The 546,978-nt window shown below is 32.6% G+C and overlaps 39 protein-coding genes, 2 long non-coding RNA genes and 4 other non-coding genes across 70 annotated transcripts; 27 read left to right on the top strand and 18 right to left on the bottom strand.

Annotated features, from left to right (window-relative positions):
* The first annotated feature begins 6,117 nt into the window (after positions 1-6,117).
* On the top strand, positions 6,118-6,190 carry TRNAR-ACG (transfer RNA arginine (anticodon ACG)). The gene has a single exon. It is a non-coding gene; the product is annotated as a tRNA-Arg (tRNA).
* Positions 6,191-6,587: 397 nt separating this feature from the next.
* Positions 6,588-6,660, top strand: TRNAR-ACG (transfer RNA arginine (anticodon ACG)). The gene has a single exon. It is a non-coding gene; the product is annotated as a tRNA-Arg (tRNA).
* Positions 6,661-9,865: 3,205 nt separating this feature from the next.
* Positions 9,866-43,420, top strand: LOC149487190 (homeobox protein unc-42). The gene is made up of 6 exons (XM_089697487.1): positions 9,866-10,382; positions 30,712-30,878; positions 31,781-31,888; positions 35,646-35,813; positions 38,304-38,445; positions 43,311-43,420. The coding sequence occupies exons 1-6, from the start codon at positions 9,866-9,868 to the stop codon at positions 43,418-43,420; spliced, it is 1,212 nt and encodes a 403-aa protein (XP_089553613.1).
* Positions 13,545-13,617, top strand: TRNAR-ACG (transfer RNA arginine (anticodon ACG)). Its single transcript has one exon. It is a non-coding gene; the product is annotated as a tRNA-Arg (tRNA).
* On the bottom strand, positions 18,558-20,422 carry LOC149487191 (uncharacterized). The gene is made up of 2 exons (XM_089697488.1): positions 20,319-20,422; positions 18,558-19,952 (listed from the first exon to the last, which is right to left on the bottom strand). The coding sequence occupies exons 1-2, from the start codon at positions 20,359-20,361 to the stop codon at positions 18,892-18,894; spliced, it is 1,104 nt and encodes a 367-aa protein (XP_089553614.1). The 5' UTR covers positions 20,362-20,422; the 3' UTR covers positions 18,558-18,891.
* A 2,311-nt stretch (positions 43,421-45,731) lies between the features above and the next one.
* LOC149487188 (cilia- and flagella-associated protein 61-like) lies at positions 45,732-60,660 on the bottom strand. The gene is made up of 27 exons (XM_089697310.1): positions 60,585-60,660; positions 59,644-59,788; positions 58,959-59,094; positions 58,589-58,740; positions 58,311-58,386; positions 57,917-58,122; positions 57,685-57,767; positions 57,462-57,573; positions 56,915-57,026; positions 56,581-56,657; positions 55,958-56,134; positions 55,406-55,484; positions 54,604-54,716; positions 54,111-54,242; positions 53,541-53,735; positions 53,143-53,268; positions 52,688-52,848; positions 52,150-52,334; positions 51,795-51,990; positions 51,322-51,491; positions 50,431-50,537; positions 50,057-50,119; positions 49,505-49,640; positions 46,954-47,127; positions 46,521-46,634; positions 46,157-46,249; positions 45,732-45,887 (listed from the first exon to the last, which is right to left on the bottom strand). Exons 1-27 carry the CDS (start codon positions 60,658-60,660, stop codon positions 45,732-45,734), a joined length of 3,552 nt encoding a protein of 1,183 aa, XP_089553436.1.
* Positions 50,808-50,880, top strand: TRNAR-ACG (transfer RNA arginine (anticodon ACG)). Its single transcript has one exon. It is a non-coding gene; the product is annotated as a tRNA-Arg (tRNA).
* Positions 60,661-73,658: 12,998 nt separating the features above from the next.
* On the bottom strand, positions 73,659-80,805 carry CoRest (REST corepressor). Of its 3 annotated transcripts, XM_089697486.1 has the most exons (11): positions 80,416-80,805; positions 80,013-80,165; positions 79,717-79,931; positions 79,458-79,646; positions 78,955-79,041; positions 77,599-77,711; positions 76,962-77,193; positions 76,504-76,657; positions 75,864-76,010; positions 74,690-74,787; positions 73,659-73,944 (listed from the first exon to the last, which is right to left on the bottom strand). In XM_089697486.1, the coding sequence occupies exons 1-11, from the start codon at positions 80,519-80,521 to the stop codon at positions 73,852-73,854; spliced, it is 1,587 nt and encodes a 528-aa protein (XP_089553612.1). In that variant the 5' UTR covers positions 80,522-80,805; the 3' UTR covers positions 73,659-73,851. The 3 variants fall into 3 exon arrangements, with proteins under 3 accessions (XP_089553612.1, XP_089553611.1, XP_089553610.1); XM_089697485.1 differs by lacking the exon at positions 78,955-79,041 and having other exon boundaries at positions 73,660-73,944; positions 80,013-80,150; positions 80,416-80,804; XM_089697484.1 differs by lacking the exon at positions 78,955-79,041 and having other exon boundaries at positions 73,662-73,944; positions 80,416-80,803.
* A 5,992-nt stretch (positions 80,806-86,797) lies between these two features.
* Positions 86,798-98,888, top strand: LOC149487186 (uncharacterized). The gene is made up of 14 exons (XM_089697465.1): positions 86,798-87,158; positions 87,400-87,584; positions 89,824-89,897; positions 90,111-90,216; positions 90,572-90,741; positions 90,883-91,379; positions 92,319-92,503; positions 93,241-93,375; positions 93,852-94,013; positions 94,410-94,575; positions 95,290-95,391; positions 96,621-96,802; positions 97,185-97,351; positions 98,744-98,888. The coding sequence occupies exons 1-13, from the start codon at positions 87,044-87,046 to the stop codon at positions 97,347-97,349; spliced, it is 2,244 nt and encodes a 747-aa protein (XP_089553591.1). The 5' UTR covers positions 86,798-87,043; the 3' UTR covers positions 97,350-97,351; positions 98,744-98,888.
* A 2,273-nt stretch (positions 98,889-101,161) lies between these two features.
* On the bottom strand, positions 101,162-121,609 carry e(y)3 (PHD finger protein enhancer of yellow 3). 6 transcript variants are annotated; one of them, XM_089697460.1, is made up of 15 exons: positions 121,247-121,609; positions 116,318-121,162; positions 115,614-116,103; positions 115,317-115,420; positions 115,098-115,199; positions 114,906-114,981; positions 114,421-114,571; positions 113,497-113,723; positions 112,321-112,589; positions 109,547-109,676; positions 108,466-108,628; positions 107,436-107,624; positions 106,762-106,972; positions 104,271-104,380; positions 101,162-103,203 (listed from the first exon to the last, which is right to left on the bottom strand). In XM_089697460.1, the coding sequence occupies exons 2-15, from the start codon at positions 121,132-121,134 to the stop codon at positions 102,881-102,883; spliced, it is 7,362 nt and encodes a 2,453-aa protein (XP_089553586.1). In that variant the 5' UTR covers positions 121,135-121,162; positions 121,247-121,609; the 3' UTR covers positions 101,162-102,880. The 6 variants fall into 6 exon arrangements, with proteins under 6 accessions (XP_089553586.1, XP_089553587.1, XP_089553585.1 ...); XM_089697461.1 differs by having other exon boundaries at positions 121,314-121,609; XM_089697459.1 differs by having other exon boundaries at positions 116,318-121,609.
* Positions 121,610-124,276: 2,667 nt separating this feature from the next.
* Naa20A (N-alpha-acetyltransferase 20 A) lies at positions 124,277-128,872 on the top strand. The gene is made up of 5 exons (XM_089697493.1): positions 124,277-124,504; positions 127,950-128,065; positions 128,197-128,326; positions 128,540-128,676; positions 128,765-128,872. The coding sequence occupies exons 1-5, from the start codon at positions 124,452-124,454 to the stop codon at positions 128,848-128,850; spliced, it is 522 nt and encodes a 173-aa protein (XP_089553619.1). The 5' UTR covers positions 124,277-124,451; the 3' UTR covers positions 128,851-128,872.
* Positions 128,873-129,284: 412 nt separating this feature from the next.
* Positions 129,285-132,224, bottom strand: crn (pre-mRNA splicing factor crn). Its single transcript, XM_089697477.1, has 5 exons — positions 132,042-132,224; positions 131,767-131,952; positions 131,540-131,655; positions 131,120-131,276; positions 129,285-130,954 (listed from the first exon to the last, which is right to left on the bottom strand). The coding sequence occupies exons 1-5, from the start codon at positions 132,078-132,080 to the stop codon at positions 129,308-129,310; spliced, it is 2,145 nt and encodes a 714-aa protein (XP_089553603.1). The 5' UTR covers positions 132,081-132,224; the 3' UTR covers positions 129,285-129,307.
* A 1,419-nt stretch (positions 132,225-133,643) lies between these two features.
* mldr (mitochondrial ribonuclease P catalytic subunit) lies at positions 133,644-137,835 on the top strand. Its single transcript, XM_089697458.1, has 5 exons — positions 133,644-133,943; positions 134,016-134,790; positions 134,973-135,356; positions 136,865-137,054; positions 137,665-137,835. Exons 1-5 carry the CDS (start codon positions 133,907-133,909, stop codon positions 137,815-137,817), a joined length of 1,539 nt encoding a protein of 512 aa, XP_089553584.1. The 5' UTR covers positions 133,644-133,906; the 3' UTR covers positions 137,818-137,835.
* Positions 137,836-138,718: 883 nt separating this feature from the next.
* LOC149487181 (uncharacterized) lies at positions 138,719-148,455 on the top strand. The gene is made up of 7 exons (XM_089697457.1): positions 138,719-138,969; positions 139,502-139,673; positions 140,433-140,577; positions 141,609-141,720; positions 144,501-144,691; positions 147,635-147,718; positions 148,401-148,455. Exons 1-5 carry the CDS (start codon positions 138,852-138,854, stop codon positions 144,677-144,679), a joined length of 726 nt encoding a protein of 241 aa, XP_089553583.1. The 5' UTR covers positions 138,719-138,851; the 3' UTR covers positions 144,680-144,691; positions 147,635-147,718; positions 148,401-148,455.
* An 8,384-nt stretch (positions 148,456-156,839) lies between these two features.
* LOC149487180 (uncharacterized) lies at positions 156,840-159,353 on the top strand. The gene is made up of 2 exons (XM_089697456.1): positions 156,840-157,007; positions 157,502-159,353. Exons 1-2 carry the CDS (start codon positions 156,996-156,998, stop codon positions 158,909-158,911), a joined length of 1,422 nt encoding a protein of 473 aa, XP_089553582.1. The 5' UTR covers positions 156,840-156,995; the 3' UTR covers positions 158,912-159,353.
* Positions 159,354-165,347: 5,994 nt separating this feature from the next.
* LOC149487179 (uncharacterized) lies at positions 165,348-166,723 on the top strand. Its single transcript, XM_089697455.1, has 2 exons — positions 165,348-165,506; positions 165,670-166,723. The coding sequence occupies exons 1-2, from the start codon at positions 165,486-165,488 to the stop codon at positions 166,564-166,566; spliced, it is 918 nt and encodes a 305-aa protein (XP_089553581.1). The 5' UTR covers positions 165,348-165,485; the 3' UTR covers positions 166,567-166,723.
* Positions 166,724-172,979: 6,256 nt separating this feature from the next.
* Positions 172,980-180,351, top strand: LOC149487178 (uncharacterized). Its single transcript, XM_089697453.1, has 3 exons — positions 172,980-173,120; positions 173,358-173,532; positions 178,810-180,351. The coding sequence occupies exons 2-3, from the start codon at positions 173,518-173,520 to the stop codon at positions 180,085-180,087; spliced, it is 1,293 nt and encodes a 430-aa protein (XP_089553579.1). The 5' UTR covers positions 172,980-173,120; positions 173,358-173,517; the 3' UTR covers positions 180,088-180,351.
* Positions 180,352-192,162: 11,811 nt separating this feature from the next.
* On the top strand, positions 192,163-200,731 carry LOC149487177 (uncharacterized). The gene is made up of 3 exons (XM_089697452.1): positions 192,163-192,269; positions 192,415-192,465; positions 198,080-200,731. Exons 2-3 carry the CDS (start codon positions 192,448-192,450, stop codon positions 200,261-200,263), a joined length of 2,202 nt encoding a protein of 733 aa, XP_089553578.1. The 5' UTR covers positions 192,163-192,269; positions 192,415-192,447; the 3' UTR covers positions 200,264-200,731.
* A 4,476-nt stretch (positions 200,732-205,207) lies between these two features.
* On the top strand, positions 205,208-217,447 carry LOC149487176 (uncharacterized). The gene is made up of 2 exons (XM_089697451.1): positions 205,208-205,383; positions 213,633-217,447. Exons 1-2 carry the CDS (start codon positions 205,363-205,365, stop codon positions 216,969-216,971), a joined length of 3,360 nt encoding a protein of 1,119 aa, XP_089553577.1. The 5' UTR covers positions 205,208-205,362; the 3' UTR covers positions 216,972-217,447.
* Positions 217,448-218,859: 1,412 nt separating this feature from the next.
* On the top strand, positions 218,860-220,397 carry LOC149487175 (uncharacterized). Its single transcript, XM_089697450.1, has 2 exons — positions 218,860-218,990; positions 219,085-220,397. The coding sequence occupies exons 1-2, from the start codon at positions 218,979-218,981 to the stop codon at positions 220,177-220,179; spliced, it is 1,107 nt and encodes a 368-aa protein (XP_089553576.1). The 5' UTR covers positions 218,860-218,978; the 3' UTR covers positions 220,180-220,397.
* Positions 220,398-224,674: 4,277 nt separating this feature from the next.
* LOC149487174 (uncharacterized) lies at positions 224,675-226,346 on the top strand. The gene is made up of 2 exons (XM_089697449.1): positions 224,675-224,757; positions 225,050-226,346. Exons 1-2 carry the CDS (start codon positions 224,746-224,748, stop codon positions 226,235-226,237), a joined length of 1,200 nt encoding a protein of 399 aa, XP_089553575.1. The 5' UTR covers positions 224,675-224,745; the 3' UTR covers positions 226,238-226,346.
* A 3,456-nt stretch (positions 226,347-229,802) lies between these two features.
* LOC149487173 (uncharacterized) lies at positions 229,803-231,257 on the top strand. The gene is made up of 2 exons (XM_089697124.1): positions 229,803-229,868; positions 229,947-231,257. The coding sequence occupies exons 1-2, from the start codon at positions 229,857-229,859 to the stop codon at positions 231,153-231,155; spliced, it is 1,221 nt and encodes a 406-aa protein (XP_089553250.1). The 5' UTR covers positions 229,803-229,856; the 3' UTR covers positions 231,156-231,257.
* Positions 231,258-233,932: 2,675 nt separating this feature from the next.
* LOC149487172 (uncharacterized) lies at positions 233,933-235,229 on the bottom strand. Its single transcript, XM_089697123.1, has 2 exons — positions 235,175-235,229; positions 233,933-235,078 (listed from the first exon to the last, which is right to left on the bottom strand). Exons 1-2 carry the CDS (start codon positions 235,184-235,186, stop codon positions 234,032-234,034), a joined length of 1,059 nt encoding a protein of 352 aa, XP_089553249.1. The 5' UTR covers positions 235,187-235,229; the 3' UTR covers positions 233,933-234,031.
* A 3,359-nt stretch (positions 235,230-238,588) lies between these two features.
* On the bottom strand, positions 238,589-240,124 carry LOC149487171 (uncharacterized). Its single transcript, XM_089697448.1, has 2 exons — positions 240,047-240,124; positions 238,589-239,969 (listed from the first exon to the last, which is right to left on the bottom strand). The coding sequence occupies exons 1-2, from the start codon at positions 240,056-240,058 to the stop codon at positions 238,686-238,688; spliced, it is 1,296 nt and encodes a 431-aa protein (XP_089553574.1). The 5' UTR covers positions 240,059-240,124; the 3' UTR covers positions 238,589-238,685.
* Positions 240,125-245,295: 5,171 nt separating this feature from the next.
* Positions 245,296-246,923, bottom strand: LOC149487170 (uncharacterized). Its single transcript, XM_089697446.1, has 2 exons — positions 246,774-246,923; positions 245,296-246,345 (listed from the first exon to the last, which is right to left on the bottom strand). The coding sequence occupies exons 1-2, from the start codon at positions 246,846-246,848 to the stop codon at positions 245,692-245,694; spliced, it is 729 nt and encodes a 242-aa protein (XP_089553572.1). The 5' UTR covers positions 246,849-246,923; the 3' UTR covers positions 245,296-245,691.
* An 8,276-nt stretch (positions 246,924-255,199) lies between these two features.
* LOC149487169 (protein regulator of cytokinesis 1-like) lies at positions 255,200-270,136 on the top strand. 2 transcript variants are annotated; one of them, XM_089697444.1, is made up of 15 exons: positions 255,200-255,252; positions 255,932-256,044; positions 256,440-256,639; positions 256,734-256,854; positions 258,450-258,679; positions 259,109-259,257; positions 259,591-259,758; positions 260,069-260,241; positions 260,554-260,701; positions 262,901-263,029; positions 264,315-264,451; positions 265,278-265,385; positions 266,856-266,994; positions 268,020-268,136; positions 268,612-270,136. In XM_089697444.1, the coding sequence occupies exons 2-15, from the start codon at positions 256,010-256,012 to the stop codon at positions 269,002-269,004; spliced, it is 2,247 nt and encodes a 748-aa protein (XP_089553570.1). In that variant the 5' UTR covers positions 255,200-255,252; positions 255,932-256,009; the 3' UTR covers positions 269,005-270,136. The 2 variants fall into 2 exon arrangements, with proteins under 2 accessions (XP_089553570.1, XP_089553571.1); XM_089697445.1 differs by lacking the exon at positions 255,200-255,252 and adding an exon at positions 255,312-255,330.
* Positions 270,137-272,765: 2,629 nt separating this feature from the next.
* Positions 272,766-281,370, top strand: LOC149487168 (cilia- and flagella-associated protein 61-like). Of its 4 annotated transcripts, XM_089697437.1 has the most exons (19): positions 272,766-272,830; positions 272,904-273,021; positions 273,321-273,391; positions 273,633-273,809; positions 274,082-274,307; positions 274,787-274,905; positions 275,118-275,246; positions 275,852-276,046; positions 276,286-276,414; positions 276,610-276,770; positions 276,988-277,142; positions 277,468-277,666; positions 278,086-278,255; positions 278,530-278,654; positions 279,618-279,768; positions 280,267-280,437; positions 280,549-280,659; positions 280,847-280,912; positions 281,007-281,358. In XM_089697437.1, the coding sequence occupies exons 4-19, from the start codon at positions 273,715-273,717 to the stop codon at positions 281,232-281,234; spliced, it is 2,430 nt and encodes an 809-aa protein (XP_089553563.1). In that variant the 5' UTR covers positions 272,766-272,830; positions 272,904-273,021; positions 273,321-273,391; positions 273,633-273,714; the 3' UTR covers positions 281,235-281,358. The 4 variants fall into 4 exon arrangements, with proteins under 4 accessions (XP_089553563.1, XP_089553566.1, XP_089553565.1 ...); XM_089697440.1 differs by lacking the exons at positions 272,766-272,830; positions 272,904-273,021 and having other exon boundaries at positions 273,252-273,391; XM_089697439.1 differs by lacking the exons at positions 272,766-272,830; positions 272,904-273,021; positions 273,321-273,391 and adding an exon at positions 273,445-273,512.
* A 58-nt stretch (positions 281,371-281,428) lies between these two features.
* LOC149487167 (uncharacterized) lies at positions 281,429-283,868 on the top strand. Its single transcript, XM_089697443.1, has 6 exons — positions 281,429-281,736; positions 282,101-282,280; positions 282,353-282,484; positions 282,653-282,835; positions 283,063-283,205; positions 283,380-283,868. Exons 1-6 carry the CDS (start codon positions 281,560-281,562, stop codon positions 283,648-283,650), a joined length of 1,086 nt encoding a protein of 361 aa, XP_089553569.1. The 5' UTR covers positions 281,429-281,559; the 3' UTR covers positions 283,651-283,868.
* A 1,838-nt stretch (positions 283,869-285,706) lies between these two features.
* LOC149487166 (uncharacterized) lies at positions 285,707-293,898 on the bottom strand. The gene is made up of 14 exons (XM_089697362.1): positions 293,704-293,898; positions 293,409-293,519; positions 293,031-293,167; positions 292,416-292,680; positions 287,688-287,717; positions 287,555-287,614; positions 287,229-287,264; positions 287,087-287,146; positions 286,893-286,931; positions 286,775-286,813; positions 286,304-286,501; positions 286,162-286,218; positions 285,889-286,004; positions 285,707-285,814 (listed from the first exon to the last, which is right to left on the bottom strand). The coding sequence occupies exons 1-13, from the start codon at positions 293,869-293,871 to the stop codon at positions 285,948-285,950; spliced, it is 1,257 nt and encodes a 418-aa protein (XP_089553488.1). The 5' UTR covers positions 293,872-293,898; the 3' UTR covers positions 285,707-285,814; positions 285,889-285,947.
* A 1,895-nt stretch (positions 293,899-295,793) lies between these two features.
* Positions 295,794-300,266, top strand: LOC149487165 (CLIP domain-containing serine protease B4-like). Its single transcript, XM_089697442.1, has 9 exons — positions 295,794-296,079; positions 297,202-297,254; positions 297,339-297,430; positions 297,632-297,819; positions 298,122-298,251; positions 298,467-298,648; positions 298,964-299,064; positions 299,469-299,651; positions 299,880-300,266. Exons 1-9 carry the CDS (start codon positions 295,995-295,997, stop codon positions 299,988-299,990), a joined length of 1,125 nt encoding a protein of 374 aa, XP_089553568.1. The 5' UTR covers positions 295,794-295,994; the 3' UTR covers positions 299,991-300,266.
* A 280-nt stretch (positions 300,267-300,546) lies between these two features.
* Positions 300,547-304,672, bottom strand: LOC149487164 (GILT-like protein 1). Its single transcript, XM_089697436.1, has 5 exons — positions 304,457-304,672; positions 302,684-302,815; positions 301,384-301,557; positions 301,061-301,201; positions 300,547-300,701 (listed from the first exon to the last, which is right to left on the bottom strand). Exons 1-5 carry the CDS (start codon positions 304,529-304,531, stop codon positions 300,564-300,566), a joined length of 660 nt encoding a protein of 219 aa, XP_089553562.1. The 5' UTR covers positions 304,532-304,672; the 3' UTR covers positions 300,547-300,563.
* Positions 304,673-307,932: 3,260 nt separating this feature from the next.
* Positions 307,933-310,919, bottom strand: LOC149487163 (uncharacterized). 2 transcript variants are annotated; one of them, XM_089697122.1, is made up of 6 exons: positions 310,698-310,919; positions 310,226-310,396; positions 309,778-309,915; positions 309,388-309,576; positions 308,425-308,558; positions 307,933-308,194 (listed from the first exon to the last, which is right to left on the bottom strand). In XM_089697122.1, the coding sequence occupies exons 1-6, from the start codon at positions 310,854-310,856 to the stop codon at positions 307,933-307,935; spliced, it is 1,053 nt and encodes a 350-aa protein (XP_089553248.1). In that variant the 5' UTR covers positions 310,857-310,919. The 2 variants fall into 2 exon arrangements, with proteins under 2 accessions (XP_089553248.1, XP_089553247.1); XM_089697121.1 differs by lacking the exon at positions 310,698-310,919 and having other exon boundaries at positions 309,388-309,566; positions 310,226-310,386.
* A 771-nt stretch (positions 310,920-311,690) lies between these two features.
* spri (Src homology 2 domain-containing protein sprint) lies at positions 311,691-507,780 on the bottom strand. Of its 11 annotated transcripts, XM_089697433.1 has the most exons (25): positions 507,493-507,780; positions 492,540-492,616; positions 479,162-479,232; positions 345,683-346,013; positions 334,003-334,203; positions 333,500-333,684; positions 332,987-333,216; positions 332,561-332,787; positions 332,011-332,379; positions 331,313-331,858; positions 330,869-331,064; positions 330,386-330,780; positions 330,126-330,261; positions 324,367-324,522; positions 323,778-323,904; positions 323,181-323,295; positions 322,851-322,943; positions 322,455-322,551; positions 317,409-317,578; positions 317,105-317,209; positions 316,669-316,854; positions 316,209-316,340; positions 315,466-315,693; positions 313,622-313,832; positions 311,691-313,238 (listed from the first exon to the last, which is right to left on the bottom strand). In XM_089697433.1, exons 2-25 carry the CDS (start codon positions 492,606-492,608, stop codon positions 313,105-313,107), a joined length of 4,710 nt encoding a protein of 1,569 aa, XP_089553559.1. In that variant the 5' UTR covers positions 492,609-492,616; positions 507,493-507,780; the 3' UTR covers positions 311,691-313,104. The 11 variants fall into 11 exon arrangements, with proteins under 11 accessions (XP_089553559.1, XP_089553552.1, XP_089553555.1 ...); XM_089697426.1 differs by lacking the exons at positions 479,162-479,232; positions 492,540-492,616; positions 507,493-507,780 and adding exons at positions 444,918-445,392; positions 451,969-452,075; XM_089697429.1 differs by lacking the exons at positions 479,162-479,232; positions 492,540-492,616; positions 507,493-507,780 and adding exons at positions 444,918-445,257; positions 451,969-452,050.
* Positions 473,673-475,395, top strand: LOC149487162 (uncharacterized). The gene is made up of 3 exons (XR_016315884.1): positions 473,673-474,230; positions 474,357-474,418; positions 474,493-475,395. It is a non-coding gene; the product is annotated as an uncharacterized LOC149487162 (long non-coding RNA).
* On the top strand, positions 481,003-482,468 carry LOC149487161 (uncharacterized). The gene is made up of 3 exons (XR_016315844.1): positions 481,003-481,542; positions 481,669-481,730; positions 481,805-482,468. It is a non-coding gene; the product is annotated as an uncharacterized LOC149487161 (long non-coding RNA).
* On the top strand, positions 501,075-507,494 carry LOC149487160 (uncharacterized). Its single transcript, XM_089697435.1, has 5 exons — positions 501,075-501,403; positions 501,476-501,562; positions 503,425-503,488; positions 503,877-504,034; positions 506,995-507,494. The coding sequence occupies exons 1-5, from the start codon at positions 501,245-501,247 to the stop codon at positions 507,352-507,354; spliced, it is 828 nt and encodes a 275-aa protein (XP_089553561.1). The 5' UTR covers positions 501,075-501,244; the 3' UTR covers positions 507,355-507,494.
* Positions 507,781-510,112: 2,332 nt separating the features above from the next.
* LOC149487158 (uncharacterized) lies at positions 510,113-515,308 on the bottom strand. Its single transcript, XM_089697360.1, has 9 exons — positions 515,138-515,308; positions 514,738-514,911; positions 513,656-513,773; positions 513,450-513,536; positions 512,409-512,548; positions 511,293-511,460; positions 510,646-510,763; positions 510,480-510,565; positions 510,113-510,211 (listed from the first exon to the last, which is right to left on the bottom strand). The coding sequence occupies exons 1-9, from the start codon at positions 515,186-515,188 to the stop codon at positions 510,194-510,196; spliced, it is 960 nt and encodes a 319-aa protein (XP_089553486.1). The 5' UTR covers positions 515,189-515,308; the 3' UTR covers positions 510,113-510,193.
* Positions 515,309-516,121: 813 nt separating this feature from the next.
* LOC149487157 (general odorant-binding protein 19d-like) lies at positions 516,122-519,376 on the top strand. Its single transcript, XM_089697407.1, has 5 exons — positions 516,122-516,348; positions 516,451-516,627; positions 516,950-517,064; positions 517,307-517,392; positions 519,253-519,376. The coding sequence occupies exons 1-5, from the start codon at positions 516,283-516,285 to the stop codon at positions 519,268-519,270; spliced, it is 462 nt and encodes a 153-aa protein (XP_089553533.1). The 5' UTR covers positions 516,122-516,282; the 3' UTR covers positions 519,271-519,376.
* A 448-nt stretch (positions 519,377-519,824) lies between these two features.
* On the bottom strand, positions 519,825-522,974 carry LOC149487156 (B1 protein-like). The gene is made up of 5 exons (XM_089697408.1): positions 522,825-522,974; positions 521,372-521,545; positions 520,940-521,054; positions 520,266-520,348; positions 519,825-519,953 (listed from the first exon to the last, which is right to left on the bottom strand). The coding sequence occupies exons 1-5, from the start codon at positions 522,888-522,890 to the stop codon at positions 519,936-519,938; spliced, it is 456 nt and encodes a 151-aa protein (XP_089553534.1). The 5' UTR covers positions 522,891-522,974; the 3' UTR covers positions 519,825-519,935.
* Positions 522,975-527,277: 4,303 nt separating this feature from the next.
* LOC149487155 (general odorant-binding protein 72-like) lies at positions 527,278-529,396 on the bottom strand. Its single transcript, XM_089697412.1, has 5 exons — positions 529,294-529,396; positions 528,507-528,582; positions 528,075-528,163; positions 527,743-527,854; positions 527,278-527,366 (listed from the first exon to the last, which is right to left on the bottom strand). Exons 1-5 carry the CDS (start codon positions 529,351-529,353, stop codon positions 527,278-527,280), a joined length of 426 nt encoding a protein of 141 aa, XP_089553538.1. The 5' UTR covers positions 529,354-529,396.
* Positions 529,397-530,633: 1,237 nt separating this feature from the next.
* Positions 530,634-533,595, bottom strand: LOC149487154 (general odorant-binding protein 72-like). Its single transcript, XM_089697414.1, has 5 exons — positions 533,518-533,595; positions 533,374-533,449; positions 532,881-532,969; positions 531,241-531,352; positions 530,634-530,722 (listed from the first exon to the last, which is right to left on the bottom strand). Exons 1-5 carry the CDS (start codon positions 533,593-533,595, stop codon positions 530,634-530,636), a joined length of 444 nt encoding a protein of 147 aa, XP_089553540.1.
* A 359-nt stretch (positions 533,596-533,954) lies between these two features.
* On the bottom strand, positions 533,955-535,943 carry LOC149487153 (general odorant-binding protein 72-like). Its single transcript, XM_089697413.1, has 5 exons — positions 535,878-535,943; positions 535,679-535,754; positions 535,510-535,598; positions 534,633-534,744; positions 533,955-534,296 (listed from the first exon to the last, which is right to left on the bottom strand). The coding sequence occupies exons 1-5, from the start codon at positions 535,935-535,937 to the stop codon at positions 534,208-534,210; spliced, it is 426 nt and encodes a 141-aa protein (XP_089553539.1). The 5' UTR covers positions 535,938-535,943; the 3' UTR covers positions 533,955-534,207.
* Positions 535,944-536,418: 475 nt separating this feature from the next.
* Positions 536,419-541,799, bottom strand: LOC149487151 (general odorant-binding protein 72-like). Of its 3 annotated transcripts, none has more exons than XM_089697416.1 (5): positions 541,779-541,799; positions 537,601-537,676; positions 537,176-537,264; positions 536,767-536,878; positions 536,419-536,507 (listed from the first exon to the last, which is right to left on the bottom strand). In XM_089697416.1, exons 2-5 carry the CDS (start codon positions 537,674-537,676, stop codon positions 536,419-536,421), a joined length of 366 nt encoding a protein of 121 aa, XP_089553542.1. In that variant the 5' UTR covers positions 541,779-541,799. The 3 variants fall into 3 exon arrangements, with proteins under 3 accessions (XP_089553542.1, XP_089553544.1, XP_089553543.1); XM_089697418.1 differs by lacking the exon at positions 541,779-541,799 and adding an exon at positions 539,378-539,395; XM_089697417.1 differs by lacking the exon at positions 541,779-541,799 and adding an exon at positions 537,899-537,919.
* LOC149487152 (general odorant-binding protein 72-like) lies at positions 539,014-541,326 on the top strand. The gene is made up of 5 exons (XM_089697415.1): positions 539,014-539,088; positions 539,487-539,562; positions 539,893-539,981; positions 540,165-540,276; positions 541,219-541,326. The coding sequence occupies exons 1-5, from the start codon at positions 539,026-539,028 to the stop codon at positions 541,305-541,307; spliced, it is 429 nt and encodes a 142-aa protein (XP_089553541.1). The 5' UTR covers positions 539,014-539,025; the 3' UTR covers positions 541,308-541,326.
* A 776-nt stretch (positions 541,800-542,575) lies between the features above and the next one.
* Positions 542,576-545,908, top strand: LOC149487150 (general odorant-binding protein 19d-like). 2 transcript variants are annotated; one of them, XM_089697410.1, is made up of 6 exons: positions 542,576-542,648; positions 543,373-543,540; positions 544,048-544,072; positions 545,323-545,415; positions 545,604-545,689; positions 545,793-545,908. In XM_089697410.1, the coding sequence occupies exons 2-6, from the start codon at positions 543,418-543,420 to the stop codon at positions 545,811-545,813; spliced, it is 348 nt and encodes a 115-aa protein (XP_089553536.1). In that variant the 5' UTR covers positions 542,576-542,648; positions 543,373-543,417; the 3' UTR covers positions 545,814-545,908. The 2 variants fall into 2 exon arrangements, with proteins under 2 accessions (XP_089553536.1, XP_089553535.1); XM_089697409.1 differs by lacking the exon at positions 542,576-542,648 and adding an exon at positions 543,215-543,287.
* The last annotated feature ends 1,070 nt before the right edge of the window (positions 545,909-546,978 follow it).

Raw genomic sequence — 546,978 nt, 5'->3', positions numbered from 1 at the left:
ATTTACTGACATAACAACGCAATCCCCACAGCAAAACAGCTTATAACAAAGTTTCTCCAGACGATAATAATTCTTAATTCTAAGTGTTAAGTTGTTCTTTCGTTTGCATTGTTGTTGAGAAGAAGCGTTTTATAGTTAAATTGTTTATGTTTGTAGCGATCTGTTAAAAAGAGACGGGCGTATGTAAGCGTGTGAGTATCGTATGATCAATACATCGGGGGATGCGTTATACGGAGGCTTCCCTAATGGTCGTTTTCTTACATTTGCATGCTAATTGATTTCACCACTCAGAACATTCCTTTTGTCTTATGTGTGACGCAAATTGCAACGAATTAAGTCCCATCGCATTGTGTTGAAGTTTAGTAGAGTAGTTTAATGCTTTATATGTATACTAGCTTTCCACCCGCAGCTTCGCCCGCGCAGTCAAAGAAAAACCCGCATAGTTCCCGTTCCCGTGGGATTTCCGGGATAAAACCTATCCTATTTTCCGGGATAAAAAGTAGCCTATATCCTTTCTCGGGTATCAAAATATCTCTATACCAAATTTCATGCAAATTGGTTCAGTAGTTAAGGCGTGATTGAGTAACAGACAGACAGACAGAGTTAGTTTCGCATTTATAATATTAGTATGGATGTATAGTTTATTGTATATGTTATAGTCAAAGTCCGATACACAGTCTCTTCGCGGAAGGACTGGTTTATCCTAGGTTTGGCCAAAGCCATCAGGCAATCCCCGAAATACATTTCAATTTCGCCCTTTGCCTGAAGTATTTTTGACTCGTCAAACCCCGATTAAATAAAATTGTGTTTTGACGTTTGCCTGACCAAATTAGTCTCTCCCAGGTTTGACGAAAATTGTTTAGTCAAAGGCCGAAAATTTACATTTGTTTGGGCTTTGACTAAGTCATTCAGTCTGACCTGAGGATTGACCAGTCCAACCTAGGAGCGCCGGAGCTTCGGAGTTTGCCTATAACATATAGATAGCTATTTACGTTTTTTGCTTTTAAAATTATTTACATAGGTACTGTGTAACATGATGTCTTGTAAATATAAACATAAGAAAACAAAATTATTAATACTACAGGAAATACCAAGAACTCACCTTGCCTTGCCTTAGCCTCATAAGTGGATATTTTTCTTTTAATGTGACACTTTCAACGGAAATGTTTTTACTAAAGCTTATTCTATGATTTTTGGCACGTTCATTAATTAAATAACATCTAATATTCATTTTTATTTGAATGGATTATTTATTTATTTTATACATCTTCGATAGTAGTTGTGATTTCTACCAAGTATCATTTGTTTCGACGAATCATGTCATAATCATGTAGATATTAAATTGCATATATGTAATGAATTGATTATTATGATTGGTACGAGTAGGTAATGAACCTAATGTTATTATTATGTTTACATACACAGTTGTAATTTATATGTAGGTATGTTTCTATATATAATATCATTGGGTATAGATACGTTAAAATACATGTGCTTAGGTACATAAGGAATTAAATATATGAAATATATTTATAACAGGTTTCTAGAAAAGCATAGCCTGATTAACTATTTACTTGAGATAATATCATTTTACTCATTCACAAAGCAAGCAACGATGAAAGATATCGTCTGGTAAAATTACGTAGAAGTTGATAGAAACTACTTACTCTAATAATAAAATAAAATAATGCATAATTGAACTAAAAATAAAGAGGTAGAGTAGATTGTGCCTACTCTATTAACTTTTTATTGCTTCGTAAAGATAATTCCAAAAGTTATTTTGTAGAAACTTAATATGTTTGAAAATGGAGCAAAACTCAATATTGAGATCTTTTTATTAAAAAAAAAACATGAAAATCAAGAGAAGGCACTTGGACTTGGATGCCTTAGCCCAATTGAAAAAACACAATCATAATGTAAAATAGCTATCCGCCTTACAATATATGTCATCGTATAGGTAGTTTTTAAAGCTGTTTTTCAAATTTATAAACACACATTAATGTACAGTCCCAAATCCGAGATTTGTGGCTAGGGAGGCGCGGGCGTTGCTAGGCAACGCCGGGAGGTGGGCATCCCGGATCACTTTTAAACTTTCATGTCGGAAAGTTTTTAAGGTTTGCTTGTGGCACTCAGAGTCTCTTCCTTTTTGTTTTATACTGCTTTAAACGTGATACTGATGTACCTGTACATTGTTTTTATTTCGTTATTATACTTTTTTGAGTTTTTTGTTACTTAGATTGATGTCACTTTTAATGTTTGTTCAAAGTGACCGTGTACATTTCCTACACTGGTATATAAATTTAAACCAATACAAATATATTTGCTGTAAACTTGCTAGATTTTTTGGTAGGTATGTGTTTATTGGTAAAATTTATAAACTTAGGAAGAGGAATGCAAAATAAACCTAATTAGAGGAAACTATAGAAATATAGGATTTGCGTGTATGATCGGTTCAACCTAGCGAATTCAGATTATAGTGCTTCCAAATTTTAATTAAAAATTCGACTAGTACAGAGAAACTTTTCTTTCTCCTTTTTGGTTAAAATAATACCACAATTGTATTCAACCATCTACAGAGACTCTCACAGAAGTCCAAATAGAAACTGTCTCTTATACAGATATTGAAATAAATAAATCTAACTTAATTAAAAACAAAGACTTAAAGCATCAAAGATTAATTCTTATCAACCTTGAAACATGGAGCAGATCCCCTCAATAATTCAAGAAGTCGCATGAAAAGTTTCCAAGCGTTGAGAGTGTTCCGTACAAAATTGATGAGCTAAGGAAACCGCGTTCTGCGAAGCCAGAGAACCCGATGTTGCTTTTAGCCCCATAATTGGTAAGCTTTTAAGACCGCGCATTCGTTTGACGTCTACCGTTACCTACTTGGAAAGATATAATGTACCTTCTTTATTATGTTCGGATTTTAAAAATGTGTTTTTTTTATGTGTAATTTAAATACCCAAATAACGGATAACTGGGATAGAAAATAAAATTAAAATAATAATGAGTTTTTATCATGTTTTTATCAACATTATTGCACATTTCGGACAATAGAGCACTACCTACCTAAGTGCTCTATTGTCACCAAATCAAAAAATCACGATCCACAGCTTATCTTTAACAATTTCCAAAAACTTTTTATACTAAAAAATACCTAAACCAATAGCAAGAGGTATAACATTATTTATTTCGATTATTATCATTAAAATAAAGTTAATTGAGAAAAATTTTGCGTGGATATCATAACTTATAAACTTATAAACTGGTCTTTATAAATGTAAACAAGATATCTTAAGAAAAACTCAACTTATAACTTTGATTTTCATTTTCATCAATTTCAAAATTCAGAAACTGTATATAAAAAACTTTACAACCATTAATCTCAACGGACTTTTATAGCCATAATATTTACAGGGTTCTCCATTTTCATTAAAGTTAGTAACTTTTCGCATCGACACTAAACTAATTTTTGTTTGGCTGCTGACACGTGGCCGTAATAAAAAAGTTAAACGTTCTAATTTCAAATTATAGAGGGCGACAACTAGCACGCGAACATAATTGGGCGGCAATTTTGACAGCAGGATAGGCGCGAATTTTTCTGTCAAAATATTTTTGCAAACAATTGGCATTCTATTCAGCGCTTACAATTTCCACGCCCACATTTTTGTAACAAAACAAAACCACAATTAGCGTAATAGTAACATGTAAATTACATTGTAAATTCAACAATGGCATTTTAAATCTAAGTGCTCCCCCATTTTTATTAAGTCACGTTAAGCAATGATATTTCGTAATAGTCATGCAAATTATTAATTGCCTCTCTCAATTAACCTGTTTAGCAAATCAGAAATGTCATGTAAATATTTGATAGCTGAAAATGACTCGAAAGGGAAGAATTATAAAATTATCTCTCAAACGTTTCGTTTCGAGGCTCTGAAAAGGGTACGCTTTTAGAGCTGTAAAAGGCGTATTTTGTCCCTGTCACACGGATCAACTATTAGGCCAGGTGCTGACCTCTTTTGAGGGTCATTTCTATTTGGTGAAAATTTTTCCCTTTTCGTAATAGCGAATGATGAAATGGATTTCTCAAGCTTTAGGCTATTACCAGTTGCTCTGATATTTTCTATAATAATTTTACTCTACATAATTTCGAAACCACATCAGTACCTACCTATACTTAGATTACATTAAACTGCATTTTATTTCGTGTCGCATGTCCTAAGAAAAAGAAACAGTTTTTATTCCCAATACTAAAAATGTTCTATCACTTCAATTCATCCATAACAGACTACGAACCAAATCTTATACATAAATATGTACTCGAGCTCCACAGAATCAAATGAAATAATAATTTAAAGGGTATTTCAGAGAAGCTGTCCGATATTCGGGATGGATAGCGAGACGCCCGTAGCTATTAAAAACTTATTAAACCTCATCTCGGCCAATTACACCCTAGTTACAAGCCCTTCCTCACGGGAAAGTTAAATGTAATGATACAAAATTCTCATCAACGAAATGAGAATCCTTTGTTGTGTTTTGTATACAATATACCTATAGTGTATAGGTAAAGTATAGGTATGATGTATATAATTATATTGTGTAAAATATTATATAAGAATATTTATACTCGTCAGTCGTATATCGTAATCAAAATCCAAGGTAAGTAGATATTTTGAGACAAGCCATGTTTGTGAGCTAATTGAAGCTTTCTGTTTTTGAAAGCTATTTTTTTATCAGCCCAGCAGGATTTCACTTTATTCGTCACTTACAATTTTTTCTTTTATGGAACATAACCTCGTACTGATAGAGCAAAGCGTATCTCAGTCACTCAGACTCCTTGCCTGCCTACGTGCGTAAAACAAAACAAATCATTCATTTATTTCGTTCATGAACTTCGAAAATATACCATGAAGGATATATAAAACCTCTTTAAAGACGAGATATGCAGGTTCGGTTAGCGGGCGGATGAGGTCCGGATGCAGCCGTCCACAGGAAGCAGCCACGACGTTTCTACGTCTGCAATAAATTATCTGACTCTTTAGCTTATTGATTTAAAAATTTTAAGAATAAAAATAATTTTAAAGTATGAAAAATCTCAGGCTGGTTTGTACTGCAAGTTTATTTAATAACTACGAACTAGCTTTCAACTCGCAGCTTCGGCCGCGTGGTTTATTTCATTCATTTCATTATTTAAAAAAAATAATTAATACAAATATGTTAATGAACATGTTATTCCCAATCTGTTCAAATTATTTTCAATATGTACGTTATCCTCATACTTTCAAACTTTAAATCGAAGCTATTTCTATTTACATAGAAACAATATTTTCTCGAAATAGCTTTTAGCACAAATTTTTTTCTAAACCATCACTTGTCGTATAGACTTATGAATCACAAATAACAGTAATAAGCTTGCGAAATATAGTTTAAATCGAGAATCAACAAATAATCCAGCACGTGCGAGCAATAACAGATGAAAGACGTATAATTTGCAGTGCTAAAGCATGGGCGGGCGGCGGGCGGGGCGCGCACATGGTCTCACAAATGTCGCAAATTGGTTATTCTGTAACAATCGATGTTTATATTGATATCACGAGAGTTTAGGCATAGTCGTATGTTGTAAATATGTATAACATAGGTACATTCCAATTTTTTTTTTATTTACGATATTTAAATCTAAAAATACACTCACCGAAAGGGATTTAAAATTTTTTTCGTGACACACAGCTGTAATAAGACATCTTATTGCCGCTGTTTCACATAGTTAAAAAAATCAACTTAATTTAGAATTTGATGTTTTTTTTTAATAAAATGGTATGGTCTAAAATATAATAAAAAAAAATTGGACTTTTTTCTTCAACTGTTAGAATAACTTTTTAAACTAGTAACAATAATTGACATTAATTCATAAATGTTACTTTACTAAACAATAACTAGTTACTATGCAGAATATTTGTTTTCTGAACTATTATGTAAGGTCATAATCATGTTACAATAATTAATTAATTAAATTATTTAAGAGATTAATTAATAAGTATGTTCCTATTCTGAGGAAGGTACTGATATAAAGAAATTCGTGTGAAATATTTTTTGTTTTAGAAAAGTCGAACAAGTGGCCCTGTGGCGCAATGGATAACGCGTCTGACTACGGATCAGAAGATTCCAGGTTCGAATCCTGGCAGGGTCGACAGAAGTATTTTTTTTAACTTCTTTACAAATGTAATTTAATTCCTTTTTGATATTTATTTATTGAAAAAATCACACAATAAATGTTTTGTATTTCCCTTTCAAAAACTGATTCTAAATAAGGCATTAGCAAAAAAATAAAATATATATCATTCTTGATTCTACGAAAAAAGATTACTTACAATATTATTTGAACGACTTTTGTAAATAATAATTTCATGGTTACGAATATTTTTAATTAGGTAAGCCACCTCGTTTTGTTCTAGAATGTCAATTATAGAGCTTTAATTAACTTATTAGTTGTGTAGAAATCCAAAATATAATTGTTATTCTTAGGTAGGTACTTCTATATAAAGTATGTCTCAATTTGCTCTACTTTTTTGAGAATTCACACAACTGGCCCTGTGGCGCAATGGATAACGCGTCTGACTACGGATCAGAAGATTCCAGGTTCGAATCCTGGCAGGGTCGACGATTATTTTATGTTTTTAAGAATAATGTATTGTTTTTAAACATTCTTTATAAGTTGCAAAAAAACTTTGTTGTTTTTATATAAACTTAATTCAATAAATACAGCGTCAAAGAGTGCATCTCAAATCGTGAATAATTTTAATTTAATTTTTCTTTCAATAAAATTGATAATGTGACATGTAACTTAAATTCTAGTTTGTATATTTAATTACCTACTTATTGTGAGAAGCTATAAATGATTTATTTAATTTTTTTGAAGATCGATTGATTTTATCAAGAACTTTCATGTGCTTTTAAGAGCTTTTTTTAAATAGAAATAAAATAGCTTTAATGTTATAATTTCTATATTTATTGTGTATCAAGTGAACTCTAATCTCTATTCGATGCCTATCATTGAAGATTCGATAGGTTACTTTCTTACACGACCAAATTTTTTACTACATTTTTTTACTTTTCCTGCCTTAATCCATATAAGATAAATCATACCTCTATTGTCACTATAAGTAAGCTATCTCATGGTTTCCAACATAAAAGGTAGTAAGTACTACTGAACCAATTTTCATGAAATTTGGTATGGAGATATTTTGATACCCGAGAAAGGACATAGGCTACTTTTTATCCCGGGAAAATGACGCAATCCCGGAAATCCCACGAGAACGAGAACATGCGGGTTTTTCTTTGACTGCGCGGGCGAAGCCGCGGGCGGAAACCTAGTACTGATATAAATTTTATAATAAGATGACGACTTACTCAAAAGTTCAAAACCGTGCTTTATTTTTGGACAAGAGTTATTATTATTATTTTTTTGATAGGACGTTTAAAAACTAAACTCTCTAAAAATAACTTAATAAAAATTTACTGACACTCAATATCAGAACATTTGCGTTTGCAACTCGATACATCTAATGATATTCATAAACTATTAAAGGGTTGATCATATCATTAAAATGTTTGTTCAAAGAGCTCTTATCATTACATCAGCACTGCTCTACAGTATACTACAGTGTATATTTGAATAACCACAAGAATTTTTGTTGAGATAAAAAAATTTATTTATATTTAGCACCTATTGGCTACTGCATTTTAAAAAATAGTAGCTAACTACCAATTCATTGTAAAATTGATTAATTATTTAAAAAAATTATGTGGGTAATTATTTTTATCTCATATATTTTAAATTTTTAATAAGGTGACCTTATAAACACCGATTAAAGTGAACTAATCGATACGGACTTGAAACATAATATGTCAATCGGACTTGAAACATAATGGTTAGGGAGCCAGGTGCAAATTTGGTTAACTATTTCCTCTCAAGAGATAATTCGTCAGACGCATGAGAGTATAGTATTATAAAGCCTCGTGAACGTCAGCTGGCGCTCGGTTGGGGGGGTGAGCGGTTGTAGCCTCCCACGCACATAGGAAAAAAAATACATTCATTCATTCATTTCCTCTCAGCTAAAAATTTGTCAAATTGTAGCTAACCCAATATCTCAACGAAAAAAAATAGTCAGCTGGTTACAACATGGTGTATTATACGTCAGCTGGTGTCTCGAACATGAAAGTTAAATTTAAAGAAAAATTTATTTTCCGTTATTTCCTCTCAAACAAAAATTTACCTGATGATAGCTTATATGTAAATGTGGATAAATATATATGTCAGCTGGCTGTATCTTGGTGGAAAAACCGTCAGCTGATACGGGAGGCTACAACCGCTCTTCCCCCCAACCGAGCTCCAGCTGACGTTCACGAGGCTTCATAATACTATACTTTGATGCATTTTACTAATTACCGCTTGAGAGGAACTTGGTCATAAAATCTGCTGCTGGCTCCCGGACCATAAGTCAATTTTAAAATTCATTAGGCAAATCTCTGTCCAAGTAATATGTTTTCAAGGAGCAAAATAGAACAAGTTTCTACATAGGTAATTAAAAAAATGCGTTTATTCTGGTGTAGGTACTTTATAGATAATTAATCAAAAGAACAATAAATAAAATTTATTATGATAGGTATTTATTCATACTTATTAGTTTATTACCCGTGACCCTCACCTTATCATTGCATTCTATTCTAGATATCAGATTTCGATTTTTAGAGTAACATCTCTAGTATTTAAAAAGAAAAAAGGTTAACTGACAAAACATTGTAGCGACGTCAGGTCTTTAAATCAATCCATCCATATTGTTTTGAATTCAATGACGGTAGTTTAAAATTAGAATGTAGAGTATCAAACGTCCGTCAACCTCATTCTTCAATGTTCATTTGTCAGCGTCGTTCAGCACACTGCAGTTCGATATTCCAATCCCTTTAAATTATTCATTTTATCAACGTCTACCAGCCAGGGAAGACCTGACTCACGTAAACAGATACCTTGTATAAACGAGGTTATAGGTTATAGACTTCGTAATATGCAATAGTTTATACAAAGTCTATTAATAACCTAACTATTAATAATTTATGGAATTGAAAAAATAGATAGTAGAGATAATTAATAAAAATTTCAGTCATTATTTTCTCCTTATTTTCTAATTGATAAATAAAACTGAAATAAAAATACATATATAGGTAATAGGTATATAATAAACAAATTGAATATTTATGAATTTAAGTAGGTACCTGTAGCTAGAGTCTAAACAATAAACATAGCTAGCACTATTATATTACACCGCGATTGTATAACAAAATCATTTTTAATTATTTGGACAACGTTATCAAAATATTTTTAAATATTTAATGTACAATTTTAAATTTTAAATATTCAAAGAAAAATTTAGATACCGTCACACTTTTCTTTCAACAGATTTACCTCAAGAAGTTCATACGTGGTTTAGTGTTTTGTAGAACAAAACATGGTACAATGCATAAACTTTAAACGCTAGAACGACGAGAAACCATGGGGACAATAAAACAAAGAGAAGCGCTCCTAGCCTGAAGCGGTGTGACGCACCCCTAGCCGAGCCGGCAGTGGCCAATCGGCAGCCAGCCCGGAGCGCCCGGGCCCGCCCACCGCCGCCCCCGTCGCTCCACTGCGACTCAGCGCCGGGGATGAATGAGACGCAGCATCCCTATAAAGATTTTACATCGATTACGGGGATACCGAAGTGAGCCGTTTCGCTCTCGCTCGAGGGCGGCGACGTGATATCATCTCGCGCAGTCGCGAACAATTAGTGCGCGGGGCGGCGTGTCGGCCGTGTACCACGTCACTATAATGTGGTTAGTCAGTGAACGTCGGGGCCGAGCCGACGGCGACGGCACGGAGCACGACGCCAGGAACGCGGGCGAGCCGCGCTACACGATCAGCCAGCGCACCGGCCCCAGCACGGTGGAGTTCAAGAGTGCGGCGTGCGCGGGGGCCGGCGAGCCGCCCGCGCCGCCCTTGACCGCGCTCCCGGACCCGCAGCAGTTCAACATCTTCCCGGCCTTCTTCAGCCGCCAGCTCAACTTCAGCGGCAGCGGCGGCGGCGGCCAGGGCGCCAAGATCATGGAGGAGCTGCGGCCGAACCTGGTCGGCGGGTTGCTCGGCGTGCCGGGCCTTCTAGACGAGCACCAACATGATGCCAAGTTCCTACCCTCAGGAGGGGAGAGTAAATACACGCCCGACAAGGGCAGAAAATGCAGCAATGCGTCAAGTTCCTCAGCTGAAGAGTTCGGTGGTCTATATGGCGGCGAACACGCAGCTACGCCTCCAGCGCCTCCTATTAGCCGGTCGTTACAGGACCACACAGGTACTTGTGCTTACTATTATCAATATTAGTCTTTTAACGTAATCAGGTGTTCTTATGGGTATCTTATTCATATACGAGTACTCAAACTTCATAAATACCTACTCAGATCTATGAATTTTGAAACAAAATGCACCTAATTTACATCGAATTTAATACAATGTAAACAGGCTTAGAGCATAATAATGTAGTCGGTTCCAAAGAATAAATGTTTACCGAATGCTTATCTTTCAGCAACTAGATAAATAGCTTAGCTATAATATAAATTACTAGCTTTCCGCCCGTAGCCCCTAAGAAACTACCCAATTTTGATCATATAATTTCTACCAATTCTAACTATATCAAATAATTTGTGCTTTTAAGTTTCAACATTAATAAATAATAATTTATAAAAAATATATTTATTTTTAATGATCTAAGATTTTTAAGACTAATCAACGGCGCCTCATATATTGTGATAATAAAAAGCTCTTCAATTTACACACTATGCTCCTGGTTTCAGTCTCTGAAAATTGCACGTCGGCTCTCTCAACTTTTTGCATTACCAACACGCTCTAACATAGTTTTCTTCATTAAGTAATTTATACTCTTTATTTTTCTACGAGCTTTTATTGATATAACGTTGGCATACCTCTATCTCTCTATTAGTTTCAATTGTTTTTTTCTCAAATTAAGCTATTGAACTTTAAAATCTCTCTTGGACATCTGAGGAAAAAGATAGTACGTACCTATATAGCTTGAGCTAATCCAGACTTCGTCTATTTTTAGCCGACTTCAAAAAAAGGAGGAGGTTATCAATTCGGCCGGTATATTTTTAGCCGAATTCAAAAAAAGGAGGCACCGACATCAAACCTATTTAGTAAATAGCACAACTAAATTGTATTATTAATAATATCAAATATTTTTTATCTTTTACTTTTCCGTTTTGAAGTCGTTTTTTTAACGTAGTTATTTTTATTTAAACTTAACTTTCACAATAACAAATTAGATTTCAAAATAAATAAAAGGTGTCGCTTTGACTATGTATGGTAGGTAATATCATTGTTAGAATCTATTGAGCAGATTGAACATCTATGATATTTAGACAGGTTTAATCACAGACAATATAATACTAGGTTAAATATTACATGAGCAGATATAGATATAATATAGAGTATAACCTAGCTTCGCTCGTGGTACATTAACATATATAGCCTACTAGCTTTCCACCCGCGGCATTGCCCGCGCAGACAAAGAAAAACCCGCATAGTTCCCGTTCCCGTGGGATTTCCGGAATAAAACCTATCCTATGTCCCGGGGTAAAAAGTAGCCTATGTCCTTTCTCGGGTATGAAAATATCTCTATACCAAATTTCATGCAAATTGGTTCAGTAGTTAAGACGTGATTGAGTAACAGACAGACAGACAGAGTTACTTTCGCATTTATAATATTAGTATGGATAATAATGACAACTTTCTACATGTTCTTTTCATGAATTTAAATCACATACCTATAGCTTCTACATATCAGTGTTTTAAAAATTCTACTACTGTTTCAATTTTTCAACGCAATACACACCTAATTTACAAACAAATAATAATCTTCTCATAATTTATTTTCATCATATCAGTTTATCTTTTTTTAAAGTATTTTTTTCTAATACTGCTGTAATTAATATTAATAGTTTAAAAAAAACTGTAGGTATATAAACATTATCAGTATTCTATTAGATAACTAGCGGTCCGCCCCGGCTTCGCCCGTGGTACATATTTACGTTTCCTCTACATAAGAACCATCCTCGTACTTCAAGGAATATAATAAGAAAAGAATTAACGAAATCGGTTCAGCCGTTCTCAAGTTATGCGCTTACCAACACATTTTGGGATTCATTTTTATATTATAAGATATTATTATAGATATAATTGAACCGAGCCGACTCACTGAAAGATTTTTTTTTAATTTTCCACAATTTAGAATCTTTTAAATCACCAATATTATAAAAATATTTACATGTGTGAAATGCATATGTATCATTTTTATAATAGACCGTCAACTGTACAATCGTAAAGAAGGACTTTAGCACCTTTATGTGTTTTATTAAATTACTAGCGGTCCGCCCCGGCTTTGCCCGTGGTACATATGAAAAATAGATGTTGGCCGATTCTCAGACTTACCCGATATGCACAGAAAATTTCATGAGAATCGGTCCACCCGTTTCGGAGGAGTATGCAGACTAACATTGTGACACGAGAATTTTATATATAAGATAAGATTACTTTAACATTTCTTTGACATTCGTTACACAATCTTTTTTTTTGTTCAATTCATAAGATCTAATTCAAATATTCAGTATAGTTGAATTCGGTAAAAAATCTGATAAAGGTAAATAAAAAACATGTCTGTTGTCATTAGGCATCGACATAATTTTATAACAATACCCTCAAGCGAAGAGTGCACCTGTACCTACTACATATTATCATTAACCACATCTCAGCTTTCCATCAGCCGAGATTATGGTCAAGCGCTTCCCTATCTACAATCAAAAAATAATCTTTAGGTCAAAGTCAACCTTATGTAGGTACCATTATTTTACCACTTTCATTATTCTAGCCTATGGTAAAATTAATTATTAAATAATTCGAGCGTAAGATCTTTAAAAAATATACAAATAGTAACAAAAAGCTCTTTCAAAAAGCCTCTTCCTTCCTTCTATTTTTATTTGAGTTCATCAAAAATACGTAAAAATGATCACGAGACTAGATTATTTTTATTCACATGAATTTAATTAATTTGTTTACATTTTGCTAGTCTGATATTTAAAAATAAATTTTAAACTAATTCAATACTTACCTATTGAGTGATAATATTTAGTTGTAAAACAGTAATAATGTAAAAAAGCAGATTCTCAATGCATTTAAATATTCGTTACGTTCAAACTAGTCAAGAGTAGACATTAATTATATTATTCATACCGACGATATAAAAAACAGGCTGCTCACTAGGTAGACTTTTTTCTGTAAATCTTCCAAAAAATTTATGAAAATTAGCGGTTCTTGATTTCTTCAGTTATCAAAAATGTTTATCAATGTTCTAATTAGCATTTTTTTATTAGAGATGTTGATAATTAAACTTAACAAATAAAATATACAATAGCATTATGCCACAAATTTTGTTCTGATATAACAAGGCCCTGTGGCGCAATGGATAACGCGTCTGACTACGGATCAGAAGATTCCAGGTTCGAATCCTGGCAGGGTCGAGGTTTCTTTTTTGTATTAGTGAAATAATATTTTTTAATCTGGATGTATTTTATTATCTTTTAATTTGCAAGGGCATAATTTATTCAAGTAGGTATGTCATATTATATGAAAATCTATGATCTATATTATCTGTCTTAATTAGCAGTCATCTATTATCTACTTTTAAACGACCAATTCTTATATTATAGGTAATCTGAATCTCGGAAAGGGCTCTAACTAATTTCATGAAATTATGTATGTGTCGCCATATCGTAGATTTGCTCATTTCATGAAATGGCTAACATAGTTTGATCAGATCGTTAAATAAAATGTTTCACGATTCGGTTATCCACATTTGGCCAGATCGTATAAAATATAGAGAGTCCATAAAATATTAAAAAAAATTGGTTGTCTATAAAGTCGGTTTACTGACGATAGTTGAACGTGACAACGTCTTAAGGCCGATTGTGCTTCTTTGTCGCTCGTTCCGCGCTCTCGCTTGCACTTCAAGCCTTACATGGAACGCCTCAGAGCGAGGTAACGCCGCATGTTTTTTCGAGCGTGCAGCCGGCTCAATCGAATTATAAGACGTTGTCACGTCAAATATTCAGAATATTTTAAGAACTTGTTTATGGAGCCGAGAGAGCAAACCGAGCGTGCCGCGGCAGCGGCTGGTGAGTGCCAGAAGCGAATCGATTTTTTAAAAAGAAACAATTATTATAATAATTATATAGTAGTATATATAAATATAGTTATAGGATTTTAGACGCATTTTTTCTTCAATATAAGATATCCGCAGTTTCCATAGCAGGTACTCGAACCTCTTCGTCGTAAATTCTTTGCTATGACTTTCTTCATATTGTAATTAAACTAATTATAAAGTTTGCAAATAATTAAATTTTCGCCAGCGTCCGCCATCTTATCACATAAACACAATACCTGCAGCGCCTCCATCTTAATGTAACTATTTTACGATATGATCAAATACTTTGATCATTTCATGATAAAACCGCGCGATTAGTTGGCGATATCGAGAAACGATTTCTTATCATTGATCTGCTCAAACCACATCATGATGTGGCCACGATGTGGCTTGACATTCAACCATTTCATGAAATGCGACCATTTCGTGAAATGATCAATCATTTCATGAAATGAGCAAATCTACGATATGGCCACGACATATACATTGGTTTAGGAGTCAATAAATCAATGTAACTAAGACAAATAATTCGTGAATTTCAAAAAATCATCGAACATCCAGGAAAGAACCTACTCTTAATGTTTTTTAAATCAATAATGTGTGTCTGTGAGGAAAAATACAATACAAATAACAATTTTGAAAAATAAAAAATACATGTAGGGTAACGGCACCAGTGGTCAGCCAGGCACCAGTGATCAGCCTATTGCGTTGTTTATTGGCCATAAATATCGCTGTAATCAAAATAACCAAATCACGCGCACCTTAATAGAAGCTCTGTTTCGTTATTGGTTCATGCATCACGCGATAGGAGCAACAGGGGGTCAGGGGAGAGAAGTAAACACGTTCGTACAGGTGCTGTCCGCCGACAAGAGCAGAAGTGTCATGTCTGCAATATTTTTTGTTTCATGTGGTGCTCTTTTAAAAGGTGAGAAATAACATATTTTAGTATGAAATGTGATTGTGTTTTATAGATAATAACTTTATAGATTACTTAGAGCATTTAATTTTGTGAAATTTGATAAAAAATATTGTTTATTTACTTAAAAATTTGAGGGGCTGACCATAGGATACTGATTTTTTATGAAGAATCCAATGGACAGCCCCTGGGGCTGATTACTGGGATTATTCCTAATTGTTAGAAAACCCAGTGGTCAGCCGCATTTCAAAATATTTTTTTCAAGCGGCTGACCACTGGGTCTCAATCTGTGGTCTCAATGATCCAGTATTCAGCCACGATGTTATTGAAATAATATTTGAAGTATAAATTCGAATGTTTGTGTTTAAATCTATAAGTAATACTTCATGTTAGTTAAGTTTTACCTGAAATAATTGTATTATGTGTATTCATATCCAAAAGTTATTATTGTTCCCTTTTTTTCTAGCTAAAAATGCCGCCAAGACAACAGTATCCTCCAGAGAAATCCTCCGAAAGAGATCCTCCTGTGGTTGATTATAATTATATATATTGTGGATTATAGATACATCATATTATAAACTAATATCGCTGATTTCTTTAAAAAGAATTATTGCTGTTTTTATGATAAATAATAAGAAGTACCTAGAAAATAAGAAGACACAAAGAGATTGTAATAGTATGTTTAAAATAATATTTGTATTATGTGCGATATACATTTTTTTTGTGCTAAGTGAATCGTTGCTATAAAAATGTGATTAATATAGTTGATTTTGATATGACATTGTTTATTTTGATCTCATAATTAGTTATACTTACTAAAGGCTGAACACTGGGTTCAACAAGGCTGTTTATTGGTTTTTAGAGGCTGTTCACTGGGACACTGGGCCATTTATTGTTTAAAATTAATTATATATTTTACTAAGAGAATTATTGTTTTTGATAAACGCTGATTCGAAACTACAATAAACAATAAATCCATACATGTTGTACGTGTTTTTATTCGACGATTGTTGTAGAAATGGCAATTGTCAAAACTTCAAAAAGCTGTTATGAGGCTGACCACTGGTGCCGTTACCCTATATATACGTAAACTCTGAAATTTATATAATACCTGATTACCTACGTTATTATCAACGTTTTCATTTCAATGTTTAGGTTATCATTGAAAATAATGTACTACATGACACTCACTCTATATTTTAAAGTCTCATTTTTTAAAAAACACATGTTTAGAAATGAGTCAAAAAAACTGCTTTTAATGATAAATATTTTTGTTTATTCTTATCTTATTTCAATAACAACAATTTTTAGCTTACCTATAGATAGATACACTAATTTAGATCAGAATTTTAATTCTTTAATCACATTACCTATATGCATTTTTTATTATTTCTTTGATACGTTCTCGTTCTACGAATCTTTGATATATTTTTAAAATATAATAAACATTTCATGCATGCAATATCGCCAAGTTTGATATAAAAGCGAAAACATTTCTCGAACTCGAAATAAACGCAAATAATAATTAGTATCCTTTTAATTTACTAAATGACCGAATTTAATTTTTGGAATTATAAAGCTTAATTTAACGCAAACGCTAATAGAGCATAATTATTAAACATGAATTTATTGAAATGATATATTGATAAATGTATTTTCAATTTTTTGATTCCTAATAACATTTTTATACGTATATAACTACTAAGTATATAACTTATTTTATTTTTAAAACTATCGACCGCACAAAAAATTACGACATAATTTAAAGGGAAAGAAAATGCCTAGAAATAACGGTAATGTTATTTGTGCAGGTTTCAGACTTGTGAACAAAAATCTAAAATAATAATCCTTCGAATATTTTTTGTATATAGATTGCTTGGTCTACATTTAAATAAATGACACACGTATTGACTCTATAAAATATCTACACATTTCACTATTGTGACTCTTTCTCACACATCTTCTTCTTATATATAAAAATGAATCGCAAAATGTGTTGGTAAGCGCATAACTCGAGAACGGCTGAACCGATTTCGATAATTCTTTTTTTATTATATTCCTTGAAGTACGAGGATGGTTCTTATGAAGAGAAAACGTAAATATGTACCACGGGCGAAGCCAGGGCGGACCGCTAGTCTTATATATAAAAATGAATCGCAAAATGTGTTGGTAAGCGCATAACTCGAGAACGGCTGAACCGATTTCGATAATTCTTTTTTTATTATATTCCTTGAAATACGAGAATGGTTCTTATGTAGAGAAAACGTAAATATGTACCACGGGCGAAGCCGGGGCGGACCGCTAGTTTTACATAAAATTTTTAAAATGAGAGTCACATTATTTTTTAATGTCACATAGCTACCTACCAACTTCATTTTTTTATCCAGTCAACCCGGTCGAAGCCGTATAAAATAATATAGTTGTTCACATGCTAATTTATTTTTAAATTCAATAAAGAATAGGTAATTCTTAATGAAAGCTCTCTTAAGGTAGGTACGATTTAAAACATATTTATTGTCTAACAAAGATCCAGAATTATTATAGACAATGCACATTGATTTCCAACATAATGAGAAATACAATTCACAACACACATGTATATAAATTAAAACGACCTTTGTTGAAATATACAATTAGAACTCCTCATTTAGCCTTCACCCAATTTAAAACTAATCACAGTACCAAATAGGACATCGCAACTAATAATTTCGGACACGTATCTATCCAGAATATGTACGTATTACAATTCCAATTAGAGTAATATTGCAAACAATCGGCCCGGGGCTGACGTCATGAATACGAAATGTCGCTAACGACCGCCCCCGGCCGTGCGAAGCCTGAATTTTCAAGCAGAGCTGTGTGGAATATATTTCAGTGTGCGTTCTGCGTAATATGCGTGGTTATGTGCAACGAATTGTTCTGGAATCACGTTCGGTTTGGACTTAGGTAGAGGTTAGGCCGAATAGGATGTAACAATTATGAAAAGCGCATTCAACAAAAACCATCACATAGTTATAGAACATATCAACGTTGTAATACACTGTTTTAGATCAATGTTATATAATTATGTAATTAATGAAAAGATATGTACCTAATTGATGAAGATAATAAATCAAACCATTTAAAGTTAAATATACTAATTATTTAATTCGATAATACATATTGATCAATGTTCCTTAATATTTAATTAGTATGGGCATTATTCTTTTTTCACGTCGTTTAATATCAGTGTAAGTTTATTTCTTTAACTTTCCATTGTTTATAACGGTATAAAATAAATTGGGTTAATGATGATGATGATGATGCAATAAAAACATCTGGAATGATCTATGCTATTTTAATTCACAAATGTTCCTGTATTACAGTTGCTATACCTACAGTTGTTCGCTCGTATACAGCATAGCGACCTAGTCACGTCTACGAAGGCTCTAACAATGAAGAGAAACGTGCAGGCTATAATAAATGAAGTCTTTGTGTTCACGCGCCACACAGAATAGCGATCAACACGCCAACCAACCTTACATAATTAACGTTTTATAATAGATATTATTAAATGCAAGTAAACTTTTACTAAAGAACATACAGTAGATAAACAAGATCAGAACTAAATAAGGTTCACATAACGGGGAAATAAAATGGAAACATTAATTTCGATTGATACTTTTTAATCGTCATTTAATTCACATAGTAGATAGTTTCGCTGTGACTAACTGTCTTATAATCCGGTACCACAGGTTTAACTTGGAAGAAAAACTTCGTTTTCGTTATCGGCTTAAGTAAATATTTATCATCTTGTTCGGGCTTCTCGTTTCTTGTATTTGAACTGCTTGAATTTGGAAATTTAACAGCTGTGTTTCTGCGTCCATTACTTGGCGGATGACTTATAATTGGTTTTGTGCGATGTATGTTGCCATTATAATTATTAAGACCATTCCCACTCGGTGATACATTTGTCATTGGTGTATCAGTAGGTGGATTTGTAATAACCGGATTACTTGTTGCAGTGTTATAATCATTGTTGTTCGGTATTTTTAATGGTGGGGCATTATAATGAGGTTTATTAGAAATATATGGAGAAGAAACTTGACTATTTCCGCCATTCTGGTATCCATTACTATTCACATTAGTTAATACACCAGGACCTTTGTTTATGTGAACTCCATTATAAGTATTAGCAAAACCTCCAGGTTCTGTTGGAGAATCGTTGTTATATTCGTTACTATTCTGATAATTTCCATCATTCTGTTTACGCCGATTATTTGCTGCATTCTGTTTTTTAATCGCATCCATGATATGGTTAATTTTATTTATGTCGTTCATTATTTTAGGAAGATTTGCATTATTTTGAAAAGAATTTGAAATAGGCGTATTTCCATTTGTATCTAGATCTATATTTGTAGGTTTACTATTTAAATCTCCATCTCCATTTGTTAGAAATGCATTAGGTAATCTGTTATTAAAATTATTGCCATTTGTGAATGGTACTCCTTGATTATTTAGTAATGGATTATCTGAAAAATTGTTATTATCGTCGTTAGTTCTACCATTATACGAATTGCCATTATTAATGCGATCTCTATCTTTTAATAAAGCTTCTGGTAATCTCCAGTTATAATTATTTCCGGGATAATTTTGAATAACAGGTGCCATTGGGTTATTATTTTCGTTAAACATGTGATGTCGTCTTGACAATAATAAATCCATGAGTCCACCATCGCAAAATGAATGAAATTGTGCTGAAAATAATATTTTACATTAAAATAATATTTACACCATCACACATTCTAGGTATTAAATTGTTAAAAGTCTTAAAAATATACGTAGAGCGCTACAGAAAAAAAAATTACTAACGTAGTAGGTATTTCACAATATTTCTAAATATATTGACTTTATCGAAATCGGCCCATATGGTCGATTTTTCAATGCTTGGATAAAATTTATTCGTCGAATAATGTATAAAACTACCATTTTAAAAACGTATTCTAATTGCGCGTATTTGACTGCAGTTTACGTGACATTTTAATATTATCGTGTAATACTTTATTGGACGGATAAGTTTTATCCAAGCATTGAAAAATCGGCCCTAAAAATAAATAACTCACCAAATAATATGTAAATGCTAAATATGTAATAATATTTTTTCATATTCACTAATACTTCAACATAGTTTTATTCGTTAAATATTTAAAACTACAAATACACCCGATTCGCACCATTCTGAATTAAGAACTAACTTAAAACTATTAAATGGTCATTAAATTGTCGTTAAATAAGTAATTGAACCATGTTTTACCACTTAATACCACCACTAAACTGGTGACGTATTTAATGAATTAGTAATTAGGAAAAATGACAATATATTCTCATACTGTCTTCAATAGCTGGGTGCCTTGTTTCATGGATTATATGATCATATCAATGAACAAAATTTTATATTTGATAGATAAAAACTACTATTTACCTTCATTATTCTGTCACGGGTAATTAATGATTTATTTAAACACTATAATTATATTAGTCGCCAGCATAATGTTCTTCAAAGCACGCAAAAACTTCAAGATGAACCACTCTTATGAGTGGTACATCTATCGTCTGCTCAACACAACTTTTGGACATGTAGGTAATTTTTAAATGAATAAATAATACATGTTTTGTATTATTTCAGCTTTTTCTAATTATACTTAAGCGTGACGACTTTCAAAATCTTGTTCACGTTCAGAAATCAAATTTTCATCTCTCTTCCTCTCGGACCACGCTCGCGTTCAGTCGTGTCTTTAACCGTAGTGCTTATTAGTTTATTGAATAATAGTAATTATTCACATTAAAATCCATCACGGAAAATAGGAGCGCATACTCGCAAGAAGCTGAGTGTACAAGAACGTGCGATAAACCTCCTTACTGTTATTGTGATCCTAGTACAATCAGCTACGTTATTTAACAATAACTACATCACCTTTTGCTGTCCTGCTCACTCCAACTGAGACAACCAAGTGACAACTTACGCTGCTCGTTGCGCCCCGTCTTTCATTCAGAATAAACTACTATTATAAAGGTACGAAAGAATTTACTATACGAAAACTAATTCATAATAAGAACTATACGAGGAATCATAAACCTCCTTAGACTTATGAGACCCTGGTGGATGTGCCAATATTAGATGAATGCAATAATTATTCAAATTTCTTCTGAGACATTGTGATGTATTAAATAAAAAACATCCTAATTGTTTGTGTCACCGTAGTATATCACTCGAATATAAAAGATTAAATTCCTTAAAGATTTCATTGATTAAATAATCAATTAATTTTAATTGAAGATACAAGAAGAACGTATTTGTGAACATAAGAAATAATTATTTGGAAGCCTCCTATCAACTTTTGTGACCCTGGTACTGTGACTTGCTACTTTGAACAGTTGAGACGGAAATATATTCGCAACTCTTTAGCATATACATAATTGATTGATTACCTCTATTTGTTCATAATTCCCAAGTACTCAAACCGGAATAAACATAATTTGTTATTGATAAAATTAACTGCGAATTATTATTTTATTAATTGAAAAATGCCACTTAAACGTAGTCCACCGACTAAGAAGACTGGTTTATCCCCAGGCATGAGTTCAGATAAATCTTCTTCAGACTCCCGTTTAAATGAGTTGTCTGACACTTCCCAATCATCAACTTATATTACCCAACGACTTAAACGTGGAAGGGAAGATGATCTAAGTTTTGAATTCAATAAGTTTAAAGAGGAGTTTAAAGCCATGTTTTCTACTTTTACAAATAATCAACAGTCAGAACTACAGACTATTGCAGCAAAAATTAAAGAAATACAGGAATCCAATCACAATATAGACAATTCCATCGCCATGCTAACAAGTCAAAATGAAGAATACAGAAGAAAAATACAAGATATGGAAATTCAGGCAAAGAAGGATAGAGAATATATTGTCATGCTAGAAGAGAAAGTCGAAGATACACAAAGGGATATTCGTAAAACAAACATTGAGATAAAAAATGTTCCAATACAAAGTGGAGAATCTAGGGAAGATTTAATAAATATGTTTTTACACCTGTCCAGAAATATTGATTGTAAATTGGATAAATCTCAAATTCGGGATATTTTTCGAGTGCGTCCCAAGTCCCGCAATGGGGATACTGTAAAGAACTCAACTATTGTAATCGAGATGGGTTCTGCATTATTAAAACGCGATATACTGAGTATGGCGAAATCCTTCAATATTAAAAACAAAACGAAACTACAAGCGAAACACTTGGGACTCATGACAAATGGTGACACCCCTATTTTTATCTCAGAACAATTAACTCAAAAGGCCGCTCGTCTATTCTTTCTCGCAAGAGATCTCACAAGATCGGGTAACTTTAAGTTCTGCTGGACGTCTTTTGGTCGTGTATACGTAAGAAAGGATGAAAAGTCTTCAATTATCACTATAAAAACCGAGTCACAAGTCCATCAGTTAATGCAGCAACAGCAAACTACGACACAAGCATGACTCGCGGTACTACTATCTGTTTTTTATTGTCTCTCATTAACTGCTCTAGTGTTAGTTTTATATATTATTTTTTACTTTACTTTTAATTTTTGCATTGTATCTAAGCATATACAGGAGTTTGAAATGTTTGATGCCTCAACTAGTATGAATTCTCGATGTATCTCAGTACACTATTCTACTCACCTAACTACTCATATTTCAACTCACACCACACTTAATTTAACTATTATCATAAATTACACTACACACACATACACAAAATCCGCACACATATTGCTATCATTCAAACAGTCTTACGAGTTCATAAAACATGACCTTTTATTGGGGGAATCTATACTAACTACCGTATACTTTAGCATCTCATACATAGCCTGTTTTGATTATGACATTATTATCCATTGTCAATTTCTCTCTGAACCAATAAAATATTTCTGCTTTTTAATAAAAGCCTCACTGATACATCATGTGTACACTTACTTAAAAAATGGCAGCAGTTAATCAACTTTATGCAATAAGAGACTTAGACCAAACAAGGCCATTTCCACAAATAAGTTGTGATATACAGGACCTTACTAAATCCATAAATATTTCAAATGCAGATCTTACTATAATGTGCCAAAATATAAGAAGTATCTACCGTAACCTAAATGACTTCCTAACAACTGTATCGGTACTAAAATCTGATGTGGACGTACTAATTTTTACAGAATGTAGATTAAATAAATTTAAACCTATCCCACAAATACCAGATTATACTGCACTAGAATCGGTATTTAATCAAAATCAAAACGATGGAGTTATTATCTATGCTAAATCCTATCTCAGACCTAACCTAAAAGAAATTAAATTGGTACATGCATCTTGTGTGCAGCTGGAAATCCTTGACCTTACCATTTTGGGCATCTACCGATCACCCTCTAAACAAAATGCGTCCGAATATATAGAATCTCTTAATAACCACCTTGTAAATATAAAATCACATCGTAACATAATTATAACAGGAGATATAAATATTGACATTCTAAATAGTATGAACGAACAATCTTACGAACGTAATAATAGAGTTACTTATTTAAATATGCTGGCTGATCATGGTTTTCTTGCTGCACACACGCTGCCAACGAGAGACTCTAGTTGCTTAGACCACTTTATGGTGAAGCTAAACAATTCAAAATTTTCGGCAAATTCTGCTGTATTAAATACCAGTATCACTGATCATCTAACAATTTTCTTAAGTATATCAAAACTTAAAATTCATACCGTAAATACAAAAATTATTGAATATGTGAATTATGATGAAGCCTATGATAGGCTTCTTCAAAAGAATTTAGAGTCTCTGTTATTGTGCGATGATCCTAATTTAGTCACTGAGTGCCTACAGTTATATTTATCTGAGGCATTAGATGAGAGTAAAACAATAAGAAGAACGACCAAAAAACACCGAACTATTAAACCGTGGATAACAGCAGGTATTCTCAGGTGTATCCGAAATAGAAATCAAATGCAACTTAAAGTTAAAGCGGACCCTCTAAACGATATTTTAAAACTTACATATAGACGTTACAGAAACCATTGTAATAACTTGATTAAAAAATTAAAACGAAATTATGACAGAGAAATGTTAAGTAAAGCAGCTAAAAACTCAAAAGAATTATGGAAATCGATAAGACAAATTACCAACTTTAAACCAGCTAAATTACACAGGAAAGATCTTCTCAAGTCGGATTCTTCTCCTTGCAATTCGGTAAATTTGGTTAATGATTTTTTCGCTGATGTCGGTAAAGAGTTGGCAAATCAACTTTTGACTAAAAATTCTAATTTGGTAAGGAACCCTGCTCCAAACACGACTAACCTAAACAGCTCTTCTTTCGTTCTTCTAAAAACCGATGTCAGTGAAGTTAAAACAATAATCACGACGTTAAAATCTGATAGTGCCCCAGGGTGGGACAAAATACCTACAAAATTTCTTAAAATTTGCTCTTCTATTGTAGCTCCTGCTATTTGTCACTTAGCGAACTTATGTTTTAGTACAGGTATATTCCCTGCTCAGCTGAAAAAGTCAGTAGTTGTTCCGGTGTATAAGGGTGGGGATGGATCCGATGTCAATAATTATCGCCCCATCTCAGTTCTGCCAGCAATCTCTAAAGTTATCGAAAAGCTCATTAATAGTAGACTCCTTAATTACTTTGAAAAATATAACATCTTCTCTGACTCACAGTTTGGGTTCAGGCGCGGTCTTTCAACCGAAGATGCTGTGTTGAAATTAACATCTCTTATATCTGACAGACTGGATGAAGGCAAAAAATGTTTGGCTGTTTTTCTAGACTTGAAAAAGGCCTTTGACACTGTTTCCATCCCTATTCTTATCCGTAAGCTGGAGCATGCAGGCATTCGTGGTACACCCCTTAATCTAATGGAAAGTTATTTAACAGAGCGGACTCAATGTGTAAAAATAGAAAATTATATTAGCTGCGATAGAGGCGTTATCTGTGGTGTGCCACAGGGAAGCGTTCTCGGACCAACGCTCTTTTTAGTCTATATCAATGATCTCACTAATTTAAGTATATTAAATGGAAAAATCTTCTCTTACGCAGATGATACGGCGATAGTGTTTAGTGGGAATTCATGGCTTTCTGTATTTAACGCGGCACAGATAGGTATTTCTAAAATTTCTGATTGGTTAATAAGTAATCTCCTCACTTTAAACATTAAAAAAACTAATTACATATGCTTCTCCATTAATAATAAAACACAACCTAATCCTAATCTTAACATTAAGCTCCACGAATGTGATGGAACTAATAATTTAAATTGTACTTGCGACACTATTGAAAAAGTTTTTACTACAAAATATCTTGGGATCATACTTGATCACCGCTTATCTTGGCATTCACACATTGATTATATGAACGAAAGAGCACGGAAACTAATCTGGATTTTTAAATCTTTGAGACATGTAACTTCACATAAGCTTAGGAATCAAATATACAAGTCCTTAGTTCAATCAATCTTAGCATATTGTATTCCTATCTGGGGGGGAGCTAACAAATCTAAATTCATAGAAATGGAGCGTGTGCATAGGTGTCTTCTGAAAGTCATGTATCGAAAACCTCGCCGGTTTCCAACGACAGATCTGTATAAACTATGTGATATTCTATCAGTCAGACAACTATACATCTTACTTATTACAATAAAAACACACAAAAAAACACCATTTATTTATACCACAGTGGAGGGAAGAAGAAGGAAGGAGGTAATTAAAACTCGTTGTACCAAAACTGTTTTTGCCAGACGCCAGTACTCGGCTAACTCAGCTTATATATATAATCATCTAAATAAATTATTTAACATTAATAGACTAACTTGTTGTGATTTAAAAAATAAAATAATGAATTGGCTAAAAACACTAAATTATGATGACACAGAAAACCTTCTTGCTACGTCATGCACTGTGTAATTATTACTTTTATATTATTTATTTAACTATAACCACGTGTAATCATTGGCTGGTAAATATTAATTGCTATTTAAATTCGTTCACTCACAAACTCGTGCTCATACATAAACCGACAAATCCAAACACACACACACACACACACACACACACACACAACACACAATACACAAACACATCACACACACACAATCATACACTCCACACTTAACTATTAATATGTATTTAGTTATTAACAGTTTATTTTTTTCATGTAGATAACCTATTTTAAGTTAAGGAAGAGCGGGTCCTCCTGACACAGGTTTTATCTTAAACTTACTAGGAGGGCCCTACTACTCCAAATTGTGTAAAATTTAGAAAGGAAATAAACTATTTTTATTTTTTTTTTTTTTATTTTTTTTTATCTACTTATTATTATTTCGCAAAATACCATCACAATACCGCTACAAAATTGTCAAAAGGCAAACAGCTAACAGGACATACGTCGGTCATGTATATTTCTATTGATTTATTGTTCCCTAATACGTGACGCGTGCCTGCCGCCTGCCATGGCCGTCACAAACACCCACTACACCCAACAAGCCTTTACAATATAATAATAGATGTAAAATCACACTTTGTCAAAGATACACTATTGTATGATTAGAAATCATCTGGATTTGTGGAATATTTGGACTTAGAATCGTGTTTTGAAATGCTGCGATTTTTTGTTGTAGGTAGGTACCTACTAAAATACATTTTTTTTTTTTTTGTAAAAAGTTGTAGATGTATAAAACATTTTATTATGGATAATAGTAATTTATGAAATATTTTATGAGTATCAAGTTAAATGAAGTGCCTATAATTATTTTCATGCGGTCGAGTGCGTGTTTGAGCGCGCACACTGAAAAGTGTCTACCTCGCTGTTATTTATACGCATATTTCATATTCACAAAACAAAAAATTAATAAAAATGTATAATTATAACAAAATCAATTAAATTTAAATTAGCATAATAAAAATTCGAATAATTCTCCTCAAAGCTCTGTAATAGCTACTATTACTTACATACTGTTTTCCTATTTTACAAAATGTGAAATAAATCAATCAATTTAAAACATACCTATTCCGGTACTTTCACCAATAACATTCTCGTCAATTCAAATCCACCTTACCAGTACCAGCTTGCAAATAAAATGCATAAATAGTTCGTAATAAAGTGCGTACTCAACATAATGGAGAGCCTCGCGCCCCCGTAGTCACTCCGATCCCTTAAACCTATTGTCAACTGGGGATCAGCTGCCACTCGATGTAACAAATGTCCAACGGGTTAAAAATAATTCCTGTACAGTATTTAACATTATTTTTGACGTTTTTGGAAAATATTAAACAAGGGATAGTTTTATAGATTTAGTTGATCACAGTCTTGTGAAATTATTTTGATTTTTTAAAAAGCACATGTCACTTGCTACACAAGCAAAAAATATCTGATTTAATTCTTATTTGATGATTGATGAGGAGGTAATGAATAATGATAACAAATTGTTGTTACTAGTACTTAGTACCTATCTAGGTATGTAGTGATTTAAACATTATGGCATGTATAAACAATTGAAAGTATAAATTTACCTTAAAATATGGCTGAGAAAAGATTATTTTGGCATAATAAAAGCAAAATTCACATATATATTTGAGCAGCTGATTTTAACGGCAGAAAAATTATGCAATACTGCCATAAAACAGTCAATTAAAAAGATATCAATTATAGATAAAATTGAGAGGGATTTGCTGGTTCCTCGGCGATTATAAATCTATTAGCGGCATGTGATAACATATGGAGGCCGCTCGAGGGGCGAAGCACCCCGCCGGCCGGAGCGCCCGCGGGGTGCCAACACATAATAGATTTCAAGATCTATTATAAATTGCGATTTCGAGAGTATGTTCAATTGAAAATTGTTTTTACATCCAATAGTTTTTATTGGTACTGTTTACTTAACTTGTTGTAGTAATGATGGTAGAGCATTTCTATTTTAAAATATTTCAATTTATTTAAGCTAAAAGGTGAAATAGTTTAGGTTCATTGATGATTCAGTAAGTATGTTTTACATAATCCTTTGGCTCAGAAACTTTTAATCAACTATAAGTAAAAGTAAATCTATGTAGTTACGTAACCTAATAAATAATCTAAGTATTTTAAAATTTTATCAGATTGTAACAATTTATCATTTTAGTTGCATTCATTAGTAGATTCTAAATTTATTTAATTTATTTAAAACTAAGTTCTAAATAAATCTAGAATCTAACTTAAAGGAAATAAACCTGTATCTTATCAAATAATTTTCAAAAAGCTCTCTCTATCTCGCTACAAAAATATATACAAAAAACAAAAACGTCAAACAAATCGTCACCTAAGTACAGTCACCCGACACCTCTCGACCGCTACAGATGGCGCTTTTATGTCAATCGTCATAATTAGGGGATTACGGCCCCCTAATGACATGTTACATTGAATATTGTTACCCGCGCAAATGTGCCCCATTCGGCAAATATTGTGCATTGACTTGTTGTAAGTCAGTTGTGATTATCACGGATTGTACTTGAATGTGGGTGTAAAAACGAAATCTGTACAAAAAATTGTAATTAAACATTGAACATTTTTAATGAAATGATTCTTCTTAATACCTATTTGAAATTCTATTAATTAAGTATTTTACAAAAGTAAATTAGTCTTTTTTTTTAACAATACCTCCATATTACAGAGAACTTTAATGTCGAAAAATTAATCTAAATATCGAAGATGATTTATGATGATAATAAATAATAGCCACGATCGCGATAGCTAGTTTATAGTATTTTTATTTTACTTGCCAACTAACTCACGTCATTTAAAATTCAAAATACGAGGATGTTGGAAGGGTTGTAATTTGACTACGTTATATGAAGACATAAAAGTACATGAAATAAAAATATAAGTACGAACCTCTCAAATTGTGTACTACAGTATCTGACTGAAAAGGACAACGTTAAAATCCATTAAGAAAAAACCGCAGCGACACAGCATAACACGTTAATAGCATCAAAAAATATGTCAGCTAAAAAACGAAACCGATAGCCATCAAAGCTTCTAAAACGTTCTGAAAAAAACAGCTTTTAAACGTTAAAAGGCTACGTTTACCGCGGACGCAAACACTTAGCTCCATGTTAATTAATAAGTAGCTGGAGCCTCGTCAAAGGGAATGCATGAATACTTGCAAACCGACCTCCGACGGTGCTTTTAAAATTCTCCCCTCTTAATCCTGTAGCTCAGAGAAACCAACGCTAAACTGATTACAACCAATTTTGGACTTTTTGAACTTCTATATTTATATGTCAAGTATATGTACCTATTACATTCTATCGAGGTATTCTGGTACTTATAACGTTCAATTATGAAATAGATATGAACTTCAAATGAACGTAATTCCAAATAATGTGTTAATGCAAAAAGTATAACTACTTTACAAGGCCACCACTGATCTGTGTTTGTGATATACTAACCTTGTTGGCAATATATAGAGATATTTTCTTGACATAGACTTGTGAAGTAATTTTTATTAAACATTTTATATCGTATCAAGAATGTTGAATGGAAATTAAAAAAAAGTTCCTTCAAAACGAGTTTAATATTTTCTTCAAAAAAGTAGTGTAGCACCTGCGCGTAGCATGGCGTAGCCCATTGATTCAGTCCGCCCGATGAAACATAATCTAGATTATTCTAGATGATTATAACTTATGTCATTTTAATAACTTATATTCAATGTTTATATTGCAAACAAGGTAGTCATTATTAAAAAAAAACTTTTTAATAATATCTACCTACTTATCCAATTTATTTTAATTATTCGAAAATAAAATAGTATTAAGGCCAAAAGAGTATTAAATATTATCACAGATTATATCTCCGCGCTTTTTTAACTTTGACTTTTTTAGTAAACGTGTATTTAATAAACATCAGCCAGCCAGTTTGTCGCACATTCCGAGACTAAATCAAAGTTCAGTGAGCCTACGAGACGAATCATTAGGTGTAACAGTGTTAAAGCAACGCAATTACAATTACGGACGGTTGCGAACTTGACCTACGGTAAGGATCGATGCGACCCACTATGCAAATAAGAAACGGTTTCTTTGAGAATACGTTTTCAGTTTTGCTACGTTGCTTACATTGTTTTTCAAGAGCGGTTATAGGTTCAACAGAAGCTTCGTTCGTGTCAGGATATTTTATAGAATTTGAGATATAGAGAAAATATATTAAAGTTTTACGTTATTTTTTTGTTCCTATCTATTAATATATATTTGACGTAAAAATGTATTGAACATACAAAAGAACCATAATATTTTAAAATCGTTTTCTTCAACAAAAATAAAATAAATTCTTTATACGGAAGCAGGAAAATTTTGTTTTTAATTTTAACAATTTTCGTTTTCAATATTTTGCTCTTATCACAACACAAACCAGAAATAGAATATAAATGTTTGCCTACATTTCCAAACCGAACTTATCTGTCCAGCGGAAGGCGCGTTCAAGAAACTGAAGCCAGAGCCCGGCGGGAACGGCGCAGGGTCTGGCTCCTCCGCCCTGTCCCCCGCGCTGGGCCCACAGCACGCGGGCCACACGCCTACCACCGCGTCCTGTCCCACGCCTGCGAGACGGAGACATAGGACTACTTTTACACAAGTATGTTTGTAATGTTATCACATATAATATGATACTATACTGTGATACTATAGTAAGGTTACTATTAACTGTGCTATTAAAGTGAGTTTGATAAGAGCGCTCAAGACGTTACTAAACGTAAGTTTGTAAGTGAGTGGTTGTGTGGTGGTGGCGTGAAAGAATGGTAATCCATGTAGCTTGTAGTTCTTGTTACTAACATCCATGAACTGTCACATTTATAATGTATAGGATTTCATTTACACTCACACATTTAGGTATTTTCCTGATGTAGAGCTTTGGCTCTACTACTTAAGTAAATTATGACTCGTTCTATTTGGTAAAGACCACCTCCTTGGTACAGTGGTTGGCGTTTGAGCGTAGAACCGAGGGGTCCAGGGTTCGATTCCCGGTGGAGACGAAGAAAAAAAAAATGTCTCGGTCTGGCAGGACACAGAAGGCTGATCACCTACTTGTCCCTAAAGAAAATCGATCAGTGAAACAGATGTATGAATAATGCATCTGCCCCTTACCCCACTACGGGGACACGGGACTTCACTTTTCTATTTAGTAAAACTGAAGCTGCAAATTGAAGTGCTGAACTGGTAGGAACATACGTAGTAAAGCCTTCTCATAAAACAAAATAAGTAGATCTTTTAAATAAATTTAAAGATTATAAAAGTATTTTATCGAAGAAAAGTTCTTTTGAGACAAAAACTATTATGATCAAACTGGAGCCTTATAAATTAAGTTCAGTCAAGAAATCTTTGACCTTTTTTTTCTATTGACAGTTAAAAGGGCGTTGTACAATCGTCAAAGTCGCCATCTATCTTTTGTAAAATAGGCAAAGAAAGATCATGTAGAGACTATCGATTCTGACGTTAAATTGTAGGTCATCGTTTAATATCATGTCTTTGTTTACACAGGAACAATTAGCAGAATTAGAAGCAGCTTTTGCGAAATCTCACTACCCAGATATTTACTGCAGAGAAGAATTAGCAAGAACGACCAAACTAAATGAAGCCAGGATACAGGTAGGATACAAAGATTTACTTTACTCTTCTTTAAAATGTAATGACAGAATATAAAAACATATTATTTATTCAATAAGAATATGAATTTTTAAATTGTTCATAGATATACGTAAATATAAAACTTGAGTAAACCCTTCGAGTATATAGACCCACTACTCAAACAGTAAACCAGAGAGGACCTTGTTTTCTTTTGAGTGCGATATTTCAAATAAACATAGAACATCATCACATGACAATTTTTTATTTTAAGTAATAAAACCCAAATATCAAAATTAATGTATCGTAATAAATCAAAAACATGGAAACATGATATTGTTATTATAAAGTTTAAATCAACCATGATGCGATAACAACCACAGCGAAATAATGTAATCAATTCGATTTGGCAAAAACAAAAAGCGCAATAATCTATACTAATATTATAAAGAGGAAAAGTTTGTAAGTATGTATGTATGTATGTATGGTTTTCACGCAAAAACTACTGGACCGATTTCAAAAATTCTTTCACCATTAGAAAGCTGCATCTTTACTGAGCAACATAGGCTATATTGCATTTTCAAAAAAATTAGAGATCCTTACCAAAAATGCAATAATGTAACCCAAGGTGTAAAAAAATCCTCAATAAAACTTCTGTCATCGCGTGCGCTGCGGAATCTATTGAAGATAGAACAAAAAAATGTTCTACGGTATTATAGAATGGATCAATATCTACAAGAAAGTCCGCGATACCATATGTCCATCTTCAGTAGTTATGTTACTACAACAACTTTTTTACGTTTTCAAAGTAAATAGAAGTGCCGACAGTAATCAAACCATGTTATCCATACACATATATTAATCCTTATCCCATTAAATGATGTTTTATTATAGACTGTTTCAATACCAGCAAAATACTTTTTAAATGAAAAGAATTGGATATTCCATTCAAAAGATATAACGAATTTTTAAAAGTGTCAATCTACAGAAAATAGTAGGTATACTGTTCGAGCAGGCCGTAGTGCGGGGGTCACGGAGGAATTCTACCAATATGCGTCTTGATGGAACACAGTGGGGTTTTGGTCTGTAGGAATCCGACATAACCCACGGCCCCTCCCCCGGAGGCCGTGGGTATCTATGAAAGATTTCCCCACTAAAACAAAAAAACAAAAAAGGCCGTAGTGCGGGACGGGGTAAAGGTGATTTTCATGTGATTAAAAATTAAACCTATAGTCCGACCTATAGTAGACTTTTCACTATAACGATATCGCTATATATGCGGGTGAAACCGCAGGGCATTGCTAGTCTACAATAAAAGGAAACACATAATAACCGGCAAACAAGTGAGTTCCTTGTTCTTACGTGGATTGTCGAAAATATCAATGATGCGCGAATATTCGAATAATACAATTTGAACCGTAGGCCGGAGGCAGATTGAATTAAAGTGCCATCTGTCGTCTTCGTCCGTATGAATACGAAATGCTTACAGTTAGTCGCGATCCTTATCTCAGTTTTAAAATTGCTCAATCCCTCGGGGCACTATTGATTTGTCCCCAGAGCACCTAATTCGTCGCTTTAGATATTTTATTCAGAACACGACTTTTAACATTCTCTTGAAGTAACGATCGTCCTTAATTTCTTGGCTCACATTTACGGAATATAAAACGCACTCACTATTTTAATATGAATAAACTGATTATTCTTTATTACATAATGTTTAGTTTCCTTTCATGAACTTTTAATAAAGATAAGGTTTCGTAACAAAATAAAAATAGTTTACTAATTAATAGATAGCTAAAGTGTTTTTATTTTTCCTCTACACTGAATATTTACATGGTAATTTTAAGAGAGGTATGCAACCTCTCTTAAAATTACCATGTAAATACTTTCAATATCAAATTAGTCATCTTAATACATACACGCGTGCTTCTTCGTAGTAAGTGACAATGTATAAAAGCCTAGCTAAATGTTATTAACAGAAATTCTTTTACATATCGCCGTTAAAAGCTCGCGAGCACACGCACACAACTGCGAACACGCACACATGCCCACACATTTAACATTAGTACACGCTTCGTATCTACACGTATCTATTAACGTTCGCGACGCTACATAAGAATGTAAACGTTAAAGACGACGTTCCCTCCTTCTAGAGGAAATTTCGATATAAAAACGAAACGCTAGCGGGCGAACGAGGGAGGAAGCAAGGAGGGAGTGGGGTGGCCCCTGAGGCATTGCAATCCCATCAAATGGATCCGTAACGAAGTTAGCCGTTCATCCTCCCCGCGCGCCTCTCGACATTGTCTCTGCCCTCAAATGAATTCTACAATTGGAAATAAGAAAATGTTTTGTTGGATCTCAGTGCTTTTTCAGTTTAAAGGCGACCGTTTTCTCCAGATAACACGGCGCTCTGCAAATGTGAACGGTTTTTTGTATTCGGACAGGGTTTCAGGGATCTTTACTAAATTAGATTTTATCGACGTTTAAACCGTAGCTAAGTGAAACTGACTTTCTTTTTTGTTTAGATTACAGCTGTAACATTACTTTATGTCTTTTTTCTAATATTACTACATTGTTGAACATTATTTACTATGATATAATAATACTAGGTATTTATGTGATTATTTACTTAACTTAAAATAAAGTAAGAAAACTATCTACTCTCACAAATTTATATAATGTAGAGTGAATTTATACCAATTATTATTTTAGATATAAAAGCAGTTTTAAATTCAGTTAATTAATGCATTATTATTATTAATAACGAAATTAACCGTTATTCATTGTTTTACTAAACTACTTTCATAAACCCTACATAAGGATATGTTTCCAAAAAGTATATTTTATGAAATAACTTCGGGAAATGTACATCAATTTTGCAATGTAGAGTACATTGCAATTATTTTTTGTTTAGTTTTCGTACCAAAATTCTACTTAAAATAAAAAAAAGTTAAAGCTATCTTATTAAAAATTAAGAAAAAGTATAATATTAAACAAACCTACATTTCAAAATTTATTGTAATTACTGAATTAATATAAATATTACGCAGTTTCAAAATATGTATTATATTGATGAAGAGACTTATTATCAACTAGTATATAAATCTTTAAAATTCCATACATCCTGTGGAATCGCGATCACCGAACCATTGAATCTCGTAGGTATCGTAGTAAGAAATCGTACATAGCAACGGGAAATTGCTTCGTTTTTCATCACAACGCGCGTGGCGAGGGACGGATGTTGAATTGCTTTGCGAAAAACTAATATCCCATTTATGTTTCTTCACCCTATTTTCTGTATACCTACACGTTTGCGGTATTGGACTATGAACCTTGTGTTCAGTGGAACAGAGTGGGTTTTAAACTGGGTATAGCGTTGGGTATTTATGTTTATGTAGAGAGTGCGTTCGGAGGGCGGCTCCCCGGCTCTCTCCCTCTAATCAGCTGTAATCACCATATCAAACGACGCACGCCTCATTCCCGACGACAACACACAGATTATAGTTCATGTGTTTTCATTGTGAGGACTTAGTTGAACATTATGTAGTATATAGTTGTATTGGGCCAGTTGGTATGATCAAACAGTAGGTACTTCATTTTCAATCGCTATAACCTTTTGTGAGAAAATTATTCGTTTTTGTTTTTATTCGTCTGCAAAATGAAATATATCATAATTGTTTCAATTAACGCAATTGTTTATATAATAAACAAATTTGTTTATTTAAGTAATATATTTTTTTTAATCCATGCAAAAAGTGCTCTAACAAAAACATTTTAACAGGTATGGTTTCAAAACCGTCGAGCGAAATACCGCAAGCAAGAGAAGCAGCTTCAGAAGGCCCTGGCACCAGCCGTGCTGCCTGGCTGCAACGGGATGATGAGGAACATCCAGGGGTACCGCGGATACCAGCCCTACCCACACCCTAATACTATCAATCGATATCCACAGGTAATTTGTGAACTATGTTGAGTAATGTATAATATCTCTTTCAGTTTTATTCGAGATCAGAGCTCAGAACGGCTTATATAGGTACCGTACCTGATGAAAAGATTCTACTGACAGCGATTAGTGTAAATAATAGATATGTACATTGAAAATATTCAATTATATCTATTTTCGAGAAGTTATAAAATTTATGTCATAATGGAAAGTTCATTTCAATAAAAGCTTATCATATAATCATGAGCTTTATCATTTCTCGTTTGTTTTCATAAATTATAAAATAGATAAACCTATTATATTCAATGCAATACACTAGACATAGACACCTACCTATTAGATATATGGAATGTGTTATACTATACGTACTATGTACCTCTCATGACAACATGACTATTACCAAAGTGCATGGATATATCGCGGTTGACAGTTGATGAGACAACAACCTAGCTCCAATGTCCAATCTACAAATGCGCACAAATACAATGGCTACTTCCTATTAATTCTCTATATATTAATAGGTAGATCTATGTTGTTGATGGATAGATGGGTGAGTTAAGTGTCGCAGTCAATCTGTATGTATCTACCTACATCAAATTTGCCATATCTGGTTTGGATTTCCATAAGTAATAAACTGTTGTGTGAAAAATAATATACCATTCAATTTTGTACACAAGGATACAATATGAGTTAACAATTATATTACATAGACGTAGACCAATTACTTTATAGCATTTCATATCTACAAACGCATATTTTCATGTACGAAATCATTGTATTGAAAGTGCAGACTCCTGAAGCTCATTACAATGCAGCGCTAATCAGTCGCTCTGATTACACGGTAATACATTATTACCGTGGTAATACGATTGCGCGACCGCCGAAAATAATGCAAATGGCGCACGACATGCAACAATGGCACTCATTATTTTATATTTACTTAGCGAATTCATTGTAAGTTATTGTTCATGGGAGTTAAGCGGCTCTTGTAGTATATCTTACTTATATTAATGTTCTGCTATAGTGTAATCGTAAACAATGGACTATTGTTAATTACTTAAAATAATAATTTAAAAAATATATTCATGAGTTTTCAATCTATAGTGGTTTAAAGTTAACTCAAAAATGGACCATTTTCGTATATTTTCTAAAAAATCTTAGAGAAAGTGTAAGAAATGTTATAGTATGCTATATATTCGTGATCTACTCAATAAGCTCTTTCATTTGATACCCCACGCGGCATGTTTTGGAAATGTTTATTTTTTTCTTTGTATGCCATATTTAATTACCGGGGTGCGGGGAAGGGGACCACAAAACTGGTTGGCAACATCTGTCTATAGGATGTCTGGGATCTATACTATATATATCAGAAGTCAGATTTAGGTCCGCTATTTATGCAAACGAACATCTCCTTGGACCCCTCTCTATATAGTGTAAAGCCTATAAGAATCACATACTACGTAGCTTTACGTTACTGAAATATTTTTAAGGACCGCACCGATGAGATAGTTTTCAATATTACTCTTGCAAATATAACTACTTAGTAATTTGTAATATTATGATGTCCACATATAAATCACTTTTATTATTCAAACAATTTAAATTTACGTTGGTAATGTTTACACATCAATCCATTAACAGTATTTTACTAAACTGCACAACTAGGTAATTCGTAGGAACTATGTAGTAAATATCGTTATATTATTATTGCCATATTGCGTACCTACGTAAAATTGTAATGGAACTAACTAAAGAGCCAAGAGGTGCAGTCTATTTACATTTGACCGATATTATAAACAATAACAGCCACAATCTAGTGTTAAAAATATCATTGTTTAAAACACCAAAGCTGTGGTTACATATACCACCGTACAATCGTTAAAATCGCATTATCCATTAACGAAAGTGATAATTCAACCAACGCATAAACGGTCGATTCTTACAACATAAAGCCAACGCGTGAAAAACTATTAAATCGCAAATAATTTCGTTAATGTGCGTTTACGAGGTTTCAGTGGAGCTTTAATTGTATTTCATTATTAAAATGATAATGTTATATTTGTCCGGCGAACAGTAATTGATAATGTGATAGCTATAGTTTACAGTGAGGTAACTTCTCTGTGTAATTCATTGGTTTAAGGTTTATTTCCTCCCTAACACACAAAGAATAAACTTTTATATGAAGCTCTGTTTTCTTAAGCTATTTATTATGTTGATGATTATGATGATATTTATTCTATTCTAATTAATATGTAAGATTGATAGTTTTCTATTATATTCCACAATTTTGTTCTTCATCTTTCCTTGCTGAAAGCGGAGTATTTAGTATATATTATGATAACACTATCGCGCAGTTCCCGAGATTAAGCTTGCTTATCCAAATACGTACGTTTTACAAAAGCTCTTCCAATTTGTTGACCTCTTTGCTTGCACCATAGCTCTATTTCCCGAAATCATTTCACATTAAACTATAACATAAAATAATTATTGTCTAAATAGCACCACGGCAGCTATGAAGAGCTGCAGAAGGACATCTTTTCGCTATCGCAAATGGGCGGCGGCTCGTACCCCATGCCGCAAGGGTTCTCCATGGGACACAGTGCCAATATGAGCGCGGTCGGCATGCGTCAGGATACTATGGGTAAGTTATAATGTTTTAGAGGTGATTAGTTTGTAATTCACAGGTGTGTAGGTACTGATATTGATGATTGGAAACTACATATTTTTACAAACTTTACATCAGTCATCGAATATTATATTCTTTGTATATTGGTACCTAAAGTAAATAAATTGTCGCACTCTTCCTTACTGCACGTAATGATGAACAAATTTGTTTATTAATAACATTTAATACAATCCTAATACGTTTTCATACCATTTTATCGAATCGGATCGAATTTTGGAAGCTAGACAAAACAAATTAAGTTATTACCTTAACCACAAGGTTTTTATTGCCTATATAATTATATTATCTTGTCAAATAAACTTAAATAAGTTAAAAACTATCCGACTTATAAATGAAACAACAAACCTGATTCTAATTCAGATACAAATATTAAACTAAAGGACGCTGTCACAAATCTGCGTTACTCAAATTTAGGTATCTAACGACGTAACTTTGTTCGCGGCAATATCACGCTCACGTAAACATAGCGCATTCCATTTTATAGACCATCTTCATACTTGATATTATTTTTAATTTTTGATATTATGTATTTTTATTGAAATTGATTCCAGAAGATTACTAGGAACTTTAAAAATTCATTTTGTTACTTTTATTAGTAGGTACGATCCTAATAAGTATGTTAGTATATTCAAACAACTTAAAAAAGTGTGACTATTTTACATCATTATTTCATTGAATAATAATCTATGAATTGTATACAATATCAAAGCTTTTTAAGAAATGTAGAATTATTATCATACATATGATGTTACCGGCACTGTATTAAATCCGGCATTGTATACAATTCTTAGTAAATGTATGTTATTCCGAAAAATAGTCGGAATGAAATAAATTATAGGTATTCGTCACATAACACATTACCTAGTATACTCTTAAATCTGAACTTTTCCTACGTAGCAAACACATTTGCAAGTGTGGGTAGTTTTTGGGGTAGCTATTAACCAACATGAGGTCAAAACTAAAATCCAAGATGGCGCCGACGAAAATTTTACATCTTTTCGTCATGGGTGTCATTTTCAAGGTTTTGGAGTAGCTCTTAACAAATATGAGGTCAAAACTAAAATCCAAGATGGCGCCGACGAAAATTTGACTTTTTTCGTGATGGGTGTCATTTTCATGGTTTTTGGGGTAGCTATTAACGAATATGAGGTTAAAACCAAAATCCAAGATGGCGCCGACGAAAATTTGACTTTTTTCGTGATGGGTGTCATTTTCATGGTTTTTGGGGTAGCTATTAACGAATATGAGGTTAAAACCAAAATCCAAGATGGCGCCGACGAAAATTTGACATCTTGTCGTCATAGGTGTAATTTTCTTAATAATAAAGAAGTAAACTAAAATAAAATAACAGATTTTCGTCGGCGCCATCTTGGATTTTATTTTTGACCTCATATTGGTTAATAGCTACCCCAAAAACCATGAAAATGACACCCATGACGAAAAGATGTAAAATTTTCGTCGGCGCCATCTTGGATTTTATTTTTGACCTCATATTGGTTAATAGCTACTCCAAAAACCATGAAAATGACACCCATGACGAAAAGATGTCAAATTTTCACCGGCGCCATCTTGGATTTTAGTTCTGACCTCATATTGCGTAATATCCACCCCAAAAACCATGAAAATGACACCCATCACGGAAAGATGTAAAATTTTCGTCGGCGCCATCTTGGATTTTATTTTTGACCTCATATTGGCTAATAGCTACCCCAAAAACCATGAAAATGACACCCATGACGAAAAGATGTAAAATTTTCGTCGGCGCCATCTTGGATTTTATTTTTGACCTCATATTAGTTAATAGCTACCCCAAAAACCATGAAAATGACACCCATGATGAAAAGATGTAAAATTTTCGTCGGCGCCATCTTGGATTTTATTTTTGACCCCATATTGGTTAATAGCTACCCCAAAAACCATGAAAATGACACCCATGACGAAAAGATGTAAAATTTTCGTCGGCGCCATCTTGGATTTTATTTTTGACCTCATATTGGCTAATAGCTACCCCAAAAACCATGAAAATGACACCCATCACGGAAAGATGTAAAATTTTCGTCGGCGCCATCTTGGATTTTAGTTTTGACCTCATATTAGTTAATAGCTACCCCAAAAACCATGAAAATGACACCCATGATGAAAAGATGTAAAATTTTCGTCGGCGCCATCTTGGATTTTATTTTTGACCTCATATTGGTTAATAGCTACCCTAAAAACCATGAAAATGACACCCATGACGAAAAGATGGCAAATTTTCGTCGGCGCCATTTTGGATTTAAGTTTTGTCAAATTGCTTTACCCCACCAATCCGTTCAACAACCCATAAAAAAAGAGGATCTCAGTCAACATAATTTTTAAAACATAATTTTAAATTACAAATAACTGGAATATGAAACTTATACAGTTTACTCTTATAAAGTATCAAATATTTCAAATCACGAAAACGACAGTATACGCACAATAATCTTTTTCTAATTCGTTTTTATTTTTGGGACGAGGAGCGATACACCCGTCCTTCCAAGAGCGCTTCTGAGCGCGGTCTGACGACCCGCGAGAGCAAAATGTATGAAGAAATCGACAAGTATTTTTAATTTAGCTTATAATTGAAATAAAATTTTGATTTAGATACAAAAAAATTATCACAATCTATAAAGGACTATATATCCCTCAATAATTTATAGGTAAGAAGATAGATTAGGCTTTTAATTTTCTTAAAAGTGTACCGGTTTAGACCCCATTTTTTTGCATTTTATGCGATCATTGTGCTGGGAAAATCGTATTTCAGTGACAATTTTGTATGACGTCGTACAATTTTTATAAGATGATCGTAGAACTGAATATATTATCTTTAAATTAAGATATTACTTTGTTCTCACGTGTAAGTGCTTTGAGTTAAAATTGTACCGTAAAATAGCGGTTTTTGTTAAAAAACTGTTATAGCACTTCCTTTAGAGTAGACAATTGATAAAATAACAATGTAATTGTTTTCAATATTTTTTAATAAACCCTAATTTCATATTCATCATGAAAAAACGTTTCCTTCAAAGACAATTAAAAGACTGAAATATACAAACTTATAATACGCTATAATAAAATTAAAAAGCTAGCTGTTACAAGTACAATTGTATAAAATTGTTCGTACTGCAGTAGCAGAAACTAAAATATAAGTTTGAAGTGTAAAACAAGACCGTAGACGACGCGGCAGCTTTCATCAACTTTCTATTAGCTACGTCAAGGCAATTATAAAGTTGTGGAGCGGTGGATGATCGAGCCTCGTTTTTATACAAATATCCCTTATAATAATGAGAAAACTTGCTCTTTGTTGGTCAGGGATAAGTTCCGACAGATGATCGCAAAGATGAAGCGGTAATTTGTTAGACGCAAGCAATTTGCAGTTTTACTTTGCCCTTTTATATTTTAGCGGCGTATTAAAAGTTCAATTACTACTGTATGCAAACAAGGATACGTTAAATAATAATATGCGTTTTATCAAACGAAGTAGGTACCGTTACTAGCGTAGTGTATTTAACTAGAGTTCTTTTTTTAAATTCCCAATATCGTTAAAAATAATATTGTAGTACCTAGTTATCAAGTAAAAATAAAATTTATACAATTAAATTATTGTAAGACGAAATAAATGCTAATAATTTTCTTAAACAGTTTCGTAGTTCTTGAGCCTTAATACAAATGAATGTTAAACTATTCATTCACTAAAATTGGGCACAATATTGAGGATTATTAACATAATTTTGTTGAATGTAGGTTTGAAGTTTCTATTCATATCAACGATACTAACATTGCGAATTTATACGTCTTGTATATTTAACCAATTACCTACTTTATTTGTTTCAAGTGTAGTTTAGTAATGCTTAATGTGTCACGACTCACGATCGTTTCATACATGAGCTATTCCTATATCATATAGATATTAGTAGGATCAACTGAAGACGGTAGAAGCAACGTTTCACTAATTTAATATTCCTTGAGTTTGCGGCCGGAGATTATAAATTTGTGCCCCTCAAGGCAATATGTATATATTTACATATATACTCGTGTACTTCGCGTACACTTATCGCTCGAAAGTTTAGTTGTATAATTCAAACTAATTGATGTTTGCACATTGTACGATGTATCGCTTATTCAGAATCAAAATATAATTCAAGTAGTTACATGGCTGTTGAAATGTTTTGGATTAAACAATTGTTAAAAGAGAACAACATTTAAACAAAAACTGTTGCTATTTCATGCAATGTATAATTCATGTTATTTGCAAATTCATAACTCGATAATGTTCACGAAAAAAATATCTCATCAAAAATACGCGTCAAAGCATGTAATGTGGGAGTGCCTCGAGCAAATTCCTGCGTAAAAAAACAAGTAATGGAACCGAGGCATCGTACCGTAGATATTCTAATAAGAAAATTTCCACTACATTTACTTTGGCGGGCGTCCTCGCGGCGTCTTCGCAAATATCTTATTTCCTACGGCGAGATTGCATCTTGAGAAAACGCGAGGGTCGAGTTGTTGCTCTATTCGCCCCTCCTAGCACCTCGTTATACCTACCTTTTAGCTGAGCTTCAGCATTCAACTGTACCTACGAGAGTTGAGAATAAACCACAATGTTTTGATTTATTTGTATCAATGTTGAGCTGCGGGTTTTATAAACGTAAAAGTATTTTATTTGACTCAAGGATAGTATAATTTTTTCCTATTCTGGATATTAGTATTTCAAGTATAACAACATTTTGTTTAAAATATTATCTCTTAAAATGTCGAAACTTTTTTTTAAATTGTTATTTACTTATTGATATCCTGTGCAGGTATGAGCGCGGAAGACGAGTGGTACAACAAATCGCTATCAGCGCTGAGAATGAACAGCGGGCACCACGCGAACCTGGCTGCAGCGCCCATGCTGCAGTACCAGACCTAATCGTTGCTCCACGGCGCTGACTATTCGCCAGCGCCGGCGCACGACTACGCGCCATAACGCTGAAATCGTGCTGTTTCAGTGTCAATTTGCTGTTAAGCTTGGCTGTACTCGTCGCGGATAGAGGTACAATTAAAAGGCGGGTCCACACAGAGCGAGCATTGCTACACGAAACAACTCTGTCTGTGTGGACGTGGCTTAGCCAAGGAAAATAGCAGCACAAAGATTTTCCTTTGCCGAACCACGTCTTTGTGGACCCCGCTACAATACTGAATGTTACAATTAAGACGTATACATAGAGTAGTTATTCCGTAATCAGTTGTGATGTAAATAGTAAATACAGAAGTGAACGAGGGATTTTAAAGCATTAGTGTGGCTAGTGGTCAGTCAGCAAAATTTCTTCGCTAGTCACATTTTGGATTAGTGCCAAATATCATTTACAATTAAACACATTCTGTACGACTCTATGAATAGAGCAAGTTTATAGACAGTATTTGAATTGTGATTGATCACTTTGACTGTCTGTTCATTTAAGATAGTATCCAGAAAAACAAATCTTACAACCACCCACTAAAACTGAGAAATGATTAGCATCATGCATACCTGCTGTAACGTATCGCAACATGACAGACATTATCACCTTTAGTATTGTTATATGTATTCAAATTTCTGTTTTATTCTTCGTAATTTTATTAATCACTTCAAGGTTATTTCGTCTTTTTATAAGATAGATATCCTAAAACATATTTTTTTAAGAAAAACAGAAGTATTATCAAAATAAACGAATGCGCACATGAAATAACAATGCTTGTTTTAATGATAAATTAAAATAGGTAATTAATTGTTTTTAAACACAAATATTTCTATGTTTATTAGAGAATGGATAAAAAAATTCAACGAAATTCTTGTGTACTTCATTTAAGATGGAGATTATTAATAATGTAAATATTAATGTATCATCAGCATGTTTAACGAATATCAAATAATTTATTTCTAAACAAAACGTATGAAAGATCTTGCAACGATCAATCTTCAATAGCTCAAAATCAAATATGAATTTAAACATAAAGTTAAATGACACTAATTTAATTATTAATAAAATAAAATAAATATTTTTAAGGACTGTAATTCGTTACATTAAGGTATTAAAGATGTACAGCATTCTATTGAAAGGAAAAAACTTAGTATAGATATACATAGGGTTTTTAATAAGAAAATCGATTTCGATAATCAATATTGTACTCTAGTCATATTGTGTACTATACAGCTCTTTTAAACCTTTATGCATTAAGTAGAATCTTTTCGATTGTTGTTTAACGTAAGTCAAGATTTTATAAAACGGATTTTCATATAATAATGACTCCTTCTTTTAGTCGTTCTAATTTCTAGTCAATAACTTTTTTATGCGACTTTTTATTCAGAAGATATGAATATAAAAACTGCCGTACTTTCAAATTATCTAAGCTGTGAGCATAATTTAACTTTGTATAAACTTACAAAATATTTGGTGAAATTTAGTTAGTGCTTTCCCCTCCGAAAGCTTATTTAGCAAATATTGTTTATTCTATATTTGATCCTGGAAAAGACGCATATAATATCTTGACTTACATACCAATGTAAATAAGCCGTTTGCGTGATCATTTTAAGGTGTTACCAACGACAAATTATAAGTATTATATTATGTAAAATGCGAAAGTATTAAGTCTACGTTTACTACATAAGTGTTGTGTATACCACTGTCCTTTTTAGTTTTTATTTTGTTATTTAAACGCTATAATATATGTGTTTTTTCAATGCTAGTCGATATTGAAATTATCTCGAAAACTAGTCACTTTTATGTTACCAATACTTTTTTGTTATTTTATTTTCTATCGCCGTAAATGTGCATTTCGTGTAAATATTATCGTAAGCGGAATATTATGATAACATGTGTAAAATTAAATAAATTGTCTAAAATGTGCTTGTTTTTTCTTTCTCTATCCTTACTCTGAATATTGATGACCCACAACTCTATCTTTTTTTTAATCAATAACCTCCACATATTACAGAGTTGTAATTTGTTAGTTTAATACCCTTGAGTATATTCTATGTTCAAGAATGAAATATGAATTTTACTGTTGAATTTTATCATCTCATTTATAAAACTGGAATTGAAAATCCTGTATTACCCTGCCTATTTTTATATCAATACTAAAATTGGAGGTGACTGCAAATTTTCGAATCCTTCCAGTTCTCATACACGACGTTAAACAATAAGTAAAATAAAAAATAACAACATATAAACAAACAACATTTTTTAGAAAAAACAACAAAATCAAGTGAACTCCGGTTCTGGCACGGCATAGTAAGGATTAATAACGCTATTCCGTTTGAGATAGTGCGCGAGGTGCGATGTGACGATGTGCTCGCCGCCGATCGATCGCCAGAACGCCGCCGCTTCCTGACGCAGCTCTGCGTTTTGACCGCACTCCTTATCGGATATAATGAATTATTAAAAACCGATTTATGATTTTCAAAAATGGTACAAATATGATATTCGCAGACACACGCAAGAAGACCATGTGTGCTAGTGGTCTATGAATTTACTTTAACGTGCCGGAAAGGAAGAATCAAAAGAAATCTAACGCTAGATTTATAAAGTAGGATAACATTAGATAATAATTCAATTGTAAAAATTATGTTTTACAATAATTCAAATCTAATAAAAAAATCAAAGATAAAATACAATTATAAACAAACCATTAACTTGTTTGAAATGCACGTTTTATCACAGGTAGAAGACTCGACGCTCTCAACAAACTCGTGGTATTTGGTCTTAACCACATCATACACCTTTAGAAGTAAAATGAAAGTTATAAGTTATAAGTTAAGTTAGTTTTTGTTAAATTATTTCTAAATAAAAGAAACATACTCAAACTCTAATAGCAAATACAGTGCTCAAGTGTTATATGATATTTGTAACTTAAACACTTTTTTTATTTACTTCAGATGTTTTCCTTAATACAAATCGTCCTATGTTAATTGTTATAAGCAAGTTTTTGTTCTTTCCACAGCTTTAGATTTTATTTTACTTACTCACGATTTAATAACTACAATAACATACCGTTTTCACTTCATGCTCATGAAGGTCGCTTAATAAATCAATGAATGATTCTTGATACAGCGCCGACATCCATGGCTTGGAGAAGAAGTCGTAGAAGTCGTCGATCAGGTGTAACTATTAAAAACAAAGTTTTTTTTTTTAATTTAAAAAAATGTAAATGATATGGGAAGAAATGTTTTAGATACAATTGACTCGAGAGACAAGATAAAAGAGAAAAGAATGCCGTAAAATAGAAGGAGTATATTATTAGCTTTAAAAGTGTAAAGTGAATAAATTAATTATTATATAAACTAATTTAAACTGTTCAGAGTAAAAGAAACAAGAATAAAGATAGGTTCTGAACTAGACAAATAAATAAGATATAATTATATTTGTAAAGCTTTTATCCGATTTTAGCTTTTTTTTATTTTATTACTTTTTTATAATGACTTACCTCATATCTAGCAAGCAAATTATTAAAATACGCTTCATGTTTGCCATACAACAGAGTAAAACTTTCGCTCGAAAATCTCTTCTTGGACAAACAAGTGATAGCTTCGATGCAGTGTAATGCGTTCACTTGGAGTCGAAAATAGTTCTCATGTTTATCTGTTATCAGAATGTGACCCTGGAAATGTGGTTTGCTGAATTGGTGACCACAGATAATGTAATACCATACTTAAGTACTAGTATACGTAAAATATTTGTTCTTTTATAGAAATATTCAAATTATGAAATTAAATGTCTTTTCGTGTTTACGAAGGTTGATACAAAAATGAAGAATCTACATAAAAACAAATATTACCAAATACCAAGTTACCAAACCGAATAATTAATGACCTTTTTTGTTATGTTCCAAAACATACCTATAGCACAGACTAATAATAATATACTACGTATACAACAGACGGTGCACTCCATACAAAAAAAGTTGCACTATGAATTTACGCAATTAAAGCGCCAGTGGGGAAATAACGTACTACGTGTTCGATTATATCTCTTAGTCTTTTGCTTTTAACACACTAGATGGCACGTAATAATTAAATAATTTAGATTACCTGGAAAGACAAGGAAAATAAACTTTAAACAAGTGTTCGACCGATTATTACCAAGTAGGTAAATAAATTAATGACAAGACAAGGTAATTAATGCTAATAATTTCCTAAAGAAAACATTTTTTTCAAAATTTTCACATAATAGGTACTAGTACCTAACTAGACTCAAAAGTTTATGATAAGTCAATGAATGATAAATAGAATATGTTTAAGTAAAATGAAGTAGTTTATTTTACAATAAATTAATCTTATAAATTACCAACTTTCATTCTACGGCTTCAACCGTGTGCCTTATTCAATCCCTGTTCCTACACCTTGAATCCTATTTATGCAACAAAATTGAGATGTCCTTTTTCAACGTAGGTATGTACCGTGTATGTATATCGAAATTTCCGTCAAAATCGGTTCAGACGCGTGCGGGAATACCTATTTTCTTGTGGTCCCACTATTTTCTATTTTGTCCTACTATGACGGAGTAACTTTCGTATTTATCTACAAAACAGAAATGATTTGATTGTTTGTTTGTTTGTATTGGATAGGATCCGAAACTACTGGATTGATTTGAAAAATTATTTCACCATTCGAAGCAAAAATTATACCTACCTGATGAACATAGGCTACTTTTTATAACGGGAAAATACTTCATTCTTATGGGAATCGATGTCGAAATATTTCATTTTAGGCGCATAAGATCATTCAAATATCAAAACCTTTTCTACGGTTTAAATCTCAAAACTTTTTGGTTCATACTTCATATAAATTATAAAGGTAATCTGATAGGATTATTTAGAAAATAAAACAAGATGACGTAGGTAGGTATTTAACTTTAGTTTCGATTTATTATCATTATGATGTTTTCATTATGAATTCTTGATATTCTTAACGACGCGGTTGGCGCAGAGGTAAAGTAACTGCCTACTGAGCTGACGGTCCCGGGTTCGATCCCCGGTCAGGGCAAATATTTGTGTGATGAACTTGATTATTTGTTTTTGGGTCTGGGTGTTATCTATATATGTATTTATAAAATATTAAATTATATTTATCGTCGTCTAGTACCCACAACATAAGCCTTAATTGAGATTACTGTGGGACTAGGTCGATTTGTGTAATATTGTCCTTTAATATTTATTTATAATTTATATACTTATAATTAAATGTGACTAGAAATAATATATACTTACTACGGTTTAAGTATAGGTTGTATTATGTATATTATTTTGTAATGAGATCTTGCAATCAAATATTCACACAATCTCGCAAGTTTTCCGACAATTCATTTTTCGTATGAAAACGATCAATACACTAGGTACCTACCAAATATAAGCCGCTACAGGAACGCAGTTAGTAATAATTAATAACGGCTTTAACCCATTTACAATATTTTTTATAGGTACTGCAAAGGCAATGAGGTTATGTATTAAAAACGTAGTATATTATTATTAGTCTGTGGTCTGTGATATTATTATTAGTCTGTGTTAAAAACGTGAAAAGCTCAGGTGAAAAGTAACGTAAAAACGTCTGTAGTGCCATCTAGTATTCGTTTAGCATCGCCAAATCGGAGGAGAATAACTTGTTTATAGTAGTTTCATGAGATGGCGTTGTTTTGAATATAAACTTTTCTGTAAAATTAGTTAAAATCGAGTGAAAATTAAATTAAATAGGTAGGTTCCATTTACAAAAGTATGTAAAAAATTATAAAAAGCAATGAAATTGCAATTAAATCTAATTTTATTTTTTGCTGGTTAAAATGATACACTTAGCGGCATCTATTGGTAGACGGATGGCATTAATCGTCTTTTGTATGTAGTGCACCAGACATGCTATAGTAAGGATCCTATTAAATGAATAGTACCTATCATAACAACCAATCCCACATTAGTAATTGTATCAAGCAGTAAAACTAACTGCCAATTGGATTGTCCGAAATTATTGAACTCAATACAAATTAACCTGATGAGGTAACGACGGTTTCACTGCCATAGGTATAACCGGACCGGGTGTTCGGAGCTGCATGTAATACAATGGTCCGGGTAATATTCCGGATTGAACCAGAGGAGCTTTGAACTTGGCCACTGGTTGCCAGCGTCTGAACAAATAAGTACAAGTCTTTTATCTGATAATATTAAGAAAGAAAGAAAGAAAGAAAATACGTTTAATCACAAATACTTTTACAAATTTTTGACTTATAACTAAACACTTACATGGAAAAAAAAATAAATAAATCTTAAAATACAATAAATACATTCAAATATCTTAATATCGTATTCGTGATTAGGTGGACTACTCAGCATTAGTTATTACCATACCCGTAGTCGTTGTACCTACCTACATCTTCTAAAAGTGTAGGAAATTAGCAAAGTAGGTCTGTATCTCTATGTGAAGTAAGTATAGTATAGAAATTACCATCAGATGTTCGTGTGTGATATTTTACATAATATTAAAATTTTATTATAAATAACAATTCACAAAATATTTGTAACAATTAAACGTGGCTGAACTTACCCTCTAATAGCACTGGCTGAAAGGCGAATAGCGCTCCCAACGCTAGCATGCGAATCTTTGAATCTGAAAGTTTGATATTAATTTTACCCACTCTCTTTTAAAATAAACCTAACATTAATAAATACAATAACTAAGTACATACATGCATATAAAAAACAGACAAATACTTATGCGTTAAGGATAATTGCAAAATATACACTGTAGGAAGAAGTTTTTAATCCAATCTCCTGCAATTTATTACTAATTTTTATGGCAACAAAATCACTTCCATCTCTTACAATTCATTTCTAGCTCTAACTTTCAAGTATCTTGACCAAGAAAAAAAAAGAACCGATTCGTAAATAACTAAAAAAAATACCCATAATGTAACTCACGCCGATAAGTTAGAACTGAAGCGTGGCATGACATCGGATGTCGGCGACTCGACCTCGTTCACGCCGGTCATGAAGGGATCCAGTTTGTGGAGGAAAATCCTGGCCAACTGAGTGAAATGGTTCAGTTTATTTGAATTTTGAACGAAACAGGTCACGATTATTTGATGTTTGAACGAAATGGATCACTAGATTAAAAATTTGAACAAAAGAAGCTACAAATTTTGACTGAAAAAGATTACTCAATTTGAAAAACGAACAAAATGAATCTTATAATTATTGATTGAAATCTGATCGATATAATTCCCTATATATTATGTTTGAAATAGGTCACTAGATTTGAACCAAACAGATCGCTACATTTGGGAGAAAAGTCATCCGGCCCTGTGGCGCAATGGATAACGCGTCTGACTACGGATCAGAAGATTCCAGGTTCGAATCCTGGCAGGGTCGATATGTTTTTGTTTTGAATTTTTTACAAGAGATACTTTTTATGTTTTTGTGATGCATAATGGTTTTCTTATAATTATTATATTAAATGAATACCAAGTGTTTTCTATTATTAACATTTTATTATATTTTTTTTTTTATTTAAAAACTTGAAAATATTATAATGGATCGAATGTAAGGAATATTATCGCGTGAATACGAACTGGACATATTTTTAGACAGGTTATCGTAATTTATAAACTAAAATATACACTTGCCAATCTAATACTTGTGCTGGCTACAGACTGTTGGACTTGCAGACCTTGCGACTCGACTAACATACCCCCGTCGTATACCAGACAACTGTAGTATATCAGACCACTGTCGTATTCCAGACCACCGTCGTATATCAGACCACTCTCGTTGGTACACATATAATCTACACAGAATCTTCTAGAACCGTACCGCTTCACCAACATCCTCCGAGCAATAGTTCTTGTGCTGGCGAATATCCGCGTATAGTTTGCGCGAGTATCGCACGCACGGGCCAGCCGCGAACACGTGCGGATCGTTCGTATCGAAGCTCGGCCCCACCACCAGACCGCCGTCGTATACCAGACCGCTTTCATTGATTGCTAGTATATATTAAGTTTTTTTAGGTCTGGCGTTATAATTAAAGCTTACAAAACTTATAAATCGTTGAGGTGTCGAGGTTGCAGTTAAATTGGTAATTTCAATTGACCTTAACATGAAAATAAAACCGTTATATCTCAATTCTGAATTTCTGAAACATTTTTATGGCACATAATTTTTTTTATTTTAAATATAAACAATGTAAATTTCATCATTATTAGGAACTTAGTTAGGAGAACGTTTTATTCCCTTTCGAAGCAAAAAAAAAATTATGAGATAATAAAGTTTAATTATTTGTGTAATACCTTTAAAAGCATAAACATCAATAGCCTTTATCCCATAGTAAAAGAAAGCAAAACATGGTAAATGAAAAGCATGCAAGGGCGACATGAGACGAATAGTTTCAACTCGGTTGCCTTTCTGCCACCAACCATACAAGTGACTTTTCCTATAGACTTGGATTTTCAGCTTTTTTAGCATCATTTGAACCCGTTCATCAACCTAAAATGATGGCAAACTTACAAGAATGAAGAATGAAACCTACAGCGGAGGAAATATAAGGTCTGATTTTTTAAACTTATTGTTAAATCATGGGCATCCATCTGTAGGATTAAGCCAAAGACTGATACATATTATCTAATAGGTACAATATGTATTTACCGTTTCATCATTAAAACAATTGACCCTCATTTTAGTACCATCTTCTGGCGGGAACGGTTCAACAAACGCTAACAACTTTGCAGATATCCCGATTTCTAACAACGCGGCTATACAGCTGTAGGCTTCTATGTAATCGCCGTATACTATAATCCTGTTGTCTTCGCTCAAACATTTATCCGATTCCTCTAAAATAAACGTATAGTTTTAAACAAATAGCTATTGTATAATCCCAAATCGAGCGTCAAGCTCTAGATTTTCAACACGACCGATAATCAAATTAAAAGCATTTCGTATTGCCGCTTGTTAATGTTGTTCGTACTGTACCTACAATGAATTACATAATAAACTTTTAGCTTTCTTTAAATGCAGAACTATGTTTAAAAGTAGGTGGTACTTGTAAGTGTATATCAACCAATGCTCAAAAAATGTATTTTAACAACCTTTCATTTTTAACTGTGCAATTTCAGTTTAGGACGTTTTCAGATATATCATTTCTAATATTATCTGAATAATAATTTGAGTTCTTCTAAATACTAACTCGCTGCCTTAATCATCGCTTGCAGTTTCCTCAAACAATTATTGGCTTGTTCCAACGAGTTGATAAGCATCACATTATCTGGTAGTTCCGGTGGAGGAGGTACTCTGTCTGGTTGGTACTTCGTGTCATCCATTAGGAGACGATCACATGGCTTATTGGGACTTGAAATTATAATGCAATACAAATAATAAAAAAGATAAAAAAATAAATCTTTATTTCACCTTTTGGATATACAATATTGATTATGAAGCTCGTGTGAAGTCGTGAAATTGGTCTATAGTCGTGAAACTAACGAGTTCTTATGTCCAATTAGGTACATATTATGCATTTATCGCCAGATCGTTTCTATAGTTCTGAGGTACCATAGAATTGGTCTGATCATAATCATTTTTAGTGAAAGGAATTCATGTTCAACTAATGTCCTATATTACAGAATATGACTAATTTGGACTTACTCAACGTCTCTAACTGGTTCAGGATCTTTCAAGTAATCTGGATGTTGGAATTGCTGACCACATGTTAAAACTAACTCATCATAGAACTTCATTCCACCATCTTTCAAATGTATACATTTCTTTTTTCTGCAAAATTTTATTTATATATTTTTTCGGACATTTAAGGAGCGCCTTCAATATCCAAAGAGAAAAAAGCTTGAATGTTCTTATATATTAGTTATAAAAAAATACGTAAACATTTTGTTTTAAAATACATGTTACAACTTCTGATTTCTTATTTCGATGCAAATTTCTCTAAACATAATGCGCTAACCGCGTCATTAATGAGAAAAAAGCACACAGACAGAAAATAGTCAGTCAAAGGAAAGGAATATAAAAGTATCTAATACCAAACAAACCTGTCTATTTGTGTCATAACAGCAGAAATGACATCTACATAATAATAAAACGGGACACTCTTTATATATCTGTCTGTATAGCGGCCATTCTTCGGCACGCAAGTTTCTGCTGCCTTTAAACAATCTGGCACTGTGGGCAATCCATGTTCGGAGACTAAGGTAATGTTCGTAAATGTTAAGTATTGAGAGGTTGGTCTGTAAATGTAAAAAACGAAATAATATTTGGTAAAAGACATGATAAGTATGATTCCAATCCATGACGTATTTTCATACATACGTCAGATGTATGAAAAGAGGAGTTAGGGAGTTTATCCATCTTGCTTAGACTGGATTCAGATTTAAAGTGGTAAAAATTGCTTGTTTAGTATATAAAAATGTTACAGCATAAGCTCTCCGATAAAATTTATCAATTGTTAAAAACAATATTTACTTTGAGCTAGTTTTTAAAAGAATATTGCGTTTGAACTGCAAATTTTTCTAGTTATTGCATTTTATGATGCAAACATCATAAAAGACGACGAGAAATACTCATGAAACATTGATCCTATGTGTGTTAAAATAATGATTTACCCCATAAAAAGGTGTTCGATGAACGCAAGCCCAGTCCGACTGGCTCCCACCACCACAATATTGTTATTAACGTAGACTCTTGGCAAACTTGTTAGAGCTCTTTCTATGGTCCAAAGAGCAAATGGAGCAGATCTATTGAAAAAACAATGTGTCAAATTTTTCTTTGTAAATGCCAATACAGTAATATATCAAATTGATTATTCATATTCTATTTCAGACACAGATATGTAAGGCGCTGTTGAAATTGTAGAAAACAGTTAATTTATGTCCAGGCATGATTTGAATGTTATGGGTCGGTTTCACAACTTCTGGATATGTTCTACTTAGCTTATCTGTCAGTTAATATTACACTTATTTATGTAGGTTAATAAAACAGGTAAAATTTGATTGGGTAATTAATTAATGCAATCATACTTTTCATGGTATCTTTCAAACGTTATTGAATCTATCATAATTAAGAAAATATTTACAATTATTTCCTTACAAAACTTACATGGGTTGAAATATAAGTTCTAAATCCTTATTGCCCTTAACGTTGGGGAAGAATTGCCGAGGCACTACTGCCTTCATGAAGTGGGCCAGTGACATTAAATGTCTTGCTGGACTCTACATATAACATAACAAGATTTCTTTAAAAACTTTATTAAACACATCTATTATAAACTGGGAAGTAATCGTTTTCATAGCAATGATATAAATAAAACTATCGATGTATTGAAAATTTCAAGTATCTAGAACTAGAGATACGCACGTCAAAAATAGTAATGATTTGAAAAAAAAATTTTTTAATGTCTTATTTCATGGCAATAAAATTAGAAAAGTGGAAGAATTTAGATAAAAAAAAAACTTTCCTATTCAGCTATGAATTGGTAAAAAAGTTTGAAGTAACAAAATGAAAACCAATATATTTTTTACCGCGTCTCCTTTCGCAAAAAGCCGACATGCCCAGAACAAGGTAACATATTTAGTATGTCTAATTAGATCACGCAAGTACCATCGCGCGTGAGGCTCCATTATTGGAGACATTACACCAGCCAATATCTATGCAAAAATAAACTTCTTTTTTTAGCCTGAACTTAAATATAAAAGTGGAAAATAAAAATTGAATTGAATTTGAAAAGTTAACACAATACGAAAGTGAAACTTTAAAGATTACCACAAACAGAGAAAGACGCAGAATTAAAAGAAGATATACCTAATTTTTTAAACTACTGCTCTTAATAATGTTATTATTAAAAGTCTAATACCTATGGGCTACAATGTGTATGTGGTACGAGTATTTCAAAGTAACTTACCGCAGCATCAGTCCCATACTTGTGAGGTTCAGGCGGCAAATCATATTGGGCTCTCACTATGGTATTTTCATCTAGAGGTCTAAAAAAATAGTAATAAAGTAATAATTATTAACCATCATCAAAATAACTGCATTGTGTGATTGGTTATTTTGAAATACCTATTATGACAAAGATTATTAAGATATTGAGTGGGGATTTGGGCTTTTCAAATAAATTTTTATAAGTATATTTGCGCAGTTGTCTGTGATATTTTGGTATGTATAATCGTCTATTTTTTGCCAAAAAGAAACCAGCCTTAGTTTTTCGTTCAAGTAATTTTTTTTAAGCTATTGCATAGCTTCTATCGCCGGCCTTGAGCGCGGGGACCGAATTCAGAAATTCCGTAACGAAAAAACCTCACGCTCCCCACTCTTGTGGCTTGAAGGCATAGCATGCAATATTTAGACACGGGTACACACTTTTTTTAAATAACTACCATCAATAAGACATACCTTGGCAAGAGCGTTTACAAAATTAGTTTACATAACAAAAAATAAAACAAAATAATCGTACCCAAGTATGATAAGACCGATCGGCTGGTTCTGGCTAAGGAGGACAAAAGACGAGAGAATCCGTAGAACAAAGCTATCGTGCAACAGATCCAATATTTCATGTTTTCTTGGAGAATGTTCTAGAACTTCCGTAACACTGGGTATATCGTACGGTTCAGCTGCACGTACACGTACATCTCTGGATAATAATATATTATCATAATTATTTCTTATATTTGGACCTAACTTATTGTTGTGGTATAATATCCTACTAATTTTATAAATGCAATGGATGTAAGTACTGGACAGATTTGGATGAAACTTTACAGGTATCTTATACGTAGGCTCTAGAAAAACTTGATTTTATACGCGGGTGATCCCGCACTGCACAGCTAATTAATTAATTATCCATAAATAATTGGCCGAAATGCACCACAAACCATGTGCAGGTTTAAAGATGATTTGATTCTACGAGATGTACAACTCGTACATTTACTTCATGTCGAAAAATATTGAGCAAAATAGAGTCACCAGAAACAACCTAGTTATAAAAAATATCTGCCACAACAAATTACAATTTAAAAACCATTAATTTTAAACACATTTTGGCGAAAATATCGCGTGATAAAATTAATAATATCTTACCCTCTGACGGAGTTGATGTGGGCCACATAAAGCGTTTCGTTGATAAATCTCATGCGGTAGCTCTGCGGCGTCACTAACTGAAAATATTTTCAATATTAATGTGGTTATTGCTGTATACTGAGAAAAATTAAGGTGCAAAAGCTATGTATTATTTTGGGTTTTTTTTAATAAATAAAAGGTAGAATGTTTACAAAATATTTCAAGTTTATTTAGCAAATCGGTAAAAAGCTTTTGTTTGTGGGCAGACCTAAAATCAAGTTATAAGTTATATTATCACAAATAAGTACTAGTATAGTACATATTATATTACAGTGAAAATGTAAATTATATGTACCGTAAAATGGTCCAACAGTGGAAAGCTCGTATGGCATGTTGGTAAGCAAATGATGCAGTAATCTCTATTCGGAAATAGTTCATAGGCCGCTTGTAGCATGTCGAAACCATACCTTTAATTTTCAGTAGTCAATTGAAATAAATTTATTTAGGTATGATTAATTCTACAACGAATTACCTATTATTAAAACTAGATTTCCGCCCGCGGCTTCGCCCGTTCCCGTTCCCGTGGGATTTCCGGGATAAAACCTATCCTATATATGTTAATCCAAGTTACCCTCTTTAAGTGTGCTAAATTTCATTGTAATCGGTTCAGTAGTTTTTACGTGAAAGAGTAACAAACATCCATACATCCATACTTACAAACTTTCGCCTTTATAATAGTATTAAGATAAGATAAGATTAAGATTGAATTATATACCTACCAGAAAAAACTCTATGAAGGTGTTTAAGATTGAATAGACAAATTAAAAATTATAAACTAAGTAAACATTTAGTAGGATTACCAATTTAATAATTATTTTAAGGTAAAGATATAGATAGAATACCTTTCATCATAATCTTGATGCATAGCGAACAACTCAAGTAAAAAGGCATTAGGGGCTCCGATATAGCGCGTAGGTTGAGGGGGCTTAGCTGGAGGGCTTATAAGAAATTCCGCTTAAAAATTACATAACATAATATTTATGTTAGAGAAAGAAACATTATTTCGTAAAAATAGAGATACCGAAAAAGTAAAGCCTCCTATAGAAACATTGATCGAATACTTACATGTCCTCTTGCCTTTATCTTGGTCTAAGTATTTATTATCGTAGAAAGATTCCCTTCTATGAGATTTAAAGCCTTCATCGGTGCTGAAATACAAATACCCTATTAGGTATGAACGCCTTTTAATACACAACTCTTAAAGTTTAAACACACTTATACCAAAATTAAATATATCTCAAAACTGCTGCACTGCTATTTTTATATTGTTTAGTAGACAATCCCCAAATGCTAATACCTTATGCCCAGCTTCTCATAAAAAAACTTGGGTACTTTTAACAAATCGTGGTCAATATTAACAATATCGTATTCCACTTCTTCCGGCTCGTCTTGGAAGAAATTGAGAACATCTATTTGTGAATACGGACCCGGTTGGGTAACAGGATGAGCCTCTTTGTCCTTGTCAAACTTTTTAAATTCGTCTTCTTCGAATATCCAAGTCACCTACATATTAATTATTAATAAGTAACAAAAAAATATGTAACAGTTGCAAGCTAATGATATAAAGTACAAAATTTTTAAGGATCTTCTGAAATACTGAAAATGTTGCAGTCTTCGGCGCTAAATAAATATCTGTATAAATAAGTTAATAATTCCAAAATGTAATCACAGGATCTTGTTTTATAACTCACCCTTGATTTAACGTCCTTAGAAGTTGTGCTTGTAAAAGAAGTCTCTTTTATTGGTTCTTTGTTTTCTTCTAGAAGGCTAGAAAATATTTAATCGATATTTCCACACACAGTTTTACATTAAAAATAAGTGTAACCTAATACTACTTTTACATTTGAATATCCATAAGTTAAAAATGATACCTACTTTGCAAATAAATAAAAAAGCTTAAAAAGTCTCCCATTTCATATCTTCTCCATTGATAAAACCAATATGACCACGGAAGGATATTTAAACTAACCTAATATTTGACTCTACTGTCTCTTTCTCCGGTTTAACAATACGTTCCAAACGCTTCAAACCAGCGAAAGGTGAAAGCTCAAAGCTTTCCTCCAACTCCTCGTAATTTATTTGTGTGTTCAAACACATTACACCAACGGCTACTTCTTTGTGCTAAAATGGAGGATATGAAAGTTAAAACTTAGATAGTCTAATCCATCTTATCATCTTTTTTCAGGTCATCTAATAAAAATAAAATGTAGTACTCTTGAAAAATAATTCATGCAATAAGTGATACCTACGTAGAAATCGCACGAATATTTAAATACATACCTACTAGCTTTACAATAAGATATCCGCTCATGTTTATTTTTCTGTATATTATTTGTTACCTCACAAACCAACAACACTCGTTCAGACTCTGGATGCCGGGAGATCAGCTCACTGACATAGAAGTCACCATATAGTTCCCGGAGGCGAGTGGATTGACGCTCTATTATCGGCACTATATCGTCATTGTCTTCTTCACTAGTTTTGGATATAGTTATTATTTTTCATAATAAGATATAGGTAGGTAACTAGGTACCTAATTATTTGATTTAATATTATGTAGGTATGTTTTGTTTTGGTTTAAATAAATCTTTTTGTATTGTATTGTATTGTAATTACGGAACTTATCTATAATGGTATGATTACTTTGAATAGGCTTTCTAAACAGAATGATGTGATAACATAATATCGTAGGCCGTAGCTGAAAAACAGCGGTGAAAGTGAAAGCATTTCATTTCAAATGTCATTGTTTCACCAAATGTTGATTCCATGTAATTTTTTTTTAATTTTGTAACTATGTAATTTTTTTTTACTAAATAATAATGATAATACATATTTTCTTTCTTTCCTGTTGCTTTAATGGGGTATTATCTTTAGACAACTGAAAACTGATCAACAATAACAGAACATTGTAAAATTAGCAACTAGCACACAACTAGTTTCATTACAACCTACTTCTGAAACGGGTATGTAAGTGCCTACAAAACCAGATCCAAAATAATTAAAAAGCGACATAAAACAACTAACACAGCTCTCCGTACCCTCAAGCGAGGGCTGACTTCGCTCCTATCAGCGACCAGCAGCGCGGGCAGCTGGTCCCCGGGGACGCCCCGCTCCAAAGCCTGCATGCGTTTGAACGACGCTTCCGAACGGGACTGTCCCGGTACTAGTACTAGGTGGAAATATTGATAAAATACTATTATTGTAAATAGAGTGAAGAGAACAATTATTACTATGGGATAGTATAGAAGTCATTTTAGGGTGAAATGAATAAAGACTTGGGAACAGGACATTTTTGCTGTTTAATCATATTTTAGAATTGTGATTTTAATAACTAAGTAAGTACCTATTTATTAAAGTGAAACTTTTATTACATCGTCTCAAACTTTTTGGTCTGTGTAGCGCATGTCGCGTGTATCGCGGCTGCCGAGTAGGTATACCTACTCGGCACGCGACATGCGCTACACAAAGCAGTGTTCGGAACCGTTCGAACAGTTTCACTTTTACCGTGGTTTCATAAAACCACACAACATTTTTATTTTCTCTTGGCTAGTTAAAGTAACTTTAATTAAAAGTGTCCCGGTACAAAATTCATATTGATAGAATAGCGTCAATTTTATATCAATGAAATAATTAAAGTCTATTAGAAACGGACAAAAAGATGAATGAAATGAAAATTCACTGAAAAGATACCCATTAATTTCTAAGTGAAAAGTTCGAAATATAGACACTATCGAAGCTTATAATACCTACTATCTATGAATCTTTGATTATTATGAATCTTAATTTTTGTTTATAGGTAGGCAATCAATAGGCATAATTTTTTCTAAATTCTAATTTGAATCAACAATAAAGAGAAAAAAAGAAATATGAACAAGATATCGATAGTATTAGTATTAAATAATGCAGATATAAGATTCAAGATAAAATTAGATTGTGATTATGAAAAACTTTGCCACTCAACTTACACGGACATTCAACTATAGTTCTCATCATAGCAACATACTGTAAGTATGGATCGTGCATAAACAAAGACTTGAGCATATTATCCACAAGTTCCCTCGCATAAATTGGATTCCAACAAAGCAAATGTAAAAATAACGTATTTCTGGAATTCAATTCCACACATCTGCAAAATGTTGAACGCAGGTTAGAAATCCAATTTTACATATTTTGCAAAATGTATTATTGTCAGTCATTGGTGTGGTAGGAATTACACCAAATAGTAAAGCTAATTCCATTTGTTTAATAAATGCCATATGAATAGGAAAGTTTTCGTACCCTCACTTTTCGTACGGTCGAAATAAAAGTTTCATACGTAGGTACAGGTAAATTAGCTTGGAGAAATTTTTGCATATGTAGTGGTGTGTATATTACTCAGATCTTAGAGCGCGTTTCCACTATATCGTTCTGGCCTATACAAAAATGTTTCGATATCCTAACATTACTATTAAATTTTATACTTATTCCTAGCAACACTTTTGTTTTCAATAAAAACAAGTTTTTATTTGAAAGAAAATGGTTTTGACTTTATAAAAAAAAATATATCATTCAATTTTACGTCCTTGAGCAAACGACAAGGCGACTACCGTGAAACAATAAAATATCGTGTCCATAATAATTTGTTTCATAATTAATATTTGACCATAATAATTACGAAACAAAACAAATAAATAAATCGTCACTTGATAGTGGAAAGTGGAAACACGCACAAAACCAGAATAAACCAGTTTACGCTGTCCGCAGGTGCCACGTGCAGTCGTTTGGTACCGTTAGAACATAAAGCACACATTTCATTAAAAAATTATAATTATTATGTACGTAGTTTAATTGATAAATTTTGTATTTGTTGATTGTTGTTATTATTTGTTATTATTGTTATAATATTTGTTGAAGTGAATTACATGTCCCGCAGCCGGAGGCCCCAAATGAAAACTCAGATGTACTTAAAAACTACATTTAATAGCTAAAATGAGACTTTTACACCCATGTCTGCACGATGCTGACCGGAGTTAAAGAATGAATTTATACAGTTTAATAATTATAAAGACGTAAGCTTGGATGCTAACTAAGGGAAATCGCATCCACATTCTATTCCCGTGCGAACGGCGTATTCAGCAGTTTTGTATGAAGGCAGGGCCATAACTAGTGTTTAATTTGTGTGTAAGTGTTGTAACTTTATATTGTTAATTCAAAATGGCTCTAGTGTTAAAACATGGTCGAGGCAAGCCTTTGACTTCTCGAACTAAAGAATTAAACTTTAACGGTCTTACTTATAAAATGTTACCCATTCGCTATGCAATAGATTAGTTATTGCAATAACCTGTCTTGTTTTTATGAATGACGTTACATGTGAGCAAGAGCAGGACACAGCTATGGTAGGAAATGGTTGACATTTTATCCATTGTTTAACTTTTTATAAGTAAGGCCGTAAATGTCGTTTCTTTTTCAGGTTAGTAAATTTTTCATTTTAGTAACATTGTTAATGTAAAAGTTATATGTATGTTAAATGTGCAAATATTAAAATAAAGTCTCATCTTTTTCAGAGGAGAAACATATATAGTTTAATTTAAAATCCCATATATATATATATAAAATAAAAACTAAAAATAAAATGTTGTTTTATTTTATTTGCTGACCATACACTACTACAAACGCAAAAATTTCTCCAAGCTAATTTACCTGTACCGTCTTTAAAAATATAAACATTTTATGTGTAACTCAATTGAATCTATACACAATGATAATATGGAAAGTATATTTACTTATATTTGGTCCATACGAAATCTTCCCAAGCCGCGGGATTAACAGATGGTAGCAGCGGATAATCCTTTGCTGATAAAAATCCAACTATAGTACCATTAATATCGAGTTGGCAAATTGATAACACGCAGTTTTTTCTGAAATATTATATCGATAAATTAATACATAGTGAATACAGGTATAAGAAATTATAAATAGTTCAATCTTGTACCTATGGCAAAGATACCTACCTAATATCAAACACTTAAATGAAAATATTTTGAATAAAATTTCCATTGTGATAAAGGTCGTAAGAATGGTAAAGTTGTATCTTATAATAAACTAGCTTTCCGCCTGCGGCTTCGCCCGCGTTTTCAAAGAAAAACCCGCATAGTCCCCGTTCCCGTGGGATTTCCGGGATAAAACCTAGCCTATGTTACTCGTGGATAATGTAGCTTTCGAATGGTGAAAGAATTTTTAAAATCGGTCCAGTAGTTTATGAGCCTATTCATTACAATCAAACAAACAAACAAAGTTTTCCTCTTTATAATATTAGTGTAGATGTAGATTACTTATAATTACAGCTATCCAAACAAAGTAGCATAGGGAAATGTGGTATGGGAGGATCCAAATCTCACGCGATAAAGAAAATAGATAAGTACTTAACTTTAAATAAAACTTAAAATAACAATAAAATTTGCGAATATAATATCACCCAACGCCATCTAGTGTTTTGTACTAAGGTTTTTTACTAAGGAATGTTATGGAATAACTCCTGATAAATAAATATACTAACTTATACATTATCTACAAATTAATTAGTACTATTAAGGTGAAAATCTTAACACTAAAATTTTCTAGCTGTGGGCTCTATCAATCCCTGCAGCAAAATAGAGTAAAAGATAAAGGTAATAATCTAAAACGCACGACACAAGTAACGCGAATTAATGTTCTACGAAGCTTCATCCAACTTCTATTGATTCTCATTAATGATTAACTTACAAAATATATTTTATATCCCAAACATTCTTCACTCGAAAATTCAACGACATGGACTCATTCACAAGAGCCATAATAGCAGGAGCATCTTCCTCCATCGCCAACCTTATGCGGCCAAGAGGCACGGCACGAAATATTCGGGAAACCATATTTTTGTATCAATTTATTATTATGAAAAAGTGTCGTCTTCTTTCAAGTTGACGTGATTTACTTTAATTCCATTGATGATAGAATTATAATAACAGAAAATATATTCTATGAATTCCTTGGATTGGCTAAATCTATGCCCAAAAGTGGTCCGGCTTCTCTCTCGTTGTTTTCAATTACATATTATTTTATACATAAGGTAAATTTAAAATTATATTTTAAAGTTTTTCGATCGAATAATTTCTAAGTGGTTAGTATAATTTGTTCCGGTATGGAATTAATAATATATTATAGAATCTATTTTTTTGTGTTAAAAGAACTGCTACGTACCCAACTCCATAATATGTGGTTTTGTCGCGAAAGAAAACGCGGCAGAAAAAGTAACCTTGCGCGCAAATTCAATTTTGGAAGTGCGATTTTGGTTTTTTTTTTCGCGCTGTCTATAGCTGCTCAGTTACGGGTGGTTACGGTATATTTTATAGATACTCACCATAATCGTTAAATTAATTAAAAAAATATAATATGGAACCAAAGAATTAAATTAAATAGTTTTGAATTGAAATTAATTACTTTTTACCTTTTATAAAATAATACATTACCTGTAAAATTCGACCTCTGAGCTATAGACTAATCGGCGCATTACACTCCCCAACTCACCACCCACTTTTTTATACGTATTGTAAGAGTCATCTTGGATACATGAATTCAAAGTCATAATTCTTTCAAATCATCCGATCCAGATGTTGACCATCCTCAGACATGAGGAGAGAATTCTTTTGTACCTACACTTTTAAAAATTGTTTAAGCTTGGTTAATTCTCCTCAAACATGCGCAGGTATTATAGGGTAGGTAGTTGAATAAATTAAACACATTTATAGATACGCTTATATTTATTTAATATCCTGAAAATTCAAACTTGCTGAATTTTACAAATAGATTAAACTAAATTGTTTGTAAAAGCGCTGTCGAACTATAACCCAATTTACCGCCTAATATACAGAACACAATATACTAATAAAAATAATTTATTTTTGGAACTAAACCCTACGAATAGCATCAATAAATAAGATGACTTCATTGTGGATCTCTTTGGGTGAATCGATCGACGCGAGCCAAAGGGAAAAATTGAACTAGATAAAAATAATATTAACAATTTAAATTATATCAAGTTAGGTATTAAATATTTACAAACACTAATAAAATAAACCCACGACCCACAATAGATTATAGTTACACTAAAACTAAAAATATAGGTGCTACATCGCACGTTATTCGATAGAGCTTATAATAAAATTAGATAATATGAAAAAATTAGGTTATATTGCTCAATTCAGCGCTAGGCGGACAATGCTCAGACGTCAAACAAATTTGCGACATAATTTTTCCTCTTTACTTTACACTCGTAACTAATACTTCATAGCAAGTGTTTTGAAGATAAAATTGGAAGCCGAGGAGGTAATTACTTATAAAAATAGTAAGTAAAATGTATCTTAATATTCTCTGGCGCTAAAGTCAAATATTTTTAAATGTAAGATTAAACATATGTTATAAAAATCACCGATAATTGTATTGAAATGTGAGAAAAGAAATTTCTATTGCAATTGTAAACTGAACTAAATAATTCTACACGTTTATATACAAAGCAAAATATTACGATATTTATATCGGTAACCTCCATTCGTGATGTACACTTATTATACCTATGATTCCTGATTATGCTCCATATAATGCAATTTTTACTCAAACTTACGTAAAAATATAACTTACATCTAAGTTCGAACTGCACATAACCAATCTATTTTCACACGATTCTTATTCTCTTTACAGTGAGATGTCTTTACGTGTACAAAAATATCATTATATTATTTCTATCTATATTTCAGTCCCTACGCCACAGTAAGGCTAGAAAAACGCACGCATTCATGAAAAATAATTAATTTCAAGTAAAACTTAGATCATCAATAATTAATTAAATGATAAACTACCTATGATTTTATAATTCATTTAATATTTGTTTAATATATGAGTATCATTGATAGAAATAGCTTTAAAATCTTAATCTAGAAGCATTGGACAATAAACTAGATTTGTGGAACTTTTTAAACCTAACTAGAATTCTTAAAATACGTTACAGTATAGAATTATTTTAAATGATATATTGCTTAGTATACAAATACGTGATAAACTAAAAGTGATCAAGGTCTTCATAAAAACCTTTAAATTGTGAATATTGTGTAAAAATACATTTATCGATAGCTATAATTTTAAGACTAATAAGGCTAGAGTTTAGGGGTGGATTATTTAAGAAAATTCATTTGTCATAGTTTGTTATTTATTGCTTGAACGTATCTAGAAACTATGTCGTATTGGTTAATCAGATTTACATACTTTAAAGGCGTTATTTCTTGTTAGATGAAGACCTTAATCAAATATTTGCAAAACTAACGCCTGTTGCAGTCTTACATCTATCTATTCCAAAGTGAACAATAATAAATGTTACGCAGTCATTTTATTGTAATTATATAAAGTACTCAGACTATTTTATCTACAACTAGCTGTTCCCCGCGGTTTCACCCGCATTGCGTCGCTCCTGTTGGTCTTAGCGTGATGATGTATAGCCTATAGCCTTCATCGATAAATGGGCTATCTAACACCGAAAGAATTTTTGAAATCGGACCACTAGTTCCCGAGATTAGCGCGTATTAACAAAGAAACTAACAAACAAACAAACTCTTCAGCTTTATAATCCATACTAATACTCATATACTAATATATAATATTATAAATGCCAAAAGTAACTCTGTCTGTCTGTCTGTTACTCAATCACGCCTTAACTACTGAACCAATTTGCATGAAATTTGGTATAAAGATATTTTGATACCCGAGAAAGGACATAGGCTACTTTTTACCCTGGGGCATAGGATAGGTTTTATCCCGGAAATTCCACGGGAACGGGAACTATGCGGGTTTTTCTTTGACTGTGCGGGCGAAGCCGCGGGTGGAAAGCTAGTATTATTATAGATTTGGATTTAAGACGCATGAGAACAATCTAACATAAAATCTTTATACAATTTTGAACAATGTTACAATCACAAAAAAAATCACATTTGTAAGTCTCCACTGTGTAGTGTGTCGATAACTATGTAAAAGTGCCACAAGCGTTAATTTTAACAGGACATTAGAAAAGCACATTATAGAACATAATATACAAACATTTGTATATAATTAAATAACCCAATTTACTACTCAATTTACTAAAATTCAATACACATTGAATTTTAGTTTAGAAATCCCGGGACCGACATTTTAAGCCGTGAAGTTACTCCATAATCGTTTGAAAATTCGAGATAATAAACGAACTATTTAAAGAGTCATGGATAAAACCTATATTTAATATTGTACTATAGTATTTCGGGCGGCAGCATTGTCTTTAGAGCCTGTACTGCTATAATGTGAATGAATATGAAAATACATCTACATACAATAAAATATGTATGAACCTTACTACTTAATGCATTTGCGAAATATTAAAAATACATAACGTCTGAAATGAAATGGCAAGACAATATTTACAAGTGGAAATAATTATAACCTAAAGAATGATTTCCAGAAATATTTAAACTAAAACTACATCGATACATTTGTATCATTGTGATCATTTATCTTACAACTAAATCCTATTTTATATTTACATTATAATATCCATGTTTTCACTTCCGTAAACCTTAACGTATACAATTATTTTCACCATTTTCGTAATCAATTTTGTGTCACTGTTAAAACTTTGTACAGTATTCATCTTTTCATATTCATTTATATTTGGGTTGTTGAGGAAGTGATTATGAGGAAGAGGAGGAGGAAGAGGAATTTTCACACACAAATTTAGAGGATGCGGATGAGGAAGAGGATATTTTTTTGAGGAAGAGGATGCGGATGAGGGAGCGGAAGAGGAATAATCAAAATTAAAAAACAAAAACTTTTAAAAATAAAAATTAAAACAAAAGCCATTCTCCTGTCTCTAAATATTGATGTTTAAGGTTAGGGGAGTTTAGCTCGCCCGATCGCGAATTTACAAAGCCTGTAAGTACTATACTATAATTTGAGTCACGAGTTGGACTCAGATGAGCTTTTGTTTATGCATACTACTCGAAAAAACCCACAGAAAAAACCTAATCTATATCAGTGCCAGAAGCGACATTAGGCGATTTTCACAAAAAAAAACTAACTGGTAGATATTATTATGTAAGCTTAAACCACTTGTTTGTTTTTAAAAATGACTTTTGACAAACATTATTTGGTAAAATATGTTTCTTCTGAGTATGAGAAAAAATGTTATATTATTATTAATTATTATGTTTAGAGATAAGTGTTAGGCGCAGATATAAATATGGCGGTAAGACTCTACTCTTCGTTCGTTAGTAGAGTCCGACTCGTAACTCAAATACATAGTTTAAAATAGGCTTTGTAAAATCGCCGCCCGATCGGATCAGCATCCTCATAAATTTCCTCTAAATTTTGAGGAAGCGATAGCGGAAGAGGTTTTTTTTATTTTCATTTTTGAGGATGCGGTAACGGTAGAGGAACCCAAAATATTGCGGAACTTCCGCATTATGAGGAAGCGGAAGAGGAATCCTCAACAACCCTAATTTATATTAAAGGAAACCACATAATTAGATATGACAACTACATACCTAAATAATAATCGTCAATTTTAAAATACGCAGAAACTGAGTAGATTTAAATGCAAATTGATTTTACTCTTCTTTAATTACAACACAATCGAAGAAAATATAAAATGTTCATAATTTTCTGTAAATATTGTTCAACTGTTTTAATTCACTTGACCCTTGAAATAACTGAGACAATTATTCTTTGTACGTATGATGTTTATAACAGGATAATTTATATGAATAATATAATTCATTCACAAGTATATACTATACTTAAATTATTATCCTGTTAGTATGACGTATAGGGTATTTTTGCAGGAATTCTATTATTTCCTACTTCTTAATCTTAATTTCAAGAACGAAAGGTTTATCTTAATAGAACAAAAGCATACCAAAGAATCTACTGATTTGAAATATGATCATTGAAAATACGCGATAAATTTAAAATCTTCTTTGTAGGTTACATCTGCTGATAACTATGGCTTGGCGAGGCAATGTGACGAAAATGTTAAGGTGATTCCTACGATCTGTTCCCAGCCAATGTCCCGCTAGATGGCGCTGAATTCTACATTTCTAGTTTATTTGAGTTTTTGCGTAATTGGAATAGTCATCAAACCTAGGAATAGTCATGGCGGTTACTGAATATTATATTTTATTGAAATATGTTATATCATAGCCTTAAAATCCACCCAATTCGGTAAAATTATGCGTTTTAACATCTGTCATTGCATACAGGGTCGTTTACACACACAGACGTATACAAAAATGATAAAGATTTAACTCTAGATGGCGTGAATGTAAAGCGCGTCACACACGGTGAAGATACTACCTATAATATTTTATCTAATCTAGTAATATTTTATATTACAGTATCTTAAGGTATCCGGTATCAGCGTTCTGACCATCATTTTTCTTTTTTCGCTGTAGAACCGCCATCCTGTTACAAATGACCCACAAAGGAGAATGACCACGGGTGGTATCGGTAAAATTTTAGTTGTGCCACGTATTCGTTATATTGTTAATTCCTATTTGTATTTATAATGATCATATGTATCAATATTAAGTCTTAATTAAACCGGATAAATTGAAATAATAGTAAAAGTAAAAGTTTTTCTTTTGAAACATGTATGACTACGTATGGAATCGGTAAAATACTAGTTGTGTCACGTGTTCGTGATATTGTTAATTCCTATTTGTATTTATAATGATCATATTTATCACTATTAAGTTGTAATTATACCGAATAAATAGAAATAAAAGTAAAAGTTTTGTTTTGACACATACCTATATCTATCTCTCTTGCAAACGTCATATGTCATAGTTTCTATTTGAAATGTCAAATGAATGTGTTCGACGCATTGTTCGATGTTATTTTGAAATAATGTTTAAAATTACGATTTACTTTTCACATTTGTCTTGTAAATTAAAATATTACCTATGTAATAAATGTAAAACTTAACGTTCATCGTTAGTTTAAACTCGATTAAGTAGTTTTTTGAAGTGTTGAATAAAACTATTGTTTTATTTTTATTGTCGCGAACTGCGGCTTATTTACATAAAAACTTTAATCATATCTAAAAGTACTAACATCAAGCTTTAAATTGAGCTATATTTCATCTTGACACAATAAGTTTGATTGCGATACCAAGTGCCATAGTCACTTGGGCAATCTCCTGTGGTTTTCATTTTTCTGTATGGGTAGACAAAACTTCAAAACGCCACCTGCTACGGTTTATATTATTATGAACGATTAGCTTTCCGCCCGCATTTTCAAAAAAAAACCCGTATAGTTCCCGTTCCCGTGGGGTTTCCGGGATAAAACCTATTCAATGTGTCCAAGTTACGTTCTATATGTGTGCTAAATTTCATTGTAATCGGTTCAGTAGTATTTGCGTGAAACACACACATACACATCCTCACAAACTTTCGCATTAGTAGGAAGTAGGATTGTTATAAAAATAAAAGTTATATTTGTTGGCGTAAACTATTTTATTGTAATTTTGGGAAATAAATAATGTCAAAATTGATTACCTACAATAAAACGCAGTTGTATTTTATTACCTACATTACACTATTGTTTTTTTTTATCAAAACATGTATTTGAAGTAGCAAATATGATATTATGCTGATCCAAGCATTTTCACTCAAAACTAATATCACTAATGATTTGTAAAAGTAAATTATTTCAATATACATTTCATAACCAACAAGTAAGAATAATTATTCATACAACAACAAATCAAAAACACTATTTACTATGGAAAAAAAACCAGGAAGGTGAAAAACATATTTACGATTTCGATGCACTCGACTTTTAGTAAAATAATAGGTAAAAATATTATTATGGTTTTGATCACAGACATATCTGTGGTTTTGATTTTAGCTACTAGTATCAGAAAGCTGCGTGTTCAATGCACGTCGGGGTCCCACAACTGTGGAGGAAGGAAGGTAGAATACCTCCATCGAATAAGTGAAGTTTCTCGACATACTCGATTTGCCGGCCGGCCTCAATGAAGATTGTCCGAAAGTTGTATATGTGCTCTGTAACGAAAAAATTTCGCTAGCGCGATTCAGAGTGAGGTGTCGTACAATATACCTAATGAAGTTTTTCATCTTTTTATTTTACTGCAAATACAAAATAAAAATTAAACAATGGTAATGTAAATTCTAAACAAACTACTACCAAAATACAATTAGAACAAAAATCATTTGACTGGTTGATTTCACCCAGAGGCCAGAGGCGGCTCGTGACAAAATTGTATGGGTGTTCACTTGAAATAAAACAACGAAAATACAATAGCGTAGCAGGATAATTTATTACAAAAAAAAATGAGCACCACATTTTATAAATGTCTATAACACTAAAAATTACAAAGTACAGGCTATTTCAAAACGAATTCAATGATTATCAATAATTAGTAAATCACCGAATTTGCATTCGCGAGCGTACCTACGCGTAGGTATCCATAGTGTTTGTACTAAAGGAATGGCAACGTTGCGTGAGACTCAAAACGCTACCTGCTAAGGTATGAACGATTGTTATAAAAATAAAAGTTATACATATTTGTTGGCGTAAACTATTTTATTCATCATTAATTTTGGAAAATAAATAAATAAATAAAATAAATTGATTACAATAAAACGCAGTTTATTATTTTATTACATTAGTACTTACACTATTGTTTTTTTTTTTATCAAAACATGTATGTATTTGAGTAGTTAGCAGCATATAATATTCTGAATTTCTGATCCATGCCTATTCACTCAAAACTAATAACACTAATGATTTGTAACAGTAAATTATTTCAATAGGTACTTATTTGAACATTTCATAACCAACAAGTAAGAATAATTCGTATACAAGATACAATAACAAATCTAATACACTATTTATTTTTTTATTATATTTCATTATGTGAAAATAACCAGGAAGGTGAAAAACATATTTACGAAAACAAAGTAACATATGGTTTTGCTATTAGCTATCAGGAAAAAAATCGTATTGGAACAAAAGAAGGATTGTAACTGAATTAGGTAATTAGGTATGTTTGTTTCTGGGTGCACCGTTTTCGACGACGCGACGGCCGACGCGTGACGTAAACGGAGTAGGTACTTACCTACTTTGCTAAAACAAACTAAGTAATAAAATTGTGTGTCAGTCTGAAAATTCGCTAAAGCATATTTTACCAATGTTTGCAAGTTTGTGATTACTTTGATAGTTTATCGATTTATAATAATTGTATACTTAGATCATTGTTTAAAAATATTCAAACACAATATGATATAGGTACTGATTTATCACTGGTTTCAGTGATGAACTGATGAGTCAATGTTAGCCACAATACTAATCACTTTCGTCATACATGTGTATGAACTATGATTGATGTGATTTGCAATGTGGTGAAATTTCATAAAAATCACGGGCCAATTTTTTGTTTTGAATCCCACCGAAAATACATATATTACTAATTGCGTTATTAGAATAATTAATTACTATACCCACGATCAATTATTACAATTTACAATATAGTCTCAAATGCATACTAGAGAAATATTGCAATTTGAATCAATTAAAATGCATAGCATACAAAAATAAATTCACAACACAAGAAATTCCGCGCGCAAATCATAGCGCGTGTCAATGAAATCAAGAATGTAATTTTATATCAAGCCGACGACGACGCCGAACTAAAGTACCTACAGTACCATTTACCTTCAGTGTACAATACAGTTTACAGAACTACGACGGACGAACAATAATGAGTAATAAATTGTTTACAAAAAAAAACATAGTTTCTAAGGTCATTAGTTTTATTTTATTTTATTGTTATTTTCTTTGAACGATTGGAAATGAAATTACTCAATTTTTACACAGAACTTTGATTTATTAGAATTATGCTCATTATGTATAAGATAACGAACGCGGATGCACGACATCTAGCGCGTCAATGTCTAAACATCGCCTTTCGTTTAGACATTGACGCGCTAGATCTGTAATAAGTATATAGTCTATGCGCTAGATGTCGTGCTTTATGTCGTGTTTCGCTTGGCAAAAGTCACGCACACTACTGTAGAAGTGTCAAATTTTTCCGGTATTTTACTGTTGTTTTTCTAAGTAAATATTGTAAATTATTGATTAAAAAGGTCGAACGCGCACACATTTCATTATAGAGAAGTGATAAAATGATTAGTTTTAAAGAAATAGTGTCTGTGTTAAGTGTTTAGAGGTAATCAAAAATGTATGGAGGGACGGTCGGAACATCCACCTTAAGTTGCAGCTCCTAAAAACAAATAATTAATATTTCAACTATGCCTTTCATATCACATAATACGATAATACTATGTAAGAATGATTAATTTGTATACATGTGTGAAGGTGTAAAAATAATCTATTGGAAAAGTCTGCAAAAATGTTTCAAAGCATGTATGTTATTTATATTAAATGTTAATATATATTTTAGGTATCTTCTTAGTCATCATGTACTTAAGTGTTGAGGAATAAACGTATATCTGAGGTGTTAATAAAAATGTATATGTATATGTTAGGGAATATTCATATAGTATGTGGTGTGTTAATTCGAATATCTATGTCAATACGAGTACGTGTGTATGTATTTATGTATGTATGTGTGTATAGTCTGTCCACTATATGAATTGCTTTTTGACAGCTCGACGGGTGATACCAGAAGTGATGTACAAAAGATTATCGATTGTGATACCATTTCAATTAAAAATTCAAAATATTATCATAAATTTAATCAGGTACGTAAATAATAATTACATACAACGTTAACATACTAATAAGATATGTAATAATAAGACCACATTTCTATGCATTTTATGTTAAAACTAAACTAATATTTTATTATTTATTGGTTTCTATCTTACAATTTGGTTGTCTTTATGTTTAAATTATATAACATTATAGGAGAGTTTTTCTGTATCGGATATATTTTACAGAGTATTTCTATCGATTATTATAATCTAACGACCCATCATTGAATTATTCTGTGTAGACATCACTAAGTGGGCGGGGCCTGCCCATGAAGTACAATAATTATTTGTATGACATTTTAACATAGACAATACAATCCTTCATAGGCGTGAAGCTGTCAAAAAGCAAATAATATAATGGACAGAGTATAGGTGTGTATGTACGTAGTGAGCGAGTCTCACATCACTTGGCGGCCTTCTGCTTGGGCGGCGTGGTGGGCGCGCCGCCGAGCTCCGCGGACGCGCCGATCGACACGCCCTCGCTGTCCACCTCCGTCTGGAATGCACATTATTATGTCAAGCATTTTTGGCACTTTACCACAGAATACATAATAGTAGCTAAACGCTACAGAACGGACACTCTCCGCCTCCCGCCAAAATTAAACACTTACCTTACCCCACACGATCAGTCTAAAAATGGTCCACATTTTTCTACAAGGACGATATGCAACGAAGATTGACAACATTAATCAAATTGACTTAGAGTAATTTTATTATTTTGGATTTGTGATTATCGTTTTTCGTAGAAAATGGTTAGATATTGTGCTGTTTACGGATGTATTTCATCAGAAAAACGCGATTTTTTTTTTTACGCTAGTCACAAATGTGCCAACCATAAAGCGTTAACACACACATTTGCAGTCTCTACAGTGTGACTGTCAAAACGATAATTTTGTATGGAGTGTCCGGGGTGTGACTTTACCGTACCGTGCCGAGAAACAAAACAATGTCTATCGACATTTTGCTTGCACTGACATAAATAAATAAATAAAAATTTCAACGCCGTGTCCCGTCCGTGCACGGCCGAGCCATGGTCAGGCATAAATCACTTCATACAAAAAGTTTAAGTACAATAATGTTTAATCGTGCCTTGGGACGGACGGGGCAAGGCTTATTATTGTGTATAAGGTGGAATTTTATAATGCCACATGGAGAGTACTATTCATTACTGTACGTAGCAAATTTAACTGTATATGAAACATTCCATAATTTTTATTTATATTGTTATTAAAAGGACTTACCTTTTCATCTTTAGCAGTGGTGTTTTTTGGAGATCCAGTACCATTATTACTGCTATTGTTCTCTTCATTGTTTTCATTTGATTCTGTGCTTGTAGTACCTATAATAACACTAGATTTTAAAGACACATATAATATAGAAGATATAGAGAGATATACTTATTTACTGCATGATAAAGTAGAAAAAAAATAAGTTTAAACTACAATAGTACAATAGTACCGAATTAAACAAGGGTCTATACTAGAATGAGCCATCTGTACTTCGAAACTAAGAAAAGTGCTAAAAAAAATACTTGAAAAAAATACTATAGCATTTTTTATATCTTCCTAACACGCCTGTACGATTAGTCCATTGAAAAGTTACATTTGGGGTTGCGATTTTTAGAGGACGCAATTTTATCTTTTTGATGTGTAGAGGGGGTCAGTGTGATGCTATCACCAAGTTTGTGAGGTCGCCACCCTTGTCCCACGGCTGCCATCTTGAAAATAGCGTTTGATATGGTTTTTACGCTATATCTCTTAAACTATTTATCTGATAAAAAAAATTGTTAACATTACTGGAAAATAGTACTAACTTCAGAGCGTTGTAAAACATTAGCTATTGACGTAATGAAATAATGTTGTATATAAAAGTTGTTCCTCGAAAAACAATCTACAAAAATGGTCTGATATCATTTCTTCGTAAAATGATAAAAAAAAGTTTTATTGAAAAATATAAATAACTCTAATTAATGCACATTTTCGCTTATAACTTTTTTATTTATAGTTCTACAGCAAAAACTTACTGGACCAAAGTTGTAGAGAATTTAATTTGCAACAAATAATGTTAACATTTTTTTTATCGGATAAATAGTTTAAGATATATATTGTAAAAACCATTTCAACCGCTATTTTCAAGATGGCGGCCGTGGGACAAGGGTGGCGACCCCACAAACTTGGTTTTAGCTTCACACTGACCCCCCCTACATATCAAAAAAATAAAATTGCGTCCTCTAAAAAACGCAAGATTAGGCCTAAAAAATGTAACATTTCAATGGAGTAGATATAATATGACGAACTTGCGTATTCAATTTTTTTTTTTAGTTTTTCTTTTACAATTTAATGTACCACAGTAAGATATTTTCAGATTATTATGCTTTTTATTTATTTATTTAAGTATACATTTTTGTATACTCACCGGGCTGTATATGCGCGCCGCGGTCGGCCTCGTGCTCGCGCAGCACCGCGTCGAGGTTGTACCGGCGGCGGTACGAGATGAAGAACGTGCGCACGTGCGCCTCCGTCTTCGTGCCCAGCATCTCCGCTATGGCTTGGAAGTCTTTGCCTGTTTAAATGAGTTTGAATTTGTTAATTCATTTCAATTTTTCACTAGGGATAAAGCCTTGCCGAGCATGTCGACTATCGCTTGGGAGTATTTGCCTGTTTTAACGAGTATTTTTTTTTTTGAATGAATGAATGAAATTTTTAATCCTTCCCTTTAAAATAAGCTTTATCGCTCTAGCCTTCTTAATATCTCCAGACATAAAAATCATATCAAAATATCGCTCATTGCAATGTGAAAAAAAAAGAAACAAGAAAACACACTTTCGCATTTAAAATATTCGTAAGGATATACATACACGTAACAAAACTTATTCTACTTACTTTCACTACTATCAAAAAGCAATTAATTATACTAATAATTATGAATGGTATAATAAGAGAATATTTATCTCGTTTTATAATGAAATATAAAACGAGATAAATTATATATTTAAATAATATTTAGACTTGTTTTAGTGATTATTAAAGTCAATAGGAAATAAACTAAAACGTACCATATTTCCGAACAGCTGTGACGGCCATCAGCAATTCCTCATTAGTCCAGCGAGAGTTGATTTTAGCTGGTGGTTCACCGGGCCTGTATTCTTCCACTCCAGTGTCGCCGACTTTGCGTTTCATCGCACTTAACTGCTGCTTATTTTGTTGCACCTACAATTACGAACGTTATTACGACGATTGCAACGCGTTGAAATAATTTTATCGAAAATAAAACCACTATGATGAAAAATAAGGATATGTGCATATCTGGATTATCCAAAATAAGAGATCGCAGCCGGGACTTAACTAGATGCATTTAAGCGGATAAACAAAAATAATAAATACAAGGCATGTGTGCAGAATATCGTAATACCTAAAGTATTAGACAATGCGAAACGACCTCTCCACACTGGTACATAATGTTAAAGGCGTAAATGTATGAGTTACTAATAGGGTTTGGCGTATCGCGTCTTACTTGTCGCTTTAGTGATATAATCTCTCTGTCCATCGACTTGAGCATCGCTTCGCCCTGGTTAACGAGGCCGGGCTGCGGCGGGTCGCCGGGCTGCGGGCCCGTCGCCATGGCGACCAGATCGTCGTGGTTGATGTAAATGCCGCGCGGCAAGCGGTGCTTGTAGCGCACCCGCTTGGAGCCCGGCCCGCGCCGCCCGGCCGGCCCGCACAGGGGCCGCATGCTGCCCGTGCGTCTGCACATCATCGCCACGTCAACATGTGCCTGCGCGCCGCTTCACGTCGGGCCAAGCGCCCAGACCCGACCTAACCTTCTACGAAAGCGAACTCTAGTGCCGCCCGTTCCCTTCACACGCCGGGGGGCGCCCGAGCTGGAGTCGTTTGGCCCGACGTGAAAAGCAGGCTCTATTTTTAATGAAAGACATGCAAAAATTTTCTATAGATTACGGGACTCATACGACGCCTCGACAAGACGCAATTTTTATTTTTATGAGAGCTTTAATTCGGATATAAAACTGAATCGACCTACACCGGTACGGTGTCATCGGTTCGATGTAACGTGGCCTGATTCGATGCAAAACTTGTATCCGAGGCGAATTATGAGCGCAAACTTGATTTTACAAATGAGTTTAGTTACCGACCTGGCGTGCACGAGGCATGCCTGGCAAAGTTTCTGCGAGTTGTGCGGCGTTGTCTGGGAGCAAAGAATGCCGCATACGGTACACCATTTGCCCGCACCCTCACCGCCGTCGCCCTAAACCCCAATTCAACACTTTACTATCCTCTACAATCTATAACCATGACTCCTCACATACTTCATTTAAAAACCCATTAGAATATCAAATATATTCTGCACACATTTAGAACAAATCCAAGGGGCTGTTAAAGGAAGCATGCGGGGAAAGGTAGATAAGAAGGATTAGGATTGGAAAAACAAAAATTCAAAAAGGAATGTTAATACTTATTACTTCATTACATACATATATTAGAGCATTGGATTTCATGCAATACACATAATATTCAATAGTCACGAATCACGATGTGTGAGATTGTTATTGTGCACTTATTGAATGATTTGAACACACCTGCTTTATGCATGATATAGTGCAAAACAAAGGTATCACATTTCCCACATCTTGATGATTTTTTTTACAAACATGTTTAAATATTAATACATGAATATGGCTGTAGACATAGTTTGTAGATAAAAATGCAGAGCAGTTAAACTTAATGAAGCAGAATCAATAAGCCAGCGAAAATAAAAACTAAAAATGAAATTATTTGATGAGATATTTGAACAAACACAGTATATCAACAGATACTTAATATGTAAATTGTTCATATAATCATTAAAATTCAATGTAAATAAGGTCTGATAAAAAGCAATATTATAACTGGAATGATTAAACAGAATATTCATAAATAGTAACTAAAATTTTTGTATTGAATTACTATATTATGCTGCTTAAGTACAAGCAGGATATTGAGCTATCTTCTTTCAGAAAAATTTCTGAATGTTTGATGTTTAGACTTTAGGCAACATTGTGACTTACAATATACATATTATGTAAAAAATTATTTTAGTTCTCAGTTGAATTTTAATTTATTCTTTTATTCAGTTTCAACTACATCTATAAGAAATTAAAAACATTTTGTTTTGATTATAAGAACTTTTGATAAAAAGTTTTCTTTGTTCAAATAACTAAAGCTATGTGCGAAAACAATGACGTACAAATTATAATGAAAACATTGAAACAAAAAAATGTATTACTCATAACACTACCATGATATTTTAACAGAAAATAATGAGGATTACATGATAAAATAAAATACAAAAATTATATGGAGTATGACTTGCTTTGGGGTTGAGACGAACAATTTCAATACAATAACATCAAAATATTAATGATATCACACCAATAAATAGATAAAGTGTGGAAATGGAAGAAGACATTTAACATCCAATCAACATTATTCATACTTGTGGGAACACCCACCTCGGCTTGTTGGCCGGTGCGTAGCGAAGGCGCGCCCGACGCATGGGACTTGCCTCCGCGGACAATACCTCGGTGGTAAGTCCACTTCTGTCATCGCCAATACAAATTGTATCCATCTTATTATAATTCAATCAAAATATCTCATGATCAAACTACACTCAACCTCACATATGCAGAGTCCTAAACTAAATATTGATCAAAAAATTTACAAAAAAATTTGATGATTCACTGATACATGATAATAATTTCAACTTCATGTAGATTAAAATTTTGACAATTTGCATTAATGTTACTACATGTTACAAAAAATTAGCTCAGATGTTATCTACTCTGCATTTCTATTTACCAAACAATTGCAATAGTGTTAATACAAACTATATAACATTATTATTTATTGGACAATCCAGATACACAGATTATTAAAATAATTCAGTTTCCTAAAAATGGGTACATTTACAAACAAAACATACAGGTAACAAGCATAATTATGGCAAAACACATACCTTTTCATCGTTGTCAGAATCTTTATCTGAGCCACCAGGTTCTGAATTAGCCGTGGAATCTTTTTTACCAGTACCAGATGCTGTAGCGTTTCGCCCATCACTGACTACATCCATCAATGAAGTTCTTGCTCTTGTCTTTTTCCATGAGTAGTAGTATTTAACCAATGAGGCTATTGATTTATCTGGCAACTAATACAATTTAATTATTATAAAATATAAACTATAAATAAACATACAAAATATAATGTTAGATACAAACCATCTGTCGTATCCTGTGAAAACTTTTTCCATGAAACTGGAAAGCTTGCTCAAACAGGACCTTATCTTCAACTGTCCATTCATCAGGGAAAGGTGTAAAGTTTGCCAAATCCATGGATGCCCTGCTGAGATCATGCTTGTGCCAAAACAGCATACCTAGTGCTTGCTCCCCATTATATCCATATTTTTCTTTTGCTGTGGTTATGTATTCATCCACTAAAAATAATCAATTAATAATGACCCCATAATATTTTACAGAATAAGAATATTTAAGTATTATATGTTGGAATAACTTACACTTAGTGTCAGATATATCAGATGTTGGGGACCACACCAATAAAGCTCTATCTGATATTTGATCAGGTTTTCTTTGTTCCACTGGCTCTAGCTCAGGACACACGGCCTGATAGTCTCGTCCAACTCTTATTTTCTCAGCTGCAAATGGCACTACTGCTTGGTTTTGTTTACATGATGATTGATGAGATGAAGAGCAGCATGATGGCGAATGATGAAAGCATAAAAAATAAAGCATGATATGAGTTCGCTGTAAGTATGACGTATTATAGCGGCGCATAAATCAAGCTGTTCACTCGAGGTAAACAAGTGGTTAGTAATTTATGTCTAGGAGATAGTCACTTCTGTCATGCATAAATGAAAAATAGAAGACTGTTCTTTTAAAACACTAAGGTGGAAGTCTTACCATTCTCTTCTTCAGAACTTGAATCTGGACTTCCGTGCCCATTAGGGCTTGGTCCTCTCGAACGCTTCCCGTTACGAACATCATTATTTCTCTCAGCTAAGACCATGGTTGTCACGTTCAACACTTAATATCACAAAAATCACTTATGTATTACACACTTAAAAACAACACTCATCTATTACGATGCTATAAGTAAAAACAAAGGACATTTAATAAGAAATGCGAAGCTTCGCACTTCAATTCAAACGTGATTCAAACCACCGCATCAATACTTTGACAAACCAGCTTCGGACTGCAATGAGTCTTTTGATGGCGTCTGTAAGTTCCGCATTCACTTTTCCTAATTTGAAAAAACAATGTAAAAAGTTTCGTGAACATGGAAAGTCACATAATAATTTAAATGTGATAAAACTGGACTACTTTTACATTTTTATTGTTTTTAATACATTTGTTTTATCGAGTTACTTTTATTTTAGAATGGCAATTATTACTATACAGACGTTTATGAATGATCCAAGTTATATTCAAAATTTTAATTGCCCTGTTATTGTCTCTCACTATAAACCTAATTAAAATGGAACCACTATAAAAGTATAACTTTATCTGGTGTTCATTTTAAACATACATGTAAGTATTAATTAATATCAACTATTTATAATTTGATATCTTCAAAAATGTTGTTTTGATATTAGTCTACCAGATGGCGTTATTTATAACAGTAGAAATAATTTTCCCCGTTCAAAAATAAACGAATTTATCTTATAGAAATCAAACAACGATTTCGCTGTTTTTGATGAGCATAACAGCAAAGGGTACAGATTTTCTCTATTCATAAACACTTAAGCATTTATTGGGTTGAATCATGGAACCACGCCCTATGGAGCGAGCGCAAGTTCACTAATGTTATTCACTTGCGCTTCCGAACACACGAGAACGCTCTTATGCAAATAGATTTATACTCGTAATCTAATAGAATAAATTATAATTTATAGGCATTGCCAAGGCATTGCGAACAAAACAGAGTAATGAAGGAAAACTGAAGGTAGTGTAGGAAGAAAAAAGAAATGTTCAGATTATACATAATATCAAGGGCATTTCCTTTTAAAATCGTAATCTTTTTCAATCATAATATTTCCTTTTTTTAAACATCTACAATATATGGAGAAGGCACAGGAGAACGAAGGTCATGTTGTGAAGGTACCAACTAATGCATCTTACAGACGCTCCGATTTGGTTGGTGCCAACCATATTGGAACCGACATGGCAACCATTCCAACATTGCTACAGATTGTCCGACGGTTGGCCTTCCAGCTGTCAGTTGACCATCATCACTACATAGTATAAAACAAAGTCGCTTTCTCTGTCCCTATGTCCCTTTGTACGCTTAAATCTTTGAAACTACGCAACGGATTTTGATACGGTTTTTTTTAATAGATAGAGTGATTCAAGAGGAAAGTTTATATGTATAATAAAATCCATTAAATAGTGGAGAAGTACTGTTATTTTTGAGGTTTCTAATGTGATGTCGTCAATAATTACATTTTTTCCGCTTACATTGCAAACGCAGGCTGAACCCTACAAGTTTTATCAAAATAATGTACTAAGCATTGAAAAGGTCTACAGAAAAGTTCGCGATGGTAATATATATCTATCTCTTATGGATAACCCACAATAACTTTTTTTTGTCATTTACGTTTTACGACAAATAAATGAATAACAAATAAATAATCTATTTGCGTAATCTTTGTTACTTAATTCCCACAAACAGGGAAAGTCTTTATATAGTTCCAGTAATTTTATTATTATGTCACGTTCGGTGACGGTAACTCCCTCGGCGTTCATGTTGATGTCCTACACCGGCGGCGCGGCGTTGCGAATGCGAATGAGCCAATTACCTAATATTACTCTATGGAATGAGCCGATTCAGTCGGAACAAAGCTTCCAAACGTTCCAATTTGGTCGGATCGGATAGGAAGTTGGTTTGGTCGGTATCGCCGGCGCATCCGACCACGTCAAACCAATATTAATAATAATTATGTCGGAACGACCGCTGTCTACACTTTCCGATTTGGTCGTGGTCGGATGGTTGGCACCAACCGAATCGGAGCGTCTGTAGATGCTATAATAATCTATTCTATTAGGGTGCTTTTCCACCAGAGATGTGCTATGCTACGTTTGGATTCGTTTGTTATCTAATAAAACGGCAATTAAATGTTCGAACAAACGTTATTTATTGAAGAACAAACGAAAATAAATCTTATAAAGTAATAATGGAAAAAAATATTAATAACTTTGAATGGGGGGGGGGGGGGCAACCAAACAGTATATTTTTATTTTATTTATTGTTAATAAACAATGAACGAACAACAATCCATGAACTATATAAAGATATGGCAATAAAAATTTTAAACTAAAAAAAAAAATTGCGGGGCCAAGTTTGGTGAGCCGACGATGGCCGACGTGTTGCTACTGCTAGTAGAGTGCAAAAATAGCAGACGAAATAATATCAGTAATATAGAGGCATTTCATATCATCGGTAAGTCTTATTTTTATTTTTTTTACATAATATGTATATTTTATGTGATAACTACGCCCGCCGTAATTCGTCAAAAAATTATAAAAATATCTAGTCAAAATGAACCTTAATACATAAGAAATTAGTACTATTATAGATTAAAGAGCAAACAAGACTCTGGAATATTATTGAAAAAAAAACAAACGAATTTCGTTTCAGTGATGATTAGGCGCATATCGATAGTATCGATACTTTAAAAAAGACAAACAAATAAATATATTTTTTTTTTTATTTTTGTTTAGCTTTTATTTGTACAATTAATTTATAGATAAGCTGTGCTCCGCGGTTTCACCCGCATTGATCCGCTCCTGTTGGTCTTAGGCTGGCCACATACATCAGTTTTCCTGATACGTTTTCCTGATCCGTTTTCCGAATCAGGGCCTCCGAACGCAGTAAATTCATACAAAAGCAATGAATGTCACACTCACACACATTCGATAACTTTCCGTACGGTTTTTTCTCCGTCCGTTCATTCCGAATGCAAGCCCATGCATCAGGAATTCCTGACGGAAAAAAAACGAAACGGATGCAAAGCTTACATACATTTTGTATGGTCCGCCACACAAAAAAAAAATTCCGAACGGAACATCAGTCAGCGCAGCGCGATCGAGCTGAGCGGACCCGTACCGTAGTTATTGTTGGGACACCCACGAATACGTAATATTTAATTATTATTCACGATGAGTGACATTGAACAGTTAATAATTGGTGTAGAGGGGTACCCATGCCTGTGGGACCTTAATAACGAAGATTATCATAACAGGGATATGAAAGATCTTGCTTGGCAACAAAATGCTCTAGGCGATAAAATGAACATAATAAAACTTTTTACAAATAGTTCAGTGGAGTGCACACGTTTGGAAGAAGCATGAATTTCGTATATAAAAGTTGTTTCTCGAAATACAATCTACAAAAATGATCTGATATCATTTCTTCGTAAAATGATAAAAAAAAGTTTAATTGAAAAATATAAATTACTCTAATTAATGATTATAAATTGCTTTGAATTATGTACGTGTGAGGCTATGTGCCATTAAATAAACGTTTTTTCTTTCTTCTTTCTTTCTTAATTAAAGCAGAAAACCAAAAAAGAAAAAGAAAGCTAAAATCTTTCATATTAAATGTATATGGGATATTCATATTTCATACTTAATGTATGGGAGGGTTTAAAGATATTTTTTTTGATATTTCTCGATTTATTTTTAAAAATTTATTACGGCCATTTTACTCATTAGGTTAAGTACTTTCAATATCAGTTAAAAGTTTTTTGTTATCTGTAATACTTACGGAAAAATCGCCTGTGCACACTTAGAGCATCTACAGACGCTCCGATTCGGTTGGTGTCAACCATCCGACCACGACCAAATTGGAAAGTGTAGAGAGCGGTCGGTCCGACATAATTATTATTAATATTGGTTTGACGTGGTCGGATGCGCCGGCGATACTTACCGACCAAACCAACTTCCTATCCGATCCGACCAAATTGGAACGTTTGGAAGCTTTGTTCCGACCAAATCGGCTCATTCCATAGAGTAATATAGGCAATTGTGCCCTATTATACATTATACTCTTTGGGTAATTGGCTCATTCGCATTCGCAACGCCGCCGGTGTAGGACGTCAACATGAACGCCGAAGGAGTTACCGTCACCGAACGTGACATAATAATAAAATTACTGGAACTATATAAAGACTTTCCCTGTTTGTGGGACTTAAGTAACAAAGATTACGCAAATAGATTATTTATTTGTTATTCATTTTTTGTCGTAAAACGTAAATGACAAAAAAAAGTTATTGTGGGTTATCCATAAGAGATAGACATATACCATCACGGATTTTTCTGTAGACCTTTTCAATGTGTACAATTTACTTAGTACATTATTTGATAAAACTCGTAGGGTTCAGCCTGCGTTTGCAATGTTAGCGGAAAAAATGTAATTTTTTACGACATCACATTAGAAACCTCAAAAATAACAGTACTTCTCCACTATTTAATGGATTTTATTATACATATAAACTTTCCTCTTGAATCACTCTATCTATTAAAAAAAACCGTATCAAAATCCGTTGCGTAGTTTCAAAGATTTAAGCGTACAAAGGGACATAGGGACATAGGGACAGAGAAAGCGACTTTGTTTTATACTATGTAGTGATGGTCAACTGACAGCTGGAAGGCCAACCGTCGGACAATCTGTAGCAATGTTGGAATGGTTGCCATGTCGGTTCCAATATGGTTGGCACCAACCAAATCGGAGCGTCTGTAGATGCAGTTAACGATTACACCCTGTATAAAGACTTTCCCTGTTTGTGGGACTTTAAGTAACAAAGATTACGCAAATAGAGATGCCAGAAATCAAGCGTTTTTTATTATGTTAGAAGTATTAAAAAAAATTGACAGTGCGGCTACATTAAAAACCTTAAAAAATAAGTTATAAGAGCCGCATATGACTGTAATTTTCTCTATTTCTATAGTAGAATTTAGCCCATTCTCGTCGTTTTTTCCTTTGTTCCTTTTGTAGCGGTGCTGTAGCAACAATGGTTGCTGCAACCAACGCTATTTTAGCATTTTCCGATAATACCGGTGGCATGAGGCAAGACGTCCGTTCACTACTTCATAACAAAGTCTGCCGTATTATTATAGTACTCTTTGTAACAAAGTCAACTGCATATATTATATTACTCTATGGTCAATTGACAGCTGGAAGGCCAACCGTCGGACAATCTGTAGCAATGTCGGAATGGTTGCCATGTCGGTTCCAATATGGTTGACACCAACCAAATCGGAGCGTCTGTAGATGCTTTAAGTGCAAAGCGTTCCGTATTTGTTTCGTTGTAAAATTAATAGTATGTTCGCAGTTGGTTCGCAGCATAGGTTCTTTCTTCCGTTAAACACTGGAACAGACCGATAAGATGTCATTATGACAAATGACAACCAATATCCATGTGAATGTGTCACTGGCATTGTGGTTAATTAAATGACATTTCACATTATTGTCGTGATTGTCAATTGTCATTTCTTGATTCTTAATCGCTATAGAACGTGAGGGTCAAGCAGTGTTGCCATATATACAGATTTATCTGTATCTATACAGATTTTAAGACCACTATACAGATTACAGATTTGGCTTTACTTTTATACAGATTTTAGGTAAAGGACACTAACTATGATAAAATAATTGATAAGCAAAGTAAATTTTATACATTTGTTAAAACCTTTTTTGGATAAGGACACTACTATGATAAAATAATCCATTATCTAAGTATATTATTTTTATACAGTTGTTTAAATCCGGCAACATTCATGGCGTACATCGGGGATTTCCCTCGGAACAAACAAACAATAATTGTATATTCTTCTGGGGATTTCCCGAAACATGTATTTTGTTAACGAATGAATGTATTTGTTTCTTTTTAATGTTTGCAAATCAATCATTCGTTCATTACGATGATTACGAGTCGACTACGTTTTCTGATTACATGAAAGGATTTTTTCATCTATTAATTTAATTAAAACAAAAACCAGGAACCATTTAGGCACCGAAACGATGGAGGGGCTAATTTTGACAAAACAATTATTGAATAACGAGCCATGTTTTAAGCTCAATGTTCACAAGAAATTGATTAATAAAATGAATAAAAGTATGTATTTTTTTAATCAATAAAGTTTTAAGTACAATCCAATGTTTTCTTTAACAAACATACCATTCAGATTTTAAACAGCTTACGGTTTGATTTCATACAGATTTTATACAGATTTTTATACTACTATATCCAGATTTATCGATTTGGCATGTGGCAACACTGGGGTCAAGATTTTTCATTATTTCTTTTGAATAATGTTATCAAAATAGATAAAGATAATGTCCCTCCACGTATTTAAAAAGGGCTAACAGATATGTTAGCTTTATAACAATATTAATAAACATAACCGGAGAAACAATGGTGATGTCGTGAACAAAACCGCATTGTCAGGTCTTATTGTTTTGCACAAAATAGTGATAAAGTTATGTAACCTATGTTGGTTTTGTATTGGTGAATAAAACAAGGACGCAAAAATGAGGACGGTCGCATTGATCAGCGGTGGCAAGGATAGCTGCTACAACATGATGCAGTGCGTTGGTGCCGGCCACACTATCGTAGCGCTGGCCAACCTCCAACCTCTCCATAAAGGTTATTACTGTCACGCTCAACCATACATAATTATATATATCATATTTCATAAATTGACGTTGTCGTCATACATTAAACAACAATTTGCTATGTAAATAATTAGAATGATGATAACAGCTGGATCTCTATAAACGAACTACACTGACGAGATAAATGCTAATTTATCTCAATTAAATATCATCAATTGAGGTTTCATGCATATTGTTTCATATAAATCAACTTATTGCAAAATATGTTTTAGATGAATTGGACAGCTATATGTACCAAACAGTTGGCCACCAAGGCATTGAGCTATACGCTGAGGCTATGGATCTACCGTTGTACAGAGAGGCAATATCTGGTGTAGCTGTTGACCAAGGAAGGAATTATAAGCCAACAGATAATGATGAAGTGGAAGATCTATACAGATTACTTGCGAGGGTCAAGGTATGATCTGTTATTAGTAGTTTTTGGAACACCTTATGATTAAATATTTTCCTCTATCTATTTGTGACTGTCTATTCTTCTTTCATTATTTTAAATACATACCACATTATGACAGAATTAAAGTATACAAGTCTCTATTTAGTGTCTGATAGGTATATTTTATACTAGATTTCCGCCCGCGGCTTCGCCCGCGTTTTCAAAGGAAAACCCGCATAGTTCTCGTTCCCGTGGGATTTCCGGGTTAAAACCTATCCTATGTGTTAATCCAAGTTACCCTCTATGTGTGTGCTAAATTTCATTGTTATCGGTTCAGTAGTTTTTACGTGAAAGAGTAACAAACATCTTTACATCTATACATCCTTACAAACTTTTGCCTTTATAATAGTATTAAGATGTAGGACTAGCTGTGCTCGTAGTTTTACCTACAGTGCTCTGCTCCTGTCGCAGGGAGATGATATATAGTCTATAGCCTTCCTCGATAATTGCGCTATCTAACACCGAAAGAATTTTTCAAATCGGACCAGTAGTTCCTGACATTAGCGTGTTCAAACAAACAAACTCTTCAGCTTTATAATATTAGTATAGATTTCAAATAATAGAAGTTTATGTAATGTGTTGAATATTATAACACCATAATCAGGTTAGGATAAATAAGAGCGTAAACGCACTGTGCGGGTAGCCGCATTGCGGGTAGCCGTCCGGCTGACCGCAAGCACAATTATGTACGTAATATTCATTTCTATGCGCACTGCGATGCAGCTACCGCAGACCGCACAGTGCGCATAGAAATGAATATTCCGCATATAGTAGTGCGTATACGCTCTAACACTTACATAATTGTTGCATGTTGTGTTAGGATTCATTTAAAAGTTTTACAATTTATACAAATGGACAATATTTAAAGATATAATATCTATACCTGTATAATATCAGCTTCATTTTTTAATGTTGTACACACTAATTACAGAAACTAGCCCATTTATTGAGGAAGGCTAATATCACACTAAGATCAATAGGAACAGAGCAATGTGGGTAAAACCGCAGGGAACAGTTGGTTTTTGTTGTAGTTATAGAAAGAGGATGATACCTCCATATTTTTAAAGATCATGAAGTGATATAGTGACTTCTGATAAAAGTTGCATATTAAATAATATATATTATCAACAAAGCAGTAATTTGAGATAAGAAACAATCGCCAAGTTAACATGTTTAGAATTTTTTTTAATAATTTTTTACACCTAATCGCTAGTTGTTATCAAAATATGTATATTAAGCAACATTTAAATAAATAATATTAGATTAGAGGTTTTAATGTTCTTAGTAACAACATTTTTTTGCAATTGAAGTACTTACATAATCGTTACATTGGCATTTAAAAAAAATCGTTAAAAAATTCTAAATATGAGGAGGGACTTGATTCACATGTTTAACAATTCTACAATTATTAGCATTCGCGTTGTCAGGGGCACCGCGAATGTGTTGCCGGCCTTTAAGATATTTATATGGCTTTTTTTTTAAGATTTCTTTGTCGAAGACATCGCCTACTCTCCTACTTCTCAGCTCTCCTTTGCTTTTTGGTTGTTTGGAAGAAATCGCTCAGGAGCGATAAGACCGCCTACTGTACCTTAACCTCTTGTGCTGATTTTTATTGTCTTTCTGTCAACTTCATTTGTGTGTACAATAAAGTGTTTTTATTTATTTATATAAAGTGCATTGATGAAATAAATACTTATTACATTAATGAAAATGAAAATGAAACTCATGATAACTGTGGTAGGAAAGTATCTTCTGCTTGCCTACATTAAACTACATTAATAAATAGGGAATCTAACAAAACAAAAATATGGTCATAAGTATGAACATCACACTCTAAGTGACAGTAAAAAAAAAATGCAAAGTAGATAGGGCACTTTTATTTAACACTAGCTGTGCCCTGCGGTTTTACCCGCAGTGCTCCACTCCTGTTGGTCTTAGCGTGATGATATATAGCCTATAGCCTTCCTCGATAAATGGGCTATCTAACACTGAAAGAATTTTTTAATTCGGACCAGTAGTTCCTGAGATTAGCGCGTTCAAACAAACAAACAAACTCATCAGGTTTATAATATTAGTATAGATAACATAAGAAAATTTAATGCTTATAGTACTCTCTCTTATATATTTTATTCTGTTTCTGAAGAGTGCACTGGATGTAAATCCTTTGCTTACATTTAATTTCTAAATCAGATTATGTTTTTAGAGTGAGATGAATATTGAAGCTGTATCATGTGGCGCTATTTTATCTGATTACCAAAGAATAAGAGTTGAAAATGTGTAAGTAAATGAGTTTCTATAAGAGTTTGTGAATTATAACTTCAAAAGGAGAAAGAATTCCTAAATATATAGAGAATTCAAATAACTAATATTAAAAATAATAATTGTATTTATTATTTCTAACATATTTATTTAGAAAAGAAAATAAAAAAGCTACAAATATTTTATGATTGTTTCTTTTCTGTTGTAGTTAATAATTAATTTCAATTTAAGGTGTCAAAGGCTTGGTCTTGTATCGCTTGCATATTTGTGGAGAAGGAACCAGAAAGAACTCTTGCAAGAAATGATTGCTAGTGGTATTGAAGCTATCATTATAAAGGTACTTATAATTATTTGTTTTGTGTGTCACAACATAGTATAAAACAAAGTAGCTTTCTCTGTCCCTATGTATGCTTAAAATCTTTAAAACCAAGCAATGGATTATGATGCGGTTTTTTCAAATAGATATAGTGATTCAAGAGGAAGGTTTTAGCATGTAATTTATGTATTATAATTTTAATTGAACTTCTCAAGTAAATAAAGTGTCATTTGAGACACAATAATGTAATGCAATAAATGATTTTCTTGAATTTTATTAATTTTTTAAACATTAAAAATGTTAGATATTCATGAACAAATTGAAGTTAAATTACGAAAATATATATCTGAAATATTGCCACATTATTTTTTTAAAGGTTGCAGCTCTCGGATTAGATCCAAGGATACACGTAGGAATGACAATAAAAGATATACAACCGCATCTTCTAGTCATGCAGGAGAAGTATGGACTCAATGTGTGCGGCGAGGGTGGGGAATACGAAACATTCACCTTGGATTGTCCTCTGTTTAGGAAACGGCTAGTCATGTAAGTATTAACTTTGAGTATTTGTAAATATTTTATGTAAATGTTAAATATACCATATTATGCAAAGTCATTATTTAAAAACATCAGTGTGTTGGCGGTTTTTGTGGAACAAAAGATGCATAAATGTTTTCATATTTACAGAGATGACAAAGAATTAGTGATACACACGGAAGATTCGGTGGCGTCAGTTGGCTATTTAAATTTAAAATTGCACCTTGAACCAAAAGAAAACTTTGATGGAACAATAAATCTACCTCCAACTGTAAAAAACTCACTTGATTTTATTAAAGATTTGAGTGATACAGTGTTTAGTGATATTAGCGACATAGACGAATCAGAGATAGACTCTATTGAAAAGTTAAAGATCGAAGAAGAAAAGAAACAGAAAGTACTCAATCCTCTTATTAGTTACGAAGGTCAGGCAGATAAGAGGGAAGAAATGGTCAGTCAAAGTGAAGACGAATTAGAGGAAGACGATTATTACTATGATGATGTGCCTGTTGAAAGTGAAAAGTTAACTGTGGTAGATCATAGATCTATTTATGGCAATAGACACGGGTGGTATTTTATTGGCGGCATTGTCGGTGAAGGCGTGGACATGGCGGTGGCTACGGATGATGCGATGAATAAATTAATTAGTAGGTAAACTTGTTCAGGAGCTTTATTATTTCATTTTAAGTTGCATCAATCTTTAATCATTATTTGAATAGTTTAATGTACCATTTCATGACTGATGACTGTGTCTTTGCATATATTCATTTGAATTTTAACATATATCTAAATAACAAGACACTAGAAGTCGTAAGCGTGCGTGACCTTGTCGCCACTCGGGTGATTTTCACATCACCAGTGCATTCATCACTGTTCAGTTGCTCTGGAGACGTATGAGTGTATACATGGTGTGTTTCAGCAATTCCCATTGCGGAAATTCTTCCACAAGTTGTAATTATACTTATAAAGGAATAATATTTCATCGGAAAATATTTTTTTTAGAAATAATGCCGTTTTTCCTTAAAATTATAGAATATTTACAAGTATTACGAGTGTCACCATAGTAATCGAAATAACAATGAATGACACAGTCGACCATTCTTATTATCACGTTTGTTCGTATTGGAGCAAAAAGTCTCATATACTTAGGGATGTTATTCTAAAATAAACCGTAAATTCGTGCATTAGGATACATATTCAAAAGCTTAATTTAATAGTTAAGTTAGTTTTCACTAAAATCAAGCTGTCCAATAAAAGGCATAGTTTACTTGTGTGTACTGTTTAGCTTTCGGTTTGAATGTGTTGATTTTGGCGATAGCGGCTTTCATACGAATTATGACATTATAGCACTTCTATGTGTCTTGTTATTTAGATTTCTATGGAATTTTAATAACTAGTTTAATTTAATAACTAAGGATATCTAATTTTGATTTATAGTTTACATTTTGATTAACAATTCATCATATTAAATGCTTCTGTCTTATTCTCATCTCATACCATAATAAAAGGTAATAATATTTGGTAAATAAAATAACAAGCCACAATAAAAGACATACTGAATCTAATAATTTTACTTTTTTTAAAAGATTTGCTTGAATCGGAAAACCTCGAGCTTCCTCACGTGTGTTCGGTGAACATATACATGCGTGACATGGAACAGTATGCGGCTCTCAATGCGGTTTACGTGAAGACGTTTGATTTCCCCAACCCGCCTACTAGGGTGTGCGTGCAGTGCCCTTTGCCTAGCGACGTCGGTTTAATTATGGATGCTGTGAGTGTAGTTTTGTTAATAAACATGTGTTTTTATCAAAAATTGGAGGTAGTTTAAAAAAATTATGACAGTCCATTCGCGTTAATAAAATAGTGAGTCATCAATGCATTTGCAGGAAAACACCTTTTTTCGCAGTGTATTGAAAATTTTATAGAGTACTAATCAATAGATTCTCCAGTTACATTTATTATGAAAGAATTTTGTTCTGCAAGTACTACTACGTAAAACAAATTCCAAATCTAATTATTCGCGTATCACATGGTCGCATCGCTTCTTCCAACTATTAACGCTATTGCGTCATCAAATACCTTATTTTTTGCGTCATCCATTTTGAATTCTTGGATATATTGGCACCCACATAAATTTTAATATAACCCACACAAAAATTCAATTCGATTCAGTTTTCAAAGGTAAAGCGGAAGTCAAAAAATTATTATGCCATTACTTTTGGCAGTCTCATCTATTAAATAATGGTGTGTCAATGAACTCCTAACGTTCTAGTTGTCTCGGGGCGTGGCTAGGCTTGCAGGCAACCATCATTAATTGTTTTTTTAACGTGATTGGACCATAATATTACAATAAAAATATTTATATTGAAATTGTTGCAAAATAATAAAAAAATGCTAGTGTACTTCATACATATTTTTTATGATTTTTCTATTTTTACGAATTCGAAGTTTTATGGATATATTTTTAGAGTTTATGACAAAATTAAAGAATGAAACTGTTTATTGTAGGTAGCACATAAACCTGTACCTGGCAGTAGTATGGAAGGGGAGGGTGCGATGTCAAAGGAACGCGTTACGATGCATGTGCAAGGCATATCGCACTGGGCTCCGGCTAATATTGGACCTTATAGTCAGGTGATTAAGGTTGGTATTACGTTTGAAACAATTACATAATTACTTACATTATTAACTTTGTTTCAATCTCGAAAACTTCATCAATACTATTTGCTGATATGGAACACTAATGTTGCATTTTCCTATCTTTGTTATCATTTTGTATTTATTATCAGTACAATTTATTTTTTGTTAAAAAGAAAGTTGCAATGTTATTGCAATAAAATCATTATATAAAATCTGAGGAATAAGGATGAAAAAAAAAAACATATTTTTCTAATATAATGTAATTTATTTGATTAGGTACACAATTTTTCTAATTATTATAAACGCATTATACACAACATGATGAAATTATACATTCAAAGCATTTACTTATATTAAACAATTTTTAAGTAATCTAATACAATATTTGTCTATTACAATTGAAAATCACACATTCTAATTTTTATTTTTAATCTGAATATCTTAACTACAATTTTAAATTTTTTTAACTAATAAAACAGATCGGTGAGGTGGTCGGCACATGCGGGCAGATAGCGTTAGTTCCCGGAACGATGAAGCTGGTTGAGGGCGGTGCGCGCGCGCAGTGTGCGCTCTCCCTTAGGCACCTCACGCGGGTGCTGCGGGCGGCACATCCTCGCGCACACATACGCAGCGTTGTACAGGTTGGTCGGTTTAGGATGGTTACATACGGCGCGTTTGGAAATTTAAAAAATATTTTTTGTTTTATATTTTTAAATTTTGAATCGTGACAGTGGCAATAACAATGATGAGCAGATTTAATAAAGTAAAGTAGTAGAATATAAGTAAGTTTAACCCATTGACCACCGAGCGGCCCGATCGGGCCGAGACACAATAGATTTTCTATTGTGTCTGTGATCCGAGGACTGACGGATTAAATCAAAAAGCTTATTTCTATTTGGTATATATGTACAATAAATAATAATTAAATAAATAAATGTTATTTTTCATACACTGCAAATAGTATAATTTTTTTATAGTAAGTATACAAATCGTTCTTTTTTCTGAGTGCTAGTTTCTCAGACATCCTTGCGTTCCAGAGCGTGTGCTACGTGCGATCCCTGGGCGGGGCTCGCGAGGCGCGGCGGCAGCTCGAGCGGCGCACGGCGGGCGCGATGCTGCAGTGCGCGGTGGTGGACGCACTGCCGCGCGGCGCACAGCTCGAGTGGCACGCGTGGGCGCACACAGACAACAACCGGTTCGAGTGTACGCGATATTATTCATTTATTTTATACTAGAGGTCCGCCCGCGGCTTCACTCGCGTTTTTAAAGGAAAACCCGCATAGTTCCCATTCCCGTGGGATTTCCGGGATTGCGTCATTTTCCCGGGATAAAAAGTAGCCTTCCTCGGATAGTCCTAGTTCTCGGATATCAAAATATCTCCATACCAAACTTCATGCAAATTGGTTCAGTAGTTAAGGCGTGATTGAGTAACAGACAGACAGACAAAGTTACTTTCGCATTTATAATATTAGTATGGATTTGTCTAGCTAAGCTCCACGGTTTCAGCCTTCCTCGATAAATGGGCTATCCAACACTGAAAGAATTTTTCAAATCGGACAATTAGATCTTGAGATTAGCGCGTTCAAACAAACAAACTCTTCAGCTTTATAATATTAGTATAGATTTAAGATAAAAAATATATGCTCTCACCACAAAACAATTTAAACACAGTCTAACTTTAAACCAGTGATCTGTCACTTTAATAGTTGTCTATGTGCAATACGACAAAACCAGATTAAAGAGAACCTGCGCTTTAAGTGAAACCCTGTCTAAAGTTTTTTGTTTTTTTGTGATAAGACAGATAGATTTTATATTGTTTACGTTTAAAAAATAAATGTTCTTCCTGCATCTATCCAGCTAAGAATTTGAAAATAAATTATAAAAACTTAATTTGTTAACAATTTTCTCAATTTGCAGATGAGGAAACTGGGTGCAATGTAGGTGACTATAAAGTGGCGATAACGCGCAGATGGAATTACGAAAACACGGTTGCCGCTATCGTGTGTTACGTTTCAACAGGTAAGTTATAGTAAATTATATAAATACAATAAATTGGATAGAACATGTAAAATAATTAAAGATTTAAGTTATTAAAAAAAACAATACCCTTTTTTCTGTATGACTATTTATATTTTGATTTTGTCTTTATTTTTAAAGCACAGATTATCTAGTATTCTTATATTATTCTTTAACTATTAATACCTTGTTTATATCACGGAGAACAGATCGTCCTGGCAATGTCGTATTAGTATATGTCGTGTATTAGTGAGCCATTTCGTACGTTTTTTAAGTAAGTAAAAGTAAAAAATATTTATTCAAAAATCAAGCATACAATCTCGTTGAACTTATTACAATAAAGCTGTTAGCACAGTAAATATGTAGTATACTCTATACATCATTTGAACCAACAGGGACTATTGCAACTGTTTATATATTTTTACTATGGTTAAAACTCTAATCACAGAATACATAATAGTAGCTAAACGCTACAGAACGGACACTCTCCGCCTCCCGCCAAAATTAAACACTTACCTCACCCCGCACGATCAGTCTATTAGATGGCCCGCATTTTTTCTTAATGCCTCATGCCTCAGCCCTCTTAATCACAGACACAATAGAAAATCTATTGTGTCGTGGCCCGATCGGGCCGCTCGGTGGTCAATGGACGATACGCAACGAAGATTGACAACATTAATCAAATTGACTTAAAGTAATTTTATTATTTTGGATTTGTGAATATCGTTTTTCGTAGAAAATGGGTTAGTGTTGTTTACGGATGTATTTCATCAGAAAAACGCGAATTTCTTTACGCTAGTCACAATTAATGTGCGAACCCTAAAGCGTTAACACACACATTTTCAGTCTCTACAGTGTGACTGTCAAAACGATAATTTTGTATGGAGTGTCCGGGGTGTGGCAAAGATTATCTAGTATTCTTATATTATTCTTTAACTATTAATTCCTTGTTTATATCACGGAGAACAGATCGTCCCGGCAATGTCGTATTAGTATATGTCGTGTATTAGTGAGCCATTTCGTACGTTTTACAGGGACTATTGCTACTGTTCATATATTTTTACTACGGTTAAAACTCGGTGCACGCACGATGCACGATAGCACGATGTGCTCACTAGTTTAGGAATTGCACCGCAAATGTTTGTTTTGGTAAATTGTTTTTAAGGCTATTTAAGTGTCAATTTTAATTTGGGAACAAAAAAAAAAAACTAATCCCAATCCTCTCCGTACAGGCTCGTCCCCGTCCAGCAGCCAAGTGCCGCTGGACGGCGCGTCGCTGGCCGCGCACCGCACGCTCGCGCGCCGCGCCGCGCCCGCCGAGCTGCGCGCCGCGCTGCTGTACGCGCTCAACAAGCTGCTCAACGACTGCCGCAGGACCGCCTCGCCCGCACTCGCTCTTAGGATATTCTATCAGGTATAGCGAAATGTAGAAAATGTACCTATCAAATTGTATACTGTGTTTTACTCGGTCTTTCTAGGGCCTGCCTAAAAAAAGAAAAAAAATTGGTTGTCTGTAAAGTCGGTTTACTGACGATAATTGAACGTGACAACGTCCGATTGTGCTTCTTTGTCGCGCTCTCGCTTGCACTTCAAGCCATACCTACATGGAACGCCTCAGATCGATGTAACGCCGCATGAGTCATGTTTTTTCGTGCGTGCAGCCGGCTCTATCGAATTATAAGACGTTGTCACGTCAAAAAGCATAATGTATTGTTAAAATTATTAAATGCGAGCAAATAGAAATATGGCTATCATGCGACAAAGTGAACTAACATTGTAATACTGTGTATGTACAGGCAAGCAGCGCACCGGACAGCAGTACGCTGTTGGGCGCAATGCGCGAGGCCGCAGCGGGCGCGGGCAGCGCGGGCGCGCGAGTGGCGTGGAGCGCGGTGCCGGTGCGCGCGCTGCACCACGCCTACTGCTTCCTGTCCATCTGCGGCCTGCGCCTCGACGAGTGACAGTGAGTCCGCACGGCGCGTCGCTGCGTCGTTTTACATACAAAAAAATGTGTGCGTGTACTAGTGTACACACGTAAGAAGTGAAACTTGTTTATGACGTTATTTTTCAAAAAATAATTAACTATATGCAACTTTACAGAAATACGTCAATCACGCGTGATAGGGATAAAAACAAGATGGCGCGTAACGAAAAAATGAACTATGCACTAAATTTTTTTCCAACCCCGATAAAGAAGTTTCACTTCAATAACCAGGGTGTTCACACGGCGCGCTGCGTCGCGCAACGCACACGTGACGGGCAGCAGCCCCCGAGACGAAGCGGGAGGGGGTGTACTCATTGCGACGTCGGAGCGGCAGCGCTCAGTTGTAGTCAAGAAGCTTATATCTAATACACTGGAGATTTCAGTATGAACATTAACTTGAAACAAGAAAATATGACGTTGAATGACGCCCGTATGTTTTTTATCCCTTTCACACCTAGGTAGTTAGTTAGGTGTAAAAGGGATAAAAAACATACAGGCGTCATTCAACGTCATATTTTCTTGTTTCAAGTTAATGTTCATACTGAAATCTCCAGTGTATTACATATAAGGTTGTAGTAGTAGTAACGCTGCGATGGCGCAGCGCCCGTGTGGCCGGCTATGCGTCAAATATTTGCGTTGCAACGACGCAACGCGCCGTGTGGACGTACTCTGAACCGAGCGTGCGTTGTGTAAAGCCTTGTATCCACTTGAGCGGCTCGGACAAATGAGTCGCTCATTCGCCTGAGCATGCTAAAGTGGATACAAGGCTTAACTAGCAGTAGGGATGCGCACAGAGCGCGCAGTACGGCCGAATGTAACGCGAAGCGGAACGGTCAAAGGCACTCGTTATTAATAGTTAATTTTCATGCTTCTGAATTATTCCCTTATCATAATTTTAGTATTAAATATAGAAAAATAACAGTTATCATATTTTTAATATTGCACCATCTATCGGAATTTATGAATTCCGGAATGATTCAAATAGGCTTCATAATGGATCTTCCCATCAGAATTCAGTTATTTTATAGCAGTAAAAAATAGCCTATATACCCTCTAACCTCCAGACCCAAAAAATTTAGCATAAAATAAGCTCCGCTGCACCGTGAAACGGAGACAAACAAAGCATACACTCTCCCATCTTATATATAAAAATGAATCGTAAATAAGTGTTGGTAAGCGCATAACTCGAGAACGGCTGAACCGATTTCGATAATTCTTTTTTTATTATATTCCTTGAAGTACGAGAATGGTTTTTATGTAGAGAAAAGATGTGTTTTTTGTACCACGGGCGAAGCCGGGGCGGACCGCTAGTTTATAATATTACTAATATCGCGTATTTTTTTTCTAATTAAGCATTTTCTCTGTCTACAGGTACCCCAAAAAGAATTTGAATGCAGATGCTTTATCGCCGTTTTAATATATTTGCTGAATATTTTCAGTGTTTATAAGATTTTGTTAATTATGCTAAACGAGTTTACTGTATTTAAGTCAAAATATATAAATTATTTTTATTGCATACGTTGTTTTATTTGTACAATTTAAAAAATGAAGTTACCTAATACCTACCCATCTTTTATGTTACACTCAAAGTAGATAGAAAATAGAATTGATCGATAATTCGCAGGCAAATGGTATTATTTCGACGTTTACAAACGCTCGTCATTTTGTAATACCATAGAGAAAAAAAAAAGATGATTTTTCATATTTTGTTTTTTCTAGTCCAAACTAAGAACATTTTTTTTGTAAGGCAACACAAGTAACTATTGTATTTTTAGCACAATCAGTCATTTAAAAAAGTTACCGTATAGGGTCACAACAACCATACGACTAAACAACCATTGTCGATCGATTAATATAAGGGACAATAATTTTTAAGGCATTTTTTAAAGTAATTTTCAATGATCCCTTAAAATTTGTAACGCCTTTGTAGACCACAGTTTTGTACGGGTTTCTTAATATTTTAAATGGATCTTTCAATGGCATAGTATGTCGTGAAAAATCGGAAGACTATAATATTGTCCCCCTACTCGTACTTTGAACAAGTGACGGCATTCGTGCTGAATGCTATTATTTTACGGCTCACTTTCTAAACAATGGTTTCAAATCATGCATGCATGCATTTGATTCATCAGCTTTTCCCATGCGCTGGGGGTTAGTAGTCTATTTTGCTTAGCCGTTAGGTATTACTGTAATTTTGAAAAAAACCATAAGTATCATCAATATAGTCAAGTAAAGCGACATGAAATGATGATGACGAAATACATTTATTTTTCAATTCTGCATTTATATTCTTGGGCACTTTTATCATTTGAGCATCTCCATTGCATTTTATTTTATCATTTAATACATAACCACTATTTTTATTTACTCAATAAGATTTCTTTAAACCGGAATGAAAACCGGCCAAGTGCGAGTCGGATTCGCGCACCGAGGGCTCCGATCAAACCTACTTTTTATTATGTTGTAACAACTGTAAAAATTTTAAGCAATTTTTGCTTTATCTGTGAAAGATATTTTTATATATTATCTATGTAATTAAAAATTTTCATTTTTTGTAATAATTATTCCTGTATCTGTGCTATACGTTATTGCTTCGTACCGAATTGATTCCGAGTTCACGGGAAGTACCCTGTAACTTTTAAATTTTGATACCCTTGCAAATGACGAAATTTGCGAAAATTTTCAGCATTTGCGGCTGCGTCTCCTGATTGCGTTGACTTTGTTGACATAGAAGTTTAAATATATATTAGACCTGAATTTTTGATGGGAATATCAATTTAATACATATGTAAACGTTTATGAGTAGGGGTTGTAAGTTTAAAATTATAAAAATTATTTTTTTTATATGTTGTTAAAATTCATATTTTTTAAATTTCAAGACTCTTGTGTTCATGGGGAGCACTCTGAAAGTTGATTCCCTTGCGAATGTCGAAATTCGCGAAATTTTTCAGCATTTACGGCTGTACCTTATGATTATCTCTCTATCTATCAAGAGACCGTAGACTTGAGTATTCGATATAAATTTCAGCTCTATTGAGCTCGTCATGCGAGTTCCTGAGAAAAAGGGTGTTGACAGACAGATAGACAGACGGACAACAAAGTGATCCTTTAGGGGTTAAGTTTTTTCCTGTTGAGGTTCGGAACCCAATTTTTATTCGTCCATGGTGTTCTTTGAATGATATGGATATTTAGAAACTATTGTTTCTCTCAACTTTTTCAACTTACCTCCAAAAAAAAAAACAGTTTCATCAATATCCGTCCAGTAGTTTTGGCGTGATACCCAGACAGCATTTTCATGTTTATATTTTACCTACTGCTTTGGCTATCAATTGAATCTAAATAGTAAATACTTACTTATTGAACTAGATGAGTAGGAAGAGTTGAGGAGAATGTAGCGTACTAGGGCTATAATTATAGCTTCAAATAATCTCCTTGAAGCATGCTAAAACAAATTAGCGATTCGCCGTCGTCACTGTGCACAGAGTACCTTTTTATATACTGGTCACTGTGCCTTTCATAAAGAACTAGCTTTTCACCCGCGTAATCAAAGGAAAACCCACATAGTTCGTTCCCGAGGGATTTTTGGATAAAAAATTTCCTCTGTTTGACCAAGTTACCCTCTAAGTGTGTGACAAATATCATGAAAATAGGTAAAGTAGTTTTTGCGTGACATACAAACTTTCGAATTTATAATATTAGAAGGATTTATGGTGACTGACCAATGTAAAAAAAAGGTATTGGGATAGGAATAAAGGGGAAATATTGGAGAATGATATAAATAAAACTACGTTTCAAATTAAATTTACTTTATTTTTTTACAAAATTGACCGAACAGTGCGAGATTTCTAGAACGTTTACACTTGCATTAAGTAGACATAAAGTTTTAATTATTTCTCTTACAAGTAAGTCTTAATACACCTGTGTCGATAAAGCAATACAAATCCTGGCGGGCTTCCAACCCGGCCTGTTCGTATCGTATAAAAGATACATGATTTCATGAAATAATTTGTGGACATAATTCTTATTTGTCACTAAATTATGATTAATAATAACGAAAGCAACTATAACTAAACATGATACAATTACACTTAGACAGTATTAGTGTTTACCTGATCTATATATCTAATACAATGTATAATACATTGGGGAGAATTGCACGCAGCAGTGGTTAAAAGATAGCTTAACAAGGTTATAAGTACAGAAAACATTGAAAAACCTTACGTATACTGCGACCAGTGCGTTAAAACAATTGAGTCTTGAATGATGAGCTCCGCCCTGAACATTCGCCCACTATACGAATATAAATACTTTCAAAATAATATAATCTGATAAATAACGTTTTCAACTTTATATCTATATATTTAATACGGAGAATCCGTCAGGGCGAGGTTAAATAAGGTAGCCTATGTTTTGTACTTTGAAATTAAGACAAAGTGCTCACTAATAAACTAAATGGTATTCGGTTAATATAGGATATACTGAAACTTATATGTTTGATATCATGTTGTATAGTATATACTATATAATAATAATATATTAGAAGTGTAAAAAATATCAAAAATGGGGCCTTTCTCAACCAGTTTGCACTTCATCTTACGCGAGTAAATAAAAAAATTGTCACTGAAAAAAGCCTTGATTTACAAAAAGGAAGAACTAAACTAAACGAAAAATAAAAACACAATATTATAATCTATATATTGTATAACCAACTTAACAATAATATAATTGAGTACTATGAGTGGGATCAATTTCGATAAATCGATTAAAATTAAATTCAGTAAAGACATCACAGTATCTAAATATAGAGGCCAAACTTATTTTCGATTCTCCAATAAATTACATGTAATATAAAATCGGCTATAAGATTGTATACAGATGTATCCACATAAAGTATAACTAAAATAAATACCTTACAATGAAGAACTAAAAAAAAATACTCTATGAATAACCTATTTCGTAAACAAAATGCGCACTGTCTTGTGTAGTGTAACCAATTTTTCAAACGTCGCATCGGAAATGCATAAAAAAGGCAGATTTACAATGTACATTTAGATTTCGTCTGCGGAGAATATTCTATAAACGAGTCTCAAGTCACACACGTATTCGGCTCGACATCGACATCATAACAAAATAACAGCACACTATTCAATCTCTCGTACTCTACGATCCATTAAGATAAATAACGCACGAGGACGCATACACGATCTGTCTCGCAGCAAACATTAAAAAACTATTAATATTAAAAATAGTATGATTGCCCAGCTACCCATATAGTGAAGTTAGTATTAAATTACTGTACATATACGTTAGTGACCTTTTCACTACATCTATTTAACCACATAATCGAGACCGCGGTCTCGCCTCGTCACTATTCGATACATCTCACATAGCCTACGGTTAAAAGTTATATTAATCAGATTTATGCAACAGTTTCCTTACAACCGTACCGAAGCGAATAAGATATAGACCTACGACATCTAGATATATTACAGGGGAGGCCTCGGGCGCTCAGTCGCCGACGCCGTCCAGCGGGTCGCTGGCGTCGTCGGCGTTGTCCGACGCGTCGTCGTCGTCGGGGGCCCCGGGGGGGCGCGCGCGGGGCCCGGGGGCCTCAGGTTGCGGGGGCCCCGGGGGGCGCGCGCCCTGCAGGCACTTCTGCATGTACTGGCGGTGCGCGTACTTGTTGAAGCGGCGCTTGGCCATGAACAGCGTGGCGATGGTGCGCGGCGCCAGGCGCACGGCGGCGGCGCGCGACGTGATGCCGCCGCGCCGGCACTCGCCGCACGTGTAGTCCAGCACGTGCAGGCTGGCGCCCGTCTGCCTAACGCAATCTGCGGGAGGGCACGCATGTACGCTCTGCCGACCGCCCCCACCCGCCCGCCTTCACCCCACGCATATTTCAGTTCAGCCCCAATATAGAATTAACTTTTTGGCTGTCTTTAGCGACATTTACGAGATTTGAAAGTTGACCGTTGTATACGAATATGCGTAGGCGATATGAAGGTCGACGATTCGGGGCGTTTCGACGGTGAACGCAAGGCACACACAAAACATCAACTGTATCTTTCTATTGGAGCGCATCGTTTCGACTTTCGATTTCGGCTTCGTCTAAGCGCGAGGCGGAATAAATATTCACTGTGTATTTTACATCATGCTTTCACTTTTACGTTCGTAAACAAATTCTAACACATAATTTGAAGCGTCCTAGGTATTTAGAGAATCGTACTATAGGTATTGCGTAACCATCGGGACGAATGTCGCTCTCGAGTGGCGCTCATGGAAATGAAGAAGTCATGACAGCGAAACATAAAAAGCGTACGGACAAAAAGCTCCATGACATTCCAATACAGTTGCACATCGTAATATCCATGCATAATGCTCACATTCACATCAAGCTACAGGCGAATCCAATAATTTATAAAAAATGGCTCAAATGGACACATCATGCGTTTGTAAGTGAAGCGAAATGAATTTGAATACAAAGTAGTGACGGCCAATTAAAAACTTACGGAAACCTCAAAAACGTCAAACTTTATATTCAAACATAGGTCCTGCGCTCGCTGACGTAATACAACGCCACATAACTCGCTAGTAACGTTCCACACGCACAAAATTTCAGACAATTAAATCCTAGAAAAAGCAAACATCAGTTTCCAGTCGAGTTATGCGTGTGGGTGACGTCAGCGAGCGGCGGTGTGGGGGCAGCCCCCCTAGACAAGTGGCTTTCTATTAGAGTAGAGATTGACATAATCAATCGTCGTCGTCGTCGTAATCAAACGTCAATCTCATACATTCATAATCTATTCTATTAAACTTTACGCTAATAGAAAGCCACTTGTCTAGGGGGGCAGGGCGTGCGGGTGGTGTGGGCGGGTGTTGCTACGCGTGCACGACGTACCTTGATGCAGTTGCCTATCGCAGAGCTTACAAATGACGAGCTGCATGGTCCCCTTGGGCCCGATGAAGGAGCGCTCGCACAGCGGGCAGTAGCGACCGATGCGGTACGCCCTACGCACACACACGTACGACACACACACGGACCACACGCGCACGCGCACCGGAACAGAAACACGACAATCGACATTAGTATCGCGCACGCGCCCGACACGTACGCACGCGCGCTTTGTTACTTTCCTTCGGGCGGGAACGAGCCCACGCGGACGGTGCTCGTTATTCACTTCGAATCCACTCAAAAAAGAATCATTAGAGAGTTGAGATACACAGTGGAAAGATACAACATTCAAAACATAGAAAAATTTATTGAATCGTGAAAGAAACATAATCATGCATTCCCACTTGAAATATCGAAAAATCAAGTGCGCATCATAAGAAATGAAATAACTCATACTAAAGGGGAAAATAATTGAAAGTAAATTTGAAAGAATCGCCAATTGTTTAGAAGGAAAGTAACAAAGACGAGTTAGTTAGCTTAATGAACACTGATGATATTATATGCCCGGGTTAGTGGTATGATGATTTTTATAATTTTTTGTTAGCTCGTTAGCGGTAATTCTGACCCTCATGTCGATGATCAACGCTGAAGTTTACATCACTTCCATACCTATTGGGGTGTCAACATTTAAACAAAAATATCCCACTTTTAAAAAATATCAGTAAATGAATTAATTTAATTTGACTTTTTGGTGTATACTATTTTGATTTATGCATTTGTAATTAAAGTAAATATAATATTACTGATATTTCTTTAAGATTTAATTGCTCTTATAACTACAGTATTACATAGAACAACTTTGAGTGAGCAAACAACCTCCAATTATGAAAAATATGAGAAAACTTAGAATTAAAGATGAGTAGCATGCAACTTATCGCTAATCCCTTATTCTACCAAATATTTACTACACGACTACGTAATTAGACTCGTTAACTAAAAGCTCACTAAAATAGTATTATTTAGTAGAATCAGGGCGGCAAAGGGATTGTGCTTGTCGCATCGGATCTCAGAAAGTATGCGGGGTATATCAATGCTACGACATAATCAACCAGAAATATAAGCGAATGTCGACAGAGTGAATAAATACATAACAGAAATGGCACAGCCTGTGTTAGTCAACATCGAACACGCAATGAGATGAGAACAATGACTACCAAGACCAGTTATAAAAAACACATAAATCATTTGAATGATTTAAGAAAAAAGTGTGTACTTTTAACATCCGCGTTCCTCGTCGCTTCGACGGTAACGCATTGGGTTCACATTTTGACGTGGCCCCTCTTGGATTTACTTGAAAAATAACGTGAAATTATTTTAATTGGCGTCATAGTACATATATAGAAAATATGTTATTGGTGGTCGTCATAATAAGTCTTGTTATTATATTATGTGCTGTGCTAATTCTTGCAAGTGAAGATCCTGGTATTTACTGAACATGAAATATATCCTTAATTACAAACCCCCTTTTCAAGAAGTGTAGTTACAACTAGTGCATTAGAATATTAGCTGTACAGACTACAAATTTTTAATCTAGCCCTCTTATAGTAGTGGTAGTAGTAGTTATTTTAAATTAATAATAATCTTGGGGGAAATTGTAAATATGTTGAGTTTATAAATATTCATTATTTGTATTTAAATTAATTCTGTATCATGTAAATGGTAACTTATCATATGATGATCAGTTATTACAAGTTTCAATTATATTAAACAGAATTTATAGTACTATAATAAAAAAGGTAGGTATAGAACAATGTAAAATACAAACCTGACATTCCACATCTCAAATAGATCTGCTTATAGAGACTGGATATTTGACTCCGCAGGCCAATAATAGTAGTGATGAGGACATACAAACCATTTTTGCAATCAGAATAAAGATTTTTCCAAACACCTTTCTATGTACCCTGATTCTTGTTAAACTCTAAGGTAAGTTTCTTCGAGAGCTTATTACTTTCGTCGTTAACAAATGTCAAATACTGATTACCTTAAAACAGGCGGTATTATAGCATATCTCGTGTACAATACGTTGATTAACTTCCCCAGTACTGCAGCTCTAAGAGACCACGTGCTTTAAATGCTACAAAAACATTCAACTTACCTAGGTATCAGACGAGAGAACAATACATTTCAAATAAGAATCTGAAAATATTGTAACATATTTACTGCCAAAATTGTACAATATAGATTTGTATGGTTCGTTAAAATAACGCATTTCAATAGTCGAAATAATTAGGCAATATTTTCAAATAAAAAAAAACGCGAATATTTTTCTTGCTGTTTATATTTTTGACAGATGAATGCCATTGATGTAAATTCTCATTTGAAACGCATTGTACATCTATAGACCGTCGAACGCGCCGCCGCTGCACATAAAAGCGCGTTCACACGCACTGCGGGGCCCTAACGCAATGACGCGCGGTGAGCTATGCGTACACACCTGGCGCAAGGCTCGCACAGCGAGTGCGAGTAGAGCTTGTGCCCGCCGGGCCCGCGGCGCGTCTGGTGGTGCCAGTGCGGGCTGCCGGGCCCCCGCGCGGTCACCGAGCCCTGCGCGGGGCCCGCCGGCCCGCCGCCCGCCGCGCCCGGCCCGCTGGGCGACCGCGCGCCGCACGACTTGCACACCGCACACTCCACGCAGTGCCAGCGACCTGCAAATGTTGAAATTATATTAAAATTAATAAGCATGAATAAATTTCAACGCACACCGTTTATAATTATACCTCCTGAATAGTTTGGTGAATAAGACAGTAGGTAGAATATCTAAAGTTAAAGGACTAAATAATTTAGTAATATTGTGGAGTCAAAAATACAAAGTGGAACACAAGAAAGTTGTAAATAATTAAAAACTATCTGCTAAATTTTTATATTATTTATTTGATTTGGCAACAGATGTACATCTTTTAAGAAAATTATTATTAATTACGACTTTCATAATAAAAATCTAAAAGACCACATAAAGTGTGAAATGTATAAATAAATAAATAAAAATCGTTTATTTAGAAATAATACATAAATTCAAAACAATTTAGACACGACGATCGCCTCAACTAGAAATATACCTGTATGAGAAAAAACTATCTCCATTAAGACTACTACAATAACAAATCATACCGTCGGGCACGCGGTCGAGCCCCACGCAGTAGATGTGGAAGCCGCGGTCGCACAGGTCGCAGAAGAGCATCTTGTCGTCGTCCGCGGGCCGCGCGCACGCGCCGCACGTCTTGCACTCGGCGCACTGCCACGCGTACTCGCGGCACTTGCGGATCGTGTCCGCGCTCAGCTCCACGCACGACGGGTGCACTGTGCACGAATAGTTCAATAGAATATGCTGTTCGGTGCAATGACCACCGAACAGCCTAGTCAGCAATACTAGGTATCGCGGGCGGCGTTTAACATTTCAGTCCACAAAATAACATATTACCGTCGCGACGCGTAACATTAACATTAAACATATAACATAACATATTATAATATAACAATTATATAACATAATTATACAACATTAGCTAGTAACAGTGTTATAAAAGTAGTGATTTTAGAAATAAATTAATTAGTGTAATTTTAGCTTGATTTTACAACATATCCCTCCAACACTAGCCACGCAGCCCACCACTGGGTATATCGCCCTACATATGCAAATACAGGCACGACAAGTGTACTGTGTACAAATTTTGTTTTGCTTGTGCTATAAATAGTATAGTATTTAAGAGTGAATTACATTTATATGATTTTCAAATGGTATCCATGTTGTCAGGCACACAATGTTTAATAATTATCTCCAATTTAAATTGTAGAGCATTTATACGAAAAGAAAACTAGTCCAACCTCAAAATGGAACATAAAATATGTCAATGATATTAATTGTCATATGAAAACGACAAATTAAAAAAATCACACAATCGTCAGAACAGCTCTATCACTACATAGTATAAAACAAAGTCGCTTTCTCTGTCCCTATGTATGCTTAAATCTTTAAAACTACGCAACGGATTTTGATGCGGTTTCTTTTAATATATAAGTAGAGTGATTCAAGAGGAAGGTTTTAGTATATAATTTATTATGTTTTGCAAAAGCTAGTAATAGATAAAAAAAACATTCCAAAACAAGACTAATTTATAATAACTAATTCCAAAACACTAACACTTAGCGTTGCAGTTCGCGCACACGAGGAACCGCTCGTGCGTGGTGCGCCTATTGGCTTCTATACGCAGCTTGCACGCGCGGCACGTGTCCGCCTCGCCGTCCTCCGCGACCGGAGCCGCGTCCGCGTCGCTTGTGCGCTTCACTTTGGTTAACTTCTTGCGCTGAAATGTTGGTGTTAATGTTATTAAGGGCCGATTTTACAATGCTTAGATAAGACTTATCCGTCCAATAAAGTATTACACGATAATATTAAAATGTCACGTAAACTGTCAAATACGGGCAATACGTTTATAAAATGGTAGTTTTATACATTATTCGACGAATAAGTTTTAAACTTTTAACCAAGGATTGAAAAATCAGCCCTAAAAGTACATTAATTATTTCTATTTTTAAGTGATAGTGCTTTAAAATGGTCATCTTCTTCTTCTTATATATAAAAATGAATCGCAAAATGTGTTGGTAAGCGCATAACTCGAGAACGGCTGAACCGATTTCGATAATTCTTTTTTTATTATATTCCTTGAAGTACGAGGATGGTTTTTACGTAGAGAAAACGTAAATATGTACCACGGGCGAAGCCGGGGCGGACCGCTAGTATTCAATAAACTCATGGTGGTTTTATTTTTCTATTCCTTCAAATTTTGCAGCTATTTTCATTACTTTTTATACAATTACGTACTTATCAAAACAAAATAACTATACTATCATGATACATATTTCATTATTAAACATAAAAAATTCAGTTGTTACAAATATCTGTAGGTACATTTTTATGAAAGAAAAGCCAAAGAATATAATCTTACAAATACACTACAAACTATACACCATAAAAAAAAAGACGGGTTGCACTCCGGGAGTGCCGGCAGAAGTGAAAACTTGATTATTAACGTTGAGCATGTTTGATATCCATCCGTCTTACGCTTTTTCGATCACGTCACGTGTCCTGACGCGAGTTTAAGATTTTATACCCATTACAGAAAAATTGCTCAACGCCGCTAAAGAAGTTTTCACTTCAAAAATTAAATCGTATGTTGCTATACAATGAAAAAAAAAATCATATTTCATATCAGTATGTATACCTTTTGATGTCGATGTGTGTCCTCGCTGTCATCAGAGGAGGAGGCCCAGTCGGGCTCCGACTCGGAGGAGGAGGCCACGGGCGAAGGCGCCGCGGCGGGAGCGCGTAATGCCGTGTTTAGAGGGAAGTATCTGGTGTAGAAATAATATTTGTTATTTGAGACATTGTTTAATTTAACATTTTATAGAATAAGTGTCACACGTTAAAGGAGGAAAAACGTATGTTTCAGGAATTAGAAAAATAATGCTCATATTTATATCTGTAGGTACATTTTTATGAAAGAAAAGCAAAAGAATATAATCTTACAAATACACTACAAACTATACACCATAAAAAAATAATGCTCATATTTATATATTGCTTAATTAATATATATAAGGTTTGTAGTAGGGATGTAACGATACATGATTTTGCCGATACGATACCGATACCGATATTTGTAGTAATGTATCGGCGATACCGATACCGATACCGATATCGATGGCTTGATAGAAAAATAAATAGTGAATTATCTATAAAAAGTTACCAACATTTAACAGAGACTCAACTGTTAATCGTATTCTTATAAATAAAAATGCCAAATCAAAAAACAACAAAACCATTTATTTTAGTACTAGATTTCCGCCCGCGGCTTCGCCCGCGTTTGCAAAGGAAATCCCGCATAGTTCCCGTTCCCGTGGGATTTCCGGGATAAAAACTATCTTATGTGTTAATCCAAGTTACTCTCTATATGTGTGCTAAATTTCATTGTAATCGGTTCAGTAGTTTTTACGTGAAAGAGTAACAAACATCCATACAAACTTTCGCCTTTATAATAGTACTAGCGACCCGCCCCGGCTTCGCACGGGTGCAATGCTGATACTAAATACACTACAGAAAAACTGTGAACGTTGTATATAAAAACATAGCGGCCCGAACGGCCGGTACCTACCGCCGCAAATGCTACGTCCCGCAATTTTTAAATCTGTAATATCTTCGAAAATATTCACTTAAATCATACGGTGTAAAAGGCCATATAGATCTATATTAAATGAACAATGTATTCAAGGTATTTAATTGGTTAAGGATTAATGCTGTATTGGTGAAAATCGCTTCGAAAATTAGCCATTATTTGTCGTAAAAAGTAAATGACAAAAAAATGTTATTGTGGGTTATCCATAAGAGATAGACATATACCATCGCGGACTTTTCTGTAGACCTTTTCAATGTGTATAATACTTAGTACATTATTTTGACAAAACTCGTAGGGTTCAGCCTGCGTTTTCAATATAAGCGGAAACAATGTAATTTTTTACGACATCACATTAGAAACCTCAAAAATAACAGTACTTCTCGACTATTTAATGGATGTTATTATACATATAAACCTTCCTCTTGAATCACTCTATCTATTAAAAAAAACCGCATCAGAATCCGTTGCGTAGTTTCAAAGATTTAAGCGTACAAAGGGACATAGGGACATAGGGACAGGGAAAGCGACTTTGTTTTATACTATGTAGTGATTAAGATTATTATTTTACAAAGTCAGTTAAACTTTAAGTAATACACATACAATCAGTACCTAATAAAAGTTTACTATTGGTAGAGTTTTTTCAGAAAACAAAGTGCGCACGCGCGGGCGGCCTCCCGCATCGTTCATTGGGCGCGGTTTTTTGAATTGTTTGATATCGGTATCGGTTGTTTTATTGTTGAATCCGCGAATGGTCTCAACCAATTGATAATCTTAAATTTTTCACTGGAGGAAAAACCTAAAATAACTTCTTGATTGATAATTTTAAACTCTGATATGAAATTATTTAATCAATTTATCTTATAATATTAATTTATGATAACCAGCCACTTGCTCATAAAGTCATTTTGTAACATATTATATTTTTAAACAAGATTAGTTTTAAACTGACTAATAAGTTATCAGAACAAAGGAGTTGTGAAATTAGCTATAAATTTGGTAAAATTAAAATACAATGAAATTCCAACAAAAACGGCATATCAGAAGAAAGTTCGATAAAAATATATTTGGCAGCAATTCAAAACTGAATGCTTACAATTTTTTTGAATACCAAATTTATTTTAGGACAATAAATTCCAGTAGTCATTGCAAAGGTTGTAAATTGTCGATGTTCACAATTAGTGTTATGAAAAAATCCCAAATCGCTATATGCTAGTATACTGCAGCTGTATTTTTCACAGCTACTTGTTGTGTAGAGCTGGTAGGGTTGCACTAACAGCTCCTGATAGTTCCCTATATATAATCACTGCAGTTACAGAGCTGCAGAGCTGTGACTTATTCGGTCACTTTATCCAACAGCCAGCATAGACTGGTCTATACCAGTATAACTTTTGCAGATTATTTGTGTACTGTGTAGTGCCAATGGGATGCACTCACTGCAGCAGCTGAAAGCTATAGAGTTGCAACATGTAACAGCTCTATGGTAGAGTACTCTCTGCAACTGCTCCGAGCTATAGAGACACAATAATAGCTCTATGGTAGAGTACTCACTGCAGCTGCTCCGCCGAGTAGAGCGTTTAGACGTCACGATTGGAACAAATTTTATTTTTTTTTTATTTTAAGTTAGTTTGATTCCCGGTCGATGCAGGTAAAATTTCAAAAATCTTTAAATGCAGTTCTATTTATTTTTAAAAAGGAATGTTTCCTTTCAGCAAAATTCTTTATATTCAGTATTTTAAGTACTTTCCCTCCAAGACCCATCGAAAATTTCCACACTGTATATACTTATTTATGTGTGGCAATGTGTCACATGGTAGAGTACTCACTGCAGCTGCTCGGATGTGTAGAGCCGGTACGTGTGCTGGTACTGGCCGGGCAGCAGCGCGAGCGGGTAGAAGCCGTGCGGCGGTGCGACGCGCACTGGCGGGCCGGCGGGCTGGCCGGCGGGCGGACCAGCTGGCGGGCCGGCTGGCGGGCCGGCAGGCCGCCGCCGCTGCACCGTCAGCGACTGCAGGTCCACGCACGCGGGCCGCCGCAGCGCGTTCATGCGCGCGTTCCACTCGCTCGCCGACGCTATCGCGGCTGCCGCCATGTCCTACAACGTAGGATAGATTACGACTTTCAGTTAATTTACTGAAGTATTTTTAAGGAAGAATAAAATAGGTTTTTTTTCCATATCCGATAAAACCACCAAGTTCAAAGGATGCTAAAGTTGTAGGTATTGTACACTATATATCTACATCTTTTGCATTTAAGTATCTAAAAATTCCAAATATTTCACAATTTCGTTAATAAATTAAATTATTTTTTGATTTCATTATTTTAATCCTCTAGAAAAAAAAATTAACATATTACTCAATACTCATGTAAAAACACGAAATTACGTTTTATTTATCTAGTTATGTTTTTCACATGGTTTCACATGGTTTTTTTCTCAAATACAATAAATTAAACTTCATGTAACTAACGTCATAACATCATTGATTATATTATATCAGTATTTTCTTCAAAGCAAACTTAATCTTTAGATAAATGCGGCATAGTTATGTAAGATAAAGTATAAATAACAAAAACAATCATAACATGTGTTTGATTGTGTAATACTAATAACAATATATCTATATAGATACAGAAAATATAGAAATGTAAATCCGATAGAAAATAATACTTTATAAGTGCAGTATAAATTATTATTTTTATTAGCTTCGTTTTCATTGTAATATACGCGTCATTTCCAAATAAAAAATAAAAAAATGTATGCGTGTACTAGAGTACACACGTAAGAAGTGAAACTTCTTTATGACCTTAAAAATGTCACGAGTATGGCGTAACGCAAAAATGTCACGCGTACGGCGTAACGCAAAAATGTCACGCGGACGGCGTAACGCAAAAATGATACACTAAATTTTTTTCCAACCCCGATAAAGAAGTTTCACTTCAAAAAACAATAAGTAGCCTTTGCATTTCTATGCTATTTATAAAAAAAAGAACTTAAGCCATACCTGTCTAGTTTTTTCCGGGTCGATTTTCGGCAACTCCGGTTTACTGTCCATCGATTTAGAATCAGCCTTCATCTCAATCCTGTCCTTGACTTCCGTCTTTACTTCTTCGGGCGGAGCGGGCTCCGCTAGTTGTTTCTCCCGTTGATACGATCTGTATTCTTCGTATTTGTGCGGGTAGTCTGATAGCATAATGTCTAGTACTTCACTCGCGTCAACTGCTGTTATGCCTGTAAAATATTGGTGGATTAAAAATTTTCTACAATGTCATTTTTTCATGTCTACAATTAAATATTGATATGAGTCTAAATAATAATTTATCTACACTAATATTATAAAGTTGAGGAGTTTGTTTGTTTGAACGCGCTAATCTCAGGAACTACTGGTCTGATTTGAAAAATTATTTCGGTGTTAGATAGCCCATTCATCGAGGAAGGCTATAGGCGCGGAGCCACGCGGGAGCAGGAGCGGAGCCACGCGGGTGAAACCGCGTAGCGCAACTAGTCGGATATGAATTATAAACGATACTTTTTTAATAATAAATTTTATACAGTAAAAAAGGCGTTATAGAAAAATGCTTAGTTTAAACTTCAATTCAAATCTACAATCTATAATATAAAAATGAATCGCAAAATGTGTTGGTAAGCGCATAACTCGAGAACGGCTGAACCGATTTCGATAATTCTTTTTTTATTATATTCCTTGAAGTACGAGGATGGTTCTTATGTAGAGAAAACGTAAAGATGTACCACGGGCGAAGCCGGGGCGGACCGCTAGTTTGATATAAAACTATTTAAGTAACAATAACCATTTTAGAACTAATGACATGGATTTCCACGCACTAATTATATTTGTGATGCGATCTTTCCATCAATTATGGAAAGTTTTATATTAGCAATCATTATCAATAATATTTAAAATATTCACCTAAATCACATAGCGCCTCACTGACAAGGCCTTGCCGTAGCACATAGTCCCTCTCCTCGCCAGTGATTGTCCGCCTTTTTAGTTCTGGATAACGTCGCTTGAAACTCTTTACGCCCAAAAACATAGCGACTTGTTCTTGTATCATCATAACCTGTAAAGAGAAATGATCAATTTTTTGTTCCTATTAAAATATAATATACAATAGCTAATAGCTACATAATTTATGTGATTTGGAAACATCAAATAGCATTTACAAATAAAACAGTAATTTATTTGATTTCGAAATCTATCTACCTATATGTTTGGTTGCAAACAAAAAATTGTCAATTGAGTAGGCTCAGGATAATTTAGTCGCAATTTTTTACCGTCGTAAATCTTACTAGGATTAGCACTTAGTAAATTTTTTTCACAATAATATTTGCATTAAACAAATCGGAATTATATTTTTATAAATCATGTTAATTTTATATAAAAAACATAATTACCTGATGATCAGCATCTGACTTTTCAGGTGGGGGCCAACTGTACTCTTTAACATCTTCTGCTGACCATACTTTATTACTGAAAAGGAAACAAAAAGATAAAACTGTAAAATTACATGATTATGTTTTACTTCTTTTAACTTATAAAGGTTTGTGAAAACTTTGAAAAATTCAAGAGTATTTCATATTTCTTACCTATCAAAAAGATCTGCAAATTTAGATTTCTTCATTTTACTACTTTCATTTGTTGAACTTTTAACAGAGCTCTGTGAATCTTCATCGAGTAAATGTGAGGGTCTGAAAGATATTATAGAAGAATACATTAGTTTAAGCATTTCATAAGTAAGGTTTTAAAAATTATGGACCGTCAAGCAATAAAATATGTCTAAAAGAAATTAATTCATATTTACTCACTTAGCAGGGGTAGCATTATCATCCATCATGCAAGTTTCCTCTTCAAACAATTGCACTGTTGTAGTAGCAGGACCGCATACTCTTCCATAAATTCCCATGGTTTCCTTTAATGAAAAAAAAAATAATGATTTAATTTCTTATAAAGAAAAATATTGTTTAACCCATTGAGCCCTAAGTGGCCCGATCGGTCCATGACACAATAGATTTTCTATTGTGTCTGTGGTTCCGGGGCCTGAGTTATTAAACGATGTTTTTAATATTCGCTTTATTATGTTAAAACATTAATTTCAGGTTTACCTTCATATACATAGCGCCCCTGCCCCCTCCCCGCCCCCGGCCCCTGCCCCGCGGCGTGCGCGGCGACGCCCTGCCTCTGCCCCCTCTGCTGCCTCGCCCTCCTCGACCGCGACCGCGAAATTCACCTATCACCTCAGGCGATTTCGCAAAGGGATTCTCCATTCTCGGAAGCGTCGTTTCCAATACGACTTTCAATTCTGGAGTTTCACCACTGAAAAACTGCATGTCACTCGTAGAAGAATTTCGTCTCCTACTCGATAGTGGTGTTAAACACGTGGATGGCATTTTGTCCAAAGCCTCCGTCATACGTGGCAACTTTATTCTAGAGCTTGTCGGGTCTATTTCTTCAGGTTTTTGCTCGGATGCAAAAAAATTATTTGCAGTTTCGACGATCGGCTCCGGTTCGGGAGCAGGATTGGACTCTGGCTCTACGCGACGTCCGCGTCCACGCCCCCTTCCACGAGGCTTTACTAATATCACTGGTCTATCTCTGTAATGTAAAATTATTTGTTTAGTAAAATTTGTCCACATGATATCTCCATAGCATGATGTGGTTGTTTATAATAATTGAACAAACAAATATTACATGTAAAATATATGATTATCTTTTTTTATTATTTTAGACATAATACAACAATCATCAATCAAAAAAAATGTATAAAATAGTAATCAATCAGATCAAAGATTATATTTTAAAATAGTACCTTGATAGCCTCAAAGATCTTTGCGGTCTCTCCTCAAGTGCTGGTGTAGGTAATGTGATAGGTTTAGCTCCTTCAGAAACAGGTAACTTTCTTGGACGACCCCGTTTCTTGGGCTGAGGTGTTACTTCAACAATTGTTGGAACACTTTGGTCTGTATTTGTAAAGTCTGTGGCCGGTTTTAGGTTTCCTACTTCTAGTGGATCTTGAGATAATGGATCAGGAGTTATATTAAAATCTCGAGATTCAACATTCTCATGAAAAATAGTTTCCCTTATCTCAGAGCAGTTTTGGTCTATTGATGATATTTCCACTCTTACAGTTGGATTGCTATCTAATGAAGTCCCAGATTTAAGTTCTGGACTGACACTTTGTTTTCTTTCTGAATGATTGAGGGGCAGCACTTTCAGCTGTTTGGATTGTAAATTAGATAAAATATTATGCAACTTTGAGCTACCATTCTTAGAACAATTTTCATTATTAAGAAGAGAATGATTGACTATTTTGGATTGCTTCACTTCTAAAGAATTTGTAGGAGGTGAAACCTGTCCTGATTTGGCCACAGGTGTAATTGATAATGATTTATTTGACAATAATTGACCTAATTTTAGTCTCTTTGTATCAAGCACTGATAACTCAGATTCTTTTGGTGAGGGTGGACTAGGAAGAGTCTCTGTATTTGATGGCCTCTTTCCAATAGTGCGTTTATTTAATGGGGATTTTTCTGGACTTTGTACAACCCTTGAGCTCCTTAATCTTTTACCTACAACTAGATTCGGTGTTTCTGTTTCATGTTTTTTTCTACTATTTAACACAGATCTCCTTTTGGTCACCGTACTGTCGGATATACCAGCATTTTTACTATCACTCTTAAGCATTTCCTCTGTAATAATTTTTGCAGAAGCACCATGATCAGTCTTATTTATTTTCAATATAATCCTTGGAGAATCTTGATCAGAGCTTTGATTTATTTTATCTGATATGTTAATTTCCAATGGCTTTGTTACACTTTCATTCATTTCTTTACATAGATCTTGCATTGAACGAACTTTTAATAAGTTAGGGCCAGAAATAATTTCTTTTATATTTTCAGTACTCGGACTTAAATCTCTTTTATAATGTTTGGATTCTGAAGTTTTATTAGTTTCGTTCGTAGAGGAAGTGTCATTCATTGAAGATTTCAGGCCTTCATTTGTCTTGGTAGATATGCAATTTGTTAAATTAATTTTACCATCAACATTTTGTGCACTTTCATCATTTTTATGACTTTCTAGAAGTTTTTTAAGAAGTGTACAATTGTTTTTGTTAGACATGGGTTTTCCTCTGTGATTACTTGGTGATATTGGTCCTCCCGACACTGTATGGTGTGATTCACTTGATAAGTCATTGATGCATTTATCATCTGCGACAGTTTTTACATTTTGTTTTTTAATATCAACAGTAAGGGGTGAGGAAGGCTTATCTTCTTTGGATGTGCATTCCTCATTTTTACTCTCTTCATTATGTGTTAATACCCTGTCAATATTGTCCTTATTCTCAGAATTGCTAATTGATTTCAATTCTTTTTCAATGTTTACAATAACTGCAGGTTGATTACTGTCATTTTGAATTGCATTCTTTTTTGTTTCAGGTACATCATTTAAAAAATCGGTTTCAGGATTTAATACTGGTTTAATATTTAACTTACTAATTGCAGGTATATTTTCATTTATATTATTTAAATGTTCACTGTCATTTTTATTTATATGGTATTGTGTGTCACTACTACCAGAGTCAGTCCTTGTTTTTCGATTTATTCTCATCAGCAGAGGAGGATTCTTAACAGATGTGTCTTCACAGTTATCAACTTTCTGTTTAATATCTTCAGGTTTGATAATTGGCTTAATATTTATTTTTGTAACAACCGGTATATTTTGATTTCTCAGTTCAGGGCTGCTGGTACGTTCTTTTTTAGGTGATAATGGCAGTGGATAATCAGGTTTAACTAATGGTTTAATATTTAGTTTGGTAATAACAGGTATGTTATCTTCTTTCTGGACAGAAAACTCTTCCTTTTCATTTGGTTTACATATAGGTTTAATATTAATTTTTGTTACAATTGGTAAATGGTCATTATTTTCATCACTTGAGGTTCCTGTTTCAGAGGAATGATTTTCTGATTCTTTAGAAATGTCATCCGCTGATGGCTTGACAATAGGTTTTATATTGAGTTTTGTCACAATAGGTATACTATCATTGGATTTTACATCATCAAAGTCTGTTTCTTTTGATGAATTATCTTCAGGACTTTTAATGGGCTTTATATTTAATTTTGTTATTTTAGGTATTTCCTCTGCACTTAAATCAATTTCATTAGGGTCCACTATAGGCTTTATATTTATTTTGGAAACTACAGGAACTTTATCATCATTTTTATTACATACATCTACACTATTTTCAGGTTTTATAATTGGTTTTATATTTAATTTCGTTATTACAGGTATGTTTTCTAAATTTTCTGATAAGGTTTTTTTGGGAGTTTTACATACCATTTCATTTTCAGGTTTTGTAATTGGTTTTATAGTTATTTTAGGCACATGAGAAAAATCTTTCATATCTGAATTAGATGAATCTGTAGAAATTTTCAGTTTGGGTATTGGCGGAGTTTCTGAACTTTCTGATGTATTTTCTCTATTTATACTATCAGGTGGCTTAAGTGGTTTAATTGTGAGTTTGGGACTTAAAGGTTGACCATCTGATATTGGAACTGATTTTATTGTCAATTTAGGTACTTTTTCCAATTGATTTTCTTCTGATTGACATATGACAACTTTTAACTTTGAAGGTGATTCTCTTCCCTCTTCATTACTATTTTGAATGCCTTTAATAGTAAGTTTTGGAATGTTCGGCTCAGTATAGAACTTTCCTTCAGTTTCAGTACCTGGCTTCCCTAGTTTAATAGTTACTCGAGGAACAACATCTTGTGGGCCTTGATCTGAAGCAGATGCTTGATCCGACGTACTTGCACTGTCCTCATTTTCAGAGTATTCTGATTCAGAAATTTCACTACTGCTTGACTTCCGATGAAGTTCATTAATTCTTTCAGGTGGTTTTAATATTGGTTTTATATTTAATTTTTTTATACTTGGAATTGAAACTTTTTCATCGGATACATTCTCAGTGTCCTGTTCAGTAGGAGCTTTGAGCGGTTTTATTGTCAATTTAGGTATTGGAGATTTTGGGTCATCACTTGATTTATTATTAACTTTTATAGTTAACTTTGGTACAGTTTTCTCTGGTTCTGTACTTTGTTGCACTTCATTGTCTGTATTTATATTATTACTACTGCTTTCCTTGTTTAATTCTTCACCAACAACCTGCTTTGGACTACTTTCTATTACTGGCTCAATTTCATTTCTAGCCGGCAGCTCAGGAAGCACTGATGGTGATGATTGGTCATGTTCTTCATTAATAATTTCCTGTTCATTGGGTACTTCAGATACTAATAAACTTGGAGACATAGAACAATTTTCTTGATTATCACTGATAACCTCACTTTGTTCAATATTTTGTACTGAAGCAGTACTGATAGCATTTTCATTTGATTGTATGTCAATAGTTGGAGTTGATTCATTTGTAACATCTATGGGGATTATGTCTTTTTGGTTTGTTGCACTCTCTGTTGACGTGGATTGACACTGTTCACTTTCCGTAATAGATGATTGTTTATTAAATTCTAAATTATCTGTATGATTAACTTGTGGATTAATTTTCTGCCTAATAAGTCTAATTTTTTTAGGAGGACTCGTTGAAGTTTCTGCTTTGCAGATACTTATTTCACTTACATTTCTAATCTCTTCAGACTTAACACTATCCTGTACAGTAGACACAGCATCTGATGAACTTGACACATCCTTAGTTATGCACTGACTTGATTGTTCGGGTGCTTCGGTACTAATACTTGAATCAACCGTGGACGACACAGTTGAGTCTGGCCGGCTAAGAGCAGGTCGTACTAAACGCCTTCTTAAAGGTGACCGAGTCACAGCTTCTACACTATGAGTCTTTTCACTTACACTAATGTCACTTGATGTAGATTCTGCACTTTCAACCACAACTTTATCCCTACTATCACTGGATGTCACACACTTAACTGTCCTCTCACAGGGTCCATTTTCACTATCTGATACAGATTGTTCAGTCTTATTTACACTGCTTGTAGGAATATTTGGCAAGGGGCTACTGGGCAACTTTTCTGAACTTGATGCCTCTTCATTGTCAACAGGAGATATTGTATCAACTGTGCAAACAGGTGAATTGGGTTTAGGTAATTCACAGGTTACTGTCAAATTGTCACTTTCAGTATTTTCAGTACAGTCTGTACTAATTACAGGACTATCAACACTACAACTCTGAGTTTCTTCAACAGTAGCAGGAGCTACTTGCTTCGTCTCCAATATTATTGAGCTTTCTTCGGTTTGAATAACTTCAGTGTCGGTTTTTCGGTCTTCTTGATGCACAGGTAAACTTTTAGCGTCTGTATCCAATAATAATGGTATTCGCTTTGGTGCTCCGGGCCCATCAACGATCTCATCGATCATATCCAAAATCGCTTCGGTACTTGTGTTGACATCTTGTGTCGAAGGTGAAGGAACGCTGTCGCCATCGAAATTATCCTCGGACATCGCGGGGGTTTGACACGATGTTCTAGTTTCAAACGTATCTTGTTGAAAACTACTAGTTGCATTGACGTCCTCAAGCTGTCCGAGATCCTTTTCCCGCGCCGATTCGCGGCGGGAAGCGTTTGTTGCGGTGCCCGCATCTTCTTCTGAACTCTCCATTATCTACTGTTTAGCGACGCTGTCATATCTGAAATATAAAACGTCCGCAAGATGATATTTACGTTACATACGAGTAACCTGACGACATGAGAGCTTGACAAACCACAGGCACCATTCTAATTCACCATAACGCTACGAAAATATGTTCACGGATCCATGGTGTAGATTAATGTACATACACATGTAGTTTATTCTCATATTCACGACGTTTACGTGTCGCCTGAGTACACAGGGGGTCTTGAAAACTATCCATTCAACAGCGTAAACCGGCAAACAAAAAGCTTGTATACGCCATTTTTAAAACCAAAGACATGGCAGGTTTGAGGTATAAGCCAATAAAAAATATCTTATTCGGACAATTCGGCCATTGTCGTGTTGGTAAACTGCATGCTGCCCATAGATCGCTCCACTTGAGCTTTTAGCTTGTAAAAGAGTAATAAAATATGCCTTTCAACATGTGGTAAAACGAGTAGGATAATATTCAAGTCTCGTAGTAGACAAAATTATTACTAATGGCAACAAAATTAAAGCGTGCTTAGTCTGTTTTGTTTTTATTTTCCCATAATTTGCATGTAATTTGTAAAAAAAATATATTTAATACATGGAGAGTAATTTGAGATACTATATATATAATCATTCAGATCAAATAGCTCTACATTATTGGGTAAAATTCATTAAAAACAAGAGCAAACAGACAAAATATGTAAACAACATTAAACATGGCAATGTAGCCACATGAAGCAACATATTGGACAACTTTTATCTCCATTCAATCCCAATTAAATTACTTTGAAATGGAAAAAATTGGAATAATAGTAAAATAATTGTAGTTAGGTGTTATAATTATTTATATCTAAGGATTTATATTTATACATTTTTCATTTTGTGTACCTTTAATGTCATTTATCTTATTCGTAGAAGTGCAAAGAATACGACTAGCGCAGAGTGTGTGTAATGCTTATTTTTGATGATATCCAAATGATATCCAATCAATATCTAATTATCTTTTTATAATAGCTACCTAAATTTGTGTTGAAATCAAAATTATTATTAACGTGGAAGACGCTTCAATGCACATACTGAAAAATATTTTATTTTATATACCTATTCTCTTATTCTATTCATCTTTTCAAATATTTTTTGTTCTTTGTTGTATTATTAGTTCATTGTAAATAAAAAAATACCATATTTATACAAAAAATAAGTGGAACAGTAGTGAATAATAATTAATATGTCTAGACTATGGCTGTATTTTATTCAATTAAATTATTAGTAAACGGTTCAAGTTACTTACAAATACTTATAATGTAATGAAATTTTTACAATGCTGTCTGCATCTTCTTTTCGATCATAGATATACATAGTAAAAAGATAACTTGTAAAAAGATTAGAAAATTCTCAAATAACAACTCGCATCCTAGCCTATATATATATATATATATATATATATATATCTCGTCTAGTCTATTACTAATCTGTGACTCGCATGTTTTCATTCTTAATCTTGATATTCTGTGCCCTGTGGTCAATGGTCAGAACTCAAGTTATAAACAGACGTTCGAATTTGGTACGGACCGCACCGTGACCTTGGTGCGCTCCGGACCATATTCGATCATGTGTACAGTGGTCCGCCGGACATAATTATTATTATTGACGGTACGGTTGGTTCGATGGTTTTTTCATCCGAACTTGGTGCGGACCGTACCAAATTCGCGCGTGTGGACGGGCGATCGCACCGGACAGCGCATTAGTCATAGACTATATACTTATTACAGCTTTAGTCATAGTTCTACCGCCAAACAAAACGGACGTCGGTCGATCGTTATCAATGGCGATGGCGTCGGATGACGTGGCTAATACTGAAAAAAGATTAATAATATAAATTTTAGAACTCTACAAAGATTTATGATATGACTGCATATGTCTGAATGAATCCCTGTCTTTTAAATATAATTTTGCCCATTCTTTTCTCTTCGTTTACTTCTTTTCAATGGTTGTAACTTGTACTTGTACTTGTACCAAAAGAAGCCTTGAACTGAGGTCTACATGTGAAAAAAATACAACATTCTAACCACGAATTTATTACGAGAAATAGATTTTCAAGGAATTCGGTTTGACTTTTAATGAGATTACTATGATCAATGCTCGAAATATTCACAAAAAAAGGAGATTAATTTGTATTAATTTGATATTATTGAATTGTCTTATAAATCTAAGATATTTTTTTTGTTCAGTTAATTTATTACATATAAAGATTATGTACCTACATATAATAATATATTGAAATATCGACTATAACTAACGACTAAAACATAAACAAAAACTTGGTAATAGATAGATGATATATATAATTTTGTTTACTAGGGACAACCCTGACATTCTTTGAAAATCTATATCTCGTAATAACTTCGTGGCTAGAATGTGGTATTTTTGTCACATGTAGAACTCAGTTCAAGGTTTCTTTTGGTACTAAACAGAGCTTCTACTAACGCCTGCATATAATATAAAAAAATAAAAACGAAAATCAGTAAAAATTACAATACTTTCGCCTCTATCGACAATATCGAAAATTTCAAAAAGGGATAATTTGCGCCTTTAATCACTTCATATATTAGCAACGTAATAAATTATCTAGTCACTAGTGTATCTATTTTTTTATACGAATTTATTTAGCTCAGTCGGCCGCGAAAATTCCAATATTTTAAATGTTTTTTTAAAAATCGTAAATTTAATCATAATTTTTAAACAAAGAATATTTTCTTTGTGCGGCAATGCCTGGACGGATAGCCGAAACCGATTGAATATTGAAACTGTAAAGGCGAAGCTTCAAATTAATTAAATGTAATTTTAAATTATCGTGCAAAGATTTTTATACATTCGCTTTAGAAAATGAAGAGCTATTAAAAGCTGTTTCTTCCAACAGCAAATATAAATGCCAAAAATAAATTTTCTCTATTTAACATTGCTGTTTTAATTATCTCCCGTAAAAAATAACTAAAACTCGTATTTTTGATGCTGTTAACCCTTAAATCAAATACTGGCAACCCTAGGTGCGGTGCGGTCGTGTGGCGAGTCGATCGCACCGCACGAGTACGGTGGTCCGGTCGCACCAGTTCGAACGTCTGTTTATAATTTTAGATCAATGGCGTGAAACCGGCAGTCCGCACTCCGTCACAACAAATGAAAATGCGGATGGTGAAAAGCACAGTGAAAAGTTAACATAAAATTGGAATCAAAGAATCCCAATAAAATCAAGATAGATTGAAATTTTTAACATTTTATGTGTTTTGAAAAAGTATTCAAATTCAATAAATACAATGACAACTATTAGGCCGTTCACGTGTGAAGATATGTTAAAATTTAATAATGTGTAAGAGTTTATTAAAAATTGTTGTGTCCCTTCGTCCAGCATACTCACCACAACTCACCATGGAATCCTGATATTTCATGAATATCAAAAAACTGTTCTGAAATAGTGCTAAATAGTGCCCAAAGGAAAAAAATAGTGCTCTTGTACTTGCGAAGTTATAGCCATAGTTCGATGAGTATGCTGGACGAAGGTTTCGCCCAGCATACTCACCTCCGTCCGGAGAATCTGTATACGCTTCAAACATAATTCATACTTCAAAAAATAGTTCCCAAATAGTGCCAAACGGTGCCCAAAAAGAAAAAACAGTGCTCGAATAACTTCGGAGTTATAGGCTTCGTTCAGTGAGTATGCTGGGCGTAGGTTCTACGCCCAGCATACTCACCTCAGTGCGCGAATATCGAACGAGCTATAGGTATAATTTACGTCTCAAAAAATTGTACTTGAAATAGTGCCCAATATCAGTCCAATTTTTGCTTGACTTTTGACTTAGAAAACCATTAAATTTTAATGTAAACTTCTACATACTAACGTAAAATGGGGTACAGTCGTCGACACATGTTTTTGGACAAAAATATTAAACTTTCTAATTGTAGACTTCATGTTATTGGAAATAATTATGGTATTTTCTCACATGTCAAAAACTTTCGATTAAATGCATTATTATATTATATTTTATAAATAATAATAAATGAATGAAACTTTAAGCGTAAATGAAGTCTATTACTTCATTGCATTGTGTGTTTGTCTGAATAAAAACAGTCATTTGCAGCCAATAAAATTAATATCTTGAAAAATTGTAAAAAGGAAATTATACAGTTTCTTTTTGTATATATGTTGCAGGCAAAACTTATAACCAGTCAAAACTAGTACTGTGACATAGTTATACAAATTTTTAAAACTCTTTCCAATAGTTTCATCAATGAAAGGTTTAGCAATAAAAAACATTTTTAATTACTTACGTTAATTATTATTTATTACTATTTAAAGGGCCAAAGTAATCAGAATTCTAGTTAACTAGTTCACAGCTTTTGTTAACATTCATAATATAATCAATGTAAATAGAAAAAATTGTAGTTTTAATATTGTATATAATATAGAGTAAGTGCGCCAATTATGGACCACCATAAGGTTTTTTTGTAATAAAACTCAGATTTATAAAGATTTATCAGCCTTATATATTTTAAAAGGTTCGGTAGTTATTTAGGAACAAAATCAAATATTAGAATTCTTAAGGAACATTAAAATCTTATAAATAATCAACATTTTCTAAAATATGTCATTTTTGCTCATTAGAAAAAAGTGTACAAAATATGGACCACATGGTTTTAAATATGGACCATAGTGAATTTGGTACAAAATTATTGAAAAAAAGATGTCAAGATTGTAGGCGTCAACGGGTCTGGGGTGATGGTTCAATTACAGATTAAGGTGTGGGAGATGCAACAGCCTTTGTCTCAGGTAAGCAGTTATCGGGTTCAGGTACAACAGCCCTTTGCTGAGGTATCGGGTTATCAGGAATTATATCAACTGGTGTCCTTATATCGCGCGCTGGGTCATTAGAAGGCCCCTCTACTGCTGGAAGGTCTTCGTCAATAAAGCCATGATCTTCGAAGACGTGTCTATTAACGGGATTTATCCCTGTGGCACGAAAACCGCATAATGCAAACGCGCGCTTGCTTGCTTTAAACACATGCTTTAATTGCATTAGCCATTGCCTCTTTATCCCATGTTTGTCTGTATTTGTAGATGTTATCCTTAAACAATCAAATTAAAATAAATTAAAATAAAATTATTTGACTTTTACATAGATGGACCACTAGTCCATATTTAAAACATGCCGGTGGTCCATATTATAATACACATACATTTTTACGGTAATATTGTTGCTAAGAAAAATATTTAAACTATTAGATATATCAACTTATTATGAATGATTGTAAAGCAACTCACCTTTCCCCTGGTGTAATTCACTTTTCCAAACAGTAATATTTTATGAAGTTATGAGCTTACGAAGTTAGGTAAAAAATTACATCGCGCGATGACAAAAACGAAAAATGGCTGCCGTTAATGCGTGCGTGCTCTCTGCCCAACGACAAACGACTGGCGAGGCTCTGGTGGGGTGAAATTTAGTTTGCGGAGACCGATACCTACCTATGACTGATGGTTTTCGAGAAATGAAGGTAGTCCATATTACGGAACCAGTCCATAATTGGCGCACTTACTCTACATATAAAAAAATGTTCAGCGTCGCGGGCGCCGCGCGTCGTAAGCCCCATACCTATTGACCGTACGTGCATCCATTACTGCCACACTATATTGAACTTTATCACATGAGGAATACAGGTCAATTCCGTAAACGTTGTGGTACCGTCCTTGATCCGGAAAATGATTATTTTGAATAATTTTGTCAGTTGTAATGTAAGCATTAATAACAGCAACTTTATTTTTCATGCATGATTTACTTCATTTGATATCTTAATCCTTCAAGCGCCGTGATCTAGACAAATATATAAAATCATTGTTCCTAGCTACCGGGGTCCCATGCGACGCGCGAAGGCTTAATCATATTATTATAAAGTATTATTAAAATAATGTGTAATTAATAATATTGCGATTCTAAAGTAAATACTCCCTTACATAGACAATATAACAAAACAAATAATTTACACAAGACAAAAATTGTTAGAAAGAAAGTTAATAATATTGTATTCGACTGTACTCAATGTAATGTATGTAGAAGTTTACAATCAAATTTAATGGTTTTCTAGGTCAAAAGTCAAGCAAAAATTGGACTGATATTGGGCACTATTTTAAGCACAATTTTTTGAGACGTAAATTGTTCCTATAGCTCGTTCGATATTCGCGCACTGAGGTGAGTATGCTGGGCGTAGAACCTACGCCCAGCATACTCACTGAACGAAGCCTGTAACTCCGAAGTTATTCGAGCACTGTTTTTTCTTTTTGGGCACCGTTTGGCACTATTTGGGAACTATTTTTTGAAGTATGAATTATGTTTGAAGCGTATACAGATTCTCCGGACGGAGGTGAGTATGCTGGGCGAAACCTTCGTCCAGCATACTCATCGAACTATGGCTATAACTTCGCAAGTACAAGAGCACTATTTTTTTCCTTTGGGCACTATTTAGCACTATTTCAGAACAGTTTTTTGACATTCATGAAATATCAGGATTCCATGGTGAGTTGTGGTGAGTATGCTGGACGAAGGGACACAAATTGTTTGCGTAAAATACGCTTTTGTTGTGCAGCCATATATAGTCAATATACCCTGTCCTTAATTCCAAGTTCCAACATTGAACCATTGTCTTTAGTTTTCACCCAGATCCCAATATTTTAGGCCTGTCTTACTATTATGGATATTATGCAAAAACAAATTTTTTGCTATAAAAAAAAAAAAAATCAAATATACATTTGTCTTATTTTACAGGAACTTGGATCCATTAACTGAAACTTATGGATTATCATTTTATACTCAATACTTAGCTCACTGGCCAGAGTATTTCCAAGTTGCTGAATCACCAAGTGGCGAGATTATGGGATACAGTAAGTACCTACTTAATTAATATATTTTACTATACAAACTCCTTGCATATGGAACAGGAAGAAAATCATTTAAGCATGAATTTTGTTGTATATGGAATTGAAAAAATGTGATAAATAGCTTTATTGTTTAGTAATGGGAAAAGCTGAAGGACTTGGGGAAAACTGGCACGGACATGTTACTGCACTCACAGTGAGTCCTGACTATAGACGGCTGGGCATCGCTGCCACTTTGATGAACATACTCGAAGACGTCTCAGAAAAGTAAGATGTCATGTTTTAGCAAAGCATGTATATATGTTGTATGCAAAGTATTATATGTGTTGTATTATATATGCTTTGATAACATTATGTGATAAAATTAGTATTTGTATTATTTGTTAGATACATTTCTCTCAATGGATTTGATCACTTTACACTATCTATCCAGATTTACTAAATTATTAAAACATAATTAATAACATATTTTATTTTCAGAAAAAAGGCATATTTTGTTGACTTATTTGTAAGGGTGAGCAATAAAGTTGCCATAAATATGTATAAAAATTTGGGGTATATTGTATATAGAACAGTACTAGAATATTATTCTGGAGACCCAGATGAAGATGCTTATGGTAATTAAAATTTTTTGTTTCATTTTAGGCATAGTTTGAAGAATTTTGAACATTTATTTTGTAATAATCTTCTTTTTTTACATTTTAGATATGAGGAAAGCATGCTCTAGAGATATCCATAAGAAATCAGTTATACCAGTATCTCATCCAGTGCGTCCAGAAGATGTTGACTAAATAAAATATTTACAAAGGACAATCTTTTCATTTTCATATTGAGCTATATTTTACCTTTCTAATCTTCAAAGAGTTACATTCATTATACCACTACCTGCCCAAGCCTATTGCGCGGCCTCAACAGATGTTGTTCTGCCTTATTGCCCCTTTTTCCTGTTTACTCCATAAGACCTTTCTTGTGCATTAACGAAAACTGTATAAAAAATTATCAAATTGGTTGAGCCATTCACGAGTTTATAGCAAGGGAGATTTTAAATTATTTTTACTGCACTTATTATCATAATTTGCATGTACATACATCCTTTTTAAACATGTAGGTTATTGATTAATTATTATTAAAGGAATAATTATACAGAGATCTTTGACCTATCCAGAAAATTTTGCAATAAGATTCATTAAATAACACTGTACAATACAACACAGAAAGACGAAAATTGAAATACAATTCATTTGTTTATTATTCAGAATCAGAACTGTCAGAGTCAGAATCAGTATCACCCTTATTGTTTTCTTCTTTATCTTCTGTATTTTTATTTTCTTCTGTTTCTTCTTGTTCTTTTTCTTGATCTGGATTATCATCTGTTTCTGGAACATCTGTAACTTCTTTTTGTTTTCGCCACATCTTAGCTGCAGCCAATAATTTAAGATTAGGTCTGACCATTTCATCTTCAGGGAATATGTAATCAAAGACTTCTTCCCATCCTTCTTCAACTCCACTTTCACTAACAATTTTCTGTCTCTTTTTAACTCTCCTTGGCATTTTCGCCATAACCTTTTCGAGTTTGATTTCATCACCAATTTCTGTTTCAAAGTCTTTCCAAGCTTCGAGAAGAAGAACTCGTGATTCTTTTTCTCCCGCACTTCTGAGGCTATCATTTGCACGTTCGTAAACACGTCGCGCTAATTCAATATTTATGTTATCTGGATTTTCAGCATTGAGCTCAAATTTTGCATATGACAACCAAACTTTCACATGTACTGTTCTCTCTAATAATCTTTCATAAAGCTGTCTCGCCCTTTCAGTTTCACCCTGTGATACTTCAAAGTCTATGTAACTTTTCCATAGTAACTCTGGCATATCTAATCTTGGTTGACCAACAGCTATCTCATAAATAGCTCTTGCTCTATCTATATCTCCCAACAGAGTTTCAAGTTCTGCAAATTTTATCCATGTAATGCAATTCTCTGGTCCATATTCCAAAAATTTCTGATACAATATCCTACACCGATCAAATTCTCTTAGTTGTATTTCTAAATCAATATAACCTCTGTACAGTTTATCTCTTGGGCAGATACCCAGAGCCATACCCAAAGTTTTTCTGGCCTGTTTTAAATTCTTACATCTGACTTCTAATTGAGCATACATGAGCCATATCTTAGAAAAAGTAAATATTTTGTGAGGGATAAGTTCTAAACAAGTTTTATACACCTGTCTGGCGCGTTCAACATCTTCCGCTTCTAATTCTTCGTAAAGTGCATAGTTAATCCACAAGTAAATATAACGCCGCCAAAATTGTTTATCTTTTGTTGGTGGTACATTTGCTATGGCTCTTTCATAGGTATCCCTAATGACATCCACATTACCTTCATTTTCAACAAGTCTTATATAATCAAACCATGCATCATAATTTGTTGGATTTTCTATTACTTCTTGTTCATACATATATTTCCTCTTGTTAACAATAACATCCTCAATACCAGATCTATCTCCATACTTTTTCTCGTGGATGGTGTAAGCTTTATAAAGTTCTTTATTTCTGTCTTTAGGAATGTGATCGAGAGCATATTTATATATGACTCTAGCTCTATCATGTTCCTTTTGATTCTCTTCAAATTTTGCAAAAGCAATAAATAATCTTTCATCTAATTCCTCGTCACCAAAAAACTCAACTGCTCTTTCATAGACTTTTCTAGAACTATTAATAAATCCATGGTTTTCTTCAAATTTTGCATACTTGATCCAGTTTTTGACATCTGGGTGAACCATAACAAATCTTTCATATATTTGGCGAGCTCTGTCAAGTTCTTTATAGCGTAGTTCAAAATTGATGTATGTCTGCCATGCTTGTTCATCTGGTTGCCATTCCATCCATCGTTCAAATACCTTAAAACATAAACTAAATTTTAAAACCATAGTAGTTATACGACTCAGAAATAGAAGAAGTCAAATTATTGTTATTTTTTTTTATAAAGTTTTTATTAGAACTGAAGATATATTATTTGATACCCAAAAATAAAAATTTAAATTCAAACTATTTTTCTAACTCACCTGTCTTGCTCCAGCTACATTTTCTAACATTTCCTCCATGTAAGTGTATTTATACCAAAACTGAGATACTCTGGGTAGAATGGTGACTGCTCTGTCCCACAAGTTTCTTGCATGGTTGACTTGTCGGTTTCTCATCTCCATTTCAGAATATTTTAACCTGAATAAATTTAATATTATACAATAATTTATTTAACAAATTGAATAGGGCTAAAGCTTCAATAGAATACTCATAAAACAGTTAACTCCTGTTTATGTGAAATAATTGGAACAAGGATTGTTTCAGATGTAAAAAATTTCACATAAATAAATTCCTAAAGTACATGGAATAGTTTAGATATTGCAAAAAAGTCAGAATTTCATTGGGATACGCTTTAAATTATTACCATTATAAACATAAAAAAATACTTTATATTTTCATACCAGAGTGTAACATTTCTATGATCAACATCCAGAGCCCGTTCATATATTGAGCGTGCCCTTTGCACTTGCTTCTGTGATTCTTCCCATTGTGCATATTTTAGCCAATTTCCAATTACCTAAAATAAACACACTTTACATTGCATAGACAAAATTGATGAATGAATACCAGTGCTATCATGGATGGTTAAAAAGATAAGTTAATATTCTCAAATTCAAATAATGTTTACCATTCTGTTTTTCCTTATATTGTCTTCAAAAGCTTTCCTTTTTCGATGTTGATAATCTCGAAGTTCCTCTGGATCAGAGATCTTTTGTTTTGGTGGTGGAGGCAATATCTCCAAGTCTCTTTCTTTAGCCTCTCTAAGTAACTGTTCTGCAGTAATTTGTATCTCTGCTGGTGCTTTATTTTTAACCTGTAATACATATTAAATAAGAAGGTGTTCAAAGGGATGTAATTATTTTCAACAAATGGACAATTTATAATTCAAGTTTATGATATTACCTTTGCCACTTTAGGCATTTTAGCGGCTTTGCCTTCCATTTTGAAGTAAGAAAATAACTATGAATATGAAAGGATAAGCTTCAGAAGCTATTTATTTAAATAATTGTGTACTTTTGATGCTAAACGCGAATGAAACGGACTTGTGTCATAAAATGTTTCATGTGAAAACTCATGTCAAAATGACGCAAAACGTCTAATTCAAAATGCAGATTATTTGAAATTATTCCGACAGATTATGTATTATGTTCATAAAAGGGGACGGCCCTCCGTCTGTCAATCCCCTGATTGAGCGTGGATTGAGTGGGTTTCTTTAATTTGTAATGTCATGTCAATTTTGATGTGACTTTTGACCTTAGGGCGTATTCAGAAAGAAAGCTTGAAACTTATAAGCGCTTATCGGCGCTTGTCATGTACATATAAATATGACAAGCAAGACAATGAACATGACAAGCGCCGATAAGCGTTTATAAGCGCTTATAAGTTTCAAGCTTTCTTTCTGAATACGCCCTTAGAGTATAGTGGAGTATAGATAGTATCTATCACAGTATCTATAGAGTGCGAACAACCAAGTGGGAACAGTAGGCACAGGTGGGAACAACACGACGTTCCCGCCGCGCGCGCTCGTAGTCGTGGTTGAGACTTGAGTGCTGACGAAGTGCGTTGCTCTGGATTTTTATTCATATCTAGGAATAAACATGGTGAAATGTGCAATTCTATCTTGCAAAAACGATACTAGAAAATACACAAATTTGAAATCCCGTATCACATTTCATCAGTAAGTCGAATGTTACTTATACTTATTTTTATGAAAATAAATCTAGCATCGCGGGGGTGAGGGGGAGGTGGGAGGCGGACACGCGCAGGCTTGCTCGCGCGCCTCACTGCCGCCATTTTATTGTAGTGATGTGACCTGATCAACGCTGTACTCGATATAAAGTTTACTAGAAGAACTATATTTTTACAAATTATTTATTTAACTTTAAAATTAAAACTCTTTTAAAAATGTAAATAAATTTTTAAATAAATTTGTAGTGTGTTTTGTATGATACATTACTTACTAATACTTTCTAATATTATGAATGCGAATGTATTATAGTGTAAATGTAAAGTATGTAATTTTACGATATATTTTTTGAACCGCTAAATTGATTTTGAAGATTTTGATAGTAGAATGAAATAAAAAAAATATTAATATTATCTATTATATTATCATTTTAAATTATTAATTATTTCTTATTTTTATTTAACATTTTTAAAACATTATTATTATTGTTTGATTTATTATTAAAGAAATAGCACTAAACCCGACCTTTTATTTTATTAACTTTATTATTTAAAAAGTACTCACGTTTTTCTGATAATATTCCAATTAAACATATTTTTTTAAAGTACATATAATTAATAGAAGAAATATTCAAATGGAATAAACAAACTTAATTCAGTTGGTAAACAAATTTAAAATTAAATATTTATACTTTATTCGTATATTTTTCCTTTAATAACTTATTTACTATTGTATTAATATAATATACTCTAAGCTTTTGACTGTGGTCTGCTCGGAGCAATTGCTCCGAGGTGGTCTGTGACGCGAATGGTGACACATAACCTCTCAGGTGCATAAATGTCAAAAATCGTAAACAACATATAACATAGATTGAGGTTATGAATTTAAAAAAATGGATTTTCTATAAAAAGGAATAAAATACTTCATGTTTTTTCTTTTCCATTGAATTAAGTTATATATTTAATATTTTTATTCCGTAAGAGAAACTTATTTGTAGCGAATTATTCTAATTATTTACAATCTGCCGAATATAACCAAAAACATTTCATATAAATTAAATAAAAATAGGTATATTCACAATATGTTGCTGACTCGACGATTATTAGCATTTAATAAGTGTAAGTTAATAATAAATTTCTTTATTTTGAATATATTGAAAGGAAATCTAAAATATTGAATATCCCTTTCAGGTCTCACAAAATGTTTTATTCGATTAAATTCTTCGGAGCAAATAGACTATCTGAAATCGATACTTGCTAATGGTGTTAGGGATTGGCCTTTAGTGCAAGAAAACGTTTTGAAAAAGTATGGAAATTATAATAATAAGAATATAGATTCAATGATGCTAAAATTAATGGTAAGAAATAAAGAATTTGATGCTGCCATGGAGTTTGCTGATTTTTTAAAAACGAATAATAGAGATAATTCTCTGGGTGCTACCAATGGCTTGCTCAATCTTTATTTTCATTATGGAATGGAGCATGAACTATCAAATGTGCAGAAGCAGTTTATTTTAGATTCCTATGTTAATTTATATGAAAAGTACAAAATATTAGATTATTCAACTGCAGAGAACCTGCTACATGCTCTGTGCGTCATCAATGAGTGGAAGAAATGTATAAAAGTTTTAGAAGACATAAAAGTAAGTGGAACTCCATCTCATTCAGCATATAGTACTCTAATAGGTACATTATTTAAAATAAATAAAAAATCAGAAGCCATGAAAATGATAACAAAAAGTATGAATGATAGAAGGCCTCTCCTTGACTATGCATATGAAGAATGGATGAAATATATAAACAGAAAATATAAGGACAAGAAAACAATAATAAAATATTTAAATGAATTATCCACTCATATATCAAATAGTTGTATTCCAATAACAAAGGTAACAGCGAATAGAATTAAAGAAGCCTATTCACAAGTAGAATGGGATGCAAATTTAACTTCAATGCACAGAAAAACGTAAGTTTAATCTTCAGGTTACTTGAATACTATATTATAACACTGTATGGTGATATTAATAAATAAATTATGTTTTAATTTTTTAATTAAGTAACAAGATAAATTTAAATATTTAATATAAAAAAATAATCAAACTGAATTAATAAACTAAACTGAAAAAATATTGTTATTTTTTGTTACAGTGGTGAATGCACAACATGTCATCAAACATTGGGTTGTTTGAAACTGACTGAAGAGGAATTTTTACAACTACAAAATAATGTGAAAGACAAGCTAATTGTTGGCTCTGATTTATTTTTAAAATCGTCTCCAGATGAACTGCAAAGATTTTCAAAGTTTGTTGAAAAGACAGCACCATATGATATTGTGTTGGACGCATTGAATATTTCGTTTTTGGCAAATAAAAATATGAAGGATAGACTGTATGTGTTGGGTCATGTTGTTCACTATTTTGCTAAACAGGATATGAAAGTATTGCTTCTTGGAAGAAAACACATGTTGAAGTGGAATAGATCTGGCTTGGAGTATCTAATGGCAAAATCTTTAACATTCTTCACTGATGATATGTAAGTATGCATTTAATTTTTAGTTAAGTAGCAGCTTTATAAATGAGAATTTTTTTCTAAGGCGGTATTCAATCTGGCCCTCACACTCCATATCTACACTCTCGGCCACACATGATCTCAGCAATAGTGTGTAAACCTGCAGGAAATCATATAGCTCACATGTGATTTTGGCTCATGGGCTTTATCCCTGCCAAGTATCATTGAAATCTGTTCAGTGGTTTTCATGTGAAAGAGTAACAAACATTATATATCCATCAAACACTTTCACGTTTATAATATTAGTAGCTCCTTCTGATTTTGTCCGAAAAACCGATCACGAATATGCTTATCTGAAGACGAATTGCGAGTGCACTGTTTACACATGCGTGTTCGTTATTCGCATCGCCACGCTATTCCCACGAATGTGTAAATGCACCATAAAACAACATTTTGTTATGGTGTTTTGATTGTGGTGGTGGTACCAATTCGCCTGACTTATTTATATCTCCAGCTAAATATAGTATACCTAGAGAATTATTTGTCTTATGCATGTATGCAGAAATTAATGAAATAATAACATGCAGATAGGAAATAGAATTTATATTATGATATAAATAACTACATAAGAAAATACTAGTTGTTATGGTAATGTTTGTTATTGGCAGTGGCAACAACTGCACTATTTAAATAAAACAGCAATTATGCAAGCATTATTAAAGTAATTATTGACTTATGATACCATTTTTAACGAGAGTTAGATCTAACTTTGTTTTGCATTTTAGTACCTAGCTATGGCGTTTTTATTCTTAAGGAATGTGATAAAATTAATAGTTATATAAGAGAATAGTTTTATTATGCAACTTTTTGTCAAATCCATTATTAATAAATTAAACGAGATAGTGACTCATACTTTTGTTCTGCTTTCTTTGCTTTTAACTGTCGCATGGGTTAGATATTATACAGAAAATAAACGAGTTCGTTAAAGGATATTTCATTTTATTTGTTATGTATGCTAGGTTAGGAATGCGGCTACGTTCGGATGCTAATAGTTTGGAGGTGGGGTTCTGTTAAATCTTACTTAAATTAGTTTGTAGAAGAAATTGCAACAGATATTTTTGTCTTGTAATATTCAAACAAATGTTATAATATGTTCGCTTGAATTTGATATTTTTGGTTTTATGGCATTCAAATGCTTTATAAATATAAATTTTTAAAGAATAGAAAAAATTCGATCTCGAGGCGGGACTCGAACCCGCATCCTTTCACTACAATGTTCGCTTGATTTAATTAATTGTAAATTAATCAACGTCTTGAGCTAATTCTGGTTTTTATTTTCGGAATGTGAATATATCGTATGTAGAACACACCATCGTTGCTCAAAATATATGTAACAATACTTTCAATATTGAATCTTAAATAATTGGTACACATTTATTGTGAAATGGTCATATAGGTAGATAATATGTATACCAACTAACTAATCGACTTAAAAAAAATATATAACTTTATTTTTTTTAACCATATCTTAGATCGCAAGACGATCCATATTTCATAACTGCGGCCATACTCAGCGGCTCTCACACGGATATTGTATCCCGCGATTTGCTAAGAGGTCACCGTTTTGTGCTGCAAGACGAGAATTTAAGAAGGATCTTCCAAAGATGGCAGTGGCAGCATCAATGGAAAGTTTTCATGGGCAGAAAAGGCCCTAATATACAGGTTAGTAGCTAATGTGTAGATCTAATTAAATCTATATGTACCTATGGCTATATGTTATGCTCAAAGACCGATAACGCTCATTGTACAAAAATAGAAAAAAAAAAACATACGTTACAGTCTTGCAAAATCTTACACATACTTAAAAGTTATTATATTTTAGCAGAATTTATATGATATTACTTGAAGCTACAAAAAAATGTTGTCCTTAACATTTAATTATGGTGTTGAATAGATATAATTGCTTCGTTTGAAAGTAACTTATTTTAATTAAATTAATCGTCAATTAGTTTTCTAGCAAAACCAGAGAATAATTAACTTTCTTTTACACTAATAAAGTTTATTAAACACATTTCTATAGAAATACCATGCTCTAAGGAAATACCTATAGGTACCATCAACAAGACGTGAGGCCATTAATTTATAAATTAATGTCTATGACTCTGGAATAATTCGTCTGTCCTATTGCTACTTTTTTTCTTTTTTTCCATTAAATCGTAGGTACTGAAAAATCAAAGAATTACTATTAATTATAATAACTGTATATTCAACCAATTTTTTTTGAGATTTCTAAATATCCCGCTCAAAAATAATAATTTACTAATTTTTTCAGACTCCCCTACCGTTCACACCGTGTGCCCAATACAATAACGGGGTGTGGCACATACCGTACGAGTCTGAAAACGCATCCAATGACGGCAGAATTAACGACGGTGTTCCCGATTGTTCTACGTGGTTGTGTTTGCGACAGAAAAGTAGTCAATAGTAAATTTATATAAAACAATTGTGTTATTTTTTATACCCTTATAGAGCAGGCTCCAAGGAGATGTTCGTTTGCAAAAATAGCGGACCTAAATCTGACTTCTGATATATATTGTATAGATCCCAGACATCCTATAGACAGATGTTGCCAACCAGTTTTGTGGTCCCCCTCCCCCCACCCCGGCATACAAATAAAAAATAAAAATTTCCAAAACATGCCGTGTGAGGTATCAAATGAAAGAGCTTATTGAGTAGATCACGAATATATAGCATACTATAACATTTCTTACACTTTCTCTAAGATTTTTTAGAAAATTTACGAAAATGCTCCATTTTTGAGTTAACTTTAAACCACTATAGATTGAAAACTCATGAATATATTTTTTAAATTATTATTTTAAATAATTAACAATAGTCCATTGTTTACGATTCAATAGTTCGTACAGTGAAATAGTTGCATGGGGGAGTGGGGGGAGCATTCAAAGATGGCGAGTATATTTTCAAGTTTGTGCCAGAAATAAAGGCCTAATACAAAAATATCGGTGTCAGGGCTTAGAATAATTATCTCTGCTCTGTCGTTGTGTTTGACAGAATGAATGAAGGCAGAAAATTCTTGAATCAGCCTCTGTGTGATTAGATTTGGCATTAACTTGATACCCCACACGGCATGTTTTAGAAATTTTTATTTTTTTCTTTGTATGCCATATTTATTACCGGGGTGGGGGAAGGGGGACCAAAAAACTGGTTGGCAACATCTGTCTATAGGTGTCTGGGATCTATACAATATATATCAGAAGTCAGATTTAGGTCCGCTATTTTTGCAAACGAACATCTCCTTGGAGCCTGCTCTATTAATTTCCTTTTGATAGATGGGATAGTTAACCTCTTTTGAATTGAACGTAGCCAACCTCCTTCATGGCTCAAAAAAAAAACTAAAAAAAAATTGATTGATTTACTAATTGTCATTTTTTATCCCCCTCAGGGCAATTACAGTCAAATTAACAGTGTAATATTCGCAAATTTATTAATTAATTCAAAATGCCGAAAGGAAGGAGGTCAGTGGATGATGCGTCCAGGAAATCATCGAAATCAAACCTTTCTACTGCTTCTGAACAGAATGTTAAGGTTATGCAAAATGTACAAGACCCGGCTGCGAGTGAGTCATTTGATGAATCTGAAGCTTATTCAAAATAAATATAATTAAAATTAGTATCTTATACCAGTAAAAGCTCGTTATCGAGTTTAGATGGAAAATTTGGAATTGTCATAAGTATGTTGCTCTATGATGATATGATAATCATTGTGATTTGTAGAGCATAAAATATTAACATTTTTCCGTTAAATTATTTTCCGTAGCAGAATTTCGCTTCTTTAAACTGTTTGCGCAGCTAAGCTCGGCTGCACATATAAGGTATTTTCCGTTGGGGAAAATTATGTGCGCTTTGTGAAATATTTTGTATATTAGCAGAGCAATCAGGTTTTCTGACTATGAAGCCGTATGTGTGTAGCCGGGCCAAATCGGTTTGTAAGGTACCCTTGCTTTAAAAAACAATAAATAATCCATTTGTCCCTTAAATTTGTCCATATTTTTATAAATTAAAGTTTAATGGGTTTTATAATAATTTCCCATTAAATTACAAACTGTATAATTTTATATAATAAAATATAATCAAGCTATCTTTTCAAAGTGGCCAAACAAAAGAAACAGCGTCGTCGCGTAATGGAACGTGTAGAAATGTTATCTCGACCAACGGCGCGGCGCTTGCGATGTCTATGGGACGAAAAGTGCGACATATTGCCACCAGACCGCAGAGATAAGATCAAAAGTGCACTGGAAGAGGATTATTTCCTTAGCCCTGAGTGAGATTTGTTTGTTTTTGGATTTTTATTGATAAATGAGGGACATGTATATGTTGCAGCGAACTGGTTATGGTTATCAACCGCTTCATTTATAGGCTTAGCTTTTGATTAAACACGGCTGTAAAATTTACCTATTATTTTTTAAACGATACGCCGTTTTTTTATGACGATGCGGCTGGGCATCGATAATTTAATTAAGATCCTAGGCTGTTAACGGCTTACCTATTTAACCAATTGGCTGCGATATCTACATCCTCACTCTTAGTGTTCATGGTCGTTATAATTTTATTTAAATTGAGGCAAACCTCTATAGACACTAGACAGCTTTAAGCATACATTAGATAACACCAATCGAAGTACAAAAGTACTTTTCGCGCGATTTGTAACACAGAGGCTAATATCCCTTTCTCTTCCTCATATCCTATAGATAATCTCACCCGGATTCTATTTCAGATTAGAAGTACATTAGTGGCTTTATGTAAGCTTGATCGACACAATATTTACAGTACATTTGTATTATTATTGACATCAGTGATTTATGACAATAGAGAATTTGTAAGAATTATTGAATTAGAACAGTCTTCGTCTGGGGTGGGATTCGGATAGTTACCGGGTACCTTATATGTTATCCAGGCTATAAAGAATGTGTCCCAAATTTCATTCTCATCCTTCTGTCTACCCTCTTGAATGGAAATTTTTTCGAACATGTCTAATAAAGCAGTTCCTTGCTTATTATTACAAAAATAAATTTATATCCAGACAAACAGAACAATACTTTCAAGCCGTGAGCGCATCATCGAAACACTGGTCGGGCCCGGGCGGAATGGTGAGTCGCAAGGAGCAAGCGGAAAAAGCGCGCGAATTGCGTCAGCGGCAGAAGTGGCTCATTAACTTTAGCGCACAGGTTATTTATTTCATAACGCACTCGGTAATATTCAGGTAAGACTCGTACAAACTGTCTCACAAATTGTGAGCTGTGAGGATGTGCGTTCGTAAGACCGCGGAAAGTGTTACGTTGTTATTATGGCCGATAGCGTAATGTTTTTACTACTTAATTACTAGAACGACTTGTTCTGGCTGATCTGTATGATTAATGATTATGTATACGTGATGTGTTTATTGCTGGAAATGATGTATCTACCTGTTAAAATGATAGTTGTTTTATTGCACGCCTCATAAGCGAAGCGTTGAGGTGGGTACTACTGTCACTTCGCGCAAAACATCTGATTTTTCAAACTTAAAATGTCTTTATGTATCATACATTGCACTTGTAAGATAATACATACACACACATATTAAGAAAAAACACTATTTTTAACGTTCATGATATTTTTGATGTCATTTTTGTTATTTAAACTAGTTAAAAAACAGTTTAAAAAAGTTCTGTCTTGGACGTCCGTGTGTCTGTATGTGCGGATCCTTTTTCTTGTTAACACGATAGCGACCGAAATACTTTACTAATCGAGTCTTTTTTTTTCTCTTACGCTTGAGTATGCTCAGGAATAGAACCCTTTCATTTTTCAGGGTCTGATTCGATGTGGTTTAATTGTTATTAAATAAACAAAAATAATAATTAATAAATATTTATTAAAAAAAAATTATGAGGCGTGCACTTTTGGATTTTCCAAATTTTTTATAAATAGACTTACATAATTTAATAAAGCAGCTATAATTTGACATTGGTACAATGGATTATTTTATTATATATTTTTTAATGTATATCATAATATGCGTAATTCAACAAAAGGGCGGTAATTTTCAAAGCTCAGAGCTTCTATTATAAACAATACCTACCCCACTATAATAATTGAATTTATTTCTTGTTGTCACGTGTCAGCCTACAAATTATTCGCATAGATTAACATTATTATCAACTTTATAGCCGTAATGATACTTTTTTAATGCGCGAGTGCATATTTATGTTAATGTTATCAGGTGGCCTACCGCCTTTGTGACTACATCGCGAAAGGGCAGAAGGAGATCTTGGTCTCCAACCGACTGAGGAGCATAGCTGATGTTGTGTTGGAGCGGGTTGCTGAAATACTTGGTTAGAGATAGATTTATGACTTCTTTAATGCTCCTAGATATAGTTTTAACGTATAAAATATAGTATATAAGTTGTGCATCAATACTGCGTGCAAAATTTTCATCCCCACCAACTGTTTTGGTTTTATGTTTTGGAATTTCTGAAACTAACCGAACTTAATATTACAATTTGTAGTATCAAATACAACATCAGTCTGAGCGAAAAGAGCAGCCTATCTTATTTATAAATAAAAGATGATCAGAAATATTTTGACCTCTTTGGCCAAAAAGGTGCATTTAAAAATCTGACGCCGTGTGGATGATGTAATAGTCTAAGATCCCATCCTGCATCAGTGCGTTCATCGGTTTTTTGCTGAAAACCGAATTTTTATGTATATTTATAATTAGGAGAATATATATCGACTAGGTTGCCAGTCAAAATTTGGCCGCAAGCATGTTTAATTAAAATTTTTCTAATCGATTTGTGGGAAAAAAATTCGTTCACTTGTTTTTTGAATAAAATGTAGTCTACATCACGTCAAATGATATAAAAATTCTAAAAAATCACGGTTGCCGCTTTTCACCTGGCCGCAACATCTTGGCAACCTGGTGCAAACAGGTATGATTTCGATTCATTTTTACGTTCATGACGCACATTTATGAATCATATATCAAATTAAAGCTAATTTTTTTCTATTTATTATCATATATGGTTGCCTAATTAAATCCCGCCGCAAATAAGGGTTGCTGGCTTTTAAAAATTATAAATATAGGATTAGTGCGTTCATCGTTTTTTGCTGAAAACTGAATTTTTATGTATATTTATAATTAGGAGAATATATATCGACTAGATTGCCAGTCAAAATTTGGCCGCAAGCATGTTTAATTAAAATTTTTCTAATCGGTTTTTGGTAAAAAAATTTGTTCACTTGTTTTTTGAATAAAATGTAGTCTACATCACGTCAAATGATATAAAAATTCTAAAAAATCACGGTTGCCGCTTTTCACCTGGCCGCAACATCTTGGCAGCCTGGTGCAAACAGGTATGATTTCGATTCATTTTTACGTTCATAACGCACATTTATGAATCATATATCAAATTAAAGCTAATTGTTTTCTATTTATTATCATATATGGTTGCCTAATTAAATCCGGCCGCAAATAAGGGTTGCCGGCTGTTAAAGATGTTGAATATTTAAGGTTGAGTGTAAACATGCTTGCGGCCAAATTTTGACTGGCAACCTAGTCGATATATATTCTCCTAATTATAAATACATATAGTTACATAAAAATTCGGTTTTCAGCAAAAAACCGATGAACGCACTAATCCTATATTTATAATTTTTATAAGCCAGCAACCCTTATTTGCGGTCGGATTTAATTAGGCAACCATATATGATAATAAATAGAAAAAAATTAGCTTTAATTTGATATATGATTCATAAATGTGCGTTATGAACGTAAAAATAAATCGAAATCATACCTGTTTGCACCAGGCTGCCAAGATGTTGCGGCCAGGTGAAAAGCGGCAACCGTGATTTTTTAGAATTTTTATATCATTTGACGTGATGTAGACTACATTTTATTCAAAAAACAAGTGAACGAATTTTTTTCCCAAAAATCGATTAGAAAATTTTTAATTAAACATGCTTGCGGCCAAATTTTGACTGGCAACCTAGTCGATATATATTCTCCTAATTATAAATATACATAAAAATTCGGCTTTCAGCAAAACAGCGATGAACGCACTGATCCTGCAGCCGGATCTCGTACTATAAGAACTTCGTAAAACTCTAAATTGTAATAAAAGGACTACATAAGTTCCAAAATAATTTAATCCGGTGATTTACACAAGCTAAAGTGTTTAAAATCTGACACGCTTGGGTAAGTATTTCAAATTGCCAATTTTCAAAAATTCGATACGGGCTTGCATCATTTCTTGAATATTTTTTTCTTTCATATTTTGGCTTCATTTATTAGAAAATATATCGCACTTTACCTTCCGATTACCAAATCAACAAAATCCAATATGATTATTGCAGACTGCCCTGCTATTTAATATCGTAAAATTAATATAAAGATTTTCTATGCCATAGAAATAAATCAATTATATAGCCATTTAATTTATAGGTAGGCTTAAAATCATAGAAATCTAAATAACAAGACACTAGAAGTCGTAAGCGTGCGTGACCTTGTCGCCACTCAGGTGATTTTCACATCACCAGTTGCATTCGTCACTGTTCAGTTGCTCTGGAGACGTATGAGTGTATACATGGTGTGTTTCAGCAATTCCCATTGCGGAAATTCTTCCACAAGTTGTAATTATACTTATAAAGGAATAATATTTCATCGGAAAATATTTTTTTTTAGAAATAATGCCGTTTTTCTTTTTCCTTAAAATTATAGAATATTTACAAGTATTACGAGTGTCACCATAGTAATCGAAATAACAATGAATGACACAGTCGACCATTCTTATTATCACGTTTGTTCGTATTGGAGCAAAAAGTCTCATATACTTAGGGATGTTATTCTAAAATAAACCGTAAATTCGTGCGTTAGGATACATATTCAAAAGCTTAATTTAATAGTTAAGTTAGTTTTCACTAAAATCAAGCTGTCCAATAAAAGGCATAGTTTACTTGTGTGTACTGTTTAGCTTTCGGTTTGAATGTGTTGATTTTGGCGACAGCGGTTTTCATACGAATTATGACATTATAGCACTTCTATGTGTCTTGTTATTTAGATTTCTATGCTTAAAATGCACCAATATTTCATACTTATAACTTGGTTTTTAAACAGGCGAACCAAAACCCACTCGAACTGATCCCGGGCGTTTAGCACGTTTCATGGTGGCGATATCGGATCGTATAGCAGTATGGATTGAAAATGCCGTGTATCGAGCTGATGCTATTGAGCCGAAAGAGTCCAGTATTGATGAGCATATGCGGCTTGATACAGAGAAACCGTTGATATGCTAAGGTTTGTTAAAGGTAATGTAATTTTTACAAGAATATTTTAATCAAATTGATGATACATTCGCACTAAAGTTCATACGAACGGATCCCCTGTCCCTGGCCATCTAGCGCGGATCATTGTGGCAATATCTAATCGTATAGCACTATGGATGGAGTTGAAATGCTAGGGTTTGTTGGTTATGGGTGATATGATAATAAACTTCCAATGGGCTTTCCTGTTAATTTTCTTATAGGATTGGGACAAATAGGTGTTTAGTCTTACGATATTTACGTTACAAGGGGGTAAGACAGAACACATTGAATTTTAGACGGTAGAAAGGTTTTGTTATAAAAACGTAGACAACTACTACTTACATATTTAAAAATCATTCTTTGTGTCAGGTTTTTGCAGGACTAATAATATTACTTAAATATTTAGATATTGTTTAACCACACCTATCAGTATCTCCATGGCTATATATCATAAAATACAATGAAAATCTAGAAATAACTTATTCATGCAGGGAAATAATGAATAACAAATTATGAATTGTATCGTCAACAAAGACAAGGCAGCTATGTTAATAAGTTATGAGGAACGCCCACATTTCAATCTAGTTCTACATGGACATATCATTCTAGGGCTGTCTACAAAGAAATGTACCTATTATTTATGAACCTGTCGATATTTTTCTTATGATTTCCTAGGCAAATTGCTTAGTAAAAGGAGACAAACGAAAGGTTTTTTTAAAGTGAAACTTTTATTACATCGTCTCAGACTTTTTGGTCTGTGTAGCGCATGTCGCGTGACGGTCGGCTGCCGAGTAACTAGGTATAAAGCAGTGTTCGAAGTCATTATCGTATAAATGTATAAATACGATAATTTTGTGCCTAAGTTTCACTTTTACCGTGGTTTCATAAAATCACACAACATTTTTTTTCGTAGAAGGATCTCTATGAAATGATTAGAACTAACATTTTCAGTTTTCATTTTAAAACATATTTCATGATAAGAAAATCATGCCTTTATTACTGACAAAATAATAAAAGTTTCCGAAAAGAGAGACGACTTTTTATTCGATAAAAATGTGTGTTGACCACCTTATTATCCCGCTCATTGCATAGATTACAAAGAAAATAATGTCAATGTGAACACTAGTTTAATTAAACGCTTTTACTATGAATTTATTAATAAGAATATGCATAATTATGACCTCGCGCTTATCAGAGCTTTATTGAACTAGAGTTTCTGTTACATTGTAGTTCTAATAGAACCTACAATATGACAGGAAACTGATGTGTGATAAAATTATTATTATATATAGGTAAAGAAAAATTTCTGACTGGTGAGATAGGTACCTACGTCTTGTTTCGACGGACAGGCAAAACTAAATAGGTACACAGTGAGATTACATTTGTAAATAAAAAATTGTGTTTAATTTAAGTACCTATAAACATATTCTGTACCAAAATTCAAGATTTTTATCAATCAATAGCTTATAGATTCAATTTATTTAATCAGTTTAGTAAATTACTGCCAAGTAGGTATCATCTTATATTTTCGCGTGAAAGAGTAGGCTGTAACAAACATAGATTCATACATTCTTACAAACATTGCTTTTACAATATTATAAGAACCCTGTACAGATATTATGTAAGTAAATAAGAAATAAAAATAATATGGGATACCTTTATATTAATGACCATTAGAATTTTCGTTTGCTTTCCTTTCTATTAAAAAAAGAAAAACAGGCTAACTTAGAGCATTAGGTAAGTTGGTTTAATATTATAAGCAGGCTAATGATTATATATCTGAAACAATTTACTAATTAGGTATAGATTTTATAATTTAAAGAACTTTTAAGTTATCATATGAAATTCGATTATAATGGCCCCGTGCGATTGTCTGCATGCTGACCAGGAAAAACTGTAAACAACGCGCTACACACAAAAAATTCAGTAGGTACTTACTTATGCTTATTTGTCATCTTTGAATTATTTACTTTATTATTTCGTATAGTATTCTTTATTATTAAGATAAGGAATATTTTTGGTTTTAATGTTGAAATATGTAATTTAGAGATTGAACAAAAAAAAGTATTAAAAAACATTGACATTATTGATACAAATAGCCATGGGCCGAGATATATAGCCCGTATTAGCCACAAACATTACAATTTATGGTAACAAATATGACTAATATGCAACGAATATGTCTCTATGTATCTCTGGCCGTAATTAGACTACCGACCAACGAGAGCCACACCTGGCATCTGTGTTAGCTAATAATTTATTATTGTTTTTACCATATTTGTAAGAAATCGAGCCATTTTTTTCAAAGACAAGTTTTCATTTAATATTCAGACAAGTTGTTGTCTATGAGGTGCATAGGGTATCGTAGGACCTGGTGACCTTCTAGGGCTGTATATAATGCGTCTGTCTTCCGTGGATCAGTATAGTTTGCACTAAGAAGGCTTACAAGCAGTTCTAGTGAGATCTACCCAAACCCTACAACCAGCAAAATGATGAAATTCCTAGTACGTATTGCTTTATTTATATCAATAGTGCGAAGTTCATTGTTACATATTGTTCTAGATTTTTTAGTTCTTAATCTTTTCATAATTATATCTAAGTAGGTATTTCTTGATTTGATAACATTACCTTTTTATTTATTTATTGTAACATTTTTGTAAGCAATACTAAAAAGTAAAGAGTATCAATCAATTAGACTAATTTACTATAAAACTAATCAGACCTAAAAATAACTTCCGGTTTGACAACAATAAGTAAATCATGATCATAATATAAAAGCGATAAATTATTATTTTTTTTAACTTTTTTCTATAACGCATTTACCTACTTATGAACTACAAATAGCTTTTCTTCGAAGTTCTAACACGATTTGTGAATCTAGCACCATTTATAATACTATAATAAAGCTATATTATTCTTATTGTTATTGTTTATTTCGAATTACAGGTGATCTTTGCCCTCTGCTGCCTGGCTCTCGCCTCAGCCGCTCCTCAATTCATCTGGCCCGGTTTTGCCGCCGCTGGACCCAGGGTAAGATATACTCCGTTTACTCTTATTATCCTTAATAATATTATATGTACATGCGAAAGTATGTTTGTCTTTCTGATGCGATTTTATGATATGATTTTTTTTCTGGAAATCTAGCATACTTTTTACGGCAGTGAATACATGTCTTACCCATAGCAATTTCCTTTGGCGAAAAGCTTGTGCTCATGTATTTTCTAACGATTTAGTTAAAAATATAGGCCCATAATCTAATTAATATGTTGAATACGTAACTATGAAGATATTTTAAAGTATAAACGTTACATTAACATTAAATATATTGACCTCAGTGCTCAGACTACTTTTGCTAGATATAAATCAATCTTCTTATGCATTCATGCATGCATGCATTCTAAAATTGTAGTCAACACTCATATTTTTTTCATTGTCTATGAATGAAATTTTTGAAATTTTTGAATCCCGCCTAATGATCGAATATTTTCCTCTCCTTCCTCTATTATCCTTAAAATTTTTACAACAATCATAAGTATTTTAATGCCCTACAACAAAAAATTATAACGGAAAATATGAATTCTGTTAAACAGGACATAGAGTTTTGCAAAAGGAATGGTTATCGGAAATGTAAAAAGAAAAATCTACTTGTAGACAGAACACACAGTAGACAGACACTTTTCATAATTTTCTAATTGTTTTATAATATTTTCAGACCGTAGTCGCTGGTCCAACAGTGGTAAACGACGCTTACGGAGGCCGCTTCATTGCCCCCGGCTATGTCGGCCCATACTTTTGAAGCTAACACGATCCCATAACGAAGTACCCCCTTGGTTATCTCCAAAACATGCCGTCTTAATTGAATAAAGTGCTCAATCATTTGTTGTTGTTTTATTTTCTGATATTATAAAAAAGCTTTTTCTAAAAAAGATGGTGAAATTCGCAAAATCCAAATAGATTATACATAGAGATAAAGTTTTGTGCGACGCGAGCGAACTTTTTAATATTTATATCGTCCCAATTTCCATATTATACAGATCTTAGATTATACAGATTATTATTTTTTTGATTAGCACTCAAAATTTTTCTTCTAAATAGTTACATATACGAATATTAATTTTTTACATCAGTACATATAAATAATATTTAATCGATAAAGACTTCGCAATAACAAAACAAACTACTGTATAAAATACTAAAAATATAATTTTAATTAAATAATAATTACTCTGATAAGTGGATAATTAAAATTAATATTTATGTGCCTTATAAAAAAGTGGAATCTTATTAAAATATTGCTGTACACAGCAATCAACAAGACATTCGCATAAATAATGAGCAGTGACATAACGTTACATTTCTTATATAACGAAGGAATTTTTGTGTTCCCAATGTCCATATACGTTAGAAATTTATTATGAGAGTTTTTTTTTATTTCTGCTAGTGAAATTACCTTGTGTTCTCAAACCGGATGTGTTTTAATTTGCTCTAGAAATGTAAGATTTAATATTGTCTACTTGAGTAAAAAAATTTTGCCTTCTGACACGGAAACAAATAATTTAATAGCTTTTTAATAATGATTACAATCTTATTACAATACACTTTACTTACAATTCTTAATTTTATGTAATATAAATACAAAGTGAGTACTTAACTATGTATTTCAAATATATCAATCACGCTCAATCGTGTTACGAAAATATTCCATCTATTCGTGCTCGCACTTATTAATTCTATCGTTAAAAGTTAATACATCAACATGCGCTATATAATAGTATAATTAAATCATATATTCGAAAACTCATTTTATATTACTTAACTGGGTACTATGTACTTAAATATTGACAAAATGATGAAATTGTAAACATACATGAAACATACAAACATTTAGCAGTTTCTATACGTGCCAATCGTCACACACTGAGCGCTAAAGAAAAGTTTCCGCTCACGTGGTCGGATTATAAAGATAAATTAAATAGTAAGAAAACAATAGTAAAATAAAACCACGTGCGCGCCACAACGGCGCGGCGCGGCGCTTGAGAGTAAAAGTGGTCAGAGTAGCTGCAAAACGAACAAGAGATGCGTATCAAAACTAGATTTCGTCGCTCGTGTATCTAGAACAAAGTTTTACCTCATTTACTGCCTGAGGGTTAATTTTTCGATATGCTATGTTTATGTTTTTAATAGATCATAAAATTATTTTTTGTTTTATCATATCTATAAGTATAAAAAATTAGATATATTTTACTAAGATATTTTAAGTTATACGCAAGTTATACGAGTTGCGTAAGGCAACATTTTTATGGATTTCAGAACAGATTATATTATCCGCTATTCCGCTCCGCTGGAGAGTTTTTTTTTTACTTTAAATTTTTCTGTTCCAGTAATAGTATTATATTATCTGTGGTTCCAGTTAAAAAAATAAATTTGGCGCGAAAAAAACGCGCGTCCATATAGGTGCGGTGATAAGTGGTGTGTGCTGATATTACAGATAATTAATATATAATCAACTCCAATATTTTTACTTCACTGCTCCGATCATTCCGTTTAAAATCTATTATTTAGTAGGTACGTACCTTAATTTATTTGAAATAAATTCTATTGATATTTTGATGAAAATTTAAACATAATCACTTCCTATAATAAGGTAGTCAAGATAGTAATGGAATATTATTCATATAATATTATGGTAACTAAATACGACTAGAGATTTAAAAATGGCGAGGATTTCCGAAATTAGAAAGATCACATAATAAAAGCTGCCTAATCTACAAAGCGGAACTAGATATCTTTAGTTGTGCAATACAATGTTATTAAACAGTAAATTATAAACATGTTATTTAGAATAAATAAAAAACGTTTTCTTATAATATGTGTAAATAATTATTAGTAAGCATACAATTCGTGTCTGAATGGAATATATAAATAATAATTTTGTTTTATGTTAGGTATATAGGTAATAGCTGATATAGACCGTACTTACATTATTTATACGCGTGTTTTAATCATAATAAATGTTTGGATTATACTTAGAAGGATAGTATTTATGTGTTGTTATTGCAAACATTATATCGCATTTAAAATATCGATTACTTTCTCGTTTTTAAAAAGATTGTTTTGTAAATAGAGCAACGGCATTTGGCAAGCTAGTAATCATGATGATTTTTAAATTACATACACGTAATTCTACTACGTACCTACAGCTATTACGTGTACGTATTCAAATTACCATAGCTTTAGAAAGATTGGTGTAACTTAGAAGCCATTGCCTTCTATTCCAGTCATGTCATTCATCCCAAAAAACCTTCATTATTTATATCTGTTTCCGTAAACAAGAGAAAGGTACTTTTATATTAATTATCTACCTAAGATAATCTCTTTCCATCCTAGTTATCACTCATTATGTCATTATTTCGTTCTCAAATATAAAAGGTAAACAATAACAACTTTATTGCGGTCAAGACATGGTTAAGATAATCTTAAAATTTAACTGTCCACTGTAATAAATTCGCTTAGAGTGATGTAATGTTTGTTGAAGAAAATTGAAGCAAAAAGTTAAAAACTAATAGAGCTTCCATTACCTCAAATTGCGGAAGTGTAGATGCAAAACGGATAGTCGTTTCTATTTCATTTCAGAGACACTATGTTATAATAAAATTAAGTGAAAGTTTATAATGAATATCTAAATATCATCTAATTTTCATATTGGTTTCGTTGGTTCATTATGGACTTATCGGTATTGCATATCAAGAAAAAGCTTTTTTATGTAATGTTATATTATTTAAATAAAAGGTAGGTATAACATTATAATAAAAAAAAGGTGAATCCCTTCGCTCGAGGGGTATAGAGCCGATAGATTAAATATTTGCTCTACTTAAGATTAATCTTTACAGGCCGCTACAAATGATCCATTTTGTATGATATGTATCCATTTTATATAATACTTAGTAGATTTTTTTATCGGAAATCATCGAAACTAATAATCTCTATGTTTTGTAGTTTTACGCCTATAGATTTCGCATTCACTATTGTAAAAAGGCGTATACAGATTAGTAAAAGTAAATCAATTAAGTTTTTACTACCACTGCCTTAGACCACTGCTAATTAAAGTTTCATCGATAAATTAAAAAAATTTGATTTGATTTGATATCACTAAAATTTAATCGAATTAAAGCAGTCAATATCAATATTTCAAAAAATACTATAACACGCACATTGCAGTTTTTAGATAAAATTGATTGTTGGTTGCAAATTTCCGTATTTTACAAAATTTTTGCAGTAACTAAGTGTTTGCTAATTTTTTGCGATATATTTTTACACTTTTAAAAAGCATAAGCTAGACTTAGAAAGTCGGTCATGCGTGAATAACTCCATTATAAAATTGTAACAAGGTGTTGAGTATATGTATAATTAATTATTATAAAATTACTTCAACTTTGATCGTGTACGAATGTGTAATGTCATAAACGGAACTAGGTACCTAGTCAATCTCTATTAATTATCCTTTGTCATTAGATAGTCATATAATTTCTTCATCGTTTGTATCATGTTTGTATCACTTATTAAACTTCTTTTTTTTACAATGTGCGTGTAGGTACCTACATAGATAATATTAAAGTTGCAAAGAATTTGTTTTAATTACTTACAACTTATCGTCATTCACTGACTAATACAATATAACAAAAATAAAACCTGTAGGTATAAAACAAGAACATGATGGATGCATTCTTTACAATTTATGATATAAAAATTCACAAGTACGTCAGAATGTATGAGAAAAGAAAAAAGATTCCGCTTTCTCAAGGGTGGGTGTGAATCATAATATATGAATCAGACGAGTCGCAACATCCATAAAGGTGAAAATATTTACTAAATATCCCATGACTTTGAGATTTAGTCGTATTATACTCGTTAGTCGTTATGTAAGAGCTGAGTAATTTGGATAGGATGTTCTAGTTTTGTCAGTGATACAAGAAAATTGCTCGCTTTTGTTTCTGTGTGAAGATAATTGATAAATTGTAGAGCATCCACTTCAAGCTTTGACTGATTGCCTTCGGGCGTGTTTGTGTAGGTAAACGTATTTGGTTATTTGGAGAGCTTTTTTGCATAAGTTCACGATCACAATGACCATTATTCCCAGCATACGAATAAGTTCGTAACATCTTAGATATGAAATAAGACTGGTCTGATTTTAATCTTTCAGAAAAAAAAACCTGTTTTAGGCAAATTCAATAAAATATTATTTCATCAAATAGGATTAAGTAAGTTCCTTAATTAAGTAATCCCTTTAATCATAACAACGATACTAGTTAAATTAATATTTGTTCTGATATAAAACTAATTACAGGCACATAATATATTTTACATTGTTTATTTATAATTACTCCGCGCATATCTGTAAGTTAATAACAGTAAGGCATGTTGTATTGTATTATCATTCGCGATTATCATAAACACCTCGTTTAATTATAAATGTTGTTTTTATCGTGATTGTAACATTTTTGATCGGAAGAAAGATATATTTCCATTTAACCGGGTTATGTCCATTATAATTATTATTAGATAATTGACTTAACATTTTGGATATTATACACGTTTTTAGTTAGGTAATAGAATTAGAAAGGATGCACCAAAATATTATACATATCTAATAAATATTGAGTATCACGTTTTTAATTTTACGACGAAATATTGATTAATTTAATTAATATTACTTAATCAACGACTCGATCAATCATAATGATATAATTTTTATTTCTATATTGGATAACTAATACCACAGTACCTACACAAATTAATTTTTAAATGAATATAATATGTTAAGTTTAATGACCGTGATTTGCCCCGGTAATCTAAGTATGTAACCTACTAAAGTTAAAGCTATTAAATAATTTTTATGTAAGGAAAGGTTAATGACCAACAAAATATTAAACGTAAAAAAGCGTCAAGAAATTCAATGGAAATTGCTCACAAATCACAATAAAGCAGGTGAATTTTTGTCACGATGCCTTTGTTGTGATAATGAATTTTGTAATGTTATGGCACGATTTTTTTTTTTGACCGCCTCCTTGGTACAGTGGTTGACGCGTGAGCGTAGAACCGAGGGGTCCTGGGTTCGATTCCCGGTGGAGACGAAGAAAAAAAAAATGTCTCGGTCTGGCAGGACACAGAAGGCTGATCACCTACTTGTCCCTAAAGAAAATCGATCAGTGAAACAGATGTATGAATAATGCATCTGCCCCTTACCCCACTAGGGGACACGGGACTTCACTTTATGGCACGATTTTGGAATTTGATCAATAGACAATAGCGTTATATCATAGTACCTAGTATTGTCTAGACTTTATGGTACGGGAGCTATTAACGTTTTAAAAAAAGTCATTTTAGTATAGTTGGGTTTTTGATATAGGCTACTGTTTCTCTTTCTACTTCGGTTAGAGTCCGCGCTGTCTGGCTGGCGGTAGTGGTTGCGTTTATTAGTGCGCACAGGAAAATATCCGTAATTTAAAGTCATTTATTAACGCGTAATTTTTAATCTTTTGCCTTTAGATAGATCCATCAGACATAAATTTGTTATTGCAAGACGTTTTTTTCGTTGTTAAATAGGTGTGTAAATAGTAAAATGAATATTATACATAGTATATCCTTCACGGGGACTCATGTTGATGGAATTTCACTTATTTCGATGACATTTTAATGATTTTGTAATAAAAAATTGCGTCTGGCACCTATTTAACAATGAAAAAAACGTCTTGCAATAAAAAAAAATTATTACTCATGGATCTATCTAAAGGCAAAAGATTAAAAATTACGCGTTAAAAAATGACTTTAAATTAAGGATATTTTCCTGTGCAGATAAGATGCACACTAATAAACGCAACCACTGCGACCAGCCAGACAGCCCGGACTCTAACCGAAATAGCAAGAGGAACAGTATATCAAAGAACCAACTACACTAAAATGCTCTCTTGTCAACGTTGGTAGCTCCTATACGATTAGCCACTCGAACAATACCCTAACATTTTGCACGGTAAATAAAAATGTTCCAAATGAACCAATAAAGTTATAAGAATTCTTTTTGGGAGTCTTTATTTTTCGAGCTAACTACATCTGCGTAGAGGTTAGGTATAATAATCACTCATTGAAATTTCTTCGTCCTTTAAAAACATGCCCATAACTTTCTAAGTTTACATGTTTCTGATAAATTTTCCAACTATTTCAAGCTTAACTGTAGGCATATAGCTTTTAAAATATTATTATTATCAGATACAATAGAATGATATAATAGGGCATGGTATCGAAACAATCTAAAAGTACCTAGTAAAAATATAGTCAGGTCATTTGGCAGAGAATTGTTACGAGTTAAACAGGACGGAGTGAAATGATTTGTCTGTATTTAATATTTATCCCTTTAACTTTTTTATACATTCCACATATTGCAAAAATAATGTGTATTGTGTATGATGATATGTTTTTCATTCGAAGGAAATATCGGCGCGTAGCGTTCACTTTGCGTCGGATATTATGCACGATTAGAATTTATAAACCTGCCTTTCCTATGCGGTTCCACCCCATTGTAAAGGTTAAATGGAAAGCAGGAAGAGGCAATGATGATGTAAACGAATCCATGTATTGATGCTGTCTTTGAATTTAACATTAACTTATAACTTACCTATTTGTCTGTTTGTTACCTGTGACTGATCTCTAAATTGTCTCTTTTTTTGAAGGTTGAAAACCACCATATCTACTACATATTAAGAATAGTGCAAGTACTTTTACATACACGTAAGCAGGTCTTTTTTAAGTTCTGAAAACTATTATAGAGACGGTAATATGTATATGTAGTAGTGGCAATATAAGAGACGCTTCGTGTATCACTCCTCCAACCACGTTCATATAATGTTATATCAAGTACATCATGATAAATTGATTATAATCTCTACTCAAAGATAATTATCCATATATGTGAAATCTCCTTATTGATTACTGGCAATGTCATTACCTTGCAGCACACGTGCTGTGAAGTCAACAGTCACCAAATGAAAGTGCATCTTGCAAATTCAGCACACATTGAAAAGTGAGTCTTATAGTTTGTAGATTCTATACTAAAAGAGATACATGGTTTTAATTTACATATAAATAATTATTTAGTAAGATAGAGATTTCTTGAAGTGTAAGTCTTTAGCGACAAAATTACTGTAGTGATTTTAATAATTATACGTATATTTAACTAAAAGGTAACTTAGAGATTGTTAACACCTATTTTTATTTTGAATTATGGAATTAAACTAGATTACTTACCTACCTACCTGCGCAACTTCACCTGCCCCAAGGGCCAGAAATTTTTTCCCGATACTGCTCTTCTAATAGTAGATAATGTGTTGGTTTTGTGATTAATAAATGTAATTTACTCGGTGCACCGTGCACGTGCCATAGCGTGCACTATAATACTTAAATTTAACTTTCGTCTAACAAACAAACTCTTCAGCTTTATAATTAATAGAATAAAATATTGTACCTACATAGTCATAAAACAGGTTATATATAACGTTATATTTTACTATAGATTTCATTGTTTAAATGTTTAATTAAGTTTACATATTATTATGGTAATGAAATTATTAAAACCTACGTTAAGTTAATTTTATTTATTTATTCGATACACCAACAATAACTCCATTATACAATACAAAATCATTGGCATAATATTATTCTAATGGGCAATTATAACAGCTATATATAACATAGTTTAGAAATTATATAAATTATACAGAATATATGTATTTTATTTCATTATCCTGAAAAACTAAAAATTTAGAACGAAGCTTTTGCATTTTGATATAAAAACCATTGACAAAAAATAATCATTCAAAAACGGACACTGCTTGTATGCTTAAGAATACAATTCTTAGCATCAAGTCCTTATCCAGATGACTAGACATCACTGTTCCCGTTCACAGTGAGATGTACGTCAGCCAATGAAGGCATCAACCGTGATCGGATGATGTAACGCTTCCGGCCTCAAAGTATTACCTCATTGTTGGGCTCGGAAGCCCGATGCTCGCTCCCATTCTTTCAGCTAGTTCAGTGAAAGGGTCCTCGATACACTTTTACCCTCGACGCGTTACAGCGGGTGCTAGCGCGGCCAACGCTCGCCGTCTTATAAATTCGGTGATACTTCTGCGACATCACATTTCAAATTCGGCGGCTGTAACAGTCAGCCGTTCGATCTGTGTTTTGTGTTTGTGTTCAAACATTAGAATAGTGGTTTAGTTTAACAACGTGTTGATCATTCTAATAAGCATTCAAAATGAAATTCACGGTGAGTGCGTGTTTTGTGAGGAGTTATTAAGTGCATTGTTTGGATTAAACGGTTACCACGGATTTTTAAATATTGCATTCGATAAGAACAATTTTGTGATTATAATTTAGAATATTATAAATATTTTTTTATTATTATTCTCAAAAACAGTAGAATAATAGAAAGCATCTTTTTTATAAAAAGTCGATCGATATAGGTGTATAGAACAATAACGTTTTCATACAATAATTGCATATTGATTGCACCTGCATAGATGTTTTTAAAGTAAAAGTGGTAAAAGTGAAATGAAATTTATAATAGCTGCTATAATCTTGATCAGTACATGCGGGTCGGTTATTTTTATGTGTGGTTGAAAAACCTGTTTTGGATTCCCGCCGCATTACATTATTAGCATTAACGAAAGTAAAATGTTTACAAAATGAGTCTTAACATCTAGGATTTACTTTTTAAATACATAATAGTAATTTCACTAAAATATAGTTTTGTTATTTCAGGTCGCATTCGTAACACTTCTGTGTATATCAAAAACATGGGCTATAAAGACGAAACATGAAGACCCCAAAGATAAAAGAGAGGCAGCATTAGGATATCATTCATCAGGCCAATCAAGCCACGGGTACCAGCAGTCGCCTGCACAGGGGCACGAAGACGCCAGTTCCATCAGCATTGGAGCAGGATACAGCATTGGTGGTGCAAAACCTCAGCACAGCTACGCAAATCAAATATCAGGAGCTTCGTACCAAATACCATCTGAAGGACTCCCAGCCAGCGGTCACGGTACCATCCAACTTGCCCCGATTACTCTTCAACCATCCCACGGTGGCATCGTTTCAAACGATCTCGCACAATTGATGAGTCAACTATCACATGGAATTAATTCCGGGCAACTTTCCTTGCAATCACCAGCGGGCCACGGAGCTATTTATCAGTTTGGAGGCCAAAGCGGACAAGGTGGTCAGGAATACGCCTTCCCACAATTTGCGTTCAACCCACAGCAACAACAGCAGTATACTCTTGGCGAACAAGCTCACCCTGGCGGTCCATCTTACGCTGCAGGCACCAAAGGACTTGGTTCATATAGCACTGGTCCAGTTCTGTTTTCTCCTGAATCTCAGGGTCAGGTTCAAGCTTCCTTGAACTATGCTTCTCCAAATTCCGGACATTCTATCAGTGAGGGACAATCTTTAGGAGAATCCGTCCAATCTTCACCTGCTTATTCTTTTGGTAACTCAGGACATTCATTCGGTGGAGCTTTAAAGGGTTATGGAGGTAATTACGCAGTACCGAGCAAGTCATCCTTCAAACCTTCAGCCTATATTGGATCGTCCGTACAAGGTGAAGGCCATGGTTTAGCTGGCTTTTCTGGTTCATATGCTGCACCATCTTTTGGTAACTATCATTCAGGTGGTTTATCATTAGGTTCAGGTGGTCATGGCGCCAGTTTTGGTGGTTCTCTGGCTGGACATGGCGGATCTTCCCCTAAATACGTTTCTCACTCATATCCATCATCCAAAGTAGAAGGCTTGGGCTCTTTAGAATCCATTGCGTCTGCTTTTTCCGCTAGTGGTCAATTAGCTCATTCTCCCCATGGAAATAGCTACACCTTCCCATCCTCAGCTTATGGTTCAAGCAACGTTCATGCCGCTTCTGCTCCTAGCCCTCAGTATTACATTTCTTCATCAAAACACGGCCCATCAGCTGGGTTCGGATCAGGCAGCGTGTCTTATAAGGGACCAATTTCTGGCCACAGCTCATTAAATTCCTTCTCTCTAGGACCTAAATATAGTTTTGGGGGACAAAGCAACACGAGGTATTTAGCACCAAAAGACTCCCACGGTGCTTATAGCGAAACTTCTTACAACACAATCAAATATAGTGAAGAATTGAAACCCAGAGTTCATTAAATTGTTTGAAAATACACTTAAAAATAATTTTGTATATAGGCTTGAACGTTGTGAGTATTGTAATGATTGTGTATAAGAAAATGTGGTTTGGCGAAAGTGTTAAAGTTATCTTTGTTTATTTGTTTGCGTACGTTCCGCTTATTTATCAACAAGAGAACGCTTTAATTCTTGCTGTTTGTCAGCTATAAGCTATTTGGTATACTTTCTAATTAGATAATATATCGAACACGTTTACCTATAGCATAACAGCCTATAATTTGAGTGATCCAATCAGATAAAAAACCACATAAACCAATTTGTGTACACCAACGTGAAAATGTTTGCATGGAAGTTTGAGTGCGAAGTGAATTTCTGTAAATAAATGTATACGATAAGATAGATTATTTATTATCGTTAGATATTTTAAGATTGTTGTTTTTTAATAAACCATTGTTAAATATAATTGTTTTTAATTTATTTTTCCCGATGAATATACTTCTGTCTGGCAATGCCAATTTGTGTTCTTTGTTAAAAAGACGTCTTATTTTATTTTAATAGTAATTAATAAATAACGGTAAGCCAGGAAACATGATATTGTTGTTCGTTGCTTGAGTAATCAACACCCGGTATGTATGGACAGTTTCACTTATAGGAAAGTAGGGGAAATTGAAACTGCACATTATCTTTGAGTTGATGCCAAGATTCTACACCGCTCGGAATATTGAAGCGGCTGTTTAGTATTCAATTTAATTGCCATTATGGTGAAGTTTTGTTTTACTTACAGGAAATGAATGAACTATTCATTTGCATTTGTTGTTAGATAATATAGCGTGAATCGTAATTTTACGTATTCTGGGTGTGTTGTTTAATCCATTAGGTATATCAGCGAATAATGAATATCTGAAATAGAAAGTGTTAGGAGTTAGGACTAATGTATTATGATTTATCAATAACGTTTAAAATTCATCTGATCCCTTTTAAGAAAATCTTAATCTTGCGTTACGAGTATGATAAATGATAAAACAAAGAAAACATGAAAACATATTCCCATGTTATCATTGGTTATTCCTATTCTTCCTAGATTAATAAAAATACTTGAACTTTTTCTTAAAGATTTATGGCACAGCTTTTCTGTCTATGAAAATAGTTCTTAAAATGATCTGTATAATGTATTCGAACTTTAAAATGACCAGTTATACTTTTCCTGTACTATAATACAACTATCCTTTCAGGATTATTTAGATTTCGGTAAATAGTACTTTTTACTGATATTAAAAGACACACTTACTATCTGTCTTATGAAATCCATGTAAAGGATGAAACCAATTTTAAATATATGGTTAACATGTATTGGTGTGTGACTTAGTTTACATTCAATATATAGCAGCAAGAGTGATGTCCGTTCACGGTCGAGGGATTATGTGGTGCTCGAACGGTGGCAAAATGCGTTCACTTCCGAATTCCCCGATTATGTAATTTTCTTGTTATTTCATAGAATCTTGTTTTTATTTTGATTGAGATTGATTTATATACGTAACAGACGGAGAGGAGAATGTTTGCACGTGTTGTAATGATGTGAACTTGATTTGTTTGAATGGATTACCTAATAGTGGTAATGATGACTGTAGACGGGAAGGAAACTTTTGTTTTGATCAATTTGAGAGTGTAAATCATTTGGTAATGAATAATTAAGTTCGGATGTAATGACAATAGTTATGTCGTTCGTAATACCTTTCTACTCGTAGGAAGTTATGAAGATAAAAATATTGTTTTACTCTAATTTATACCAAATGTAAGCAACACATCTTAGTAGTTACTGTCTCTATGAGACAAATTATAAATAAATCCATTTTTCCAAGTGAGGACTTGAGAGCCTTAACATTTATTTTTTAAAGGAGAATGGGCAAATTGGGCCTGAAACTTGGGCTAGGACCAATACACACGAAATATTGTTTTTGTGATAGATCATTGCACATACCTTATGAAAAAAATAAAATAAAAAAATAAATTAACCGGATTCTTGTACAGTCAAGGTAAAAAGTTTTATTTATTTGGCTATTATTTTGCGCACAATAACGATGTTTTTAATTCGAGTGAAGTAAATATGAATCAAAATGTCACTCGAGTGACTGAGTTTAACCACAAAAAACGTCTAACTACGTTGAATTATAATAAACACGGTATAGGTACCTGTTACAAAACATAATATTAGTGTATTTCGTTTATTAGAAGGCTTAAGATTAGTACGTATTTGTAAGTGAAAGTGAATTGGAGTAACCTAAAGATATTGTCATTGTCTTATAACAGTTATTTATTGCAAAAAATATTATACACAAAGAAATAAAACTTGATGTGACTGTACAAAAACCCGGTTGATTATTTTTTTATATATATTTTTCCCGTTATGTATGTGTTATGATCTATTATAAAAACAATATCTCATGTGTATTGGTCCAACTCAAGGGTTCAGGCCCAACTTCCATAGTAAAATGCCCATTCTCCTTTAAATTAAATTTTATAAACGCCGCATTTTTATCAAAAACGACTCAATTTCTTTATATATTTATTGCTATATATCCCATATTTTGAAGTTTTACTATTATTTTAATGAAATAGGAAGTACCTACGCACATAATTAATTACTAGAGCAATAATAAACAGAATAAGCACATTTGTCTGTTATGAACACACGTTAATTAAAAACAAAGCATGACACATTTCGTCGGTTTTATCACATTGTATTGATAAATAGATATTTTGCACGCGATAGTATTGGAAATTGAAACTTATGACGATTGACGAATACCGCAATGTTATGGTATAGCGTGGTGAATTAATATTAATGTAACGAAATCTATATTGATATTTGCAAACATGTGCTAAAATATTTCTAACGTTTTTACAGAAAACTACCTTTGGGTTATTATTTTATTTTTTTATCGATTTAGGTATTTTAAATTAGCAGGCTTGTAAAGTCCTACAGTGTGGATTACCTGCATATTTTAACTGAATTGAATGGAGGCCCATATTGTTATTTTGGAATAGCATGGAGTACTTATGTACATTTAAATTATTTACTTAACAATCCGTGACCGTTTTTGGCACAGTGGATAAGGTGTGACCGCAATAACCGCTAAGTTTATGTTTGTTACAGAAAATAAGAAAGAATTAAATGAAATGCCGCCAGTGAATTCGATCTGTAAAATAGACGTAGGTAACTACCTAAAAGTATCTAATTCATCCCAAAGGAGGAAAAGGGACTTTATATAATATTCTGCCCTATATTTATTTTGTACAGCATTAAATTAGCTAATGTGTTGAGAGTCGCTGGATGCAGGTTTATGGTGATTGTTTTAGAAATCGTGAAGGGAGGTTTAAAGTCTCACATTCTGATGTAGATGATAAATATAATTTATATTTTAATACAATGTTATGATATGTATTGTATATGGTTATTGTATTGCTCTCAGGTATTGCTATTATAAGATTCCGCCAAAATTCAGAACAAAAACTGCTTTTTACTGATTTCCAGTGCATATTGGTGAGGTCATAGGTATCCAAGTTTGTTTCCTTCGTAGTGAGGACTTGTGCAATGTAGATATGGTAGGATTAATTAATTTAAAATTATATCCGATACTAAGTAATATTGTATCTGTTTCAAAACGTGCCAGAATAGGATCTACTAATTTAAAACATTAAAATGAAGGGCATCAGCCTATTATGCTTAGTATTATATTATCTGTCCCTATGAGATATCAATTTAATACACGCGTTGCATTTTATAAAGGCTCCATCTGTTATAAGGCAGTTAAATCGATAAATGTGAAAGGCAGTTTTGCTCAGTAAGGTAAAATGATATTAAAAACTGCATCTTTTTCACTATAGAGGGCGTTGAATAATGGCATGGATCATCTGCCAGTATAATATTTTTACAATTATAGAATTATATACAAACTAGCATTCCGCCTGCGGCTTCGCCCGCGTTTTCAAAAAAAAACCCGCATAGTTCCCGTTCCCGTGGGATTTCCGGGATAAAACCTAGCCTATGTCACTCAGAAATGTTGTAGCTTTCCAACAGTGAAAGAATTTTTCAAATCTGCCAAGTAGTTTCGGAGCCTATTCAATTCATACAAACAAACAAACAAAAAATCAAACCTTTCCTCTTTATAATATTTGTATAGATACTAGCGGCCCGCCCCGGCTTCGCCCGTGGTACATATGAAAAATAGATGTTGGCCGATTCTCAGACTTACCCGATATGCACAGAAAATTTCATGAGAATCGGTCCACCCGTTTCGGAGGAGTATGCAGACTAACATTGTGACACGAGAATTTTATATATAAGATGTACCGTTATAATATGATGTCTTTCTCGTTAGATGCTTAATATTATATCTCGACTTTTATATAATTTTTTGTTGGATAATTTTGTCTCTTTTTTATTACACCCAAGTAAAAGATGAAATCTCAAGATAACAGTTTTATGAAATGACTCTATTTAATCATACTTACGTATGTTTATCCTCTCCTATCCTATCCTCCATCTCTTCGAAACTTTTTTTGTTTCAATTAAATTAAAAATCCGTTTGCACAGTAGTTTATGTTAGATCGTATCAAAATATCTCGATCGATGAAGTCTTTCATGTTGAAACGATGATGATTCCTGACATTGCAATTAAAATTTTCTTTTCACTTTGCACCATAAAAGAAAGAACATAATATATAGCGGTAATATGAAAATGCTCATAGCTCATTATACCTAGCAGTTAATAACATCATTACAAAATAATACTTTCGGTTGTTTTCGAGCAATTTATTTTTATAAGTGTCCTTTGAGTTTTATCTGAATTAAGATTTTTCTTGCTCAATTTATTTATTACTTACCTACACGAAAATCTATTGGTCCGGGAGCCAGCAGCAGATTTTATGACCAAGTTCCTCTCAAGCGGTAATTAGTAAAATGCATCAAAGTATAGTATTATGAAGCCTCGTGAACGTCAGCTGGAGCTCGGTTGGGGGGAAGAGCGGTTGTAGCCTCCCGTATCAGCTGACGGTTTTTCCACCAAGATACAGCCAGCTGACATATATATTTATCCACAGTTACATATAAGCTATCATCAGGTAAATTTTTGTTTGAGAGGAAATAACGGAAAATAAATTTTTCTTTAAATTTAACTTTCATGTTCGAGACACCAGCTGACGTATAATACACCATGTTGTAACCAGCTGACTATTTTTTTTCGTTGAGATATTGGGTTAGCTACAATTTGACAAATTTTTAGCTGAGAGGAAATGAATGAATGAATGTATTTTTTTTCCTATGTGCGTGGGAGGCTACAACCGCTCACCCCCCCAACCGAGCGCCAGCTGACGTTCACGAGGCTTTATAATACTATACTCTCATGCGTCTGACGAATTATCTCTTGAGAGGAAATAATTAACCAAATTTGCACCTGGCTCCCTAACCATATTAAAAATTTATATTTTGGTTAATGTTCAAACATTATTTATCAGAAGGTACATGTGAAACACGTGTATAGATATCATAAAGTTTAATAAATAGTTACCTTAATTGACAGGTAAAGGAAACAAACAATGTGTAAATTAAATAGCAAACACTCACACGCTTTCTTCATTGGCATATCTATTTCTATTTCAAAAAGACTTGTTATGTAGAGACAAATGCTAATATTATACTGACTAAAAATTAAAGCTTCCAAGAAAATGATGGTACGGCAGTGTCGCTTCTTTGCTCGAATTGCCCCGGTCGCGGTGCTGCTGTACCATACCGTTTGTAGAAACCGTCCCATTTTTTTCACAAGTTTTTGAAGAAAAAAATTAATTCTCCGTGCGCTCGAAACGTCTGTTTTGGGTCTCATTTCGCCTTAAATATAATATCGATAAAATTAAGCTTATGCTTATTCCCTAAGGTGAAACAGTAGCAATAAAGATACCTGATAGTAAAAGCTTGTTATTCAGATTATGCATTGTAATTTGTAGAAAGTATAATTTGTGCTTGATTTTATACATTGAAGGCGGTAAAATAGTTTTATTGTAACATTTGATTTTATAACCATAACATATAGTTTCGTACCTTTATCAGTTCTTGTCGTCTATTTATCGGGTTTAGAGACAGTAGTTGAGTTAAAACATAAATATTACATGACGAATACAATTATAACCCACGTGCACTAAACGTGAATTCTACAAGATGTTATTAGTTTTTGTGATTTCGTAAAACAGCGAATAAAATAATATTCGATTTAGGTACCGCATGACTCGCGTGTTTTCTAGACTATGATTAAGTACTATGAAATATGCCGTAACGCATGGGCGTATCGAATGCCAGCAATGTGTTTCCGTACGGTTCAGGAAGCGTTGAGAGAGAACTGGATCTGTTACGAGGCAGGACAAAGACCTATCGAACGGTCATTTCCTTCGGCACTGCCCCCTGGACCTAGCGGAAAGTTGTATAAAACCGCATATAAATACGTGAACTTGATATTTGCTTACACTTTTCCGAGCGCCACTGAATAGGGCACTTTCCTTGAGCGTTTTCCGAGCAATGTGATTTCGTCTACAACAAGAACATATCATGGCAAAAAAGGAAATTTATGTGAGTATTGGGCCATAGTTCATTAGCGTTACGTTACCCGTTACAGAATGATTTGTGAATGGCCTCGCTATAGTACTAAATGATAACAAGGAGCTTATTGATCGTTTACAAAGCGCTTGTTGAATTTACTATGACGAATCATTAACATAAACGTATATTTCAGATCTTCATCGCTTTCGCCGCGTTGGCATTCGCTACTGAGGCGGAGGACTCTGAGCAGAAGAAGCGTGGTGCCGGTAAAGCTAATGCTTTAAACGCAATACCAACAGGAGCCCAGAAGCCAGAATATACGTACAGCATATATTCCCAAAATTCTGGCGTACAGAGCAATCCTAGTCAGACATACCAGAGTCAAGTGCCGAATTCTTTCTATCCTAATCAAGCCCCTAGTCAATACTATTCTTCAGGAAACTCGGCCGAATCCACTTCTGTAAATGTACAACAACAAACCAATAATGTGCCCCAACAGACACATTTCTCGCAACTTAATTATGTACCGAACTCAGCGTACCAACAAAAATATCAAATCGTACCTTCAAAGCCCAGTAACAATGTGCATTTAGCCGTTTTACAACAGCCGACTCCTTATCCAACATCTTCCTTATTGCATTATCCGCAAATGCAAATTGTTGCAGCAAATCCCACTTCGCATATAAGTCCACATGGTTCTATTTTCAGTGGGATAACACCGCACAGCCACTTCAATTTTCCACACTATCAGTTACCAGCCTTTGGAAATCCCTTCTTAACTCATCCTTCTACAATGGTGTTTGTTCCTCAAATTAATCCCAACTTATATAGTAACCTGGCCTATACAAGTCCATCACAGGGGGTTGTTAATTTTTATTCGGGGTCCACGCAGGCAAAGCAGAGTTATCCTTCTAGTTTGTCAATTTCATCTTCTAATGAATACGAAAAGCAACATGGAGCAGTGCCTCAATCAAGTGTGTCGAAAGAAGATAATGATTTAAGTCTTCCAAGTGATTATATTACTTCAGATGCTAATAATGCTTACAAAAACGCGTATAGTACAGGTCGCAATTCATATACAAAGATATAGATTTATATTCAGCCAAAAACATTTAATGCTCTATTGTTTTATATTAAGTTATGATAATTTTTGTTAACGTATTTATTTACAACTGTGTTTATGTTATGTTATATTGTTATTATTGTTGATTGTATCGTTATTGTTTTATTAAATGTTTTTTAACAAATCTTTGTCTTTTTTGAGCCAAAGTTTTAATTTAATTGTTAGGATTATATTAAGGTCCCTTTTAGTAAATAATGTTTTTAAATTTGCAAAGTTTAATTATGATATATACAAAAAACTGTTGGATGGTCAGTGGTCACTCATTATTACATTATGTTTAACGCATACTCCAGACACTTTACTAATAGCCAATAAATGTTTATGGATTGTTATTACGAACAATTAACCTGTTTTTAATAAAAATTCTCATAAAGCTTAATACCATCTTACGAGTGGTAGTAATTATGCAAACATTTGAGTAGCGGCTGTTAACATCTCTAAAGTGAGTTTTTCACGTAATTGAGAAGTTTTTTTTTTAATAATTTTTGAAGTGATTATGTTTACGGTATTTACCTTGTAACATCTTTTTGATGTGATTTGTTAAATAAAAAATTTAAATCTTTTTGGCGCAGTAGTTTGTGATCTATTCTACCGGGGTTGCTCTCACTACAATTATTATAATATTATATTGTACACAAAATGTTATACTTAACCGTATTTTACAAATTGAAAGCAAGGTTTTCTTTTTCTATTTATTTATTAATTATAATTACGGCCAAGTTATACGGTTACTTACTTTCAAATAAAATGTAGTGAAGGTTTATTAATTATTATTGATGATTACTTCAGTTTGATTGATGTATTTATAATAATATGTGATATAGATCGAGAAATAAAATTTGTATGTGTAAGTATGCAGATATCGAAATATGTAGAATGTGTATATGCCTATTCTTTAATCCAAAAATAATTGAAAGGAAATAATCATTTTACATATTTATTTATTTATTTAAATAAATAAATAAAATAAATCTCGCTAAGAGAAAAATACCACAAAGCTCAACAAAAATATGTGACATCGAAAGAAGATCTGTGTATAATGTAGGTATATAATGTATAATTATGCAAAGGCAATAAGTAGCTATATACTTAGCTTATAGCGTGCGTATAAAATTAATTCATATACTTCGTAGAGAGAACATGTGCCATATTCCAGTAGTTTGCGGTTGGCTAAAAAATCTCAATTTGTCCGTTGACAGGTACCTGGCAAGGAAAATAATTGTGTGCAATTAGGTGTATACCTAATGGACGTGTGAAAAAAGCACAGTGATGTAAGATTTATCCACATGTGCGGTTATCAAATGGTCGCTCGGTGAAAGGTCTGCGCACGCCGTTAATTGCCACTCGTATTATTTGTATCATTTTAAAAATACGCAATCGTAATATCGAGATATAGGATGCCTTGTGCTTTAAAGGTTTGTGTTTTTTTGTGATAAAGGAGGAATGCTCAAATAATCGTGACTCTATATGTATTGAATTGTTCAATAAATAGTCGTAATTATTCTCACAAATAATAAAAAATACTCTGTCGTATACGGGTACTGGACGCTGAGAAAAAATAGTATTTTTCCCTCGATTTCAAAAATGTAAGAGATGATCAAATATATCGTGTGCACATACGATTTATTACTGCATAAATTAGGCTCTGAGTTATATAACTTACATCGCTATTATTCTCAGGATGTATCAAAGGAAATCCTTTGTATCGTAATTATAATAATTTAAAACTAATCAATACATAGAGGTCAACAAATTCTCATACATACATGTATTTGATAACATCCTGTACATGCTCTCATACTTTGTACGAATTGGGCTGGGCGCATCTGTACAAACTTTATTACAAGTAATAGTGGAATATGATTAATGTATTACGTATTACTGACCGATATTTATTAAGTAACGCGTTCAAATTTATAGAGCTTTCAAGTTTAAACCTCTCATTTTGAGTATTATATTACTATGGTATCTATATCTGTGAAAATATGAATGTTAACTTACTATAACGAATAAAACTTTTCATTCTTTCGTTTTAATGGACAAATAACTTAATTATAATGTGCTTTTTACCCTTTAAATGTGGAGAGAAGAGCTTTTTGTGACAGCACACAATCTGTATTTGTTTTACATTTTTCATATTTATTTTTTTACATATATGTATTTCTTTTAATTATTTATTATTAATGTACGAATATCAAATGATTATGATTGTATGATACAAAGTGAATGTTTGGATAAGATAACTCAAAATGTCGATTTGTTGATAAATTATGCAATTTTTCTACATTGATTGCTGCACTTCATGTTGTTAAATACGTAATTAACCACGTCAATAAATATTATAAGTCCTTACATTGATGTAAGAGGTTACATTATTGGTGTTAAAGTCTGTCGATCTAAACATTAGATCATTCAAAACGTCAGCTAATCCTCTGTCTTATGCAATATAAAAAACCTGCAACCATGTAATACAGATCAAAAACTCTAAAGGTAATTTATATATCGTAAAGTATTACGTATCCATGGTATATAGTAGTATAGTATTAAATTGTTAACGGTCGCCTCGTTTTCATAATTGAGCTGAGACCGCGCTCAATCGTTCATCACTCCTTCCGTCATCCATATATTATTATGTTTATGTTTTATACGCACATATAAATCAGAAATTCATGGTTAATTTAATGGTGAATATGTCCGTTTGTTTCACTTTATTCTCTCATAAATTATTAAATACAAATTGTAGATTAGTGTTCTTGTTTTTATTTGCAACTAGATTTTCCTCTTTGTATTGCACGACTCATGATGCGAAGCATCAGAGAGTGCTTTACGATCGAAACATTTTTTTCGCCTCAGCCTTCAGCATTTTTTTTTGCAGCTATAGCCTTGTTAGTTCACGGAATCAAGATATTTTGCATACTATTGTCGAGATAATTTAATGGAGATTAATCCCATACTTTTTAAAAATTGATTTACTTCAATAGAATTGGTCAAAAAATTTTCCTGTCCGTCATGTGTGAAACCTGAAAACACTATAACTTGTGAAAAAATCCATCATTTGAGTTAAATTTTTTTTTAAATATTCTAATCGACGATTGTAGGTCACTGAATGCGAATGATTAATTAATTCAGTGTCGTTTAATTGCAATTAATAAAAAACGAAAACCACAATAAGTTTTTTTTTATATTTCATAATTAAATGAGCATTATGAGTCGTGCACTTTTGGATTTTCCAAACTTTTTTTTTTGCCACGATGCGGTTAAAGTGCAGTTGTTTTGTAAGGCTAGCTAAAATCCATTAAGTAATTATGTATTTGCAAATTGCGAATTTAACTAAAAATATGTTATAATTGTACAGACTAATATTTAAAGTCTATATCTACAACTATAATTAGCTATTTTATGAAGCGTTACATTCACAAACTAAAAGAAAATGTCAGAAGGATAGGAAAATGACTACACTGGTTTTCAATAGAAAGAGAGATCGTATAGAATATCGGGCAATCCACTTAGCTTAGAAAGTGACGTGGTAAGTCGATACTACGCAAAGGGCGGAGTCATTATCCTCTAACTTTTATTTTCATATAAATCTTGAAATTGTAAAACATAGATTTAATACTCTTAATGCGTGTAATACCAATATAGTTAACCATTCTTGTATTTTCACATGATGTGTTGAGGTCGAAATTTATAGGCATGTTTTACAGCACATTTTTTTAAGCTGACATCCGTACGCAACAATGACGATCCGTCTTGGCACAAGATGTACGAGAAATATGTATAAGGATTAGTCTGATCAGAAAACTATAAAATAGTTTATACAGGGTGTCCCACTGTTGGTATACTAAGCTCAAAGGAGGTTATAGATTTGCATACGCTGAGTACGTAAAAAATACTTAAAAAATTCCAGACCCATTTTTTTTTCAAATAGATGAATTCTTAAAACTCTATGTGTACACCCCTAACAAGCAACCCGCCCATTTTTGTCACCAGCACGTGAGCTATCGTTTAAGATTATGTTTTCATAGACAAAATGCTCACATTAGAGAAGCGGTATATGACGGCTGCGCGAAGCTAGAGAGGAAAACATGGATTTTCAGGAAAAATTTAGCAAACAAATTTTGATGTAATTTTGTTGTTTAAGTATTTTTTACGTGATCAGTGTATGCAAAACTACTAGTTCCTTCGCGCTTAGTATACCAATAGTGGGACACCCTGTATAGTTAGTTGTAGTATAGTTTAGCGTAAATCATAGAAATGAATGTGTATGGTCATATAAAATACTTATTTAATATTTAAGGATTCTGAAAATATATTTATGCGTAGATACATAAATTAACACAAGAGTGAACTCAAAATAGTAAAAGTCGAAAAAGTCTTGTTCATTTATATAACTTATTCCATTTTATATCAAAATTATATAATGTACAAAAAAAAATATGATGTTTTCAAAATATGAGTTGGAAACAATTTTAATTTAATAATTAAAATAGTGAGTTTATTGACCGTTAAGTTACTACATATAATTAAAAATCGTAAACCTAGTGCCAGAGAATTTATTACATTCTTTAATCTTGAAATTTGGAATTTTAGCAGTCGTTATGGCAATTACTTCAATGTGTATCTTTAGCAAAAAGGTCTGACATTAATATGTCATGGGCGTAGCAACAAGTTTCAATTGGTTCAAGGGTGGAAAAAGTTGATAAATATGGAAAATTTATAATTAAACTTAAGTTCAAGTATTATACGGCTGGGTAGTACGATAGATATAAGAGAGTACAGGTATATCATCATAAATCAATTTAATTTTCTTTCAATTAATCTTGTATCAGTAGATGATGTAGTTGACTTAATTGAGACTCGCCTCTGTAGCCGAAAGTCGGTCAGGATAACTTTTTTCATAATATGTAATAGCACTTTAACCACAGAGTGTCATAAATGACAAAAAAAACAAATGAACATCATCGCTGGTGTGTTATTACCGGCGGAATAGCTGGGTCAGAAATAATTACATATCCAAATATTACTGTTGAGTAGCCCAGCAATTCATCCGGTGTAATAATAACTTCTTCGCACGTGATGATACGCTTTTAAAACGTTATTTCACTTATCACAATGCTTTTACATAAGATCTCATAATATGATCATTCTATTGTTATTTTAATGTTAAAATATTGGGTGAGACTGAGCCGGCAATCTACTTTCTCAAAAATTTGCAGTTGGCATTGGCATTTTAATGAATATATTTAGTAAGCTTTGTTGTAAGAATATAAAGTCACGTTTTGGAATGAAATGAGGCATCTCTGAATGGTCATTTGGTATTTACTAGATTAAAGTATTGGAAATATGCACCTATCTAAAAGTTAACTAATATAATTTTGAATGTTCCATGCTTTGTTTTTGTCCATGAAGTGTAAACTTAGGAAAAGCACAACAGCTCTCTAAAATTGTTACAAATAATTTGTTCGGAAATAACTTTCGTGTAGAAATAATAGAGTTTTGAATATGGAATGCTATAATTATTTAGTTCTTGCGTACATCATTACTTATTTAGAAATGGATAAAAATAATATAGGCTTTGTATAGGTAAAACAATTTTGAAATCGGTTGAGTAATAACAATTATCTAAATCTATGTAATAGCAGTAGGTATTAGTATCTATAGATTTCGATGTCTACAATAATTTGTGTAATGATATGAAAAAAGTGATCTAATTGCTAATCCAAAAACATAATAAGTTCTCACAATGTCATATTAATGTATTCGATCAACGATTTTTTCGTAAGAGAGTTAAAAATAAGGATGTAACTATGTGTGTATATAATGTTAAGTTTAAAGTTGGCTGCAACTTTAAAACTTAAAACTTAACTACACTTACAACAACAAATGGCTACATTGCAGCCATTTCTATAAGTTTACTTTAAGAACAAAGTAAAGAGCCATGTAATTTTAAACTCAAATATTTCAACAAATAAAAAGTTAACTGTTGTTTTTCTTAACTAAGATAATAATCAGTTAATGGTTTGGTATGTTTAATATTATTTTATGGCAACCTATAAAGTTTTTTTACTAAAGTTTATTTCAGACTACATGATTATGTTAGCCTTTTTATATTCTTGTTCAACACCCACTCGTGTGTAACTATTTAATAAAATCTACACCAATTATTAATAATAATGCGATCGGAATACGTACGATACGGGTAAACTATAGAGCCTGGCTGAAAGCTTTTGTTTACTTAATGCTATAGTTCAAAATGCAAGACAGGCATTATGGCCGTAAAGTAAACCATAAAAAATTGTCATAGGTCGCGACAAAAAACCCTCTACGCATATTGAATTACTCTATAAATCTGATACACACTTTCGCTCTCAACAGAATCGGACGTACGTATTGTATGACTTGCTACACCTTTCCGTTGAGTATGTAGTCTTGTATTTAACTAACCAGCGAGTGATACGCGAGACCATTTAGGTACCAAACGGACAGACGGTTGAACGGTTTTCGCGTACAAGTTCCTTAAAGTAAATCTTTCTTGTATTTACATTAATTACAAATTAAGTACAATTACAGATTTATAGTTATTACTATAATACAAAGTTTAATTGAAATGTAAATTAGAATACATGAGTCCTCCATTTATTAATTGGAGACAAATTAAATCTGAATAATTAATAATTTGTCTTTCCAACGTAGGAATAATTATCGAAGGTAGTCAAGAGTAAAGTAAGAGTTTAACCATTGGCCTGTTTCAATTATAGTTCCATTGTGTGGAGGTTGTGGGGCATGCAGAGTGCAACATAGCGCAGTGGAGACGGTTGTGAAAATAGCGATGACTGAAACGTTTTCTTCCGAGTTACAGTACTGTGTTTGAAGCTTTCGTGCTCTTTGGTCTCTGGGAATTGAGAGTGAAGATTCATCATGTTATTGTTCAAGGTAAATTGTTATGTATTGTAAATTGAAAATGAAACCTTAGTTTTAAATAGTATATTATAGTTCAAAAGTGGTTTTGTGATCATCATAGCTTTTGCAAAAGTGGTTCTTTAATCATTTTTTTTAATTTACATGCCTATGCCATAAGAGATTATTTATCCAATTTTTTAATATATTAATAATGTAAATTAAATACTTCATTTATTTATAATTAACATGCGTTAATTTAAGATTGACTGCACTATTGCAAATAGTTTTTATTCTATGCATGTTTTCATGGCTAAAGCTCAAATTTAAAAAGTTCAATGAGATGAGTTCAAGATTAGAGAGATATCCTCTGTTTTATTTGCAAGTAATCATAGGAGAGACAGAAGTAAGAAGAAAACATTATTCGTGACCATATTCCCGTCAATTTAATCATTTTAATTAAAAGAGCTTTTCGCTTTATATAAAGTTTTTCTTATTTATCATAATATTTTATAGTGGACCTTTCACATTATAAGCTCGTAACAGGAATAAGTAGGTAAATTACAGATAATTTAATGTCGAATAAAAAAAAAGTTTGTAGGTATATTTTCTATTTGTATTTATGTACCTGATACCTGATCAGGTATCACATATATTTATCTGATACATAAAAACATGCGATGCTACATGTGGAAAAACACGAGAAACCTTTATGGTTTACACTAAAATACCAGGTAAAAACGTGTCCAGATGCATGTATTAAATGTCAGTTAAGAATCCGCCTAAAAAGGTGCTAGTGTCGGAAAAGGATATAATTATAATTAATTAAGCAGTTAAACATACAGAATGAATTATACCGAAGTAAACATAAATAAGAAAATAGTTAAGTCCAAACCACAGGTCCAAACCTTATTTTAAAATACGTGGAACTATTTTCCGCGATTGTTTCACTCTTATAAAAGATTTTCCACATAACATCTATTTATAAAGATAGTTATGCTTAGTCCTCTTCTCTAGAGATTTCTGGAGATTCTTCGTTTTTTCTTACAGATTTTAACAATATACCTGAGTACGATAAGTAATTAAATCTTTCGTGGAGCAAACCCAAACAGAAACTGTACATAAACGGAACATTCCGGTTTTAATTAGTTAAATAGTTTAGTGATCAATTCCTTATTCATAGTTATTCGTCAGTGTCGTGTTGGTCTCGTTCTAATTTTGCACAGATGGCTTTACTTGCAAGTAAACTTATCTATTACACTTTAACGTCTTTATAGCTGTAAAATAAAGATGACGACAATAATTCGGTAAGGTCTAATAATACTCTAAAAAGCTATCAATGAAATTAGTGTAATTATATTTAGCTACATTATGAAAAAAAAATTGGCTTAGTTCGTTAGCTGCTACCTTGGCTGCTACATACATATAATATGACATAAGTTAATATAAATATAATAACCACAGAAAAGATAGTTAAAAAAAAAAAGTTTTCTACAAGAATAGAGAAAATATATCTAATTTAATCGTGTAAAATCTCCCGGCCGATTTAAAATAATGCCCGTTGAACCAATTTTAATATTGTTTCCAACCACACTATCATGCTGTGTAATTTATTATTTTTGTACACATAGTGTACCAATCAATTGAACATTATTGAAACATTGCTTCGGTTTCTTGAAGCTGGGTCAAAGCCGAGATCATTCTAGAATTGCCGGATCACTAAACAATTTATATTCACTATTTAGGTAAAAGACGAGAATAATGTGGTCGCTCATTGCATACCCTTTACGGATGATATTAAAACGTCGTTTACGCAGATCGCTGCTTGCTTATTTGCATACTTATTACCCAGCGCTATATATACGCTTTGTGGTACATTACCCTAGTAGATTTTTGTATGTCATGTTATACTTTTTTTTAAACAGTTTATTTAAAGGTTTTCTTTCGTTTTATCTTCTTGTAATATCGCTGGGTCAAATAACTTTGCAAACTTTTTTTAAAAGCGTAAAAGGTACAAAAGCGAAGGGCCCTATATGAGAGATTTTTATTAACTTTGAGTTGTAAATGCCAACAATTTTACAGTTACTTTAACTTTACATGATGTAATCGTATCTGCTTCACTCAACTACTTAAGAGGTGTCCATATTTAGGCATCTCTTAAGTAGTTCGCTAAACAAAATCTGTTTTACTTCCTATAGAAATAACACTTATGTATAGTGCTTATTTATTGTTTATTTTCTCTATAGTGTACTACATACATGTCAGTACTTAAATGTGTAGGAAAGTCGAAATTGTATACGATGTTTCGTAAGTAGCGATTACCTTACCACACATATGGTGCGGTCCAGTTTAAAATACTCGGTTGTTATTATGCCCTGTCTGTCGAAATGTTCTTTTGACTCTGTTATCGAGTGCTGTTATGTTATGCAATTTTAAAATCATAATTTGTACATTTTATAGAAAAGTGAGCGGTGGCTTTGTGATGACTTTTTATTGTGCTTTATTAACCGTTAGGTACAACATATGAATATTGCCATAGTTTATTGGTTCATTATGTTCATCCACATTTTGTTGTATTTTAAAAGATGTATGCGGCGTAATGTGCTAAAGATGCATCTTTAGCACATTAAGTTAAAGAGATACCTATATTTTTTTTATTTAGTCATTTTAGCCAACTATTAACAAATAGTTTAATTTTATTGTATCATTGGATTTCAGAAAATATGAATATAATTTACATATATATCAACATTACAAATCGACAAAGCATTATAATTTTTATGGTTCCTAAAACATGGTTTTAACATACTTAAGCGCCGTTTATTAACATAATATTCTACTAAACGCGGGTGTATCAACAGTGGGTGAAATAAAACAATGAATTGAGAAATAATTTAGGATTGCACTACTATAGGTCTACCAGAATCTGATGGCATATTTACGAAATAAAAGATTTTCATATGGCAATTTTATTTGACAACTATCAAATTGGTTGTCAAATTATTTGTCTTCTTTGCAATTGATGAATAATTTTTAGGATTTTGTCTAAAAAATCTTCGAAATGATCTTCGAAAAAAGCCGCTGCGATCGCAAGAGGTGTTGTTTATAATGTGTATAGAAAAACATTCGATGAAGAAGGGTCAAACACATCACAATTTTCAATTTTGAATATTTTATTGGTAAATTAGACTTACCCGTTTTGATACTTAAAATAAAAAATATTATAAGTGGGTAACTATAATATTGTTTGTTGATTACAATATAATTTCATGAAAACTTATTACAGGAGTTTCTAATACGGCTATTCGTCAAGTCCAAGCTGTCCAAGTCAATTTTATAATTTGTGTATCTTTAATACTTACGAAAATAAACAGTTTTATTTTATTTTTATTTTATAAAAAATTATTAGCAATCTAGTTTTGATCTGCATTATCATTACATCCATATTTTTACATAGCATAATGATAATGAATATACAAATATAGGTATGTGTAAATAATAATATGTATTACATAGATAAAAGTAATATGTATATTATACATGTAAGTATGTACCTACATAATATTAAGTGGATATCTCATTATTAAGTACAGTATTGTTCACTTATGTAATGTGACTAATGATGTTGAGGACAAAATAAAAAATAAGCAGTATCAAGATCGTTCAGTCCATTTTCCCCAGGGTTGCACACTCAAAATTTTGATTTCCCAATTTGCCATCAGATTCTGGTTTACCTATAGTTGCGAAGGTGTAAGAAACCACAATTGTTACCAATGACATTTTTTTAAAGATTCATATTTCATATTCAAGAATGCAAGTCATTTGGAATGCTTTTGTGTTGACATTGAGCTTTATTCACAGGCATTTAAATAATTTTTATAATGACTTGTTATTTATTTCACCACGTGTTACAGTTTTTTTACAAATTTTAATGACACTTCTTTGTATTAAAATTTTTGCAAGTTCAGGAGGTTTAGTTGAAATCTTATTCCTAGTGTTAGAATTATACTAAAATTATTTTAATAAGGGTAATTTTCAAATGAGTATCATTATTTGTGATTACTACGACAGACTACATTAAATTAAACTGAGCGGAAATAATTATTTTAATAAGGATTAAGAAAGGCGTACACTTTCGCGAAAAAATAATGTTTTGGTATTATATCTACCTGTTGAATAGATTGTCTGTTGAAGAACTGTAAATATTTTTTCATGAAACAAAAAAAAACGGAACCTTCTGAACAAAACCGTGGTAATTATTTTTAAATACAAACTTATAATTCCTGGGTTAAACTACGGCAACGAGCAAGCGGACTTTCAATGAATTAAATAGTTCAGACAATTTCTCAAGTGCGTGATAATCTTCATATTTCTTCTTAATAATCGTATCCAATCGCCCGAATTCGTGATCACCTTTTAACCGCGTTAATAATTTAGATGAACGTTTATAATTTTAATTGACGTAATTTCAAGTAGTCGGATGTCATCCGACAAATTGATGGAAAAAGGTGAATATTTTGTTGGATCGATTGTTATTTCTTAATCAAATGTGAATGTTTTTACTGTTCTGTGGAATGTAGATATGAAAGGTCAATTATTATTGATTGTTAATTTATAAATAATAAAAATCCCTTAATAAAAAAAGATTAAAAAAAAATTATAAATAATAATGGCAATGTTACATAATACAATCCATTAATATCAAATTAAATATTAAAAAATAATTTGTTTAGATTTTTATTTGCTATTTAATATAAATTAAAAATCGATCTGTCATAACAGTAGTAATAAAATGCTGTAGAGAGGTAAAGTCATTTGCTCATAGGGTTTTGAATAAAACTGTAGGTAGAGAAATAAAATTCGTATACACTCGTATACAGTTGTGAGGAAGTTTCTTTTATTTATTGTATGATGAGAACTAAATCTACATATTAAAATATAACGTAACAAAAAACAAAAGGCCATTACATTCTTAAAACTTTTTAGGTTAAAATTTACACATCAATGTTCTTCGTGAGTCATAATTTTGAAACCGTCATTCATATAGGCGGATTCTATCATCTTGTAATTTAGAAGTACCATCAAGAATGCAGTTAGATAATCACGCGAAATAAGAGTAAAAGCTAGCACGTTCCCTTTTAAAAGCGCCTCCGCCGTTAACCGGTTTCATAATAGGCTAGTGCATTTTTTGCCGCTCACCTGTTTCTTAAATGCGTGCTCAATGTGGGCACACCTTAGCCATTCTTGATTAGTGCAGTGACCACAACCGGACATCCACCTTACCGCTACTAACAACATTTATTTTAATTACAGGTAGCTACGGCGGCTTTACTGGTGTTAGCAGTTACTGCTGAAAAAAAGATAGAGCTACAAGATATTGAAGAGGATAACTTGAAAAGTGAACGAGAAAAAGACTATGGGCCGGCTGAACCTCGCTCAGAAGGGCCAAGCGGTGGTACTGCCCCTGGTTCAGTACCGTTAGAATACCTAAAAAATAATTTCATACGATATTACGATGCTCCTTCAGGCACAACACAACAACCGCGATACGTCCAACAGTATGCGGTTACAGAATCTCCAGAAGGTCCACAAACTGGCCCCAAGCCACAATATGAACAAGCGCCTCAGCAGACGTATGGGTATTTGTCAAATGTTCCAATGCAAATTTACCTAGTACCTCAGTATTACAACGAGCCAGTGCAACAATCAGCGAATACTCAACATGGAGTGCAATATACAGCTCCACCTGCGCCTCAAGTTTCAAGCTACCCAAGTGCTCCGGAAAATGTGCAACAACATCCTAACTATAACATAGTACCAACATACGGCGTACCAGCAGGGAATAGACTTATCCAACCATACACGACACCTGTGGCATATATTGGATACGCACAGCCTACACTAGCTCCACCTCAACCCAGTGTTACTCCTGTTATTGCTTATCAAACGCCCGTAGTCAACTTTCCGACTGCTTTAACTGCTCCACCGTTAAAAAATTATCAACAAAATATTCAATATGAATCAAACACAATTGCAGACCACGGCGCTGGAATACACGGACAAAAGTATACACAGCAACCTCAAATATTGTATAATTCACAACAAGAGTTTCCAAGATATTACAATTCTAGAGCACCAGTTGGAGATGATTATCGCTCTAATCCTATTGAATTGCCTCATCCGAGTCCGCTTTTGTTGAAACCTTCACCGCCACACTTATCGCATATACCGAAAGCTTTGCCAATCTACCGACCTTTATCGAAGCCTATCTATGCGAGTGGAAATGCTTTAATTTCCAATACTTTCACTCCTAAGCCCAGTGAAGCGTACGGAGTTCCTTATAAAAGGAGGCCGAACTCATTACTAGATTCGTACATACCTTCGAGTGTACAACTTGAGTATTTGAAAAGGGGATATACGAGGGACCCCCCATCGACGTATGAAGCATTATCTAGTGGCCGTAATTTCCCACCTGTATTTCCGGTACCTAGATATTACGAACGAGGATTTTTACCGAATCAAATGTATCAGACTGCGGCTGGCGGTGTCACATTTGGCCATCATAAAAGAGCTCCGAAATTGTTGAAGTAATATTAAATGTGTGTTTAACATATTGTGAAGTATTTATTATAATTTTAGGTATAGCTTTAAATCATAATGTAAGAACAATTAGTCACATGTATGTTGTAGTATATTCTGTAAATATTTGTTGAGATTATATGTTTTATTAAATTATATTATGAGAATGTTTACCTAATATGTAATCGTAGAAATTACGTAAAATTAATTCGGTCAGTATTTTTTTGTTATATTATTGTGGTTGCTATCAATATATAAATATGATGGTTATGTAGATGTTTTATGCTTTTTCTTTTATTCAAATGATATTTTTTCCTGTTCACATATAAATTTATATAGAATAGAAAAAATTCGATCACGAGGCGGGACTATTCTTTATACTTTATACTTTCTATTCTTTATAAATTTATATTTATAAAGCATTTGAATGCCATAAAACCAAAAATATCAATTCCTGTTCACATCCTAATTCCTTTATATTATTTTAATCCTTTTCAAAATAAATTGTAGATCTTGAATTGAGAAAGAAAAAGACTCAAATAAGAACAATTCCCTCTTAAACTATAACTATTATGCGCCGATCATCTAAAAAATTAAAGAGGCTGATTAGTAAAGGAAAATACATATTATCTAATCTCCGATGTAGGTATGGTTATAAATTATAATGTTTAGATATCCATGGTTATAATATTCAGTTCCCCATTATAGACGTTTAGAATTACCTAAAGAAAGTCAAAGAAAAAAATATATTTGACCATAAATTATTCAAAAGTTTTGGTTTGGTTGAAGAATATCGCACTCGTAGTAATTTATTGAAATACGAGCTTTTACACGAGGCGTCGCTGGCGTGATATCCGAGTTGAAGTAACATAATATGTGCTAATCCAGACTATAATCTATCTCTGTACCAAATTTCATACAGATTTGACCAACTGATTTTGCGCGAAAGCGTAACAAACATACATTCGCACATTCTTAAACCTTCGTGTTTGTATTATTAGTAAGATATTGGTGCGAATGCAATGGTTTTCAACATTTCAGTTTTGTTGAACTTATAAAATTTCTAATTGTTAATTATGTACCAATTCTCTGTTCTGATTGTTATTAATCTACCAATTCAAATATTCTATTCAACTAAATAAAAAGCCCAACCAAATTAAATAAGAAGTAGATTATTTTATCGTATATTTTTCTACATGTGCTATGCGATTACATGAAAAAAATGTAATGTTAATATTTATACTCTACATAACTTTCTACTCTACTATGACATTTTATTTACATATAAGCAGTTAATGGAAAAAATATGGCTCAATACAAAACAAACACAGAGATTAAGATATATAGACCGGGAGATACTGACACAAAATTTCGAGTCATTTGTAACAAGGATGGCGGTTCTACAGGGGTCTTAGTACGCAATGACAAAAAGAAAAACGATGGTGTGAACGCTGGTACCGGTGGGTTAGTCGCGTGGGCGTTAGTCGAACTCGTCGGAAAAATAGCGAAAGTCAAACGATTTGTAACACAAAAATTTTAGAATTTACCGATAGCCCATAAAAAAGAAGTAGGCGGTAGTGTCATGCCATACTTTTCCGGTATGACTTACAGCCCGCCATACCGACGCGAATGTGTTGATTTAAAAAAAACAATTATTCAACCATTTGTACCAAGCTAACTTTTGCACAGGTAACCATCGTCGTGCAGCCATTTACGAAAATCGCCATGCCATACTTTTCGGACGATTCCAAATGGTCGCCATACCGCCGAAAATCTGCAAATTTTTTTTTATTTCGCCTATCTTTTTGTACCAGTATTGCATTTGGCTTTTTGGAGAGTATTTGATAAAATGTGACCATTATTATATTTGCCATACTTCTAGTAGGGGGAAAAAGTGCTGTCATACTTGAAAAATAAATTTATTATTAATTTATATAAGTGAAGATTTCCAACACCTAGATCTTTGAAATTTTGTATTTATATTCGTTGATCCTCAAACTTACAGGAAAAATAAGTGCCATACTGTTACAAATCGTTTGACTTTCGCTATTTTCCGACGAGTTCGACTAACGCCCACGCGACTAAGCCGCCGGTACCAGCGTTCACACCATCATTTTTCTTTTTTTCATTGCGTACTAAGAACCCTGTAGAACCGCCATCCTGTTACAAATGACTCGAAATTTTGTGTCAGTATCTCCCGGTCTAATAAGCTCATGACAGTTAGGTAATCTTTTTAATAAAAATGCTTTTGTCTTTTTAAACAATAAAAAGAGTGAAATTAGCTTTGCTTTAAAGGTTAATATTAACCACTGGTTTATATTCATTATTTAATTGGAAAAATATTTTTTCGGCAAATAAATACCTACTTTTATTTTTTTTATTTATTTTACACTTTTATTATACATTTGATAAAAAGGAAAATAAAATGACATTAATAATTAATTAATAATTATTAATTAATTATTGTATAATTGTAAAATAAACACTAAGCAATACTAAATAACAATTACTTTTTTAAAATGAAACAGAAAATAATATAATTGTTGGACATAGAGCAATTATTTTAAAGAAAATAATTATAATTCATGTAATTTTTTATTTTAATACTCGAACCTGAACTTAATTTATTTATTCAATTAGACTATAGAGTCTATAGAGCTTATGAATCATTAGAATACCCAATGAAACTATTTACCACCAGCTAGAAAAGCAGTTGTTACAAAGAAGAGCCACCATGTAGTTTTTTTTTACAATAATTACACAAATTTTATACATTTTCAATGTTTAAATAATAATGATGCTAGAGAGCTGGCCTGTGGTTTTCCGTGACTAGTACATTCCATGGATGACCATTCTCCATACATAAATTAATACTATTATAGTAAGCTTTCTGAAAAAAGCATTATTAAATTTTTTAATACTATGAGAAATTTTACAGTAAAAGCGTTTACTACGAATTTAGATTTCAATTCATGAAATCATAAAAAATATTATTTTATATAATTTTACGCCTTTGTGTATGTCTTGTATAGGTATAAATAGCATGATTGCTATCTTGAAATTGTAGGCGTACTAAATACGATTCTTAATGTAACAGATTTTCAAAATTATTTTTAGGATAAATATCGCAATAACAGATATCATGTATGAGTGTAGTTGGATTTTTTGCATACAATACTAACTATAATAAAAAAAAAGACGGGGTGCACTCCGGGAGTGCCGGCAGAAGTGAAAACTTGATTATTAACGTTCAGCATATTTGATATTTTGGAATGGTATCCGTCTTACGCATGGAATATAAGGGCTAAAAAAAAAGTCCGTCTTACGCTTTTTCGATCAGGCCAGTCCTGACGCGAGTTTAAGATTTTATACCCAACGCCGCTAAAGAAGTTTTCACTTCAATAAGAGACGTACAAATTGAGAATGTAGGTGCAGCGCCATCTATTATATTTCTTCTGCACAAGTTTTGCACATCACAAGTCTACCAAGTATAATATAATTACCAAGTCCGTAAGTTTTTACTTTCAATTTTCTTCGATCAGCCATTCATTTCTCGTCAGGTGAAGCAGAGAATTGCTAACAGATGTCACTGTCTACAAAATTCTTCAACCTCATATTTTTGGTTAACATTGTTTGCGCAACAGTTGATCAACTATGTTGCTGCACCTCCTCGAGCGAGAACATTTCAACAACTTTGCAATAACTATCAGCAAAATATTAACAGAAATTCCTCAACACGTGGATTTAGTTTTCAATTAAATAAATGATTGAAGAAGAAGGCTTTAGATGTCTTAATTTTTTTACAATTTCATATCATCAGGTTTGTTCATTAATTATGTATTTTTTGTAAAATACTCGTAGGTAAAAATTTAAACAAAAAGATATTTAAATACAAAAATACGTTACTAAGGAAAAGCATTTTCAAACAAGAATAAAAACACAAACAGTGTTGGCTCTTCGTTTACCAGACACATTTTCATGTTTATTCCTGTTGCAATAGTAAATTGACATAGTTTTTTCACAAAAAAATATCATCTTATTTTATAAGGTGATGATATACATGAGGATAGTTGTAAAATATTTACGATGCAAATACGTTTTACAAGTTAGTGATAATAGTAGCAAGTGCTTAAAGTAAATTTGACTATGGTTGGAATGAAATAATTATCTATATATAACACTTGACCTTAAGTTTTGCATCGCGATAGTATATTGATTTTAAAACTATTGCAAATAATGTACGTATAGCGATGACCAGCAAATAGACACCAAAATTTGAATCTTTCTGTTGTAAGAAACCAAACACAAAATTTCATTATCTTGTGACAAATGAAACAAATGTGTGATTTTGACGCGTTGATTGATTACAAAAATAATAATTTCACTTTTCAAAGACAACAAACGTTTATTTTTTTATGTTATATACATATAATAATACATATAGGTATTATGAATGTCTTCAACAGAACATTGAATTGCTACCTACCTATTAGGGATCCTTGAATTATTTAACATTAATTTTGAATGATAAAAATAACAAATTTAATTTCCTATTCAATTTTTAATTCGAAGTTATGTCATATTTTGCAACCATGTTGATCATATTAGATAACTTAAACATGTAATTTTCTCTTTTTCCACTTAATTTACATTTTAAAGTTGCACGACTTCGCACAAACTATTAGTTCCTGTTCGGATATGTCTATAAAAACATTTATAGTAAATTATTTAATTAAATTCTTACTACTTCTTTCTACATTTTAGTAATCGATGAAAGTTTAAATTACTATACAATAGCTAAGACTTGGGATATAATCATCAACAGAATGCTTTATGGTATTTCTTACTACTGTTGTTTTACTGTATTGCGTAAAATATTGTTTTTAATTCCATACACGTGCTATAGAAATCTTTTTATTAACTGACCCAATTACATTCCAACAAAATAGCAGTAATACAATCGACAGTTTGTTAATGACGCCATCATTCATCATCATCAAATAAACGATTGAAATAACTAGAGCACCCGATTACGAATAATTCTCATACAATTACATAACCGCACGGTCAGTTAACGTGACGATTTAGTGAGATCTTAAGAGCACAGCTCATTAATAATGCAAAGAATACATCTCCTCGGTTATTACACCCGAATTCATGCATGCTAAGCGATGGTTCTTTTGTGAGTAAAAGTGAAAACTGAGCGCGCGTCATTGTTCTGAATGAAGTCTGTTGCCTATGTAGATTAGTCTGCTAATGTCAATACCACATAAATGTTGTAAATTGAGCACGGAAAAGGGTTGAAGGATAGATTTGTAGCGATGTAGATACCTTAAGGAGTAAAAAAATTAAACCAAAACATAATTTGTAATGTTATGTATTTAATGCACAAATGGAAATAAAAAAACACAGACTGCACCTACTACATTAATCACTTCTATTTATTGATAAAATTATTTAATACACTAACTATGTTAATAAAAACGTTTATGTAAAATTGCATATATGTACCTTGTAAATGTACAATATTATTGAAACACTTTTGATTATTGGCTAGAATAAATTTTTATAAATATTATTGAGGGAAAACCTTCCGGTTTTGAACATGATGATTATTATGACATACTAAAAAATTTGCAGTTATTCAACACATAACATTGATATTAATTAATTTCACTTTTCTAAGAATGTCACGCTTAAAAATAACTCCTATATAATTTAAATATACATCTTTATAATTGATGCACTCAGAGCCGGGTTTCTGGCACATTGGAATTCGTAATATTCCACGTGTTTGATTTAGTAATATGTTGTGTAACAATTATAGATTTTCATTAATTACTTATGATGATGTGTTGATTGTATAATGTGTTCAATGTAATGAGGCTATTCCAACGAGACCACCACCTAGGCTAATCTATGGTTATTTCATATTTGGTACTGAGTGCTTTGGTTATAGGTATATTATGTGTAAAGAATTAAACGTCAACATGTATTTATTTAATTAACCATTTATGGTAGCCCACCATTTAAAAGTACTATACACAGTACATGTACATAACATGTAAAATCTAAGAGATTATTTTTATTTTTATTTGTTATTAAATTTGTATAAAACATTCAAATCTTTTGAATGTTTTATACTTTTTGATAAAGCATTGATGTAATAATTAATTATTTGATGAAAAAGATTGTAATATTTTTTATAATGTATTTAGATAACTCAAATGTTTTTAATGGCATAAACATATCCATACTAAAAGTAACTCTGTCTGTCTGTTACTCAATCACGCCTAAACTACTGAACCAATTTGCATGAAATTTGGTATGGAGAAATTTTGATACCCGAGAAAGGACATAGGCTACCTTTTATTGCGAAATATGTATCAAGGGCGAAGCCGGGGCGGACCTCTAGTTTATAATAATAACATTTATTTTAAGTACAATATTTTCTTTTACAATTCTTGCACTAGAATCGTCAGTCTAGATTTCCAGTTTGCAAAAAATATATAGCTTTCGTAATGCCATAATATCTTGACAATGGCAATGAAATAAAAGATTACAGTGTTATTAATAAACTTTATTGTATTTCTGCGAAACGAATTAGTAAAATGTTTCTATTCGACATTTGCATGTTCATTGACCTCTTGATTGATGTGTCTGTAAAGGTTTGGCATTGAATAAAACTATATAAAACTAGCTGTACTCCGCGGTTTCACTCGCGTAGCTCCTGTAGATCTTAGCGTGATGAAATATAGCCTATAGCCTTCCTCGATAAATGCATGGGCTATCTAACACCGAAAGAATTTTTCAAATCGGACCAGTAGTTCCTGAGATTAGCGCGTTCAAACAAACAAACAAACAAACTCTTCAGCTTTATAAGTATATAAGTATAAATAATATAAAGTAGTAAATGGCCACAATATTATATATTTATTAAAAAAAAAACAAATAAATAAATCGTTTATTTGCAAGGTAAACATGGTATACATACAAAATGTATTTCACCGTTAGTTTCTATATTAATTGAGGAATTAAACTTTTTGATCAGAATAATCCAATATAATTAGTATAATGCTATGTAAAGCGCTATCTATTTAACATAATATATAACAAGTGATCTGTTCTCAATACATAGGTAATAATATTGCATGATAGTCCATAAATTTCAATATTTTACACATATGTGTTTCTGTACATAATCTGTGCATACAAAATGTTCGGGTTAGTAGGTCGGTAGAAACTGTCAAATATGTTGAGTAGCAAGGTAGCTGCAGTATTGCAATGTTAATGTTAAAAGTGTAAAAAACAGTTAAATTGTATTTGTACAATATATTTAATTAACTGGATAGCATTACGCAAAAAATAACTCAAACAGAAATCGTATTTAATATACATCAATTATAATTAATTAATTAACATTTGATTAAAAATGCGTTTTTTAATTTTGATACACCGAATGATATAAAAACGGTCTATTATGTAAGGAGAAAAATAGTGAAAATACATACAAACAAAATTAACTTATGTTATCAAATCGAACGCTAAATGCGTTGATGTCTTTTATAGGTGAAACCTATGCTGACATTTATATAAAGTAACGATATTATACTGTTAATTCATTAGTAATTTATTAAATTAATAATAATACACTTAAATTTCATATTTTATAAGACGTAATATTACATGTTTCATAATATTATTCATAAGCTTATGTACCTTCTTCCTGGAATAGCTTTTAACTAGTGATATTCTATTAAAACATTAAAATTAGCTATGCATCATTTAATTCTAAATTTATGTTTATGTATATTGATTTGAAACTATTATATTAGTTGTATAAAAGAAAACGTGTGTGTATATTCATTCCAATCTTTACACTATACCTTTAAATAAGTACTCTTTGTAATTTGGTAATTATATAATAACATGATTAAAATACTCATTTTAAACATAAACACCAATACAAATAAACTGTTTGAAAATATGATATGTATTTAAAATTAAACAATACTTTAATAATTATAGTTTGAGAGCTTTTCTTCAAACATAAACCGGTCAAATTTATTGGTTTTGTTTCCGCCTTTGTGTGGGTAAAAGAAATTAATTGTAAATGTTGTTATACAAGTATCACGATTATGGTAAGAAAAAACACTCTTTCCGCCAATAAGAATATTTCCTGTTTCTTCATAATTGCTTTATTAGTTAAGTTGCTAATGTAATTCTACTGAAGCTGTGCTTTATGACTCTAATAATGTTAGATTCACGCAGTCGAGGGTGACGGGCTAGATAGCAGTAAAGTTCCATGTCCCCTAGTGGGGTAAGGGGCAAATGCATTGTATATACATCTGTTTCACTGATCGATTTTCTTTAGGGACAAGTAGGTGATCAGCCTTCAGTGTCCTACCAGACCAAGACATTTATTTCTCATCCCTCGGTCAACGCTCACGCATGAACCACTGTACCAAGGAGGCGGACGAGCTAGGTGCTTTATTAAACTTAACCCAGTTTTAGAAATACTTGCTAGTATTAGTATACAAGTAGCTACTTGACTCTGCACTACACCCGGTTTGATCCGGAATATGAACAAAAAAGAAAATCAGCTCATGATACTTTTTATTTATTATTTTTTAATTGACAAAGTTTACCTGTTTATAAAATGAGTACTTATAGACATAGATATTCAATCGTGGTTAATTAAAATAATTTTTTTTATATCTGTAGTAAATTGTTGTGTTAATTAGATAATATTCTCAGACAGTTTTTAATAGTATGTTTGACAAAGTATACACTATACAATTAATTGATATTTCTTAACTCACGTCTCGTAATGAACCTTGGTTATTATATGAGTGTTACTTAGCACTAGGTGAATAATACCTTTCAAAAAATTTAACATAATTATAAATTCATCGACGTTGTGTAAATAACGAATAATTACGAACTTCGCAAATGATGAAACATTACAAAATTACATAAAACTGAAAAATACCTCTTTTATAATTCAATTATGAAAGTTACTTAGCATATTGCGTCTGAATTATGTACGTGATAGACAGCTCAGTCACGATTCTAGCCATTATAAGTATTGAAAATACATCAAAATATTATATATAAATGTCAACAATTCTTTATATGGAAACGATACGTCTTCTACAATTAATTGAATTTTAATAAATATAACAAATTCGTCGTGTGCGAATATTTTTAAACCATATATATCCAGAATTCCTTCTGTTTTTGTACTTCCTAGTACAAAAACAGAAGGAATTCACTAGGTATAACTTGCCCATTTTAGCATATATTGCACGCTCTGAAAATTATCCCATTGACCACCGAGCGGCCCGATCGGGCCGAGACACAATAGATTTTCTATTGTGTCTGTGATCCGAGGACTGACGGATTATATTACGATTAAGCATAAATGCCTTGTTGATCTAGTTGGTTTGTATGTTCGACACATAGATATAAAATATTAGATAAGCAGAAAAATTTAATAAAAGCTAAAATTTAAGCAATTAGAGGTGTTACTTTACTATGAAAAGAAAATATTGCGTAGGGTTCTTATATCTTTACTTGTTTGAACAGCATGAGAAGAAACATTTATTTTGATTTACAACAGTGTCAAATGTCAGTTATATAAAAATATTATAAATTCTAACATTTGCAACGATTGTAATTTAAAATTATTACAACGATTTGATTATGACAACCGACATAAAACATTAGCGAATATTCAAATTTAGATGACTTGCGTTATGCATATATTTTCTCATACTTAATCAACTAGTTTATATTGTACTATTGAAAAATAATCTTATTAAACCGTGAGAGTTCCATACCTATAGAGCAAGTGTGGGAAATAAGAATGCCATCCGGCAAGCGAGCAGGAAGTATTTTGCAATCAGTGTCAAATGAGATAACCTTAAAATTAATAATCAAATAATATTATGTCAATGGATTCCTTATATACTATACTAGCTGTGCTCCGCTGTTTTACCCGCAGTGCTCCGCTCCTGTTGGTCTTAGCGAGATGATATATAGCCTATATTAGCCTTCCTCGATAAATGGGCTATCTAACACCGAAAGAATTTTTCAAATCGGACAACAACAAACAAACAAACTCTTCAGCTTTATAATATTGTATAGATAAGTATAGATTATGCATCGAAATACAATCATCTTTAAATCGTAATGTCATCTTTAATACTTAGTTGCAATGCATAAGAAGAAATTGTTACTTGCTTATTGCAAGTAAAAAGTGTGCACTTTTACTTCAAGTTTCTGTTTTATTATAACTTAGTGTTGTATATATTATGGAGTTGTCGGCATAATAAAACTAATTAAAGTTTAATAAAATATTTTATATAGTTTGTCTGAAACTTAAATGATGTCCAAATTGAATATATTTTTTTCCCATAAAGTTTCGTCAAATATAATACCTTTAGCTTTGTAAATATGGACCATAACCTCAGTAAAACAATATTAAAACGTTTCATTAAATACGATTTAACCAGCTGTGAAGTATTTCTCAAATATTTATTTGTTAGAAAATATTTTTCTCAATCTAATGGGACAATTATTTAGCTAATATCTATAAATCTCAGATTAGCATATGCAATTTCTTCGAATAAAATTATTGATTATAAAGATAAGCAGACTAGATTTGATCATTTTTATAAGTCAAGCAATACATTAATATAACGTTGACAAATTTATGTCAAATGGTGTAATCTACTGCAAGGTAATGGACTTTAACAAATTATACCACATCACGGGTATCTACTATATTAATGCAAGCGTGATATTATCTCAAATTTTACAATTAATTTAAAAATAAACCAAAATCTCTGATAAATTTAATAATTCACACAAGAGAAAGCTATCACAGTTCACGTAAAGCACGCCCAAATTAATACAAAAACATTAACAGCATTTTAGAAACCACAGTTATTCCGGCCAATTAATTTAAAATAAACGATTATACAACACTAATTCGGATGAAACAGTCTCTAGCATTGTAATAGTACATAATAGTGTAATTTTTGAAAGAAGACGCGGGAGGTTCTCATCTTTGTAGTTGTCTTAATAAGAGAATACGTGATGCAGATCTGTTTATCGAATGAATGTTTTTATCAATACTTTACAATTATATAAAGTTATGGAAATGCCTTGTTAAGCGATTGTTTTTGTTTTGAAATCTATTAAAGATTAATTTAAAATATTTAGATTTATTTATAACACTAAAAGTAGAGACACCTGCTATTTGTTATCATTAGGCGGTATAAAAAAGACAGTTATTCCAAAAAAAAAAACTTTAAATGATTAATTTATTAATATCATAGTCATTGTAATATTATTATCTCTAAAGATTTTTACATTTAGAAATTCTAGAGTAACAGATTACAAAATATCATGTACACTATAGGTACCTCTACATAATATTATGTATCACTTCATTCAATAAATAACAATTACACGGAATGTTCAACTTAATTTAAAATAGTTATACCGCAAAATTTACACATTATAATTATCTCATTACGAATAAACATTATTTTAGCAAATAAGTTTATAAATAGGCGAGATTCTTGCATTGGTTCATCTATGTCTATGCAAATAAATTGAAAGCGCCACAAGTCATGAGATGTTATACGTTCAACTAATAAGGGTGCGACATTTGATATCATTTTTGGTATATATAAAATTCTATCTCGTAACCATACTTAGGTAAAATATTAAAGAATATACTTTATTAATAAATCATTGAAAATATTAGTAAAATGTAAGATTTCGTTACAATCATATTAATGTTAAAAAAGATGAAAATGTACAGAGAAAATGGAAATGAATAGTTTTTATTCAAGTAAAAAAAAATTAATGTGTGTTAGATTATATTTATTTCTTAAACAAAAAGTTAAAAATTTTACAAAATGCATTACCACATAATGCAACTAGTTCTTTCCTTCTTATTTTACCACAAATTGCATTAGCCTTCGCTCAAGGGCTGACTGTCCTGCCAAGTTCGAGTGAAAGTGTGCAATTACTTCTGTCGTACAAATTATAGTTCGCTTTACTATGAGCGTGCTTTCGGATAGCGCATCTTGTGAACTCTTCCGAGGTATAAAAGAACGTAACATAGTGATTCACGAACCCATTGCTTTACGTATTCGACCACTGGAACACGAAATCAGGTACGGTGATCTTGTATGCTAAAATAATGGAATCGATTTTGAGCTTTTTGTATACAGGATACAGCTTATTGTAGCATGCAGATGCATGGTGTGATAGTGTTGTGCGGTGCAGTGTAGTGATTCAAAGTTTGTTTTCTTTTGACAGAAGTGAAGCGGCTTTTATTATCCGGTAGCAACGATGCGGTGGATTACTTTGGTAATGTCTTAATTTTTTTTACAACTTTATACATTATAGAGAGAACAATGGAATTTAAACTTTTTTGTACTTATATGTACTTTTTGTTCTAATAAATATTGAAAGCTTTATAATACGAATAAATGTAGAGTAACTTTAATTTTAGAGTCATCAATGTTATAACTTATAACTAAAGTGAAATTATAAAATCAAGTCGTTTAAATTTATTATTAATTTGTATTTTTATAGAGTGATATTGAATTTGCCTTTCATACAATACAAATAAATATCCAGATTTTACTAAAACTTATTTATACATATTACAAAATAAACTTCCTTTTAATTAATATCATTTGAAGTATTCAAAAAAGAAGTTCTTGTTTGTTTTAAAAATAACGATTAGAATAAATCATTTGTAATTTATCTGACAGCGAGAGCAATTAAAACATAAACATCAATTTACTTAAGTACCTAACTAACGAGTTTATAACTTCGATTATTTATTAAGTAAACTCTTGAATATATGGTTTTGTAATAAATGGACAAAACTTTTAATTGTATATTTACTTACTACTGTTAAATAGTCATACGAATCAATCAATATGAGAAATGATTTTCGGCTTCGAATAACGGTCTAAACGGTACGTGGACAGTCAAAAAGCGGCCAGTTGCATCTCTCACCTACATTTTTGTATGCAATCTAGCTTCACATATAAATTTATTGGAACTACTGTAACATTCTGTGTATTTTTTGTAGACTGTACATTGTTGATGTAGAGCGTAAATTGTATTTTATAGTAATAGCAAAGCATATAAATGTGGGTAGGTTTTAATCATTCTTCCATTCTTTAAAGATTGTCAAAGGTTTTTAGTTGAATTTTTCATATGATTTCATATCGAACTTTATTGAAAAACTCGCGGTCCGCTGGGGATTCACACGTGGTACATGTTTAGGTTTTCTCGAGATTAAGCGATTAAATTTTATTATATAGAGATGTAATTTATTAAACTAAAAGATATCAAAAATATTATGCATAATGATCAGAGTTCATTTCATCATATTTCATATAGGTACCTAATACAAAAAAAAAAAAATACCTACGTACCCGGGTTATCCCGGAATAAAACCATAAAAGTAGCTTTCTGTAGATGACAGAATTTTCACAATCGGTTAAGTAGGTTTTCAGTGCATTTATTACTATACATAAGTATTTATATTATAAGTTAAATATAATCTCCTAGTACCTAATATTAGCGTAAATGCAAAAAATGTCTATTAAGTAAACCTTATACATACATATTATGTATTGTTTCTTTTGCTATTGAAACATGAGAATGTATTTTGTCATGATCTCAAAACTATTTTTGTTTATACAGTACATTAAATTGAATGACTTATTATTTATACAAACAATTTACATTGTAGAATAAAACTTATAGAGACTTAGAGAAAATAGTAATTATATTGAACTTTAATATTTGCAATTCAATTCGATTTGACATTTTATCTGTTTTGGTTCCAACGCAATCTTGTTTCACACTGACCCAGATAAAAGTTTCTAAGTACACGCAACATGAAAATAGTTATATTGCTAATTCTAAAGAAAATCCATAATTGCTACTTAAAATCAAATAGAGATTTTACTAGTGGACGATTCTCAATATATCCATCTCCATTAGATATTATTAGTCGATAATACAATGATTAAACTCATTTTACAATTAGTGCGTCAATCAATCAGTATAATATCATATTATTTTTGTTCATGTAAACTTAATGACCCATGTATACAAGAAATTGTTACAAAATGTATACGCATTGCCCAGAAGAAATCACAATAGGCGTCATGTAATCAAATAATGTATAATAATAAATCTCCCGGCCTACATTTTTGGAAGAAAAATAATTATAGTAATTATAAGATTGCGTAACGAACAATGATGGGATATTAGTCTATTTTGAATGGAAGTGTTGATTGAGGTTGCAATCACTTAAACCAGACAATAGACATTTGTTTGGGCGAATTGCTTCATTGAATTCAATATAATATGTTGTACATTATTGTTATAACAATAAGTCATGTTATTTGATATCATTACATTTCAATTTGGCTCTCTTTTAACACAGGCTTTGCCTAGCAAGAGAGTCAGAGCCTCATTTCTAATATTGTAAAATCAAAAGGTGCAATAAAGATTTTTTTTTATTTCTACTAAATGTGAGTGTTGCAAGTTTATAAATAGAATCGACGATGCTGCTAGAATTCTAATGATCGATAATATTTTACGAACTTTTTTTTTAAATCTTAGATTTGTACTTTTACTCGTTTCCAAATCGATCGTAAATTCACAATGCATATATATTTTACAAGTGATTGAATAGTAGAGTTGTATTAAAGTTGTTTTTTTTACTTTCTTAATTTTTTGTTGTTTTATAGGATGGAAGTATTGGATAGAAAGTACGTGATCCTTTGAATAAGTACCTCAAAATAAAGAATTTTATAAATTCGACGTTTGAAATAAGTTTTTACTGAGAAAAACGGCACGTCTGTTTGAAACCAAATATTTGTTGATTTTATTCATTTCATAGTTATACAAACATTATTTGCAAAATTACAGCATTTTGATAACAAAATAATTTTCTTTGTATTACTGGATTTAGGCCTTAAAAGTGTGAACTATCATGATTCATGAATTCCGTTCGATAAACTCGTACCGTCTCTTCCTATCTGAAAAACACGCATTAACCGCTGTCATCGCACCGATGACCACTTGATCGTGGATAATGATAATGTTCTATGACATATCACTAGGATTACGGCAGGAAATATATTATTCAGTTGCAATCCCGTTGGATACTTTCTCTTTTATGTCGATTTATCGCGAAACTCACTTTCATCTCGCTGTTCCAACACGTAATGTGCATCATTTGTGCATGTTTGGACGAATATCTACGTTTATTTGAGATAATATCTAAATGCAGAGACTGTTCATTAAGAAAATGTTTTGTTTATTAGAATGATGAGTTGCTAATTAACAGTAAGCTGAGTAGAGTAGTGCGCTGTAGGAAAAATGGAACTTGAGTCTAAAGCGCGTCACACACGGTGAAGATACTATAATATTTTATCTTAAGACTAAATTTCGCGTCATTTGTAACAGGATGGCGGTTCTACAGGAGTCTTAGTACGCAATGACAAAAAGAAAAATGATGGTCCGAATGCTGATACCGGATGCGTTAAGATACTGTAATATAAAATATAACAGTATCTTAAGATAAAATATTATAGTATCTTCACCGTGTGTGACGCGCTTTAGCTAGCTACTAGTTATTATTCTGTGGTCTTAGCCAAGAAGTAACGTAGTAATTTTTGTTTTATCGCTTTGAAGACATGGTATGCTATTAGTATTTTATAAGTTATAACTATTAAATGAAATTGAATTTGCCACAGACAATTCACATTTTAATTGTTTTGCAGAGAAATTTTATAATAACGATTAATAACAAATTGCAACGACATTGCACACTTTTACTTAAGTAACGCTCACTTAAATAATTTCTTAAGTATTTTGTACAGTAACTATAAGATTTTTCCTGTTTAATTTGAACCCTGCCATATTACCATGCAACGTATAATGAAACTTTTTTAATTAGCTTTAACAAGTCGTATAAAAAACGGAAAAATGTATTATATAAATAGATATTATCCAATACGCAAAACGTATTATATCATGCGCTCTATGAATTAATTTGAATTTTAATTATGTGAGTGAATTAATAAGGTAGAAAAGCACAGGGCACGCCGGGTCGGTTGTATTCATAACTTGAGAAAATGATTACATAAACACATTTATAAATGAGGTTGTATGAGTGGGCATAGTTTTTTTGTATCGAAGCTATGTGATAACAGATTGATCGTATAAATTAGGCATATTTTATTTTATAAATCTTTATAACATTCCCGTAAAACTTGAATTGAAACGAACGATAATGTAATATTATTTTACGCATAGGATAAAAATTTATTTGTAATAAGCATCTACTAGGTATGTGCTTGAGTAGGTACGTTGTATAGTTTACATCACATATTGCAGTTAATGTGGTTCAAAAAAACAAACAGATAAAGGTAAAAAGGTCTCAAATGCTAAATAATTTTCATAAAGTAAATATTAGTTTACTCTGCCGAAAAACTAGTGATAAGTATTTACATTAAGTTATTTCCGATTTCTCAACCGATGGTCGTATTTGGGTTAGATAAAAAATTAAATGTTCTTTCTTCAAGATTTTTTATGAGGTAAATAAAAAAAAAAAAACAAGTAAAACCCGCTTAAGCTCATGAAATTAATGTATTGTCTTTGATCCTTGATTAGTGTGCAAAGTTTGAATTATAACTGTCCATTTAAAGGGGGTCAAAATCGAGAAGTCGATTACATACAAACATAGGTATAGGTGAAGCTAATAGCCTGTTAAAAACCATAGGTTTTTCATTATTAATTGTGTCAAATTAAGATGAAATTAATTATGTTAATCATATATGAAATAGGCCATAAATAGCTATCGTCTTTTTGTGGTTTTCCTCATTACCTATCTAAAATTGCGTCAGCTTAATTTTACGTAGTGTATAACATTAGACGGTTGAGATGGCATTCTATAAACGTACCGCAGTATGTCGTAAACTCTGTCATATATTTAAATCCGTGTAATGTATTATGAGCTAACTCAACGTTACTTTTATTGCATAAATTGTGAAGCAACTAAAATTTCTCATCTTTAAGCCTACCGTATGACTTATTGCCAAGATTTACATTATATAAACTTATGTGTTTGTACACATTACAACAGAAAGCCTGGAAGCTTTATTTATTTATGGGCAATATCAGATTTAAAGCAATGAAAGGAAAAGTATTTCCATTAAAAGCTATTAATTATACTTAGACACGCAGTACTGGGTACAATAACTATAGTTTAATATTATACACAATAAGCATATTTTTATATTGTGTGTAATCCATACTAATATTATAAATGCGAAAGTAACTCTGTCTGTCTGTCTGTTACTCAATCACGCCTAAACTACTGAACCCATTTTCATGAAATTTGGTATGTAGATATTTTGATACCCGGGAAAGGACATAGCTTACTTTTTATCCCGGGAAAATGATGTAATCCCGGAAATCCCACGGGAACGGGAACTATGCGGGTTTTTCTTTGACTGCGCGGGCGAAGCCGCGGGCGGAAACCTAGTATATGTATAAGATTAACACTTATACAGATATTAATACTCTAGCTGCTCCGCGCGGTTTCACCCCCGTGGCTCCGCTCCTGTTGGTCGTAGAGTGATGATATATAGCCTATAGCCTTCCTCGATAAATAAGCTATCCAACACTGAAAGAATTTTCAAATCGGTCCAGTAGTTCCCGAGATTAGCGCGTTCAAACAAACAAACAAAATCTTCAGCTTTATAATATTAAGTATAGATGATAACTCATAACAAAAACTATCAATAAATAACCTAATTACCTATTAGAAGTCTAGAAGCAAGCAAGTGGGATTTATACTACGAAATATCCACTGTTTTCTGGGGATAAACGAAAAATTATTTTATGCAAATTAATAATAATTATTATTTTTCATTTTCAGATATTATGCTGCACGCTGGTTGCTATAACAATTGCTGATCCGGAACCCAAGAAATACAAGCCAGGTGCAGTGGAAAAAGATAAAAAGACAGATGCACTCAGTGATGACGAAAGAAAATTTTTACGAGAAGTCGAAGAAAAGTTTGGAGTAAAGTCTGAAGTTCCTAGTGCGAAAAAGGGAGAAGTAGAAATTAAAGAAGATGAAGAAATAAAGAAGAGTGGTAATGATACGAAACCTGCAGAACAAAAATTGACTTTCCCCGCTGTAATTGCCATTGAAATAGTCAATGATACTGACTCTAAATATAAAGGAAAAAGAACAATTGATGCCAACCTAGGGTATGGTTATAAGACAAATAATGGATATACTTACAGTTATTTTGGTAAATCAGCGCAAGATAAAGGAAAGTTTATGATTTATCCTTATTCCCAAGAAGATATTCCTGGACATCAAACAATCTATAATTCTGACTACATGCAAGTTGGCAGCAAGTATCAAAAAACGACAACAAATGTAGAAATACAGCCATCGCAAGCTTATGAACTAGTGCCTGTTAAAGATGAGCATTCATCTTATGATTATAAGAAACCTGAGATTGAATTCAAGACTCCTTCTCCACCCGTATCACAAAAATCAAATGATGCACCTTCATCAACTTTGTACACTACATACAACGGCCAAGAATTCTCAGGCTTAAGTGCGCAGTTTCCTACTTTAATGCCGAATTACTTTGTTAACCCCTCGCAATTACTTACCAATCCCCAATATCAAAATGCAGGATTAACACAAGACGTAATAAGTTCACACCAGTCTCAGCTAGGTCAAAGAATAGTACCTGTATTAGTATTAAGAATACCAAGTTCTTCGATAAAGAATCCTTCAGCTGAACTTTATGCAAATCTGCCTAATAACTATCCACTATCATCTTATCTTAATAATGTAAATTTACAGCAGTTAGTTAATCAATATTTCAAAAAATATGGTTATTCATTCGCTCCTCAAATCATGGCTTATCAAAATTCTCCAGTTGCTCAAACTGAGAGCGAGCCACAACATTACGCTAATCCATACGTTAAACCTTCATACACCCAGTCTGATTACTCAGGCGTACAGTATTCTGCTGTTAAACCGGTAATGGCTAGATATCCTTCAACAAATAACCAACCCAAATATTTTGTGCCACAGTCTCAATCTCTCTATCGTCAACCATCGCAACAACGTTATGAGTACCAATATCAATACGTACCACAAATGGCTGGGCCGTCCCATCACTACGTTCAACCTCAATATCAACAGCCGGAACATGTACAGCAGTACCAAACCTTGCACACTACAGTTCAACAGAGTGAAAACGTTCCAGAATCATACAATGTTGAGTACAAGTCACAAGCGGCTAGCCAAGAAGCATTGCCAGCAAGCTATGATGCCGCTAGTGTAGAGCAACAAAGCAATATTCAGTCAGGTCAATCGTATTATTCCTCAGCCGATACAGAAGCGGCTCAGTACGAAGAAGAAAGAGAAAACGTAGGGTATTCCAAAGAGACAGTACAGTCAAACTACGACCTAGCTAAAACAGTTCCAACTTCATATTCATCAAGTTCAACAAGTCAGAAAGATGCTGAAGTATCAGTCTACCCCTCACGTCTTATTCACACTGAGCAATATGAAGAAATCAGTGGGGGTAATCCAAGTCAAGATGTATATTCCTACCAATCGCAAGCCGCCGCAAGTCAGACACCAAAAGGATTTACGCTTTCCGAAAACTACCCAAGCAAAGATCATACAATAGCAACAGTGTTTCCATATCCATATAATGCTCCGCAGAAGCCGACACAAACCGTTCAAACTGTAAGCTATGTAACTCCTATGCCATCTGCAAAATATCAATCTCAATATAGAATCATGGTACCGCAAAGAGTATTTAAATCACCCTCGAGTGAAAAGGTATCTTATGTCAATTCGATGCATTATCTTCAAGCTGGACGTTATACTCAAGATCTAAATCCTGAAGAAGAATATTCAGTTAGTTCACAATACGTACCAGTAGCAAGCAAACCTTCGTATTCTCGTAATTACCACTCTCTTCCGAAAAGAATGTCGAAACCAGACAACAAAATGGAATCATCTGTGAAAGTAGCAGTGAAAAAACAAAGCGAGAGAAGTGAAAAGAAGAAGTCGTCGTAAATTTAAAATTGTGGCAAAAATGAACTGTAAATATAGATGGTAATTAAATGTAGTCAGAGTAATGTCATATTTATACTTAAGAGTGAATTATTGTTAACGATAGTATAAGATAACAAAAAATGTTAAACTTACTTTTGGAAATAATCAGTTTGTAGTTAGTCAGAACTGACTCTATATAATTTAATTATTAGAAACTTTATAGATATCATTGTATTCGTAGTATATAGTGTACAGTGTACACATTCGACAAAGGTTTCTAAAGAAAGGCTTCACACTAAACATTTAAAAAAGTAAGGAAACTTTGAAAGAGTATTATTCAAATTTTATTGAAAATAATTAATTTATTTTACGTCAGTATAAATGACAACATCTGACTGTTAAAATGTGCAATATTTTAAAAATTACTTATAGATTAAATGAGACGTTAAATTGTTATTTTTAATAAAACGATATTTAAAATGTTTATAACTTTTTATTTTCCTATAACAAGGAGATTAACCTAATAGAAAAGTTCAATTATAATTGCTTAATATGCAAATATAATTGTTCAATTATAATGTTCTTAAATGTCGATATTTAATTACCTAATGCATTGAAGCATTAAAATGTGAAACAGAAACTTTGATACAAATATATTGGATCAAACTGGCGTTCTAAAGTGAATGGCTCATACAAATGAGTTTGACATTTTGAAAAGTAGGACTGTATTCGTTAATTTACATTTTACCTATATAAAGTCTGGCTTACCTTCATACATAACTAATACAGATTGCTATTAATTCATATTTTCTGTTCTTTTAGAGTAAATATTCTGATGTCAAACAAATACCATATAATTTACCAGCTAATCAACTTAGTATTATACAGTAATCTAATATACAAGTATCATCTCTACTTGATGCTTCATATTTTCAATATTGTCCATTTAGGATTATAACAATGGTTTTGGACTCCCACTCTATATGAAGACCTCGAATCAAACTGATAATAATTAAATTAATTCATTATTAAATTAATATATAAACGTAGAGAAATGAAAAATCTGTCTTTTTGATCCCATATTATTCTTCAATCAACGCACATAATAATATAATTTCTCAAAGATTATTATAACCTATTAAAGGGACGGGGAAACAATTTGTACTATAATAATACTATTTTAAGAGCAGGCTATCTGTATTTAATTTTGTAAGACTTTGGTATGACATACACTATACAGGAACTGTTTTCTACTTATTAGCGGTAAGAAAATCTTGTCAGAATATCGGATGATAGGTACTTTTAAACCCAAACCAATGACGGGAGCTCATCAAAAGGAATATTCCTTTTAACAATTGTAGATGAATTTGAGATTGTAACTAATTAGAACATTTCATAAAAAATAAGAATGTTTAATGGACTATTCATTTTCCTACCATAAAATAATTCTAAAAAAAACTTAAAATTTTTAAATCTAGTAATAATGGTAAGAGCAGTGGTGGCTCAGTGGTGAGACCTCGGACTTCGAATCGATAAGTCCGGGGTTCGAGACCGGGCGAGCGCGCAGGAAATAAATTGATTTTTCAATTTATCTGCGTATGTTGTAACATCACCACTGCTCGAACGGTGAAGGAAAACATCGTGAGGAAACCGACATGTCGAAGAATCAAAAGTTCGACGACGCACTTGGCCAGCGTGGTGGATTATGGCCTGTACCCTCATAGGAGGCCCGTGTCCCAGCAGTGGGAACATATATGGGCTGATGATGAATAATGGTAAAGAGATCATAGAAAATATCTATGTATCTAAATGAGAGCGTATTTGATAGACTTTGGCCTTCTTCTAAAGATCCTCTTAACCTCTGACCTCCATATATGAGACGGTCCAAACGTTTGTAAAGATACCATATTTGTCAAACTATGACAAGAAGTTAAGAAATTTTGATGCAAAAGATAAACAAATATTCTTTTCTATTGGCCTTAAAAATAAGCATTTAATAAACATCTCTAATAATTAATAATTTTGTGTTTAGATAGAGTCACAGATATTATAATGCAGATTAATATCTTTTTTTAAGACACGTCAGCAAAGCTGTTTATCTTATATATAAAATTCTCGTGTCACAATGTTAGTCTGCATACTCCTCCGAAACGGGTGGACCGATTCTCATGAAATTTTCTGTGCATATCGGGTAAGTCTGAGAATCGGCCAACATCTATTTTTCATATGTACCACGGGCGAAGCCGGGGCGGGCCGCTAGTTTCTATGTATTATTTCGTAGTTACAATACATTTTTACCTACTACAGGTACTGTCCCTATGTTCTTGGTTTTTTCCGTTTCTGTACATTTATTATTTATTCACATAAATTCATCAGATACTTGACACAAAAAATATCACAAGTTACTTTTAAAAAAGATAAGCTTAAACAAAAATATGTGTTGGTTGATGTGTAATAATTTAATTTTTATATAAAAAAAATAATACAATTATAAATTATATTTATTGATACATTCAAACGCTATCGAATATTAAATTTGGTCAAAATATTAACCTTCTATTTTTAAGTTAGCAATCATGAAGTTATAAAAAATATCTGTTAAAATTTGAAAAGGCTTGGAAACCTAAAGGTTTACCTCTATATGCAGCCTCTATAGCTATAAATATATACATCAAAATAAGTTGTTTTTGTACAAATAAAATTGTCCTTCTATCATAGTAACTACTGATATCAATTTTAATACAAAGAGATAAACAAAACTTAACATGTAGTAGTAAAAAATAAATATTTGATAAACCACTCAGATTCCTGCCCTATTACCTACCTAAATATATCTATTTATAGTTATACATTTCGGCTTCCTGAATCGAGTGTCACTAATGATAAGTTAGTCGCGCCCTTTCCTGATTCCGCAGAGCAATGCGGACCGGACGACCAGGAAGGAAATACGCGGGGAAAGTAAAACCTTACTTCTTTTGGATGTTGTCTAAAGCTTAGCCTAGGAAAGTATTGTTGCGTAAGTGTGGCATAAAGTTTTATAGACCAGTAGTAGTTAATCACGCTGTTTACATTTGTCCTTCCGGATTAATTGTATGATTTTTATGATAATAGTGAGAGAAATACAATTAGGGTTAAGAGAAATACATAAACTACATAATATAACGAATTCACCATGCACAAATAAAAAATAAAAAAAACAGTGATTCTTAAGATTTTTAATGATTTTCACATGTATAGTTAAAAAAAACAGTATTAAATAACATTCATTCACTTAAAAATACAAGTGTAATGTTTTGTTATTAAATGTGTTTATTAATATTATCCAACAGCAGAAATACGTAAGATTAAAAAGCGTATCGTTTATTTTCATGACACAATAATAAATCTGTTTAATTAATGTTTGTAACAATCTTACTGGTTTTCACACAATTCGCGTGCGTAAAACGAATAACAAATTATATACATATTATCTGTTCATGATCGAGATTACAGTGACAGAAGTTATCTTTGTGAACAGAGAGACTGTGTGTTTAAAACAATAAAGAATTGTATGAATAATTACACGTATTTTGTATAAATAAAAGAAATATCTACAGAATACTCTTTGTGCAGTAATATTTCAAATATAGTGTTGGATAAAGTAAAAAGCTAGATTGTGAATACTAAGAATTTAAACTGTATATTTTGCATGGGCTTTTTATTTTACTAGCATATATTTGAATATTCTCTATATAAAAAAACGTACTTTGTACTTTGCTTTACTCACGTACTTTGCTAAGGGCTTCATTCTTCATTATAAATGAAAGCAAACTATACATTTATTAGGGCAGATCTAGCTTTATTATTTTCTGCGAATATGAAAAGCAATTTGTCTCTGTTTATTATTTATGATTCTAAAACGCCTTAGAATTATCGACAGCTTAAAACTCATAAACAAGACAAAACTGCGCTTATAGCTGTAGGCGTTATTTTGTAAACCGCACTTTAACGCCGAACTAAATTACTGAGGAAATAGCTTAGTGAAGAAATATTACGCTTATTATGTTCAATTGCGAAGCGAGAAAAATGATTATAGTTTTTATAATACCCATTTTAAGTTAATTGATACATTAGGTACCTACCTAATTTTTAGCAGTTTTAACCATTAATTAAGATTCGAATTCATAAAAATAATAAAATCAACTAGACTCGAAAACGATATCATATTATTTTAATATCTATTTATGTAAAGAAATAAATCATGAGGAATGCTGCAAATAAATTAAATTATTTAAATACAGATCCGCAGCATACATCTCCTTATTAATATTGTAAAATGTAGTGAAAGTAAATATGTTTTAAAGCCCGCATCATTATTTACTGAGTGCAGCAGAATTTATGTGGGAGCATTTAAGGAAGTGCACAAAGATGCGCAGGCACTCCTTTATTTTGTTACGGAGAAATCTAACATTTGTATTATGTATAAGTATTTCAGATCCTATAATTTCTATTACTTGTTAAAATGTTATCTAATTATAATAATATCGAAAACTATATCGTTTTTTTATTTGAAATTACTTATACCTATGTGTTATTTATAAGTCTAAATACTTACCTACCTCTAAGCAAGTGTACTCTTTTACTTGCTCTTTAAATGCTGATTTAAGGACATAAACAAACGTATTTTAGTCAACCTTATAGAATCTTAGGATTTTTCACGGTTGATAACAATATAGTGGTGGTGTTGTTATTTCTTAAAATTCGATAATTTATTAAAAAAATTGCACCACTGTAGTTACCATAATGTACATTCAAATAATTTAAAGTGCATAGAGTCGTGCGTTACCACCTCTATCAATAACTAAGGGCCCAGTTTGACTAGCCATCCTGCATTAGTGTGCAGTTACAATGCATGTGCATGATGCACCGCCTACACACACACACTGCCACGCTCCGCTACCCCCATATATAAACCTATCTCTAACTATCCTTGAACTTCATTTCATCACTGATCGACCATTGAAAACCACCCTTTAGTTGTAATATCTTAACTGCATTAGGTATTCTGGATTGTGTGTGTGTTTAAAATATGTGATTGGTTGTCAAGGGACTGTGATATTTTGTGTTAAAATTGTTACAAAATGAGAGCCGTATTGCAAACGGTAAGTTTTAATTATTTGTGATTCTTTACATACTTAATTCTTAAACATAACTATGATTTTTTATGATTATAATAAACGTTGTCCTAAAAATAACTGAATCAGCTGTTATCAAAATAATATAAATATAACCTTTTTATTAGTTAGAAAACTTAATCAATCACTAAAATATGTAATTATTCAATTTAAACTCATTTAAACTTATAACGAGCTGATATACATCGATCTAGCCTCATAATACATTTATAACATGAATAATTTAAGAAGTTGTGTAATATCGTGTCAGAGGCCAATTATACTGGCTCAAAGAGTTAAATAAACAGAAGTCAGCACTTTATGAAAGCACACATTTTAAAAGTTATAATACTTTTAAAAATTACTAAATAATTGAAGCAATCCTTTAAGAAGGTGTATTTAACGCGCTATTAACTGGTTTATTAAGAAATTCTTAACTAAGGGTCTCAATAATGAAAATGAATATTTAGAGATATCGTAATCTTCAATTTAATCTAATATCATACAATTTTCTAAATAATAAAATTCTAAAGAATATTGTGATTTAATTCGAAGTACTCGCAAGTAATTTTATGGTCGAAAACTGTCGATCGATGTCCAAATCTAGTTTAAAAAGTACCTACTTTATCACTGTTTTCGTAACTTCAAAATTCATGCTTTTTATTCTCAAGTTAGATATTTTAATCTTTTGTTTTTTCTCTGGTACTGTCCAGATTAAAAAAAAATAATCTATCTCGATAAACGCGCTTTTTAACACGTAATATGTACATTATAGAATGAACGCGGAAAAACAACACGAAGAAAATATTCTTTTAGATTTATTGCCTTTACATCATAATCGCAAGTCATTTGAGTCATCTGAACATAATATTCAAAAGTTGGCATACATTCTTGGGGACTTTCCGTCTATTTCAAATATGATGAATGGTTTATTTATTTTATAAACACGTAAGATTAAAATTAATCTAAATAACAATAAAAAATACTTATGTACAAATATTCAGTGAGAAACAGTCTCTACAAGTAATTAAAAATTAAAATCATTGCTGTCAGTATCAGTATTCACTATAAATGTATATATAGTAATTTTATAGTAATAGTAATTTTAATGATATTAGTAAATCATTATTTCATAACGTAAATATTATTTTAATAGTTATATTCGTATTATAAGGCGTATACCTATTGAAATATTTGAAGATCTGACAAATCTGATTATTTAAAATTCTTAAAAAAAAAATTTTGTAACCGTAGTATATTATTATTAGTCTGTGGTTGTAACTACAAATTTAAAAAGCTTTAATTTAATTTTTTAAAAGATTTAATAAAATCATACGAAAGTCAAATTTCAATTTTCTAGGTTCTTAATTCAGTTTTTAGTTTAAGTAGACCCGAAACTTTAAACAAAGTTAATTTATAATTCTTAGATTATTGGGTATTTTAATAAATATTTACTGAATATATATAAGTTTATTTCGTAGAGACTGTGTTCGATATCTTGATCTTAAAAATGCTTAATCTGTAGATATTGAGAAACGAAGGTGGAGTCGGCCGAAACGGTATGTTATCAATAAAGATTATAGAGCTCTAGGTACATATTAGTCTTATAAATTTAAATAAAATTATTGTGTGGGTATAGAATTTATACAGCCATTTAATATTAAAAAAATTTAATGTCGAGTCTACTGGGAATCAAATAATTTTCTCGAGTGACAAATACTTCCAAAGTAAAATATAATATGTATTTAACGTTTGACAAAATACTTGATATGCACATTACATACATTATCACCATATTCACATTCTACTATACATATGCAATCTAGATTTAGGTACTACTAGGTTTCCGCCCGCGGCTTCGCTCGCGCAGTCAAAGAAAAACCCGCATAGTTCCCGTTCCCGTGGGATTTCCGGGATTGCGTAATTTTCCCGGGATAAAAAGTAGCCTATGTCCTTTCTCGGGTATCAAAATATCTCCATACCAAATTTCATGAAAATTGGTTCAGTAGTTTAGGCGTGATTGAGTAACAGACAGACAGACAGAGTTACTTTCGCATTTATAATATTAGTATGGATTAGCTCTACAACATTAATTAATAGGATATATCAAATTCTACGCCACTTAAAAACACAAAAACTTAATTGCACTTAATACATAGGTATTTCCTTTGTTTTGTTAAACGTTACTACCGTATTGTTTGGATAACATTCATCACTTTTGTCGCCAAGGAACTGTCCATTGTTCATAAGGTATTTATTAATCAATTTAATCTCTTCCGTTGCCGGAATATAATGTATTCCACTTTCTATATAGTATTATATAATAAGACACATGGCCAAATTAGGTACGCCTTAACGAATCAGGCACGGTATTAGTTTCGAAATTAGTAATAAAGAGTATTTAGAAAACATTATGTTTACGAACTATTTATTTATTTATTTCATAATAACAAGTAATATACAGGTTTTACCCCAAAGCATTATATGTTTAGTTTAAAATAAAATACAGAAAGCTTCGAAGCTTTATGAGAACGTTTTTATAATTTAATAGCTGTGCCCCGTGGTTTTTCCCGCAGTACTCCGCTCCTGTTGGTGCATAAATGGGCTAACTATAACACCGACATAATTTTTCAAATTGGACCAGTAGTTCCTGAGATTAGCGTGTTCAAACAAACACACAAACTCTTCAGCTTTATAATATTAGTTTAGATGTATGTACATAGTCTAATTCACACTAAAAATATGCCTATGTGTATTTATTATTGTATTTTCCTTATTCTGCTCTTCTATATTCATTTAAATATTACCGTATTTGATAAATTACGTATTCAAGAAGAAAAGACAAAACACAAACATGAAAACACGGATGTGAAAAATCTCCACACAAGATTGTATACAATGAATGAAATGAAACCGAATTCAGCAGATATGCTAATTGCATTGATCAAGTTTCGATTTCATATTAACAAAAAATAAACGACAAGACGTAACGTTAATTATAAGGCAATTAGTAATAAGAACGACGTGGGATGCGAATCTGATTGAGTGCAATGTCTTCTCGTATGAAAGTTCGCGTGTCTGTTACGCTTTGGGTTTTGCGTGAGTTTAATGCCTTATGTAATTATTAAATACTTGGCTAAATTAACCTTGAGATGAATGGAATTAAGAGTATTCTTGTGTGTAATGGGATGTGAAACGTTATTCGGTTCATTGTTTTGGTTTATAGAGGTGATTAGTGCGCGACGTTTTTTCATAAATTATGGACGGTTTGTTTCCGTTTAAAAGACTTCCTAGTTCCCACTTTCTAAATTTATGAAGCCTTTTTTATTTATTTAATTGGTCACTTACGTATGCCTATGAATGTTCCTATTTTTTAATTATACCTAATCGTGATACTGATACTCCTAAAAACGGATTATCGTGTTATGGGTAGGCATTATAGGAATGTTGTAATCGTTATGATTATAGACAAATTGACTTATTCGTTGAATTACTATTATTTTGAATTTTATTAATAACATAACTATATGTGTAATCTACATAATGATTAGCTTAATCTCTTTTAAACACTAAATAGTTTATATTGAATTATTTTCCTTACATTGTTCACTATTCATTAAATTCTACTCTGTAATATTTTATTATTTTATTATTTAGAGCACACAAACTAATTCAAATCCCGACTTCTATTTCAACTTTCAAGTTATAATTTAGTGCTGTTTAGTAAAATTACGAAAAACTGAGCAACATCACAACATAGCTGCAGTCCATGTATTTCGTTATCAATTTATGTTTAAAGTAAACTAGGCTAAAGGTGCGTTTACACCACACCGCCATAACACTAATGTTGTATTTCATTTTGATATTGGCTAATAGGAATGGATATGTCATGGACAGAGTGCTCTTTACTGAGGAAAATTTTAACTTTTTAAATATATGGAATGCTATTAAAAATACTATTTGGCTCATCCACAAGAGTTGTAAGTGAATAATTTTTAAATGTGACGAAAAGGAAAATCCTAGTGCAAATCTAATGTTAGGGAGAGCTATAAATGTAGAGTTTTAATAACATATTGTCGTTTAAGATACCTACTTACATTCAATTTAACTATGGTATAAGTCGTACTTGAGAATTAGAATAAGAAATATGAAATTTTCATTTATTTGTAAAAAAATATGTAACACCATACTTTAAATCATTAAATTCTTATGTCAAAATATGAGCATAACCATAACCACAGTTTAGTAAATAAGTAGTAAGTTCATAACAATAAATTTGTTCAATTTTTAACAAAATTGCTCATAAGAATCGGTCTCGTTCAGAGAAAGCTTAAAATGAGTCGATAAATATTGATTGATAATATTATACTGTATAATTTTCTCGTTGCATCGTAGTTTTGTATATTACTGTTAATTTTATATTAAGCAATAGGTATCTGTAAACTGAGAAAATATAGTATGTTAGTTTTAATAAATAGCTTCTTTTTTAAAAAATAAAAACTCTTGAGCAAAATACGAAAAAACAAAGAAATTGAATATAGGCACGACATATCTCGTAGTCAGGAAATAAAATGTGCATTTTGTAATTCAATCAGTTTGTCCAAATATATTTTCAAAACTCAATTAATTACACCTTCATAATTATTTTTTAACTTTATAAACAAGTCAATAAAATAATATAAACACAACCACGATGTAACCACCGCCACCGCGCCGAAAATACGCTACGGTTCGAAATGAAGCGTCATACTCATAACTGTATGTGAGCATATTATAACTTGACAAATAATTTCAGCTACATCAAATATACAATGAAAGGGAGATAGATGTGCAATCGATTAGCTATTACGTCAAGTACTGTATGTACATACAATGTTATCGGAAACATCATAATTCCTCGTAAGGCACTAAACAGGTAGTCGATGCGACATTATACGCTTTCCCCAATGAATTCCTAGTGAAACTTCTTTAAAAGGCCACAACGTAAGGGCAGAGAAAATACATCCCACAGATCTTGTCGCGTGACCTTTGGCTTTGATTTAAACGTTTAATACCCTTCAATAGAATGTCAACACTTTCTAATATTATTATTAAACATAAGTTGTGTTACCTTGTAAGGATATATTATGTAAGGGGTTCCCAGTATGCGAGCTTTTGAAGGATGTGTGTTTTTCGGCGTGTGATTAGATATTGATTTGTTTTGATTTATTCGTTTTAAGGTTTACGGTTTGCTTTATAAACACGACTGTTTTATCCATCCATTATATTTTAACTGCTATTTAATAAAATGAGTATCGTAGATTTTGATTGAGCTGTACAGAGAATAAAGCTATTTCTTCAAATGTTACCCCACATTCAGTGAAAATATTAAGTTCAAAAATATGTCACAATATATAACGTAGTTTATGTGTATCATTATTTTTACATCTAAAGTTTTTATCTGGAATTGATGCTAGCAACAATTATTAAAAAAAATCGACATTGATAAACAAACACACAAACATCGACATTCGTGATATCGATACCTACCGTTGAAGTTTATGTAAAGCTTTGCGCGATTTTATAAGAAGTTATTGAATTTACTCAAAGCACCGTTTATAATTCACAACCCATCTCAGTTTCAACGTTGTTCTCTGGGAATTATCTTTTGCCCCTTAACCCCGGACAATCGCTTTGTATGCATAACGAATTGAAAGCTTCAAGCGAACCGTGGGTTAGAAAGTGTTTGTATCCTTAAAAATTTTGCATTGATCGCCACTTAGTATATATTTTTATACATTAATTGTAGATAAGATAGTTGATATATTAGGAATATTAACTCAATTTTAATATTTTTGGTTAATTAGAAATGCAAATTTAATTTATTTATTCATTATGTTAAGTTTGATGATCATTCTAGCAGTGTTCACAACAACATAAACTAACATAACATAATATACATTATAAAAATCTCGTGTATGTATGTCGGGCGATGTCGAGATGGTTTTTCAGTATTTTAACATCGCCATAACCTATCATAGTATTCTTTCTCCCCTACTGTAAAGTAAGCAGAAATAATAATAAATGAAAATATACATGTTTTAAAATTACCTTTGACTTTCCTATCGACGGATAACCCAACCAAGGACTACTATTGATATACAATTTATATGTACTAAGATTTAGATAGGTATCTGTACTTTTTTAATCTCTACCTCATCGTACCTCAATTAAATTTTATATGATTATAAATAAATGCCCACCTACAACTTATTTCGTCAAATATACAGGGTGTAATCGTTAAGTGTGCACAAGCGATTATTCCGTAACTATTGCAGATATCAAAAAACTTTAAACTGATATCGAAAGTACTTAACCTAATGAGTAAAATGGCCATAATAAATTTTTAAAAATAAAACGAGAAATAACCAAAAATGTTACATTAAACGCTCCCATACAATTTATTTCCCATACATTTTGTATTCATAGTAGATTTTCGAAGTGACGTCCTTATTGTGCAATACAATGAGGAGGTCTATTTACAGTTTCTAAATGAACTTCCCTCCAAATTTGCGAAGTAATTAAAGCAGAAAACCAAAAAAACAAAAAAAAGCTAAAATCTTTCATATTAAATGTATAGGTTGATCCAAAAGTAATGATAATTGGGTATTTCCTGTGCACATAAAAATATAAAATAAATGTTTTATGCTTGCTCATGTAATCACTAAGTTATCACAAAAAAATTATATCTACAGGCCACGTTTCCAAGTATTAACATTTATTTTAATGTGAACAGTGCGAGCCAAAATGTTTCCCGACGAAAAGAAGAAACAACGATTCGACATTTAGAGGGTGAATTTCTAAATTTTTAATGAGATCAGGATAATTTTTTGTCACGATTTGTGACCATGGGCGTTACCTGGGTTCACCAATCACCATGTTTATGCTGAAACCAAGAAACAATCAATGGCCTGGATGCGAGCTTCCAAAGTGACGGTGAAGATTTTCAAAGTGAAAATTAGTGGGATAGATTAAAGCCGTAGTTTTTTGGGACGCTGAAGAAATGTGGAATATTTTAAGAAGGTAGCCACTACTACACAGGGCTCTTACTACACAGACCAAATTAAAAGATTGCGGGTTGGCGGAATGTTGGTTTACCAAGACAACGCACCAGATCACAAAGCGTCAGTTGCGATGGCTGCCAATCAAAAATCGGCATTGAAAATGCTTGAACACCCACCCTGTTTGTAAGATCTAGCTCCTAGTTAATTCTATCTCTTACCTCGGCACAAGAAACACCGTCGATATAAGAAATTTTAAGACGACAGCGAAGTGATGGCCGATTTTGAGGGGTTTTTGTAGATGAAGTCAAAGTTTTTTTTCTAAGTTAAGGAAAAAAAATATATTATCTAGTTAGAAGACTATCTAGAGAAATACATAATTATTTTAACTGTAATGACCTTGTTTAATATTGATTATCATTACTTTTGGATCAACCCATGTATATGGGATATTCATATCTCATACTAAATGTATGGGAGGGTTTAAAGTTAATATTTTAGATATTTCTCGTATTATTTTTAAAAATTTATTATGGCCATTTTACTCATTAGGTTAAGTACTTTCGATATCAGTTTAAAGTTTTTTGATATCTGTAATAGTTACGGAATAATCGCCTGTGCACACTTAACGATTACACCCTGTATTGTTTTACATTAGAAGGTATATGTAATATATGTATTTTAATTTCGATTTGTTTTAAAGTATATAATTTATATACCCTGAGTTTGTTTCTAGGTTAATGTGTACCTATAGTTTTCATAGGCTATACGTATATAACACTAGCGGTCCGCCCCGGCTTCGCCTGTGGTACATATACATTAAAAGGTAGCCTATGTTCTTTCTCAGGGTCTAAAGATTATCTGTGCCAAATTTCATCAAAATGGGTATAGTAGTTTATGCGTGAAAACCATACATACATACATACAAACCTTTCCTCTTTATAATATTAGTATAGATAGAGCAATAACATAAAATATATACGCAGCATATTTTTAAGTAAATCTTTAATTATTCATGCGCAATTTTTTATTTACTTATAATATATTAACCATTTAAAAAATATATAGATATTGTTTCAAGAAACAGAATAATTTGTCCTAAATATAATAGACCGAAAACTTTCAGTAAAGCGATAGAGCGGCGTGTATTACCAAACAATTCGCTAATCCTGTATTTAATTATTATTTCTGTTTCAGATACGGTTACTAGTGCTAATTCTAGTAGTCCACAACACGCACTGTCAAGATGGATTCAATAATCAAGACATCCTGCGCGTACAACAAGTGGGCAATGATGGACACATCGAAACGATTACAGGCTATAGCAAAAACATACATGACCCAAATAGTCAATCAATTTCTTCCATGAACGTTCAATACCAGATGCAAAATGACGCAAACAATTACGATTTTAACCGCGACCGCGGCAGAACAAGGAAAGTTTATCGTATCAAAAATCCCTTCCAAGGTTCGCAAGGAGATGAAACTCAAATGGATAGTAACAATTCTCAAGATACAGGTACTGCAGCTAGTAACCAGTATGCTGGTATGCAGTATTCCCTACCACCTGAGGAGTTCTTGCAACAGATGAGAGCGGAAAATCAATACCTCCAACAACAGCAGCAACAGCAGCAACAACATCAGCAACAGCAACAGTTATCCACGCAAGCTTCTGTTTATTCATACACGGCTACTCCACAGCCCCAATATTCATATTCAACCATGACTGCTTCTAATTACGATAATCAACCCCTTCAAAATATGCAAGAACAAAAGTCTTTAAACTCTATGTATAATTCTAACCAAAATACATATCAATATAATACTGCTAATAGCTATAATTTAGATACTCCACATAGTACCCCAGCGCCTTCGTTTTTATCCACACCGAGTAATCAATATAACATTGGTACACCTACGAATACATTTGTTTCTAGCGCCTCACCTATGTACATAACTAGCCCACCTAACTTGCAGCCATACGTATCATCTCCTTATACAAATACTCAAACAGGCACTGTAGATTACAATAGCAACAGGGTATCTACAATTGGCAATAGCATACAAAATTACGATACAAATATGTTAAATAAAAAAATGCAGATGGAATATGGTAACAACTTAAGATACCAAACAAATTCACAGAATCAATATCAAAATGACTATCCTTCATCGACTATATCTCCAGTATCCTCTCCGTATTCGGAAGAAATAAGAGATAATTGGCAGAGTTCTGGTTCTAATTACAATAATGGTTTGGCCCTGCCTAAGTCTAGCCAAGATTTATCTCTGTCACAATATCCCCTAAACACACACTACCGATATAATAACCAAGAAGACACAAAATTAGATAACAACTACGACAATATTAACCAAGATAGCCGTCGTTTCGGTGCTATAAGTGCAGCAAATAATGTATATTACAATTACATCAATCCTGATAACCAACAACAAAATAATTATAAAGTGCAAGTTAGGGAAGTAGATCAACAATTTGGACAAACGCCTAGTTATTCGCACGGTGATTACGGATGGAAACTCAACGAAAGAAGGTCGCCTAGCTATGGGGGAGATGTTTCGACGGGAAGTTACTCAGGCTATCAGTTATACAATACAAAATCAGACAATAGTGGAACAATGAGTCAAGTTAATTTCCACATGGACACAAGTAGGCCGTATAACTATAATCAAATATCAAAATCCAGTACAGAAAAATTAGAAGCTGAAGAATTTGCAAGGGCTGCAGCAAAAGCTCATGAAAATTTAAAACAACAACTAGAAGCTAATCGGCTTTCAGCAAACCACCAATATGGTAACAATTTTTATTCAAATGGTGAGTCCTATTATACAAACAACGATAAATCTAGAAACAAATACGAAAATCAAAATTCTAATCAATATTCAAGTGGCTCATTGCAAACAGATTATAATTCTCCGTCTCAATATTTTTCAAGGGAAAACTACGTAGATAATAAACCTAAGCAGTCCTTTGATCATGATAGTGCTATAAAAAATATTGTGCCCATAGATGTTTCGAATGTTGTTCAAAACTCTAATGCTCAAATGAAGTCCAATGGCTTGGATTTAAACGATAAATACAGTTTAACGTCTTATAATAAAGAACAAGTTGAACAAAACTTAAAACAAGCTAATCGACCGACGAGCGAGACTTATTATAAAGATAAAAACAACGTTTATTCATTTGGAATTAAATCTCAACCAGAAGAATACATGTCTATTGCTGAACGTTTGAAACAGAAGGATTCTGTTTCTCTCCAAGGAAAGTCGCAATCATCAGATTCTATTTTTGGATTTGGAGGATTTTCTGGGAATAAACGATATGTTGATGATTCGTCACAACTAAACAACTATGGAAGTCACTCTTCTAGTAATCAAGATAGTTCTATATCTGCAGATAGTATACAACAGAATATTTTACAGCGTAAGCCACTAACAGGATCCGATATAGCGACCCTTATGAAATTTAATGATATACCTCTTCGTCTCACACATAACTTAAATGTTGACTCATTTAGGTTACAAAATAACAACTTTGATCAAAATCCATTACCCAATCCGCTTCCAGTTAGATTAAGTCAAAATCTTGAGAACCATCATGTTGATGTAGCAACCGATATACTCAATAAATTAATCGCTAGTAAACAAAATAATATAAACAACAATAGGCAAGAAACTGAGTCCCAAAATAGTAATTTATTATCTACTATCAATGGTTTTAAAGTGGCTAATCCGTTTAATATTGATTTGAAATTAGTTGCTGAAATGCTTAAAGGAAAACCAATTATAGATGACAGTCAATTAAATTCTTTAAGGGATCAATATACAAAACCAATAAAGTTTGACATACCACAAATACAACAGCTTCTTTTGAAAAATGATAATACTGGATTAAGCACCAGTATCGGGACTATTCCTAGCTCTTATTTCGATATTTTTAGTAACAATCATTATCCTTTTCAAGGAATTAAATATTCACGCAGTGAGGAAGGACCAGAAAATATTCCAATTGCAGAACCATCAAATAGCCATCCAATAGGAGCTGTGGTCGAAGAGGACACTTCTTTAGTCGGTCAAGACAATACTGATTTATCTGAATCAGATGAAGACACTGAAACTAACATTGATGAAGATCGACCTCTAAAAATGTTTTCTACCAATCAAAGAACAATGGGTGATAGATATAGACATACCAGTTCGTTGACACACGGTCGCCATGCCTATCAAAGAAAGTATCCAAAAAGTTCAGTAGACCAGCCTTACCCCTTGTTAAAACCACCTCCTCCACACAAGTTACGTAGCAAGGTAATTCACCATTCTGATAAAAGTAGCCGAAAGAGACGTATAACTAAGCCTAAGGCTCTCAGATTTTTTAAGACGGAAGCTCTTTATGAAGCAAATGCATCTGATGTTGGAGAAACAAAAACTGCTGTTTCAACGCTTTTAAAGCCACCACCTGTAATGGAGGATAAATCAGATGTGGTAGACGAGGAGGAAAACCCTATAGAAGAGACGTAACTCTTGTTAATTATCACATGAATGTGTGTCAATAATAACTTATTTTCTATTAAAATGTAGTATACTGTCGCTTAAACATATTGTATATTTTATTGATTTTACTATGAGTATAACATTACTATTTATTTAACATGAGCTTTTGTAAAAATCAGGACGTGATTAGGAGAAGGACACATAAATATATATTTACTGTCCATTATTTAAGATGTTGATCGTGGTAGATGTTATTTGTATTTTATGACAATATGATTTCTTTTAACAATTTCCATTATATACTTCTGCCATTATAGGATAGTTATTTCTGTAAATAAATCGTAGTTTTAAAAATAAATTTATAATTATTATGTAAGTTGTAAATATTGTAATGTTATAATAAGATTAAAAGCATTTAGCTGTTTTGTATATCAATACAAACTGTTGATTTATTCTAGATTGTTAAGTTTTTGAGCTCGTTATTTAATAAAATTTTGAAACTATTTTTTGTATCATTATATATAAGAACCTACAGAAATTTTCTTATGTTTTCAATCCTTCTTATAAGTTAAAATCAACATAAAAAATAAAGTCTATAATCGGAATATATTTTATACTCAATTCATGTATTGTATTTACATAGGTAAATAAACGAATGATTTTTTAAAAATGTTGTCTAGAATTCCTGTATATATTGAGGTTTTGCATTATGCTTAAAGCATTAATAGAATTATCAAAGAGCAAACATATAACAAACCTCAAAGGCATATATTATAGTAAAGGCATATAATGTGTAGTAGTAATAAAGGCAAAGGCAAAACGACATAGTTTAGATAGACATTTGTGAAAAACATTTTCCTTTACATAATATTTATCTTGCTCAACGCTTAAACCCTCCAAAATTACCTATTCGATTTTATACTTTATGCAATAAAAATGTAACTTTTACTAGCCTGTAATTTAAAATTTCACTCTAATATCCTACCTTAAACAAATGACAGAAGTGCAAAGTGTGTTAGAGTGCAAGACCACAAATTAATTTCTTCCACTTCTTGGGGTGAGAAAAACGATAAATAAAACTAATTTGATATGATATATTGTTTAAGATAAGAGTTGCGTGTGTTTCGCTTTCTGATCCCGCTGCTTAGCTGTTGTTTTCGCGGCCATTCCATACAATTCACAAGAGAACATATAATCATTACGATGCTTCTGCAGAAATCAATCAATTTGAACATTCAATTTAGCGTAAAATATGAACGCTTCTTTATTTATTGGTTTTATTAATCTTGTGTATTGAGTATAAAAAATAGTATTTAAGTTTTGATTTACATTTAATCAGTATTGAATATTGATATCTATATCTTAATCCAGTTTATTAAGTGCTTAAAAATAATTGTTCTTACGTGTTAGTGCTTGTTTAGTCAATATAAAAACATGATTTATTCTGAGTCTGAGAACATTAATAGACTTTGCATGTTTTGTATCATATAAGTAATTGAATTAACTATTCCATGTTATTTGCCAGAAAAGTTGAATATTTGTTTTTATTATTCAATTTATTTTTTTATTACATTCTATTTTTGTGACTTAATTTATTTAAGGAATATTATAGTGTTTTAGATTGGTAAAGACTAAAGATTACTCTTTATATATACACAAGAAAATTTATTAGACTCCTTTTACATATTAATCATTTTATTTTGCTATGTATAACCAAATTAAATAGTAATAAAAATGTATGTACAATTTATTATATAAATAATAATGTAGAAAATATTCATAACGATGCAGTGGAAGCGATCAGTGGGACAAGTATTAAGTAACTCACAGTTGAATTAATTCCGATACATAATATTATACTGGTTAGAAAAGGAAGGAGAATTTTTGGCCTCTTCCGTCACTTTCGACGTCGTCCCTGCGGCTCGATGACACCGATATATAAGTTTGAAGGAAATATCCAAAATCGTACAAACGAGCATAGATAGTTGTTGAAGAAACAACTTCATTTGCGTGGCCAGCGATTAGCTAATCAGAATGGCTACTATTGTAAGTAATCAATACAATATGGTCAATATGGTCAATGATATTGATATACAGATTTAGGTTATCAAGTACAATAAATTTTTAATTTTACTTTCAGACAAAGTTGACGACGTTAGCTATCCTACTAAGCAGCACCTACGCTGGTATTCTCCATGGAAACGACCATTCCCATGATCTCCATAGTCAGGAGCACCACGACCTGCACAGCCATGATCACCACGACCACCATGGCCCTGCTTATCCTCCAGCACCCTTAGCCAGCCTATCAGCGCCGGGTTCATATGCTCCATCTTACTCTAGTTTCGCACCCAGCTCTTTCCCAGCTGGATCTCTGCCATCGGCCAGCTACTCTGGAGCTGGTTTGATTGGAGGTGGATCAATCTCGGGACACAACTTTGGATATGGTGGAGCCGGCCTTACTGAAGCTGCTGTCGGATCAGCTGGATTCAGTGGACCCAGTTTCGGAGGACCCGGTTTCGGAGGACCCGGTTTCGGAGGACCTGGTTTATCTGCAGGCGCTGCCTTTTCCGGTCCCTCTTTGTCTGGACCTGGTTTAATCGGAGCTCCCATCGCCCCACCGGTTCTCGCTGGCGGTTCTTTACCTGGAGGCTTCAACGGTCAATCATCCCCCAATGGTCCTAAAGCTCCTGTAATTGACGAAATCCATGGACTCGCCAACAGCAACGGAGCGCCTATTCAGTATCGCGTGCGTGAGGAGCCCTACCAAGTATTCCGTGAAGTCACACACAGAGTTCCCCAGCCATACCCAGTGCCATACCCCCAAACCGTTCAGGTTCCATTCCCCCAACCTTACCCTGTTCAAGTCCCAGTCGTAAGAAACGTCCCAGTTCCCGTTGTTAAGATTCAACACGTGAAAGTTGACAGGCCCGTGCCGTACCCAGTGGAGAAGATCGTGAAAGTGCCTTTTGAAAGGGTTGTCGAAGTGCCCGTCGACCACCCAGTTCCCGTTGAAAAAATTGTTGAAGTGCCCATCGTGAAATTGGTTAAGGTTCCAGTTCCAGTCGTGAAGACTTACGCAGTGCCAGTAGTGAAGACTGTGCATCACAAAGCTCATGTTAGCCACGGACATGGCCATGGCCATGGCATTAACATCCACGGTCTCATTCACAATCTCGGACACGGATATGGCCATGGTTACGGTTACAGTCACGGACACGGTCACGGCTGGTAAACAGAAGTTCAATACTTTGAATAAAATACCTCATTCACCATTGGCTAGTCTACTCTTCTGTAAATATTTCTTGTCGTTAGCTCATCGAGAGGCTGCAACGTAGGGTGATAACTAAGTCATTAATTAAGGAACACAATGTGTATTCAATATTTTCGTTTTGTAAATAGTAACTAATATTTAGAATGATTACTTTAAATAAACGATCCTCCAAAGAACAACCTCTTTCAATTTATACCCTAGATATAATTGCCGAATATATTTTTTTACCTATATCACATATAATAATATAAAACTATACAAGCCTATATTTTAATACATTGTTATTGTAATATAACAATATAAATGTAAAGAGTAGTAGAGGTCTAGTAAAAAAATATGTAAAATAGAGATATAACTTACAAAGGTATCTCCTAGTAAAATTTATGCTAAATAGTTAAGTATTTATTGATTTCGATGAAACTATCGATCTTGTTATATCATATATCAACAAAGATTATGTTAATTATAAAAACTAGTTCAAACCTTATTTACCTACATGCATATTGCGAAATATATATATTTTTATAAAAAGTAAAAATACTTATATAATCTACCTGTTTTAAACGGACTTTCAAAAATAAGGACAATTTCGAATATATTTTAATAAATAAATAGAAATCTTGTTTGTCATTTAGAAGTCGTTTGTAATTTAAACATTTACCATATAAATTATAAGTGTAATATAACAAGAAAAATATATTATACATCAAATTAAAACAGACATGTTTAACACCTCATCGCTTAATCCAAACATAAACCTATATAATAAGTTAACCATGTTACTATATACTTCGAGTATAGAGCCAGAGCTGTAAAATATAAAAGCATAATAATTATAAGAAGGATATTTTAGAAGGATATTTCTAATACATATGTATTAGCTGTCAGCTTTTGTTTAACATTCAATATTTCCTTAGATATAATGCGATATTTTATGTAACAAATTCCTTTTCTAAAATCTGAATTTATCAAACAAAACTATCGGCTGAAGAATATGAAAATCTATACTAATATTATAAAGCTGAAGAGTTTGTTTGTTTGTTTGAACGCGCTAATCTCAGGAACTACTGGGACGATTTGAAAAATTCTATCGTTGTTCGATTGCTCATTAATCGAGGGCTATATGTTATACTATATGATCACACTAAGACCAACAGGAGCGGAGCCACGCGGGTGAAAACGGGGCGCGCAGCTAGTATGTAGTAAGGATTATCGAACTTTATTTTCCTGTAAAATTGAGAATTACCTACTTCTGACCTATAAAACTTGGTTTGAGTATGTTTTTGATATTATCGAACTATTTTTTATAAGGCCTTAAGCTGATAAAAGCTTAAATTAGTAACTAAAACCAGCACGCAATGATTACATAATTTAATGTAATACTTATTCCATGAAATTGTCGTTAATTCAATAAATGTCATCACACAATCCAGTTTCTCGGGTATATTAATGGTTTTTTTTATATTTCCGATTGCACAGAACCATAAACTTATCTAGATAATTAATCACAAAAACCATAAACAAGACCGGCCTACACTTAAAGATTTGCACCAAAATTACGTAAAGCTTGACCCGGAATAAAACCGGAAGGAGTGACTAATAATATCGGTCAAACGGTATTTTATTATTCATCATCACATTCCCAGCGACCAGGTGAAATTAATATAGTTACAGAAACAGGTTTACATTTAAAATGTTACTCAATGAAGGGTCATATTATGACAAAACTTTTACGTAATGGAAGATGAAGTGTTTATCAAAATTGTAACTAATATAATATTTCGGATGCTAATTTTATTGCCTATTGCTAAACGTTATTTATGATTATTGGTTGCAAATTCGATAGCTTTCACAGTTAAATTCTTCGAATTTTAAGTATTTTACGTGTATGTCGGATGTAATAACATTATTTTTGTAAAGGGACAAATAATCTATATCAGAATATGCTAAATGCAAATATTCTTCTTTAATTAATGATCAAACGTCAAACGTTTCGTAAAGGTTGCACAGAAGGCGGCATTTTTTCTCAGAATAGTTAATATTAATCTGCAGTATATTCTGCGACCAGACTTGACCTGCGTGAGGTGATTAATTTCAATATCAAGATAAGTTAATAATGATTTCAAATAAATAATGATTGCAATATCATTTTGAAAAGCTTTTCCTGTAGATAGGAGCATGAAATCTCGACTATAAAGCTTTAAATTCTTATCACAGATAATATTATCATACTAATAAATAGTTATTTATAATAATTTATATATGTAATAACATTAGAAATACTAGTGTATTTCTAATGTTATTCTTAATAATATATAAATATTTCAATGGCCAGCTTTTTATGTTTTATAAGTAGATCAATTACATAAAAACATTTTTTTGTTTCTATGATTAGAAAAAAAAAATCGGAATCGGAAGTTGATACCGGTACCATCAATCATGCTCGAAGTAAGAAGTGTCTTACATTTCGGCGGTGTAAGCTTGGCCCAATTACTATATCAAGAACATTTCACTCGAATTTTACTTCTTTGTGTCCGCCTCATTATCATTTTTATATGCAAACAAAATTATATAATGCTTTTAAATAATTATACAAAATATAATTTTTTTTTGCATTGAAAATGGTCCATGCGAATTCTCACAAGCAAAGCTCACAATCATTTCACTTCTTACATTTAAGTCTTTACATAATGATCTTGATAAGAAAGCCGAAAATTGCATCCTATTACGTCAGAAACATATGATACTTTACTTTAAAAAGTGGAAATAAACGTGTTGATGACTAACAATGCAAAAATTTCGTTTTATCAAAGGCGTGCACAAGCTCTACCAAGAAAACTACCATGTCAGATCATGTTATATCATTCATACTTACATTTTACACTTAGGAAGTAAGTATGTCCGCAACTGGTTTTGTAGTTTCTCAATGGATAATTTTTTTTGGAAGAGTATAATTTATTTTTCTCGCGAAATAACTAACTGCGCATTATGTGTAAAATGTAGTAAACTCGAAAATGGGGAAAAGGACTTCACTTTATCTATTTCAGTTAAATATCTTAGATTATATAATAACTATAGATTTAGTTAATGATCTACTTACGTGCTTACTTACGTACCTACGTGCTACACATTATTGTTTAGTCCAATTAAATGTAGCTAATAAATTCAGCATTGGGTATTATGAATGAGAAGAATTACTAAATGCCTGAATGTATGTAATTCGTATGTAGAGCAATTGATCTATTTATTTTATTTATTATGTGTAGAGCTTTTGTTTCTTAATTTTATTGTTAAGAAAAAAATGAAGACATTTGCATAAGAAAATTCGTTTCGTAGAAAAATTTATAAGAAAAATTCGTAAGAAAATTAATGTTGCTGCTCAATGTTTAAATAATAAAAGTGCTCAATTTGAACGAAATTTTAAATTTAAATTATACTATAAAGTTGCTATGAAAATTTACTTTATTTACGTTTAGTATGGATGATTGACGATTAATCAAATCAACTTCGATACAAATACATTAAAATATATCTAATGTAATAAAATCATCTTATGATAACTAGCTAGTAAGGATGATTTTGCTTAAAACAGAATCGTATGTTACATAAGGATTATTTACATTATGCCTCATTTTGTTGGAATTTAACGAAAGTAGAATTCAGATCAATATTTAATTTTAATAAATTATCTAATGAACTTATGTAACGTGATATGTCATACAAACACAGAAGGAAGTAAAAAATTGGTAAAACGTTTTCTAATAACTCAGGTTTAAGTAAATACATAATGCTCAATCATCACTTTGTTTATAATATGTGGAAATATTATGAAAGAATTTTAGCTCAGATATTACTAATATAAATTATAAATTATTATTTTTTCTGAATTAATTTGGGATAACTTAAGTGATTAAAAAGGAAGGAAAGGAAGCACATTAAGTAGTACGGACTGACTTAGTAGAGTTAAATTTTGCAAATGCCAATAAAGTTATTTTATTGTTATATAAAAATATATTTCCAATATACAGAGTTAAAATAAAAGTATATTTACTTACTTATTTATTATTTATGAAGCACCGACAAGAATGCGTAAGCTTTCTTCCTAAAGCCATTATAGGAATAGTTTTACATTTAAAAGTTTTATGATATTTATTTATGTAATATTTATTTATCCATCTTTTTGTTAAACATTTTAACGAATGATTTTTTGATCGATATTAGATTTTTTTTTTATTAATGCTATTTGATTATAACGTTGTTTACTTTAAATTACATTATTTTAAATTTCGCTTTCATAAATATTAGAAGGTAGACTTAATTTGTCCCATTAGAAAGATAAATTTTTGGCAAAACTTAAAGCTATCAATGTCATTTGTATAATTTATTCATGGGCGTCGTATCGAAAGAGTTGGCTCTATCACTTGTATAAATATGTGGTTTCGTTACGTTATCAAATCACAAACCACCCGAACTCGGAACAGAAAACAAGCAGCTTCTGAGGTGGCTTCTGGCGATTAGCTAAAAGCCATGGCGTTTGTTGTAAGTCCTTCTATGGATAATTTTTTGCAAGGATTTTTTATGAGAGTAACAGTCATTGAAAACAGATTGATTGATAACAGTTAAAGGACTTAAATAATTATCGGACATTGTTTTACAAATGTTTCAATACAATTCGAATTATAAAATATAAAAAAAGTTTCATTATTTAAATACATTATACGATAATAAACTTTGTCATAACTGAACGAATTAAGTCAGTCTATTTAAGTAGAACTTATACTTAATTTTTCTAATAAGAATATTCGCTAATGGAAAAATATGTTTGTTACAGGTTAAGACAGTGTTTTTCGCCGCGCTGGCATACAGCGCAAGTGCTGGTTATTTGTCCGGTCACGGCTCTGACTCCTATGTATCATCTGCTTTAAATGCCCCATCCGCATCATACGGACCACCGTCAGCATCTTATGGACCACCAGGTCCTGGTCCTTCGGGCGCAGATCTTAGTGGCCCGGGAAGCATTGGCGGAGGTTTAGAAGAGCACCATCACTCTGTCGTCGAACATGGCCCAGCTATTAACGACCATGGTCCTTCTTTCAACGACCACGGTCCATCTTTTAACGACCATGGCCCCTCTATCCACGACCACGGCCCCTCTATCCACGACCACGGCCCCTCTATCCACGACCACGGCCCCTCTATCCACGACCACGGCCCTATTGATGGTGGTTTCAGCGGTAACTCCGGTTTGAACGGCGGTGTTGTTGGTGGTCCCCTGAACGGTGGATTTGTTCCATCGAACTTTGGATCTGCAGTCGACGGTGGGGCTATTTCAGGACATATAGGCGGTTCTGGTTATGCTGGTTCTGGTCCCGAGGGTTCATCCATTGGATCCGATTTCGGTGGTTCAGCTATTGGAGGTGGAATTATTGGAGGCCCAGTCGGTGGTCCAGTTGACATTTCTGGTCCTGCAGTAGTCAACGGTGGTGCTGTTATTGGACAAGGATTATCTGGCCCCGGTGTCGTAACTAACGTCGCTGTTGGTGCACCAAGAGTGATCGGAACAAGCGTGACTGTCGGTCGCCCCGATGCTGCTTCAACAAGGTACGAGCTCCAGTCCGTGGTTCAGAATATCGTCCGCCGTATTCCCGTTGAAGTTACCCGTCACGTCCAAGTTGCCGTCCCTCAGGCCGTACCTGTTCCAGTGCGTCAAGAAGTCAGAGTGCCAGTTCCACAACCCTACCCCGTTCACGTTGATGTCGTGAAGCACGTGCCTTACCCAGTGTACAAAACACACCACGTTGAAGTAGAAAGGCCTGTTCCAGTTGAGGTTGTCAGGAAAGTGCCTTTTGAGGTCATTAGGAAAGTCCCCGTCCCAGTTGAAAGGCCATATGAGGTCATCAAGAAGGTTCACGTGCCTGTCGAAAAGCACGTTGAAGTACCAGTTCCCGTCTGGAAGCCATACCCATTGCACATCATCAAACACGTCACCCACTACAAGAAAAAGAGCTGCTGCTGGTAAAAGGAGAAAGAGTCATTTTCGTGCCAAATAGTCAATAGCCTGTAAATATTATAGTCACTAGTTGTACATATTTTATACATAAAAATAAAATGAAACATAATTACAAACATGACTGCCTTTTTCTTTCTTTTATATCAAATGACTATACAATATCTACAATCTGAAGATTGTAATTTAATTATAATGAGAGAATTATATTGTCATGACAGCGAGACCCTTACTTTCGGTCCATATATAATAGGAGTGATATTTTCTATAAAATATTATACATAAGAATTTCAGTCTATATTAATGATACAATACTTTCGTAGTAAGGGTTGTGGATAACATATTCAAATTAAGAAGAAATATAAATTGTTAATTGTTTATTTCACAAGGTAGAGTAGATAATAATAATTTCAGTGAATAGACAAAGGTGTTAATCAAAAATAAGTATATTGTAAAGCTTTGTTTCTGGCACAGGTTTCTTGGGTTAGTTGTACACGTGCTAATCTCAGGGAAACTGCTGGTTCAAAAATGTTGTAAACTCGGAAAACGAAATCTGCCTGCAACGAGTAGGTAACTGTAAATGAAATTTTTAGCTGACAAAAATGATTAATTGGGGCTATAGAATAACTAATTGAAAAATCAATAGAACAGCGACTAACAAACATTAATTTGAATAATTTTAAATACAAAATGATATTTGAGCGACCTAATATTTGTTTGAGTGTTAACATTACGTGCTGCAGTTTTTCATTATGTGGCACAATGATTTTTCAATACTTAGTGGCATTTTTTATTAAATGCGGTATTTCAGATAGAACAATCACTTTAAAAAATAATATAATTTGGTTTCTCAGTTAAAATTTTAATATCTCAAAATAATAAATCACAATCCACTTTTAGTACCTACGCTCAATCTGTATTTTATTATTAACCAATATTCGTTGCTTGTTTAGTTTATTTGTCGCTTACTCAAAATCATACCGCTCAAGTTTTTTAAATAGTATCTCATCATCATTTTTTTAGTCACTCGTTTTTTTTTAATTTCCCGTATAGGTATAAGTAGCACGAGAACCAATTTATTTTAAGTCACCACCGCCCATATACCTATGCACTAGCGACGGTGGTGAATTTAAACGAACATCTTGAGCTTCAACGTAAACCATATTTAATTAGTCTTTCTTATCAATATTTCCAAAATATGGATGTATACTTAAAACCTGCTCAATAAAATAAACATAAATTCAGTCATTAGGTCTATCAATAAACGTTGTTTTACTTTAAAATAATTTGAAGCTTATGATCGTTTCCAAAATACAACACCGAAAGATTTTTTCAAATCGGATCAATAGTTAGTTAGAAGATTAGCACGTTCAAACAAATAAACTCTTCAGCTTTATGATATTAATATAGATGTAGGTATAGGTATTTAAACAAAGTCCACCGTCGCAACTAAACTAAAAAACTACAAGTAATTTTTATTGTCATTTCTACACCATTGGATAGCGTGTATCTCGAAGATTTTATTGCGGCAAATACCTAGTATGGTATAAATTACTTTTATTGATTTCTCGTAAATTCTTTTAGAAATCTAAATATCTCATGGACATTGATAAAAATATGCACAGAAGTTTGTTTGCTAATTTTTATATGAAGGGAAATAATTTTAAATATAATAGTTAAGACTATTAGACACAAAATAAGTAAAAAAAATGTGTAGGTGTCCTATATTTAACATAGTTTTATATAACAATAGTGTGTTGTGCTATCGCATTTCATTTATAAAAAATATGTAATTTATTTTAAAAGTAATTTCTTAAATAACGCCATCTATTAGAAGTTTCTTGAACCAGAATTGAAACTTATCGATATGAGAACATTCAAAATTCAACTATATAATATTATAGAGTAAAAGCGATAAGATATAGAGTAGCGATTGAATATAATATTCTCCATGATCAGCAGATGGCGTTAATATTTGAAACTGTGAGTGCTGTGAGGTCAACATCATGAATGCGTTGTATAACTTTATAAGTGGGTCAAAATAAAACTGAATGACAAAAATATTAGTTATTAGTAAAAAGTTATATTATACGAGATTTTATCTATATTTAGTACTTATTGCCCCAAATGGGCCTAATAATTGAGTATTTTTAATATAAATGGACAACACCTCTACATTATTTTAATGATGTAAGATTATTATTATATGGTGTTTTATTATTTATTTATTTAATATATTTTGTATGTTTTGTGTTTTGTGGTATTTTTAATAAATTTATATTCTTGCAAGTTCAGACATTTTTAATGCCACAATCTTAAATATAACTAAAAAATTATAAAACTTTTACCTTTTCGAGAAGGTAAAAGTTTTTATTTATAGAATGAAATTTACAATGTTACATAAATTTTTGTGGGCAAGTACCTTCTACTATACCAACGTATAATAATATAATACTATGAATACATAAATCTTTAAAGATATTAAATCATGTCATCGTTCTAAAGCGGCATATCTCTTATGATCATATCAAGAATCAAGATAACGAGATAAAAATCTCGATAGAATTAATTTATACCCCATCCAAACGGCTATTATAGACCATTCTATGACTGAAACGCTAAATATATTATGACATTTATGCATCTTTAATGCAGTCACAATGTAAATAAGTCTGAGACCAATCTCAGACGATACGATAGATCAATTCGATTGTTGATCTATGGCTGGCTCATTTCAATTTAAATTCTGGCATTAGGTCAATCAATAATTTAAAAACTAAAGATTTATCACTTTTCATTAGATAAAAATGTATTTTCTGTGTGTATTTTCTTATTATTGTTGTATATTATAGGAGTTCAATAATTAAAAGGATAATTATTATCTCTCTCTAGGCACTTTCGGATAGATTAGATATTTCTTAAGTATTGCTTAGAGTTTTGACCTTTTCTAAAAAAACTCATAAAAATTTAGCAATATATCTCATATTTTGAAATTGATTAAATATTTAAGTCTTTTTCTCATACCATCTATAAATATATCTTACAGTAATAATATGTTGTAAGATATTATTTATTCCTAATTGATTCATTTCCTAAATACCTAACAACAAATAGTTTAGTACATAACTACTTTCAAATACAGTGTAAGTACTTCATCTTTCGTATTTCAACATTTCCTTAATCATTAATATTTCCCTAACTAAATTTTCTATTTAAGAAACAATTAATAACATTTAGGTGATGATTATAATTTGCATGTATTTGAATAAAATGTGACAATATTGACCTGAAATTGGATCTTGTGGCAATTTCGGCAGTTTTATTCTCCAAGTTTATATTATGTTACACCATATTTTTTTCACTTAACCTACTTCCTCTATATAGCACTAAAGTATATTAATATGTTGTTGACAACCCACAGTTTTGAATTGCATAATTATTAAAAATACTTAGTTAGTTTAGTAAGATTTGGTTCAAATCGTAATCTATGTAAATTTTAATTTTATAAATAGATTTCATTTATGATTAGCAATTTTCCAATATGCATAAATGTATATAAATAGGTGAATTTGATATATCACATTAGACGCTCGATCGTTTTGGTTGAGGCCTCTTCACTATACAACCCACAATGTTGTATCAAGTAAGTATTACAAAGAATCCAAAGAATAATTCAACATGCATACAGAAAAGACCGAATTAAATTATTTGATGTTTTTAGGTGACTATCGTCTCTGCTTTCATAGCACTAATAGGAATTCAAGCAAAAGAATTAGCTCCGGGACCTCAATCATTTAAAAATACTAATTCTTCCACGGCGGGAGCAGCTCAAAATCAACAAAAGAGATTTGCAACTAGGGATATAATTGTGTATTTAACTCCCAGTCAGATCAAAGATCTTCAAGCTGGAAAGGCAGAACTTCGATCACATGCTTCAGGAGAAATAACAATAAACAAATTGCAAAAGGTACAACAATTGCCATTTGAAAATCCTCAGTCAAGATATAATCCTCAGCTTGAAAATTTGGGGGCTCCACTTGTCCAAGAAGAGCAGTTAGTTCTTAAACAACAGGAACTACAAGAGCTTCAACAACAACAGGAACAACAAGAACAACAAGAACAACAGGAACAACAGGAGCAACAAGCAAGATATTTTAACTTACCTAGTGGCCTATCCATTCAGAATGTAGAAGCACCACCTTCATTATTGTTGTTTACCCCAGAGAGTCAACAACAAGAACAACCCAAATTCGTACCTAACAATCCAAGTCAAGAGAGCAATGATAATGGATGGATTCCAATTAACCCTAGCACGGAGAAAAATTTAGTACAGGCTTTACGAGAGCAGGCTGCACAAGAGCAGTCTGTACAGGAGCAATCTTTACAAGAACAAATTAACAAACAATGGCAGAAGAGTTTAAGATACAGCTTTGAACAAGGAAAACTTGCTTCCGGTGGTCTTAACAACCAGCAAGAAAACCGCAATCAAGAAGGAGAACAACAACAACCTTTGATCAATTACAATCCTCTTATATATGCCTTAGCCCACGAGAATGCATTACGAGCACATAACAACCAGATAGAAAAGCAAAGAGCTTTGGCCCAAGCTGAAGCTATTGCTAATTCGCCCCCAGTAATCATCCACAAGGAGGTTAAAATTACTAAACACCAGCCCGTTCCAGTCGTGAAACGCGTAAATGTGCCCGTACCAACGCCAGTGTTACTTCCCGTTATTCATCCTTATGAGGTCAAGGTGCCCCAACCTTATCCTGTGCCAGCTGAAACAGCTACAGACCTACCCGTGCCACCGGTATCCGAAAAACCCGAAGCGGAAAGAGTAGTGCCTTATGAATTGAGAAATCATATTCCTGGCAAAAATATTTACATAAACGTCGATAGTCCAGCATACCTACAACTGTGGAAAAACTAAAATAATCTTATTGACTATTGTTAATTAGTTCATATTATGTTTTAGTTTTATGCAATCTTTGAGGCTCGACCAAATAAATATTATTAGATAAAATTTAAATAATCATTTCATTTATTTTTTTCTTGTTTGGGCTTAGTGCAACGTTTAAATGGATTAATAAAAAGTCTTAACACGTTTTAATATGCTCAATAAAACATTTTTTTAAAACAATTTTGAAATAATATATACATATAATTCTACTCAATGGAAACATTCCATCTATTTTGAAAAAAAAAAGAAAACTGCATTCATAGATTTTCCAAAAATTTGCTTAATTTTAGTCTTATCTGTTATCGGTTAAAATTATACCCCGTACCCCGTTATTGTATATACCATTTGTTAGGGTCAATTATAAGGCTGAACTTGATAAATCAAATATGGGACAAACTTGATAAATCAAATATGGCAGAACCATCAAAACCAAGTCTACACAGGGTATAATTTTAAGAAAATTAATGTTTACCTGTTTTGTGCCCGAGGGTGACCAGCGTATTAACGGAATTCTTTGAATGTAGGTAGGTCATGCTTTTCGAAAATAGTAAGTAAGTAAGTAAGTGAAGACCCCTCGGTTCTACGCTCATGCGTCACTGTACCAAGGAGGCGGTCAAAAATAAAAAAAATCGAAAATAGTGTAATAACTTATTTTTTTATTTTAACAGTATTTAGAATACTCTCTAATATCCACCCTGTTAAAATTCATCGGGAAATTGCAGCGTAATAATTAAAATGCCTCTCATATTTTTTATATATGTGGTTATATATACTTATTTACAAAAACGTTTTCATTTCAAAAAGTAAGCCCCATCTGAAAACATGCCAAAGATATCCTATAGGTATATGGCATATGTATTTACCTGGTATTCTTAAATACTATATTGGAAATTGGAATAATGAATTTTTTTCACATACTACACAATGTTGTTCACCCCGGCTCCACCCGGATATATTTGAAATCTTAAATAGTAATTATCCTAATAAAGAGATACTTCCAACGAGGCAAAATCATAAAAATCCATTAAACCGTTCTTACGTTAGATTACATGTTTGTAGTAAGTAGAGCAAACTTCAAGCTTTTTTTTTCAATATTATGGATTAACTAGTTATGCGAACTTTACGCGGATTTGTCGTTGTATTAATCTCGCTGTCATCTGGTTGAATCTGCTATTTAATTGAATGACTAGCGCGTCGAATGACGACATTCAATTAAATGACTAGGCCGAACGTTAATTTAACAAGCGTCACTTATCGTCCAACTTTGTGCTTTGGACAGAGCGAATTTGATTGAATCATGAATGAAAATGCTTTTGAATGGCTAGCGCGTTCATTGAAAGATGACAGAATTTACTTTTTCCAAACGTCTGCAAGAAGACGGTTGCGAGCCGACAGAGCCCCGTTACGAGGAGCTCCTATTTCCGTGCAGTTAAAAAGAAAAGATCGAACTTAACCTAACCCACACCTTTATCCATACCAACGACTATGCTAAATGACATTTAGTCAAGACGTTGAACGTTACAAAAAACAACTTAAAGAGTTGGCCTTTAGTCATTCAATCAAAGAGCAGATTCAACCAGATGACTGCGACATTAATAATTGAGCTTTCATGTTTTTGTAGATTTACACTATTATAGAGCATGGAAGCGAATTAGAAGAGAAGTACTGAAGCGATTGCAAACTTCATGACATTATTCTGGAAGAGCATTCTAATATCGGGATAAATGCTGGAAAAAAAATAATTTGGTGTCCCCAAAATGTATAATAATTATTCCTAACAGTCAGGTCAATTAGGTGGAAAATTGTACTTCTCAAGTCAAATGAGGCTATTTACAATGCACATGAGCAACTTTTCAGTGATTTATAATCAATTAAATCAAATTAAAAAACAAATTGACAATGTTTTAATAATTCTCATGGTTTCGTCCTCATTATCCCACAGCCCCAGTGCATTTTTTTTATGATATTTCAGGACATTTTTCACACACGGCACGATCTTATCCCATACTAAGCTTTCGCTTGTGTTAAGGAAACCAAATGGTATTTATTCACTTTGTGATTACAACCACAACCGTAGATACAGAGTAAATATTTTTATTGCTAGGTATGGTTTTCTCACTTTGGTGTTCTAAATCCAACTTAAATAATATGTGCAGAATCAAAAAGCCGCCTTTTGACACTTTAAAAAATAAAACACAATAATTGAATAATTGTGTTCATGTTGAGTTATTTCAATATCGTTCTTTATGCACATTGTACATCAATTTGTACATCCCTGCCCTGCAAAGCCTGAAGCCTTCGTCCATCAATGAGATAAGTGCTTACAAACAAACAAGCTGCAACTTTTAATTAATTATTAAAGTATACGTGATAATAAAGCAGAGAAGGAATTTTATAGAAAATTTTGTTTTTATCGAAATAATATGTGGATACTTTCCATTATTTAGTATGAAATTAGTTTAAAAAGCATCTGAGATATTTTATAGGTCATAAGCAGAAGCTTACTAATTTTAAATGTGAAAGTTTTTGTGTTTGCATGTATACTATTAAATCATGCAAAAAGAGCTAAACTTTGAATACATTATCGTTTAATTTGTGAATTACCATATTACAAATATATGCTTTTAGGTTAAAAAGTCTACCTGGATTCTACCTCTCTAACCATATGATATTATGTAACTATGTCAGTTTTGTGTCATTATCCCCGAAATAGTTTATAACTTATAGAGATAAATAAATAGAATTGATAATTTTTCAAAGAATAAAATATTTATTTGGTTTAGCCTCAGTGGCATAAAATTAATTAAAACTAATAAAAGTAATTAACATTAGCCATTAAGATTATCTCAGTGTTTCCACACCTGTAGATACTGTGGACTGTCTACATTAATGTAGACATTTTTTCCATTAGTGTGTTTTCTGGAATCATAATTCAACATTTTTCCCCCTTCGTTTCTTCCTGCTTCAGGCACGGGAAGGCGCTTTATAATTTCAACTGGTGCAGGAATACCCTGTCGGACCCTCAATTCATAGGGCTCAAGTTCAGGTGTTTCTTGGACTTCTTCAGATTGGACTGGTTCATTTTCCTGATTCGCGTCAGGACTTTGGTTGTTATTGTTTACCTCCTCTTGTTCCACTGCTGGAGATTCATCAGCAGAAGCATCTTCATTTGCTACGGCTTCCTGGTTTTCCCTCTCGTTATTTTGCTGGCGGAAAGCATTTCCGTACACTAAGGTTGGTATGAAGCGATTAAAATTAGGAATGTATTCTTGTTGTCTGGCTTCTGGAATTCCATTTTCGCGCTGGTTAGATAAACCGCCGTTTTGCCGTTGTGCATTAATTTGAGACTGTTGTTCTGAGTTACCTTCTGTTTGCTGATTCCTTGGATTCCATGCATTGTTATTGTTTTCCTGATTTTGACCACCGCGAAGCAATTGGGGCAATTCTTGTCTCAGATTTCCTTGATTAAAAAGGTACAATTGTGGCGCATTGAAGTATCTTTCAGCTTCTTGTTGCTGTTCTGGTTCTTCTACTTGGGGTTCCTGAACTGGAGGAGTCCTCAAGATATTTTGGTTTCCACGGCGAGAATTAAATGATTGATAATTTCGTTGAGAATTTTGTTGAGAATTTTGTTGAGTTCTTTGAGCATTTTGCAATTGATTTAGAGTTATTTCACCCGAGGATTGTGATTGAAGTTCCATCTGGCCTGCTTGAAGCTCTTGAATTTGATCGGGTGTTAAGTAAACAACGATATCCCTCGCAGCTAATCTCTTTTGTTGATTTTGTGCTCCTCCAGCCAATGATGAATTAAGCTTTTTGAAGGATTGGGGGCCTCGATCTAATTGTCTGGCTTGAATAGCGAATGCTGCTATGATAACAGAAAATATGGTCACCTGGAAAATAAAAAAATATATATTTATTAGTTTTATAAGTATCTATTGAAATAATTTATATCTACTTATTTTTTTTTATTTACTTATTTAACTTACTTGGTATATCATGGTGGATAATATAGAGGAGATATCTCAACGGCAACTGTCGAGCGTCTAATTTTCAATATAAAATTCAGCTTTATATATGAATTTTGTTATAGTAGAAAATAGCTTATCTAAAAATAAATCGATTTTTTTATATCCAAATTTACATACATGGTTTTTTTTGAATTAAAACACGCATATTTAAATGGATTCATGATAATTAAGCAATTCAAATGTAAAATAAAATATTAAAAATAGACCTAGGCTTTCTTGCATTCGATTTAGGTTACGTAAAAAAGAACAGTTGTTGTTTAAGGAAGTATGTTAAAGTTACTTTATGTTAAAATATTTGAAATATTAATATTTGTTTTATTTCTTTTTTAATGTTTTAAAACAGTAGTATACAGTGTACTGTCCCTACTCGTATATCATAAGTAATGACGTTATATTAATTAATATTTATATTAATTAATAAATATTAATTAAAAATAAACCTAGTAAAATTTTAACTTGGGTAGAAAATAGAAATATTAATAAAGACGGGAATCGTTTATTATGTACCTATGACATATTATTATCCTCTGATCTCTTAAATTTACAGCGAGTGGGACGCGTGGGACGCCTAAAACCTATTTTTTATATTTTGTAACTTTAAATTTATGCTTTTAGCAATTTTTCCTTTATCTGACGATAAGGCATTGCTTTTTACCAAATTTCACTCTGTGGGTAGGTACCCTGTAGGTTTTGATTCCCTTGCGAATGTCGAAATTTTGCAGCATAAACGGCTGTATCTTTTGATTACGATGGCTTATAATTTCACAGCTTCAAGGGACCGTATATTTGAGTATGTATTCAATATAAATTTCAGCTTGATACCTCCACGTATCCTTGAGAAAAAAGTTTTCACAGATAGATAGACAGACAGACGAACAGAGAAGGGATGAGGTTCAGAATCTAAAAATAATTAATACTTATTACTTATGGAATAAAAAATATATTATCCTCGTATAACTGAATAAAGAGCTTCTTGTCTTTATTTAACATCTCAAATTCTGAAAAAAAAAATCTTTAACAATGAAACTTTGTAGAAAGCCTTTTTTTTAATTTTGAAATATTCTTATGATTACGATTTCGTCTTCTTGTGTTTATTTATTTAATTTTATTCTTTCGCAATATATAAAAGTTATTTCAAAAATATTGGCTGGTTTATTTTAATTTATGTAAGTATGCTATTAATAAATATTTGCTATTTTTAGGCATAAACTTCTGTGAGATTTTCTCCATCACGTGATAATAATATTTAAATCTGTCTAGATTTCGTTATTAATTAACTTTGGACTGTTGAAGTAGTAGGTCAGTCGTACTCCTACTCTTTGATTCCATTGAAAGCTTTTTATAATCAGTTAAAGTTTCTTTGAGATATTTGGTACAAATTACACATTTACTTTTTATCTCTCATTCCCTAGGACATATGATTTGTTAACTATATGAGGTAGTATATTATTTTAAAGCAAGTATTTACGTATATGTATATACATAATATAAGGGTGTATACTGTAGTAGATGATCTAGTGATGCGTGCTTTTATTTTGTGATTTGTTTATGATTCTTTCAATCATATATATATTATAATCTACAGGAGTTTTTTTAGGCTTTGAAATTAAGAGTCATATGACTTTAAATCTAGTAGGTAATATTATATTTTAATATAGAAAATGAAAACATTTTTAATGGGAATATTCCCGTGGCCACGCACGCTGTAAACTGATCGAAACGTCGCGTCGGGTTAATAATAATATAATAAAATATGGAGTTAAAAAGCCTTTAATTGCAAAATGTTCGTGTAATACAAAACACCAGAAAATACTATATGTAAAAATAATATATGTTTAAATTGTTGATAAGGTAACTAGTAATAAATCTCAGAAACTTTAGCTTTAACTTTTTGCTACCAATTATTTTGCAAAATTAATAATTTATCTTATAGTTAGCATTATTAATTATATCTCCGCTAGATAATTCTAGCGGAGATAGTCAAAAGTTCATGTTTATCCTAATGGATAAACATGAACATTTGGCTTTTCATTTATTTAATCGAAGGATCATATTTTATTTACAAAATTTAAAACTAAACCACAAAATTTTTTTTTCACATTATGTTACATATGAAATAGCTTAGATACGTATATGAAAAAAAAGTGTCTTTACGTGTGAATGAAAAAAAAGTGTATAAACATTCATAAAAACAGTCATTATTTTTATAAATTCTCAGCGATGCGAAATGTTAGGTTATGCAATCGTTGGGAATGTCCTTTCTACTGAGCATAATCGACAGGAAGCTCTGAATATATCCAAAAGTTGTGAAACTAGATACTTCTCTTTTAAATTCCATACGGTATATTTGAAGAGAATTTAAATTCATACCTATTATTAGGAATGAGACCAGTTATGTGACTTTCATTTTTATCCCATGCTGGTTTCAATATTTGGTTCTACTAAATTCGGCTCAAAGTATTTCCTAGCATACCTATATTTTTAGAAGAGTTGAACTGAAAATATCAGTTTATTTACATACCTTCTTATCTAAATGTCTGTGCAAGCCTCAGGTAGTCAGGTCATTTAAACTAAAAGAGTTGATGTTACGTAAATTCCCATTGTTTTGATGTTTCATTTTGTAAGTTTTATAGATCGACAATAATGTTTTAGATTAATTATTACATATACTAGTACCAGTAATCGATTGATCAGTGATATGAACGTTAAATATGAATGCATGCATGCATGAATTCAAACGTAGTCAGATTTTTGTTATATAGAATAAAAATCAACTAAAATTACATTAAAAAAAATAAAAAATAATGTTTATTTGACTCAGAAACACAAACACATTGAATACGCAGACCTAATTTGCAGGTACATTCCTACATTTTGTTACAACCAGAGTTTAAACAATGACCCCTATGCTAGGTTAAACCTGTGTTATAGGGGTCATTCATAAAAATGTACATGTAAATGTACATTTTTTTTTTTTTTTTTTTTTTTTAAATTTGAGATTAGGCTGGCATTTGACCATCGCTTCGCCTGATGGAAAGCGACAAGCGAGGTCTAGGATGGAGCATGCTGACCTAATAAGTGCCTATTCACTTTTTTCACATACATGTAACAAAAATGATATTCATACTAGTGGTCCGCCCCGGCTTCGCCCGTGGTACCTACATGTTTAAACTATCCTATCTCTCAAGTTGGATCGAACTGCACATGGTGTGCGAATTTTATATATGTATAAGTAATCGGTTAAGTGGTTTAGGATTACCTACATGAGAATTGTAATTGTAATTAAATATATCGAAATAAAAACCGCCTCATGGTTAACGGAGTTATTATTATCGTTAAATTTTACTTTGTGGGATAGTTATAAAAAATAGCTTGTAATTTCTAATTATTTATTTGGTTGAGCCTCAATTTTGGCATAAAACTTATACCTCTAAAATTAATTAACAGTAGATTATTCTTATCAGTCATATTATTTGTGTTTCCACAATTGGAGATAGGCAGGACTGTCTACATTAATGTAAACATTTTTGCCGTGATGTCTCAATTCAAAAGGCACCCTTTGGACTTCGGCACTCTCTGGATTTCTTTCAGCATTTCTTTCAGCGGTGCTCTCGGCGTTATTCTCGGCATTTTCCTCGGCATTTCTCTCTGCATTTCTTTCTGCATTTCGCACGGCATCTCTCTCGGCATTTCTCTCTGCATTTCTATCGCTATTTCTCTGTACATTTCTTTCTGTATTTTCCTGAACATTTCTCTCTGCATTCCTCTCTTGTGTGGGCACGCGTGCGTTTGCTTCCGCTGGTACAGGATAGGGCTGGGGTACCCTCACCTCATATGGATGAAGAATAGGAACTAATACTGGTGTTGGGACGGGAACCTTAACATGTTTCACAACAGGCACATGCTTGTGTTGCGTAATGTGTACCTCTTTCTGGATTATAACTGGCGATAAATTACCAAGAGTATTTTCTTGTTCCGACGATTGTTGGTTTTCTGTCGCGTTATTTTGTTCGCGTAACAAATTGCCGCGAACCAAGGCATTTAACAAGGAATTATAATTAGCGACCTCTTGTTGTTGTGCTTCTTGATTGCTACTCTCAGGCTGATTCCTTTGAACATTCGAGACTGGCTTTCCTTGTTTATAATTATTGTTTTCAAAAGTATTCTGGAAATACTTTTTAATTTGTTCTTGTAAATACTGTTCTTCTGAGTTTTCTTGTTTTACCGGATTCCTTGGGCTCAATTTATTTTTATTACTTTGCTGAGTTTTCTCGTTGGATTGAATTTCTGGTCTTTGATTGTCTGGACTGAACAACAATAATTGTGGTGTTAGTCCACCGCGATTCAATGGTAGCCTGTTTGGTGCATTCACGTATCCTTCACCTTGTTGCTCCTGTTCAATGTCAACTAGCTGCGATTTATGCACAAGCGGAGCCTTCAAAATATTAAGGTTTTCACGGTGAGAATTGAACCTCGATTGGGAATTTTGTTGTTGCAGTTTTCGTTCATTGGGTCGTCGACTTATAGATATTTCACCTGAGGAAAGTGACTGAAGTTCCATCTTGCCTGCTTGAAGTTCTTTAATTTGATCTGAAGTTAAATAGACTATTATACCCTTACTAGCAAATCTTTTCTGTTGATTTTGTGCTGGTCCTGCCGACGAATCATTAGTATTCGTAAAGGTTTGGGGTCCTCGGTCCAATTGTTTTGCTTGAATAGCAACTGATGTTAAAATAATAGAGATAAGAGTAACCTGTAAAAAAGAAAACGATATTAAAGCTGACGTTTGAAGGAATAATTTTTTTATTTTATTTTTTGTATTTGACTGACCTGAGTTAACATTTTGGATAGTTAAGAGATGAGGTCTCAACGGAAACGATCGAGCGTCTAATTTGAAGTTTAAAAATCAGCTTTTTATATACATTTATGCGTAGTGGAAAATAGCTAATCTATAATTAAAGCGATTTTTTATATCATAATTTACATACCTACGTTTCTTTATGAAGATATCTTCCTAAGGTTTTAAAAATAAATTCATAATAATTATGCAACTCAAACACTGGCTAATAAACTATTTATGAATGATGTAGGTTAGTAAGTTAAATGAGTAAAGTTTTAGTAGGCGCCACAATATTGTTCCTATTTTTTATTGTAGTTATGTATTCATTTATATTATATGTGCATTATATGTATAGATTATCACTGGTCAACAATGATTTTGTTGCCCTGGATGTGAAAGTGGTTTCGAATAATTTAATGCATATTATATATAAAACTATTAATGGTTTTGGTAGATTGGCTCTAGTTTTTTTTTAATCCTAATTTTCTTATTAGACTCTAAAACGCAGCATGAAATAGAAGGTATATTTGTTTAACATCATTTTTTTATTACAAAGTTTTACTTATTGTTTTGTTTTAGTATTTAATTAATTCAAATGGATATAGAAATAGAGAAAAATCATTAAAACTTATGAAATAGTACAAGGAAATAGATTTATAAGCTTCTCTTCTTAGTTAATTTTGAGACAATAGCTTTGTTATGGACCATCAGTAATCTGACATCATGTGACAATCCCATATACCCTGATACCTTTATTCCATAATTTTTACATCTTTTTCGATGCGTTCTTCCTGTTTCTCACAGAAATTTCGCAGATTTACTGGATATCTATCCAGGATACTGTGGGGAAAGTGTTGCTTTATGTTCGTAATTGCTCATAAAATAATGAAGTTTTTTAACAACTGTTGTGCAATTTCTTTATAATTTGGTGTTTTAAATTTACCTTAAATTTACCTATACTATATCTCTCCATAATTTACATTCAGCATCAGTTATAAAATTTTGTTAAATTTCCATCTTTTATCAATTTTCGACACGCCCGTCCTGTAGGGCCGTCGGGTATTCTTCTTATACTTCTAGATTCCCTCAAAGGCCTAAATTCTCATATTTATTAATTATTCCTAATAAATTTGCTTTGTCTAATTCTATTAATAAAAACATCAAGGGAATTTCGTATACCTATCCACTTTGCTGACTAAGTGCTACTGGGTTTCTTCAACTCAATACAAACCGAACATTGTTGTTCATAAAAATGATTTTTTTACAGAAATCATTTATTATTCTGATATTCTACAGCCAGTTTTATAGAATAGGGTTATTTCTGAGCAAATAAATGTGCAGAAACCCGTATTCCGAAGGGCCGTAAGAAAATTTAATATATGAAAATCCAAATTAAAAAAAAACTAGAGCCAATTAAATAATTTTAATGATTACATTCGCAAACTGGGTACTTGAATTATATAAATCTGTAGAAATATCCGGGGCAACAAAAAAAAATTGTTTTTTTGTTGAGCTGTGTTATAGATGGAATAAAAGAAAATAAATAATAAAAAAAAATTGTTTGATTACAATTTCTGTACATATTTTTACATGACTATAAACAATGACATAATAATATTAATTATTTCTTTCTCTGTCAAAATGAGCATTAATCACGTAAAAACCACTGAAGAATGGCATTTTTATTATGGTGATAATATCAATATTAGGTTTACTACTTAGGCTACCTACATTTTTTTAAAACAATAATAATGTACCTACACATGTAAATGGGATATAAAAACATAAATTCGCGACTTTATAATTAAACGGGACGTCCTTGAAAATTAAAACTTTAATTAAGGAGAAAATTATTCTGATACTTAAAAGCTTAAAACCATCATTAGGTATTAATTGGGAACAAACACATTAATTTAAATTTTCAAAATGCTGTTGAAACTGGTATCATGTATACGCAATACCTCTTTTCAAAATATTTGCTCTACTCCAAAAATTTACTACTGCATTTTTTGATAAAAACATCTTGGAAATTAATATCGAATGTATCGAAAAATTGATTCGTCTTTTTTAATGTTATAGGTAAATTAATTTAATTGTATAGGTACTCTATAATTTACATTAATCTAAGTATACATACCTACTTAATGTAATAAAATCTTATGAAAGCCTAATAAACGCATTGATAAATTTTTTAAAGAATACGTGAGGCCGGAGGCGTGATCTTCATTAGATTGGTACCTACCGAAGCCAAAAATATAGTTTTTAGAATTTTTGTCTGTTTGTCTGCATGTAGGTCTGGGCTAAACTCAAAAATTGCTGAATGGATTTACTTTAAATTTGGTAAGTACAAAGATAGCTGGAGACCTGAGGAAGGACATACGATAGGTTTTATCCCGGAAATCCCACGGGAATGGGAACTACGCGGGTTTTTCTATGACTACGCGGGCGAAGCCGGTGGCGGAAAGCTAGTTAGTCAATGATATGAATGAGACAAATTAGCTCACGAACTAGCGTAAACATATGGAACGGTGACGCATTACCATAATCTATAAAGTAGAGTGAAGGTAGGTGTTATGTAGCTTTTTGAAAAGATAAAGTTATTTTTAAATTATTTTTATTTACTTTTATAGTTGTTATGAGTAGGTTATAAATGTACCTATTCAAGATTACCTGGTTTATATTACCTCATACAATTTAAAAGCTATGTGATTATTTCGTAAAAAAAAGCTGTTTTTGCATGCGTGACCATTACCTACTCAATAAATTGTTTATCTTATATAATATACTAGCCCAGTAGACGCTATTCTGACTTATTGCCCCTTTTTCGGGCATCCTCGTACTTCAAGGAGTATAATTAAAAAAAAAATAGCGAAATCGGTTCAGCTGGTTAGCGATCCATTGTTATAGGATTGTAGAGTCAAGCTTTTAAAATATAGCGACAAAAGTAAGAAAAATAAACAATTATTTGCAAATATTTTCCGTTAAATATAAACAAAAATAATTACCTAGGTAGGTAATTCGATTCGATGGAATAGTAGAACTTTTCGATGTTCACCTAATAAATTAAAATATTTCTTGCTAACTTCGCATTAAGATAGTTCAGTTACCAAATACGGAATCTTTGTTAGTTACCCGTCCTAGTTTACGTAAAGTTATTGATTTTATATGTTTTTTAGTGGTCTTATGAATATTTCTTTCAAGATCGTGCATGTTTCATGGCAATAAAGATTAACAGATAACCAGCGCGATGAAAATAGTTACCGCTTGATCTCATAATATCTACATACATAATTATACCTAAGCGCTTAACCGTACATTGCGAGAGGTCTATAATATGAACATTTATTTATTTATTTATTTATAATCTTTATTGCATACAACACAAATACAAATTTCACACACACAGACAGGACATTTGATGCAAAGGGCGGCTTTATTGCTTCAAGCAATATCTTCCAAGCAACCCGAGCAGCCAATGTATTGGAAAAAAAAAGAAAATTAAGATAGAACATTTCTTGAATAATAAAAAATATCTTCATTTAATTTTGTTTCTTAACAATTAAAATTAGGATTTCAGCCGCATTTCTTTAAAAGATTTATGGAGTTATGTGGTGAGAAGTTGTTTCTACTACTTAAATTATTAAAATGTAAAACGAAACCAGAAAGTATTTAAATGAATAAAGTTCAATAAAATTGAGCAGAATGTGTTTAGAATTTTGCCTGTCGTTATTTAGAAAGCAAACGGTAACTGTTTGAATACGAAATCGCTGAGTTCAGAACGAGGAAGTAATGATTTCGATATTTCGGAATACACACCATATTATTGCACCATAATTAATTAAAATAGTAGCTTTTTTACTTTATACCACATATATTATCTTAGTGAGTAAAGAAATGCTAGAAAAATATTTAAATTAGTATGTTATAGTTGTACACTTTAGTTCCATAGCAATTTCATTTTAAGTATTTTTTAAGTAGACAAAGACAATAAGCATATAATATTAACTAACTAGTTTAAAATGAATAAATTAAATAAATAATAAAATCTTTATTGCTTTAAGAAACACATGGAGAAGTAGGTACCTACATGTGTACCTACAATATAAAAAGTGTACAATTAGCAAATTTAGTAGTAGGTACGGCAATTTCTTTATCCTTATAAAAAACTAGCTTTTCGCCCGCGGCTTCGCCCGCGCAGTCAAAGAAAAACCCGCATACTTCCTGTTCCCGTGGGATTTCCGGGATTGCGTCATTTTACCGGGATAAAAAGTAGCCTATGTCCATTCTCGGGTATCAAAATATCTCCATACCAAATTTCATGAAAATTGGTTCAGTAGTTTAGGCGTGATTGAGTAACAGACAGACAGACAGACAGACAGAGTTACTTTCGCATTTATAATATGTATTAGTATGGATAAAGCTACGGTGTGAATATCACCTAAGTATAAACGTAATTTGACAAAAACTTAACAGATATGTTAGCTTATATTATATTTACAAATATTGATTTAAATTACTTAGGTATATACTTACTTATTTGAATGTTACTTAAGTAAATATATACTTACTTATTTGAATGTTACTTAAGTAAAATAAGACTTTAAATACCATGTGTTATTTAGAGTGTAAACAACATTTTTAATAAGCATTTTTAGATATCGTCATAGAATTTCAAACAAAGAACTAAGAAGGTAACAATAGAAGAATATTAAAGTTGAGCAACGTTTTGATCTGCGCTACACATCGTGACTTTATCTACTTAATAGCATTTCAATTAGATCATGTCGACAATCGTTATTGGTGAAATTGTTCTGGCTACGATTTATGCAACACGTTGCCAGCATAATGACTCAGTCCTCGTTAACATAATCACTGAGAATATCTTAAATCAGAGCGCCTGAAGCAATGTGTCCTCATAAAATGTGTGACAGACGCATACCTAATAATGATGTTCCGTTCGATAACTATTGTTTATGTGTAAACATTGAGAAATGAAATAGACTTGCAGCAAGATAAGATCGAAGTGTAACGATACGATTCCTGCATTATGTAATTACCTGGATTTATATTGTGAAGACCAGCGAGCCGTTAACGTAATAAGCCTTTGTATTACGGTCTATATAATTTTATGAACACAAACATGCCGGCAGTTTTATTGCATTATGCAAATTGCCTTTGCCGTTGAGAGTAATTATTTAAATGCTTTCATTTGGGAACATTAAATAATATACAAAGTAAATAAATATTCAACATTTTATTAATAGGTATATCACAAGTTCACTGGGACACGACATCAGCCCATAGTCATACTATTCTCGATATTCAAGCATATTCACACTACATTCAAATATAAGTGAAAGCGACGTTAGCACGTTTTCGATCATTCAGATTCATTCACATATAATTTATATTGCCAAAATAAGGTGCAGCATCGTTGTGCACTAAAAAAATTAAATCATTAAACCTACGTCAGGTACGTTTGATACAAAAGACGCAAAAGCCTCAGCTCGAAATCAGCCAAACTTATCATAATAATAATACCAACAGGCAAGATAACAAATATTAAATAATCGAGTTCTATGTGGTATGTTCACATTGTATGCCCAAAATTATTAAAGTATATTTTTTTTAAGTTTTAATAGTGGCCGTAATTGTGACCTTCTTCGCTCCCGCCGAGGCCTTGCGATTGTTCTCCGTAATAATGTCCCTGAATTTCGGGTTGATGCGATTCAGCGTATGCTTTTAAGCCTTCGCCGCTCTCATAACCACCAGCGAACTGTTCGTAGCCACCGTGTTGGTATCCTCCGTGTTCAATGCCTTGGGAGACGCCGCCGTGCTCTAATCCACCAGAAATTCCCTCATGTTCCAAACCTCCAGAGAGACCACCATGCTCAAGACCTCCGTGCTCAAAACCCGCATGCTCCAAACCACCTTGCTCGAAGCCTCCGTGACCGAGACCAACATGATGGTCGGTATTCAGCCTGTGGTCTTCCAGCACTAAGCCATGACCATGTGCGTGCTGGGTTTCAGGGTGAATTTGCTTCAAGTTTGATTCGCTCTGTCCCTTTTCAAGCGGGTGCTTCAAGAGATGGCTGTGTTCCTTCTTGATGTATACTGGGACTGGATGGAAATGTTCGAATTTGATTGACTGATGTGACTTAGCGTGTTCGTGTTGGATCTGATGATGATGCCCTGACTCAGAGATAAGCGCTTGATGATCGATTTGTGGGGCCTCTTCGTGGATGAAACCAGGGTAAGCTGCCGCCACAGCAAATAGTCCAAGGAAGATCTGAAAATATATAAGAATTTTTTTAATTTTGTAAAAATACATCGACTGTCTTATAGTTTATCCAAGATCAAATATGTGTTGTGCAAAAACGGTTGAATTTAGATCTATGACGGAAGTTTCTTAATTGCTTCATGTAATTTGATATCGTCAATAGACGATGAAACGAGTTTCACTAAGAGATAGCGTGAGGAACCCTGACAGTGTCTTAAGTAACGAGAAAGGCTTCCTGTAACACTTGCTTATAATTTGTAGCAATTTATCAGGAAGAAAAAAATAGTGGCGCTTCATCGAATTCATGTTCAATGTAGGTAAATCACTGTTCTATATAATTGATGAAATTAAATTAAACACTAGTTAGATTTTATTTGATGATAATTAGGAAGCACTTTTTTATGTAATAACACAATCACAAAACACAAGTTACGCACATGGTACTTCATTTTGGTAAGTCTACTGGTCTCTGCAAGAGGGTGGTAGATAATGTTAGCAATTGCTATTTGCATCGCTTATATACTCGTTTCACTCAAGTGCGGGCGTGTGAGTGCTCTGCTTACTGTTACGTGTACGATCAGTACACATTGGCAAGCTGATCGCGTCTTAAGAACAATAGATAGAAACTAATAGGAATTAAAATTACAAGTAAAAAAGTAATTGAAAAGTTCATGAAAGAGAAGTCGCAACAAATGCATCTAAATGTTAGATATCACTGGATTTTAAATGAATACAATAAGTATTGATTTGGTTACAAGATTCATAAAATTTGTGATATAAATTAAACAATGTGTGAAATTATATATTACATCATATATGTATTGGATTACAGCTCTCTTTGTAGCTAGGAAGCCACAAGATTCTCATAAGGACTATAAAATGTTGTCCCAGTCTAATAAGATATATGATTATAACTTTCATTTACCTTAAAAGTAAAACATCATTAATTATGAAAATGACAGACACCAAATTACTTGAGAAAAATGTTGATGTTGATATCGTAACAGCAGGTACATTTGTAGATATAATTGTATCTTCGGTTTACCCTGCTTAATTCATGATGCATAAAACACAGTTGACAGATATATACGTACATACATAAAATTAATAATTGTACTGGACACAGATGAAAGTAAGTAGTTTCAAGCAAATTTTTATATTAAATTGTTTTTTATTCTTACTCTCATAAGTATTTCACCTGTTTCGACAAATCATTTACGATAGCTGAAACAAAGAAACTATAGTCAAAGTAAGCACGTAGTTCAGTATCCATCTACATCTAGAGCTAACAGAAATGGGCTAAACGAATTGATTCTACATTAAGTATACTTATTAGTTAATACTAAAATATAGTTACTGCTATTATACGGAAGAAAAATAAAATACCTACCTTATAGGTAAGTACCTAGGTAGTTTATTTTTCTTTTTATATTAGGTTTTTTATATTATAAAAATATATCCCGTAGGTAACAAAACTTTTATGCCATGTAGATATTTGAATATTCGTTATTAAATATCTTTAAAAATCTAATTTAAAATAATGTTACAAACATTTACGGATTTTCCAATTAATTAATTGATAAATTACTGGATTAAAAACTTATATAGAAAAATATAATGGAATAAGTAACTCAAAGTGCATTAAACTTTGATTAAACGTTCTTTAATACAATCAATAATTGTTTCGCACTTATAAAAACTACTTCTTTTATATTATCGAACAAAAAATCTTTTTAAGAAGATTAAGTGCCATTAATTTCAGTCAGGATTTCCATAAATAAATGTACCTATGTGAGTAGGTAATTAATTAATTAATTCATTCATTCATGATATACAACTGATTCAAAAGCACCTTTCTCTCAACATTTTATAGGTATCAAGGCACCCATATAGATAATAATATGCCTTATAATTAAAATAATTACTGCAAATACTGAAACAAAATGCGCAGAAGATGAAGATAAGATCCAAACAAACACAATTACGAAAATGGCGATTTAACCGACATCATTGTTTAATGCACTTACGAAATATATTACTGGGAAAATATTTATTGCGTTCCGCATTGCTCTTAATTCTTCAATACCATTATACAGGGTGGCCCGTTTATAGTGGTCCAAAAATTTTTTTCAGCTTGAGAGCATCATGAGTAATCATTTAAAACAAACTTTAGTTAAGCGAAAACTTATGGTTTAGAAATTATGATTTTTTTTTATAAATAATCCGGAGTTTCAATATTTTTGTCACAAAACCACTCTGTTATGAAAACTACTGGACCGAATTGAATGAAATTTGGTATAGGTATAGCGCAATAACCTACCTATCGCACTATAGGCTCATCTTGTGTAAATAATTAGACTGCATTTTTTTATTTTAACTTTTTCTGTAGTTTTTTGAATTTCTCGGCAAAATATGGATTTTTCGAAAAAATCCTGTGAAAAAAAAATGTACCACCAAGATTTTGCTGGTACTGCTAAAAACTACCTTAACATAGGGTTATTCTTGACACAAAAAATCATAGTTGTCCTTCGATTGTAACATCTTCAAAAACAACATCTAACACATGGAAACAACAACACATGGAAATCGAAAAATTACGAAATTTACCATAATTTAATTTTAATCATTTGGAACGGCCAATTTTTGATTAAAGAACCATTTATTGCCATAAAAGTCATGTTACAAATCAGTATTCACATGGCTTTAAAACTTAAAATGAATGCAATAAAATTTTAACCTGCCAGCCAAGATAACTTAACTTTATTCTAATGTCAATTTATTGAGTTTTTTTTGTTGTTTAGTTTTTATGTTTAAATCTTAATAAAAGGTTAAAACAAAATAAATATTAATTAACATATTGTTTATTTTTTACAAAAGGTTTTCAAAATGCCGTCCGCCTTTCGCTAAACATAATCTGCATCTGCGTAAGAAATTTCTTCGCAGCCTATTAAATGGCTGCCGGCTTTCTTTAATGGCTGTTATAACTTATATCCACTTGAATTTTTAGGTATGAACCTATGGTAATAAATGAATGAATGAATGAAAAATTCTTTATTGCACACACATACAGGATTACAACAGAAGAGCGATAAAAGTAAAAACAAAAATGGTATAATACCATAAATTGGTATACAAATGTACCTATGTATAATGAATTTATGGTTATTTATAGGCATACATTCAAGTGGCAATAACAGCCATTAAAGAAAGCCGGCAGCCATTTAAAAGGCTGCGAAGAAATTTCTTACGCAAATGCAGATTATGTTTAGTTAAGGCGGACGGCATTTCAAAAACCTTTTGTAAAAAATAAACAATATGTTAATTAATATTTATGGTGTTTTTATTAATTCTCCAAACCATTAATTAAGATTTAATCATAAAAACTAAACAACAAAAAAAACTCAATAAATTGACATTAGAATAAAGTTAAGTTATCTTGGCTGGCAGGTTAAAATTTTATTGCATTCATTTTAAGTTTTAAAGCCATGTGAATACTGATTTGTAACATGACTTTTATGGCAATAAATGGTTCTTTAATCAAAAATTGGCCGTTCCAAATGATTAAAATTAAATTATGGTAAATTTCGTAATTTTTCGATTTCCATGTGTTCAGTGTTAGATGTTGTTTTTGAAGATGTTACAATCGAAGGACAACTATGATTTTTTGTGTCAAGAATAACCCTATGTTAAGGTAGTTTTTAGCAGTACCAGCAAAATCTTGGTGGTACATTTTTTTTTTCACAGGATTTTTTCGAAAAATCCATATTTTGCCGAGAAATTCAAAAAACTACAGAAAAAGTTAAAATAAAAAAATGCAGTCTAATTATTTACACAAGATGAGCCTATAGTGCGATAGGTAGGTTATTGCGCTATACCTATACCAAATTTCATTCAATTCGGTCCAGTAGTTTTCATAACAGAGTGGTTTTGTGACAAAAATATTGAAACTCCGGATTATTTATAAAAAAAATCATAATTTCTAAACCATAAGTTTTCGCTTAACTAAAGTTTGTTTTAAATGATTACTCATGATGCTCTCAACCTGAAAAAAATTTTTGGACCACTATAAACGGGCCACCCTGTATATTATTATCAGCAATTTGCACTTCGAGGTAAAGACGTTTGTCGTGACGGATCAGAAAGTGTTTGATCACCAGAAAATTGTCAATACGGTTTCACTAAGTTCGCCATTATGTTTTTTTTTCAGTTAATGATATCGATTATCATGTTAAAATTCATCGTTTACTTTCTATGTTAAGGTAAAAATAAAGAACATTTGCACATATTTACTAGGTATATCACTAAGCGTTGAGTTATATTATGCTTTTAATTTCAGTATTGCATTAAATTCGTAATTAAAGTACTATAATATTATCCAAAAGTTTAAAATAGCATTTGAATTTTGACGGCTCTTTGTGAAATCAAATCTAGTTTACTCAGTTTTGGATTACCGCTAATATACAATTTCAATTCCTCAATCAATGCATTCGTTACACAACTACATTTGAGTAATTCAAATGATTTATTTTAAGAAGAATAACAGAAACGAACTGAAATGAAAGTTTTAATTAAAAATATATAAGTATTATTGTTAAATTAGCGCTGAATTAAAAGTCTAATTACCTAATAATTATGTACATTTTATACTTTTGTTTAGAATCAAGTTTTTTTAACATTTTTTATGCAAATTATGCAGAGACTTTCAAACTAAACGAATATTATAACCACAATACATAACGTAGATAATTCGTTTTTGTTTTGAAAAGCAACCTATATTCCACTAGCACACATATATAGCTATATTACTCTATTTATTAAGTAAAATAATTTCAACATAATATTCGTGAAATATTTTACTACCTACTTATAAGATTTAATATAGGATGTATATATTGCTTATCTCACGACAACCTTATTATCACATGTAGTAGTTACCTATTCAAAGTAGCAGAAATTGTACCTATCTCAAATTCAATATATGAGTCGGTAATTAGGTACCTGAATTTAAAATTGTGCTACCTACCTAATAGATATTTATAGATAGACCGCCTCCTCGGTACAGTGGTTGACGCGTAAGCGTAACACCGAGGGGTCCTGGGTTTGATTCCCGGTGGAGACGAAGAAAAAAAAATGTCTTGGTCTGGTAGGACACAGAAGGCTGATAACCTACTTGTCTCTAAAGAAAATCGATCAGTGAAACAGATGTATAATGCATCTGCCCCTCACCCCACTAGGGGACATGGGACTTCACTTTTTTTTTACGTAATAGATATTTTATTCGGCTTTCGTTTCCCAACTAGCACATACTTATGTGATAGGTAGGTATACCCATTAGGTTCCCCAACTCCCATGGGTAGTCCCTAAAGGAATTCAATTTGAAAATAGAAAAACATAAAATTATCAGGATAAATTATTAATGATTGAATTTGAATTCAATATTTTTACAACAAAAGGATTATTTTTATTTTTAGTGAGGTAGCTCTAGCTTTATTTTGAATTTGGGTCATGTTGTTTATGTTGTATTTACACACGATTATAAAACGTGAGTGTTATTTTTACTAAATCTCACACAATATCGTTACATATCTGTATTACTTCATTCGGACTTCGCGTCATAAGTAACTGCTTGAGTGTAACAATTGTGTTGTAATAGTCCTCTTTGCATATAGTTAATTAGATATTAATTTAAAAATTTGTTTTAAATTGTTATTATTTTCAATTATTTGACGAACAAATGGCAAACAATCACCTGTCTCGGATGACGGTAGGTTCATACCTAACTACAAAGCCTAACTACATACCACAGACATCTACATACATACTAAAGTATCCCCTATTAGCACAGAATAATAACTAGTAGCTTGCTATTGGTACGTACCTCTATTGGTAGATACCTTTGATTTGATGAAATCTACTAGAAACACATGCTTCGTCACGAATTACCTACGTCTTAGCTGTCGGGACTCGGGAGGCTTTCATTCACACATAATACCTAATGGTATAATTATGTATGTGTACACTGTACGTACATAAAAAACTGTAGGTATATTCACAAAATTTTCTATGCTTGGATGGCGATTTGTGGGGAATCTCTCTCAGAGTCGCAACCTCACTTTTACTAAAATAGAATGTGATTAAAAGTGGAAAACCAACTGAATATCTGAATATTAATTTTTATTATGTTTACTTAAGCCTTCATATAAAACAAAAAAAATCCGTTAGGTACGGATTTTGATGCGGTTTTTAAACAACTTCAAAAAAAAAGGAGGTTATCAATTCAGCCGTTTTTTATGTATGTACGCCGATTACGAGGTTTCTGAATCGATTTACGTGATTCTTTTTTTTTTTGTTTGAAACGGAATGGTTTCGAATTGGTCCCATAAAAATTTCATTCGGGTAGGCCCAGTAGCATTTTTTGTGTAATTAATCTCGATAACTTAATTGTAAATCTAGCAAGTAACTTTTATTCACTTCCCGATAGCGATGAAAAATTATCATGACATAGAGCTGATTTGATGATGGAATCGGAAGCTGGCCATAGGAACTCAGTTAATAATTGACTCAACTTTATCGAGTTTAGGCTCGTTTGATTCATGTTGAAAAATACACTCAAAAGTATTAAATAAAAATAACTAGTTACGCATTAGTTACGTTAACAAGTCTTCAAATACGGAAAAGTAAAAAATAAAAAATATTTCATATTATTAATTACTAGATACCTACTTACCTACATATTGAAACTAGACTTAGATATTTCCTTGAAAATAGTGGCATAATATAAACAAATGATACATGAAAAAATGACTGCACAACGCGATCTTTGTTACCGATCGCGGTGGCGATCATTGTCAGTCAGGCAGCCAGTGCACTCGAGTGATTTTTTTTTTTGGCTTATCTAAGTATTCAAATTGACTAATTGTATTAAAATATTCCTTAATTTTTTATTTGGACATGAATACGTATCTATACATATATGTATATTGTATACGTTTTGATAAAATACAATTGCAGTCTTTATGCGTATCAGTAAAGGGGGTTACCCTTCCAGGAATAAAAGGCATAAAAAGGTATAAAATTAGATTATATTTTTTATGCTTTAGACGATTATTAATAAAAAAAAGTGCGACTGGTGATATTACGCACATTTGCGCAGTACCAACACCTCCCCCGCTTGTCGTCGGCGTGTATGGCAATGTGGTCCCCTTCAACAACTGGCCGACTTTGCAGTGTTGCCATCAGAGTATTTCAATAAGAAGCATCAGTCTATCACTTCATCGTTGAAATACTCTCTTTTTTATACGCCCAGTTCTCTGTGGTTGACCGTTGGAAATCCAGAGAACTGGGTGAACTGGGCACTGTGTCCGCATCTGCCGTACCAAAGGAACTGTCGCTATCCAGGACAACTTGAGCCGGACTATACTCCTTGTTAACTGTAAAATTGCTCTTTGAAATAACCACTCTGCATTAGTATAGTTCTGAATAATATTTGGATAAATTTTATCGATTAGTTCGTCTTCAGTAGTGGCTATACCTATTACAGAAATCCCTATTATGTTCAATTAAAAGCGCGAAATTTAAAAACCTAAATTTTTTAATGTTTTGAGAACTAATTTGGATAACTAAAGTAAGTTAGCTAATGACGTATAAATACACAAAATTTAATAACTTTATTATGGTACGGGAGCTATTAACGTTTAAAAAAAAGTCATTTTAGTATAGTTGGATTTTTGATATACCTACTGTTTCTCTTGCTATTTCGGTTAGAGTCCGGGCTGTCTGGCTGGCGGTATAGTGGTTGCGTTTATTAGTGCGCACAGGAAAATATCCGTAATTTAAAGTCATTTATTAACGCGTAATTATTAATCTTTTGCCTTTAGATAGATCCATCAGACATAATTTTTTTATTGCAAGACGTTTTTTTCGTTGTTAAATAGGTGCCATACGCAATTTTTTATTTCAAAATGATTAAAATGTCATCGAAATAAGTGAAATAGAGTGAAATTACATCAACATGAGTCCCCGTGAAGGATATATACTCAGATATACTATGTATAAAATTCACACTATGTAGGGTTGGAAAGTTCCTTATATCTTTAGAAACACGCCCTTTAGATTAAAACGGGAACTTTCTAGCTTCTGTAGCGGTAGCGTATGTAGTAAAGGCGCGAAATTTAAAAACCTAAATTTTTAAATATTTTGAGAACTAATTTGGATAACTAAAATTATGTCGCTTTAACTCCAAAATATACGTTAAATAATGACGTATAAATACACAAAATTTAAATTTAAGATTTTATTGAAATTGGAATTTTAAATTTCGCGCCACTACTACACATGCTGCAATGGCTCACAACAGCTATGGAGACTGTATAGTCTCCGAAGTTCAAATATTCGATAACAGATGGCGCCACTACACTTAATTTCCAAGTTGAAGGGTCGGAAGACGGAAAGTCCCATAAATCTTTAAAAACATGCCCTTGATTAAAACGGGAACTTTCTTGTTCGAGGGGGGATAAAGGGCTATCACACCACATAAGTCCCGTTATCGTGTCGGGACTCCTTTTTAAGTTTTATCGGCACGCACATTTTATCGACTTAGTTTTATTATATAAATTGTATAGATCATGTTCTGTGGGCGCGGCACCCGCGCGCAGCTATACATTATTCCTCTATGCCCGCGCGGCGGCCATGTCATATTACTAGCTCTGTGGCCAATCTGTGGCCACGTCTCTAAAAAAATAATGTTGCCAACTTGCCAGTTCTATTTAATTAAAAAAGAATTAAAATACCACCAGAACAAGAAAAATCTGTAGAATAATAAATGAATTCTGTCTTATATAAAGAAACAATCTGTGGAAACCTAAGGTGGAAACAATACAGTTTCATTGTTGGTTTGGTTGGTGTTGAGCACGTTGAGTATGAACATCTATTTTATTTATTTTACGCAAGAGTATCGAAAAGTAAGAGGTTAATTCGAAAACTTTTCTCCACAAGGTGGTCGCGTTTTTGTTTGTAAAATTATTAATCTAAACAGTGTAGACAAGAGTGGCACGGTCTACTTAATTTTATTTCTAAACAATAAAATACAATGAAATTACCAAACGCCATTGATAGGCAATTTTATCGTGATTTTATCTCAACTTTGAAAAGTATCATCCTACCGTGATTTCTAGCTATAATTATTTATCAACGATTTGTATTTATTCTTATATTTTATTGCTATATTTTTTTCTTTCATTTTGAGAAAAATCTGCATAATGATACTTTACATAAGAATAAAATTACATTTTAAGTACAAGAATAAACAGCAGAACAAATCTAAAATTTAGATTACTAAATATTGCCAGCTGAAAAAATAACACCGGCTGTCAGTGAAAGGACCTTTGCCTGTTTACGATGTGACTTGAATCTTGATTCATTGTATAAAAATTCAGCCAATCACAAAGCGGTGTTTGGACGTTTAACGAACGATTGAATTTTAAAAACTCAAAGTTCAAACGCATGAAATCGAGACCGTTCATATTACGAAATATACTGTGTCGTTATAATTTTAAAAATAATTTTGTCGTTGCTCACCAAAACTTTTATTTTTTAGAATTGAGTTTAAAATTGATTCACGCATGTGAAAATATTACAGAATTAGTGTTGAGTGTGGTGTATTTTGGCAGAAACAATGATTGCAATTACAGAAGACGTCGGAAAGCTTTTGTGAGTAATTTTCCATGAATTTAATTTACTACAATACTATGTTATTTACACCGGTATAAATACTTATTCTTTTATCATATTGTTGCCAAATGATAATGCATTTGTTTTAATTTTCATTATAAGTAATATCTTTGGGTCTTGATTTCTTTCCAAAGCACCAGTTCAGCTTACAATATTACCTACCACGAAGCAACGATATTAATGTTTTTAATTGAAGTGCTTTTCAAAGGATACTTAGAACCGATGTATCCGTTTATTGCCATTCAAATCAGAAGCGTCTATATTAGGTATATATTAGATATAGTACATTCCAATCATCATACACTTCAAATCACCTAAATAATAGAAATTGAATTTCAATTACCACTTGTTTTATTTCATAATTTCTTCCATAGTGAGGAAGTCCTCCAAGAAATCTCTCAGAATGTTCGTACATTGATGGAGGAACTATGGTTATCCTGGTCTCATTTGGGTGTTGATGAAAAAGCGAAAATAAGTAACATCACTAGGTTGGTACAAATAGAAAAGGAGTTACATCGAGAGGTCATCTCTGAGACTGGTCAAAAGCTCAGCGCTTTACAGTCACAAGTTGATAGTAAGTAAAATTTGTATGTAATTACAAGTGAAATGTGTTGTTTATAATTCAAAATATCTTTACTTAATTATATCTGTTCCTTTCCTGTGTTTAGAACTTAAAGAAGAAACTGAAGAACTCAGCCGATGCCTCTCAGTTGATATTAGCATATTAGATTTTAAAGAAGATATGATGTTAATAGACTATAAAAAACTGTTGGAAAATCAAATTGCAGGGTAAGTAATTTTTTTATAATTTTACTAGTGTGGTATTCTTTTATTTAAATATAATCTATAGAACTTATCTGTAAAAGAGTAAATTAAAAAGTGTGACAATAATGCTACAAGATCTTATATTGAACTGTTATATGGGTAAGTTCAGTACAGATTAAGGTTAAGGTTCAAATTTATAATGCACTCCTGTGTAAGAATGACCCCATGACCCATGAATTAGATGACTCTACCAAGTTAATTAATGCTCATTAAAGTTTCAATATGTTTGTTGATCAAGGCATGTTTGAGTAATCTTAAGTATTGTGAGTGTGTTATTTATTAAGCTTATTAATCTTCAGTTGACTGTACAACATTACTATTTACAAAAAGACTTATAATATAGTTTTTTGTTTATTTAAAAAATCTACCTATTTTGAAAAGCAAATTACAACGGGTCACCATGAAATTTGACTTTGTTTGCAAAGCATTAAATTTCGTAGTTTAGGTCGTAATTAGACGGAAAAAAAATATATGGCATGAAAAACTTTGCTTTTGTGCTTAGAAGACTGATTGAAGGAAATTTTTAAAAATCTCGGATTTTAATTTTTGATTGAAAATAAAACTATTGAAATAAAAATGTTTATTATTTTTATTGAGTTTTACTATCAAATTAGCTTACAGAAAAGTGGAAAATAACTTAAAAGTGCACACTTTTACTTTTTCTTTTATGTTCATAGCTACTTTCTCTCAATAAACCCCAAATATAGTCGCCCATCATGTTTTCATTGTATTGGCCTTGATAGCGTTGTTCAAAATTCATGATGTCCTGATGGAAACGTTCTCCTTGCTCTTCGGAATAGGATCCCATATTGTTTTTAAATTTATCCAAATGAGCATGCAGCATATGTACTTTGACATCCTGCAGCCCATGGCCTTAAAATTTGTAATTGGAATTTGCCTTACCTTCCAAACACCTTTTACAATATCTACAAGCAACATGTGGAGCCCATGGCTTATCTTGATTCCGTACAGGACAGTCAAAATATGCTTCATAGGCTTCACAGAGAACGTGAGATGTCTTTAGTTCATATTTCACGTCTCGAACTTTAATAAATTGACCACATATAAAACAAAATGCATCAGCATCGTATTTTCACTTTCGTGACGACATTTTAAGTTATTCTGGGCTTGTAAATAATACCTGATGGTTGTTTACCACTCGGGTGCCATCTAGCGGCACAGTGTAAACGTTAATATCCCACTCTCACCGCGCGGTCTTTTTAAAAAATTAAAATTTATGAAAAAATTGAAAAATTTGTATTATTATTATAACTATCACAAAAGCAAACTTTATACCGAAAAAAGGTATTTTCTTTTCGTTTTTGTGCATAACTAACTGGAAAATAATAGTATAAACTTTAGGACAAAGAACGAAAATTTTTTTGTCGAGTCGTGTTATTGTGTGCTTTTCAATCAAGTTAATGAACATAAATGTTATGAATACTACATTATAAAATGCATTCAAATCTTAATCATTGTTTTTATGTGTTTATCTTATTATTTTTTTTTATTTATGATAAAATAATTAATGTGTAATTTATATGTTTATATACATACAGATACAGAGAGCAAGTTGAGCAGCGCAGGACAAAAATGGAAAGACTACTGGAATGGCAGAACGATCTGGCCGATAAACTTGGTGTCACCATACAGGAATTGCAAGAGATACCTCTACCGTCTGAAGACGAGCTTAACAAACTCAAGGTTCATTTGGAGATGTTGCAAGCAGAAAGGGACAAGAGGGCAGAGATCTTTCTGAACACTCAATTTGAAATTAAGGATATAATGGGTAAGTTTTCAAACTTAAAAAAAAGAGTATGTTTGCTGAGCACACATGTTAGAAGTGAAACTTATTTGGAAAGATTTAAATATACCAAAATCGTCGCCGAACTCCATGACGTGACGGTTTTGCCATGACACAAGCTTGAATTTTTACTCTCAAGACGCCTAATGAAGTTTCACTTCAAAAACTTTGTTTATTTTATTTGGTAAAAATTGTATATTCGTGATTTGTGTTAATTAAACATCAATATTTAATCTTTCACCTAAATCATATTTTGCTATTGTTGTGAAGCTTGCAATTAGTGTTTTATAATTATTCAAACAATAAAACACTAAAGGCCACTTACACAACTTACACAACTGGCTAATAAAGTAACCGATAGCCTGTTTAACACTTTCAAATTAAATTTGATGGATTGATATTTATTTTATGCAGATAAATTGCAAATCAAACCTCAGAACAAATTTGAGCATGCAGTGGTTACTTCATTGTCTGTGGACTTTAGAGTGACTGATATGAACATGGATCGTCTTGCTAAGCTACAGCAAGACTTACAAGAGAAATACGAGCAGACCAATAATAGGGTAAGCAAAATAAGAATTTGAACATACTGGAACATTTTATATTCATAATATAAAGGAATGAATGCTGCTTTTTGTTTGTATGTTTCTTTGTATGCAAAGTAGTGGGAGTTTTGTATTTACTCCTAAAATAACTAGTGAAAATAGTTTTACAGCAAGACATTGAACATTACATTCAACAACTTGACAAGTTGCCCTTTAGTCATTCGTACGCACTGAACATTCAAACAAATAGCAGATACAACCAGAAGAATGCAACATATACATTATACATATCTTTATAAATTATAAAAAAAAATATTGTACAGGTTTTAAAACAAGTTCCTTATTAAATAGGTATTGGAGCTTCGTGAACGTCTAGCCAAACTGTGGGATTGTTTGGAAGAAGACCAAATCTACAGAGACAATTTCTTGCAAGCTCACCCTGGTTGCAATCCCCATACTGAGAATGCTATCAAGGAGGAGCTTAAGAGATGTGATCAGATCAAACGCCAGAAGATTTCAGTAAGTACTAAAAAATACATCTTTTATGAAATTTAACCGCATCCATATCAAGTTAAATAATTTTTTGTAGACCAAATCAATTGAATTGATATTATATCAATTTATTAAGGTAGTGTTTTGTCTCAACAGTTGAAAATAGTATCAGTGGATATAAAAATGTACATTTTCTAATTTTAATCTGTTAAAGGAAAACAATGTATCTCACTAGTCCTAGTCCTTACGGCCTGTATAAAGTTCTGTGAAAAAAAAAATTGAAAATTAATAAGTGAACAAGAATAAAATGATTTCATTATGTATTTTTTTTCACTAGGTATTTGTAGCAAACGTCCGCACAAAGATCAAGCTAATGTGGGACAACATCATGTACTCGCAACAAGAGCGTGAGGAGTTTGTGCATTACTATGAAGACATTTTCACTGAAGATACGCTTACATTACATGAATTGTACTTGGATAAAATTACCAAGTTCTACAATGAAAATAAGTAAGCAGTAGAATATAGGACATAGTAATTTGTTTTTAATTAATCTTTTTAAGTTCATATTCTTATATTATGTCTGCTTATATTGATATCAATATAAGCAAAGACAACAATGACAGCACGCAATTCTAAATTTCTGTGGTCGAAGAAGCTTATATCTAATACACTGGAGATTGCACTATGACCATTAACTTGTAACAAGAAAATATGACGTTGAATGACGCCTGTATGTTTTTTTATCCCTTTCACACCAATTTGCAAAGTGAGGTGCTATTTATGATATGAATTAACTAGAACATTCTACTTATGTAACAGGCAAATCTTCGATCTGGTATTAACCCGCAAGAATCTATGGCTCAAGATGACAGAGTTGGAAGCTCGTGCGTCAGAACCGGGACGGTACAACAACCGCGGAGGGCAACTGCTCAAGGAGGAGAAAGAAAGGAAGGCTATTGCTAGCAATGTTTGTATTTTTTGTATATTAATAACTAGGTTTCCACCCGCGGCTTCGCCGCGCAGTCAAAGAAACACCCCCATAGTTCCCGTGGGATTTCCGGGATAAAACCTATCCTATGTCCCGGGGTAAAAAGTAGCCTATGTCCTTTCTCGGGTATCAAAATATCTCTATATCAAATTTCATTGGTTCAGTAGTTAAGGCGTGATTGAGTAACAGACAGACAGACAGAGTTACTTTCGCATTTATAATATAAGTATGGATTAGATTTTTGTATACAGGGTGTAATCGTTAAGTGTGCGCAGGCGATTATTCCGTAACTATTACAGATATCAAAAAACTTTAAACTGATATTGAAATTACTAACGTAACGGCACCGGTTTCCGACTAGCCTCCTCTATCCGACCATTTTGATTTTTATTTGATAAAACGTTTAAAATACGCGCGACATGCGTGAAACTGAAGGCTTTCGATCCAATCACTTATCGTACGTCATCTGTCCAAAATTGGGTTTCAAATTTTAACCGACATTTCGTCAATCCAAGAAAAGCTAGGCGAGGGTGTAGTTTGTAGTAGAGTAGTAGTGTAGTTGGATTGAATGCGAAAAAAACATAAAACGGTGAAAATAAACATTTGGATTTATACGCTAAATACTCTGGTAAGTTTGTGGTTAATTTACTTTAAACGTTTTATTGGTGTTTTAAATTATTAATTTTAAAATATACATGCAAAGATAGCGTGTTTTTATAGGTTTTTTTGGACAAATAATTATGGACGGAATGAAGAGCTTGTCAAAATAACAACATTCCGAAATCCGACCGAATCGGTCGGTAAAAGGAATTTCGCACTTTTTAAAAGAAGGTAATTTTCTATTATGCATGTTGTTTTGTGGAGGTTTCGTATTAAGTTATTTATTCTAAACGCTATGCTTACATACAACACCTGTATGCGACCAATGCTAACTTTAATGGATTATTTGTAATATTCGTTTTAACTGACACTCTTTTTTGATTTTTTTGTTATTCATTTACAAAGACCGGTCTGGTTTAAAAACCCTATATTTTACGTTTATGACACATAATTGCATAACTACGAAATTGTGAGATCTTTATAAGTGTACATATGAAATAGAAATGAACTAAAAATGAATATCAATTTCGGTTTAGAGGCTTTATTACGCAAAAGTAGGTTTGGTCGGAATCTAGGTGCGATATAATTCCCTGTTTCCGTCCAACTGGGTTGCTTTTGCTTGCGCTGTGCTTGAGTGAAATTGCATGCGTTTATTTCAGGTCATCATCATGAGTGATAAAAAAGAGGCTGAAGTATTCTCATTAGCTGAAATAATACTTTTGGTGAAATGGATTTTAGAATTGGGCAAAGTAGTCAATGGGACATTCTAAATTAGTGTGGATGACCAGTGAGGCATTTTATGAGTTTGAGTTTGAGTAAATGTAATTTTAAACTACTACAGTCTACATAGAGTTAGTTTTTGTTATTATAATAAATGCTCAAATATTATTTAAAACTAGCGGTCCGCCCCGGCTTCGCCCGTGGTACATATTTAAAATTTCTCTCCATAAGAACCATCCTCGTACTTCAAGTAATATAATAAAAAAAGAATTATCGAAATCGGTCCACGCGTGATGCAGTGAAAAGACGAAACGGGTTTTTACGAATTTCCATTGTATTTCTATTATCATAAAGTTGATTTTAGTAGAAAATATTTGGCTGGTCGGAATCTAGCTACTCAGTGGTCGGAAACACGTGTATTTGTACTCAGTCGGTCGGAAAATGGTGCTTTCAGTTAATTTCCAGTCGTGACAGTTAAAATCCAAATTTAGGTAATAAAAAGCCATTATGAAATACAATTATGTGCATATTTTAAAATATAAGTTCGTAATCTTTCATAATATCATTTTTTCTTATGACCTCTAGAGTATTTAATTTATCTTTTAAAGGATTCATTTAGCCGTATCAATCAGTGGTCGGAATTCGGTGCCATTACGTTATATCTAATGAGTAAAATGACAATATTAACTTTTTAAAAATAAAACGAGAAATATCCAAAAAAATTACATCAAACACTCCCATATATAATAGTCGCCTGCGCACACTTAACAATTACACCCGGCATATCAAACTGTAATAATATAATATTATATTCTTTAGGAATGAATTTGAAATATTCATTAATAACGATGTTCACAGCTTCCGAAAATCGAGGCGCAAATTCGTGATCTGGTCATGGAGTATGAAGCTGTATCTGGCAGAGAGTTCACTGTCGATGGGAAACCTATTCTGCAATTGATGCAAGACGATTGGGAGACTAGGAAAGCAGTAAGTTCTATTTTTAAAAAATAATTTAAAATAGTTTGGAAAATCCAAAAGTGCACGCCTCATAATTTTTTTTTAATAATTATTTATTAATTATTATTTTTGTTTATTTAATAACAATTAAACCACATCGAATCAGACCCTGAAAAATGAAAGGGTTCTATTCCTGAGCATACTCAAGCGTAAGAGAAAAAAAAAGACTCGATTAGTAAAGTATTTCGGTCGCTATCGTGTTAACAAGAAAATCCTCCGCACATACAGACACACGGACGTCCAAGACAGAACTTTTTTAAACTGTTTTTTAACTAGTTTAAATAACAAAAATGCCATCAAAAATATCATGAATGTTAAAAATAGTGTTTTTTCTTAATATGTGTGTGTATGTATTATCTTACAAGTGCAATGTATGATACATAAAGACATTTTAAGTTTGAAAAATCAGATGTTTTGCGCGAAGTGACAGTAGTACCCACCTCAACGCTTCGCTTATGAGGCGTGCAATAATTAAACTAAATTGTATGTAGCTTTCTTTTAAATGTTTTAAGTGTGTAGCTTAGTATAGAGTGATGATTTTTAATTTTAATGGTGGTTATATTATATTGGTCATACTATATGATGATTAACTAATAATTTGTATGTTTAAATATATTTCCCATAGAAATTGGCGCCAAATTATACGTGACTTTATTTTTACCCTGTTCTTTGGTGTCGCTGTTAACAGCAAAGTTTAGTAGCAACTAGCTTTTCACTTGTGGCTTAGTTAGATTTATCTAAAACTTAATGATACACTAGAACGTTCTTTGATTCATTCTATTTATAAAAAGGACATCACAATCTGTTGTGTAATCTTAAAGATCAGTATTACATACAGATGGCGGACTTTGTTTTATGCAGTACTAGTCAATCTTTATGGCCGCTCTTAATAACAACAACAACAAAAATACTTTATTGTGCACCATAGAGAAAAGTACAAATAAGGACAAAATACATTAGTTAATAAAAGAGCACAACAGGCGGTCTTATCGCTCACACAGCGATCTCTTCCAGACAACCTGGTGGACAAGGAGACGCAGTGCAAAGTAATTAAAAAAATGTTGTGTGGTTTTATGAAACCACGGTAAAAGTGAAACTTTTCGAACGGTTCCGAACACTGCTTTATACCTACTCGGCAGCCGACCGTCATGCGACATGCGCTATACAGACCAAAAAGTTTGAGACGATGTAATAAAAGTTTCACTTTAAAAAGTATTAATGTAAGAATCAAATGTAACACATTGCTGTATCCCAGGAGCGGCACAACAAGGTGTCGGCGCGCAAGCAGGCGCTGACGCCGACGACGCCGTCGTTCCGCTCGCTGGCCACGTCGCCGCTCGGCAAGCGCGACCGCACCGCCGCCGGACTCGCGCACACCGCCGACCGACACAGGTACATGTTTGTTTGTTTGTTTTTGTTTTTTGAAATGAAATGAAATAAGGGCCGATTTTTCAATGCTTGGATAAAACTTATCCGTCCAATAAAGTATTACACGATAATATTAAAATGTCACGTAAACCGTCAAATACGGGCAATCAGAACATATTTTCGTAATGGTTGTTTAATACGTTATTCGACGAATAATATTTAACCAAGGATTGAAAAATCAGCCCTGAAATAAATTTATTTGTCCATTTTATGTTTTACAATTAATGTACGACAGTGGGACCCAAACTAAGTGAAATACTTGTCTTGGGACAAGATTTACTAGCTTTTCGCGCGGTACCACACGCATTGCTTATATATTTTAGCCTACCTCGAGAAATGGGCTATCTAACACTGAAAGAATTTTTCATATCGAACCATAATTTCTATAATTAGCGCTTTCTTCAGCTTTATGATATTATTACAGATGCTTTGTTGCTTATTTAGCGTAGTTTTTTTTTGTTAATGTGTAAGTATTTTTGGATATTTCTTTTTCCTTAGGTTGCAAACTTTAACATTTGTTTATTCAATAAGACTTCTTGTAGAAGTATTTTTAATCGAACTGAATTTAAACTGTAGCATTTACGTATACAGGATTACAAAATTGATGTCAATTTTCTACAAAAACAAGTACATATTAATATTCTAATGATGATAAAATCAATACCGTGTGACTATTTTACCTCTTTACTTCTTATATTTATCGCTTTACCTTCGATAACGAATTACAATTTTGCTTGATATGCTTAAATTTAACATGTGAAAGAATTTAAGCAGTTTTTCCAATTGATAGATTGCCCGTCAAGAGACAACTGGTGACAGGCAGCGCTAAGAAAGCACCTTCTACGTTTGCGTCCAACCTCTCTGCGCTAAAGAGATCGGCGATTACTACTGTTAAGAGGTAAATACTTTATTTATTGGTGTAACTAAGTCTAATTTGCTAGTTAATACTTATAATACATACATATCATTTATAAGATACCTTTATTCCTAAATGTTGTATTATGTTTGAGATCATTCTTTATAATTTTGATTTACATTTATTATCGTAATCAGCCTTGAGAAAAAAACATCAATTCAACGTGGTTATAAACAAAGTACATAGATACAATTTTATTGCGACGTATTTATCATATAAACATATGACTTAACACTTCAACCTAGTATATTATTATTAGTCTGTGCTTCAACCATAATAATTGTAAAGTAATATTTTATTATTACCTTACCATTCTATAATACACTATTACAACAAATACATAATTACTCATTAATTACGACAATGTATCATTATAACACAGAAATTACCAGTAAAAATAGACGAAAAAGAATGCAATATTTTCATTCCTTCCATAATTATTACAGTGCCCATTTATGAAACTAATGAAGTGAACACAATTTCAACATCCGAGGCAAGTGTGATTAGTGACAGTAGCGAAAGCATTAATTACATTACATAAGTAGAAGGAATGGGAACTATTGTTGCTATGTAGATCATTGGGCCGGTAAAAGTAACTGGACAAATTGCGATTGGAGCTATTTAATTATAGCAGCTATTTGAATTGCAATATTCATTGGCGTTAGCGTATTATTATGTGAACGTTGAAACATTATGTTGTTTAGAAGTTGGCGTAGTAGAGTTGTTAGAACTTTGATTGATGTGGTTTTTTGTTTGTATGCTATTAGCGTATTTGAATATCGTATAATTTGTATTTTAATGTGTTTCAACAAGATAGGTCTAATCTCTTTCCGATTTATTATAAGTACATAGATTGGCAATGGGTTTACGATCTTGCATGTCACGATACTTACGAAATTTAAAGACAACAATGCGCAATGTAAGGAAAATAAACAATTTTAATTAGTTCATTAAATTGTAAATTATAGTGGATCTATTGATTGACTCTTTATTGTGAATAATAAAATTATAGTAACGCAACATTTTGAAATAAATGGTACTTACATATTCTAATGTAAAAATAAATGAAATCTTAAATTTTGTTATTTTAAACAAAAAAATTAATAAGTTAACACAAAAGTTATGTTAAATATTACGTATCATTTTATATAAATTAGTATTAAAATGATTTCATCATTTTTATGATCATGCTTCCTGATTACTACCCTTACACTTTTTAATTTATGTTAAAAAGCATTAGGTATTTAAAAATTATATTTTACTAGAGGTCCGCCACGGCTTCGCCCGTGGTACATATTTCGCAATAAAAGGTAGCCTATGTCCATTCTCGGGTATCAAAATATCTCCATACCAAATTTCACGCAAATTGGTTCAGTAGTTTAGGCGTGATTGAGTAACAGACAGACAGACAGAGTTACTTTCGCATTTATAATATTAGTATGGATTTAACAGGCGTATAAGCGGAAGGCTAGCGGCACGTACCGCAGATGGTGTAGGGGATAACGTGAAACGCACACTGAACTATGGGGAAGATAACAAGAAGACGCTCAAAATTACTGTCAACGGCAGCATCCTGAAACATAAGCGACCCGTGAGTATTTGATATTAGTGTAGTATTAGTTGTTTAGAGTATGTGATCAGTCGATTTTTTTGTTTTAGTTATAAATAAAATGTAGTTAATGATTAGATTTATCTGTATTTATTAAAAAAGAATAGAATATTAAAGAGTAAGTTTAATTATTAGTAGTTGTTGATTTGATTATCGTAGAAAATTCATAGAATTTACTCTGGCTAAACTGTACTTTATAGGACGTCGTGTTGAGCGTTATTTTTTTTGTGGGTAGCTATGGTCCTATGGAACCTAAATGTGAAATTTCAGCTGACGGATATTATCAGTTTTTGAGTCACGAATTTTTGAAAATTAGAAAATTACATGAAAATCAAAATGGACTAACTAGTCATTTTCTGAATATTAAAAAAAATTCATTTTTTAAAATACTCCGCGGCGACTGGTCTCCGAGACTTGCAGGATACTTGAATCGCCTGTGCGTATCGTATGGGAGAAAGGCCTTATTTATGCCTAAAGTTGACTATTGTTAGCAATGACCTATTATACTAGTAGACGCGGCATACGCCAACATCATTGCACTAAAAAACAGCGTAATTAATACATACCTACTTACTAACGCCTATCACCTATATCACCAATACAGTTGTTCTCTCTTTCACTCTCACGCACGAGACAATACATGTCTCACTTATGTACTTCGTAATAACAACTGCCGATTCAAATATAAAAAGAACGTCCAGCCATGACGCTGAATGGTGCGTGACTAAGTGAAACTCGGGCACTTAGCTGAGTTTTTTCTTGCCAAAATAGAGAGCGGGTAACGTATCTAGCTTTTTTATATATCATAGATTGTGAAAATGTGAGCTGTGAGCTGTGAAATTATGTTTGCATGCCAGTATAACTGGCGAATGTGCTGTACTTTTCCATAAATAATAACTTGTGAACCACATTTGAGCAAATAAAGATTTATTTATTTATTTATTTATTTAGGGAGTGAACCTTGTACGTAGTATATTCTGTGCCACTAAGTAGTACCGTGTACACAGTCGCTGGGCCGGCGCCGCAGCGCGCGCCGCTCGCTGGACGCCACGCGCTCCACCGACGGCGCGGGGCGCGACCCGCTCACTGAGTCCACGCTGCTCACCACTTATACGGACTTTAAGGTCAGTTCTTGTATTCATGTGGGTAGTTCTTGTATTGAGTTTGGTGTTCTGTAGATTTGTTTGTTGTAGGTAGTGTATTTGTGGTTTTGTAAGTACTATTGGTAGATTTATGTTTTTGTAAATTTATTAGTTATACTGTAGGTAGTGTTGTGTGAAGTCTATTTTATATGAATGTACCATGTATTGTATTCATAAAAATACCTAAACATGACGATACACGACTCCTGGTGTCCCATCAACAAACATTTACACTGGAAGTGTTGCTTGATAGATATACTAATTGATTTAAAATGATATGATATGGATATGGATTCAATATAATTAGTGGTATTAATACTTTCACTAATGAGGCCCTAATAAAACAAAATTTATAAACTGACTGGGTGCTTTCAGAGCAAAATATCTGATCCAAAAAAATGTATCTATACCTCAAAGTAAGTTTATGCTTTTGTTCATTATCAACATTAATTTTCAGGATGGCATCCATGAAAAGCAAGTGAGCCGCAGTTCGATGGCGTGCAACCCTAATCTCATCGTCCCGACCATAGCAGTACAAAACGACAAAGAAAACACCCCAAAAAAACCTCCGCGCAACTTTCAAATGACGCCTAAAGTAGGCAAAGAGAACAACCTGCCCGTTACCCCCACAAATCTCATATTCACACCCACAAGACTAACCAGATCGGCGCTAAAACTCAATAATGATAGGTTTGCTACACCCAGGACGCCATTAAGCTCAAATAAAGCCAACCTCCAACGTCAGAACACGGCGACAAACATGGCGGTGAAAACTACGCCCGGTAATGTTAGCAGATCAAAATCACATTCCCATCTTATCAGAGCGAAAAATCTACCGCCTCTCATCTAAGATTTCTCGGTCCGATCGTTGGTGTAATGTATTTTTTGTGTGCTAGCCTTATGGAACAACTGACGTGTACTGTATATTGAAATGGTTCTAATATAAAGATAACTCCATGCAGTACCTGTATATTTAAACATATGAGAGACTATAATTCCGGCCAAGAGACGAAACCGAGCATTTAAATAATGCTACGACTTTATTTTTTTATGTAACACACGTTACCATAAAAGTCGGAATTGAGAAATGTGCCTTTGAATATTTATATGCACTGTTTTTATTAATTAACATAACATCTTAAAAGGTTCCGTCTTTTATGATAACTTACATAACTATTAGCACATCGCCTTAGTTTATATCGCTCATATGTGATTTTGAATGTTTTTACTGACCATGTATGTATATGCCGTAGGAATGTACAATAAGTTATTTTTCAATTAATTGTTTTATTTTTATTTAAGTTTTCTTTTTGTTTTACGCCAGCCCATCGATTAATTTACTTGTTAATTTAAAAACTACACAAATTCTTCATTATTGGTTCGTTAGATTTGTGTATATATCTCGTTTTGGAAAGGAAATTGTAGTTTTTTAGGCAAAGGCCTTTGATTAAGACCAAAAGGATTGCGTCATTGAAAAGTCCAATCTTCAATATAATAATGACTATTTTTATTATTTTTAATGTTGATTACGACTGTGTTATAATTATGAATAGTATTTGCTTTTGTAGAATTAAGTTTTTATAATTTGAATACGATATTAATTTAGTTTATTATTATTTTGAGTGCGTTTAATTCCGTCATATTTTATTGGTTTAACCATTAGCATTTAAAAAGGTTTTAATATAGCATTTAATTTTATTGCGACATTAATTCTAATGATTATTTTGACTTTATTTTTAAGTATATTGATAATTTTACATGCTCGTGATTCAAGTCTTTTCGACACGCTCAAATATTGTGGTTGGCAGCTAAAGTTGCTGCATGTACTTAAAATGATCAGTATTGAAATGATATTGTCTTGATTATTGCACTTTGGTTTTTGAATTTCGCACCATTTGTAATAGTATTTAATTTTAATATATAATTATGTAATACATGCAATGTGTAAATTATGGTTGTAATATATTATTCATAGTTTAAAATTGGCGTTTTATTCATGGCTCTATAGATTTAGTTTGGTTATACAGAATGTCGATATATTTCGATTTTCATGTTCGTCCTAATGGGAGAAGGTTTAGAAGAGCAGTGCAAGAAGATAAGTATGAAATAGAAGTTATATTAAAAAATAATGACTCCGAAAAAATATTTGGTAAAATCGATGTGGGAAGTTTAATGTGAGTATCCAACACTATTTAAAAGTAGAAAGAGTAGAAAGACCCTTTGTAAAAACTAATTATGTTCATTATTAAATATTAAGAAGACTATTCTTGTTTTTAAGTTGAATAAATTGTTGATTATTCAAACTTATTTTTGAAATACGTGGTCATTTTTATTGTAGAGAGCTGGCTACTCTATCAATATGCATGATCAACGATAAACAAGAGGTCATAGGATTCATGTCCTTATGTGACTACCCTGATATACCCGCCGTCAACCCGGCTGATTGGGAAACTTGGATGAGGAATATGTATCGGTAAGATTCATAGAAGTATTGTATTATATTGTATTGAAGTATTGTATCATTAGTATGTAGCAGTCTACTATAATACACGCGAAAGTTATAAGAATGTATGGATTATAGTTGTATATTTGTAGCTTTTCTCGCAAAAGCAGTTGATCAGTTCTGTATGGTACAGGGATAGATTATAGTCCGGATTAGCCCATGTATTAGCCATTACCATTAGGTTTATTATACCAAGTTCCCTGCAATCATAATCGCGATGTCTCTTCTCTTCATTTCATTAAACATTTTGTTCCCAGGAAATTCTATTTATCGCGTAATACACTTTTTATTCATGCCATGTGCTGCACCGAATCAATCGTTGGTTATTTTTTGGAAGAAGCCTTGATCAGTCTTTTTAATAACGATGTATATCTACAACAAGTTATACTGATGGTGCCTCCGAATTGCCCAAAAGGTTTTTAATTTAATCATTCATTATATAATTGTTTATTTCTTTTAAACAAGTTTTCATCTTGGGTTGGAGGTAAGTGCCTTCATTTAAGTGATAAATTTCACTTGTGTTAGATGGCACTTACCTCCAACCCAAGATGAAAACTTGTTTAAAAGAAATAAACAATTTTTTTTTTTTTTTTTATAATTAATGATATATTTTTCTCTTTAATGATATAACTTTCACTTACCAACATAACGGTTTAACGATTTCAGAGTGTATTGTGAAATATCAGACAATTAAAAAACACATTTACATGAAGAATAAAGCGAAACGAACAGATGATGACGACGTCAATTACCACTATTTTTATAGCGCCCTTAGACAGGACTTCTGCCCTAAATTGAGAATACGAAGGGCCGTGTAAGTAGATTTACGTTTCTTACTTCCGCCTTACTGAGACTTATTAATTAAAACTTCTAGGGATAATAATAATAGGCTGTTAATAGTATCAAAGAAAAACTATTTTATTGTTCTCGTACCTTTAATAAATGTATAATTATTCAGTGAAGAAGATAACGATGATATAGTAGCAATTCTGGAAAAAAGTTGTCCGAAATTGAGAGAATTGTATGGTGATTATTATATAAGCGAAATTATTGGCCGCCATCCTGAGATGAAAAGAAAGATCATTGTTAGCGAGGTTAGTGAATTAAACTTGAACACATATAAATATTGATGAACAAAAAATGATGTAGTAGTTTTTGAGATTATCGCGAACAGACAGACATTTTTCATTTTACGGAAACCAATGTATATTTTATGATATTATCTCAAAGGGTCTTGATGGTGTAAGTGGCGTGATGTGTTTAAATTCGGATATAAATTATGCTATGCTCCAAAATAACTACGAGCTGGATTCATATCATGGACTTCAAAAATCTACTGCAATTGAACGAGAGCGGAATAAAAGAGGCAATATGCTTTTGCGTACTTTCGGGTGAGTAGAGTCTTGATAATTTTAAATTATTATTTCACTAAACATTCTATTAATGAAGTTAATAGTCATTTATTTTTACAAAATAATATCTACCTACGCTACAATTTTCAGTGAACCAATAATGCTTGGTAAATGGAGTCCCTTCGATATCAGCCCTCATTTAGAACAAGAACAAGTTCAAGATGTAAGAATTTCCTTTTTCCTAATCCGAAGGTTTCTTTTAAATCTTTGACTCAAAGTTTCCTAAGTCCCTAGAAAATATAAGCTTAAATAACACTAACTAAACTTATAAAATATTACATGATGCGACATCATTAGATAGATTCATTTATATAATAAACTTCCAGGAACAGTCCACCGACAACGTAAGTCTCAGACCAAGAAGTCCGAGCAAGGTGAATTTTGCTCATCGTTCCTCAATGAGATACAGCTTCGATTGTCTATACTTACATAGCAAAAATTCAGATGACTACAGTGATAAAGTGTTTATAACACCCGTTCAATCCCATACTACGTTTGTGGATTGTCTCTTAGATGAGGATCCGTTTGATTATGAGATCGTTAATATTGATCATCATTTGTTGACCGTGCCTGAAGTTCTTTCAAGAGAGTTTTTGCCGTGAGTGTTATAATATTTTATAGCATGTGTTATGAATTGTGTATCCAGGATTTTAGACATTATGTTTATGATCATTTAGAAAACATTATTTTTTGCAGCGCGAATATAAAACACGAAGAAAGTAGAAAATCGAGTGTACCTGATGTTGGAAATAAATACAAACGTATATTTTCTTCTATAATCACAATTTATAAAGTTTAAGTGCTTTTTCTACATATTGTTTACATTTATTTCAGGAAGAACATCTATGAGGGTAGTTCGCGATGTCAACGAAACTAAAAATGTAAGATTTTGTGGAGAGCCGAATGCATTTATGATTGAGCTGTTTGGATTTCATAAGGATGTAGATGACAGGTTAAACAAAATTAAAATTATAAGAACAAAATAAACTTTATAATAAGAAAATTGAGAACATTATATTTCATAGATTTTTAATATTCGTTGATAAAATTTTAGACATGCATTCGATTTATTGGAAGCAGCATTTGAAGTAATGAAGGATTATGATTATTGCATTATAAGAGTTCCTTGTTCAGGAAAAAGCATGCCATTGTTACAACACTTTGCTGTAAGATTCCAACTAAATAGATGTAACTTAACTAAAAGAAAAGAGAGTAACTGCTAACATTAAAAACATAATTAACTAATTGCAGTTTGTTCCCACGAAAAATCATATAACTTGTGAATATGCATTGTATGTTGCACATCGATGTTCTGTTCTTAGGTATGTTAAATAATGCTTTAAAAACTGTTAAATTCAACTGTTCAATAATATCTTGAACGTAACTCAATATTCCATTGAAAGTGTAGGTATTGTAGGATTCTCACAGAATCGAGAATGTATGGTAGCATCACATTTCATTGCCATTTATTTAGTTTCTCGATATCAATATTAGTTATTTCACTGAATATTGTTTTGATTACGATGTTTTATTTTATTGGAAATAAATATATGCTTATTTCAGTAAACTACGAGTGAGACGAGCTGAAATAATCGATATACCACAAATAGCTCAATTGTTATACAGTCTGGATGGTCGAGAGACGATGTGGTCTGTCGAAAATACTATACTAAGACGGAATGAACTAGAAGCTTATGTTTTCTTGAGTAACGTGTCTGTGGTGGGCATTGGGATTCTGGAGTGAGTAACAATTTTATTGTTATTAAAAATGATTTTGAGTGTTACTTTCGTATTACAATATATTGCAAATATTATGTCGTCATAATTATACAATGCGCAAATTAAGTTAATTCGTTGACAATATTTATAGAACTTAACTTCCGAGTATCATCTATTTGAGCCTAACCGATGCTCAGTTGATTAGTCTGATTAAGAATTTTATTCTATATGTTAAATATTGCTTTACTACTAATTTATAACAACATTGTAATGTGAATATATTTTTCCTTTAGACCTCCAGAACAAATAGACTTCATCAGAGCGAAATTCAACATAGACGCGCATCGTATACACAAATACCACGTTAAGGATCAAGACTACAATGCTGGTTTTGCGACATTGAAGACGGTGCTTATTTATCCCGCTTTTGAACCGCATTATAGGTTCTTCGTTAGGGATATGATGCGACAGTCTGGAATACACTCGTTGATTTGGTTGACAGCTTATAGGAATAAATGGGTGAGTAAAATATTTTTGACTTCATATTCTACAAATAGTTTTTTAGTAAGATTTAAATATAATCAGTAAGTAAGAACCTATTTTTGCAAGTCTACTATTTTTTTACGCTCTCCCATCCAAAAGTCAAAATATTAACTTATTTAAAAAGTTAAATTCGAATAACAAAAATGGGCCATTGTCTTCCCTGTTTACTGTAAAAGTAAAATATTAACCTTCCGTACCTTTATAAAAATAGAAAAGAAATATTATTTTATTATCTACACTAATATTATAAAGAGGAAAACTTTGTTTGTTTGATTGTAATGAATAGGCTCAATTCTTTCACCATTCGAAAGCTACTATCTTATCCACGAGTATATATTATCCACGAGTAATATTGGCTATATATCATCATGCTAAGACTAACAGGAGCGGAGTAATGCGGGTGAAACCGCGCGGCACAGCTAGTAAATATATAAACATACATAGTATTATTTCAGATGGCACATAAGTTAAACTCATTCGCCTCGGTGATGATACCGCTTTTACCGCGTATGTCTGATTTGGATTACGCGCCAGTACCGGAATTGAATAAATTACATAAACTATCCAATTCTTTGTAAGTGCGTCTTCACGTAGAACTTTTACTTTCTCTTTTATTTCTATTTTAAAGTGTTAATCGTAAAATAAAAACTTACTCATCACTTTAATTATATAGGTATTATTTTAAATAACTCTCGAAATTTTGTATAGTTGTAAGTGTATCTTGTATTGTATGACTGCTCAAAAGAGTGCTTGTTATAAAAATAACAATATTTATGTTACTTTCAGAATGGCATTTAGTTGCTGGTTTATTAGTAGAAAATTAACCAGTGTACCGAAAGTGACTGTGGATTCTAGATTGGTTATTGTTGGCGCTTCGAGAACTGCTATGGCTTTTCTGAATACGCTCTTGTTTAGGTACTATTTATTTTGCAATAAGAAAACTGAGAAAAAAATGTGAGCCGTCATGGGACGCCTGGCAGATGTGAAACATCGTTCGGTTTACAAGTGAGCCTATAGATGTGTATAGCGTGGCGACCCGTCGCCATGGCAAGCGTCGCCACGTCAACAATTCGGTTTACAAGTGAGCCTATAGATGTTTCACATCAATAAGCGTTGTTCTATTTTAAATTTGATAACCAACTAGGTACTCCAAAAAGCGTTAGATCGAATATTGAATCGGGTTATTATACCCTTTAATTGATTTAGGACCGATTTTTCAATGCTTGGATAAAACTTATCCGTCCAATATAGTATTACACGATAATATTAAAATGTCACGTAAACTGTCAAAATATACGGGTAATTGGAATACGTTTTTAAAATGGTAGTTTTATACATTATTCGACGAATAAGTTTTATCCAAGCATTGGAAAATCGGCGCTTAATATTATTTTGTCTGTCAAATAATTAGTGATTAACGTTAAACTAAATATCACATCTAATAAAAATCGTACAAATAAATAATTTTTTTTATTATGTAAATGTTCCGATATTGATTTCCGTAAATTTTTCGATTTCAGTGACACTTCATCCTACCTATTCTTCACAAATGTAACGCTCATATCACCTCAAGGATTGCCCTATGTCCGAAACTCAAAGACACTCGCAGAAATGATGTTAATGAAGTACCATACAAGCTCTGAAAGATATCTCAAAAGCGTTCCTTACACTTACTACGTGAATACAGTACAGAGTTCCATGGTGGAAATCAATAAGTATGGTGATCACTATCCGTTTTTGCGTTGGTTTCATTAAAATATCAACACGTTTTCACATTGAAGTGGAAAATTAACTACAGGAAATAAGCGCCCTAATATTAATTTGACATCTCTGTATTAGAAAATCTCGTAATCAATATTGATAACATACATTCTTCAAAACATATAGATAAATTATTCTTCGAAAATACAAATATAGAAGTTCTAGGTTTTAAATAATTAAGATGTTATTTCAGACGACAAAAGTATATAACATTGACAAATGGCAGTAAATATTATTATGACCGTCTTTTCATTTTGTGTGGAAAGCAATACCAGCATCCTGACTATTTGAATGATGTACTAGAGCAGGATAGATCAGTGAAGTATGATTAAAAACAATATTTCACCTAAGTAAAAATTGTCCAATTTTATTCGCATAATATAATAATATAGTCATAGATGGATTTATACAGAACTTACTGGTTTATATATTTTAGTGTCAATATATTATTGTAATACAGTTAATTTTTGTGTATTTCAAATATTGATTTATCGAAGATTTCCTTATTTTATTGTAGAAGTGGTATAATGGAATACACTCTGTTAGACGTACCACAGAGTTTTAAAGAACCTTTTGCAGATAATTTTACACCAGGCAATGTTTTCATTGTGAATAATATCACAGACGCCAACAAGGCGCTAAACTTTGTAAGAAGTATTGTTTGGGAAGAAACAAGCGGTTTGTGTTTACAATTATTAAATGTTATTGTCGTATTAAATATACTAATCAATTATGATATACTATAAAAGTGCCAAAGATTTTAAATACGTATGGATGTGTGTTCTCGTTTCATAAAAAAGTAAAATTATTTCACCAAAATATAAATTATATAGTTTAACTTGGTAGTCGAAATTGGTATTAAATGAAACAAAATTATATTTTGAACATGTTCTAGGAAATATTTTAGTTTATGGATCGTCGATAAACGTTTATTGCTGCATTGCCACGTTACTAGAAATGAAAGTACCGCCACAAAATATTATATTCATCGAGAACTTTCCACCTAAAGACCCGAAAGCGTCAAGAGTGTCCAGCTTTTGTAATACATATGTTAGTTTATTGTAATTTAGATAGTTTTACATAATATTTGCTATATATTTTTAACCGACTTCAAAAAAAAGATTTTATCAATTTGACTGTTTTTTTGGGTTTATAGTACATCAGAATTTTAGACCGGGCGGCCGGGCGAACTGATTTTAATGATTTTTTTTGTTTGAAAGCAGGGAATTTTCGGTTGGCCATTTAAGTTTTGTCCAGTTCGGACCATTTGAATGTGGTTATGGTCTTTGTTAAAAAATAATTATTTAAGGAACTTCTCTACTTACCTTTGTTTGATTGGAGTGGCTTCTAACAGTAGTTTTAATTCATCTTTCAGGTGGACAAAACGATGCAAGAAGTACTCTCCAATTTAAATATCAAAGTATATCGTGCATATTATTTCCAATCATGGATGTTAGATTGTAGGGACTATGTGACACATGTGCAGTTTATGTCCCATTATCGTTTTATACGGCTCGAATGCGCTGCGTTTTTCTACTACGGGCGCAAAGGCGTTAATGAACAACTTTTTATGGGTAGGCAAATCATTTTCTATATTTCTATAGTTAAGTACCTATAATTATAAAATAATTTAATAAGAGTAACTACTAACAAATTTTTTTATCAAATTGTAACTGATAATTTGAAATTATAATTTTTATACAACCACATATTTACATTGTCTTTTTAAAATAGAAATTGTATAAAAGTAGGGTAGTAATACGTATATTATCCTTTTGGAACTTATAATTTCACCAGTGTGAATTTAAATAAATTTAACAAATCCCACGCGAACAAAAACATCCAGGACGATTTATAGCGGCGCTTCCGTTGGCTTTAACAAATTACTACATTTCATTAGGACATTGACCATTTAAACAATAACTATATAAGTAGTTATATATTTAGATATATATTAGAACAATTAGAAAAATATTTTGTTATTCAAATACAGCGATACATAAAAGCGGAATGGCGTACGATGGTGGTATCGTCATAGACCATAACTTTAGAACAAACGATCCTAATATTTACGCGGCTGGGCCCATAACTAGATACCATAGGCGTTATTATTCAGCCACACGGCGACACAAGTATTATGACGCTTATGAAATTGGAATGAAGGTACTTTATTACCCTGGTAAGGTGTGCTTAGTTATATATACCCGCACCGCTCTACCTTTCATTATTGTACATAATATTTTTCTTCTAGTTTAGTTCGTTATCTAGAATATAGGTACTATTCATAAGCAGTGAATCATTAATTAATGCTTTCAGGTATCATATTACTGTAGTTTTCGTGTTACAATGTAGAGTTGTCGAATATAATATGTTGCTCAAAGGAAATCGCTTGTTGTAAATAAGCTTTTGTTAACAAATAACCAGCATTAAATTTTAGCTAGGAGCAATAATCAGAAACGAGTTGGATCCACTTTTCACAAACCAGTCTAATGAACCAGCAAAGGAATATCATAGAGCCAATAAAAATGAAACTACTTGTATGACCGAGTCCAAGTACGAAATGTGAGTAGGTACATAATAGATATATGGGGTATTTTTTGCCTAATTCTATTTTTTTTAAAACGTTATAAAATATTATTCTAGCTTTGTTTGCAAACAAATTGTAGTAAAGGTTTAAAGACATTTATTCCCATTAAGACAATAAGTCACTTACATGAGAAACTTAATTTTAAACATAGGTATGTATAAAAAATAACATTCGTTAGTTAAATATTTAGAGTAGGTTATTTACATTAGTTAAGTTAGGTTAGGTACCTACTCATTCATTGCATTCAAAGTTTGAGCGTGTGGTCTTCCAGGATGTGTTTCGATAATTGGTTTTTGAATACAATGAATGAGATTACACTTTTCAATTTGCTTGGCAATCCGTTATAGAAACGTGCTCCCTCGTATGTTGCCGTTCGCCTTCCATAATTCGTTCGGATCTTCGGGAGGGCAAGATAGCTAGCTCGTCTATTAGGATAGTGGCGATTTGATGTTGAGAATAAAATATTTGTATTTATGTTTTTGTGTAGCGCTTTGTGGATGAACATACACGTATTATAAAAGTATAATTGTTTTAAATTCATTATTTTAGTATCGTCGTAGATTTTATTCGTAGAAGTTAAAAAAGGATAGTTAAAAGGATAGTTAAAAACAAATTGTAGTTATATAATAAACCTATGCAATAAACATATGCGACAATGCAAAGTCTCTGACGTAGGTTATAATAAAACTGTGGTTTTGACGTGACAACGTCTTATAATTCGATAGCGCCGGCTGCACGCACGAAAAAACATGACTCATGCGGCGTTACCTCGCTCTGAGGCGTTCCATGTAAGGCTTGAAGTGCAAGCGAGAGCGCGGAACGAGCGACAAAGAAGCACAATCGGACGTTGTCACGTTCAACTATCGTCAGTAAACCGACTTTACAGACAACCAATTTTTTTTTATAATAAATATCTCTCTATCACTCTTTAAATGTAGCAAGGAGGAAGAAACAGAATTCCAAAGCGTGCCAGATTTCAAAATGCCCATAGTGAAATGTTGCACTTTACCCGGTGGATTGCAGTATTTAGAAGTTCGCTCGCCGGGCATGAAAGTGCCGCATCATTATGTACAATCCTTGGATTACAATGTTAGTTAACAAAAATAAATAGTTTATTCAACATGTTTAAACTTTAATAAGCTATTTAAATGTTGAAACTTGAATAAGCTATTGAAATGGACCGATTCCTTGGTACAGTATAGTGGTTTACACGTGAGCGTAGATCTTACTGTAGACTTGCCCTTTTAATTACCCTGGGATAGAGCCTCTGTTATCGTAAAAAATATAGATTGACCATACCATACCATAGTATATAATATCTGTGACCATATTTAAAATTGAAATTGTGAGAAGAAATGTAACCATAATTATTATAACATCATAAGGTAGTGAAAAAAGTGTACTGTATAGTGTAGGTATACTTAGATTGTAGGGTATAAACCATGATATGAAATGAAACTAATCTAAAAAAGAAAAACTCTTTTTCTAAGACTTATTTAAAATTGGGACTATATGCAGAAAAAGTACAATTGGTATTTATTCCTTTTTTATAATAATGTATTAGTTTGTATTTGATTTGTTTTTTAGGGCTACATCATAGAAACATTTAAAGAGGGGTATTTTAAGATGCATTTCAACAAGGACCTCATAGTGGATGGAATAACTTGCTTGACGCCAGAAAAATATTCGTTGGAAAATTTTAAACGTCTTTATGGCTTATCCAGCTCGGTGCTTAGTAACGTTCATTTACGATATATGGTATCTTATATTTTCTTTTTACACTACACGATTATTTTATGTTTTTGTTGTATTCTACAATTTTCTTGTAATTTAGTTGGTTGAAGTAATAATATAAAACAATATTTTTAGACAAAGCGGCTCGATAATCTATACAAGTTTTTCCGAGAGCCCTGGGCGCACTTTTTGTACCACGATCAAGTTGATGAACTCTTCGCAATTGTCAAGGAATTAGTACCGTTGGTGAGTAGACAAGATAATATATCATTTCCATAATAATATATTGAGTACCTACTACCTAGTCTCATATATAATATCCATTATATCTATATAACTACGTACTTAATCTACTTACTACTTTTAAAAGATTTTTCCAGTAGTTTAGTGATGTACAAACAACTAATAAAATATATTGTTGATTAATTTACAGGGCCAAGCAAAGGGTGAAACGATTAAAGACGTACTAAAAGTGGCAGTAGATAAATTAGATTCAACGGTAATTTTATTATTTATAAAAAAAGCTTTATTTCTTCAACCACTCAGAACTTGTGTGTATTAATTCTATTTTTTATATTTTTAATTATTTTCAGTCGCTTACATATGAGGTGAAGCTCGAGCTACGTAATAGCTTCGAGAAATCTCCCCACATTGAGGCAATCACGAACTACGTGATACAATGGGTTTCTGAGAACGATGTTCTATTGCCCATGTACTTACAGCCTTCGGAAACGTCTGCGTATGCGCACGATCTAGAGAAAAACCCCACCTTTAGAAGGCGAAGAAGGAGCGTTGTTAAAATGCTGGCTGCTATTTGTTAAATTCGTTTGTTTCAATAAACTGTATGAAAATGTATTCTTTTTGTCCGTTTATTTAAATCAAATGATATTCAGAGAGAAAAAGTGACCTATCAATATCACAAGATAAAGCTCAATAATTAAAAAAAAATCCAACACGAAAATTGAAAACGTTTAAATTCCTATGGCCTACGGCGCTCTATTCTCTATGATAAGAAGCAGTGAGCATAAAAAATATTATGACTGATTCAATCAAATCTTAAAACAATTTTGTCACCTATTGTCACTTATGACTGTTATGATTTTGTAAACATTTTGTTTGTATTAATTTTATAAATAAAATTTTATAATGTCACAGCCGAAAGCTGCGAAACCGCTTGTATTGAATGAGTTGTTAATAAAAAATGTAAACACGTGGGGAAATGTTCAATACAATATCCCGTTGCGACTGTCTAGCAATGAAACGAGGACTGCGGCGAGCATTGCTCATAGGCATATTCCAGCAATACCGCATAGTTTGGATTGTGTATGTAGCCTTGATATTCTTCATAACTAGGTGGTCCGCCCCGGCTTCATCCGTGGTGCATAATAAATAACATAGCTTTTTAATGCTCTAAGAACATAGCACTCACACACACAGTGTCAAAGTTATAAGTAGCGGTGAAAAAGCTTTTGAAATCGCTCCAGTAGTTCTTGAGATTAAATTGTATAATATATATATGACGTGTATGCTTGTATAATATACATGCAGTTACTATAAATGCATTTTATTTTATTAATTTTCAAATAGAACTTATACTGGAAATTATTTATTTTCATATAACAGCTACCGTATATTTTTTTTTTTTATAAATACTTCATAATTTAATTATACTCAAGTGTTTTCATAGAAAATAGATGATCCATTGCCAGAAAGAGTTACGGGACGCGATATGGTGGTCGAAAAGGAGTCGTATAAAACAACTACAGGGGAATATTGCGTCAAACCAAACCCTAATAAGGCCATGGAGAGAGCCGATTGTGCTATCAACTGTCGAAGAGTTATTTTCATGACCGGTGTTGAGAAAAGGGTTAGAATTTGTTAAATAACATTAAGATAAAAAAAATCCCTGTTGAATAATCTTATCCCTTGTACATTTTAGATACAAAGCAAAAGCATTGTACAACCAATAATGATATCGGAAATGAAGGACAACTTCAGGGGATTGACGAAACCACCAACAGCGCCACCCGAGATTACTGTCAAAGCACCTGATCCGGAATATATTTTCGACGTGAGTTATATTATTATAACTGAGCTGAATTCATCATTAGATCTTTTAATATACTTAGGAAGTAATCGTAATTAAGTTAAATATCAAAAGTCACTCAAAGAAAGGCTTCAAGTCTTGGGATTCATGTTGGAGACCTTATATTTTAATTATATTTTTTTGCATAAATAGGTAGTTGCATCTGGAAGAAATGAAGCTCCAGTAATACCAGACAATGCTGGTGGCTTCCGAAGACTTTTGGATCCTTATGTCTCAACTTACAGAGCATATCATAAGCCCTTCTCTGTGGAGGACCAGTATGGAATCGGCGCTAAAGACCAGATCACATTTTATTCCGAGTTTAATGTTCCTAAGGTATGTGAATTGTACTCATTGTAAAATTTAATCTTTATTGAAGGTCTATTTTTAGTGTTGTCTTGCTCTTGTTAAGGTAATAGTCCACTTATTTTCTCGATGTCGTTTTATGAATTTATTGTCGTATAAGTAGTTATTGTATGTTTTAGAAATAATTACCGATAAGATCGAATAATTATTCAGATATTATAAGTAATTTCTTAATTTTATGGTGTTTACATTTTTAGGTGCGCGGTTTTGGTCCAAGGCACAAAGAAATTTGGATGCCGCTTACAGCAAAAGCGCACAGAAGTGTGTACGACAGAATACACGTCAAGAAGGAGTACAAAGAAGTCGCTGCGTGTCACAATCCAGTTAACAACATAAAAGGGTTGGACATTAAAGCTGTTTTTCTTTGCTTAGTTAAAAATATATCCATCAGTTTCCAAAATAAGTTGACCTACAAACAATATTTAATTCTATTGTCTTGAATTAGCCATAATATTAATATTTTTTGTCAGAAGAATTGTAATTATCCATACTCAATTCTAGTTATGTATTTCAGGGTGTTCGAATCGGAAATGAAGAAAAAGTACAAAATTCCGTTCGCGTCATCATCTCTAGCGTCATGGGATCACGGGGAGTCGTTCGACCTAGCCCCCTTCCCGCCCAACCCGTACCAGACCAACCTCCCCCCATTTATGTACTGTAGTGACTATTGTCATATAGCGCAAGGCACCCCACCCTATACGGTTGTAGACCAGTTGAAACATCAAAGGAAACCCCATAAGCCTTGCGCCAATAGATTTATAGTGTCCAGGGATTTTGTGCCTTAGATTGGTGTTTTAATAAAATTATCATGGTTTGAATGATGGTTTTCTTTTGAATTTTGATATTTTGATAGTTTCGCTTAGAAGATTTCAAGGTTAGGTAAATGAAACACGATAAGTATTTATATGTTTTATTTCATGTTGTCATTCCAACTGGCTCTACCTGTAAAAATATGTAGGCATTTTACAAGATGTTGTATATTTTTGATGCACACATTTTGTACTATTAACACAGAACAGTAAAAACATATAGAAGTGCTGTAATGTCTAATTAGTATGAAAACCAGTGTCGCCAAACCCACACATTTAAACCGATAGTTATACAGTACACTACAAGTAAACTATGCCTTTGATCGGACAGCTTAATTTGAGTAAAAACTGACTTAGGTTATAAATTCAGCATTTCAATATGTACCCTAACGCACCATGTTACGGTTTATTTTAGTATAACATCCCTGGTATATTAGCTGTTTTGTTTCTCATTGCACAGAAATTCCAAATTCGAAAACATTCAGCTACTCCACAACAGAGGGCGTTAGTTTTCGATAGATATAAATTTGAAACGCAACACATAGAGATAAGGTTGAAATTTGTGTCACTCAACATTAATGACATTAACTTGATATTTATCTGATGCTATGCTCTGAGGGATGTCGGCCTTGTTATCGATATCGAGATATCGATAATTCACAAATAAATATTTTTTGTGTATTTTTTTTTCTTTCTATTATACGAGTATAGTATAATGTGTCACATTTTGGAGTATGTTTATTACTACTAAGTACGTCTTTTTATATTATTATTATTAAATAAAAAACGGAATAGAATAGTATAAATCTATATTTACAAAATACAAACAGAAAATATGCATTATTTTAAATCTTGGAACTGCTGTAGGTTTGATGTATCGGTGGCCTTTGTTAGACCGCTTAGTACTGTTCGGCATGCAGTTAACTCGTCACGTTGTATTTATCCATTTCTCTTTTAAATTAGCCTCTTTGGGAAATCTATAAATAAATTAGACAAATGAAAGCTAAAGAAAAATAAAATAAAATTTAATATTTATAATGTTTGTCTTTTCTAAAGTATCGATACTGTCGATATGCACCACAAGCATCACTAAAGCGAAATTCGTTTGTTTATTGCAATAATATTCCAGAAAGTCTTGTTTGCTGTTCAATCTATAATAGTACTAATTTCTTATGAATTAAGGTTCATTTTGACTAGATATTTGTATACAATTTTGACAAATTACGACAAGCGAAGTTATAACATAAAATATAATTAAAATAAATTAAAATAAGACTTACCGACGGTATGAAATGCCTTCATTGCTGATATTATTTCGTCTGCTATCATTTTTGCACTCTTTATACCGAACAACACGTCCTAATTAATGAATAAATATGGAAAAAAGGTTTGACAGCTGACAACCGACTCGAATATTTTTCTGCGCACAACTGAGAGCAAGTTAGGTGATCTAAACTTATCATTGACACGTGGGCCACGCCCACATCACACTTCTATCTACTTTACTGTTCTGTGACTATTAATAATTGTTGAAAATAATATATACCTTCCCATTATTTTGATGATACTTATTTCCAGATCTACCGTTAGAAAATTTACGCACATGTTTACTGTTTTTCAATAGCTTGATCTGAAGAAATCGCAGGCTGAAAACAGAAATCAAAATTAAGAATTTAACTGCAAATTTTTTATTCAAGATACATTCTTCACAAATGATTACCTACATAGTACGATGCATGCATCAAAAATTAATGAGCGCGTAATTACCTACCGTAGGTTTTCTAACAAAACAACTTGAGCATGTATTGCAATGGCATTCGCATGTGGCTTTAGATTTTTTCTGGAAAAGAAAAAAATATGAATACTTTCGTAACACAAACAGCTGTTTTATATCTCCAATTTATTTCATCTCCAAAAAGCGGCCACCCTTCGCATTAGATTTCAGTCGCGTCTAAGCGATATCAGGAAGAACTTGTAAAAATACAGCATTCGGCTTTATATTCGAAAAAACTGCAGAAAAATTTTGACTTACGTGAATTGAGACTATGTTAAAAAGTTTTCTGTTGTGCTTTTTTGCGCTATGATTATGTTCCTGAAACACTGAATTTTCTTGGTCCGTCAAATTAGTATTATTACTGTTCTGTAAAGTAAATAATTTATCATAACAAACTATAAAATAATTACATACTTCAAATATAATTGTTTTCAGCTTACTTCTGAACAATTGCAGTTCTTATGTTCAAGAGCGTAAGATTCAGGTAATACCATTATTTTTAAGCCTTTTTAGGGGCAAAACGAGTTTCAATTGCTTGTTTCATAGAAGGATTGTTCTGAAAATTTAATTTCATAAGTATACTGTATACACATTACACGTAAATTAATCACTAAAATATATGTAATATGGCTATGTTAAAACCTCATTGTATATTAGCTACCAATATTTATTATTTACCAATATTAGCTATTTAACCAAAGTTTATTACTTACTCCAGGGCAAGTTAGGTTTGGGCATTTGGCTTTTTCGTTGTCATTGCATTTCCCATACTATAAGAAAATAAAGAGTTCAATCATACGGTTAACATTGCATCTAACTAAATATATTATAAGATTCTTTATTAAATAAAATAACCTTTGGGCATATTTCGTCCGGTGGTTTGGGGCCCTGTCGTTTCCTCGGCGCCCTGCACGGTGGGTTGTGGAAACATCTCGTAGGATCGTTGCAGGGGGCCCCGGCTCGTGCGGGCCAGAAGCAAGGCATCAAGTACGGGAAGCAGGACGATGGGGGCACGCAGTGGGGCATGTGGTGGCAGGAACGGGCAGCTAGGGGCTAATGCGCAATGGCTTATGTTTATGTGATTATTGATAGGGTATTTTGTTTTGTGGTTTAGTTTTTTAGTGTTTGAATGAAATGGGGCAAGTATTTGCTTCTTAAAAAAACATAGTTTGTGTAGGTATATAATAAATCTAGGAAATAGGAAATATAATAAATATTGAAACCATTTTTAGTAATGCCTATCTTGTAGGTAGTTTCTCGGTAGAAGTTAAATCAACGAAGATATTATTATGATAATAATTGCAAATATAAATATTGATAACTTACTTTTTGTAAAACGCAACTCGATCGAGGTGTTAACTCAATCTAAACAAAAAATTGAAACATTTCTATTTATATGTACATAATAATACAATGTAAAAAAATAGATATTAATTTTACTAACCGGTGAAGGTTCATATTTAGGTTTTCGTTTCAAAGATATCTGAAAATTAAAAAAAATGTATAGGCTGGTAATGTAGAGACATTTGCTAAACTAGTAGCTAAGTTTTCTTTTTTTTTTCTTAGCTAAAAATATTTATTAATTCTTAAATTTATTATGAAAAAGGTTTATTAAAAATGTCTTAAAAATAATTTCACCTTCAAACCAAAACAATTACTGCAGTCAACCATGCACTTAGATGGCGAGCACGGTGCAGACTAAAATGGATAATAAAAGATACATTAATGAGATATAATATTAAATTTATTTCTATCCTGGATTTACAAAACATCTACGTACCTTACAGCTGCATTTTCCTTTAGGACAGGATGAACACTACAAAATAAAGTAATTTTTAAGTAAGAAGGTCGTCAAAAAATACCCAATTTATTTTTAAAAATTTATACTTACTACTGGAGGGCATGGCGGGTTGTCCTGAAATCATTTATCATATTGTAGTATGGGTGTATCTAAACTAAAATATGAAACGCTTCTAACATTACACTAATTATATTGTAGAGTAACACATTCTCTTTTTTATTTTCTTCTTTTAATAAGTTTTATTATTATTTTACCATTTTATAATTAACTACATATTATGTATACCTATTGTTTTAGATACATACGCAAGGAGGTCCAATACATATCGGACAACATGGGTCAGTGCATCCGTTGCAGCCTCCACACTATAATCAGATCATAGGTAAGTATAATTTTGTTTATCTAGTTAAACAGGTAAGTAACTTAATAAATAAATACCTTTAAAGATGCTGGTAAGTCGCTATTACTCTGAAAATAAATAAATATTAATTACTTAAGTAACTAGTATGTAAGGTAACGGCACCAGTGGTGGACAAGCATCCAGTAATGGACAAAATAAATATTAAATTTAAATATTAAGACCAAAATTAATGTTATATAATTTGGCAATACTTAAAATAAAAGTTTGGTTCATAAGCTATCAAAATACAACATTTCATCTAATTCGGCCAAAACGTTTGAAGATGGCAGAACGTTATGTTTAGTTGCTGCGACTCGTTTCGAAGAAATCCGTTTTTACTAAGGAAATCCTTAAGGAAGTGAGGACACAATTTTGGTCATAAGAATTTTTGTATAAATATTAGCAAAATTTGATATTACTTTTATTTATAGTAGTTAATTGTATGAAATATTACACGATTTAGTATCATGATAGGTTATGTTGTTTAAATAAAATTCTTCAGTGTCCATAACTGGATTTAATTCTATGGATATATCCATTTATGGACATATGTCGAAAATAAACTTTTTTTAAAGGTATTAATTACATGCCCTTTTCTGTATTGTCTTTTCATTCTGATTAATAATATACCTATCACGATCATTTCAAACAAAGGGTTCCAATATTGTACAACAATTGTCCATGACTGGATTTGCTTTGGTTCCTATAATGGACATTGACATTTTTTGTTGAAATTACACTAATGGGTGCAACAACATAATATCTTAGATCTACCTATGAAGAATATATTTTAAAAAATGGGTCATTATGTGCTGTGCGACTCGTTCTCGGCTTCATTCTCTATTACTGCGTAGAGAAGTCGCATACTTATGCGTATTGTAACGCATCTATCATAGAGAGTTCTCTAATGAACTGTTTGGATCGCTGTCTGCTGCTAAATTCCACCACCATATAGCACACACGCTTAAATTTCATACACACCATCTTGACAACAGTTTAAAAAAAGCTTTTTGCCTCGTGCTACAATTTGGAATCCATATCGATGGACCGATCAGATTAAGGCTGTTGGCGGATTCAGATTGGCGATTCACTTCACGAGTGTAGCGGAATGCCAGGAAACAGAGAGATATGGCGGAATATCGTGAAGCGGGTAACATCTACCCCCCCAAACCTCATGTTGACCACGTTCGCTCTGACGAGAGTGATAAGACGAAGAAGAAGAAGTCCCAAAATGGATGGAATGGCAGTACTTTTTTTAGTTATATTTTTCATCCCTGACTTATTGAGAAAAAAAACCCATATTGGTGTTTCTTAACGGACATAACTCGTATTTAACGATGCATTTGTCCAATTTTTGCCTAGAAAATGGAAATTAAGACTGTTTTAAATATTATAACTGTCCGTATTTAAGCAAAAAGGAACCACCCAGCAAAAACGCACTTCTGAGATATCAAAGGATTTACAAAAACATTTGCAGCTCTGTTAGATGAAGTAAAATTAAAATTTATTTTATTTAAATTCATTGATAAATTACTTATTTAAGCATGTGTATATAAATTTGCTCTGAATATTCTTAAACTTTCTAGATAATTAAGAAAATGTGCATGTGGTTCCTTTTAACATTTATCAATTGATAGGTTTTCTCTTATACAAAAAGGAACCACATCCCAGGGATTTAATGATATAAATGAAACTATGTATTTATAATATCGTAATTAAAGCTTTTATTAATAAAACTAGCTTCCGCCCGCGACTCCGTCCGCGCGGATGTCGGTCTTCGCGTGGATGGTTTATTTCTCCATTTTGAGTAACTCTGACAATGACATCTTATAAATATCTATTGGACCCAAATACGGCTAGGCCTATAATAATACGCAACGTGTGTTCGCGGTTCTACAGAACAACGTCTATGGATAAAACTGAAAAATTAAGATTATTTTTTTTTTACGTATTTTTCCAGGATAAAAAGTATCCTATTTTACGCCCAGGATAATAAGGTATAATTATACCAAGTTTCATCGAAATCGAACCGTTAGTTTTTACGTGATGCCTGAACATACAGACAGACAGACAGACAGACAGACAGACAGACAGACAAAAATTTTTTTAATCACATATTTGGGTTTGGTATCGATCCAGTAACACCCCCTGCTATTTATTTTTTCAATATTTTCAATGTACAGAATTGACCCTTCTACAGATTTATTATATGTATAGATATATAAAATAATACTTATATAGGACGTTTATTCGACGTTATCATCAAATTGGATTTCGAAATCCACCGTGTCTAGTCCATCTATGTGGTCTTCTATTGCATCATCACTAATGAGACCGTTATAAAAACTGTGCATCTTGTGGAATGAGATGTAATATGGACTGAATATCGCTAGAAGGTGAAGAAAGCTTCTCCAGAGGCAGCGACGTATAAGGTTCTTCGTTATCTTCTGTAATAAAAAGAAAAAAGCTTTAAATCAAAATAATAAAGCCGCGTGGCTTTTATACGTAGGTAGGTATATGGCGACAGCAAAATATTATTAGTTCTTATAAAGCCGTGTCCCTACTAGACGACTAAGTATGTTGTATGTACATGCGCCATGTACAAAAAACTGGCTAAGTGCGAGTCGGACTCGCGCAACGAAGAGTTCCGTACCATTACCTATCTATAAAAACGCCAAAAAAATCACGGCTTATTTTTGGGAGCTTCTTAAATATTTATTAAGCTATTGCATAGCTTCTATCGCGGGCCTTGAGCGCGGGGACCGAATCGAGAAATTCCGTTACGAAAAAACCTCACGCTCTCCACTCCGACGGGCTCGGAGGTGCGGCTTGAAGGCATGCTATGCAATAGCTTTACCGCGGCAGTCCCCGAGTGCCACACGTCTTTTTTTATTCTGTTTTTTAGTATTTGTTGTTACAGCGGCATCAGAAATACATCATATGAAATTTCGACTGTCTAACTGTCACGGTTCATGAGACAAAGGGATAGACAGACGGACAGCGGAGTCTTAGTAATAGGGTCTCGTTTTACCCTTTGGGTACGGAACCCTAAAAATCATACGCAACAGTGGCAACCCTAGCAAAAAATTAAATAAACTTGTTAAAATTTTTAATTTCGCAGGCTAGGGCCTTGTTCCGGTCAAAACAGTAGCCGCGCGAGTTTTAAAATCAAACAAATAATTATATGCGCTGAATGATGTGGCTGAATGTACTGTACTGAATCTGAATCTAAACGTATTTTACCAAAATAGTAGGTAGGTACCTAGATCATCGACAGTTATTTTTAAAACAGGGTTTAGACTTTAGTAGTTTCATCTCACAATGACAGATGAATCGTACTTAAAATCACACCACAATCGGGAATGAATCAAAAGTGAATAAAGCGTACCTGCATTTCAGATTCAATAAGTACTTAAATGCATTAAAAAAAACTACTTACCCGTTGTATCTTCATTATTATCTTCGGTGTTCGTCTCCAATGCTTTTCTTACCCATTGCTTGCTTATTTATTTATTACTAAAAATTTTCACATTTAATTTTAAAGGTAATTAACAAAAACAATAGAACTTACTTCGCGGAGGAAAAAAACACCGTCACGTATTCGAACTACTTCGCTGAATGTCACCTATATTGACAGTTGTTCGACGTTTTACTTAAAAAATTTAAGTTTTGCACTTAAGTAATGAAATACGTTGTTTAAAGATGAAAAGCATTGTAACAAGTCAAGGCATTTGGTTCCATATAGCGGTGATGGGTTTCAGATTGTTTTACAATATTTATTTATGCATAATAGAACCGAATGCTTGTGGTTTTATTTTGCAATAAAAAATTACAATTAAATTATGTATTTATTTTACGCATAACCATACCACAGAAACCTGGTTCCATTTTGTGTATTAAAAATAATTGTTATTAATAGAAATATGTGTAATGTATAATGGTACCAAGTAGGTGTGGATCTGTTTTGTATAAAATGACATGATAGTAATATCGTTTATTTGTTTGAACAAAGCAGTCCCGTGGTGCTGTGGTTCGGTTTTGCTTAATATGGTATTATTCGTTGTTGCTGGTGGTTCCTTTCTGCTTTTAGTATACCTTGTTTCCAACGTAAAAATCAAGTGGTTCTTGTTTGTATAAGAATTTAGACCACTTTTGAATGAGTATTCTTCAATAAAAGTAAAAAACGAAATTTGTCGAGTGGTTCCATTTTGCATAAATACGGACAACTATGCAAAAAAATAAATACGTACTATTTTTTATAAATACATCCCCGATTTATTATATTCCAATCATCATTTTCAAGATTCTATTGATAACTATAAGTCTTCTCCAAGTGTAAATAACTGGAGAAAAAACATTAGGTACAGTCCATAAATGGGTGTTCATAACTGGATGTTGTCCATAACTGGGTGTCCATCATTAGATTTTTACTGTCCATCACTGGTGCAAAAAAGTGGTTTTTTAATTTATAAATAACTTCATTATTTATGCATTGTAATCTTTTTTCTAACATTGATTACGTTAAACTAACATTGAACTAAAGGTATAACTTAACAATATCCAATAAAGTTAAAAAACCTACGAGAAATATGCAAAAAACTTCAATTTTTTCCTTAATCTGTACAAGACTGGTGCCGTTACGTTAGGTAGGTACTTCGTATTAATTTGTAGGTAGTTATTATAATACTATATAGGTGTTATGTATACTACTACCACATACTAATAATAATATACTACGTATACAACTACTACATTAATATTTATACCTTATGCCTACAACAGCCTTTACCACAGCATATTTGTACAATGGCAGTCTGTGGAAACACTGGCTTTTCATCTTTGCGACTTCTTTTCGATGTTTTCTTTCCCACGATGGCAATGTTCGACATTCCAAACATATTGTGCTCTCTATCCAAGCGTAGTATAGTGGATAAACATTTATCTCCGAAGCTGAGACGACGGTCAATGACGTCATCAGATTCTCGACTGCAGGTTGAAGTTGTTGAGTTTGATGGTGATAATGATGGTGAACTGAAAATGTCAACAAAGAGATAGGTGGTTCTTAGTAACGCCAAATAGGTAAAAAGGTATTAATTGTAAATTTAATTCATTGTCGATAGAATATGATCAAAACGAGGTGCTTAACATTTCCCGTATTTTTCGGTTAACAAATCAATTGTTGTGGTAAATTTTAGTTATTGATACTGATCAGTATAAAAATTAAGGATTGTTTTGTCTAATTATAAAATACCTTCTAGCTTCATTTTTTTCTCCTATCTCGCACTCTAGCACCTGTTAGTGCGTTTATGTTTCTGGAAATATATTCATTCATTGGATGATAGTCGCGATGAAAACTTTAGATACTTATTTATAATACTAACCTAGATTCTGCATAACCCTCTTGATCTTCCGTAAGCCACTTCATCTTGGTCAGTTTTAAAATATTAGCGTGGTTCCTTGTGTCTTCAACGTCTTCCTCTTCGATGCCTTGTAGATCACTTGTTCCGTTTGATATTTTCTAAAAGAAACGTTAAATTTTAAATGAATCATTTGACATTGTTAAATATTTGTGGATATCGTGTAGAAAAGCTCAAGAAGTTTATATCATATAATAATAAGTTTTTTGTCAAAAAATGGTCATATTCTCATTTTGCATTGAATTATAATAATATTATATCCGAGTTATAATTTTTAAATCTTCAAGATGATTTCTACGAACAAAAAATTAATACGTAAAGATACCTATTATTAAATCTCACCTCATAAGCCGCGGTAGCTCCCAAAAAGGAGTCTTGGTCGCGTCTATGAGATTCCACAAGCTCATGCAGGGCTTTGGACCTTTCTACTTGTATTGGACGATCCTCGTTCATCTATAAAGTACAAATTTATTATGTTATTTTTTATCACTTTATTGAGGTAATCATGTTCGGAGAATTCCAAAAAATTCACACGGAGATTTCTCAAGAATAGGTCCAAATCAGAATATGCCTTGTACAGATATATTATGGCAATATTTTTTGCTTATTATGCTTACAATAAGGTTGTTCAAAATACCGTTAGATCATTATCACCCTGCAGAGAGCTGTGGCCGTGGACAGCATCGTCGATCGGTTTCACGTCATTGACCATGCATACATAAGTGTAGAATACGTTCTGATCCGAAGCACTATTCCTTAACTTCATTGTTCCGACTCTATTGCGGTACTGGTTATTTGAGTTCATGTTATGTATTATTATTGCGTGTTCATCGTAAAAAGATGTAATGAAACGGGGAATTTGAAACCCATCATTGGAATAACATAGATATTAGGTATACGATATAATTTTTCTTACGCCATGGTTCAACAACTTCAATCAAAAAGACATCAATTTGAATCAACCGTCATTCAATTAGTTTTTTTGGGAGTCGCTTGATAGAAAATTCGTAGAAAATCCTTTTTGATTTGGTTTTTTCGTTAGGTTTAGTTTTTATATGATTTTTTGTGGGTTCGGCATGTGTTCCTTCACACGCATAATATGTGCATTTTGGATATGTGATTAATTTAGGTATTTACCTAAAGTCATAGAAGAACAATTTTTATTCACAAAAGCGAGCCAACATTTTCTTAAAAATGCATGATTTTGTGTTATAGACCTTCGCTACTTTTAATCTATACGTGATTCTAGTGGTTATAATTTAATTTGGTTCATTGTATGGGAGCATAATTATCTGATTAGGAAGTGCTGTCAGTCACCGTCATGGTTTGGTTTTAGTGGCTTGGGAATGTGGAAGTTTGCTATTAGTGGTACTTATGAATTTGATGTATAGCCATGGATACTATAATATGCTATAAATTACCTAAAAATACTTTTTATACACCTGCTGACCTGCACTTTTATTGATACCTATAAAAAATACTTGCATATAGGTAGGTACTTAACAACGGTATGTAAGGTACCTAGACTGCTTAAATTGAACAGGAGATTGGAGTTTGGAATACTATTTACATTTTAATCATTAACAATAAAAAACTTATATAATTGTCAAGTCTATATTACGGGTTGCGATCACCCCATTAAAACATCTGAACGCTATAAATATCTTAAAAATAATATGTACGACGATTCTTCACATTAACTACTGTACCACTTAATTAAATGACGTCCAGCGGCCAGGTGTGAATGACATCGCGTCAAATAAAAAGAGAATTCAACAAAGGAATAACAAAAAACTGATTTTGCAAAAGATTAACGGCCACGCTCTACGCGTCTCATGTTCGAGCAATTATTTTTATAGCCTTTAACTATTAATGATGCTTCGTATGTATTTAATAAGCTGGTATCGTATACCTGGCTAGTGAGGGTTGTAAATTATAATGAATGAAGTACCTAGTCCTTTTCTTGGATATACAGAACTATAGTCTATGTCTTCGTCACAACGTAATATTAAAACTTGAATGTAATGTATTTAGTTGTTCTCTTTTGTGGATACGTTGAAACTAATAATATAGATCTAGTTTGACCTTATTGGACTTATGGTAGCATTTTTAGCTATTCTCGCTGTTTTAAAAAATATAATATTTTCGATGATTGTATGTGTAACTACTTAAAGTTTTTGTCAAAAATATAATTTAGTTTCATTTATGAGAATTCAATAATACTACACATGCACAATATTAAATACAATTTAAACCAGACTTTTATAACAGAGAAGGGACTTTAAAATAAAGATAACTTTTATAATATGATGTAAGTATAATGTTTGATATTATTCCATAAATATCGTATTCACATTTTAAAGAGGAAGATCTTCAAGCCTTTAATTAATTACATTTAAATAAAATACGTGTGAACGTGATTCATCTCTTCAACTGCTGTAAACCTTTTATTATTTATAGCTAACATATTATAATTATTTAAAATATATCGTTCCCACCTATAAGTCCGAGATATTTATTTCATAGGACTATGGTTATTTTTTTAATTCGTTAGGTTCTCAAAAGGTTAGTATACATTCACATAATAATTATTATACCGTTTAAAATGGCACAATTTTTTCCACTATATTACTGGTTTCTTCTTAACAAGTGTCAGTTATTTATTAGAAGATATACCTTCATCCCTATCTTCTGCAACCTGCTGCTACATGAGCAATTCAATATCATAAACATATAAAAAGTCTAACAAACATCCCAACAGGAGCTTTTAATCTGTATCAAAAGGTTGAGTAGCCCTGCACCAGGGAGCCGGCTCTATCGGAGGCTTTGTACCATATCATTTATGCTGTGATCACACCGCCATTGCAACATGTGACCACAATATAATTCATTGTACCAAATACATTGTGTGAAGGTGATGTGATAAACATGTGTATACGGAAATTAGTTAATATGAACACGGTTGTTGTGATTTTCGTTTTTGTTTTTAAACTGGTTAACGGCCAGTTTGGAAGTAAGTACTCTAAATATTTAAGTACTCATTAGGTTTTATTAATAAAAGCTGTTGAAAAATTCAAAATTTCACTCAAAGTTCGCTGATCTTTATTTAGCCAACTGGTTTTTTGTGACCCGTATAAAATAACTGAGTTACAAAGCAAACCTACACATACAGGCAAACGAGATCTCAACATATTATGTTGTCTTTTATAAATTGAAAAAAATGTTGTAAGTGCATTCCTGCGTCTTACGACCTTCTTTCTCAGTTCTTAAACTATCATTGTACCAACATCAAATCGGTTCAGTGGTTAAGGTATGCAGAAGATACAGACAGACCGACATAATTTCAAATTTCAATTTTTTTAGTTAGGTATAATATTAGGAATTGAAGGAATTATAATATTGTAGGAATTGAACTCGGGATCACATAGTTACTTACTTATCCAACGGTGCAATAATCTCCGAAATCGGTCTATAGTTCCTGAGATAAGCGCGTTCATGTGAACAAACTTTTCAGATTTATATTATTAGATATCGATGTTTAACATTAAATAAATGAAGATTTATAGATGCCATATATATCCTAAGGTTTAGTCATCATTAATTTGTTTTCTTTTTGCTCTACATAACTGATAAATACAATTCCTTTAATTTTAACCCAATTTTATTGTATTGTTGGATGACATTTACCACGTCTGACATCACTATTGAATAATTACATACAATGCATTCAATACAGCCTCCATTACCAGATCATATCTATCAGAGGCAAGGTCATCAGTAATGATGATGGCTCATGCAACATTGGTTTAATGGGATTTCCACTAAAAATCAATGATAATAGAGATTTAACTATATATGCATTGATATTGTTAAGGCTATTTTTATTTGCATAATATACAGTATGGCAGTCCAAATCAACCTATAGATATAGCTTATAATATAGATTTCATTCGATTGCTTCTGATGATAAAATCTTTTTCTCCTTACCGTGTGTTAATGACATTCATTCTATCATACTTCTTTTTGTCGAATATAATTAGTTTGCAGTTTTTGTGTAAAGCTAGAAAACATCCAACCATCAACTTTTACTAATAGAATTTAGATTATTTAAACAATAAATTTAATAATATTTCAGGTATATCAATAAGTGTAGGCGGTCGTCAAAATGTGGACGAAGATCCTGGAAGCGTAAGTATGGATAAGTTTTACCTACTCCTAAAAGTTGATACTGTGAAATGATTTTAATACTTATTTTTGGACTTTCTTTTTCAGGCAGCATGTCCTCCGAACACAACGTGCGTTCCGATGAGTGCTTGTCCGTTGTTAGAAGACTTACTTGATTACTCGTGTTTCTCATCAGATAAGTATGTCTTCGTATCGAAATAACATTATTTTAATTAGCTTATTATATCATGTATTATAAAAAATAACATATGATTTTTTTATCCTCTGAAATGGATCTCACTCCGAAATTACTCTACACCCATGCGCTATTAATTAAATATTTTAATTTAAAACATGTATTCCTAAATTCCGAAAGGCCTAACTTTCATTCTGTACTAAAGGTACTTCCACCGCCTCAACGAGTTGACATGCGGCAGTTCAAACGAAGAGGACTTCGTATGCTGTCCTTCTTGCGACTGTGGCAAGGTTTACCAGCGGGGGACACCAGAGTGCGGACAGAGTATGGTCAGGGGGGTAGACTATAACGGTATGGGAACACATCCGTGGGTCGCGAGAGTAGGGTTTACTAGTGAGTACATGTAAATTATTTTACTTATTCTAATAAACAATTTTTATGATGTGTTAACTCCTAATTCCGTAAAATTCAAAGCATTCACTTCGCCATACCTCCATGTAGGTACGCAGTTGATGCCAATTGTTACAACGTGAAATGAGCTAATGCCAATAAAACCCCTGTTTTACAATCTACATAGTTCAGTGACTCGTATCATAGACCAACTTATGGAAAGATTTTCCTCGACACCTTTTTAGTCCCTTTTGTTTTAATTATTTTTTCCAGTATACAATTTAATAGATACAAATTTATTTCAGAAACATCATTCGGGAGTACGGACAAAGATAAAGAGGCTTTGCGGTTTGCTTGTAGCGGCTCCATCATAGCAAAGAGAATTGTTTTAACAGCTGCTCATTGTGCGCTGGCAAAACCTGAAGGATACAAATTGTAAGAATATTTATTTTCTTTTACAAATATTTAACTTCTTAATGTGATTTAATATAACTGCTTTGACAGTTCGTAATTGTTATTATTTAAGGAAATCTTGCGCGTATTAGTATTCCACGATGCTTCCTTTTATTTAAGCCATATCAGAAACAGAATTTATAAATACTACCTAAGCAAAACAAGGTCCTTTTTTTATAACACGTCAATTTTCTCAGGTCATCAGTAGTAGTGGGCGAATGGGACACCGAAAGAAGTACGGACTGCAATGACTATTTCTGCGCTCCCAAAGCTCAAATGATAAAAGTGGAGAGCGTCTCCGTGCACCCGGGTTATGAACAGAAGATATTCCGACATGATATAGCTCTTGTTATATTGAAGGATGAAATTAAATATTCAGGTATGTTTAAAAACAGATAGTATAAGTTTTCTACCACTTTGGTATAATACTAAATAGTTCGTAAAATTCGCATCAAAAATCAATACCTATTCTAACATATTGTGTTATTTTAATATAGATAGTTTGGAAACATCTGTTATGAGATGGTCTTATCGATTTATTTCCTATACATAATTTGGGGAACCCAATATTTTTTGCCAATATCCTACGTAGATTTTAACATATTTCCAAATACCACATCTTCATATTGAAGTATATTAATTACTAACGACCTTCACCAGGTCAATGCATATCACAAATCTGTAATTGTTCCAGTGACAGCCGCGCCGATCTGTCTGAACGATAAGCCGGAAATTGTGATCAACGAGCGGGCCATGCTTGTCGGATGGGGGAAATTATCTGGTCAGACTAGCTCGGTGAGTTAATTAGTTAAATTATGGCTATAGTATAATTGGTTAATTGGACATTTCTAAATAACCTTTAGTTGCAATCCTATCCCTGGGATCCTGATGCCCTGTGATCTTACTAGCAACTAGGCTCATTGTTTGTCAAAGACTTTAGATGTAACTTACCGTTTCAACTAAGTTCACATTGCTTTAATTAAGGATTTTAAATATGAAAATGCATTGACGTGCATTCCTTTCTTGGATGTATGTTAAGGCGGAGATTTCCCTGGAGGTTACCTCGCATAAGATACTCATAATCCACGGGCTATGTCGAAAATATATCTTAACTCATATTATAATCTAGTATTTTTAACTAAGATTTCTCTATAATATTTCTGTCAAAACCCCTTATAATTCCAACCAAAACTATACAGGTAAGCCGTCAACAACTACTAGAAGTGCCTCTAGTACCTCTAGAAACATGTGAGCGTATCTTTGGTGACTCTGTGCCGATACATGAGGGGCAACTATGTGCGGGCGGGGAAGAGGGAAGGGATGCGTGTTCGGGCTTTGGAGGAGCACCCTTAATACTGAAGCGAGATGGACATTTTGTACAAGTGAGTCGTCATTCTATTTTTAAAAATTAAAAAAGTTGTCGATTTTGGCGCGAATTATTCCAAGCAGAGCGGTGAGTCGTCAAAAGCTGTTAGAAGTGTCAACTGTTTCTTTAGTAAGGTATTTTAGCTCTACCTACAATACAATTGCAATTATGAATTAAAATATGTTTTGTCATGTATATCATATACCTCTTTCATTTATTGTTTTTTGTACAATTATATTTTCAGATCGGAATAGTCTCGTTCGGTTCAGAAAACTGCGGCAGCGAAGGCGTCCCGAGCGTTTACACAAACATTGCACATTACTATAAATGGATCATAGATAATTCACCTTCTTAAAATACGTAGGTGCTTATGAATGGGAAATATTTCATTGTTTTTAAGTAGTAAGTATATTATGTCGTAAAAAATCTGTTAATTTTCAATCAGTCTATGGATTAAAATCTATTTTTTTGGAGACACGTACAAACTCTTATAAAGTGTGTATTTCAAAATAAATATCCCATTTAGATGCACCTTCATGTTCTAACAATAACGTAGAGTAGGTAGTTATAAGTGCATAATATGTTAAGCAATATTTAAGGGCCATAATAAAAAGTGATAAATTATTCATAACTTGTTTTTGTTGCACGTTGTATGTTCCTAGAAATCTAAAGCATATTCATTATTCATGTTCAACATAAAGACTGATTCAATTTTAATTTTGGCATAGATTCCATTATAGAACCTGATCTTTGAAAAATGTATAGGCATCTTTGGTCACGAAAATTCCCTAGGACTGTCGTGCTTAAAAGCGAAGCTGCGAGCGCTTTTTTGTATTCCGTGTCTTATGTTTTTCATTGCAAATGTTAAGGATTTACGTATTAGGTAACGTTTCGTATAAAAAAAATAACAATTTCTTTCAATATTTATTCATCGTTGGTTAACCAAAACATAAGTCAAAGCCATATTGTTGTAATGTTCAGCGCACGGCGGCGCCTCCTTGAGTATCGAACAGAGAGTCCCGATGAGGTCCACTTGAGCATTGTCCTGAATGTTTTGATCGAATTCCTGAAAACAAATTACAAATATGAGTTACATTTCATCATTGCTCCTATAAAATAGCTCTAGAATCCATGTTATTATATCTTAGGTGTAGATATAGTAGAATATTTTGCGTTACTAGGGTGGATGGTCATCCATCTTAAGAATCTATCACGAAAGATCTTAAACATATTATAAACTAATCATTCAATTATAGCATTATATTATATACTTACTAGATAAGGTACTATAAAACAAACTAAAATAATAATAAAATTTCACTACAAAATCACACACAAATGTGAAAAAACTAAACGTACCTATAGAATATCGTGTGTTTGTGTATTGATTGGATACGTGCATTATGACATTATTAAATAACTTACTCCATTAACAATGACGGTCGGCACGAAGGTCGGGGCGATCAAACTAGTATAGTATTCGCTTTGCAGCTGTAAGTTTGTTCCCTCGTTACCCACGACGCAATGTTCCACTCTATTTGCTGGAAGTCCTGCTTTTTGGACGCACTGAAACATTTTAAGGAGATAGTTAGAAATATTATAGCTAGTAAGTTATGGTACGTTCTGAATATATTATAGTAGATATATAAAATTTATTTTTTATATAACTATTTTTAACAACATTCCTTTAGCTTAGTCTGATAGTTTATAGCAAATTTCGAGCAGGTCAAAAAAATTGTCAAATTTACGGTCAGATCTCCCTGCGCCCCAGCTCTAGTTTGCATTTCACAGGCAACATACGCGACTTTCAATTTGTCACTCTGTTTCTTCATCATATTCAAAGCACAGTCTTGGACCATGTTGCCCAGACATTCCCCTGAACCATGCTGACACTCGAATCCGTCATTGCCATAGTCGATACTCTGAAAAATATTTATACCTAGGTAATACATAAAAATACTTTTTGTTAATCTTCTTCTCTTATATATACCTAATAATGAATCGCAAAATGTGTTGGTAAGCGCATAACTCGAGAACGGCTGAACCGATTTCGATACTTCTTTTTTTATTATATTCCTTGAAGTACGAGGATGGTTCTTATGTAGAGAAAACGTAAATATTATGTACCACGGGCGAAGCCGGGGTGGACCGCTAGTTTACTATAATTTTTTATTAATTTAGTTAAGTACATTCAGGAATACTTACAACTATGTATAAGGAACAAAAATAAAGTTTAACTTATTGGACGGCCTTTATAATAATTTAATTAGTTTTGACCTCTACAATGAAAATGAAAATTATATTATCAAGTAGTTAAGTAAAGAAACACATAATAATCTATACATATAATAAATCTGTAGAAGGGTCAATTCTGTACATTGAAAATATTGAAAAAATAAATAGCAGGGGGTGTTACTGGATCGATACCAAACCCAAATATGCGATTAAAAAAATTTTTGTCAGTCTGTCTGTCTGTCTGTCTGTCTGTCTGTCTGTCTGTCTGTCTGTATGTGAAGACATCACGTGAAAACTAACGGTTCAATTTCGATGAAACTTGGTATAATTATACCTTATTATCCTGGGCGTAAAATAGGATACTTTTTAGCCTGGAAAAATACGTAGAAAAAAAATTAATAGTAAGTTGTTCTGTAGAACCGCGAACACACGTTGCGTATTATTATAGGCCTAGCCGTATTTGGGTCCAATAGATATTTATAAGATGTCATTGTCAGAGTTAATCAAAATGGAGACCATCCACGCGATGACCGACATCTGCGCGGACGGAGTCGCGGGCGGAAGCTAGTTAATAATATAAATACTTAATAATCAATAGATTATAAAACACACCTCAGCATGCAGTTATTTAATCCGCTTTACATAAAGTTTTCTAAGAAAACTAGATTCATTGACTGCCATAAGGTTTCCTTAACTACTAACTGATGAGATGATCTATTCTATTCATTTACTAGGAGGCGGTCATTCATTTACTGAGGTGCAACCTCGAAAGATAAAGAGACTTTTCTTTGACTTCAACGTATTCTGACTTACCCTCGACTTTCCGAAAGGTATTAGGCGCAACTTCACATAACTATGTAGCAAGTGTATGGCTGGTTGGAGCTGCCTCAGTATGAAACTTTTGCTGTCGGGACACTCGCTCTCATAGTATACTGCTAGCCGTAACTGGAAGAAGAGTATGAAAAAAAGATTTAGTTATTTAATCAATAACATCTTATCTGGGTAGATCTCAAAATTATCTAGTTATATTTTTAATTATATCTCGCAATTATCTTTTTTGATAGTCTGATTGTCTGATTCTAATCTAGGGATTAATTTTTAAGTGTTTTTATATATTGCGCATTTTGTCTATACGAAAAGTAAGAGATTCATGAAAAAATAAAAAAAAGACATGTGGCACTCGGGGACTGCCGCGGTAAAACTGCATAGCATGCCTTCAAGCCACACCTCCGTGTCCGTCGGAGTGGGGAGCGTGAGGTTTTTTCGTTACGGAATTTATCGATTCGGTCCCCGCGCTCAAGGCCCGCGATAGAAGCTATGCAATAGCTTAATAAAATAAAGTTTGTAAAATTTATCCAGTAATGTACTTGATTACGACATAAAAGCTCTACATAGAGTGATATAATATAGAGTCGAATAGGCCTGTTAAACCACTTTCACTGACCCACATAAAATGAAGATATATTTTTGACCTCACCGTTCTTAAGTACATATATCAAATACCGGTTATTCTTATTATAAATTGCAATGCGATATATTTCTCCTACCAGATGATAGTTTAAGATTTATCGTATTTATTTTTCGTCACAATATAGAAATTTTATTAGATATTATATGTAGGTATAAAAAATATTTAATTCTACAGCGTATTATCGTGATGCGGGTTCGAATTCGCATCTCTCACTTTCCCCAGAATCACCTACAGTTAAGTTTAAATCATAAAGAAGAAGAACATACCTAATGTATTTAAATTGTCTATTTATTAAATATATAACGTTCAGGTAAGTACTAGGTATGTGTATTAGTAAATTACTTCGTATTAATCTTCAGCCATGCATAAATAGCTAATTATATAATATCTATAGGAATCAATAATATTTCCTTCAATTGAAATACTTATACACGCAGTTACCAAATTAATAGGTACGTTATTTCATGTATTTAAAATGAATAGGTAGGTACTTCAAAGACATAATTATGGATATTTGATCAACGTGAAACTTTTATTTTTGTCACCACATTTGTGTCGCTGAAATGAAAACTCAAAGTAACCAATATTTTTCTTGTTTGTTTATTTATTACATTATTGTATGTATTATAATATATTCGTTACTCTATTCATATATTTAACCTTCATACATAACTTCTGGCGGTAAATTTTCATAGTCAGTCAGGCGTTTGTATTAACTGTTTACAGAAGCATCGAAGCGAACAAAAATGTTCTACAAAGTTAATTGTTTATGGACTTGTTACTCGCATAATATATATTATATGAATTAGTTTTAACCAGAGAATATGGTTTATTTTACAGGAATAATTTGATTTCATTGCAAGAAATTACATTGGGTCAATATCGAAATTTTACTGCTCTTGGTTTAAAATTTAAATCGACATTTAGAATAGTTTTAGGTAAACTAAAATTTCAAGGTTCTAAAAAGTGCAAATTACATTTTAATTGGAGATTTTTTTTTTAATTTAAAATTAAATCATTACATCACGCTTTTTTCGGCTTCAGTTAAAATGTTGTTTTCAAAGGCACTTCATCCTTGTAGTGACCTCCTCTTTCAGGAATAAATTGGAAATTACCTTATGAGGTCCCGCTGCATCACTCAACCAAAACAAAGTCACTGACACAAGACATATTGTAAATGCACGCATCATGTTTCATAAAAAATTGCAGTAAGAATTGCACTATTCACTGAGATATTTTCATTTGTGTAAATAACTATAGTATTATACTTATATATACGTGTTAACACTTTGTCCGCACTGCAAGAACTGATATTGGTTCGGCTAGAAATCATGTTACTTTTAATTCAAGTCTATGTTATTAGGATAAGTAGACTAGCATCGATCGTTATGGTCAACGATGGTGCACTGTTTGATATTGAATAGGCACATGAAAGAGAACTTCTTTATTTAATATTTTTTGTAATAAATACAAATAAATATATCGGGACTATTTTCACACACGGCACGATCTGATCCCATACTAAGCTTTCGCTTTTGTTATGGAAACCAGATGGTTGATAAACATACATAATATATAATCTTCTTCTTATATATAAAATCGCAAAATGTGTTGGTAAGCGCATAACTCGAGAACGGCTGAACCGATTTCGATAATTCTTTTTTTATTATATTCCTTGAAGTACGAGGATGGTTTTTATGTAGAGATAAAAACCGGCCAAGTGCGAGTCGGACTCGCGCACCGAGGGTTCCGTACAATTTAAGGTTTTCGGAATTTTTCCTTTATGTGTGCTATAAAACGTTGCTTCATGCCAAATTTCAAGATTCTAGGTCGACTGGAAGTACCCTTTAGGTTTTGATTCCCTTGCGAGTACTTGCGAGTTTCAAAATATGCAGCTTAAATTGCTGTTTCTTTTGATTGCGTTGACATAGAAGTTTGATTTTGTTACAGCTTAAAGGTATTATAGACCTGAGTATTTGGTATGAATTTCAATTTAATACCTCTACGCGCTTATGAGGAAATGGGTAGTAAGTTTAAAATTATTAAAAATAAATATATTATCTGATGTAACTAAAAATTTATGGTTTTCGTAATTTTTACTTTATCTATGCTATAAGACGTTGTTTCGTACCAAATTTCAAGATTCTGAGTTCACGGGAAGCACCCTGTAGGTTTTGATTCCCTTGCAAGTGTCGAAAATTTGCGGCATAAACGGCTGTATCTTTTGATTGCGTTGGCTTAGAAGTTTGATTTTTTCACAGTTTCAAGGGACAGTAGACCTGAGTAATTGATATAAATTTCAGCTTCATACCTCCACGCGTTCCTGAGAAAAAGGGTCTTGACAGACGGACGGACGGACGGACGGACGGACTAGACAACGGACAACAAAGTGATCCTATAAGGGTTCCGTTTTTTCCTTTTGAGGTACGGAACCCTAAAAACGTAAATATGTACCACGGGCGAACCCGGGGCGGACCGTTAGTTTTAAATAAATACTTAGTTACATAGATAATTAACACCCATCGAACCCACGACCAGTGGCTTGGAAGGCAGGGTCCCTACCAACCAAGCCAACCGGCCAACAATGATAAGAAATCATTCTTATAAAATATATTATGATCGACTACATCCAACACGGAAAAATATATGTTATACAAATTTAATTTGGCGGTACCATTCTTAACCATCTCATTTATTGAATAATTTTGTATAAAATACAGCTATAAGTAACTACCATAAGCTAGAACAAATATAACTTAAAATTGCAATATTATTGGAGAAAGGAAAGCTACACACGAGGTTGCAAGAGTTATGTAAGGGTCAGCTCACACCGAGACGCGACGCGGCGCGACGCTGCGCGCACTTTTTTCATAGAGCGACTCAGAATATACTTTATTCACTACACGAAAAGACACACATTACATTGTGAGAATTCAGATTACGTTGCACCACGCAGCGCTGCGCCTCGAGGTGCCTCGCGGCGTAGCAATGTGTATCTTTTCGTGTAGTGAATAAAGTATATTCTGAGTCGCTCTATGAAAAATGTGCGCGCAGCGTCGCGCCGCGTCGCGTCTCGGTGTGAGCTGACCCTAAGTAGGTAATATTGAAAGGATCTAAAGTCTAAATATTAGTATAATTGAAACTACACTTAACAAACTATCAAGTTGTTTTTTTTTGTTTACAGTCATATAATATTTGTTTGCTCTTTCCGACCGAAACGTGTCGAGCGAAACAATACTTCATTAGTTTAATAATTAATAACAGTTATACTTACTTTTCCATGGCTTATTTTTAATTTTATTTTTACTATTCAGTTCTCAAAATATCATACATATTTGGACGTAAACTGTGTAAATAACAGCAAATGATAATATGAAGATCCAATACGGTTGTATTAAATATACTGCATACGAAATTAACATAATAATGATTATGAAATATAAAATTTCCATTTATTTTTCACAGGCATTTTGTGTATATATTATTTTGTAATTTGTACGGTATGGATGTATTTCACCGTGATGACATTTTTAAATTTTGACTGTGTCGTCAGGCGTCATCTTGTAAACAAAGATTAAAGATTAAGAAATGTTTTTACTACTAGATATCTTTACGTAATAGGTGTCAATATTAATCTATGTTGTGATTTAGTGATTATGGTTTATGTTATCTATTTCAAATAATGTAGAGATTGTCTAATCTAAAAATGAACGCCCCTCCACTGTGTTTACGCTCACATTCAAAGTACGCGTATAGACGCAATACACACAAATTGGTCTGCCTCATTGGTCGTTCAGTCCTCCAGTCCTGTCCATGCCCGAACGACAGGACCAGTTGGCCAACTAGTGCATAAATGACGCGATGCACGACAGAACGGACGTGTCATTCCGTACATAGCGCACTCTCCCCGCCATACAATGCTAGGCACCTGAACTGATCGCCCGATTAGTTGACAAATCAGTGCGCGAAAGTCAAAGTTTGCAGTAGAATCGCCGCGCGCACACATATAAAAGTGGTTCAATAATTATTTGTCCTCACACATTGAAACAATTAAGTTTAGTGGAAGGGCGTTCATTTTTAGATTAGACAATCTCTACACACAGAATGTACAAAATAAATTTCTATTAGGTATTATCTATTAGATACTATTGATCATAATCTCTACATGGTACGGTACATGTAGGTACATTAGACATTACTTTTAGACAAAGTCACTTTACATTTATACAAGTCACTAAGTATACATTTATATATTTATATACTTTTATATAATATTATAATCCTTAATCTAGGTAGGTACCACCAACGATACCTATGGCTTTCTAAGAGGTTTTCATTAAAACTCAAATAGAGCGATTTAAAAGCAAAATTTATACAAAGTTACAATGACTCTAAACTTTGGTAGAAACAACAAGTCAAAATTTGTAATGTGAACTCGAAACAAAACAAAAAAAAATCCTGCTCTTACATTTTAAACCCTTATCAATTGTAGTTATAAGTAACTTAAAAGCTCTATCAAAAGTCAGATCTATGACAAAAAAAAATACAATATAGTTAACTAGTGTGTATTTGAAATTAAAAAAGCAAAATTTCACAGTCCTTTTCTAACTAAACGTTTATTCTTCTCCGTATATGGGTCAAATACAGAACATAAAGGTTTTCTTGATCCAACTGTAGAGTTTTCTGTACAATAATTTGCTTGTATTAGCGATTGTTCTTCTGGTATGTTTGTCTGTAAATGAGCTATAGAACTTTGATAGAAATTTCTTATCCTATCTTCAAAATCGTAAACTTCAGATTCAGGTCTTGATTGTACAGTCTTGAAGTTGTCTCTTGTTTCCGTACGGAATGAACTGAAAAAAAAATGGGGGACATATTTTAGCCGAAAAGAGCTACAATCTACATATTTACAAACTAGAAATAACATAATATTCTGTTTAAGATAGGATTGGTAGTTATATGTACATAGTAGCTTCAGATCTTTGAGAAAATTCTGATATTGTTTTAAGGGGTCTTATCGGGCAAGAGTAGTTACTAGAAATACAAATTATTATCTTTCAAAAACATTACTTAAATAAATCACCTAGGAGTCCATTGCAATTTATTATGCGTTCTTATTTCTCGGAAATCTTCCTTGAACTTCGATTTATCGTACATCGATTTGGGTCGACTTAGAGGTAGACGCCATTTATCAATAGATGGCTTTGGCGATCGAATCTAAAACACGTTTAAATTGCGGCACCGATTAATGATAATATTTTACTTGGATCCGTTAACTATAGCTTGATTCGTGATATTATCAAATTGTATTTGGGTATGTGCATATACTGAAGAAAATAGTCTTAAATAAATGAAAAACATTTCGGTTAGAACTAATTACTTAAATAATCGATTTTTACTTTCAAAAATAAAGTTAAAAACTATTATAGTAAACTGTCGCAGGCCAATTGTTAACCCTCTTGTTTATTGTATATGCTTATATGTATGTATGTATATTTATGTATGTATATGTATGTATATTGTATATATATATATATGTATGTGTCCTTATATATATATTATATATTATATACATTATATTATCTGTGTAAGTATATAATATTTATAATACAGGTATATATGTATGTATTTACTATGTAGTTATAGTATATAAATATTATTCTGATTCATGCACTTTTATTTATTATGCACCACCATGATTAAGTTAACTATTTTCCTCGACTTTTTTGGGTTGCCTGGTAGAGATCGCTGCCAGCGATAAGGCCGCCTACTGTACATTGATTAATTTATTGTTAAGTTTATAAAATGTATCATATCTGGTGTACAATAAAGTATTTTTCATTCATTCATTCATTCATTACTGACATAACCTAAATTATTTATTAAATGTACCTACGCTAACATAGGAATAAATATATATTATTATAGTAGGTATATGAATATTAAAATATAACAGGTAGGTAGATGCTTATGTTTGTATATTTATACCTATACGTTAGTGTTAAGTAGTTATCTACCTAGTAAATAGCTAAATTATGATACTTGCCCAAGGAGTATTGGAGTATGTGTAATAAGTCATAATATCATTGGTATTGGAGATTCTGCTCATTTGTTCAGCAGTGAAAGGTCGATGGTGGAGCCTGCTAGTGGTTAGGTACGGATCCAATAATTTTTCGAAGCCCTCGTGGGTAGTGTCCAAAGGCTCGATCCCTTTGTTAAATGGTTCTATAGAAGGCTGTGTTTAAAATTATTAATTTAAAAATTAGTATCTGCAAACATTCCTTAAATGAACTGTTAAAATTTAGGAGGATAAAACTTTAAACTTGACGGGTGTTTTTCTTTCGTCATGTCTTTAAATATTTATAGCTAGACATCAAGGTTTCTTCTTTCCATAATAATTTTATATGTTTTTGTAAATATTTAGTTAAATACTTACCGGATCTAAAGGCAATGAAGCTGGATGAAGAAACTGTTCTTTGGCAGTAACAAGTCGACTGGGTATTATTTGTTTTACGAATGATCTCTGAGTTTCTGTGATACCGTGTGCTTTGTGAGACGGTGGTCGTTCTGTTAACTGTGTACCAAGTAATATTACTATCAGTGTTAACTGTTAGAGTAATATTAGTAGGGAAAGGGCCACATAGAAGTCACATATTTTGAGTAAAGGAGTAGAGTGTGAAGTTAAGGCGCAAGATTTGGAGGCATTGGCTCTACATCATATATCTAATTATTTATTTGACAATTCCTTTGTAACTACCTAAATGTTTTGATGGGATAATATTTCTTCATGCGTCGTGTTAATTAATAAGCACCATCAAAGTCCCGCCATGAAAGAATGTGAAGTCTGGCATATTAAAACTTATTGTGAGAAATGAATAATTTACCGTTCTGGGAGGAGGATAGATGTATAAATTTTCCGTGCATGATGTGTTTTTACTGTATCTTTTTCTTTCGGGTTGTTTTACCCCATAGTGCAAAGCTGTTTGCGATCTCGTCAATTCATTGGTGATGTGATAGTTTCTGCTATAGTTTTTCTCCTCTTGAATAGGTTCCTTCTGCAGATTATTATTGAGTACATATTTATTACTAAGAATAATTAAATAAAACATGTTTTAGAATACTAAATCGTATAAATATTACACAGAAAATATAGGGATAATATATTAAAAAAACAACTTCTTCAAAACCCATTAATTTATAAAGTTACTGTATGCGCGATAATACTTCCGATTTGTTATAATTTTTATATGATTCACATCATATATGTGTTAACACTATAATTTCGTCATGGATGTGAACATGTACACAATATGTAGGTACGTAATATTGAAGTGCCAAACTATAAACAAAAAACACATTTAGTACCACACTATGTAGAGTTTCTGGGATACTTTTCCATCGACGTGCTATTGTTTCACTAGATATTCCAGTATCGGAAAATTGTCTCACGGGATAATCTAAATTTAATCTGTCCCAATGAATAGGAGTTCTTTTATTCGGATAAGATGCCTGCATTTTCAATACTGAAAGTGTTTACTATCGAACCAAATTTAAACGTGTACTGTAAATTCTAATGTTGTGTTATGTTGAATCGATTACCAGTATTGCCTTGGCTACGCAATGCGTTAAATAAAAAAAAAGTCGTGGATGTATTTACCATAGTAACTATTGATTTGTGCCTTTTAAATCTGGTACGTAGTTGTTAGAACTTAGAACATTGCAGGGTAGTGCAGTTTCCAAGATTATGCTATGTATAGACCTAGGGGGATTCAAGTCGTACTTAAATTTTTCTAATAATAAATTTAACCTATGATACTCTTCAGTGTTCATGTAGGTACCTAACTTTCTAATGGTAAAAGTAGTTTGGAAATCTGTCCAGTAATTTTTGTTTGCATAGAAACATTTCTCGAAATCTTTTCATAATTATGAGTACAGATGTACATAATAATATTTTTAGATTTTAAGGTGAGGATAGGTGGTGATGAAATAAAAAATATGAATTGGTAAAAATCCGTTTTATTTTCACAATGACTGAAATTGTTATGAAAACACAATATACGTGTTACAACTTACTTTAAAATACAAGACTGAAGGTAATAAATACACATAGATTACACTGTAGTTTTGCTATTAAAAATTAATTAAAATTGAACAATACCTACATCCATCAAGAATCATTGAGATATACATAATATGGAGACGACACCGCCTACATCACTTATGTTCCGCTCAACATACGCCATATGGCGTAACTGCACGCTCATTTTTTATTTGTTTTAAAGTGAAACGCATCAAATATGCCTTCGTGTGTGTTACGATATTGCACAAAGAATACAAATAATACGGAAAAGTGCAAAGGAATAACTTTTATCGGTAAGTACCTAACTAGATAATAATTTTTAAAACTTAGTTAGAGCAAAAAAATGGCGCACAGATTTTGTTCGTGGTGTCTCCTCCATACGTAGTAATATTATCTCAATGTCAAGAATTAACATTTTTCCTTTCTCGTTTTTTAAAGTTAATAAAAATAATATGCACGCTAAAATAATTATCTACACTTAAAATAATTAAAGGCAGTGTCTGCTTCCATGCATAAATTTAGTTTTATCGACAAAACCACAGTGTAATACTAATTTGCGGCTAACAAAGTACTATATAAAACTAAGTACTATACAATGTTAATTAATCAATTTATTTAATTCAGAGCAAATAATTTAGCCTCGTATACACGATATCTTCTTTCACAAGACAAGCAAACATTATTGGCAAAGAAGTTATAAATACGTAAATTATTATACTACTTTGAACAACGAAAATAAGTTAATAAAACATATGTGACTAGGATTATGTTTAGGGAGTTAAATTAGTTTTAATTTTATTAACAAAGCGTAACTTATAATTACATAGAAATATATATAAAATTTAAAAATAAAAAGATCTATTTCATTTAGCAGAAAATCATTTAAAAACATTTCGATGAACAAACTTTGACTTATTTCTAGGCCTGAAGACCACTTCAAATGTTGAAGAGATTTGAAGAATCGATAAGATCAATGCCAATATTCATTCATCACTCGCACTGAGTCGTACATTTTAAGCTAAATATAAATAAATTATATTAAGAACTCTACGAATATACAAAATTAATACAAATCTTACTTTACTAATACAAATTACATCACAGTTCAATAAACAAGTCAGCGTTAAACATTAGAATACCGACAAAAGTGAAAATCTTTTAGAAATCGAAAGTTTTAAAGTACTATAATATTTATAAGCTAAAAATTTGGTGAGTTTGTTCAGGGTACTTCGAATTTTAGGAACATATACATACGTACACCCGATGATAACCTTCATAAGGTTCTGACTATCAAATAAAATAACTGAATTGGTGACTTATGATAAGGAGTACCAAATGTACGCTACGACAAACAAACGTAATTGGAAATGTACAAATTAGGGCTGAAACTTTCAGTCAGGTTATACAAAACGTTACATATTAATTACGTATAAAAGCTACGTTATTAAATGGGTATAAAATGATTAAGAGCAAAAATTTGTCTTCTAAGCTATAAAAGTAGTAATGAAGTGACTAATATCGTAGAAAATATCGTTTCATTTTCGATGATAAAAATAGAATTTTATATCCCGTTTACACTAATGAATAATGAGCAAGATGAAAGATCTGTTACAAAATTGTCTTACGTTTACTTAAATTCAGTTTCATAAGTGAGATTTCAGCTAAAACTAGCGTCTAATTTGTTTACGGGTATGAAAGCAGCGCCTGCTGCGGCCATGCGATTTTCGCATCTATTCTCTTGTACGCCAATATGAAGTTCTGACCACTTTTCTCTGACATCACTTCTTGAGGGCAGTCATTTTCGTTCAGCATCGTTTCTGCAACAAAAAAAATTGGTTGTTTTTAAAGTAGGTTTACGATCGAGATGTTTACGTGATAACATAATGCAGTGGCAGCGCTCGAGATGAGACGGGAGATCGGTCCGTCTCTCTCTCGTTATACCTGCGATCGCGCTCGTGAGGTTTTGGTGTGACACAAGTTTCTGAACATGTCACCTGACTAAAACGATTTTAAAAACGTTATCACGTTAAAAATATACATATTTAAAATTTAGTTTATTTTAGGCCATTGAAATCATACATTGTATGAATGTGCCCCCCTGGGTGTAAAAGTTTAACTTGAAATTCGTCGCAACTTCTGTCACCTAACGCAACAGCAAAAGGTCGTATCCTAACATCTGTACTGGATTATAATTACTCACCCTGTCCATCATGCAACGCAAACAGCGCGTAATCCTGCGGGTTGGTTATAGCGGCTGCATGTGCGAGCGCTCTGCACAGGTCCCGTGCCCGCGCGCCGGGCCGGCACGGCAGCGCCACGCGGCGGATGGAGCCGCGGCACTCGTCCGGTAGCGCTACACGTACTACAGCTACACCGGCACACTCACGCCCGCCCTCTGAGCCGCGACGCCACTGCAAATATAATTGATAATCCATACTAATATTATAAATGCGAAAGTAACTCTGTCTGTCTGTTACTCAATCACGCCTAAACTACAGAACCAATTTGCATGAAATTTGGTACGGAGATATTTTGATACCGGTTTCGTAACTTAGTGATTTTTACGCAGGCGGGTAGTTAACCCGCCGCACAACCCCCTATATGCTGGAGGACCACACCCTACTATGGTCAGCGAGTCCAAAGGACTTGACCGGTCATCTTAGCAAGGCAAGCTGACCGACCACCCCCCCATCCGCCACCCGGGGGACGCTCCTCTACGCCGTGAGGGCCAGCGCGAGGTAGCCGTGTTTTTTGATACCAAAACACACGTCTAGTGAGGGAAGATCTTCATGTTGGACAGACAGTTTATAAGGGCGTTGCAAAGTTTAAATACTTAGGGTCTACTGTCACTGACACGAATACGAGGCAGGAAGAAATAGATATCCGCATCCAGAGTGCTTTACGTTGCAGCGCAGCCCTTCACAAAGTGTTAGTGTCAAAGCTCCTGAGCAGAAAGACCAAACTAAGAATTTACAAAACAGTAATTAGGCCTATTCTTATGTACGGTTGTGAGACTTGGACGCTGACGCTAAAGGAGGAAAATAAGCTACTCGTCGCCGAACGAAAGATTCTGCGCAAAATCCTGGGTCCCGTTAAAGAGCCAGATGGTAGCTTCAGGATCCGTAGAAACGCGGAAATTCAACACCTTGTGGCCGAGCCCAACATCATTGGCCAGACAAAGGCGCAACGCCTCCGATGGCTCGGTCACGTTTTAAGAATGGGGGATGATCGGGCCGTGAAAAAGGCATATCTGGGCATTCCAACTGGCCGACGCCCCGTGGGCCGTCCCAGATATCGATGGAGCGACGCAACAGAAGCCGATCTACGCAATCTGGAGGCCGTCAATTGGCAAGAAACTGCGCGCGATCGAGGAAAGTGGCGTGAACTCGTGTCGGAAGCCAAGACTCTGTTTGGGTCGCAGAGCTAGTTAAGTAAGTAAGTATATTTTGATACCCGAGAAAGGACATAGACTACCTTTTATTCCGAAATATGTACCGAGGGCGAAGCCGGGGCGGACCTCGGGCGGAGTAATATATATTTCCGATATATGTAATAGTAATTTTATATTTCCAATATCTGCCAACTCGCACTTGGCCAGCGTGGTGGATTATGGCCTAACACCTTTAGGGAGACCCGTGTCCCAGCAGTGGGAATGTAATGAGCTCATGATGAGGATGATTTCCGATATAATAGTAAAGTTAATTTTATTACTAATTTATATTATACTAATCGACTAGGAAATTTATTGGGCTACTTTTATATTTTTATAGAATCGAAGCGCATTCAATAAGAAGATAAGAAGATAAGAGAATATAAGAGCGCGTGAGAATATAAGAAGATAAGAGCGCGTGTGACGAGCACGTGTCAGAAGTGAAACATCTTTGGCAAGATCAAATACATCAAAATCGTAGCCTTAGTCCATGACGTGACGGTATTGCCATGACGCGACTTTGAAAATTTACTCTCAACCCGCCTTAAAAAGTTTTACTTCAAAAAATATATTAAGAGATATAATCGACTTGCTATTAGGTACATCACACTTACCGGATCACTACTATCCGGGCCAGTCTCCGGCGCCAGTCGCTTCAGCACAGCGACCGCAGAGAACAGCGCAGTGAGGTAGTACCCCCCCTCGCCCGCCAACAGCGCGGCCGGCAGCAGCCCCGCCATCAGTTCCGCCTCTAACTCCGCGCAGAACAGTCGACATCGAGCCACCGTCCACGCTAGTACTGGGAGCAAGTCGTCCGCGCCCAGCGTGCGCTCTCCTCTTATCTAGTAGAAAAAATATAGTATTTTATAATGGCCTCTCGGTACGGAACCTTAAAAATAGTAAATCCATACTAATATTATAAATGCGAAAGTAACTCTGTCTGTCTGTCTGTTACTTAATCACGCCTAAACTACTGAACCAAATTTCATGAAAATTGGTATTGAGATATTTTGATACCCGAAAAAGGACATAGGCTACTTTTTATCCCGGGAAAATGACGCAATCCCGGAAATCCCACGGGAACGGAAACTATGCGGGTTTTTCTTTGACTGCGCGGGCGAAGCCGCGGGCGGAAACCTAGTATGTAATAATAGAAATAGGTTTGCAGAAGAGAACTGGAAGTTTAAGATTCGTATAAGAATAAAAAGAAGACAATTGCATTATTACTCTGATTGTATCTTAACATAATATTCATTCATATTCAATTTTTAATAAAGCTCAGCAAATAAAAGAAGGAATGTCCTTATGTTTCATAACTTTATGTTGGTAAAAGTAATAATAATGTAGATATACTAACCGCATTAAACATAACAGATATGGCAGCAAGGAGATTTTCCAATTTGTCCAAAGGAGAATCTGCTTCTTGCATTTTGAGGAAATGTTTAGAAATAACAGCCAGCACAGCTGACGATGGTACTTTGGTAGATTCCTGCAAAAAAAGGGTACAGTTTAAGTAAGGACAAACTTAACTGTGGTGAACCACAGAAGATGCTGTGTTCTACAGCATTCAAGCAAGTTTCAAATTATGGAATTACGAATAAAATAACATGCCGTTTTAGAATTTAAGTAAGTTAAACAGACACCACAATTAACTAATATTCTGTACTGAGAGTAAACGTAAGTTAAGAGTTACTGATTTTAGCTATAAATAAGTGTAACAAAGTGTAAAAACAATATTTGATTTAAATGTATAAAAAACGACCTCTCTTTACCGACATAAAACTTACAGTTTTAACATTATAGAAATAGCAACGTACCTTAACTCCAAGCTGCAAGGGCGTGGCGTGTTGTGCGCGTTCGATGGCCGCGTGCAGCTGGCGCACGTCCCCCGCGTGCCACGACGCCAGCAATGTATACAGCTTGGAGCGTAGCGGCCGCACCACCAGGCGGTGCATCACACCTTCTAGTATTGCGTCGATGTTCAGAAATTCGGTTGGTTTTAACTGTAATAGAAAAAGTTAATTTAGTACTGGATATTGGAAAAGACCTTCGATTGTTTGGGACCATAAATCTTTAGAAGAAGAAGAACAAGCAAATTTAGAACTTTATTGCATATTGCATATTCATAATATCATGTAGACTTCCGATTATGTTTGAGTTTGTTCGATTCTGTAATACATATTATCTTGAATGGTTATGGTCAGCGTGTATTTAATTTTAAGAGGGAGAAGGGATACTAGAATAAAAAGTTACCTTAAGCCTCTCCTTTTCAACTTCTTTCTCGAACTCTCTCTCACCATGCTTCACGAGGTAATTCTTCATTCCAGACATAAACTGTCTCATATTTCGCATCATAACCTGGAAATAAAATCGTCTCATTAATTCAAAACATAAAACAAACGCTTCAAAAGATAAGAACAGCATACACTAAAATATTTGCTTTACTGCTTATGACGATTAGAACTATTGAATCCGGTTTCGTTTTTATCTCAACAAAGAACACTGTCAGTAAATAACTCATTAATTACTTTTTAAATAATCGAAGAATTCTGCTTACCTGAGGACAAGTCTCCTTCGAGTCCAGTGTGCAAGCGATAAAGTTGTCGACGTTTTGTGCGAAAGTGGTGCTCTTATCCTGCGCAAGATGCAACGCATACGCACGCAGCGCCGCGCCCGCACCGCGCGATGTGCGCCCGCCACGGAGTGCACGCACTCGACCGGCTGCTGCTTGAAAACGAATCATATGTTAAGAAAAAGAAATACAAAAAAATCGTGTGTTCTGTATTGTAAAAGTGTGTGATGTAGTCCATAATTTAATGATGACGAAAAGTGTAGGTACCTATATTAATTTATCATTAACTGATACCCGTGGATTCATTTGCGTAGTTAAGAGTAGCCTGTGTGCTAATCTGACTATAATAATCTATCTCTTGTCCAAATTTCATACAGATCCGATCAGCTGCTTTTGTGCAACAAACTGTTTGGATACCAGTACATTCTTACAAAATATTCTTATTATAATATGTGACACGTGTTGTATAGGAAACGTGCTGTGGTGTAATTGTCCAATGTGTGACATTAGGAGCAATGCGGCGCCTAATAACTACTATTTACCAGTATTAACTGGATAATCCTCGCTAATAGAGCATTGATCTCTACTAAGAAAATCGATAATTTTCATAGTTGAGATAAACGCCCTTCTAATACGGTTGTGAACTTTATGAATGAAATACAATTATGTTTTAAATTCGATTATTCAAAAATTCATTTAATTTTTTTTGGTATTGGCGTATTTTTAACAATACTATGTATAGCTATTTTTAACAATATGAATAAACGTTTTATCAAAACAATGTGAAAAATTAAAAAAAAATACCTATCTACTTGATACCTACTAGCTAGATACAGAAATTAAGGTCGATTTAGAATCAGTCTATCTCTATTTTAGTGGGTTAAAACATTTAACACAATCTTAAAAGCCACTTCAGACATATTGATATCGAGATAACTTCAAGTACCTACCTAGTTAGCTTTTATATCTAAACAGTGCTATTAGTAGGGTAGTGGGTAGTCCTTCTACAAACGGAATTGAAAGAAGTTATGATGAAAATGTTCATTTGTTAGCGAACACATACATATTTATTATATATAAAGGAGAGTATTATGTAAAAGTAAGTTTGTCCAATGGTATAACCAGTGTTGCCATATATACAGATTTATCTGTATCTATACAGATTTTAAGACCACTATACAGATTACAGATTTGGCTTTACTTTTATACAGATTTTAGGTAAAGGACACTAACTATGATAAAATAATTGATAAGCAAAGTAAATTTTATACATTTGTTAAAACCTTTTTTGGATAAGGACACTACTATGATAAAATAATCCATTATCTAAGTATATTATTTTTATACAGTTGTTTAAATCCGGCAACATTCATGGCGTACATCGGGGATTTCCCTCGGAACAAACAAACAATAATTGTATATTCTTCTGGGGATTTCCCGAAACATGTATTTTGTTAACGAATGAATGTATTTGTTTCTTTTTAATGTTTGCAAATCAATCATTCGTTCATTACGATGATTACGAGTCGACTACGTTTTCTGATTACATGAAAGGATTTTTTCATCTATTAATTTAATTAAAACAAAAACCAGGAACCATTTAGGCACCGAAACGATGGAGGGGCTAATTTTGACAAAACAATTTTTGAATAACGATTAACGAGCCATGTTTTAAGCTCAATGTTCACAAGAAATTGATTAATAAAATGAATAAAAGTATGTATTTTTTTAATCAATAAAGTTTTAAGTACAATCAAATGTTTTCTTTAACAAACATACCATTCAGATTTTAAACAGCTTACGGTTTGATTTCATACAGATTTTATACAGATTTTTAGACTACTATATCCAGATTTATCGATTTGGCATGTGGCAACACTGGGTATAACGTCCATTTTTTTATTGTGCTTTCTTATATCCTTTAAACCTTGTAATGCTATTAAAAATATTGAAATAAAAAAATGAAAAACAAGTCTTTACCTACACAGATACGAATTTGTTATATCGAAATCTTGTTCGTCAACTTGGACTGGTTCCTCGTCCGCGTAAAATACCTTTTTGATTTTTCTACAAAACCCTTTCCACAGGTCGCATACTGTTTTTATGAAACGCCGGAAAGGGTTAATGTATTCAGCCTTTTCCTTTTCATTTTCCTCTGGAGCCAGATCTGCACAATGACAAGCTGGAGGTTTGGCCACAATTGTAATTTTCCTACACTCACTCCGCCCACTCAACGTTTTACACAAAGCCGTTAGCGCATCCGTTCTTGCCAAGTGGTGTTGGAACTTCGGCTGCATCAATTTTTCACGAGACACAAACACCCAATCACTCTCGAACACAAACTCACTGATCGAATCACAACGAAAATTCTTGATCGTCGTCAAAGCGAAGACTTCCTCCCCTACCGGCACGTGCACATCTATCGGTGCAGGTTTCCTTTCTTTGAACGGAGAATCCCCCAATTCCGGGTCAAATATTTTTAAGCACGTTTCACGTTTCACACTTCGCTCACTTTCCTTCCCTGATCTTCCTTGGAACAATTTTGTGAACCACTTCATGACTGATATCCTTGCGGTTTCTTCCCGCTACCACGAACGATCTAAAGCAATGAGTTCTCATTCAAACTAGCTTAGACTAAACACAGGCCGTTGGCAGATCACTGCGTGTTCTATCGGGGAGTGAGTACAAACTAGTAGCACGCGCAGACCTTTAGCCTTTAACCATAATTAATTTATTTACTCCGTCAATATTTATAATAATTGATAACAGCTGTACGTTGCGGTGCCATTGTTCGTGTCCTATTTAGAATAATTAATTTAAATAATTGCGCCTAATGAGTCATAAAATCTTTATCTGTATGCAACGAGTGTGATGTGCGAATCTGCTTTGATTGCTCTTATCATAGAAAACTTTTGTCACATGTTGCAATGACTCTACTGTATTGAATTTATACCCGTATCACATTAATGGAGGCATATTATTATAACCATATGTCAATCGACATTAACTTAATTTTATAATGATATCTAATGATATGACTGTCACGAAACGATCATTATACCTAAATTATCTGAACAATTAATTAATTGTTTACATAACTGACAACTAAAACTTAATTAGTTTGTTTACTTGCTTTTTATGTGAAAACAAATATTGAATGAAAACTCATTAGTGTCGTGACTTTAATGTATTCATTCACATAATGTCGGTAACATGATAGTAAGTTTTACTACGAGCTATATGCAGGTAATAAAATCAGTAATAAAATTATTTATAGCCATAATATAATTCATATCGACACATTTGAAAGACATCATTTGAGTGATACTTATAAATACATCGAATGTAGATAACACATAACTTATTGCATTCTAGTTTCCAATAATATATATCAAAATAGTATGAATTATTATAAATGTTGTTGTGATAATATATAATATTAACATGGCCGGTATAAGGATAAGATTCGAAAGTATTCATTAAAAAAAAGTAACATAAATTAGGCACTTCCATTACATGATTTTTTTTTAATATGTACTCCTTACTTGATCAATAAGATTCATCTTACATACAAATATTGACACAAACTCTTCCGTCTACAATAATTAATATTGTTAAGAATAGCATCATATTATGATCGAGTCGAAGAAGATAACGCAATGTCAGACACATTGTTAAATAACATCTGTAGGTGACATAACCGTGAGAACAGCTGCATCCCTGATATCATTTTATGAAGGTTATTAACATTATATAAATAACTATATGTTCGCCCGCGGCTTCATCCGCGTGTTCGTGAGATTTCTAAAAGGAAATGCAAAGTTCAACCCCGGTAAAAAGAAGCCTATATTAGTAACGGTCTCCAGACACATGAATCATACAATAAAATATCTCCGTTCCGACTCGAAGAAGAGACCAACAAACATATATTTATAACATAAGGTTTGTAAGAATTTACAAAAGTTGAAATTATTTGCTCGTCATTGCACGCGCCGACATTACGTCATTTTGTCGTTTAACGAGATAACATTAGTGAATGTATATTGCACGTGTATATTCCGTTCTAATATAAGACTATCGTCTATCTTTCGTACTGTGACAAATACGCCTTTCAAAGTAAATCATTATAGGTCTGTGAGGTCGATAACACTGATTGTGTGCTGCGTATGTACTAGAAAAATATAGAATGTGTTTGTGATCTATCATTGTCTATTTTAATATGATGTTTCACACACTACAATTATAATAAGTGTTTAAATTTGAACATGACGAATATTGAACATGTTATGAACAATGTATATGTTACGGCTAAAGGTAGGTGAGAACATAAACTTAAGATTAGCCGGCTAAACTTAGGTTTATTTTCGACGAGGTGTTAATGTTAGTTTGTTCAATCTTTAGCCGGCTAAACTTAAGTGTAACCGCAGGCCCGTGGCTAAAAATGTCGGGGTGGGTAGATTTGGTTACTATAATACATGTAAGGAACAGGGCGAGTGTTTTCTGGCACTTCGCCGGCTGCTGCCGCAGCACGCTCGCTGCGCTCGCTCGGCTCGTGCGGGTCTTAGGAGTTCTAACCTAACCTAACCTAGCCACCAGCTTTCTGCCCTGAGTCGGGGTGGGTAGATTTGGTTACTATAATACATGTAAGGAACAGGGCGAGTGTTTTCTGGCACTGTGCGGGCCCCTCAAGCCCTCCACCGGCCCGGCGCTAACCAAATCTACCCACCCCGACATTTTTAGCCACGGGCCTGCGGTTACACTTAAGTTTAGCCGGCTAAAGATAGAACAAACTAACATTAACACCTCGTCGAAAATAAACCTAAGTTTAGCCGGCTAATCTTAAGTTTATGTTCTCACCTACCTTTAGCCGTGACATATATACTATTAGTTAGTTATATTTTGTAGTTGTTGATTTTACGTGTACATATTTAGAAATAAGAGACTTTATATGAAGCTATTTTGGAAATAAAAAGTGTTGTTATGAAATATAATTCATAAGGTAATAAATAGTAGTAAATAGTTTATGCTCACCTAACAATGGGTCAAGTCTATCCCTGAAGCTCTTGGCTCGAGTCGCAGCGGCTGGCCCTCTGCGGGGAATCGGGGATTCCCACTCGCATGGCTCCTCCTAATTGGGTAAATGAATATATTACGATCTTATTTATATACTATGTTTATATAATAGGCTTATACTATGCATATTGAGATAAAATCATAAAATTTTTATACAATGTTTAAAAAAAGAAAAGTTACAGTTTATGACTACAATTACATGAATAAGTAGATATTATTGTGCATAGATTAACAGAAACTTAAATATTAAAACCTCTCCTATCTTCTTTTTTTATATGGAATTAAATTTAAGTACTTTAAGCTAGACATGTATATGGAAATTAAATATTTTGTATTTTTGCAGTTTATGCTTACAGGTTCGTAGTTTTGTTGTCCATTAGGCGGTAAAAGGCCATCCCACTGCGAGCTATCCCACGGCTCCGAAAATACTGTGCCATCATCGCTAGCCTAAGCAAAAAAATATTATTCAATATTATGCACTATAATAATTTGGTTTTATGTCAACATATGTATGGAAATAGAAGTCTGAAATAGATTTTTACTTTTTCTTATTAAATTTTTATACTTTTTTTAAATGTAGAGCTGCAAAAATTCAACAAAAAACATGTTAAGTTTCAAATAAAAATAAAAATTGTATCTTATTTATTCATAGCATACGTGGAAGAAGAAAATATGAAAATATACCTGTTCTGATAGTGGTCTGAGATCATGGACATTATCATAGCATGAGGCACGAGGCGGTGAACGAACTTCTTCGGGTAACGCAGTTGGATCTGATGTTAGATGCAGTTCTGGGAACCTATGCAGATAGATAAATATGAAACAGAAAAAAAAATGTTGTGTGGTTTTATGAAACCACGGTAAAAGTGAAACTGTTCGAACGGTTCCGAACACTGCTTTGTGTAGCGCATGTCGCGTGACGGTCGGCTGCCGAGTAGGTATACCTACTCGGCAGCCGCGATACACGCGACATGCGCTACACAGACCAAAAAGTTTGAGACGATGTAATAAAAGTTTCACTTTAATAAATTACATGCACGTACTATGTAAATGAATATGTAGAAAAAATATTAAATTAAACATTTTTTTTCCAATGTACACGTTCCCATCCTAATCCTAAAGATAACAACTTATGAGATACCTTATAAAAAAGTCAATTAAGTCGTACTTTATTTTGAAAAGAAAATCCCAATTCAGACTGCTCTGTAATGAAATAAGTAGGCAATCACTATAAAATCATTGTCACTGTACTAAGTATGTGATTATCATAGATCCAACTACCTTTGCGCTACAACTTGATGTACCGTCAGATGATGGCCACCATCATCCACACCACTCAAGCGTGTTTCTTGTTCTGCCAGTGAAGGAAATGTGCCATTTTCGCTGTTTGAACACTCATCGTTCTTATCTGAAACCATAAAAATTAAGGTTAATTATCGTTACTATTCGTGATCCAATCTAACTGTGATCTGGGTTTTAAAACTTAAAAGTAAATAAACGTTGAACTATTGAATTGTGTGCTTTATTTAAAAAATGTAAATTATAAAATGCAGTTCCATCAACAGGTAACAATACAAAGTGTAAATGATAAAATTATAATCTAACAAAATATTTGACAATTCATACAATAAGCATCCAACACTATGAAATTCTGGGATTTGACTAAATCAATTGTTTGCATTTATTAGCAATTACTGCTAATATACTTTTAAAGTGAACGCATGTCGTGTGACGGTCGAACCGTACGATAAAATATTATTATCGTACAAATACGATAATTTTGTGCCTAAGTTTCACTTTTACCGTGGTTTCATAAAACCACACAACATTTTTAATATTATCTTCAATAGCATAAAAAAATATGTCTCACTTATAAACTGCCAGCTGGAATCAACAGCCCAAGTCTGTTCATTCTTGCCTGCTGGCGGTTTGCCGCTGACTCGTGGTGGCTCCACTGGTTTCATTTTGGGCTTACTTCTGAGTGACACTAAATTGTCCACAGATGTTGATGTGTTGGGGGATGACGCTGTTAAATTAAAAACATTGTATTGTATGTAATAAGTGTAGTAAGTAATAAAATTATTCAGGCAGTGAGTTAAAGGGCCTAGGCTATTAATTAAAATAAAAAATAAAATAAAATAATATTTATTAGCAAATTTTACATACTTAGTTCACAATTTTGCTCTGCCTTCTGAACTAGGTTAATACCTGTGTCTCAGAAAACAGTGCCTTCCCTTATGAGTTCATACAAGTATTATAAAATACGTAAACAGAATATTCTAGTTACAGATTAATAACAATTAAAGAATAAAAATTACTAGTTAATTATAAATATAATATATATATATATATATATGACGATACATGAATTGGACAGGTGGATAAGCGTGAGTATGTGTGTGTGTATGTGTGTGTGTGTGTGTGTGTGAGAGAGAGTGTGCGTGTGTGTGTATGTGTCAGTGAGTGGAATATTATGATTAATTGTGTTTTTGATTTTGACACCTATTTAATAAAAGTGAAGAGACTTTCAGTTTGGAGATAATCCAGATTTTTGAGCCAGTTGATAATGAATTTTTTAAACCGATTAGTAGTCATATTTATTATTGCGCTTATGTTATTAGTCGGGATTTTATTATATATTCTTGGAGCAATGCAATTTAGCTGTCGTCTTGCAAAACTAGTTTTAGTTATAGGTACAGGGCACCGTAGTTTTCGTTTTCTTGTTCGAGGCAGTTTGTGAGCTATTAAACGGTGATATCTTAGCAGAGCCTTCAGAACATAAATCTTACGAACTGAGAGAACTCCAGTTTGTACATAAACATCCGCTGTCGAGTGCCTGTATGGTAGGTGCATTAGAACTTTTAACACTGCCCGCTGTGCACGTTCAAGTTCAAGCATTATTGTTTTAGGGGCCCCACCCCATGACGTCACACAGTAATTTATTAAGCTCTCACACAGTGCTTTGTATGTTTGAATAAGCAGTTTCTTATTCGCTACTGATCTCAGTTGCTTGAAAATGTAAATTAGCTTTCTAACTCTATTGCAAACATTGGTGATCTGGTCTTTCCAACACAATGTATCATCCAGAAGAACACCCAAGTATCGTATACATGAAGCTCTTGTGAGTACTTTACAATTACATTTGCTCAAATACCTCCTATTACATGGAAATGTGTGAAGTTTTATAGATAAACTTGTGGATGGGCCGTAGGTCTTTGTCTTTGTGAAACATAGGTATTTCGTTTTAGAGATATTAAGTGTAAGCAAATTATCTTCAAGCCAGGCTGTGACATTTTGCAGGCCTTTCTCAGCGTTACTGTGGGCTTCTTCCCAATTGTGTCCGCGAAATAACAATACAGTGTCGTCGGCAAACATCTGTATGTCTGTATCGGTAGAAATTACTTCAGGGAGACTATTAATATAGATTAAGAAGAGGGTAGGTCCTAACGTGCTGCCTTGTGGAATACCAAATCTACATGATGAGGCATCACTTATATCGTTTTTAACCCTCACGTACTGCTCTCTGCAAGACAGATAACTCTGAAACCATTGATGAACATGACCGCGAACACCTAAGCTTTCCAACTTTGATAATAGTATCGGGATAGAAATTGTATCAAAAGCTTTTTTAAAGTCAAGAAATACACCAATAACTTTGTCCCCTTTATCGAGGTATTCATATACTAATGTCGTTAATCTCAATATAGCTTCTTCCGTGGATTTTCCTTTCCGAAATCCATATTGAGAATTTGTTAGTAATTTATTCTTTTCTAGAAAACTTGTTAGGCGATAATTTACTAGTCTTTCCAGAACCTTCGATAGAGTTGGAAGTAACGAAACAGGTCTGTAGTTGGTCACATCTTTTTTGTCCTCTGATTTATAAATAGGCGACACGATGGCTTTTTTAAAAATGTCAGGAAATTGGCCTTGTTCTAAACTCAAATTACACAAGTATTCCAATGGACCAATTAGAAATTCTTTTGCTTCTTTAATAAGCCTACTTGATATACCATCAAGCCCAGGAGCACTAGAAGCCTTTAATTCATTGATAATTTTACCAATTTCGTAGGAATCTGTAGGTACAAAAGACATTGAATGAATCATAGAAGTTGACGATTTAATTTGATTCGCGAGATCGTTTTCAGTCTTATGTAATATTTTTAATATCTCTTCAGCTAAACTCCCACCGACAGTTGTGAAAAAATTATTAATTTTGTTTAAAGACTCTTTAGTGTTAATACCAATCGTAAGAAGCTCCGTGGGTAAGTCATTCTTCACTTTCATATTACATACATCCTTTATAATATTCCATGTTTTCTTAATATCTTTCTCATTGTGTTGTAATTGCATTTGATAGTATTTTTGTTTTAAAGATTTGATTATTTTATTACAAGTGTTTCTATACTTTATATATGCGCTTACTGTTTCAATGTCGCTAGGTCTTAACTTGGCTTTTTTATGCAATTTGTCTCTCTTACGGATTGATCTTACTACTCCTGTTGTTATCCATGGTTTAAGAGGCGCCTTCTTTTTAGACAAATACTTAACCGTAGTGCACTCCTTAATAATTCCACTGATATTGTTTACAAGACACTCAGCACAATGATTAACGTCACGCAAAGAAAAATACTGGGTCCAGTCTATTAAACTAATCTTTTCCAATGCTAATGGGTAATCTAGTACTTGTATTGAAAGATCGGTTTTCAATCTTGCTATCTTGTTGTTTCTTATTTGTAGTAGAATAGGACTGTGATCTGTTAAGGGTGGAAACACCATAGTTTGCCATTCATCAGTCGTTTTAACCATAAAGTGGTCAAGACAATTGTTTAATCTTGTCGGACATGTTACACCCAATTCCAGACCATGAGAAGCTAAAATACACAAGTATTCGTTTAAATGAGCGCTTTGAATGTCGTTACAGATAGTATTAATATTTATATCACCTGTAAAAATTACGTGCTGCTGTTTTATTTCTTTAAGAATTGTATCCAATCGTTCTAAGTACGGTCGTGGATTTGTATAACAAGGTGGTCGATATGAACAGACAATGGAGTATTTATCAATGTTAAGAATCAAGCAATTACCATCCACCATTTCAGGTTCGGCGGAAACAGCTTCTAATGATTTCTTTACATATACTACCACTCCATCATTCTGATTCAAATATTTATTAGTATAATACACATTGTAGTCGATTAAGTTTGGTGGAGGAACACCTTCTTTTGACCAGCACTCAGTAAGAACAATGACCTCCATTTGTATGGGAAGCGTTGTAAGAAAAGCCGTCAATAGATCGAAGTTATGATGTATACTTCGTATGTTTATAGTAATTACATTAAAGAAGTTAGAACCATTCCGTAAAAGTTGTTTGTTCTTGTATATTTCGTCAACTTGGATGCAATTTACTGAAACTGCATCCAAATCGGATATTATAGTGTTAAACGAGTCGAATTTTTCTAGATGTAGTACATTAGTTTCATATTATCATAACCAATTTTTTTTTTTCGATGCTTAATCCTCAATACAAAAAGCTGAAGTTGATCATATTTTAAGAAACACTTTATTAAAGGATTTATACATTCAAATGCTTGACTTTTTTGTGAGCGGTGTTGGATGTGAAGTAGTGTTTTGTATGTGTGGTGATTTATGTATGTAAGTTTGTTGTGATTACGTTTAATATCTACCCAATGCCATAATATCCCATGAAATATACATATCTTTGAATATATCATAAAAACTACGTTAAATACTAAACTTATAATGCTATTACTAAGAACAAAAAGTCATTTTTCACTTAGTTTTTGAAGATCGCCTTCGCAGTCGATTCGAAACTGTTTGGACCCCTCAGATTTTCTTAAATATATACGCCCATAGGAAATCCAACAATAAGTATAATTATATTCCTTGGCAAACTCTCTGCATTTGTAAAATAGCTTCCTAGCACTTGATGTTAGCGTTTCTGTTATATATACTGGTGTTTTAGTATCGTCAATTTTAAGATTCGATGTGTTTAATTTATTATTTAAATTTTTTCTATTAAAAGTTTTTGTAGCTGAGATAAATTTATCTTTAGTTATTTTGCTGGTGAAATCGACAATAATAGGTTTGTAGCTATCAGTCTTAGTATTTATTCTGTAGATATCTCTAATACCCTGTTCATGCATATCAATTTTTAATAGTGTGCCGATATTCTGCACTATATTTATAAGGTCACCCGTAGTCTCAGACTTTTTTTGTTTGGGTATGTTTCGAATCTCAACTGAAGAACTTTTCACATGTCTCTCCAATGATTCCATTTTAATTTCAAGGTCATAAATGTGCTTCAGTTTTTCTTGATTTTCTTTTTGTAGAACAGAGATAGATTGCATCACATCATCATATTTGTCACTAACAAATTTTACACTTGAATGCAAATCTTTATATTCGCTACGAAGTTCATTAATGTTCGTGAGTATAGCCTCAATCTTATTATCCTGAGATTCTTTCCAGTTGTTTAAACTACTAAGTAATTCTGCCTTAAAAGCCTGTAATTCATCTCTCATGTCTTGATCATGTTTCCGTTTATTCCCGCGTGTAGTAATGTTGGTAGGGAAATCACGAATATTATTGTCATCTCTGCACGTAGAAATGTTGGGTGCTGAACCGCCATGCGGTAAAATTTCCAGGGGTTCCAAAGTAGACCCAGTAGGAGGAGGGGTTCTTTTAAGAGGCATGGTTTGAAAATTTAATGGACAATAAAAAAATAAAAAAAAATAAAAGAAGTTTTATTACAACTTGGGTCGGCTTGGATTCGATCTTGAGTCAACTCGTGACGCTTCCGAAATAGCTAGAGGAGTAACTGCCAGTGCCGTCTAGACTTACTCGTTGACGGTGAAATTATTGATCTTTATTTAAATAATTGTTGTAAGTTGTTTCAAGATAAGTCAACGGCCTCGATGTGCGTTATTTTTTAATTACATCTACCTTCACTTATAACAATATTCTTAGCTCCACTGAATCACTCAGAATCACTTATTATCACTGATTTGTTCCTTGTAAAAAACTGCTTTTATGTGTTTATATCCACTAATTATACTTTAACAGATTATTTATAACAAAATTACTGGTTTATTTTCACTATTACTATTTTTAATATTAAAACTTGTCAGAGCTGATGTTTACGTGCCGGAGCGCGGGGGGGAAGTGATGAATTATTAATAGCCTAGGCTTAATAAAGAGCCTAGGCTATTAATAAAACGCCTGATTGATCACATTTAACTGCAATGTTTATTATATTTACCTATTTATAAAATTCTTCAATCAAATTGTACATACCTAAAAGAAATCTTATCCTTACAAATTCGAATTATTAAGTTTATTGGGCGGCTTTATCACTTAGAAGTGAAAATATATGCAACAACTAAGTATTCACAGTAAAAATAGTATCACGTTTAATATTAATCTTAATATACATAAATCTCGTGTCAAAATGTTTGTCCTCAATGGACTCCTAAACCACTTAACCGATTATAATAAAATTCGCACACCATGTGCAGTTCGATCCGACTTGAGAGATAGGATAGTTTAAACATGTAGGTACAACGGGCGAAGCCGGGGCGGACCATTAGTATACATATATTTCAAACTTACGTGACAGTTCTTCTATGCTATGCATATCTCGGAGTGGGTAGTAAGGATGATTCTGGCTTGGAGGTTCGGAATATCTCTGTGAGAGGCTCACACCAACTCTTAATAGTTTTCGTCTTGTTACTGGTAACATTGCAGCCTGGAATTAAAAACAAATTATAAAACATATCAAGAGTGGCTAAGCAATAAGCTAAGCAAAATCGATGTTTTGTGAGGACATTTCGAATTATATTTTTATAGTGTAACAAATAATTTTAATATACCTCTTTTAATGCATCAACAGGGTCAGCGTAAAAGGGACTTCCAGCATTATCTTTTTCGGAATCTTCCCCATTGCAATCTTTCGAACAATCGTCTTCTAGCTTAACAGTCTCCATACTTTCTGCATTATGATTGTCCCTGTTTTTTAGCGCAGCCTCAATTTCTTCAGTCAATTTCTTATTCATATTTAATACAATATTTAATTTGTCTGGTCTTTTAGCCACGACATCACCTTTGCTGTTTGTTGTAGCTATTATTTCACTTGATCCGTTGAAACTCTTTTTAAGAGAGTTTTCGGAGAGATTTTTCTTTTCGTTTAAACTTTCTGATGAATTCAGTAAGATCATGTTTTCTTTTTCAAGAACGGATTGTGTACTTTTTGCATTATTTAATTTAGCTGTAAAATTAAATTATTGTTATTAATTAAAAACAAATGAAAATTTAATATGCTAATATATAAATTATTAAAAGTTAAAACTGCTTACGCAGTGTATCTGGAAGTAAGTCCGGTCGTTTGCTTTTCATTAGCCCATTGTTTACATTATTGTCATTTTCAGACTTTAGAGGCTTGAATGTGGTACAATTGTTACCCTCGGGTCCCCAAATGTCTTCGTAGTCACTTACTTTATCAATTAATGAACTACGGTAATATACTCCCGGCGATTCAAGGATGTCAGACTCCTAAAACATTTAAAAAATAATTCAGTACATATAGATGCTAGTCTCTGTTATAATATTATGTGTATAAGGACTATGGCGTTGTTATATATTATCTAAATCTATTCATGCTGTTAATACACTTCAAACAAAATGCTTTATACAGTTTTATGTTATTTATAATTCTTTGCTATTCTTACATATCTATTTAGCTCAAAGTGTAGCATTTCCAAAGTGTATATTGCTAGGCAAATACTTCAGTATACCCCTACCTGATAATGTCTGGACTCCTTTCGAAGGGAGTGTTTACTTCTTCTCGATCTACCAGATGGCGTTGTACTTGTCGTGTTTGAATTTGGAGATAACAACTTGTCTCTACCACTTATTGGTGATAGAATTGATTGATTTGATATTGGTGAGAACACATTTTTGTTAGACACAGGAGAAGACCTCGATATAGGAGAAAATATTTCACTCTTATTAGTTTGACTGAGAGGTGAAAATACACCGCTTTTCGAGGAAATAGTATCATTAGAGACGGGTGAATTTATTTGGCTTGTTGGAGAAAATATGCCACTGGTGACAGAATTAGTACCGTTCGGCGACACAAGCTGATTAGGAGCGAAGCTACTTGTGGATTTTGTACACGTATTAACAACGGGATCGATTGATTCGGAAGTATTTGTCTGGGATTGTTCATTTGGCGATTCGGGCTCAGTATTGTTTTGTTCAGCTATCTGTCTTTTAAAGCTTCCGTGTAAACTAGCAGTCATTGTACTTATACATTCCCCTTCTGGCGATAAACGATGCAACATGTTCTATACAGGAACAAGAATAATTTTTATGAGTATACAACATATAAATATTAGTATGGATATGCATTCAAGCAAATACAGTTATAGTTGTCTAAATTCTAAAAACATGCAACCGGCACACGCACACCATGCAAAAGAAATGCGAATTGTCTCACCTGATCTCCATTAGGCTCATTAAGTTTCCCTGTGTCTATACTGAACACATTCGTATTATTGTTTGAATTAGACGCAAGCGTTAGTTGCAATCGGTCACTCTGAATATTCTCGTTTATTTGGTGGTTATGTATTTGTGTGTTATTGACGCTGAATGTAACCGTCGTTGTGACGGTTATGTTTCCATTTGAAACTTTATTAATTGGGCTGAATAGAGCGTCGGATTTAGGAGATAAGGAGATCTTTGAAAAAGGTGGTTTGGCCCACCTCGGTGGAGGCGGGGGAGGGGTGGATTTAATACTGTGAGTTTGTGTCGGTGACAGTTGGGGTGGATTGGTTGTAGGAAATGTGTGAGGTTGTGTAATGTGTGCCTGGAAATATGTTAAGCATATTAATTATCGCTTTAGAATAGAGAAGCATTGTACAACATTACGTATCGTTTTTGTTGAAGAATAAAGATGGTGCAATAGATAACTACGAAAATAGTAAAATAAAAATTTAAGCCATGTTTATTCTTCTTGGTATTTTAAGCTGAATAAGGGAAACACTTACCGTACTAGACATAAGATTTAATGTGTTAGGTGGGGTGGGTCGAGGCGCTCGTACAAAGGTTCCGTTTGGTTTTGCCGGTGGTGATGGAGCATTTTTCCCTTTAAATGTACTTAGGCTTTGGCTTTGGCTTGGTGGGGAGCCAGATGTCTCAACTGGAGACATTTTTAAAACAACGTTCTGATCCTTATCTGTGCTAAATATATGCTCTTTTGAATTGTGGCTCGTATCTGTAAATTAATTTTTGTCTGTGACTTCAATAAATCAACACAATTTACACACATAATTATAATAATCACTTAAAATTTGTTTTTGGAAAAGAATTTAGCACTTTCATTTTCCTCTCTATTATAAAATATTAAATTATCAGTATTATAAAATATTCACACATGTTCTACATATTTCCCTGAATAAAGTAGGTATACTTACTCGCATTAAAACTGCTAAGACTAGATCCTGTATCCGAGGGTGTGACAGCCATTGGCACAACGCCATTTGCAAGCTGACATGGCGACAGGAGATTGTTCGGGTTATTCTTTGGATTCGCCATCGGGTAGCCCCAGAACTCTTGTCCAAGCAGAGCCAAGGAACTTAACTGGTGTCTACTCTTCGCTTCTCTGAGAGGCCTCGGTAGTTGTAACTGCACTGGTAACTCATCACTGCAAATGAAATACATAGTTCGATCATTACGAATATCAATTATGACCAAATTTATTTCTGCTAATTACAAATTACGCAATGTGTTTATTAATTAATGCGCTTATCATTTAATTTGTGTCATAATCAAATATTATTTGTTGATTTTATTTCACACTAATTACTGAGTAATATAAATACAATTAAACCAAGCAATTTAGAACATTGAACATTATAATGCTTCTTGGTTTTTCAAAACTTGGTTCCAAAAATCTTTGTTATACACTGAACAGAAACTAGACTCACCAACATTGTGAATAATGCGCAATCAATTCGGGGATGTTGTCGAATCTGTTGTGCGAGGTCTCGAGGCCGATGCGACCGCCCGAGGCCTGAATGAGGTAGTGTTCGATGTAAGGGCCCTTGTCAGCTGGCAGGCGGACGCTTATTGCCATTGTATCCGGCTGGCTCGACTGGCGCACCACGAAGTTCTGGAACGTTCGTTGCGAATGTAAATTTATTGCCTTGTTATGTGAAATTTGGATATGTTGGAATACTTTATGTGAAAACGAATATTTTAATACATGATTTGCTATTATGTTCCTAGTTCATCGTTTTATTAGACATACATAAAGACTGCTAAGAAAATAATGTCGAGTTAAATTCGCAAAAAGATTTGCCATAAACAACTAATTAGTAATTACAATAAGAAATGTTGCACCAAATATTACACGCTGAATGCCTATTGTTATTAACTTGTTTACATGGCGTAAAATCACATTGACAAGTTAAGTTCAACTACAACTTACCCCTTCTTCCTTCCCTTGCAATAGATGAAAGGCCCCAGCGCGCTGGATCCCAGGAAGGAACCAAACGGGGTGGGTTCTGATCAGTCTCTCCAGCAAGCCAATATCACATGGTGGCTGTTCTTCGGAATCAGACCCTGAAGATCCGACGGAGGAGCAGTCTCCTTTCGCACCTTCTCCATCTGATGATAGACTTTCCCGGCTCTGAAAAGTTAAGAAAACATTATTAGAACTGTGAAAAAAGAAATGGTGTGACGGTCCTGCGGGAAACAAACTTGTACTTCGTCTTCGTTGTTCAATAGATTTAAATATTTATGTAATGATTTAAGGAATATTGAAATAGCAAGTCGACTCATTTTTAATTGGTACAATAAATGGAACAGCGAAGGGTGTGATATTTATGTAAAATGTAATAAAAAAGCACAGAATACAAAAGTCCTTCTAAAATGAGGTATATGTGGATGTTTCTTCTTATTTGCATTTTGCATAAAACACAGGAACATAATATTTCACATTACTTAATTAATCATACTCTCGCAGCATCAGCTCACATCTTAGCTAATGGATCTGCATATTTTAAACTTATCGACATCGTAATATGTTAAGAGCAACGCGTCGAGAGACGAGTAGTTTAGAAATATAATATGTACATCAAAATATATTCCAAAATGTAATATAATTGTATTATAGACTACAAGCCCGCATAGGACAAAAATATGGGTCAAATGAACCACCAGGGGACATATCTAGAACGATAGCAGAGCAAAAAATAATAAGATTCATCACTATGCCGTCACTTGTAAGCTGTCCAACTGAGTGCAGATGAGAATTGAAAAGTACAGGTAGACTCGGTAAATTTTGGTCATATATTTTTGTACGGCATTCTTAACCATCGATAGATCCATTAAAAATAATAAGAAACCGCTCAGTGCCGTACAAAAATGGTGGTCCACCAAGTCGGAATTTTTATTTAATTTCCGAGAGTTACCGGGGGTAAATTTGGTCATTTGACCATGTACGGCATCTGTGTCATACTATTGCTATACTGCTTTTAATCCATTATTCCGCAACGCCGTACAAAAATCATGGGGACAAGGGGAAAAAATCGAGAGATGCAATCCCCTCTCTTTCCCCACTCCAGGGGGTCATTTGACTAAGTACGGCTTCGGTTCCAAAACATTATCTAGCACTCAAAAGTACTATTAAAAGCAATGCCGTCAAAAAATAATTGTTCTTTTAAATGTATACCAATAATCATCTTAATTTCATCGAATTCTTGATATAAAGAGCTGTAAGGTCATTTGACCCTGTACGGGAACTTTTTTTTTAACATGATATTGTAAAATTCAATTGTTGTATAGTATTGCCGTTCAAAAGAAACCGTTCTAAAAAAAGTTATAGAGAAATGCAAAACCAGAAATTTTGTTAAAGTTTAAACATCGTAGATTAATGAAATATAATAGTTTTCTACACTTTATCCGTTGTTTTAAATAGTATTAACATAGATAAATTAGGAAAAAACGATGCCGTACATTTTTGTGCAGACCACATCTTTTAGGCTGATGAAAGCGACGAAAGCTACAATTTTAAGAGTGCTTTATGGCCATTTGATACAGTACGGCATTAACATATTTTTACCCAACTACGGCAAAGCAAAAGGAGGGTTATGGTTGTTTACAGGTCATGTATGTATGTTCATCTATTCCCTCGTAACTTCTAAACTACTTATCAGAATTCGACAAATGACATATCATTAGAGGCGTCTGAATTGTTCACTGGATAACCAACGACCAGCTAGCTAAAGGCTATATGGGGTTTCACAAAATCTAATGTGGCGCCCTCTAGCGGACAAAACATACAGAGTAAAAAAATAAAGTTAAGATAAATATGCAGTGTTTGGTATCATTTGAAAGCGCTTTACTTGTACATTTTGAATATGTATATATTACTAGCATTTGCTTGTGACTTTACCTGTATTCATGGACTGATTGCATATAATTCACATCTTTTCGTTCATAGCTTTTTTATTAGTTCATCAATTTAACGGAGTCCATTCCACCTGACTCCGACTTTCCAAGGTGATAATTAACCACCTCGAGCTTCTTAATATTAATGTATATTTATATTTTATTATCAAAATATAAAGCAAACATTTCGTTATATGGATTTTTTTCTTTTTCAGATTTTTCCCCTTTGAACCAACGAAAATGTACGGCACATGAAAAAATATTATCTATGCATAAAATACTTTAAAAATAAATTTATTTCGTGTTGTGTCAAATGACCCCCTGGAGTGGGGAAAGAGAGGGGATTACAACTCTCGATTTTTTCCCCTTGTCCCCATGATTTTTGTACGGCGTTGCGGAATAATGGATTAAAAGCAGTATAGCAATAGTATGACACAGATGCCGTACATGGTCAAATGACCAAATTTACCCCCGGTAACTCTCGGAAATTAAATAAAAATTCCGACTTGGTGGACCACCATTTTTGTACGGCACTGAGCGGTTTCTTATTATTTTTAATGGATCTATCGATGGTTAAGAATGCCGTACAAAAATATATGACCAAAATTTACCGAGTCTACCTGTACTTTTCAATTCTCATCTGCACTCAGTTGGACAGCTTACAAGTGACGGCATAGTGATGAATCTTATTATTTTTTGCTCTGCTATCGTTCTAGATATGTCCCCTGGTGGTTCATTTGATCCATATTTTTGTCCTATGCGGTTTGTAGTCTATTATCTAAACTCTGAAGTATGAAAAATCAATTCAGAATTTTAAATTCAAAATAATTTCCATTACTCCGTCACAAACACTTGCATTACGAGTTTTGAAAGCATCGTATCCTTTTATGTTTCTATTAAATAAAATAAACAACGTATTATTTTCTACGTTACTGTAAATAGAATAAAGTTTATTTTCAAACGTTACATTTTATTTTAAACATAATAAAGCGGAGTTAAACATGGAGTGGGTTAGGGACCGAGTAAATGTTTGCGAACCGTGTTGATATATAAAGTGTACACAGCCTATTAAGATTAAAGTCAATGTAAATGAAGACGAGAATTTATAAGGTTTAATCTTTCCTAGTAGCCTAATTAAACATGGATTACAGGTGTATTGATTGTATACGTTTGTAATTGACATTTTATTGAAATGGTGTTTGCAAAATTCGAGAGTTTGTGACCACACCGCCATGTTAACAAATAAATAAATTGTTTAAATTGTTTAATTGTTTCAAATTCGAGAGTTTCAAGATCGTCCTAAGCTTTTACATTAGATTATCCTTTTAATTTCGAAAGTAGTTGATTTGAAGTCCCAAAAAATGAAACAAAATTTGAAATAAAACGAAAATGAAGAAAAATCATAATGAATTTCAGGAAGTCATCCGTCAGACTTTGTAATATGATCGCAATAGGAGAACAAACCAATTAATGTAAAATATAAATGTTTAAGATAAGACGTTCTAAATTGCAATCCGGGCACGGTGCCCAATTCCCGTGTCGTAAGCAAGGGAATTAGGTACATTCTACTTCGCAGACTTCCTATATTTTCTCATGATTAAATCTGTCGCATGTTTCTTGTAGCAGTCTCTAGAGCATCTAACGTTGTTTCGGTTTGTTGTAAACTAAATTTTATATGGAAATAGTGTATAGGAGCTTTTCGTTTGCCGGTCAATGAACTTGATGTAAAGCTTTCAATTTATATGTACAATAAAGAAAATAGATAGGCCCTTAAATATGTTTTTTTTTTCATAAAATTATATTGTCTTCACATCTTTTCATGTGACGTTGAAACAATTATAAAAATAAAATAAAGAGACATAAAATAATATATCTATGAATCACATAAAATCTATACCGTATCTACCAGAAATCAAATCCACAATCGATAGAAGTAATACGTATTTATTGAGTTATCTGATATTGAACATTCTTCAGTTAAAATGTGGGGTCACACAAGCGAATTTTTAACGGAAATCTATCCCTTCAACATATTGCACCGCAATAAAACTGTTGAATACGACATTTCATATAACGGGAAGATATTTCGCGACAAATTTCCAGAACATTCACTTCAAACAGAAAGAAGGCTTTGTTCAGGGACTTGGAAATGTTATTTCTCGATTCATCCGCAAAGGTTTGAGGCACAAAGGCGGCAATTTCGTATGATCGTTCGTTCTCGTTGGCTCGCGTATGTCTCGTTGTTTGGGTGAAAGTTATTTTTACCCTTTTTGTGCGGTCATAGCCCTCGCATAAAGATAAAGCCTGCGGAAATATGATACTCCTCATTATGTGAGGAAAGTCTTTTTAATAATTCTAAAAAAGGTTTTTGTGAGCGCAGGAAACATACGCCGGCCGCAGTAGTGTAGCAAATGTTAGATAAAGGTAAACAGTGCAATAATTCTTCGTCTACTTAAAATATTAGTATTAAAGTGATATTATGAATGTGTTAATTACAAAATACATTCATTTTGAAGAAACATAATAACTTTTAAAATGCGACATTAATCTTCTACGTCTATTTAATTTTAAGTGACGAAAGACAAGCAATGTAGAGATTATATTAACATTATACGCATTAAATGATTATGTTTTATTAAAACTCTGTGTAACGTATCTAGGGGGTGTCATATTCGTTAATAGAGACAAACTTCCTTGCATAATACCGCACGTTAAACGTGGTGTAGTTTCAAAATTAAATCGCATACATTTGTTACAATTAGTTTTGATGCTGCATTTCATTGCTAATTGCGAAATGAATGTTTTCACATTAACAAGTAAAGTAGCTGTGTTTTTAACTAACGTTATATTTATGTAGGTACATTTTTTGCGTATAAATACATTGTTTTGATAGTTTTTCTTATAATTGACTGAGGGAAAGTATCTCGCCTTGCCTTCACCTTTATTACAGAATAATAACTAGTGCCTTTATTAATAAATTATAACCTTAGTAAGAAAAAAAGTTATGTAGGTACTGGATTCCTACTTTTACAGTTAGCAAGTTAAAGGAAAGTCAAAAGTCAAATGTGTATTTTCAAGACAGGCAAAAAATTTATAGCAATTAATGGAAACAGTGTCTTTCCAAATCTTGGAACATTATATTATTTTATGGTTGTAAAATTCACTCTTACGTGCTTCGCGTGCACACGGGCTGTGTAAACAAGCACGGTGGTTTAGCCAAATACGCAAATAAATAAAAATCGTACCAGCCGTCGTTATTGCTCTATAAATTAATGGTCTGCGGCAAATAAACGATTCAGTGAACCAACATTTGCGCGGGGAAGCCACGCCGTATCTCTGCCGAATCAATTGAAGGGATTCTGCATTCGACGCTTAATAAAACTGTAATCAAAGTTACTATTTGCATGCGAGTTAATATTTATATGTGCTGAAATTAATTATTGGTAGTTATAGGTGTTTTTTTATCGTTAGAGTGATGGTTCTTTGGACGATTTTGAGTAGAATGCGTTTAAAGGCCTCAATTAAAACGGTGATTAAACGAGAATGACATTCCTAATAATTACCTATATTAATCGTGTATATATTTCGTTAATGATATAATAAAACTAATAAAAGATAACCGAAACAACTAATGATAATAACCGTTTAATTAAACACGAAGAATGCAAACGTATAAACGTGGGGATGGCAAAATTAATTAAGTAATTTGCGTTAACATTTCTATTAAATTGCGCGGGAAATTAATATCCAAATCGGTAACAATAATGGAGTGCTATGAATCATATAACAAAAGCCGCCGCGGCCGGCGACAGGTAAGGTGTTAAATCCTGAAAACAAAGCAACGTTTATAGCGAAGTTATAGCATCTATGTACAGATTTATGGGGAAAGTTGGATTGCAATTAGTTTTCTATGGCGCTAAACGACGGTTTTGTACGTGCGTTGTAGGTACATTAATTTTGTCGGATTGTTCGTGGTCTTGTTATGGTGGTTGTAATTTGTATGGGATGTTATTGTTTTATGATAGGTTGTATTGCGGTTTCGTGCGTGTTTTTGCTGTGAGATTTAATTAAAATTTGTAGTATTAGCGGATTAATTAGTGCCTTATTAGTGCATTAAATTTAGTAGGTAACGATCCAAACCGACATTCCTAGGCAAATGTATATTTGTATTTTGTCAAATTTGTATTATTGCTCTCAAACAAAAACAAAATAAAACTGTAATGCCGTAAATATAAAATACATTTTTAAATTCGCCAACAACTCAAACTTTTGATGTAAACAAATTTATGACCAATAATCGGAGATTACTGGGAAAACTTCGAGAAAGTTATAAGTAGAGCCGAATCAACGATGTCATGAAAAGTAAGACCCCTATTTTCAAACCCCCCTCAATCTCTTAAGAGGCAGCTGTGTATCACCGAGACTCATAAAAATATACAACTCTTGACACTTAGTGTCGCATAACAGTTCAGCTTTACTCGACTTTGGTAAGTGCGAAGTGGTCACACGTGCTCTAGTACTGCAAATGGAACAGACGTTTAAGGAGTGAACGCAAGACACCTGCTACCGAAACTTTAAGAATAGGGTACTTTTAATTAGGTTAATGGCGGAAATAACGGTCAATTGGAATGTTATAGTCTTTATGATTTGCGCCTTCATTCGATGTTATGATTAATAGTTTTGATTTGTGGGTCGATGAAGTCATTCTTCTTTAATTAATTAGATGATTCTACGGTTTATTAGTTATCTATATTTCTTTTATTTGCACACATATTTTTAAAAGACTACATAGAGATTGATAGCTTAATAATGCGAAAATTAAAATGACGCAACAAATTAAAAATTCAAATGAAAATTGCAACGAATCTAATGAAGCACTCGTTAAAAGTATCACAACATCCACAATTTATTTAGCAAAATACTAGAAACCAAGCCAGCTCAAAGCGGCAAAGTTTTAACGAGCGGAATCGAGTGCAGACGGGTAAAAAAAATAAAAATAAACACGGATGCAAAAACCGTCGCAGGCCGAGATCAAGTTATAAGTTCTCAAATAAACTTAGACCCTTTAGTTTTCTTCAAGTTCAATCAAAGAGAACAAACAACGTTTGTGGTCCAAGGGACGCAGCGGGGATGCAGCGGGATGACTCACGGGGTAAAATCAATAAGTCGCCGCCCTACGATGCGGATTGTAATGACGTTTTTATGGTTAACTATAATTAATTTCTCTTTTGCTTTCCGTTGACAATTTTGTTGGTTTACTGAGTGGTAATGGAAATAAGTACGTTTATCTTTCATTTGAGAATTAAGTAGTCAATTATAGCTACATAATTTTAATTACATGTAGGTTAATACTTATTGTAGAGCTAATTAAAATGTGATTAATTTTAACGGAAGTTTGAATTATAAATTGAAATCGGTTTGTTAAAATTTATAGTCTACGTACTTTACCTACTTTTTTGAACGCAATAATAAAGCAATATATTAAAAGATAATGATCTACGAGTATCAATGCTTTACGCAACTTTGACGTTACAAAATTTGTTATCGAAACATGAAAAGTTGATACAACAAATAACAAACAAGAGCTAATGATAAATCTTTTCATTTTCAAACACAGCTCTCCGTAGATAACATTGACTGACTGAATTGCAATTAAAAATCATTTTTACTTCAGTTCAATTTATGTATCAAAGGACGATCACGAATACTTCTTTTTTCTTTTCAAAGTAAGACAGTATTCTGAAAATACAATTTGGTTAGACGAGTAATTAATAAATATTTATATAAGGATAACAATGAGATGGGTCAATCTATGGGTTTATTGTATTAAGTATTATATTCATTTTGTTTTAATATGGATCGTAAAATACCAACGTACCATTTTCTTCACACTTAAACAGATATATAGCGAAAGGATGCCGACTTTAATATTATCCTCGGCATGACAATATTATAAATTCATAGCCATGTAGTTGGAACTAAGGATGCCTATATGAATGACCCATTTATGTTATGATTCTTTGATCGTAAAACGTCCTACATCTTCTTATATATAAAAATGAATCGCAAAATGTGTTGGTAAGCGCATAACTCGAGAACGGCTGAACCGATTTCGATAATTCTTTTTTTATTATATTCCTTGAAGTACGAGGATGGTTCTTACGTAGAGAAAACGTAAACATGTACCACGGGCGAAGCCGGGGCGGACCGCTAGTATACGAATATAATAATGTGGTATGGTTCATAGATAACTAATATTTGGAGGAACTAATTTTGCCACATTGTCATTAGCAAGAAAGAGCCTTAGTCTTTACTAATTTTTAAAGCTAAGCGAGTTCAAAAAAAACGATTTTGAAAATTTTGTGGCTTGTTTCATAACATATTACATTCAGCTTTTTTATCCTTGGTCAATGTGAGACACGACCTTCTTTAGTAGATTATACACATATGATTTATCTAGTTGACTGCAATCTTTATAAATACAAAAGGGTTTCAAATTATTTTGTTATATAATACAGCTGATATTTAGGCAAGGGTAAGGGACTAGGGTATCATATCCACTGGAGAGTTACTTGACATGTGACATTGTAACTGCGGCTGATTCAGGCTCGATTGTCCTGTTACCAAAGGGACCGTTGGGGCTTTAATTTGGTATTTAGCATATTCGTTATTGTTAAACATGTTTAAGGAGGAGTAATAATATATTAAATGACCATGTAAAGTAGGGAACAATTTTAATACGCAAATGCACGGATTTGTCTGTAGAATAGGTTTGGTTTTGCACCTATTTAAATTCATGGTTTCAACAAAAATACGCCATTTCCTTAAACATAGCAATCCTATCTGTATACCCGGGTGAAAGAGAAAGTTCTTCAAGCTGGGAAAAGATTGAACAAGAGGGTGTTACATGATTTAAAATAACAAGCGTAACTTTTATAAGGTCCCTTTAAGGTTGATAGAATCACGAAATCAATCACACTACACGATGGCAAGCAAGACTGATTTTGAGTAAAAAGCTCATCATTAAGCTGACGTGTTTGACGTCCCCCATCTCCCACTTATTTATAGGAAACCCTTACAATACGTCAAAAATGTCTAGACCAAGTGACAAACAAAATAAATTGTACTTTGTATCGGATAAACGATAAAAGTATTAAAATGTTATTATTTAAAATACCAATCAAAAACAGGAATTTTCAGATTACAATTTAATTTTGTAAATTAAAAAAAATAACTTATACTTATTGCCTAAAACAAAACATTTTATTAATAAAAAGAAAAGAAAATATAAAAGGTACGTTTGCTACTTTTAAATTTTAATATCAGTTTAGATGAACTTTTAAAGTGAAACTTTTATTACATCGTCTCAAACTTTTTGGTCTGTGTAGCGCATGTCGCGTGACGGTCGGCTGCCGAGTAGGTATAAAGCAGTGTTCGGAACCGTTCGAACAGTTTCACTTTTACCGTGGTTTCATAAAACCACACAACATTTTTTTATATCCCTCTTGTTCGTTATACATTGAATGTTATATAGCGAGTAGTTACATGCAAAGTGCACAGGAAGCAGTGAATCGACTGCACTCGGACGCAAATTATCCAGGGTTTTTCTTTTCAACGATTAACCGGGGGGCGCGAAGCTGACGGTGCTGAAAAACTGACTCCTTAACAATGGTGCAAATTAGCCGGTCATTAACTGCATTTAGTGTGGAGTTTATGGTACGTGTTATTATAAGAAGACCATTGGATTAAATTATAAACAAAGATTTTGATTTACTTTTGCATTAAAATGACCGTGAGGTGAATTACAAACACGGATTCAAAAAACCGAAAAAACTATGCGTCTATGACTGACTGACTACATATCTCATTTCTATTATTTTATAGTTTAACCAGCGGTCCGCCCCGGCTTCGCCCGTGGTACATATGAAAAATAGATGTTGGCCGATTCTCAGACTTACCCGATATGCACAGAAAATTTCATGAGAATCGGTCCACCCCATAGAAATCTAAATAACATGTCTTGTTATTTAGATTTCTATGGTCCACCCGTTTCGGAGGAGTATGCAGACTAACATTGTGACACGAGAATTTTATATATGTACATATAAGAAGATAATAAAACAATTGCTTGATTGCTATTAATTAAAGTACTTAATTATCAAACACAAAATATTAACCACGTTTTGTACTTAAATAGCAAACCGCATAGCCTGATAGTTATGGGAAACATTAAAATAACGCATTAATTTAAGCAAATGCTAGCATTGTCCACTAGTGCCATTTATACGCCACAAATGGCTTTCAACTCTGAGCACAGAGCTCTAATTTGAGGGTTAATTATCATTGTAATATATAAGTGAAGTGTAATGAATATTTTGGGTCATCCCGACCCGTATTGTCTTTTTCGCAGTCGGACCCTATTTCATGCCGGGAATGTTTTTGCGGGAATAACTCATTTATTTTCATAATGGTTAGATTTATTTCAATGATTATTTAATCAGTAACGTAAATTAAGATAAAGATTTTATGATAGATTTTATGATATTGTATGATAAATGATAATCATCGTTCAACCAAAGTTGAATGATGATTAGGTATATACTATAATATATATACATATAAAGATTTATTGATCATAAAACATTTCACAACTTCACCATATTTTAATAACCGAAATGTCTAAGGGCTTAATGACGCATCTCATGAACAGCGTGATAAAATATAACACTTTGCTCAAACGCATCAACAACTGCAAGGGTTCGGTAGGATTTCAAGCATTCAAGCAACACTCGCAATTGACTAGAGCCGTACACCTCAAGAGTGCTTTTGTCACGGTCCGTAAGTGCATTTGGAGTGCAGCCGCCGTTCTGTGCGTAAATATTGTGACGGCTCCTGGTTATCATTCCAAATGCACTGTAAACAATATTCGGTCGTTTCAACAGAAGCTCTTAACCCTCGATGATGTTGTTTCTACGTTTAATAGCCTCGAGCGAGTCAGATCATTTACAAACAAAGAATTATTCGTTTCTTTTGTACAAATTTAATAAAGACTGCGGAACGGGAGCACCATCTTTAATAACGAAGTTTACCCTGAATTTCCTTAAGACGACATTCTAAATAAAAACACGCGACAAAGGGACGTAATACCTCATTTCGCGAAACGCGCTCACATTGAAAAGCAAAAATTTAATTCCGCGGATAGAATTGAAAGACACGGCTCTCATGTAACGTTACTCGCGGCTTATTCACATGGTAATGGAAGCAAAATAGAAGGAAGTTGTGAACTTACAGTTCCGACAACCCGCATTCAAACGGACCATTTGAAAGCAACACAAATAGACTGCCTGAACGTAATTTTACTTCAATATCAAATTCGCCAACGGTACTGCTCTGAATTTTGCCATGTAAATAGACGACTGGTTGAAAAAACTTAGTGAACGCAGTGACCCGTTCATTACGAAACTTTTACGACGAAATTCTTCTATTTGTTTAGTTTAAAATCTAAAAGTCCACTTGCGATAAACTTTACTTTTAGGATGTGAGTGAAATACTCGATTGATTTTGTCGAAGTTTGAATCATTATTGTACTCGTGAAATATGGCATCAATTGTAATGGTAACTACTAATGTGACTAACATTACAGACGTATTGGCCTGAAGGTGCCTATTTGTTATGTACTTTAACTCAATAGCTTCTCGTGAATCTTAAAATCTTACCTGGCTCAGGCTGTCTCCCAAACTGCCGTCAGTATCCACAGGTCTGAAGAGTTGATTCGCCTCTTTGATAGCAAGATCCCGTCTCTGCTTTCTGTCCTGCGATTCTCTCATTGCTTGACTCTGTAGTCTTTCGAAGAACTCTCTAGGTTTCATCAGCGGCGGTTCATCGTCAGGCGGCGGGGGAGGGGGCGGGGGCAGCCGTGTGCGGGGGGAACTTCTGATGAGAGATCTTTCGTCATCTTCAGTCGATCGCTCATCGTGGTCAGAGTCGGAGCTCCGACTGTCCCGGCGCCTTACGCCTTGTAAGTGAGGCTCGAGGAATGTTGCATTTCTGGAACAAATGATAGGAGATTTAATAAATAGATTCATTCTTCAATGTTATTTTTTTTTTAATAGAGTTTGGAGATTTTCATCGAATAGTACTGGGTTTTTTTCCATACCGTATTACATTTTATGCTTCAACATACATCTCAGTTTAACATACGGTAATGGCACGATAACAATCTAAACTATTACAATTACAAAGGGACAAAGAGCCAACTCCCATTACTTTGTCCGCAAAACCTAGACTGCTATTAGATTTATAGGAATAGCTTACAAGTGCCTACTGATCTACCTTACACAGGCAATAGATTCCAGAACTAAACCATTTATTCAGTAATTCTGTAATCTCTATACACATGGGCACTGCTGACCAGACTAAAGGGACATTAACTAAGATTTATTTCACGGTCCCACTCACTCCCGCACTCATTATACTTCTGGTGCTTAATGTAAAAGTATTTTTACATTTCGCACCTGCTTTACACAAAAACTGCAACTGTAGTTTTTCATTACGTCGAGTGCTTTGTATGTTGAAAAAATTACACAACAAAGAATGTATTTTAAAAGTATTGCGATTTGCGAGAAGTTTGAAATGTTTATTTTAAATTCCACATCGTTGAACAGTTCAGGTTTCTCCAATATATTGAATGTGAGTTTACACAATAACAATATTTTGAGAACCTTTAGAAATTAAAGTACCACCTAATTTGCATATTATGTAAACATTATAAATTACAAATATAATGAACGCAATAACAGCCATATTTCTACTAGGTATAATAATCTAGCAATTATTCATATGCAACTTTAAAACACATTGAATGTCACAATAATCGGCGTTTAATCAACTTCAAACTAATAATTCGTGGAACTGCTCATTTAACAAAGAAAATATACCCAAAATGTTTACCTACAATTCAAACGAAATCTGTCTGGTCGGGTATCAAAAAGTAATAATGGCTCGACACGGAGGTGACACTCAATTTGTCTAAAGGACGGACGATAACGAGAATATCGTGTGGCCACCCGTTCATCGATCACGGGTTAACTTGATTTTAATTAAAATCCGCCGTGGACAATGTCCGCGTCTACTCATACAATGTTTGGCAACAGACCGGCGATATATTGAATCTGAACGAAGGATTAAATTGGATTTTTTCACGCTTAAAATAGAGTTGAATCTATGTACCTTCTATTATCTATCTATATATTTTGTTTGAAAAATTCTTGTTCACATAAATATGTCAGTAAACAAGATTCAAGTAATCGTTGCAGTTAATAGCTTCTCTCGCGTGCTTTATCTCATTCAAGGAACACTTCAAAGGTTTGGAATAAATGGATTATTTTAATACGTAAACAAGTTTATATGTGTTATATTAAAAACCTATAAAGTGTGTTTTGCGATACAGGAATAGTCGTCACAAACCTTAAAGATGCGAACTGAAGGGTCGATGTATCTCTTCTATCGACCCTTTAGTTCGCAATCAAGCTTAAAAATCATGTTTCATTTCGTTGATGGGTGCTAAATTAATCAGAAAGGCAGTACAGGGCCTTTGACATGTTTCCAAATCACATGTGTCGCCGGTCGTTATGGCGGCGTGAGTCGTGACGTCATCACAGCCTGATCCGTCATTAATTATTAAAACGTCATAACTCGGAGTCAGGACACAGGTGGACTAACGAACCCCATAATTAATTTTAAAGTGATACCGTAATTTGCAAAAGTTAGACGAAACCATACTTAAAGATGATACGTACCTATGTCCTTTATGCAATTTATGGGTTACATCAAACCGAGCGTGGTAATCCAACAGTATATCTTATCTTCTTATATATAAAAATGAATCGCAAAATGTGTTGGTAAGCGCATAACTCGAGAACGGCTGAACCGATTTCGATAATTCTTTTTTTATTAAATTCCTTGAAGTACGAGGATGGTTTTTATGTAGAGAAAACGTAAATATGTACCACGGGCGAAGCCGGGGCGGACCGCTAGTTATATAAATAAATATTGCAAAATAAACATACATTCATATAAAAAATGCCAGAAAATATTAATGAAAATTTTGCGTTATCGTTATGTAGGTAGGTATAATATTATACATATATTATCAGCAATACATACCTCAATTTATTAATACTAACTCAAAAAGTACAGCTAAATCTCATTTTACAAACAAAAGAAGCAAAACACTCCGGCTGGCAGACGCCATTGTTTCCATTTCGAAAAATTCTCAGCAACAATTAAAAATAATTATCCACTTCCAGTGTAGCAATAAAGAGTGACTTGGACTCGATTTTTATTTACACTCGGGAGAAATGTTTATCTGCTGTATTGTCTCTTGGTACCAACTTGTTTCTTTCATAAGACAATTGCAAGAAAGAGGAATACACAATCTTGAAATGATACCTTCATAATTTTAAAATGTAATTTAATAATTGGTGTGTCTGTAAATTTTTCTCATTCAACATAAATGTTGTTCAAAATAACATTTATGAATTGAATTCCAAAACAGCTTTTCCATTCATTTTAAAAGCTTTCCCAAAAACCTAATTCTTATTAAAGACTTCATCGAAAGGCTTGAATACAAAATTAAAATGATGATAGTATCTTTTTTAGTTTTATTTCGAGAATTTATGAAAAGATTGCCAGGTCAGATGTTAATTAGGGCTGAGTTGACTATTTCCAACGTATTCATTAAAATATGCTTGACATAGTTTTAAAAATTTCCACCCTGTTTTCAATCTAGGTTATGAACGGGTTGTTTTTTAATTTCTACTGGGAATTGAATGACTTTTAAATTGAACAGAGTTCACTGAAAAGAACGATTCATTCAGTGAATGCTTTATTTATCTGTATAATAATATGTTCATTTATAAATGCTTATATAAGTTTTATTTTTATTGACTTCTGTTTTTAATACTTAACAATTATAATAGTTGAATTAATTCACTATATTTCATATTTTACCTTCCTTCAAATGAGTAATATGTATTTACGACCAAAATTAGTTTTTATTCTAAACTATTACAAGTAATTGGTTACGGCAAAAACTATGATATTATATTATTCTACCCATGTAAGTTGTTGTAATAAAATACCTACTTATAAGACAATTTATGGCTCATTGATTTTTACTCCTACACTATAATCTGTCTAGCAAGGTAATACAACTTAATGATATATGTATATTATTGTATATAGGTCTATACAGGGTGTCCCACTATTGGTATACTAAGCGCGAAGGAACTAGTAGTTTTGTATACACTGATCACGTAAAAAATACTTAAACAACAAAATTACGTCAAAATTTTTTTGCTAAATTTTTCCTGAAAATCCATGTTTTCTTCTCTAGCTTCGGGTAGCCGTCATATACCGCTTCTCTAATGTGAGCATTTTGTCTATGAAAACATAATCTTAAACGATAGCTCACGTGCTGGTGGCAAAGTTGGGCGGGTTGCTTGTCATGGGTGTACCCATAGACTTTTAAGAATTCATCTATTTGAAAAAAAAATGGGTCTGGAATTTTTTAAGTATTTTTTACGTACTCAGCGTATGCAAATCTATAACCTCCTTTGAGCTTAGTATACCAACAGTGGGACACCCTGTATATGTAGACGTTAATTAAATTATTGAGAGATCAATTGAGATTTCATTACCTATATAGTTCGAAAATATATGATAATGCAAAGCAATGTCGAATGAGTATCTAGTAATTAATTATTATAGAGTCGAATCGAATTACATAAATATTCCTAAATAATCATACCTTTAACACCACCACCTTTAACTTATGATTTGTATTTAAAATTTATCAGAATTGATAATTCCTACTCAAATTATTTGAGCAGTTTTCTTATGTTAATAAAAAAAATTAAAATATCGTATTGTTTAAATCCAATTTAAAAGGAAATCAACCAACTTTATTCATCATCACTATCAAGTATCATTATTTAAATTTCTTGGTAATAGATTTAATTATGGGTGTTTCTTTGTAAAAACTAGTTTAGTTTTAACGCACGATTTGAGTCCTTGATTTGCCTGTTTTGGTATGTACAATGAAGTCATGTAGAAATCATGGGCGTTAATTTTGTAATTTAAATAAAATGTGGTTTAAGGAGATTCGTCGTTTATAATTCTTTAAAATATTTTATTCACATCTTTGCAAGGACGAAAAAATTGTTTTTTTATCAATATTCTTTATAATATGCACATAAATTGCAATAATAAATAATTATACACTGAACATTATATGGGGATACCTATTGTATTTTATCTGGTACAAAGTGTAATGTATTTTTGTGACTAATACAACTGTTTTTAAATTTCACTCTTAAGCATTGACGTGTACACTATTGAAATTATTAATAATATAATTTATAAATTATAATACATAGCTATTATAACACGATTAGTAGGTTGTTAGTAGGTATACTTGCTGAGCCCACACTTTGTGTCATTGACGGTCACTCGAGCCGTGAACTGATTACGGCCACTTGTAACTCTGGCAATGAACGATACAAAGGCGTATCTACTTTATTATATATAATTTGATCCACACTTGGTTACAATCAAGTGCCGTTTGTGGTGCTTTTATTTTTATCCAGACGTTAGTTTATTGGGGAGATAAACACGGAGTAATAAGACATCGTAGCCTTTCTTTTGCTGCGTTTTCAATTTGTATCTATGTAATATTGCAGCTTGTTAGCTGACAATATCACATAAACAAAATCAGCTAAAGCTAACGGAAACTTGGATTTTGACAATATAATATGGTAAACATATCGTGTGTCTGTTAATACCTAACTAGAAAAACATAACTGTATGTGTATAACTGGAAATTCAAAAGTACCTAATAAACCTTAGCTAGTTTTTTAAACGAGTGAAAGACACATTTTTGATTGTATAATGCATATTAATTTGTTTAATGAATTTAGTATTTTGAAATGTCACTTGAGATGTTATTATTATTTTATAATCGAAGTTGTTACATAATTCAATGTGATCAATGCAACTTTCGCATTGATCTGTAGACTGTATTATGAAAGTCTTCATACGAGTGACGTTCAACGTACCGTAGTCCGTAATACTATGGTAATACTATCATACATCAATGCACTTTAAACAGATTTCTCCAGGCTTATATAACGTACGTACAGGACTAGTTAATACGATTATAAGTGTAGTCTAGTACGGTGACGTTGTTCTACGGGCGTTTTAGCGTCGACTAAATGCCACACGAAATTAAATTATGTAGCGACGGTATATTTTAGCTGGAAGCTGCGTCGCTTAATTTAACGTGTAATATTGATACTCTCGCATATAAAATTATGTTTATTTTTAAATATTCACAATGCAATTCGTGGTGTCGGAGAAATATACGGGATTAAATTGTTTGAGTTGGGATTGCAACATATTTTGCAGGATATGTGAACATTTTGTGTTGTTAAAAGGTGGGTTATTTCATAAAATAAAATAAGATTTCAGACATTTTTATGCTGTGAATAAATCGAGGATTTTTATTCTGATGGCATAATTGATAAGAAGTAAGCTAGAGTGATGCCGTAATACAAAGACAACATCATCAACTTAGACAAAAAAGCTCATGCAATATCATATATTCTCTCACAAGCATGTAATGTGGCAAGTTCATATAAAAGTCAATGTTTTAACTATAAATATTATCTTTAGCCAAGTTCAGACAGGAATTGCTTCACTGACTTAAGCCTTAGCTCCACTAAGCCGGCTTCTTACAGCGGTGGCTATAATAAGCCAACCTCTTATCCGGAACTCCAAGCAAATTGCATTAAAAAACCAAGGAATTGTAAAACTACAATGCTGTTATAGTTTTAAGTATTCTGTCTGAGGGTTTAATGAAACATAATTAAGGAATTTATTTTTATTTGAATCTGGTAAAATATTACTACCTAAGTATTAACTACTATTAGGTATTGTTCAAAATATAAATAATATTCATTTATGTTTTGAACGACATATGTAATTATTTTTACAGTTTGTTATATTTACTGCTGCTTTTACAAACAACGATTAAAAAAGAGACAAAACATCCTAATTTAATTTTTTACTCTACCTAACCATTTTCTCGTGTTTACTGTTTAGTAAGAACTCCTTTAGAAAATGTTTTTGGTTGTAACTTGCAAATCGCATCCCATAATATTTTTTCTATGTGTTTGAAACTAACGTAATAAGATAAGCTAATATTTACTCCTACTGCTTACAGTGTTCTTTATGTGTACCAAACGTTTCACAATAACGTTTACAAGAAGCGTGTAATCGTAAAGTTTTACACCAAATTAAACGATCACCAAATTAAATATCAAGCAGTAACTGTCCTCATTTTCTTTTCTTATCGCCATTTCGAAATAAAACTACTCGAACGTTCGCTTTACTGGTTTTACATTACCTTTGCGTTGTCATGTTAACCTTTCGAGATTTAACTTATTATCTCAGAGTAGCCTGGATTTTATGCCTTACACAACCGCTTGAGTTTTAAGATTGAATATCTTTAAGCAAGTAGGTATATACAATGTTAATTACCTTTAAAATGCAACATTTTAAGAAGACGCAAGTCTGATTCTGTTAATTTGTTTCAGCGAGATGTTATTGATACCTCGAAAATAAATGGCGGTAATATTTCAAAAATAACGACATTGTGGTACGAATTGAGCTTTGTCTTCTTAATCGATCATTAAACTTACGCCCACGGCCCGTTATCAATGCACATTTGTCGTTGAACGAGTTTCTATCTGTTTGTGCAGAATAATTTTCGCTTTCTACAGGAAACGCTTATATTTACAATGACAGGTTTCATATCAACACCGCAAATATAAATTACAAGTTAGCTGAGAGTGTTTTCTAATGATATACTCAGGAAAAATATTATATTATTACAGAACCCGTTTTGTATGAAACAATTTATGGTTTCAGTCAAAATTGAATAAAATGACATCAATAAATTAACATTTTAAAACATAAATGTACCTTTGTGTCTGGGTAAAAAAAAACTATACAAAAATCCTTTCATAAATTTTCAAACATTTACTTAATTTAAAATTTAGACTTGACACACCTATCTCGACATATTAATTACATTTTATAATAAAAAAATAAATAATTCATTTAATCACTAGTAGCAATATTATTTTATTGATATAATAAACATTATTTTTATAGTATCATAAAATGAAGCCGCACCTTACAATGTCAAACATACTTTGTACGAGTTTATATTTAAGTTAAACCACATAAACCAGCCAATGATAGCTCCAGCAAACATCGTAAAGTAAATCTAGACTGCCAATCGACTATCCAATACTTCGATAAACTTATTTAACTCGAGAGATTGCCTCTCTAAGGCAAACGGTTGTCGACTTAACGATATTTCGAGCCCTTGCTTCTAGTGATTTGTAAAGATACTATAACTTCCTTGGCATCAAACAAAACACTTATTATTTATGTACGTCGTAGTAAATTCATTTATAATTTAAATGTTGAGATTGAAAATGTCTCAAAAGCGTTGAGTGCCTTCATTCTATTTGTTTTACAAACTTTAGTAGACAATTAGTCAATTCATAAATTAAAATTAATGTCTTAAAATGTACGTAACATAGAAAATTTCTCACAGATATCTCTTGAAATGCCTTGTAAAAATTAGTTTATGCCAAATATTATGACAAAAATTACCTTTCTTTGTGAAAATTTTACACTTATTTAAATTAAGCGTAAGATTACAAACGCAAATTGATTTTTTAAACCTGATACAGCGAATAATTATGCAAAGTTGAGACTTGGTAGCTCCTTAATCCCAGGCTTAGGGCTGAGGGTCGATCAAAGAGAGGCAAACAAGAGGACAGGAGCGGCGTGACGCGTGATTTGAAGCTCGCCTGAGGCGCCAGGTTGTAAAGAGCGCCGTATCTTAATACGACCGTATCTTAATTCGACATAGCTACCTACTTCTATTGTAAGACTTCAACAATCTTTATAGTTATATGCTAAACAGATGTTATGGGATGAATAACATAAACATAGCATTATCTCGTAGTTCTTCAGATTTTTATACAGGTAATAATTATGGAATCGTTTTTTTATATTTAAAGCAGTTATAGTTAACCAATTAATACAAGATTTCTTAATAAAAGTAAGAAAACTCTTGAATTTTATTCACTTCTTTAAGTACTAATGCAAAATTAAATTTTAAAGCTGGAATGTAGGGCGCCGACTGTTCTAAAGCCGGCACTGATGAGAACATCCCTTTGGTTAATATATAATGAAGCTCCATTTTGTACCTCTATTTACATTAATTTAGCAGATGTGTAAACGTTTTCGGTAAGGGAATAGTAATTTGCGAGAAATTTTCTTTAAATGTTAATATTCTCCTTTGTTATAATATTGTAAAGTAAAGGATAATATTACAAATTAAATTGTTTTAGCAATTGTTAGTTGGCTATTTGTATTTTTTCTATCATTTAAATCATTATATTTTACTTGAAAGATAACATTATTATTTGTATTGGCGCAAGTTTTACCGGAAACTACAACTTTACCGATAAACACAATATATGAATTCGGATGTAATTTAGTTTATCAGTGTAACAACTTTACTAGTTCTTACAGAACGTGACTGTTACATATCAGTGACCGGAAAAGAAAATTAGGTTGTATTATATTGATGTAACTTAGAGAAACATTGGTAATAAACGTGGATACAAATATACATATCTTAATATGCCGTACGCAGCAGCTTTAATAATATATTGGATTGGATTGGATTAATTTCAGGATTAAACGGATAGTATACGAAGAAACTATTTATGAGTCGCGAAACACATTAATTAACAAAAATGCAATAACGACAATATGATACAATCTTATCGATGCTCGATACATTAATTTATATTAGAGTTGAACAATAAGTAACAAATACTATAAACAGTAAGAAGAATAGCGCAAATTCAGATACTTAGAAGGATAAATTTACAAAAACTAATGGAAATACAATTTACATGAAAACTCACGACGAATTTATGTCCCTGTTACGATTTGATGAAGGTCGATCTCACTGTCAAATATTAAGCTTTTGGTTTTAGGAAGGATCAACCAGGTGTTTCAAGCATGAAAATACCTATTTAGAATAAACGAGTGTCAAATTAATCTCTAACAATTAAATTTTTATAATTTTGTACATCCGGACATAATCAAGTCAAAATCATAAACTCTTTGAAAAACTAAATCTTATAATGTAATTAATAACTTCATTTTTGTTTGTTTTTTTGTCATCATAATTAGTGAAGTTTGACGATCAATTATTGTACCTAAGTCGTAATTATTCCTAAAACTAGGTCCTTACAGCAGTCATAGGTAATTAGATTCGTTTCATTCACGGTCAATTAAGGTAATTTGTAATTATTGTTAAAACTACTTTTTTTAACCACTAGAATCCATACATACATTTAAACTAAGTACCACAGGCTTTTCTGCGTAATTAAACAGAGCAAAAGATCACAGTGGACGCGAGGCGGCTTGATTGTAGCAATTTGTCGCTCGGTCTGCAGCCGCCGCTCCCGAAATGGCCAGGGTACGAGCGGCGGCATATAATTGGACCTTTTGTTTTCGATAGTTTTGGTATGAACATGAAAATAGAGGAAACATAGAATATGGAAAAAATTGAAGTTTTTTTTATAACATTAAAATTGAAATACTACAAGGGGCTTTTTGTGAATAATTGTTGTTTTCTATTAGGTAATGTTAAAGTAGACATGTGGGTTAGCAAGCAAGTTAGGGTAAGTACCTATACAAAATTACAAATATTGCTTCTAATTTTTACCTATAACAATTTATTAACATTATACGATACGATTGTTTAAGCTTACCTAAAAGTATAATGATCGAATACAACATGAGTTAAATTTGAATGTACCAAAACTATTTCTCGTCGCTCATAGCCTTGTATATTGACTATTGTCTCCAAAACTAATGTAATCGAAGCCAACCGCGCGTTGTTTGCGATCTCATTTACACGTATCCCTGTCGGTTCCCACGTAGTTACCTACCTATATGTAGAGATATTTCAACTGGTAACAAATAGAATAGTATAGTTATAGTTCTCTTATAAGAAATGAATACTAGCAATTACTTATGCGTGGTATAGTTGGCATCGATACAAAATTGTATTTGGTTTTATTTAACTAGGATAAATAATTAATGAGAAACTATATAATGTATAGAATTAGTAGAAGGAATGAACAATATACAGTTAACAAGAAAAAAAGAGAAGAAAATATTTTCTGTTGTCATTTACGATTTAATAAAAAGATAATTAACATCTGTCATTAAATAGTAAGTTATTCTATGAGAATTTTAAATATTTTATGATAACTTAAATGTTAGCTCTTTCTCAGAACTTACGTTTCTCGTCAAGTAAAAAATGAATGTAAAGGGCTCGGCTATTATCTTCCTACATTTGTTGGTTTAATGACGATAATTGGAGCACCGAATGGTGCCCACATTTCTAACGTTCTTTAACATTTTCTCAAATAAAAACATATTACGCTATTAAGATAAGAGCTAGCAAATGTATTCAATGGGTTCCTCTAATGTTATGAAATGAAATTCTTAAAAGGAACATATTTTATATTAACCATAGAAACTCCATTTTGTGAATTAAAGATTATTCAATAGTCAATACTAGGTAGGTGGTTTATAAATATAAAATTTTGAATGAATTGCTAAAGTCCGGTCGCGGAGCAGGAAGAATTTCGTACATTAACCTGTTATTACCTGTCACTGTCACTCCCTTGTAAAAATAATGTGTCTTGCTCGCACAGGTGCAATGACCGCCGTCCTTAGGGATTGTAAACCTTTAACCTGAGAGCGTAAGGTTTGTGTTTGCTTGATTGGTGTCAGGTGTTCAATTATGATTTTGTGAATTCAAAATTTATAAGAATAAATCTCAAACTCTTTATGTCCAATCAAAATCCGCCTAAGTCGAAATCGCGTGTTAGACTAACGTATTTCTGTAATATTGTACATAGGAAATTATTTTTTTGAAAAATAAAGTCATAAAGAAGTTTCACTTCTTATGTGTGTACACGCACACTTTTTTTATATAATATATCGTGGTTATTGAAAAAGTTAAAATGTAAAAAGTTAAAACTAACTAATAGTCTACTTGATAAGTTGAAAATGGCGTAAACTAGAGATAAGGCTCTTAAAAATACGTGCGATAGCTCATTTGATTCGGAATGACGTCTAGAAAAATGTATCGGAAATGTTTATTAGCACACAAAAAATTGCAAAAGTTATAGGCAAATTAAGTTTAAAAAAAATAGGTATTTCGTTTATTGTTAATAACTCCGAAATTATTAATATTTCAGAAATTTTGAAAAAAGATTCTTAAAGAGGAGGAAATTTCCAATGAAAAACTCCCGACTCCCGGAATTCTATCTCCATTATTTATAATTTTAATTGAACGCTGAAAATAGGCCTCCGCGCGGCATTTTTAGATAGCGCGCGCGGCTTCAAAACCGAGCACGTCACACTAATTATTTTTTTTAAGGTATTAAATATTAATTAAAAAATTTAAAAAAAATTATGGTGTATTCCGAACACTTCAAAGAATTTGCTCCCGTTGGAAATTTTACTTAAAATTAATTTTTCAACAAATTAGACAAATGTTAACTAACGAATTTTTTTTGAACTTCCGTCCTTATTGCACATTAAAAAAAATGTATAAATAATTGTCGGTAAAATTTTTCACTTCGTGGAGCCCTTCATATAAATATACTTAACAAGATCGCGCCATAAAAGTTTAAAAAATTTTATTACTTTGTTTATAATAATTTTTTCAATTTAAGTAAATTGATCAAAAAACTAGAAATTTCTAGTTTTTTGTTAACTTGAAAAAATTATTATAAACAAAGTATTAACATTTTTTAAACTTTTATGGCGCGATCTTATTAAGTAGGTAACCTATTAAAAACTCGAATTTCTATTACCCGAATCTTAAAACCCCGAAAACGGTTGTTAGAACTTTTAAAAGACAGATGTAATGAATGACAAATTTTTAAAATTCCTTTTTTAATTTCCCAGATGAATCAATTTCCAGATGCACCAAAACCAGATTTTTAAAAAGTATTTTTTTGTTTCCCGTATTCTCATAATACAGATCTCAATATACCAGATTCTCAGAATACTTTTTTTTGTTTCCCATCGTACCATTTTCCAAATAAACTATTGCCAAATTTTCATAATCTTTTTATTTGGTTCCCATATAATCGTATAACAGATAAACTATTGCCAGATTTTCATAATCTTTTTATTTGATTTCCATACAATCGTGATTATACTATTACTATCGACTGAAAATAAACATTGTCAGTAAGTAAATTTATTGTTTTACTTGTCCATTACAGACCGGTTTTAGTGTCAAAGTCGACTCAGTAGGTTAGGTTTGAACTACGACCCCCACGCTAGAACTGACTCGCTATTGTTTTACTTGCCTATTACAGAAAGGTTTAAGTATCAAATTCGACTCAGTAGGTTAGGTTAGGTTTGAACTGTGACCCCCCATGCACGAGCCGAGCGAGCGAAGCGAGCGTGCCGCGGCAGCGGCCGGCGAGTGCCAGAACCGACTCGCTATTGTTTTACTTGCCCATTACAGAAAGGTTTAAGTATCAAATTCGACTCAGTAGGTTAGGTTAGGTTTGAACTGTGACCCCCCATGCACGAGCCGAGCGAGCGAAGCGAGCGTGCCGCGGCAGCGGCCGGCGAGTGCCAGAACCGACTCGCTATTGTTTTACTTGCCCATTACAGAAAGGTTAAAGTGTTAAAATCTATTCAGAAGGTTAGGTTAGGTTCGTGCTGCGTCCCCCTGGAAGGATTACGTTTTGCTGGATATCGTTTATTGGAATTTCAAAAATCTGGACATTGTTTGTCTGGATATCAATTAACTGTATTTCAAAAATTTGTGTTTTAAAAATCTGGCTTTCGTGCATATGGATTACGGTCATCTGGATTTTGTGCATTTAGATTTCGTATGTCTGGAATTCATTCGTCTGGATTGTAAAACGTCGTACAAATAAAGAAATGGGCAAATGAAATTCGGAGTTGCGATTATATGGCAAACAAAACTTCGAAATTTTAAAATTCGGGGTTATGAAAAAATGTCCAAACGTTTTCTGGATTATGATATTCGGAATATTAAAATTCGAGATTAAGATAGGTAACCTATTAAGTATATTTATATGAAGGGCTCCACGAAGTGAAAAATTTTACCGACAATTATTTAAACATTTTTTTTAATGTGCAATAAGGCCGGAAGTTCAAAAAAAATTCGTTAGTTAACATTTGTCTAATTTGTTGAAAAATTAACTTTAAGTAAAATTTCCAACGGGAGCAAATTTTTTGAAGTGTTCGGAATACACCATAATTTTTTTAAATTTTTAAATTAATATTTAATACCTTAAAAAAATAATTAGTGTGACGTGCTCGGTTTTGAAGCCGCGCGCGCTATCTAAAAATGCCGCGCGGAGGCCTATTTTCAGCGTTAAATTTAAATTATAAATAATTGAGATAGAATTCCGGGAGTCGGGAGTTTTTCGTTGGAAATTTCCTCCTCTTTAAGAATCTTTTTTCATAATTTCTAAAATAGTAATAATTTCGGAGTTATTAACAATAAACGAAATACCTATTTTTTTTAAACTTAATTTGCCTATAACTTTTGCAATTTTTTGTGTGCTAATAAACATTTCCGATACATTTTTCTAGACGTCATTCCGAATCAAATGAGCTATCGCACGTATTTTTAAGAGCCTTATCTCTAGTTTACGCCATTTTCAACTTATCAAGTAGACTATAATAAGTATTGTAAATGAATAAAGGACATTTATTTAATAAATTAGTAAAAAACATTTTCTCCTCCAAATATTTCATGTGAACTGCACTTCATTCAAAAATGATTGTGACCACTGTCAGTAGGTAAAGAGGTCATTGTACGAAATTCTTTCTGCTCCGCGACCGGACTTTAGAAACAATTATTTAGGTAGATACCTGATTATAAATCAGATCAGAATACTTTATTATACCTAGTAAATACCTATTCTAAAATTAAAAGCTAAAACCAGAAGTAAGTACTGTTTAAGTAATTAATGGTTGTCGCCATTTTATTCAACTCCTGAATAATTCAAGAAGTTCTATGAATAGAATGTGGTATTTAAAGTATTTAAAATATGCAAGAACACGATAAAATTTATTCTCTAGATTCCCGTTTCAGCTTTCAAACATTAAAATCCATTGAAATCTCTCAAAGTTTCGGCTGGAATAGTTCCGCCGATACCGAGTTTTCGGAATAACTGAAAACATAATTTATGCAAATGTGAACCTTATCTTAGTCGAATAAGACATTTGGTGGCTCTACCAGGGAAGTACCATGGAGTTATCATACTTTAAACTTTACTGGCTTTGAATAAAGATCATTATTAAGTGTAAAGTAAAGTTGCTCTGAGAGAATACCATAGAATCACTTGGGGACAATGCTCGAACCATTTACGAACCATTTTATTGAGCTAGAAGTATTCAATGAACGCTATGAGCATTGCATTTCGGTTTCAAATAGAGATTGGATTTGGAGGGAAATTTTAATGATGTCTTACTTTAAAACGGATTTGCCACTCGAGTACTTACTTAAATAACACAAGTATTAGAAATGTAAAAAAAAACTATTTGTCTAATAAAATAGCGATTCAAGCTTGTAGGCCGTAGGGCCGTTATATTCATACTGTGCGTTTAATTCTGTGTCCCTATTTAAATATGTTACAAACTAATCAATGTTTATTTTATTGCTAATTAGAATTTAAACAAAGACTTGATCTAGATACTTCCCAGCTCCGTTTAATTTAGGTTTAGTCTCACACAAATTTAGCGACATTTGTTACGCATGTGTTAGTTAAATTGCAAAGTGGATTAGGTAGCGGTTTTGGCCCAATTTATGTCGACTGCGAATCGAAGATAAGAAGCAATTTAGACAATTACCGCTCGATTAAACGGGCCCAATGGAAACAACTGAATTGCATGTGGGACCGGGATGTTAAATCTTGTAATGGAAGTAAATATTAATAAGCCTTTCCTTTATTTAAAACAAAAAGGTTTCTTACTTATTAGACTGGGGTAGAAGCCTTTGAAAATAATGAAAAGATAAAAAAAATCGCAGTCGGATGAAACCCATTAGAAAAGGAGGGGAATATGATAAAAATGTAAGGAAAAATAAATTACGGTCAATCCGAGTTCGGGAAGCGGGAGGGGGGAGCTTTTAAGAGAAAAAAATGGTTTCTCTCGATTTCCGACAAAACTACAAGTCCTATAGAAAAAAGTTCAATGGCAAAGTTGTAGGTAATTAAAAGTTCTACAACTTTTGTATTCACAATTTTTTCACATAACCTAAAAATTTAGGTGAAAAATTAAAAAACCCAAGTTTTTGGTCTTTTATTTCTATCTACTTCAAAATTTATTTTTTTTCTACGAAATTTGGTGGAAACTTACTTTATTATGTCCCAAATACACTGTAATTTATTTGATTGAAAATATTTATTTTTTCGCCTTATTTTGAATTAATACCAAAAAAACAACCTAATTTTCAATCGAAAAGTCACCTGTCAAAATATCAGCTTTTTTCAAAAACTTGGGGTGTCTTTTATTCATTGAAATCTCTACTTTCATATGGTGTAAAAAAAAATAAACACCACCATAGTAAATGTTCTCAGGAAATGCATACAAACAGTGTGATAATGAGCTTTTACTAAATCAGGCACACTTCTTGAACTCTATATCTTCTCTTGTATCGGCTTTTCGGTAATATTTCAAAAGAAAAATAATTATCTGTTCTAAGTTTAATATTTTACAGCATATTCAAAAGCAAAATGATGTCGATAAAAACATTTCAGGTAGTTCGAGAAGTGTGCCTGATTTAGTAAAAGCTAATTTTCAGACTGTTTGTATGCATTTCCTGAGAACATTTACTATGGTGGTGTTTATTTTTTTTACACCATATGAAAGTAGAGATTTCAATGAATAAAAGGCACTCCAAGATTTTGAAAAAAGCTGATATTTTGACGGGTGACTTTTCGATTGAAAATTAGGTTGTTTTTTTGGTATTCATTCAAAATAAGGCGAAAAAATAAATATTTTCAATCAAATAAATTACAGTGTATTTGGGACATAATAAAGTAAGTTTCCACCAAATTTCGTAGAAAAAAAATAAATTTTGAAGTAGATATAAATAAAAGACCAAAAACTTGGTTTTTGAATTTTTCACCTAAATTTTTAGGTTATGTGAAAAAATTGTGAATACAAAAGTTGTAGAACTTTTAATTACCTACAACTTTGCCATTGAACTTTTTTCTATAGGACTTGTAGTTTTGTCGGAAATCGAGAGAAACCATTTTTTTCTCTTAAAAGCTCCCCCCTCCCGCTTCCCGAACTCGGATTGACCGTAATTTATTTTTCCTTACATTTTTATCATATTCCCCTCCTTTTCTAATGGGTTTCATCCGACTGCGATTTTTTTTTGTTTCAAAAATTATCTACTCTAGTCTATATTAGTAGTTGGTACGTTTTGAAAAGGTTAAACAAATGAAGCTTATATAAAATATCTGATGGAAATCGTTTTTTTTACTCTATTTATTCTTAGACTAAATACGAAGCTACCTATCTTTATTGTGTCTATTATTTCTACTTTTTCAAAATGGCTACATGTTACAGTCTTTTAGTAGTACGTTAACGTTGCAAAGGTTAAATAAAACTGTAATGTTATGCAAACATATGAATATGTTAAATGTATTCACATTTCGTGAATACTCCAACAATATTCACGGACTATGAACTTAATTAAAAGTAACACGGGTGTGAAGTAGAGACGATTAAACATGCTGCGTTTTGATTTAATACATTTTCTCATGGAATTTTATTTGTAGAACGTATGCATTTTTATGTGCTTAAGTTCTTAGATTAAATTCTCAGAAATACATAATTGCAGATGCATTATTTCCTAGAGTTATATATGGAAGGTATTTTTTTAAAGTATACGCTATGTTTTAATATAAGTAGATAGTGTTTGACTAATGCCTCGCCTTCAATAGCAATTATTTGTTTTAAGAACTTTATAAAAAACTCTAAAAGGACCTAAGGTAAGTAACAGTTCCAAATAAAGCTTAATAGCTGCAGTTAACTCCAAAATAGATATGATACATCTAGCATAGACTACAAATAACATAAAAAACATAAAGACAGACAAAAAACTTTTTAGAAATCGTTTAAAAATAATGCAAAATCAAGCTTTCAAAACCCCTCATACGTAGAGAGCATAAAATATGTAGTTAACTGCTAAGCTTTTACGCATTCTCTAAGTGATAATTTTAATTCAACACTCATTAAACCCTGTTAATTGTACCAGTTTAACTTGTTATATCTGTAAAGCATGTTTATATACCTTTCTCTAAATGATATTGTACTATTATAGGCAATCGCTTATGACTCATTGTGATTGTTTCTCCCACGGACCGTCATATGAAATGACAAACTGTGATTAATGTATAGGTTAGATTAGTGCATAGATTAAACAGGTAAAGGATATGGTTATTAGTGGCACAATAATGTAGGAAATAGTGCCGTTATTATAGCGTTATTCATTAAGTTTATATTTTTTTATTCTTAGTGTTTGTAAATAGTTTAAAAAGATTAAGTACGGTCTATTAGTAACACTCAAAGCTTTAACATAATACGTAGGTATATGTATTCTACAGGACCTCTTTTAGAAGCACATCTTTCGTCATATAATATAACATAATAATAAATTTTAATACTGAAAGCGTTTACAGTTCCGCAAGACTCTAAATACTACTAACAGCTTCATAGTATTCCACACAAAGTATTAATGGTTAAATTGACTAGCCATACAAAATGTAAAGATCAAAAGTCTTCCCTTCCTGTATATAAATCAAACCGTTAACTGCTGTCAGTCGACGCAACATCTTCCATAAATCAGTATTAAAACAAAGGCTCAATATTTCTTCTTTGGCCTGAGCGTTGAGATTTTTAAATGATACGGACTGTTATTTAGCGCTGTATTTTGTAAGAAAACACTATGTAATGGTTTACATGGGTTTTCTAATTAAGTAATTATTTATGTGAGTGTTATTTTTTGATTATGTAGAATTGTAGAGCACAGTAATTTTAGATATATTATACCTACGTATAATATTTTCTATTTCAATATATATTTTTACTGTGGCCCTATGTAATATCTATAAAATATGTACAAACTTCTAACCATTGCAACAAGGCTATAACTAGGGCATGCACCCGGGTTTACCCGGTTCCGAAAAACCCGGGTAAACCCGGGTTTTTTGATGATCTTGAGAACCGGGTCTGAATAGTATGAAACCCAGTTCTCCCGGTTCCGACCAAAATATTAAAATATAAAGTATTATTTATATTTTGCTGCATTATTTTAACAAATTTATTGTATCTGGCAACGTCAGACTCACGTGCATCGCGAATTTTCGTGCCACGCCTCAAGCGTGGCTCTGATTGGTTGTCTAACCTTAGATGCTATAAGTTTCCTACGGTTGTATTACCAAAAACAAAAATATTTAGGCTTTGAAAATGACAAAAATTAGGCTACAGAAAATATATTTTTTCTAGATTTATCGTGAATTTTAAAAGCTGTTGATTTTACTGTTTCATATCGACATGCACACGATCCAGTCATGTTTTTGTTTTTGGTATCAAGCTGAAATTTATATCGAATACTCAAGCCTTCGGTCCCTTTTATGTGAAAAAGTCAAACTCACAAACCAACGCATCAAAAGATACAGCCTTATAAAAGATAAGAAGTAAATGCTGAAAATTTTCGCAAATTTTGACATTCGCATGGGACTCAAAACCTACATATAAAAAATGTACTTGTCAAGAGAGCCTATTACAGTATTAAGGAATATATGGAAGATAAAAACCCATGGAGGGTTGTCGCGTAAAAACCACAGGACAGTTCTTTGGTATATTATGATATTACATATGTAATTTGTAAAATTGTAAATCTGACATGATTAAAAAGAGCAACTATGGAGTTTCTTGCCGATTCTTCTCCGTAGATACTGCTTTCCGAATCGGTGGTAAATGTTAAAAACATGTACTTAATGACGTTTCAAAAGTGCTTCTAGAAGAAGTCTAATTGAATAAATAAATGTTTGAGTTTGAGTTTGTTTGAGTTTACAGCTGGGTACTTTTCATGAACACAGAGCCTTTAAATTTGGTAAAAGTAACGTCTTATAACACAGATAAAGGAAAAATTGCTAGAAACATAAATTTTAAAGTTACAACATTATAAAAAATAGGTTTGTTCGGAGCCCTCGGAGCGCGAGTCCGACTCGCACTTGGCCGGTTTTTTACTTAACAGTTTCCAGTTAATGAATAAGGTTTAAGTTTATATGTGATATTATGATAACAAGGTACTTTTATAAGACTGATAAATAAAGAGAAGTATTGAAATTTTGTTTCTTTATTAATTTAATAAAATAAGACACAAGCCGCGTAAAATAAAAGGCCCATCAGGTACTTTTACAGTTACTTTTGTTTAATTTCGTATTTTTTCCGAAGTACTATAAAAGAACCGGGTAACCCGGTTCTACCCGGTTCTAAGCTCGATTTGGAACCGGGTTTCAAAAACTTGGAACCGGACTCGGTTCTGCATGCCCTAGCTATAACCTTCAAAATACAACTCATACCAGTAAACTACCCAATTTGTGTACAAATAAACAAGCCCACATTATACCACTGCCCATAACAGCTATCAATTTCAAAGAAAAATTCAAATACCAATAAGATTGTTATCCCCGTTGTATCGACAATGGCCCGCATGTCGTAACTTAATCAGTGAAATTGTCCACGCTAATCCCCGCGTTATCTCTGTATTGTTCTGACCCACTTACAATTTCATGGGCCACGTGTTTTTGTGTACGATAGTCGATGCTGTTTTGTCAATACAGGCTTTTGCTGTAAGTAGCTCAACGCATTCATTATCTTAGGAGATATTTGTTCCACTATGAAACTCTTTTGATAGTGAGAACTTATAACGTAGGTACCTACCTAGATTTGACGCACGATACTAATTGTAATAATTAGGCTAATAACTAATAACTATACATGTTTTTATTAACATGTATGGTATTAACAACTAAGAACTATACTACATTATTCATGTTTCATCAGGTTAAATAATATGAAAATTATAAATAGAAAAATTCAAGAAATTCATTTTAAATATAAGGGCGTTAATTTCTAAATGTATATTGCGTTTAAAATTCCACAACATGCTATAAATAAACAAAATTTATTATTTTGATAAAATATATAGGTAGGTAACGATGCATAATTTACGCAACATTGCACTCGAACTTCCGAAACGGATACCGTTTATTTATATTATTAATATTTGCACGCAGAATTGATTCGATTTTTTTTAATAATATTTTACAGATCTTCCATAAAAGAAGACAACGTGCTAGACAAAGTAATTTCAAATGTACTTAGTGATTTTAAAATGAGAAGCGTGCTAGCTAAGTAGATAAGATATACCTAATATTATTGTGATAAGACAGACTCATGAAATTTAAAAAGTAATACATAAAATTGTTTATCTACACTATTCTATCACGTAAGTATAAGCAGGAAATGCTCATGTGAAAGTTGTTAGTATTTATATTTTAACGTTCGTATCATTACATAATATTTAATGAATTATTTGTATTCAAAATGGCAACCTAATGTATTCCAATTAGTACACATAATTAATATTAATAAATTATGTATGTAAGTTATTAATTTACATTATAATTTTGATGATACATAATTATGAAAATCTACTAAGAGAGTTTCATACATATATTTTGTTACAGGGATTTACTTTTCGGTCGGATTATTTTGTTTCGAGCTTCATTCCTAAGAATAACAACCATCCTATACATTTCAATATGGGTGCGTTTCATTACATACAATCTTCATAGATCATCTAACCTGAACTGACTGCTAAATGATGCCTTTCTCTGATATATGAAGCAATGCATAATCTACTCGAATCTGTACAAATTAATACTAGATCGAGTCTTCCTTCCGTAACAAGATGCTCAACCACAATTCATTCATTAGAAATATCCGCAATTTGTATTAGGTAATTTAATCTCTGAAAGTTTATTATCATCAAGTGCATTCAAAATGTTATCGACACAAAAAAAAGTGATCCTCGTGTTTGTACTTTTTGTGTTTTCGTTATTCTTGAAAACTTCATAGCAGAGCCCAGAATCCACGAGTCACCGGAAAAAAAAGATTTCTTTGCTCATCAAATACGTAATATTTAATGATTACTGCCATTTTCCATATTAAATCTATAAGAACAGAATCAGTACAGCGAGTACGATAATCGACACCCTTTTGTAATCGGTCCCTCGCAGGGACGTCTTTATTCACAGAACATAAAGTGCGCCGGGTCATTGCTTCGGGGAAATGTTTTCATTTACTCTAACATCTATCTTACTGATAGTTTTCAACGCTATGATTTTTACCTAGTAGGTACTACGCGGTTTTATTGAAACTTTTTTTTAAAGTGATAGTAGCAATTATTATAAGACTTACACATAACTAGTTACTTTACATTCATGATTCAAGTAGTTTATTAGTACAAAACAAAAGTAAATTTTCTCATAAATTGAATTAAAAATTTGACATAAAATCCAATCAAATTGCAAGCTTTTATTTGTAAAATTGTTAGGCTTGGTAAATAACTATTAAATCTGAAAGAATTTGGCATAATCACTACCTAGGCTATTAAATTTTATTAACTCGGCAAAAATAATTAGGCAAACGAATAATGTATCCATATTTCGAATTAATAGTTTATTTCATCCAATTATATAGTTAAATGGGGCGAATAAACATTTTTATCCCCATTACTTACAATAATTGTTAGCAATAATATTTTCCAGAACACCCCTGCAATTCAGTAGAAAAACACTTTATTTCCATTTCCTGTATAAGATGTACAGTGGGATTCATTATCAACCCTCGACAAATCCCCAAATCTTAAGGGTAACCTGTATGGAGTCACGAGATGACGTATTAGAGTAAGGAAAAGGGAAATACAAGCCGAATTGTTAGGAATACACATTGTACTGATGTATTGACTATTGTCGTATGGTAATGGATTTAAATAAACACATTATATTAGAGGTTCTGTTGTTAATTGACTATTTTTTAAAGGAATGGAACTTTACGTGTGTAAGTGTAAAGATTATTTTAATTTAAAAAGAATAAAATTATTACCCACATTTAATTCAATTGTTCGACACAGAAACCTGTAAATCTTCGTATTTAGCAGTACAACATATTATACCAACTTTAAAATATACATATAATAGACGAATAGGTACTCACTTATCATAAGAACTACTTCACATGCTATACTTTTAGGAAAAGCGTGCAAATCTGAAGTGTTTTTATTCCTAATGGAAGGGATGTCTCCCCAAAGCGATCCTGTCTGCGAGACGCGTGGGTTAAAGCTACCGTAAACAGGCTTTGAGCGCAATAGCCTTATAAGTACAAATTTGTTTTCGGCTCCGCTGACTTAATGAAACGCCCTTGATGCTCGTTTTTATCTCAATTGCAGTCCCTTTGATGTTCCTTGCGGTATGCATTTTATTCAATAAACCGCATATTGTAATAATGGAATATTTTATTACGGCATGCCTTTCCAATTTTTTTCTCTTCTGCGATTTCTCAGTTGGTATTGAGGCGTTTGAGAATTAACGATTATACTTTCATCTCTATTTTATTATTTCCATATAATTTGATACGAAAATTTATAATAGCATTGGTTTGAAAATAAAATTGAAATGGATTAAAATTTAGGCGGATGGATTAACGATTAGGCGAAGAAAATTCTCGTCTTCATAGTTCGGAATGTCTGTATTTAGACAGTTAATAAAACATAATAAAGACAACACATGTTTACCCTCTAAAATCTCTAATAAAGCAGTGAACATTAACAAAATCCTTAACACCACATAAAGCATGCCACTCTAAAACAAAAGAATTTACGATACTATAAAATCACGCGTCCATCGCCGAGGAAGGATAGAGAAATCTAGAACAGATATTATTAGCTGTTCCTTCCTCGTTGTATGTAATGTTTCTCATAAGCTATAAGTCAAGCTGCGATCGTTAAATCATACATTAATCTAGTTAACGATTGTTATCTGTCTGAGATGCGACCATAGTACCTACATAAAACGTTCGTGCCTCTAGTAGGTCAAATATTTGGCTTGTAAGCTTCATATATAATTATATAAGTTAATAACATAGTAACGGATTCGTAGGCGAAAATCGATTAGATATTTTGTCCCACTTTCTTTTCATAAAGGGCAAGAATTTTTTCATAAAGCTTTAATTACAATATTATTATGAACATGATGTAGATTTTGTACGATATTAAGTTTTCCAAATTAATTCATGAAATCATAAAAAATGATATATAATAACCTGATAAAAGAAGTGTTCTTTAAATATAGTCATTATTAATACAAAAACACGTTAATCTATTGCGCAGATTATTAAAACAAAACCGTTATTCGACCAAAGGGAATACTTTCAACACACACGCGACGTTCTAAACGGCAGACTTGTAAAATATTTACTTACATACATTTTTTGTAACAAAATACCGCACCTGCCCCGTTATTTGCATTTCGCAGTATCTGAATATTGTGCCCTCTGCATTTTTAAAATATGTTGAACTCTTTTGTGTGGCTTTTATAGCCACGAGCACTAAAAGCTCGAGTAGTAAAGGATTTTAGTAACTTCCATGTCCTTTACAATATTCAATATTACTCGCACATTTTTGATTTTAAATATTCTCCAAGAGACACACATAACTAACTATATATGTAGTTAGTTACCTACATATTATATAAGGAGGCATAAAAGTGTAAGTGATGGCCCCATTAACCGAGTAGGGATATGACCTATTTAGACGTTTGAAGGAAAATGCATCTTTCATTTTAATGTGTTTCACTAATAAATAATAATAATATAATCAATTTTCAGTATGGTTAACTTTTTAATTGTAATGTTCTTACTTAATACTATAGTATAATGCTATAAAAAAGGCATAGACGATAATCATATAGTAAATACGATACTGCAAAACAGAAGTGCATTAACTAATGAAATTTCATACGAACAAATTAAAAATGTATAGAGGAATGCATTATTTATCCAGGCATCTCTAAGAAACTAGAGCAATATTTGTATGCCGGGTTATGTGCTCGTAAAACTTCGAAGGGTGGAACTAGCAAGGAGTTTTTACATTTTTCAAGACCATACCATTCTGTATTACTAGAAATACAGGCAGTTTCTTCAGGCATTGAGAATATATTTATTTCAGTCTGTTGGCATCGTATCCTGGAAATTAACATAATTTTAATAAACTTCTCGTAACACTTTTATGAAAATTCCTCGGTTAACGTCTTGAAAATATGTATATCAGAATAGTTATTACGACTATGACCACTAAGTTTAACAGTAAGCTACATAGTGGTATCTTTTGATGTTCCTAATTAAATACAATAGAATATAAGTTACATATAGACCGCTAAATATAGATTTTAATTGCTAATGATGGCAATTTGTTACAATTCATTGAACTCAATATGTGTCAATCTTATAATGTCCTTGTAGTGACTATTGTGTTTCATGAATGGTTAATTTTTGGGTCGTACGGCCTTGTATTTTATAGCTCTAACCAATTACGTTATTACCACAGTTATTACGAAATTGTTACTTATATGCCATACATAAACTATATTTCCTACTACTTCTGAATAATATATTCTACACTAGAAGATACATACAAGTGAATATATGAAAGCGATTTGGCTCTTTGGATCGTAAATTATTTAGTAACTTTAATATCTGCTAAAAGTTACTAAAGGTAAGAGTCGATATTTATTTTACACCACCATGTATTTATTACCAATATCAATGGGAAAGTATAATAGTAATTTTAGAGAGCATGCATTCTAAATAAACAAACCACCTTTTTATTTCCAAATAGCTATGAAAGAATAAACATTACCTTTGACGAAGCCATTAACATCTTAATTAATGGGAACACGAATCAACTACATTAACGCGTGCAATAAAGTTTAACGTTTATATTAAAACAAATATGCAACATAAATAACGGGTTAATTTATACCGTAGAACCGAAATGTATTGCCCCCAAAATATTTGTCTGTCCCGGCATACGTGTTTCTGGCAAACAGCCAAACGGATCACTTTCGCCAAACTAGACGAATAAAATATTACATACAAGCATCAGTTGAATTCATAAGGTGCGTGACTCATTTTCATAGGTTTGTGATTGCTACACGTCTAACCTATACAAATATTATGATTGAACTCACAAGTTTTTCCTAGTATGTATTCAATTTTCTAAGTAGTACTCGTTGCTCTTTTTGTATTGAGATAGATAAGCTTTAATCGCTATTTTGCTGCAGACTTATGGCGTTTATCTATTTGAGTATTTTGTTTTCAATATTGCCAATTGAACTTGGAAATATTAAGGACTGAGTAACAAAATTCGTCGAAAACAACGATTATAGTAATTCCACTCATTTATTCCTTTTGGATGACCTGTTTTCTTCACTGCAACAGATTAAATGATTCTGTCTTCATAATAACCGGCGGAAAGGAAAATATTTTAAAAGGTTCCCGTTATTTAAAAGAGTTGATCGTATAACGTAACCGAACATATAATGTAACCCATCAAAATGTCAGCTTAAGTAATAGCGAAATTCTCTGAATAACATCGTTGGTTTAAATAAATGTTACGCAACGATGTAGAGTTGTAATAAAAGAAAATTAAATGTAAGATTTTGTTATTGCAATCTACTATATATATCGGATTCCGAGTTTGTTTTTACGACTATAATATGACTAAAACAGCTTTTCTAGTATTCCGTATTTTTAATCTTAAGTATATCTGTTCAAACAATTTCTTGAGTACGTAAGTGTTACAGTAAAGTCATAATCGCGAGGGTGAACGAACTTATTACAATCACGTAGATAATATATTGTTTACGCAAAACAAACTCAGACTGTTTGCTGTAAATTGCTATAGCATTGTGTGAAAAGTTTGAAGCGGTACAGTTGTTAAGGAAGGAAGTTAAATTGCTGAAGCGATCGTGCAAGAATTCAACTCGTTTGACGTGATAATTAGCACTATTAAGTGTGAATGTTCTGAGTAATTATAGATACTGATGCAGTAAAGGATTACGTAAATTATAATTTTTAAAAGATTATAGCGTATTGGATTGTGGGTTGTCAGTTATAAAGATATAAAACGCCCCTTATTGGGGTTCCAATGAAGCCTTTACAGCCTGTTTTAAAAAGAGATTTAATTATGCAACAGATAATAACTTTTTTATTAATTCGAGTAAATAAAACTCGGCACAAATTGAAGAACAATAATTATTATCTACAATACACATCGCATTTAATTAAGGTTTGGGCGGAATTCAATAATATTACTCAGACGACGCAAACAAAAACAAAGCTTTAGACAGGTTAACTCCTTTATGAATCTCTCACATGCCCGAAATTGATCAATATTTATCCAAAATATGAGTCAATTTATACTTATCTTGACCTCAATTTCAACGTCAACTTATCACATTGGGCTTACAAACATTCGCATATAAATATTTACGATTTGAGTGCAAGGTTGAGCCGCGGCGTGTGTGACACGCGACACCCGGTCAAAGAGATTAATGTCCTGACATAAGAGCTAGGTATTAGATAATGGTGTTTATAGACCGAGATGTGGCTGAAGATTGGTGCTCTTAAATTAATATCTTAAATAAAAATTCAGAATACAAAATTAGTTAAACAGACAATTGTTATGATCTCTGATTTGTATTATAAGCATTGTCAGAACTACCAATCCAATTTTAATGTGTATACGAAATACTTTTGATAAGACTATCGCTGTCTACTGGCTACTAATCCTTCATTATTGGATTATCACAGCAGTTAGTGGATACTTCTGACAATTTCATTAATTACATGAAGTACATACATAAACTGGAATAGATATTGATAGTAAACTCAATAAGCTTTGATTCTATAATTAAATTCATTGTTCTATAACGTTATTAAGTTTATACCTCAAATACGGTCGCAATTTCTATAGAACGTAAATATAAGACTAAGGTACGATTTATAGTGCTGGCAAGTCGCCTGGTGGAATCCTTGTAGTCACTTGGGGTTATGGCGTACATAAACTACGGCAAGTATTTGTACTACCTACGTCTAACTGAGGATCGTAAAGTTAACACATGTGGCTTTCATCGACATAGTAATCAGTATTAAATATGTATGGAATATTACACTTTGATTCAAGCTTAAACATAAAGCAAATTGACAATAATTTTTTTTAATAAATATAAAAATAAGAAGCAAATTAATTGCGCGCTCTCGAACTAATTCTATTTGAGAAAAATATTAATACAATGTTATTTTTTATGAATGATAAAGTAGGTTTGTATGTTTAGGAGTTATAAATAATATAAATATACTTATACATGAAGAAATGATAAAAGTTTATAAACTCGCTCTGCATCGTCAACCTACCTCGCAACATTATCAATAGTTCATTGACACAAAAAATAATAGAGCCGTGATAAGAGGTTATGTCACTATATAAATACTTAATACTTAATTTCATAACAGTTCCAATAGATAATTATTTTTATTGGGTGGGTTTCCAACGATTTTAGTAACTATTTAGGACTCTGACTTGTGTCCAACTGTAAACAATTTCGTAATGCCTTTAAAATTTCATAAAATACAACGCAAAACAAATTTAGTAAACAGTAGTTTAAATTAATAAAACGCTTATATCTTATACAGCTGCCGTATTGCATTATTCTCATAATTCATATTGCTCTAACGAGCTCGTAAAAATATTAGAGATTCCTCCGCAACAATTCCCTAAGGTATGAAATTTCGCAGACAGCAATCTTGCAAGAAGAATGCGTTTTGTCTAGCAAACGCTGGCCTCGAGCGACTGTTGACAAAGAAAAACTGCTAGTCTTTTACTTGTACAGCACACATTTTACGTGCCATTTCCGACGACAGAATATAAATCAACGACGAGCTAAACAGCTCTTTCGGATTCACTCAACAATCATCGATTAGAGCACGGTATTGTAATCAAACGAGTATCCACTCCTATATTATGTACCTATAGCGTAAGTTATAGTATAATGGGAAATAGTTCAACTAATACGATGTATGCACGGATAAAGGCTTGATCTATGTTCATCGTCATACGCTCTCAAGTGCCCTCCGAGCTCTATTACAAATTCTTGTCTTTGACACCAAAGGCTAGCATGCAAATGCATTCCAAGGGTATGCATTACCAAATATGAAAGGGGTAAAGCCTTAAAAGCCACAAGATGGCTGGGGCGAGCTAATGACACTCATGGCAGCAATAAATAAGGATGCAGGACTAGCATTGTTATTTCCTTAACGGGCCGTCTTATGGGCCTCTTAATTAATTTGAAACTTTCTGAGGTCTCCCGTGGCGAGCAATTTGAATAATAGCTCGGATAGGGTGGTGAAGTTTAATTTTAATTGCAAATATTTATGTAAACTCGCCCGCCGACGTCTGCTGGTTCTCAGCGATATTATAAAGTATGATATATTGCTTCAAATTCCATCTCTTATCAAAGGGTTTGCGGCATTGTTAGGTAAGAATAGTAGCGTTCTAATAGAAGCTTATTATACGTTTCATTCCAGCAAGACATCCAAGACTATGAAACAAGTCCACAAATCAGATATGTAATGTGTGCTCTGAAAGGAAATTGTAAAAGTATTTTTGACTTACATTAATTTTGTAGTTCAAACTTCAAACGTCTCTGCAATTACCTGAAAAAATAATAAAATTGTTAAACAAATAAAAGGAGTCGTGCGTGTAATTAAACGTCAATCTTGGTGTTCATAAATGGATAATAATTAGTTATAAGTTATTCAATTTACAAGGTAGTTAGATTAAGAGACATCCATCATAACTTGAAGAGGGCACGTTCGAGCCATCTATTAGGATGCTAGCCAGACTTGTCTTTAGCTCGATTCTTGAAGGTTATTAAGAGAAATGAGAATGACATAGTAACTACTAATTACATACATATTTCTTACGCTCAGATTAAATAACATGATCCATTCATAATAATTCAGAGGATAGATTTAAAAATATAACAAGATATGCCTGCATATATACTACATTCGTTTCCTGTACAAAATATTTACGTAGTCATCATATAATATTTTTCATCACGGAAAAAGTTATTGAAAACAAAATATGCATAAAATTTATTATATTATAGTCTTCTTATCAAAATTTATAGTACCTATCCACTATCCACCATGCAATAAGATATTTGTTTTTATCTCGTGTAATAAACCTACTTACCTGATTACAAAACAACGTAACAGCTAGTTAAACACTGATTACCGCGAAAAGAACAAAACAATTTTATGCAATGGCGTCACTTTATAACTATAATGTCCTAATGTATCTAAAATATAACCCCATACACTAAATGTGTATTACACTGGAAGAACAACACAAGACTATCACGGAATAAAAGATTTCCTAGGAATTTCGCACGGCACGCAGTCTCTATTCGTCACTGTCGAGTAATTAACCAAGCCACGAGACTAAACACGCTCCCTTGTCGCTAGAATATGTCTTAAATTGAATAGTATAAGTGCTATATTTCCGTATCCGAAAATATTTAACGTAGAAATAAATACGGGAACGTGCGATGTTGGAGACGCTCTCACGCAACGTCTTCTGTAGAAGTATGTACGGGGGTAACGATCGATAAAAGAGTATGATGTTATGTATTGCATATACTATTTATAGATGAGAATTCGCACAATGGTATATGTAATTATCACAATTCCAAGCATTGGAAAAATTATAGCATTTTATGAGGTTAAATTATAAAGTTTACTACTGGAATAATATAAGATATATCTTTTCTTCATTAATACTACAGGTACAACGTTTTTACTTTTTATAGCGTATAAATATAGTGGTAAAGTGAAATAGGTACAGGAATACACTAGAGACCCTGTTTTGTGGCGAAACAAATACGAACATTAAACAAAGATAATTAAAAGTTTTAGTCGTAAACCATATTCATGTTGATTATAATTACTGCGTGAATTCCAAGGTTTTGGATTCCCGCATCAACTCCGCCTGAAAACCTGAATGTATAAAAACTATTCATTCAATAGAAATTACGCTTGACTCTCGGTAATCGTCATAATTTTGCTTTATGTAGAGCTCAAACTTTTACCAGCCATCCATCTTTAAAATACGTGTTTAAAATCAAAAACTGCCTGAAACTGAACCAAAATACAAAACTTCAAACTGTCCGTCTATTTATTATTTACGACGTGTGCAATATTACATTTCGGCTCCATAATATAGATATAAGCAACGAAACAATGGACATATGGCGCGTTCATAGCAACTCATGCGGTGCGTTGACACCAGGTGGTTCGGAAATCGCTCCCGTCAGGCGTGACGACCAAGCTGTATGGCTTTCGAATATATTACATTGCACATACTGCGGTGGCACGTGGATATATCGAAAATTCAACACAATGTATTGGAGTTACACTGCAAACTCAATACAGTAGATCGTGAGCGGAAATTACTATAATAACAAAAATAAGAGCTCGAAATTGTTGAAATTGTTCTTAACTAGCATAATATTACCACTTTACCGATATAATATGTACAATAACATTGCGGTTTATTGAATTTTGTTCACGCTATAAGAGGTTTTTGAAATTGCTACAGGTATATGTATTACCAAAATTGTGCTCAATTGCTTTGCGGTTTATTTGGAATTTATGTAATCTGTTTTATTATAAACAGAAATTGTTAGTGAGGAACGTAGAGTCGAAATTATTACGGGAAATTTATTTAGAAGTGCGGCGGAATCTTAAAGCTCTGAATGCTGCAGAATAGTTTTCATGTCGTCGTCTGCATAATTGAACATTTAATTTAATGTTATATAATACAACAATACAAGGTATTAAATCAATGAAAATTGTATATATTAGGTATATATTTATTCTAAGGGCTGATTTTTCAATCCTTGGTTAAAACTTATTCATCAAATAACGTATTATACTACCATTTCAAAAATGTATTGTAATTGTCCGTTTTTGACAGTTTACAGGTGACATTTTAATATGTTCGTGTAATACTTTATTGGACGGATAAATTTTAACCAAGGATTGAAAAATCGGCTCTAAATGGAATAGTCTGCCAAATAAATTCACAGCGTTCAAGTTAGAGTACGGTACATGATTCTTATGACTTTTTTCTGATAGGTAGTCGTGAACTTGCACAAAAATATTTTACGATTATCAAAGTAATATGATGTGACCTTGATTTTATGTGTGAAATGTGTAAGCTAAATAAGAATACCGTGACGAAAAATTCCAAGGCAGAACGGCCATATAATGACATGAGAAAAAAACGAAAAAATGTTTTCTATAATTTTTATGTTACCACTGTCACGACTTTAGTTTTTTGCGTTACCAAATGAGCATAAGAGCCTTTTCACACAACTACATAACCCAAAAAACAAATCTTATATCTAGGGCAGAAGGTTATAAGATATTTATTTATACTCTACAATTTTAATTGGTAGTTGGTACCTAATATTTATGTAACTAAGAGGTAATGATTTAAATAAGGCTTTTTGTCTGCAATACATTTATGGCTTTATTTTATGACAAAAATTGTAGACTTTTTTTCGAGGGTAGGAGCAAAATAAACTAGGCGTGTTTTTCTCTGCTCTAACGAATTAAATTTAAGAAAATTAATTGCTGCAGTAATTTGTATATAAAAACCATATGCATTAAACAGTGATTTTACCTACCAGTGTCCTCAAATAATTCCTGTCTCTTTTTGCACTAAACTGTCAAAACTTGCACAGTCACTATTATGGAGTCTATCAAGAAAAGTATGGAAGATATGACTAATAATTTTAATAAAAGGATGGAAGAGTTCCAGAGGGATTTATCAAATAACCAAAATCCACCTGCCACTAGTAGTCCTACTTCCAGGCTTGCGGCGGACTTTGAAACCTTCCGCAACTTTGTGATTACTTCGCTTCAGTGTCTTCAATCTCAAATCAACATGTTAGCCAAACTTCTTGACCAGCAAGAGATGCGTTCGCGTAAAAAGTTCTTATTGTTTCATGGTGTGATGGAAAACAATAAAGAAGATTTGAGTACAATTGTCACAGACATTGTATCGCAAAAACTAAACATTACAACTATCAATAAAGGTGCTCTCAGCCGCTGCAATCGCTTAGGTCATGTCACTGGCGTTAAACCTAGACCTATTCTAGTTAAATTTCAAGACAGCCAGATTCGAGATAGTGTATGGTTTGCCAAGACACGTTTGAAGAGCACTGGAATAACTCTTTCTGAGTTCTTGACCAAAAGTCGCCACGAGGCTTTTATGGCTGCAAGGGATCGTTTTGGAATCCCTCATTGCTGGACCCGAGACGGCTTCATATTTATTGCAGCTCAAGATGGATCAAAACACCGCATCACCTGCGTCTCTGACCTGGATGCCATTCCTACGTGTCCGGATGCACCAGTGAACCCTCGTGAGCAGGCAGCAAGTGGCCGAGATACACAGAAGGATGCCAAGGCAATTCCAGCTGCTAGGTCTAAAAGACTTCAAAAAGTGAAGTAACTTTTTATAACTTTATTACTCCCTGAACAAAAGTATCTTTTAATTTTTGTGCTTTCATGTCCCAGTACTCTGTATAATTGTGTTCCGCAGTAGTTTTTCTTCTTATTATATTATGTTATTAATGCTCACTTATTTTTAACGATACGGCGGTAGAACGTCTCTTAAGATATTTTTAATACCTTAAAGTTATTTTATTTATTATTTTGTAAAATTATACTTGTCGAATTGTCTAATGTCTTATGTCAAAGTGTCAACTGTCAACGTCAACTATTGTTTGTCTTAACTATTTCTCCGCCAGGGTACTTGTCATTTAGTGCTATTTTATTTTAGACGCTGGTTGGTACACAGTAGCTGTTTATTCACAGAGTTTATTAGTATACATATTTTTATTTTATTTTTGTCCTTGTATATTATTATAATTTAATATAATTTAGTTGTATATACTTATATAATTATTTAACTATTTTATATATGTTTAAATGATATCACCTTCAAGCGATACATCACACAATAGCTTTTCATCTTTTCATTCCATTGACGAGTCTGGCAGTGATAGTAGCTATCATAGTACAACGTTACCCAGTTTAAATGACACCATCAATGATGCGTTTCAAGACAACGGGAAAACGTTTAACATGGTCCATATAAACGCTCAAAGCGTTCCAGCACATTATGTTGACATGCTTGCATCGTTTCAGTCTACAAACCTCCATGCAATACTAATTTCCGAATCGTGGTTGAAACCTTGTTTACCTTCTTCCTCTTATTCCTTACCAGGCTTCCGGCTCATTCGTAATGACCGCATTGGTAGAGGTGGTGGTGGGGTAGCCATATATCTCCGTTCACATATTCCCTTCACAATTATTAGTACCTCACCCCAGCCCCCCCCTGCAGATGCAGCCGAGCACCTCATTATTGAAGTCGTCCTTTCTTTCACGAAAATCCTATTAGCAGTCTTTTACAGTCCCTCTCTCTTAATAGATTACTTTCCTTCGTTTGGCTCAATATGCGATAATCTCATACCAATTTATGACCACTGTATTTTAATGGGAGACTTCAATACGTGTCTCCTAAAAAAAGACAACCGGTCGCAAAAATTGGTCTCTATTATTGAGTCACACAATTTACATCTTCTTCCTCTTAACCCCACGCACTGTGCCCCTCATTGCATCCCATCTCTCCTAGACCTAATTATAGTTTCCTCACCCAATTTAGTTTCGAAATACGGCCAGCATCCAGCTGATGCGTTTTCATACCATGACCTCCTATTCCTCTCATATAGAATACGACCTCCAAAATATAAACCTAGAGTATTATTAAGACGTAATTTCCACGGTATGAATGATCTTAAACTTATGGAAGATGCTCGTTGTATTGATTGGTCTCCAATTTTCTTGTCTCCTTGTATCAATGAAAAAGTTGAGTACTTTAACTCCGCGCTAATAAAGCTATACGATTTGCATGCTCCGTTCAGATTAATCAAAATAAAACAATTACCTGCGCCTTGGTTAACTGAAGAACTTAAAATTTTGCTTAAAAGGAAAGCTCGAGCCAAGGCAAGGCATAGAGTGCTTAAATGCGATGCAAGTCGAGAAAAATATAATGCGATAAGAAATCGATGCAATACATGTTGTAGAGATGCACAGCGACGGTATATTCACTCTTCTGTTGAGAACAGTGATCCCACTGTCATTTGGAAATTCCTTAAAACGTTAGGTATTGGCAAACAACGAAATAATTCAATTCCATCTAATATAAACATTGAACAACTAAACTTACATTTTTCTAATTCTTCTCCTTCTTTCGACAGTCAATTAAAACATAACACATTAGATTACATTTCCAAATTACCAGTTCCCAATATTCCTCCTTTTAGCTTCAAACAATTTACCGAGTGCGATGTAAAAAAGAATTTGTTGTCCATCTCGTCGAGTGCTGTTGGTGGCGACTGCATTGGACGTACTATGATCTTACCTATCCTAGACGTTGTCTTACCTGTTATTACCCATATCCTGAATTATTCCATATCCTCTAGTTCATTTCCACAGGTGTGGAAAGACTCCCATCTTATACCGATTCCAAAAAGAAATAACCCTTCCTCTTTTTCTGACTTTAGACCTATATCCATCCTTCCGTTCCTTTCTAAAGTTCTGGAAAAGATGATACATCACCAATTGCAACTCTTTTTAACCTCTCATAATCTCCTTAATCCTTACCAATCCGGCTTCCGTCCAGGTCATAGTACGGCCACTGCATTAGTCAAAATAACCGATGATATTCGATTGGGGATGGACAATAAAAAGCTTACAGTATTGACTTTGTTGGACTTCAGTAATGCTTTTAACACCGTAGACCACGACATCCTTCTCAGCTTACTGCGTTCACAAAACATATCCGCACCGGTAATTGGTTGGTTTCATAGCTACCTGAACGGACGACGGCAGCGAATACACATCGATGATGTTATGTCATCATGGTGTGATGTCTCTGTCGGAGTTCCTCAAGGTGGTGTTCTATCTCCGTTGCTGTTCTCAATTTTCATTAATACCATATCTGATACCTTGCTGTCTCTCTACCACATGTATGCGGATGACCTTCAAATTTACACACAATTTACACTTGATGAAATACATCAGGCGATCCATGACACTAATAGAGATCTGAATACTATAGTCGAATGGAGCTACCGTTATGGCTTGCAGGTTAATCCACTTAAGACTCAGGTTATTATCCTTGGCAGTCCATCGTTAATCGCTAGGATTAACTGGGTTAATCTGCCACCCATTATAGTTGATGGTGCAATAATCCCATATAGTGATTCAGTAAAAAATCTAGGTTTGGTATTTGATCAAACCCTATCGTGGAAATATCACATTAAAGAAGTGAGCAAAAGAATGTACGCAGCAGCTGGATCGCTGAGACGATTAAGAAATTTTCTCCCTTTACCTACAAAAATCCTATTAGCTCAGTCCCTACTTCTCCCTATACTAGACTATGCCGATGTAAGCTATGTCATCTTAACAATGGAACAGTTAAATATTCTCGAACGCCTGCAGAACTTCTGCATACGCTTTATATTTGGGCTCCGTAAATTCGATCATGTTTCGGAGTTCCGAAGTAAGCTCAAATGGTTGCCGGTTCGCTTGCGCAGGGATGCACATGCTCTTCAACTACTATACCGAATTTTATTTGATCCCAAAACACCAACATACCTTAAAGAAAGATTTAAGTTTAGAGGCCATTGTAGCGAGGTTCGCTCAACTGAAACGTTGAGGATAATAATGCCTCCACATCGCACACATTTCTATGATGAATCTTTCACTGTGCATGCTACTAAACTGTGGAATTCCCTGCCAGATTCTATCAAAAATGCTCAATCCCTAAATAGTTTTAAAACTATGGTTAAAGCTCATTTCCTTAGTCTTAGCCGAACATAATATTTATTTATATTATATATTTATTATTAATTACTACCTAAGTATTATGTTGTATGGTATATTGTATTACTCTTCCCCTTTCACTATATATTATTGCACTACCCATTTATTTTATATTTATTCCTCTACTGTACCAAAGGTTGTCTGGAAGAAATCGCTCTAAAGCGATAAGACCGCCATTTGTACTTAGTTTAAGCTATCTTTAAGTGTTTGTGTTTCTTTTTTAAGTGCAATAAAGGATTGATAAATAAATAAATAAATAAAGAGCTGATGACTTTCACACAGTAGCATAATATTAAAATCACTTTAATGCATCTTACCTCAATACTCCCGTAAATTAATTGTGAATAGGGCTTAATCACACAGCAAAAAACGAAAAACCGGATTTGCTAGCCAAGGACGTGATATAGATAACGCACTAAGCCTGAGTAAAAACAGTACTGTGAACAAAGGCTTAAGTGCACTGAATAGAAATACACACAATGAGGTATTTCGGGTCGATGAACTCGTGTAATATTTTTGTTATTAAACAAATGTTGAACCTTACAGTTGTATGTTGCGAATAGACGTTATATTTTAAAAATAAGCATATTTATTTTAGTTCTTTAAGTAATTTAATAAGAATAACTTTCTTATTTCAAAATTTTACTTACTTCTAACCTTTTATTGCAGCATATTAGCATAAGTTTTTATTAGAAAAAAAAATATTTATTATTATTATTGATCACAATGAAAATCAGTCTTACTATGAATGGCTTAGAGATAAACTTATAATAAATCGAAAATATTCATGTGTATATTAAAATATTGATAAACGTTATTTTTGTAATCTTTTCGTAAAACCTACACAGTAATATGCGACATGTATCCTCAAGCGAATGTACTTCTTCTCTTCGTCTATATTTCGTGTACTTTAGTTGCTTTTAGCACATGCTCAAGTCAGCATCTACAGAGGTCATATACCCAACATTGCCTGAAGCGAACTTCTGAAATATGTCTACGAACTAATTCTTAAAATACTCCTGAAATAGGAAACTTTGTGTAATAGTTATTTACGTTGAAAATTTAGGGAAAAGTGAAAAGTGCGAAAATTAAGAAAATCTTTTGTATTTAAATGAAAATTACATCTTTGATAAATATAAATCACGCAAAACATTGCTAACGTAGGTACATACGTATGTTTTAAATAAGAAATATTTTTAACAAGAATAGCAGGTATAGGTAATAAACAGGCATATGGTCGCATATTTCAATATAGATTTATATTGTTTTAATTATATTACCATGATAATAGTTTAAGTAGAGCAGTGACACAAAAAATCTGCTGACATATGTAAAAGTCTGTGGACATTTTACGAGAATGTTGATTACTTAATGAGGGCGTTGAAAAGTTAATTGTGTCGGTAGTAAAAGGGTTTAAGTGTGCACACAGTGACATAGATTGCGACCATATTGCGACTCATTAAGAGAAATAACCTTAAAGAAAAGAATGCGACAATAAGAAACATATTTAATCAAAATGAATTATAGAAATTACTACGTAGTATAAAAAAAATTCGCTTTCACTTTCCCTATATCCATGTACGTATGCTAAAATCTTTAAAACTACGCAACGGATTTTGTTGCGTTTTTTAGATAAAATGATTCAAGAATAAGGTTTTAGTATATAATTAATTAGGTTTTACACAAAGGCGAAGCCACGGGCGGACAGCTAGTAACTTATAAATAAAAATGAGTTTAGGAAAGAAGTTTAAATATAGTCATCTATATCGAACCGAATATTTTAATCGTTATAGTAAAGTGAATCAATTGTAAAAAGGCATTTCAAGAAAGATAGAAAATTTATTGCTTTTTCAAGATTTACCGCCAAAGAAATAAAACAACTCCGTTGCTTTTGTAAGCGATAAAGAGTGGTATGAAATATACGAACGTGATTTAAATTCAAAGAGCGTAGCTGAACGAATAAGTATGCAAGTTAATAATTTTTCAAAGCACATGCTCTGATTGATGTCGCAACGAAGAAAATAGTCTGTATTATTGAACGATAGAATCTGTCTTCAGTTTTGCACGCCTCATAAGCGAAGCGTTGAGGTGGGTACTACTGTCACTTCGCGCAAAACATCTGATTTTTCAAACTTAAAATGTCTTTATGTATCATAATTCATACATTGCACTTGTAAGATAATACCTACATACACACACATATTAAGAAAAAACACTATTTTTAACATTCATGATATTTTTGATGTCATTTTTGTTATTTAAACTAGTTAAAAAACAGTTTAAAAAAGTTCTGTCTTGGACGTCCGTGTGTCTGTATGTGCGGAGGATTTTCTTGTTAACACGATAGCGACCGAAATACTTTACTAATCGAGTCTTTTTTTTTTCACGCTTGAGTATGCTCAGGAATAGAACCCTTTCATTTTTCAGGGTCTGATTCGATGTGGTTTAATTGTTATTAAATAAACAAAAATAATAATTAATAAATAATTATTAAAAAAAAATTATGAGGCGTGCACTTTTGGATTTTCCAAACTATTCTAATATGCGAATCGAATAACATTTTATTAAAGTAATTTTCTAAATGAAAAATGTTACATTTATGTATACGTAAAATATATATTGTGTGATTAAATTGAAAAAAAAAGCCCGCGAAAATTAACATTATATTAGTGTAGTAGACAAATTGATGAACAAGACAGCAAGCTAGAAATAACAAACGATTATGATGTTTTTACATTATGATTACAGTGTATATTATCTGAATAATATCGGTAATCACCTTGAAGATTACTAGAGCGTCTCGACCGCAAAAAATTGTTTGGCAATTACTGCTTTCGAGGCTACCTGACTCATGTTGAATGAATATCGTTTGATTGAAATCTTATTTGAGCAAAGAGGCATTTTAATCTCTATTTTAAAATAACTTTCTTTTTATATATCTGTGGTGTTTGGTCAAAACCTCGTAAGTGCAAAAATGGCCATTTTTTGTTTTTTGGCCATCTATACTGATAAAAACGTCCTCTTTCGTTTGGTCTATGTCACATAAGCCTATTGATAGTAGAAATACCTTAAATAGGTTGTATCAAAACACCTTAAGTACAAAAAAAAATATTTTTATTTGATACAAATATATTAATATAACTTAACATAGACTTGTAAAACGAATACTCAATCAACGAACGGCCATTTACAACGTAAGAGCACTTAACATAATTAGACCAAACTTGAATAATTATTATCATCACTTAACTTATTTGTACCAAATCAAATAAAATTATTTGTGAACTTAACAGGTCTTCTCCCTTACTTAAATATACGTTATATTTGGCACATAATTTAAATCTTCAGACATTAGGTCTCAAGCCTATTATCTATAAAGAAACATGCATGTGATGCAAGATCTCTTAGACTTAGTGTGTTCAGAAACGTTTACCAATCTTTAAATCGATTTAAAGATTGGTAAACGTTTAAAAAGCCAAATAACGATACCTACATGCACAAGGTTTGATTCTTTGTCTCTTCAAATTCATTCTTTCATGTCAGATTAGAATAGATTTAGAAAAATCGGAGCATAAGGCAACATTTCACTATGAAACTAAAAGATAAAAGCTTACAGATTCCAAATTTAACTGCATCTGTAGCCTTTTATAAAAGAAACTTTGGACTTTTAATTTAAAAATCCGCAAAGTTACTACTAAACGAGCATTCCATTATGTTATGTATGAAGGAATAGCTCAAAGAGGTGCGGATGAAATCGCATCATGCTTATGGCATTTTATTAACCGTTTGGCAGAAGAAGTAGAGTAGCTTATTTTATATTCAGTGTTTTCCAGGTCAAAAACGGTATAATATCTTGCCTGTTAAGCAGATATTGAAAGATTCATACAAAAAAGAAACAGCACCATCTCCGTTCCCCGAGATAAATGAAAATGACCAGCAATCGCCATGATGTAAAATTAATGAATGAATCTGACTTCTTTCCATTTTCGAAACTATTGACTACCTACTCATTTTATCAAAAGAAATACTGCAACAGACAAAACTACATTTGGTTAGAACTGTATTTTCTGGTTGATGTATGAAAAGTCTAATGACGTAGATTTTAAATACTCTTTGAGTGAAAATGAAGAGTTTCTGTATTTCTGGTTTAAGAGAACTGAGAAAAGATAGAAGTCTCCGAAGTGGCTTTGCCATTGGCCTCTAATGAGCCTATCAATATCGATGCTCTGGAATTCAAAGATATCTTAGATCTCCTGCCAATAAGTGATCCAATTTATGATGATTATTTCAAATCATTGTCTCATGGTCCGACTAGAAAGAATCTTATGACTTTCAGTGACAGTGATGACGACTATGAATGAATGTTGTAGTGGTACGTTTTACAAACAAATTTTATTTGACTTGATCCAGCTCGTACCTATTTGCAGGGTAAAGACATCTTCTCACAAGGAGAAGGCATGAGCAGTAATCACCACGCTTGCTCACTGCTGGTTGGTGATTTCAGACCAAAATCCCGGTTGCCATCACGATGTTTTCCTGTTATTAGAAATGATGATGTTTTCTTGTTATAGAAGATGTATCTCTGGTTATTAGAGAATCTACTTATGCATCCGAAAAAGACACATTGGTACATGTCGGTTGATGGGATCGATCCCGCAGCATCTAGCACGGCGGGCAAGCGAACTACCGTGACTTCTGAACCACACACACACACACACACTACTTTTAGGATTTTACTTTGTAGAGAGAGTATCAGAGAATTGCATATTGCACGAAAATCACAATATTTCCTGGCTTTTTTATGAGTACTTATTTGTGGCAAATCACACTCCTAATTGTTTTTGTTTTTATATATGGTTAAATCTATTTGTATGGAAGACATTTTCCCATAATATTTGTTTTTTAATGTCTGTTTATGTCTCCGTCGAAAAAAAAAATGAAAAATCCTTTCCATTAAGGTAAAAATAGGAATAAATACTAATTAAGAGTACAAATAAATATGCTCTAATCCACTTAAGTACACACGTTTTAGACATTTTCACATCATTTTCACATTTTTTCTTTTGGTACAAACATGTTAAGTAACAATTACTCTTGAACTAGAACATTTTTTTTATTTTTTTTGTAAGTGTTCAAAACTTGAACATAATAGACATTTAAATATCATAAATTTGTTTTACTCAAGAGTTTATTCCGATCTGTAGCAACAGGGTAGCAACCGTGAAAACTTTCAAACGCTCATACCCAAAAATCACCATTTTGCACTTAAGTGGTACGTACCAAATACCACAGATATGTACCTAATATACCTACAATATGTTACGAAAAAAAGCACTCATTTATTTATTTCTTAATTAATTCATTCCAGTCCGAATATGTAAAGATATTATGAATGAAACAGTTATAATTAACGTTTTAAACTAAATGTATCGTGAATTAGACTTCTAATATTACTGTTCATCATATATTATGTGTATTAAACGTAACAAGTGAAGTTGGTCAAGTAAGATTGAGCTGCGATAACAAATAAAACATAAGCCTATTTATTTCATAGAATACTAGCAAACCGGGCGAACTCCGTTTCGCCACCAGAGACACCTTTTCTTTGCTATAAACCTCACGGAGCCCGAGACCTTTCCAACGATTGCAAAACCGTGGAAATCGGTTGGTGCGTTCTGGAGTTATAGCGTCAGGAAGGAAAACCCGACTTATTTTTATATAGTAGATATAGACGCGACAAGAGTCAAGATACTCAATATAATTTGAAATACTTCTATAGTTAAACTTACTTACGCATAAAATCTCAGACATTATAAAATGTGAGCATAAAATTAACATAACAATTGAAATTCCTTGTAACAAATTGCATTGCAAACACACAACATTTTTCCAAAAACCATGCCGTCGTCCTTGTACAATTGTACATACCTACTTACGAGCTGTTTCGTGATGTGTAAATCCCTTACAAATTGGTCACGTCTCATGAAAGAGCTGTTATTTGGTATGTTTACTGAGCCAAGACTTAAAAATATTTCGTTTACTCCGTGTTATGTCTGTGTCCCAGTGCCAAACACTTAACGAGCTAAAAATATATGTAAGGGCATGGCGAAAAATGTACTTCGACATTGCATTCAAATTAAATGTATGAATATGAAAGTTGTGGGACGTTGTTGAATGTTTTTGGGTTATTAACCGACGTTCCCAAATCGATGAAATGTTCTCAATTCGTACCGTATGTTGATTTTTATATTTATATATGAATATTATAATAGAACACATAGTCAAAATATCTAATCAATAAAGGATGTTTTAAGAAGTATGATCTGTTAAATAAGGAAATTATTTCTATAATATTGATTAAAGTGGGTCACGTTTATTTTGAATAAATATCCCCAATTTTAAACTGATTACTTAAAAAACGGAAACTTCAAAGTACGGTATTTAAATATAAACAAAAAAAAAAAAAACAATCAATCTCTTGCTAATCTGGCAAAAACATCACAAGCTTTATCCGTTAAGTTGATAAAAAACTAATTATGCCAACCTTCAATTTATCGGTTATGAAATAGCCTAATCCAAGATCTCAACGGTTTGTAAACACATTTCTAAATTCTATGGTGATTTGTGTTACGAAAGCAAACTTTATAATAATGGAAATAAATCAATCTGTTTGTTTTCTTTTATCGCGCGATGTTTAAAATGTATGTACGATAGACGCTCCATTATGAAACATCAACATGAGCGAACTCATAACGAGACGAATATTTACGAGTTACGACGGATAAGTGGTTTGTCTATTTTTTTATCTATTTTTTAGATATTTTTCTTAAGATTTTATATGTTTGTTTATAATTCAATTCAATGGGTTGTTTTGTAAGATTGTTGCTTCCGTATAAAATGAGCGCTCTATCAAAAACATAGCAACATTGTTAAATTTTAACCTACATATTTATTTATTTATTTATTTAAGTACCTTTGTAATTGGTATAATCATTATTTTTACAAAGGATAATGTTACTTAATTTCTAGTACATATTTCATTTAATTCTGTAGTCTTTAATATAATTTTACTGTAACATCGCATTGTAATAAAATGAACCTATAAGGAAACAGAATATTATTGCCATATTAAAAATAAGCTGCACGTGCTCTACATATTTGCTCATAATAGACATTAATGTGTGAAAATAAAATGGCGTGACCTAAATATGCGTATGCGCAACAATGGTGAACGACCGAATGTGTAAACACAAATTGCTTCTTTCTGAAAGACGTTCAATTCGATGACAGATGTAGATATGTAATGATGATGTGCATAATACTAAAAAAAACATGCTTTAATAAAATGAAATTATTTTATTGTCACCAATCCTTGATTTAAGTGTAAAAAGTTGAGTTAAAACTATCCGTTAAAATCGAGTCTTAACTGATTGAAAACTCAAACCAAATATTTAAGAGCACCAAACAAAAAATATATCAATAGTTGAGGACCACACACGAAGAAATATGAAAAAAATATTACACGAATTACGAGACTCCGCCCTTTTAGGAAGTCGATTAAAATCCGGTCCTCCGAATTAACCTACGAAGGTTTAGACTATAAAAACTTACTACTAAATGTCGAACGAACAAAAACTTTTACTGTTTTTTGCTTTTGTTGATTTCAATTTTTACTTACAATTTTCGGACTTTCTCCAATATTTCCGGGTAAAGAAGAGAATGCTTTCACAATTTTTTTGTAAATACTTTCTTTGCCTATTATAAAATTTTACAATTAACTTTCAGTACTTTTTCGATCTAGAGTATTAATACCACTATTATCTTATTCTAGTGCCCAAACGAATACCATAACGCATTAGCATAAGCATATTTATATATTTCAAAGACAGAAAGATTCCATGAATCAAAACCACCCTTTCCACAATCCACATTCAAAGGAGCATAGCCAGAAGGGAATCAAAAACGCTGCCGCATCACTTCATGTTAGGGGAAAATTATGTACTCATCTCCTCACAAATAGATTTTAAAAGGCTTGGGGATCTGTCAAAGATACAGGGGAATGTTTGGACCTTCGGGCTATGAAAGTTCAAAGAATTCCAGCAGCCGAAAAAACGAATCGATTTTTTATTTGACGAAAAGTGAAGCTTAGCAAATATCAAAGGATTGGCGTGGAATGGTGTGAATCGTAAACCAATAGCCGCCGGCTGTAATTATAACTATAAGGAGAAATATAGTTTGTTTTTGGAATTTTTGAAGAGTACAAAATATTAAATAATGTACTCACAGTGGTAAATTACCAAGCAACTGTCGTCAACCACACTGTAGAGTTTTAAAAACAATTATCCTGGTAACTAAATACATGCCAAAAAATATGTCAGAGACCAGAATTAAGTTTTTAACTAACTCCTACATTACAATGATAAAGTAGTCGATATGACAAAATTATTTATGTTTGTTTTAATTTCGATATTTTATTGCATTGCATAATATAATTATTTCGAAAGCTGCTTTAGAGGCAATCGATTTTTACGAGACTAGGTCATGAATATTGTTAAGATACTACTTGTTTCAAATACTTTTAAATCTGAATTAAACGCTTGCTAATTAGTTTCAGTCGACATTTTAACATTTGCCTTTTGTTAAAAAGTAGTGGTAATGAATGATATATATAGAATGTACCTATATTCAAAGAGATGGTATATTTTTATTGTGTGTCTCTTAAAATAGAGCGTTAACAAAAATATTTCATTTATTTAATTTCCCTAAGCATAGAAATAAATGAATAGGTAATACAAAATGAGATCAAAAGTTTAGAAATACTTTATAACATCTTCAAATAACTAACACTAATTTATTGCTATAATAAGGAAGTAAGTATCCAACATGCGAACTTTCCCTGGGTCTCGACACACAAACAAACGAGTTAATATTGAATGAAGTCTCAATGAAGTTTGCATCTCTACAATATGTTAACTGTCCGATGTTCCCTACATTTCGGGGGACTGCGAAAACTCTTTTGACATGTCCCGTCCCTCAGGATATCGGGCACAATAAAAATTACCATAATAATGAAACAGCTTTTGACCCTTTCTTGTGCTAAACCTTGTTGGCGGAACGTCGCTATTACCAGTGTATCAAAAGAATCTTAAGGAAAACATCTTTGTCAGCGTTGCTTTAGAGAATCTTTTTTCAGTTCTAAGTATGCTTTTGGCTCTCTTTAAGGCTTTGGCGTGGTTTTCTATTTGAAGCGTTGTTAGATAACCTTCTTGTATTATTTTCAAGTTAATCTAATCTGCAGACGCGGCCGTATAAATAGATGATATCAAAATATGCCTTATTATAAGTGAGGGATATTTTCATTTTTTTGTTTTTCATATATCGTAAACTCGTATTCAGCTACACGATGTTCACATTTGACTATAAATGATCTTCCACAAATAAATGTGTAAAATAATTTTATGATCGTTTTTTTTTTCAAATATTATCAAAGAAAATTTCAGCAATAATCTTTATCTCACTATAAACGCATCTAATTTAAACCATGTTTTTAATATGGAAAGCTTAAATCCAGCTTAATAAATACATAATAAAATGTACATTGATCGTATAATCAATTGCCAAGTATCGTATGTCGGAATGCAGTGCGTCTCAACAACTTTCTATGAATTTCCTTACGCTACTGGAAGTGATCGGACCAATTAACTTCATATCACACAGTTCACAGAACTTTGCACACATGCTACGTAAATCACTTTGGGTATCTTATTTCTTGCATGCACAATAACTTTACTATATAATTTACATTACAATATAAGCTATTTAGTAGTGTAATAAGTTTTTGGGCGGCGGTATGGGCGGACTTGTTAAATGAAAATTGTTTGTAAAAAATGAATGAGACGCTTAGCAAACCGTAAAAGGAACAAACATTCTTATGTCGTAGATACTACAACAATCAATTAAGAAACATTTAGCAAGAAAAACAAGGTAAAATTGTATAAGTTCTTACTTAATATAAAGTAATGATGTAATTAATGTAGGTTTTCGTTTTTACTGACGGTTATAATTTGCAGCTAGAACAAGTATAGTGAAACCAGCTTCAGTCTACAATGAGTTTTTATGAACTTTTTATTAAGGAGTGCAATCACAGTAAAGGGAAAAATGAAATATACTAGTCTTTTAGAAATCCTGTTTTAAATAGTTTTTCTTAGTTTCTTAAGTAGTATTGAAAGTCTTATTATATTAAGATTACAATTAACAACATATTGTGTTTTCAATATAAAACTGAAACAATAATCAAATTTATTTTTAAATGTCTAATAGCAATATATAAAAAAGCTACCTGCCCATAACACTATATCAACACAGCAGTAAAAATCATACTCATAATTCTTTTTCTATTTCATATTTAACAACAAAAAAGCTGGGATATCTAATATGGCGGATATTCGATACCATAAAATGATAAGTCGCTATAAGTAACGATCTCATAAAGTGGACGCATTTCCTACATACTTGCTACATCAGAGGACTTATTTTAGTCTCTTATGAGCGTCTATACGACATTCTATCGGGCTACCTTTGTGAAAATATTTTCATACCAATTTCAGCTTTATTATATACAACTTTATAACTATAATTCCTTGAATGTTTTAAGAGAAAAACCAATTAAGAAAAATATAGCTGAATTTTGAGCAAATTAGTTTTGTGTTCTAACCATATCATTTAACACGTTAATAAATAATTAGCACAGTATACAAATAGAAATGATGTTCATATTTATCTGAGTAACGCTTATATTATAAGATTTAAATCATAAGAAAACCTTTGCAGTATCAAAACAACTCGAAAGCTTGTCGGTACCTCTAGTTTGAAGAAGTCTGCATTACCTGAAACAAATAAAATGCAATATTAGAATAACAAAATACCGAGCTAAATAAAGGAGTAAATGGAAATTCTGCAAAGTACCACTTTAAAATACATATCTGCTAAACATATTTTATTCTGAAATGTTCTTAAAACGTTATTTTGAAGCAACTGAAGCTTTCTCATTTACTCTTAAACTTGAAATTTCATCTTCACTATGTAGGACTCTCCCGGGAGTATTTAAAGTAAATTGTTAGGTCTCTCTTAATGAGGTCAGCGCAATTTTCTAAATTACTTCTTGCTGTATCTCATAACTCGAAGCATTCCAAACAAAATGTGTTTATTTTTGTAAACGTGTCAACAGTATCATTTCTGTCGCCCCGACGCAGCGAATTTGTCTTACGGTTAAATAATTCCGTTTTTTCGCGAATACCCGCCTAACAACCGTGATGGCTGACGCAAGGCGGCAATCACGCGTAAAAACTCTGCTAAGATTTATATGCTCTTTATACGAACTGATTGTAGGGCACTGGACTATTTATCGTTTGATGTTTGTTTACTAATATTGATGATAGCTCGATGTGATGGGAACTGATGAAAGGATCCTTGTTATAAGTTTGAATTAGACCGTTTTTTGTTTCGAAATTTTATGTCGTGTTTTCATGATACAGTTGCAACAAAGTTTTATATGTCATTATAATATCATTTTTAATGAATAAATAAAAGCAAGACCTCTACCAGAAATTACAAAGTTTCAGTAATACATTGTTTTTTTTTTATTGTACGTTTTGTATTCTGTATTTTCTTAATTTTCCGCAAGTTGTATCTCTACCTCAATCTTTAAACCCATACTAATTTTCTATAATTCCAATAACTTCTAAGCTAGAGGTACATTGCTATTTGCTTCTGTTGGAAAATGGATAGTACCTCCTCGAATTAATGTTTTAAAAAATCTTGCTATGTAAGTATCAGGACCTTTACCCACGTCCATGATACGGTTGTTCCTCACCGTCACCTTACCCTTCTTAACTCAAGACAAGTGACATCCGATTAATGTCCAATTCAGCCCGCATGGGGTCATCGACCTTACGCATGCACACATTCTTAATATCGTTTCGATACGCTCCGTGAACCGTGGATTAGCGTCGCGTGTGGTTCTTATTGATACTGGGTTACGATAACATGTATAATGGTATAGATAAAAATATTGTGAAACAGCTTTTTGTATTGCTTAATACTTAATAGTTTACTGATAAGAGTATGCGTTTGTTTGTTTTACGGAAATAAGAGGGCTACGCGGGGCAGTGATCGGGTCCGTATTTTCAAAGATCCCTTCACTCATTCTTTGGAAAACCTCGTACTATCTTAACATTGCTTTAACACATTATAAGAGTTTTGCAATTAATACTTTTTGTGGGATTTTTTGGTTTACAAGCAAAACTTTTTAATATGTACCTAATGTTCAAAAAGTGATGAAATTGTTTGCAAGTTAAGTAGGTAATAGAAGTAGGTATAATCTTAAAATGCTTCGATTATTTTTACGTCTAGACCACGCTTGGATATCATACATGCATTTTAATTTTGCTACAAAAACTTGCAGTCTATAATAAATCCTTATCAGCATATAAAATCATAACATCAGCGATATGCAATAACGTTTCTAAACAAAATGGAATAAAGTACATAATCAATTGATCATGTATGTTCTTATAATTATGTATTTATCGGTGTTACGTAATCATTTCTGAATTGATATGAAACTGATACATCCGTCACACTCCAAAGGAAGTGTAAGGATTATGTTTAATATTATGCAAATAAAGTACTTCCCATAGATACAGGATATAATAAATACTATTAAATTTAGTACCTGCATTAGTACTGTTATTGCTATATTATCCTATTATTGTCAGTATAATTAAATATATTAGATTGGACATGTTACATGTAGTTAAATGGACTTTATGGAAAATTCCAATGTAAATAAAATGTCGTATCGACATAAATCTTGATATTTTAGGCTTTAGCAATTTCTAGATCTATTCATATAATACCTACATGTATATATCTCTTCATAATATTTTATTGCAACAGAGCTATTCACAAGTCACGTAAACATGCACATTTAAGATCACTAAATCTTTGAGACAAATTTGAATTTTAAATATCGCGATATGCCATCAGCAGATCGTGAGTTGACATTCTACGATTTCAATTTAGCACAAACCAAATAAATCTAATTCTATTTTAAGAACGTTAAGGAGGACCGAAAAAATGCTAAGCGTGAATTGAAATTCCCGTAGCGTTTTTGGAGATTGAAGAGGCTTTTATGGAAATGGACTGCGTGCATCGTCCGATAGGCGCGCCCAGACGAGGTATTACCCCGCCGATTTAAATATTTACGCTTCCCCTACAATTTAGGAACACCTGATGTTCAATGTGTCTGTGCCGTGTTGCTTTGATCGTTGACTATTATGCAAATTGTATTAAATACCTATTAAACTTACGAGACTCGTTTTCAATATTAATGGCATCACGTCTGAAAGTGGAATAGATATACTGCAAAGTAAACTAGAACAATTATTATATAATTATGCATGAATAAATATTTTTTAAGGAAATATATGTAAAAGCATTACGATAAGCCATTTATTGCAAATACATATTATGTTGCTTTTATAGGAAGTATTTTATGTCAACATGGCACTTTTAACAACGTCTACGAAAAATTTGGAAAACTAAGTCCCTGTTGGTAAAATGCTAATGACGCTGCGAATGAAAACTGATAAGGGAATTCCGGAATCACTTGAAAATGAACGGGATAATTCTGTACCTGTTATTCAAAAGCCTTCATTAGTGTATGCTAACAAAGGCAGAATAAAGCCTAGTCGCACAAGTATGAAGGAAAAACGAAATGCTATATTTCGCTGGTGATACATTCATAAACCATGATCTCCATTAGCCTGTCTGTATTTTGATTAATAGTTAGTTTTGTTTCAACCACATGATTTTTATTTTAAACTCTTATGTTCATTTCACTCTCTATGTAACTTAATATCAAACAAAGCGAATTAAACTAATTTATTACCGGTTTTTTTTTAACACAGGAAGCTGATTATATGATCGTTAATCATTTAAAATTGTAATGTTGTTTATTATAAATAAACATGATTTCTAACCGCACGACACAAAAACATTCAACACGTTGCTTTTATAGAGGAACTGGCTGTGCCTCGCGGTTTTACCCGCGCGCTCCTGTCGGTCTTAGCTTGATGATATATTATAGCCTATAGACTTCCTCAATAAATGGGCTATCTTACCCCGAAAGAATTTTTCAATTCGGACCAGTAGTTCCTCAGATTAGCGCGTTTAAACAAACAAACTCTTCAGCTTTATAATTTTAGTATAGATTAAAAGAGCATACAAATTGCAGACACATTAAAACTCCAAACATACAACATGCATTACGGAAAGGGCAATCAGAATACAATTAAACACAAGTGGACTCGTGTTACATTGTCTCATTAACATGCAAAAATTTTCAACAGTCCCGTCGAACTACGTATACATTATTTATACCCATTCGATTGTAACTGCGATAAAAACTATGCAAACGCTGCAGGATTAAAAATAAAAGGCTTCCGTTAAAAGTCGGTGTACAATGTTCGATTCATAAATCATTACGTGGATTCAGGTTTCTAGTGATAACTATTATTATGAGGACTTTTATTAATTTAGCGATTAACCGATCATATTTATTTCTTTTTATTATTAGTATTGTCACTGTACAAATATGAAGCTGTGATTATTTTGAGGTAAATGCCAAGAATAATTATTTGGAAAAGTAATTTAAATTTCCAATAATTTATCAAAGAAGCTACAATAAACATACATTCGTGTTTAAAATACCTATAGGTAGAATCAATCGAATTTGCGCATATAATTTAAGGTTATAATATAATTCTATAGGCCAATGACACAAGAAATAGCTATTATTTTAATATGGTAACAAAATCAGTTTGTATCACTAGCGCCTCCTACTGTATGTAATGTGTTATATTGGTTATATTACTACTAAAATTAAAGTCTGTTCGTTCACGTCATCCGCTGTGGTTTTATTAGGTTATGGGCCCAGCTACGTATTTTTCTTGTTTTTTATAGTTTAAAGTTTAAAGTTACTGCTAGGTTTGCGATAATAATGACGACGAACTACTTAGCAAGTGTTCCAAAGTTGCGAGGACGCGAGAACTATGATGATTGGTGTTTTGCGGCTCAAAATTTGTTGGTGTTGGAAGGCATGGCGGCGAGCATACAAAGCCAGTTGAAATCAACCGCTACTTACGAAGTAACTATTCTCTAATCTGTGCCGCTACTGCAGAGCAAAAAGTTGAAGATGCGAAAGCCAAGGCGAAGCTAATATTGTCAATCGATCCATCGATTTATGTTCACATTAAGCAGGCGGTCACAACATATGATTTATGGACTACACTCGAGAAGATGTTTGATGATTCCGGCTATACAAGGAAGATTTGTTTGTTACGAAATCTCATCAACATTCGACTTGAAAATTGTGAGTCAATGACGCAGTATGTGACGCAAATAATTGAAAACAGCCAGCGATTGCAGGGAACGGGTTTTGGAATAACAGATGAGTGGGTTGGTGCACTAATGTTGGCGGGATTGCCCGAAAAGTATGCCCCCATGATAATGGCCATTGAACATTCAGGTTGCGAGGTCAAATCTGATATAATAAAAACGAAGCTAATGGATATGTCGTCTGAAATTGGTTCTGTTTCCGCTTCCGATCGCGATAGTGCATTTATTGCTAGAGGAACGCATAAAATGAGAAATGGCAACCCTAAAAATAGCCATAAACTGTCAGAGAAGTCAATGTCAAAGTCTGAAAATAAGGTTATTAAATGCTACAGATGTAAAAAGACCGGTCACTACAAAAATCAGTGTCCGCAAGAAGAAACAACGAAAAGGAAACAAACTAACGCATTTAATGCTATTTTCCTGACTGGAAAATTCAATAAAGACAGCTGGTATATTGATAGTGGTGCAAGTAAACACATGACGGCATGTAAAAATAACCTCGTGAATTCGTCGCATCAACATGAAATTAAAGAAATTATTATTGCAAACCAGACTAGAGTTCCAGTGCTGTGTTCTGGTGATGTCAACATTGTCACAGTTGTGAAAGATGTAGAATATGACATCACAGTGAAAGATGTATTGTTTATACCAGATTTAACCACCAATTGAGTATTTGAATTAATTTTTTTTTTGTGATAAATGGAAAGATTATATATTAGTTTTATAACAAAACTGTTTTTATTTTTATTTTTTTTGCAATAATTCAAAAGTTATTTCAAAATAAAAATTAGTCTTTGAATCCAGTACCGAAGACACACCGACAACTCCCGAAGCGTCACCCGAGCGCGTGTGACGTCATTATGTTAAGCCTTATATCCACTTGAGCATGCTCAGGCGAATGAGCGGCTCATTTGGCCGAGCCGCTCAAGTGGAGACGCCTGAGCACGCGCGGCCCGAGCATGCTCAGGCGTCTCAAGTGGATATAAGGCTTTAGTTTTCACTCATTGCAGTTGATAGAAAATTAAATATAGTTTGAAAAACTAAACAGGATAAAAAGATAAATTCATGAAATTATTGTATTGTTACCGGGTTTTTATAAGTATACAAAATTTAAATTAAATCCGTCGGTTTATAGTGGGTCTAAATCGAATCGAAAGGAGAATTGGTTACATACAAACATATGTTTTAAGCTGATCCTGGCGATCCTTATCAGGATAAATTTATGATATTATTGTATTGTCATCGGACCTTGATAAGTGTTCAAAATTTGAACAAAATCCGTCGGTTTTAAGTGGGTCAAAATAGAGTCGAAACTTCGAAAGGAGTCGGTTACATACAAACATACAGGTGAAGCTAATAAAAGCGTCTTAATAATAAATACAGTGTTTTGATCTATTTAATTTTGTTGTCATTATTAAATTACATATTAATTATATTAATTGTTAATTATATTATTTAAATTTATATTAAAAATGGCGAACCTCAAAAGTTATCGTTTTGTACCATTATGTACGAATACTACAAAGGCAACTCCTGACAAAAATCGGTGATCATAAATATATCAACATCAAGAATATTATTCGTAACTAACTAACTAATTCGGAACCAACTAACAAATCGTATGTAAACGCTATGTACTGCAGTTAATAATAGCTATAACATTATGACGTCACAACTGTGGTGACCAGTCATGGCGCGTTTTTAGTCACGTGATTCTAACTTAAATTTCATCAATTTTTTTATTGCTTATAATTAACGGAAAAATTTTTTTTGAAGTTATTTGCATTAAATATCAAAATTATTAATAATAAAGTTTCAAAATACATAAAAAAAATCAATAATTTTTTTTTATTCAAATACTCAATTTGCTATCCGTCAGTCAGTTGATTAGAAGTGGCAACAGTGTAATTTTCGAAGAAAATATTTGCTATATATATAATCGACAGAGAGAACTAGTTGGCCAGGCAGAATTAATTGATGGTGTGTATAAGTTGTGTACATTACAAACAGAACAGATACTAGCAGCAACAGCGATTGCATCGAGTGAGACTTGGCACCGGCGCATGGGACATATTAACAGTAACAGCTTAAACAAAATGAGAAATGGAGCAGTAGATGGAATATTATATCCAGACATGGCAGAAATAGATAAAACATCATGTGTTATATGTTGTAAAGGCAAACAAACCAGATTACCATTCCAGCTAAGTTCATCCAAGACTAAGGATTTGCTAGAATTGATACATTCAGATGTAGCAGGCCCTATGGAAAACTTATCGATAGGGGGATCGAGATATTATGTTTTGTTTGTGGACGACTTCAGTAAGATGGCTTTTGTGTACTTTATGAAAGCAAAAAGTGAAGTTTTCAAATATTTTGTTGAGTTTCAGTCCATGGTTGAAAAACAGAAAGACAGAAAGATAAAAATTCTAAGGACAGATAACGGAGGTGAATTCTGTGGTCAGGAATTTGAGAAATACTTGAAAAAGCAAGGAATTGTCCACCAAAGGACAAATGCTTACACCCCGGAGCAGAATGGTCTATGCGAAAGAATGAACAGGTCCATCGTTGAAAAGGCCAGATGTTTGATTTTTGATGCTGATTTAGACAAGAAATTCTGGTCAGAGGCGGTAAATACTTCTGTATATCTCAGAAATAGATCTGTGGTTACGGGACTGAACAACAGGACGCCATATGAAGTCTGGACAGGCCAGAAGCCAAATTTAAGCCATTTGAGAATATTTGGCAGCAAAGTAATGGTACATGTTCCAAAACAAAGACGTTTGAAATGGGATGAAAAGGCCAAACAGCTGATATTGGTTGGCTATGCTGAAAATATTAAGGGCTACAGAGTTTATGATAAAACAAGCAATACCGTGACTACCAGCAGAGACATAGTTATCATGGAGTCTTCAAATGAGTCAGTTAAAGATACTGTACAGATACCTGTCGACTACAAGTCTTCAGTGGAGGAAAGCATCACAAAAGAAAATGAAAGTACAATCTTAGAAGAAGATAATGATCAAGATAAGACATATATTCCAGATGCAGAAGCTTCTTCAGTAAGTGATTCTAGCGACAGCTTCTTAGATGCCACTATAGACTCAGACATTACCTTGGTTGAACAAGAAAAACTACCAAAACGTACAAGAAGGCAACCAGACTGGTATACAAATCTGTGTATTGCAGAATGTGAAGATATTGACAGAGAAGTCACGCTTGATAAAGCTTTGAATGGCCCGGAGAGTGTTTTCTGGAGAGCTAGCATGAAGGAAGAATTGGACTCTTTCAAACAGAATGAAGCCTGGGAGCTCGTGGACCATCCTCAAAATAGTTCGGTGATTCAGTGCAAGTGGGTGTTCAAAAAGAAATATGACAGTGATAATAATGTGCGGTATAGGTCTAGATTAGTGGCAAAAGGTTTCTCTCAAAAGGCTGGAGTGGACTATCATGAAACTTTTTCCCCTGTGCTTAGATATTCCACACTAAGATTACTGTTTGCATTAGCAGCTAAATTAAATTTAGATATCACCCATCTCGATGTAACTACCGCTTTTCTTAATGGTTTTCTGAATGAAACTGTGTATATGAAAAAACCTGTAACTTTTGAGTGTAATGATGGTGAAAATAAAGTGTTAAAATTGAAAAGAGCGATATATGGCCTAAAGCAATCATCTAGAGCTTGGTATGAGAGAGTCAATGATTACTTGATTAGTTTAGGTTACAAAAAGTCAGAGTATGAACCATGTTTATTTTCAAAATTTAAAGATAATGTAAAAATTGTAATTGCACTATTTGTTGACGACTTCTTTGTATTTTCAAATTGTAAGAAAGCTACTGAACAGCTGGTTCAAGAATTAAGTAGTAAATTTAAAATTAAAAATCTTGGTCAAATTAGAAAATGCTTAGGTATAAGAGTTAAAATTGATGAAACTAAAATAACATTAGATCAGGAAGAATATGTTGATCAATTGTTGAAAAGGTTTAATATGATACATTGTAAAACTGCAGAAACTCCTATGGAGGCAAATTTAAAATTAGAGAAATCTTTTATTTGTAATAATAATTATCCATTTCAGCAGTTGATAGGTGGACTTATGTATTTAGCAGTTCTTAGTAGGCCAGATATTGCATTTAGTGTTACTTATTTAAGTCAGTTTAATAATGCATATAATGAAACCCACTGGAAGCATGCAAAGAGAATTCTAAAATATTTAAAAAAGACTAAAAGCTATGGCCTTGTATTTTGTAAAAATAATCTTTCTATAGAAGGTTTTGTAGATGCTGACTGGGGTTCAGATATTACTGACAGAAGGTCATATTCTGGTTTCTGTTTTATGTTGTCAAATACTGTTATATCTTTTGAATGTCGAAAACAAAGAAATGTAGCATTATCCAGCACTGAGGCTGAGTATATATCCATGTCTGAAGCATGTAAAGAAGGGATTTACTTAAGAAATTTATTGTTTGAAATTGTTGGAAAATCGGATCCAATTGTTTTATTTAATGATTGTCAAAGTGCTCAAAAACTAGCATTGAATCCTATTTTCCATCGTAGATCAAAACATATTGATATTAGATACAACTTTGTAAGAGAGGCTGTAGCCAATAATTATATAAAATTAAGCTATTTACAGACAACTGAAATGCCAGCAGACATACTTACAAAAAGTTTAAATTCTGTTAAACATTATTATTTTATGAAGAAGCTTGGCATTTTACCTATTAATTAAAGTATCTTATCCTATATACTTATAGTTAAAAGTAAGAGTTTATATACAATTGTGTGTTTGTTCCTCTTTTACACAAGAACTTTCTCATAATTTTTTTTTTTGTGTTTTGTTTTCTTATAAGAAGCTAGAGATTGTCACTTCATTTTTTGATTTTGTTAAGTGGCGGTATTATTTTAATATGGTAACAAAATCAGTTTGTATCACTAGCGCCTCCTACTGTATGTAATGTGTTATATTACTACTAAAATTAAAGTCTGTTCGTTCACGTCATCCGCTGTGGTTTTATTAATAGCCACATTCTGATCGAATTATGTAAGAAGATTATCTACATTCCCCAAAATATACAAATGAACACAACCGGTTATCCAATAAATTCGTTTGATTTCTGAATAACATTACGGATATTAAATCCTACTCTCCGTATGGCGTATATTTTATTTTGAATGCTGAATCGTAATAACATTGTCAGGAATTTCTGGTTCAAATACAAGGAGAAAAAGATCGAGTCTATATACTTTTTACTCTTTATTAATTAAGTAAACAATAAATATGTACCTAAATCCCTGAGATTTAGGTCATTCAATCAGTCATTTATGTACTATAATATACACGAATCTACGATCTACTTGGTTCAAACAGTATACTAGGTTAGAATATTTTGGGCAGAAATAATATTTATCGACCTCTGGATTTTTTCCAGTTTTAAGAAGTAAGGAACACTATACCTAATTGATAAGCCAAACAATATCTGCATCATATTCACAGTAAAACTGTGCACGGATAAATTATGCAGCAGACTGCAACATCTCTTCAAATTATCATATAGCTACAGTTATGCAAGAGGCACTTAAGATCTAATGATAATGAGTTGCCAGCTAATTGATATTCCGAACAATGGTTCTATGTAATAACAAATGGTGCTTCCAAGTAGATAATTAACACACGAGCATAAAATTTTATGATTATGTATATAATGAACGTTAATTCTCAATAACTTAGAGTGGTTCTTGTATTAATTCGCGATCTTAACACCGGTAAGATTGAATGGTAACAACTGTAACACATTGATATAATATTACTCATCATTATTTTACTTTTGACACATTATGTAGATACTATGTTAGTAATGCTATTAGAAACACCTTAAAATTTAATAGAACCATATTGAAACCTGCAAGCTGAGGAGCTAAACATATTATGATCAGTGGTTTCAACAGATTTAATTTGATTTACCTACGATTAAGAAACGTACGATAACAGAGACGCACTTAATCTCATGCTCTCAATAGTGTCTAATGAGGGTAGGGTGTAACGGGATATTCTCACAGACGTATTTGATTCAATTTCATTATCATTCTGGCATTGATGGATATAAACATGCAGTTTTGTGGACAAAATTTGAGGTCAATGACCGGCATTAGGTATTTAAGAATAATGTTTCAAAGTTTATGCGAATTTTTACGCGGTCGTGTATAATTTATTATACGATCTAAAAATATTAAATATTAAATTAAAACTAACTTTTCTGTATATTTGAAGAAAAGAACCAACGTTAAAAAAATATAAATGATATCTTACATTCTGCTAAAAGCCGTCGATTTTGATATAGAAGAGGATAAAAAAACTTAAAGTCGAAATGAAGCAGTTTTTATTGAAAACTTAGGACTACGGCTACCAACAATATCTAGAATATTCGTAGCACAAAGCAAATCACAGAAGTCCAAAACAATATGTTCAAAACGCGTATAATACACCAAAACAGAGCATGGGAAAAACGGCAATATCAATTTGCGAACATGAACGTTGATTTAATAATCAAAATCACTGCAGCATTCAAAGTGCAATTTCGTTATGGGGCTGATATTGAATCTGTGAAATGTATTTGGGTATACTCCAGGGATAATACGCCAAACCGAATCAACTTTCTACTCGTATGCTTCTATTGTATATAGGTATGTAGGGGTTTTATTTCAATCATTTAGAAGTGCTTGTACGCCTAGGTATATATGGAGACGGGAGGAGCTCCAGTTAATTATTATTTTCTGTTGAGGTGTAGGTAAGTATACCCTGTATAAACTAATTTTGATTATGCAAGCAATAATGCTTGCATTTTTGTAACAAGGACTTAATGCTGAATCTAGACATTCATTCATTTTCTTCCGTAGAGCAGATAATAAAGGAATTTATTATTGGTCATTAATAAAAGTTATAAAGTAGGTTGAGTTAAATCATTAGAACCCCGTTAACGAAAACATACAATTATAAATCTTAGTTTCAATTACATCAAAGTTAAATGCTGATTTAATATATTTATGCAAAGCAATTTATACGACTTATAACATAATTTACTCGGATAAAATTGAGTAAAACAAAATTACAGTCGTTCAGTTATGACTTAATTACATTTGAAATGCATGTAAATTACGTAAATTGAAATCTGTATTTTAATTATATCCACAAAGCATAAATTACTGAAGCCGGTATGCAATTTCAATCACCGCCGCGACTAATCCAAACATTATTAAACTGCACGGAGATCTGAGCTATGTTTATTAAATATCCCGTAATATGGGGGCGACCAGACAATTAGGGTTGTCCAAATGGCTCGGGAATAAAGCTGTCAATCAGATGTGGTTATGCGATACTGACCGGAAGGGACAGCCCTGGAATGGTATTCAATATCGGGATTATATGAATGCTTATAAGTTGAAGGTTTTGTGTTACAAGAGAAATTATGTTTCAAAGGGTTAATCACATATGTTGTGTACTTGTAAATATTTTTACGACTTCTTTCAATGTATTGTGATATGCTTTGAAAAAGGGTAACTATACATTGCGTTTGTAACTCTACCAACAAACAAGAGAAAAGAAAAGTGTAAAACAGAAATATATGATATCTACAAATAAATAACCAATGAGAAATAACTTTAATTATAGCTTAGTTTTCAAAAGCTATATTGCACTTGTACTTGCTATAAAAATCTCCCTCTACGTGTATTGTACCTCGTAGGCGTTGAATGTTCATATCTACAGCGAAGTATTTGCAACACTACAACTACAGCCATTGGAAATAAATTAAACGCACACTTCAATATATCTCTTAAACCAGACAGACCTCTAATTGCGTCTGTGTGCCATCAATTAAGTCACGAAAGATAAAAAATAAAATAAAAATTCTTCGCTTGTCTAGCCTCCAGCTCTTCGAAACCTAATACTGGATGGATCGGCACCCATTGCAGCGCTTAAGGCGCTGTGACGACTATAAACGTCCTTCCGTACGACTATTATAAAGCGATGTAAGTGCTGCACTATTGTAGGGGAAGCGATTCTGTAATAAAATAAACTTTAAGTTATGGGCGTTTAGGTGAACAGTGGCTAGTTCTGATCGCTTCGGTCTAGAATTCGAGTAAAGTGCATTCGTTTATTGCTAACCCCTCACATCCCTTGTACCGTAAGTTCAAGCTATTCTATTTTTATTATTCTGTAAACTTCTAAGTGAAATTTATAGTGTCCTTCGTATTTTAACAATAAATAACAAAATTTAAACTTTAAAAGCTTGTTGGCGACAGATATTGATTTTCCGATGTTCCTTGATGATAATGAAACATAATTCTAACAAATTCAAAAGTCGTTTCTTTAATAAATCTTTCCTTAAGTATACACAAAGCTTCAAGGGGTAATTTGATGGCCGCTCCAAATTAGCCCTTTAGGCGTTTTAACAACAGATTGAATGAAAGTAAAGCCCTCGTTGGGAACAAAATACATCGATTGCGTAAGGGAGAAGCTTTTTTGCTTTCGTTAATTTTATGAGCGTGTAATGGAAATCCTGATAAGTACTGGGTTTGTATTGTAAATCTACTTAGGCTACTATATGAACAAATATATCATACAAAATTATATCATTCGATTTACATAGATATCAATTTTATATAAAAACGTTCACGAGTACCTAGATCTTATGAATATAATCCTAACTAAAAAGCTCAAATTCATAGAAAATTTCGTACGCATTCCTAAGCCGATGCTGTTATCCAATGACTAAAATAGACTAGACGATGCCTCAGGTCGATAGAAGCCTAGAATTCGACTTGTTTTCTATTCTGGGATACTACTAGAATATGTATGCAGCAATCTCGCTTATGGCCTGCTTGCAACCTCGTGAACTATTTTTTACTGTATTGACTCACAGCACTACAATCGGTTTATAGTACGTAAACGAGGAAAATGGAAATCGAAGTTACTAACAACTCTTTCTATGATTTTGTATTATATTTTATGTATATTTTTTCTACTTTTTATTTTTCGGGATAGACAATTTAGCGTTTCAATGTTACAAACACTGAAATTTATTTAATTGAATTATTTCTTCTATCAAAAATTATTACTAAGAGTAATATTGGAGATGTTTATTTATCTGTAAAAAAATAGGTATATTGTTAGACACTGATCGTTAGTAAATAGTAATGTCTATATAATAGCATATCATAAAGCTAAGTACACCTATAATAAAATACATGTTCAAAGGTAAGATTAATTAGGGAGTGTTCCCAAAGCAGAATTTACATATGAAAGTAGACTTTCCCGTTTAATTACTATGATAATGGATGGGAAAATAGGCCAAGTGTACTTAAGGAAAGAAACTTAATGTATACTAACAAAATAAATTAAAAACAAATTGATGGACGCTAAGATGAATTCCCTTCACTCCATCAATTGGTTTGATGGATGACATTAACTAATCGACTGGAAAAGGCTTCCAGTTTAATTTATTTGCGAGTCATCAATTTTTAACAAGAACGACTCGTGACAAGCTCTCTTAAATATGGGACTTGTTGTTACATATTGGTTCAATTGGTTATATGTTTCGTTTAGTGAGTCAATTTCGTAATGGAGTGGTTTCTTGTATGTGCATTTAGTATATAGCGCAAACTTTGCATTTAGAGTGGTCGAGGGCAATATATAGCCACCCTTACTAATACAGTGTTATAACATGGATCTACTGAGGTTTCAATATATACCACAAACTATACACCTAGAATGATAGTGGGCGGTATATAGCCACCCTTACCTTATTAACATTATAGTATACGTTTTAGCAAGGTTGTCGAAAATTATTACTAATCTTTGCGTCATTACAGTCATACAATGCCCGTCTAAAATACAAGTACTCAACAATAGTTTTACCAACATTACTTATGTAGCGTAGGCGCGTAGGCGTAGTATACTATGTATACGTAGATTACGTACTACACAGTAATCAGTATAGATGTGTATTTTTCAGAACGTTGGTTATAAATTTATATTATATTATATAAAATGGCTTGGTAAAAACAGTTATCCCAACATCAAACTACGTGTCTCTACGTGCTATGGTAATATGAGTTATTAAGTAGGTCCAATATGAATCATTAACAGCAAGTCCCGCTCCAACTGCACTTTTAATTAGCATACAATACCTATGTTAATTAGTTCAACTCAAATATTATTCATATCATAGTCATCCTTATCCAAGTAGGTTACGAGCTATAATATGAAACAATTCATTTATTATGATAATGTATGGTGATTTGGGACAGTAAATATTATTTGATATATATCTACTTTATTTAAAGAGCATCGGTTTGATCTCAATTAAATGCATTCGCGGGTAATACAGTCCAATACGAATAGCAACAAAATAAACAAAGGAATTTGCTATCGAAATATTTAATAATAAATATTTGACTTACGTTAATGTATTCTACTTCTATATGAATTGGTAATTATAATACATTTACATTACGGTTACATCAGTTTAATTTCCATTCATGTTTTCGATCACTCAATATTACAATATCTACTATAGTCTATTATCTCCAAACACAAGCTTATATTGCTCTTAATTAATGCCTGAAGCGATTCCACCTCGGGCCTTTATCTTTTGATTGACCTGTCGTTCGCTACGTATCATCACTGTACTATGCAAAAATCCGTATTAAACCCGTCACGCAAGCTTAGCCCCTTTTCCAACATATCAGATACTATTTCCGCGTGTATGTTTGGTCCCTTGCTACAATTTATTTGTATGCTGTTCATGTTGATATAAGGGAGTAAACATGTGCGTTTGACTGAAACAATGTGTAGCAATTTTGATGAATTGATTGGAAAACGATGAACGTAAAATTAAACAACAGACTTTAAAAGCGAAAATGAGTTCTTTGCTTTTAAATGAATTTCAATATTTTTGAACGATTACAGTTGAATAATGAACAGATAATTGATGTCTTATGAGCGTATTTTTTTGGAATTTGTTGTAAAATCTTTCTATAAATAAATTAACGACAAAACCCCCTCGAAAAATATCTACCGTGTAAAGAATATTTTACGAAGGTAATTGGGAAGACTGCGTCAATATAATAAAGAGGAATCCATTTTTCCTTACACTGGATTACGTGACTCAAAAATACTTATTAGAAAAGGGCATACAAACATGTTTTTTGTAAGGGTTCACAAAGAAAATGATCCAGCCATAATTGAAAATAGTTCTAAGTAAGAGCGACTCACGCTTTCGCGAACCCGGGAATCCGTATCAGTACAAACATCGGTGATGACTCAAGTCTCAATAGCGTAAAATTTTCCTCTTTTCTTATCAAATAAAATCTGTATTAAATCAAGAGTTTATTGTTTATATGATCTTTAAACTTTAAAGCTTCTTAAACGATTACCCGTGATGAATTGTAACTTATAGAATATTAAGCTTGCGAAGAAGACGGAAAATTCTACCAATCTTGGCGATAAAAATATGCCCTCAAAGCGTAGTTCAAACAAAGACAAGCTATTTATTTAACAATTGCTCTTATGTATTAACTATTCTGTATGCTGTGCACTAATTGCAGTCATTGATATAAAACATGAGTGATGAGTACCTACATCTCATTCATCCAATTACAAGATGAACGTTAAAACTGATGACGTCAGACACAACAGTAGGCATATAACATAGTTAAGAGCATTCATGCGATACGGTCACTTTGGAACAATTAGTGACGGCGCCAATTGGCGAGTCAATGAACACGACAACAGCCACACGCAAAGCTTACGAATTACGATAACAGCTGATAACGGACTGAATGAGTCAACTAAGAACATTGAAACATGTGGTACGTCTTTTTTGAATAAAAGTTTGTTTATCTTTACAGGTATAGTTTATGATTTAAATGATAAAATGTGGGTATTAATACAAGCTTTCTCGTCCTGTGCTATCACGTTAAAATTCCGTTAACGCGATAGTCATCTCTCATTCGAATTTCCTACCTCCACATCAACCCGTTCATGTTTTGTTGTTACGATAAAAAGTAGCCTAAGGCATTCAGCCCTGCAACTATCTGTACAAAAAACGTCACACTATCTCCATACAATCCGTTTGCCCAGACATGGAAAAAGGTTGAACAACACATTTACACTTTTAATATTAGTCCAGAAGGAAAGAATTTGAAACTGAATCGTGGACTCTGAAAAAATTAATATGTATCTAAGTACAATATTCTTATTAGGTATAGTATATAAACAAAAATATGAAAATTATTTCCTTTGTTTATTTGGCTTTATCCTCAAACAATGGCTTCACCTTCGGTTTGAAAGTTGTTTGTTTACAATCGTGCACCTAATTACCTATACCTACCCATTATTTTGTACGTTACGTTTTGGTACAATTATCGGTAGTTATAATACGAAGGCGTATAATTTAAAGTAACAGTTTAAATGAATTAGGCTCAATTATCGCATTCATAACAATACATCGACACCAGTTTGTTAAAAGAGAAAATTATTTCACATCCGATAGAATACAGAGCTTAACAATACAGTATTGAGTATATTATTTATATGTATGTGCTCCCAATAAAATGAATATTTTTAATTTAAACTGGAATGTTCCAGAAATAAAACATTTATAAAACATTATATGGGTATCTACCTATACGTAAAGCTATACGCATAAAATCTGAGGTAATTTAAAAGTTACTTCGTAACAAACAATAATATTTGAAAGTCAGCCAGAGTGTAGAATATTACGTTAAGATTCTTTATGTCATTGATAGTAGGTACATAAGATATAATGTATTATAATTCAGCTTTAAACACCAAGCCAGCTAAAAGTAGAAAGTTACAAACTTACACAATGCAGATTCCATGACCATAAAACTATGTACAAACTACAAAACATGCAACAGATGTGCTATATTAATTCTTTTTTGTTTTCACCCGGCTAGCTATGGGATAACACGATATCAAAGGCATTGTGGTACACCCACAGGTCATAGCTGTCAAATTGTAAAACATTCCGTGCTATATAAAAGCTTTGACACTATCAACCGTGCATGAATACAGGTAAGACAGGTAATATATATATCGCATTGATATCGAAGAGAATGTGCATAGTGCATATTTGCATAACAAATACTATAGGGCCCCGTTTGGTATCAAATGCACGTCCATACGAGCTGTGCTCGCCAGACCGTAGCCACCACTTTCAAACGCACCCAATTTTAGTCTAGAGTTTCTTGTAAAATTTCACGCTAGAAAATGCTGACATTATCACGTTTATGTCAACGGAACGCATTACATTTTATTCATGATAACGACCGACAAAATCTCACGCGATCATTAGGTATATCGTATATCATGTACATAATTGCGGTTCATAAAAACTGACGTACAAACAGCATCTCACTGCATTATAATGATTAAAAAGTTTAGATAATGTCAATTATCAATCATAAAAAGTTGATTTCACGAAAAATATGTGTGTTGTTATTAAGTAGGCACTGTTTGTTAAACTGTTTTCTAGTCCCTATTAATTGTTCTGAATTAAACAAGCCTTCATACGTTATCTTATGCTTATTAATCAGATTTAGATCCAAAAACGTAAACGAACATTAAATCAATGTCAACTTGAAAAGGATTCAATATCCTACTTTCCACTATCGATCATGTCATAATAATTGTACCATCGCCAATAACCGATCGAGAATTCATTACCTAAATGGGTGACGTCCCACGGGATAGAAGATCCGTTGTCGCCTCTGGGATCCTTTCTCCGAGACGAAGTTATTGTAATGAGTGCGACGGGGATATTTATGCTCTGCCATGCGCCCTGAATACACAATAAGTAGGCTCAGCACGAACTTATGCCTAAGATCAATAATTTTAGTTACATCGAACCTAAGCGAAAGGATTCAATTTTCGAGCAACGCACGTGGTGTTCAATGTACCGAATATTTTCTGAATCGCGGTTCTCAGCTCGATTTAAATCACAGAATATTCGGGACTTCGATAATGGATGTATTTTGCAGGGATATTTTGTAGCCGTGTTTACTTTATACACGGGTAAACACAGCGAATTATTATTTTAAAGGATATGGATTAAACTTTATAAAATCGTGCTAGTAAAACATTTGAAAACTATTAAAAATACAAAACATTTAAAATATTTATGTGTAACGTATTGTTCAAAGTAATTAAAGTTACACAAAAGCATGTGAACCAATGTCCTCTGAAAAGGGAAGAATTTAATAGCCTCGAGGTTTATGAAAAGGGGCTTTGGATTCCTTTGTGAATAGTGTAAGATATCCCCTTGCGGAAGAAAATTATTTTTCCCGTTGCCTCTATCTTGCTATCTATTTGAATATGGCTATTTTAATAATGGACAAATTGTAATAAAAATACGAGTAGAAATAAGTAACGTTATATGTAACGTAATTTTTTAAAGCTTCTTTTATATTTGTATGGGCGATAATATAGTTTATTAAAAAAAAGTTTAAGCAAACGCATAGTTTAACAATAATTTCCGTTCAATGGATGCAAAAAGTATCTACATTACGAAGAAAGATAATCGTTCTAATGCGAACATCGTAATCAGAGATTTCTACTTTATCATCTTACGAGAAATTATCTTGTATTGCATTAAATGCGTTTTCACTTTCATCATCTATTCGCTATCCTTACACCTCGCATGACTGATAAATTCTACAAGATTATATAAAATACTAGCGGTCCGCCCCGGCTTCGCCCGTGGTACATAATATTTACGTTTTCTCTACATAAGAACCATCCTCGTACTTCAAGGAATATAATAAAAAAAGAATTATCGAAATCGGTTCAGCCGTTCTCGAGTTATGCGCTTACCAACACATTTTGGGATTCATTTTTATATATAAGAAGATAAGTATTAAGAATATTATGAAGAACGTTCGAAGTATATATATTTCAAACGCAACCTTAAATGGATTTATGATAGTAAAGCATTCAAATCTCTAAGACATTTATACCGTTCTTCAGTATTATGGAGATGGAGAGGCTGTTGTTGTTAGTAGCCATCACAATAGAGAAGATAAGGTCACTGTGACGAATTCGCATGACAATACACAATGTAACAGGAAAAATCAAATAAAAACGCAAAGAAAGTAAATGATAATATGTAAACTGGTGTAATCTAATCTATTTGAAAATTTGATAATCGAGATGTTGATTGATTATAAAAAAGAGTTATAATGATTCATCACTAGTCTTAAAATTAATATTATTTTTTTATTTTATTTATAAGTGGATTTAGACTGATATGATTTCTATTAATTGCTTGAACTTAAATAAACAAACATATAAGTAATGTAATTGTAATGATACAAAAAACAATTATTTTTCGAATTTGTTCTTCGTTACGCTGCAGTCGTGATGGTTATTAACAGGCACATAAAAAAGACAATGTACATAGTTGCATAAAACAACAGAGTTAGCGGTACGGAGAACTAAGATAGCCCTCATTGTTACGGAAAGAGATTTATCTGTACGTACACAGACGTATTGTTTTTGAACGCGTACTTTAGTATAGTGATTGTTCCACGTATAGTCCATTTTTCAATTGTTTATACTTAGAGAACGATGCTAATAGGGCCTAGGCGACAAACTATGCTATCTATAGTATCGCCTCATAAAGCAATGTTTATAAACAATAATAGTGATGAAGAACTATTATGAATTTTTGTTTGCTTATATTTCAAATAATACCCTTGTTACACTAACAATAATATATTCATCATCATTAATATTAACCGCCACGCAAGCGATCGTGTACTTTTTGGTCGTGAGATATGTTTGAAAATAAATTAATAACATATTTTTAATCACCCGTTCTTGAACTCTATACTTATATAGATACTATATGATTGACAACCATTGCTAGTTGTAGCTAAACTCATAATAAGTACAGTTAAATAAAAAACAAAACAATAGCGTGTTGAAATCACACGACCTTGAATTCATTGCTGAATATTTCGTTATTAACAAACTGAGACAAAGCGATCGTTAGTTAATGTTCGGGAAACAAAATGTTACGTAATAAAACTATTTGAGCGAGGAACCACTAAATAGAGCGATAAAGCTAATGTTAGTGACGTCAAATCATGACGCGATAAAGTTGTCCCTTAATAAAACCGGTAGTACTAAGAGCCAGATTATAAGACAACGTCTTATCAACAACTAAGCCTACCCCAAATTGAGCAGACGAGAATTATGGACAAACTTTCTATCGACTGCGAATAAAGATAATGAGGATTCCGATTAGATCAATCCTGTAAACATTGGTACGGACCCAATGTTGACTAATAATAAAATTACATAAACCAATGAATCAACAGAGCGCGATTAATCCAGTTTCAATTTATGGTTAGGTCACAGAATACATAATAGTAGCTAAACGCTACAGAACGGACACTCTCCGCCTCCCGCCAAAATTAAACTTACCTCACCCCCACGCGATCAGACATAAAATGGGCCATATTTTTCTGCAAGGACGATACGCAACGAAGATTGACAACATTAATCAAATTGACTTAAAGTAATTTTATTATTTTGGATTTGTGATTATCGTTTTTCGTAGAAAATGGTTAGATATTGTGCTGTTTACGGATGTATTTCATCAGAAAAACGCGAATTTTTTTTTTACGCTATTCACAAATGTGCCAACCATAAAGCGTTAACACACACATTTGCAGTCTCTACAGTGTGACTGTCAAAACGATCATTTTGTATGGAGTGTCCGGGGTGTGGCTAGGTAGTTTAGTTTCCATAATCACATTTAAAATATTCATACTTTCTTAAGTTCGGAACGAAACTAAATCACACCCTTGTAGAAATCGTTTGTAGTATTTATTAGATTCAGAATCCAATGTTTGTTAAGCGTTTTCAGCTAATAAAAGTAATATTAAGGGGCCCGCCGAACGGTAGGAAATGAAAGCGACGAGAGAATGAAATTGGAAAACTTGTTACAAAATTACTCGAGATGAAAAAGAAAATAAATAAAGCCTAGAAAAGTTGAAGCTACGTGCTCAGATAAGCTCCTCTTGTTTACCTGGGGAATAATTTATGATGTTTATTTCCTTACGTTCGGATTAAAAACAATAATACGCTATAGTTATATGGGATATCCCTACACTTTGGCAATATAACAGATTCATTGAATAATCCCATCAAAAATTTTGTTCGCAGATTAACTTTTCACTCAAGAATACAAATTGGCTCAGAGGGATTAAGCGGGTCCTTATTAAGTATGATGGATGAAATATTACATCGCAGACTCACCTTTTATTCCAGTTTCCGATCTCGGCGTAGCGGCGGCCGTTAGAGCATCCGCTCCTCCTCACTTCATTTCCTTTAAGCGTCTGCACTGAGTTCCCGTTAGGTGTTAATATTCCGTTCGAAGTATTATTGTTTCGCTCCCGGTTCCTCGGAAAAGTTCCTGTGCCAGAGCGAAATGTGCCCAGCTGCGGAGGCTCTTCCAGCGAAAACTGCTGAAGTGGAAGGGTTACGTTTCCACTCCAACTCTTTCGATTTACGGCGAAAGTTTTAAACGTTCTATTCCCATTCGTCGGCGACGGTGTAGCACCACAAAAACTACTTCGGTTATGGCTATTCTTTATGAACGAGCTGTTCTGCAACGCGATCTGAGGCTTGATAGGCACCAATGGTGACGCCTGGTCAACAGACATCGTACTTTTAGTAAAAGTAGACGCAACCTACTTTTTCTATCTACATTTTGTCTGTAAAAAAACAAACCAGTTGTTAGAATCGCGAAGTTGTATGACAAAGATAAACGGTACCATCAACACAGTTACATTTCCCTAGAACGAATTAACCTAGCTTGACACTATTTAGGTCAATCATGAGTCATGTTTAATAAATTAAGCAAAGCAATAACTCCGCATAGCTCTGACAATGCAAAATAATAATAGACAGATGTCTTAACAGACAATGAAGGTAGCAAATACGATTTATGAGTTCCAAAGACGTTAATGAAGGCAGGAATTCTCTTATTCCTTACAACAAGAGCATAGCGCCAACGTTGTAATGATCAGCATTAATAATTGCCCAATTGACATTGTTTAATACTCAAACCTCGCACTAAATTGTTGGGCGTATTTAAACTTCTATTTTGTACCACTGGTTCTTTATAATTTTGCTCCCGTATTAAATTATAAGTGATCTGCCCAAAAATACGCTCGTAAAAGTTCATTTTGATCTCAATGCTATAAGATTGTACTGCAAAACGTTTTACGTACTACTTAAATCGCGATTGAACATTATGATAGATATACTCTAAGACACTGTAAGAGGATGTTGTAAATAATCACCGGACACCGTTATTGTTATCAGGGTTGTTGCAACTAATGCAGTAACTAACTGTTAAACAAACGTTAATGCTTCCTTTTCTCTTTGTAAACCACTTTTCGATTTGTTACGCTATCGCTTACTGCAGAGTGGTACCTAAATGGATGGATAAAAGCTTCGGTAACCTTGAGCACTATTGTGGTTATCTAGCTCATTTAGCATTGAATAACATTGTATTCATATCAGTAATTACGCTAATTGCTGTTGAAATTTTTATTTTGTTGACAATAGCATTCTTTTTAAAACAGTTTCGTAACCGCAAAACTACATTGGACTACTTTTAAAACAAAGTCGTAAAATAATTATCCTTTCTTATGTTCATTTGCGACGCATTAATATCGAAGAGCTTTTAAAAATCAATTCTATGCAGACAATTTAAATTAGCCACGAAAAATAAATTCTACAAGAGCCACCAAATATGTTGAGTAATAGTGAGCACTTAGAAGTCAAATAAAAATAAAAAAATCCAATTTAAGAAATCAAAACGAACCTATAACCGAATAGACTAAGAATATGTAGTATGAAACCAAATGCAGTCTTCATAAGTACTTCCGTAAGCTACATTTGAATTAATTCTCATCTTAGCAACCAGATGTGACCTTTGTTAACACGAGCTTAAATCTTATAATCATTCAGCAGTGAAAAGACGTTCCTAATATGGTTACAAAAAGCTAACAAGATTGTTCTGACCCAGTCTCTTGTGCGGACACAACCAATTTGCATCTTGACCACTCACGCGTCAACATCTTGAGGTTATATAAGCATTGTGTCATAACTTGGCTTATATAATTTCTCTTTCTTTGTGATTTGCGCCGATCGCGGTGTACCGTTTAATTTGTGTCTGTTTGATTTATTGTATACTGTTTGATAACATAAGAGTTTTACGAACATTCCAGAATATTGAAAAGTTAATTTAAAAAAGTCGTGTGGCACTCGGGGACTGCCGCGGTAAATCTATTGCATGCTATGCCTTCAAGCCACACGTGCACGAGCGTGAGGTTTTTCGTTACTAAATTTCTGGATTCGGTCCCCGGGCCTTGACCCGCGATAGAAGCTATGCAATAGCTTGAAAACTGCTTTTTCATCAATCCAGCTCAATTGATACCCAATAGTGTAATGTAATGTAAAATGTACCCAATAATGTAAACTTACCATTCTTTTATTAAATTTAATGTAGTACATCTCTCTAGAAAAATAAATATGATGTATATTTTAGCACATCATATCTTTTTAACCATTTCATATTGAAAATTTGATCATTTTTTTTTTAAAACAAAAGCTCAAGCATTCTATATATTTTTTTCATATTGAAAATTTGATCCTTTTTTTTGAAAAACAAAAGCTCAAGCACTTCTATAAAATTCAGTATGGGAATAAATATTCATTTCCCCAAGATAACGTCGTTCCATAATTTATAACTATCGAAGCAATCAGCCTGCAATTACATTAATCTTTCATTGGCTGAACTTCCTGCTGGTGAACATAGACTTAACTGTACCAAGTTCTTGCTCCACACAGGAACCACTTCTATAATTTGATAGTAAATATCAGAATTTATTATCTGCACTAAGTAGATTGTATTTTTTGCAAACGTCGTATCTCCTCAATTTATCCCTTTTTCATTTTGTTGCTATTGGATACGCTTATCTAATTGGAAATTTTAGAAAGATTTGGAGATTAACACCTGTAGATTGACACTTTCTACATTTAAAACTTCATTCTTCCTTAAAAGATATTGCTTTTAAAAATGTTGTAAGTATTTATTTTTTACCATTTTATGAAAAAGCACGTTCAGTTCACAAAATTTAAGTTCCATTTGATTATCAAATTCCACGCGTTTTACGTGTTAGTCATGCTCACATTCAATAGTTTCGCAATCCACTACTGAATAGCGTTATAGCATAATTATCCAACAAAAATAAATATCTTGGCGCAGTCGACCGTTTATCAAAGATTAGATTTAGATTGCCTAACCGAAATAGAAGAAAAATATTTTCGTACAAGTTTTTGTGTGTTGTTTTTGTGTTAAGTTGCGACTTTCGTAAAGTTAAAATATGTAAGATATATTCATAAGTATTTTTATCATATAGGAATTGTAAAGTCAAAGTGGTAAGCATGTTGAAATTTTTTGTCTAATTAAGTGTCCAGACAGTTATTGCATTTAACTAATTTATATCAGTAAAAATTCAATATTTTCCTGAATTATACGATATAGCCGGTCATATATTTATCCAGTAAAATATGGTTCCGTAAACATGTTTAAAAATTCCTAAGGCTAGACGTTTCTATCTGCATGGACAATTGAAGCATAGCAGTCTGCGCACGCGTGAATTTTATAAGTGTTTCGTACTCTAGTCTGATAGTCTCTACCACAACCCGACTAAAAGCATGGGGTTGAATACTTGAGGTTTTCTTGGCGCCAATTGTAAACGCATCTACGCACGTTGTGTGATGCATTTTATATTCATGTTGTAGTGTAGTAAAACACTGTTTTCCTACTAAATGTGTACGAAGGTAAAGAGAAAAAGATTGACTATTAGTTTGTGTTTATGGTGAAAATATCAAACCGATTCTTTTAAGAATTTTAACTGGTTCTATATATGATTTGTTCAATTAACAGAAAGAAATAAAAATGATATTGTTTGTTACAGTTTAATACATGGTTACTATTAAATAGATATTTTTCATTCAATTCATAAATCAAAGTCATCAATTAAAGATAGAACATCCACAGGATACAGGATCACACTCAGCTAAGCGTAAATAATTTAGAAAAGTCAGACATTTAAGTCTGCTTCAATTATTATTCTCATTTATAATTAAAAACATAAATCCTTTTTATTTACCTGACCACGTTCGAGCCAAACCGGTTACAGTTTATAAAATTATACTTACATGCATTTATTTCAAATAGGTACTGAATAAAAAGTAAACACAAGATGTGAGTTTATTTCTAATATAAACGAAGCTACCATAAAAACTAACGATACAAAGTAAATAAAATGTATCTAATCGTTAATCACTCATTAAGAAAAACGATAAAAAGTTCCCCGATGATTACGAGCAATCATCGAGATGTTAGCAGAAAGTTTTTCATCGCATATACCTCGCACCAGTTTGTTTTTGTTTTTCAAACAACCTTTAAAAGGACATTAATATTCAAAATCGAAAGGTGTATCAGGTCAAATGTTCAACAACGTGTTTGCAACATCTGTCTGTGTGCCTGTTTGGTTTGTGAGCAGGTGCATTCGGAGTTTTTTAATGCATTACCTAATTGCAATAAGACACTGTTATATAATTTTACGCAATTATTATAAGACAGGGAAGCATTTATTTTTATAATTTTAATAATTTAAGATAATAAGTTAATTATATTATGCTTCAACAACCTAGGTATTATTTATATTTTCTAAATTAATTCTTTTTTAAGATAGTATGTACTTGTAAATGTACTTTACAATTGATTACAATGTACAATAGGTAACTAAATGAAGATTGAAAACAAAACAATTAATGGCGACATTCATGACTAAAATACTAAAACAAACATGCATTATAGATTTCAAATAAAAATTAAGTAAGCAATAGATATGTTATCTTCTTAAAACGATCTGGTATAAGCCGTTTTAAAGTGACAACCGATATATTTCTAACGGTTTGAACCTCTATTTGAAAGCCGCCCCTAGTCCACAGTATAGATCAGGCTAGACTAGACTGCCAGGTTCTATCATGATTCATTCAACGCTATGCGACAATTGAACCACATATATATAGTTATGATACAAGTTTAATAAACCGTGAATACGCAGGTGCTATAACATAAATCTCGCCACATTTTACATGAATTATGAACGTATGCATTATTGCTGCTATAAACTTGTAAAGCATGCACATGTTAACGTGTTTTTTGCTTACAAAAACAGCATTAACATCTCCTTTTTTTTGAATATTCTGTAGATTTTTTTTCTTTATAAGAAAAGAATAAGATTGTCATATATTTTTTTCAATTTGTAATCTGGGGATCATAGTAACTATTTCACCGACCTATAATGGGAGCAATTTTAAGCTTGTCGTTAAATTACAGAATTGCTGGATACCAGACAACCCTTGCAGCCATTTCGAAATGTATTCATAAGTTTAAAGGAACAAAAATAAATAATCATTCACAGGAAAAACTACGATAGAAATTCATTTTATAGCTGACATAGAATTCTTGCATTTACTTTTACTGCGTATGTTTAGAAGTTTCGTACTTCGTAAGTGAGTACCCGAAGTTGGATATTTGCGCAATGTCTAAGTATGCAATGATTGTTTATCTCAAAACTTTTTATAAAAGTTGTACAGCTAGCTTATTTCCCTAAAACTTCCAAATTATTCTTCTTGTCTCATACCTTGTACAATTATTATATACAAACGTAAATCTACAATAACTCATCTAAAGAAGAGGTAGTGTGAACAATTCATAAACGAATAACTATTTTCTGTAAATGGATGCGCCGCCAAGCCGAGTTGTTTCACAATTCATTCATTAGTCGTGACTTACCACGATACCATCGAGTTAGTTTATCAATGAACGTTATTACGACTTACGCCAAACTTGTAATCTTTTGAATATATTTCACGCTCTAATTTTTATTCCGTCGCGGTTTAGTCGGTGTCAATGTTATTTACCTAATTTTTACATTTAAACACACATTATACAATTGGAAATGCGTTTAACGTTACTTTAGAATATAACGATTAGGTAGTATTAGATAATGGATTAAACGTTTAACCAAATATGTTTAATGACGTGAAACAGTAAAAGTAAAAGTTTTTTGCATCTTTTTATAACAACAGGTAACTTGTGGTAAATTGCTAATCTACATTCTAACTACATATAACTATAATTTATCTCAAACCATGTCTATAAAACTTGTCCCTCTTTTAAATAAACAGGTAGCAAAACAAAACCAATTAACAAAGAAAAAACTTTACAAAAAACAAGCGAAGCACGTTAATAATTCAAACAGACTAACGAGTAACGAGTAAGTATATATCCAAAAATTGTGCGAACGTGACGAATTTATCAATTGGGCGAGACCAAACAAATTGAATAACCAAATACGGTGTTTTGAGAAAACAAAAGTTGACAGCTATATGGGTCCTGAGGCCTCTTTACCTAAGTAAAGAATATCAACTGGAGTGCTTATCAGAATTCAAGTCACGACGCACGCAGGAAGGCAAATGCCACAATGTGTTTCGCGACATCCGACTCTCCAGTAATATTTCTATTATTGATACTCATCGGACCCCAATCTTGTTTTGGGATGATGACAAGTCCACGTGTGTAATGTGTGAAACTGAGATTGTTATCATTTAAATTTATGTACACAAAATGGGAAGCGCGACGTGTCTAAATTATTTATGGTTTCTAGTCGAAATTATCTTAAAAATACTTGTTCAAGTTCAATAAATGTGACTGGGATAGTCATTTTTAACAGGAATTTTTAAAGATAAAAGTGCTGATTAATGTAAAGTAAAACATTAAAGCTAAAAATATGAATTAATACCCTCTCAATCTGTTGGTCTGGATAGATCATATTTCCTCTAAAAGATGAGAACTTTCAAAAAATTATAACACAATTTGTTAAGCGATGAAACTTGCCGGAAAAGAGCTCGCTATTAATCATTGGAAAGAAAATAACGAGACGCTATTCTCATCTTTTCAGAGAGCATTTATTATTCTACGGAGTTTATTTTTTCAAAGCTTAACAGAGATTGAGGAGCATTATTAATTCGTTTGCATAATGTCTTTATTGTTATAGCAATGGCACATTTAACTATACTTAGTCGAATTGCTATTATAAAGATTGAAATATTATTTTGAAGGTATAAACTGTATGATTTTGTTAACGTAGAAAAATATAGAGTAGGATTTTATACAAATTGAAGTAAGACTTATCTGGCTGGATACTGCTTCCCCAGACAAAATTGGCATGGTAAAAAACATAAATGGTAAAATCTTCACTGTCCTTTGTTGCGATTATTACATTTATGGGTAAATATATAGATTTGTTAAATTACTGGTTCTTCCTTTCGTCAATTTCATAGTGCTAAACTTTTGAGTTGGATAAAATTATCTTTTAAAATCTTAATGGGGAAAACAACCAAAAAACTGTTTAACATAGAATGCAACGTGCCGTATGTCAACTGTGCCTTATTAATATTAAAGACACTAACCAAAACAGGATCATTAAAACCAGCTCTCATTCTCAGAATTTGGCCACATCGAGTTTCGGTCGGGAGCTCTGAAGACAAACCGCTATGTGCAATATATGGCATGCAGAACAATGGGCATCGTTGTTCCGGAACGACCTTAAATGTACACATTAGCGAATGTTCCGCCACATCCGACGGCGCCATTAAAAACACATGAAAGTGCGAAAGACCAATAAACGGCCGAAGAAAACTTTTGAACGTTAATTAAACTACAAAACATCATCACCTTAGCAAATCGATGTTAATAACTCAAATATTATTGTGCATTCGATACAAGAACCTTGATTGCGGAGTCATGGCATTTCGTAACAATCGGACATTCCATCGCGGCGCAGTGCAACGCCCCTAAGATAGACCTGCACAGTTTACTGATCATAGAGACTTATAAACAATTTACTGATTCAATATACTCTTTTGATGGTGATATAGTTCTAGCGTTCTAGTCTGGTGCGACTTAAACGGCACTTAAAGTAAAACCGATAGACAAACTCGTCGCTACGGTTAATTAACATTTCCTTGTAACGTTGCTTTCAGGAAGTGTCTCATCTTTGCCTACAGTATCTTGTAAATGAAACGTTGTTGCAAAATTATTGACAACACGTGCGTTAAGTAGGCCGCTTGCGTAATCCGCAGTGGCAACTAGCAAAGATTGTTGTCCTCACAAGTTAATGTCTCAAATAACTAACGCGCCTCTCTCTAACGGTACAAGATGTTTTGCGCCCGCATTGTTTTGGCTATCATTTATTAAGTGTATAAAGAGGACTAAGCAATTTTGTCTCTCGGTTTTTTGTGTGAGAAGACAGAGCCGTTTATTAAATAAACGTTCAAGAATATGATACTCAGGAGCCATTCGTAACAATACAAATGTTAATAAGAGAACTTTTTGTTTGCCTTATTTGCTTTATTTGAGTAACGAAGGCAATTAAAAAAACAAATCAAACAATAACGTTAACATCTCAGATAAGATTTACTTATCGCTCGTTATCTATGCTTACACAATTTTAAACGATTTGGTATTTCTTTTTGGTCATTATTTCAATATGGAATATTAATTCTCGTATTTCACAGCGCAACAGTAATAATTTTATAGCCTTAATATCAAAAGCTTTGTTCCGCTGTATTTTAGCTTGTAAGGGATTATCGCTCCTATCCACAATTGAGGCCAGTAAGAGATGATGTATTGTTAATGCGAAATTCGTAGAAAAATCTAGTTGCCAATACAAAATAGGAAGGGGGAAGGCCAATGTCAACGACCTACACCCCGTGGTCTTAACAATAGAACACAAAAAGGGTCTTATGACGTAACAATTGGTGCTCGATGGTCAACAAATGCTGATAAGCTTGTGAGCTTCGACGCGTGCGCAATTCTGTATGCACCGGATTTCATTACAATAGGTATTAAATTGATTTATTGCCATAATCATGTCATATAAACATAAAAATATTTATTATTAGTATAATCAACGTGCAACTGACTTAACGTACCTACGATTGTTACTATTTTTTGGAAGGTTATTTTTTCTCCGTTACCATCAAAGTACTGAATGGGATTGGACAAAAAATTATTAGTAGCTGGATTATGACTTAGGAAGTAATTTATACTCGCTTACTTACATGAAATAACATACTTATGTGCGTTTACTACTAATAAATGTGAGGTAGCTAATTTATTACATCGAAGACACAACAATTGGAAATAAAAAGGCTTTAATTCAGAAGGTACAGTTATTTTAATCTTAACCTACCAATTCCTCTGCATAATAATTGTGTTCAGGGAACAAAATCAAATTTGGAGCGAATTAGGAGTAATTCATATTAGGGGTACGGTAAACCAGAACTTGGGGACTATGCCGATCAATTTCAAGGGTCCCCTTTCCTTATATTCAAATCCCTTTTTGTCTTTCATTTCATACACTCATTCTGTAGGCGCCTGTCAATTATTGATCAATGCACAAGCGATGTGTAATTCATTGCAATAAAGTACTTACCTAGTTGGAATTTATTTACAGTAATGTTTATATATTACATAGAATACCAATATGAAAAATCTACTGATAAGGATAAAATCCATCTATTAGATATATGTATGTTCTAAATAATAACAAACTACCTTCGTGCATTGCAGACGCATAACCAATACTTAAATAGTCGATAAGTTTTATCACTGCTGATAAAGCAACTGTGTTGATGATATCATTAAGGACATTCGTATACATCTATGAAAAAAATAAAATTAATCGAACAATTATTCATAGATAAGTAATAATAAAAAAAATGTAAACAAAATAATACGTACTAAAACTGTTGCAATCACTAAGCAAAATAAAAACACTATAACTGAACAAGCACAAAATAATAACTTGCAAAAATTACCAATGAACCCGCGAATTTTAGCACTTAACACAATACGACGATATCAAAAATTTCGTGTTGAAATTTGATATGTGTACGACAAAAACACAGCGAACCACAACGCACGGCGAACGAAAGGCAACTGACGGCTGTGCCGGCAAATACAGTAGCTAGCTCTATCTCTTTCCAATACGCATGTCCGGAACTAGACCCTTGCATGCACTAAAATAATATTTACCCTTATTAAAAAAGTACTGATTACATGCACAAGGTCAGATTGCAACATCAACCACGAAACTCGTTTTGCACCTGGGTTTTTATGTTACTGGTAATTTGGGACGAAGGGATTTTAATTCGAGCAAAAAGTGTACCTGTTTCGATTTTTTTGTGGAAGTTGTTAAAATCAACAAATGTTTTGAACAGCAAGCGTGTCAGGTGAAACTCCATTAATTTTAAAATCATATGCAAAAAATAATAATGCTCCTTTAGAATTCACCTGTGTGCTATTTTACCTGTATTTTGTTAACATAATCACTAATCAGATATTAATGCGCTATTTATAGTGTTACGTAAAATAAACACCAAAGAACTTTAATATTATAATTTAAATTATATTATATATATTTAAAAAAAATATTATAATCCAAACAAATTTCATCGAAAGATACCGCGTTAGTTAGATAGATAATCGTTAGATAATCGTTGTTACTTATTTCGCGTAGAATCCAGGCCATAATATCGCCTTTATTTTAAATTTGTATCTAATATATTTTTATTGAGAATAATTACTAAAGTACTTTTTTTATCAAACAGTTACATCTTCCTTCGCAATATGTTTAATAAGCGTAAGCAATCAACATTTTTTGTTAATTATTGTCGATTAATAATAATTATCAAAAAATGCATTGCTTGCCTGCAATTTGCGACACATATAGAGTTGCCAGTACGCCAATTATTATTGTTTGTAATTATAAAATAAAAATGCTTAAATAATTTTAACAGGTTCGCTGATAATGAAGTTATTTATTATATTTTTTGAGGTCCAATAATTATATAAGAAACTATCGAAATAGGGCTCCAAGAAAAATATTAGGTATATACTTATAATAATGATAATCCATTATCAAAATACTAGGTGAATTAGCCTAGGTGAAGCAGCATTGAATTGCTTCGGATATGGCTTTTAAGAGTATAATCTATGCTTCATTTGTAGATGTTAAATCTTCAAAGCTAAAAATTTATCAGAGTCGAGGAGCATTATCTGTCCATCGCTGACAAAAAGAAGTCCTGTATCAGCTGGCCTCCCTCAAAGAAAGAAACTAAAAAACAATCATCCAAACATAGTCATAAAACTAATCACTCAATTACCAACGATAATCCCTACTACATTGGTAACTCAATACTTTCTTGTCACTTTCACTAGATATCGCATATGGGACTGCAATGAAAGTGAACATTGTCACCGACTCAATTACAATACACAATGGGACTTGGGAGGTATGGGAGAACTCCACACTTTCAATATGTAGATTGGTATCGCTAATTTGGAAATCACGATCGCACCTATAGCCCTACTGCAGGCAAAGCGAAGGTACCTACTAGAAAACGTAGAACAGTTAATAACTGTGGATATCTTATATTTTATTTTTTATTCCTTTACTCAGGGGAATCCACAGGTTTATAATAAACAAGATCAACGAGTACTAAAGTAAGGAAGTTACGAGAAACGTAGCACAATTAATAACTGTGAAAATCTTATATTAATTTTATTTTTAAGTCATTTACCTACAAATACTGGAATCCACAAGTTTAGTCCTTTACCTAGTGGAATAAACAAGATCAATGAGCGTATTAAATAACAGTTACATCATATTAATTGGTAATTGATATGTCGGTAGCGGAAGCTTCTGATCTATAGTTCAATCTATAGTTCAATTAATTGTCATTTAAAACACCTACCAAAATTAATTAATATAATATTAATCAACCTCATGAACATGACATTCTTTCGATTCATTATTTACAGATAACAATTGCTAAATATGAATCCATGAATGAAACAAACGTCTTTAATGTTGTTCCCAAACTTCCTAGTTTAGAGATACGTTGAATAGTCGTGTCTGTTCTGAATAACCAAAGTAAACTATCCTCAAGGAACGTTCCCCATATATGTATGTATTATAGGTATATTCAGTACCTATTCATTTAATTTACTAACATTCAAAATCTGTTCCAAACATATTATGTGGGTAGTAAAGACATATTAGGTTAACCTGTTTGAGAAACATAAAAATGGTAAATAAGTACTATAAAAGAAGGCAAAGTAGTCGTAGATGTTAATTTGTAGAGTACCTTTAGATATTAAATACATTATACACACTTTACGAACTTATAACACCACAATATTTTATAACACATTATAATATTTTATTCATCCTAATAACACCAGCTACCGGGCTACGTAATTCTAACTGCTCACACTTGTTATAAAATTTCCTGTTATAAGTTGTTACAGAGTGGTGTAAATGACCTTTAACTCTGACTGACACTTTCTACATTTTTCCAACTGTACGATAACATGAGCGCTGACAGAAAATTGTACTAGTAAACTTATTAGATTTATTTTAAATAGATCGCTTATGCAGAGATGTAAATAACCAATATAGATGGGCAAATAAAAATCGGAGTAGTTCAATGAAATTAAAATTATTTTTGTGCCCTTTCGATTATAAAGAACTACGGAAAATAATTTTTCATAGGCTGTTCGTGAAATAATGTTAACACGAGTAAATAGTCGTTAAATTAAACAACTTGTTACTCAAAACAACACCAATAAATCAATCAAAATTTTATTTTTCCTTATTATTCGGGGACTTATTACAAAACTTAACAGCTTCGGCGATATTGCGTTAAAAGTTCAATCACGATCAAGTTGACATTGAAGAGAATCGTATGTTATGTTAATAGCATAAGTACGTCTGTCCTTGAATATGGGATGTGTATACCAACTCTATATTATTATTTATGTCTATATGGTCTAGTCACTAGTGTATTGGACTATCTTTGGTTGTTCTGGAAAGCTATTATAAAAACAACGTTTGTACTAACAGTATAATAGATTTTCAATTGAAAATTTACGGAAAAGTTGATTTTGATTATCTTGGCCAGTAATTATTATAAATGTTGTGAGCTCTATATTACATACTGTTCTTAATTTACAATTTGTAATCACTTTTTTTAAACCTCTTTTCATCAAAAATAAATAATAACCCAATGATATTATACATACAAACTAATAACCTACAAAATAATCTAATTAATTTCCATATAAAACATATTGAAATACATTTAAAAGAAGCAAGATTGAGCGAGAGACTAAAATATATATAAAACACGCATCAATTTTGCATGCACACAATGTGAATACCTATTGAAACCGCAGTTTCATAGTTACAAGGCAAATGCATTTTCCACAAGCATTTTCATATTAGCCTGAATATCAATATTGTTACTTATACAGAGAATTTCATTTCAACATCCCAACCATTACTTTATTTGACCTGCATGAATATTACTTCGCCCTTATAAAACATCAATGTAAAGAACAGTTGCGTATTTTCCGCTAAGGCTTCGAAGTCGTAACTTTCATAATAAAGTTCTATGCAATAACGTTTCCGCACTTTACGTCTGTTTATCGGAGCAATTCAAATACAAAGATTTTACTATGTGGGGAATGGGGAGACCTTTATGATTATATGCCAATGAAATTGCCTTTATTTTTGTATATTTGCATAGTCATAGAAAATACTGTCCATTGGCAATCATACAGACGAAAAATACGTATATATCTGTTTAAAACATATTGGAACCCTAGAAATGCCTAGAATGCAGCGGAATAAAAGTATTAGGAACATAGAGATAGGTTAAGAATTGTAATTTTTTAGAAACCAGTCTATACACATAGGTACATTTTTTCATAATATCAGGTAGAGTTAATATTAATTAATTAATTACATAGAGTCTTTAATATTTATTATTTTAAATATTCAATTTAATAATAAAGAAGAATACGAATAGCTGATTGCAAATTATTATTATTGTGTCAAAACATTGCTATAAAGCTGAACCTCGATCTCAGCTGCTCTTCTAAAAAAATATTGTCGTCCATAGTCGTTCCGGAATTATCATAAACTGCCCCCATTAAGCCATAAAACGATAAATATGTTGTAAAACCATAAACGGAGGCAGCGATCCATGTCATAAATTTGCCGAATTGGCGCACTTTGTAACAACTATCGTTACCCACTTACCAGTTATATAATAAAGAGGACAATATATTTTTTAAGGAAAAAAAGCTGAACGTTTCGCCACCCTGAAAGCAGAGGTCGTTGACAGGAACTTGAAAATATAAATACGATTATGGAAAAAGAAATGGGATTTGGGAACCGTCCGCAATTTTTGTGGATCCGCTCTTTATTGAGAAAAGGACTTTCATAAATGAATATCTTTGACAAAAAACTGAAGGTTTATCAGCATATAAGTAGTTGTGGGCAAGAGGGTCGATATAATTGTGTTATTATAATAAATATACAGCCACAGATAATATATTATGTAATACTATAATAGATAGTAAGTATAATCTTTGTTATAACAATCCGTATTGCGAATTGTTACACATTGGTTGTTTTTTAAATTTAAAATTAGGCATCAGTCATATAGAAAACGTATAGGTTTTGGATAACAATTTCTATATAATATGTAATCACATGTTACAAAATCGTATCAATCAACATATTTCAATCAATGGATAATTAAAATCCATTCGCTAACGATTCGAACAATTAAAAAGTTTTAATCAATTTAATGCGAATCTCAAGCAAAGTTCCCTGCGTAATCAATACTTGATAAACTCTGTGAATTTTTAACAATTGGTAATGAAATTTCTTATAATTTAACGACGGCAATAAGGGATGGAATATAAATTATATTAAGTAGGTACGGGGCCCTGACATTACACCCCTCGGAAGTTTATTAATTTTAAGTACCAATAATATTATTTGAGCACGTATTGGTCGTTAATGAACCTTTATATAATTAACGATTTCATTAATTTCCAACAGATTAGATGTTTTCTGTTGTAATTGAAATAATTGTAACAAGTGGAGTCTATTTATAATTGTTGTAGAAACTTACTTGTGTAGTGCCAATGACAATAGTTGATTGTTAGTCTATTTAAAAGTATAAGAAAAATATTCATATTTAATTATTTAAAATAATGGATATCAATAAAATATATGATAATAGATATTATGAATTATTATAATAACTTGTTCCTTATGAAATTGTAATAGCAAAGTGCGATTACGAATAATTTGCCCATGTACAAAGGCTACAATTACTAATCAAACAAGTAGAATTAAAATATTCTAAACGCTATTGATATTAATAAACATAATATGTAATACATAATGTGTTATTAAAATTAAATATTAGATATTCTTCAATGTTTTACTGAATATCGGATATAAATAAAATAAACCTTTTAGTTGAACGATCCAAATTACATTGCTCTTACACGTTTCAGTACCACTCATTCCAACAAAAGTTTCATGTGAATTTTATATGCAATGTAAAAGCACTCCATATGTGACTAATGTAGCATTAAGTCGGACCATATTTTTATACCAGTAGCCCAATCGTATTAAAATTATGATATAAACGTAATAGTAATCATTTAAAAAATACATAAATGTGTAATAGAGTGTGTAGAGTATAAACTTAATAACTTTTAGTTTAAATATATTTTGTAGTAACTAGTTCGTACTTACTTACATTCACAATATTTATTGATTAAAAATGAACATGAAACAGATTTCCTTCCCAGACAGTCACTTTATTTAAATTGGTTAATTTTATTACCACGAGAACGTAGTGAAGCGTCCTTAGAATATTCGCTTATTCAATAGTACCTACTAAATGGATCCTTTGTTACCTGAGAGTGAATTCATTAACAAACTACGTGTTCCCGAGACATCTTACATTTTAATTTACAGAAACTAGAATAGAACGTAACCCCTTCGCATGAAATACTAATTTTGCTTGGACTGGCTGATAATATTTATATGATAGACTATAGAGTATCATTAGCTTAGACCATACAATTAAGGGTTGAATGTCTTAATCTTGTTTAAGAATAATTGTAGAGTTGATAATTTTAAAATTAAAATGTTGTATGAATAATCATAAAGAGTACTAAGAAAACGTTGACGTAAATACAGTAATTAGCTAGGCACCTTTAAAATAAATACCTGTGTTTACTTCACAACCAGAATCAGGAGTCAGGTCAGGAGAATCAATTTACCTGCAACAAAGGTAGAAATGTTTAATCATTACAAAAATCCAATTAAAAACTAAAATGAAGCTTACAACTTTTCATTAGACGCCGCGCCGTCGATACATCAAAATGAATCGCCTGTCATTCTATTCATAGCAACGACGCGCATCCTATGCAGGAAAATAATGGGTGTCAGGCGTCGCAAAATTAATAACAGTAGTGGCTATTATCGAGAATAATATTTATAATGGCTAAAATATTTTATATTTTATTTTCAATAAAGTCGCAAAAATAAAGTATATTTAAAAATAAGATAAATCCAAAACGCGCTCTACCACGCTGTACACGCTGTATACCTATGTGTATACTCTTAATAAATCAGACTAAATCAAAATAAACTTTCCAGATATTATTATGTTATAACTTATAATACCTAATTAAAATTATGAATTATGATGCAAAGTATGAAAGTAAACTAAAACATTTTCAAAATATTCAGGCATAAGTAACCACTATAATACGGAACATACGTGACTTATAAATATTATTCGAGTCTTTAACATCTTACATTTGGTATGAATGTTTCAGAACTTTCCAGACTTTAATCGAGTTAGGTATTTAAATTGTAGGCGTTAGGAAAAAAATCTTAAAAAGCTATTAAAGTCTTAAGGCGCGTTTAATTAAAGCTGTCGGAGGCTGGTCACGGGTTGTCAAGGGGACGCGACGGTAGTTGGTAGACGGAAAAATAATAACGATCAGAAAGAAGTCAGACGAAAGAAAATTGCACCCTTATCTTCGCGTCCGGCTTTCGGTCGTGTGCCGCATTTAATTTTTCATACAATATTTACAATTGTGTCGGTTGATTCTAGGAATACGTTACTTTTATTTTATGTAGACCGTATACAGTGGGTTAGTTGTTTACAAGTGAATAGTGATGATATAACATGGGAATTGAGTTTATTAATACACTTAATAATTAGGCAGTTTAGTTTATTTTAGGCCTTTCGTCATCCGTTGTACTAGAAATAAAGTAAAAACTATTCGTATCTGTAAATAAGAAACCAGAATAAGTCAATTTATTATTGTTCGTATAATACGTAAACGTTTTAATACGTAAACTAAACACTAAAACATAGCAGTTTTAACCAGTTTAAATAAATGTTAATAAAATGTGAAACTATTTATTAGCACCATCTATGTATGTACATATTTATCTAATTATATTTAACACACACTTCGTAGAATAGTGCGTGTTCTCAATACACTGATCATCATTTGTTTGACTTGGGTCGGAGAGCCGAGACGTCTAATTGAAACAAATATTTGTCCCAACACTCCTTCGTTGGATTCGTGTGAATAGTATTCACATCTCGAATAAGCATTTTAGACTCATATTATGAAAGTTGTCTGGGTATTTGCAGTAAAAATAACAGAGTTTATTGGAGCTTTGCGATCATTTCTAATACGAGTTTGGTTTTCCCTTATATTTAAACATAATAAAAAGGTAATAACTATATATTTATTACTAAGAAAGGCTGTTTAATAAATAATAATGATCAAATATAAATAGACGTGTCGTTAAAAGCTTTTATGAATAAAGGTTAGTATCCTGAGAAAATATTGACTTAGCTTTTAAAGTCTCTTTGGCGTAGTATAAAGTTATAAGCCAATAATCTTTATATTCAATATTTTATTAAGATGCCGCCACTTTTTAAAGAAGTTAGTGTAGGTAGGTTGTTAAAATTTGATGAAAAGGAATCCACTCTTGAACTGTCGATAATCTTACACATATAAAAATTATCTACATATAAAAATACCATTTACCCAAATCAATATAGTAAATCTCTTACATAATATAGCTTTGTGTCCTTAAAAGAAGATATTTCTCGTAAACGATAGATACACGGGTTTCGTTTCTAGGTTATAAATTTAGTCTTCAAATTGCAGACGATGTCCTAGAATCTAGATTCAAGAAGTCCCTTAAAGAGCCTATTCACAATCAATCAACTTCACTGGCTCTGAGTGGCGCTTAGATAAATCACGACCCAATTCCGTTGTAGCATTGCTTTTAATTGAAATTAATCAGTTCTCATTAACACGAATTGACAATCGCTTTTAGATGTATCAAATGCGTTTAGAAATGTGTCATTGTGGTTAGAATAAGTGTTGCTGATCCATATGGTAGCCTGGAATATCATTAAACATTTTTATTTACTGGCTGTTTTATCAAACATAGGGCCACATTAATTTTGAACAGGCAAACAGACACATAGACACACAATTCGTACAGAAAAATCAATAATTCAGACTCATGCAGTGCACCTTTTCTGCAGTTAAGTTTATGAATAAAAAAAATAATTGTAAGCTTTTCAATAACTATAAATAGGTAATGATTTCCGTAATTTAATTTAAACTAAGTTCGATTTTAATGTTATAACATTGATATATATGTAATTTATTACGATTACAAATTCATAAATTCATGCCTGTAAAACGAAATATTGTATTTATCGAGGCATATTGCATATTCAATTGCCCCTTAGGAAAGAGACAATTTTGATCAAACTTTATCAATAGCCATTATTAATTTCCTTTCCTAGAATTATTAAAAGTCAAATATGCAAAATTGTTCGTGAGTTATAAAGCAAAATTAGTCGAACTTGGCCTTCAGAGCACCTGCCTGAAATAACTTTAGAAACTTTCTTCACAAAAGCGCTGATTCTTGAACGAATATAAACTAAAATTTATCGTATAAAATTGTATTCTAAACAACGATTTTATTTTTCTTTAGTATTTAATAAAGCTTAATCTTATTGGGATTCAATAAAGATGTTTCAAACTGAACCTTGTTTGAGAAAAGCTGCAATTCTTTATTCCGGGCAACAAATTTTAGACATAAGTACTTATTTTATTGTAATAAAATAAAGCAGTAAATAAAGAAGAATAGACTTAAGTTAGTGATACCGAATAGATAAGAATTAGAAAGGAAGAAGAAAGAAGAAGAGGAAGCATAGACAGCTTCACTTTTTAATTGTTTAAAAGTTTGAAATTGGCCATAAAAATGGCATTGAAGAAAGCAATATACCTATATGGACCGCTGGGTTAGCTATGATAATTTTAATTCGCTACTTGAACTTTGAGAAGTTATAAAAAGAGTACTCAATATAAAAAAGCTGCCCCAAATAAGCAAAAACTAGTCATCAGTATTTCTAGAAAGTACTAATTCAACTTTGACCCAAGTAGCGCCATTGAGGAAATGTTCATTAGGTGGCAGTCGAGTCGACAAGTGGCCGCTAATGAGACAGAGTGTGCCATTTTAATGAGACGTATGCTATGTACGCATTTTGGAACGAAATAAAATTCTTATATTTCTTTTATTTTTATTGGGGGTATGCATTTTCTGGTTCTGAATGGATTCGGCTGCATGTTTGTGTATGAATATGATGTCTATTAAGATATAAAGTACTTATTAAGTGTGAAGTTTAGCTTAAGCCTTCGATCAATAAAGACAATAAATTGGTTTCAATTGTGAAAGAATTAAAATAGTTGATGAATTATAAAAATGCACGTACTACATAAAAACACAAAGTTCTTATTCCCAACTCTATTCCTTCTGTTCTGAACTTGCATCGGTAACAAGGAAACAATTCTGCCCGTGTATTTCTTAATTTATTACACTAAGCACATCTAGTCCGTAAACAGACTAAGTGCTAGTCTGTCACGCCCTAGGGCACAACTATTCACAACAATCCAATTATTTAGACAATCAACTTCAACAACTTCAGACAGGTAAGCTGGCCACGAGTCCCTTGGCGCCGCACCGACTTCATTAACCGTTTAAAGATTAATGTAATAGTTTATTATTGTTATTTTGTGTATATGAAGCCTAGAAAAAACACTATATCTAGGTACCTACTTATAATTTATTCCCAATAGGTATTATATTACGGTCGTTGTATACCAAAATGCTTGTTTATTTGAGTTGTGCATTATTAAAATGAAATATGTTATTCTTTTTTTTTACATTCTGCAAACGATAAATGTTAAGGAAGGTAAAGGAAATATCTGTGATCTTTATTTATACTCTAAAAGCATTAAGATGATTTGAAATGCATTACTTCATAAAAAAGCTCAGCTTTAAATAGCTTCGCGTAAGATTAACAACTTATTAGCATTTTAATCAAGATGCTTAGTATCTACCTTTAATCCATTTTGTTAAAAATATTTGGATTCATAATTTTCTTCCAAACTTTTTTAATTTACTAAAACAATGTAATAAGAATTGCTTTAAAACTATTAGGTGTGTTTTCACGATAGAGATAACAAAGGTACGCTTCTCTACAGCCCTTAATTAAATACCTAGGCACTTAGTATTCATAACACATTTATATGACAACTGCATAGTAAACGTTAGTCGAAGGTAAATTTATAGACGAGAACTGAAATACCTGTGTATGTTAATTTGTCTTTGAGACTGCATACTATTGTAGTTACTATTCAGTTAATTTAGCTATTTTAGTACTCATATTTGCATACGTTAGTATAAGTTTTGAATATGAATACATTAATAGATAGACTGATTATTTATAAAGTCGGATTATTTACACTATTTTTAATTGAGTAAGGTAAGCTTTTGCAATATCAAAAAAGCTCACATAAATTTAATAAGGCTGTTAAATCAAGGAGTGTTTCAAGTTTCGATAGCTGACAAAGATCAATTTAAATAAATACATACCTACATCCATTATCATATTATGTACTTACAGTCTGTGTTTTGTTACAGTATGAGAAGTTTGATCTTAGATACTTTTACGTATGTAGTTACTGATACGTAAATCTTATATATAAAATTCTCGTGTCACAATGTTAGTCTGCATACTCCTCCGAAACGGGTGGACCGATTCTCATGAAATTTTCTGTGCATATCGGGTAAGTCTGAGAATCGGCCAACATCTATTTTTCATATGTACCACGGGCGAAGCCGGGGCGGACCGCTAGTATTCTATAAAAATGCCAATGCATATTATTTAGCGCTACATTTCTATAGAAAAAAAATCTACCGACTTCAGTCTTTATTTATCTCTGAGTAACAAATTGTATCATTATTCATTAAATACAGTAGACCTGACGCCTAGCCAGTAATTAAAATTACCATTTCCAGCAGTTTCGTAATCAGAAGTATAATTTAATGAACAGCGTGGGTGTTGCTTGCACCACGTCTTATTGCTTGGTGCAGTTATGTATTAAACCTCATCTAAAAAGCTATAATCGTAAAAACTTTATACATAGTATAATGTACTAGCATCTATGTATGAAAAACTCCGTAATAAAATGTAAAAAATATTTATGTGGAAACTTAACTCTAACTCGAGTCTAGATTTTAGAAGTTAAAAATTGTATATCAAAATAACAAATATAAGTAAATAAAATATAATACCACATTATAAGTACTTACGTTAGTGTAATGGTATCAGTATTATTCGATATACAACGGAAAAGCTTTTATATTTAGGACTTCAGTATATCAAGTTGAGACACTATCTTTGCAACCGAACATACTAGAAAATATACTAGAAAAATGATTGTAACCCAATATGAAATGCAACTGCTAACCATCGACTATTATTTCACGCCAGACAAATAGTACTATTCATATACTTAATATAAATATATAATGCAAAGTGCATAGTGCATTTGTAATATAAATTCCTCGACGCATACCGCATTACCCCACACTAGTATAACCGCAATGTATACCGATGTTTATTATGAAAGCAAATATTTGGCGGCGAGTGCATCTCCCTGGTATATTTGCTTACCTATTAAACCGTAATGATAATAGTTTTGTTTTAGTATCGGTTAATTTTACATTAGACTGATAAGGTTCCATGTCACTAGTACTATTATTATTGTACTGTACTTTACGGTATTCTTTCAGTTATATCACGAAAGCAAATAATTACCATGTATGATAAGTTGAATTGATTAATTAATGAAACAATAGTTTTAATCTTTTTAAATATTTTATCAATAGGTAGAGTTAGTAACAAAAAAGGAAATAATTCACATAAACTATTACAATTATGGCTTTACAAATTGGTATTATTTAACATCGATGAAGACAATCGTTTATTTAATTTGATATCCTTTAAAAACATGAACTACTTTACATAAATAAATTGCATTCTGCTTTTCATATCACACTCAATGGGTGTACTCAATCCAACCAACTTAAAAAGCAAATAAGATTGAAACAAATAAATCGCCGTTTAGAAATATCCAGTGACGTTTATGTAAATATCAAAACATTTACAAATTGAACGAGCTATGGAACCGATCCAAATATTTGCTGTTACGATTGAGAATATTGTACGATTCTGTTTATTGCTTTATGAGGATTTGACTTTATCACAAATACAAAGCTTTCTTTGCAATAAATTTACAGCGAACGGCGAACCACAATATTGTAAGTGTGAAAATTACGGTTTGTGTAAAAATATCGTGTCGAAGTTTCGAACTGTCCAATTAACATGAAATTGGAAATGTTTGCCTTTTCAAAAATATGACCAAAATCCTCAGTCAATTAACCTAAGAGTAGCCCGGAATAAACCAAAAATCAAAAATGCTCAAAATAATATGACATTTTTACAGTAACTACCTATCTCTGGCCATAGATAATAATTGCTACTTAACAAAAACAATCCTCATCAACTGAATTACTCAAAAGCCCTTTAAAGTTAAAAAGCTTCATTGTTTTCCTTTTGTTGATACAACGACGAAAAGCATAACAGAGTCAGAGTAACGATGGTCATAACTTCTATGTGCAATGTGTACATTGTCTTCAATTACTAGCGGTACGCCCCGGCTACGCCCATGGTAAATATTTACGTTTTCCGGGATAAAATATAGCATATACGGATTCGGAAGAATCCCTCTAAGTAATGGTACAAGAAATTTTGAAATCGGTCAATAGTTTTTCAGCCAATTCAATACAAAAATGCAAAGGTTTCCTCTTTATCATATTAGTATAGATTATTTCTAAGTAAGTTTTTGCGACAAATACGAAATTATAGAGCAAATACGATTAACGATAGCTTTTAAATAAGTATTAATTTTCAAAGTTTACTTCCATAACCGTGACACCGATTACCCTATTTTAACTACATAATATACATATTTAACTCTATATTAGTTAGCCTATAGTAACTGGTTTTACAAATATAAAACTTGATTAACCTATATCAACGTACTGCAAAGGGAAATTCATTTCCTACGAAGGCACATGTTCGTCGTTTTTACTGTATGTTTGTAAGAGAAGAGGAAGTAACTTTCTAGCAAATACATTGCGACTTCACTGTATTTTTGTATTTTAACAGACTTCCTCGAAATAGCAAGGTTTTCAATCTAACATTTGGATTTGTTTTAAAAATGGATGCCACAGCGAAAATTTAAAAGAGTTTTGTGAAATTGGTAGCTAATTTCGGTTTTTTAGTATGTATACAAAATAAGTAAAAGTGTAATATTATACATGGATATAATATTATATTTATTAAAACCCATAATTATTATATATAATATAATAATTATTGGATTTACATGGGATGTATTTTTAAAGTGTACTTTGAAGAGCAAGAGCTTTGTTGCTCTACCTACCAATAAAAACATTGAAAGTTTATATTTTGATATATGTACTTACTTAAACTTTTAAATAAAACTAAATTATATTTCAACGAATAAACAAACGAATACATTGTAGATAAGATACAATTTGTATATTTACTTTGAAACAAGTATTGAGAAAACTATGTAAAGAGAAACCTACACCCAAGAGTTTCGTTAAGTTTTAATGGACCGCTTTAAACTTAACCATTGTTCTGTAGTTTGAAAATTGTTTATGTGTAAAAAATACACTAGGACTAGAAGGCTCAACACGAGTCCATATCAAGCTTGAGGAATTATCAAAGAAGTTTTGAAAAATGGTTGAAGTTTGTACCGAAACTGAAAAAAGTATCACGTAATTTTTTAAAAGGAAAATTACTTACAAATAGTTGTATATTGCTCTATTAATAATTTGTACATTTTCGTTAAAACTTTATCAAAAATATGGTTGATGGCAAATGACACTTAAAAACAAACTTTGTAAGTAAGGAATTTAGAATGTACTGATTTTTTACAGTTCAATTTTCATTAAAAATGTATCAAAATACAGGTTTATTTCATATCTACATCTTGTCAATATTGTATCCTTGCTAACAACTTTCAAATATTATAATTTGTAGTTTAAATTCGATCCAATGGATAAGGTTTGTGTTTCTGTTTGTAAGTCTGTCAGACACGTTTATGAAAACAAATTTACTAGCATAATACCCAGGTGTACATGTCATTTAATATCATATTGACAAAGACTAGTTGAGCTTACGTAAAATTGAGTGGATAATAATTCGGTAAATAAAGCTGCTTACCCGTTGTTGATATTGTTCACAATAACATAATATGAGTAGGACATTCTCTTTTCTTTTCCTTTTTTTTTTTACATATTATTTGCTGTTTTGAACTTAAATATTATATCATTGTCCTGTATGGAAAATCACAGCTTAAACAGTATACAAAAAAAAATACAAAAACTGGTTCAAATCAGAAATTATCAGCAAAAATTTTGCAAACGTCGATAACGATAACATACAAATTAGGGTTTCTGACACGATTTAAGTTCAAACCGAAGTTTTGCGATAAACAGAGTTACCGTTCGTTTTATTTGCTACTTGTGTTACAATAAGGTATAACGGTAAAGATTTTAGGATATCGCGATTGCAATCATTACAATGCGTTTTGAGTACTGTCAAGGAATACTAAGTGATAGAATAGAGGGTCGCTTTAGGACAATTCGCAGTAATTATAAGAAGAATGAATAACAAGCACATAGAAAGGTAATGCCTATAACCTATTTCTTACGGCCTGAAAACATTAAATAAATTGTGCCGTTGCTATTGCAACTGATTCACAAAAAAATGTGATTATAACATAAAAAATAATTTTAAAGGCATCTTATAACGATTAACATAGGCAAATCCACGTAAAATTGATTTTATACCCATTTATTCATTGTTTACGTTCATTAACTACCAAGTTACAATGCTATAAACAAAATGCCATTAAATTGCATTTCGCATATCGACAAATGAACATGCAATACTGCAATAACACGAGAATATCGCATTAAATTATATAACAATATACCGTCCTTTAAATTTAATCGCGGAATAATCTCTTGAGTATAGGCTTCAATCGCAGATGTAATCTTGCGTAAGCACAATATCGTATCTCTGTAATATATTATGACGTTTATTACGATTATAACTGGCCGATGAAAAGATAACAATTATTATTAATATGCTTATCTGAAAATACTGTTATGTGTATTGATATTTTTACGTACAGGCTTTGTTTGGTATGAAATGAAAGTTACTTAATTTGTTACAAAAATAAGAGGATAGAGCTTTTTCCCACGAAATTTATTAAAAAAATTCAACTTAAGTTACCATAGGTAAAGTCTCATCAGTTCATTTATTTTTATGTATTTAAATTGTTTCAATAGTGATAGATCGGATTTTAAGCAAATGCCGAAGGTTGAGTAAGTGATACAACCTCCGGCATAGGCGCAATTTTTTTAAAACACTATATTTTAAAACCATAAGCGAAACCATATAAGTATCCTGCTTCGTGTGATTCATACAATAGGTGATTTAAAAAAATATGACTGGATTTAAAAAGAACGCGGAATGGTGACGACCCTCTTTTATTACGGCTTGGTGCACTGGATAATTGACTTCGCAGTAGCCGGTGAATTTCGTTTTTTTTACTAAAAAATAAAATGGCGGACGCATGCGTGTGAATAATGAGGAAAGATTTATGGTAATAGATACCTGGAGACCTACTTCTTGAGTCATTGATGTGCATGGTATAGAAAATAGATATTTGTAGTTAGTACTGGAAGTCCATTATCATTGAAAAAAAATTATGAAAATGATACATAATGCATATTTAAAGTATAATCGTTTGATATACAAGTATTGACACATTTTTCAGTGATAATAAAAATATTATGTCTGTTATTAATAATTCTTATAATTAAAACAAATTTCTTACGAATTATCACGAAATACAAACACGATAGAAAATAAATTCAAGCGGCCTCTATACATAATCGTCGGCTCTTACACGATGCTACAATCTTAGCTGCGACGAGCGATAAAAAGCTCTCTTTCGCCTACGAAGCCGGGTATTGTAGAAGAAAATAGAGATATTTTTAGTTTTTCGATATTTTCTTACCCGATATGTAGGTAATAGGTATATATTTATAATGTTTAGATACTTTGGAATGTTTATCTTTTTGTTACTTTACCTTTTTCAGTCATCATAAGTCATCAATTACGGAGTTTGAAACACATTTAGCAATTCGTAATCAATAAATGTGAGTGCGAGCATGAATTCGATAGCCGCCTGACACAAAATTCCCAACAAGATGGACAGCGTACAAAGAAGATTGAATCTCAACGTAATTCAATATAATAAATTGGAGAAGCGGTTTCAAAATCACTCACGACTCGCCTTGTGGCAAGCGGAGCGGCTCAATGCAATTGGAGCTAATAAAAATGCAATTCTCGTAATACGGCTCGACCATTTACTACCCTTTAATGCTCATGCATTCATTGAATAACTAATGTTATTTGCGAGTTGAAGTCGTTTTGCTCAGAGGCGGAAGGAGACTGTCGGATTCGTTGAATCACGCTTTGACATTGGGGAGATGGTTTATTTCGGTAATGCGATAGCTTATATGCAGACAGCGATTACTATTAGAAATTTAATTGCTAGTATACCGTTTAGTATAAATTAAAAAGGATTATTTGAAGAGTCCCTCTTTCAGTATTCTTTAAATGAAGGTCACTTTTTAAAAACAAAACAAATAAATTTTAATTGTACAACATTGCTTTACAATAGATCAACACTGCAATAATTATAAAGTATTTTAAAGTGAAACTTTTATTACATCGTCTCAAACTTTTTGGTCTGTGTAGCGCATGTCGCGTGTATCGCGGCTGCCGAGTAGGTATACCTACTCGGCAGCCGACCGTCACGCGACATGCGCTGCACATAGCAGTGTTCGGAACCGTTCGAACAGTTTCACTTTTACCGTGGTTTCATAAAACCACACAACATTTTTTTTTATAACTGAGATTTGTCTATATAAATCCCATTTCTTACTCAACGTCTAGTTTCCTGGTCTGAACAGTTACATGATTATTTAAGCGACCTACTGTTTATGGTAATATCATTCTTAAGCAGTTACAGGCTTAAAATAGCTAGATTTGTCTGCGCCCTCTTGTATGACAAGATTAATGTCTGATAAACTTGCGATTTTACTCAGGTGTAATTTATTAAAACGTGTTTTTACCTTAGTATTGAATAAATGAAGTTTGAAATAAAATCTTTCGCATGTTCTATGGTTTTAGTTTGTAAACTATGCAAAGTTTTATTGGTAAAATTTGTTATGTTTCTGTGGTTTTGGGAGATTGGAAATAAATATAAAAATATTTGTAACCTCGACTGAAACATTCCAAATATAAGTAGGAGAAGAATATTTATAGAGTAACTGCTACGTTTATATTATCGAAAATGTAGCATGAATTCCTCCTCGGTGTTATTCTTTGCCCTATTTTTGAAAGAAATGTTAATCTTGATTGTACATATAAGTAATTACTCATACAAGCTCATACATAGATTACCTTAGTAAACAAGAACATTTGATAAATAATTAATTAGTACACCGGCATATTACCATGTTTTCTATCAATGAATATTCATAGCGGAACAGTGTTATTAGAACACACGTAAGAGGAAATAATCGATATTTATTTATTTACTTAAAATCAAGGTCAACTTGACTTATATAGGTTAAAATGTAATATTGAAGGTGAGTCTAGATGAAGCCGTTTCGCAAACCAGATGTTGTATAATCATAAGAGCTAGAGAACGGATAAAATCTATCTGAATTGGCAATTGATACATTGGCAAATAATTATAGACTATCATTGACGCGTATTGCATACACACAGTCAATAACACAGACATAGATAGACTACGCAAGTACCGCGATCTGTATGAAAACCAAGCGTGTCATATTTTTTGTACTGACCTTGACGCGTTATGACGTCACGAGCGCTTTTTAGTGATGGTAATTTCATTTTACGCTAAATCGATTAGGACGCCACTCGCGCAGCGATTCTAGTATCGTCCTATCCCATCGAAGTAAATCGAAAGAAATCAGATCAAACTAGATCTATGTCTAAGAGGTAATTAAATAAATGAATCGTAATCGATTACTAAATCGATTCAAGACAGAAAAATGATAATTACCATAGACAGAGGAATGATAAAATAAATTTATAAACCTTTTAATATTCTAACAAGTAAACTAATGTGTTTTAGCTTTTTCTTACATATGCCCATTGAGTTACCGTGTACTACGTACTAGAGAGGCCATCGAAAGAAAGTAATGAAACTGTCAATCAATCAATCTTTATGTCCCGTTGCATCAATCCATTTTTCTTTTATGTTCGGGTTACTTGGAAAACTGAAAAAACAAACATAGTCTAAGCAATAAGGAGTTTTCTTAAAAAACTCCCAAGATGACACTTTAACTAATGGCGTCCATGTCATAATATTTATTTTTAGTACCTTTGTATTAAAATACTTAAAAGTTCTAGGTCAAGTCATATTAAATGACAAAAAAAATCTATGCCTTTTTTTTTGAAAAATTGCTCCTTCAAATTATCATTTTTCTGTTCGATTATAAAATCGATTAGAATCGAGAACTGTTGCATCAAATGAACATCACTAACCACAAAATTGGACAGAAAAATGAGAACAGAAAAATGAGAAGACGCTATTCATTGCTTGTTATCATACGACTCGATCTTTACCGTGCCAAGTAAAAGCCGCAATGTATTCCGAATCATTTCGTATGATTTGGTATCCGTGTTTGTCACGATCGTTTTCCACAGATATTCTTTATTTGATTTTAAAATAAATAGTGCATATTCTGATTAGAAAATTACTTACCGGTGGAAGGAAACATCTCTGCTAACTCGGCCACTCACAGCTGTGGAGTTTCTACAGTTTATAACGGCGCAATTCGGCATTTTACTTTATTCAGCTTCACGTCTTTCCTTGGCGAACTGCAAGCGCGGACTGAGTGTAGGCCAGCGTCAAGTAAGTTTCATAAACTTAGTTTGGACACGGGAAGTACATACACTCGCTTAGTCTATCTTGATACATGTCTGTGGTCAATAATAAAGGCATAAGCGGCCTACTTTTATGTGGAAATAAGAGCGACGTTATATTCATATCATAGGTATTCATTTCATACTAAATGTTTCTCATTTATACCTATTATTATAGATTTACTTTACATATTTAATACTTTGTTTGTATACCTACAGACAAAAAAAAATTAGTACCTAATAAATTTAACATCAGCAACAAATTATAATTTATACCATGAACACATAATGTTTAAAAAATAAGAATGTAATGTAAATCATTAAAATATTAGATTAAAAGTAAAAAAGTTCATTATAAATATCAGTATCAATGATCACGAGACTTCGCTTTCTATGCAGTTTTAGATTAATTAAGCTTTAAATCAAGTACCTATAAGCAAGAGTCCTTCGCCTCCACGGACGCCGAGTGTGGGCAGCGCGCTCTAAGGACGACCAGTCACCATCGGTTGATCTCGACAGGGCGGTGTTCCGCGCCTCCACACTCCTCGCGCTCTCCAGGAGTATCGCGGTGTACTTCGTTATCAACATTTGCACCTCACTCATTGAACCACTCTCACTGAACAAATCACACGCGTCACACAAAAACGGCAATGGATTGCCCACAAATCACAAATTACGTTCGCAATTTAAATCGTGCCTTGGTGCAAGATCGTACGTGGGTATGCCGGGACGCAAGGTAAATAACTGACACAGCCGTCACGCGACGTTGGCTACCAAACATCAGCTTTGTTACCCTCGGAATAACAACGGGATATTGTGAATTATGCCCACTCCCACGCATCGACTTGACCCATGTTAAAAACCGCTTACATTAAATTATTTTCTTCAACCCTGTCACTCTCAACCTGCATTTGAGACATTATGTTTTGTTGAATTAGTTTATTATATAAGTTAAATTAAATTATATGAGGCACCCAATTTATTAACTTTTTGAACGAAAAACAAGCTCTACAACTTTTCGTTGTAGAGCTCACATTTTCATTAAGCCATAATTTTGCGCGGATTTTGCATAAAACAAAAACAAATCAACCCTTTCGTTTTCACAATAGTATAACCATTAGCATGCATACAAAACGATGGCGTGTAAATTGGAAGAAACATTACGTCATGATTCACGATGTCAATTTATTTCGATTCAATCAAGATATTCTCCAATTGCAATATCCGTTGGATTGCATCAATCTCATCAATAAATCATAGGATGAACACAGCTACACAAATCACAATAAACTGTTAAATGCTGTTTTTGCCAAAAATGTTTATTTATTCGAATAAATGTATGAATGTGAATAATATGCCATGATTAAAGTTTAAATCAATAGAATTTTGTCGAATAAAAATAAAAAATAAATTTTAAGTTTTTTTAACAATCTTATCCTAGTTTCTACAAACTGTTTCATAATCACCACAACTATCAATGCAGTCGACCAATTGTGAGGGCAATTAGCGACACAAAACACCGGTGTCATCGACCCCGGCGCAATAATTCTGCAAATAAACCACGTTGTAGAAATAGCTATTCTACTCGTAGCTCAAGGGTACTATTAGCTTCATAATTCATTACGATTTAACCATTAACTTTCAAATGCTTTGAGGTTTTAATATCAGTTACTCGTAAGTAGCGTGCGCGTTTAGTAACTAGGTTTTATTGCTCGTTATTTATGGAGATTAACTGTTTTAAAATTAAAATAATTGCTTGCAGTGAATTCGCCTGAAATTAAAAAGACGACCGCCACGTTATGAGACATAAGTTTCATAATATGTATTTTATTATCATTAGGTCCTTAAAGCTGTTGAAGATTTTTCAGTAACATGAAAAAAAATCTATCAAGAATATATAATATGATCACAGAATATGATTGATATAAGTCTGTACGAAAAGCGATTTAATCTATGTTTTATTTTGATTTGCAGTCGTTGCTAAATCATGTGTTTAATTTATTTAACAAAAAATATATTGCCTTGACCGACATAATACAAGTTAGTGGACACAGTTGTTATGATAAATAATGAGTTAAAATAATGAGCTAAAATATAAAAAAAATACATATACCTATGTATTTAACATTTGATATTTAAGGCGTCTAGTTGCTGCATAAACAATTCTTTAAAGACAAATAGCAGAAATATATAAAGATAGGAAATTTATTCGCTTTAGTTCTGCATGATATTTTCCATTTAAATAACGATGAAATATCACGTATGGGAAACCTCATTAAAACTTTCGGATCGCTATCGACCAAGACCTTTGGCTTTAGACGTCATTTAACTGTCGTTTAATGGTGAACTCTTCCGATCTTTATACATTGTATAAGTATTACTATTAAAGTATTAAATATCAAAAGTTCGACTTATATACCTCGTCAATAAGATGGGAATTGGTAGTCCTTTGTACATTCTATTTAAATTATATCTATGTTTTTTTTTGTTTCAGATATTAAGGAAATTTAATAATACAAAACTAAAGTGTGCCAATGTGACTTACACCACAAGTTCTAAAGTAAATTCATGTAAGCGAGTTTAAACGAAAAATAAATTAAACCCATGAGTTTTCCTCACACTACTAATTTTTAATACCGATTATTATCCTTAGATCCATTACAATAATTTATCCAACAGTAAAGTACCTACTCTATGGTAGATAACAATAAAAAATTTAAATTGAACTGTGACCTTTACTCGCAATACGTATCACAATAGGAGCTACATACATTAACCACGTTACACGCATAAACGTCAAGTTCGAGGTTAAACCATGGTTAAACAGGATTTTTTCTCCTTTTACGGCGAAGCGGGTATGATAACTAGCTGTTTACCAGTCTCGGTCATCGATTACACAGCATTTGTAATAGGTCATAGATTATATACCATTTTATTCAAGGGCTAACAAACGAACATGTACATTAGTGGATATACATCTAATAACAACGGGTCACCATGAAATTTGACTTTGATTGCAAAGCATTAAATTTGGTAGTTTAGGTCGTAATTAGACGGAAAAAAAATATATGGCATGAAAAACTTTGCTTTTGTGCTTAGAAGACTGATTGAACAAAATTTTTAAAAATCTCGGATTTTAATTTTTGATTGAAAATAAAACTATTGAAATAAAAATGTTTATTATTTTTATTAAGTTTTACTATCAAATTAGCTTACAGAAAAGTGGGAAATAACTTAAAAGTGCACACTTTTAATTTTTCTTTTATGTTCATAGCTACTTTCTCTCAATAAACCCCAAATATAGTCGCCCATCATGTTTTCATTGAATTGGCCTTGATAGCGTTGTTCAAAATTTATGATGTCCTGATGGAAACGTTCTCCTTGCTCTTCGGAATAGGCTCCCATATTGTTTTTAAATTTATCCAAATGAGCATGCAGCATATGTACTTTTAATGACATCCTGCAGCCCATGGCCTTAAAATTTGTAATTTGCCTTACCTTCCAAACACCTTTTACAATAACTACAAGCAACATGTGGAGCCCATGGCTTATGTTGATTCCGTACAGGACAGTCAAAATATGCTTCATAGGCTTCACAGAGAACATGAGATGTCTTTAGTTCATATTTCACGTCTCGAACTTTAATAAATTGACCACATATAAAACAAAATGCATCAGCATCGTATTTGCACTTTCGTGACGACATTTTAAGTTATTCTGGGCTTGTAAATAACACCTGATGGTTGTTTATCACTCGGGTGCCATCTAGCAGCACATTGTAAACGTTAACACCCCACTCTCACCGCGTGGTCTTTTTAAAAATATTAAAATCAATTAAAATTTATGAAAAAATTGAAAAATGAGTATTATTATTATAACTATCACAAAAGCAAACTTTATACCGAAAAAAGGTATTTTCTTTTCGTTTTTGTGCATAACTAACTGGAAAATAATAGTATAAACTTTAGGACAAAGAACGAAAATTTTTTTGTCGAGTCGTGTAATTAATGTGTGATTAATTATTACCTACGAGGTAAAATAACTTGTGAATAATTTTGTTGTAAAGTACAATTGAATACATTGAGAAAATAATATGCAAGCTTTTAACCAACACAGCAATGTAGCAAAAACAATGATGAACAAAACATAATGTAGAGCTCTTCATTCAAACTAGGTAGCAAATAAAAAATAATATTTTTCGTTATTTAAATGGAATTTTAGCATGCACGATATTGCAGTAGGTACAAATACATTTTTATTCCAGAGCCTATGTGATGAATAACTTCGTAAGATTACTACATGTATATTCTGCTCTGCTCTATGAAACTAAATGTTTAAAATTTTGATGGATTATGTAATTTTCAAGATAAAAACTTAGCATTAAAAAACGTGTCTATTTGTTTTCCATAATTCATCGACCTTTTAAATAATTTTAACCAAACACACGAGCATACATGTTAATATATTCGTGTCGTGAGAATACATTCTATTAATCAAGCGACACTAGTCGAAATAAGTACCTAAGTGATAAATAACATTTTGAGTACATCTACCGTTACACTGCAAATAAATGATAATTTCTTTAAGACGGAAAATGCTTTCAAATAAAGAATTTTTTCCTAGGATATTTCTAATCCATATAAAAAAGACATAAAATAGAAGTTGTCAAGATATTAACAAATAATCAAAACTTATTTGAAAGTTCTTTTTATCACTCATTTCTTCTCAATCTTATATATATAAAAATGAATCGCAAAATGTGTTGGTAAGCGCATAACTCGAGAACGGCTGAACCGATTTCGATAATTCTTTTTTCTTATATATAAAAATGAATCGCAAAATGTGTTGGTAAGCGCATAACTCGAGAACGGCTGAACCGATTTCGATAATTCTTTTTTTATTATATTCCTTGAAGTACGAGGATGGTTCTTACGTAGAGAAAACGTAAATATGTACCACGGGCGAAGCCGGGGCGGACTGCTAGTTTAAAATAATATTAGCATTATTTTAGTCTTCGGTTAAATAAACATACTAAGTATATAATTAGCCGCATATTTTATGAATCGAAAGAAGTCAAAACATAGATCGAATTCTTACTTGCAATTATTTAAATGTACACATATCATTTGAACAATTCATTCGTATTTGACTATCTGTTTATTTGCACCTCCAACTTGATAGGCATTGCATTCCATTCCTCGTATGTCGGTAATTTTATAGGCACGATAAGTGCTGACGCATATAGTGAGTCGGCTACAGATACCTCTGCAGAATGTTTATTGATTATGCACTAATTACTATCAAAGGTTGGTTTTACTTATGCAATTTCTTCGTACTTTTTTATAGGTAGGTAATACTTGGTAATTGGTTTGGTTTTGCCATTGGGAAGGTATTAATTGCATTGAAATTAGTGTATTCACGGACCTTCACACAAACACGAACGGTTTTAAGAACTTCTCTCCCAACAGGCTATCAACTTGTAAAAAAGTTTATGTCTAAGTTATTAACAAATTTGGTATTTAGTTCCGGTGCCGTTTAAGATTTAGAACTGAAGCTATAGAGTATGACTAACATATAGATTATAAAGCATACAGCAAGCAAACATGCATATTGCATCTAGTTTTAGAATAATTTGTAGTTAAAACGTTCGAAAATAATATACACGCTTTCCTTCGCATAGAATGTTACCGCCGTAATAAACAATGGTACAAAGACAAACGTTCATTAGCTGTCAAATGTATTAAAATGACAAAGATGGCCTCGCACATGGCAAGCAGCCAACGAATACCTCGGTAAAGCGATTGTTAACTCCACAATCATTAACCATGTTACTTCAAAACGGGATACAGATTTAATAACTTTGAACGAGCAATATAATATGCAGAAAAGTAGCAAACAAGAAAATGTGCCTAAGAACGTCATTTTCTATATAATTCCCATAACCGTGTTTGTTCGGCAAATTATGCTTGCTCCTGGTTTCCAATCATATTCAACTAGATGTCGCATTGTTTGTCACAAAAATCAACGTGATTCAGTAATTATAAACTTTCCTTTATTTAGAAAAGCACTGACTGCTAATAATGTACGTAGTACCTAACCAAAGCTCCAAACAACTCTATGCACCTCTAACTCTATGCACTTCAACTAAAATAAATTTTAGGACGTGTTAAAAATCATACTTTCGCTTTATTGTACATACAGTTTATTGCAAAATATGCTAACGTGGAACTAAAATGGAATAACATTTATAGCGAGGAGTTAGATATAGAAAATTTGCACTGAAAATGTTACCAAAGGTAGCACGTATTGACATGTAAATAGCAAATCGAAGGCAGGTGACTAAAATCACAACATCAAAGTTGGACGGGATCCAACTTTTGCCTAGGAAGGGTTTTTGATATTCATACACGACACACAAAGGGTTTAATTAGGGGATGGAAGTTTGCAGTTTTGTAATTCATAAATACAAAATAGATAACACCGTGCAAATTGTTATCAACTCGTTTATTTTGTAGTTTTTTTTTAAACTTCCTTATCTTTTATTAGTCACTTGATATAAGTATTTCCTAAAGTAAGTATTTAGCTAATTATAGAAAAAAATACGATCCTTAAAATAGGCCTACACTACACTACTTGAAAATTCTGAAATTCAAATGTTTTGTTTCATAAAAAGTAAACGTAGGTAAGGACCTACCTATTTCTTTAAAAGTATCATATAATGAATCACATATTATTTACTATAAATGGACCTTATACGTTTGTGCCTACGCCTCATTTTTCCAAAGCTTATCTAGTAGAGCATCAAAATTTGAACGTTACAACTTTTTGAAGGTTTATCTCAAAAATGTGCAAGTTATACCATATTTATTAATTATTGAGCAATATTTCCGGGAAGATGTTTAAAACGATTACTTGTACAATGTAATTTGCTTCTAGAGTTACACAATTCAGTTACGCATCATAAATCATTCTCAGAAGCAAAACAGCAATAATCGTAGGTGTCGATTAGATCATTTAAATTTCGACAAATTCCTAATGAATCATTTATATTTACTAAGCAGTTGCTTATAGGGTTAACCGAGATTAGGAACCTTGAAAATTTATTGTTAAACAATTTATATAAAAAATGTGAGCTATCAAAAAATTATTTGAGGAAATACCTAAATGTGCGTTATTGTTATTAACAGTGCATGAGCGTTATTTTTTTACAATGATAATTTATTTATTTATAACTGTATAATATTTAGGCATTAACCGTTTAATTAAAATCGTTTAAAGGGAAATCCAAAAATCCTAAATCCAAATGGAAGAAAAATCAGCATTGTTTTAATTTCAGCGCAATACCGTAGATTGGCAACAGTTGCCCTTTAAACTGCATCACCATTGCATAAACAGCACACCCACAAAACGCTAATCGAATACAACCCAAATTGCACCAAGAACACAGTTTCATAACAGTATAGTATCAAATACAAAAATACCGTAAACGCATGCACGTGCGAATACATTGGTTCACACTATATTCGCAACAAGCCAACCGCTCGGATACGTCGGCGCCCGCGCACTGACTCCAAGAACCAAGTACTATACTGAGTCTGTATCGTCAGGATTGATACACTTGAGCTTTTTATTGGACGAACAAGTTAATTAATTATTTGGAATACCGGGAAAGGTGAGTGACCATTTCTCCAAACATTCATGTCCGGCTTTCGTTGTTTATTTTGCATCTATTTCATGCAATGCATGTTTATTTTTAAAAAGCTTACACTAAAATTGTTAAAGGATTCGTAATTAACATTGAGGTCAATGTTTTATTTTACATAATATACGTTTCTACGATTTTGAGGACAACGAATATCGGAAATAAGATTCCGTTTATATTTTATATCATTTATTATCAAACATATCTCTACAAATAGAACATGCAAAATAGCACTACACGATTATTTATTTGCTTAATCGATATTCATCAATTACAAGTTTGTTTTACTGTTTTAAGTTAGTCTTATTCCTCGTGTTCATTACTTATCCATATCCAATAAATTCCAGAATTAATTTGATTAATAAACCTTGGTGGAGCTCGACCACCAAAATTTGATCAAATACTCAAGCTTTACCTAATTCATCCTAAAGTACATAAATTTGAAAAATTCAAACAGAAATGATACCAATTTAAAAGCGTTAGTCACAATTTTGCACTCAAATAAAAACTCTTCGTCGTCCCTTTGACGGTCCGAGTCGCGAGTCCCTTTCCAGTTTTGCAATAAACCTCTTCCCTAAATGGAAGCGGTCTCAAAAATGTTAAACAACTTTTCTTTTCAAAGGGTTCGGGACATAATGTGGATAAAGTTATCTGGACACAACCTTTTATAGTATTCTACGAAACGTAAAAAGACGATCGAAAGCTCTTCCTCATCACATAACCCTAATACGATGCGTCTAATATACATACTATGTAAAACTACAGGAGAAATATAAGTACACACTTTTTATAAACTTCGTCTTAGTTTTTGTCTTAAGAAGTATTTGTGATTATGGACCGACAACTTATAATATTTCATTTGAATAATAAAATTATTTTTCAACAATTTCTGATCTCTTTCGTTTGGTTTAAATTAATTTTGCTGTTTTGGTCTTAACATGGCATAATTATTATCATTTAACAGCATGTACATATCACCTGCTATCAAATATCTTTCAACCACTTCTAAATACATAAACCAACGTAACCCATTACATGTTAGATCGAAAGACCATTTAAAGTTCGACCCAAAAAAGGACGAAAAGATTAAAATTCATTGCATTTATGGATACTCGCTGACCAGATGCTACCAAAATCATATAATTACATAAAAAAAGCCTTGTTTGTTTTCTTATTTAATTTTAGGACAATATTCACTTTCACCAGTACATAAAATTTATCAGATGGATATAACGGTGCGAAAGTTGAAGTACTGTCAGGACAATCTGAGGTACAAATGAATGTACTTTATTACTTTACCTTTTAAAATATGCGTTGAATAAGACTATTGGGAAATACTTTATAGCCTTAAGATAAGACCCAGCAGAGGAAATGTGTTTCAATAAATGAGGGAATTAGGACTGTTGATTATATTATGCGAATGGTATAACCGTTAACTGTTGGCAGAATTAAACAGCTTTTAGAATTTAATACTTTAACAACGTAATTAACACGCATTTAACGAAATCATTTATTTAACTTTATTTTTATTTTATTTAACCCATTGAGCCCCGAACGGCCCGATCGGTCCACGACACAATAGATTTTCTATTGTGTCTGTGATTCCGGGGCCTGAGTTAATTAATTACACATTTCGGCCAGTTTTTTTTAATCTTAAACTGTGTTCCATATATTATGTTTGTTGTATATTATACACGACGTATAATTATGTAATTATGTATGTTCTTATATCCTATTTAAGTGATTTAATTTTCTATCTACAAAAGATATACATTACATTTAACGATGTTGCAAAACTAAATTGCTTTAAACATTATTCACGTTTCTTAATCTGCAAAGGTTAAATAATGTTGTCGTAACGCGTAGATACTTATCCATTGGTAACAAATTCTATATTTTAACAAAAACAAAACTCTTTTTTACCTTCCTATGAATATTTTTTAAGTTATTAAATAAAAATATTAATTTCTTAAGCTATTAAAACGAAGATATTTAACAGAAATAGATACCTACTTATTATACTAATTAATGATTGAATTAAAAGATTTGTATAGAATTCATAAGACGTGTATTTTTGCTCTTCTTAAACCTCGTTGTAAAACATGTAAAAGTAAAAGATTAATTAATTCCTAAAACAATTCCCAATTAGGAAAAAGTTTGAAACAGCGCCCTCTAGGGTCATTTTGAACAAAGTCTCAACAGTATAAAATCACTTTATTCTTTAGTTAGAGCACCTAATGAAAATTGTATCAGTCCTGAGGCACCTGAGGGTTCCTGACTGACTAATGAAGCCTCGGCTATGAATACATATTGGTGCATTAGAGTATACCAATGATTCTGCATAATTAATATCTACACCGCTCTTCACTTTGCTATAGACATTAAGCGAAGACTTAGCTATATTTAGAATTCTCTGCTTTTGTTAATTAGCTCGAATTTGGGTTTGTAGTGGCCTACTAGGTTAAATAAAATCTACCTGTTTTATTCTGATACTATTCCTGAGAATTTTTTTTGCTACATTAATTATCTTTTAATTGAAGTTAAGCGATTGAGAAGTGAAAAATATCATTTCGCAATCTACACGACATTTTGCTATCTGTTAAAAACAAAAATACAAAAAATTGTCTCATTTTATAAAGTGATAAAGTAGTGGATATTCTAACAAATAATAATTTTAAATTGGTGCTGTCTATGTGTTCTTAGATCTTCACTGTTTTTAATTAATTCAGCATGAAGACGAGCGTAAAATCGCTAAAACGTTGTAATTGGTTAAGATGCCGCTCAGTAATTTTACAAACAACCGAGATGCAATAAAAATATTAATTTTCTTATGAAATTATATACAGAGAGTTATTTTCGTACTAAATTAATTTATAACTGTTAATTAACAGGTTAGAGAATTATTTCAGTCATGTCAATAGTGTGGTAATTATATTATTAAATATCATTGGAAATTGTAAACAAAATTGATTACTAAAAATAACATCAAAAATATCTAAAGGACCGTTTTGATTTGACCAAAACTCATTAAGGTGATTCATGACTACATCTCTTAGTTCACAAATCTCGTACGAACATCATAACAGCTTCCGTTACCTCAACGTTATAAACCGAAGAATTCAAACAAATGAATAAGCACAGAGCAATTAAACAGTTGTATTAATTACCAAAGTAAATGTTAAGTCGCGTGCCAGTTTCCCGAAGTGACACGAGCACGTGGGCGGAAGGTACCTAGAACTGGCAATTAAACGTTGTTTATATAAATCGTGGACATGATCTGTCTCTGGCTACCATCTGTCCTATGTTTAGAGTTTATTAATATACGGAGGCGGACTGGGTGGGACGGGGAAATGGCTTGGATAATAGTCCAGGACGTTCGAACTGCTTCAATGAAATATGGCATGGTCCTTTTTGTTAATGTTATTTAGGTATCTCATATTTTAAAATCGCGTCAGCAAATACAAAGAATTTTTAATCAATACAGGCTTCGTCTGATTGGGGGCAAGCGAAGATTATTACAGTCCTTAATCCTATTAAATTAATTCCATTAAATTCTTTAATCGTCTTCAATACTGCCAGCACTCCAGACACTATCGAACTTCTATGAAATATTTTTAGGGCAAAGGATGTATAGTGTCGCTATTTGTATTCAATGTATAATATAACCATGTTCTTTAAGAATTCTTTTTCAAACTACCTACCATACAAAAATATGATAGGTGAGGTGCGAACGGAAAATGCACCGTAAGCATACGTAACCACTAACCACCAATCGTAGTTGTGTCGCGTATTTTTAGTGTTATCAAAGATAAGGTTCCTAATATATTGTATCACAAATGATAACTTACGCTTATTGCTTATATGTTGTTGTTTTTTTTTGCATTCACGGAATCATTTATTTTTCATATTTTCCAAGTAAATCGTGTACTTATGCACCGAAAGAGCTTCAACGTTAAAACCGACCAAGAATTCACGAGTAAAAAATGACTTGAATCATTATGTATCTAGGTGACTTTCAGTGACACGTTTTGCATTTTAGAAGCACGAAAACGGTACAGAAAACGCTTAAAAGAGGTGCATTATGCAGAACTTAATAACTCGCCTACGTAACGTTCACGGTTTTAAGATGGGTTAAACTCGAAGCTCTGTATATCGCTAAGTGTTAAATATATTTTAGAAGCACGGGTAAGTTTATGTTTGCTCTATTAGAATTACTATTCACGATCAGGTGATTGCATTCCTTTTGCATTCTCATATGAACAGAGAATTAGTATCATTTTTATGCTTTCACCCAACCTATCATTTTCGAGAATGTTAATTTAATTTAATTAGATGCAATTGAAAGAAAATAACAGAGGGCCTATTTACAACATTTGTGTTTAGATAAGCTATTGTTTCTAAGTAGAATTTTAGTTAGGAGTTATCGGTCCGTCGCATGTCTTATAACATTAATTTGGAGTTAAAATGATCATAGTCCGGGATACATCGCCCATTTTTGCAAGTGATTACTATCAAGCTAATTTTTCGTGAGTAGTTTTATTTTGATGAGATGCCCAATAATTTCATGTACGAAACTCTCGATTGTGGTAGCTTACAGAGGTAACAAGGATAAAAATTTTTGATTTGACGGTTCTCAAATATTTATTACGCAATTTGTAGGACAATATGTCTGTTGAATTATATAAGTATTAAATAAGTGAAAATAAAAAAAATCAGCTGGTTAGTAATCATTTATGATGACTTCGTTATCGATACACATTGGAAAGGGGGACTCTTTGATCAAACCATAGATTTTGTAGGACAAATATTTTTTCGAATAATTTAGATAATTATCTTGAGATTGAACAAAAAAAAATATTCAGTTAGTAATTAATATTTGAGAACCATCAAATCAAAATATTTTATCCTTGTTACCTCTGTAAGCTACCACAATCGAGAGTTTTGTACATGAAATTATTGGGCATCTCATCAAAATAAAGCTACTCACGAAAAATTAGCTTGATAGTAATCACTTGCAAAAATGGGCGATGTATCCCGGACTATCATGGTTTTGTCCAAATTACATTTTGTATTTGTGTCACAAACATTTAGGGCTTATTTGTTGGCTATTCATAATATCTTTCATTCACAAATATGAATACGCGATAATGAAGTCACACCATACAATACAGTTTATAAAGGTTACCTACGTCAACGCATTGCTTAAGTACAGTCACTCCATTTATTCTGGGAGTTGTAATGTTATTTCTTCGGCATTTATAAATTTACTAATAATTTATACTTTAAGAGTTGAGTATTTTTGTAATATGGCAAATATATTTTAGGTCTTTATCAGTGCTATTTTCTTTACGAGTAATAAGATGATCAGCATTTATTCAGCAGCATTTCTTATTTACTCTTCCTTGCATTGGAAAATTGATGTTTACGTATAATAGGACAGATAATACAACTATACAGCATTAGTGTGCTAATACGTTAATTCTACGTTATACGGTGATTGGTTTTGTCCCTTTAGTTTCTGTGATCTGTGGTTTTGTCGTAACCGACTCGTGTGTGCCGAGAGCACAAGACAGAAGTGAAACTTCTTTGGCAAAATTCAAATATACCACAATCGTCGCCTACTCCATGACGTGACGGTATTGCCATGACGCGACTTTGAAATTTTACCCTCAACGCGCCTAAAGACGCTTCACTTCAAAATTACATTCTACCATTTTCCTTCGTGTAATGTAGTTCGTAGTTATGTCGATTCAACTAGGCGCTTCAAAGAGAAGCCTACTTGAATTAATAATATTTCATGGACAAAGTTTAAGTGTGACCCACTTTTAGCTGAAACATGCTCACACTAACTAGGGAAATGAATTAATGATACTTGAATTTAAATTTTAATGGCCCTATTTAATACACTTACAAGGTTTTTTACTTGTTTTTTTTTTATAATTTCTAATTATTCATTTTATAAGATTTGTGATTCAGGAAAATAAACATATACAACCCATTCGAAGACGACTGTCAAATCGGATTTCATTGTCACATAATATGATGTACGTAATATACAAGTACGTACGTATAATGTATCTGAATATATGTAATGTAAAAGCTCTATTACAAATTAGCATACATTCAAGCTAACAGATATTATAACAATTACGCATATTCGTTAACGATCTCATTAGCACATTTAATCCTCTCACATTTCCATGTCGATAATTATCTCACCCCATACGAGCACAATGGGCTTTGTTCTATAGACTTTAGTAAAATTAAAATGACAGATAAAGGGAAGCACACATGGATGGGTATGTGATAAATTAGTTTATTATCCGGTTATTGAGTGGAGTAAGCGTTAGGGTGAATGCACGAAAACAAACTACACGCTGTGCAAGTTTTTCACTCATGAGCGTGGTTTTATATAAAAATAGCTTTTGTTAATAGGAGTTAACTATGTTTAATATAAACAAACGAACAATGCCTCTTTGTATCATTAGTAAAGACAAGATGCATTATAAACAGCAGTGTTAAAAATAAACAAATAAAAATTAAATATGGAACTTTCTATGTAAAGCTTCTTACCGCTCGCGCATTTAGATAGTCCTATCAAAATGCAAAACGGTAAGATATATTACGAAACAGAATAACAAGTTGAACGGACATCGTTAAATAATAAAATCAACATTATTACAGCATTTGAAATTAGTTTTACAGAACCAAAACATATCTTTAAATCACATTAAATATGAACCTCCCGTTATTAATATCCTATTTAAACATCGTGTTCTATTAACGTGTATTAGCGGAAACAATTAAATACACAGCCTAAAGCCTTTTCCCGTCCTACAACGGTATACCTACCTTTATTAATTATTACGACCAAGAACAAATATTTCCCATGTTATCGTTGACCAGAACAAATTACCCAAGTTCTGTTCATAAATAAAGACCCTTCATCTTTATTCAGGACTGATACGAAACTTGGCGAGAAACATTTGGGAGGATTTCATACTTTAACAGGTTTGTCTCGATTACCGTTATTTGAATGTTATTGTTGTGGAAATATTATGTAGCCATAACTCAAAACAAAGATAAGTTTCTGTGTTATAATATCACAGTCATATCAAATGAGATTTCGTTTTTGTAGCAATATTGTCGAAAATTTTATCCCTATTACAAGACTTTATGCACCTAATTCTAAGCAATGCTCTCGCTCTAGAAAAAATTATTGTTTCGTCTATTTTTAAAACCATTAAAAATATAATATATTTACTAGTATTAAAGTTACATTAACCATAGCGCTACACACAAAGCGACCACATAACTTAAACATCAGTAAGTGCTAAGCCATAAGTAAATCCGACTTGTGTCAGTCTGTGTTTCACTAATGTGATTAATTACTTCCGAGATACGCCTGATACGTGATGGACGCCACCGGTCTACATAGGGTTGCCACAAGGCACTTAATTGCAAACTTTTTGCGATCACAATATTGATAATATATTGAATTATCAATATTTTGATATTTGTATCATATTTAGCATTAGTATGGGCTTTAAAAATGTATTTGTATTGAAACAAAAATTCATAATCTTATCAATACATTATAGCTTTTTGTTAATGATTTTTTCTTTATGTTGTTGACTTATTTGCATAGAAATATTGAAGAACAACAAACAAATCGTAAATATAATATTATGCTAAAAATATAAAGCAAAATATACAAAATCGTATACGTAAGTGCATTATTCACCGCGCACAATTATTAGCAATACTCATTGTCTACACAACGAACCCTATATATCAAACAGGATATTATTTAATCATAACCATGTCAGAATCCTCAGACTAATATTAATCTTCAGACTCTAAATATGTTGAAAATAAACTACATTTGAATAGTTAATATTAAAAACCAAACTATAACAAAAAAATATAGATAAGTAAAATATTGGCAGCCCTGATTCCACATTAATAAAAGATCATGATTGTAAAAGGTTATATCCAAGCAAAAACATTATACTAGCTTGATTCAGAAACAGACCTAAGAAAAAAGTATAGGTATGTACATACCTAACATTATAGATATACTTACATACAAATATAATTTTTGTACAAAAAGAAGGTATCCGTGACACTATACGACTATAATTTATAATCACAGATAACCTTTACTGATATAATCTTTCTAAATGTTAGGCAGATAATTAATTAATTGTTAAGCCAGTACATAAATTCTATTGGCTTTACAAAATGTAATACCGAAAACATTTCGCTGTGTCACAACTATGTGAATCACACCCGCCTTTTTCTTGTACCACGTCTTGGGAAGTAATTGAAACTAGAATGTTGCAAGGACAGGCACAATCCTTTGAGCAATATTTTTAATACTTTTATTTAGCTTGGAAAGACCAACGAAACTTATGAACTAAATTCACATTTTCTATGACGATTTTCTTTTGTTGGTGTACAACGTTGAGATGTAATATATATCTATCAATTGAGAAGACCTGTGCTTGAGCCTTTTATAAAATTCTGAATTGTTAAGAAATGAGTAGCGATCAAGGAAAAATAATATATATTATAATTGTCAGATAAATAATAGTTTAAAAGTATGGTGTACAATTCCACAGGTCGAGAGAACATAATAAAAATCCACTCAGGCCGTAAACATTAATAAAAGCACCTACCATGAAACCTTATTGAATTTTACTAACAAGGTTCTCTAGCGAAAATAGCCAAGCTTATGTTCTTTTTACCCGACTGCCAAAGAAGGAGGGTAATGTTTTTCGAGTGTATGTAAGTATGTATGTATGTCTTTTCCTTTGTGACCACCTGTAGCCTAAACGGCTTGATGGATTTTGATGTATGAGGTATCGTTAGATTTGTCTTGATTACGGGAGTGTCATAGGATACATTTTATCCTAAAAGTCCCACGGGATAAAGACATAATAATATTTTTTCTAAATTTCCCTTTAAAAAAATATGTATGCGGTATCATTAGATTCATTTCAATCACTCTTTTTTTAGTGTGCAGTCGGGTATTTTGTTTTTTTAATAATTTACTTGTTACACATGTTCTTTGGATTTTACTTGCGTCGTAAAAAGGGATGAACAGTATAATGAAGGGCCTATGTTTTTTGGGCGAAAAATGTGTACAATATTCCCAAAGAAAACATAATATTACGATATTATTTACCAAATCAAAGCGAACTCCAAGAAATACCGTACCTGTATCTCATTGTTAAACCCATTTGCGTTTTAAATAGACAGCATTTATCAGATTTTCTAATAATGTATGTATTCGATATATCAGTTGATTCTCGGTGGTCTTGCCTCTTATATTTATATTAAATTGTATTTCTCAAAAAGTAAACACCCGATAACAAAATACATAAAACCCATTTACAGGGTATCGGCGGGTCATTAAATTATTCGAGATATTTAGGGTCTGGACCGTTGTAAATCTTAATAGATGTTGGTAGAAAGTTAGAGCAATGACTCGTAAAGACTGTCCGCACATAAATCTTGGGAAACGTGGTCCTGTGTGGTGAAGAACTTCTTGGTTTTCGCCTATGTAATGTATAGACTTTGGACCGTCCATTGAGTTGAAATTTTTCTAAGGTAAGTCCGTGGTGTTAGAAGAACGCTCGCTTACAAAATGTAGAATTAAATAACGATGCGGTGCCTTTTGATGGCAAAGTCTTAAATTTTTTAACCGTAGCGTTCCTTCTATACATGCCTGAATTCTTTCAGTTCTTTTAGGTAGGTAACGCATCTGTTTCCTGACACTTGTGTCATGTGTGTGGCTATCTATGTATGAACACACACAGAAAATAAAACTAATAGGACCATAAAAAACTCACTGTAACATTACAATAGAAAAATTAACCGATGAGCAATCTTTGCTCTTTGTTTGCTGATAAGAAAATTAAATGACACAACAATAAACTGGCAATGTTAAATAAGCTATCTACGAAACTAGAAACCTAAATATCAAACAATATCAAAACGGCAAGAGCAAGCAAATCTAATTACTGGAACGACGTAACGGAGAAGTCACTTGAAACTTTGTTGTTTTAATTAATTAACGAGACGAGAGTATCGTGGTGACGCGCCTAGTCTCGCTCCAAGGCTTTTGAGATACCGCTCCCATTCATTGGTTTTGGTTTTGATTTGAATAATTGCTTCATCGGCGTACGTTTTGTAATTTAATTATCGTGTTGCTGTGTAGCTCCTGTATTAACCTTTTGAAATGTAGATACTTACAATCTTTACAACTCTTCCGTGAAATCATAAAATAATCAAAAGTTTTAATAAAATATGTTCTATGAGGGCTAATTAATAATTAAATTAAATCAGAAAAATACACGGTGTTTTTCTATCAATTTGATTAATTTAAAAATGGCGGTGTAAGCGTATAAATAATACGCAAACAATAGTAGTGAAAACCATGTAAAAAAATTACCACGCTGCTGGTTTTCAAAAAATATGAAAATTCATTTCCCAACCACGCTACATCAAAAATCGAATAAAACTTCAAATATTCAGTCTGAAAATCCAATCCAATTAAAGTAAAAACGCTCGAAAACCTCGCTATTGTTGTATTTCCAACGCTAGTAGCACAAAGAATGTGCCTTTATTTATTAAAATATTCGTATCTTTTCGATATTGCATACAATATTTCATTTAAAAAGTTTCAACGAGTTCTTAACCGAGCTTTTATAAATACGCCTGCATTGAAATGTGCTCGTACGCCCCAGTTAAGCAGTGAGATGACATAATTTCAACTGCAAGAGGCTGTTTGAAAAGATTTTCATCTTTGTAAGCCGTATTCCATATCTAATTTTAAAGCTGGAGGAAAATTCTTTATAGAGTTATGAGCCTCTTTTGAAATGAAAAGTAACGATTATGAAATTATTATACCGTAATATGTATTTTGATAGTTGCAGCTACTTAAGTTAATAAATTAAGCTTTTCAATTACCATTTTCCGTTTAACACATATAAGAAACACTTCCTACGAATTTAAATTCCATAGTTTCCTGTCCGTAGGTTTCTAGTACATATATGTAAACGTATGAAATATACCTTCAACATTTTCAGAACAACTCGAGGCATGCTAACAGCAATGAAACATATGTTTCAGTCTCAAACCCAGCCGTGTCTCTGCAATGCTTACTTAGGCGGGTCACGTGAACAAACAAACAAACACGCGAGCTACGATAGATTAAATAAACGGCCACGACTGAGCCCACCACGCGGAATATTAATGTATAGCGTTGTTGCAGTTTGTTAGTTTGCAGACAAATTTCATTAGCGAAAAATAGGGACCGTTTGTGATTTGTTGGCAAAAATCAGCGATGTTTTAAAGACGTAAAATCAAAATATAAATAAATAGACAGAATTAGTATAGAATGGCTGTTATAAAATTGTTTTATGCCAATTAAATTGTGTATATAAATGGCAAGTCTATAAATAATAATTATAAGAAAAATGCTTCCTCTGATATAGCGGATGGATAATAATTATATCGGAGAAATTTTAAACTTGAAAAATTATTATTATGGTGCTACGCTAACACGTTAAGGAATATAGGTAACCAATACCTTTCCACCTACGTTCAATTTAAAACAAGCAATTACTCGTAAACCTCAACATCCAATAGGCAACAGCCTACCATAACTCCAAGCTAAAACGGCCTCTATCGCATTTTGTATCGAAAACAAACAAAAATCTGCGGCGATCGCGTGCCAACTCTATTAACAATGAATCAATAGACGATAAAAACTGGCAGGTGCTGGGGTCACGCTATATTGAGACATAATTCAGCCACACATGCTCCACTAATATTACGGTTACAGATATGTCAGCGTTTTGTTCTACCAATACCCTGACCAGGCTTTTCATTTCTCTTTTCGGTGTTAGTGTGATTTACAAGAGCTTTACGCTGTGTAGTGGCTATAGCATTGCAAAAAAAATATATGTATTGGAACTGCAATATTTTTTTTTTTTGTGAAAGAGTTCATTTCATTATTTCCTTTTATCATCTCTTTTATTTCAGTCTCAATAATGAGAGATGATAATATAGTGAAAATCAGTTTTGTTAGATGTCAAATCTGTTTTTAAATTCTTAATACGATATTAAAAGCTAATGAATCATTATTTATAACATATTTGAAGATTTTAATACCTTCGTTCAAACCTACATTTTCAAACATTTCAATTCATGAAACCAACTGTCTAACTGACAATACCATCGAAAACAACTTACAACCTGAAACTGTGCTTAAACGTTCAGAACAAAATTTACAGCCTGAAACTATGCTCAAACGGTCGACTTCGGGCCGACCCGATGTCCCCAAATTTAGGAGAAAAATTATTAATGGTCATAAGATTTTTAAAAATAAGTCTGTAGATTTGAAATACGTCTTTATAAATATGAAAAACTTAAAAGATTTTTTTCTAAAGTCTGTTGATATTCCATCGTTATTCTTAACACTTCAAATCATAATTTAAAGTGCTATCATTTTTTTCTAAAGTCTGTTGATATTCCATCGTTATTCTTAACACTTCAAATCATAATTTAAAGTGCTATCATTCAATATATGAAACTAATTAAAAACTTATCCCCACTCAAATTAAGATATGGCTTTTAGGAATTCTGAGTGCCTTTCAAAGCACCAAAGGCGCACATAAAGAAGGTTTCACGCAGCGGGAGGCTCTATAATTGAGGACATAAATCATACCGCCATCGAAATGAGATGTACGAGTCTCTGGAAATAGTTCTGGAAGTGAGAGACTGCACGTGACTCAAAGCATTAAACTTCGTTCATATATTAATCGATGTTAAATCCGAAGATTATTTTGTCATAATATAGAACCTAATTCATTTGGACTTACGTTGTATGTGCTAAACACAAAGTTAAGAAAAAAAATAAAGTAATGATAAATGCACAATGCACATTTTAATGCAGGCGTATTTATAATGATGAATTGCATGCAAGTCTTTTTATGTCAAACATCAAAAACCTTTTTCAAGGAAAACAAAAAGTTTTCCATAACTTTTTTAATCGCATTGAAATGAAGGGCTGTATGCCAACCGCAGAATCCAAAGTACCTTTAAGTTTTGTAGGCAAATGTTTCCATTCATCACTCGCTATTTCTACGTGTCAAGAGGTAAAGTTTCTATTGTGCACCCCCTTTATTGTTGAAGTACTTACACGGTTCAAAAGAACGAAATTCAAGAATGCGTTTATAAAAACCCATTCACTCCTTTGTTTGGGAAAACGCCTGGTACGGTAAACATGAGAAATTTTTGATTTTTATATAAACAATATATAAATTGGGTATTTTATCTACAAAATTGATTCCAACGAATATTTATTGAAACCAGAAAAAGTATTTATTTATAAGTATCGAAAATTTTTATATGGGTAACAATTCCAGAAAAAACTTATTTACGGAACAACGGATAAAACGGATTTTATTTTCACGTTTCGTTTTTGTTTTGATATATTTTACGTTGAACTTTCAAGTGCATAATCAGAACTTCATACTCGTACATACGTATCATTGGAAGCTTATACTCCTTTCATTCCTTACAAGTCGATATCACGGGACTTTTTCCCAGTATTCGATTGAAATTAAGCCGCCATAACGAAAAGGTAAAGAACCAATAAGTAGCTCAATCAAATAGCATTATCGCTTAGAAGCTCCCAGTGAGGGTAGACGCAATAAATTAAATTACAAGCCCCAGTGCTCGAATGGTCTGTAAAAAAATCGCCTTTGAGGCGGAACTTGGCTCTTCAAGAGATACGTATTTGAAATTTCGTTTATTTTCAGTCTGGAGTGTGTGAGAAAATTTCCTTTTTATTAAATAAATTGTCCGGCTGCAATGGGGCAGATGATACCACTATGTAAAATACCGATTTTATTCCTAAGAAAAAAAATTGAGTGCAAGAACTTATTCATCTTATCATACATATTCTCAAAAGATAGCTTATAGAGTAGTGATATGGCACCGCTATATGTAGAATATATAGTTAGACAGATAATTGAATATATAGTAGTTATGTGTATGTGAATAGAAGCGTCGGTTGTGGTCGAGGGAGTGAAACCACAGCTGCTGAAGCGAGACGCAATCAGGACCTATTGTCGCTTCCTCCGATTATTAACCTTGCTTAATTAATCTTTGTATTGAATAGTCTGTTCAATAAAACTGAAGAAAAAAAAATATTCAGATTAAACTAGACAAAAAGAGAAACAAATCTATGCGTCGGTTTAAAATTCAGTACGTATTCAGATTACGACTGTATTTATTTCAGGTTGTTAGAATTTTTTTTCGTTTCAAGATAAATTGATATTAAAGTAGAAACTTACGTTAAAATTATTAATTTTAAGTGGCCAAAAATTTAACCCAAAAAATGTGTTTTGCATGCTTTTGTGATCCGGAAATTTTAACGCACGCATTACATTACGCACCTCTACAATCTATTTACACCCAACCAATTATGTAACCGTCACAAGAGTTTTTAATGAATTATTAATGTAATCACATAGACCAGTTTGCCGATAAAACAGCCCCGTCTGGTCCGCACACCGCAGCCTACGAGGCGCATGCAATCACGGCACATTGTCAGCATTGTCAAGCCGACTCATTAGGCGCGGGTCAAACACAAGCGGCGCGGGCGCGGGCGTGCCATAAGCGCACCTCTTGAATCTGTTTTGCACCACGTCCTTCTTATACATTTTGTATGAAAGAATTTTGGAAAGGCGACGAGGCGGCACGCCACGGTTGCGCCGCGGGCGTACCGCAGGCGTACCGCAGGCGCGCTTCCCCCATCGCATCCAAATAGAGGTCAATTCACGGTCATACACAATCAAAAACAAATCGGGTGGTAGGAGACGGTAGCCTGTCAGTCAAAAATGTGTTCTCTCTGTGTGGAATTATATAGAGCTGCTATTACATACCCTTCTTCGTTTTGTTTTTAAAGGTGAATTGAATTAATCGATGAAATGATTTACACAGGTGATGGCAGTAGGGAAAGTGAAAATGAAGAAGAGCATAATGAAAGTTCCCATGTATTTACAATGTCAGAAATAAAGATAATCCTGATTTTGATTGTGTTTTTTATTTATTTGTAATTGTAATAATATTGTGGAATGATCAGTACTGTAAATACTTTTGAACTGAGATTTTAATGATAAGATTTATATGGTTTAAATGTAAACCTGTGTTTGAAAACCATATTTTATCTATACTAATATTATAAAGAGGAAAGGTTTGTATGTATGTATGGTTTTCACGCATAAACTAGGTACTGGACCGATTTTGATGAAATTTGGCACAGATAATCTTTAAACCCTGAGAAAGAACATAGGCTACCTTTTATTGCGAAATATGTACCACGGGCGAAGCCGGGGCGGACCGCTAGTACAATATAAATTTTGTGTTTTTTTAACCTTCTTTTCTTCCATCATTACACCAGTACTACTTTAAAATTACTTCAAAAGTACTATAAAATTTTCCAAGTAAATTCCAACATTTCCAACAAAGATATATTTGCAATCGTGGGGTTATCCTCGCTATTTACTTACAAGGAATTATCAAAACAAAATCGTTACTTTCAAATTAATATTAATCTCTTTTAGCACAAAAAACATAATTTTACTAAATTATGCATGAAGAAAATGCATTTAACCACTCTATATAAATATCATTTTCGGACGCCAACAGCGCGCCCGATGCGCGCCGGCAGCGCGCCCGAGGCGCGCCGACAGCGCGCCCGAGGCGCGCCGGCAGCGCGCCCGCGGCGCGCCGGCAGTGCGCCCGCGGTGCGCCCGATGCGCGCCGCGCCGCTTGTATATGTCCCGCGCCTTAGTACCTAGATTTCGATGGAAATGCTAATGAGCACTTTTTACGTCAATTTGTGTGTTTAAAGGGGTCGTATTTTGCTCTGTGATAGATTCGGATAAGCATGTTCTATAAGTATATGTACGTCCTATTTGTTATTTTTCTGGTGTATGAATGTTGCAATTAGAATGTATAATGATAAATGGAATGTATAGCAGATTCATTTTCATTGATATCATAATTATAAAACTTTTGTTACAGAGTTCTACCACAAAATTCAAAAATAATAATTTTATTGCCAACTCATAATAATTTAACGCCGAGAGCTATAATCTCCGGGAAAATTCTTTTGAAACTCCATTATTTTAGGGAAAGTAAAAAAAATCGAGTGTACAGCTTTTCGTTTCATGAATCATTTCAAATCTCCCTTAGTCTTTATCTTTACGCTCCATTAAACTATGGTTGAGCTGTCTAATTAAATCCCCTCTGGGCTTTAGGACGTGTTGTAGACGATTTTTATTCAAAAATATAAGGCTCGTTGTATACTAAACAATAGATAATAATTGGAAGAACAGTTTAAGTCGTAGAAATATCACTAGCAATAATTATGTCTACTAAGAGTACGAATTTCAAATTGACTTATTTTTTTGGCTCTGATATCTCTCGAAGATTCAATAATATTGAATCAGTAGATATGGGATAAGTGTAGAAATAATAAATACAATATAAGTACCTACGCGTCTCGTAACAATATTCGTATAAAATTAGTTTTGAGAAAACATAATCAGACAGAGAGACCGAAAACATAACATAATTTAGAATAGAATAGAACGAATTTCACATTATGTTTGATCTTTCAGCAAAAATCGAGAAAAAAATGTAATACTTGTATACGTAGTATATTATTATTAGTCTGTGCGTAGTATATTATTATTAGTCTGTGGTAATACACAAAAATATAGTATCAAAGGAAATATTCTTAGTATGCGTACAGCCTTACCCAAGGTACACTTTTAAGACAACAAAAAATATAGCTCAGTGGGAGCCGTGCAGATGTGTCTGAATGCCTTCTGAATAATTACGAAGGCGCTTGAGGCTAAAAGAGCGCATCATAAAAGATTTTATACACATTTTCTTCTCTTCCTGTCTTCTAGACTTTTATTTGGTATTCTAACGTTGGAATATGCACAAGATTTACGTGATTTTAGGTACTTATACACAGATAGATTAGTACAAAATAATGTTATTCAATATAGCCAAAACTTGCGTCTAAAGACTATAAAATATAAAACGATTCGACTCTAGTTCACTGCGATAAAATCACATGGTACACAAACATTTTCAGTACGACGACAACTTGTTTAGAGGCAATATATTATTTTAATTAATTCAATTATATTTATTGAAACTATAGAAAATCATGCTAAAATTTCCGTTACACATATATCATGATTAACAAAGACAGATCCAATACGCTATCTAATCACACGAAATTAATTAACGATCTCTGTAATGTCTGAAAGGGGTTCTATTACAAGTTGAGCGTGTATCGAGTCGAAACAGTAGGCACTTGCGTTTGTTTCGAGAAATAAGTTACGGAGTCTCATGTCAAACAGGGATATGCACTCAGACCGCCTAAGGGTGGCTGCGACTTTGATTGACTTAGAATTTGAACAAAGTTTTTGACATGGATATGTGCGTTTATTTAGTTTTACAATACATATTCGGTTCTCTTTATATGTATTTTGTACACATTGTCTATATGTTGATACTTATGTGCAAAGGAACACACTGTACGTGTTATTTTTAAGACAACAAACGACTCCTGCAATACAGAAATAATAATAAAAGAAAAAAAAACAAAAAAGCATACAAAAGCAACTGATTTATTTTTCTCTGTCAAAAACAGCAAACAAATTAAACACGTTTTCACCTACCCTCTATACTTAAACGAAAAATTTAAATACAATTGAGTAGTAACTAGTACGTAACACAGTTGTCATACAATATAATAAAATGCACAAAATTAATACCGAGCATACAGTACGAATTTAACAAAGCTAGGCCAATAAATCGATTAATTACTATTTGCAAGCGTTGTGGTTTCCGCGGTTTCCAACACAGCTCTCGCATTAAGCTCTAAACACGATTAACGACGCGAACATTTCACCGTCCACTTACTAACGTTACTGTTTACAATAAAAATACACTATAACTTTACGGCGTATATATTGAGCCGAAATGTGAGAAAGTATTGGCTGTTTAGTGGTAAGAATTGCATCGCGAAAGTAGAAGAAAATGACAAAGGGAGGTTGGTTTTTCAAAAATGTAATATTCTTTCAGTGGTCTATGAAATTTTACAACGCGACTTGGAAATTAAAGAAAAAATTTATAATATTTATATTATTTACAAATAGAGTAATATGTAGGTTTAATTAATATAAAAAAATTAAATTTCGAAATGCAGCAACTTTTCAATTCATAGTAAATACATATTTTTTATTCATGCAAAGCATAAACTTTACATGAACGATCGCATTATTTTTTCATACACATGAAAACATCAAATATCGGAGGAAACACCACTCTCTAAATTGAATACGCGATACGTTATGTATGTGTATTTTATAGGTCTGCACTCTGCATTCAATGTATATTGAAAAAGGTTATGGATTTCGTGGAATTTTTAATGTTCGAATATTTTACCACTTGTCTTTAAAACTGCTGGTTAGTCTTAGTATAACTTAAGTCTTTAGAAATACACTTGTATAGTGCTTTTATCACCGAATTTTGAGAAAATTATTTCATGTGTCTTGCCATATTCATATTAAAATTTCTTAGTTAAAGTTTTTATTTCCTCCAATGACACACTGAAATATTCCCGATTATTTTATTATTTTACATTTCGTTCGCATATAAACCATAAAACAAACCGAAACAGATTATTACAACAGCAGCTGTTAGGTCCAAATTTATGAGTAAACTTTTAAAATACACCAAGTATTCTTCTTTAAATGTTTATTTTAGTTAAACCTCTGTTCCTCGACAATGGAGAATATTTCCATACTTCATGCTACGGGATAAGGTAAGGATTACGCTGTTTGCTTTACGAATATAAATACATCACGGTTATACCGGGGAATTGTTTTTACAAGTCCCCGCATAAGATTAATAAGGAAAAGCACGTTTTATTTATTCGTTCCTTACTTATTTTGGACAAATTGAAACATAAGAGGAAGTTCTTGGATTTAAATGTTGTGCAAAATTTAACGTTTTTATTTTCCTCTATTATTATTTTCTGTGGGTAAATTACAATTAATTGAAATTAAGAGGAAATTGTAATATTTATAGCCAATTTTGATAACGGCCAGAACTCCAAGAAATACAAAATTTTAAAATCACACATGCTTCTATTATTACTGTTATTAGAAAGAAACGTAGGTGATGAATAGATATAAGATAGTTACCTAAATCATATAGAACTTATCTTCGTATTATCTTTATCTCTTAGAACTGCTAACATAAACATATAGCCGCTATATATTTTCTACAGAAATATGAGATAATAGTCAAAGTACGGGAATACAATAATGGGTGAATCCTTAACCATTAGAGAAGCGAGCAGCGGAAAACCTATTCAGACTCTTGAAATCGCTAACCAAATAGATTCTTACAATAATACATGCACCACCTGTGTTTTGTATTTTCAATCTTATGTCATTGTAATAAGGTGTAGTTTAAATTATTCGATTTTCACATAAATTGGTTGTTGTATTCTAGAGAACAGGAAAGCAGTGAACAGGGCAGACTGTGAAGTGTTATGGTTATAGTTATTACCACGTTACCTTTTTAGTTTGTAATAGATAACGATAGAACTAAGGGGAGCCATTTAAAAGTTTTCTTACTTGATAACATATGATATACATACGGATTGAATACGTCGAAACTTTTAGTGTCTCTTTATTTAAAAAAAAATATCTTTTGTTTATTCAAGAAAATTAATTTTAATAAAATGTACAAATACTACCTAGATGAAAAAAAACACTGCATAGATTTATTTATATTACAGGGAAATTCTTTTTCACAAAAATTTAAACAAACGAACAAACCAAGCAACTACTTTTAATTAATCTTCCCGTACAATTCAGAACAATCGTCTTAAACAACGGTCGCATAATGAAAACTCTTGTCCTAGATTTATTAAGAACGGAGCCTTTTTTTATATTTTTAATATTCTCCTAGATGTTTTACGGCGCTGATATTTAAAGTTGAAGTGTCTACAAGAGCCATCATCACGAAATATTTCTCCATTAATATAAATAACGACCCTTCAAAGGGCCATTTGCAACACATTTTTGCCGTAGATTTTGATGTTGCTATTACGCAGGGTAAACGGTCTGCTCTGTGTCCATCGTGGCTGTCGTTCGATTTAATTTAGCGCAGCCGGCGGTTACCCTCCGGTTAATTTGGAAATAATTATTGCCTACAACTCTCCCCATGCGACTGGACAAAAAATTCTACTTCGGCTGATACGTCCTAATGCGTTCTTGATGATAAAATGTCTACATGAACGAGATATTAAGACGCTTGGGCAACAATCTCTACTTCCAAAAAATACACTGCAGGTGGCAATATATAATAACTCTTTTAGCTAATTAAGACTAACTACATACATATTTTTTTATGTCTCCGTTGCTATGAAATACAATATTTCATACATATTATATTTTACTCGACAACGCTTTCTAGTGGTAATAAATTGGGTTTTGTCTCATAGTTTAAAATTTATCATCCTTAACGGTGCGATACTCTTCCATCTAGCAACATAGAAGCAACTTACCGAAGTAAAAAGTACTAAAAACTCTTTATTCCGCACAGCAAAACCACCCTGAAGTTTATTCGGCGTGTAAACTTTTCCGACTAATATTGCTTTTGTTTCGTAGAATTAATATATCAACAGTATACATGAGTGATACTCTTAATACCGTACCCTTTGTTGTCATTACAATGCAGAAAGCATGCCGTGTCTGCTTCAAACTGAATCCATCAAGCGTGCCTATTCCAAATAAACAATATGGTAGCACGAGCCATACAATATCCGATATCTACATGTATTCAGTGTGATTGACTCGCCGGGTATTGTTTGTGAAGTTCGCAATCACTCAAAAGTACTATATCAAATAGTGAGGGATTATATCTCTGGTTATCGATGTTTTGGGGCTTATATTCTTTGATAATAAATAATAAATAAATAAATATAAATAAATATTATAGGACATTATTACACAAATCGACCTAGTCCCACAGTAAGCTCAATTAAGGCTTGTGTTGTAGGTACTAGGCGACGATAAATATAATATTATAAATACATATATAGATAATAACACCCAGACCCAAGAACAAACAATTGAGTTCATCACACAAATATTTGCCCTGACCGGGGATCGAACCCGGGACCGTCGGCTCAGTAGGCAGTTACTTTACCACTGCGCCAACCGCGTCGTCAAATAATGTTAAGCTTACGAATATTTATGGTATCTTTCGAATTACATTTTACCTTTGAGTTAAAGAATAACGTTCCTACATATAAGCAGACGATTTATGTATAGAAAGTTATTAAGGTGATGAATTAATTTTTCTAACATTTACGGCCCTATTCAAACCTTCGTAATTTTTATATTATTAAAGTTGTCGTGATGAAAATTCTTGACAAGAAAGTTCAATAGTAACACAATACGTCTACCGTTTTAGAAACATGATTCCATGATATTTTCTCGATAGAAAAAAAAATACAAAGTTCTCATTGTTATTTTTTTTTAATCTCTGGCATCTTCAAAATAACAAACGTAAAGTTACGACTTTTTGGATATTAACTATAAAATATACAACCTATACGTCTACCGTGTTAGAATTTTGAAATATGCGATGGTTTTGAAATAAACAAGAAATACTTGAAATTAGCGCCTGACCAGCCAATATAGCGAGAGCCGCCCTGTACCTTCCTACCCCGATCGCTGCACGAGTCATTCCCGCTACGGCCGTCACACGGGGAACTTGTGTCGCTCGCGCAATCGTAAAAAAGGGTGACAACACGATAAGACAAAATGAGACAAATGGGGACAATAAAGAAAATAAGAAGAAGAAACATAAAGGTTGGAGGAAAAAGAATGCTTACAATTGGAACAAATTAATGAAGTAAGTTGGTTTTATTTTAAATTTGATGATAATTGTATTATAGACGATGTTTGATATGTACCCCTGTTTTAAGTACATAACGAATGTGTAAGATTTTTTCATTTATAGCATAAATAATCTTTTCAGAAATCCGGAATCCAGAAGGAAAATAAACCCACTGATTGTTCACAATGTGAACCCACTCCTTCGTAAGTACCTTTATTCAGTCAAAAATGTATGTTATCAACGCTCTACTGGTTTTATCGCATGATTCCATTTTTAGCAAAAAGCAACAAAGTGCAAAGAAATAAAAAATCATGGTGAACTTAGTGGAAGTATGGTGGACGTAATATGGAATTATGGAACAGGAGCTCGTTGGAGTAGTATTATATTTTAAAAAAATACGAAAAAATTTCAAGAATTTCTTAGTAGGTGGTAGATAAGTATGTTGTATAAAGAATTTGATGTTGATATTTATTTCATTTATACTTACTACACCTGTGCGGGAAATTGCTTAGTAATAAAACAGGTTTATATTCATATTTACATAGTAATGTGAGTTTTCATTTCGAAAAATTTTGTGTAAGTATATTAAATTGAGTTCCTGGGTGATCTGGAAACACAATCGGGCCCGGAAGATGGCGCTGCAGTCACTCCTCCTAATGACATGAACCGATTTGGATGAATATTTGTGTGCACATTTCATTGTTGTGGGATGATTGGTTGATTCGCTTTCACATTAGCTAATATTATGTATTTTTGTTGTTGGAAAGTAAACTTAATTTAATGTTTATAAAACATTATTATTGGTATAAATAAGCCAGTGTTCGTCTCACATTGCTGTACCTGCCTACCTACCCTACCAGGGCCTAACTTTGTTCTGGCTATTTTATTTTGATTATTTGTAATGAATAATTACAATTATAATAGAGTGCAAAAAATAAATTTTGTGTGTTTTTTTTAAACAATTTTTTTATTTAAAAAAATATCATTCCGACCGCGGCTTTGCCCGCGTGGAATTAGATTATATCGTGAATCCTGTCTTATCCCACAGAAGTGTTCAGTTCGGATAAAAAGTATCCTATGTGTAAATCCAGGCAATTAGCTATATTTTATCAAAATTGGTAATGTAGTCTTGACGTGATTAAGTAACAACTAACAAAAAAATATACAAATTAACATCCAAAGTTTCGCATCAGTTTTACTGTATTAGTGATATCTTCCACTCTTGACTTTGACTGAGAAGAATTAGGGTTTATAACTTCTTTCAGAAATATTACCTTTCATTTCTGGGCATGACGTAATATCTACGTCAGCATCAAATTCTATCTAAATCCATTCAGTAGTCCGCGTTATTGAGTACCATTTCATTTTTTCAGAGTAACAATATTTTTTGTTATTTTAAAGATTATTTATAACCTGTATTATTTTGTAACAAAGTAAACATTACGAAATAATAATAATTATTAATAATGTCTAAGTAGTTGTTAAAAAGAAGATTATTTGTTTATAAGCAAGAAAATAAAACCAATAAATCAACAATTAAATATATGTATAAGAATAATATTATAACTGTATGACGACTCCATACATGTTTGTCCCGAGTCGGCCAGCGGCAGCGCGGCGAGTTTGCAAGAATGACTTCGCGCACACCCGCGTTCGCGATAGCGAGCTATTAGACTCCGCCCGCCAAGCAGTGGATTTTTTTTTGTGTATCGTCTTAAGTTCTATACTGTGTAAATAAATTTGCACACAATTTTCTTCTTATAAATTGGTACCTACTACATAAAAATTTAATTATGTAAGTACTATAAAAATCGATACATTTCTAGGTCACCATACATCACTAGTTCCAACTAAGAATAGGGTAGAACAGGGGTGGTTTTAAGAACTAAAAGCGCAATGTACTGCCTAGCTAGGCTAGGAAACCACAAAAGGCCTCCGTCACAATGTCTACGAACACAAAGAGCACGAGGAATGTAGCTTTGCTTCCATGATGAAAGGAATATTACAAAAGTATATTCAGAAGCGGCACATTGAATGGTGGCTTTTAATTATAGTTTTCATCAATAGAACTTTTCCTTTTTTATCGATTTGCAAATAGGCGACTTTATAACGTATGCATTAAAACAACCCTACTCATACTTTATATTATTTTTAATGAATTTTTATTCAGCTATATTTTAAAAAAATCTTATAAAGTAGAACTACATTTTTTACTTGATCTTGCTCCGAAATATAAAATCTCAAATTAACTTATAAAAAGTACACAGTTATATATTATTTTGTAAACAACTATAAATAATCCATACTTAATATTATAAATGCGAAAGTAACTCTGTCTGTCTGTCTGTTACTCAATCATGCCTAAACTACTGAACCAATTTGCATGAAATTTGGTATGGAGATATTTTGATACCCGAGAAAGGACATAGGCTACCTTTTATTGCGAAATATGTACCACGGGCGAAGCTGGGGCGGACCTCTAGTATAATATAATTCTGACGTATTATTAATCACTATTCTATAGTGAACTCATAGACAATGGCCCTGCCATGGACAAGCCCTGTGTCTGCGCTTAATAGTCAATCTGATATTGATAGCTACTGTTACGTTAACTAGTTACCTAGCTATTATCTATTGATTCTATCAATATAATGTTCCATTTAATAAAGGGTTATTTTGTAAGAAAAAGTTATCATGTGCATCTAGTACATGAGCAATTAAATTTCATTGCACCAAGAAAACACGCATAAAAGCAGCCATATATATAAAATACATACACGTTTAAATTACATTAAACTTTATTTGAACGAAACATCAAACACAATTTAATATTCTTTCATAATTCACGCGAAGCTTCAAAATCTCTCCGTCTGTTCAAGAACTGGAAAAAGCATCTCATGAAACCACTCACTCTGATATCGTTCGCCGGGCTTTTAATTTATCATTCCCACACCGGTTTTTAAAACTTCTATATTTGAGAGGGTGCGGAGACCTTCTGACTGTCTTTTGGGAAATTCACGATAAAGTTCCGCCTTAAATATTTTAATAAACTCGTATTAAAGCCGTAAAAAACATTTTGCACTCCAGTTTTTTACTCGCGACACCCCACAGATGATTTTACCACAAATTTTGAGTGCGTACTACTTTCAATTGGGGAGCTGCGAGGCTCGCTGGGTGTATTTCATTATTCATACCGCTTTGTTTCTAACTTCGCTTTCTGTTTTGGACATATGTCGTTGTTTTTGACATGAATATATACTGAGTCTATTTATAACTGCAAATAGAGTAGTAACAATATAAAAATGCTCGCAATAATGAAACTATCGAGCTTAATGATACAATAAAATAAATAGCGAACGGAAAAGCGTAGTTCCATAGCAACAACGATAAAAAATAGTGCGCTATATTGTATCCGTCGAACAAAAGAATTGTAGATATTTAGTTCCTATACAATTTTATACAATCAGGCGACACAAAACCACCTTTAACAACGGTGGAGAGCATAATCGGATTTCCAACGATTTGGTTCACCGTCACGATATACGAGTACGTTTATGATAATATCACACCAGTCGCATAATGTGATGGTGTGTCGGGTAGATTTGCGTAGATTTTTATATGAAAATCTGCGTAGTGTGTGTATTTTATGTGCACTGGAGGTGTAAAAATATATACCGAAATACGAGATATTGTTTTTATGAACGCTTTGTATTCAGATCACATTTCAAAAGCCGGCGCTTGAATCTGGGGTGTTTTATGCGACGCTAAGGTGCGTTAAATTTATGCTAATAACGCTTAGCTTTTGACGTCACAACTTAAAGCCAATTTACAACTACAGTATATAATGACTAAACAACTCATTGTCTACTTGGGGTGCTAAACTTTAGATGATTATTATTAAATAAATTGAAAGTTGAAATGTTGATTGGGCAAAAATTGTATTACCTACGTACTACAACTTACTGCGATTTATTCAAGTTCAATAGTTCAATTCAATATTCTTAATTAATAAGTTAAAGGAGATAATCATAAAAAGCGCAATAAATATTTAACTTAATAAATTATAATTAAAACATAGACAACAAACATGCAATGGACCATTAACTAAAATAAGAACATCCTTTTCAGCGATACACTAACAATAAATAAAGTAGATCGCATAAATAAACCAATTCAATCCCGCAGAACTCGGAACGGGAGTTTCAAAACAATTGTTTTAGGTTCATCTCTTTGTCGGTTCAAATGAACGGAACTAGCGTGATTTGTGACGCATTCGATTACATGTGATTCGTAATACAATTGTGCTTTTCCTATCACTGAACAGAAACAATGGTGAAATTTTATCACGCGCCATTAGGATTTGAACGAAATAAATGGATTAGAATATAATTGTGTACGTGTATACCTTTGATTATTATAGATAAATTTATTTTTATTATTGTACTTTCAATGTATTTTAATTGTACTACCAAGCGTGAAACATCTGTTTTATTTTGATTAGTAACAGCGTTCGACGTTCAAAAATCAAAATTACAACTACCTAACTAATAATAATTTTTTTTCTAAACTCCTAATCTTTGTTTTCATCAAGAACAGATTTATTAATACGGGACCTTCAAAATTTACATAAAAAATAAATAATTATGCAATCATTTACATTTCAACTACATTTTAAAGAGTAACTGTAAAACTCGCAAAAACATAAAACTGCAGACATAATTTAACGGTAAATTTAATTTTAATCGACAGTATAATGTATTCATTAAACACTGTAAGTAGTACCTTTTAAGTGAAGGCGAACCCTTGCTGGGCCATAATTTTATTAACTCGACAAAGTGCAACGTTCTTAACAAAATGCTTAATATCGTGAAATGTTAATGAAAATAAAATTTTAAGTATAAAATCTATTCTTATTCAATAAGCTTTGCAATTTTCTTCATAAATACCTGCTTATATTTCTATCGTCGCATATTTCAGTCAACATCTCCTCCAAATCCGTCGAAAGCGTATTTAATAACTGAAACAAATAAGAATTATTATTATTTATGGTGTAATATAGAAAGATATTGGTCAAATTAAAATGATTTGCAATTCAGTTGATGATATTTTGTAAACTGTACTCGAGACAATGTAGCTCTATAAAGCATGTATCTATATTAATTTTAACCATTGCATGATGACGGGATGAAAACTAATCTTTACATAAATGACTACAGTCTGTAGTTATTCAAACGTCATCACATTCATATAATCGTTCATATTATAAGTGAATAGTGCTTGCTCTGGATACATGAAGGCTCATCTACCAATGAAATATCTCTCTTGCAAACTACACATCTATTCATCCACTATGAAACCAATATTGGAAATGATAGTTTGAAATGTCGCGTTAATTCCTATTATTGAAGCGGTCTGCATTCTTCGATTTCTATTCACCCCTGGGCACATATGGGAAAACGTACGGAAATGAGTTAAGCCGTGTTCACCGCAGCTTCAGGTTTAGCTATTTGATGTTCTAACATACTGCAGTTAAGTACAGAGAGCCACCACAGTAATAGCGTCTTGGTAATGTGTATGAAGAAGTTCCAGATTTAAGTCTACCCTCTGTATAAACAATAGAACCGTTATATCCCAAGTTAGTCGATCAGTATTGTAAGTTGAAACCATATAATACAATACAATTTAGGACCTAACTAGTTTGTGATGAGCAGTTGAATAAATTCATGTTTCAGGTATTAAAAAGAGACTCAAGGACAATTGTGTAGGTAATTATGGTAGGTAGTAAAACAATTGACTTATATCTTAACGAAAATAAACAGTTGCTACACTCACGAACGTTTGTTTCCTTAATAAAACCTTCCCCATCCCACGTTCTCTACACCCGTGTGTACATTCAGTTAGTTATTTGCCTAGTTCGCAGACGGGGTGGTAGCATAAAAAGTTTCTCAAATAAAAATCTCTCGTCAAACCGCTCGACGCCCCACGTGTTATGCTGACTCCGAGTTTTATTACGGCACCTCCCTCACTCGGTATAAAACGACAAATTACCATAATTTCAAGGCTCATGTTGAATGCGTCGAATTTGCATAGTTAATCTTGATTAAGCTAACGCTTTATCTGTAGTGGTTTCTGTTAAATCTTTAAGCTGCGATATTATGGTTGGAAAATATTGTAAAGTTATCGGAGGTAAAGCAAAGCGAAATACTCATGTTTAAAAAAGTGATCAATCATAATTGTATTGTATCAGAAAAAAGTTTATAAAAAGGCAATTAGCTGCTTCGTAACATTCGTAATAAGAAATAGGTCTTTGCACGAAGAAACACAGCAAGAAGTCAATAATGGTTTTTATTGATGTATGCCTTTCAGGATTTAAGATAGAGTTTATTTTCTGTAGGTTACGAAAATAAATAGACGTATAATAGACAAATGAAACATAAGTATGTATATAAAATAATTAATAATGATCCACAAACACCGCCTAAAAATAACAATTATGTATTCCCTGTAGTATGGGAATGTTTTGTTTTTCATTACAGTTTTACTAAAGGAACCTTTCTATTGATAAAGTTCTTCAACCTGATTCGATGATAGAAAACTAGGTCAATGACCTGGCCTGTTTAACTCCAGTTGCTATGAAACCAAAAACCAAAACAAAGGAGCAACCAGGAAATAATTATCAATTTACTTTCACTTCACATAATTATCTTCTTTAGCTATATCACAAAATACTTATTAGTACATACTTATATTTAAGGTGATGAATTAATTTTTCTAACATTTACGGCCCTTTTCAAACCTTCGTAATTTTTATATTATTAAAGTTGTCGTGATGAAAATTCTTGACAAGAAAGTTCAATAGTAACACAATACGTCTACCGTTTTAGAAACATGATTCCATGATATTTTCTCGATAGAAAAAAAATACAAAGTTCTCATTGTTATTTTTTTTTAATCTCTGGCATCTTCAAAATAACAAACGTAAAGTTACGACTTTTTGGATATTAACTATAAAATATACAACCTATACGTCTACCGTGTTAGAATTTTGAAATATGCGATGGTTTTGAAATAAACAAGAAATACTTGAAATTAGCGCCTGACCAGCCAATATAGCGAGAGCCGCCCTGTACCTTCCTACCCCGATCGCTGCACGAGTCATTCCCGCTACGGCCGTCACACGGGGAACTTGTGTCGCTCGCGCAATCGTAAAAAAGGGTGACAACACGATAAGACAAAATGAGACAAATGGGGACAATAAAGAAAATAAGAAGAAGAAACATAAAGGTTGGAGGAAAAAGAATGCTTACAATTGGAACAAATTAATGAAGTAAGTTGGTTTTATTTTAAATTTGATGATAATTGTATTATAGACGATGTTTGATATGTACCCCTGTTTTAAGTACATAACGAATGTGTAAGATTTTTTCATTTATAGCATAAATAATCTTTTCAGAAATCCGGAATCCAGAAGGAAAATAAACCCACTGATTGTTCACAATGTGAACCCACTCCTTCGTAAGTACCTTTATTCAGTCAAAAATGTATGTTATCAACGCTCTACTGGTTTTATCGCATGATTCCATTTTTAGCAAAAAGCAACAAAGTGCAAAGAAATAAAAAATCATGGTGAACTTAGTGGAAGTATGGTGGACGTAATATGGAATTATGGAACAGGAGCTCGTTGGAGTAGTATTATATTTTAAAAAAATACGAAAAAATTTCAAGAATTTCTTAGTAGGTGGTAGATAAGTATGTTGTATAAAGAATTTGATGTTGATATTTATTTCATTTATACTTACTACACCTGTGCGGGAAATTGCTTAGTAATAAAACAGGTTTATATTCATATTTACATAGTAATGTGAGTTTTCATTTCGAAAAATTTTGTGTAAGTATATTAAATTGAGTTCCTGGGTGATCTGGAAACACAATCGGGCCCGGAAGATGGCGCTGCAGTCACTCCTCCTAATGACATGAACCGATTTGGATGAATATTTGTGTGCACATTTCATTGTTGTGGGATGATTGGTTGATTCGCTTTCACATTAGCTAATATTATGTATTTTTGTTGTTGGAAAGTAAACTTAATTTAATGTTTATAAAACATTATTATTGGTATAAATAAGCCAGTGTTCGTCTCACATTGCTGTACCTGCCTACCTACCCTACCAGGGCCTAACTTTGTTCTGGCTATTTTATTTTGATTATTTGTAATGAATAATTACAATTATAATAGAGTGCAAAAAATAAATACATGCGTCAATATATTTTGTTTTTTTTTAAACAATTTTTTTATTTAAAAAAAAATTGTGTGGTTTTATGAAACCACGGTAAAAGTGAAACTGTTTGAACGGTTCCGAACACTGCTTTGTGTAGCGCATGTCGCGTGTATCGCGGCTGCCGAGTAGGTATACCTACTCGGCAGCCGCGATACACGCGACATGCGCTAAACAGACCAAAAAGTTTGAGACGATGTAATATAAGTTTCACTTTAAAATATCATTCCGACCGCGGCTTTGCCCGCGTGGAATTAGATTATATCGTGAATCCTGTCTTATCCCACAGAAGTGTTCAGTTCGGATAAAAAGTATCCTATGTGTAAATCCAGGCAATTAGCTATATTTTATCAAAATTGGTAATGTAGTCTTGACGTGATTAAGTAACAACTAACAAAAAAATATACAAATTAACATCCAAAGTTTCGCATCAGTTTTACTGTATTAGTGATATCTTCCACTCTTGACTTTGACTGAGAAGAATTAGGGTTTATAACTTCTTTCAGAAATATTACCTTTCATTTCTGGGCATGATGTAATATCTACGTCAGCATCAAATTCTATCTAAATCCATTCAGTAGTCCGCGTTATTGAGTACCATTTCATTTTTTCAGAGTAACAATATTTTTTGTTATTTTAAAGATTATTTATAACCTGTATTATTTTGTAATAAAGTAAACATTACGAAATAATAATAATAATTATTAATAATGTCTAAGTAGTTGTTAAAAAGAAGATTATTTGTTTATAAGCAAGAAAATAAAACCAATAAATCAACAATTAAATAGTACATGTATAACAATATTATAACTGTATGACGACTCCATACATGTTTGTCCCGAGTCGGCTAGCGGCAGCGCGGCGAGTTTGCAAGAATGACATCGCGCACACCCGCGTTCGCGATAGCGAACTATTAGACTCCGCCCACCAAGCAGTGGATTTTTTTTGTGTATCGTCTTAACATAATAATATTATGGTGTTTATTTCAATAACTGTAGCTCGCATTGATTAATGCCTAACAAATGAAAGATTGCCTGAACCAAATAAGCATCTCTATTATACACCGTACATAAAACAACAGAGCGAATGAACAAACCTGACACATTCGTTAATTTTCTAGTATCTATACAATTTATCTATCATACATACAAAACTGTCAAAGTAGAAACAACTTAACATCTCCACTATTTTCTTTATCATCACTTATTAAACAACCCGTTCTATGCTAGACATCGTAGGTGTCATCACTAGAATTAAATTTACTTTGTCTCACATTATTACTATGAAGTAAACTTTTAAACACTAAATTACGTCTTCATACTGCACTCGAGTATCTCATAAAGCTAACGAGGCAGCTCTAATTGTTTGGAAGTGTCCCGTAATGCCCCGAGCGGGGACGCCGCTCAACTTATTATTTCTTTTCAACATTTAATGTTATGAGATGATATTTCATGTTCGCGGTATAAGCAAAACATGAAGATAGATTGACAACATTTTTAAAGTAATTTTCCAAAAAATATTTCATTCGATTTAGCTTTTAAATATATAAACTCATTTTATGAAAACTGTTTGTGTTTAGTCTATAAAAGTATAAAATATTTATTTTTCTAATAAGATTAATTCACCCTCATACATTTGATTTGATAATTAGTAAAAATTTAGTCCGACAATATCGTAATAACAATCCATCTTTCTTATTTGTCTAAGAGACATCACTGTCTCAGTTCTTTATTAAATTAACCTGTATGAACTAAAAAAATATATTATACGTTTCATCTGCCAGGTATTAACATACTATATGCAAATTTTGACATTAAACCGCTCTCCCCCAGGTCTCAGCTCAACACCCCGCGCGTCGCATTATGAATAATGTTTTTCGTTATAGACTAGAGTAGATAATTTTTGAAACAAAAAAAAATCGCAGTCGGATGAAACCCATTAGAAAAGGAGGGGAATATGATAAAAATTTAAGGAAAAATAAATTACGGTCAATCCGAGTTCGGGAAGCGGGAGGGGGGAGCTTTTAAGAGAAAAAAATGGTTTCTCTTGATTTCCGACAAAACTACAAGTCCTATAGAAAAAAGTTCAATGGCAAAGTTGTAGGTAATTAAAAGTTCTACAACTTTTGCATTCACAATTTTTCACATAACCTAAAAATTTAGGTGAAAAATTCAAAAAACCAAGTTTTTGGTCTTTTATTTCTATCTACTTCAAAATTTATTTTTTTTCTACAAAATTTGGTGGAAACTTACTTTATTATGTCCCAAATACACTGTAATTTATTTGATTGAAAATATTTATTTTTTCGCCTTATTTTGAATGAATACCAAAAAAACAACCTAATTTTCAATCGAAAAGTCACCCGTCAAAATATCAGCTTTTTTCAAAAACTTGGGGTGCCTTTTATTCATTGAAATCTCTACTTTCATATGGTGTAAAAAAAATAAACACCACCATAGTAAATGTTCTCAGGAAGTGCATACAAACGGTAACCTATTAAAAACTCGAATTTCTATTACCCGAATCTTAAAACCCCGAAAACGGTTGTTAGAACTTTTAAAAGACAGATGTAATGAATGACAAATTTTTAAAATTCCTTTTTTAATTTCCCAGATGAATCAATTTCCAGATGCACCAAAACCAGATTTTTAAAAAGTATTTTTTTGTTTCCCGTATTCTCATAATACAGATCTTATTATACCAGATTCTCAGAATACTTTTTTTTGTTTCCCATCGTACCATTTTCCAAATAAACTATTGCCAAATTTTCATAATCTTTTTATTTGGTTCCCATATAATCGTATAACAGATAAACTATTGCCAGATTTTCATAATCTTTTTATTTGATTTCCATACAATCGTTATTATACCTTTACTATCGACTGAAAATAAACATTGTCAGTAAGTAAATTTATTGTTTTACTTGTCCATTACAGACCGGTTTTAGTGTCAAAGTCGACTCAGTAGGTTAGGTTTGAACTACGACCCCCACGCTAGAACTGACTCGCTATTGTTTTACTTGCCTATTACAGAAAGGTTTAAGTATCAAATTCGACTCAGTAGGTTAGGTTAGGTTTGAACTGTGAACCCCTACGCCAGAACCGACTCGCTATTGTTTTACTTGCCCATTACAGAAAGGTTTAAGTGTCAAATTCGACTCAGTAGGTTAGGTTAGGTTTGAACTGTGAGCCCCTACGCACGAGCCGAGCGAGCGAAGCGAGCGTGCCGCGGCAGCGGCCGGCGAGTGCCAGAACCGACTCGCTATTGTTTTACTTGCCCATTACAGAAAGGTTTAAGTGTCAAATTCGACTCAGTAGGTTAGGTTAGGTTTGAACTGTGAGCCCCTACGCACGAGCCGAGCGAGCGAAGCGAGCGTGCCGCGGTAGCGGCCGGCGAGTGCCAGAAGCGACTCGCTATTGTTTTACTTGCCCATTACAGAAAGGTTTAAGTGTCAAATTCGACTCAGTAGGTTAGGTTAGGTTTGAACTGTGAGCCCCTACGCACGAGCCGAGCGAGCGAAGCGAGCGTGCCGCGGCAGCGGCCGGCGAGTGCCAGAACCGACTCGATATTGTTTTATTTGCCCATTACAGAAAGGTTATAGTGTTAAAATCTATTCAGAAGGTTAGGTTAGGTTCGTGCTGCGTCCCCCTGGAAGGATAACGTTTTGCTGGATATCGTTTATTTGAATTTCAAAAATCTGGACATTGTTTGTCTGGATATAAATTAACTGTATTTCAAAAATCTGGACATTGTTTGTCTGGATATCAATTAACTGTATTTCAAAAATTTGTGTTTAAAAAATCTGGCTTTCGTGCATATGGATTACGGTCATCTGGATTTTGTGCATTTAGATTTCGTATGTCTGGAACTCATTCGTCTGGATTGTAAAACGTCGTACAAATAAAGAAATGGGCAAATGAAATTCGGAGTTGCGATTATATGGCAAACAAAACTTCGAAATTTTAAAATTCGGGGTTATGAAAAAATGTCCAAACGTTTTCTGGATTATGATATTCGGAATATTAAAATTCGAGATTAAGATAGGTAACCCATACAAACAGTCTGAAAATTAGCTTTTACTAAATCAGGCACACTTCTCGAACTACCTGAAATGTTTTTATCGACATCATTTTGCTTTTGAATATGCTGTAAAATATTAAACATAGAACAGATAATTATTTTTCTTTTGAAATATTACCGAAAAGCCGATACAAGAGAAGATATAGAGTTCAAGAAGTGTGCCTGATTTAGTAAAAGCTCATTATCACACTGTTTGTATGCATTTCCTGAGAACATTTACTATGGTGGTGTTTATTTTTTTTTACACCATATGAAAGTAGAGATTTCAATGAATAAAAGGCACCCCAAGTTTTTGAAAAAAGCTGATATTTTGACGGGTGACTTTTCGATTGAAAATTAGGTTGTTTTTTTGGTATTCATTCAAAATAAGGCGAAAAAATAAATATTTTCAATCAAATAAATTACAGTGTATTTGGGACATAATAAAGTAAGTTTCCACCAAATTTCGTAGAAAAAAAATAAATTTTGAAGTAGATAGAAATAAAAGACCAAAAACTTGGTTTTTTGAATTTTTCACCTAAATTTTTAGGTTATGTGAAAAAATTGTGAATGCAAAAGTTGTAGAACTTTTAATTACCTACAACTTTGCCATTGAACTTTTTTCTATAGGACTTGTAGTTTTGTCGGAAATCGAGAGAAACCATTTTTTTCTCTTAAAAGCTCCCCCCTCCCGCTTCCCGAACTCGGATTGACCGTAATTTATTTTTCCTTAAATTTTTATCATATTCCCCTCCTTTTCTAATGGGTTTCATCCGACTGCGATTTTTTTTATCTTTTCATTATTTTCAAAGGCTTCTACCCCAGTCTATTACAGCTGTGAAAATGCGTCGTTTTCATCAAATATCTCTTTCATATTTACACAATAAATTATTATGTATAAATATGCCCGATGCCAAAATCAAAATACAATTCAAATTTGTAGAAATTAATTATAACAAATTATTTGATTCATATACATATTATTCTCTACCAACTACCTACTCACGTATTTTTATAAAGCACCTACACTCGAATATACCTATCGTATATTCAAAAATAACAAACATTTCAGAAGTAAAAAACTAAAAATACTATTCGCAAACATTATGAAAAGTTGACAAACAATGAAAATAATATAGAGAAACAACATATTTAATCAAACATACTACAATAGAATGCGTCAATAATATTCAAACAGTCACGATACAAACAATGGTATTACTCGACACAACCATTCCTATGGTGATATATAATTCCCATCAGTAAAGATATCTCATAACAAGCCATTGTGAGATCGATGGAAACGAATGACATTAATCTATTCTTGAGCTCCGCGATGTAATCCGCTAAGAAATCTTTGTCCCAGAAATACGGATATTATTTTAATACAACTGACTTTTTGTACATTTTACTGTAGTTCTATAGAATACCTAATATTAAGTAAAACGAATCTTTTCAAAAAATAAACCCATTTTCAGAAGTAAATTTATTACGCTTTTCTCATTTTGAAACCCATATATAGATATATATATTCATACGTGATAATTTTGAAATATTTTAGTATATTTCTCTTTTAATAAGCTTAATAGGATTAAAAGTAAATGCAGCTAAACCCTTCAACAAACAGTAATAAACAATACAGCAGTCAAAACAAAATGTTTCAAACATTGTTACAGTATAAATTAAGAAAGTTGTATGAATCGTCTGGTAGAAACTCCACGAACGGAAAACAATGTATTTTTTTCTAATTACGAGGGATTTTCTGAATTTCCCAATAGCATTTGTATAGATTGTTTATTTCTGCTGGCGCTTTTCATTCGTCTTTGCATATAACCAATAACTCAATATGCAAGATGTTGTGTTTATACTTTTTTTTTGTTTATGTGTGTTTAACGCAATTGTTAATTTTTAAGAGTTAAAAGACTGAAACCGAATATTGTAATAATACACCAAATCTTTAATTAAAAAACTCTACATATCAAGCAGACACACACTTCCTTATAATCTCATATCAAAAATCATTGTTTCAAATAATAAGCTAATATAAGTCAATAGGAACTTTCAAAGATTCTCAAGAATCCAATAAAGTTAAAGTTTAAAAGCGTTCCAAGTTTCAAAATGATCATTAAAACTTTGACTTACAGTCGTCGAAATTGTCCATTAAGTACTGACTGGAACAATTTTCTCGGCAAACAAACGGGCGACTATTCTAATTAACGGTGTTGATGATTTTGAGGCTTCGCAGGCTGAGCTGGGGAGTTTTTTACTTTCAAAGACTTTCATGAAAGTCGTTTGATGTTTTCAATGTTTTTTTTATTATTTTGCAACGTACAACGGCTCTCTTTATAATGAGAACTCTCTTTATATTGATATACCTACTTACTATAACAATATTTCCTTTGTAACATGGAAACTTGATGAGATATTATGATCAATTAGTGTAAGCATACAATCTATCCGCAACTACCCACTAGGCCACTACAACAATTTTACTGTAGTATTATGAAAAAGCCACAGAAAAGCAGTGCTGTGACACCAGTTTAACAACTAAACAACTTAATAATGATTTAATTTTATGCTTATGTTAACCTGATATATACGTTTATTTCAGAATTAAAATTATAAAAACATTTACCAAACTAACAAACAAACTTTCGTTTTGCTCTAAGTATGCAGTAAATATAAATCTTGCAGAACTTACAACACTTAAAATGTGGTACCTATTTATCGAAATAAAAAATATATTCACAGCGCCATAGACCAAATACTTATTCGTAAAATTATTGAAAACTAATCACCACAGGCCAGTCGCCGGCAGTAGACGGTCATAAACAAAGGCGTTAGAACCACCCGCTCTCGATACGATATTCAATTTCCTTCCCAACCACAAAGCGGCGCCACGCGTTCTTAGCAGTAATAGTTGTTTGTGAAAATTAGTATGAAATAAACATTTACTTGTGAATGGAAACAAGTTTGAAAGATAAGAAAAACATTCTCCATTCCTAGTCGCAAAAATGTTTACTCTTACATGAATATTTGCTCATAGAAAATATCAGGCGCTGTTAAATAAAATTGAAGGAGAAAACCCGTTTTTACAATTTAACTTGAAAGTGCAGTTTTATTTGGAAGATCTTTTTTTAAAGCAACATAAAATTGAATCTTATTTTTAAATTAAATAGACGTTTTTATTTTTGAGTATAGGAGTTATCAAAGATTAACTTACCTATACGGCATAACACATTTTTAAAGAACATGAAGTCATACTCAACTAAAAAAAATTACATGCCTACATAAATTAGAGCATAAATTTAAAGTTAACCCTTGTCATTCCATTTTCCAGAATAATCTGTTATCGAGAGTTCATTACAGTGATTTCTAAACGCGTATGACCACAAACCGGACCATACAAGGCAGGAAATGAGAATGTCAAACGCACTCTCAATTTAATGCCCTCATTGGACTTTACTAAAGGACTAATATATTCCCTTAATCAGAGTTACATTTTCGTCTTTAGCGTTGTAAAATATCTAAATGGAACACTGTTTTATACTAGGTAGGTACTTTTTGCGAATAATAACGAGATTGACAAAATACCCAAAGATAGAGAACCATAGCAAAGATTAGAATTTATGAATTACAGGTTTATAACTTTATTCAGAAAGCAAGTCAAGCAAATGTGCTGTTAAACTACTTTTCATTATTCAAAGAAGATTCATTATTATTTTCATTTTCCTCAGATAAGCGTGAACTAATAAATAACCATAGGGTAATTGCGCTGGTTTGCCGTCCAGTTTCGGTTTTCGTCCATTTGACTGACCTGCTACAATCACATGCGTAAAACTTGAATACAAACCTACCTTCCCGCGCAAGTTTGCACTTTTTACGTTCCTTAATGTGTAAGCAACAGTACTATCAACATGAAAATTTGATTTGACAAGAAGAGAGTTCAAAAAATTAACGTAAAAGTGGCCGCTTCCCATCCGTGCCTTGCAGATGTCATCGCGCGAGAGAAAAATTTGCCGGCGAGAAAAGTTCATGGTAAGTTAAATCACTGCTTTAGCTAGTTTACGTAATGTTTTTGGTACGTATGTTTAGTTATAAGCCTATTAAACGCAATTAGAAGTGTTTATTATACTTTTTTTTATAATACTCTTCGAAAAATTAAGTGGACGGATACTAGGTTACCAAATTCTCAAAATATTTGGTTTTCGTCCAAGTGGACGAAAACTCAAACAGCTACGTGAATATTTGTTAGGTTCTTTTTACTCTATCGGACCTTTAAAATACTGAATAGTTTCTCCCGAAGTGATCTTTATTGCTATTAGTTTAGATTTTTTGGTTTCCGTCCACTGCTTTGTCAGTGCTGCCAAAATAAAAAAATATTTAAAGAAGTGGACGAAAACTAAATTTAGCTTTAAACGTTTTAGTTTTCGTCCATGAATGAGTATTGGAGTGGACAAAAATTAAAAATAGCTATTCTTTTGCATTACTTTTCGTCTTTTTTACGTATTGAAAAGTTTTCTATTCAGTATCTTCCTTATAAATAATTGGTGAGGGCCAGAGTGCTGTAGGTACCTAATATTGTCATTCATTCAGTCATGTAGGTATCATTCTCCTTATGTGAAGTAGAGTCAATTATTCGTAGCATAAATGGGGGTAGGTCAGACATAATACACTGTATTTTTCTTGATTATCATTCACTTGAGTATCATCTTTTATTCTAGGTCTGTTTTGCCAATGCAATATTTTTTTATTCTACTTACTCAACGTATCCTAAGAAAGATCTTATTGTTTTTAGATGGCCTCGAAGGAGTCTAAGAAAGCTAGAAAAAAAACGCTACGTACACTGAAGAATCTTTAATAAAGGCATCAGTAAGACAATAATGCATAGTTCAGTAAGGTATAGTATAGTTTAGTTTAGTAGCTAAAACGTATTATTATGGCTGTGTTTAATATAGTACGTTTCATTTGATAAACAAAGTATTATATTTCTGTTTTTTGATGTAATTTCTCAGTCCTATAATTATTACTTTATTCATTTACATTGTAAGTAACGCATTCCTTTCTTTATTACGAATGATTAAACAGTCATCACTAACGCATATAAAGACTGCCAAGTGCTACATAGATCTCAGTGTTGACTAGTTATATTGATTATTATTAGTAAAACTAAACCTATAAGGTAGTGAGAAATTGTGATGTTGATTAAATAAAAGTATATATTTACCTGTAATTGGTTTTTAACTTAATAGTTGACCTACCCTCCTTTTTCTACACGGTGGTCGAAAACTAGCTTACACTAGGACGAAAACCAGTTTTTTTGGACGAAAACTAGCATATACCTTACTTTTGCAGAAAATAATTTAAATAAAAAGATACGTCAAAATGATTTATTTTCACTTAATATTATCTTAAAGAAGACTATATAAGGACTAAATAAAAATATTATATGTTTAAGGAAGGGTGCTCCAAAATATTTATTTCGCATCACAAAGTTGGCAACTCCCATAACTGGACGAAAACCAGCGCAATGACCCTACGCAAGAACATTAATAAAGCTTAATGCGTGCAAACACGCAATAGTCTATTTCCCAGATAAATGTATTAGCGAAATTATGCAACTAAACATTTGAATTACATGTTATTAGCTAGACTTATCCCAGTAATGATATTCATAAAAGTAGTTAGATATTTAGAAATATCACTTAGGTACAAATAAAACGCATTTAATGAAACGTCTGATGTTCTCTATAGCACTTAAAGACAAAATATAAATTTATAGAACAAAATTATAGAGTGCATCTGAATGAAATTTGTAATATAAGTATACCTACTTATTATCCCGTCTCAATTTCCTTTATAATTATTTTCAGATTATAATATTATGGCCAATTTTTGAAAATCTGGTAACAATTTGACAATTCACAATCTATTTTATATTTCATAAGGACTAAATAAAACGTAATTTAATAAAAAAATGTATTTGTACCTTCATGTAGGATCCTCCATTCCTTTCCTCGCAGTGCCTTCGTATGTACCGTTGACAAATATTTGACATTTTGCACTCTGAAACAAAAATAAATACAATCACTGCAGGTAACAAAATGTAAGTAAGTATATCGTCTGGTTTTATCAAAGTGTTCTTTAATACATCGAATATTGCAAAAGGAACATACATTACCTTTGAACAATAAGTATTAATAATAATATATCCCTATTTTGTCATTTTTCTAGGTGCTTCCAAACCTAGAATCATTGTCGAATCAAATGCCTACCTACTCACTCACAATAATAAATACCGACTGCAATGGAATCACTATTCCAAGTTTAAATGTTTTGAGGAGAAAGAAAAATAAACAATCTTTGAAGCTTAATTCCATTTTCAAATATTCATCATATAAAACCTATCTCTGGTTATTAATAAAAGTAAACATATAGCTATCGCACACTTTTCACAACAAAAGAAAGAGACAGATGAATTAACCCTACAACGGTTCTTCATGATTAGACAACCGGCCCAATAAGTTCACTTACAATATTGCCAGGATTAAAATAACACCACCCACACTTGTTTTGAATAAACGGATATCAACTTCCGTATTCCTTTGTATTATTTATGGTTTCTTAAAGAATCTAAAATTACGCTTCCCGTAAACAAAAGACGCGAGATCAAATAAACTTACCTAAGATGCTGTTGAAATTTTACTTGTATTTTATATTACAGCAATAGTTGAATAAAGAAATAAAGCATGGTGGTTCACAAACAAGAAAAAGGTGTATTTAAATGTTTTTATCTACATTTGAATGTAGGTAAATGTAAAAAAAATTATGACGATTCAAAAGTGCTTTTATAAGATGTCTATAATCAAATTGAATAAATAAATGTTTGAGTTTGAGTTTGAATAACTTTAGGTATATACTGCGATACGAGCACCTAATCGATTAAAATGCATAAAATGCATTTCGTGCATCAAATCAATTGCTTATTGAAATTATTAAAATAAATTTTAATATTTCAAAAGCGCATTTCATCACACATACAAATATTTCCATAATCGCGATGGCTGAACGCCCCTTCACGCAATAAACAAATTGGTCTCGCTTAAGCATTCTAGTTAGCAGTACGCAATTTCCTTACCAAAAATAAGTGTCATTTACAAAAAGGGTAGGGTATGTACGCGTGAATTATGTAGTCTCACCATAAACATCGACGATTTACATAAAGGGATGGAAGCTTTCAAGAGATGAGCGTTTATTATACGAAGCTACTTAACTTTGGTCACGTAGATAATGCTCAATTTCAATTGGTTCAAATTTTATATTTTGGAATAAGTAATTTTGGATTTGAAGTGTTTTTGTTATCTTTAATATTGTGTTGCCTTCTTTATTTGGTTGCTGGTTCATCGCTTTCCATAAGTGACCAAAAGACAACTTAATTCACACTTTATTTATTTCCAAACATTAAACTGGCAAATGGAAAAACAAGAAGAACAAAGTTTTCTTATCACTTAATATTAGGTATAATTAAATGTAATGTATAATGAATTATCACATGCATAACATTTGAATTATTAATTAATTCATTATCTTACGTATTATATTCGACAAATACTTGCGCATATTATACCGGCGCGGCGCGGCGCGGCGATGATATTTAAATTTAATTAGTATCATGATATGTCTGAAATTTTCGATGTTATTAATTAAAGCTTAATTTCGTTATAAATAGCTAAGTATCTGGTTCGTTGTGCTTTGTTGGTGTATCAATGTATACATCAATAACAATAAAACCAAATACATTGAAAATATTATTATACTACCTACACTTTACGAGCAGTAAACTACGAGTATAAGCCAGAACAAGACGTATTGCAAGAAAAATTAAAACTTAATTAAAAATTAAATTATAGAGTCAATCCAGTCAATCATATAGGCGATTTGCATGATAGGCGTAGAATTTCAATAATAAAAACCGCCTTTATAAAATACCTCTGATGGTTAGGGAGCCAGGTGCAAATTTGGTTAACTATTTCCTCTCAAGAGATAATTCGTCAGACGCATGAGAGTATAGTATTATAAAGCCTCGTGAACGTCAGCTGGCGCTCGGTTGGGGGGGTGCCTCTCACGCACATAGGAAAAAAAATACATTCATTCATTCATTTCCTCTCAGCTAAAAATTTGTCAAATTGTAGCTAACCCAATATCTCAACGAAAAAAAATAGTCAGCTGGTTACAACATGGTGTATTATACGTCAGCTGGTGTCTCGAACATGAAAGTTAAATTTAAAGAAAAATTTATTTTCCGTTATTTCCTCTCAAACAAAAATTTACCTGATGATACCTTATATGTAACTGTGGATAAATATATATGTCAGCTGGCTGTATCTTGGTGGAAAAACCGTCAGCTGATACGGGAGGCTACAACCGCTCTTCCCCCCAACCGAGCTCCAGCTGACGTTCACGAGGCTTCATAATACTATACTTTGATGCATTTTACTAATTACCGCTTGAGAGGAACTTGGTCATAAAATCTGCTGCTGGCTCCCGGAATAAATTAAAACCACATCACATTCATCATCCACTCATATAGCTACGCACGATGTAAAGCCCAAACATTGAATACGACCAAAATATATCAGTACGATTGAACAATTTGCGATACAAATTAATACAAATGTCGGAACCAAACACCTGCCCAAAATGAATACCGCAGGATTTGTTCATAGGTAGCGTGTGCAGAACGTGCCGATTTCAATATAATACACTGAATGATCCCACATCGCTTTGCAAATTAAACGTGTATTGTGGTGCAGCTAAAATTGAACTATTGTTCGAATTACTTTTAATTAACAGCGTTTTTGAATGAACAATTTGAGTGATACTGGCTCATGGTTTGTAAAGAATCTAAAGGGGTTATTTTCATGACTTTCAACAGCAATGCTGTGTTAAATAACTATTAATGGAAATTTAATTGAAAGATTATGTATATGGCCATTGCCCATTATTATCGCAAATACAATTGCTATCGATAAGCTCCATCAATCAATTTCGCAGCCTCTAGGTACATTTTTATTCACGTGAAAAGAGCAACATGTATTCCGATGTTCCAGAACGCACCAATTACCTCGTATTAACGCAGCTTACCGCGTAAAGTCCAAATATGCTGAGCTATCTAACGCGTTCATTAGCACGTCTGGCCTGCACAGTGCACATGCAAAAGCCTTCATAAATATCATCTTAGCGCCTCTGCAAATCCCGCGTCTGGTCCGAGGTGAGGATTATAGGATTGTCCGGGTGTCATTTTGCGTTTGCGATTTATTCGGATTCTGCAATACCTATGCGCGGTGCAGACAGTGATTTAATGTCTACCGGTGGGGATTCAGGATAAATTTTCTACTGTCATATTTTATTATGTATGCCGAATGGGAACTGCAGGTTTGAAATTTTAATGCAGTAATAGATAGCTAGGACTAGAATTAGAAGTTGAGATTGTAACGTATTGTGATAAAAATGGACTCAAAGGATTTTGAGAAGACGGGGGAGTTACAGTTTTTTATGATTATAGGATCGAAACATCTACAGAACAATCCAATTACAATAAACTATTCAAAGGTTAAAACTAAAAATATAGATTAGTTAATCTGTATTTTAAATTTTTACGATATCATTCAAAATTATATTAGGTACACCATCCGTACAGTGAGTATATTATATTTCTAAGAGAACATGTCACTCAAAAAGAAACAAACATTCACTTTGTTTTCTATTACTTAAATCCAAAAATTGGTTACACGGTGGATCCGTTCCACTCTGTCGACAGGTGAAACAGCCTGGCTCATTAGCCCCAGCCTCATTTGTCAACGCCCTCGGTATCCGAATTACACGTTTTTTTATTAACGCCAATTCCTCGAACTCTAACGAGTGTAATTTTTCTGCAACCACCGGCTTTCCTTTTTCGGTTTTGCAATATGTACGTAGCGGTTCAAAACGTTTTTACGCCGTGTTAAATAATTTTGCATGCGTAATTTGTTTGCGTTCAAATTTGCCTCCGTATTTTAGTTGGAAGCTGCCAAGCTGGTAGTTTAAAATTTAATAAAGTCTGAATATTAAACGAAAATCAATGTCTCATACACCATATATTTTAAAATATTTATTTAACGATGGCTTGGAATAAAAAACAACGCATTTATTACAGTAAATCATACATTACGCCGATAAAAATAATCTAGCACCTTTAAAAGAGCAATTCTTAACTTATTCAGGTACTTTTTACAACAAATGCTTGAAAAGAAATTTAATAGACTATTAGACTTCAGAAAATTAATAAACATCTCCAAAAAGTTTTAAAGAGTCATAAAGTCACTTTCAATTCAACCAAGAAAACTTAAAGCATACCTGAATGGAGAAGGCTTGCTATAAACTTTTACATTAATAGAAGTATTTCCATTCATACGTCATGTCGTCTCGGAATCACCCCACATTTCTATTTTAAATCTCGGCGACTCCACGTTTGCACCCCTTCGCATATTCAGATGCATTAATGTAGGGACATTATGTTTTTCATACGAGTTCCCTCATCTAAGACATGCAGCCCATTGAGGCTTTCAGAGCTCTTATTGAACACTAGTGACTCGTCCTCGCTTTGCCGTCACAATGGAAGAAATAGAGGTTACGGCAAATAAAGGTGCGCCATTCATAACAATGGAGACTGACGGGTCTTCAGTCTAGTTTTCCAATAAGAAAAAATACTGTGATTAGTTCGTAAAGCTGAAGCTCACTCTCATTATTTTGTTTTCGATTCCGCTTTTTATTTTTTAAGAACACAAAAAAATTACCATGTAATCGATTTCATATGGTTGTTAAAATAATACGTGCTAAAATATTTATGCAATTTACTTCACAGTGTACTGAATCAAACAATTGGTTATAAGTACTTACTAAAGATACTAACTAAAATGAAAACATTCTTTACCCGAAATGTATATTAATACTCGACCGATAGGGTGCGATAGGTTCATAGACCGTACGCCTTCACTGTAGCCATAAGCGTAGTAGGTACTACGCTTATGGCTATATTCTGTGCCATAAGGCCCTTTAAATAAACGTGACAAGTTCCACGTATATTAATTCCATACGTCACCGTATCTAGCACTAACTAACACCAGCTATCCATCACACAATATCAAACGAACATATCTCAAGCGATCGTTAATTTCTCTAAGCATCACTCAAAGTCACGTAATGCAATAACAAATCTCATCTCAATTGATACTAGATTAGGGCACGATCTATCTCAGGTGACGCCTCTGCTTTACCTCCGCCACTCGATTTGATAGTTCGGGACGTTGATCGATGTTCACCTTTCGAAGCTTTGAATTTGATTTAAGGTACATGGTTTTTCGTTTTGTATGAGACATGGAATACCTAAAAAGGTCTGCAGGTAGTGAGTGAAATAACGTAGTAAATAAAATTATGTAGACAGTAAAATGAAATATTAAAAGTGACTGCAAAATGACATTAACTCTTACATAGGTAAAAGCCAGCAAAATTTAAACAATAAATTGAAAACTCGTACGTTCAAATAAAACCAAAATTCTTGTACCTAAGCTTCGCCAAACTATATAGAAAAAACAGAATACGGTTTCTCCGTTATGTTTTTAATTACTGTATTTTTATTCACAATCTTTTTTAGTCTATGGTAGACACTTTTTGGCTTTCTGTCAAGCATAAGGCATTTGGGCATTGTTAATCAGATATTTCTGTACAATAATTTAATACGGTACTTTCCCACTTATTATAAATATTTAATAATAAAACTATCTCCATTACCTTCAACAACCGCGATATACTTATATTCATTATGGCCATTAATCCCACCTTTATTGCTATCTACCCTCATCCAATATCAACGTTTTCTAAGACGCACCATTGTAATGGGCCCAAATACTTTTTTTACCTATGTTTCGTGAAGAATTTAAGATCGTAAAATAAAAGGGGAGGAAACGTATTGGCGAGGCGGCTGAAATTTTAAAGACTGAAGTACAAATTTTACTGGAAGAGGTAAGTATTTTTTATACTATAGCAATAAATTTGAATGTTTTAATAAACTCATATAGGTGAACATTTGGAAACGTACCTTTCGTTTATTAACCCAAGTATAAATTTAATCTATAGGTATATTTTTTTCACACTTCAAAGACATGCTAAATAATCTTTTTTTTTACTCAAATTCTTTGGCAGAGTTTAGCATCGTAAATGTCAAAGAATCATAACATTCATCACACTTTTTTTAATACGACTACAATACGCCATCGCAACTACACTGGTCATCAAAAAAATCGACCCACCTGCATTTTTACGGAAAATTGCGGTTTTCTCACAAACTAAAGAAAAAAGTTGTTTGGAAACTGAACTGATTAATTCAACGTGCATATTTACACGAATATAAACACATAAAATCATTTAACATCATAAAAAAATTGTCAATTTCGAATAAACATCAAAATCCTCAATTTTCAGCTTTTTCTTTATTTAATTTCAAATGCAGTTTATTTTGTAATCATGAAACTTATGATCACGTTTCCTTCGAATTTATACTCAGTACTTTCTCTTCTTTCTGGAATGATAGCCTGCGTTCACTATTTTAAAGAAATAATCAAGATTTTGATGGTCTCTTGAGGAATTCGTTATCAATCTTCCCTAATGGCGGTTTTCAGGTCTCCTATTGTTGTAGGGGCTGAATTACGAGCTCTATGCTTTATTTTTTAATTGTCCCACATGTGCTCTGTAGGTTTCAAATCGAGACTTTTTGCTAACCAGAGTGTAACTCTAATGCGGACCTCTTCTAAATACTGGATCACGATTCGCTCTACGTGTTTCCGAGCATTATCATGCATAGACTCAAAGTTTTTGCAGATACAGCCGGCATATTACACCACATGATAGTCCAAAACCTCGGTAATGTATTGAACAGCATTTAATGAGCATCTTTTTATCGTCAAGCTCCGTGCGTCTTGTCAAAGAAATGCCACTCTAGAACTTTACAGAGCCTCCATCATAATCGACCGTTTCTCTTACCTAGCACTGAACAAATCGTTCATTTGGTCATCGCATGGCATAAAGACGTCTATCAGCACCATATAAAGTCATTCGCATCTTGTCACTCAAAAGTACTGACTCCTATTGGCCTATAGTCCAGTTTGCGTGATTTCGAGTCAATTGAAGTCTGGTTTGTCGATGAGCTGTGGCTGATTATGGCCCTGTTTCTGGCTTGTGTGGTCTTAGGTTCTACTCTTTAAGTCTTCTTCTAACAGTTCTGTCATTTATACCCACTTCCTTATCATCACGCAGGCGTCACTAGAGATCTACACCAGACAGTTGTCGATTTTGTAGAGTTGATTACATTATCTAGGGGTCGTCCCTTTGAGTTGCCGCCCTATTTCTTGCAGATCAATATTTTTATCGATACTGCCCAGTCTCTAGAAAACTTTGGTAAACTCACCGAACTGCATAACAGCTCAGATTTTACTTTTTAGCCACGGCAAGTTGACATAACCCCTGTTTTAGTAGAGCCACAGTTTGGGCCCTCTCAGCTACAGCAGTATCCATTATTTTGAGAGAAAATTAATCAAAACTACAGCATCAATAATTAAACTTAACGTTATGAACAAGAGATCCCGAAAAAAGTCATTTTGGAACTGGGAACACGGGCATAATTTGTCCCGCCGTAAACCGTCAAATCAACACTGTACAGTATTTCTGTATAAAAATTTGTTAAGAATCATTAAGTGCAGTAAAATTTACGAAAAACATAATGATTAGCATGTTATCAGACCCTTACAACAAAATACAACAATAAAAGACGACTTATTTGTGAAATAATCGATAAATAGCAAACATAGTGTAGGTGGGTCGATTTTTTTGATGACCAGTGTATAATGAGTATTTATTTTAATATGTATTCTAAAGTCTAAACTACCATACTTATACATATTAGGTGTGAAATATAAACAAAAGTGAGAATGTTAACTTTATATCTTTGGCGATTGAATTTTATTGGTGGGTTGCTGATATATCGAGGTGGCAATCGTAAATCTGTTGCTACGAAATAAATAATTAAAACCAATAAAACAGGCTGTTTACGCATAGGTAGACTATTCATTAATTGTAAAATATTCAATTATAGATTTATAAAATGTGTTTTATTTATTAACTTTAATTCGGGTAATACTTTGTTGTATGCATAGTTTTACTTGTTATAAATGCACAGAACACACAGTTCTGAATACAGTACGAGACAATAATTGAACCACTCAATATAAATTTATCATCATGAGGCACCGCAAGATGAGATACTTAAGATTAAATTTACAACGAATCGCCCAGTCTATTTCAAACAAAGTTGTCTAATAGTTTGTATTTTATTAGCTATGCTAAGTTTTGTTGAGCGGACGCCGTCAATAGCGGTGTGCATCCCGCGGTGTACCAATTTGCAACATTTCCATTTTATTACCAGAAACAATGAAATTGCTACGCAATACAGTCAACTAAGTGTGACCACCTCGGAGACCATTGTCTCTAACAAATTGTCATCCAAACCCCTCCTCAAATGCAATTTTATAAAGTATACCGCATCGCCTGTCACCATCTTAATATACCATGAGATTCTGATTATTCTTGTGTGGGTGTAGTGACATGAATATGCGGTGTTCTACGTGTGTACGATTTCATATATTATTTATTCTATCCGGGATTATTTTAGTGACCATCTCGAATCTCGTTGGATGTAATCCCATTACGAATTCCAATTTCAACGAACACGTCAGGGAATTTTCTTTGAAGGAGGATGAAATTGTAAGTTATATTCCTGGGGATTTTATTTGAAACGTCATTTTGTACATATATAATAATTCTGTTATATTCCAGAACTCCACAAATGTTAAGACGCTACTTAAGGACGGCATTGGCAAAAACAATAATTTCGGTCCCGTTCATAATCTTGTAAGATTTAAGGTATGTTTCTGAAGATATGCTACTTTGAAGTGTACAAATTTAGTATCTTACTTATTTTGTTATATTATATGTATCATTACTTAGCAATAACACTAATACGACCCAACCACAAAGTTAATTACTCACGAACGACTCAAAATATTAATAAATTTATTAAGAAGTATTTCATCTAAACACGTACGCGCCTAGACCCTACAATAATTAGTCCTGCATAATCTGACAGCTCGATTATATCTGAACAAATTAAGGCGTAGGTTTAGAGCAATTAAAATTGCAACGATTCAAACTGCGCCATGAAGTTAAAATGTGGAAATGTGAGCCATTGGTGGGAATATCGCTAGCGTGGCCCACATTCTTGATAACTTGTCAGAACGGAAACGTGAGTCAGTAGCCGATACTCATTTACATTTATTTTTTACCACATATCAATTAGAACGATAAAATACAATTCCCAGCATTGGCTGAAATGTTCTTCATTGTATGGACTATGGGATATGTAGTTTGCTTTCGAATGATATCGGCATAGCGAGTGCTTTTTCTCCCATGACGACTCTAATTTTATTGTGGTGTTACCGCTTTCCCACACGCAGTCCTTGTGAAGGACAGGTGAGGGTATCGTCACAGGTACTCAAGGTAAGAGGAATGGAATTACACGTATCCGTACTCCTAACAAACCATATCTTACTGTTTCTATAGATTGTATCAAACTAAAGTACGGATCTGATACTCTCTATAATAATTATTAACCAATGATAATATCAATATGTAATCGACTGCAATAAAAATAATGAAATCTTATAGAACACTTTCAAAGTTTCATCTCTAAAGATAAAACACGTAAATAAATCAGAAAGAAGGCGATGCGAAGCCCATTCTTGGTAATAACTTGTACAAATGGGATAGAAAAAATTACACCTCGCGTGACTCACACACTTCTGGATACTAAAGCGGAATGTGAAATGCGTAGAGATGTGAATCTTTCTTTTCCATGTATAAATCTTTAGAGCTGATATAACGTGTATGTAACTACAACAATTAATTTGATGAATATAGCCGTTCCTCATTTTGCAGAAAGTTCGTAAAATACAATTTTTTTTTCGTATTTATTTGAATGATGACCATAGACTACGATTATTTTTACTTTAATTTTTAAGACGGCATTCATAATTACTGCCTCGATGCTGAAAACGGGGTCTTATAAGAATTAGCTTTTGAAGGCTTTTAAAATGACGATCGCTAAATTATTTGTAAATGATGTAAATCGATAAATAAAAAAAGTGAAATGCATGCTTCATGTTCCCACCTAGGTCACCCGTGAATTAAATGCACTCAATGAAACTGTTGAAGATCTATTTTATTCCATTATAACATAAGAGCTTCAATCGGAAGAGAAACATTAAGGGCCGTGTGAAAAAAGGGCAGTGCCCAGACTCAAAGCATTCAAGCATGACTTGACAACGGTCTAATTGAATTTAATTATTTCAACTAAAGAAAAAGACTCGACACAAATTAAAGTTAAGACAACGATCGCTTTTCATTCATACTTGGTCACGATGTTACTTTAATTAATTTTATCTTTCGTTCTCCGGTGTAATTGATCATTGATTTTAATTTGTTCTACAGTCTATGCATTGGATGTTCTATATGTTTAATGTGCCCTTAAATTAGGTTGAATAATATCTATTACGAATGCCCAGGTGGTTATTAAGTATTTTTCTCGTCATCTCAATAAAATGTAGTAATCTCAGGACAATGTGATACTTTATATTTTATGTAAGTACTTAAGCCTTTTTAGTTTTATGGTAGTCTCAAGACTATCATAACTAAAAAGGCTTACTATTACTCATCGTCTCTATTTGCAGAACACACCTGATAATGATGTATCGAGTTCAGACTATAGTAGAGGGTTTCCCCACGACCATCAAGGTAGGTCTGAGGCATACATATCGCTTTCGTCATCAATTTACACAAAGAGAAGAGAAATTGACCAATTATTGTCCAAGCCACTTAACATAGCATCATGAGAAAAAGTTTTGTTTTATGATTCATATATATTATTTAAATGTACATACTTTTCATTGATATTTTCAATAAAGAAACCCCATTCAATATTCATATTCCTGCTTGTGCATGTATCTCAATGTTTCTGTTAGTTCTCATTCAAAACATGTAAAAAAATCACTATATTAACATAAAACCAAACTAATTATTTCATTTATTGTAAGCACTACATTTTTCAATAAACTATAAAGTAAGCATAAAATATCCGATTACACTTCAAAATCAATTCAAGACGTACTTCTAAATTATCTAGGTTACAGAGGCCATGATTACGAAGAAATTCCCTACTACGGCTATGAACACGAATATCACTTACCGTCATATGATCATTCGTTCCACCATGGCCATGGCTATGATCATCATCATGGGCATGAACCACATCATTTGGAGCACCACAGGCATTACAATCATGTACGTATTCTTTTTCTGTTTCTATAGTAAGTTTCACGGACGACAGGAGTTGGAATTGTTAAAATATTTAAATAATATTCACGCTATTTATTACAATATTGGTAAGTGTGATCAACTTATCTGTGATCTATGGGTCTAACCTATCTGTGATGGATGGGTCTAACCTAAATGTATAGGTACCTAATACCTATACATTTAGGTAAGACCCATTTTTATTGTCATAGGAAGGTCTTTATGAAGGAAATTTTATTCTCAATGGTAGGTACTAGGTAGGTACAGTCTATCCACAGAGTCTATCTCTGTAACACGTAGATACCTACCTAAATCAATTTTCACGGTACTTAATGATTAGTAGAGTATTATAATATTATCTGTGTTAATATTTAAAAGGATGAATAGCTGACGTTATAAAGGACTACAAAAAATCATTCATAATTATCCAGGAAGAAGATTCCAACTTGTAGGTGTAGAAATACATCTGCAACATATTCCTACCTAGTTGATAAAATATGAAACCAATACATCGAAGTACATACATCATCTTTAATGTACATGCTAGGTAGGTATATGAAGTCAATTGTTTAGAAGTACAATGCATATCTCACGTACTCTGTTAACATGTAATAACACCTTGATAGGGTAATTGCGCCTGTTCGCGTCCACTTAGTGCAGTTGGAAAGTTTGAAGGAGAAAATAAAAATGTTTCAGAACAAATTTCAACTCAAAATTTTTGTAACGTGTTCATTACATAGTCTATTTTAAGATTTACTTTGAATTGTGTTGGAAATATCATGTGGTTTTTATTTATCTAGACAAATAGCAGAATTAGGCGTTTTACCCAGTTCGCGTCCAAAAATTCCAGTTTGCGTCCACCCGTGGACCAGTTCGCGTCCACCAGCTTAGAAAAGGAATTAAGAGTGTATTGGGTGATATTTTATCAGATAAATGCAAATAAAAATTAGATTTTAATAAATTATTTATTGACGAATATAGTTATTTAATAAAAACTGGCCAAATGCGAATGGGACTCGCACACCGAGGGTTCCGTATTAACCTGTTTTTTTTCATATGTTTTAACTGTAAATGATTATTTTTTCAATGTTTCCCTTATTTGTGCTATAAGACGTTGCTTCGTACCAAACTTCAAGTGTCTGTGTTCACGTAAAGTACCCTGTAGGTTTTGATTCCCTTGCGAATGTAGAAATTTGCGAAAATTTGCAGCATAAACGGCTGTATCTTTTGATTGCTTTGTCTTATAAGTTTGATTTTTTCACTGCTTCAAGGGACCGTATACTTGAGTATTCAATATAAATTTCAGCTCCACGCGTTACTGAGAAAAAGGGTCTTGACAGAAAGACAGACCGGCAGACGGACATGCAGATAGACTGATATCAAAGTGATCCTACAAGGATTCCGGTTTTTCTTTTTGAGGTTCGGAACCCTAAAATCAACATTATTATTAATATAATTCACTGTAAGGAAACTGGAAAAACTTATTTATATTTATCTTCTCATCAATAATAGAACTAAAAATTAACAAAAAACAAAGTTACGTTATGTAAATAAATAATAATCTATTAAGATTACCTACCTACCTTATTTTTTAGTTTCTAATGAATTAAATTTCTTTTTTGTTTATATTATTTTCTTAACCACAGACTTATTGACTCTCATTCTCAAAGATACTATAGTCTTATTCTTAGAATACCCATTTTAAAATGAAAAAATAGCATAACAATTTACTAATTTGAATGAAAATTTTAATTATCAACTTGTAGTCTTAGTCAAAAATGTACAATCTATTTTAAATTACATATTTTAACAAACAATTCATTGCTACGTAATGAAAAACAATGTGGACGCAATATGTTCTATTGTTATGCACTATAGGTATAGTTTGCGCCCACCGTGGACGCAAAATGGAAGTTGTACAAATTCCGTGTAGTAATTCGCGTCCACCTTATTTTAGATATTAATTGTAAAATAAATTAGCTGATTTATAATCCATACTATTCCATGTTTTCTTAGCAAAGTAAAGAAACAGTTACATATTCAAAAATTCACATTTAACAATAAGATACTTACCGTCAAACGCGACGCTGCGCACTATTTTTTTCTCAAAATCCCGCGCGTTTTAGCTCTCTCGTTTAATAGCCAAAATTAAATATTTTTTTTAAATAGGATAGGCGGTGCGCAGGCATATTTTGAATATGTGTGCATGTCTCTTATACATTGAGCTATTATCGGAAATTTTTCTTATTACAATTTTACTTAAAGTATACTTATTTTCGTGAATTTTCTAAAAGATATCCGCAAAATGGACGCGAATAGGCATGTGGACGCGAACAGGCGCAATGACCCTACGCCGATAGAAAAAATATAGCCGATAGCGCTAGAATTATAATAATAAAATCGAACGTTTTGTAATGCAAATTATATTAAATGTAATCGCCCGAATACAAATGGATACATTTATTTTTTTGCGATGTAATGTAGAATAGCATAACCTATCGTTTATTTTACAGGAAGTTATAAAATAAATCGCTTATGAAGCACGCACGTGTAATATGAACAAATCTTATAAATATGTAATTTTATTATAGGTACCTATATGTTGTCTAGATACCTACGTGTTTTGTTAATTTAAAATTCGAACAAATCGATTATTTTATCTCGCGTATTTAAATAACATAAGATTTCAGTATGGATTTTTTAAATTACGTTAATAAGTAGGTACCTAGTTATGTAGATTGTAATTTTGAAAAATTAAACCAAAACAAACCACAGAATAAGTAATAACTATAGTAACTTAGCATAACGAATCGCACATAACATAAACGTAAAGAGAAGTACCTAGGTAGGTAGGTACCTACCACAGTACCTACCTATATTTCTTATAAGATTTCCCATTCATGCTGATTTATAATTACATTGTAATTAAAAACAAATGATTGTTTTAGGCATTAGCAGCGAAAGCAGTGTTATGGCCTATAGCTGGTATCGCTCTCTTAGGAGCTGCAGCTGCTCTAGTATCAAACCCTATTCTACTTCAACTGGGAGTTGCTACTGGGAAACGAAGAAGACGAGATACTGAAGAAATCACTGGTCCAGACTTAGATCTACCATGGTCCGAAGATGACACACAGATGAAAGCCGAAATAAGAAACAAATGTCACGATTCGACACAATTAAAAAATAGAAATAAACTCTTACCAAATAAGAGAAAACATTCTACGTTTGACGTCAACACAAAATCGATGAGTAATGAAGAAATTGACGAAAACTATATCAAAATACAAACAGAAAATACAGATGATTAATAAGATAATTTTACTAACTTGATTGTCCGGTTTACTTCTATTAATACCTACTCCTAGATCAGTAATTTCTATGTATTTGTCCTTTCATTCAATAAAACTACTATTTCATTTGTTATTGTAAATTTTTCAGACACTCACCTATTTAAATATCACGAATAAAGGGCACTACAGTTCACAAAACACTCACAATTTCACTAAACAACAATCGATACCGGTCCGATCGAACCAGTACAAATTAAACACAACTACATCTGCTCGTAAGCATCACAACAGTTATTGACAAAACAAAACTGTAAACGATCAATTGTTTGCACTAAACGTCATCAATGGGACCGACTAAACGACGAGTGAAGTAAGTTATCAAGTCAGCCGGTCGAGAAACTGCTTTGAATGAAGTTGGTTAACTATTGACCTTTCGCTGTGTGCGTGTGCGCAGGGGTGTTGAAAAACTCGCTCTGAGCTTGTGAGCTGTGTGCAGTGTGGCTGTGAAGAGCACGTGTCGACGGCTAGCCTACACACACGTCAACAAATAGTTGAGGGTGTGCTGAGGGTTCTTTTTCATTCTATATTTAAAAATGAATAATTAAAAAAAACACAGATTATATTTAATTTCTATTTTTTTTTTGTTCACAATAATATGTATTTATAATGGTATTTATATATTTCTTTCTTGTATAATGTATATGAATTTTTATAACTCATTCCTCATTTTATAATTTTTATTTTTCTTATTTGCCACAATTTGTATTTTAGTTCAACGCCATCTATGTGAAAAGTTTTGAACTATATCCTCGACTTTATATTGATGAGTATTCTAGTTCTCATATTAACTTGAAGATGGCGCTTTAATATGATACGAAAAATACTGAATTCTGTCTAGAATATTTTTATTACTTTGTGTAAAATATCCTCATATCGTGTACTAAAATTGTGTGCTAAATTTTGAAGGACTCAGAATTTTACCAGTAATATAATTTTACTGGGATAAATACACTCACCGGCACGGAATCTTGGCCACTTACAAATTTGCCGATAAAAAAAGTTTGAAGTGTTTTTCACGGTTTTTTTGTATGCAGATATGTTAACTTATTATTTGTTTAATTTTATGGTAAGAAATCATTAAGTTTGAGAATTATCGTTTACCACTTTTTAAGAGTTACTCAAAATTTGTGATTTGTGCGGTTAAGCCGAAGTTACGAATTGTTCGTTTTAAACTTTTTTCGATAACGTTTATGCCGTTTTAAGATATTGTTATTATTGTACTATAGTCAATGATCATAACAAACAATAAAAAATGCCGTTAATATCTGAACAACCTGCTCAGGCCATCACAATGTTAGACCAATAACTGCCGCAACATAAAGTACCTAATGTACAGTACGTACCACGTTCAGCGATGCACTGTGCATGGAAAAGATACCAGGAGACTGGCAGCTCCACGTGCAGACCAGAAAATGAAGGTGTGAGGTGCACATCAGCTCGAGAAGACCCGTTTATTGTTCAAGAGATACTCAAAAATGGCTTTCTGACAGTTTATGAGATACGCCACCGGCTCTAAAACAACAGGATAATAAATGTGAGTTAGCAATCTATGAGAAGACTAATGAAGGAAGTTAATTTGAAGGTTTGCAGACCAGCATGCCGTCCAGAACTCCTCAGACATCACAGAGAAGCACGTCTTCGTTTTGCACGAGAATATGAAAACTGGACCCACAGCCAGTGCGCTCGTGAAGTGTTCACAGATGACTGCTAAGGCACTTTACGAGCTTCTGATAGCCAAGAATCAGTATAGAGAAGACGAGAAGAGAGGTTTTCACCCATAACCACACTCAAACTGCCATTTTTCATGGAGGGTCAAAAATGGTATGGGGAGGTATAAGTTCCGATGCTCGCACGGAGTTAGTTATCGTAGATAATGGCTTAAATTTGATCAGGTACATCGAGGAAATTCTCCAGAAACATGTTCAGCCCTATTACAGGTTTATCAGTGAAGAAAATTTGCTACTAATACACTATAACGCACGTCCGCGTGTCGTAAGATGCGTATAAGAGTACCTTCAAGAGGTTATTATGGAAAAATTGGAGTGGCCAGCTCGTAGCCCGGATCTTAATCCAATAGAACACATCTGGGACATGCTTAAAAGAAACATAAAGTTCGATTTTAAACCAGCACCAATGTTAGATGAGCTTAGAAATACAGATGGGGCCGTTTGGTACACTATAGCTCAAGTGGACATCAAAAATGTCTTCTAGAGTATGCCAGACTGGATGCAAACAGTGTTTAAGGCAAGAGAAGGAAACACCCTATATTAAAAAGTTCAATTTTTTTTTATGGAAACGTTCTTTCTAATTTTTATGCATTTTTTAAGAAATCATTTAAATTTTACAGGAAAAGCGTAAATTCTTGTTTAATTCATATCTACGCAGTAGTACTTCTTATAAACTTCCAATGATTACTAAAAGTTAGTAAAAACATTAAAGAAATTACTAATTTTGATTAATTTTTTATTGAATTTTGTAGTAGAAAATAAATAGTGTTATTTTACGCAAAAATTTGCAGTGGCCAAGATTCCGTGCCGGTGAGTGTATTTGTAAAATAATATGCTACATTTGCATTTTATGAAATATACATACGATTATTTTAATCTCACATAGTATATATATTTTATCATCCTTGTGTACCAACTTTTTTATAGCTTATTAGGCATAAGATTGTAGATTATTTATTAAAACAGGCAAACCATTGAAAACACAGCGTTTTTATTTCATGAAAACTTTATTAATCATCTTTAATCTTTATTCATAGTGGAGCATCACTGGATATGGTGGGTATAGCTGGTTATAATTTGAAGCCATACTGAAAAGAGAAAATTCAATTTAGCTATTTTATATTCAATTTAGAATTTTATTTTTTATAAATACCGGAGTTTGAAGGTTTAGAGGATGTTTGTTACAAAATACGAAAGCAACCGAACACATTTTGATTAGCTACGTTTTCTTAATCAATTTTTTAAATGCAGTAAAGTTTACAATTAATTAAGGTTGCTGATATATTGGTAGGTAGGTATGTATACCATATTGTCAAACAGCTGAAAGTTCTAACAACTACCTTATAAAATACAAACCTTAGCAGCATTTTTAACACCACATTTGAACATCAATGCAGCTCTGTCGCACCCCTTTTCTCCGTCACTCACTTTCTCATCGTTAACTGAAATAATTAAAAATGTAGAAATTCTTAGTTGGTTAAGAGTATAAGAATATCCTCAATCATTTTATCATTTTGCATACCTGCGGCGCAAACATCTGCTAATTCCTTTCCTTTTTTTATTCGTACTTCATCGCCTTTCATCATGGTTTCTGCTAGCGCATACGCCCCGTCGATGTCATACATGCCTTGAGCATTCAGCTGCAAAATAACTTTCATTACCTTTTTTGAAATACTCAAATCAACAAGGAGGTAGGTACCTACCTACATAAGTAGGATCTTTAAACTAGGTTAAGCAGACTACAAAAAAATTAGGTTAGTACTTGGATGGGGATTTAAAGGCTTGCAAGGCATATGAACCTAATGCTAGTACCTTTTAAAAATGTTATACCCATTTGGTAGTATTATTGTCAGTGATAGAATATTATTAATTTATTGCATAGCTTCTATCGCGGGCCTTGAGCGCGGGGACCGAATCCAAAAATTCCGTAACGAAAAAACCTCACGCTCCCCATTCCGACGGGCGCGGAGGTGTTGTGGCTTGAAGGCATAGCATGCAATGCAATAAGTAGATAGAGCTTTACCGCGGCAGTCCCCGAGTGCCACACGTCTTTTTTTATTTGATGTTTATGTATAACAAGGAATCGTTTAAAATGAAAACCCTGGAATTTTTTAACACGAGTCATCAAGCCAAAGAGCGTATTTCATGTGTATAATCATTATTATTTACCGATCCTTTCTTCCGATATGCGCAAGCGAGAACACATTTCACTTTATGATCTGTCGGTACAATCAGACTGGCTAAAGACATAATATCGCTCATATCTACGGATGCGTCTTTAGCACATGCCATTATCGCCTTCGCAAAATCTGCTTTGGCTTCTTCATCTGTCATTGCCTGTAAATGAGAAAAATAATCTATTAGAGGTGCTTATTAGTCTATTTTAAAAGCTGAAAGTTTTGCTGTGTTGTGTGTATGTCTCTTATAGGTAAGAGCTACCAGTGATTATGGAGTTATATTTTGTTGTGGGCAATGGATGAGATTTCTACAGTGATCCTATGAAAATTTAAAAAATTGAGCTTCTTGCTTTAACAAATAGGTGCCTACCTATGAAACCTACCTACCTACCTACCTACCTACATGAAACCTACACTGAAAAACTTTCAGCTTTTATAAAATAACGAAGGTCGTGGGGTCTTGGACTAAAGACCTATTCCTACTAATATTGTAAAGGCGAAAGTTTGTTTAGGATGGATGTTTGTTACACTTTTACGCAAATACTATCTACTGAACCGATAACAATGAAATTTGGTATGTCTACCTACATCTGAAGACCCAGAATAAGACATAAGCTTTTATCCCTGAAACCCACAGGAACGGGAACGCGGTATGCGGTTTTTTTTTCGTTTCATTTCAATCATTCATAAATTTTTATTTGTCAAACATAAGTAGGTACATGTGACGACCTTAGTGACGACTGTCTTTGCAATTTGCATTGTTGTCAATGTACACAATCAGTTATTCTTCAGTATAAGTTTCTGAGCTTTTTGTACTATTGTAGTACCTACATACAATAGCACTTACAAAAACCTCTTTGTGCAGTTTGAAGAAAACTCATGTTTGATGCAATAGTATTATATATTTAGCGATATATTATCACAGATATTATGTTGCTTATTAAACTTGCAATGACATAATTAATTAATTATTATATCTAACACAGAGCAGCAACTTCTTTTTAATTCGAAATAATCAATACTTTATAAATTCCTAAATTATTATCAAAAATCATTTTAAGACACATACAGATATATAGAGAATAGAGATCATATACAATAAACTTACCCCCAAAACGTTTACATTTTGCAGAACAAAATAAAACACAAAACAAATAATGTAACTACCTTTATTATTCATCGTTATAGAATAGATTAGAATAGTATCACCGGTCACTTTTATATCAAATAATATATCGTTTAAATGATCTAAATTGATATAATTTTAAATAATAAATCACATTGTTATAATTAAAAAGTTTTGATACAATCACAATAAGTTTTGGAATTGGACACTTATTTTCTTTAATGTTTTCCATCTCATTAAACTATTATAATATTTTTCATTGTATACTTTATATTCAGATTGAGATTAAATCAATATAATTTTAGGGTTCGCTTTGAAATATTTATCATACAGATGCAGATTCTAGAAAATAAAATTTTTATTTACCTAATTAAAATCTTATTTTATTTAATATTTAAAAGTACATGAACTGTGAATGATTTAACAATACAAAACCAATTTAATATGTATAACCAATACAATGTTATCAATAACTTTACATTCTGTGGCCAAAATCATAAGTTGCAAACATAATAAGATTCTTATATTATTTTTTTTCTCGTAGACAATACAAGTATCTATTCATATCACATTTTTACAAAATCTTATAATATAAATTAAAAAAAACAATAAATCTTGGACTAAGTATCACCAAAAATTCTTCCTTCTTTTTAAAACACGAAATCAAACTGAAATAGAAAGAAACAACATTAATTAAAAAAAAAACATAATTGTGTTGGAATACTTCCTGGATGGATGTGTATGTGTATGCTTGTTACTCTTCCATGCAAATACTACTGAACCGATTACTATAAAATTTACCTCACATATAGATAGTAACTTAGATTATCACATAGGATAGGTTTTATCCCGGAAGTCCCACGGGGACGGGAACTATTCGGGTTTTTCTTGGAAAACGCGGGTGAATCCGCAGGTGGAAAGCTAGTCTATAAATATCAAATCTGTTAAGTTAGTGAAAATTGATGATATTTCTATATTTCTAAGTAATTGATCAATTCTCAATCATTAACCCTTTTTCAATACATACCTCTTCAGCCCTATCCACGGTACATTTGAAAATTAAAGCAGCTCTCTCACAGGCTATATTCCCATCTATATTTTCGTCATTTACTAAAACAAAGCACTCAATTTAATTCAAACATTCATTAAAAAGAAAGTAAAAAAGAACTATGTAACCAATACGAAAAAGTATATAATATTTTACCTTTATGAAACAGTTTTCAACTTACCAAATTTACAAGCCTCTGTCAGCTGCTCCGCTTTTTTTAGCCTCTCAGGATCATTTTCTAAGTATGTTTGGGCAAGCTTGTTTGTTCCTTCAACAGAAAGAAATCCGTCTTCACTCATCTGAAATGAAACATTCTTGTTTTGAATAGGGACAAAAGGGCAGAAATATCACCTCCTAGCAGCTGCTAATACAGCTATCTCTGGAAAAATGGTAGAGCCTTGCTTTCTTTAGCGTAAATGTGGTGGTAAATGTTATAAATATGTAACGACGATTCAAAGCGCTTCTAGAAGAAGTCTAATTGAATATATAAATGTTTGAGTTTGAGTTTAAATTTGCTATTAGTTGACAAAGATTAATAATGCCTTGCAAAATGATTGAAAAATAGTGAAAAATAGATGTTGTTCATTAGGGATCAAATCATATACCACATAAGTAGGATATCATACTCATCATAATTTTGAAAATTTTAACAAAAATCGGCAATTAATTTTAATAATAATACGTCATTGTAGCATAGCTTTAAAGTTTCGAAATTTTAAAAGGGAACTCTAAATTAAAGCATCCGCGGTCGTTAAACATAATTTTGTGGAAATCCTAATCGGCTTTGTTCAGGGACTGTGAACATAGTAATTGCGTGACCTTGTTTTGTTTTTATGTAATCATATATTGACTGGATGCTGCTCATGTAGAAACTGATACCTAGGTATATTATTTTTAATACTAAAATATTAATGACGTGATTTGTAATATTATATGAAACCAAAAAAAGACTAACTGCAGTTTTTAAGGTGTTTGATATAACTGGAAACACCTATTTTATGGCGGCTCTATCTATCTACACGGTGCGAAAACAAAATGCAATGAAAAATCTTTGGATACTAATAAAAAGCTTGATCGTTTTTTTATCTTTCTTTCTTCTTTCTAACTATCAAAACGTTTAAGGATTTATTGTTGAAAATAAATTTGTTTACTTTATTAAAAATACTTGATAAACTCCGTCGTTTTGGGCTTTGTCCGCCATAATACTATTTAGCTAATAGCTTACAAATTGCAATAAATTTTTAAAGTCTACATCCTACTTACGATGCCTGCTTTAGTATAAGCACATGCAAAGAGACATTTAATTGATTCCTTGTCTGGCATTTGTTTATTTTTCAACTGTTCAATATCTGTTTCGGTCAAAGGTGTGTCTGCAGAACAATCCATGATCATTTGTAAATATTGTTGTTTTAGCTCGTCCAGTTTGTCATCATTGCTCTGTAAATAAATAATAATACAGATAAACGAATTATAAATTGTATGTAGAATTTCTTTTTAAAGAATTATATGAACATTAAGACCATTAGATTAAGACCCTAATACCAGCGGACCATTCGAAGGAATAAGTCAATTTAAAAAATTAAGATAAATTGTATAGTCATGTTATACATTTCATATTGATTGAAAATCGTATTGAAAGCAATATAAAAAACAAGGTAGGTACCTGCACCAAAACACTAAACGATACAACTGTAAAAAGTACCGTTAACAACATTATTTACTTTTCACTGACCGAGTAAAATTGAAAATGTGTGATGTGTCATAAAAATTATGTTTTTATAACACCTTACTACCTGTGATAATTATTTGTATAACAACTGTTGAATAGAATGTATAGTTCATTGAAATTTAGTTCCTTTTAATACTCCCATAAGTGATATTTTTCAAATGATTTTTATATTATGCATTTGCATCATATATAGGAAATAACGCATTATAACAACATAATATTAGATATGTGCGAAAATAAGTTTTATTGTACTAGATTTGAATACATAGCGCCTATATTATTAGCATTTGTTATCATAATTGCACAAAAGAATTGAGTAATAATAAAATACTTTGTAACTCTATTTTGTCAGTATTTGAAAATAAATAGTGCGTTATTTAAGTAATTTATTTCCCTGGCTTTGCTCACAATATATAGATACATATTTTTGATGGATAAAATAAAAAAAATATAAAAACTAATATTTCGATAATAGCTGAAAACTCTGTGATGCTTCTTGGCATCAAGAGTCGTGCATTTCTCATTCATTCTTATTAATATTTACTAAGTAGGTACATACATTCTGCTCACAGGCTTTGCCACAATTTCAATATTGTAGAGACGATAGAGAGATAGAGTTCTTAAAGAAATATATTTTAATTATACTTTTTTAAAAATTTCCAAATGTACCAATGTACTATATGCTCAATAGCATTCATATAATATCAGGTAAGTAATATTCACTGCTTTTATATTATTGGTTGACTCGTTATATTATAAATATTTTATTTGCCATTAATGTGAATACCTATCTTTACTACTTAAATAGCATTGATAAATCTGTCGAATTACCATTGTAGTACTGATTGGTCATAAACAAATTACATAGAATTTCCTTTCTGTAGGAAATCCCGCAAATTGGTAATTTGCGGACCTTGTTATATTCAATGTCAGCCGAAATTCACCAAATACAGTCATTAATTAATTATGGTGACTTATCAGAAAAACGCTATATATTATGGAGTTAAGATCTGTCTAGGACAGATCAAATTTATCAGTGTGAAAGATTCCTTTCTATAAATAAACACACATAACCAAATATGTTTCACAAATCAGCAATAATTTTCTGCTTTTCGGTTATCAGTTTAATGCCGCAAGAAATTCTAGTAAGTGAATGTAATAATATAATTATTATGAAAGCAAAAGTTTCCTAAATCGCTTAAATGAAAAAAAAAACTTAAAAGTGTATTATATTTATTGATTCACAGGCGATGACAGAAGATCAAAAAGCAATGATACATGCACATTTTGAAAAAGTCGGAGCTGAATGTATTAAAGATAACATGATTTCTACGGATGATATTAGCAACTTGAGAGCTAAGAAGCTGCCCACCGGAGAAAATGCGCCATGTTTCCTCGCCTGTGTTTTGAAGAAAACTGGCACTGTAAGTATCAAGAAAAGGCTAATAGACAGAATTATTGGATACCAAAACTTTTATAATTAATAGGTATATTATTAGCTCTGAGTCTTTTAAAACCTTTTAACTAGAGATTGTACTGTAAAAAATTCCCAACAAAAGCGAAGCCTTTACCTATGGACTCCCTGGTAAAGTAAAAGATAATAAATTAAATAACTTTATGTTTTGGTAGTATGTATTAGACTATAAACATAATATTTATTATACGATCGTAATGGTTGTTATTGTACACGTTATAAATTGTTTTAACTTTTTTATACACAAATAATAAATATTACTTCTGTTAAAGATGGACGACAAAGGCATGCTTCAAAAGGAAACTGCTCTGGAAATGGCGAAAACAGTGTTCAATGATGAGGAAGAACTGAAACTTATCGCTGATTATCTCCACTCCTGCTCACATAGTAAGTTTTTAAATTACCTTCTTTCTTTTAAATTTTCAACTATTACAATATGTACATTTGTTAAAATACATCGATCGAAATCGAACGATGAAAATATCGGTACGATAATTGAAGAATTCCACATCGATCAAAAGCTGTTGTTTTTTTTTTACTTTTTAAAACTAGCCCAGTTGTAAAAAAAATGAATTAAGAATAAATAATGGCATTCTCTAAGATGGCATTAATAAAATATTTATTCTTAGTCAACAGCGAATCGGTTAGTGACGGCGAAAAAGGCTGTGAACGCGCTATGCTATCCTACAAGTGTATGGTGGAAAATGCTTCTAAGGTAAGTGAAATTATTATTTATTTATTATTCAAATATTGGTATCAGTTTTTATTAGAAATAACTTCAAATAAAATAGAATAAAACCTTGAGATATTCAAAGGCGGGTGGGGTATTCAAAAACTATTTATCGAAATAATGAATATTTTAATAATATATTTGAATTCAAAGTGTATACAGGGTGTAATCGTTAAGTGTGCACAGGCGATAATTCCGTAACTATTACAGATATCAAAAAACTTTTAACTGATATTGAAAGTACTTAACCCAATGAGTAAAATGGCCATAATAAATTTTTAAAAATAAAACGAGAAATATCTAAAAAAACTCACTTGAAACCCTCCCATACATTTAGTATGAGATATGACTATCCCATGTACATGAGTTGATCCAAAAGTAATTATAATCAATATTAAACCAGGTCATTACAGTTAAAATATTTGGCTAGATAGTCTTCTAACTAGATAATATAATTCGATATTTTTTTTCCAATACTTAGAAAAAAAAACTTTGACTTCATCCGTAAAAACCCCTCAACGCGGCCATCTCTTCGCTATCGTCTTAAAAGTTTTTGCTAAGACGGTGTTTTTTGTGCCGAGGAAAGAGATAGAAATCACTAGGAGCTAGATCTAACAAACAGGGTGGGTGTTCAAGCATTTGGAATGCTGATTTTTGAATGGCAGCCATTGCAACTGACGCTTTGTGATCTTGTGCGTGGTCTTGGTAAAACAACATTCAAGCCCGCAGTTTGCCATGTCTCTTCTCCTTACTAACCTACCGCAATTTTTTAATATGGTCTGTGTAGTAAGAACCCAACATAGTGGCTACCTTCTTAAAATATTCCACCAAAATTATTCCTTCGGCGCCTTAAAAAACTGTCGCTTTAATCTATCCCACTAATTTTCACTTTGAATTTCTTCATCGTCACTTTGGAAGCTCGCATCCAGGCCATTAATTGTTTCTTGGTTTCAGCATAAACATGGTGAACCCGGGTAACGTCCATGGTCACAAATCATGCCAAAAAATTATCCTGATCTCATTAAGAATTTAGAAATTCACCCTCTAAATGTCGAATTGTTGTTTCTTCTTTTTGTTGGCAAAAATTCTGGCACGCACGGTTCACATTCAAATTAATGTAAATACTTGGAAGCGGGGCCTATTGATATGATTTTTTTGTGATAACTTAGTGAGTACATGAGCAAGCAAAAAACAGTAATTTTATATTTTTATGTACACAGGAAATACCCAATTATCATTACTTTTGGATCAACCTAGTACATTTAATATGAAAGATTTTAGCTTTTTCTTTCTTTTTTTGGTTTTCTGCTTAAATTACTTCGCAAATTTGAAGGGAAGTTCATTTCGAAACTGCAAATAGAGCTCCTCATTGTATTGCACAATGAGGACGTCACTTCGGTAATCTGCTATGAATAGAAAATGTATGGGAAATAAAATGTATGGGAGCGTTTAATGTAACATTTTTGTATATTTCTCGTTTTATTTTCAAAAATTTATTATGGCCATTTTACTCATTAGGTTAAGTACTTTCGATATCAGTTTAAAGTTTTTTGATATCTGCAATAGTTACGGAATAATCGCCTGTGCACACTTAACGATTACACCCTGTATAAATCTGAACGAACACAGAACTTTTTTTTTTCCTTTTCTGAGAAAGGCTTTACACATTTTTAAAGTGATATTCATTAGTTCTTATAAGAAAGATTTTAAATGCTATTTTGAAATGATGTAGAGTTCAAGAATAAAAGAAAGAGGCCAATTGTTTATATTCTTACGCCGTAACATAGGTACAATATATTTTATTTATGGCAAACAGACACTTAATAATATGCCCTTTTTTTACAGTTTGGCTTGGAACTATAAGATCATCTATGTACTAGTTACTACTTACTTCAAAATATATCATGCTTATCGTTATCATTATTTCGTAGTATGTAGGAAAATGGTTAATAAATACATTTCATCTTAAGCTGGACTTTTTTTTAAACCCGTATGGAAATCTTTCACCTTGTATTGTTAATTGTAGTATTTTCTAGAACTTTGATTTATTTTATTTTAGTACTAGATTTCCGCCCGCGGCTTCGCCCGCGTTTGCAAAGGAAATCCCGCATAGTTCCCGTTCCCGTGGGATTTCCGGGATAATAACTATCCTATGTGTTAATCCAAGTTACCCTCTATATGTGTGCTAAATTTCATTGTAATCGGTTCAGTAGTTTTTACGTGAAAGAGTAACAAACATCCATACATCCATACATCCATACATCCTTACAAACTTTCGCCTTTATAATATGTATTAGATATATTTCTACATACATTCACATTATTTCAAGTAAAATTGAAAAACTTCCCAAAATTGACCCAGATACAAAAAAAAATTAGGTAGCGCTAAAGTTTAAATAAAACAAATATATGATATGTAAATATAATATTTTATTTAATGGTTATCATAAAACCGGTAACAATGTACTAACAATGGTAATAAATCAATGAAGCTATTCTGTACATTACTCAAATAGGTTATCTTTGGTTTAACGGGTTGGGTCGATCTGAAACAAATAGAAATCGGTTGATTAAATCATATATGCAGTAGTCTTATTTTATTTTAATTAGTTATTATTTAAAATTTAAATTAAAATTTGATATAGATGATCTGTCAGATATTTATCTAGTTTTATTGTGGTGTTGTATGCAAACTCTATAATTGGTAAAAGTTGGACATGTTGTGAACTATGGACTAACAGATTCCACGTGAAAAAACAAAGTTCCTCTAGAATAAGTTACGTTAATAACTCGTTAATATTATTTATAAGGAAAATAAATGATTATATAAAGAAGTCTTTCGGAATTTGAACACATACCTCTTTCCTGAAGGGGATCAAGCAGTCGAACAACATCTTTGATCGTTCACATCCATCGCTGTCACTGACGGGGCTGTCGTTCACTGAAAATATAATATTATGATTAAGTAAATGTTGTAATATCCTATCAAAATAATTTTATATTATAGTTTGTATCTTCAATAATTATATCTAATAATATTATAAAGCTGAAGAGTGTATTTGTTTGTTTGAACGCGCTAATCTCAAGAACTACTGGTCCGATTTGAAAAAATATTTCGGTGTTAGATAGCCCATTTATTCAGGACGGCTAGGCTATTATACATCATCACGCTAAAACCAATAGGAGCGGAACCATGCGGGTGAAACCGCGGGGCGAAGCTAGTTGTTAAATAAGTTCAGAAATTAATAAAGATTGATTAGAGATATAGAGACTAAAACAAAGATAGAGCTTAAAACAAATGACCGATAATTGACTCTGTATGTAATAGCTGATACTAAGAAAAACTCTTTGTCAACGCTGAAAACGGGTACCTTATATTATACATAATACAAGTATTAAATAAGGGTGTATATTTTAAATTTTAGCTCATCATTGTAGAAAGTAAGTGTTTTTCGTATTATAAATAGAAATTCCTTCATAAGTAAGATAAAGATCCATTCATATGATGAAAATACAACAAAAAATTGCATACCTGAAGCACATTTTCCGATGATTTCCTGGGCCTTAGCTTGATCACCGGCGTCTGATAAATATTTCTGGATATGCTCTTTAGTTTTTTCTACGTCGAATAGTCCAGCGTCGTTTATCTGAAATAGATGTATTTCTCTATGAATAAAAATACAGTAATTTTATTTTTCTTAAAAAAAATCTTATTAGACACTTGTTTACGTCCACCTCCACTATCAGAGAATGTAATGTACTGAGTTGATTTCAAGATAATTAAATACTAGATCATAATATTAATTAGAAATAAGATAAATAAACGTAAAATGGTTTTCTTTGTTTAGATTATTTAGATGGAATATTCCTTATGCAATTTTAATTGTATGCCAACCCGGTTCCTTTTAACTATCGCAATACATTTTTAATATCCCTCAATACTTTCTCTAAACAATATACGTACCACTCCAGCCTTCTTGAAGACACAAGCCAACAGGCACTGGTTCAAGCTATCAACGCTACCAGATTCCTTGGCCTTCTTCAGATCATCCTCGCTGACCCCATAGTCCTTGCTACACTCTTGGATCGATGGTAACATTACGGCATAGATCTTCATTTTATCAGCTTGACTTATGGCCTTGAAAAGTTAATAAATGATAAAGAATAATCATGTATTCTAGGAAAACTGTTGGTCGATTGTATAAGCTTGGTTGTGAATTAGATATGTATCTGTTGTAAATGCTTATGCATTATGCTATGCAGTATTGTTATTGAGGTATTATGATTATTATCGCCTATAGTCCGTTCTGGTACCTACCTTCACTCGGTATACAAAGCTATCGATACTTTACTGTATATTATATTTAACCTTCTTATAAAATCTATACTACTTATGTTGCATTTAGGCGTATGAAAATGTGTTTTCAAATGGTGAAAGTAGTTTTAAATAAGTGTCTGCAAATTATGCTAGATGAAAAAATGTACAAATGTGTTTTATTATTTACCTACCAACAAAAATTGTAAAAATAACATAAAAGTTATAAACGGTTAGATACAAAAATAAACTCATGAACGGATGCACCGATTCTTCGCACTAAAAATCACAATAATGATTATAAATTGGAAATAATTTGGAAAATCCAAAAGTGCACGCCTCATAATTTTTTTTTAATAAATAATTTATTTTTGTTTATTTAATAACAATTAAACCACATCGAATCAGACCCTGAAAAATGAAAGGGTTTTATTCCTGAGCATACTCAAGCGTAAGAGAAAAAAGAAGACTCAATTAGTAAAGTATTTCGGTCGCTATCGTGTTAACAAGAAAAAGGATCCGCACATACAGACACACGGACGTCCAAGACAGAACTTTTTTAAACTGTTTTTTAACTAGTTTAAATTACAAAAATGACATTAAAAATATCATGAACGTTAAAAATAGTGTTTTTTCTTAATATGTGTGTGTATGTATTATCTTACAAGTGCAATGTATGATACATAAAGACATTTTAAGTTTGAAAAATCAGATGTTTTGCGCGAAGTGACAGTAGTACCCACCTCAACGCTTCGCTTATGAGGCGTGCAAAATTCACAAAAAAAGATGCGAAAGAGATCATGAGCTAATATTAATTGTATTATTAGTAGTATCATCGATTAAGCTTATTAACTAATATAAAAAATATGCTACAAATTGCCATGTTCCAAATTAGTTTGTATACATAAATTTAAATATTGAACGCAATCTAAAACTTCCCATTTTCCAACCTTCAGCCGCATATGGTTTATAGGAAGGCAATGTATGGTTTTTTCGGAAAAACGGATATTTATAAATGAATATAAAAATAAACATTTAGGAAAAAAGTATCGATTAAAACTAAATTTACATAATTTTTTAAAGAAAACAAACAAAGACTCACTTCCACACTATTGAGAGCCGCCGCCAAAAATCCAATGCACAACAAGGCAAAACGGAATCCCAACATTTTTGCTTTTATTTATTTAAATAATATATTTAAACACAGGCGTCTTGTATCCACCCAATTTTGTATCTACCTGTGTTGGTGAGGATAAAATAACATCTTATATACTAGCGTCAATGCTCAAGCAATTTTTTCTAAGATAATTATCTTTAACTTAGTGTACGCTAATACAAGCAAAAAGAGGTAATTGCCATAGTATTGTTTCGCTTTTGTTTAAGTAATTTTTGTCAACGGAACTGCGCTTTACATTATGGTTAGGGAGCCAGGTGCAAATTTGGTTCATTATTTCCTCTCAAGAGATAATTCGTCAGACGCATGAGAGTATAGTATTATAAAGCCTCGTGAACGTCAGCTGGCGCTCGGTTGGGGGGGTGAGCGGTTGTAGCCTCCCACGCACATAGGAAAAAAAATACATTCATTCATTCATTTCCTCTCAGCTAAAAATTTGTCAAATTGTAGCTAACCCAATATCTCAACGAAAAAAAATAGTCAGCTGGTTACAACATGGTGTATTATACGTCAGCTGGTGTCTCGAACATGAAAGTTAAATTTAAAGAAAAATTTATTTTCCGTTATTTCCTCTCAAACAAAAATTTACCTGATGATAGCTTATATGTAACTGTGGATAAATATATATGTCAGCTGGCTGTATCTTGGTGGAAAAACCGTCAGCTGATACGGGAGGCTACAACCGCTCTTCCCCCCAACCGAGCTCCAGCTGACGTTCACGAGGCTTCATAATATGTACTATACTTTGATGCATTTTACTAATTACCGCTTGAGAGGAACTTGGTCATAAAATCTGCTGCTGGCTCCCGGACCATTAGTATTGTTTTTACAGCTTTAGGATGCGCTAACCGTTTGTTGGTAATTGCTATAGCGACGTGAAGTTTTATAGCGCTTAATAAATAACGCTATCAGAGATAATACATTCTCAAAATAACCAGATGCAATTAATTAATGGCTAATAGGAAAACGATGCAAATATATATCGGGCATTTTTATACGTGAAGCAAAAAAGTATTTCGTCGCATCTTAATAACTTTAATATTTTGTAATTAACTTAGAAATAAGAGCAACCCTGCGGTCTTATTTAAAATCTAAACCACCTTTAAAGTTGTGAGAACTAGATCAAGTTACAAACGAGCATTAAAATAAAAAAAAGGATAATAAGTTCTGGCGTAACATACCCAAAAAATAGGTAGGTAGTAAGAATTGAGAATCTAATCCTTTTTTGAAGTCTGTTGAAAATGAGTAATGTTTGGTGTTTCATATTTTGCCAAATAATCTTTGGTCTTCTCGTAATTAATTAAATTAAAGCTGTATCTTTGGTTTGATCAAAAACCAAATGTTATCTGTTGTTTTGATCAACTCTGGGCAAGCGGTTATATTTATAACTGCTTGAATACCTAGGGCATTTGATTTATACATCCCCTAACTTCTGAGAAAATTTTTTTGTGATCTACTGCATACGAATTATGATGAACTTAATACGATTGCATAAAGTTAAATACATTATAATATACTTTTCGTAGTTAACTGTTATTTTTCTTGAGTATTTTTTATGTATTTGATTTTAACTGCGAATAAATTATATTCTAAATTTATACTCAAATAGTTATTATATGAGCATAAATATATTTAATTTATTCAATTGCATTATGTTTATCCACCGTAAAATTTATAGATAATTTTTAAATTTGTATTCATTTCTTCAGTTCCTTATTAAGATAAAAGTTAAATTGTTAAGGTCTGACTTCCTAAACTTCTCTCTTAAAAATGACAATTGCTAGCCTATTTTTTTTAAATTGCATAATTTAATATCACAGTATTGTAAATGTATCGAAAAATTTAGTTCAATCCTTTACTAGGATGTGTTTAAAGAAGGCAATTAGAACTAATCTACAAAACGTGAACATAGACAAAGTATTTTTTGTCGGTGTTATTTTGAAAGAATAATTGGCACAGTTAAAAAAATTAAGAAGTACTAAATAACGCTAAATCACCATTGCTATGCACTTTAACCAGTCGAGTCATCTTTATTCACGGAAATTTCATGTACTTTGTAACACACCTTAGACTATTATATGCACAATTATATTACTTCAAATAAAACAGAATCTGAACATCATAGTTAGGAAGGTTCAAAGGAAAGTCAGTTCAATTCATTCGAAGCCGGAGTGAGGAAGCTGTCAATATCATTTGCAATTTTATCCACTTTTTTGCTTGAAAGAACAATCATAGGATATCAATAGGTAGGTTCTTAAAGAAGTCCTAAACTAAGCATGGTAATTAGGGATGTAACGATACATGATTTTGCCGATACGATACCGATACCGATATTTGTAATAAAATATCGGCGATACCGATACCGATACCGATATCGATGGCTTGGTAGAAAAATAAATAATGATTTATGCATAAAAGTTACCAACATTTAACAGAGACTCAACTGTAAATCGTATTCTTTTAAATAACAATGCCAAATCAAAAAACAAGAAAACCATTTATTTTAGTATTATTATTTTGCAAAGTCAGTTAAACTTTAAGTTATACACATACAATCAGTTCCTAATAAAAGTTTACTATTGGTAGAGTTTTTTCAAAAAACAAAGTGCGCACGCGCGGGCGGCCTCCCGCATCGTTCATTGGGCGCGGTTTTATGAATTATTTGATATCGGTATCGGTTGTATTATAATCGGCGATACCGATATATCGGTTTGCCGATTATATCGGCCGATATATCGGTATCGGTATCGGTATCGTTACATCCCTAATGGTAATGATTAATGGACGCCTTTATTTTATTATCAATCTGATTTATTGGATTCAATTTCCAAAGAATTTTCGAATAATGGAAATTCTCCTCCTGTCTCTGATTTTTCGTAAAACCTACAATAAGATACTTCGGTGCCCTGAACGATCAAATAATTATATTATGTATTTGTATCTATTTATGAGATTATAAATTAAATCATTCTCTATAAAAGCTTGATTTAAAAGACGTACCTAATCCAGAGAAGAAGCAGGAGAAATAGGTTTCTTAATTAAAATATGTACCTAGTTAACATCAGTCAAACCATCCAGGATTTTTGAATAATTACCAGCAGCTCGTAAAATCGTGAGATGAAGATCAATGTCATTATGCTCTAATTGCAGATGCATCCAACTGATATATCAGAGACCTTGATATGAGTACTGCTACTGACCATCAAACGTATATAATTACTTACTGGATTATAACTGCGAAAACACGTTGCAAGTACCTACCCATTATGCAATAATTTCTTACTATTATTTCCTTGGTGCTGTAAAGTAAAGTTCTTTATCTTTATAATCATGGCATTATAAGACCGAACTTGTTCTTATATATTACTATCACTAAAATTATAATGTCATGATGTGGCTGACTTATTTTTCTACCCTTAAAAATTTACAATGTATCGGAGATTTTAAAAATCTGTGATCGTATGAAATATTTTTCTTCAGTTATCGACTCAATAAAAACGTGCCAGAAGTATTAAAAAACAAGTTTGTTAAATCATCTTTTATCTATTTGATTAAAAATTTTCGTCATTCTTACACGTTCAGTAAGCCAAAATATAGTCGTGTTTAATTATTACAATAATTCAAAAGATGGTAAAGTGGATCGTTGTGTGATCTCGCTCCTCTTAGAAAATTGATACTACAATACACATAAAAACACCGAATTATTGAATTTGCGTCAATTAGTTCAGGATAAATTACCTGTGGCTACTGGACCCTCTCATAAAGTTTACAATTATTAATACCAAGCAATAGTTCGACGTCCCTTTAAATATTCCTAAAATCAGGTTTTGATAATATATTTTCAAAATATTTTATCTAAGGTTATTCAACTTGCACCTTTTTTGAAGGTAACCTCTATTGTAAAAAAAGAAAATATGAATCAATATTACCTATAATGTACGAGCACCATAATTTCCTTCTTTTTTGCGCTACCTGTATATATGAGAATATAGAATTTTATACTTAAATTCTGCTAATAATATACACTTAATTCTACTGAAAAATATCTGAAGCATAGATACATTAATATAAATTAGGTATATAAATATGGCCAGGTAAGGGCCAGGTACCTATTATATATAGTACTAGCTTTCCGCCCGCGGCTTCGCCCGCGTTTTCAAGGAAAAATCCGTTCCCGTAGGATTTCCGGGATAAAACCTATCCTATGTCCTTTCTCGGGTATCAAAATATCTCTATACCAAATTTCATGCAAATTGGTTCAGTAGTTAAGGCGTGATTGAGTAACAGACAGACAGACAGACAGAGTTACTTTCGCATTTATAATATTAGTTATTAGTATGGATTATAAGAATAAACGAGCAATTTAAGGAGACATTTTTTATTACGCAAATAAGAAATTTTCTGGGTTGTCTTCGTAAATGCACTTGGCTGTCCAATATGCTGATTCGCAGATATCTTTATATTTCTTAGCTGAAAAAAATTTGCATTAAATTAGAAAACAATAAGCTCTTTATCATAGGTGACACATTAAAAAATTAAAATATAGAAAAACAGGAACCTAACCTAACCTAACCCCAACAAACTTATACAAATCTACGAGTATGCTATAAAAACACTTCAGTTCACCTATGTTATTACTTTGCCCAAAATACGATGGGCAATATTCATAATGACCGAATCATGCTATATTAATCACATTCACATAGCCCAATTGAGTAGGGAATTATGAATACAGAGCGGCCATTATTAATAGTGCCCGGACTTATCAAATGGTCCGTAACATATACATCAATTTTAAAATATTAGACAAGATTTTAAACCAAAATAAAATGAGTTAAATACATACGTGTACTTTTACAATGCTCGATGGAAACTAACATTGCTTCTTTCATCTCTGGAGGATAATTTATCTGCACTTGTTTTATAGACGCTTCATAGCTGATCTTATTATTTTTTACCTAGGAAATAATCACACGTTATTTTCTGAGATATATACAAAATTAAGGTATAAATTCATAAACAACTTTAAGCGTCTATTTTAGGAGTTTAAATAGGTAGGTAGTGTTTCTTATAATCTTGTATGTAATTCATATCGTCATACTATGGTGCATCTTGAAAAACTTCAGCTCAAAAATTAAGTACGTAATTGTTATTAAAATTAGCCTAATTTCGACTCACAATCTGCGTCATTTGATAAACGCATGCTATATAACACATAACACTTCTCTCTTCAATAAATTTTCCTTTTTCTATGTCTCCGATCAAATCTGTAAAGCAAGTAGGTAAATAATTATACATTGTATTACAGAATCAACGTTTATTTGAACAGGTAAAGTATTAGACGGATATTTTGAGTATTTAAATGGAAATTATTGTACAAACTTCCTTAAGAACCTGCATTTTTGCGATTCAAAAGCATATAATCATTATCATAAGCACAATATTATGAAAGCTTATCTAAGAAAAATTTAATAAAAAAAAATATAGAGCTAAACTAAAATATATAGAGTTGTTATAAAATATAGAGAACTTACCTAGAGAAATACTTTACCTAAAGTACCTATACTTAAAAAATAGTTATATAGAGGAATTATTATAAAATTGATTTACCTTCAGTAACATTATTCTTTCCCATGCAATTCTTCTTTACAAGTTTGGCGGCATTTTTAATTTGTTGCCGAGTCATCTGGTCGCAGTTAAATGTAAGAATTAATTTCTGTTTATTATTCCTCTCATTAAATTTTATACTTTTATACAATATTTATAGAACTACATGATATATTGGTTAGGTAATGGAAAAACCTATACCTAGTTTGAGTGGTTTGCGGTATTGTTGTCAGCTGGCAATTTGTTATTTCTATTTACATGTAGGTAATCACTTCTTATCTAATGATTACTTACGGATTATATTATTATATATATTACGTATTGAAAATATGTAGTAAAAGAAAATAAAAAGCGTTATTACGTTGCTAGCAGTTGTGATAGAGCAGTATCCGAGCAATGTACAAGATTCAATATAGAAAGTAAATTAATGAGTAGCACACAATTTGTAATATATTCAAAATCCAATTATTATTATTGTTTATGTTGTTTATGAAGCAAACAGATCACAGTTTTTAATATACCTCTGATCTACCTCAACTTACGTTAACCAGATATATTCTACCATCCTGTAAATAGATCTATATACCTAACGTTTGAAAAAGTAACATCTCAAAAATTAAGAAAAAAAAGACGCTAGTTCTATTACAAACACAGATTTAATATCTATATACAAACAGATTTTATTTTAAATTTAATTCTACCTACCTACCTACCTAAACATATTTTTTCATTTTTACATATCTTTATTTTTACATACCTATAAACTAATTATATAATGTATAATACTTACTGAATCCGTGCAGGCTATAATAATAACTATAATCAGTAGCGAAAAATCTCTTTGTTCCATTATTGTAATAAAACTATTCAGAGATAAAACAAACACTGAACATTTCCTGATTCCTTCAGCAATATAAAGGCAAATAACGAAGTTTGATTATAGGATGAGACTTGGTAATAGATAGTAATCAACTGCGTAAGTAAACATGTCTTAAGACAGATATCACTAGATTTGCAGTAATTAAAATTCAAGATGCTTTATTAATTTAAAGACGCAATTAAAATAGTTCCAGCAATGATACAATGAATGTTCGTATATTTTTATTGACATACCAATTTTAAACTATCCGACTTTTAACGATAAAGTCCAGTTCAGAATTAACTTAAAAGATAAACAAGGGTATCTACTTCGAAGAAGAAAGTACCCACTAAAAGGGAACATTTACATCAACACATAAAATTATATTCGTGATCGGACAGAATAAATATTAAGCCTTCAGTGTTCTGTCTTTTTGAAGTGATAGAGTTAGGGCCGATTTTTCAATGCCCAGATAAACAGCTAGATAGACTTTATTCTTCAGTTAACAAAATATTCAATTTTTCAATAGACGAATAGGCCTTATCTATCGAATAACTACGTTATTTGAGGAATAAATCTATTTGCCGCTCCAACGGCCAGATAGCGCGCTATTCGACGGTTAGGCGTTTGAGTTGACAACTGACGCGTCAAATTTGGGATATTTTCGTATGTCATAACATAGAGCGTAGAATTATTAACAATTAAACCTCTTTCTATATAATTATTATCATTAAAATCATATTGAAATTGATGTTTTTGATAGTACTGATGACCATGCCATTGAAAATTTGCCGAACGCTGCCTTTAAGTATGTCGTTTCTATCGTAAAATATATAAATTGAAACACAAATTTAACCAAACTCTTTACTCGAATCAAAACAACAATCAACAATCATAGAAGACAAGAGCAATACAAGACAAACTAAAATGCACTCCTGACGTGAGTCATAATGACGGTTGTTGACAAATTGCAAGAGTTGACTCTATCCCGCTCTAACCTGACTAATTTAATATTTTTGTTTCACCACTCCGAGAGCAGAGCTGCCAATATGGAAATATTTGGTCAGATAGTTATTCATCAAATAAATCACGATTGAAAAATAGGCGAGCCGTTATGAGTTAGATAAATAATTGAATAAATCTATTCGAGGGGTAGTTATTAGACTGTTTATCTCGCGATTGAAAAATCGGCCCTTAAATAAATAATAGATATAATATTAAAGGCGATATGATTTAATAGACATTTAATACAGTATAGGAATGTCATATTTTTATGGAAATATAAAATTAACGGGATCAGCTTCATATAAGCACTTTGCGGTCCAGTAAGATGCATCACATATATCTTTCTGTTTTTTCGCTGAAAATAAAAGATAACTATTAAGAATCTAAATCCTCAGTAAAACACTGATGATTTATTTTATTCTAATGTGTTCCATTTATATTAGTTACTAGCTGTTCCCCGCGGTTTCACCCGCATTGCTCCGCTCCTGTTGGTCTTAGCGTAATGATAGCCTATAGCCTTCCTCGATAAATGGGCTATCTAATACCAAAAGAATTTTTCAAATCGCATCAGTGGTTCCTGAGATTAGCGCGTTCAAACAAACAAACAAACAAACTCTTCAGCTTTATAATATTATTATAGATTTCATTATCTAATTCGATGCTAGCTATAAGCTAGGTACTTAAATTGACAACATCATTGGTGCTTACCGTTCTTGTCAATCACGTTAAAAATATAGAGCTATCTGAAACAGTCTGATTTCGCTCAAAGCTGTGCATTTTTTCGAGATTTCATTACAATTTTCTAGAGTTAAAAAAAACTTTATCTCTATACCTATATTATTTATATTTATTATTAACCGAAATGCAACTAACCAACTCCCTTGCACTTTTCTATCGCTGCCTTCAAAGGATCTTTCATTTCGGGTGGAGCCATCATATCCACCTGCTTTATCATTGCATCATGGCTTATTTTATTATTTTTAACCTAGAAAATATAAAGCATTATTGATTTTATGCCTTTTAATATACAGTTTATTTATTAAAGTTAAATGTACTTTTGTAAAACTATATCTCTACATTAAATGTAATGTCTATAATATATGATTGCAGACTTGTTGGCATGACAATCACTACATCATCATCATCATCACTACATAGTATAAAACAAAGTCGCTTTCCCTGTCCCTATGTCCCTATGTCCCTATGTCCCTTTGTACGCTTAAATCTTTGAAACTACGCAACGGATTTTGATGCGGTTTTTTTTAATAGATAGAGTAATTCAAGAGGAAGGTTTATATGTATAATAAGATCCATTAAGTAGTGGAGAAGTACTGTTATTTTTGAGGTTTCTAATGTGATGTCGTAAAAAATTACATTTATTCCGCTTACATTGCAAACGCAGGCTGAACCCTACGAGTTTTATCAAAATAATGTACTAAGTATTATACACATTAAAAAGGTCTACAGAAAAGTCCGCGATGGTATATGTCTATCTCTTATGGATAACCCACAATAACTTTTTTTTGTCATTTACTTTTTACGACAAATAATGGCTAATTTTCGAAGCGATTTTAACCAATACAGCATTAATCCTTAACCAATTAAATACCATGGATACATTGTTCATTTAATATAGATCTATATGGCCCTTTACACCGTATGATTTAAGTGAATATTTTCGAAGATATTACAGATTTAAAAATTGCGGGACGTAGCGTTTGCGGCCGCCCGGCTATGTATTTTATACCCGTGCGATGCCGGAGCGGGCCGCTTTATTTTTACACGCTTTATATTAGCTTCACCTGTATGTTTGTATGTTTGTAAGTTTGTAACCGACTTCTTTGGGCGCGATTTTGACCCACTTTAAACGGCCAGATTTCGTTCAAACTTTGTAGATTTATTGAGGACCGATGACAATACACTAATTTGATAAAATTTTCTATTTTTAAGTTCGGTTTTCTATAAAAAGCGTGTTTTTTAGTTTTTTAAACTATTATTATTATACCTATACAACGTTCACAATTTTTCTGTAGTGTATTTAGTATCAGCATTGCACCCGTGCGAAGCCGGGGCGGGTCGCTAGTGTTATATAACATCATATCATTATTGCCTTTGTTTGTGGAAAACCCCTTACATTATAAGTTAATTCAGAATAGGTCAAGTTCATGCATAAATATAGAAATAAAATTTATGTATGACGTGTATCATGGAAACTTGTCTATAATAAAATGCAATTTACATAAAATTACTCCAACATAATACACATACTACCATTCTTGTCTAAGGATTACATATTTGAAACTTGAAACCTAATTATTACGTTATCTGTTAATGCTCTACCGCTTAATGCTTTACAGATTTTCATGAGATTTTAACCTAATTTAACATGATAAAAGAAAACATTCACGACTTCGTTATAAATGAACCAAATATTATTATTAAGTCTATTTATGACATTTATGTACAAAAAACGTTATTTTAATAAATATTTCGTACTTAAGATTCGTACTTACAACTTGGCCCATTGAATAAATACAAGCGATGTAACACATAACATTTCTTCCCTCAATGAAGTTTCCCTGATCAATAGAACCCACTTGATCTTAAAAACAAATGAAATACTGTTAACAAAAAAATATAAGCATTATTTAAATAGGTATTTGCGTCAGAAAAGTATCAACTTTATCATTTCCTGGATAAACTGGATTTTATTTTTATTAAAATACTAGCGGTCCGCCCCGGCTTCGCCCGTGGTACCTACATGTTTAAACTATCCTATCTCTCAAGTTGGATCGAACTGCACATGGTGTGCGAATTATATTATAATCGGTTAAGTGGTTTAGGAGTCCATTGCGGACAAACATTGTGACATGAGATTTATTAAATTATATATTAAGATTAAGATGTGTTCAATTAAAGCATAAATTTGAAAAAAAAATTTAACTCCAAATCTAAAAATACATACCTAGTCAGTTATAAACAACGCAAGGTGCATAATTTACTTACCTTCAGTAACGTTGTTTTTCGGCATACACGTTTTTTTCAGCAACTTCCCCGAGTTTTTTATCTGTTGTCTAGTCAACTACAATTACACAATTAAGGAACATTTTGTTTCTTGTTTTAGCACATCGTATTTTTAATACAACTTACCGTCAAGACGTTATTTCCAGTTAAGATCGTTAAAAACATACAAAAAATTAACCGAGCGTACATTTTAAGAAGTTTCATTGCAAATTGTGGAGGAATACCTCAAAGTACGGGGCTGTGTATTTATAGCAAGTTCTTATTATTATAAGAGTGTGTTTATATTGGTAACGTCGGTAAGGTGCTGGTGAAGAAATTTAAGAAGCCGTCTTATGCACAACCCAAAAGCGCTCATTTGTTAACTAATAACTACTAGTGCTGCTTTTTACGTAGGATTAATTAATAATACACAATTATCACATACATCCACTTTATTTATAAGTTCAGGTTAATATTTACCTAGTAAAAGTAGGAAAAGTAAAATAGGATAAATACTTACCTCAATAAAATTTTGAATGGTTGAATAATATGCTGAAAAATTAAATTGGATTATATCGAGGCTTTATGATATTAAATTATGCATGTAAACATTTTCATTTGACCGCCTTTTTCGAGTCTATCTCAAACAATCAATTAAATGAAGAGGCAAAAACTCTATATAAAAGACTGAGTGAGTACTCATAGTATATTTCTTAAAATAGCACAACTCTTCAATCATTCAGGTGAGATTTTTTATTTACTTATTGCGAGAAAAGTTAAATAAAAATAAATATAAACTAAAACAGCCAGAAAAGGATTTTATTTATTCATAGATACTTATGGAAAAACAAAGCTTGCTGGATCATATTCATATAAGCATTTAGTGGCGTGGAAAATTCCTTCACAACCATCGTCGTACTTATTCTCTGTAACAAACGATTATAAGGTTTTAAAACAAGCTTCCAAATGTGTTTTTAGAAGACACAATTATTAGAAGATGACCTAAACAATGTTAAACAAGAGTCATTTAAAACAAAATTTATACTTTTACATTTTTCTCCACATCATTTATAATCAAATTTGTCCAGACATTTTTAAGATGTTATATTTTAGAAACTCGTGTGCTAAAACGTGGACTAAAAATATTACAATAATGTTATGCAGTTCCGTTATATAAAATAATAGGTATAATATAAAATATAATTACATTTAATTTATAATTATTATATTATATTTTTATTACAGCGTAGAATATTACTTACGAACATCACAACAACTTTGAACTCCACTTTTAACTGTTGCTCTTAGTTCCTTTGGATAAAGAATATCTATTTGTTTTGATATAAGATCTTTATCAAGTCTTTCGTTTTTTACCTGTTAAAAACATTAATTATATGAGTGGATGAAGTTTACCAGATGAATCTAGTTACTAGTATATATATTCGTAATCGCATGCATAACATGTGCTAAGAACGAAACTTAAAATTATGATTAAATGAATGTAAAGTTTTTTTATAATACTAATCACAAATCCTAATGATCATTGCAATCAACAATTACGAAAAATATTATAATATGAGCGACCTGGTGAAATGCTAGCGTATTATTTTTTCAATCTCTTATTATTTTTTCAACTCTTTTAGAAGTAGGTATTATTTTTGCTTATAATTTCGTCTCTTTTATAGAAGTTGACTTTAGTCATTATTTCTGTATCATGCGTGCAAGCTACAATAAAAACACGTTAAATTCCGGCATCGCTATATTCGCATTTATACTTTACAAGCAGTCCGCCCCGGCTTCGCCCGTGGTACATATTTCGCAATAAAAGGTAGCCTATGTTCTTTCTCAGGGTCTAAAGATTATATGTGCCAAATTTCATCAAAATCGGTCCAGTAGTTTATGCGTGAAAACCATACATACATACATATATACAAACCTTTCCTCTTTATAATATGTATTAGTATAGATAGCTCCATAACTATAACGATACCAAAAGAAATAACTTCTTTTTGCTGTTTCGGCTCGTAGATATTTTGCTGGTACTTACATAATAGATTAAATTTACATTGAAAATCCCTTGATTTATTAAGGTAGTAGTCGTTAGTCAGGCTTTAAGTAATTATCTGTTTAAAAACTTACCACTAAAGCAGCTTTATAAACACAAGCGATATAGCACATAACATCGTGGTCTTCAATAAACACTCCTTGCTCGATTTGCCCAACTTTGTCTATGAAAAAACAACATCCTTATTATATAATTTATTTAACTCTCTTAGGATATAATTTACTTGTAATTAAATATAATTACCATTCGTAACTTTGTGTTTCGGCATACACTGATTTTTCATTACGGTCATCGTCTTTTTCAACTGTACTCTTGTCATCTTTAAATTAAACGATATTATTAAAAAAATCAATTATTGGTCGATTTGTAAAAAAATAACAAAAAACTTAATCACGTTAGATAGTATTATTCGTATCAATAATTATTACCAAATTATACTCACCCCATACGTGTAGGATAAAAAACATAACAAAATCACTATCAAGGTAGTAGTCCGCCCCATTGCAGTGCAAACATCAAAATTAATATTACAAGTGAAGTTATGTTAACAAGAATTTAAACGAATTGTCAAATTCAACAAAATTATATGTTCTTGATCCTGTAATTTGCTAAACGGTTAAAATAACATGGTATCTGTTTCGTGAATAACCTCCAGTTCATATTAAATGAGAATGATTTGCAATTAGTTCATTTTTAATGATACAATATTGCTCTATCAGATTACTACTTTTGGGCATTACATAGTAACTCAATGCTTTTGGGTAGAAAATTTTAAATAGCTGTTAGATAACTTTTTTTAAATAATATAATATATTGTAGACGTAGACGAGACTAGTAGTATATATTGTAGATGTAGACGTAGGTATATTATTTACCGAGATTATAAGAAAGAAATAAATGTGTTTTTTATTAAATAAAACATGGAAACAATATTCGCAATGATTTAATATTTTTGAAAGATTCTTTTAAAGACAGTAACTTTTTTAAGGAAATACGAAATTTTTTGGATCATAATCGTACATACATTTTGCGGTCCAGTAAGAAGCTTCGCATATATCTTTATACTTTTTACCTGCAACAGATTAATTAAAATGTGAGAAGATTTATGGTAGTTGGTCACTCGTAGAGTAATATAATAGTAATTCATGGTTAAACTTCATATAATAGAGTTATTAAATAACTATTATGCCTCGATAATTTTTTTAAAACGATTCTTCCAATTTTTACCAATGAGCTCTATGTTTCCAAAATCTCTGTTTTACCCTGTGGTTTTACCTTTGTAATTAGTTCATTAGCAATTTTTTATACATACAAACATACAGAATACTTACTAATGTCTTTGCAACTGGCAGCTGCAGCCTTTACAGCATCTCTCATCTCAGCTGGAAACATGGTGTCCACTTGTTTAATCACCGCGTCGTAACTCAGTTTATTGTTCTTTATCTGTCAATTTGAGATAATTCATTTTTATAAGGCTTTATTTTCGTTATTCTTCCTTTATGTAATGTTGCTTATCAATTATATTGTAGAGTCAGAATTGCCAAACCTACTCGCAAATAATAAGGCAAAATGATCTAACTATTTACTATTTACAAGTTGAAAAGACGATTCAATCGACTGTCGATTCGACAAGTAAATCGCACAATGTGTGTTTAAATCCCATTGATTTATTTCTTCATTTTTATTCATTACCTATAATTTGGATATATAGTTATCGTTTTAATATTTTAATTTACTTACGACTTGTGTCATAGTGTAAACGCAAGCTATGTAGCACATAACATTTCGTTCTTCAATAAACTTCCCTTGTTCAATTTGACCAACTTGATCTATAACAAAAAATTAAACATTGATAACAACTTAGAAGAAAGAAAGTCAAGAAAGAAAGTCCTTTTTCACCTAAATAACAGAAGTTCATGTAACATACCTATCATACTTTCCTTCTGGAAAGAAGGAAGATTCAACAAAGAGCTTATATAATATTATCTATGCAGTACCACCACAGGTAAAATAAAAATAATACTATAATAGGTAGGCCTATTAAATTCTATTCATTTTATTTTTAACATTTCACGTTCAATTAACTAGTATGTAGTTAAGTTGGTGATAAGCATAGAATTTAAATTAATTTATTTACCATACTTAAATTAAGTTTACTACAGTACCTTCTGTCACATCATTTTTAGGCATACACGACTTCTTCATAAGCTTTCCAGAATTCTTCAATTGCTGTCGCGTCATCTACAGAAATTAAGGGAACGTAGAATTTTAAGAAAATAATTATAACTTTGAAATTCAAACCAACCATTTTTTACAATTTTAATAATTCGTTGGTTTAAATGTGAAAAAATACGATTATTTTCGAGCAATTTGATGTTTAAATACATTTAAACATCTTCTACCAAATTCCACTTAATTGTTACTCATGTAACTGTCTACTTCATTCTATTTTATTCCATAGACAGACTAAAATAAGAAATAATTTGATAGAAAGTGAAGAAATAAAAATATCGATTAAAAATAAAACTTATGATGATACTTTACTCATTTATTTTTACCCAATAACTTATCGAAATAATAGTTATGCTCTTGCCTCTTGAAATTTTGCACAACATTAAACTTCGATTAATAGGATTTCACAAACATCGAGCAACACTTACCCCAAACGCCAAACATATAACATACAACAAAAACACCAAAGTAAATAACCGCCTATCTAAACTCATGTTAGAAGAAAAACGTGCTGCTTTAATAAAAATCTAACCTGAATTGTATGCCTTTCATTGTTTTATAGAGAATTATTAGCCACTTATGCATTGTAAATGATACATTTACGGATAAAAGTAAGTTATTACTGTCTCATAAACGTAATAACTTAGGTAATAACTAATAAGGCATTGCATTGAGCCAAGTATTGTTTTATTTTAGTTTAGTTTTATGTTGTGTTCTGTAAATCCTTTTTTTAGTCTTGATATAAATGTGAATTCCCCACAATTTAATATAATCATGAGCAATTTCTCTTTTGTAAATGTAAAAAGCTATAGAAGAATAATTGTTTCAAAATTTCTTACGAAAGAAATACGATTAGGAATTTATTGACAGGAAATATAAACAATTAAGGAAGGCGTGACTTAAATAGCAATTAATAACAAGAACCTTTAATTATGTTAAGCGTTGATCTGAAAAAATAATATGACCATATTTACTACTTAAAAGGGATATTGTCAAAAGTTCATAATCAGAAGAAAAAACAATCGATTGATTAGGATCTGTTACGTCACAGGTAGGAGAGAAAGGAGATAGTCCACGAATACCTTTAAAGTTTGCAACTGCCATATAAAAATGTCCTAAAAGTATAATGAATGTTTGCACATTTGACTTTCCACAAGAAATAACGGACGTATATTATTTGGTAAGTTCATACGTTATATTAAAAAGATGAAAATACCTACCTATACAAAAAAAGAAACAATATGCCAATATGAACTAACTTGTGGGCACACTTAGTTTAAATGGGTGTTAAATACGACAGTTATTAATCAATTATCTCTCGCATATAAGTTTCACAACGTGAAAATATTTCATGACTAATGGCCATGTCCGTTTTGCTGGTTATCCTTAAATTTTTGATTACCATCATTATCTGTGATGCAGTAAGTATCTCTTATATACTTTTTCTTACTAATATAGCAAAATCTGTTCTATAATATTGTTTATTTGGCTCTAGGAATGGATAAGTACTTTAAATTTAGTCGGATTAATTACACCATAACTCAATTACGGCTGAACGATTTTTGGTTTGTTGTATATTTTGTCGTCTGGCTTAGTAGGTTTGTATATCTAATAAATATGTATAAATGCTTCAAACACTACATTAAAATATCATTAATCACCATATTAATTAACTATTAAAACCCAGTAATATTTTTAGGGGTCTTTAACTTTTGTATTAATTCATGTAGAGTTAATGTCTGTACACTAATATTTATTTTCAAATAAATATGTGCGCAAAAATCTCTAACAAATCATTTCAGATTTCATTTAATTTCAGATGACTATGAAACAAATTAAATCAACTGGGAAAATGATGAGAAAATCCTGTCAGCCCAAAAACAATGTTGAGGACGGTAAGAAAGCGCTTCAAACCTAAATACAAATAAATAATACCATAAAATCGATCCTCGACCTCGATCTGAAAGGAAAACAAACAAACACTCAAATATTTTAAAATATTAGTAAGGATACCTTGATCATTACTTGTGTACCCATACTGGAGAAATCTAAAATCTGTTTTGCTCAATTCATACGACGATTTAGGTAACATTTAGGGTAAGCAATAAGCATATAAAGTTGATCTAAATTCTAAGCGGAAGAACAAAAACTTATTATATATATTATAATAATTCGCATGAGTTAGAAGATTATAAATCATTTCGGTTAAATTTTTTATATTTTAGAAAAAATAGATGGTATCGCGACTGGTCAGTTTTTCGAAGAAAAAGAAGTTATGTGCAACATCGCTTGTATTATGAAGATGGCTAACGCGGTACGTACTTACATTTACATTAAAATAATTAGGATAAAACTACATACGAACGAATGATCCAAAAGCGTTGTGGTATCAAGCTGAAATTTATATTGAATACTCAAGTCCACAATCCCTTGAAGCTGTGAAAAAATCACTAAATAATTACCTAAGTAGGTTCATAATATTCTAATTCATCCACAGATTAAAAATGGTAAACTCAACTACGAAGCGGCAATGAAACAAGCTGATTTGCTTTTACCTGACGAAATAAAAGAGCCCACCAAAGCAGCCATCACTGCTTGTAGAAAAGTTGGTAAGTAGAGTTCATTGATTTTTAAATATTGCTATAAATTACTAGTCATAATCGACATTAATTTGGTTAGTAGGTACTACGCGTACGTAGGTAGGTCTCTATTATTCGAGCATTACATGAAATTTAAATGATTTTTTGTAGGACAGCACCGTATTACAACCCAGTTTTTTTGAAGTGAAACTTCTTTATCGGGGTTGGACAAAAATTTAGTGTAACATTTTTGCGTTACGCCGTACGCGTGACATTTTTGCGTTACGCCGTACGCGTGACATTTTTGCGTTACGCCATACTCGTGACATTTTTAAGGTCATAAAGAAGTTTCACTTCTTACGTGTGTACTCTAGTACACGCATACATTTTTGAAGTGAAACTTCTTTATCGGGGTTGGACAAAAATTTTGTGTAACATTTTTGCGTTACGCCGTACACGTGACATTTTTGCGTTACGCCGTACGCGTGACATTTTTGCGTTACGCGATACTCGTGACATTTTTAAGGTCATAAAGAAGTTTCACTTCTTACGTGTGTACTCTAGTACACGCATACATTTTTAATTTTACGATTAGTTTGTTCGTAAGAAAATGTTTTGAAATTTTCGACCAAGATTTTTTCCATATTTGACATTTGTATCCATAACTAGCTGTGCTCCGCGGTTTCACCCGCTTGGCTCCACTTCTGTTGGTCTTAGCGTGATGATAATATATAGCCTTCCTCGATAAATGGGCTATCAAACACCGAAAGAATTTTCAAATCGGACCAGTAGTGCTTGAGATTAGCGCGTTCAAACAAACAAACAAACTCTTCAGCTTTATCATATTATCTAGTATAGATTCAATAGTAACATGACTTAGTATTCTGATTCGAAGAAGCTCTTTATTATGCAATTCTAAATCTCTATCAATAACTACTAAATATTAATAAAAACTAATTTCCTTTGTTTCAGCTGACTCGTATAAAGATCTGTGCGAAGCATCATTTCACGCTACGAAATGTATTTACAACCATAATCCGAGTGTATTTTTTTTCCCGTAATGTATTTACAAATAAAATTATTACTGCTTTATGAGGTGTTTTTCATCATTTAGATTTAATAAAGGCTTATCAATGCAATATTACGGTGCGTTTACATCAAACGAACATAGAGCTAGAGCTAGAGCAAGAGCATTCTTTCGTGATCTTTTAGTGTAAACGAAAACTCGAATTCAGTGTTGTTCAGTATTAGAACATTGCATAGAATCTTTTCGAACGCAACGAAAGAATGCTCTACGCCTGTTTATACTAAAAGAATTTGACATGAGGGGGGGGGGGGAGTGATGGGGTTAGAACACAGAACAGTAAAAACAGTTTTTACTGTTCTGTGGGTTAGAACGAGCATTCGATACTGCACGGTAAGGCTATGAAAATTAATTTCAATATAACTTATTTTTCCCGCCAGAACTTTCATTGTTTCATTTTATTGGATCCAGTTTACAATTCGCGTACCTTACATAATTATTTGCTTACTAGGTATGTACCATGGAATACAATATAGGTACTTATATAACTTAGGTACATAATATCATGAATGATACAAGTATGTTGGATCATGGAAGGCATTCAGCCAAATAATTATTTCCGCTCTAAGAAAAACTACTTTATTCAAAAAGGTGCTATTAGTTGACATTTTTCCGCTGCCATGAAACTAATTTGCCTTTAATTTATGGCTGTCGTTCTCGTATCAAACAATTATATGCAATTTTATTGTTGAAAAAATACATCATATTTTTAACAACATCTCAAGGGTAGGTAGCTAGTAGCTACTATACCTATATATAATTATATAGTATAGTATTATCTGTGCTACTATTAAAATATGTAACATCACCATCGTTACTTTAAATGACTTCTTAATTACTAAATGGGCAGCTTTAGGTAGTATTTATACATATTATCTATAGATACTAATAATATAAAACTGAAGTTTATTTGTAATTTTAAGAACTACTGGAACAATTTTAAAAATTCTTTCATCGTTGGATAGGTACGTGACCCTATACTTCTTTAGGCTCTACACCTACGTGTACCACTGCCAAAGCCGAAGGTAGTAGACTAGTGTAGGTACCTAATTTTTGATGAATTAATGTAATGTTTGAATGAAATTGATATCAATCAAATCTAAATTAATTATAGGTATGTCGACAGTAGATACATCATTGGAAAACGGATGTTTCATGTAAAGCCGCTGGTGTGGAACGGACTCTCCACGTGACCTTCAAATTGATAGAGCTAGTAAGAGTAAAAATGTTTAGGTACTATTGTTAAATATAGGTATATAAGTACTTATAAAATAAATACTTACACCTGAATATTTATAACAACGTAACTAGTAACTAGGTAGGTAAGTATATTATACATATATGTTTGCTAATAACGCGCCTATTTCCTTATCTCGGAGTCTTATAATTTGTAGGAATCTACTATTTAAAACTAGTCCAGGTATGTATAGGTACCTCTAATACTACCATTAATTTAGAATACTACGAGAATAAAAAAATATATACCTCATGTGGAACACAATAATTTTCAAGTGGCTATAATTACAAGAGATTTTAGTCTTTCGTTCCGTATGTGAATTATTTTCATATCGATAAAAATAACTACTACGTCTACACTACTAGACACTACTATGTACTAACAGCAAAAATATTTAATAAGTCTTATTATAATAATAAACAAACGGTTGAAAAACTGTTTGTGAAAAGCAAACAGCAGCAGTGAAGGTCGTCAAATCTTAAAACAATCAAGAAGCAACCCCAAAAAAAAAACAGGTCAAAATTATTTTACAATCATGATTATACACAATTTATTTACGAATTTAAAAAACATTAGTGTAATACGGATAATGATTACATAATAAAAGCATCAGGTATAAAATGATATTTCACCAAAACAACCACCAGTGTTTGTTACGAAGTTGCGAAAATGGCATATTTACAAATTCTATTCTGTTTTTGTTTTATCGGTGCATGTTATGTAAGTACCCCAAAATTGACCGTTATTAAAATAAGTCCATAAATATTTATGCAGCTATGCTAAGCCACATAATATATTTATTTAGGCGAAATCCGAAGCCGATATAAAGGCGTGGTTCTTGGAGAAAGCTATGGAGTGTAGCGGAGAGCACTCAGTCACAAGTCATGAGGTTAACATGATGAAAGATCATAAAATTCCCAGCAGCGACAACGCGAAGTGTCTTCTGGCGTGCGTTTTTAAGAAAGTTGGATGGGTAAGCATTCTTTCAAATGAAACTTATCAAGTATCACGCACCTTTGTGGGTCTTATTCTGTACCTAATGCATAGAACCTTATCCTATCAAACGGCAGATGTTACGTTGAATCGAATGTTTATAATTATGAATTCCCGATTTCGTACTATAGCTTCTTCTTTTCGTGTCGCTCTTGACAGAGCGTTCGTGGTCATTATTTGGTACCAGGGGCAGATATAATCCGCTTCACGATCTTCCGCCATCGTTCCCTGTTCTCCGTCATTCTGCTACAGTCGTGCAGCGCTTCGCCAACAGCAGTTTTAATCTGATCGAGCCGTACATAGGTCCTGTACTACAAGACGCTCTATGGAGCTCTCATTACAGTTGCAGTAACTAGTTGTGAAAAATATAATTACCAATATCTTACATTTAAGTACCTACTTATCAAATAAAAAGCTCTACTATTGAAAACCGTAAAAGTAATTTATCAAAAAAAGATTAAAGTTATAGCAACACAATTATTTTCAGATTGACGACAAAGGTATGTTTGACGCAGAGGCGGCTCGCCCTAAGGAGCGCTGGTGCAGTGAACTCCCATAAATAATTATAATAAAATCATACTCCTTAATTTAATTATTAACATTAATTATTACTATTTAAAATCAATCGTAATCTTTAAAACTAATGTTAATACCAATGAATATATCCATCATTCCATCATCACATAAACCTGTATAATACCTACTATATTATGTAACGCGCGAAGCGGTGCGCTCACGATTGCGCTCCAATGAAAAAAGATTTAGTACATTTCCTAATACGAAATCCAATAGGAGTGAAAGAGAGGGTTTTGCCAGGGCGCTGCGCGTGAAACAAAAGATTTTCTATGGAAAAGTAGCAAAATTCGGAGCGCCGCACCCGCAAACGTTGCCGGTTCGTTTTTACCGCCCGGCAGGACAGCGATTGCGCGCGCGGCGCGATGTTGCCAGTTTCCACTTCTATAATATAAACAAACACTCGAGTCAACTTCAATGCACGCGCGCGATTCATGCAATTTTCTAATTAAAATTATAAAATACGTATTGAAATAGCCTGTAGTTATCAGTATTACTTGTGAGTGTTAAAATGAACAATAATTATAATGTGGCGTTCATTAAAAAGTGTGATAAAACGTTACAAATTCGGCTTGAATGTAAAGCTAAGGGACCGCCACGGCCTGAACTTGATCTTACGCAAAAATGTACGACAAAAACGAAAACATATACGCGTGTGTTTAAATCTGAACAATATGTGAAAACACCGTGGTTGTGTGGTTGTGATGAAAGCAACAAACTATTTTGTTTTCCGTGTCTTTTATTTAAAGCGGGCGCGGCCGGCGGAGGTGAGAGTGCTTGGACTGAAACGGGCGTTGACGACTTAGCTCATCTTTTAATCAAGGTGAAAAAACATTCACAATCTCGGTACCATTTGTTGAATGAACTGCAATTGGCGTCTATCGGACGACAAGACATTCGTAAAGCACTAGATTCCGCGTAGGTACCGAAAGTCAATACGCGAGTTCAATGACCGTGTCGATGAAAACAGACATATTTTACGAAGGTTAATAGATTGTGTCGTATTTTGTGGTGCATTTCAAATTGCTTTATGGGGGCATGATGAGTCTTCGGAATCCCTGAATCCCGGAATCTATATATATATATATTTTTTTTTAATTAATTGTACTGATTTACACCATGTATTTTCAGTGTTTTATTTCAAGTGAACACCCATAAAATTTTGTCACGAGCCGCCTCTGGTTTGACGATGAGAGCGCTTACCAGCTATCTCTTAAAGAGTTCTCTGATGATAAGGACAAAATCAAAAATGCAAGGAAATTATACGACTTGTGTAAAAAAGGTAAATAACACTACGTAATTTGAGCTTCACTAAATGACAATGAACATGCAACATTAACATTTCTGGCAACATTACACAATAAAACACCTAATGACTATGGAAAGTAAAGTAAACAGTAATTTCACAACTCGATAATTATACCTGCTAAAGATAATAAAATGGTACTAAATAATATTTGTTTATTTCAGTAAATGATGAAACAGTCAGTGATGCAGAAAAGGGTTGCGAGAGGGCCTCTCTTCTGGCCACGTGTTTAATAAATAACGCAGCACAGGTAATTATAATATTATCTCATTTAAAAAAAGTTTGCCTTTAACATGTATAGGTAGGTATATGAAAATCGTAACGATATTAACACTTTCATTTTTCTATTTCAGAATGGATTCTTATTGCAATAATTGCCGAGACGTACACAAGTTATTTGGAAAATGTTATTTTATTTTTTACATTTACAAATAAATGCCTCACATTAAGTTTGCCTTTAATTTTATTATAATCAAATCAAAACCACCACACCTCAGCAAACCGGAGGAAAATAACATTGAAAATTTATTTTGTACTTCTTGTACCTACAGAATATTTGAATTTGAAATACAGAATACAATACGAAAAAAAATTGATTTTTAATATCTCATCCGTCCTGTTAACTTATGTTATAATCACAGGTTATAATACATTATGAAGTTTTTAGCCACGACTAAAACCTGAACCTGAGTACATGAAATGTAAATAAAACTAAAATTTGTTCAATACAGTTTATTTTCAAGGAGAGATTCAATAAAACATTTTCACACTAGTTTGTGCAAGAATAAAACAAAAATATCAATCTTATTGCACAACTGGTAATGTTATCACCCTTGATTTTTTTGTAATAGAAACACGCACAATAAAAAATGGATATGTGTAAAAATGGTACATTTATAGGTTATATACGTATAAATAGTAGACTAATAGTAAAACATAACTTTTCCAAAGGAGATGTTTCAAAAATTATGCAGACAGTATATAAAAATGGCTAAAATGTGTGCAGTTCGTTACAGATGTTACTTTGTGTTTTAAATTTTAATTAGTACCGTGATTTTTTCATACTTGGCAACACGTATAAATAAAACAAATATAGCAGCTCTTTAAGCGTAAAATTAATTTTACCTAACAATCTTGATCCGAGATAAATAACTATACAAACTGACGTATTTTCCAAGAAATAAGTCCAACGTGTAAAACATCTCCTCTTTTACTTAACTTTATTTAATTTATTATGCATAGATAGCTATTATTTAACGAAATTATATTAGTTTTCCAAAAAATATACATCTTTTCAATTGGCACAAATACTTCGATTTAATCAAATCAAATGGCAAGTGTATTTATGCATATATATAAGTATGTACTTAGAATTTTTTGTGTTACTTATTTTAAACCAATTAAAAAAAATTGCTTATGAGACATAAAAGTCATTTTACAGTGTTACCATTAATTAGTCCTAACTGTAACATTATACTTATATTTTACGTACTATAATTTTTATTTGTAAAAAATTTGCAATTAATATTTGAAGGAATG

The sequence above is a fragment of the Colias philodice genome, chromosome 7 (assembly GCF_061535455.1).
Source record: "Colias philodice isolate Cphi_HAF_F1 chromosome 7, ilColPhil1 Martin Lab GWU primary, whole genome shotgun sequence".
NCBI classification, from domain to species: Eukaryota; Metazoa; Arthropoda; class Insecta; order Lepidoptera; family Pieridae; genus Colias; species Colias philodice.
The sequence above is the reverse complement of the archived record's forward strand: the minus strand, read 5'-3'. Positions and strand labels throughout refer to the sequence as shown.

What these genes read in the sequence shown, in the direction of transcription:
- LOC149487166 (XM_089697362.1), bottom strand. Translation starts at nt 293,871, where the DNA reads ATGAACTCAAATAACCAGTACCGCAATAGAGTCGGAACAATGAAGTTA. An exon ending in AAGGCTGTTGTAGGCATAAG is followed by an intron (nt 287,718 to 292,415) that starts GTATAAATATTA and finishes ATTTATTTTCAG; the next exon opens with AGTAATAGCGACTTACCAGC. An exon ending in CGGACGAAATATGCCCAAAG is followed by an intron (nt 286,219 to 286,303) that starts GTTATTTTATTT and finishes ATTTTCTTATAG; the next exon opens with TATGGGAAATGCAATGACAA.
- LOC149487176 (XM_089697451.1), top strand. Translation starts at nt 205,363, where the DNA reads ATGAGAGCCGTATTGCAAACG. An exon ending in TGAGAGCCGTATTGCAAACG is followed by an intron (nt 205,384 to 213,632) that starts GTAAGTTTTAAT and finishes TTTCTGTTTCAG; the next exon opens with ATACGGTTACTAGTGCTAAT.
- LOC149487160 (XM_089697435.1), top strand. Translation starts at nt 501,245, where the DNA reads ATGAATATGCGGTGTTCTACGTGTGTACGATTTCATATATTATTTATT. An exon ending in ATAATCTTGTAAGATTTAAG is followed by an intron (nt 501,563 to 503,424) that starts GTATGTTTCTGA and finishes CTCTATTTGCAG; the next exon opens with AACACACCTGATAATGATGT. An exon ending in ACCACAGGCATTACAATCAT is followed by an intron (nt 504,035 to 506,994) that starts GTACGTATTCTT and finishes TGATTGTTTTAG; the next exon opens with GCATTAGCAGCGAAAGCAGT.
- LOC149487169 (XM_089697444.1), top strand. Translation starts at nt 256,010, where the DNA reads ATGATTGCAATTACAGAAGACGTCGGAAAGCTTTT. An exon ending in TCAAACGCCAGAAGATTTCA is followed by an intron (nt 259,759 to 260,068) that starts GTAAGTACTAAA and finishes TTTTTTCACTAG; the next exon opens with GTATTTGTAGCAAACGTCCG. An exon ending in AAGTTCTACAATGAAAATAA is followed by an intron (nt 260,242 to 260,553) that starts GTAAGCAGTAGA and finishes CTTATGTAACAG; the next exon opens with GCAAATCTTCGATCTGGTAT.
- LOC149487153 (XM_089697413.1), bottom strand. Translation starts at nt 535,937, where the DNA reads ATGGGGCGGACTACTACCTTGATAGTGATTTTGTTATGTTTTTTATCC. An exon ending in TTTTATCCTACACGTATGGG is followed by an intron (nt 535,755 to 535,877) that starts GTGAGTATAATT and finishes TTTAATTTAAAG; the next exon opens with ATGACAAGAGTACAGTTGAA. An exon ending in TCAAAGTTGTTGTGATGTTC is followed by an intron (nt 534,297 to 534,632) that starts GTAAGTAATATT and finishes CGTTTGTTACAG; the next exon opens with AGAATAAGTACGACGATGGT.
- LOC149487158 (XM_089697360.1), bottom strand. Translation starts at nt 515,188, where the DNA reads ATGTTGTTAACGGTACTTTTTACAGTTGTATCGTTTAGTGTTTTGGTG. An exon ending in AAAATGTAAACGTTTTGGGG is followed by an intron (nt 511,461 to 512,408) that starts GTAAGTTTATTG and finishes TCTCATTTACAG; the next exon opens with GCAATGACAGATGAAGAAGC. An exon ending in CATATCGGAAGAAAGGATCG is followed by an intron (nt 510,764 to 511,292) that starts GTAAATAATAAT and finishes GTTATTTTGCAG; the next exon opens with CTGAATGCTCAAGGCATGTA.
- LOC149487181 (XM_089697457.1), top strand. Translation starts at nt 138,852, where the DNA reads ATGCCGAAAGGAAGGAGGTCAGTGGATGATGCGTCCAGGAAATCATCG. An exon ending in GATTATTTCCTTAGCCCTGA is followed by an intron (nt 139,674 to 140,432) that starts GTGAGATTTGTT and finishes ATTTATATCCAG; the next exon opens with ACAAACAGAACAATACTTTC. An exon ending in TCATTAACTTTAGCGCACAG is followed by an intron (nt 140,578 to 141,608) that starts GTTATTTATTTC and finishes TAATGTTATCAG; the next exon opens with GTGGCCTACCGCCTTTGTGA.
- LOC149487191 (XM_089697488.1), bottom strand. Translation starts at nt 20,361, where the DNA reads ATGAAAAAATATTATTACATATTTAGCATTTACATATTATTTG. An exon ending in TAGCATTTACATATTATTTG is followed by an intron (nt 19,953 to 20,318) that starts GTGAGTTATTTA and finishes TATTATTTTCAG; the next exon opens with CACAATTTCATTCATTTTGC.
- LOC149487165 (XM_089697442.1), top strand. Translation starts at nt 295,995, where the DNA reads ATGTGTATACGGAAATTAGTTAATATGAACACGGTTGTTGTGATTTTC. An exon ending in GGTTAACGGCCAGTTTGGAA is followed by an intron (nt 296,080 to 297,201) that starts GTAAGTACTCTA and finishes ATAATATTTCAG; the next exon opens with GTATATCAATAAGTGTAGGC. An exon ending in TGGACGAAGATCCTGGAAGC is followed by an intron (nt 297,255 to 297,338) that starts GTAAGTATGGAT and finishes TTTCTTTTTCAG; the next exon opens with GCAGCATGTCCTCCGAACAC.
- LOC149487156 (XM_089697408.1), bottom strand. Translation starts at nt 522,890, where the DNA reads ATGTTGGGATTCCGTTTTGCCTTGTTGTGCATTGGATTTTTGGCGGCG. An exon ending in TCTTCAAGAAGGCTGGAGTG is followed by an intron (nt 521,055 to 521,371) that starts GTACGTATATTG and finishes CATCTATTTCAG; the next exon opens with ATAAACGACGCTGGACTATT. An exon ending in CATCGGAAAATGTGCTTCAG is followed by an intron (nt 520,349 to 520,939) that starts GTATGCAATTTT and finishes TTATATTTTCAG; the next exon opens with TGAACGACAGCCCCGTCAGT.
- spri (XM_089697423.1), bottom strand. Translation starts at nt 415,581, where the DNA reads ATGTCTGTTGACCAGGCGTCACCATTGGTGCCTATCAAGCCTCAGATC. An exon ending in GCGCATTATTCACAATGTTG is followed by an intron (nt 333,217 to 333,499) that starts GTGAGTCTAGTT and finishes TTTCATTTGCAG; the next exon opens with TGATGAGTTACCAGTGCAGT. An exon ending in CTTACTTCCAGATACACTGC is followed by an intron (nt 330,781 to 330,868) that starts GTAAGCAGTTTT and finishes TTAATTTTACAG; the next exon opens with CTAAATTAAATAATGCAAAA.
- LOC149487170 (XM_089697446.1), bottom strand. Translation starts at nt 246,848, where the DNA reads ATGCAAATAGCAATTGCTAACATTATCTACCACCCTCTTGCAGAGACC. An exon ending in TTACCAAAATGAAGTACCAT is followed by an intron (nt 246,346 to 246,773) that starts GTGCGTAACTTG and finishes ATATATTTTCAG; the next exon opens with ATCTTCCTTGGACTATTTGC.
- LOC149487157 (XM_089697407.1), top strand. Translation starts at nt 516,283, where the DNA reads ATGTTTCACAAATCAGCAATAATTTTCTGCTTTTCGGTTATCAGTTTA. An exon ending in TAATGCCGCAAGAAATTCTA is followed by an intron (nt 516,349 to 516,450) that starts GTAAGTGAATGT and finishes ATTGATTCACAG; the next exon opens with GCGATGACAGAAGATCAAAA. An exon ending in TTTTGAAGAAAACTGGCACT is followed by an intron (nt 516,628 to 516,949) that starts GTAAGTATCAAG and finishes CTTCTGTTAAAG; the next exon opens with ATGGACGACAAAGGCATGCT.
- LOC149487152 (XM_089697415.1), top strand. Translation starts at nt 539,026, where the DNA reads ATGGCCATGTCCGTTTTGCTGGTTATCCTTAAATTTTTGATTACCATC. An exon ending in CAAAAACAATGTTGAGGACG is followed by an intron (nt 539,563 to 539,892) that starts GTAAGAAAGCGC and finishes TTTATATTTTAG; the next exon opens with AAAAAATAGATGGTATCGCG. An exon ending in CACTGCTTGTAGAAAAGTTG is followed by an intron (nt 540,277 to 541,218) that starts GTAAGTAGAGTT and finishes CCTTTGTTTCAG; the next exon opens with CTGACTCGTATAAAGATCTG.
- LOC149487163 (XM_089697122.1), bottom strand. Translation starts at nt 310,856, where the DNA reads ATGCAGGCATCTTATCCGAATAAAAGAACTCCTATTCATTGGGACAGA. An exon ending in TCTATCCTCCTCCCAGAACG is followed by an intron (nt 309,916 to 310,225) that starts GTAAATTATTCA and finishes CTTGGTACACAG; the next exon opens with TTAACAGAACGACCACCGTC. An exon ending in AAATTGCAATGGACTCCTAG is followed by an intron (nt 308,195 to 308,424) that starts GTGATTTATTTA and finishes TTTTTTTTTCAG; the next exon opens with TTCATTCCGTACGGAAACAA.
- LOC149487190 (XM_089697487.1), top strand. Translation starts at nt 9,866, where the DNA reads ATGTGGTTAGTCAGTGAACGTCGGGGCCGAGCCGACGGCGACGGCACG. An exon ending in ATAGGACTACTTTTACACAA is followed by an intron (nt 30,879 to 31,780) that starts GTATGTTTGTAA and finishes TTGTTTACACAG; the next exon opens with GAACAATTAGCAGAATTAGA. An exon ending in TAAATGAAGCCAGGATACAG is followed by an intron (nt 31,889 to 35,645) that starts GTAGGATACAAA and finishes ACATTTTAACAG; the next exon opens with GTATGGTTTCAAAACCGTCG.
- LOC149487186 (XM_089697465.1), top strand. Translation starts at nt 87,044, where the DNA reads ATGAGGACGGTCGCATTGATCAGCGGTGGCAAGGATAGCTGCTACAAC. An exon ending in CCTCCAACCTCTCCATAAAG is followed by an intron (nt 87,159 to 87,399) that starts GTTATTACTGTC and finishes AATATGTTTTAG; the next exon opens with ATGAATTGGACAGCTATATG. An exon ending in CTTATAGTCAGGTGATTAAG is followed by an intron (nt 93,376 to 93,851) that starts GTTGGTATTACG and finishes CTAATAAAACAG; the next exon opens with ATCGGTGAGGTGGTCGGCAC.
- LOC149487167 (XM_089697443.1), top strand. Translation starts at nt 281,560, where the DNA reads ATGTCACAGCCGAAAGCTGCGAAACCGCTTGTATTGAATGAGTTGTTA. An exon ending in ATCCGGAATATATTTTCGAC is followed by an intron (nt 282,485 to 282,652) that starts GTGAGTTATATT and finishes TTGCATAAATAG; the next exon opens with GTAGTTGCATCTGGAAGAAA. An exon ending in CCAGTTAACAACATAAAAGG is followed by an intron (nt 283,206 to 283,379) that starts GTTGGACATTAA and finishes TATGTATTTCAG; the next exon opens with GGTGTTCGAATCGGAAATGA.
- LOC149487154 (XM_089697414.1), bottom strand. Translation starts at nt 533,595, where the DNA reads ATGAAACTTCTTAAAATGTACGCTCGGTTAATTTTTTGTATGTTTTTA. An exon ending in GAAAAACAACGTTACTGAAG is followed by an intron (nt 532,970 to 533,373) that starts GTAAGTAAATTA and finishes TTTGTTTTTAAG; the next exon opens with ATCAAGTGGGTTCTATTGAT. An exon ending in TTTATTCAATGGGCCAAGTT is followed by an intron (nt 531,353 to 532,880) that starts GTAAGTACGAAT and finishes TATATTTTCTAG; the next exon opens with GTTAAAAATAATAAAATAAG.
- LOC149487188 (XM_089697310.1), bottom strand. Translation starts at nt 60,660, where the DNA reads ATGCTCAAGTCTTTGTTTATGCACGATCCATACTTACAGTATGTTGCT. An exon ending in TTGAGGGTACGGAGAGCTGT is followed by an intron (nt 59,095 to 59,643) that starts GTTAGTTGTTTT and finishes ATCCAAAACTAG; the next exon opens with TGAAGAAGACAATGACGATA. An exon ending in GTTATGACACAAATAGACAG is followed by an intron (nt 53,269 to 53,540) that starts GTTTGTTTGGTA and finishes AAAATTTTGCAG; the next exon opens with AAAAAAGAAATGTATACATT.
- mldr (XM_089697458.1), top strand. Translation starts at nt 133,907, where the DNA reads ATGTTGCTGACTCGACGATTATTAGCATTTAATAAGT. An exon ending in ACTTCAATGCACAGAAAAAC is followed by an intron (nt 134,791 to 134,972) that starts GTAAGTTTAATC and finishes TTTTTGTTACAG; the next exon opens with TGGTGAATGCACAACATGTC. An exon ending in ACATTCTTCACTGATGATAT is followed by an intron (nt 135,357 to 136,864) that starts GTAAGTATGCAT and finishes ACCATATCTTAG; the next exon opens with ATCGCAAGACGATCCATATT.
- LOC149487164 (XM_089697436.1), bottom strand. Translation starts at nt 304,531, where the DNA reads ATGATGCGTGCATTTACAATATGTCTTGTGTCAGTGACTTTGTTTTGG. An exon ending in TACCTTTCGGAAAGTCGAGG is followed by an intron (nt 301,558 to 302,683) that starts GTAAGTCAGAAT and finishes AATATTTTTCAG; the next exon opens with AGTATCGACTATGGCAATGA. An exon ending in GGGCGCAGGGAGATCTGACC is followed by an intron (nt 301,202 to 301,383) that starts GTAAATTTGACA and finishes AAAATGTTTCAG; the next exon opens with TGCGTCCAAAAAGCAGGACT.
- CoRest (XM_089697486.1), bottom strand. Translation starts at nt 80,521, where the DNA reads ATGGTCTTAGCTGAGAGAAATAATGATGTTCGTAACGGGAAGCGTTCG. An exon ending in AAGTTCTGAAGAAGAGAATG is followed by an intron (nt 80,166 to 80,415) that starts GTAAGACTTCCA and finishes AAAACCAAGCAG; the next exon opens with TAGTGCCATTTGCAGCTGAG. An exon ending in GCATGCCTCGTGCACGCCAG is followed by an intron (nt 77,194 to 77,598) that starts GTCGGTAACTAA and finishes GATGATGTGCAG; the next exon opens with ACGCACGGGCAGCATGCGGC.
- LOC149487155 (XM_089697412.1), bottom strand. Translation starts at nt 529,353, where the DNA reads ATGGAACAAAGAGATTTTTCGCTACTGATTATAGTTATTATTATAGCC. An exon ending in TTATAGCCTGCACGGATTCA is followed by an intron (nt 528,583 to 529,293) that starts GTAAGTATTATA and finishes AACTGCGACCAG; the next exon opens with ATGACTCGGCAACAAATTAA. An exon ending in CGAGCATTGTAAAAGTACAC is followed by an intron (nt 527,367 to 527,742) that starts GTATGTATTTAA and finishes AATTTTTTTCAG; the next exon opens with CTAAGAAATATAAAGATATC.
- crn (XM_089697477.1), bottom strand. Translation starts at nt 132,080, where the DNA reads ATGGAAGGCAAAGCCGCTAAAATGCCTAAAGTGGCAAAG. An exon ending in AAATGCCTAAAGTGGCAAAG is followed by an intron (nt 131,953 to 132,041) that starts GTAATATCATAA and finishes TATGTATTACAG; the next exon opens with GTTAAAAATAAAGCACCAGC. An exon ending in ATATAAGGAAAAACAGAATG is followed by an intron (nt 131,656 to 131,766) that starts GTAAACATTATT and finishes TGTTTATTTTAG; the next exon opens with GTAATTGGAAATTGGCTAAA.
- LOC149487168 (XM_089697437.1), top strand. Translation starts at nt 273,715, where the DNA reads ATGTGGTCTGTCGAAAATACTATACTAAGACGGAATGAACTAGAAGCT. An exon ending in TCCATGGTGGAAATCAATAA is followed by an intron (nt 276,047 to 276,285) that starts GTATGGTGATCA and finishes ATGTTATTTCAG; the next exon opens with ACGACAAAAGTATATAACAT. An exon ending in TAATGAACAACTTTTTATGG is followed by an intron (nt 277,667 to 278,085) that starts GTAGGCAAATCA and finishes ATTCAAATACAG; the next exon opens with CGATACATAAAAGCGGAATG.
- LOC149487179 (XM_089697455.1), top strand. Translation starts at nt 165,486, where the DNA reads ATGGCAAAAAAGGAAATTTAT. An exon ending in TGGCAAAAAAGGAAATTTAT is followed by an intron (nt 165,507 to 165,669) that starts GTGAGTATTGGG and finishes CGTATATTTCAG; the next exon opens with ATCTTCATCGCTTTCGCCGC.
- LOC149487150 (XM_089697409.1), top strand. Translation starts at nt 543,237, where the DNA reads ATGGCATATTTACAAATTCTATTCTGTTTTTGTTTTATCGGTGCATGT. An exon ending in CGACAAAGGTATGTTTGACG is followed by an intron (nt 544,073 to 545,322) that starts CAGAGGCGGCTC and finishes TCTGGTTTGACG; the next exon opens with ATGAGAGCGCTTACCAGCTA. An exon ending in TAATAAATAACGCAGCACAG is followed by an intron (nt 545,690 to 545,792) that starts GTAATTATAATA and finishes TTTCTATTTCAG; the next exon opens with AATGGATTCTTATTGCAATA.
- LOC149487151 (XM_089697416.1), bottom strand. Translation starts at nt 537,676, where the DNA reads ATGACGCGACAGCAATTGAAGAATTCTGGAAAGCTTATGAAGAAGTCG. An exon ending in TTTACACTATGACACAAGTC is followed by an intron (nt 536,879 to 537,175) that starts GTAAGTAAATTA and finishes TCAAATTGACAG; the next exon opens with ATAAAGAACAATAAACTGAG. An exon ending in TGCCAGTTGCAAAGACATTA is followed by an intron (nt 536,508 to 536,766) that starts GTAAGTATTCTG and finishes AATCTGTTGCAG; the next exon opens with GTAAAAAGTATAAAGATATA.
- Naa20A (XM_089697493.1), top strand. Translation starts at nt 124,452, where the DNA reads ATGACAACTATTAGGCCGTTCACGTGTGAAGATATGTTAAAATTTAAT. An exon ending in ATGTTAAAATTTAATAATGT is followed by an intron (nt 124,505 to 127,949) that starts GTAAGAGTTTAT and finishes CTTATTTTACAG; the next exon opens with GAACTTGGATCCATTAACTG. An exon ending in TGGCGAGATTATGGGATACA is followed by an intron (nt 128,066 to 128,196) that starts GTAAGTACCTAC and finishes TTTATTGTTTAG; the next exon opens with TAATGGGAAAAGCTGAAGGA.